Below are 489,409 nucleotides of genomic sequence, written 5' to 3'. Positions count from 1 at the left end.
CCTTTCTCAACAACCACCCAGCTCATGGCTTCCTGAGAAATGGACATATTCTCACCTGTCCTCCTTCCCCCCACACACCTGACCTCCTCTGCGTAGTGGAGCTCCTCTTGCTCAAGTGTTATCTCATGCATCAGCTCCTGCGAACTTTCCTGGCCCCTACACTTGTTTTATCCCCATGTCCTTGGTGCTCACACTCCATCCTGCCAGGGGGTCGAGTCCAGGCTTAGTGGCTTCTGATCTTATATAAGTTGGCGGGGTGGGGGGGGTGCCCTCTTTAAGAAAAATAATACAAAATTATGAATGCAGATTCAGGCATAAAGATCAGTATGCCTGGGTGGCGCAGCAGTTTAGCGCCTGCCTTTGGCCCAGGGCGTGATCCTGGAGACCCGGGATCGAATCCCACGTCGGGCTCCCAGTGAATGGAGCCTGCTTCTCTCTCTGCCTGTGTCTCTGCCTCTCTCTCTCTCTCTGTGACTATCATAAAAATTTAAAAAAAAAATAAAGATTTAAAAAAAAAAAGATCAGTATGTATTTAGAAGGGACACCCAAAAATAAGGAGTCTTAAAGCCCTAGAGATTAAGATTCACAGTGAATGTGAATGTCCCTCGGACCACATCCTCTGCAGCCTGCGGGGTAATGTGTAGGTCATCTGTCCCTTGTACCCTGTGAGCTCTCTGAGGGCCAGAGAATCTGCCTGGAGGGTCTCTGCATCTTCCCTGCCCAGCACATACCAGCAGTTCAATGGGTGTTTGTTGACTGACTGGTCAGGTTGAGGATGACTAAGGATGCCAGTCCTTTGAGTCAGATCCAAGTTCCGGCAACTATAGCCACTGAGCAGTTGAAGAACCTGCAGACAAGAAGTAAGGAACTTAACCCCCCCAGAAATGAAAAGACATCAGGCAAGCTGCCTGTGTGACATTGCCAGATGGGGTGTCTGGCCCCAAGGACACTGAATAAATATCCATTTCCTGTCTTTTCCTGTCCGTGGGCTCCATGTGCCTTCCCCTGGTTGCATATCCCCAAGGCTGGGACACAAGCCAGGGTGATGCCACTACCTGGGAGAGCACGCACCTGTTTAGCTTTGCCCTCTTATGTCGCAGAACCAAGATCAATGTTTTAGCTGATGTAGGTTCCCAGCACTCACGGGTTAGGATGATTTCATTGACTTTCTGACCCCCGTATTGGTCTGCAGGTGGGAAGGTACATCTCTAATGTGCCCCCTCACGCCTGAACTTGGCCCAGGGTCTGAAAGTAAGGACAGGAGAGTGCTGTTCCTGCCATTTAAGCCAATCAATGTGATCGTTTTACGGAAACCAATTTCCTTCCCTGTGAACCCAAGTCTATAATAAATAAATAATTCAGCTTCCCCGAGATATTTATATCATGGGCAGGTGGCACTTCTGCTCTCTGAGAAAAGCAGGTCGTCCAAGAATTGCCTGCTGTTAGGTAATGGTGCCCCCAGTACTAATCGCAGCAATTCTGTGTCCGCTGCCTTGGGTCATTTGTCTGGTGAGCACAGCAACCTTGAGACTTAAGTAGAGCATCTCCTTTTAAAGATGAAGAAACACAAGAAATAGGAGATAAGTTCACAGGGCAGGAAGGCTCTGGAGTCAACATTACCATCCAGAACAATGGCTCTTATGCAGGACAACAGTCTCTACAACCTCCTTCCAGATGAACCCTCCTGCTTATCTGCAGCACCCGGCATATGCTATAGGATGCATTGTGCTGGGGCAGGGGGCCGGCATCCCAACCCAGGCTCTGACCTCTCGGGCCAGGTCACAGCTTTGGGCCGAGTGAAGAGCTACAGATAGCATCCCTTTGTATCGCCTTGGAAATCTCTGGTTCTAAGATGACTGCTTGCTTTGGCATCCGCTAAACGTGGTTCAAGTGCCTGTTGCAATGACTCACTGCTTTATCCTTGAATGGATATTACCTGTTGAGGACGATGATGGTGGTTAAAATGAACATTTATCCGGTACAAGCTGCATTGCTGAGGGCTGCACTAACAGCCTTCCAGCATTTTAATTCTCAGGTCTTCAAGGTAGATTATTAATGTCCTCCTTTTTTCATTGAGACGGGCAAGTTGCGGGAAATAACTGGTTCTAGATCACACAGGTGATAAGTAACCAGCACAGCCAGGATTCAGGTTGGGGCCTTACCCAGGATGTGCCTTTAGCCACTCCGATGGCTCCAGTGGGAGAAGGGTCAGTGTTAGCTATCATGTGGCATAAGCTCCAGCCACACTGAGGACATCCCTTTATTTCTAAGCAAAGAGTCTGTAACTCTCCTCCCTCCATTTGCCCATACTGGCTCTTCCCTTTGCCTGGGCTGTTGCTCTGCTCTCCCTGCATTGTGGCGCTAACCCCCTCCTCCACCTTTAAGTCTTACATGTTAAATCTTACCTCCTTCTCATGCGGCTCTGCATAATCCCACTCCAGGGTGAAACCAGATGTTGCGGAACCTCGGCCACAAGGTGCAGCCATGCAGATGACTCTAGGGGTGATCGAGGGTACCAACTAGAATGAGACGGTGTCACGACAGCTCAGCTCCATTTCCTGTCCGCTCTGGGGTTTTCTGGATGTGGGATGAGGCATAACCATGATCCTCTAGAGCTTAAAGTCTAACCCGAGCACCAGAGTGGCTTTTCTCTGAGATATTGAGCCATCTTAGCTCAGTAGATAAACCAAGGCTCAAACGATTTAAAACTGGTCACCGCTGTGATTGGGGTTTGAGCTGCTGGGCTGTGTCCTCCTGCGCAAACCTAGAATTGTTTGACACACTAACAGGAACTCAGCAAATGTCATTGCCCACGTTTTCTCGGGGCCACAGGACTGAGGCTGAGCAGTGTCCTGTGATCTCCTCAAGGGCAGAGAAGCTGGCAAATGGAGAGCTCACCAGGGTGTGATTACAATGTAAAAGCCCTTTGTACTGGGCCACACTGGGTCTCCCAAGAACTAAATCAGAAAAGGAAAATCAGAAAACTAGCTTTTATGGCTTTAGCAATCGTGTTCTGGATTTACACCCCTGCATACAAAGTAGTCTCACGAGGGAATAATAGATTGTTTGCAGATGATCCGACACCATTTGGAAACAAATAGTGTTTCCAAAAAGCCTGTATTGGAGCCATCTGAGTATTACTCCCTCCCCTTTAATTCCCTTTGTTGTTAGTTATGGGAATGAGACTAGTGGGTAATGCCCTGAAACCTGACATTGATTCCCATAGGACCATTCCTCTTACTAGCCTCTTACTTCGGCCTCGAACCTTCCCCCTGAAGCTTTGCTTACAAATCCCTGGACATTTCCAAACCTACCTCTAGACTCCGGGTCCTCAGGGGAATTAAGGGAAAGCCACAAACTGATCTCCCTAAGACCACCTGTGATTCCTTGATGCTGTCTGGAGCACCAGGGCACCAGCTCCAGCTTCCTCCAGATTCTGCTTCCCAGCCAGTTCAGTGCAACAACCCTCTATCCTTTCTCCTCTTCGGTAGCACCAGCTGTTTATTATCAGGAGAAGTCAACCTGAAATTATGGGCAGAACCCACACATCCCCTTTCACCTCCATTCCTGGGAGAAAAAAAGGGAAGACTGGGGTTACATTTACAGTAATAAATCGTATTGCTCTACATCTGTCCCACTCTCCTGTCCCGATTATTACTGGGAAGCCCGGGGGGGCAAGAGCACTTATGAGCTCACCAATACGGGATTCCATGTTCCCTCTGGCCCCCACCATCCCAGCGCATCATGGACCATCTCTGTCCAGCTCTTGGCCACCAAGGCCGGTGCAGTACTCCTTTTGGGGCCCCTGGAGCACTGTCTCCATCATGCCATTGACCACCTGGGCTCACGGAGACCTGGGGACCCACAAAAGCTGCCCTCAGGTCCCTCCAGGCGGCTATGGTGGCGGCCACCACCCTTCATGCTCCCTGCATCGACCCCTGATGTCTCACAGTGAGGCCCACAGTGACTCTGCTGCAAAGAGCAACTGTTCTTGCTGTGCACTTGGGTCTTTCCCCAATCATGGCTCAAGCCTTGCTGACTGTTCCAGACGCTCACAGAGAGGTGTGAGAACAGCTCTCGGGTTTTTATTTGTAGCTTCTCCTTGGGAGAAGGACTCTTGGGAGCACCTGGAAGGTGAACTGCACCATATTCAAACCACTCCTGCCTCAGACCAGTGAGACAGTCATTGTTTTGGGGCAGAATTCGTGTGCTGGACCTCTGACCTTAGCACCAACTCCATCCTGGGGACATCTAATACCTCCTCAAGGGAATAGGTTCCGCCAGCCTCATGCCACTGGTCTTTCTCCTCTGCAAGTAAATTCAAGTAGAAAAAAAAAAAAAAAAGATTACTCTTCCATCAGGACCCTTGAAACCGAGGTATGATCAAAACACCTGCCTCCAACCCTGAGCTTACAATCACTCAACCCCCAAATACCCAGGAAGTTGGGAAACTGCATTGATTGGCTTCCACAAGACACACTGGGCAGATTCTTTCCACACGAGGGAGATTGCTCGGGCAGGAGAGGTCTGAGCTGCACCCTCACTCCCTACTTCAGACACACCACAGAATGGGTACGAATTCATGCCAAGGACAGCCTGCCCAGCCAGCAATGCTGTGTCACCTCTACTCATCTTCCAGGTGTGAGGTAAGCCAGGACATCTGTTTTCTCCTGTCTGGGGGGGGGCCTGCTTAGCAGTGGCTAGGGTGAGTAGAGCAAAAGCCAAGACAGTGCTGCAGTTGTGCAGGCCTTTGTGATCCCTGGATCCCTGTTATAGGCCTGAGTTGTCAAGGTGCTTAAGGAACCTCCATGATTTCTTCTCTGGGAACTTTACTTTTCTGAAAGACTATTTGAACCCTGGTCCCTTTGACAGCAACAGATACACACGGCTTTTGTGGATTCTGACACAGCAAACTTCCTTCTGGAAATCATTGCAGAAAGAGGACAAATGAGACCAAAAACAAATGCAAATGGTAGCAAAAAAAATTTTTTAAATATCAACCCCAACATTTTTTTCTTCCTGCCCCTCCCCCTTCTGCCTAACCACCCAGCTTCAGGTTTAGCTCAAGCTGGAAGTGCCTGCAGCCAAAAACATCAGTGCAGTGAAGTTGCACTTAGCCTCACCCATGGCTGCTCTCCCACCCGGAACAGTAATGACCTAACCAACGCTGAGTACCCTCACGACATATTCAATGTTCTGTTGGTGTTGCTGCATTTATAGGACAAATGAAGAGAATACAACCACGATGATGACAGTGAGCAATGACTACTACCTGACCAAGCACTGTTCTCAGCAGAGTCTGACTCAGTCTGGGCAGAGGGGGAGAGTGTGGTCAAGGACACAGAGCAAATGGCAGCAGGCTGGCAGATGCCCTGGGCTTTCGTACACCTCCTAACATGAGGCAGGCACTATGACAGACTCGCTGAGTTCCCTCCTTAATCCGCACGACCCTGCTGTGGGGATTATCATCCCTCATGTATGACCCAAGAACTGGGGCCTCCTCACTGACTTGGCAAGGTTCTCACAGTCACAAAGAAAAATATCCCTGAGGTTCTTCTAACCACGTCCTTAAATCACGTGTGCATTAGTCAAAACTCAATTGTGGGAGACAAACCCAGCTCAAACTAGCTTGGGGTTGAGAGGGGCAGGGAGGAACCCTTAGAGGATCTAACCAATTTCAGACATGGCTAGGTCCATGGACTAAAATAATGTCACATGGATTAACTCCCTCTCTCTCTCAACCTGTTTATCCCAGCAGCTTGCCACTGCTTCACCTTGCATGTGGGAATGCTATTCTCTTCTGCTGTAAAATCTGCCCCTTTATATCAGAAAGAGGACCACAAATGGGTCTAGCCAGGGTTATGCTTTATCTCATGATCCCAGGAGAAGAAAGAGATGTTCTTTTCCAGAATCCACAATTTCTCAGGGAAGACCATGGTGCTGTTCAGGTCATATCCTACTTACCCTTGAACCAAACCCCACAGTAGGGAAGTTGAGTCCCATGATGGACAGCCAACCAGGGCCACGTGGAGTGGGGAGTAGTGGCTCTTTGAAAGGAAGGTTGCTGGCCAAACAATGCAGGTATCCATCAGAAACAGGGTCCAAGAGAACTAGTCAGGACTTAATTTAGATGCAATCCCTTCAGAATGTGGGTCTACCAATTTTCATGGTGTTGGATTTCCTTTTGTTTTACACGCTCTCCATAATTTGTGATATATGTGCAGAAGTGGGATGTGGCGACAAACTTGGAAGCATCAATAACGTGTGTGTGTTTAAAAATTAATGTAAGTTAGCAGTTTTCTTTCTAGAACAAAAAGTTTGTGGTTAAAATAGAGTTGCTGGAATCTTTTAAAAACTGTTTTTAAGAGAAGGCAGCATCACCTTGCAGTGTTCTTGCCAAAAATGCTTAACCCAAATTTAATCATGAAAGAAAAAAGAATCAGACAAATGCAAAAAAAAAAAAAAATTGACTTGGACTCTTTAAAAAATGGTAATTTCATAAAAGATCCCCTCCCCGCCAAAGAGAAGGCTGAGCGGCCATGCCGGATCAGAGTAAGGAGACCCAAGAGTCATGACAACTAAATATAGCATGTGATCTTTGATTAGATCCTGGATTAAAAAAAAAAATTCTAAGTGGCATTACTGGGATGATTTAAGAAATTCAATACAAAGATCTATATATGTGATGATAATATTGTACAATGCCCCATTTTCTGAACGTGCCTGTTGTGTAGAAGAATGTCCTCATTCTTAGGAAACGATTTGCTAAAGTATTTAGTTGATGAAAAGTCAAGATGATGAAAGTCATTTTCACGTGGTTCGGGTTGGGGGCGGGGAGTACACGTAGATCTGGGGAGAGAGAATGAAACTGTGGCCAAATGCTAAGAATTAGTGAATCTAGGTGGAAGGTATATGGGTGTTCGTTACACACGACACTATCCTTCTAATTTTTCTCTAGGTTTCAAATTTTCCCAAGTACAATATTGATGGGAAGGGGGAAAATTAAGGTATAGTCTCGTAGTCATCTAAACTTCAACTCTCCTTCTCATAATACAGAATGAGAAGTAAAAAAAAAAAAAATTAGTCATGTAAATAAGGGGCTGTTATTGGCGGGTTAGTTAAATGGGCGAGTTTTTAAGAATTTAACAGAAAACAAATTTTCAAAAAAATAAAAGTTTATTAACAGAGATGCAGGATCTGTTCAGCTCGTTCCTCTGGGACTTGTGGGTGGCACACCTGGCAGTAGTCATCGCTCCAGCTTCAAGTAGGGTGGTGGTGCCCTGGGTCCTCTTGGGAATGATGCCAGGAAGCTTAGAGAGGGAGACTTGATTTCCTTGCCCCACACCAGGAGGTTGGCCAGGTGTATTCTGGGCATGAGGAGACCCACCCTTCCTTCTCCTACTTCCCAAGCAGAATTGCAGGTGGGGATAAAGGTGACCAGGGTCTAGTCTATGTAGGGAGCACTGGCATCCAGAGGCCTCCTCCTGGGACACAGAGTGGCAGGCTTGGGGGCTCTCTGTCCCTAACAGAATTCCTGGGTTCAGGAACCTGATGTCCATCAGGTCAATGAGGGAAGTATTTGGAAAAGTTGGATGCCATGATTAGGGGTTTTCATTCCAGAACAAACATTAGGTGGTTACAGTAGAGCTGCTGGAATCTTTTAAAAACTGTTTTCAAGGGAATTCAACAGAATGATGCAGTTCCAGGTGCCAATAATCATATTTTTCATGTCACCTATGCACACATGTGAGTTTAAATAGCAACCCATGCACATGCATACATATGAGTACACATGCACATTTTCTGAATGGAAAGTGAGGCATGTGTACGGGTTGCTATTGTCACATGTGGTAACATGTTTATGAACCAGATCCCTTACTCTTTCATCTTCTTTTTTTTAAATGTTGTTGGTACAAATAGTATATATGGTACAATGTATTGAATAGTCTATTTACTAATGATTTATATCTTGCCTGTTTTTTAGAAAATGATTTGATTGTGGTTCATGATGCCATATCCTCTATAAAGCAAGACAATGAAAAAAATTATAAGATTAAAAAAACATCAGAAGAAGAGATGAGCATGAGGTAAGTGAAACCATCACAAGTTTAGCAACAAAAGGAAACAAGATAGGCTATTGCTCTTGGATCCTCACCAGGGTGTAATCTGGCCTGAAGGACTCCCAAGGGAGCAGGATGAGTGGAAACAAAGAGTTGTTCAGTGGCAGCAGCTAGAGACATCAAAGCAAGAAGGGTGGCATCATGAGGACATGGGAGAGAGGCCCACACTCTACAAGCCACAAGAGCATTCTGATCAGGCCAACCATGCCTAGAGGCCCCAAACAGAAACCAAGGAGACAAAAAGAGCATCCCTGTGTAACAGCTGATGGCTGCAGCTGGAATTTCAGGAGTGGCCATGGGGTGAGAAGGAAAGCAGTATTTCGAGGACCCAGGGTGCAAAGGACATAAATATATCTCTTTGCCCCAAAAGAAACCTAGTTCATCTTTCATATGAGGGGCAGAGTCACATGGTGACTCTGGGTTTTGCAAATGACACAGAAACGTTCTTCTTATGAATGCTTCCCCTAGATTGCTCTGCAAAAGACAGAGCCCGGGCAGCCCCAGTGGCCTAGTGGCTTAGCGCCACCTTCAGTCCAGGGCCTGATCCTGGAGACCTGGATCGAGTCCCTCGTCGGGCTCCCTGCGTGGAGCCTGCTTCTCCCTTTGCCTGTGTCTGTGTCTCTGCCTCTCTCTCTCTCATGCATAAATAAATTTTAAAAATCTAAAAAAATAATAAAAAAAAACAGAGCCTGTGGATTAAAAAGGCAGGTTAAGAGCTAAATGTGATTTGTGAAATCAGTAGCATTTCTACATACCACTGAGAAGCTATTAGAAAATATAATGAGAAATAAATCCCAGTTGCAGTAGCCAAAAAAAAAAAAAAAAAAAGAAGAAGAAGAAGAAGATAAAATACTTGGGAGTAATTTTTATGGGAGTCTATTTTTATAGAGTATGCCCTCTATAAAGAAATTCCAAAATTTTACTGAGAGTTGAACTACTTGATTAATGGAAAGGTATAGCATATTGAAAAAGTAAACAGCATAAGAGGTCAATTCTTCACAAATTAATTTATAGATCAATGACAAAAATCCAACAGGTCTGTTTTTAGGGGCAGGGTGGGAAGGAAGACAAAAACATTTCCAAGTTCATGTGAAGCAGTAAACAAAGGTGAATATAAAATACAAAATAACTTCCAAAAAGTGGTAGTAATGTTAGTGGGGTAGACATGCAGTAGTGAAGAGTCCTACACAGTAGAAGATTCTAAAGCAGTATTTGAAAAAGTGTGGTGCTCTTTCAAGACCAGGCAGATGATTGGACTGGATAAACTTAAAGATGTAGATCCTATTATACCTAAGGATTAAATATGTGATTTTTCACAAAGGCATCACCAAATAATGCGGAAGAAAACAATAATTCAATTAGTGCAAGTTGCAATAGTTGGCTAGCAATTTGGCAGAAAAATTCTTATTTAGATCTTTATCTCATACATGCATCCTAATGAATTTCAAATGGATTCAGCCTTTACATATAAAACTCGGACAATTTTTTTAAAAGCAGAAGAAAATAAAGCCAATATTCATCAGACTTCTGGTGGGGGGTGGGGTGGGCAATCCAAACTTGGGAGCAATTGAAGGAATCACAAGAGTGCGGCATTCCAGTGCACATAAAATGTCTTCACATAAAAAATATGACCAAGCAAAAGATAATACAACTAGACAAACTACATATATGACAAGCACCAAGGCAGGGGTTAATATTTTTTACCTTTATATAATAAAGTTTAAGCAAAGTAGCAAGAAGAGCACTAAGATGGTTAAGGATAAAAACAAGCAGAGGACATCAGTAGGAGAAAGTCTGGGGTGCCTGGGTGGCCCGGTCAGTTAAGCATCTGACTCTTGATTTCAGCTCAAGTTATGATCTCAGGGTGGTGAGTACTCTCTCTTTCTCTCTCTCTCAAAATAAGTAAAATCTTAAAAAAAAAAAAAAAAAAAAGGAGAAATTGCTCCGCCTCATAAGACATGAGAATGAAAAGAACAACAAACTTTGTATTTTTCATCTATTAAATGAGTAAAACTTTAAGGGAAAAAAGATTACTACCCAGAGTTACGGAAGAGGATATTATTACCCCTCTAAGAGCATTAGAAACCAAGAAAACTGGTTTCGAAAACAGTTGGCGATATTCATCAAGAAGTATAAAAACATTTGTTTAATGTTGGCCAGTAATCCTAACAAAATTGGTTTTTTTTTGTTTTGGTTTTTTGTTGTTGTTGTTGTTGTTTTTAGATTAGTTGCACTAAAGAATTCCTAATTTGTTTGCAGCCACTGGTATATGCTTTAAAGTTGATGTGCAGGGGCAGCCTGGCTCAGTGGTTTTAGCGCCGCCTTCAGCCCAGGATGTGATCCTGGAGACCCTGGATCAAGTCCCACATCAGGCTCCTTGCTTGGAGCCTGCTTCTCCCTCTGCCTGTGTCTCTGCCTCTCTCTCTCTCATGAATAAGTAAATAAAATCTTAAAAAAAAAATAAAGTTGATGTGCAAACTTTTAGGGGGCTAGAAACAAATTCCTGCTGCCAGTACTTCTGTGGCCCACAGCGAGACATCTTTATTCTCCAGATGAGTACATTCTCAGAAGGACTGTAGGCCTGATGGCAAGTTAAAGTAAGAAGTAAACCTCAGGGTGGCTTAGAGTGCTTCCTCCTCTATAATGTGACCCATCTTTCACCTAGCAAATATTTATTGAGCACCAACTGTAGGCACACTGCTAGGAGGGCTACATAGATTAATATGACCCAGTTTGTGCCCCCCAGGAAGTGGAGAGCCTAGGAGAAGAACACAAAAGTCAGGTTTCGGAGCATTTGAGCAAAAATCCGAAGTAGAAAAGAAGAAATCCCTATTAGAAGTACCAAGTGTTTTTGTAACATCTCTTTTTGAAATATCTCCTGTGTAGGCTGATCACATAGTTTTCAAAGCAAATTTCTAGAATGATGTAGTGCCAGTCTCATATTATTTTGTTAATAAGTAAAAATGCAACAGAAACTCAGGAGAAATTCTTTGTAAATAAGCATCCTGAGGTGAATGTTCTTCTCAGAGGCTTCTCAGAGGTAGTGAGCCAAGGATGAGCCATGGGCCTAACACTCCTGACCCTTCCAGTCGAGAAGCAGGAGAGGCAGTAAGATCCAGAGACACACCAAGCTGCTCCTTCTGGGCTTCGCTTCACGGTGTCTACTCTGCCCCGAGTAGGAATGTGCTTGGTGCTCTAACATTTGAATCTACAAGAACCAGGTTCTACAAATACACATCCGAGGGTCTCACCAGCCCTGGTCCAAAGTACACACAGTCTTCTTTCTCTTGAAAACTCTTCTTCATTTCCAGTTGAGAGGTTTGCTAAACTCCTTTCCTCAGTAAGGAACCACATTCTGCCCTTACCTGTGTATTTGTGAACTTTTTTTTGACGTGTCAGGAGGTGTCTAGAATATAGTAAGCACTTAAAAAAAAAAAAAAAAGGTGGGTATGGTTAACCCGGGCAAGCTGCACTGAAGAAATGAAATTTAAGTTGATTTGTAAGTAAAAAAGGGTCATGGATAAGCCTGTCTTATTCAAATTGCTTTTTTCCCAAAAACCTAATGCTTCGCCTTAGTTTTCATTTCTGATGCTATTTCTTAGAACTACTGCATACTCGGTACATATTGATTTAATTTTTGCTCCGAGAGACTTAAGCAGTGAATAGAGGTTAATTTGTTATCTGGTCCATTGATTTTTGTCCTAAGAGAATGGGTTTCATTTTCAGCATTTCCATCTATTAATTGCTGCTGGTACCATCAGTGGATTCTCCGCAATGACTTCTGTTGACATCTCATGTATTTTCTGAGTCCCTCAATACTCCTGTGGTTATTGTAGTGCTTTGTCATGATGGTTTCATTCTTATTTCCAAACTCTCTAGAGTGTTGCAGATAGGTAGGGGGCTGCCAGTAAATAGTGACCTTATTCTATGACCAAGCTCTCAGCAAGTTGGGAAATAAAACAATGAGCAAAGATAAAAAACCAAAATATTGACATTCTTCATACTAGAAGCTCAATGGGAGGGTAACATTTATGGTATTCACGGAGAGGGCCCACAGCCTGGATTAGATGATTTCAAGCACTAAACTCCAGGCAGAAATGAACCAGGAAAAAACCTCCACCATCCCCATCACCCTGCCTACCCTGGAGCTCCTGCAATTGCCATGCAGAGAACTTTGCTCTGGAAGGCAGGCTCCCTCCCAAAAGGAATGAGGGGAGAATTCTTCCTAAATACTCCAATCAGCTATGTTGCTCCCCCCACCCCCCAGGGTGGGGTGGGAAAGGGAGAGAGGCCAGGTGTGAAATGACTGAGTGCCTTTCATGGGAAAGAAACATCAGGAGATGAGAAAAAAGAGGACCTCACTAAAAAAGGTATGTATTCAGAAGCAGTAACAGGAAATCAAAATATTTGGCATTGGACCTGATTTTGCCAGTTTTCCAGCTGTGGGGACTTGAGCAAATAGCATCTCCCTGAGCATGTTTTTTTCACCTGCAGGAAGAAGATAACACCTTCTCATCCTTCAAAGTTTTATGAGAGGACGTAGTCATGCAACATAAGAGACTCTTGGCACGAATGTATATCAGGCAGAGAAAAACTGACACCAATTCCTAACTGAAAATCACAGGCTTAAGAGTTTGAGCTCTTAGTGGATGGTCTTTCTCTCAACCTTCAGGCTTCACACAACTATGTATAGATTTGTTCCTTAAAATGATCCCCAGTTGCCTTCCCCTTCCTCCTGTGTGTTTCTCATTATAACTCTGAGGCCCCAAGAGATTCCCCAGGGACCTCCAGGGCATTTCTGCCTCAGGCCTGCCCCCATGTCACCCCCTTTCCTGGGTTAGCACTCAGCCTTCCCACAGCTGAGGGCAGGCAGAAGCTTTGCACTGCTTCCCTGATGAAGCAAATGACTAGCGCCTCGGAGGCCTGTTATACCTCATCCTTCACATGGGCCTGACTCCTTTTCATCATGGGCAGGACATCCCCGGCCAATCTGTTCCCCCCCAATGTCACAGGCTCCAGGAGTGGCAGCGCCAACTCTTCAGTTGCTGAACCAGGAAAATCTGGGCTTCATCGCTGGCTCCTCCAGCACCCTCCACTTCCCACATGAAAATAATCGTTACCACGCATGATGCTGTGGATTAGGTGCTCTTGTAGATGCTTTAAGTGCCACATCTCTTTCAATACTCAGTACAGTCCCATGAGATGGGCCCCGACTTTTCTCCTCATTTCCTAGGTGAGGCAGTGAAGGCCCAGGAGGTAAAACAACTTCTGCTAATCCCACGGCCAGTAAGTGGTCTTAAGGGCATTTGAACTTCCACCTTCTCTCAGTTGCCAGGTCCTGCATATGTGTTCTCCTGTTTTCCAAGATCTATTCCCATATCTTCCCTCCAACTATCTTTGTTAAATTGGAGTCTTTGTCATCTCTCCTCCAGATGGTTGCAGCTTGCAACTGAAAGGCCCTGCCATCTTTCGCTGGCCTCCACTCACCTCTTCAAATATATGTCCTCTGACTCTGCTCACCTTGCATCCTCCACTTGTCCCAAGTGTTTTCAGTTTCCAGAATGTAATTTGTCATTTCACGTTTGCACGGTTTGCCACTTTTTCCAATGTTTCTACTTGTAAACACCTGCTCAGTCTTCAAGACCCTGTTCATGTGTATTCTCTTCAAAGGCTTCCTGGCCTTTCGAAGCACAGTTGACCAGTCTCTTCTTTATGTTTTAGAAGCATTTGTGTATTTAAGTTTTTTTTTTACCTGTTTGTCTTCCCAAATCAACATGATTTCCATGATGACAGTGTCAGTTGATAATAGTAGTGATATGGGAAGCTCCAGTTTATTAGATGCCTACCATAAATGGAGCTATGTATCCAGAATGCCAAGGACAAGCAATCCTAATCTAGAATTCTATACCCAACTAAAACAACATGTAGCTTACTTGAATTTTATATCATGCGAAAGCATTCCTTATTCCCCAAAGTAATATAATAAAAATGTTTTAAAGAGAAAATGGAATAGGTTTTTTCAGGTGAAGACTAAACTGGTTTATTATCCAAAGATCTTCCCTGAAAAAACTACTAAAAAAAAAAAAAAAATCAAGAAAAGTCCTGAGTAATAAATCCACAAGTAAGGTGAGAAATGCAATTGTTGATTATAAAATAGAAATAGTTATTGGCAGCAAAAATAGAAGTAATAATTATTTTCTCTTATTTAGAGACAAGATGGAGCCTAACATTCTAGATAATAACATGAAAGATAATGATGGGAGGGAATTGGAGGGAAAACAAACATAGCTAATTCCTCGTTTTCTTTGAGAGTCATATTTTGCTCCTGTGTTCAAATATCTAATGTAACCATTAAAAGAATAGAACCAGAATGTTTGCAAACTGGTACAAAACAGAAGGGGGAAAATAGAAGAACAGGAAAGGAGAAAAAAGAAATAGAAGAGAAAGTATGAAAATAGAAACTCAGAGGAAAATAGCAGAGATAGTCCAAATACCTCAGCAATCCCAATAATGTAGACAGATGAAATTCACAGAATAAAGAAACTCCCAGATTGACTAGAACAAGCAAAACATGACACTTGCATGCGACACACCCAAGTGGAAGCCTTCCATTTCCCCCAAGCTGAGTGTGTATATGTGTATGTCTATGCTGTGTGTGTGTGTGTTGCGAAGGGAGGAGGGGATGATAATTCAGTCTGTAGGCTCCTTATAAAAGATTTTGGTGGCACTTGAAAGTATTGCAGGCCCCGAAACACAATTTTAACTTTTGCCTATTTTTTTTTTAACCAAGGTGTAATTCGGGTAATCACATTTTTAATTTCATTGACAGTTCATCTGAAAAGTGCACAATACTGAGTGTAAAGCACATCAGAATGAATTTTCAAAAAGGTGGTATCTGCGAGAACAATCAAGGGACACCCCCAAATATCAGCTGGTTTGCTCACTCTTGGAGAAATAGGTTGACGTCACCATGTTATTCTAAATACAGCCATTAAAAATTCCAAGGAGGAAGAATTTCACATATTACTGTTATTCAGTGGATAATTTTAGCTGGAAGATCATTCTTTCCCGGAGAGGGTCTAAATTGATTGTAACAAACGGTGCAATTATCACCCTTACAACTGACTGCTTTGTGGCAGATCTAAATTCTATTTTGCAAGTCTGCCAAAAACTCTCCTTTGCCTCCTAAGCTCAAAAGCCAGAAAGCAGCTGAAAGATGGTCACTGCTTTGTTCTTGAATGGAGCTAATTACAGAGATGCCTGCAGCAGGACAAGCGCTCTGCTGTCGGGATGTCAATAGGGACAATTAGAGCTCATTTCAGGCAAACATCACTTCTAAAAAAAGAAACAGAACTTCAGATTTTAATTACTCTCAAAGGAATTGTTACATTACACAGAACCTGGCCATTTCTTCCTCCCTCGCAATTTAGTTCAACTGTCATGACAATTCTCTGTCCTAAGAATGCTCTAATTTTAACATTCCTACAGATGGGTTGGGAAGAATGTGAAGTTTATTCCTCCCTTCTTTCCTCACTAGATTTATTTTAATCCTACATCACAGTCAGTTTTAAATAATTTGCATAGTATTGAAATATGTATTTTGTTCCTGCGCCTTCTTAGAATCATTTTTTTCCAATTTTTAAAATTCAACGAATCGACCATTTATTAAACCCTCTATATGTGTTCTAAGCATTGCGTTCAGTGCTTTGGAAACCTTCTCTGGCTTGATCCTCACATCTACCTTGCTAGTGTTATTCTAATTTTTTTTTTTTTTTTAGATTTTATTCATTTATTTGAGAGAGCGTGAGAAAGAGAGGAGGGGCAGAGGGAGAAGCAGACTCTGCTGAACAGAGAGCACGACGTGGGGCTTGATCCCAGGACCCCGGAATCACCACGTGAGCTGAAGGCAGACGCCTCACAGACTGAGCCCCCCAGATGCCCTGTATTTTCATTTTATAGTTGAGGAAACTAAGATGAACAAGTTCACACAGCTAAGTGGTTGCGCTGTGATTTAACTCTAGCTTCCAGGGCCCTTTCCTGGCAGTAGAATTGAAAGAGCAGTGTCTGTCCCCGGGAACGTGGCTAGAAGACCGGAGATAGCAGCAGGTAGATTGGGGACCACAGGAGGTACTTTGGCCATGTGTCCTTCTGCAGTAGGGGTGGGAGGAGGTATGGGGGCTGGGAAGAGGACTGTGCTGACAGGTGAGGCAGCCTGTGCTCTTGGCACTTTTTAGGTCACAGTGCCAGATGGAATGATGGATCTTTCCTCAACATTTGCGAAGCTCATAGAAGAGGACTGCTTTGAGATGGTCAGTCTCTTTCTCACTCACTTGCATCCTGTGTGCGTGAGACTGGTCTCAGCCCGACCACATTGCGTTAGCTCATGGATTTTCTTCTCTATTGAGTATTTATTATCCACGATTCATTATATATTGTTTTAGACTTTTATTTTTTTTTCCCCAGAGTGCTACAACTCTCCTCAGATGGCATCACCTGTCCTCCTTGAATGATTCACTTGGTGGGAACAACAAAACCATGTGCCAGAATGCTCTCTAACCCACAAAATCCCCCTATGGAAAGGAAATAAAATTCCAATTTGTGGAGGAGTAAAAAACACTGACTCAAAGTTTTGGAGCAAAGAAGCAACACGGCAAAAGATGTGTTCAGGGAAGCTAGGTCTGGTTGTCCCTACAACAACAGGATATGTTTTGTGTGAAAAGTCTGGAGCCTGGGGACTGAATCAGGCTGCTACAAAAAGCCAGAAACCTGGGAGCCTTCTAGACTCTCCACATGCCCCCGACTCCCACGCACACACACACATGCATCCAGGGAGTAGCCAGGGCTTTTTCAGTCCTGTCTCTTTAGCAGCTTCTGGAGTTGCCATGCTACTGGATTGTGTCCCTAAAAGGCAAATGCCATTATGTCACTGCTGGTTCCCATCCATCAATTGCCTCCAAACACCATACAATACAGTCCAAGCTCCAACACATGGTCCACAAGGTCCCACATGACCTAGCTTTGCACACCTGTTCCCATGCCCTCAGAGCTCTGCATTACAAACTCTGAATGGATGCTTCACGTTTCCATGACTCAGCATCCTGGCGCTCTTCCTACTCAAAACATGTTTCCCCAAATGTTTGGAAACTCTTGGTCTCCTTTCCAGTTCCAGCTACTGCATTAGCTTCTTAGAGGAGCCTTCCCTGGACACTCATTACCAACGAACACCTTCATCCACTCAACACATTGTGTTTGCAGTTATAGGTTTGTCTTCTCTGCTAAAGAGGGAACTTCTAGACAGCCCAAATCTGTGCCAAACCATGACACAAATTACTCCCATTAGACTCATGCTCCACGAGGAGCCCTCCCATATCTATTTTGTTCACATTATCCAAAGGCGAATACATATAGACAAGTAATCAGTCTTTGTTGAACTCATGGAGGATAGAAAGTAGTTATTAAACATTGAATGCATGAGTTGCAAGTGCTATGGGATGGAAATTGGACTAAATTTTCCAAATACCTAGGAAGTCATACTTTTTTATGTACTGCGTGTTGATTAAAAATTGTAAAGCTAGCCAACTGTAGAAAGTCAATTTGTACTGATAGGAGGTCTCCTTGGTGACATGCCTCGTGTCATATGGCTCACAATCAGGCATTTAGTTGGGACATGTCTGTTGCTGAAGATGGCAACAACAAACTTATTATTAAATAGCAAGTATCTTCAGGTTGCGATTAAAAATATGGAAGTGTCAATGGGGTTAATAACTAATTCAATCTCACCCCAAAAAAATGCACAATCTCCCTTTCCCCAAGAGACATTTTCCTTTATAGCCCACACTTTATAATCATTCATGGTCTGCCAATATCAGTTGAAAATAAATAAGCTCAAACTGTTTAACTTCAAAGAAAGCCAGAGCCATGACATTGAGACTTAAAACCACCCACGAGTTCAAAGTGGACAATCATTTTTATGCACTTTCTGGACACCACACATCTCTTTTCAGACCAAATGTCACTACAAGGTGTGCGATCCTGCAACTCCAGAAGGGAAATATTAGAACAGCCCACCCAACCAGTCGGGTGGCACCCTCTGAACCCCTAGCACAAGGGCCAGCTCAGCGCAGGTCCCCACGTGAATGAATGAGCACTAATTTCCATACTCTGATCATTACCAATGACGGCAACCAGGCAAAAATTAGGAAAAAAACAACTCTACTATACTCATCTGTATTCTCAAGGATTGTTTCCCTTGAACCTTGCTTTTGTTTGAAGAGTCCAAGCATTTCCTTCTTGTTTCTGACATTTTAATAGCTGCAAATAAATTACCTTAACTCTTTCTTTTCCTTCAGTAACTTCCCTTTTGCTTTCCAGACAAAGGCCAAATTCTTGAGGCAGGACTTAAGGCTTTATAGTGGGCATCCTATTCCCCACAGTTCCTCTGTATGCCCACCTTACACTATGGCGCTAGGGAACTCTCTGCTATTTCCATTCATGGTCTAGAATTTCTCACCCCAGTCTTCGCTCACACAGATGCTTCACCTGGAATGTCCCTTCAAGCTGCCCACAGCATAGGGTGGCAGGATTCAGAGCTTCATCTTTGGGCCAACACAGGCTCCACTGCTTACTGTTGCAGGACTTTGAGTGAGTTATTTGTGCTGGTAGTTTGCCTGTTTGCTCTCAGACACACCCCTTGCTCTTCCCCCGCTCCTCTCTGAGTCCTATTGGTTGACACTGGGGTCACCATAGGGAGGTCCCAGTGGGCCACCAGAGGACAGGAAGAGAAAGACCTGGAGTGTTTCTTCTCTCTAGCTGCCTTGGGTAGCATCTCTGGCAGGAGCTGCATCTCCTCCTTAGCTCCAGCTACCGCCAGACAGGTCTACTGTGATTTCAGCTTCCTGGGTGGAAAGAGAGGAAAGGAATCCCAAGGATCTCCCTCAATCCCTGCATTCAGCTACGCCTGAAACAATAGAATATAACCCTGGCAGTTCTCATTCATGTCAGCCAATATACTCTCTTTTAAAATGTAAGCCGTTTTGACTTGGGTTTTTTCACCAGAAGCAACAAAAGGTGTTTATTAGTTTAATCCCTCAAGTTGAGAATGACTTATCAAGTACATAAGAGAAAGACTATTCTTAAATCACTGTGATGCAGGGTAGAGAATACTACTTGGAGTAGGAAAAATGGGAGAGCTCAGAAGAGGGACAGTGATCCGTGGGTAGTAGAGCCAAGGCACCCAGGTTGAAACGGGAAGCCAGGGAGGGTTTTTGAACAGTGGCTTGCCATGATTTCAGCTACATTGTACAGGCAGATTCCTATGGGCACAGTGTGGGCCTGCAGAGCAACCGCGCTGCACAACTCCAGGGGCGTCATTCACCCAGAATGGCGGTGCTCCCTGGAGTTGTACCATGTGCAGCCTTGAACTATGGAGAGAAACTAAAAATATGGTCAAAGAGCTTCTTTCCTCCAGGACAGAGGTGCAAGGGACTTGGGTAGTATTATAAGGCAGGGGGTGGATTTAAGACACATTCTAAAATAATTTGAAAGTTTCAATGTGGAGGAAGGCAGAGGTGCCAACAGAAATAGGGAACTTGGGAAGAAGAGTAGACTCGGTGGAGATGGAAAGTTTCTTTTCAGACAAGAGATTTCAAGGCAGTCATGGGACGAGGCTGATGGCCTCTGACAATGCAACTGGGGTGCAGGGAAGTAGTGCTGAGAATAGGGATCTGGAAGTCATCCACATGGGGATGGTCCTGGAAAGCACAGTTTGGAAGGAATTGCCAAGAGAGAAAATATGTGTTAGAGTATCCAAGGAATGTTCCTTAGGGAGTAGCTCCATGGAAAGGGCAGAGGGGGAACATGGGTCAGAAAACTGGATGGACGAGTGAAGAACCAGAGAATCGTGAGAAAACTCAGAACCATGTCAGGGGGACCAAGGATGAGTTTCAGAAAGGAGGGACTGGCCATTCCCACACTCCCTTCTCCCTCCACAGTCATTGCTGAAGTGTTTGTCAAGGGGCACCCGGTGGCTCCGTCAGTTAAGCGTTCAACGCTTGATTTCAGCATAAGCCATGATCTCAAGGTTGTGAGATCAAGCCCATGTCAGGCTACTCACTGGGCTTGGAGCCTGCTTGAGATTTTTCTTCTCCCTCAGCGCCCCCTCTCCTTATCTTTCTCTCTCTCTCTAAAAAAAAAATAATAAAATAAAATGGAAAGTGTGTCAAAGATGAAGCTTCCATCAGCCTGGGTCCCTGAGCAACAGTGATGAGCAGAGCCCCAGATGACCTGGATGGACATCAAGCATGAGCGAGAAGTAACCTTATTGCTAAAAGCCAAGAATAGTGTTTTTTGTTTTGTTTTGTTTTTGTGTTTGTTTTTTTTTTTTTTTGTTTTTTTTTTTGCAGCAAAGCCCAGTCTGTCCTAACAAACACATGGTTGCCACTTGGGGATGAGGGAATGGGGGAGGAAAAGCATAATCAGGGGCCATAGCATGTTTGTAGGACTAGGGGGAAAACTGGTAAAAGAAATTGAAGATTCAAGAGAGGGTAGACTTGTTGGTCTTGGCCCTAGGGGAAGGTCAAGGGCTGTGCCATCCCTGTGCACACCAGCACACCACAGACTGGGCTTGCGGGGTACAGAGCCAACACATCAGGTCTTCCCAGGATGCCTATGGGTCTTGTGGAGCTATAGGCCAGCTGGGAAGATGCTGGCAAGGCCCATAAGGTTGTTCTGCAATTTACAGCAAGAGCAAGTTCCCTCTGTCATCTGCTGGGGCAAGGCACTGGGCTGTCCAACCACAGGAAGCGTCTCAGAGCTGTGCTCCCTGGGCATGACAGAGGTGGCTGGAGGAAGCCCAGCCTTCCCACATGTAGCTACTGCCTTGAGAACTCATCTCTGTTCTGGGGCATTCGTAAGACTGGGGTGGAGCTTAGTGGAGGCGGTAGTTAGAAACCAAACACAGGAAATATTTCATGGAGTAAGAGAAGCAGCCTTGGGTTAGAGATGCGTGTTTCTTGATTTTGAGTGAAGGCTTGCCCAGGAACAGCTTAGGTCCCTTTCTGCTTCTGATCCCTTGTCTAGGACTTGATTCTTACTACTCTATTTGCTGAGGAACAATCAATGGGAAAGGACCCTCGTTCTTGAGGCTCCGATACAAATACCAATATTCCATTTTCTTCTGTGGGCTCCTGGTCTGAAGCAACAGAGGAAGACAAGTGGTTCTCATCTAGGTGTTTTATCCCCTGGGTAAAATAAATCACAAGGAAAGAACTGAGTGGACTACAGTAAAATAATAAATAAAATTTTTTTTTAAATAACTTTTTTTTTTTTTTTTTAAAAGCCCATGGAACAAAGATTGTCATCCCCTGGAGAGCTGTGGCCAGGCTGGTCACTGCATCCCTAGCATATAGCTTAGTGTCTGACGCAGTGTAGGCGCTCAGAACAACTGTTTGCTAGATGAACAAATGAATGAATGAGTGTTGTACTGCACTGTGGTTGCATAGATTGCTTCAAACAATCACAGTTACAGGTAATACGAGGAATCTATGGCACTGGACCCAATGCATTTAGGACCCATCGAAGAAGCCATTGAACTGGGGGAATTCAGACCCGAGGGACAACTACCTCCAACATTTGACTCCACCGTGCTGCGCAGCGGGTGGCTTTACAGGCTCCACCAATGACCAACTCCCTGGCCTGAGTTTTCCCATCTATTGTGTGAGGACTGAAGTAGTCAGCAGCGGGACCCTTGTTAGTCTCTGTTACACTCTGAGGATTCTCTCACATCCCTGAAAATACGTATTTTTAAACAAAAACATGGATGGTAAAGCTGGGAAGTTTTTAACTTTTTGTGCTGTGAAACTGTAGCAATCTCTGTCATTAACGCAATGAAAGAAATCCATAACTTCAAGTCCCCTCCTCTCCTCTCCCAAAACGAGTAGGTCATGTCTGCAGACTTCTTCAAACTCGACCCTGACATTTTTTCTACTGGAATAAATCCTTTCACAGTAGGTAGGTCCACAACATTGAGTGAGAGGTGCCCTTCACACACACCAGTGCTTGTTTCCCTCAGGAAAAGGGTATTTCCTTCCCTACTTCCTTCTTCCACAAACATCTAGACATTAAGTACAGACACTAAAAGCAGGAGATGCAACTATGAACCGGTGAGAGCCAGAGTTCACATCCTGGGTTTGGCCAAGGACTCAGATACGTAGATGGGAGGGTGAGGTTTGGTGCAACATAATGACAGGAAAAATGTAATTTGGGAAGAGAGTACGCTGGAGGCATCCAACCCAGCTTGGAGGGTCTGGGGTTCTAAGTGAGAGATGCTTATGCTGTGACCTGAATGTTAACTGTGAGCCAGGTGAAGGAGTGGTGAGGGAAGGGTGGGGAGTCGAAAGAACGGCACCTCCCATCTCTGAAGACACCCAACTATGCTCCCTTCTTACCTTGTCCTCTGAGCCTCAATGACCTCAAAGGCTGTAATTTTCAGGAGGTTGACTTATTTTTGACCTTGGCAGAGACCTGGGACTCCATGGACTTCAAAACTGTCTTTGGTGATGGCTGAGGGAAATGGAAACTAAGGCCTGTTGCTGCTTCAAGGCCCTTGCCTTTGGAGGGTGTGTAGAAACAGGAACCCTGGTGCAGTCACTCTGGAAAATAATATGGGGGGGGGGGGTTCTTCAGAGAATTAGAACTAGAACTGCCCTGTGACCAGTAATCACACTACTGGGTACTTAACCCACGAATACAAAAACACTCATTCAAAGGGACACGTGCTCGCCTGTGTTTACTGCGGTATTATTCACAACAGCCAAATCACGGACGTAGCCCACGAATAAAGAAGATGTGATATATACACAATGGAATATCATTCAGCCATAGAAAAACGAAATATTGCCATTTGCAATGACATGGATGGATCTAGAGAGTATAATGCTGAGTGAAATAAGTCAGTCAGAGAAAGATAAATATCACATGATTTCACTCATATGTGGAATTTAAGAACAAACAAAGGGGAAAAAAAGAGACAGAACAAATATCAGACTCTTAACTATAGACAATGTATGGTTACCAGAGGGGAGGTGAGAGAGATAAGCGAAGGGGATTAAGGGCGCACTCACCTTGACAAGCATTGAGTAGTGCACAAAATTGTTGAATCACCATACTGTATACCTGAAGCGAATATAACCCTGTTAACTACATTGGAAATAAGATAAAATAAAATACTAAAAATAAAATAATAAAATAAAAATAAAAATAAAGGCACTTGCCTTCATTTTACCTCAGTGCTTGGGATTAAAATTTAAAATGTCACATTCCACCCCCCTCCAATAAACACCACAGGTTGGCCTGTTCTTCCACAGGTTTGGGTTCCAGAGCACGAAACACAGTGCAATGAACTACTAGAGAGATATACACGAACAACACTGTATCACTTTTGCAGGGCTGTGAGAGAGAGGTCAAATTATCATTTTGGAAGAAGCATATGAAACCTGCTCATTCAGAGAACAATTACTTATTTTCAAAAGTTTTTGTTTTTGCTTTTTGTTTTTTAATGGAGGTTCTAGGGCCATCTACAATGTAGTTTCTTTTACCAATATCTATTTCCAATGCACTGTCAGGAAATTGATGTTAATTGCTAACTTTAGTATTTTGTACTGGATTTAACTTACTTCTCTTTTATTCATTCATCCAGCAAACCTTTACAGAGCACCTCTACTTCATCACATTGTCCTACAGCCACTGCTCTGAACATATTTGAGAACTTTATAAATATTAAAGACATAAAAAATATACTAATCTCTAAATCTATCCAAGCTTAGAATACTTAAAATGGAGTAATCCAAAAACAGTGAAATCAAGATTTTTTCTAAGAAATAAAAATGCAGGATGTTATATTTCAGCGGGTTTTTAAAGAGCTGCCACCTAAGGCCTACTTTATCAAAGTAACATAAAGAACCAATCGAATCTGTGGAAAAGTATACATAGATAAAAATAAATCTGTCCTTTAAGTAAGGACAGTTAAGGTGCAGTTAATCGACTCTAGTAGTTTTATATTTACTGTCAGTTTTCTTAAGCCTTGGTTTCCTCATCTACAAAGAGGGGTCACTCATTTAAGAGGGTTCACTCATTTTTTAAAAGATTTTATTTATTTGACAGAGAGAGCCAGAGAGCACAAGTGGGGGGAACAGCAGACGAGAGGGAGAAGCAGACTCCTTGCTGAGCAGGGAGACTGACCCCAGGACCCTCAGATCATGACCCGAGCCAAAGGCAGATGCTTCACCAAGCCCCCCAGGCACCCCGGTTCACTCATTATTAACAAATATGTACTGAAGGCCTACTGTGTGCCAGGCACTAGTTTAGGCTTTGGAAGACAGTGGGAAACAAAACAGACACAACTCCTGTCTTCACAGTGTTAATATTCTCATGAAGATTGTTGGGAAGATTGGCTATTAATGTAATTAAGCATCCTGTAAGTTGCAAAGTGCTTTGTAAACCCAAGGCTCTTAAATGGGAGACTGCTTTCTTCGTTCTATCTCCACCACCTGGTAGGTTCTAATAAATGGTGATCTGAGTAGTCACAAAGGCATCAACACTACCCCTTGTGACCACAAGAGGTCCTCCACGGTCAACCCCAACACAGATCCATTCTATTTATTATATTCATTCACTCCAGTGTAATTTCCCAAAAGTAACTTAAGAAAAGTGGTTATCTTAAATAAAATGTGTTCTATGAAACCCTAAGGGACTATTCACAAGAGATTAATTATATTAACCAAGGTATCACATACCGTGCACCAAGAATTGTGCTATCCCTGGATGAATGCCAAAAATTAAGAAATACTATATAGTAATGCTTCATCACAGCAGCCTCACAAAACAAACCACTTTACCACCATACATACTTAAAGATAAATCAATGTCTGCATCATTTTTAATGACTACATGGTATTCTCTTTTATGGTTATACCAATATTAGTATGTGCTATAGTTAAACTTATTGCTCGCTAAATCTTTGTATTATTATTTCTTCAAGATCAAGTCTTGGGTTTTTCTACAAGAAAAACACTATCTATAGGAAAACAGCTTAAATTTAATAAAATGTGTCTATTTTCAGATTTACTGGCAATTTTTTTTGATGTTTTCCTAATATTCCCCCAAATTTCACCAACTCATGAATTTAAAATTTTACACACACATGTTCCCCACAAATAGTTAGGAAAACAAAATAAAAATTCTGCCTAAGTGGCATTTTTCTGTTTTCTTTTTTGAAACATCACAGGAAATACATATTGAACTGCTTTATAACTTTATAATTCTTTATAATTGCTCAGATTATGAATATACAAAAATGTGAGTATTTCAAGACTCTTCTCACTGTGTCTCAGTGTGAAATCAAAATAGAATTACAGGAACTAGAAATTCTTACTGTTGGGAGCCTCCCATGAACCCAAGACTGGTGTCATTTATAGAACTGTGCTTTATTCATTTTTTTTTTTTTTTTAAAGGTTTTACTTATCTGACACAGAGAGAGGCAGAGACACAGGCAGAGAGAGAAGCAGGCTCCACACTGAGCAGGGAGCCTGATGCAGGACTGGATCCTGGACCGTGTGCAGGTCATGACCTGAGCCAAAGGCAGACACTTAACTGACTGAGCCCCCAGGCACCCCAGAACTGTGCTTCAGTAACTGATAAATTATTTCTATTATCTCACCAATTCTTAAATATGGGTCTGACTGAGACAAACTTCTAGCAGCTACAACAACTTAGGAAACAAATATTGCTATTTAATGGCAGAGTCTTATAATCTCCTGGGAGCAGGAAAGGGAATTCCACAAAGATGAAAAGGGTAGTTTAACAATAAAATTAAAACTATTCTCAAATTATGAATGCTTTATATATGTAATTTCTCACACGAACCGAGGGATCAGAATGCATTCACAACACACACAAAAAAAGCACACTGAGAACTTGGTGCATATGTTTGTTTTAATACTTGAGAAAATATAAGCTAAAATCTGATACAAACACTGCAGCACAAGAAAAGAATACACACAGATTTGGATTCCAATGGAGTCAGTATGTGAACCTGGAAGCACAAATGTATCAAAACAACCTGTCATTGAAGACTTTTAAAGAAGTAATAGATTTTTAAATCAAGTGAAGGTTAATAGGTTACAGAAGGAACAGTAATTTTCTCTCAAAACATTTCCCTCATCCATTAAGAATTGTAATCTCTATGTGGAGAGGAAAGTTAGAGATAGGTATTTTGAAGACACAAGTCTTGAACACCTGCTGGAAGCCCAAACAATCTAAAAATAATCAGCATTTCATTTTCCTCCGAAGGTCAGTTTGGTTTACCAGTCATGGTCACAAATTACAGAAAGGAAAAATAAAAACTCATCCCCTTCTTTTTTGAAAATACATGTTATTTCTTCTGCTTTAGTCATTTAAGCTTCATATTCATTTTGTTAAATATAAAACATGAAAAATCTTTTAAACCTTGCACTCTAAGAAGAAATGGAAACTTCTCTCCAACATCAATGGTGTATTTTAAAAATTGTGAAAATGATTAGAAACACCAGCTCTTAAGAGCATTTCAAAATATATTTGAAGAAAGTGTCTTTGAAGCTGTTGTTTATTTTAAAAAATCTTTATCTTGGAAGGGTAAGCTACCCATAAGAAAAAATTCATTCAACATGAATATAATTCAAGGTAATTCCTTTCTGATGAAGAATAGGGCCATCTATAAATTAACTTCCAATTAAAAAAAAAAAACAAAAACAGAAACAAAAAACCAATGCTTGGAATTTGTGCCAGATGCCTGTGGGATACTTTTACTCATGATTACTCTCAACACAAAAGTTACTGTTTACACATTGTAAAATCTACTTCATTTCATAGATTGGAAATATGTTTTTTAAGTTCTAGAAATTACTGGTAACAGAAGCAGTGTTTGATCATTAGGAAGGAAGAAATTCCTTCTTGAAGGTCAGATTTGTCCTCTTTGAAAGATGCATTACATATTTCTGATCACTAAAAACGTAAAACTTAGAGCACTTCTTGAATGATTTCACTTTCCAAAGATGTAGGTTTTCTCTCAATGCCCAGAGCCGTAGAACTAAACCAAATAGTTGGTGACTGTCTCTTGTAAGAAAAGAATCTACTATTCCAAAAACTAGCCTGCATATATCTGATTTTAACTGTATTCCTCTGACAAAAGAGCATTTCATTTTATTCAAAGTTTTCTTGCTTTATAATCTATAGAATGTTAGTAGTCACCTTAAGATGCTTATCTTATAATTGCACATTTGTGTACACCATTATTTTTCTTTAGAAAATACATTTTAGTTCAAAATAGGGAAACACAAAGTTTAATATTGAATATAATAACCTGATAACTGATAATACTGTGAAGTTATTAAACACACCCCTAAGACTTCTGAAAGTACATTAATAATTTCTTAAATAGCCACAATCCCTTAAAAAAACAAATTATTTACAAATACCTTGGAGCAGAGGAGCCTATGCAGTCATTACATGATGTGGGTATGTTCCTTGGAGAACCTGCCTATGGAGCAGAAAACACTAGATATATACTGTCCACTTGCCTTTGAAAAACTGAAGGCAGCATGACTTTATTAAAGAAAATTAATGTGATTGGAAGGATCTAATTAAAACTGGCATTGTGCTATCTAAAGAAAAATAACAATCACATGATGGAATTTTTATATAGCACCGCCACAAGTCTTTAATAAGACCTTAATTTTAAGATTGTTAACACATAATTCTGATGCTAACACATTTTTTCAGTTAAAAATTCATATCTGCACTCATAGGAAAACAATATTAAAAATATTTGCAATATGTTAAAAGTTACTGGGTCAGTTTTCCCTTTCACATTGCACAGCATCCATCTAAAATATAAGATGTACATTCTTATATAGAGATATAATAATATATAAAAAGTCTCATTTTTTAACCAAATTTCAGTTTATATTTCAATATCTTGCACTTTTTTTTTACCAAAAATATTATAATTTTTTTTACCAAAAATATAACAAAATATTACCAATGTTAATATAAGCCAGTCGAAAATCAGTTCCCTCTGATTTGGAAAGTTTAAAAAATTTTAAGCAGCAGGATTCTATCCACCCTAGAGTAACATCGAGCTAATGAGCAGCAGCCACTGGTACTTAGTATTGTTCAATCAGAGGATCCTGATCCAAATATTAAATTAGGTGCCTTTTGTCAGATGAGTGCCAAACCGTTGCCATTTTACTAAAATGCAATAACCAATATTAAGAACACCACTGTTGCTATGAGCCGGTATGTAACCTCCATGTTTAATAAGTATTCAAAAATATAGCACCTGTAATCCTAAATCCAGTAGTGTTAGTGAAGTCTACACTTCCCTCACAGGGCAGCTGTTAACCAAGATGCTAGATATTGAGAATCATACAAATGTCTACTATTAATAAGAACCTCATGGCGATTTTACAACTGTCCACTGCAAAAGGGTAAGTCTGCTGAATTCAGGAACGTGCACTCCGATGTGCCCTGGACCCCCAACCCCAGCCCCAGCCCCATCCTCATCCGCAGCCCTGCCCCATCCCCATCCCTGCCCTAGCCCCATCTCCAGTCCCCAGTCCCCAGCCCCCCAGCTCCCCAGCTCCATCCCCAGCCCAGCCCCAGTCCCATCTCCATCCCTGGCCAGACCAGCCAGGCCCCATCCCCAGCTCCATCCCCAGCCCAGCCCCAGCCCCATCCCCAGTCCCACCACCATCCCGATCCCTGTCACAGCCAGCCAGCCAGCCCCAGTCCCATCCCCAGCTCCATCCCCAGTCCCACCCCCATCCCCATCCCTGTCACAGCCAGCCAGCCCCAGTCCCATCCCCAGCTCCATCCCCAGCCCAGCCCCAGTCCCAGCCCCAGTCCCAGCCCCAATCCCACCCCCATCCCCATCCCTGTCACAGCCAGCCAGCCCCAGTCCCATCCCCAGTCCCATCCCCAGCTCCATCCCCAGTCCAGCCCCAGTCCCATCCCCATTCCTGGCCAGGCCAGTCAGGCCCCATCCCCAGCTCCATCCCCAGCTCCAGCCCCATCCCCATCCCAGTCACAGCCAGCTGGGGCCCAGGCCCAGGCCCAGCCCCAGCCCCAATCCCCCTCTTACTGCCTTAAGTCTGAACGGATTTGGTCAAACACCAACAGGAGAAAGTTTTAGGATGTGAGCTACCATTCCACGCTCTTCCTCTCCTGGGTTCTTAAAATGACACACGCAGCATTTACTTTCTAGGCTTCTTGCTTCCAGTCATGACAAAATAATGGTCGTCGTCTTCCTTCTTTGCAGTAGGTTTCTTACCCGCGCTGGCGGCTTCCTTGCGGGGTGCGGGCGGTGCCCGGGTTGCCGCCGGGCCTCCTCCCCGTCCCGGAGGCCTTGGGGCAGGAGGCTGGCCCCCGGCCGCCCCCCGGGCCGCCCCCCGCGCCGCCCCCCGCGCCGTGGGGCTCTGGGCCGACGCCTGGGGAAGGCTCACGAGGGACAGCGGGGCGCGGCCGGGGGGCCGGGGCCGGCCGGGGCCTCTCTTCGGGGACGTGCTTTGGCCGGGAGGCTGTTTTTTGGCCCCTGGAACCACGGCCTTGCCCTCTGAGTCCTGCGCGGCTTTGGCGGCTGCGGCCGCGGCCGAGGGAGAGGGAGCGGCGCGGGCGGCTCCGGCGGGGGGCGGGCACCGCGGCCCTGGACGGGGCGCTGTGCTTTTGGGGCCGGATTTTGTCATTTTTGCAGGGGGGCGGAGAGCGGGGGAAGGCCTCGGCCTTAGGTGCGTATTTGCTCTCCGCGGCTCTGGACGCTCGCACGAGGCTGAGGGTGCAGCTGCCGGAGACTCGGGACCCACCCGGGCGCGGACCGCAGCGGGTTTCAAAGGCTTCGGTTCGGTTTTGCCCGCAGGCTGGCTGGGCAGCAGCGCCGAGGCCGGCGGGCGGGCGGGCCTCGGGGCGGGAAGGAGCCGGGCCTCGGGGGCGAAGGGGGGGGCCCCTCTTCTCAGTGGCCGAGGTTCAGGCGCCGAGCCCTCGGGGGCAGCGGCTGCAGAAGTGCTTGCACCCGCCGCACTGCCGGAAGGAGCCTGTGGTTTCTTCGCTGCGCCTTTCGAAGATTTGAGCTTAAGATGAGAAGAGCCCAGATCCCCTCCGTTCAGGGGAGCCGCGGGCAGCAACCCACCTGGCGGACGCACCTGCTTCTCTTTGCTCCTTGCAACACCAACTGGCGGGCCGGGCTTTGATTTTTGTTTCTGAAACATGCTGACTGCCGACAAAGGATTCATGTGAGGTGGCTGAGGTGTTCTGGCTGACGAATCGGGTACGCTTTCATTAGAAACTCCTTTTTGAAAGGCTAGGATTTTTTGTTCTAGTGTAGCAAACTGTAATATTCGACAGGGATCATATTTAAGCAAAAATCCTTGCAGAGTATCCCAGCCACCACCAACACGGACCATAACATGTTTTCCGTGGAGCATCTTTTCCCCCAAAAGAAAGTAGAAAAAAAAATTGTAAGGTTCACAATTGCAATTCATTGGCAGTCACAATTTGTGATGTCGATGATGATCTATGAAGTTCAGAGAATTTACCAGAAGCTTCACTATAAGTTGACAGTCTGTTTCTTATATTATTAAAATAATCAATTGAATTCATTGAATCATGCAACTAAATACAGGTCCTCTAATTTGTAAGGAAAATTTTTGCACATTAAGCCACATCCTAAAAATCCAAATTACAAATATACAAAACTGCAAGGGTTGTATTGTTCAATAAGGAGGGAGGAAAGACAGAGGGAAGAGGAGAAGGAAAATGAGGACTTACAGAAAATATGCCTCATAATAAACAAAAAACAATTAACGGAAGATAAAACAACTAAAACTTGCACTTTACAACTTAATAAATTACTTTCATATATACTTTAGCAGTTTACCCTTTCAAAAAACCTTGATATGATTTATGGTTTAGTTCTTCTCTGCAGACAAGAAAACTATGGCTCTGTGAGATGGAGGATATTTGTGTCAGATCATACAGCTTTGGCCTGGCCTGGAACAGACCCGGCCGCCCAACCCAAATGGTGCTTTTGTGCAGACAGGACGCATCCTGGGTCTGCCCACACAGTTTCAGCTAACCATTCGGTAGGCAAATCTGAACCATTGTATGAGATTGCCTTGCAAATTTTAACTCTGAATCCCATGCTCTGTGCACCATCCTTATATCAGACTGCCTTAAAAAAAGAGAAAGCTAATTAAAAAAACAAAGTGCTTGAAAGTGTTTCTATGTGAGTTGAGTGAAGTGTGGGGAGGTAATGATAATATATTAAATTAAAAAACACAGGATGGTGAAATTACACTTTTAAATATCTTTAGGTTATATTCCCAAATTGAGAACGAAAGGGCTCTTGTATCAGACGTGGACAGAATGCCGAACAGGTGAAACTTCAGTCTCTCCACCAATAAAGGGGACAGTCAATCAACTGCAGGTCGCAGATGGGACACAGGAAGGAAATGAATATGCACAACGGGATACTGGAATATTCACTGATGCTGTGTCAATGAAAAAAAGGTTTTATGCTTAAGACCCAATCTATATATTATTATAAACTGCAATGTTTCTACCTCCTTTTCTTATTACTGATATTTCATCTTATGCTTTCATTAGAAACTCCTTTTTGAAAGGCTTGTCCTTTTTGCAAGACAGTTGGACCATTTATTTCCATCACTTCTTGTGATGGAAAATTATGCCTTTTTAGAAACTTTGAAAAATGGAATAAATTACCTGAGGTATATAAAGATTTTCATTCCCCCACAATTATATTCAATGTCTGAATAGTCTTAGCTATCCTATCCCATAGTTAGTAGTCTATTGTGTTAAAGGTGTCTGCCCAAGCTCATTATCTACTCCTGAAAGCAAGTATTCCATATTTTTCCTGTGCAGTAAAATGCTTCCATTAATAACACTATTCCAATTTTTTAAAAATCAAAGGAGAAGCAAAAGGGAATTTGGTAAAACAAGAAATCCAATTTCAAAATAAGATCTGTATGTAAATAGGATGTAAATGATGGACTTACTCTTATAAAGAGTATTTTATCCCCAAGTCGGTACCGCCCTTCAGATAAGTACTCAATAGAGAATCGATGGGAACAGCTACAAGGAGGGTCTTCAGCAATATGTTTAACCTAAGATTAAAAGTAAACAAAATTTAGTGCTTGTGACAAAAAATATTTTATTTAATGTTAAAATGCAAGGTCATTTGATAGATGGGAAAATCAAACTCAAAGATAAAAATGTAAAGACACTTGGACCATTTATTTCCTTTACCTGTTGACAAATATTGAGATTAGGATTTTTTTTTTTTTTTTTAAGTAATCTCTACACCCAATATGGGGCTTGAACTCATGACACTAAGATCAAAAGTCACATGCTCCACGGACTGAGCCAGTCAGGCTCCTTGACAGATACTGAGATTAGACATGAACTAATCTGATGAAAGCTGCCAGTGACAAAGTCGGTTTTTTTTTTCCTTTTTAAAAGTAGGCTCCACATCCGACATAGGGCTCAAACTCAGGACCCTGAGATCAAGAGCCACATGCTCTACTGACTGAGCCAGCCGGGTGCCCCAGTGATGAAATCTTGAGATTCCCTCTCTCCTTCTCTGCCTGACCTCTCTCTCTCCTCCTTGTCTCTCTGCCTAAGTGCAATCAGATCCTAGCGTATTCACTGACTGCTGGAGGTCTGGAATGTGTACAACAGTGAAGTCGATTCACAACACACTCAGTAAGTCATAGGAAGCTCGTGAGTTCACTAGTCAGTCAGCTTGAATTGTTTTATGCCCTGGATTAAAATACCTGTGTCAAATCAAAGATAGGCCAGTTGGATAAAGCTTAAGTAGGAATCTCACTTGTCCCTTAACACGATGCTAAACTAACATTGGAGGGGAATGTCTAGATTGTTCCAAGATTACTGTTAAAATAAGCAGATGTGTATATATATCTATTCATCCAAGACTGGGTGAAATTCTAAAGAATTCGATTCAAGAGGCACTTTTCTAAAAGTGATCGCTTTTTTCAACAGTCTGCTAAGGAGATGAGAATCGGGGAGAAATCCCTACTTCTAACCCTCGAGGAGCTTAAGAGAATTTTTAAATGCAGTAAATATCTGAAAACTGGCGTGTAAAAAACAATTCAGGAATTCTGTATTTAAAACATGGAAATTATAATAAATTGATTTAAAAAATAAAAATATTTGATGAGAATCGGGGAGAAATCCCTACTTCTAACTCTCGAGGAGCTTAAGAGAATTTTTAAATGCAGTAAATATCTGAAAACTGGAGTGTAAAAAACAATTCAGGAATTCTGTATTTAAAACATGGAAATTATAATAAATTGATTTAAAAAATAAAAATATTTGTTGAGATTTGATTGAAAAAAAAGTTTGATATCAGTCACCATGCTAAATATTTTGTTTTCCTAAAATTAAATTTTTGAAAAAGCCAGGCCATGAATATCTTCTTCAATTATCTGTCACACAGAGTATACCTAAATAAACTCACTTCATTGAACTTAGCCATGACGTTCAACCAAAGTATCTTCAGATAGGCCCAATCTAGTTGACCACTAACAGAAATGTATGATCGTCTTCATTATCTACCCAAAATGAAGAGCCACAGATGGAGTCACAACGGTCTGATCACAAGGGTGCACAATTTATCTCCCTCATTCATTTAACAAAATAATACAATCATAAATAGACTGATTTTCATAAGCCATTGAATTAAGTTTAGCTCGTTCATAACCTGGTATTCATGCACACATATGGCACCTGCATAAAATGGCTAAAAATTAACTGTGAGTAAAGAATTTACAATTATTAGAACCAATTACACATTACCAGAGTAATCTGAAAGGAGGTATTTTTTTTAGTCACTACTTTCTTTTAAAGATTTTTTTTTTTTTCTTAAATTTATGATAGTCACACACAGAGAGAGAGGCAGAGACATAGGCAGAGGGAGAAGCAGGCTCCATGCACCGGGAGCCCGACGTGGGACTCGATCCCGGGTCTCCAGGATCGCGCCCTGGGCCAAAGGCAGGCACTAAACCGCTGCGCCACCCAGGGATCCCTCTTTTAAAGATTTTTAAAATTTACTTATGTATCTATCTAGTTATTTGACAGAGAGAGAGCGCATGCACAAGCAGGCAGAGCGGCAGGCAGAGCAAGAGGGAGGCGCAGACTCTCTGCTAAGCAGGGAGCCCGACACGGGGCTCAATCTCAGGACCCCAGGATCCTGACCTGAGCTGAAGGCAGACGCTTAACTGCCTGAGCCACTCAGGGGCCCCTCAGTCACTACTTTCAATCAATGGAAGTTTTGTAACATACAGAAGTACAGCTGAATACAACACTCTAAGTAGTGAATCAGTTGATAATTGTTCCTTACTCTAAACATGACCCCAAGATCTCTGTAGATCACATACGTGTAGCTGGACACTGAATGATTCATGTAGCACATATGTGTCTAAAGAAATGTGTTCCTTTTGAATGTTCATGAGAATGAAGACATGAAGTCACTTGTTTTCTTTGTTTAAAATATCCAGACACCACTTACATTCAGCAGTAAAAATTAGCATTGACCCACAATCTAAATAAAGGGGTAAGCCTAAAAGAAATAAAAGCTATGGATAAAAAGTATCCTCTTCTGGTTTTATTTACCACATACTTAACATTAAAATACTAAAGGAAATAGCTTAAAGAAATAAAAATCATCTAAAAAGGCATTCCCCTACAATCAATTATTTTCATTCTCCTTTTTCTTATAGCTCATCTATATACACATACTTTTAATAAAATATTTTTCTTGTTGCCATATAGTCTTCATAATGATCACATATAGTGATTATTCTGTTAAGATAATGGATCCTAATTCACCTAGACATGCTCTATTTGAGGGTATTTACATTGCTTCCAATTTTTCACCATTTATAATAGCCCAATAAATACTTTCATTCACTCTTTTTTATCCCCCTTCAATTATGATAAAAAATGAAAGAGGAACATTTTTGTGATTATTGATATCTATTTGTTAACCTGTTTTTCAAAAGGTTACAGCATTTTCCATCACAGACAGCAATCCCTAAGTACAGTTTTACCAGAATCTACCACCACCAGGTTTCATAATTTATTTATTTATTTTTTAAAGATTTTATTTATTTGTTCATGAGAGACACAGAGAAAGAGAGAGAGGAAGAGACACAGGAAGAGGGAGAAGCAGGCTCCACACAGGGAGCCCAACATGGGACTCGATCCTGGGTCTCCAGGATCAGGCCCCAGGCTGAAGGCTGCACCAAACCACTGAGCCACCTGGGCTGTCCAGGTTTCATAATTAAAAAAAATTTTTTACTAATGAGGAAAATTGTATTCTTAATTCCTTAGTTCTCAGCAAGTCTCAACAGTATGTTTTCCTCTTATGTGAATAACAAACCTTGCACGTTTACCTTCTGGAAATGCTTTTCTAACCAAACTGTGTATGATCTTTATATAACAGAGAAATTAATACAATGTATTTTCTATTCAATAAAAAATATTTTACCAATGTTTTCTTCTTAATTATCATTATTTTAAGTTACATGAGATTTAAAATTAAGTTTTATTTTAAATTTTTTCTTTTTCACTGTGTCACATACTGACACTGACAGTCATTATATAAATCAATAATATAATGTAGGTAAATATATTTTGGCCTGGTAAAGAATATTCAAGCTGACATTTTAATCTGTCTTGCAAGGATATCCAAATCTTTTACTATATAGACTTTTATTATGTTAAACAATCAAAGCAATACTTTCTAAATATTTAACAGTAATGACTTATTTCTTTTTTAATTATTTTTTAATTTTTTTTTTAAAGATTCATTTATTTATTCATGAGAGACACAGAGAGAGAGGCAGAGACATAGGCAGAGGGAGAAGCAGGCTCCTCGCAGGGAGCCTGATGCGGGACTTGATCCCAGATTTGTTATTTCTTTTTTTTTTTAAAGATTTTATTTATTTATTCATGAGAGACACATAGAGAAGCAGAGACACAGGCAGAGAGAGAAGCAGGCGCCCTGCAGGATCCCGATGCAGGACTCAATCTAAGACCCCAGGATCACAACCTGAGCCAAAGGCAGATGCTCAAACACTGAGCCACCCAAGTGCCCCTGACTTCTTGTTATTTCTTAAATAATTTTATACATTAAGCGCTTTCATAAAATACAACAGTCTGAAAAAAGACCATAATTGTAAGCAGCAGTGGAAGAAGAAAACATATACTACTTAGTTCACCTTCATCACTTATTGGATTGTAGTCACCACAGAAGACACAGCCTGAGCAACCACAACTCTACTAACCTCTACCTAATGATGAACAGGTAAAGTGAAAAGACTTTCCAGTTCAGACCCATCATCTAAAGTCTGCATTCCCGTCAGGGGAATATTCACAAAAAACCCCATCAATTTGCTCTTACAACTTTTCCTCCTGGTATATTCTCCAAGTGTCAGTGTACCATTTACTTAGAAACCTTGAAAACCACCCTAGGTTTTCTCCCTCCCTTTCAGAATCAGGATTCTTCAATTCTACCTCTGAAATATGTCCTATTTTTGTTCCTTTTGCTTCACCTTCACTACTGCCGCTTGAGTGCAGGTTCTCAGAATCTTACACCTGGATTATTACAATAAAACCAATATAACCTCTACATGACCATGAAAGTAATCCTTACAATTTGCAGATCAGATTATAACACTACCATGTTTTAAAAAAGAATCAATGAATTCTTATGGCCTACAGTACCCTTCATGATGGATTCCAGCCTGTTTGCCTCCCCACTCCCCAACTACATATCCATTTCTCATCATATACAAACAACAAATCATCTTTAATATATCGTGTCCTAAACTCACCAGGGAGTAGAAATTAGTATTGGTGTATGTTCTAAATAAGAAACACTTTCTTTTAAACATAACATCACCTGTGGCAAACAAAAGACTGACACATCCCAGTTGATAGAAAATAGAGCGATTACTTACGGCCTCATGTAACTCTTCATGTTGACAGCATGATTTCGGAATGCTGATGGAATCTTCAGGCCCAGAAGTATTAAGTAAGGTCTCTTCCAGTTCAATTTCTTTCTCAAGTTTTACTAATACTGGTGGCTCAACCCCATATCTGAAAACCAATCAGGAGATTTCATTATTCAAGAAAAGTATGACCCATTCACTCCCATGCATATCATGATAGGTTATATCTTATTTAAAAAGTGGAGTCTATATGACTCCCCTCTACCAATTGTTTCACTGGAACATCTGGAAATGCTTTTTAACGTCCCACAGCCTACCAAAAATTCAGGATATAATCTTCACATTATATCATATATTGCGATCATTAGAAGCTCCCAATATTCAACCAAGAATCCTGAAAGTAAGTCACCTTTAAAGTCAGCTTGAGAGTAAAGATGGGGCTGAGCCAGGTATGGGGGACGCTATGCCTCAACCTTCTTATCAAATCCTCTTTGGGTTCAGAAGATTTGCCTTGCTTTAAACTGCTAAGAGTTTTATATGCTCTTACCCTATTCTTAGTCTAAAAAATTTAACTAACCACTTTTTACAGTTTAATACTAAATGAAGGCAAGGTATATGGGTGAGCAGATGTTGACATGACACAGCTCACACAAACAGAACAAATTTAATAAAAAAAAAAACAAAAAGAAAGAAAAAATAGGAAATTAAGTTATTTTATTTCAACCAAGAATTATTTTATTTATAGAAAATAGTGTTCTATCTAAAACAAGGTAGCTTTTCACTGAGGAGGGCACTTGATGGGATGAGCACTGGATGTTATACTATATGTTGGCAAATTGAACTTCAATAAAAATATATATAAAATAAAATAAAATAAAATAAAATAAAGTAGCTTTTAAAAAATTAATGACAATGAAATTCTGACATAACATGGAATACACACCTCGACACAATTCGACCAATTTCAAGAAGACAAAGATACACCTGTCTTGGGTCTTTGTGTAAAACTGTGAAAAAATAAGATCACATATTTTAAAGAGCAAAATTAAATAGGGAAATATATTTCTGGCATGGAAGAAGTAAAAGGAAAGAATAATGAAGATGGTAGGTTTACTTGTTTGGAGACTTAGAAAAGACATTTTCTCTACATATTATCACCATCTATAAATTTTTAAAAAACTAGCTAGTAAGAGGATGAAAACTTACCATGTACCCTAATTTGTAGCATTTTAAGTCTAAAAAACTAAGGGCTTAGAAACATTAAATTATTCTATTTCAGACCTCTCAACAGGAGATATTGTTTGAAGAGATATATCACCTCAATTTTATTCTACACTATCTTTAGCTTAGGACTTTGTGTTAATGGCCTTCTCAAACTTTTCAAAAAGAGAAAAGGAGGGGCATTCTTAACACATTCTATGAGGTCAATATTACCCTGACACCAAAGCCAAACAAATATATCACAAATAAACTAAAGATTAATTAATATCCTTTATGAATATAGATGTAAAAATCTTCAATGTTATACTTGCAAACTGAATCCAACAGCAAGTGAGATTTATCCCAAGAATGCAAGGTTGGTTCAACATATTAAAATCAATCAAATAATATGCTAAATTAATAGAATAAAGGAAAAGAAACTTACAATTATCTTAGTAGATACAGAAAAAAGCATTTAACAAAATCAAATATCCTTTTCGTGTAAAAAAAAAAAGGAAGAATCAACAAACTAGGCATAGAAGGAAATTTATAAATCTGAAAATGGATATCTATGAAAAATCCATAGTTAACACCATTCTTAATGGTGAAAGGTTGAGAATCTTCTTCCTAAGACTAGGGAGAGGACAAGGATGTCCACCCTCACCTCTTCTATTCAAAACTGTACTGGAGGTTCTAGGCAGAGCATTTAGGCAAGAAAAACAAATAAAAGGTATCCAGATTGGAAAGGAGGAACAAAAACTATCTCCATTCAGATGACACTGTCCTTTCCATAAAAAACCCCTAAGGAATCGACAAAAAATATATGTATATATTAGAACAAACAAGCAGTTTCAGCAAAGTTGCAGGATATAAGATCAATATACAAAAATCATTTCACTTTACACACCAGCAATAAACAATCTGAAATGTAATTTAAAAAATAATTCAATTTACAATGCTTCAAGAAGAATAAAGTACTTAGGAATAAATTTAATCAAAGAATTTTATGACTTGTATCCTGAAAACTACAAAATATTGTTGAATGAAATTAAGGAAGAGACAGATAAGTGGAAAGACATCTTGTGTTTTCATTTCATTTATTGAGGCACCTGGGTGGCTCAGTAGTTGAGCATCTGCCTTGGGCTCAGGTGGTGATCCCGGGGTCCTGGGATTGAGTCCCACATTGGGCTCCCCACAGGGAGACTGCTTCTCCCTCTGCCTGTGTCTCTGCCCCTCTCTCTCTCTGTCTTTCATGAATAAATAAATAAATAATCTTTTTAAATAAACACATAAAATAAAAATTTCATTTATTTATTTACTTGAGAGAGAGAGAGAACACTTGCGCTCAAGCAGGGAGAAAAGCAGAGGGAGAGGGACAAGTGGACTCCACGCTGAGCTTGGAACACTGATGCAGGCTTGACCCCACAACCCCAAGATCATAACCCAAGCCAAAGTCAAGAGTTGGATGCTTAACTGAGCCATCCAGGTGCCCCAAAGTATAACTCAATTTTTAAAAATGCTATAAATACAACAAAATCTAATATGCTTAACATGGTTAATTTGGTAGGTTGTGTCCTGTATACTCTAGCACATTTGAAAATTGTTTAATTTTTTTAAAGGAACCCAAATGCTAATCTAAGGATTCAAACAAAGACCTTAAACGTGGAACCTACCATATAGTAGGTGTGAATCATTTACCTTTCTATTCCTTCCTTAGAGTTAAAAGCTCTAGGAAACTTCCACCCTAACAGAATAATGCTATGTGTGATGAACAGCATGTACACTGACTCTCCCAAAGGATTGATTTATGAATATCATCTATTATATATCCCAAGCACAAAGTATATACTCTTCTCTAAAGCAATAAAAAGGCCTATATTTGACTTTAAAATTCACACCAAAAGGAATCTGTCTTGTAATTTTTATTAAACCTATTTCTCTAAAACTAGCTTTTAAGCATACTTAGAGCATAGCATTTGTTTTTTTTAATTGCTTTGATTTCCTAGCAAAATGTAAAAATTTAGAGGCTTATCTCTGAAATCTTTAGAAAATTAAAACATTAGCTCATCGGTTCAATGCCTAGAAATCACGGTTATTGGCAGTGCTTTATCTAGATCTATACTGACCTTCAGGACAGTCAGAGATGCCTTCTACTGACAACGAGAAATATACAACAATTTTATATCCTTTCAGAAATAATAAACTGGAAACTAGGGAATTCAAAGCATTTCCTCTTTCCTTTGATCCCTACAACCTGTATATGCAATTAAGTCACTTCATTGTCAATAACAATCAACACACCTGGATTAAAGCAGAGTGCAAGATGGGGAATCAAACAGTAACCCATTACATTTTTTTTTTTATTGTATACGGGATAGGAATACCCGGAGGCATATCAAATGGGTAGCAGGGGAGCAGCGGCCTACCCTACGTGCAGGCAACAAGGGTGTGCACAGAGAATTTTATTTTATTTTGTTCTGTTTTTAGTTTATTTTCTCAGTTGATGTTAGATATGGAACTATGAACAGATGGTTACCTAATACCCTGAATCTCCACTTAAGGCAGCAAACTAGTTATTCCTTTTTTTTTTAATTCAGAGAATTTTAAAACAATAATAAAACCACCCCAAAATTCGTTTGTTTTTTATTATCATCTTGAACTAGCAATTCTAAACAATGTTAGTGATAAAATACTTCTCTGTAGCAGGGTACACTATGACCCCCATGATCTCTGCCCACTCCTGGTAGGCTAGTGCTCATATCAAAACATTGTTAAGTTCTGTGTGTGTATGTATATACATACATAAATGCTTTAAGGAAATATTTATACACACACATATATAGTAATTGAACACAGCTAGTTTCCACTTTAGTCACTGCACAGATGCTTCTATTGACTTAAAGTAAATAAGACAATATGTCAATAATTCTTCAGTAGAGCATGACTTTTTAAAATGAATTGTCAAAAACATGTATCCATTTAGATAATCAACTTGGCAGCTGCTGTGTACAAGGTAAATCTAAATCCATGAGCATACCTCATTTGACCTTCTGTTATTTCTAGAATTATCCAGTTAAAAAGAAATTACTAGTAATTTAGACTTTGGTAGAGTAATTCTTGATGAAAACATTAATTCGCAAAGCATTAGTCCAGAGCCTTTCCCTGGCCAACTCATTTAGGAATTAAACTGTTTCTAAGGCATTCCAAATATGTAAGACCTTTAACTGTAAATGAAAAGCTTAATATATATGGTTTAGAATCTGATTCTCCAATTGTTTTATATATAAAGTATCAATTTTTCTAGGAAAATGAGATACGGCATTTGAATCCTTATTTGGGGAAAAAAATTAGATGTGAGACATACAAAAATACCCTAACAAACATTAAACACAATGATGACAACTTACCTAAACCTTCAGATTCAAAGAGGTAAGTCTCATCAACCCCAATGTGCCTGCACCAGTGAAGGAAGTTCGCAGTATTGTCTCTAGCAAAGAATGAACCTGAAGCAGCATCTTTCTTACAGGGCACTTTTCTCATTGGAAAATTCTGGAAAAGATGAAAGGATAATTTTAAAAATGCCTATTGAAGATATTTTCATTAGATATCCTTTTTAATATTACTAAATAAATGTTTGGTGCCTTGAATGTAACTACAAACATACAACATTAAGAGGAAAAGATATCTTCAAAATTATTTTATTTACTTTAAGTATATTCCAAAAAATGATTCCTAGGAAATCAATCTAGTCAAAATCTAGTCAAGATCAAACATCTCTAACCTCTTTCTGCTTAAAATAACATGAGTCTTAAATAAAAAATGACAGTTTAATAATTCTAAAGCACACCTCTACATGTCTCTCTACACACAGTTCAATACAAACACAAAATTACTGCTACGCTAAAGGTTAATGGACACACTCATTTTTGTTCACTTTCTTATTTGTAGATTCATAAATGTGGTTCTGAGTTTCTTGAGGATACTGTCAAACAAGTAGTAGTCCATTCTTAATTCAAGTTCTTTGAAAACTGACAGTCTTTTTAGACAATCCTAATTTTTTATCTAGACCAAGAATAGTTAACCTGCTGAGGCAGAGAGGTTTTAGTTATATTTTAAATTTCTACTTGAAAAAGCAATTCATGCATAAGATTTTAAAAAATGCAATAGGCACAACAGGGTATACGTCTTTCTCCCTCCTCTATCACTCAGTTCCTCTCTCTTCCTAGAGATAACCGCTATTACCAGTTCATTATGTACCCTTCCTGTTGCTGTATTTTCCAGGATTAAAATAGCCTTGTGAGTTTTTCTAATTGTCAACCGAAATCTTCTCACTCACATGTTAGTAACCATTTCTACACACAAGGGCATCCACAGAACGCTGCACAAACACGCTAGCCCACAATCTGATCTATGTGTGTATGTGTCTTAACAGTCTATAGGTGTCTTTTGGGGTGAAAAAATAACAAATTAAAGCAGTCATTTCTAGTGAATGGATAATGCATTCCACTCAGTTTAGGTGCCATAATTAATTTTTAATGACTTGTTTATTGAGAAGCATTTAAATTGTTCTTAAATTTTCCTGCACAATGGTATTTGTGAAATTGTGGTTATCTTTTTAGAATAAATCCCTAGGAGAATTATGTTATGTATAGAAATATGTGCTTTACTTTCAATGTGATATGTATCACCCACTGTCTCCCAGAAAGATGATACCATTCCTATTTCTACCAACACTACATGAGTATCCAGGTGCCACGCTCACAGACCCCAAATCTCATCAGTGACCCATGTTTGATGTGAAGACAGGAAACTGCATCTACTTCAAATTATGACTTAAGGGTTAATAGAGGAAAATTGTCTAAAAAATTATTATTCATGCAATCAAATTATAGAATTTGCCACCAAGACAAAATACAGGGAATCTAAGGATGGTGATGATGATGGTAATAATAATAATAGCAGTAAAAATGATAACTATGTGCCAGGAACCATCACAAGCTCTTTTCTCATTTAACTTTCACAAGTGAGAGTATTATTCTCAAGAAGAGCTAACTACTTACTAGACATTTACTTACACCAGACACTAAGCTAAATACTATCTGTACATTTAATACTATCTGAAATTCATTTAATTTCACTAAATCCTCACAAATAAGTCTGGCAATGTAAATATTAATACTCCCATTCTGCAAGATTAGGTAAATTATCTAAGGTCTTATATACATAGTTGGATGGAAGTTTGCAACCTTTCAGATATGATAAGAAATGTATATTATTAACAAATTAACACGAACCAAGGTATAATATCACCTACTGTCAGGGCACCAGGTGGCTCAGTCAGTTAAGTGTCTGACTCTTGGTTTTGACCTGAAAAACTTTCATCAAGATCATGAAATCGAGCCCCATGTCAGGTTCCATGTTCAGTGTGGAGTCTCCTTCAGATTCTCTCTCCCTCTACCCCCTGCCCATTCTCTCTCAAATAAATAAATAAATAAATAAATAAATAAATAAATAAATAAATAAATAAAATCTTTAAAACCACTTACTGTCAAACATGTTCTTACCTCAAGTTCCTCAGAGTTGCATGCTTTCACCATGTTTTGAAGAACATCAATCAGTTGGCACAACAGCACTCCATTATCAAGTTCTTCCAATAATCTTTCCGCCTTAACCTCAGTACCTAAAAACATATTTCAAAGGTAAGATTCTACTAGAAATGGTAAATTCAAACAATATGGTTAAAATTTAATTAAACGTAATTCGATTATAGCTGAAACATGAGACAAATGTTAGATCAGACTCCAAGTATTCACTCCTGGAAGCAATAGTCTAAACAGATAATGCCAAATTAAGTGAAAGACAACTGAAACAAAAATATCTGTGATGTAGAAGAAAAAAATAAAATGATATTTTATCTCATTTCTTAAAAACCAGAGTGCTTTATATTTCACTATTAACTGTTCAGGTTACGTTTTGATTCACTGCATATTCCTACTGCCTGCACCAGAAAGATTCACCATAAGTAAGATGAACTTTGTTATGATCTTAAAATTAAAGATAACAGCATAACAAACACCTGGAGAATACCAACTTTTCACCTCCAAAATCCTTTCCTTAGAACCCTTAATAATTACATAATAAACTTCTAAAAAATTATCTAAATCATCAAACTGATATGAATTAGAGTGTGCAGTGTTTTTAACTATCTTGGGAAGACCATAGATGAAATTCTGTATTTGAAAGACAGTGTTTTTCTGGGGAGAAAGTTGAGAGCACTCCTAGTCTCTAACTGAGTAAAGAAATATCAAGCCAGGGATCCCTGGGTGGCGCAGCAGTTTGGCGCCTGCCTTTGGCCCAGGGCGCGATCCTGGACACCCGGGATCGAATCCCACATCGGGCTCCCGGTGCATGGAGCCTGCTTCTCCCTCTGCCTGTCTCTCTTTCTCTCCCTCTCTCTGTGACTATCATAAATAAATTAAAAAAAAATTAAAAAAAAAAAAGAAATATCAAGCCAGATATTCTCCAACCTGACAGTTCCTCCTGGGCTTCACATGCCTTTGTCCCTCAATGCCTCAGAAATAGCAATCATTTCCACTACAATATATATTTCACTCAGAATCTCATGCCTTATATGAGACTATGGGAGGCAGTGCATCAGTAATAGAGATCCCAAATCAGACCTATATACTTAAAAAAAAAGTTTTAACATTCACAATGAAAACGTTGATTATTCAAAGATTACCACTGACTTCTTGTGTTAAGCCTCAAACTTCCTTACTATCCAAGCCCTAAAGTTCGAGGTGAATTGGAGTATCTCCCCAACTAGAATGCAAGCTTGTGAGAACAAGGATATCAAATAATCAAATATTCCATTCACTGGAGTATCCTCAGCCTCTGGAACAATCACTCCTTGACAGAAAGTAAGATTCTCAATAAATATTTACTAAACAAAAAAATATACAGTTTTAAGTATCTTTCCAAGTCTTACCTAATAAACCGGATAGCCAGATTGACAGATCTTCTTGCATGGGCAACAGGGTGGCTTCATGCCTCACAGCTATCCACTCATCATACTGACAAACATCAGCCAAACCTGGCCCGTGTCTGGGGGTTAAAGGACTCCGTGGACTTAGAGGCAGGTCTTCTCCAAACCACACCTAGAGAAAACACCAAACGAATGGATGAGACCTTCTTAAAAGTTAGTATAACCTATACTTACATTTAAATGATGAATTATAGACAACATATAATATACACATGCATAAAACTATAGCAGGTTACAGAAAGTTTATAAAGTAGAAACAAACTATTAATCTAGATACTTGAGATATTTTCAGTATCCAAAACTGCGGTAAATACAAATGAATCCTTAATCAATGAATGGATTCTAAAAAAAAAAAAAAAAAAAAAAAAATGAATGGATTCTACTATGAAACCACAGGATAAAGGTCAACAAATAATATTTTTCCTTCACTTGCTAGCTAAGTTTAATAAGTTATGTGAACCACAGCTTCAGCCTCTCAGCTATAAAATGGGTCATTGTCACCTGCCTTATAAGATACATCTTTGTAGCATCTAGCATTGGGCCTAGTAACAATTGTTGTATAATAGATAAATAAATGAACAAATGCATAAGTGGGATTTTATAACTTTTGAACATAATAACCGTGTTCTCTTAAATTCTATTCTAAATAATTTGGTATGTCATTTGATTTTTGCATGGCCCACAATCTAAGAATGGTTTTTGCATTATAAAATGGTTGTCATCTAAATACCTAAATAATAGCATCAGTTTTGCGTACTGACCTGCAAAGCTAAATATTTACTACCTGGCAAATCTCTGGGTAAGAATAAAAATTGACAGAAACATACTATCAAACCAAAAATTTTGCAAAATTTTGAAATACAATTAGACATGCTTTAATATAAGGTTATTGAGAGAAAAGACTTTTCACATCTCAATTCAGGACACTTCCTGAATATTCAAGCCCAAGTGATCAGGGATTCTCACAGGAGACAAGCCTGAAATGGAGGTCAGAGCGTGAGTGAGATGAGAGAGTGTCCACACATGGTGATAGCCCTGTGTACCGTATTCACAGAGGGTATTCACAGAGGAAGATGGGGAAAGATCCCAGTGCTGGGCATCAGAGCCCAAGTCAGCTGAGAAAGCCATCAACTCAGGGAAGGTGTGGCAGCAACAATGGGAGACAGGTTGTATTTGCAGGGATTTATCAAAAGGGAGCCAGATTTCTCACTGCCAAAGAAGTGGAATAAGAGAAAACTAGAATGAATTCTAGAGTGACTTGAAATATCTTTTACCAGAAAGCAAGGAAGGGCTCAAAGAATGATAGGGACCAACCAAAAGGACAGAGAAGTAAGCATGAAGGGACTTCTACTGGCTAAATCAAGAGCAACTTGAGCATCAAACAATAATGTAAATGGATTATAACCCGTTGAATAGAAAACTATTAATGCATATAGACATAAATACATGAAGAAACTGGGATTTTGAGGAGAAATGAGATTTTTATGTAGTTTCAAAGTGCTTCCCCACAAAATACAAAGAGAAGAAAGAAAAACTTTACAGTAAAATAACCTGACAGACAGCAACTTAATGAGTGACAAAGGTAAACACCATCAATAATGAGACAAATCAAAATCACATTCCATCTGCAAGGATGCAGTGAGAAAACACAGTATCCCTCTGTGATATTCCTACCAAAGATGCATAACCTGAATCTAACCATGAGAACACACAGGTAAATCCAAACTGAGGGACATCCTACAAAATAATTAGTCTATACAATTCAAAAGTGTCAAGGTCACTAAAGAGAGCAAAGACACCATTCTAGACAGACTAAGGGACAGGACAACTAAATGCAGCATGTAATTCGGAACTGGACATTATGGAGCAATTGACGACACTTGAATGTGGTCTGAGTATTAGGTGGTAGTGCTGTAGCAATGTTAATATCCAGTTCCAATGATTTCATTGCAGTTGTGTAAGATGAAGTCCTTATTTGTGAGAAATACACACTAAAGTATTCAGAGGTAATGGGGCATTAGACTGGCAACTTACTCTCAAATGGTTCAGGAAACAAATATGTCTGTTCTTGTGATTACTTTAAAATACAGGATTTTTTTAAAAAGATTTTTTATTTATTTATGATAGAGAGAGAGAGATTGAGAGAGAGAGAGAGAGAGAGAGGCAAAGACACAGGCAGAGGGATAAGCAGGCTCCATGCCAGGAGCCCGACGTGGGACTCGATCCCGGGACTCCAGGATCATGCCCTGGGCCAAAGGCAGGGGCTAAACCGCTGAGCCACCCAGGGATTCCCTAAAATAAAGGATTTTTTTTAAAAAAAGAGATATGAGGATAGGTAATACCAAGTGAATCTAGTTCCTTCTTGATTTTAAATGTAGATCATTTTCCCTCTAAAATCTATTATACATACTGAGGTATACCGAAGGCAAGTCTTACAACACCAAATCAAAATCCATAATACCATTGTTAAATTAGGCAAACTCTGAAGAAAAAAAAAAAAAACGGAAGAAGGTGCTGCTTTCACGTTTTCTGATGAGAAACAAACACATTTTACAAATACCAAGGCAAAGAAAGAACACGAATACACCACAAGAGGCAAGAAGGAATAGTGAAACTCAATAAAAATATCCAAACTTGGGAAGCCTGGGTGGCTCAGCAGTTTTAGTTTCAGCAGTTTAGCGCCGCCTTCGGCCCAGAATGTGATCCTGGAGACCTGGGATCGAGTCCCATGTCGGGCTCACTGCATGGAACCTGCTTCTCCCTCTGCCTGTGTCTCTGCCTCTCTCTCTCTCTGTCTCTCATGAATAAATAAATAAAATCTTAAAAAAAAAAAAAAAGTCTCCAAAGTTTAGAAAACAACAACAACAACACATAACTTATTTGAGGGCCATTATTTCAGGAGCTAAGGGTAGAGACTGAGGAATGAACCCCTAAATATATAGAGATCTTAGAAAGTTTCAGGAAAAAGACAAGATATCTTTCTTATTTATTTCTCTGAGTTCTCTTAAAATTATTTCAAATGGACTAGAGCAAAAATTACTATCTAAATCTTCCTTTTTCCTAAGCATGTCTTATTTCTGTTTGTAATCCCATAACTCAGTATAATATTTATTTAGCACATGGTATTCAGTTAAATATTTGTTGAATAATTGAGGATGTTAGCAAATGACTCTTTGCACCATCAAAATCAAGATGCATCTTATGGGTGGAGTATTTTAGAGCCAATAGAATGTTATTTGTCTTTTAATCATTTGGTTGAACTGAAAAAAAAGGCAGACCAGTTGCAAATATTTGTCAAGGAAAGATGTACACTAGTTAGAAGGGTGGTTTTCAAAAAAAAAAAAAAAAGTGTGAAAATGGAGAAGCTAACATTAACAGGAGTCATTCTAATTTCTTGTCACATTAATTAAATGAATATTTGGGTTTTCCTACTCTTGCCAACAAAAGATTCTATAATAACCTGGGCTAGTCAATAGCATATTAATGTTGTTAGAAGTTAGATGTTAACAGCAAAAACTGCATGGATAAGGGTTGTTCTCAAACATGTGAAAGCTGTCATATGCAAAGATTCTTAATCCACAGGCAGTCTACAAATGAACCTGAGTACATACACAAACTTTACTTACATTTAGGCAAAATCTTATGCCTGTAGACAAACGGGCCTTTTTTCAGTTCATAGCTTATCAGATTCTCAAAGGAGACTATGTATGACCTAAAAGAGATCAGGAACTACTGTTCATCAATTTTTAGACTGTATGTTTATTTACTAATCAGAATGAATGACATAAAAAAAAGAAGGGCAAGGAAGATCTTAATGTATTAAATTAATAAGAAATCAACTGATAAGCTATCTACTGGATGTCTCCTCTCTATAAGGCATTCATGGTTAACTACATAACTGTCTAATATAATTAGCAGAGAAAGAGGTGAAAATCCTACAAAGTTTTCACACTCATCAAGGAGGGAAGCAAAAACGTCCATGACAGATGGTAAGAGGACTCTTGGAGAAGAATTAATAAAGATATATCTGTAGAATCTAGACCAGAGAAGGTTTCATGGAACTATAAAACAAAACCATGAAGAAAATCAGCAAGTTAAGAAAATATTAATAGCATTAGGGTAGAATGAGAAGAACATGGTCAATGTGGCAATTATCAAAAGCACCCTATGATGAACCAAGAAAATATAATTAACATGAAACTGATGACATTTCTGAGACTTAAATAAAAAGAGGACAAATAGAAATAATCTGATTTTAAAAAATGGTATAAAACACGGTTTTGAGTAACAAAGGAGTTTTGAGCATACTCAATGTGGATTTGAGAGGATCCAAAGAGCAAGAATTAGACCTTTAGGTCCCAAAAGGAAAAGAGTATAATAGAACTCTTTATTAATAGAGTAGAGGATATAGCTGCACAGCACACATAGGAGAGAGTATAAGCAGGATCATATTCAGAACTGTTGTTAACATTTGATAAATACATCATCTTTTGTCTTCAACCACTGTCATCTTGATAAGCCTTCTTTCAAGAAAAAGAAAGAACAGATGAATGAACGAGAGAGAAAGAGAGAGAGAGAGAGAGAGGAAGAAAGGGAAGGAGGGAGGGAGGGAGACTTTCATGACACCGGTATAATCTCCAGTTTTATATGTGGAAAATTTTGCTGTATCAATGATACAACCAAGCTTCTGAAGTGTCTACTACGTAACACACAATGTAGTAGGCACTTTGCTCATGTTCTCACATTGATCCCATTGATTTCCTCAACAAACACCCTGAAAAATAAATGCTATTATCCTCACCTTGGAGGTGCGGAAGCAGAGGTCAAATAAGTCACCAGAATTGGCAGAACCAGAACCACAAATGATTACTTTTAAAGTTCTCACTTTGCAAGGGAAATTTTATTATCTGCTGCTCACATCTTAATAAGTAGAATTTCAATCTGATTTTTATCTTTAAATTGAGATTCAAGCATATTCTATTTATACCAAAAGAAAACTTTCAAAAGAATATAAGAATGATACAGCAAATACCAACATTCAAGTGTAAGGTTATTCTGGTTTGTCTGATTATCTCCAGCTTGCCTCCTCTCACCAAAAAGCAAACAAACAAACGAACAAAAAAAAAAAAAAAAAAAAAACACTTGAAATTTTAAGTTTTAGTGCCTGGTTATTTATAGGCATGATAGGGCACAGGCACAATTATCTAAAATAAATAATTTATAATTGTTTTCATTGAAAGCTCTTTTAATTACAAATACATAGTAAATTGTAAGGAGAGAAAAACTACAAAAATGTTCCAATTCTCTTCCCAAGGGAGTATAAGAAAGATGGACTTAACCAATTCTAAGGAATTATTGACTCTTGCAAATAATGAGTAGAAATGAATGCTTAAAATTAAAATCTTTTCAAAAAAAATAAAAATAAAAAAATAAAATAAAATCTTTTCAGAACTAGAAAGTTAAAGTACAGTAATTCCTGTTATTAAAATTTGATGCTTAAAAGAACTAGTACAGTAAAAACGTTTTGGGATGATTTTAGTATTCTACTAATTATTGTAACTTTATATAATCTCATATAATTATTATCTCATAATTTTAAAAACATATTTTTCCAGGGAAAACACATACTTGAATTGCAGGTTGCATGGTCATCTGTATTGAAATGAAGTTCTTTTCTGAAAACAGAACAAAACATTAATATGCAAATAACAGTAGCTTTCCTACTCCCCCAGCCCCCAAATTACAAAGAATCTGCTTTAGTCTCCTATTTAACTGAAAACCTAAAACTTTTTCTTTTATTTGGAATAGCGTGACTGTGGGAGAGAATTCAACAATCACTCCTAGCTTCTCACTTATGAAAGTACTCGTATTAAAGAGGCAAACCTGAAATACACTTTATATGCACTTTCTGGCACTAATACCAAAGTAATTCGCGCAGCATCTGGCTAGAAAAATAAAACTGACAATGAAACTTCGCACATGAAGAAGTCTACCCAAATTTTCCCTGTAAACCTAACATGAACTTGTACAATGCAAACAGCAACAATACAATGGCTGATGCTGAAGTCAAGAACTCTCATCTGATTTTTTTAAAGAGATCGTGTAAACTCATCTGGACTTTGTAGAAATTAACAAGCTTAACCATCAGCTGCTTCTGCCAGACAGCAAGGTAATAAAGACTGGCATCAATTTTAACTGTTAAACAATACTCAATGCCTTTCTATAATAATTTTTCATAAGCTATTTTCTCCATAAGGTGCTAAAGAAAAGGAAAGAAAGAAGAAAGAAAGAAAGAAAGAAAGAAAGAAAGAAAGAAAGAAAGAAAGGAAGAAAAAGAAACAGCAAATTTAACTCCAAAATCTATAGGAAATCTACTTTGAAGTCTATACGGAAAAAAGTATGATTTTAATTAATTAGGTAAATACAATTATTTAATGTATTTTCAGAAGGGAAAAAAGGTGAAGAGCATAAAAACAGAATAACACAGACTATATAAAATTTAGGATTTTTGATTGCTTGTAGCAACATAATATACTAGTCTCTTTGTTATTATAAACCATAATTAAAACACTGTACGAAAAAAATTAAAATGCTATAAAGCTATAATGCTATCAATTTCCAAGGAAAAGTTACTTTCGCCTCTAAGTTATACCAAACATACCTCCTGCACAGTATCAATTACACATACCACTTTCCTTTCAGGAACATTTCTTCTAGTACCAAAGTTGAACTTGAGCTAAATCTAACTGAAAAGTCTGATGTTACATCACACTTTCTTTGGGGAAAGCAAAGGACAGCAGAATGTCCTTTTTGATGCCATTTTTCCTTCTCTCTACCATAGCAAAAGGCCAAAGTACAATTGAGCATTACTAATGAGCTTGTTATGCTTCCCACGAGCTAATTCAGTGGGGAGTACATTTTCCTTTAGCATAAATAATCCTTTGTCCTCAACAATGGTCCACAGTAAGATGCTTCCGAGACCATTTTTTAAAAATGCAGCAGAGAAGCTGCTCCCATTAAAATAAGGAGTCCCAAAAAATCAGATAAGAGCTTTAACAGTTGGAACTGTCAACCCAAAACAAAAGAGGGCCTAAATTATAAGGCGTGTGCAAATCAAGAACAGTGACATATTCACAAAGAAGCTAGCACAAGAATGTTTGGTAGTTGCACTTTTTATGGAAAATCCAACAAAATTAGTTTCATGAAAGAAATGAATTTGTGCGCAACCTTCAGTCGCTTGAACTTTAGCAGAAGAGTCTTTTTAGATACATATTTTTCAAAGCATTATTCTTGTGTAATGCAAAGAACTACTTTTAAGATGACAAAAATATAACTATCCGTATTGCCTTTAAAAAGAAACTCTTTGGGCAGCCTGGGTGGCTCAGCAGTTTAGCGCCACCTTCAGCCCAAGATGTGATCCTGGAGACCCAGGATCAAGTCCCACATCCGGCTCCCTGCATGGAGCCTGCTTCTCCCTCTGCCTGTGTCTCTGGTCTCTCTCTCTGGGTCTCTCATGAATAAATAAATAAATCTTAAAAAAAAAAAAAAAAAAGAGAAACTCTTTAATGAAATCTTACTCAGAGAAGCTATAATGTGTCTTCATGTATGAAAAACTATCATGTATGCAAATATATGCTTTTATTGGGAAACTTCTATAAACTGATGAGATTGTATCAGTGAATCATCAATGAATTAACAAGTACTCATCATGTCCCTGATCCTGAGAACCAGTTATTGATATTTTCTAGTTATTTACTATTCTCTTTCTAAACCATCTTTGTGTCCTCAGGCATTTAATCCCAAGAGTAGCATCTATTCTACAGTTACCCTGACCCTAGTCTGCATCACAACCACAATTCTTCCTTATATTTTTTTTCCTTTTGAAAAAAATTTTATTTAAATCCAAAAATTAACCTATAGTGTATTATTGGATTCAGAGGTAGAGGTCAGTAATTCGTCAGTCTTATATAACACCCAGTGCTCTTTACATCACGTACCCTCCTTAACATCCATCACCCAGTGATCCCACCCCCCACCAGCATCTTGATCAGCAAATTGTTGCCTTTATTTTGTTTTGCTTTTGTCTTTCTGTCTTTTGGGAGGAGCCTATTTCAACTCTTTGCCAACTCAAGGAAGTCTTTTCCCTTAGATTTGGGCAAAAAAAGAACTCTCAAGTGACCAAGTCCAAACTATACTGTAATCCTGCTGGGAATCATTCATGAGACCAGGAATTTAAACAGATCTTAAAGGAAGAGTACTGTACTTAACTTTTAAAATCTGGGGAGAACAGAAACACAGAAGGCACTCACTCACCCACCTGAAACCTGAACAGGATTTGGACCTGACCCACTCATCTTAGAAACAGGTTCAATTATGAGGTCCTCAAGATCATTTATGATGAGCCTCTTCATACTCATTTGATTTCAGATCATGATGGGGGAAAAAATGTCAACTAGTTGAACAGATCCTTTGTCCCACAGCTGTAGGCTTTGAAACTGAGTAATTCCTCACCCACATTATAAGATATGATGGGGAGCAAAAGGGGGCATAGTGCATTCTTGGTACAAATCAGGGAGGACACTTGGAAAAGAATGGCAAAGAAACAAGTTTTTTTTCAGAAAAATATTGACACTACCTGCTGCTGTATGACATACAGTACTCAAACACCAGATTATTGCCATTTTTAAATACATAGGCTTCAGGGATACAATAAATGTCAAAGTTGGGATAGTGGGATAATGTTTACTGCTGAGGAGGAAAAGGGAGATGAGACTGGGGAGGAATGCACAGAAGCCTTTTAACTGTGCTAGTAAGACTTTATGTCAAGATAAGTGGTAAAAATACAGGTATTATACTAGTCTGCATGCCTTTCTGGATGTCAAAACCATTTCATCATTTTTTAATGTTTCATTTAGAAAAACAACTGAAGAAGGTATCCTCTTTGATTTGTTGGGGGCGGGGGAGCACTTTCTTAGCTTCAAAATTTTGAGTTAAATATTTCCTAATTGCCTAATAGGGAAAATAGAAGTGCTATATAGCCATACCAAACATATTTCGGTTTTTTTCAATGTGTACTAAAATAACTCACCATAAAGGCACCTACTATGGTAGCAGAAAGTAGCAGACACATCTGGTTTGAATTCCAGGCCTAGCATATTAGCTATATGCGTACCTTGGGGTACTTAACTTTTCTCCTCTATAAAATGGGATACCATCAGCTCCTTCATATGGTTATTTTTTTTTAAGATTTTATTTATTTATTTACGAGAGAGGCAGAGACACAGGCAAAGGGAGAAGCAGGCTCCATGTAGGGAGCCCGACTCGGGACTCGATCCCGGGTCTCCAGGATCACATCCTGGGCTGAAGGTGGTGCTAAACCGCTGAGCCACCGTAGATGCCCACCTTCATATGGTTATTATAAAGATTAAAGGAGATGATACACATAAAGGACCTGACACATAACTACCACTTAACAAATGAGTTGGTATGATTAATACTATGATGATATAATTATAGTTCATTTAATCCAACTTACCAAATTTAAAAGAAAGAAGGTTGTAAACTGCCCAGAATTCAACATAATATGGAAAGCTTCTTTTGCTAACAGATAAATATAGTTATAACCAAAAGTAAAAGCTTTAAAACAGCCATGTCATAATTGGGAAGTTACTCAGATAAGAGTTTTGACTCTCAATTCTCTTTCCCAGAATAAAAGTTTTCAGGAACTTATCTAACATAGGCCCTTGGATCCACTCAACCTGTCTCCTTGTTGTCCTCCCTCAGTTTTGTTCATTTCTTTCTTTTTTTTTTTTTTTTTTTAGGAGATTTTACTCATTTATTCACAAGAGACACAGAGAGAGGTAGAGACTCAGGCCAAGGGAGATGCAGGCTCCCTGCGGGGAGCCCAATATGGGACTCGATCCCAGGACCCCGGGGTCATGACCTGAGCCCAAGGCAGACACCCCCCCAGGCACCCCAGTTTTGTTCACTTCTGTGGCTACATCACGGTTCCCACTGTGTGCTTCTCCATGTGGTATATGCTCATTCACTTACTCAACAAGCACTCACTCTCTCTCTTTCATGAACCAGCACCAAAGCCTCTCAGAGACACAGTGATGACTGTAACAGATGTGTGACCTGCCCATATGGAACCAAGTTGAGAAAACTTTAAAAAGCAACCACAAATGAATATGTGGTGTTAAATCATGGTAATTTTATTATTATCATAATAATAGGGAAGGAAAGAACAGGAAAGGAAACAGCAGGCGCCTACTTTAGACTTAGACTGAATGGTTAGAAATGGTTTCGCTGGAGGGAAAACATGAATTTTAAGAACAGAAGGCATCAGTCAAGAAACGAGAAGGAGAGTTCCAAGTGTAGAGAATCATTTCTGTGAAAACTCTGAGGAGAGAACATGGCACACCCCTAGAGGCTGCACGGACAACGGGCAGCCTCAGGGGGCTGCGAGGCCAGGCAGCAGCCCCATCACACAAGGCCTGCTGAGGAAATTTGACTTTATTCCAGTGATGGTGGGAAGCCATGGAAGAGCTCCAACCAAGGGAGAGCCAATCTAATTCATGATTCCAAAAGAGCTCCCTGGGGGGAGGGAGGAACAGGACAACGAAGGAAGGAGACACAGAAAGGACAGAAACAGTGAGGCCACACAGGAAATGGGTGCATACAGGAGAAGAGATGGAGACGAGGCTGGCAAAGGAAGACAGGAAACCTGAAGGATGGCAATGGTTTGGTGACCAACAATGGTGACTGAGCTAGAACACGGACAACGTCCTCCACTCAAGAGAAGTGAATGGGATTTATATCCAGGTCACTGAGAGCCATGTCCTGCTAACAAAGACGGAGGGCTGGGAGGGAGGGCTGAGGGGCACAATGACTTGGCAAGGGTGACTCCCCGGCTTCTGGCTGGAACAGCAGAGCAAACACATGGTGGGAGCAGTTATTGAGGTGAGGATGACGAGAGTCTAAACCAATAACGGCAGGGAACACGTACTGATAGGTCAAAAGTGCTCTGTTTGGGTCACGTTTAATTTGAGAAGCCTTTATAGATATCCAAGGGAAGTGTCTGTCTGGCAGCTGGAAATACTAATCTCGAGCTGAGAAGAAAGTTCAAGAGGACGTAGAAATTGTCAGCAAATACCTGGGAGGTAACACCACTGAGAAGAATGAGATCATCTTGAGAAAGAAATGGACAAAGCAGGGATAAAGGCCAAAGAATGAGTCCTGAGAAAATCCAACATTTTGACATGAGAGAAGGATTTAGCAAAGGAGATAGAGAAAGAATAGTTGAAAAGATTTTCCATCATCTCAACGAACCCAGGCTTATAATTTGTTTGGTTTACTTCCTTCCAGTAGCCCTTTCTGACTAGCTGGAATTACTTCTGATTTTATCTTTAGTTCTTGAATTCACATAGAATTTCCCCAATCACATGCTTTTACAGTGCTTCACACCATTTTGTGTTATTTCTGCACACTGCTTTGCCAATTTTAAGTTCCTGGACTGCCACTGGAAGCAGGACTGAAAGAAGTATTCAAGCCTAAAGTTTAGGAAACACTTTTGGTAGAATATCAGAATTTCTAGGGAAACTTGGGTTGTCCTCCTTCTCCACAACATTTCTGCTGTGGAACAAAATGTGACATAAACTTGGAAGCAGCTACATAGTAGACAAGCACCTACCGGGAGATCTTTTTTTTTTTTTTTTTTGTATTCTTTATTATTTTTATTATGTGACCCGAGTTGAGTTGATAAATGATTTTGCCTCTCACCCAGCATGTCCAACGTGGTATTTGTACAGTGGTTACTGGTCAAGGTACCAGCAGGTCAAGTGAGATGCCTGACAGATCAAAGGAATCACTAAGAAAAAAAAATGACTAAGAATGGTGTACAGGAGAGGGTCCAAGTAAAAAGGATGGAATAGCTGTGCCAAAGGGCATAGGTTCTGGAAACAATGTGCTACTTAGGAATTTATGTGCCTCAGTGCACAAGAACATTTTTATCACATCTTAAATAAACTCCATTTGTGGTAGAAAGAATAATAGTTCCCCAAAATGTTTACATCCTAATCCCCAGAACCTGTAAATATGCTACCTTTATGGGCAAAATGGGCACTGCAGATTGAGTAAATTAAAGACTCTGGGATGAAAGATGATCTTGCTAGGTGAAATGTGATCACAAGACTCTTTATATAAGAGGCAGGCAGATGCTAAAATCCTTGATGAACATAGACGTGAAAATCCTCAACAAAGTATTAGCAAACTGAATTCAACAATACATTAAAGGGATTGTATACCATGATCAAGTGGGATTTACTTCAGGAATGCAAGGATGGTTCAACACCTGCAAATCAATCAACATAACATACCACGTTAACAAAATAAAAATTATATGATCTTCTCTATATAGAAATAGCATTTAACAAAATTCAACATGAACTTATGAAAAAAATTCTCAACAGAGTAGGTATAGAGAAAACATAACATAATAAAGGCCATAACAAGCCCTTTGCTAACATGATATGGTCAAAAGCTAAATATCTTTCCTCAAAGATCAGTAACAACACACGGATGCCTACTCTCAGCACTTTTATGCAACATAGTATTTGGCAGCCATAGTCAAACCAATCAGAGAAGAAAAAGAAATGTATCCAAATTGCAAAGGAAGAAGTAAAACTGTCACTATTTGCTCATTACGTGATATTCTATACAAAACACCCTCAAGACCACCAAAAAACTCTAATAAATGAATTCAGTAAAGTTGCAAGATACAAAAATCAATACATAGAAATCTGTTATTTCTATACACAAATAACAAATTATCAGAAATAGAAATTAAGAAAATAATCCCATTTACAGTTGCAACAAAAAGAATAAAATATCTGGGAATAAACTTAACCAAGGAGGTAAAAGACCTGAAAGTTATAAGACACTGACAAAAGAAACTGAAGAAGACACAAATATATGAAAAGATATTCCATCTCTTAAACTGGAAAAATTAATATCATTAAAATGTCCATATTGTCCAAAGCAACCTACAGATTCAATGCAATCAGAGAACCCAGAAATAAGCCCACACATTTATGGCCACTTTATAACAAAGGAGCCTAAAATACATTATAGTGAATGGACAGTCTCTTCAATAAATGGTGTTGAGAAAACTGGACAACCACATGAAAAAAAAATGAAACTAGACCACTATCTTATTCCATACACAGAAATTAACTCAAAATGGATTAAAGACTTGAATTTGAATGTAAGACCTGAAATTATAAAACTCCTAGAAGAAAACATAGGTGGTAAGCTCCTTGACGTGAGTCTTGGAGATGATTTTTTTGATCTGACACCCAAGGCAAAGGCAAAAAAAAGCCAAAATAAATAAGTGGGACGACTACCTCAAACTAAAAAGCTGATACACAGCAAAGAAATTATCAACAAAATGAAAAGACAACCTACAGAATGGGAGAAAATATCTGCATGTCATATATCTGATAAGGAGATAATATTCAATTCAACTCAGTTGCAAAACAAACAATCTGATTAAAAAATGGGCAGAGGACCTGAATACACATTTGTCCAAAGAAGACCTACAGATGGCCAACAGACACGTGAAAAGATGCTCAACATCACTCATCATCAAGGACATGCAAATCAAAACCACAAGGAGATATCACCTTACACCTGTAAGAATGACTATTATCAAAAAGACAAGAAATAATGAGTGTTAGTGAGGATGTGGAGAAAAGGGAAACCTCATGCACTATTAGTGGGAATGTAAATTGGTGCAGCCACTGTGGGAAACAGTACGGAAGTTCCTCAAAAAATGAAAAAACTGATTCAAAAAGCTATATGGCCCCACAATGACTACAGCATTGTTTTCAACAGCCAAGATACAGAAACAACCTAAGTGTCCACTGATGGATGCATGGATAAAGAGCTGGTATATAAATACAAGAGAATATTACTCAGCCATAAAAAAAAAAAAAAAAGAATGAAATCTTGCCACTTGTGACAACATAGATGTACCTGAAGGGCACCATGCTAAGTGAAATAAGTCACATAAATAAAGACAAATACTGTATGATCTCACTTATCTGTGGAATCTAAACAAACCAAGATTCTTGATAAAGAGACAGATTGATGGTGTGGACCCCAGTGGCAGGGATTAGGGGGTAGGCAAAATGAGTGAAGGGGTTCAGGGGGTACAAACCTACAATTTATAAGTCATGGGGATGTAATGTAGAGCATGGAGACTATAGTTAATAACACTGGACTGCACATTTGAAAGCTGCTAATAGAGTAGATCTTAAAGGTCCTCATCATAAAATTAAAACTATGTATGGTGATGGGTGCTAGCTAGATTTATCATGATGATCATTTTACAATATATACAAATACCAATCGTGTCCTTTGTACATCTGAAACTAATATAATGCGATATGTCAATTGTATCTCAATAGAAATAAATACATTCTTTTTTTTTATTTTTTTTTATTTTTTTTATTTTTTTTATTCATAGAGACAGAGAGAGAGAGAGAGGCAGAGACACAGGCAGAGGGAGAAGCAGGCATCATACAGAGAGCCTGATGTGGAACTCGATCCAGGGTCTCCAGGATCATGCCCTGGGCTGCAGGCAGCGCTAAACCGCTGCACCACTGGGGCTGCCCTAAATACATTCTTTTAAAAAGAGGAATAAAGAAAAGTCAGAGAATGATATGAGAAGTAGAGAAAGAAACAGATTTGAGCTGCACCACTTCCGGCCTTGAAGAGAACATAGGTGCACTCTCAAGGCTAGAAAAGGGAAGGAAATGGATGTTCCTCTGGAGACTCCAGAAAGAAGGAAGCCCTGACAACGTCTTTTTTTTTTTTTTTTTTTTTTTTAAGCTCATTACAGATTTGTGACCTCCCAAACCATAAGATAATAAATTTGTGTTGTTTTCAACCACTAAGTTTGTGGTAATTTGCTCTAGCAGTAATAGGAAAGTAATATACATCTTAAGTGGAGAAAGGAGGCTGGACCCAGAGGGTCAAGACATTTGGCCCCAAGAAAGCAATATACATCCAGAACATGACTGGAAGATAGAGTGAGCCCAGCCAGCATGTTGAAACAATGAGAAAAACACACCAGATGTATACAGAGGCTGAAATATAAATAAAACCAACCAAACAAAAAAAACACATGCAAAATGTATAGGTAAAATCCATTGTGCTATATGTGTTCTCTATCATCATCACCACCACCACCACCACCACCATCACCAACACCAACACCACAACCAACATCACCAACACCACCACCATCATTACCACCACCACCACCATCACCATCATCATCACCACCACCACCACCACCACCACCAACACCAACACCACAACCAACATCACCAACACCACCACCATCATTACCACCACCACCAACATCACCATCATCATCACCACCACCACCACCACCACCATCACCACCACCATCATCATCATCAAAGGCCCTGCCCTGCCTTTGTATCACTGAGATCATTTATTCCTTTACTCACTCATTTAAATATTTACAAAGGCTTCCTGCATTTACTATTTCAGGGAGCAGCACCAACATTCACCAAGTTAAACAGGTCAGCCATGACTCCTCCCTCTCCCAGGCCTCCACTGTCTCAGTGGATCCCTCAGTCAAAACAATCAGTGATCATACCTTGTTGCTTCTGCCTCTAAACTTTTTCTTTGGCATCTAGGGCCACCCCTCTAGTTCACGCCACCATCACCCCTCTCTCTAGGTTTATTGAAACCGACCGATTCCACTCAGTCACCGTTTCTCCATTCCTGCAAGCTTCACCCTGCTCTTCACATACTGCAGCCAGACTGATTCATCACAAACCCTCATCTGAGGATGCCTTTCTACTCCCCTGCTTAAAATCCCTGATGACCCTCCAATGCCTACAGAATAAAGCCCTAACTCTTCAACAAAGCCAACAAAGAGTGATAGATCCCCTCCAGCCTCGTCTCTTGGCCCTCACACTCCAGCCATGTTAACTTCTTTTAGACCCTTTGAGTATGATCTCTCATCTCTGGGACTTTGTACCTGATAATCTATCTACATCATTTTCTCTTCCTTTCTTCCAGACTCAGTCCTATCTATCTTCGGATTTAATTCCTCTAAAAAATCTCCCAAACTCCCTCCCTAATTTAGGTTACACAGCAATACATGCTTTTATTTTACTCTATACTTTCTAAAATAAGAACCATATGGAGGTAACATTCTCCATTTCCTCTACTACTATGTAGAAATTACTGCTAAAATTAGTACCAGAATTACTCCTAAGCACAATAAATGTTGCATTTACCACTAAAGAGATTGAGAAACAATAATGAAGTAAATCTGCAGTATGCTCATTTAAGGAAAAAGCAGCTTCTAAAGCAGATAAAGACTTTTAAGAGAAAGAAATAAGATTCTTACAGCTTCATAAAAACATCACATGTTAGTTACAAAATTATAAAAATTATTTGTTAGGAGTCTTTGTTTTTCTATTTGAAATTTTCCTCTTGCAATGTTTCATAGACATTCAACTTGAATAACTTAACTTCATGTTGAATAGAACTATTCATATATCATAAATTTTTTAAAGAACTTAAAATCAATTTGCTTTTATACATGATAAGCTAAAAGACTATGGAGAACACACCCATACACAAACACTAATATACAGAAATGTGACAACATAAAGCGTCTATTAACAGGAAACTGCTCAAATAAGTTATCATACATTTATATAGTGGATTCATTCAGTCACTTGAAAAAAATAAGAGCTATATCTTGAAAAAAATAAGAGCTATATCTACTGATATGAAAAGATGTTATGTGACCAAAATCAATCTGCAGAACAGTACGTATAATTAATTACATTATTGGGATCACAATGTTTTCCAAACTGGAAGGATATTAAAAAAAAAAAAACTTCTAAACACAAGTTTTTCAACAGCCAATTTTATTTTTTAGAATCCAAAATAGTAATGTTATGTATCGAGAGAAATTAAAAGTCATTATGCTTAACACTATATAAAGGCAGCTCTTCAACCACAGTTAAGAGTAAACTGTTATAGAAGAGTTTATGTTGTGTTAAAAGTAGGCCGAAATCTCTATAAGTCAGCACTTCAGCAATACCTATCATGTGACTGATGGTCACAGTACTATAAATTCCTAAGATGGTTTCGACATCAAGGATGAAATTATCATTTAGTGCATACACTACATTTTATTACATTCTAGTTCTTTGGAAATTAGTAATTCATTGATAAAATAAGCAGCAACTTTCTGTTAAGACAACCTACTATGCAGCAACGTAGTAACTTAAGAAAACATTCTGTGTTTCTAGAAGGAGAAACACTAATGAAATGCAATTGCAAAGACTGCCTTATCTTGTAAGTAGGCCTTCTGAGGCATTTCTTTATGGCAGTTAAATTTCAATTAAAAATAGGGAAACTGGAAGTGAGATAAAGTCACTGACAGACTCAAGTTTCCTATTCTCTCAACTTCTATGTACGTCACAAGGTTCCTGAGGTATGAGGTGTACGAGATGTATCTGATATCAAAGTACACAAATCAAAGTACACAAAGCAATAGGTAATAAGAAGAGAGTAAAACACATACACACAGACATGTTACTGAAAGAAAACTATAACAATACATATTAGCCTTAATCCCTTACTTGCCTCATCAACAGTTGGCTTGAAAAAAATTACTAAAACAACTGAACTTTCTTAACTGCAAACTTGAGATTCACAGGTGACAGGTGAAAAAAAATAATAGAAGAATGTTGCATAGTGAAAACATAGTGAATACACCAAAGCTAAATGGGAAAATATAAATTAGGAAATATTACTTCTGAACTGGCCAATTCTCCAAACACCACTGAATCCACTTAGTTTTTTGTAATAGCACGTACTTTGGGACGCCTGGGTGGCTCAGTGGTTGAGCGTCTGCCTCTGGCTCAGAGTGTGATCCCAGAGTCCAGGGATCAAGTCCCACATCGGGCTCCCTGTGTCTGTGTCTTCTGCCTCTCTCTATGTGTCTCTCATGAATAAATAAATAAAATCTTTTCCAAAAAAATTAAATTAAAAAATAGCATGTGTGTTGCTGACAGTCTTCTCTTATCACACACTTTGATTTACCACCACAAATTATTTCTATTTTTTTAATTAATGAAATATTCAAAAATAAAACTATACCCATGGCAGAAATGAACCTGGGCCACACAAACAACTCTGTGCGAGATGTTATGTGACACCAGAAGTATAAACAAAGGATAGTCTGACACACAAACAAAGCGGGTTGGACTGAATTCCAGGTGGACTTAGGTTATTTGCTTTCTCTGAGCTTCAGTTTCCTCACCTGTAACAAGCAGTAAACACCAACTACATTACAGGATTACTAAAAGATTTCACAATAATATAAGTAAAGCACCTAAAACACATACTTGCACCGTCTAGGTAATAGTGTGTTTGATAAACAGCAACAGTGTTTAGTATGTGCCAGATACTGTTTTTAGTGCTTACAAGGTATTAAATTAATCAGTGAATGAGAACTCATCACTACTTCTGGTACTACCTTTACCTTCTGGGCCTCTCAGTCCTTTGGGTATAGCTTGAAACTTTTAATCAGAATTAAACAGCACCGAAATAATAACAGCTATGTGTCAGGCACTGTACTAAACTATTTATGTAGATTATTTCACTTAATCCTCACAACAATCCTCCCATCGATAAGGTAGGAACTATTATTAACCTTCTTTTACAGATTAGGAAATTTAGGATTAGAAGGATTAAATAACTTGCCTACGGTCACATTACGTGGTAAAGCCTGACTTCAGAGCCTGCATGCTTAGCAACTCTGCTATGCTAAAAAGAAATATTGCCTTTAATCCAATAATGTCAAAATAGACTATCCAGTGTCTGTTAATGAATTTTTGAAACAGATGAAATCAGACAACTTGTATCAGAATCCACGCTAGTAGATTCTCACCAGTTTCCACTTCTTCACTCGAATCCATCCCAGTCTGCTCCCAAAGGAAATCTGAGGTTGTGAGAATTCCAATCCTTAATTAAGTGCCAAGAAACATGGTCATATAGCAGGTCACCAACTGCTTATCTTCTGAGAAAGCAGTTATTAGCGCTCTTGGTACAAACGGAACAAAACACAAGGTGTGACTCGGCCTGGGCTTCACTTAAGGACGGAATCAGCAACTCAGCCACGCACAGCACAAAGCACTCTTAAATCCAGGAAACTCCATTTGAAAAGATTGGTTGGGAGGCAGGAGTGGCAGCGTGAGGGAGGACGCCTTCCGAAAGTTTCTCCAGGTTTCTGGGCGAACTACAAAGCCTTCCCTCTAGTTTACAGCTCAGCCCCCAGGGCAGCCCTCCAAACTAAGGGGTGCGGCCGGAGCGCAGAGCCCCGCCCCAGCCGGACCCGGAGGGGAAGGCGCTGTCAACCTCGCCAGAGGCACCCAGTCGGGGAGCGCCGCTCCCTCCGAGGTGAGTGACTTCACTAATCCTTACAGAGGGTGAGTCGAGAAGCCGAGCGGCCCTAACCGTGCCAGGCGCTGGGGGTGAGGGTGCCCCGGAGCCCTTCAACCAGCGTCAGGCTCCGCTCCCCCCGATTCTGAGGCAGAGCGGTTACGGCTCCAAGCCTGCTCCGGCCGACGCGGTCCGCACCTGCCCCCCGGCCCAGCACACCTGCAGCCGCAGCGCCGCACCGAGGCGGCGGGAGAGGGCGGGCGGACCATCACCCTGACAGCCCCGGGGGCCAATCCGGGGGCGCGGCTGCCGCCGCAGGCCAACCGCAGGGCGTCCCGGGGACCCCGCCGAGCCAGCGCCGGGGGTCCCTCGAGGCCGCAGACGAAGGCGCGGCAGCCCCAAGGCGGCGAGGAAAGGCTCGCGAGAGAAGAGAAGGCCAGCAGGGAAGGACTCACCCGCCCGGGCCCGGAATGGTCACTTCTCCCCGCGGGGCGACATCTCGGTTCCGGCCGCGAAGCCCGCCCGCCTCTGACCCGCCGCCGCCGCCGCCGCCGCCCGCCGCCTGGTTCGAAAGGACCAATGGGAAGGCGGGGGAGGGCGCGGCCGCAGGCTCCGCCCCGGGCGGGGGAGGGCGCGGCCGCAGGTCCCGCGTCTCCCTCCCCCCCCGCGCCCCGGGCCTCCGGGAGCGCCCGAGCCCCGCGCGCACCTCACTGGGCCGGGGGCGCCCGCCTGCCGCCGCCCGGAGTCTCTCACGTCGGGGGGCCAAGCCCCGTTCTCCACCTAAAGGCAAGGTAGCTCCTCGGTGTCACGGACCGAGGCCCCCCGGCTGGCCCCCCGGCGACCGCCACAGCCTGGACATTTGTCCCCGCAGACTCGCAGGGTGGAGGTCGAGGGTGTGGCCCTGAGTCTCACCCTGATGTGTTGGGAGCCCCCGCCACGCCCCGACCCGACCCCGAGCCCCGGAGATCTGGCTGTCGGGGGGCGCCCGGTTTCCGGAGACAAACGCACCCCACAGGAGTCCCTTCCCGAGGGAAGTCTCTTCCCGGAGTCGGTGTTGAAAGATGCGGAGGGCTGCAGCTGCCAGCCCCAGCTGTGGGCGGACACGGGGCGCTGGCGCGGATTTCAGGAAACACACAGAAACCAACCTCATCCTGATGAGGGAGACTTACTGGCCCAGACGGCCGAGATAAAGCAGAAACTGCACCTCCATGTAGAAGTGCATAGGTCCCTGATAACTGTAAGTGTAATGTGACTTGTAAAGGGGCGGGGGGGGGGGGGGTGTCAGTGGCCAAAAGCCTGAAGGCCCACCCAGATCCTTCCCCTTTTAGTTTGATTTTGTGAGATCACCTCACCTCTCTGGGCCTCAGTTTCTCATCTGTAAAATGGTCGACCTTCTGTTGACCTGGAATGATGTTCTCTCTCTAGTGTTTATTCCTTCCTTCGTTCATTAAAAACCCTGAGGGGGTCCTGCTGCTGCTCTGCGGTGGAAACGAAAATGAAGAAGATTCCACGAAAATGAAAAAGACGGTGCCTGCCTTCGAAGTGCTCAGCAGCCTGAAGGCTCAATGGAGGTCTGCAAAGGAAGGAACACCTGACAGCCTTGGAAGGTGATGGTCAGAGGTTTGAAAGGAGCCGAGAGTTTTGAAGGATAATTAGGAATCTGACAAGAGCACGGATAATTGGGAATAAGGAGTGCTTTCCAGGCAGAGAGAACACATAGTTCCAGAGATATGAGAGCACCTGAAATGTTCCTGGAATAATAGTTTTGAGAGACTAAAGATTGGAGATTGAGAGATAGATCAAGCTGGAAGAGTAGGCACCGATGAAAGATCTGGTAGATGCTGAAGAGTTTAGAATTTTTCTTGCAATCATTTGGGATTGGTTATAAAAAAAGGAGTGGTAGGATGGTGTGTTTTAGGGAAACATTTTTTTCAAGGATTTTTGAAGAATGGAATGAGACTGGTGACAATTCCAAAAACTAAATTCAACAATTACCTAAACTAATTCAAAAGAGGTGGAGAGAAAGAGGTCTCTGGAGATACCTAAGAAAGCTGACTTACCTGCATTTTGGTTTGGGGTGTGTTCAGTCTCAAGTGTGAGAGGAGCATGCAGGTAGGGGTGGGTGTTCAGAAGTGGTTTAATTGGTTGGGGCAGGAGACACAGATTTGAAAAGTTAATTCACAAACATCGTTGAGTGCTTGCTCTGCACCAGACTCTGCCCCAGCAGGAAGGGTCCTGTTCTCACAGAGCTTATACTCTGGGCTGGGCTGTAAGACGGTCAGCCAAAACTTGGCATGTCCTGGCAGTTGAACCTGACACCCTTTCATGGTTGCTCCTTCTTTTTTACTGAAGTTGCTCCCAGAACCCTTTGGTCCCGCCATCTGCCATAGATCAATTTTCACCGATTGTTCAAATAAATGTATGTTTTACAGTATTTCTGTTGAAAACTAAGGACAGTTTGTCATATTCCTTCATGTAGCCAAATTTCAAAGTGGAGTTGTAGCTTTCAATTGGATTTATTGAGTACCAATATCAGAACCTGTACACTTTTCTATAAAACTTTAAGAGTTGTTTGATGAGCCAATAGTTAACATTTTTTTCCTACATGCATACTACATGCATAAACATTTAAATTCCACTTATTAAAAATTGAAAGTATGCTATACTCCTATATGTACATGAGCGTCCTTTCTCTACCGCCCCATCCCACTTAATATTTCTAAACCATTTACTGAAACTTTGACATATTTTAGGGTATTTTATGCTTGCTTTCCTTTTATTCTCATTGTCTATGTGATTTGTCTTGGTAACTTATGTACCTTATAAAGATATGACAGGAGGAAAATTAATCTGCAATCAGAAAGTCTAAACAAATCTCCTCTCTTTAAGCCCATATCCCTGACTGGTTAGAGATATATGTTGGCGGAGAACTCCTACCTCAATTATTTGATTCTTGTTGCTTTTCCCTTCTGTATAGGAAGGAAGGAAGTACTCGTGTTGCTTTCTGAACCTCATTTCTACATCAGCTCTCAGTACCCCTCTCCTTCAGTGCACTCACCATCTTACCTATCTTGATTTTAACACTACAATTAGTAATTGAGGGTTCCACCTAATGAGGTGAAATCTACTTTCATGTGTAGATTTTCTAATTGGTGGTTAGGCTAATACCTATACTTTAGAGGTTCTTATTTTACTGGAAATTACCATGGTTGCAACATACAGAGCAAGACTTGCCCGTCATTTTCATCAGGTGACAAAGTCTAATAGATGTGACTTTGCCAGGATTGTGAAGGTGTGCCCCCACTTTAAGAAAATGCATGCTTGGAAATCTAAATTTTAAGTTATTACATTGGAATGATCATTGATCCGACTAATCAAATAGAAGAGCCTCTCAGAAACATATATGCCTTGGATGTTGAGATATGATTTGGCTTTTTCACAGCCCTGCAAAGAATTACTTAAAACTGCATTGCATTTTAAAGCAACTGCATTGCTTAAAACATACTGTAGTGACAAAAATAAACAAAAGTGGATTAAGGACTTAAATGTGAGACCTGAAACTATCAGAATTCTAGAAGAGAGCACAGGCAGTAGTTTTCCTTACATCAACCATACCAACATTTTTCTAGATATGTCTCCTGAGGGAGGGAAACAAAAGCAAAAATAAACTATTAGGACTACATCAAAATAAAAAGCTTCTTCAAAGGAAACAAAACTAAAAGGCAACATACAGAATGGGAGAAGATATTTGTAAATGACATGTCTGATAAAGGTTAGTATCCAAAATATATAAAGAACTTCTACAATGCAACACCAAAAAAATAAAGAATCTGATTAAAAATGGGCAGAAGACATGAATGGACATTTCTCCGAAGAAGTACAGGTGACCAACAGAAACATGATAAGATGCTCAGCATCACCAATCGTCAGAGAAATGCAAGACCACAAAGAGATATCACCACACACCTGTCAGAATAGCTTAAGTCAGGGCACCTGGGTGGTTCAGTTGGTTAAGCACTCTCAATTTCAATTCAGGTCATGATCTCTCTGCTGGGCATGGAGCCTGCTTAAGATTCCCTCTCCCTCTCCCTTTCCCTCAGTTCCTTCCTCTATAACCCAAGAAAGAAAGAGAAAGAAAGAAAGAAGAAAAGAAAGAAAGAAAGAAAGAAAGAAAGAAAGAAAGAAAGAAAGAAAGAAAGAAAGAAAGAAAGAAAGAAAGAAAGAGAAAGAGAGAAAGAAAGAGAGAGAAAGAGAGAGAGAAAGAGAGAGAGAGAGAAGAAAGAAAGAAAGAAAGAAAGAAAGAAAGAAAGAAAGAAAGAAAGAAAGAAAGAAAGAAAAGAGAGAGAGAGAGAGAAGGAAAAGAAAGAAGAAAAAAAGAAAGAAAGGCTAAAGTCAAGTAGTCAAATACAGAAAGAACCACAAGAGATTCAAGAAGCAACAAGTGTTGGCAAGGATGTGGAAAAAAGGAAGTCTCATGCACGGTTGGTGGGGATGCAAACTGGTGCAGCTACTGTGGAAAACAGTGTGGAGGTTCCTCAAAAAGTTAAAAATAGAACTACCACATGACCCAGTAATTCCACTGCTGGGTATTTACTCAAAGACTACAAAACCACTAACTTAAAAAGAAACATGCACCCCTAAGTCTATTACAGCATTATTTACAACAGCCAAGATACGGGAGCAGCCCAAGGGTCTATCAGCAGATACACACACACACATACATACATGTATAGTGGGATATTACTCAGGCATAAAGAAAGAATGAAATCTTGCCATTTTCAAGGATATGGATAGAGCTAGGGAGCATAATAATGCTAAGTGAAATAAGTCAGAGAAAAGACAAATACCCTATGATTTCACTCATTTGTGGAATTTAAGAAACAAAGAGAAAAAGAGACAAACCAAAAAAACTCTTTTAACTATAGACTCTTAACGATAGAGAACAAACTGACAGTCACCAGAGGGGAGAGAGTGTGGGATGGGTGACATAGGGGGTGGGGGTGAAGGGTACACTGTTCTTGGGGAGCACTGAGTAGTGTACAGAAGTGTTCAATCACCACATTGCACCCCTGAAACTCATATAACACCGTATGTTAAGTAATGCTGGATTAAAAAAAAACAAAAACATAGTTGTTAGAGGTTTTTTTGTTTGTTGGGTTTTGTTTTGTTTGCTTTTAATGCGTTTATTAGTTATTGTTCTGCATCATGTGGCTGCTGCTGCTGTTGCATTTAATGCTCTGACACTATTGAGTGTCAATCGATGAACACACCTTGTGTGAAGTACTGGGTAAAATTTGGGGGCAATAGAAGGTTTGATTTATTCCTAATTAACTATTCATTCAGGAGATAGCCTATTGAGAGCCTACTGCATTAAAAACAATACTAAGCTTAAAGAAATGTTACAGATTTACATGAACAAATATTTTGTGAAAGTAATTCAATGAGGTCAAATTTTATAACAACAGCTGTGATTAATGCTAAAATGTTATATCTATGTAGTGGATGGAATAGTGTTCCTTCCCCTATAAATCCCCCAAAATTCATGTCCATCTGGAATCTCAGAAGGTGACCTTATTTGGAAATAAGATCTTTACCAATTACCCGCTCCCCCCCTCAATTTTTATAATTTGCTAGTATGGTTTGCAGACCTAAAGAAAACAGTTTACTTACTGGTTTATTATAAAGTGTACAACTTGGTAAGTAATAGCCAAATGGAAGAGGCATAGGGTAAGGTATGGGAGTAGAGGAGAGGACCTGGAGCTTCTGTGCTCTCTCTAGTGTGTTCCATGCTCTTCACCTCAGTGTGTTCATGGACCCAGAAGTTCTCTAGATGCATCATTTAGGCATTTTTATGGAAAACCCATTACATAGGCATGACTGATTAAATCCGTGGCCATTGGTGATTGACCTCAACCTCTGGGATTGTCTCCCCATCGCGGAGTCTGGGAATAGGGCCAAAAGAGCCAGCTTTCTAATCACATGATTGGTTCTTCTAGCAATCATCACCCTTCCTAAAGCACCTAGAGCCCCTCCTTCCATCATCTTGTTAGCATAAACTCAGGTCTGGTTGAAAGCAGCTCGTTACAAATATAAGGTGCTCCTTTCACCCCATCAGGAAATTCCAAGGGTTTTAGAAAGCCCTGTGTCAGGAACTGGGAACAAAGGGCCTATATGTATTATTTTATCACAATTCATTTTCGTAAGCATTATTATTTGCCATTACAAAGTCTTACCTACATGAATGAATCCATACCTACGTGATTAACTCCTAGTTCAGTCTGTAGTGTGCCCCTTAATTCAGCTCATTCCCCATCACTTTCCCTACAAATGCCCTGTGATCTGGGAAACACCAAACCACATTCTGTTCCCCAAACCGAATCTCCTCCTTCAGGCATTCAGAAGCCGGCTTCCCTGTCTGATGTGTCCTTTCCTTACCACCTATCTCCCTTGAGGGGCCTGCAACTTCCCACTTTTCACCCATTAGCTAAATTCCTAGAGATCTTAGGCGCTGGTATCTACATTTCCAGATGGTGAAATGGAGGCTTGGGAAGGGTTTTGCCAAGGGTTGTCTCTCCCCAGATTACTTGTGCTTTTTAACACCTGCACCTCACCAGCCCCTGCTTGTGCTCCTGCCACCCTTGCATCCCGTTCCCTCTCACAGCCTCTATGGAGGTCCTGGCTATAGCCTTCCAAGCCCAGAGGAAATGCCACCTCCTCCTCCTCCAGGAGACTTGCCCAGTGAGCCCACAGAACTTGTCTCTGCACCTCTTTGCAAACCCCTCCAGGCCAGGACTGTGACCCTTGAGGGACCTTGTACTTAGTGGGGACTCAAGTCTTGTTGTTGTAGCAAGTAGAATCCAAGTAATGCTAGCCCCGCTTGTTCCCTTTCCCACCGTGTTTAGGACTTCAGGATGGTTCTAATATTTTTTTTTAATTTTTTTTGTTCTAATATTTTAATACAGAAAAACCTTTTGTGTGCTAAGCAAGCTCCATTTGTCTGACTTCAGCAGAAAGGGGTATATATAAGGCCATTGCTCATAGGAGGTGTTTTATGGTATTCACCCAAGGACGATGGGGAGAAGAATACAGCAGTGTGTAACAATGAATGAAGGAAATGAACTAATTCCTGGTTTGGGGGAAGTATACAACAGCTGTGCACCCAGCTGTAGAAGTGTTTTCCAAAAGCAAAACAAAACAAACCAAAAAAAAAAAAAAAAAACAGATTAATTATATGCACTGAAGCCAAAGTTAAATGCTTTTAAGAGACAAAAGGGAATATCCCATCACTGGAGTTATTTGCATTTGTAAACGCGGCTTCAAGACCCTAACTTTGGAAAGGGTTTGCTTGAGGGAATACTTTATTTGAGAATCATTAGCTTTTCTGAATGCTACTTCTTTGACTTCAAAGAAAATGAAATGATCTGAGGGCCATTACAAATAAATGAATATTCACCAGGGCTGCTTCTAGGATGAGAAAAAAAGAAATTTGTGTTGTGAGAGTTTATCTTTTTGTAAACTACCCATCACCACCACCACACACACACACACACACACACACACACACACACACACATGCCAAGCCCAACAGGATGTCATTCACCATTTAAAGAAATGAGTTTCTGTATTTTTCAGATTTTGTTCCAAGAGAAAAGCCTACTGCCATTATGTTCAGTTTATTGCCAAAATTGAACACAACTCTTTGATAAAATATACGTGATGATGTAAGATAAGAGCAAAATGAAGTTTTCCCTATCTCAACCGATGGAAGTGCAGAATGATCAATGGAGCGAGGCGAGCAGGACGGCCCGTTTGGACCAAAGAGTCCCTGAAGCCTTGTCAAATGCCATGCGGAGAAAGCAATGTTATCTAGCTCAGTATTTACAACTTTGGAAGTCGCATAATCACTGCATAAATATCCGCCAAAGTTCTTGCGTGAAACCAGGTACAAATGAAACAAAAAAAGTCATACATCAGACATATTGTGAGGAAAATGAAGCACTGGATGCTCTTGCCCTGCCAGACTCCTCACTGCACATCCCAGATTTCACAGAGAAGCGGGGTGAACTTGTGGTCATTCACTCTCCATGACATCAGCATCTCTGCATGGTGATGATTGAATGTCCGCAACTCAGTCAGGCGACCCAGGAGACAGGCAAAATGTTGAGGATTTTCAGGCTGATAAATCTTGCACAACTTTTGTAGCACATCGAGCAGGGGTTCCTGAAGCTTCTCTACCGCCTCCCTGTCCTTGATGTATTGTCTGTCTGTGTCGAGGATTAAAATAAAGTTCCATTTTAAAATTGAATTAAAATTAAATGGGTTAAAAAATGGGTTTTTGAGGAGCATCAATTTGTCATGATTATAGCAACAAGAACTTGCTTGCAATGCGACTTATAAGTGCGCGCTCTTAAATGTATATATTAAGTGTTTTAACGTGCTGAATTTTCACACACACACACACACACATATTTTCATGTAATCACAACTAGATCAAGATATAGAACATTTACTACTCCCCAAACTCTCCTTCCAGTCTGTGCCCCCAAAAGTGACCCATATGGTGGGTGTAGGCATCACTTCTAGTGGGTACATTCTAAGTAGCAGAACTGCCAGGCCACAGGGTAGGTATGTGTGGACTTTAGTATACAGAACCAAAAAGGTTTTCTTTAATTATTTGTTTTATGGTAAAACAAACAAAATGACCACTAGCTTCTGCCTCAATATTATGTGTAAGAATGGTTTAAAGCTAATGTTGAAATTATGCTTTACAAATCACGCACGTGGCATTACTCTCAGATAATTAAAATAATCCAAAAATACATGTGCAGAGATGTTCATTTTGACATTGTTTAAAACCACACACACACACACACACACACACACACACACACAAAATGGAAACATCCTATACGGCCAAAAACGGTAACCATCGTGTAAAGGATTGTACATCAACATGATGCATACCTGATTCTACAAACTTTCACTAATATAATCTCATTTTGAAAGAGAGAGCACATGGGCACAGCGAGCTCCATCTCACTACCCTGAGATTGTGGCCTGAGCCCGAATCAAGAGTCTGACGCTTAACCAAAGAGCCACCCAGGTGCCCCCATTACTGATATAATTTTTTAATGACATAGAAAAATAAACTAAAAAAAAAAAAGATAGTATGTTCCCTATTATGTTATAAAGTATGTGATTCCACTTAACTTCCTGTTCACATATCAATCCCTTAGAAAAGCCTTTTCTGTGGGCCTCTGGGTGGCTCAGTAGTTGAGCATCTGCCTTTGGCTCAGGGCATGATCCTGGGGTCCTGGGATCGAGTCCCACATCGGGCTTCCCACAGGGAGCCTGCTTCTCCCTCTGCCTTTGTCTCTGTCTCTCTGTGTTTCTCATGAATAAAAAAAGAAGATATATTTTTAAAAAGCCCTGCCCCCACTTTCTTTCCTTATATCCTCATCTTTATATATATTTTTTAGCATTACCACCTCCTGAAAAAGTATTTTTGCTTCCTCATTTATTGCCTTTCTCACCCCAGTGGAATGCAAGCCCCACGCAGCCATCTCCGGCCCATTTCTTTATTGCTGTCTCCCCCAACATCTGGAACCATGTTCAGTGCATAGTAGGTACTCAAAACGCAATTATTCAGTGCATGAGTGCGATGTTTAGGGAAAAGGGCTGAGAAGAACTGCATTGAAATTTTAACAATGATCTCCCAGGAGGGGTGGGATTATAGGGCCGTTTCCCAGTTTCTTTCTGCCTCTGTGTCGTTCAGATCTTCTCTAAGAAATGTTATTACTGTCATACTGGGGAGGAAGCAGAATAAACGAATGGCATAAAAATTAAAACACGGCAACGAAATTACCTGGAGAGAGGATGACGATTGCTGTAAGCAGAGCATACTCTTCTTGCGTCATTTTCAGTTCGGCAACACTTTTATAAAAACTAAACATGGGCGTTATGTACTCATCTGAGATACCTATGGGGAAGAGATGACAAATTGCAGAGGCATAAGACAATTTTCAGATGACGAAAGAGTGTAAAGCTACGAACACACTGTACATACACACACGGGTTAGGATTACACAAAATGAACAGGTAATTACTATATATCATGTGTCTAGTCAAAGGCAGGTCATATCAAAGAAGGTCAGTTAACAAAATCCTCAGAATATCACCTCCTTAGTGACTTGTGCATCCCTGATTTCAGCAGTGCCTTTGGTTGGGTCACTATGGCCTGATAATAAATGATACTGTTCTCAAATTGCCCCCCAAAAACCCTCTCAACTTCACCATTCTTTACATAGGGTTTGGTTAATCTTTTTAGTATAAATATCTATAATCAAGGTAGAGGTAGCATTTTAAACAACCAACCAAAAAGTTATTGATGTTAAGCGCAAAGGTATAAATGTCTCCACTTAATACATCAGCTAGGGTTCCTCTCACAGTTCTGCTGCCTACCAGGGCATTGGTACCTGGCCCTTCTCTTCAAAGTTGTTATGTCCAAAATCAAAAATAACCACGTACACAACTAAACTCCTCATCTTCTTCCAAATCCGTCCCTTTCTTGGTCTCCCCCTTCTCAGTGACTAATATCCTCACCCAGCTGCCCTGGCCTGACACCTGACACTCGGCCGTCTCTCTAACTCAGGCAGGTGCCAAGTCCTAGGACTTGACCTGCTGCCTTATTGGGTGCTCCCTCTCCTCTTCACAACACCTGGAATTGACTTAGTTTAAATCCTTATTTCTTTTCATCTGGATTCTGGCAACTGCCTGCCCGCCAATCCTTCTATCTTCAGTCCCAGAATCACAAAATTCAAATCACACCCTGTTTCCCCCAGTTCTTATAAACTTTCAAAAAGTCTCTGTTGCTTTTGTTATAAGTGTTCTCTTTTTACATGGGAAACTCCAGGCCCTGTCCCCTGCCGATCCCACCACCTGCTACTCACCTACATGGTAATAGTAGGATCCACGTGCTTTAAGCACTCATCGTGTATTAGGCACTATTTCCCAGCCATTATGCTAGAATTCCGAGCCTAATACCCCATAAGGTAGGTACTGAGAAGTCATATAATTTGCCCCAAGACACACAGTTGGTGAGAGATGGAGGCAGGATTCAAACCACAGCTAGCAGGCTCGAGAGTCCTGGCTCCCGGATGTCACTAGGCTGCACGACATTTCTATCACACAGCCTTGTCCAGCTACTGGGAGCTCCCTAAATAATCCACACTGCCCAATTTTTGTATTGTCTCTCCTTAGAACGTCCTCCGCCTCCTTGATCTAGCTTGTACCTCTTCATAATTGAAGATGCCTTTGTGTCACTTCCTCCATTCATTCAACAAGTATTAATTTTGTGCCTGTTCTGTGCATGGCTCCCATCCAGAAGAGCTTCGACTGGGGAATTACAGAGAAAAAAAGGAGAACGAGGAAGAGGAGAAAAAAACCATGGGAATTAAAAAAATAAAAAGAAAAAAAGAAAAAGACAATGATGTGACTTATGGATGAATTAAGATGAACATGAATTTCCCAGAATTGGTCCACAATATATAGACTGTTCTCTTCCGTTCCAAATCAGACCTAGAGCCAGACAGCTTTGGCCAAACCAAACTAGAATACAGTTGGATTCCGGACACTAAGGAGCACGATTATCATCTAATGTGCTTCACAGAATCAGAAAGTCTGAATCCTTAGATTTAGAATAGTCTAAAGAGCTTTCCCAAACCCTGGCCTTCCTCTCTTTAGTTTAAATATCACATTTTTCTTCCCCTTTGACTTTTGATTCTTCCATTGACCCCAGTGGGCTCTCTTCACAACGGCGTCTTTGTTAAGCAACTTGGATATTACGTCACATGGAAGATTCCAGCTTCCACAGATTGAACCGAATACCCATGACCAAACTAGATATGAATTTAAAATGCCGAAGGTTGAAGTATGTGGGCCTGGGAATACCAGTCCTGGTTTCCAGAAAACAGGGAGGTTAAGAGTTAGGGAGCCAGCTCTGAGTTTGAAACCTGACCTATGACTTGACGAACGTAAACTCCATGAACCGTGGTTTCTTCATCTGTGAAATGTGAATTATAGCAATGGCATCATATGATATCTGCGGAGTGCTTAGCATGATGCCATGATAGAGTTTGATAGCAAACTCTCAGTAAATGTTAGGACAAATACTATTATTGTTATTCAGGAAATTGGATCAATTTTAGTTCATGAGTTCATTTTTAACTCAGTTCATTTTAATTTTAGTTAGATTAAGGTCACTTACTTGCGTATTTACAAAGCTACATTTTTGTTTTGTTTTTACCCTCTGCACTTCCCCAGAGATGAATACAAATTGGTTGATCAGTGATTTGCTTCAGGATTTTTCTAGGTATTAAAGCTAAAACTAAGATCTATATTTTAGATATATATATTGAAATATTTTTCAATTTATTTTTTTATATATAAATTGAAATATTTTTCAATTTATTTTTTTTAAAGATTTTATTTATTTATTCATGAGAGCCACACAGAGAGAGAGAGAGAGAGAGAGAGAGAGAGAGAGAGAGGCAGAGACACAGACAGAGGAAGAAGCAGGCTCCATGGAGGGAGCCCGACGTGGGACTCAAGCCTGGGTCTCCAGGATCATGCCCTGGGGTGAAGGCAGCGCTAAACCACTGAGCCACCCGGGCTGCCCTCTTTTTTACTTTAAAAAAGAAAAATGGCATCCGTCATTTGTGGCTACCTGAAATAATAACTCACAACTACACTATTTTTTAAAATGGTAAACAAAGATTTGGTGATAATACTAAAAGTGGTTGATTTGAAAATATTTAATTTTTATAAATCATCTTTGACTACCTAATTTCCTATCTTGTCTTTCTAAATCCCCATTAACCTTCCAAAAATGTCACCTCTGTTAGCTAATTACAGGAAAAAAATGAGGTAAAGAAATTTGTTACAATTGTTCGTGTTGTACATGTTGTACAAGCTGACAGTGAATAAAGTGAAAATGTGGAAAATCATAGAATTTTAAGTCACAGACATTTTTCTAAAATTTGAATTTCCTTCCTTTTGCCTCCAGACTTCTCTGGGGTCAGCAGCCACCCCACCAGGGGCCCGGGGCCACGGGTTCAGCTGATTACCATGGGCTCTGTGGCAAACCAGCAGTTTGCAGGTGGCTGGGCCAAGGCACCAGAGGAGGCCGCTGCTCCTGTGTGGTGCCAGCATCTGTAAGTGGCTCAACGTGCGCATGGGGTTCGGCTTCCTGTCCATGACCACCCGCGAGGGGAACGTGCTTGACCCTCCCGGTGGATGTCTTTTTGCACCAGAGCAAGCTGCACATGGAGGGCTTCCGGAGGGTGAGGCGGTGTAGTTCACCTTCAGGAGTCTGCTGAAGGCTTAGAATCTATCTGGGTCACCGGGCCTGCTGCAGTATTTGTATTGGGAGTGAGAGGCAGTCCAAAGGGAGGAACATGCAGAAGCGCAGATCAAAGGGAGACAGGTGCTACTGTGGAGGTCTAGACCACCATCCAAGGAACGCAAGCTGCCACCCCAGCCCAAGAAAGGCCACTTGTGCCAGAGCTTCAGCCATATGGTGGCCTCGTGTCCACTGAAGGCCCAGCAGGCCCTCAGCTCGCGGGGAAAGCCAGCCTACTTTCAGAAGGAAGAAGAAGAAGGGATCCATAGCCCTGCCCTACTCCCAGAGGCCCAGAATTGAGCTACAGTGGGTGGGGGCAATTCCTTTGTGATCAGGAAGTTTGGGGGAGAGAGTGGAGAAAGTGGGGACAAGGTGGGTAGGGGGCAGCTGGCTCTGCCATGTATCTCAGGCCGGGGTCCCACAGCATCACCCCCACTTCCCTCTTGGCAGGGTAGAGGGGAAGGGGTGAGGCAAATGAACTACAACCATGCTCTATCCAAATGCCTGTGAGGGTCTGGAGAAAATCCCTCCCCATGTGCTTTACCTGAGTCTCCACCCTCAGATCTCCAGCTTTTGAAAGTGGCCTGGATAGGGAAGTTGTTCTCCTTTCAAAAAAGGACATGTAATAATAATTTTTCCCAAGCCAGAGTGTAGAGATAAAGCATAAGACCAGATTGATGGGCTCAACCCACAAACCACTATATTCTGTGGAGAGGGAATCTCTAAGGGGTAAGGCAGGGTTTTCCCACATCTTGTCTCATAATCCACTCTTGGGATAGGGTACTGAAGACTGTCCCAAGCAATGGGTTGTGACAGTAGCCACAGGGATTGTTGGGGGAATAGCGACAGACCTCCTGCTCCCAAGCTTAATCCCACCCCATCCTGGGCCGATAGGATTTTATTTGTTCCCTTAGACAACCGCACCTTGGGCCCCACTTTCTCCAGGATGCCAACTGTACTAGCTGTGTGCAAATGATGTATCTTGTGCATTTTAACTTTTTTCTTTCATAATATGAATATTCTGGTTTTTGTATTTTTGTGTATTTTAATCTTAAGGACCTCATTCCTACACTGTGTTCTCAGGTACATGAGCAATCTCAGGGATAAGTCAGCAGCAGCTCCAGGTCTCACAGCAGGAACACTTTTTTGTTTTATCACCAGGGAGAACAACTATCTGGAGTGCATAGCCTATTGAACTACCTCATTTTTGCCAATTAGAGCTGGCTTTTCTGCCATAGTGTTCTCTTGAAACCCCTACCTTCAGTGTTCCATAGGAGAAGAGGTTTTAACTCAGTTGCCCCATGACTTGATGTCCTTCTACTGGAAGATTGGAAATTGGTCTGAACAGGAAAAGCTGGTATAGGAAGTAACATTAGGAGAGGCCACACCAGCTGAAAGGTGTGGAGGGGAAGCCAGGATTAGTCGAGGGTTGTCTATACGTGTAATAAAGGATTCCTGTTCCAGACTTCTAATCTCAGGGCACTGGACTCATTTTACATACCAGATCCATCCTTTGCTGGATTGGGCTAGGCATACCATGCACAACAGGGTGTGCATGTGTGTGTGTGTGTGTGTGTGTGTGTGTGCATGTGCGCACATGTTTTAAAGATGAGTTGGTAAGGATAGGTTTAAGAATAATAACTCTAGGGCAGCCCCAGTGGCTCAGCAGTTTAGCGCTGCCTTCGGCCCAGGGTGGGATCCTGGAGACCCAGGATCGAGTCCCATGTCGGGCTCCCTGCATGGAGCCTGCTTCTCCTTCTGCCTGTGTCTCTGCTTCTCTCTCTCTGAGCCTCTCATGAATAAATAAATAAAATATTAAAAAAAAAGAATAGTAACTCTAGAACCCATCTTGAGCTGCCCAGAGATGGGGTGTATGAAGCAAAGGCTAACTTTCTTAACCTTTATAAATTCTGGGCTTTTCTTGTTGGCTTCCAGGGAGACCATAAGCCATGGCAGTGCCTAGAGCCAGTGTCTTGCCCTGCTGCAGTGGTGATTAGTGTCATGGTAGCTAAAGGATAAAAGAAGGTTTTATTTAATATGCTGTGAGATCACCACAAACCTACCTCACTGTGTTGAAATGGGGCAGATGCAATAGAACACATTGAGTGATATGCGTCTGATCCTGGGTTCTTGTCTCCCCTGCTTGCTGCCCCCTCTAGTGATTGTATTTGTCTGGGTTTTTTTTTTTTTTTAATTTATTTATGATAGTCACAGAGAGAGAGAGAGAGGCAGAGACACAGGCAGAGGGAGAAGCAGGCTCCATGCACCGGGAGCCCGATGTGGGATTCGATCCCGGGGCCTCCGGGATCGCGCCCTGGGCCAAAGGCAGGCGCGAAACCGCTGCGCCACCCAGGGATCCCTTGTCTGGGTTTTGTCGATCTTCATGAATAGCTGATTGGGTGGCCTGGTTTGTGTACATATAATGTGTTGGTCTTCTCCATGTTCTTCTGGGGTTTTATTGTTTACAAACTTCTTTTTATATTGAGAAAAATAGCCAAATCATCTTTGACAAAAGGTTCTGCACCAGGAAAAGACACTGGAACATAGCTTGGTGACCCCTCTTGAAGTGTGGCCGCCTTGGACTATCCTTTTGTGTTCCCTTCCCGTATTTCCTTTTTTGAGCCAGATCTTCTGTCCTAAAAACTTGACTCCTACTTTACCTCTCTCCCATCCCCCCTCCCAAGAAAAGGCCCCACACATACAAATTTCACATTCTGAAGAAGCAAAGAACACTTCCTCCCTTGTTCCCAATCTCCTGTGTCAAGACCATTCTTTGATGTGATTCATACTAATACACTTGTATTTGGATGGAACAAACCTATTTTAATCTCTCCAGTCTGAGGGAGAGGGAAGCAGAAGCAATGAGAGGGGACTTGAATGTAGAAAGTAGGGTCAGGAGACCAAGAAAGGAAGATGAATGTATATCCAAGTCACTAAGGAACTTTTATGCAGGTACAAGAAACTTCTGTCAACGTGGCCGCAAGATTGTTTAATAGGAGACGGATGAATGTTAACTCATATTTACTGCTAGAAACCAAAGCTTTGTGTGAAATCTTGAACTTATTGGGGTCGAGGTGGGTGGTAGGAAAGCTTTACCTCTATTCTTAACCTGATTCCTTCCCCTCATTTCTAAACTGCAAAAGACTGAGCCCTCTTGGGCTTTAGTGACTCCATCTCTGGGGAGTGTTTATTTGATGGTTGATGTTGCTGTGCTGGGTACTTCCTTTCTCACTTGCTATTGTCTTGTAACACACATGCTGACCCTTCTCCCTTCTCTCTTTACCTTGGAAAAATACAATGAATAAAAACTTATTGGTACTGAAAAAATTTTTTTGAATTTCCTACAGCATGGATCAAATATAAATCTGCTTTTATAATTGGAGTTAATAATGAGAATTAACCACAGAACGGTCAACAAAAGAGTGTCTTAAGTGTTTATGGACCAGCAACTTCTAACCTAAGAAATGTAACAATAATATCATTCCAAAGGGGCAATCTCTTCTTGTTTTCTTGCCTCCTCCTTTCTGGAGATTGCTGAGTTTCTTTTTCTTTTTTTCTCTTGTGCCCAATAGCTGACTTTTGGCCACACGGGGGGGCTATTTTCTAACTTAACAATAAAGACGACTGCGGCAAAGTTCTTTTTAAAAAGTATGTTTCTACTTCTCTGTTTTTCCTTTTTTAAAAAAAGAGGTATGTAATTGATACATTAATTGTTCAATAATCAGAAATATTCTTTGGGAGAAAAATTATTTGCTAGAATAAACTCTTATGCTATTTTAAGTTATTTTGAATGTAAATGTCACTTACTTCTAACGAACTTCCAAGTTTTTTGGGAACAAAAATAAAGCAGAGGGATGTGTGTGTGATACAAGAATACCTATTGTAAAAGACACAATTCCTGGAATTTTAAATACCTCTATATGATGTATTATAGTTGATGGGATCAAGAGAGGCCAAGAATCTTATTTAAAAATGATGCTTTCTGGGAATGCCTGGGTGGCTCAGAGGTTGACCGTCTGCCTTTGGCTCAGGGCATGATCCCGGAGTCCTGGGATCAAGTCCCACATTGGGATCCCTGCATAGAGACTGCTTCTCCCTCTGCCTATGTCTCTGCCTCTCTCTCTGTGTCTCTCATGAATAAATAAATAAAATCTTTTTAAAAAATAAAATTAAAATAAAAATGTTGCTTTTTGCTCAAAACCATGTAAATTTGACAACTTTCTAGAAATGACAGCACCCCATAGCATGGACGTTATGGTCTATGTCTCTGACATGGCCTACAGAGCAATGTTTGCCTTCTGCTTTCCTTTCTAACTGAGCTCCCTCCATGCCAGTAGTTTCTTTAGGAGCTAACAACAGCAACTCTTGGCTCCTGAAGCCGATTCGGATCACTGTCCACACCACTCATCTACCTTCTCCTACCCCCACCCCACCCCCACGGCCATGTACTATGGCAGAGGCAGACTGAAGCTCTAGCCCAGGACCCGGCCACTGTTGGCCTCATCTTCCTTGTCAGAGGTTGGGGTAGTCAGCAACAGTACAATTCTAGCCAATGAGATGAAGTGGAGTCTACTCCCGGAGCTCTCAAGAAAGAGGCCTATATTCACGAAGAGGTCATTGTGTTTCCTTATTAAGTTTCTTTTCCCCTTGGCCGTTTTTTGCTGCCTGGAAACGAGCTGGCCAGGAAGACAATCAGCCGGAGGGTAAAGCCAATACATCAAGGATAGTACAGCCCAAATTTGAAAAAGATTTGTCTTTCTGATAAAGCGTTGAGCTCCCTAATTAACCAGTTCCCCTGCCACCGTTCCTCTGGGTTCCTCATTTGAACTAATGTCCTTACTATTTTTAGGCCATGTTAAATCGGATTTTCTGTTATCATCAGCCAAGACTATCCTAACAGATAGTTCCTCTGACAAATAAGATACATTTTTAATGTCTTCATGCTTTTTTGCCTGAAATGTAAGGCAGGATTCCTGTGAGGCTGGGACACATCACTCATGTTTCAAGGTGGCATTCAAATTTTGCTTCCTCTGTAGAGCTTTCCCTGTCATAGTAAAGCAGAATCGAATCAGTTGCTTTCTTCTCCAGGTTCATTTCTATTGCATCCGTCACAATTCATAATCTCTCCTTCCCAATAGAGTGTGAAATGTCAGAAAAAATTCTATGAGAACAGGAACCAATGCTGTATTCCCAATGCCTGACACACTGCCTGACCACTCAGGGGTGCTCCATAGAGGTTTCTCATTCATCTCTGTATCCTCTGTAACTAGCATCCTGCCCATGGCATGGCAGAGATTCTCAAATGTCTGTTAAATTGGGCAACATTCAGTTTTGCTAGTTCCTTGCAGTGAAGGTGACATAGTTCTGAGACATGATGGGGCAAGGGATGCCATTAAGACCATGGAATCATTCCCATGGTGTTAAGAGATTGGACCCTACCTCTATTTCAACTGCTAAATTCTATCCAGCGAGGCATTTGTGCCATACATTGGGCCCTAATTAAAAAGTGGCCATCAAATTAACAATTCAAAAAGTAACTACTTTCAATATAAGATATTTAATTGGAAATTTTTAATAAATAACATGCTTCCCATTAGTCCTAGTGGCTAAAGGTTAGCTGCTAAATTAGATCTCTCTGGTGCTTAGGAGTTGCCAGGGTTTGGACCATCAAGTTCCAGATTCATCCCAACACAATTCACCAATTTTTGTATACCACATGTATGCCAGGCACTGTGATAACGTTGGGAATAACCTTCTAGCAGTAAACAGATTAATAGAAGCAGATACATAAATAAACACATAATGTCCAATACTGGACAAGTATAAAAGGCTTAGGGAATAGAGCTAAGAGCCAGTGAAAATGCTAACTCATATATTAATTTATTATTTTCTCTTATTTTTTTAAAAAAGGCTTTTTTTGTACACTTTGAACCCCAAATTTGTCCATGCCAAAATTACTACACAATCACTTTGAAAAACTAAATGAGGTTTAAGAACTCTAAATTTTGACATTTACTTTTCTTATAAATATTCTGGGTTTTTTCGTTCTTAACATTTCCAACCCTTTTTCCATGGTTAGTATCTTAACTGATAATCAGCCTCCATCAGCTTCTTTAGAAAAGTTAGTTCTTACAATTGTTTTCATTTGTTGCCAAAGCTAAACCAATGAAATCATGTGTATTCAAAGAGCAGAAAAACAGGCACAGTATCCTGCACAGAGCACACTTTACTATGTGACTATAAACTAGCCACAACTCCATCACGCTGATAAGGTTCACTCATTTCTCTGACACCTTCGCCCGGATTCCACTCACTTTACCATTTACTTAAAGCCAACTTCAAGTCCCTACCTGTTCCTTACACATTCTTTCTCAGCCAAAGGGCAGGAATCGTGTTTTGGTAGGTCTGCATTCCTATGAACCTATGGTAGAGCAAATATTAGACCTTGGGGAGTGACGGGTGCACTATACAGAAAGAGCACTATGCTTTGAGTTGGATCACCTGCTTTCATCTCCTGGCAATCTGCTGATTAGCAGTGTGACACTGGGCAGGCCAGTTAGCTTCTCTAAGCCTGTTTCTTCATCTATATAATAGGAGCCTAACACCCACCTTTAGGGACCACTGAGAATACGGACATGATGAGGTGTACAAAAGTAAACCATTGCAAAATCGCAAGACATATTGCCATCCTGAGAAAGACAAATGAGTTGAATATTTCATGTATGTCTGTTATGGGAATTAAAAAATGGCCAAAGAATACCATCAATTTCAGAGATACTTATATTTGAAGTTAATAGAACAAGTTGCACTGTTCTGTGAAAAGTTACTGCTCAGTTCCTTAATGTTAAAATGTAAACTCATTCAACGTTAGCAATGTCAGCCCTGTCATATTTTATCATATGATTATTCCTATTTTTAATGAATATTTCAGCTTTAAAACCTAGTTTGCATAATACTACTTTAGGAATAATGTAATTGAAGGACTAGAATCACATAGAAACAACCTGACTATGGGTTATGTCAGATATAAATGTTCTGAAGCCTCAATTAACATAAATAAACACTATAACCCTCATTAAGTAAATGTATCTCAGGAGATAGTACTTTTGTTTATGTAATTGGAATTTAATAATAGCAAACAAAAGAGTATGAATTTGAAGAACAAGCAAGGAAATTTCACATTATATTCTTTAAAGAGTTCTGCAGGCATAGGCGGGGCAACTGAGATGTTAACGTTTCTCTAGAATTAAATGTAAACTCGAAAGAAGAGTGTGTTATATTTGCATAAGAATAAAAAGTTATTCTGAAAGGTCATCTTGTGAGTTCAGGTTTTTATGTGGTGTGTGGCAGAGGCAATGGTCTGAAAATCCACTGGGAGAAACAAATTCATAAATATTAATAAATGGAAGAAGCATCATTATAGATAATAAAATACGAAGCAGCATGCGAGTTTGGATGGTTTTCATTGTCACAATATGTGGTTGATGTTTGGGTAAAGTAATCTATTTATGAACTAGAGGCATGCATATTTATTTGTACAGTTCACATTCTACAAAACTTCATCCTTGAACTTTTCTGAAACTTGAAAAATCACAAGTTCTGAAATCTGTTAATTAAGCAAGGTGGGGTTTTTTTTCTTTTTTATTGCCTATTTTTAATCTGTAAGACTCTCACCATTTCTCACCTAGTTAGGGCATTGATCTCTTTATAGAGACCTGCTTCCTGTCTCAATCCCTCAAAAACTTCCTTCATATTACTGCTTGAAAGATCTTTCTACAGTGCTGCTGTGGTCGTGTTACATCTGTTCAAAACATTATGAAGACACTTCATGATATAAGAATGACATTAAACTATTTTCGTGGTGTTCAATGTCCTTAAGAATCTAGCAGTTACCACATTTCACCTTCATAAATACTATTTTTCAGCAATATCAAAGTATTCGTGAGTCCTTATACATGGGTGCTTTTTCACACGTCCATATCTTTGCACTTGCAATTTCTATATTATAATTTAATGGCTATATCTCTTGGAATGCCTTTCTCAGACTTTTGTGGCTTGACAAGTTCTAAACTATTCTCCATGATTCACTTGTCAACTTTGTAAGTCTTTTTGACTCACCAAGGAGATTCAGGGAAGGCAAGTGCATCTTTCTGCCTCAATTTCATTTTGTATACACGTCCCTCGTGCAGTTACACTGCATATTGTTTTAGAATCCTTTGCTTATACATCTTCCCCATTAGTCTGTAGGCCCCCAGAGGACAAAGACTATATTTCTTCATGTCCATACCCTCAATAATTATACACAGTTAGGCACAAAGCACGTATTCAGTGTATATTTGTTGAATAGAAAGATCTCCTTATTTGTGCCCATTGATTAATAAACTCATTTCTTGGGATGCCTGGGTGGCTCAGTGGTTGAGCGACTGACTTCAGCTCAGGTGATGATCCCTGGGTCCCACTGGGAGCCTGCTTCTCCCTCTGCCTGTGTCTCTGCCTCTCTCTGTGTGTCTCTCATGATTAAATAAATAAAATGTAAAAAAGTATTACTCATTTCTCCCTTTTAGGCAATGGGCATAAATTTTCAGTTAAGCAAGATGATATTGGCTATACTACATTGTACCAAGAGGCAACACTACTGTATTACACACTTACAATTTTGCTAATAGGGTAGATCTCATGTTAATTAAGTGTTCTTATTACAATTTTTAAAAATTCAAGATATTCAAGTAGTTGCCCAAATGACTGGCTAAACCAGCAGTCAGAAAAATTGGTTAGTTAAGAGAAGACAAGCAGTGAGACTTATAGAACTGGAGGTACCTTAGAGGTTACCTGAGCCAACCCTTCTTCTCTCTTACCCCCAGCCTCCTGGATGGCTGGACAAACAGATTAAAACACACACACACACGCACACACACACGCGCATGCACACACACTGTATACATTCCAGCACATGTAAAATAAAATCTGCCCAGCACCAGAATCCCTATCTCTTTATAATATACTGTCTTTCAAAGGGTGAAATTCTCCAACAATATGTTTCTCAGATCCTTTCCCTTCTCTCCATTTCTTCTGGGAGCGCATTCTTGAAACCTCTTGCCTCTTAAGAGGTATTTCCCACCCTAACTATCCTAACATTGCATTACATTTGTTCTAGTCGCTTGTAAAGGATAATACTTTGGAAAGAAAGGATCTGGAGACATCATTTCTTCTCTCATTCGTCCCTCCCTTCCCAATCCATATATAAAGTATCTTGGGAAAATAAAGATTTGTAGAGCATGGTTGATGTTTTTCCTCCCCTGCTTAAAATTCTTCAATGTCTTCCTCTTTCTTAGAAAATAAAGAATAAAGCCTTTAGCCTAACATTCAAGACCCTCAGTTATTTGATTCTAACTCTTAAAAGTTTTCTATTTCCCTTTGATGTAACCCTTAATCCAACCAACTCAACTATTCATTCTTCTATGTGTATAACCTAAGCTTTCTTGCCTCAGTCCTTTGTTTCTGCTGGTCCTTCCCTCTTGAACCTCCACCCTGAATATCCACATGTAGTGTCATCAAGGCTTAGCTTGCCAGTGAAATCTTCCCAGAGCCCTACCAAGTAGAAGTCACTCCTATCTCATTCTCTTCTACATTTTATTATAACTCTCTATATATAGTTCATGTCTTCCTAATAGACTGTAAGCTGCCTAGGGGAAAGAAGATGCCTGGTTCCTTGCTTCACTGCCTCCACAGTACCTTGCCCTTAAATATATTTTAAGCTAATAAATCAATGGATATACAGGCATGATTCATCTTCTTAAAATGTGTATTCTTTAAATCTGCCAATGATGATAATTATGCTTTCAGTGTTGGAGAAGAAAACACAATGACTACAGGATGGCTGCTTTTACAATATAACTTCCAATTTTTCAATTATTTTTCTTATATCACAAATGCAGAACTGATTTTATAAGTACTTACACTTGTTCTAGTCACTCGTAAAAGGATAATACTTTGGAAAGAAAGGATCTTGAGACATCATTTCATCTCATTCATCCCTTCCTTCCCAATCCATATATAAAGTATCTCAGAAAAATTAAAACTTACCCTATTTTAAGACTCTTTTAAAATAAATTGCACAGAGTTCCTGGAAATTTATCCCAATGTCTCTTAGCTTTTTCTTTCTTTTTTTTTTTTTTCTTAGCCCTTTCTGTCACAGTATTCCTCCACAAGAAGTTCAACTCATACTATTATTTCATTTTGTCTCTTGAGAGGCAGTATAGCATAGTGGTTTAGACACAAGGCTCGAAATCAGGTTTTCTGTAAGTCTCTGGGAAAGTTATTAACCATTCTCTGTGTCAGTTTCCTTGTCTATTAAATTTGAACAATAATAGTACTTATTTCGTAGGACTTTGCAAGGATTTGATGAAATCCTATATGTAAAGTATTTAGAACAGTGTCTAAAACCTAGTAAGGGATGTATAAATATTGCTACTAATAATTCTTTTATTTTGCTTTGAATAGAGATGGATAATAGTTTGATCCATAGTCATTCATACATGAGGGTTTTGGAACAAATGAATCTTTCTTCTGGACTGATAATCCCAGCTCCTGTATGCTATGTTTTTTTACCAGACTAGTTTTCCAAACTTTTAAAAATTTACTCCTTTGGTCCTTAATATAGGGCAAAGAGTATTTTTAGTATTTTGCTAATACAACCCTCTGAAAGCACCACCTATTTAACACATATCTTTTTAGAGCCGTTCATCCATACTAGTCACAATGGGCATTTAACTTTGCATAGGATAGGCAAGAAGCCTGCCTTCATGGGATGTACAAATTCTAACTTGGAGTGGCAAACTCTTTATCACTAACCAAATCACTTACCACTCTTCCGAATTCTTTCTTCCAATAGGTCAGCATGTCCAGCTGGAAGTTTTTTATTGAAAATCTCAGCTGAACGGAGGAACATAGCTTCAACTGCAGACCCTTTCAGCAAAGCAATCTGATCTTCGTGGTCCAAAGTCTGAAATCCTGGATGAAGATGATAATCAAATCAATATCAAAAAATTGTGAATGCCATATAGCAATATTTCATCATCGCTATCATCCCCATTGATAAAGCATTTCCATAAAGTGATTTTATAATTGTTTTAAAATTGGGTAGTCAGGCTGGGTCATTATCTATTGTTCTCTCCCAAACAGAAGCTGACTTTTATTTTTAATGAGTAGGATTTGTCGAACAAGTTGGTTAAAAAAGAATGGCAGATCCACACCAAAAATACATATCATGGCAGAACAGGCTGATGCAGATGAAGCAACCCTCAGAAATTAGAAGAAATCAGATTCTCTTTGAGCCATTATATTAATCACATCTGATGTCACAGGGTCAACTCTATAGAATGGAAGCATCCACAAACAAGAATAAAAATCTTTACATGTATCCAGACATTACTTGGCTGACTCTTTAGTCAATTTGGAGAATGGGGGCATTTGAAAAAAAAAATCAAAGTCATGTTGAGATATCTGCTTTGAACTCATTGCTGTACCATGCAGGGTAGAAAATATCAGAGATATATGGGAACAAATTGATAACCTAAAGGAATATAACCCCATTTGGAAAATCTAAATTCTTTTCCCTGGCTTATAATCTTGTCCCAGAAGCCTCCCTGACATGATTGCTTCCTCCTCCTTCCCCTCACTCATTGTGCTCTAGCCACACTGACCTCTGGTGCTGCTGTGAACATATAGGCTTGCTTTGCTTCAGGGGTATACTCTTCCCCAGCTATCCCCATGTCTCATTCTCCCATTGTATGCAGGTCTCTGCTTCAAGATGACCTGACTAAAATAATACACCCCAGAACTCACTGGTTCCTACCTCCTTTATTTTTTATTCATACAATTTACCACTACCTGACATAATAAATTTATTTGCATATTTGTCAATTGTCTGCCACCTCTAATAGAGTACAAACTTCTTGAGGGCAGAGACTTTGCCATTTTGTTCACTTTTGTATCCCCAGTGCCTGGCACATAATTGATATCCAAGCATTAAGTGTTGAATAAATGGATAACTGAATACATGGGAAACAAACACAAGCTCCTACGCACATCTACACACACACACACACACACACACACACACAACACATGTAAGAATAAACTAATACCATCAGGGTCCAAATGGCTTAGAAAAGTATCAAGTAACAAGAGGAGTTTAGAGAAGAGAGTAATGCTGAGGATTAAGGATCATTCTTAGTGAATCTAAGAGCTCCTTTGAGGGCAGGAGCCATTCCTTGCAGAGTCTCCAGCACCCTGGACAGTGCCTCGCACTGCGTATGTTCCACCAACTGCAGAATGAAATGATTCATCTCTCACAAACACCTTTTCATTATTGATATTCCATCAATAATATCAATAATAAATTATTATTACTATTTATAATAATATTTCCATTATTATTTTTAAGATATTAATTTAACTATATTGTTACCATTATTAAAATTTATTTTTCATGAGTTTTGGATCTTTTCTTTCCTTCTGTATTTTACTTTTTTTCCCTTCTGCTTTCTTCATTTTTTAAAAATTTACTTATTTTTAAGTAATCTCTGCTCCTAATGTGGGGCTTGAACTCACAATGCCAAGGTTAAGAGTCACACGCCGTCTCAAGTGAGCTAGCCAGGTGCTTTTGCTTTACTCATTAAACATATATTAATTGTACTCTTTCCTCCCCTCAGGACCTAGTCTAAGCAACTGGGAATAAAGAGGTATGTTAGTTATTGCCATTGCCTTCAGACAAACTACCTTTTATAAATAAGATTTTTTTTCTTCAATTATTTTGTGGTTCAAGACCAGCAGATCATTTGAACTGAAAAACTCCCTTTTCACAAACAACCAAAAACATCATATTTCTCCCTTTCTTTATTCTTTCTCCCACACGTTTCACTCTTGTACAATCTTGTTTTTGATCAAGATTGCCTTAATTAGCATATAACAAATTAAGTCCTTTCATTGTTAATAAAGAAATGAGAGAATATTAATGTTAAAATGATAATGAGCACTTTCTCCTCACATTTTATGAGTTTTATGTAGGCTTATGTCTATCCATGACACTTTAATAAAATAATAGCATAATGCTGGCCAAAGAAGACAAATTAACCTAATTAAAATCTTACATCAGAAGTTACCTTCTATAATTTAGTATTACATTGTTGTACATGGTATGTATTATACTCTTCTAGATCATGGAATTCTATTGTACTAATATGTTTTTAAAACACTGAAACAACTTAAGTGTATTGGGTTTGATAGGATTGATAATATAGCTGGAAGAATTGGGAAGCTGGGAGATAAGAATCTTGAATTCCAGTTTCTATACTGGAACCATCCAAATGACTATAATAAGCGCCTCTCCCTCAATCCACAAATATAATTGTTCACGAAATCCTATCAGTTTGTGAATCTCTCTTCATTTTGTTTTCTCCTCAGTCTCCCAATAATGCTGTTGTTTTATTTCAAGCCTTCTGCCTTGACCTGCACAGTAGCATCCTAACTGATCCCTCCTCCTTGGTCCTTCCTCATTCAAATCCATCTTATAAAAACTAATCAAGTCATATCTGAATAACATAAATCCATCACTTCCCTGCCAAAACAAACAGCAACAACAAAGAACCACCAAAAACTCTCTACTGTACAGGGGATGGGGATTAAATTCTTTAGTTGGGCCCTTATCAGTCTGGTACCAACTACTTTATGTCTAATCAGGGAGCCCACCACATTTTGCTGCAGCCACATTGATTTTTTTCTCTCATCTCTAATAATCCTATTTTTGTTTACGCCTTACAGTTTACATTTTCACAAGCAGATATCTTGACTTGGAAGTTTCCTTCTCTTCCCTACCACCAGGAAAATTGCTTTATCTTTCAGACCCAATTCAAATATAATTTTCTTTGAAATCTTCCTGTCTTTCTCAGATACAATTAGCAACCACTTCTCTGTTCAAACAGCACTTTGTAATTTTTTTATTATAGTCTTTCTTTACTCACTCCCCTTGAAGGTAATAGCTAGGTACTTAGTATAAAATAAGTATCAAGTGTTTATTAAATGAATAAATTGATGAATGACAACTTTGCAAAGTCTCAATTTTTAGTCTATCACTTTAGAAGAATTTTTATAAATGATTTCAAATATCTGGCTTAAACATTTCATGTCTATATTAGTTAGACACATTAAATCAGATGTGAAATAATCTCTACAATAAACAGAATGGACTCTCTCAATGTCACAAGAATATTGCACAGTATAACAGAAAAGTATCTATATGTAAAAATACCTGGCAATGTTTTTGTGAATTCAACGAGAATCTGTACATGACTAGTCGCCATTTCAGTTAAAATGAGAAAATTTTCTTCTGCACTGAATTCTTCTTTTAACTAAATTTTAAGGATAAAAGCAAATGATTAATAAGTAGATAAAGGGATAAATCAACACAAAATCTTTAGACTAAAGAACCTAATGTGGAAAATAAAATTAAGATCACAGCTCATATTTTTCAGATCTTTGGACAGTTATTACCATCACCTAGATAGAGATGAGACTTCTTATTCTTTGTTTAATCCTTCTAAAAGTTTAAATGTATAACCTATATTCTCAGCTTTAATTATTTCAAAGTAACAAATTAATACATAAATTCTACCTCCAAAGTACCAAAAGCTCCAGAAAATATAACTTTAAACCCATGTATTTTCAGATATTTGTACATACAATTTTATTTGCTATTTCCTGAGGCATCCTCTGTTTGCTGTATGAATCCATAATATAATGCAGAAGATTCTGTTGATCTGGGGTGAGTTCAGTTTTCTCCTACACTGGCAAAAAAATAAAAAGTGTTAGGGAAGATGTTTTTGTTTTTTTTTTTTTAAATTTTTTTATTTATTTATGATAGTCACAGAGAGAGAGAGAGAGAGAGAGAGAGAGAGGCAGAGACACAGGCAGAGGGAGAAGCAGGCTCCATGCACCGGGAGCCTGACGTGGGATTCGATCCCGGGTCTCCAGGATCGTGCCCTGGGCCAAAGGCAGGCGCTAAACCACTGCGCCACCCAGGGATCCCAGGGAAGATGGTTTTAAGAAATTTTTTGCATATGTGCATTCATCTAGGGTAAACTAATCTCAGAAATTTTTGATAAAATCCCTAAGTATGGCAGGAACTCTGCACTCTGATATAATGTATACTGTAATTGCTTACTCAGAGTCCTTGGGCAAGCCATATTACACTTCACTAAATGTGTCCCCAGTTGTTCATTTTTATATCTGTAAAATAGGGATAACAAAATATCCATTTCATATATTTCTCAGGAATATATGATAGTTTGGATATGAAGCCTACCAAGCCCATTCACAGAGAAGTTCAGTGAAAGTTCAAGGTTAAATCACTAAGGAAAAGTTCATACACTTAAAGGCATTCATATAGAGCAGGAGTTGACCAACTATGGCCCATAAACCAAATCTACCTGGTTTTGTGACTCTATTGGAACACAAGCACACTCACTTGTTTATGTGTTATTTATGCTGCTTCTGCACTAAAATGGCAGAGTTGAGTAGTTGTCATAGAGACTTTGTGGCCAAAGCCTAAAATATCTCTTTACAGAAGAAAGTGTTTGCCTAGCCCCGCAGTAGAATCATCAATCTGGACAATTCAAACCCTGAACACTTTTTCCCTTACTAGCATCTGTTGAAGAGTGTGGATATTTGTGTCAACCCTTTGCTTCCTTATACCAAAGTGTTATTGATGAAGTACTATGGCAAGATAAGACTTTGATATGAAATTATTTTTTTCTGAAATGAATGCAAAATATTATACTTAGAAAACTAAATGTGGATGAAGTTTTCCTTGTTAGTAGTACAATAAATATTAAGAAGAGTGGGACTTAAACAATCATGGATTTTTGTTTTCTTAACTAATGGCAAATTAAAGTTCTTCCATATATCCTGTGGATTATCATAATGTGTCTAATCATCCAAATGCTGTTCTTCTATTATGTCTCAAGTTGTTCAAAGGATTTCTTGCATAATGTGTGAGCTCAATGGGAAAGACTTTTCTCTATTGTTCCACAGATATATAACCACCCAATTTTACCCATTGATAGGAACTAATCCACAAATCTCTACTGAGTCCACATCCTTTCAATTTTATGCTTCCTTTCTCAGTGACAGAGAAAAGAAAATGGTCATCAAAAATCCACTTGAAAAATCCATTTTCTACACTGAACCATGTCTACTGGCAACCTCTTGGTAGTAGGAGTGGAATGGAGCCAGGAAGACAGAGTATTCACTTTTTTACATTATTACATTGCTATTATTTGAATTTCTACACCAAAGCAGATATTACTTTCTTGATTAAAAAGAAGAAACCCACTTAATGCACAACTGAAATGAAATTCTGCTTAGAGCTGTGGCTCTAATGTTAAATAAAACCTCCCGGCCAGATCACTATATGCCTAGAAGCTCAGCTGCTGTGGGCTTTAGCAGACACCATCACATGTTATTACCCTGCATGACTTGGTTGTCGAGGTCACTTGTCGCAAATCCCGACCTTCGCTGTCTTCATTAATGGTCTGATCTGCATGCTGCTTCACGTTTTTTCTTAGTCGTTTAGATTTACACTGAATTTCAGTTAACAAGCCTGAAAAAATAAAACACAAAGATCTCACCACAGAGTCCTATTGGGCGTGTGGTCCTGAGGCAGCTGACGGACGTGTAGTCAGCTCACATCTATGCAATTTGGCACAAAGCTAATTCTAGCCCTTTTGAATTTTGAGACGTGGCCCTGAACCAGAAATGTATCCTTCTATGAATCTCAGTTTCTTCATTTATAAAACAGGAAAATATCTACCTCAAAGAGTTTCATGTAGATTAATTGGATTTTTTAAAAATATATTTTATGTAAAGAATTTGTAATACCAAAGCATTGTACAAATGTAAGGTATTCAGTCAATAAAAAAGTGAATGACACGCTCCCTATTCCTGGCCTAGGAGATCCTGAAAGTTTGTGTTTCACAATGTAACATTAATATTATTTCTCATCCATGTTTACATAACTGTATCATAAAAAGTGTATTCAATTTCACATTAAACATACATAAGTAAACACATGCTGAGCAAAAAGCCCGTCAACATCATTTAGGGAAAATTTTAAATCTCTTTAATTTTTAGACTATAAATTATTAGAGCATCATTAGAGATGAAAATCACTCAAAGGGACTTTGAAATTTCCTTTTGAATAATAATATAATAGCACCATTTAGTTTATACTTAAACAGAGCCATAAAAACCAATGCAGAACAATCTTCCATATTCCCATTTAATGTCCTTATTTTTCAATGCCAACGAAACTAAGTTTCAACAATGTCTTTGTCCAGGGAATTTATTTTGTGAGATCAGATGAAAGCTCTGCATCTGTTACTGGACAAGTTTGCATCAATAATAGTATAGACTCTTAGAGGCGGAATCATGAAAAATGTTCTCAGTACTTCTGTCGGAACAAGTTCATATTTAAGTGATGAGCAACATGAACCAAAGTATCAAAGCGTTTCCATTGCAGGATTGGATTCCAGCAATGGTCTCTACTGCAGTCTCTTGTTTCATATGCCAAGAGGCGATAGTGATCATCTACTATAAAACTTTCATCTACCCAGGACTGGATTATTTACACTGACCTTTTTTCCCCCTCCTGCACACATTATTTCTCTGGGTCCATCCCAGTCACCTGTACAGTTTGGGAACAATAGTCTTGGAGTCACCTTCCAAAGGCTTTTCTTCCATGTGACATTCCCTCCCTGAATGTTATCATCCCCTTGGTGACATTTGTTTGTCATTTGTGTTTTGAGGAGGAATAGGACATATCTCAAAATCTGAATGTAGAATTTGCAGAATGAAAAATTAGTATGTTATATACTAGCATGCATTCCAAATTGATGAAGATTATGGTTTTTCACAAAACCAGCAGTTAATAGTGTCTCTTTATCAGATCAAAGGGCCAAATTATATTAAAATTCACAGTAGTTAATTTCCTGTGTAAACCTATACAAATTGGTTCAACGCTGCACTAAGAGAAGAAGGACTTCTAATAAAATGACTTGGTTTAAAACTCTATTTAGACAATTCAGAGGCAGTTAGACCTTCTAAAACCTTCTTAATCTTTCCCACAACTGTGAATTATTATGCTAATTAAACAATAAGAAAGATATTAAATCAAAGTTGGAGAAAATTTTTAGGCTGTCGTCATTCAGCTTATTAAAACATGTTATTTTCACCGTAGATTAAAGCCGCTTCCCTCCACATGTGATTCCTTGCAACAATGAATAACATAAAGCTGCTTCGCTCAGGTGAATAAAATGCTCTTTAGCTGACACTTTGGACCATTTCGGTGGTTCACGACCCTTTTCAAGAACCTCGATGGCTTAGTAAATCCCTTCTTAATACGTGAAGTACCCTTCTAATCATACGAGTTACCTGCCGTCTGCCTCCTTAAGAGATTTTTAGTGGAATTTAATTGTTTGATGTGAATACCTGTATACATACATTCAGCCAACATTCCCATCTCTTTGCATTTTCTTAGGCGACACTCTTGGCACTTTCGCCGCATGTACATATCCATCACACAGTTGCCCCCGTTTTTACACTTGTACACAGCATTTTTGGTGATGCTTCTCCTGAAGAAACCTGTGGAAGAAACACAGAAAGGAGTAAAAGGGCTCCTAACAACTCCAAATCAGAAAAGCCCATTAGGATTAAGGATGCGGAAGCATCTTCTCAAGAACCCCTGGGAGAGACCCCAGGCATCCCTGAGTGTGCAGCTGACAAAGGTAATTTCGACCTCCCTGTGTCATCCAGAAGGCTGCAGTTTTGACTTTCTCTCTCAAAGATAAAGACATGTTTGAATTATAACCTCTCTTAGGATAAAATCTCACTTTGTTGGGGTTTTTTTGGGGGGGAGGAGGTCCTTTTTAAAGATTTATTTATCTCAAAGAGAGAAAAGGGAGAGGGGCAGAGGGAGAAGGAGAAAATCTCAAGCAGAGGCCCCGCTGAGCTCAGAGCCAGATGTGGGGCTCATGTCAGGTCACCAACTGAGCCAAAATCAAGGATCCGGCACTTAACAGACTGCACCACCCAGGCCCCCTGCAACTTGTGTTTTAAGAAAGGAGAGTTACTTTCCCTTGCTTTTCATTGGGAGAGGACTTCGTGCCGGTGAGCTCCAGGTACCAGTGGTACAAAAGCGAGTAAGGAGTGTCTGTCCTTCCAGAGTTCACAGCCTGGTTGAGGGCAAAGCCACGCAAACAACCAAACAAGTGAAATTAAATGTTCCTGGGCTGTGCCAGGTAGAGGAGGCAGGGAGAACGGTCAGCTCTGGGTGAAGAGATCAGACCTGGAAGTGTTGAGCTAAGCCTTGCAAAAGGAGTTGCCATTTACCGGGAAGACTGGGAGAGGTCACGCTGAAGGTTTCAATTCGGGACCAGCGGGACCAGCGGGGCCGGCCCAGCGTGCTAATACACCTGCCAACCTTGATTTATTTTTTTATTTTTTTTAAATATTTTTTTTAATTTTTATTTATTTATGATAGTCACAGAGAGAGAAAGAGAGGCAGAGACACAGGCAGAGAGAAGCAGCCTCCGTGCACTGGGAGCCCGACGTGGGAATCGATCCTGGGTCTCCAGGATCGCGCCCTAGGCCAAAGGCAGGCGCCAAACCGCTGCGCCACCCAGGGATCCCCCAACCTTGATTTAAAGGCAAACACCTCCCCTGAGAAGATGTGGCCACAACTGCAGCCTGCGACAGGTAAGCTGCAGCCAAGACGAAAACACAACTGCCTTCCTTTGTCTTTTCCTCCATTTGCCACTTCTGCTCTCTCTCCCCTACCTGGCTGTCATTTCTGACTTTTCCAGAGTCGAGGTGAGGAGATGACATGGGGAATAAGGACAGGGGTGTGGGAGGCAAGGAGAAGAAGCAACTGGGAAGTGCTGACTTGCCGATACTGTTAGAAGAGAGCTTGTTCCCAGCACATTTCTGAAATTGGCTCCTTCTCTCTTGAGTTAGTTTCCTTGGAGGATGCCCACCACTGGGGTATGTTCCTTTGCAATTCCTCCACGAGGGCAAATGCATCCCTATTCTAGCCCACAACTTGGACTCCTTTCTTCTGCATCTAGGAATTTGGCAATATGCCACCATCCTCCCTACTCTGTAGTCCTTCCACATGGCCTTCTTGTCAGGAGCTTAAGATAACCCCGTGCCAGCTTTCTCTGGTCTAGCAAATTGTGAGGAGCAGAAATCTCTCCCACTTACCCATAACACAGCCATCATACTTCTTGCCCTTTCAGCTTCTCAGGGGAAAGTCAGATGCCTGTGTCCCTCAGCTGTAGAGGATACATATCAATCTCCTCAAGTGATCCTGTTTTTTGTGGGTTTTTTTTTTAAAGATTTTATTTATTTATTTGCGAGAGGCAGAGATAGTGACAGAGAGCACAAGCAGGGAGGAGAGGAAGAAGCAGGCTCCCCACTGAGCAGGGAGCTGGATACAGGGCTCCATCCCAGGACCTGAGCTGAAGGGAGATGCTTAACTAACTGAGCCACCCAGGTGCCCTTCAAGTGATCCTGTTACAGACCCTTTCGTTCCACACAGAGCAGCAGGGCCTCCTTAGTGTATAGATTACACCTTGGCAATGGAGGGGACCTGTTTTCCTAATCCTCACAAAAGTACCATACCTTCAGTGGTGGCCCCCAGAGCAGATACCTGCATCTCACAACCCCAACCCCTGCAATGGAGATACAGGATTTATAGCACACTAGTCACATGCTCCAAAGTCTTTAAACACTACTCTAGAATGTCCAACTCCTGTCCACTTCATACCCTCAAAGTAGGTCAGGTTTTAACTATTTCTTAACTACCCACTGAAAGATGGGCTCACTTTGGATGTAGCAACTAGTGTCTTCATGAATGCTGAAATTGAGACTCTGAGAGTCTACTTTAACAGCCTATTGGAATAATAGTTAGTATTTATTAAGCACTCACTAGTTGTTGTTCTAACCACTTCACCTCCATTTAGTTATTTAACCTTCAAACAACTTTATCATGAAGATAATATCGTATGTCCCCATATTACAGACATGGAAGAGAGGCACAGAGAGATTAAGCATCTTGGCCATGATTATATGGTTCATAAGTAGATTAGTAGGATTCAAAACTAGGCAGTGATGTGACAAAGCCCACACTCCTAACCACAATACCATAATTACCTCCTTTGGGTCCTAAGAGGATAGAATACTAATATTAAGTACCTACCATTTTTGTTCTCTGACTTATGAGACACCCAGATAAACAAAACATTCCTTGTCCTCAGAGCTTCCAACTTAGAAGACAAAGAAGTAAATTTACAGCCCAATATACGGTAGAGTGATAGGATAGCCAATTAAGTAATAAATTATTGGAATGTAGATGAAAAAGTGATCATTTCAGGGTCACCCTATATGCTTGTGAATATTATGCCACATTTGGGGAGGTGATTCCATCACAGACATAGAGATTTGCACATTTGTTATGATAATTTTTCTAGCAGAAGGCAATAAAAATTGTTCCAGTAAAATAAGTATAACATGACAATGTCCTAATAGCTAGAAATTTAGAGTCTTGAGGAAAAGGCATTGTATGGCCTAGGAATGGCCCTGATTAATCTGAGTAGGGGAAATTGGAGAGGACATCATGAAGGAAGTAGAATTTGAGCTAGGCATTAGAGACTAAGTAGAGCTTTAAAACATGGACTGTGAGGGAGGAAAGATATTCTGGGAAATGAGAGAGTTATGCATATGCCAAGGAAGGGTGGATGATCTATTTTGGTGGGAGAGTAGCATATAGAGAGAATTAGGGGAAGGTGGGCAAGGTATGTAATGGGACAGAATATGATAAATGCCTTTCAACATGAGGCAAAAGCAGTTGAGTTTTTACCACTGTTGAGTGGTAAAAACTAGAAAGAGAGAAGCCCATTAGAAGGTTTTGGCAGAGAGGGTGTGACCTAAACTGCCTCTTGGGAAGAATCCTTGATGCAAAGTGAAAAATGTGGAACAGCGGAGAGGTGATTGGTGCCTGCACTGGATGATGAGAACAGGGAAGAGGAGACAGGGGACCTCAGGATTTGGTAACAAACTCAACATAAAACCAGAGGCTAAAGAAAAAGTTAGAGATAGCAAGGTTTAGAAAGTCATAGACTTGCCTGTGAATCTGTCAGCTGGTGTAACTTTCAGTAGGAAAGATCTTACCATTTTCCTAAATGTCAAATCCAACCACACAAAGTCTAAAAAAAGACTTTGTGCTTCAGATCAACATTGATACTGGGAGTGCAAATACCAAAGCATGCATTTTAAAAGAGTCCCTAGGCAAAAAAAGGAAGGCTGGAAGGAAGAATAACGAAGGAGAGAAGAAAGAAAAAAGGAAGGAAGGAGGGAGGGAGGGAGGGAAGAAGGAAGGAAGGAAGGGGAGGGACAGAGGGAGGGAGGAAGGAAATGTTTTTCCTCATTCCTTAGTCAACCTGAGTCAATCTTCCCATGAATATTCAGCCCCTCCCCCAGGAATGATTCCATTTAAAAACCATTGTAGTTACTGGTAGCTTACTAGTTCACAGAATTAAACCTCCTTATTCCAAGATGAATCAAAGAAACAGTACTAGGACAATTCTGCAGAGTTGGGTTGTTTTTTTTGTTTTTTTTTTTAACTCTGGTATTAACTGAGAAAGAAATCATTATCATCTCAATAGCTGAATTAATTACCTTTCACTCTGAGGTGGCAACACAATATTATCATTACATCACTTAAACCTGGGGACTTATACAGTACTTATACTGATGCAAATCCATCCATACACATACTTCTGCCTCTATCTTGTGCATATTCAACAATGCCCACAAACTCCATTTGGAAATGAAAGGGAAGGAAATTCACTGAGGAACAGAGACTCCCTGGTAATGAAAGGTAAGTAGACAGAGCTGGCATCGCCATCTGAAGAAGGTGTAGCACCAGGGGAACTCCTGCGGGGGAGGAGAATGTCTGTAGGAGAGTAGAATGGGTCCCTCAGGTGTACAGAATATTGCCTATTTCTCTGTTTCTCTGCTGGTTTATACAGACAAAACTCACATACATACCCTACTCCCAACTCATATAGACATATGTGTGTGTGCACACACATGCAGAGACGCAAGCACACATGCATGTGCACACATCAGACACCACTGGTGACCCATTACTTTAAAATCAATGAAATCTTGGTTGTTTAAAACTTTCAAGGTCTCAGGGTGCCTGGGTGGCTCCGTGGGTTAAGCGTCCAACTCCTGACTTCATTTCAGGTCATGATCTTAGGATCCTGAAATCAAGCCCTGTGTCTGGCTCTGTGCTCAGCAGGGAGTCTGCTTGAGATTCTCTCCCTCTCCTTCTGCCCCTCCACTACTTGCTTGCTCTTTCTCCCTAATCAATCTTTAAAAAAAACAAAACAAAACAAAAAAAAACTTTCAGGTTCTCCATACTTCTTAAACAGCAACAAATGCACAAAGCCATCTTTATATCCAATACAGACTAAATATAGCCTTTAGGTCCGTCTCAGCACATTGTCAAATAAAAAGGATTCAGCCACCCACTTGGGTAGAACATAACTTGTATCAGGCACTGTTCTAAACACTTTGCATATGGTGACTCATTTAATATTCATAACAATCCTATGAAGTTGATTCTGTTATTATATCCCTCTTACAGCTAAGGAGACAGGATACACAGAGAAGAAGCATTTTGCTCAAGGTCCTACAGATAATAAATAGTGGAGCTTGGATTTGAACCCCAACAGGCTCAGTTCCAAACTCGATGCTCTTGACCCGTACGTTAGGCTGTCCTTCTAGAAAGGAGCTTACATTGCTAAAAATGGTCTTTAGACATTAATCTTTTTAGAACTTGGTAATAGACTCCTGATCACCTAGCAGGAGCAGTGTCAGACTGTTATTTTCGAAAAAGCAAACCTCAATCCTCTGAGATAAAGTTGATGAAAATTATATTTTAAGTTTTTATTTTAATTGGAGTTAATATACAGGGTTATGTTAGTTTCAGGTATACAATACAATGATTCAACACTTCCATACAACACCCGGTGCTCACTGCATTAAGTGCCCTCCTTCATCACCATCACCTATCTCACCCATCTCCCCATCCACTTCTCCTCTGGTAACCATCAGTCTGTTTTCTATAATTATGAGTCTGTTTCTTGGTTTCTCTATCAATCTAGATATCTACCTATCTCTTTTCTCTTTGATCATTTATTTTGTTTCTTAAACCCCACATATGAGTGAAATCCTATGGTATTTGCTTTCTCTGACTTATTTCACTTAGCATTATACTCTCTAGCTCCATACATGTCATGCAAATGGTAAGATCTCATTCTTTTTATAGCTGAATATTCCACTGTATATGTACACCACATCTTCTTTTTCCAGTCATCTATCAGTGGACACTTGGGCTGCTTCCATACCTTCACTATTGTAAATAATGCCGCTGTACACATACGGGTGCATGTATCCCTTTGAATTAGTGTTTTTGTAGTCTTTGGGTAAATACCCTGTAGTGTGGTTACTGAATCATATAGTAGTTCTATTTTCAACTTTTTAAGGAAATTTCATGCTGTTTTCCTACCCTACTGCCCTACTTTGCATTCCCACCAATGGCTGTCCTACTTTGCATTCCCACCAATACTGCAAGAGGGTTCTGTTTTCTTCACATCTTCACCCACACCAGTTATTTCTTGTGATGAAAATTATGATTGACTATTTAGTACCTGCTAATAATTAATTTTGAGTTTTTCCTTTAATCTATTGGAAAGCCACAGATAGTCAAACAAATTTAACCTGACTTTTCCAACACTTGCTTTTACCAACTACAATCCCTATTGATTTTTTTCTTAAATACATTTTAAAAGGACTTACTTAAATAAAATAAAATAAAAATAAAAGGACTGACTTTGAATAATTTTAGGAAGCTGCCTAACATCCTTTTAAAAAGTAGACAAATCTACAAACAGTAGTCAAAGGGCTATACACTTTAAAGGCTATACCCTTAGTAGTCAAAGAGCTATACCCTTTCTAACTTTAGAAGTCAAACTTCTCTACCCCCTTCTGTCAAAAATACCACAAAATAAATGTTCATGGAAATTGCATAGTCTCTAGGAGTTAGAATACAACTCCCTCAGTGTAACAAAAATGTTGATGAATCTCTGAAAACCAGGACACAAAGTAAATTTATTAAAAAAAAAAAAAAAAAACTTGCCCAAGACAGTTGCAGAAGAATGCAGGATTAGGAGCAATGGAGGAAACTCCAAGTTCAGATACAAGATGCTGATGGCCTACAAACTCTCAGAGGGAGCATGGTGCTAAGCCAGGAGTTTGCAAACTACAGCATCCAGGACAAATTCCACCCCCTGCCTATTTCTGTATGACTTTTAGATTTTTAGTGAGTGAAAAAAAGTCAAAAAGAAAATTATTTTGTGGTATGTGAAAGTTGTACAGGACATTCAAATTTTAGCATCCATAAATAAAGTTTTACTAGAACATCGCCAAGTTCATTCACATGCATGCCTGCTTTCACACTACAGTGACAGTCAAATAGTTGTGACAGAGACCTTAATACCTACAAAGCCTAAAATATTAACTATCTTATCTGGCTCTTAACAAAAAGTTTGCCCTCCATCTAATCCATGGATTGCAGTAGTATTTGCATGCTATCTCTAGCAAGGAATATAAACCAGAGTGGGAGGTGGACCTCCAGGGAGAATGGGGAGTCCCCATGCCTGGAAGATAAAGACCCTAACATTCTATCCAACCACACATCTTGTCCTCCCTCCAGATTGCTAAAAGCAGGCTGTATAAACACAAACAGTAGCCTTACAGGGGCAAACAGGAAATCTCAGAGGCCATTAAATGAAACCACTCTCCTTTCTGAAGTCATATGAGAATTGCCTTTGTGGGAGTTTGCCTGGGAGGCAACTCAGTCTATTCCTACTTTCTCACCTTCACTTATTAATAGAAGGTACAGGGTCAAAGTATAAGGCATTGCAAGGTAAGCTCCCACAAAGGCAATTCTGAAATTATATATTTTAATCCTCATGTGTATCACAATTAGAAATGAAAATACTTAGATGCTTCATTATTTTTAAAAGTGATATGACTAGTGGTTGTCATTTCTATGTGTGAAAGGGGCTGACAACCCTACTTTCTTATTAAGAAGATAGTCTCTTTACACACAAATGAGTGTTGTTCAATAATTTAGAGTTGTGACTGCTTTTAGAAAGCATGTTGGTCAAAAAAAAAAAAAAGAAAGAAAGAAAGAAAGAAAGAAAGAAAGAAAGAAAGAAAGAAAGAAAGAAAGCAAGCAAGCATGTTGGTGGAGAACAAACACCAAGAAACCATTTCGTCAAACAACCAATGGTTTTGGATTCACCATCACCTAGATCGTGTTTGTTTTTCTCTTCATTCATGTGTTTTTTTTTTCCTAAATGCAAAACCAACTTTTAAAACATTCATTTTCCTTGCATATGCCTTTGGAAAGTGCTATCTTTGGAAAGTCATTGACAGCAGGTTACAAGGAAAGACAACACAGAGAAAAAGTATAGCTCAGGAATCCTGAGGATCTGACTACCAATTCTACTCCATTCTTTCACAGCTGTGAGACCTGGACAAGTTTCTGAGTGTTGGTATCTTTATTTCCAAAAATGAGATGACAATACCATCTCCTGGAGCCATTATAAGGATTAATGAAATAAACAGTCTACGGTGGGAACTGCCCAGCCCATAACACAGAGTCATGACCTTCCTCAAATGTTTGAGTCCATTAATTATTTTTTCAATAATTTCGGCAATGTTAATATGAAAGGATAATTTCTTGAGTAATTCATGCATGCTTTGTTCTTTCTCCTATTGTTTTTTGGTGTGTTTTTTTCCTTTTCTTCTTTTCTTCCCTCCTCCTCCCTTTTATTTGGGGGGGGGGTTCTTTCCCATCCCAAGAGGGTAGCCATTTTTCTATGTTCACTTGATAAAACAAAAGCTAAAGCTGTCCATCTCTAAGAAAAGATAAATCTTGCATAGAGCTTTTGTTTTCTACTGCTTATTGAAAGGGTTATACTGGATCATCTCAAATACAATGGAGGTGGGGGTCAATACTTTTAGATTGGGAAAATGAGGGGAGGGGTAATAATGCTCTGCGTGAGCTTGATTTTGCATGTCTTTTTTTTTTTTTTTTGTAATTTTTTTTTTATTGGAGTTCGATTTGCCAACATACAGCATATCGCCCAGGGCTCATCCCATCAAGTGCCCGCCTCAGTGCTCATCACCCAGTCCCTCCATTCCCCCTGCCCACCTCCCTTTCCACTACTCCTTGTTCATTTCCCAGAGTTAGGAGTCTCTCATGTTCTGTCTCCCTCTCTGATATTTCCCACTCATTTTCAGACTCCCAGATAGGCAAATTCCCAGGAGCTGGAGGCTTAAGCAAACTGGAGGGTTTTTTTCAGTCATTACTTTCATATTTACATATTGCTTATATATTTAGTTCAAATACCTTTTCTTGTTTAAATATAATTTTATGTCTTAGGTGTGTCTTGCATCATTGCTATATATTTATGTGAAATTTCAATTTTTATCCACTGGAAATCATCCTTTCATTACTTGATTTTTCTGTATGTTCTTTTTGATACTATTTCATTATTTTTACATTTTGTAATCTTTAACTTTTTTGTTTCACTGTTTTTTTCTTTTTGTCTATTTTAGCTCAGTTCTACAAACTTCCCCTGCTTTGCTTTACAATGGTGAGTAAGAGAGCTGGAATTTTGTCTGTTTTGTACACTGCTGCATCTCCCATGCTTAGAATAATGCCTGGCATATGGTTGGTACTTAATAATAGTTGCTGAATAAAGAACAGAATTAATGAATTCAAACTCTCAGGAGCTAGAAGCTTACTTAATTAGTTAATAGGAAGAGAGATAGTTTTGAAGACCGTGTATGATCAAAGTTTGGGAGGCTAGATGAGCAGAAGGGTAACAAAAATAAAATAATGAGAATTTACCAACAAAGCAGCAATTACTAATGATCACTGAGCATTTAAGTGTGCCAGGTATAGAACAGGACATTTCAAAAACAATCTCTCATTTTTTTCTTCACAATTCAATGATAATAGTAATAATAATGGACATTTATTGAGGGTTCACCATAGGCAAGGCATATGTTAATTGGTTTATACATATGATCTTGTTTAATTTTCCCACTGACCCCTAGGTACCTACTTCAAAGAGTGGTCCTGAAGATTAAACAAACTAATTCAGGTAAAACCCCAGATAAAGCTTGCACATAATAATTATTTGATATATCTTATCTCCCAGCTGCATCACCATTATCCTCATCTCAGCCTCAACCTTCTTCTCCTCATCTCCTCCTTCTCCTCATCTTTATTAATTATCCTCATTTATTAGGAGAAAAGTCTAAAGCCCAGACACACTGAGTTAACTAGGAACAGCTGGGAAGAAAATCAGCAGTGGGGGGAAGGGGATGTTGAAATCTGGGTTGTCTGCTGTCAGAATCTGATTCCTCCTGTGAATTTTATAACACTTATCACAAAAGGTGTCCAGGGGGCACCTGGGTGGCTCAGCAGTTGAGTGTCTGCCTTTGGCTCAGGTCATGATCCCCAGGTCCTGGGATCGAGTCCTGCACCAGGCTCTCTGCATGGAGCCTGCTTCTCCCTCTGCCTCTGTCTCTACCTCTCTCTCTGTGTATCTCTCATGAATAAATGGATAAAATCTTAAAAAAAAAAAAAACTACTTCCAATGCAGTGACATAGTTTAAGCCCTACCCCCTTGCATCCCACTCTAAAATAATTTGACCCACAGAGATCAGTAGGTTCATTATCAGATTTTATAAAATCAGACCTCAAAATCAAATCGGATTTCAGGAAGTTCATGTGTGAGTCAGGGCACCTACCTCAGCCCTGACCCATTGGAAACACTCCACATCTATTTTACACACCAGAACAGTTGCAATAACTATGGAGTCTTTTCTAGAATGTCAGGACTAAGAATATGTTCAAAAGGACAACAGGTCACCCATTTACTCACAAAACTTCTTTTACGAATTCTACCTTTCTCTAGCTGATAAGTGAAGACTCTCCCAGCCTAGAGATGGATGTGACTGACGTTGACCTATTTGGAAATGTAGCCGTTTGAAATTTCCAGTCAGATGCAGATCAGCTTTGTTCAGCTGACACTTCAAGTGTGAATCAAAATTCATCCAAACATTAGCAAAATTTCATAAGCCCTGCTGATCACGGGGGGGCGGGGAGAGGGGAGAAAGCTCTTGATTTAATCTAGTGCTGAGCAAACGGTGGGCATTGTCACTGTGCTATGCTTATGCTCTTACAATTATTACTTTTAAAAACGTATTGAAATTTCTCTCGTGGATGCCATAAATGTCGACAATAAAGCCTTCATTATTAAGGTTAAAATATTTCTAATAGAAACAGATATGAGACCAATGAAATCAGAATGTTTAACTATGGTCTTTGTTTTGTTTTTAAGCTTTTAAGCATTTTCTCAGGTGTGTGTAGGTGTATGTGTGTGTGTGTGTAAGCATCACAAGCATCACTGACAGATCTCCTGGGAAGCCAGAAGCAAGAGAGCTGCCAGGATCTTTACACATAATATTAAGTTAACTCTACAAAGACCTTGTGGAACAGATATTACCCTTTGTTTGCAGCTTGGAGGCTCAGAGAAGCAACATCTATAAGCTGAGGATTGGCTGGCTGGATGTCCATAGCTCCTGCTTCGATTCTAGTGTGCACTCTCTACCGTAAAGGCAGCAGAATTGAACACAATCTTTCTCAGACTCCCTTGCAACTAAGACTATGGAGATGATGTAAGCTATGTCGGACAGATGCCCTTGCAAGACTGTCGTCTCTGCTGGCAAGCAGGATTGTGGAATTGTGTGGGGGCAACATCTTGGCTTCCAGTTGCTAGCTTCGAGGGCGTTGAAAGGCAAAACATAGGGCATTTATCACGTATGTGTACAGATTTTCCCGGCAAGCCGTAGCTCTGGAAGAGGCAGCTTCCAGATGCCTAGATGGCAGCTATGGTGGTCTTTCTGGAGCCAACATTTCCGAGTTAGCTTCCCATTTCCCCATTTCCATGACCGTAGCAACTTCTCTGACAGGCCAGTTTCGCGGTGTGACACTGAGCATCCTCTCGGAGACCTGGCACAGAACCTGCTCCTCTGCCTTTCCAACTTCTCCCATATTAATTCCTACTGCTTGAAATTTTGGTTTCTGTTTTATTTCACTGAACTCTGACTGATATTATTAAGGACCATGCTTATTCAGCCAAGGCTTATGGTCTAGATTCAATGCATGCCTGTGAAACTCCCAAGTCCACACACTTCCTTTGATAGAAAGCTATGGAATAAGATTCATTTTGTATCTGGTGAGCACAGATACTGAAGGGGTGTGGAGTCGGGGACCAAGGTGGCCGAGCTGTTAGGCCTTCCTGGTGTGGGGTACTCTGGTCCTTTCCTTTGTACTGTACCCTGTGCTGTAACCTCCTCCCTAGTCACAAAGCCAGGATAGTATTCATCTGTTTCCTCAAAAGAATATATACAATGGACAAAGGAGCTTGTTATTGGCTTTTTGTCACCAAAGCCTAAGCCTCAAGATCTCAGAGACTAAATTTCCCCTGAGTTGGGAAAGGTAGGACAATAAAGAGGAAGTGAAGAGAGCCAAGACATGTGAAGTGCATGAGAAGGCCCTGAGCTCCGTCCCTCTCACCTTTGTGCCGGGACTGATCCTAGGATGTGTGTGTTGAAAGATGATAAAAAACCCCACGTCATTCGGGAATCCCAGAACAGAAAAATCCTTGTGCACCTTCCTGGAGACAGCCTGGAGAGGCACCTGGTGTTGCCCAGGCTCAGGGCAGCACAGGAGCAGGAGTGAGTAAAATAATCCCGAATTGAAGAAAAAATATGGTTTCCACTAGGGCTTGAAATTGAATTCAATCCAGTTATACAAAATGAGTTTACATTTCTGGTATCCATGCTGAGTGCTATAGTCTCTTACTACACAGTTTCCAGCTAGTTCTCACACTCACCCTCCAGTCATTGGACTAGAAAATCAGTCATCAAACTATAGCTATAGGCCTATGGGCCAAATTCAGCCTACTGCCTGGTTGGGGGTTTTTTGTTTTGTTTTTAAATTTCCTTGCCTATTTTTGTAGGTTAAATAAAACCACAGCTATGCCTCTTCTTCTTCTTCTTTTTTTTTTTTTTAAGGATTTTATTTATTTATTCATGAGAGACACAGAGAGAGAGGCAGAGACACAGGCAGAGGGAGAAGCAGGCTCCATGCAGGAAGCCCAACATGGGACTCAATCCCAGGTCTCCAGGATCAAGCCCTGGGCTGAAGGTGGTGCTAAACCGCTGAGCCACCCAGGCCGCCTGCCTCTTCTTTAGGTGGGTGTGTTTGCAGAGTTGAGTAATTGCAACAGAGACGACTATGGTGCAAAGCCTAAAATATTTACTCTCTTTTTACAGAAAAAACAAAAAAAACAAAAAACCAAAAAAACCAAAAAAAACAAAACACACACACACAGACACACACACACACACACACACACACACACACACACACAAAACATTGCCAACCCGATGTAGGACACAGGCCCTTCCTGACTCCATCTCATCTCTTCCCCACCCTCTGGTCCTTTTGCTCCCACCCTGGGGGCAAAGTCCCAAATCAGAATCAACCAAAGAGTTCTGCCTTTTTCTGCTCTTAAAAACTCTATCTTTATCCAGATCCAGCTTTTCCTTCCTAACCTGCCCCACCCCCCCAACCCACGTCCAAGGATGGGGTTGTCTCTTGACCACGTTTCTGGATCCTTGTGTCCTATGACCCTGTGCTTTCCTGGTACCCTCCCATCTCTGGCTTCCTTCTATATCCTTTAGGGGCTATTCTTCCCCTGCCTGCTGTTAAAGTCAGTGCTTTCTGGGGTTGTCCTCGGCACACTGGTTTCACCCCAGTCACCCTGGATGCCCCAGATTCTTCTCAGGAGGACCAGGTTTCACCAAGTATCCACCTATAAGGAGGTGAACTGGCCTACATTATGGACTTTAGGGGCTTATTCCTTGATCGAAACAATACAACACTTCGGCCGTTGATTTAGTCAATAGAATAGTAGTCTTGAGCAAATAGCTCCAAGAGTAGAATGATCACTCAGTAGGCAAGGATTAAAAGACATGGTAGCCTAGTGGTTGACACCAGACGCTCTAGAGTTAGATCCATAAGCTATAGATTCGAAGCTTCCCTGCTCTAATCCATGGAAGCCTTGAGTAAGTTTACCAACCACCTGTGCTACACTTTCTTCATCTATACAGTGGAAATGAAGTATTAGAACTAACAAGTTTACCATTTAGGTGTAATAAATACCTTGCATAATAAAGTCTTATTCTCCTTGATCTCAGTTTTAAAAGAGATGAGTTCAACAGTTTCTCTTTCTTTTAAAAAATAACAGGGTGCCTGGGTGCCTCATATGGTTGGGTACCCAATTCTTGATTTCAGCTCAGGTTGTGATCTCGGGGTGGGGGGATTGAGCCCCATGTCAGGCTCTGTGCTGGGCATGGCACTTACTTAGGTTCTTTCTCTCTCTCTCCCTCTCTCTCTGCCCTTCCGTTGAGCTCTCTCTCTCTCTCTCTCTCTCTCTCGAAAACAAAACCAAAAAACAACCCCCACCCCGCCACCACCACAATCCATATATTTCTTTTAACCATGTGTGGGGTTGTAAACAGGAAATAGTTCACTTATATTCATTTATGCATAAGCTAAATGCACTAAAAGACTTTTCCTGAAGATGTATAACAGCTCAGAGTGGAGGAAGAGAAAATGGGAAGTTACCTGGGAAAAGGGAAGAATCCAGTCTAAAGGATTTCAACAACCAATAGAGTAAAACCTCAAGGAGAAAATGACCAACTAGAGATGCTTACCTTTGCACCCCTCACAGGTCAGTGCATTATAATGGTATCCAGATGCTCTATCTCCACAAACAACACATAATTCATCTCCTTTTATTCTCCCTGCTGATGCACCCATTCGGGCCTTTTTTGTTACAGGGATCTCTGCTACCTCAATCTCTCCCTGGTAGACAGTCTCAGCTGGCATCCGCCTGAGTTCATATATCCCAGAAGAATACCACTCCTCAGGATGCTGGGGGTAGAAACCCAGGTTGGAATAATAGGATGATGACGAAATCTGTGGTTGAACTTGCGGAAATTGAACATTGTTGTATTGGGAGTATGGTTCCACATCTAGATTCTGTCCCCGAGGTCCTGCTGCTTGTTCTGTTAGGACACCTGAGCAAGAGTAACAAAATTAGAATTAATGTCTAAGACCAAAATTTAACTATATTAAAAAAAAACACTGTGAAAGGATTTAATGAATACAGATTCAGAAAACTATCTGCAACATAAAAGACAGATCAAAGACTCATTGTTAATAGGTAAAGAGCACTGGCAAACCAATAAGAAAAATTCAACAACCCCATGGAAAAAAGGATAAAGGATATGAATGGACAGTTTTTAGAAATACAAAGTGTTTTATAAATGTACAAAAACTGAATTTAAACTAATCAACAACATCAACAACTAAATTTAAAATTAAACTGCAATATAAAATATAACCATATTCATCCTCAAATGAGTAAAGATTAAAATTGCTTGATAAGTGTAGCCGGGGTGGCTCAGCGGTTTAGCACCTGCCTTCAGCCCAGGGCATGATCCTGGAAACCCAGGATTGAGTCTCACATCGGGCTCCCTGCATGGAGCCTGCTTCTCCCTCTGCCTGTGTCTCTGCCTCTCTCTCGTGTCTCTCATGAAGAAATGAATAAAATCTTTTTAAAAATAATAAAATAGTGATAATAATTATTATTCCTACTGCTATTATTACGAAATGAGTCTTTTATCTATAAAACCTATAGGTATTGGAAAACTATAAGGTTCTGAAAATGCTTCTATTTCCAAGAGACACAAACCATGGCTGTTTCAGAAATAGAAATATTTAAACCATGCAAAATACTAAAAAATTTAATAAACATAAATAAGATATAGGAGAGTACACAAATGTGTCTGATTCTTCAAGCACAGTCAGGCAACCCCAGACTGACATTCCAAGTCCACCTCTAATGAACAGTGGACTTCAGGCACATGACTGAAACTACTGATGAACCTGTTTTTCAAGGCAGCCAGCTTGGGATGAAAATATCTATAGTGAGGGATATGCTGAGGATTGAACGAGGTAATACAGATTCACAGTCCCTCATCTAAAACCCTTGGGGTCACATGTGCTTTGGGATTCAGAATTGTGTGTTTTAGGAGAGCATACAGTGCTGTTTCTCCCAGCATGGCCCAGGACAGAGCTCTGAATACAATGCAGCAGCCTTTCCCACGATGAGAGGTCCAGATATTCATACTAAGTGGAATAAATAAAGGTCATCAGTATCCTCAAATCCATTCAGGTCAGCTTTTGCCGCCAGAGAAATTTGTGTCAAACTTTGGATAAAACATTCAGGTTTTAGAGCTTTTGGAATTTAGAATTGTTAGTTAGGGACTGTGGATCTATGTATCTACACACACAGATACTACACGCATAGATACTACTACTCTTTGCAGTGCCCCAGACCTGGTGGTGGTTTGGGTTGGTATTATTGCTACTACTACTATCAGAAAAATCTCAGAGATGCCATCTTAGCACCAGGCACTTGACTAGTTTCAACTTTTTCACAAATTCCTATGAGATGGGTAACATGGTCATCCTCACTTACAAATGGGTAGCCTGAGGCACAGAGAATTTAGGCAACTTTCCTCTTACCTACCTAAATAGCTGAGATGTGACAGTCGGACATCAAAGCCACGTGCTGAACCACTCCTCTAGGACAATTTCAGATGTGTGATACCTTAAAGCATGATGATGAATGGTTTTCTCTTCCTCCCCCTGTACTTCCATGCCTCTGCTTGCAGGTAAGCCGCAACCAGGTGTACAAGACTCTCCGTGATCCTACCTTTTCTTTTCCGGCCATTTCTCATGTTTGACTTCTCTAAACCTTGAATGTGCATTGCTGCCTCCAGACATAGGACCTCCCTTCCCTGTCCCCAGCTGCTTCCTGAGCTAGAACCTTCTGCAGCACAGCCATTCATTCACAGAACTTCATCTCACTCTTCTCCACTTACCTATCTCCAAATATCCTTTTTGAGTATAGCTTCTCTTAGGAAGTTTTCCCTGACTTTAGGACTTTAGGTCCCTGGGCATCATGAATCTAGTTACATGGTACTTACCTACCCTGCCTGGGCTTCCCTTGTTCACCTGGAAAGAAAAGACATCATGCTGGGTGCTCTTATAGTTGTTCTTTGTATCTGAAATCTCCATAAGTATAAGACTAATTGTCTATGGGATGAGAATTCCAGGCTCTTCCACAAGGGTGAAGTGGAATATATGCCTATCAAAAGTTTGTTGAAAAGAATGCTTTCTGCCTTGATTCAGAAAAAGATTGTTGAACCACAAAGTATACACCATCTGGGCAAAAATTAACCTCCTATCTTTCATGCCTGACTTCTCCATATAAAACCAGTGTTGAGTCGGTATATCTGACAGACAAAAAGTTCTGCAACAGTCCTTTGTCTTATAAACACAAAATGGAAGAATATGAAAATATGATATTATTACAGCAAAAAGAAGAGATAAAACATAAGTAAAATCCTGATCTATTTCATAACCAAATATGACTAAAATTTGTGGAGTGAATAGGCTTGAAAAGAATGGAAAAGCATTAAAAACATTTGTTTTACTTACTCTTCTTGCTAGATTTTTAGCCTCCCTGTCAATGACCTGTTCCCACACCCAGCCCCAGAATCTCTCTGCCTACAGATCCAGCAAAGTGAAGCAACTTGCCTGAGGCCAAACAATTAATGACAGAATCTGGAGTTTTACAAAATCCAGGGAAATGTGTAATTTTTTTCTCCTCAAGTGACAATTCCAAGACCTCAAAGCATTGTTTCAATAAAACTAGACTTCCTGTTATCAATAAGACACAAGGCAGTCCCAACTGCAGTCAGATCATGGTCACAAGAGCGTGTCGGTCTTTGGAATTATTTCAATCAAAATGGAAAGCTTTCACAAAGACATTGATATTACGTGAAGACAATAAAACATGGTAAGAATATGAGAACAGCACATGTTATTAAATGATGCTTCTATCCTCAAAGCACATCTACCTCTAGTATTTCAGTGTCCCTGCCAAATCTCCACAGTATGGGGCAACTTATAATAATAATTTTTTAAAAACCCAGCATGGTCAACACCACCCAAAACAGAGGATCAGAACAACTTCCATCATGAACTGACTGTGAGACTTTGAACAACTGCCTAACATGTTTCTGTTTTAATTTCTTCTCTAAAAATGGGAACTATTAACAGCCCAGGCTTGCTACCTTCTAAGGTAGTTGTGAGTATAAAATAGTTGAGAAGTTCTCTCTTCTTGAGAAGTTGAATGCCATAATAAGGCATGTTTGTTTCTTAAAGAACCTCGCAAGATCCTGATTTTAATAGTTAACTGATAGTTAATGCGTAATTATTGAGACTTAGTCTGTTTTAATAACCTAAGTTACCTGATGCTTCTTTCATTTATGAATATATAGTGAACACTTGCTCTTTACCAGACACTGTGGTAGACTCTGAGGATTCGATAGTGAACAGGACAGATAGAATAGAGATACAAAAGGCCCCGGTCCTTATGCACATACACGCGTGCGTGTGTGTCCATGTGCGTGCTTGCGCCTGTAGAGATGTCAAGGGCTGGGACAAAAACAAGCAAACAAATAACAGAACCTTTTGATAGAGCATCAGATGTGGAAGGGGCGGAGGTAAGTCAACTTTATTTATTTTTTTATTTTTGGTAAGTCAACTTTAAAGTATGCTTTCTAAAAACGGTAAATTTGGGCACCTGGGTGGCTCAGTCGGTTAAGCATGTACCTATGGCTCAGATCATGATCCCAGGGTCCTGGAATCGAGCCCCACATGAGGGTCCCCATGCAGCAAGGAGTCTGCTTCTCCCTTTGCCTCTCCATGCATTCTCTCTCTTGCAAATAAATAAATAAAATCTTTCTAAAAAAATTAAAAGGTAAGTTTATTTCTACTTTAATACAATTTAAAGCCAATATATACATATATTGGCATATATATATATATATATATATATATATATATATATATATAAATTTCGATTTATCAGTGCTTTTCTGGAACCAGTCTATCAAGGATAAGGGAATTTAAATTCCCTTATTATAGGGAATGCTCCCTGAGAGTTTAGGAAGAGCTTTTTTTTTTTAAGATTTATTTATTTATTTTAGAGAGAGTGTGTGAGCATGTGTGAGTGGAGGAGGAGCACAGGAAGAGAGGGGGATGAGAGAGAGAGAGAGAGAGGGAGAGTCTCAAGCTGACTCCCAGCTGAGTGCAAAGCCCAACACAGGGCTCAGTCATATGGTCCTAATATCGTGACCTGAGCAGAAACCAAGAGTCGGACTTTTAACCAATGAGCCATCCAAGCACCCATTGGAAGAGCTTTTAAAAGGGAACACAGGGGATCCCTGGGTGGCTCAGCGGTTTTGCGCCTGCCTTTGGCCCAGGGCGCGATCCTGGAGTCCCGGGATCGAGTCCCGTGCCGGGCTCCGGCATGGAGCCTGCTTCTCCCTCTCCTCTGCCTGTGTCTCTGCCTCTCTCTCTCTCTGTGTCTATCATAAATAAATAAAAATAAAAAAATAAATTTAAAAAAAATAAAAGAGAACACATGAACGGACACCTGGGGAGTCTGAAACCTCCTGCAAAGGAAAGCAAAATGCTTCTCAGTGGAGAGTCTCTAGCATGCAATAGTTTCTGTAAAAGGGTGCCAGCTAAGGGAACTTCCCGAGGTGATGGAAATGTTCTATGTAGCCAATATGGTAGCCAAGAACCATGTAAGAACATCTGATATGTGGCTAGTGATCTTGAGAAACTGAGTCTTAAGTTTTATGCAATTTTAAATAATTAAAATTAAAAACTATGCAGCCACATGTGGCTAGTGACTACCATACTAGAGAGTACAGCTCCAAGGAGTCTGTGATCAGAATCCCTGTGTACCCAGATAGGAGAACCAGGTTCAGGTAGTAATGAAGGCACTTTCTCATGATCTCACAGTTTGTTTCCAATGAGCCTGGTAATGGTTCACATTATATCCAATTTTTTTTTAACCCCTGGCACAATGCTGACCATAGTAAATGTTTCATGAATGGAAAAACTGCCTTCTCTGCCTTCCTTTATTTCCCAATCCATGGTTACTTAACTAGTTGATATAGCTTCATTTATAAGCTACTTGCCATTCCTGGCCTTTGTGATGTTGGTGACTTTCTCTGGCTTGCCAGTGGATCACCTCCTTTGTGAGGCCTTGGTTAATCTCCCCAAGGATTAATCTTACCTACTCTCTGTCCACACTTCCGCTGTAGCACACTGAAGCATGTACAATCATTTGATTTGTTTACAGGCTTGCTTTCCACGCTAACCTTGAAGTAGTACAACTGGTTACAAGGACCCTACTGCATAGACAAATCTAGATTCAATTCCCCTGCAACTTGCTAGATGCACAAACTTGGCAAAGACATTAAGCTTCTCTTCCTTCCTCTATAATGTGGAATAATATAGTACCTGGGTGAGAGGTCATACTACAGATAAGCTAAGACAGAGAATGTAAACTGCATAGTGCTGAACCCACCATAAACATTCAATACAATTTCTTTAATACTGTTGTGGTTAGTCTGTGAACTTTTGGGGGAATATATTAGATTCTATCTCCCCCCCCCACTTTTTTTTCATTCTTGGCACTGTACACGAAGCCTGACACAGTGTGCTTAATAAATGTCTGTGAAATGCAAATAGTGGAAAAACTTGCTTCTCCCACCTTCCAACTAATTTCCTAAATACAGTGTTAGTCACTTTCAAACATTATATTTAAATAATAAAACAGTATGCTACTAAATCTATGACCAAAAATATGTTCAAGCTTTTTTGCAACGGGTTTGCCACCAGAACACAGGTGTCATGAAAACCACTGCTAAACCTAAACCAAAATGGGAAAGGAAAAGACTCACATCAACATCGTCGTCATTGTACACGTAGATTCGGGCAAGTCTACCACTACTGGCCATCTGATCTACAAACGTGGTGGGATCGACAAAAGAACTATTGAAAAATTTGAGAAGGAGGCTGCTGAGATGGGAAAAGGCTCCTTCAAGTATGCCTGGGTCTTGGATAAACTGAAAGCTGAATGTGAACGTGCTATCACCATTGATATCTCCCTGTGGAAATTCGAGACCAGCAAGTATTATGTGACCATCATTGATGCCCCAGGACACAGAGACTTTATCAAAAACATGATTACAGGCACATCTCAGGCTGACTGTGCTGTCCTGATTGTTGCTGCTGGTGTTGGTGAATTTGAAGCAGGTATCTCCAAGAATGGGCAGACCCGTGAGCATGCCCTTCTGGCTTACACACTGGGTGTAAAACAACTAATTGTTGGTGTTAACAAAATGGATTCCACTGAACCACCCTACAGCCAGAAGAGATACGAAGAAATCGTTAAGGAAGTCAGCACCTACATTAAGAAAATTGGCTACAACCCCGACACAGTAGCATTTGTGCCAATTTCTGGTTGGAATGGTGACAACATGCTGGAGCCAAGTGCTAACATGCCTTGGTTCAAGGGATGGAAAGTCACCCGTAAAGATGGGAATGCCAGAGGAACCACACTGCTTGAAGCCCTGGATTGCATTCTGCCACCAACTCGTCCAGCTGATAAGCCCTTGTGTCTGCCTCTCCAAGACGTCTACAAAATTGGTGGTATTGGTACTGTACCAGTGGGTCGAGTAGAGACTGGTGTTCTTAAGCCTGGCATGGTGGTCACCTTTGCTCCAGTCAATGTTACAACTGAAGTAAAGTCTGTTGAAATGCACCATGAAGCTTTGAGTGAGGCTCTTCCTGGGGACAATGTGAGCTTCAATGTCAAGAATGTATCTGTCAAAGATGTTCATCATGGCAACGTGGCTGGTGACAGAAAAAATGACCCACCAATGGAAGCAGCTGGCATCACAGCTCAGGTGATTATCCTGAACCATCCAGGCCAAATCAGTGCTGGATATGCACCTGTGCTGGATTGTCACACAGCTCACATTGCTTGCAAGTTTGCTGAGCTGAAGGAAAAGATAGATCGTCATTCTGGAAAGAAGCTGGAAGATGGTCCCAAGTTCTTGAAATCTGGGGATGCTGTCATTGTTGATATGGTTCCTGGCAAACCTATGTGTGTTGAGAGCTTCTCTGACTATCCTCCTCTGGGCCGTTTTGCTGTTCGTGACATGAGACAGACGGTTGCTGTGGGTGTCATCAAAGCAATGGACAAGAAGGCAGCTGGAGCTGGCAAAGTCACCAAGTCTGCCCAGAAAGCTCAGAAGGCTAAATGAATATTATCCCCAATACCTGCCACCCCAGTCTTAATCAGTGGTGGAAGAACGGTCTCAGAACTGTTTGTGTCAATTGGCCATTTAAGTTTAATAGTAAAAGACTGGTTAATGATAACAATGCATCATAAAACCTTCAGAAGGAAAGGAGAATGTTTTGTGGACCATTTGTTTTTGTTTGTTTGTGCGTGTGTGGCAGTTTTAAGTTATTAGTTTTTAAAATCAGTACTTTTGGGATCCCTGGGTGGCGCAGCGGTTTGGCGCCTGCCTTTGGCCCAGGGCGCGATCCTGGAGACCCAGGATCGAATCCCACATCGGGCTCCCGGTGCATGGAGCCTGCTTCTCCCTCTGCCTGTGTCTCTGCCTCTCTCTCTCTCTCTCTCTCTGTGACTATCATAAATAAATAAAAATTAAAAAAAATAATAATAAAATCAGTACTTTTTAATGGAAACAACTTGACCAAAAATCTGTCACAGAATTTTGAGACCCATTAAAACAAAAGTTTAATGAGAAAAAAAATATGTTCAATATTATAATTATTGTAAAAATGATTTGAGTTACCCTTTTGGCTGAAAATTTAAAAGGTAAGATTATCTTTTGAGAAAAATATTAAATATACAATATTACATTATATGGTCTTTGTTTTCATTATAATCTATGTTTTACTTCAGAAAGAAGAAATAGCCTGAGCCTAAAGCTGAACTTTTTACTCATCTGATTCCCCACAGATTTGGGAGAAATCTTCTATGACACTAGTTTGGTAAATCAGTGTTTCTCAATCTCGTTTTATTTTTTTCACCACAACACATAGCTTGATATATAGCTTATATCATGACCTCCATATACATTTAAACATCTGTAGAAGTAATTGAAACAGAATTTCCATGAAATAACACATATTCTTACTTCTTGAAGTGAACTCTGACATTTCTATTTACTCTACTCCTATTCTATTCTATTCTATTCTATTCTATTCTATTCTATTCTATTCTATTCTATTCTGTTTTTAAGGGTGATCATAAGCCACACATAGACTTTATGACCCACTAGGATCTGAGACATGCCATTTTTAAAACACTGCACTACATAATGTACTTCAAAGTGTTTTTTCAAGTGTCTACAGGCATCAATGTTAGAATTTCCTAGTGTTGAACTCAAAAAATCTTGCTAACCTTATATAATATTCAATGAAGAGTTTTAGGGAAAACATACTTAACATTTTATCTCAATGAGATCCTCACCTGTTCAAACTCTCAAAAATCACCCACCCCAACTTCTCACCCAGTCTTCTGATTCTGAGACATCTTTGACAGAGATCTGCTGCTAACATCTCGAACAAAAAGTCCCCCCACTCCCTCAACCCAGTTGCAAAAGTTCGGCCAAGAGCACCTGTGAACAGTGTCTTACCTTTAGCAGGCTTCATGCTCATCATTTCCATGACAAATTCTGATGTGTGCCTATGGCAAGGACAACTTTGATTTGGATTTTCTAACCCCTGAAACTGCATTACCATTCTTAGTTTATTCACAGCAACTGAAAATGAGACCAGGTAAGAAGCAACAGAGGCCAGAGGTTGTGTGGTTTACTGATTAACTTCATTACAGAGCAGAATATTTGTAAATGTTTATGAGAAAAGTCCTCCATGCCAAGTTGCCTAGTAAGCTGGAAACTAGTCTCTCAGCTAAACATTTTTGGGGAGCACTTTCCAGTTTTAGAATTTAACATGTAGAGTAGGCTTCTGTTCAGTGGCTCTAAAAGTGAATTTAGGGTCAAGTACCATGCTCTATGTCTTGACATTTGTTCCTATCAAAAGGCTACAGAATAATACAATTTTGTAATGGCAGAAAGCATTAAAGCCTAATGCTTAACAGCACAAGGCCAACTAATCTGGGTTTATTTCCACTGTTATTTAGTGGAATTGGGTCCACTCCTCCCCAAATTGGTATGTTGAAGTTCTAACCCCCAGATATCAGCATGTGACAGTATTTGAAGAGAGGGTTTTTATAGAGGAAATTAAGTTAAAATAAGGTCATGAGGATGGTCCCTCATCCCATAATACTGGTGTCCTTATACAAATGGAAAATGTAGACACTGAGATAGACGTACAGAGAAGACACTATGAAAAGACACAGGGAAGAGACAGTCATCCAGAAGCCAAGGAGAGGGCCAGGAATAGACCTTTCCCTCACAGTCCTCAGGAGGAATCAATCCTGCTAACAGGATTTGATTTTGGACTTCCTTGGTACTCACTAGCTCTACAGATTTGGACAAATGGACAAATTCCTGAACCATTTTCTGCCTCCATTACCTCATCTGTAAAATGGGGCTGATAACCATATAACCTCATAGAGTTAACTCATGAGCATTAAATGAGATAATTTGTATAAAATGCTTAGCACAGTGGGTGGCTACCCATCATAATTACACTGATGTTATGATTATTTGGCTTTTGACTCCAGTTGTAGGGTGACTTGCTTACTGAGTAGGAGTAATTTCTGCAGCAGAACCTGCTGACTATAGATAGCAAGCTTGTAACTGTTGGTTACTTTTTGGAAGATAAAACTTTAGAATAGGATCCAGCAGGCCCAGGGTTAAGCTCACACTTCATGCAACCAGACGCCCTGTATAACCTTAGGCCAGTCTCTCAGCTTCTGTGGGCCTCATTTGTCTACATCACAGATGGTAAAACATAGATAATAATTCCTGCCCTACTTCCTTCATAGACTTGTTGTGAAGATAAAAACACAATAAACATGAAAGCAGTTTGAAAGGCAAATGTATATAAGTGCAGTAATCATGGCCAAGACATTTCTACAGCCTTCACATATTTACAAAGTGGTTCCACATGCATGAAATCATTTGATCCTACTTGTATCCTCTGAGGAGGTATTATTTATGATGCCCTCTATCTTCTACCATATTTTATAGACTCTTACAAGGCAACTCAGTGACGCTAAGTGATTTGTCTAAAGCCATGGAGTTAGCAAGGGATTAAGTTAGGACTTTAACCCAGGTCTTCTGACTCAAACCCCGTGGTTGAAACATAAAGGCATACTTGCCCTCATTGCCAAGAAAAAGGAAAAGAGTGATAGTTCATGGTTATGTTTCCACTTGGATTGCCAAATCAAGATTTACCATTTGCAAAGCTGTTCTCAATCCTTAGTCTACTTCTGACCTCATTCTCTTCTCCTCACAGCCCAAGAGTTATCCTTGCCTGGATGGGAGAGCTACCCCTAGAGGATATACACCAGGATAAACTATCTCTGAATTTTCTGTTTTAAGAATTCTCAGGGCTTGGGTAGGGCTTTGCACTCAGCATAGAGTCTGCTTGAGATTCTCTTTCTCCCTCTCCTTCCACCCCTCCCCTCCCCCAAACTCTCACACATTCTCTCTCTAAAATAAATAAATAAATCTTTAAAAAAAATAATTCTCTACTGACTTTTTCAAGTCAAACAAATGGGCCTTTTGTCCTCAGAAACTGCTATACTAACAAGGAAATTAGTGTACAAGTGAGCTGATCCAGGAAACAATTGTTGCTGAGTGAAATTCACATAGGATGTTTTCATAAGACTGATTGGAATACTTTCATAAGACTGATCTGTTTCTCTCTCAGTGATGTCCAACTGCTTTGTGCTATTTTTTTTTTCTAAAACTACATTTTCTTTTGATAAGGCATGGATAGTTTGGAAAAGGCATGCAGTGAGATGAAGATTTGTAGAGAAGTAGCCAGTTGGTGGGCCATTCAGGGCCTCACAGGCTAAGAAACAGATCTCAAGGGCATTCAGAATAACCAAGCTGAGAAAGGGAAAATCAGGTTACAAATCTGTACATCTACAGAAATTTTAAAAATTGTGAGCATGGTAAAAGCTACTATTTCCTTTTTAAAAAGATTTATTTATCTATTTATTTGTGAAGGAGAGAGAAAACATGAGCAGGGGTAAGGGCAGAGGAAGAAGGAGACTCCCTGCTGAGCAGGGAGCTGGATACAGGGCTGGATCCCAGGACCCTGAGATCATGACCTGAGCTGAAGGGAGATGCTTAGACTGAGCCACTTAGGCACCCCAGAGTTACTATTTCTTGAGTGCTTTCTACATGTCAGATACTATGCTTCAGTACATTTTTTATTTTTTAGCAGACTTCCTACATTCAGGTCCATCTCTGTCATTTACTGGTATGTGGTCTTAGGCAAATTCCTTAACTTTATGCAAGTGACTTACTTTATTTAATCAAGTTCTCAGAAGAATACCTGGCACATCATAAGTGGTCTACAATTATTTGCCATTGATACTAATTATAACAACATAATCAAAAATAAAAACGTGGATTCCACAGCTATTGTTAGCAATGCTATCACACCAAGATGAGATAGAACATGTCTCATTCCTTAGGGCATCCAGACATTTATTTCCATACTGCTGGTTTTTGTTGCCTCCGTGAAGATTCCTTGCATTCAACAATGTTAAGATAAATAGAACTTCCTTCCCTTAGTGAGTAGAGTGGTATTTATCACTTTAGCAAATAGTGACACCACACTGCAAACTCCAGATTAATTACATGGTGTGAAACCAGGTTTACAGAACATTTTCCCACACAGCCCTTCAAATCTCCCAACAAGCCGTGATGTGTCATAATTACCCCTGTTCACAGGGGACAAAACTAAACTTCAGAATATCTCCATTGCCTCGAAGACTATTTTCTTTCAATTTCATTGCTTATTTCCATTCACATTCAGGGAACTTTTCCTAATATCACTAAGCTAGGACAACTAGGACTCATTGCACTGAAAACAATCGATATGGGAGCCTAAGATGGTACCTTCTCTTGCTCATTCTGTCCTGTTGTTAGAATACTTTCCTATTAGTCTGAAATTCTGTAATTTTTTTTTCAGTTCTTAAAGCACAATTTGCCAGAAGAATACATCAGTTATATTGAATCTCCTAACCCATTCATCATGCCAAACTGCGGGAAGCTGTGGACTTTGCCATTATTACCTTTTATTATACACTAATTGCATAAAGACCCTGCCTTCTTCACTCATAAGATTGAAGCCTTTCTCAATTCACTAAATTAATCTTTGACCACGTTTCCTGGCTTGCAGGATGTCCCAAAAGAAAAGAGACTTCTCTCTTTTGGGTCACTGCATCCCTCCATGCCAAGGCCTGCATGTGGATTGAGTTACCAATGAGCTGGATTCCCATCTGGATTTGTCAGGGACATTGTAGCAGCAGAATAAATTAAAGAACCTCACGAGGTCATTCCAGCCTCACCTCTACAATTCCTCCTGTCTGGGCTTCTCTCCTTCTTTTCTACAAGGACCAGCCTAGGAAAACAGAGCAAATCTGCACTATCCTCTGCCTCAAATTCTTAGCCTTCCCTTGAATATTTAAACTGATTTGGAGGAAAAAATCACTTTTAAACCGTATGGCAGACCCCTCTCTGGTAGCAGTGTCACATCCTTCAGGCCACCCCTCATTTCAGCCACAGACACAGCAAATAATCACACGTAAGCTCAGACTCGCCTTGTATTCAGTTTGTCAGTTCCAGAGCATGCCACACATCCTTTTGTTTTCTGCCCAACACCACAGGAGAGAGACCACATGGCCTGACTCCACCAGGAGTGATAAAAGCACAGTGCAGAAGTGCCAGGGAGCTCCAGAAGTTCTCCCTCAACCTGTTAGTGACTGCCCCAGTCCCTGGTCCCTCAGAAGACAATTCTCTGTGCTACTCCTGGGAGAGTCCAGTTCCCCTGTCCACAGCAGTGACCCTCATAACTTATCTTATGCTGGTTTTCCTCTTTCCCTCTCTCCTGACCCCGGTCTTTTGCTTCCATAACCCACAACCACCTCTCACATAAACTGTGTGCATACAAGTCCTTGCATCTGGCTCTTCTCCTTCAGGGTAACCATTTCTACATGTGGAGTTGCTTCCCTTTCACCTTAAGCAAAGCCTTCAGAGAGTGAGGGTCCATAACCATGTGTGGAAGATGCTGAAAGGTCATCACTGTCTCTGGTGCCCATTATTGAGTGCTCATCAGTATTTGCTGAATAATTGTCATACCACCTTCTCAATGTCCTAATGTAGGGATTTCATTATGGTCCATGCAGTTACCTGCAGGGTGGAGGACCATACCCAAAGCCACCTTGAAAGTCATACCATGTGCCAGATGAATACCAGTGAGTCCCAGTCACCACTTTCTGGCACAACTGTAGCAATTTGTGGGCCAAATGTTAAAACTAGAGAGTGGTTCTAGAATTCTTGGTCTAATAATCTTTTACTCATGCTGGTTAATGGGAATGCAAGGTCCAGAGCCAGTTCTCTAGACTCTTTCAACTGCCATAAATAAAAATGAAAAGACAAGGCCCTTCTGAGTCCATTCCAGACTTTGAGCTTTTTCATTTCCTATTCCCTCCACCTAGAATGTTCTCCTTGACTTCTTGCCTTTCAGTCTCAAGCCCAGTTGTCAAATCCTCAGCGGCCCTCCCTGACACACCAGTTAGAGCAGCCCCATCTTTCCAGTTACTATAACACCCTGTCTTATTGTTTCATAGCTCTTACCTCTACCTGATGTTTTTTTGTCTATTTATTTATTTGTTTTTTTGTGTGTGTGAGTCTATCCTCCACTAGGATCTTGCCTTTATTATTCTCTGCTTTATTTCAATGCCCAGTATATAGTTGGTACTCAATATTTGGGTCAAAGAAATGATTGCTATTCATAGGCTATACCGTAAACTTCACTTCCCTTTGTTGTAAGAACACGATAGCTGTTACTCATTATATGGACCACTGGAAAAGAATCCCACTCTCCAGCTAGTTGAGCCCATGGGTTAACACTTCTGAGTCTCTGGCACATCTCGAGATCAGGAGTGGTGAGTTTGGCATTGTGAGTTACTCATCCATTGGTCATAGTGTTTTCCTTGGTGCCCTGCATCCTAAGCTCAGGGTGAGAAGTCCAACGAATCCATCAGGGTCATCAGGACACAAATGAAGATGAGGAGGAGGAATAAGGAAATGAACATGTAAGCCTTCATCCACCCCTTTGGTGTACCTTTAGCTCAGGTTTGTTGAGTAGAGTGAGACCAAGGCCCCAGGAGGAAAGAGATGTGATAAAAATGCATAGAGCTGGCTCTAGAACTTAATGCAGAAAAGGAAAAAGTATCCCAATGCCCATGCCAGATATTAGTCTACCAGGAGAAAAGACTACATGAAGATTTGAGGACACTGCTCTAGCCAGGAATAACAGCTGTACTTGCAACTCATGCAGCTTATACTCTCAGAAATCTTAAGTGGCAGTGTTAGAAAACAAGATGGGAATGTGGTCTAGCAAAGGAGAGCTGAAGGAAGAGCAATACCAAAAGCATGAGTCACTGTGGCTTCCCTAAGCAATCACTCCCAGATGTTTCTAACTTGACAGCACTCCCACCACTCTTTCTCTACCTGCTCACATTTTTTTTTAACCTCATGGCTGGTGAGGTCAGCCTTCAAGCTAACATGCTTGCTTGCAATCATAAAATTACAATGAGATGAAAAAACAATCTTACATGGAATTTTCCCTGTAATTCCATGGAATTTTCCTTAGTCTGTGATAAGCACTTACAGTTCTAATTATCCTGTGAATTCTGATTAGTGGACAAAATTATGAAGATGTCTCTGCACTGAGTATCTTAAGGACTAATAGAAGGGTGGACCAGAAGCAAATGGTTAGGTAGCTGGACATGGAGGCAGGGCCTGTTGGCCTTGAATGCATGCATAGAATGAAAAAAAGCCAAATGGAAGAAATAAGATGCAGCAAGTATGTTTGAGAACTGGCATTTCATAAATAATTACTACTGCCTTTGGTAGCTCTGGGAGTTGCTGATAAATATCTCTTTTTTCCCCTAAACCTCTTTCTCCTTCTCTTTTATTATTTATTACTTGATTCTTATTTATCAAGTGCAATGGGTTAATAAAATATGGTCACTGCCCTTAAGTGCTCTTATACTGCACAGGGCAGGTAGATATGCAAATAGGTAATACAAATAATGACCTCTTTTTGGAAATAACCCACAAAACCATTACACACTAAGATGCTAATGACTAGTAGGTAATGGCATCAGCTATTAATTAATCTCTTTCAAAGGTGTCTATAACCAAATAAGGGATCACGTGCCTTCAAACATTGAATTCTGAGGAATTATAAATGCTTGCTTTGCATTTCACTATCATAGTCTACCACTGTCTAGGCATTAACGTAGAGTGGAAAACTGGGAGTATGCAAGCCTCCCAGAAGGGAATTATTTTTATGAGTGGCAGAAGGCTTCCCTGCCCCATCTCAAATACTGCTGCTGTTGAGTCTGTGCTGATGTTCCCAATTGAGACTCTTTATAATGAAAAGTATTTTCATAAATGTATAAAGTGAAGCAATATATCATTTTATGGTTTCATCTAGTTACAGATCTACTGAAAACAACTGAGAACAGTTTGTTCTCAATCCAATTTAAGTGACTAATCATGACACTGTGCTATATATCCCCCAGCATGAGATGAATAGTGGAAAGGAAACCATAATCTAAGTAACCTCAGCCTTTTATAGGTATAATATTAAACCATAAGAAGCATGATTTCATACTTTAGTACATGCTATAATAATATCAGAATTAGCCTGGAACAGGAATCCGTTTCTACTCCCAGGTCTGTTAATTATCTAGCCTCGTGGCCTTGGACAAGTCACAAAGCTCTCAGTCTTGCTGTCCTCATCTATAAAAAAGAAGACCATTAGGTTCAATAAATCCAAGGTCTGATCTACCTCTAACCCTGCATAGTAGCTAATGTTTATTGAGTACTTAGAAGGAACAAAAACATTTGCCAGGTTCTGTTGGATCCATCATCTAGGCCTTTTTTTCTCTCTTGTATTTCCAAGTTGCACTTTGTTTTTACTTATATTCAAATAAACTCAATGACTTACCAAATAAGTTGTCAGAAAGAGAAAATTCTTCGGTGACAGGTAAGTGGGAGTGTTCGATGAGATTCATTTTTGATCCCATCCAAATTGTCCTACTTGAGAATGCCCTTTCGCTATGGTAGTCTTCAAAAAAACTCTGAAAGACAAATAAGTAGTTTGAGGAAGGGCAGTGTAGTTAATTGGCAGTGTAGATAGTTCATTAAGAGAGGGAGGAAGGGAGTAGCATATACACAAAAAAGCAATTAGATCCCTTTGTAGACATTTTGCCATAGTCTTTCTGTACATATCTATTTTCAATATTTACCACTTTTACATCTCATTTGGTCTCACAAATGTCCAGGATATGTGCTTTCAAAAGAGATACTCTCTAATGTATCTGGAAAAATATCACATATTTTCATTTAAATTTTAGCACTTGAGAAATTTGGGAAAGATTTGATGACATTTTGGTTATGTCTTTTTGCTTTATAAGTAAAAAGAAAAATAGAAAGGCATTGATTAAAAAAGGGATAAATTGATGACTTATTATCTTAAACCTTACTCCAAAGTTGAGTAGGTATTTACAAAGACAAAAAGGCGGATTTAAGACCACTTCCTGCTGGAATCTTCTTGAGTAGGCACTATGTCAGCAAATTAAAAATTCAGAAGGTGTTATCTCAGGATCTTAATTTTTGGTCTTTAGAGAAAATTTCAGGGGCTTACATTTTCATTCGCAGGGTCTACCATGGTCTTATATTTATGTGGGCTAAAAAAAAGTTATGGTAAAAGAAAAATAATAGTAAATCTCACCAAAGTGTCCGAAGTTTCATCCTGAGGAAATGTCCAGAATGAATCCAAGAGCCCAAGAGAAGCAATATCCACTTTTGGCTATATCTTTAGGTCTTCTTTTCCTCCTTCCTTCCTTCCAAGATGTCTCCTACTTTCCTGAAGAAGTAATTTGAAAGGTCAAGTAATGAGAAGTTGTGCTATTAGAATCTCTTTTCCAAGGCTATTTTCCAAGGATGATATTCAAACCTTTTTTATCCTGTTTCTACCAAGAAATCATTTTGTTTACAAATAAATAATTATTTATATTTCCTATTTGGGAAGAGAATATAGGGTTTCTGTTGGACAAATATGTATTTCATTAGAATGTGCCTACTATATATGTCTTTATTTCTTTCTCTTTCACTCAGCAGAATGTGCCAGTTCAAGCAGAAGTGAGTTTCAGATATACTGGGCTGTTGGTAAGGTAGTCTACCAGACTATGCTGCTGCATTCATTCCTTTATTCATGCTTTCAAAAAACATTTATTAAGGACTTATTCTGCCCTAAGCTCTGGACTGGATCTTTGGAGATAAAACTGTAAAAGGAAAAAGAAGTGTCCATGATCTATGACATCCAGCCTAATGAAGAAGAGAGACATTAAAAAAATAATCACACATGTACACAAATGATTACAGATTATCATGAAAGCTGTTGATAGAGCCTAAGATCAGGATGCTTTAACAGAGAGGTTTGGGTGTGAAAAGGAGTCAAGATAGGGAAGTAGCTGATGAACAATGTAGTTTCAAGGGCAATTTTTAAAGATGGTCAAGACTAGGGTACATCAGATATGATGAGAAAATACCAGAAGGCTATTGAAGAGACAAAAAAGAGAGAGAACCTCTTGCTATAGGATACAAACCATGTCCACTGTAGGGTTGTAGACAAATCTGGGTCCATCTAGTGAACCAGTGGCATAGCCCTACCAGAATTCTCCAGGAAGCCAAGGGGCCTGTGGGAGAAAACCCATTCTAAAGTCAGACAGAGCCAAGAACCATGACCTTCCCCCTAAAGCAAACCTTAATCATTTGAGAAGTGTGTGATTCTTCTTGTAGCACAGTGTTCAACCAATCTATAGTAGATTCAAGAGGCCTTCTTGTCACCATAAGTTGAGAGGAGAGGCTATAAATAAAAAGGAAATCTAGAAGCATCAATGTATAAAGTAGAGGTAGACACTTCCAACAGACTTACTTCCAAAGAGTAGGAAAGAATACTCATTTCAGCTCCACCCTTGCTGTCACATTATCACAGTGAAACTTTGGCCCCAAAAGAACCATGGCCTTTCTGGGGCAATTTTGTAATAGTAGCAGCATGTTGGGTATCACCATAACCCATGGAGGAGCAGAGAAATTGTGCCCACTGGTCGGGTACAGCTCTACTCATGGACACAAAAAGTAAAAGAAGCAGCTAGAACAAACCTGATCATGAACAAACATGAGGAAAGACCCTAAGCCATTTCTGAAATACTTAGAGTTTGACAGAAAGCTAAAGATCCTGAGGAATAAACCAGTAAAAGCTGAGTTGTCACTGTTAATGAGACCTCATTCACACTCACAAGCTGGTTGCGGACTAGGGAAATCCAACTTTCAATATGTGTAAAAGAATTATAAAGGTATATATTCACTGTGTATATGTTAATATATCAATTAGTTATGTATTATGATTGTGTATACATGCCTGCATATTGTATGATAAATGGGTTGAAAAGCCTCCCCAAAATTCAGACAATTACTATTCGAGATAGAGTTCCTCTTCTGGAATGGAAAATTCCATAGTTTCCCATAATAATAATTTCCATAAATCCACAATGTACAAAGTCAAGAATTTTTCCTAATATTCAATCCGGATATGTATTCTGTAATATAAGACCCATTTTCTCTGGCCTTTAAAACAAACAAACAAAAAACAGGAGATTTCAGTTCTTTGGCTCTTCCTTTGGGTTTCCTTCTGTCTCACATCTGCCTTTTTAAATCTTTAGTTGTGTTCCTCAAGCTCCTTCATACTTCCACATCATATGATAGCTCTGTAATATTTTTCCATGCAAACTCATCTTCATTTTTAGATTCTCATATTTTCCTTTATATGTTTACATAAAGTGCCTGGCACATAATAAGCCCTCAAGAAATGTTGGCTCATGGGCACCTGGGTAGCTCAGTCAGTTGAGCACCTGCTTTGGGCTCAGGTCATGATCCCAGGATCCTGGGATCGAGCCCCACATCAGGCTCCCTGCTCAATGGGGAGCCTATTTCTTTCTCTACCTCCTGCTCATTCTCTCTCTCTCTCTCTCAAAAAAAATATTTTCTTAAAAAGGTGGACAAAAAAAGAAATGTTGGCTTAATTAAATGATCTGTATTCATTGTTTACCTGCTTCATTTTGCCCAATTCCCTGCCATTTGGCATGCTCTTCCTGGAGAAGTGGCACAAGACAAGGATATGATTCTCCTATTAGCACAAAGGACATAATTTATTGATCTCTCACCCAAATGAAAGCCCAATTCCTCAATTTCTGTAGCATTTGGGTCATTACTCCTTGCTAGAAGTCCACAATGTGGGTGCCCCTGATTAGCTAACAAGAAAGCCCTCCAGAATCCAAAAACAGTTGGCAGATCTATTCAAACTGGGTTTGATGGACTTGTGATTCCTGGGGAAGCTTAAAGAAAAGGAAACTCTTTAATTTCTGGAATGGTAATGGAAGCACATGGTGAGCACACCAAACACTACCCTGAAAAATAAGTCTTCCTTCCAGTTCTGTTTTCCATTTTCCTTCCCAAAATACAACTACGAGGGCCGATTCCTTGTGTATCTTTCCGATACTACAGCCACTCTTAGTACAAAGGGCCCTTGAACACTGTATGTGGCCTTGAACAGCTGGCTAGCCACCTGTTTTCATACAGCCTGCAAGCTAACAATGGTGTTACACTTCTGAAAGGTAGCAAAAAAATCAAAAGAAGGATATTTCATGACACATGAAAATTATATGAAATTCAAACGTGCTTGTCAAGTGTAACTGGCCCACAGCCACACCCATTTGTTTCCGGAATATCTATGGCTTTTCTCCTCCAACAATGGTAGAGTCGAGTAGTTGGTGCATACAATGTATGGCTCACAAAGCCAAAAACTTTTACTAGCTAGCCCTTTGCAGAAAGAGTTTGATAACCCCTGCCTTAAACAAATAACAGAAGAAGAACATTTTTTTAACTAGGTAATACTATAGGCAATCTATGCATATAGGTAATGATTGCCTTGGGCGTGTAAGCTCACTTACATCCACCTCATAGTAGGGTCTTTACTTCTCAGCAGCTCCTTACTGGGATTGGTGACTTTGACCTCACCTGGCTTGTCATTTAATGAGCACCTATCATGTCCTAAGTTTAACAAGTGTTTTCATATAGATTATTTCTTTAATTAGGGTTACTTCTACATCTTCCTCTCTCTAATATTCTTCACCCCCTTGTTGGAGGAAGAACTGCAATGGGAAGACTGACTCCCAAGAGATCCCACACCTTAGTTCTGAAGGCTTTTTTTCTCCCCTCACATCCTCCCTTCCTTAGAAGGAGTAGTTCTGAGGGTTGAGCATAAGCAATGGGTATTCTCTACACTGGTCACCTTTGAACTGCTTTGTTCATTTACTCCCTACAAAAAGTTTGAAAAACAATGTACTCCATCAACAGGTTTTTGGGTTTATATCTGTAGTTTTTCACTTTAAAAAGTCGCAAAAAACTACTTCTGACATATCATTAAAATTGACATCTTACATTGACGTTGTTACATTACTCTTAAATCTATTCAATCACTCAAATACCACAGCAATTTAATAGCCTCCCTCATCCTTCAAAGAAATACCAGAAAATGTTCTTCAACATCTAGAAAAAATTTTTATCATTCCCATTCCTCTGTGAGCTCACATTTCATTCCACTTCACCGCAGAATTTTATTCTAATGTAGCACATTTTATTACTTGAATGCCTATTATTGATCATCCTATCATACTTTTCTGCAATTAAAAACATGCACACAAATTTGGACTTAAAAAAATCTAGTGAGTTTAAGATTTTTAATGTTTCAATAAAAAATACGCTGGACTGAGTGTATTACTAATTATTATCAGTGTCCACTTCATCGAAACTGCACGTTGCCCCTTAGGCTTTCTCTGTGAATAGCATGGACCATTCTCCTCCACAAGCACACATAGAGAAATTGGTGCACAGTGATGAGAGAGCATGCACATGGGAAGGAAGTCACACACACACACACACACACACACACACACACACACACCCCAGGCACCAGCCACAGCCAGAGATGCCTGAGTACATTGGACTAGGGGAACACCTCTTAAGAAATACAGTTAAAACACTCTGTTTAAATACTGAACGTTGAAAAGCTGTAGACAGAGAACCCCAAAATTCTACAGAGTTAGTAATAAAAGCCCAGATAACAGAGAGCCATCATTTCTATTCAGATGAACTCACGCATGTGCCAATACATAAAGGATTAAGGTTAGAATCAGAGCAAAGAGAAAAAAAATATATGAATGTGCACACAGACGTCCCTGCCTTTCATTCCCTATTTTCCTGAAAACTTGTAAAAATTTAATTTTTAAGTTAATTTCAACTTATCAACATACAGTGTAACACCCAGTGCTCATCCCATCACGTGCCCTCCTCAGTGATGGTCCCCCAATCACCCCATCCCTCCACCTGCCTCCCCTCCTTCAACCCACAGTTTGTTTCCCAGAGTGAAGAGTCTCTCACGGTTTGTCTTCCTCTCTGATTTTTCTCCATTTAGTTTCCCTTCCTTCCCTTAAGGTTTTTTGCACTATTTCTTAAATCCACATATAAGTGAAACCATATAATTGTCTTTCCTCGATTGGCTTATTTCACTTTGTTAAAATTTAATTTTAAATGGAAGTAGCTTTAAAATTGCAGTAAATTCAGTCAATACAAAAAAGCATTACAGAATGCCAAGTTGCATCCTATATTTTTTTTTTAAGATTTTATTTATTTATTCATGAGAGACACAGAGAGAGAGGCAGAGGCACAGGCAGAGGGAGAAGCAGGCTCCATGCAGGGAGCCCAACGTGGGACTCGATCCCGGGACCCCAGGATCACACCCTGGGCCAAAGGCAGATGCTCAACCACTGAGCCACCCAGGTGTCCCTATAATTTTTTTCCAATTTACATTCCTACCAGCATTCAATAAGGGTGCCTTTCTCACCACACCTTCATTAGCATTACTTTCAACAATCTTCTCTAATTTGATAGGTGACAAATCCTATCTCACTGTATTAACTTGCATTTCTTTGATTACTAATAAAGTTTAACTGTTTTTACATCTTTATCATCCATATATGATAGTTTCTTTCCACTTTCTGTTTATGTCCTCTGCCACTTTTCTATGGAAGTGTTCATCTTTTTTATCGACTTAGCAGAGTTCGTTGCATATTGAATGTATTAGCATTCTGGAATATTTACTACAGACACTTTTAGTTGTCTTTTAATTATCTATACCTGAAAAAATATTCCATTTCTATAATTAAATACATTCAATTTTTAAAGCTTGTTTTCATTGTTTTTTTAATTTTAGTTTATGGCACAAGGTGAGTTTTCTTGGAATTGCTTTTTGCATACGTTTTTCCACTGATTTATGCTCCTTCTTTTATTGACACTGAATTTAGTTTCCCATTGATCATACAGCTCTAACTTATACTAGTATCATCCTTCCCTATTATTGTTCATTCTTTTTCAGTATTTCCTAAGATATTATCATCTCTTTATCTCTGTAATAAATCATCACATTTCATGTCACATTTTTTTAAGTTACTTTAGGAGTTTGAGATGGTACCAAGCCTATATATTTAGGTAGGAAGATTTATATGCTTATAACATGCCTTTCATGGGCGAGGTATGCCTCTATTCACTCTGATGTACTCTTAGAGCTCTCAGTTCTGTAGATTTTTTTTTTCCAAGTATGCCCCAACTTCCCACTGGATACTCTGTCATTTATCTTTTCCCTCGTGTGCTAATTAATGATTTCACTACATCTGTCATCTTCCCCACTATCGCACCAGATCATAAATTTGAAGAAGATAGCAATCATAATTATCTATGATGAAATATCATATATTTCTTTTGAATTCCCCTATCACACCCAGCAGTGCTACCCATATACAGAAACGACACCTGCAGCCTAGCAGAAATGTCATGGGGGATGGGATATGAGAAGGCTAGGATGGGGACCTGTGTTCACCTTTCATAGCTTCATGTATGATCTGGAACTATCACTTAACACTCTCCTCCCCACACTACACCCTGAGCTTCAGCCGAATGCTGGTTTAAAAGTCTAAGTAGTAGGGTTGCTGTAAAGATTAAAAGGTATAACTTTTCCTAAGTTTCTACACAACTGTATAGGTGACATGGACAAAAATGCTCACTGCATTGTTTCCAATAGCAAAAATCTGAAAACAGCATAAAAAACCCATCAACAAGACAATGACTATAATAAACAGTATATGAATAATGCTGTAAGTATATTCATAAGTGCCATGCAGCAATTAAAGTGAATGAACCAGGACTATATGCATTCATGGGAATAAAATTAAAAACGTCATATGGGGGCAGCCCCAGTGGCTCAGTGGTTTAGCGCCACCTACAGCCTAGGGCGTGATCCTGGAGCGCCGGGTCCCACGTCGGGCTCCCTGCATGGAGCCTGCTTCTCCCTCTGCCTGTGTCTCTGCCTCTCTCTCTCTGTTTCTCGGAATAAATAAATAAAATCTTTTTTAAAAATGTCATATTGGGCAAAAGAATCAGGTTATGGAAAAATATAGGCAGTTTGATAAAATGTATGTAAGTTTAAAGATACATGAACAATACAATGTATTACCATCAATGCTGGAATGAGGGGTCCCTAAACTGATTCATGAGCCAAATCCAGCCTCCCCAAGACCAAATTTGCCCTTTTGTTTACGTGGCTATGGCCATCTTCACACAACTATTGCAGAATTAAGTAGTTTTGACACAGTCCACATAGTCTCCAAAGCCTAAAATATTCACTATCTGGTCTTTATAGAAAGCACTCGCAATTCCTGCTCCAACCTATAGAGTCCTTGATGAAAGTGCTGAACCCACAGTCAGAAGAGCGCTGCAGGATGACTGGGTGGGTACACAGGGAATTTCCATAGTATCTGTCAAGCTTCCCTTATCAAGCTGGAGGTAAATACAAGGGGGGAGGGTGATGATATTACTCTTTTTTTTTTTTTTTTTGCAAATGGGAAATATTTCATAATGAAAAAGATCAAATGAAATTATATATGTAAAAATCTTCCTCATCTGTAAACTTATGCACGTTCATAGAGAATTCTATGTTTCTTACACATTCTTAAGGCTCTGAGGAGAAAGTATTCCTTTCTTTAAAAAAAAAAAAAAAAAGAATTTTATTTGAGAGAGAGAGACAGAGAGAGCACAAGCAGAGGGCAGAGCAAAGAGGGTGAGGGAGAAGTAAGATCCCCACGGAGCAAGGAGCCCGAGGCGGGGCTCCATCCCAGGATCCTGGGATTATGACCTGAGCTGAAGGCAGGCACTCAGGTGCCCCAAAAGTATTCCTTTCTATAAAATGTTTGGGAACTCTGTGGTCCCTGAGGCACTACTAGAAATGCTGAGTGCCATAATGAGATCTGTGTTCAAGAGTACTCTAGTGAGAAGGTGGGATAGGGAGGGTAGGCAGTGAAAGGAGGAAATTCATGGCTGAAGGGAGGTGATCAGGTGCTCAGCATGGCAGTGTCTGGAGAGATGGAAAAGAGGAGACTTGAATACAGCAGACATAAGGAAGGAGGAAGGAAAGAAAGAAGCGATGATTCAAAGTTTAAGACTTGCGTATTGGTAGAAGCAGGAACAAAATGTTTATTTTACTTTATGTTTATTTGTATAATGCTGTAAGCTAAGTCTTAACTTAAGGGCCCGGGAATAGTTTTAGAGATGGTACACACTGTTTGTTTTTAATGTGATAAGATGCATAGTGACTCGTAACTTAGACTTCCACTTTCTGGTTATCAATTTTTAACTTGTTTAGATACTATGTGTCACAGGAAGTTCATGGTATGTGGAGCTCCTCTGATGAGGCATAAACCATTTGCAAATAGAGACCTTGGAAAGACCCTGTTTCAATTAAATAGCTTTGACTCTAATTTAGAAGAATCTCAGTTCTCAGAAGATGAAGATAAAAACCAGTAACGTGCTGGTTCTCTACAAACTCTTCACACCCAAGGACACCATCCTTGGTAACATTTTTCTCAGATGAACCCAGTTGTTGAAGGCAAAGTTAAATGTGTGAATCATTCTTTTTTATGTAAATCATTCTTAAAGAGCAGGAGAAAAGTAGACTTCTTGTAGCTACCATTATTTCACGCCCAGGGGAAGCCCTGGATTCAGTCCAAAGTTCAGAAGAATGTTCTTAAGAGAAGAGAGAAAGGAGCTCTTAAAAAAAAAAAAAAAATTTATCTTTTCCAGGGATTTGGTCTTCCCAGAAGCACTCAAACTGAAGTCATTCTTTTCAGGGCAAAAATACAAATTTAAGGTAAACAGATTCTTCCCAAAGTCCAGAGGGATTTATAACACAATGTTTAGCCAGTACCAACCAGCAGTCACACAGTATGGTCATTGGAACTCATTACTCTGAGAGTGGTGCCTTATAGGAACCAGACAGTATTTATTACTATCACAGTAACTAGTACATATTCTGGGGGAGATGGAATAAAATAATATCTACCATTTTATGAGTACTTGCTATGTGGCAGCATCAGTGCTATGTTATTTCATTTAATCTATAATAAGCCAAGTAGGTATTAATATACACATTTTATAGATGAGAAAATTGAGGTTCAGCAAATGGTTCAAGGTCACACTGCTAGTGAGAAGCACAACTGGGATGTGAACCCACATCTAACTCCAAATTCATGCTCTCTCATGTAGCTCTCCTACCAAGACTGTCACTAACCACCTACCGATTGCTAGTGAGGGTGAATTGGCAGTTCTGCAAGGTCACTTCTGCCTAAGGCAGTCAATGTGTTCATTTGCACAAATTAACTAAGCCTGTACAAGGTTGCCCATTATTTTGTTTCTTCTTTTGTGTTTCTAAAGTCTTCATTTAAAAGCATATTACCTTCAGGTATCGTGAACCAAAAATACTTCAGTCAACCAGACCTCTGCTTACTGACCTATCATCTTTTTTCCCAAATAATTTGTTGGGGTACTGAAATGTTATGATTATTATTTATGTAAATTATTTGTTATTTGCAAAAGTAGGCACCACACATTCTTCCATTCTACATGCCCTTTTGCAATGTGAGCTTGCCACTACCCATCAATAGATAAAGTCTATATGGTCAGCAAGTGCTAAGAGTCTGGGCCTAGAATAAAATCTATTCTCCAGCCCTTGAACCTGAGCTGATGTGGTAATTTCTTTGACAAATAGAATGGTGGATGCAAGACATGTGAGTCGGGGCTTTAAGAGGCCTAGGAGCTTCTTCTCCTCATCGAGGAATGTTGTCTTAAGACTGACACACTGTGCAGATGCCCCCAGATACAAAACATCTTGACATCTTGTACAGAGAGAACACCCCAAATGTCCCAGCTGACAGCTACACCATGACTTCAGACATATTAGTAAGACAATCTTGGACCTTCCATTCTAGTTTATCTTCTATCTGAATAAGCCACATGAATGAGTCCATGCGCAACTAGCAAAGGAACTACTCAGCTGACTCATAGAAATATGAGAATTAATTATGAGTGATTATGAAATTAATTATGAGTAATCATTACTCCTTTAAGTCATTATGCTTTGGAGTAGTTGTTACAAAGAAAAAAATAACGGATACAGAAAGCAGTACCTGGAAGAGGGAGGATGTTAAAAAAAGGGGGGGGGAGCTAAAACATATGGCCTTGGTTTGGAGATTGGGAATTGGGCAGAGCCTGGAAGGGCACTAAGGAGACTACTCCAGAAATTGGAAGAACAGTGAAGAAATTACTATAGGAACCTGGAAAGGGGATGGGTTATATTTTGTAATCGTGAAACAATTGGCAACACTGTCACCTGTGGTAACTCAAAAGGTGGAAAGTTTCCTAGTGAACTTGCGGACCAATGATTAAGGAGATTTCCAAGTAGTATAATGAATGTGCCAGTTGGTGTATTTAGCTGCACATGATAAGATTCATAAAGAAAGAGATGAATTGAGGAAGGTGCTGTTCATTTTGCAAGCAGAATTTAAAGCAAATTACAAAAGGTTCAAGACATGCTAAGTCAAAACGTAAGGCTGTTTTGCATTTTTTGGTCTTTCCATTGGGCAGAAAATTCTCAAATAAGAAATGGCCCCAGGTATCACATCATGGGTATAAGATCCATTGCTAAGAGCTCAAAAAAACTTAAGGAAGTGTCTAATAGACATTCGCATCTGGGTTAAAGGACTTCTCAGATTGTCAGAGGCATTAGTTCATAGCATTATTCCATAGTAGTTTGATATGCTCAAAATAGAAAGGAGTCTGTCTCAAAAAATAATGGATATACATTTTCTGGCACAGAGTGAGTCCTAAAAAGGCTCATAATAAATCCATAAAGAGTCATGCAAATTGCTTTAATGAGACCAGTGCCATCTTGAACAAAAAACTGACTTGGCAATTTTTCCCATTATTCAGTGAAGTCTATTTCATCACCCCTTTAATGAGTTATTATTATTATGACCTGCTGTGACCAATAGAACTGCTCTACTTCTGAAGCTAAGCTTCAACAGACCTGTGGCTTCTGTCTTCACCATCTTGGAATGATGTCCTAAGACCATGATTCCATAAAGAGACCAAGAATGAAATACTCCAGGAGAGACTTAGCCATTCGAAGCATACCAATCAACAGCCAACATCAAGGACCTAGCCATGGGAATAAGATCTACTTGATCCTCCAGTTGAAATCAGTAGCATGATCGAGCCCAGGGAAAACCACCTGGCCAACCCATAGAATTATAAGAAATAATCATTATCTTTCTAAGCCACTAAATTTTAGGGTAGCTTGTTACATAGTATTAGATATTGATTATAATCCCCTAAATAAACAATATGGCATGTTGGCCATTGTCTTATTGGCATCTGAAGAAAGTGAGTATTTAAGTAATGTATTTACTCTTTACAAATGACATCTCAATGTCAGTTTCCAGTGTCAATGCAGAAGGAATTCATTTGCTCACTTATTTATTCAGTCAGTATACATTTATTGACTCTGTGTCAGGCACCAGACATATAAGGACCAAAAAAAAAAAAAAATCATGATCCTTCAAGAAGCTTAGTGGAAACATCAGGCAAGGAAAACCCAATTAAATAGTCTGGGGATTGTTATGACAAAGGTAAGCACAAGTCCCTTCAGGAGCACAAGTAAGGACATTCATTCATTCAACATTCATTAATTTCCCCACTAGGTATCAGGGTTTGATCTAGATTTTGGAAAGATAGATGAGACAGAAAAAAAAAATCACCTGTCTTCAGAGGCTTACATTCTAGCAGAAGAGATGGATAATTTGCAAATAAAAAGTGAGATTTCCACTGGTGTTAATAAGAAAATAAAGGGGATGAGGTATAGAGCGATGCCATCAGACACTATTTTGGATAGAATGAACCTGAAAGAGCTCCCTGAAGAGTGGACGTGTGAGCTGAGAAGTGGAGGATAAGAAGTAAGCCATGCAAGAGGGAAATAAGCCCAAAGGCAGAGTGGTCAGCAAGTGCTAAGAGCGTGGGCCTGGAATTCAGGAAGAACAGCAAAAGCCTGATGAGGCTGGAGACAGGTGAGCAAAGGGACAGTATAAGAGATGAAGTCTGAGAGAAGATAGCTTTCATTTGGCCTTGTTCACTATGGTAAGGAGTTTCAATTTTCTATCCTAAATAGGAATCATTGGTGGGCGTCAAGCATGTATGTGACTAGGAAATCTTCCTGAGGGTGGTGGGCTGCCTTTTGAATTTAATCATGAGCAGGCATTACATGAGGCAGGGCATACAGTGGAGATGACCTACTCAAGAAATAGCGTCCAGAAAATGAACTATTCCTTTGAGGGAAAAAAAATTAAAGATTTTTATCTTGTGTCATTCTTGAAATAATTCTCAGGTGGATCAAAGATTTTTAAAATCATAAAATTATTGGAAGAAAATATAAGAAAACACATTCATGACCTGTGTGAGTGAAAGGGTGAAGAATTTCTTAAACAAGAAATAAATGGAAAAAAATAAATTCGACTATATTAAAATCAAAAAGACAGATCAAGACACCATGAACAGCTAAATACATGAACAAACCAGGAGGAAATGTTTACAGCATAAGTAGTAGCCAAAAATCAGTACAAACAATATAAAAACAACTGCTATAAATAAAAACAGAAAAGATAAACAATCCATGAAAGAAACTAGCAAAGGATATAAAGAGGAAAATTCACTGAAAGGAAAATAAAAGTGGCCAATAAACTTTATAAAACGTCTGAAATTAATTAATAATCAGAAAAATACAAATTAATATAAGGAGATACCATTTCTACCTATCAAAAGTTTCTTGCAAGAAAAATAAATAAATAAATAAAATAAAATAAAAAGTTTCTTGCATGACAATGTGTATTCTCAGAGTCTGCTGGTGGTGTCATCGATTTTAGTCTTTCTGGCGGGCCCCCAAGCAGTGTATATTAAAATAAAATGCAATTCTGACTCTTAAATATCGTCCTTTGCACAGGCGCACAGGATGTTGACTGCAGCATTGATTGTATTCAGAGCAGAAAGTAAAATCTCCAAGTTTTATTAGGATTTTATCTCGAAAAATAACAATGATTCAAAACGATGTTATATTCACACATATCAAATGTAGACACTGGAACTCTGCTATAATGCTCAGACCTAAGCAAGAAAAAAGCTGCGTGACTTCCGCGCGGTATTTCCCTTCACCATCAAGTCGCGTTATGTCAGGAGCATTTTGACACAAACTTATAAAGGAAAAGGAGTACGAATAGCTGACAGTCCCTTGTCACCAAATGTGGAAGGGACGAGCTGAAAGAACAGAGTTGCCGGGGGAGGGCACAGGGGCCAGGGCAGGAGGGTGGGAGGGAGGGGAGCGAGGCGGTGGGCATGTCCGGCAAGGAGGACACCTGCGCCGCGGGGACCGGTCCCCCTGAAGGAAGAGGGGCTCCGAGGAGGGACACAAGGACACTGTTTCTGTTTCTCTTAGCCCTTCCTGTTACTAGGATGAAAGGGGAGAGGAGGCTCGCAGCCCAACCAAGGGGAACTTCTCCCATCGAAGAACCGTAACCTCGTGCCTTTGCCTTCCTGTGGCCACCCCACCACCCAAGGACCAGCCAGCCCTTTCTCGTGGGTCACACGGGGATGGGGACGCGGGTCCCCCCCACCTCCGCTTTCCCAGCCTGCAGCTCTGAGCCACAGCAGTGCCTAGTGGCTCTGGGACACCCCGACTGGGGGTTCACGGCCCGACCGGTACTCCCAGACCAATCTCGAGGCTGAAGCTGGCGTTGAGCGCCTCCTCTTGCCCCTGCTCATGGCAGGGCCCCTACAAAACACCCCACGGGGCTTTAGGACTCTTCGCACCTGCGCCCATCACCCCTGAAATCCGCCAGCTGCTTTGCGCAGCCTCCCGTCATCCAGGTCTCAGGTTTTGCCAGCTTCCCACAACGTGGGGGTGGCAAGGAGAGGGCCACAGGGTCACAAAGGCCTGCCTCGTGCTCAGGACCTGCTCCTTCCTAACTGCAACCCTGGATGGGCTCTGGGTCCCCTCAGAGGGCACGTGGGCTGGCTCAGCCAGTAGAACATGTGACTCTTGATCTCAGGGTGTGAGGCCTAACCCCACGCTGGGGGGATAGCGTGTTAGTCAAAAAAAAGTAAGAAAAAAAATGAGTTGTCTTCTTTGAGCCTGTTTGCTCACCTATCCAATGAATGTAAGAAAAAACTTCCAAGTAGGCTTATAGTGAGAAGGAAACAGGCGGTGGGGTGAAGCCAGCTCATCAGTGGGCGCTCTCAGGCAGCTAGCTCCTTCACACATCCACGGCTACGCAAACTTCCCTTCCTTTGCTTACAAACTCCCCGGGGCCTCCCAAGGGCTGGGTGGTTCTGTTAGAGCCTGGCCAGGTGGGGGAGGTATGGGAAGGCCAGGCCACAGTCCTCGCCCTCTCCAGCTGTGGGGAGAAACCAGAGGAGCCTGCAGGAAACCACAGCCTGAGAGAGGGTCCCAGGACAAGAGTGTGTCATCCCTGGCTGGTACCTATCAGCTCCCAGCAGGTTGCATCAGCCACATTGCAACACCCCGAGAAAAACAGAAAGGTCCACAGTGCAAATGGCACAGGTCCATAATTTGGAAGAGGGGGTGGCTCAAAGATGAAAGTGTCCAGTATTTCAGAAAATCACAGCTAGAAACCCAGTGATGGCTCATTATTTCAAAACGATTATTTCTCTGCATTTCTTGTCGATACTGCCGAGGTCCTTCAAACCCGGCCGTCTTTAAAACTCAGGTGAGGGCAGCCCCCATGACGCAGTGGTTTAGCACTGCCTGCAGCCCGGGGTGTGATCCTGGAGATCCAGGATCGAGTCCCACGTCAGGTTCCCTGCATGGAGCCTGCTTCTCCCTCTGCCTGTCTCTCTCTCTCTCTCTCTCTCTCTCTCTCTCTGTGTGTGTGTGTGTGTGTGTCTCAATAAAGAAATAAAATCTTTAAAAAAAAATTAAAATTAAAATTAAATCAATCAATCAATCAATCAATCAATCAATCAAACAAACTCAGGTGAGTTTCCCAGAGGAAGAATCCAAAGTGAGTCATGTGTATCACCTCCCCCTTCTGAGTAAAAACTCGGTTAAGAGAAAGGATTCAGGCTCCCCTTATAGTTAGTTGCCTAACTCCCTGCGGCGGTAAGCGGACAGGTGCCTTATCTGTAGATCTGGACCTTGGATAATTTTAATATCAAAGTTCTTCCTAACATTTTCTGTCTTTTAAAAATTTTTCTATCCAGTAGTAACATGATAAGTGGAAAGCATGTTTACAACCAAAATCAAAAGAGAAAGCTTTTCAGAGCCACTCTTCTCCTAGGAAAAACTTTTACTTCGGTTAAGCATGGCTTAAATGTCATCCTGTCCCCAGATCCCAAGTCATTTGACATTAGCAAGATTTCCAAAGTCACAGCAAGGTTTGACAAATCACCCAAATCGAGCACACTGTTCAGGTCAGATTGTCTATGGACTCACAACAGAGACATTCCTGAAATTCACCGTCTCCAGTAATTTTCCCGGATGACCACAATGTTTAAACGATAGTCCTAAATTGTTAATAAGGTAAGCAGCTGTTAGACCCCATGAACTCCTGCTTCCTCTTGTTTGTTTTTAGAGTTTCTATCTTTTTCTTCCCCTTCTTGTTTTCAGGACTTTACCTCAAACTCTACTGACTTAGAATTCATTCATCAACCAAACTTCTCAATGTGAAAGAGAAATCCTGAATGACAGCTTCCCCTCTGTCACCTTGAGACAGACACCTGGCCCCTGAGGAATGAGGTTACTTACTTGGGTTGTCTCAGGCTGGAGATGAACCTTCAAGGCCTGGGAGGATTCTGAGTCCAGGCCTCCTCTCCGAACCACAGCGATTTTGCTACTAGCGCTCAGATCCTGGGTTTGCATTGGGGTGAGTCCAGGAGACAGTGGGGTGAGCAGCAGGAGGAGGAAGAGGAGGGAGCTCTAGTAAAAGCTGTGGATGATCACAGGCAGCCTTCCAGCTCAGCAGCAACATCTCTTCTTTGGCTCTGTGCCTCATGAACACAGATTAGTCATTAACAATCCTTTCTCTGATAAATGATATAAACATAGAAAGGAAACTTGGGAGGGCCTCGAGATTCCCAGAACAAACTCCCAGAGCTCAGAGTAGGGAATGGGACCTGGCTGAGGGGCCCTGAGGCTCGCCTTGTAAAACACTTCTTCTCAGACTCCCCTGGAGGGTTCTGAGTCCCCAGGTTCCACAGGCATGGTCTGAACTGAACCATCCTCCCCCTCCCCACCCCCCAATTTCTTTTAATAGCTCTCCCACCTCCTGGGGGCTGAAGTTAGCAACTGAGCCTTCTTTTTTTTTTTTTTTTTTTTTTGCAACTGAGCCTTTTTGACCCTTTTCTCTCCTGGGCCTCCTAGAGCAAGTAATAACAGATCCATGTGGATTCTATCTTTGGAATTCCTCTTATTTCCAACCCACTCTGTTCCTTGGCTAATTTGGGCCTACCACAGCCTCCTTTCTGAAGAACAACATTGGCCTCATATTCCTTTTCTGTTTCTTTCTTTTTTTTCTCTTGTCTCTGTTTTCCAAGTGGCATAGCCACGTAAAGTGTAGGCCTTGGTCACATGCCTACTTGTTTGTCACAACCCTGGACAAGACACATAGCATCTCTGAGTCTTACTTTCCCCCTCTATGAGGTAGAGGTAGAGCTTCTCATGAGCTGTGGTGAGAATTACATGCATGGTTTGAAATGTGTGAAAAGTGCCTGACCTATAGCAAGCACCCCATAAATTTCATCCATTACTATTTCTCTGCTTTATCAATTGAATTAATATTGACTGGTCATCTGCATACTACATACCTAGTGAGCACCTTGCTGGATGCTCTCCTAATCAAAATCCCCTGAGGGGTTACCACTGTTGAAAGAAATACATTTAAAATGCTTTGGTCTGACATTTAGAAGTCCTCCCACCCTCTGACAATCTCACCCTAATCTATCTTTCTAGTATTTTCTTACCTCCTGTCTCTTCAGAGACTTTAACATCTTGCCCACCTTGGCCAAGCTGCCCTGGCTCTGTGCATTTGCACAAGTTCCTTCTTTTACCTAAAGCACCTTCCTTTCACATCCTCATGTCTGCCAGGCCATCTCAAGTGCTAAGTTCTCCCTGAAGCCAACCCCATTCCTCCTCTGCCCCTACTCTGCCCACCAACCCCCCCCCCATCCTTTATTCGTACTTCTCTCACTGTCCCTCAAATCCTCTGACCTTGTATATTATAGTGACCTACTTACCGCTTATACAAGAAAAAATTCTGGAAAGAAAGCATGGTGGCCAACCTGTCTTTGTATCCATCCCTGGTTTTAGCAGAGTGCCTCCCATGGAGAAAGTATTGCGTAACTCTTTGTTAGCTAAATCAATGAGTGAACTGAGAAAAAGACAACTTTCCAAAATAGCGTGAGCACACATGGGTTTGTGGGTGTTGCCCATATATAGGCACATACCCATGTTTCCCATTGTAAAGTTAGTGGAAGGTGTACATTCAAACCTCTCAGGAGTGCTATATTCTACTTCTCTAATTGACTAGCATCCATAGGTCCAACAGGCCTACGGGCTCCCAAATATGGAAGCATGACCCAGACACACCCCTCATCACAAGGAAGAGGGGGAACCCAGCCCCGTAAGTTCTCCCCTCCCACTTGAAGGGTCCATGATGACACTCACCTTGCTCTGCAGCTCTGAGCTGTCCAAAGGACTCCTGCATGACTCCTAGACCAGTTCTTCTTGGATGGTGAGAGCCTGTGTTGTGATTTCATTCTCCCCAGCAGCAGTGGAAGGTGAGGGTTGAGGACATAGACTCTGAAATCTCTTACTTGGGTTCAAATCTCAGCTCTGCCACAAATCAACTGGATGATGGTAGACCTCAGGGTTTAGCTTAACATCTCTATGTGTCCTCAGCTGTAAGATTGACATATAATGACTGCCTGTTCCACAGTGTTACGATGAAGATTAAATCAGTTAATATGTGCAAAGTGCTGGTCCAACTAGAGTAATATAGAGACACACTATGTCAGCATTAGCTACTACTGGTTTTCCCTGAGCACTTCACACTATCATATCTGGCCAACTAGACTGGATCTGAAGGATCTCGGGTAGGGGGAGTGAAAGGTATTGAGGAGGGTAAAGAAAAGGCAACAGCAAAGGCTCTGAGCCAGGAGGTAGCTTGGATAATCCTATGAAGTAAAGAGGGCCCATGTTTTTCAACTAAGAACCTGGAGGAGGTATGAAGAAATAAGGGTTGTGGGGGTATGTGCAGTGGTGTTCTGGGTAACATTTGACAACTGGCTTTCAGAGAGGGGTGTATACACACACGCATGCACACACGTGCACGGAAGCCCTCTCACATGTTTCAACTTTTTAGATCTTAGAGATATAGAACATTTTCACAAATAATAACAGAACACAAAGTTTTTGTGTGTTGTAAATTCCACGTAGCCAATTGACTTCCACTGGGCTTCGCCAAACTCTTATATTGAGCCGATTTCCAATTATGATTTGATCAATGGAACTGCATTCTGGCCCATGAATGCTTTTCCCAATGCATTTGTTGTCATGAAATCACATCCGTGATATACTACTGAGCCACTACCCTCACACAAATTATATTTATTAAATTGTACCCTCTTTCAGTCCCAACACGTATATTGGAAATTCATTCACTAATCAGTAACACAAGCGGCTTCTTTGCTGAATCGGTAGTTTTCAAACAGCGGAAAACATTTCTTCATTTGTGTGTGTGTGTGCTCCTCACAATGTAAGGCTACAAGCATGACACACTTTGAAGTTTAATCTTTCTGATTAACATTTTTCTCCACCTACACAAGAGACAGCAGACATTTCTTTAAAGGGCCAAAAAATAAATATTTTAGGTTTTGCAGCCACATCTGGTCTCTGTCATATCTTGCAGCCTTTTCATAATACAAAATTTCTTCTTAGTTTGCAGGCTGTACAAAGATATCCATGGGCCAAATTCTGTCTGCTAGCCCTGCCTTCCTTAGACAATTGACCAAGCAATAATTCAATCCTGATTTATAGTTTTGCCCATTTCTGTAGTGTAAATATTCTCATCATCATAGCAAACTATCAACAGGATGGTATCTAACATGAGATGGTGTACCATTCCTGAGTATTTCCACCTTACACATACAATAGATATAAATAACCAGAGGACTATAGATAATTGTAAAATATAGCAAAATAACTAGGATGTGATGAGTTTTGAGTATCTATTACATCTTTTTTTAATGTATTTAATTGGAAGTTTATATACTTTAATTTTTGATGTGGCTATGTTTAACAACCAGCTCAGAAATTCCTGAAAACTTCACAAATGGCTCTTGTGAGCCAGAACAAGCCAACTCAGCACCCTACTGAGGGCATGAGGGCCTCTTATATTTAGTCCTTATAAGTTAGAAGCTAGGAAGTATTATCTCCATTTTACAAATGAGGAAACCAAGATTTAGAGATCAGCAACTTGTCAAGAGCCATCAAGCAGGGCTTTAAACTCAGGTTTGTTTTCCCCAAAGCTAACATAGTTTCTCCTATATTTTATTCCACTATTAAGCCGGGAAACAGGAGGTCAAAATATTTATGAAACGCTTATCAATACTAGGATATTTTAATTAATTGTTGAATTAGGATAGAGATGAAGGAAGTTATGAACATATTGTTAGTGATCAACTCTGCTTTAGCATTAGATGTGTTGCATGAAAGTCACTCTGCCAAAAACAAAGATCTCTTTTCACAGAAATTGGTATTTTTTGGTTAATACTTTGGCTTCTTTATCTTCTCCAGGATTCCTCCTTTTTTTTTAATTGAAAATCCTCCCCTCAACCCTAATGAATGAGTTCATCATAGGTCAAAGACTAAATAAAAGATCCCAAAGCAAATGGGAAGCAGAATAGGTAAACCTTGAATGTTAGTATAGCAAAGATGTGACCTAACCTAAGAGCAGGAGGCGCGGGTGACCACCATGGTAAGAGAACAGAGACAGGACACTCAGCGTCGCAGGGCAGTGACTATGAGAACACTAAAATGCAGAGAGGGAGGGCAGGAAAGAAAGTATGGGTAGTTGAGTTGGCCTCTCCCCGTTGGCTCAGTCCTGGCTATGAGTGTGAATCTTGTTCCCAACACTGAATCAGTCTCATCAGAAGTTTGTCTGCAGTGGTCTTTATTCTACTGCCTTAAATAACTTATTTTCTCTGGTTAGGCACCACAACCCTGAAGAAGTTGTACTCTCAAAATCAGAGAAAATTTGTAAGACCTAGGACAGCATGGTAGGGTGAGTATTAGAGCCAGGGACCTGGGCTTGAGTCTTGACTCTGGTGTTATCTTATGACCTTGAGCAAGTCAATCTCTGGGTCTTAGTTCTTTCTCCCCAAACTAATAGGATAATGGAAAACAGTGCCCACCTTACAGGGTTATTGTGAAAATTAACATGAAATATCACACGAAAATGCATGGTGTAAAAAGAGCAAACAGAAGCACTGGCAGCCCCATAAGATGTGAGATCTCCTAGAAGCTAGAAATCATGAGATTCTGACCCATCTCTTTACAATCAACCTGAAAGTGACTCATTAAAGTCACGGGGCCTGCATTGCAGAGATATCTGTACCAGAGATGGTGAAGGACATAGCTGGACATTCATTTAAGCCTGGATAGCCAGTCTTAATGATCAGAACCTTTTAAAAATGAAATGTTCACAATATTACTCCGCCATCAGAAAGAATGAAATCTTGCCATTTATAATGATGTGGATGGAGTTAGAGGGTATTAAGCTATTAACTAAAAGAAGTCAATCAGAGAGAGATAAATGCCATATGATTTCACTCAAATGTGGAATTTAAGAAACAAAAGGGGGGCATTGGGAGGAGGGGCAGTGGCCAGGCCTGCAGGCCCCAGGCAGGCACCGACCCATTGCCGAGATGCCCAAGAGTGAAGTCAGCATCTCTGCTGAGGGGGCAGTGAAGGAGGAGCCCAATAGGAGGTCGGGGAGGTTGTCAGCCAAACCTGCTCCTGCAAAAGTGGATAGGAAGCCCAAAAAGGCAGCAGGAAGGGATAAATCTTTAGACAAAAAAAGTGCAAACAAAGGGGAAAACAAGTTGAAGTAGAACCAAGAAACAAAAGAAGACCTACCTGCAGAAAACGGAGAAACTAAAAATGAGGAGAATCCAGCCTCCTCCAAAGCAGGAGAGAGAGAAGCCAAGTCTGACTCATATCAGATACCATGTCCTGTCAGTGGTCCCTGTCTCCTTCCTGTACAATCCAGAGGAATATTGTCATCAACTATTTTGTAAAGGCAAGATTTTTTAGTAGCTGCAGAAACATTTTGAAGAAAGAGGGAATCCCACCTCAACCCATTTTTAAACTGTAAATGTTTTTTTTTTTTTTGCAGCAAAATCTTTTTTTTTTTTTTTTTTTTCAGCAAAATCATTTGCTGGTTGTTTTTTGGTACAAACCAGAAAATAGTAGGATACTGAGTGTGGGAGGCTCTGATTGTCTTGGGTATCAGTTCAACATTCTATAGATGGGGTAGTTTCCATATCCTATAATACCAAGCATACTAAATGGCAAGTTGGAGTCAGTCATGCATTTAATAGGTCTTGAACATTTTAAATTACTTCTATTCCCATGTTGTTTTTGGTACAATTGTTTCTTCAAGAAAACCACTCCTAGATCTTGGCTTTCCCCACCAGAATTCCCGTGTACTCTGTTACATCTTGGTCATGGTAGTCCAGTTTTCCTAGGAATGGTAATGTGCTGTGTAGGATTGGAAATTTGAGAATGTAGTGTATCATGGTATTAAATTGTGAATTAATGGGACTTAACCATGTAACAGCCTATCAACATTCAAAGATATTGATACTTGATATACTATTAAGGAAAATTGGCTTCCAAATTTTAAGCTGGAAGATCACTGGAATAACTTTTAGAAAAGGATCACAACCATGTGATTTTTTAGATTTTCGGTATGTACATTAAGAATTGTGTACAAATCGAAATGTCGGTACTGATTCTCAGGACAAACAATAAAAACTCAATTATGAAAAAAAATGAAACAAAACAGATGAATACAGAGGAAGGGATGGAAAATAAAATAAAGACAGAGGGGGGAAAAAGACAGAGGGTGGCAAACCATAAGAGACTCTTAACTCTAGGAAACAAACTGAGGGTTGCTGGAGGGGAAGTGGGAGGGGAGATGGGGTAACTGGGTGATGGGCATTAAGGAGGGCAAGTGATGTGATGAGCACTGGGTGTTATACGGACTGGTGAATTATGAAATTCTACCTCTGAAACTAATAATACACTATATATTAACTAAATTGAATTTAAATGAAAAGCTAAGAGAAAAAATATTGGTTCTTCAAATAAAAAAATATATGTATATTTACAACCTGTTTTAACATGTAACCCATGAGACAGGACATTACTATTTGCACTTAGGAAGCTAGTTTCTCCACTTATCCTAGATCAAATGTACTTCGCTTCCTGTATCTTCCCTGACCCTCCCTTTTTTTTTTGGAGGATTCCTTTATTATTGTTGCTTCTAATTCCTAAGTAGTAATGGTCAGTGTAGAAAAATAGAAAATACAGATAATCATAAATAAGGAAATAAAATGTACTCATATTCTTACCATAGAATATTAACACTGATATATTTTCTTAACTTTTAATACAAAGAGATATATCACATCTCTTTTCTTTAAAAAAAATGTCATGTAGAATATATTGTTCTGACTCTGCTTTCTTCTTTTACTATATCATAAAAATTTTAATAACACTAAATCTTTACAGTCATCACTAATGACTATATATGTCATTATATATATAACATAATTTAATAGCTATATAATATTCAGTTCATAGGTATAAAGCCCTCATTGATCAATGGCCCACTGCTGAAACTTTGACTTATTTCCAATTTTCCTCCACTGTAAATAATACTACAATGATCATTCTTTGTAGCTAAACCCTTGGCTACATCTAAGATTATTTCCTTGGCCTGTTTTTCTAGAGTGGAATTAATGGGTTGGGGCAACCATATTTTTAAGATTCTACAGTAAGGGACGCCGGGGTGGCTCAGAGGTTGAACATCTGCCTTCGGCCCAGGGTGTGATCCTGGAGTCCCCGGATCGAGTCCCACATCGGGCTCCCTGCATGGAGCCTGCTATTCTCTCTGCTTGTATATCTGCTTCTTTCTCTCTCTCTGTCTCTCATGAATAAATAAATAATTTTTTAAAAAAAGATTCTATAGTAAACTTAGCAAGCTGCTTTCAGACAGATGGGGCCATTTTATATTTTCCCAATAGGATCTAAATGTGTCTATTTCTTGCCCTCCACCAGCATGTGAGGGCCTTGCTGGTACTTTTCTTTTCCAGAGGAAATGTCCTATGAGATGCCTTCTGTTTTCAATTAGCCCTCCCAGTACAGAAGCAACATGGACATCCAAGCAGTGTCTTTGGAACCGCATGACATGACCCATTAGTGGTTCATAAAATCAAGTTAGTGGGTCATAAACAGCCTTTGTTTATTTTCAGTGTAATAGTGTATTTTTTAAAATAGCAGAGTGAACATTTCCATTGTAAGTAGAAAGATACATACCAATTAGTGGAGCTTTTGTTTTATTGACATACGTGTGTGTTGACGAGGCCTAGAGTTCAATATAACACAGTTGTAAGATCACAGCGGATATCTAACTGAGCAATGGTAAGATCTAGGCAAGATTGCTTAGCCAAAAGATCATAGAATCTGGGCTGCTGTGGCTTGGATTCAGGGCTTAATCTGGTGGGGAAGGAAGCCAGAGGAATAGAGAAAGGACGCACATCTTATTTATATTCCCTGGTAGGAAAATGCTTTTGATGGAAATGTGATGGAACTCTCAGTGGTATACAAAATTAGCTACTTAAAAATATATAACATAAGTCATGGTTTTATAGTAGGTTAAATTATAAATTTCAGGATGTGACAAGTAATCTGTACCTCTCTTCTCCACATATTTTCAGCACATTATGTCTACAGTTATAGATCTGCCTCTGCTTCTCCCTACCGGTATCTGGGGGCTACTCATCTATTTCTCTAAGCCCCAGTTTCACCACCTACAAAATGAGGATGTCCAACCACATGACAGCCAAGCCCCTTCTATATCTGTGGTCCCAGGGGTCCGTGCTGTGCTGATCCACTGCAGATTCTTATAGTCCATCAACAGGGCTGTTTGTGAGCATGCAACATTTGTGGTCACAAGGGGTCTCTCACTTAGAAGGCTCTATGTTTGGATGGATGCTCTATTGTTATGGTTTTGAAAATTCTTGGTAACTTTTTAAAAAAGGTCTCATATTTTCATTTCACAGAGCCCCACAAATTGTGTAGCCGGTTCAGTCTATTAACTTAATAACATAAAGTCTTCCTGATATGAACATGGCATTCTTTCCTCAGCACTGCTGAGAGCTGAAGCAGTGGCTCTCAACCTTGGTAAATAAAGGACAAGCTGCTTCGAGGGTTTATGACCTACACCATTTCAAAAGTCCACTGTGCAATAGGAACAACATATAAGAGAAGCTGTTTAGAACTTTTGTTATGCTCAAGGCTTGCATTCAATTGTTCCAGCCCCAGCTGGAGTGGATTGTCCAAACTGCATTCAACTCTTGTAAAAAAAAAAAAAAAAAAAAAAAAAAAAAGTCTTAAAATAGGATGACCCATTTAATGCCATGTGCTACTATACAGGTTAATTGGATGTGAAACATTCACAGCAGGTTCTCAATAAAAGATATAATAGAACGATGAGGGTCGGTGTTGGGCCTGAGTGTTACATTATGCCCAACCTGCATTTTAAATGCAAAGCTTGCTAAAAAGATTATTAATACATAGAACAAAGAACACATTTGGGACATGGCCCATTTTATATTTGAAAAGGCCCCCATCTGTTTGGGAAATTCAGCTGATAGCTTAATGGTAAGCTATCTGTCTTCAGTGGGGACAGGGCTACTTATCATCCAGAAGGCATATTTTCAGAGCTTTACGGTGGTGATGATACTGTCCTCTTGTGTTTCAGGGGCTGAATATAGGCCGTGACAATGGAGCAGAATCAAATATGATGAAAATCGTGATGCAGTATCCTTAGAAATGATTCTGAAAATTCTGAAACATGGGAGCCAACCAAGTACTTAAAACATCAGTCTTTATACCGTAGAACAATCACTTATTAAACATCTGCTACTCAAAGTCTTTCTTTACCCTTTGCAGAATTCCCTAATCAGCATGGTCCATATGAATGTTATCTCTTCTCCATACCCTCAAAGCACGCCGTGTTCACCCCTCTCAACATACTTTTTATTCATTATTGCAACTGTTTATTTCCTCATTTGTGCCCTTCACCAATTTGTAAGCTTCTTGAAGGCAAGTGCTGTAGTGATGTTTTTTTTAAATCTATCTCCAGTCCTAGCACAGCACCAAGTTAAAAAAATCTCTATAGTTAATTAAGTAAAAGAATTAATTACATGTGATGTATGAAGAGCTCCTGCAAATCAATAAGAAAATGATCAACACGAAAGAAAAAGGAGTAAAACCACATGCAAAGATAATATACAGGAAAAGATGTACATATGACCCCTGAACATATAAAAAGACACATAAACTCAATCATAATAGGAACCATAATAAAAGACAAAAAAAAAAAAAGGACCTATAAATGGCCAATAACACATAAAAAGACATCCACACTCAGTCATAATGAAAGAAATGCAAGCTACATTGGAACACCACTTTTCACCTATGATGGGCAGAGATACAAAGAAGTCTGCTAATATATTGTACCAGTGAGGATGAAGAAACAAGCACTTCCTGGGGCACCTGGGTGGCTCAGCGGTTGAGCGTCTGCCTTCAGTTCAGGTCATGATCCTGGAGTTTCGGGATGGAGTCCCACACTGGGCTCCCCACAGGGAGCCTGTACCCCTCTGCCTGTATGTCTCTCATGAATAAATAAATAAATAAATCTTAAAAAAAATAGAATGAATGACACAAGCACTTCCATATACTGCTGGTGGAGATGTAAATTGGTACAATGTCTAAGAGGACAGATTGCAAGTATGCATGACCCTTACCTAGTAATTCCATTTCCAGGAATCGATCCTAAAAGACACTTGCACGGGTGTGAAATGATCCTTGAACACAGAGTGAAATTCCAGTATGCTCCACATGCTCTGTAGTGATTGTGAAAATGCTGAAATGCTTCCTTATTTATTGGTAAACAATAAGGTGTACCGAGCCCACACAACACCCTGCTGCTGCTCTGTCATCCAGCCCATTCCCCCGAACCCCCAGACCTTGCGGCACCGGGGCACCTCAAGAGGTCACGCCTGGTACTACAGGGCCGCCAGGACGGCACCACGTGGAGGCCAGCCTCGTCCTCATCGATAGGTGCTCGTGCTGAAAGGGCTGTTAGGTATCTGGAGGTCACTTCCACGTTCAAGGCTGTGCACCGCGGCACCGAATCCAATGGCAAACCATGGGCCACAGAGCAATCAACAGCTAACAGTTATCGAGAGCTTACGACGTGCCACACGCATTCTGAGCACTTTACACCTGATTCTCATATTTAATCCTTGGCACAGCCCCAGGACGGAGATGCGATTGTGATTCCCCACTTCACAGACAGGAAAATTGAGGCACAAAGAGGTTAAATAAGTTACCCAACAGCATGTAGCTAATCAACGACGAGCTCAGCCTCTGTCGAGGGAGTCTGATGTCAAAGTCTGTGCTCGTAGAACAACATGTGCTTGGATGGAGACAGGTGACACTAATGAGGGTATATCCATGGACTGGAGCCCCAGGGGCCACCAAGAAGGGAAGCTCTTTACAAACTCAGAATGGAATAGCAACCGAGCTCAAGCACCCATTGAAAAAGGTGTGTAGTGGCTATCTAATCTGTGGACACACACACACACGCGTGTGCATATGTATTTATAGACATACACATGTGTGTTTGTGTACATATGCGTGTATGCGTATATGCACACACACTCATAAAATCACAAATTGGATATGCAGACTGTGTCTGGAATGATATATAAGAAACTGATAATGCTGGTTGCCTACTTCTGGGGGACAAGGTATTAGGAAAAAATGTCTTCGGTCTGTACCTTGTGCACCACTTGAATTACATATCATGTGCACCTATGTTCTGTCAAACTGCAAATTAGTGTTTTATTTTTTATTTTTTTTACATTTTTTAAAATTTAAATTCAATTTGCCCGTATGTACTATAACACCCAGTGCTCATCCCATCGAGTGCCCTCCTCAGTGCAAATTAGCGTTTTAAGTGCACGATGTCTACACACAGATCTTGAGGTGGGAAGTCAGAAGCGCCTCCTGAGAGAGAAGGTGTGTGGCTGGTCAGAGGTGGTGAGAGGCCGCCCTTGGGGTCCTCAGGCAGGAGAGAGCCCTTAAAGAAGGGAGAGGTTGTGAGGCTACCTGGAGGGCAGGGAGGGCACCCCAGGCTGAGGCAGAGGTAGGGAGACCATGATAAGGGTCAGCACGCCGTGAGGTCAAGGTCACCAGAGGTAGGCCCCAGTGACTGCGCATCCGTGGTGGGAAGCCCAGCTGTGGGTGTGGAGGCTGTGAGAGGGGCCCCCAGGGTTGCAGCCCAGTTAGGCCTCGTGGTGCCCACCCTAGGGGGTGTGGAGGAACATAAACTCGAAGCGCCCAGGCCTCACCCTGTCCACCCAGGACGGGAAGGAGTCCAGCTGCGCAGCCATTCTCCAAGGAGCAACCAAGAAACAAGGAGATAATTGAAGGCTTGGTGGGAGATAGGGCCGAGTGAAATGGTTCAAGGAGCTGATATTGTCAGTTCTGAAAGGAGACAATTACTGTCCCCTGCTTGATGGCACATTGTTGTCAGTAGGACGGTGACCAGCTGTTCTATGTCACCACACAGGAGATGAAGCTGGGGAGGGCTTCGAGCAAGCTCAACTCCACTCAGAGAAAGTCTTTCCGTCACAAGAAAATGAAGTTGTTCATTACTGAGGAAACAGACACTGAAGGAAGAATATGGTCTCACTACCCCCACCTCTGAGGTGGGCCTGATGGCGGAGGCACCAAGCTGCACTGCACGCAGTCATCTTTGTGGCCCCCGGGGTCTTCACCTCATCTGTGAGCCACAACGCCAACCTCATAAAGTTGTTATAATGGTTAAAAGAGAGCCTGTGGGGGCGCCTGGGGGGCTCAGAGGTTGAGCGTCTGCCTTTGGCTCAGGTTGTGATCCCAGGGTCTTGGGATGGAGTCCCACGTTGGGGTCCCTGCTCCATGGGGAGCCTGCCCCTCTCTGCCTCTCTCTCTCTATGTCTTTCATGAATAAATTTTTAAAATCTTTAAAGAGAGAGAGAGAGAGAGAGAGAGAGAGGCTTGTGTAAAGCATTTAAAACAGGGCTCACTATACAATAAATTCCAAAAAATAGCAGCTAGTGTCATTTAGGGTAAGTAGACGGGGCCTGCTAACAGTGGGGGTCTTCAGTGATTTCCATGGTTACTTGGGATGGTCAGTGGTGGTCTTTTTAATTCAAGCAAATATCCCAAGTGCTTCATCAATAGTTTTATGTCCACAGATTTATAAGGAAAGCCTACATTTTTCTGGAATACATAGGAGACCATTCATCTCATCTGCTCTAGTTGTAAGGAGTTCTGATATCAACGATGTTCCCAGAAGTCACATTTCTAACAACCGTACTCTCTGGGGGAGTATAGATGAGAGTTTTTCAAATATTTTGGATTGGGACCCACGATAATAAATACATTTCATACCACAATACAAATGTACACACATATTCACACATGTGTAACTGAAATAAGAGTTTGCAAAAAAAAAAAAAAAAAAAGCTTAGGCCTCTATGTGTCATCTGTTCTGATATTTTCTATTCCAATAATTTTTTATTCTAATTTTTAAAACATTGATCTTGACCCATTAGGGATTGATTTCAGGACCACCCATGGATTGTGACACATGGTTTAAAAAACTTGTGTCAAGTCTAAGAGCATTAGGCAGGTTCCTGAACTGCTCAGGAGTCTACTAGCACAACTGTAAAAAGGAGATTAAATTATCAAGTAACTAAGTAACACTGGGCCTAACATTTATTTAATATACCCTCCTCAATTAAATTTGATTAAATGGCCATTAAAATGCTGTCATGGGAGCACCTGGGTGGCTCAGTGGTTGAGCATCTGCCTTCAGCTCAGGTCGTGATCCTAGGGTCCAGGGATCGAGTCCCACATCGGGCTCCCCACAGGGAGCCTGCTTCTCCCTCTGCCTGTGTCTCTGCCTCTGTGTGTCTCTCATGAATAAATAAATAAACTCTTTTAAAAATGGAATGAAATGAAATGAAATGAAATGAAATGAAATGAAATGAAATGAAATGAAATGAAATGAAATGGCTGCCATGAATTAAAGCTCTGAATTAAAGCTGGGCGTAGGTCTTAGCACATTTTATTGGTAGATATCCTCCCCAGTCCAGGTGCTTGGTTTCACCCTCTGATAACAAATGTTCATCAACAAACCTGAAAAGAACATAAGAGCAAGGTAAGAGGTGGCCACAATGCAAGAAACTAATGTGTTCTCCAAAATGTGAAAGAATTGTGCTTAATAGTAAAGCCCAGATGAGAACGAGTTCAAGAGCTACAGAGAAGGGTAAGTTATGTCCTTTTCTTCCATTTAAAAGGTAGGGTGGAGCACAATATATTTTAGGAAAAAAAAACTGTTTCAAGTGGCAAAAATACAAAAAAAAATAAATATTTTGTTTCTTAAAGAACACATCTTGGGTGCTGAAAAAATTTAATGGAAAGAGCTCTTACTTCAACTAAGACAAATGAAACTAAATATCAGTATCATTTGAAATAAATTAGCAGAAAGAACAGATGGGCATTTCACCTGTAAACACAGCCCCCTTTAACCTGGTTATAATTCCTTGCCTTGATCTCAAGAGAACTAAATACACACAGTTCTCAAATTTTGCTCCTATCATGATTATAGCTTATCATGACCAATGAAGCAAGATATTAATGGGATAATCATTTGTGTGTTGTCATTCTGTTCTCCAGTGCTTCCAGAAAAGCCACCATTCTACTCAGGGAGACAGATCTCACACACTTCCTTCTCTTTGCCTACCCACTCCCAAGCCCCCACACATCCAACTGAGAAGAAAGCAGAAAACTCCTGAAAGCCCTCTTCAAAGAGATTTAAATGATGACGTGAGAGTAGAGAAGAAAGGGAAGTGCTTTGGGGGGCAAGATTAAGAATTGTAGAGACCCTGACTGAGAGGAATATGGTGCCAACATTACCATTCTCCAAACATAAATCAAAACAAAAACAATACTAACCTATAATATCTATAAAAAGAAATCCAGCTACATTTAGATTTCTTTTGATCAATAAAATGATGTTTTGTAATAATAACTATTTTAAAAGTTTCTGTGTGTGTGTGTGCCCAATCCCCTATGTTGTTGGTACCCTAATTGACTATTTATTCTTCCATTGGGTTTATCTAACCCTTAATGCTTGAAAGGAAAGATATTCCCAAGATTGGAAAGTAGAAGGTTAGTAAGAACCACCCCCCCCCCACTCTGCCTTGGCTAGTAGGGGGACTTCCAAGAGAATGGCTTCAATGGGTTTCTAGAAAGTTTGGGCTCTAGGCCCAGGGGTTCCAAGCCCTGCCGAAGACTGAGGCACCCTGAGTATGATGAGAAGCCAGAGAGCCGTAGCAAGGGCCCCTGCAAGCTGGGACAATGGCCAGCCCAGTGGTGAACCCTGTGGATGGTGTCCCATGATTGATGAAGTCTTACTATATGTAAGAGCTTGACACAACATTGGGGTAGCGTCCCAGTAATAACCACAATTGTATCTCCTTCCGGCTTGGCAGAACTAGGAAAATAGGGTTATTTTCATACACTTGAGTTTCTGGCCAGAAATTTGAACTTGCTCTCTCCTGGACCTGTCACCCTGGTGGTGCCTCTGCAGATATGGCTAAAATCTCCCTTCCTGGACAGTGGAGCCCATGGCCTGTGAGAACACTTCATCTAGCACATCAGGCAATTTTCTTCCCTGGTCTAACTCAGCCCATCAGACCTTACACCTTAGGTATCCGTGGTCGGGTTGGGGTCTTACAGGCAGGACTGGAGCAAGAGGCAAAAGATGCATTGAATACCATTACCCATCTCTGGTTTTTTTTTTTTTTTTTTAATTTATGATAGTCACACACACGCAGAGAGAGAGAGAGAGAGAGGCAGAGACACAGGCAGAGGGAGAAGCAGGCTCCATGCACCGGGAGCCCGATGTGGGATTCGATCCCAGGTCTCCAGGATCGCGCCCTGGGCCAAAGGCAGGCGTCAAACCACTGCGCCACCCAGGGATCCCTCTCTGGGTTTTTGTATTCCAGAAAAAAACCCATAATCCTACTACGATGATACATCATCATTCATTATATTGAGAGGATATAAGACAAGGTGACACTCTGGGGAGACACATCCCACTACAAAATGATGAACTGTTTCAGACAGCAGATGTTGTCACCCATCCCCCTCTTTCTAGTGTGTAGGGAGAGGAAGGGAGCGTACCCTTATCGGATTTCAGGATCAGATATCACCGATGTAGCCGAAAAGAGTGAACGCTTTGTCATTTTAACAAAGCCCATTTTCAAAGCGTTGTCCCTCTCTGCTACTGTACTTATCAAAGAGAATCAGATTATCATCAGAACAAGGCCCAGGATAATTTTATAAAGAAAAGTAGATCATTGCTCTTTGGAATTTAATTACTGGGTTTAATTTTGTAGATGCCACCTTCTTTCAGTTTTTTTCCTCTAAAACACATCCTTGGATTTTTCTTCTATCCTTTCTGATTTTATGAATCCCCATCTAAAAGTATTAAGTACTGGGTTTATTAACATTTTTTTCTTAATTGACTTTTAAAATCCAGTTCTAAGCCTCAGTCTCTATGAATCACTTTGGTAACATCTCCTCAGCGAAGATAATGGGTTAGTTTGTTAGGGTATTGCTCTCATAGCATAATATTAAACCATCTATCCACAAATATGGGCTTCCCTGGGCTTAATTGCTGAGTACACTATATTGAAAAAACAAGGCTACTCTCTATATGATAAAAATGAGCAAAATGTGTCTATAACAACCACATATGAAATCTAAAGTTATCATCAGAGCTGTAGTTCCTCTTCTCCCTCCTAAAATGTAAAAGGAAGTATGACAGGGTAGGTGATTACGAAGTCAATCAGCAGTAGTGGGAAAGAGAGCATAAGAATATCACTCAGGGGGATCCCTGGGTTGCTCAGTGGTTTGGCTCCGCCTTTGGCCCAGGGTGTGATCCAGGAGACCCAGGATCAAGTCCCACATCAGGCTCCCTGCATGGAGCCAAAAAAAAAAGAATATCACTCAGACCCATGAGGTCACAGGGAAGGCTCAGACCCTTCTTCCTCAGGCACAATGTGATGTCAGAAGGATGTTTTCCAAATCAGAATCCTTGATGCATGGTGTAATGAGGAGGAGTGTGGTCATGAGCACGAGTACTCCCCACTTCCCCCTAATTCGTTGGTTCATTGCTTCATTCATTCATTCAATACATATTTATCAAGCCTCTGCTCTGGGCCAGTCACTGGGCACACAATGCATAAGAATGATGCATTTCCTATCTTCATGAGGCATATTATCTAGTAAAATCCAAATTTACTTTATATAAACAAACAACATGGAAAAAAAGTACAAACATAAAAGCTAACTGAAACAAATTTAGACATTCATAGCTGCAAATAATTAAAAAAAAAACTAAATAATAATCATCATCCTTGTTATGCCATGACCTGATTTTCTGCAGATAATGACCCTAATACTAAAAAGACTTTCCAAGTACCTTCTTTACAGCTAAGGAAGCTAAAGTTGGGGCTTGCTTAAAGCCAACAGCTAGGAAGTCCAAGTGGTGGGGTTTGACCCCAGACCCGTCAGTTTTCAATACTCCACTCTTCCCCTGTACGGGTACATCTTCTCTGGGCAGAGGGCTTTTCCTCCAGGAGCCAGAATTGTATTAGAATAACAGAAAGAGACCTACCTAGACCCTATTAGCTTAGTGCATTAGTAGAAATGCTTCATAAGGATTTATCATCTCTTTAAAAAAAATTAAAAATAACTCTTATATAGAGATCACTTCTATTTCTTCTAAAATACTGTAGTTGAAAATATCATCATTCATATTTACCCCTGTTATTAAAGTCCACACAATCACTTATTTTGCCAAGTCTACAGACTTTCTTATGTTAGGTATATAATTCATCACACTTCTCTTTTTGTTCTAGCTTCTAGGAACTTCTAGGCTTAAAATCGCAAATCTTACTTTAATCCATTCATTTGCTCATTCAACAAACATTTATGGAAAATGGTTACTTATGAGTGTGATTATTTTATCCCTGCCTTAAAGGGCTTTGATTTCTTTTTTATCTTTATTGTAGTTGCTTTACTTTTATATGCTTATTACAATGTGTTTTATTACATGGATTTTTGGAGATAGGAGAGCATAAAATGTAAACAGCTAAAACAGTTTTACTGTAAAAATGATAGGATCCAGGATACACTGTAATAACAGGGCTTATAGTCTTATAAACTCTGGGTTAAAATCTTGATCCTACCTGACTTATGGCATGAACTAAGACAAATGACACATTCTGAGCCTCTGTTTCATAAAATGCGACCAAGAATTCCCATACAAGATGTTTACAAAGATTAAATAAGATAATATACATAAAGCAGCTGGCACTGCCTGGCACATCAGTATTTTATAGTCACTCCTTGGGAATAAAGCAGGTAAATAAATATGCAACAAACAATTCCACCTATAAATATCCAGTTTCTGAGGTGGGTGAGCTTGGTTTCCATGGAAAATAAATGGACATTTTTAAAACCTCAAAATTTAAATTAATTTTAAACTGCTTCCCTTTGGTCCTCTCCAAGATTCTCGGCAATGTTCCATCACCCCTGGTTGTTGAGCCCTCTTGTCTAATTATAAACTAAATTCTGGCTTGTTAGCAGAAAAGATTTTCTCAGGCTCTGTTCTATAAACAATGCCAGAGAAATTGCAGATGCTTTGAAAACTGGGAGGGCCCTCCCAGTCTGAACTTTTTTCATCTTAAAGACCCCACCAAAGACTCTAGCTTTACACATTGTATATTTTCTATCCACAAGCACAGCACCTGATGCTTTCCTCTTTGATGACATGAATCATGCTGTCTTACCGTGTATTTCCATGCCTGCCTCACCCATAGGAAACTTCTCAAAGGCTGGCCATATTTCTCATTCCTATTCATCTTACTTCCTAGCCTAGTGGCAGGCACATAGTAGGTGCTCAATAAATAGTTGCTGACTCAATGAATAAACTAACCAATTAATGAAAAGCTACATGAGGCCAAGGACCATATCTAATGCATTGTGTCATCTTCCCATAGTACCTATTATAGTGAATGAATGAATGACCATTTAGCTGAGTCCACTTGAGATACAAAGAACTTTTTCAATAATGATGATTCAAGTATGATCTTTTTTTAGCTTAAGCCACAAAATAATAACTTCTTAGAATCCCAGAGTGTCAATGTTTAGAGAACTTTTGAAACCATGATCAACACTCAAGTTTGGATGTCTTGGTGACTATTCTCATCAAAATTCTCAAACAAACCTTGTGAAGTTCTCACAGTGTTCTGGTGTGGAGCCTTGGTGTTGTACCATATCCCTTAGTGATAGGGGAAACGTAGACACAGAGGGGTGAGTGGCCTGCCCCTAAATCAGACTGAGTTTAGCAAGACCCACAGATAGGGCCTGACTTGTGTTCCTCCTAGAACACAGGTCCACTTCATGTCTAAAAGACGTGAAAGAGGCCTGCCAGTGGTTCACTCACCACCCAAGAGATTCTTGGAAAATAACTCTCCCAAAATCAGGCTCAAGGACACCAAGCCCATAGAAAGGTAGGGGGTGCTTCTAAGTACTTCCACTCAGGAACTGTTCACTTTCCCGTCATGTGCAATATCAACCTGCACATGACATGCATCCCCTTCCTGGATTCCCACTCACACCTAAAGCCCAACCTCGCAGAGCCTTTCTTTGGGTGGCAGGCCTGACAAAAGTCTGAGGAGCCTCAACTTCATTACCAAGTTACTTGGTACCCCTCCCCTTTCTCCTCTTCCCAATACCTCCACTGACCAACACAAAGAAATATCCAAGCTCCTTTCACTTCACCTGCTTCTCCTCGTCTTTGCCCTAATTCTTATATTTTCACACACAAACGGCTCAAGAAGACATTTCCCCCTAGACGGGGCACTTCCCTCCATAAGAAGAATCTGGGAATAGCTGTTAAAGAACGACTTCCCCCACGGGGAGCACAGTCGCTCAATTGTTTCCCCAATATCCAATCTCCTCTGACAAGCTTAAAATCAGAACTCCTGAATTTTAGTTGGGTACATGGACACCCAGAGCAAACTTTCCCAGTCTCCCTGGCTGCCAGGTATAGTCATGAGATGTGAGAGGAACTAACATGGGCAACTGAGCATGTGCCTCCTTACAAGGAGAGAGCATATCCTCCACGGCCTCTGTATCTGCTTCGACAGGATGAAACGTGAACATGGTGGTAACTGCTGGAGCACCCTCTCAGATCATGCAAGTAAATTGTGTGTTGAGGATGACAAAGCAACAGGATTGAAGGAGTTGGTGTCCTGCCACCACACAGCTTCTACTTCAGTCCTGAGCCACATACCCACAGACTATTACGGGAGGGACAAATGGACTCTTCCCTTGGTTAAGCTACTCTTATTTTGGTTCTTTGTGACAGCCATTAAAACTATATCCTGAAAAAAAGAAAAAAAAAACTATATCCTGCTTAACACACCTCTTTACACAGATATTGGCAAAAGTAAGCAGCATCAGTAAATACTGTGACAGGCATTCTAATCAGATTATCCATTAAAATAAGCCCTGCTCATTTCCTTTCTATCGCTTTTTTTGTTTTGTTTTCCTCGTTCATGTAGAATCATTCTGCCAACTTTTATCAAGTCAACAGATCTCTATTGTTTGGGGCTATAAATAAAAAGTTTAGCATTTTGTATGCAACAAGATTTTTTTTCAAACATTTCCAATTGACACGACCTGCTTCTGAATTCAGCTTTAGTTGACACTTAGATTAAATTTAAATATTTAAATTTCAGTAAACTGAAATTTTTATTTCCTTCAGGGTTTTTTCCTACGAATGTTTTGGTATGAAATTTTCCACTCTACAGAGAAACAAAATATCTTTTTAAGAACCTCGAGAAATTACTAATGAATCGTGTTCAAGAAATCTTTTAAGGTTTTGTCATACTTGCTTCACTTAAACTTTATGCATATTATTCTGAAGTTTGCTTTTTCATTCATGAAAAATGCACACTAGTTCATTCATTTTGATTCTTTTGTAATTATTCTGCAAGGTATCTGCCCTCCCATTGATGAATGGCAAGGTTGTTTTCAATTTTTCACTATTCCAATCAATGCTGAAATGAACATTCTCACATCTAACTCTGGGGCACAGGTTCAAGTGGTTTCTAGGGTATATCCCTGGAATTAAACTGGTAACACTGTAGTGTATGCACATTTTCAACTTTAACAGACTTTACTAAATTGCTCTCCAAACTCGCTCTACCAATAATCTCATTTCTCTATGTTTCACTACTATATCTTGTCAGCTTTCTTACTTTTTTGCCAAAATCATGGGATTAAAATGGTATCTCATTTTAATTTGCATTTCCTTGATTACTGGTTAGGTTTATTTGCCAACCAGTTTTCCTATTCTGGGACTTGCCTCTTTATATTCTTTGCCCATATTACTATTGGATTGTTTGGATTTTTCATTGATTTGTAGCTAAATCTTTACATTATTTGGAATCTTGAATTGTTCTAGTTATATGCATTACAAATATGTTCTCTTTCCCTATGGGCTTTTAACTCTGATACACAGAATTTGAACATTGTAATGTCAATTCTTTTTCTCTATAAATTGTACTTTTGTCCTGATTAAGAAATATCTTCCTACCTGAAAATATAAAAATATTCTTCAATATTTTATTCTAATAATTTTAAAGTTTTTCTTTTCAAATAGAGGTCTTTAATCTATGGAGAAGTAAATCAAAATTTAAACTTAAATTTTTTAAGTCTAAGAAAACCAAATAATAGCTTTTATGACAAATTGAAGGACTGGTGAAAGGAAGAAAAGGATTTGTGAAATAGTAATGACATCCAAAAGTATCCGGAAAAAAGATCAGAATAGCCAAAAGAACTCTGCCATATGTATTTTTTCTTTTAATGTCACTTTTAAAGTACTCTTCAGATTCTTTCACCCATTTTTCATACAACATATGATCCTCAGCAAATGCATTGAGCTAAGTCTATGCCCCACTCCGGATCTACTCATCCTCATGTACCCTACAGCCTTGGCCACTTGCCTTTCTTCCCAGGCTGGAGCAATCCCAGATATGGCTCACATCCCAGCTGCTGCCACCATCACCTCATATCCTAACATCTCCAATTTTCTCAGCCTCCCCAGGGATGAAGACTGGCTTGGCCACGGATTCCTCTCTGCACCAGCTGTGTGGGAACTGCAGCAGGTCCAGGGTGCAGCCCCAATCTGATTTTCCTAGCCATTGGTTGCCCAAAAGGGCAACATCAGGGAAGCAAGGAAAACTCAGTGTGCCCTTTGGGCAGGCTTTCCCCCAACGAAGCGATGATGGAAACAGGCTTGCAAATAAATGTCATGCCTTTATTTTTCTTCCACAGTGAACTGTTCTAAGAAGCAGTGAATAGTGAATCCATGTGGCCACTCAGGAGATGTCCCACATCAGCCAGCAATGTTTTCTAGAGAAGGTGTGCCTAAGCTTAGCAACTTACTGACTTGTCTTGCTTTCCTCCTTCTCTGCCTTTTCCCCCTCCCTCTTGCATTCTTAGGATTACATCCTTTTCTCCAATAAACACTGGCATGAAAGTTTTGCTTCACACTCTCTTTTCTAGGGATCCTACACTAAGAGAGCTTGCTTAAATTTTTCAAACATGTATTATCCAACAGCAACTAAAATTTACAATTTTTATCAGAACCAGTACACAGTTTTGAATTTGCATATATGACCCATTTCGAAGGCCAGAGACGTCTACTGGGAAACTTCTAGGAGGGATCTTTCTCTCTGATAAAACAGAGTGGCAGAAGAAGAAAATTCTCTTTTGCTTTCAAAACTCCCTTCCTTCTCACTCGGAATGTGTTACATGGGAACCTGAGGTTTGGAGCTGCAGCTGCCATCCTGAAATTCTGAGATGGCCTCGCAAATGGCAGAGCTGAGTGGTGGAAAGAGCCTTGGTACCTGATGACACCTCTGAGCCCCTGAACCAACCCGGGAACATACTATCTCCAGTCTTCCTGTTCTATGAGATAATACTTAAATATCATCATTGTTAAGCCATTATTGGGCATTCTGATATTTGCAGCCAACGTTTCCCTAAATAACACAGCTAATTATCTGCACCCCCGTAGTAATTGGAGCCATTGGAGCGGATATGAAACCAGTAGAGAAGGCCTTGGGTAGGATTCTGAAAAATGCCATTGTTAAAAGGACAGACAGGAGGGAAGGAATCTACCAAGGAGTGTTAGAAGGACTAGCTCAGTTCTTAACAATCTCAAATAACAAAGGTAACAGTACTTACACTCTAGCAGCACCACAAGTAAGAAATATAACTGGAAACTGTCGATTTAGCTCTTTAATTGCAAATCTGCTCAAATATTTGACCAAGATAAGGTGGAAAACAGGAACCACAGGTTTTTATCTAAATAAACATCATGGTTTTTTTTTAAAATTCTGTTAACTTTATTCTTTTTTTTCCACCCCATTATCCCAATCAAGAATTAGCATGGAGTCGTTCATTGGCAGATAAAGAGAACATCTTCAAATTCCTTGCTTAAGAGCTTCCTATGGGTTTGGCTCATGAAATTCATTTGGCCCTGGAGAAATCGCTTGTCAGCATGAAGCCAAGCTGATGAATAATTCTGACAACATCACACACCAAATTAGCAAACTGGCCAACTTCAGATTTCTCGACCAGCTACTATTTTTGCCAAGTTTTTAATTGTGAATGGACATGATAAGGTTATCCCTCTCCCTTCACTTAGAATAAATATTTGTACACTCACTGACATTACCCTCTCCATATAATGCATTTATTCTGTCATCGTGTTATTGGTGGCTTAAAGGGATAATATACTCTGCTAGACCATAGCATTTTTATGAAAGATGAGGTCAGGGAATACTTTGTGGGAGATAATAGTGCAATTTTAGAAATGTTGAAGGTAAACTAATTTAGCACTAGAAAGAAGAAAGGGCCTGGGAAAGGTTCTGGAGTCAAGAGCTGCTGTTGAATTTCGGCCCCGTCACTCAGAAACTGTGAGTAACTAAGCAAGTTGCTTAGACTCTCTGAATCTCAGTTTTTGCTCTGCCAGATAGAGATAATAATATCAACTCCCTAGGGTTGTTCTGAGGACTAAAGCACGTCTGGAAAGAGCTAGCACAGTGCCTGGCTTATAGTCCATTTTAATAACTAAAAAATCCTAAATCAAAACATATACAGCTGGTTTTTAATGTTGGAAAAGATTATTGAGGCTATTTTTTTCAAAGATTTTTAAAATTTATTTGGGGGAAAAAGAGCATGAGTGGGGGTGGGAGGGGCAGAAAGAGACACACAGACAGAGACAGAGACAGAAACAGAGAGAAGCAGACTCCCCGCTGAGCAGGGAGCCCTAGGCCAGGCTCAATCCCAGGACCCCAAGATCCTGACTTGAGCCTAAAGCAGAAGCTTAAGTGACTCAGCCGTCTAGGTGCCCCAGACGCTAATAATCTATTAAACATCATTGCAAAAACATTCCCCCAAGCAGCCTTCAATTTCTTAACTTTGTATATAGTGTTTTACTTTGGGCAAACAAAATCTCCATTTGTATGTCATCCTGTCTGTCCACTGTTTTCTCTTTATGGCCTCCGTGTTTATGTGTTGCTTAGGAAAGCCATTTTCATTTTTAAGACTTAAATATGTTGCCCTTTATTTTATCCTAATACTTTCTTAGTTACATAAATGCAATCATTTGAGTTTTTGTGTTAGATTAGGATCTAACTTTATATTTTTTCACCAAGTCAATATCCAGTATGCTCTTTTCTCTATTGAAATGACAACTTACCATAGACTAAAGTCTGTAAATGTATGCCTCCCTTTCTAAACTTTGCCTTCTGTTTCATTGATCAATTTATCTATTTCCGTATAAGTCCACATAAGCATTGTTTTCATTAATATTGCCGTATAGTATGGCTTAATATCTGGTAGGGCAAGATCCTTGTTATTCTTTTTTCTCAAAACATATTTTATTCTAGACCATTTTTTTTCAATCAGATGAACTTTGGAATCAGTTTATTAGTTTTCTTTCAAAAAAAAAATCCAGCTGTAAATATACTGAGATTGGATTGAATTGATATGTTTATGAAATTCAGTCTTCCCATCCAGATCTATTCAAAATGTCTTTTGTGTTCTTTAAAAGAGCTGTCTGAAAAAAAATAAATAAATAAGTAAATAAATAAATAAATAAATAAATAAATGAGCTGTCTGCACATTTCTTGTTAGGTTTATTCATATCTATATTGTATAGTTTTTGAGTTATAAGTACAATTCTTCTTAGGTTTTATGATGCCCATTTTACAGTTTTAGCACTAAGATGAGCAGGAATTTTATTTTATACTTTCTAATTGGTCCTCACTGGGATACATGGGAAAGCTATGGTCTCCAGCTTCTTGTGTGAACATGTGTGATCTTGAGTCTCCATATTAGTCTGATTAGTTTTTCCATTGGTTTCCTTGACTCTTTAAAAAAGAACACCAGATTTTTACAAGAAGTGACAATTTTATCTCTGCCAATCGAATATTTATACTTTATTCTTTTTCTCCTTATATTGTATATTTTCAGCCTTCCAAGACAATGTTGAATAGTAGCAGTGATAATGGGCTTCCCTGCCTTGTTTCTGACAGTAGCAGGAATTTTTCTGATTTTCCCCATTAGGTATAACGATTTTCTCCCAACCTAACTTTTGCCGAGCAATTTGATTAGGTACATGCACTGAGTTTCATCAAACACCTTTTCAGTACCTATCTACTTCCACCTGTTAGTAAATAGCTTCTCAAAGGTTGAAGCATCCTCGTATTCCTGGGATAAACCCTATTTTTTGTGGAATATTATTTTTTCTATGTGGCTGGATTTAATATGCTGATGGCTTATTTAAGAATTTTTTCATCCACTTATCAATGGGTGGGGGTAACTTTTCCTTTGTATGTATGTTCTCTGTGATATTTCTTGAGTTACTGTCTCCCAGGTCAAAGCCCACTCTGCACTTTGATTCATGATGCTAGAACTCTGCAAACCATGTTTCTGCTCTGCCAGCTGGCTTTTTATTAGGCTCTAACAAAGACTGCAAAGCTAGAAGAGGAAGAGGGGATTTACTCCTTCCTGACAGCTTGCTATGATCTTTCTGTTTGCTCCTTTTCCTGTGTGTAGTATCCCAGCAACGCTTCTTCATTCACCCAGGCAGCAGCAGGTCCTTCCATAGCAACAGCTGAATCTAGTTGGTGGGTTTTTTTCCCTGATACTTCCAGAACCAGCCTCAGCATGTTCCACATCCCCACTTCACCACATTCCAGACACTAGCACAAGGTGGGACAGCAGCCTCTCTTGAGAGATCTGAATTTCAGTTCATGGAGACATGGAGACCCTCCTCTAACCTATATAGTTGAATAAATTTAAGTTCTTCCCTTTATTTCTTCATGCCCTGGGGTGGAACCTGCTTTCTACAGTTGCTACAATGCTGATAACCTTAGAGTTCTCTTTCTATCATTTCAGTTACCTGGGTAATAATTTTACATCTAGTTATCAATTCTTTCCATTATTTTATCATTTTTCAACAACTGGCAAGTTTTCTCTCTCCTGACTGGACCTTCACTGGTCCACTAACCTGTCTGGCTTTGGTAAAAGGGTCTGATAGCCTCTTTGAATGATTCAGAAAGTTTTCCTTTATTCATCTGTTCCTTGAAGTTAATAAAACTCTCCTATAGATATCTCTAGGCCTGGTGCATTTTAAAAGGTATATATTGAAACTAATTTTTAATTTCTTTTGTAAATACAATTCTATTCCATTTTTCTATTTCTTCTTGAGTCAATTTTGATAATCTATATTTTCCAAGAAAAGCAACCATTTCTTTTCAAATTCGTTTCATTAAGCTGTTCACAGTATCCTCTTAAAATTCAGTTATCACTCCTATTATATTTTGTCTTGGTAGAGAAACTTAGATTCAAAATCAAGTCCTTTCAGGCCTTCAAAAATTTGGTATGTTGTCTTTTAGCATTCTGCCAATGAGAAGTCTGTTACTACTCAGCTATTCTCCCTTTTGCAGAGAAAGATTCCCTTCCTATTTTATTCTCTCTTCCCCTGTAAAATAATTTTTTCTTTTTTTTTTAGAGTGAAGAATTTTCATCAGATGGATTTTGTTTCCAAAATTTTTCTGCTTGTAATTCTCTGTAAGAATGCCTATTTCAATGTAACATGTCTATTCAGTTTTAGAATTTTTTTTTATTGTTTTGGTAATACTTGATTATCTCCTTTCTCCATCTGGTAACCTTATCAGATGAATGTTGGACCAGCTTCTACTCCTGCCCATGATAGGGTAACAGGGACCAAATTTATGCTTTTGCCTTAAACGACTAAAAAAGTGGACAAAATGTTGGAAATGATGGGTATTAGACATTAGATAATAGAATTTAGGACTATCATCCCTGAAAAAAGTGAAAGAAATGAGATGAGACTTAGGATTGGTTCAGCTTACTGTTGGGAAGCAGTTTCCAGGCCATAATGCAGGGAAAATGCTGCCAAAAGAAATCACTTGGCAATCTTGCTGAGTTGAACATACAGAAATCAGATTTTAGAGATTGCTCAGCTATCAGATGGATGAAAATTAAGAAGTATGACAAGACTGTGGGGAAACAGGCACAGACACCCTCATACATGCTGGTGGGAATATAAACTGGCAAAACTCTTCAGGAAGGAAATTTGACTATATATTGTAAAACTACATACACATTTACCTTTGGAACCAGCAATCTCACTTCTTGAAGATACATTTTCAATCATATACACACACACACACACATATATATGTTCATTGCATCATTGTTTACAATTGCAAATATACGGAATGACTTAAATATATAGGGGACTAGTTGGATAAACTATGATACAACCACACAACAGTATAATGCCACTATAAATAACAATGAGGAAGATTTCTATGAGCTGATCGAGAATAATCTCCAGGATATTGCCAAGGGGGGGGAAAAGGAAAATACAAAGATGTATAAAGTATGCTATCTTTCCCATAAGAAAGAAAAGTAGGGCAGCCCGGGTGGCTCAGCAGTTCAGCACCGCCTTCAGCCCAGGGTGCAATCCTAGAGACCCGGAATCGAGTCCCATGTTGGGCTCCCTGCATGGAGCCTGCTTCTCCCTCTGCCTGCATCTCTGCCTGCATCTCTGTCTCTCTCTCTCATAAATAAAAATATTTTTTAAAAAAGAAAAGTATATAAGAAAATACGTTTCTGCTCATCTGTACAAAAGAAATGCAAGAAGGACTAACTAGAAACAAATAATATTACTACCTTTGAAGAGAGGGTGATAATGATATGGAAAGAATGGGAGAAGGGGAATGGCTTGGTAGGGATGAGAAGGGTAATGACACTTCACTGAATATACCTTTTGGATAGCCTTGACTCTTAGAATCATGGTCGGATTTCATATGCCAAAAGAGAAATAATCAATTAATATGAACTAGGATGAGTGTGTGCAGAGAGGAGAGGACGGCAAGAGGAGGACCCAAAATTGGGATGTTCATGTGAACCTAACTGTTTTACATGTGAATAATACAGCCACACTTGCTGCACCTCTGCAAAGTCGTATCAGAGTCCAAACCATACAGCAAGGACCCACTATGCAAGCCTGAAACTGCCTCATAGCCAGAGACCTAACTTTGTTATTCTTTTCCATGCCTGCACATATGGAGTCCTCTGTTTTATTGGGTTTCAGTTATTTGTCATAGCGACAACCTTAGCATCTGAAGAAGCCATCGTTGTTTAAGAAAACATTTATTATTTTTAGATTCATCTCTTTTTTTTTTTTTTTTTTTTTTTTCAGAAATACCTGCTATTGAGATCTGGACCATGCCCTGCCAGATAGGTGGCTGAGAATGAAAGCCATTAATTGGCATGGGGTTGGTGGAAAAGGAAATTCTTCTTTTATAAAATAAAGGGCATGATGTTGGATGAAAAGATTTCATAATCATCACTTTCTTCATGACTTTAGAATGTTCTTCATGCTCATTAACAAAGATTAATTATAGTTAGCCTTTTTAGTTTAATCAAAACTGGAAGAGAAGTAGGCACAGATTTTAAAAGCCTGGTGAGATGCTGAGTGAGTGCTTAAATGACTCACTGTTGGGGACCTTATCATGATGCGTTAGGTATAATGCTGAGAAATAATAAATAATCCAGAAGTCTTTTTCTTGTCTTTAAAAATATTGAGCTGCTAATTTCACAATGATTTCTCATGAGGAAATCATCAGAGACACACTCAAAGATTGCAGTATTATTTTTCATAGGACAATAATGGAAGGTACCTAGATATCCAACAATAGAGAAATGGCTCAGGACATTATGTTACATTTATACTGTGGTATATTATATATATATTTAAAATGTTTTCCAAAAAATAAGAAAAATGAAGTGTTTTCCAAAACCATCTAATGACATGGGGAAATACAATATTATAAATAAAATAATGCTACAGGGAAGTTTGCCTGCATAATGCTACCTGCTGGCAGAAAAATGTTGGGTATCAACAGCTCAGAGGTATTTTCATTATGTTTTCTTTAAAAAGCAGGATAAATGTGTGTGTATATATATGTATATATGTATATATATGTATATATGTGTGTATATATATATACTGCTTTATATATTATGTTAGTATAAATATTACATACATACAGGAAAAAGCCTAGAACAATTAACAAGGAACAGGAAAAATGACTAGATGGGAACATCAAAATGTTAACAATGTTTATATTTAGGTAATAGAAACTTTGGGTAATGATTGTTTTCTTATTATATTTTAGATGTTTTCCAGGTATTCTGCATTAAACACGAGTTACTTTTGATAATTTTATTTTTCCAGTTGCTCAAGCCAAGAATCTTGGAGCTATCCCAACTTTTTTTCTCTAAGATCCCGACTCCACTTCATCAGCAAACCTGTCAACTCTACCTTCAAAAGAGCGGTAAATCTATTTGCTCACTTATTGCCTCCCTTTATGATGGTCCAAATCACAGTCATCTGGCACCTAGATTTCCGCCACAGCCTTCTTTCTGGTCTTTTGGTTTCCACACTTGCTGCTCCCTTCCACCTCCATGTCTAGAAAGACCAGAGGAGGGGTTTTGAGAGAAAATTATGGGGAGCAAAATGGGGCCCCATTTACAGAGCAACAGGCCAGAGTCGAAAGAGGAGCATTTGTAGTGGGGGAATTTTAGGAAAGCCTGATACATTTCAAGGAGTACTAGAGCCTGACATTCCATATTAAGTTATGCTCCTACTCTGTGCTTAAATTACACACCCTATCCCCCATTAGCCACTCAAAACACACAGTGAAAATCTCTTATCCGTAGTAACCTTGAGTTAGTGGTGGTTTGGGTTGCTTGTGATAAATCCATTCAGATCTAGCAGAGAGAAAGTAGGAGATAAGATGACAAATGAAGAGCAGGAAAGAAACCAGAGTAAGAAGTGACTGCCAGGAATCTTCAGAAAGCACTGAAGTAGGGCACTGAATGTCCCACGGTGCATGTGATGGAGGTTGGAGCTAATTTATTCCCACATGAAGAGAAAAGGGACCTCAAAAGTCTGGAGAATGTAGTGCACCTGGGAGGCTCAGTCAGTTAAGCGTCTGAGTTAGTTTTGGCTCAGGTCATGATCTCAGGGATGTGAGATCAAGCCTCAAGCTGGGCTCTGTGCTCAGTGCAGTCTGAGATTCTCTCTAAGACAAATAAATCTTAAAAAAAAAAAAAAAAAAGTCTGGAGAACTTAAGTATATGCACTCAGGCAATTATGTTACTTTAACATAGTATCAGTGGGGAAAAAAGGGGTTGCACAGATGTTATTTCCACATTGCTTCCTAATTGGCTTCACGTGAATATCTCACGAGCCTCATTCATCTTCATATGCCTGGCATCTACCACAGGGCCTGCCGCAAAACAGGTGTCAGAAAACAGTCATAAAATGAGTGGATTAGTGGATTAGGAAGGAAGAAGGAAGGGAGGGAAGAAGGGAAGATGAGAGGAAGGAGAGAAGATGATAGCAAGCAGGGGGAAGGAGGAAAAAAGAACAAGTGGATTTACAGATGTAAGAACAGCTAGTGCTTCTGGAGCATTTACAAAGCACTTCCATGTATTAACTCATTGGCTCAAGATTAGAATTCAACTCCTCCTGGCTTCATGTACTTTGTATATCTTCATTACCAGCTTCACCAATGATCAGATCATGGTACAGAGAACTCTCTAATGAGACTGATTTTAAAAAGTAGATGTCCTTAATTAAAGAGGCTGCTCATCAGAGCTGTTCTTATGTAAGTTGGCCAGGTGCTGTTGGCTTATGAAGATGCCTACAAGCACCAGAGGCTAGAAATGCTGAGGGGGTGTCCTCATTATTTCATTATATGAACAAGTAGAATTGACAGGCTAAGTCAAAGCAAAGTAATTAAGCTGTTATTTCAGGTCTCCCCCAAAGCTGCTGGCCTCGGCAGTTGTCTTTGTTCACTAACAACAAACCTAACGGAGATTTGTACATTTTTCCTAAGGGTCTTTTGAGTACATTCTCTCACGTTTAGTGGCTCAACAAGTATGTCTTGAGCACTTATTGTGCACTGGGCACCACCAAACACCATCACGGCTCCATGGAGTTCACTTCACCTCACAACCAAGATGGCAGGCCAGTAATCCCCACTTCACAGAAAAAGGAGTTGAGGCTCAGAGAGCTTAAGAGACTCTGATTATGTTAGAGATAATGGCACTAGGTCCTAAGTCTTGCTACTTGGAATTTAAAACATGCCAACTTATATAGAGAAATGAAGTAGTTTATAGTGGTTTGGTTTCCCCTCAGACTGTAGACTCTTTTGCCATGTGTCACATACAAGTGTGAAGGTTGAACCCTCCATTTCCTTGGAGCCATGTGGCTTAGAGGACTCAATGGGGAGACTCCCAGTGGGAAAACTGTAGGCACCCTTGATTCTGCTCTTTCTCTCTCAAATCCCTCAGCAAATCTTGCCCAGAACCCAGTCCCCTCCCTCTGTGTACATTGCTACCCTCTGACATAAGCCCTGAGGTGTCTACTGTCCTTCTTCCTCTTCATTCCCCTCCACAACAGCCAGAGGGATCCTTTCAACATATAAGTTGGATCTTGTCACTTCTCTGCCCAAAACCCTACAAAGACTCCCCCATTTCACGGAGAGTAAAAGCCAGCCAGCATCCTTACAGTAGCCAACAAGGCTCTGCACAACCTGGCCCCCATTTCACCTGAACTCATCTCCTTTGTTCTCCTCTTTGACTTTTGGTGTCTCATCACACGGACCTTCTCACTGTTTCTCAAACCCACAGGGCATGTGTCTGCCTCAGGGCCTTTGCATCAGCTCTTCTCTCTGCCTCAAAGTTTCCCCCCCAGATAATTGCCTCTTCGAGTCTTTGCTCAAGTATGATTTGTATGATCTTAGTGAAGGCCACCCTGAGTGCTGTATTTGAACCTGCCACACTCAGATATTCCAGTCCCCCTTACCGTGCTCTCTTTATTTTCCATGTCTCACTACCTTCCAAAAAATTATATAAACTGTTTCTATATGTGTTCATTGTCTTTCTCCTTCCACAAAGTCAGGAATATCTCTTCCTTTCATTTACTTGTGTATTCCCAGAACCTAGAACAAGGCCTGGCATATTATAGGCACCCAGCATGCATAATCATTATAATAATTATTATTATTACTATTATTTGTGAATGGCAAGGAGCAGGAGCTATAAGACCTTTAAAGAAAGAGATTTTCTCACTTGGAGACACTAGGCTTCAGAAAAGGAGATGAAAATTTTTCATAGTCAAAGATAATTAGATTTGGATCCTAGCTCTGCCATTTACTTGGGGCCTTTGGCCAGTTGCTCGGTGTCTATGAGTTTCAAGTCTCCTTGAATATAAAATGGGAAAACTAACACTTAGCTCACAAGGTTGCAGTACTGATTCAGTGATATGATACAGAGCAAGTGCCCGGTGGTACAACCTGAGCACAATCAATATTGACTCTCTCAAACTAGTACTCAATTAGCAGTTTTGTTTTACTTTGGCCAGATTCTTACTTAACACATGGCTCTGAACACATTTCTTCCCCTTTTAGAGCCTCAGTCCACAGAGCTATGTAATGAAAGAGTTCCTTGTGATGTACTCTCAGTAGGAGCCCATGACCAGGGCTTAGAGGGTTCCAAGGGGACTGGTGGGAACCTTGGGCCTCACAAGACATTGCTTCATCCTTTCCAGTGGGTTAGCTAATCTGCGTCTGTTCATTACCCAGCCCTTTAAAAGTCAACAGATAATAACAGGAGATAAATAAAACCTTTGTCACTTACTGCTGCCTCAGTTTTATGCAAGTGATGCAAAAGGAGTTGCAACAGGAACCTTTGAACAGGAGACCAGTCAAATGGCACATGCTGATAAACTTGTTTAGAATGCAGTTTTTTTCCCCACTCAATTTCTAAAATTAACCAACTTCAATCACCAAAACCCTCCTAAGACAGCTGTTTACGGTAGTCATTCCCAAACTTCTTACCACTAGACATCCCTTTTATTTTCCCCACAGCCTCCCTCACATAAGCCCAGGTCTCCAAAGTTCTTTCTACTAAATAAATTGATGTATCAAGTGATATTCCTGGATTCTACATTAGTTAAACTAATGAGTATAGTCAAAGACTTATGCTCATTGGGACTTCCAATCAAAGTAAGGGAGATAAACTTTCTTATTGCATGGTTATCCTTTGAGCCACAAACAGAGAATGTGATATTTTACACAGCCTGAGCAACCTAACTGCAAGTATAGTCATTCATTCAACATATATTTAATGAACATCTATTATCTGCCAGACACTATTCCAGGTGCTGCAATAAAGCAGTGAACAAAATGCACAAAAATTCCTATCCCCATGGAATTTACATTCTAATGAAGATAGACAATAAAGAAGAAAAACAAAATATATAGATAGCACAAGTTCAAAGGGAAACATAAAGCAGGAAGCAAAATTGGATGCTCAAAACATGGTAGGGGTGCAGGATTTTTCTTTTTAATGATGAGGTTAGAAAAGCTCTGACTGAGAAGGGCTGTAGGAGGTTACAGAGTGATCCCTTGAGACACAGTTAGGAGAATAGATCAAAAAAGCCTTGGAATTTGTGCTCAGAATCAGTGTTCACTATTAGTGAGATGGGAGCCATTGAGGGGTTTTGAGAAAAGCAAGGCCTTGATCTTCCATTTTAATGGCATCATTCTAATAGCTATATGAGACAATGGGATGTTTTCATAGTACCCTTGAAATATTAAAAAGGGCTCATGAGGAGCACTCGGCTGGTTCAGGCAGTTGAGCATGTGACTTGTGATTTCAGGGTTGTGAGTCCATGCTCCATGTTTGTAGTAGAGATTACTTAAAAATAAAATCTCTCAAAAAATTTTTTCTAAAATTGCTTTGTTAAAAAAATTAAAAGGGCTCATGGAAGTAGGAAAGGCTATCTCAAAAATGCAGAGCTTACGCATTATTAAGAATAGCCAAAAAGTGGAAACAACTCAAACGTCCATCGATTGATAAAGATCAACAAATGTGGTCTATCCATCATATAATGGAATATTATTCAGCCATAAAAAGGAATGAAGCACTAAAACATGCCACCACACAGATGAAACTTAAAAACATTATGCTCAATGAAAGTCCGGCACATAAAGCCATATATGATACATAAGGCCATGTGTATGAAGTGTTCATAACAGGCAAATCAGCAGAGATAAAAAGTAGATTAGTATTTGCCAAGAGATGGAGAAAGAAGGAATAAGGGGTACCTGCTTATGGGCATGGGGTTCTTTTTGGGTAACAAGAAATGTTCCAGATTAGATAATGATGCTGGTTGTATAATTTTGTGACTATACTAAAAGCTACTGATTTTTGCATTTTAAGAGAGTGAATCTTATGTTATGTAAATTAATCTCAATTTTTTAAAGAAAAGATTTTATCTCTCGGAAAGCAATGCCAAGAAAATTACTTCTTCTCTCTGCTCTCTGAGCAGTCACTCTTCTCACCTCGGGTAACACACAGCACTAAGCGAAGTCAATTCTGCGAAACTGGTCAATGCTCAGCAAGAATAACTTAATCCAAGACAGTAAAGATACCCTTCTCTTCTAGCTGTGATACTACTGATCTCTCATCATGGACTGTGACTTGCTTCTTTCTTCCAAGTGCCTCTCACATCTACCCTTGACTATATGTCCCCATTGCCATGACTCTTACCCCCTTCACAGGGATGAAGGCATTAGCCTGGCTGGTGTACTCACCTCTTTTCTCTTCCTATCTCTAATCTCCAATCTGTTCTAACAGAACAATCATAACATCCCACTTTTATCACTCCTGTGCCCCACTTAAGAGTCTAAAGTTGCTTACTCAAGGCATATCTCATGCCAGAGAATGTATTTCCTAAAGAAAACGAAAAAAATACATCATTTAACTATGATTCTTATATTGCTTATGCCTCAGAAATGGAGTTTGGATGCTAAAATGTTAAAAGATGTTTTGCTGCTTTACATGGAAAATGGAATATTGTATTTGAAATACTTCAAATCAGATCTAGCTTGGAAAATTCAGAAGAATGGTTGATGTATCAAATGCTTATTGAATCAAGTTTGCCAGCCTGGCATTATTCACACTGCAATATCCATTTCCTTTCTCCCTTGCTCCTCCTGTGTCTGCTCTAATACGGAGGACTTCTTCCTCCCCTGCTCCAAATCTTGCCTTCTTTTTAAGACCCAACCCTGGGGTCCTGCTCCTCTGTGAAGGCTAGGCCAGTGGTTCTTTACTTTGGCTGTTTTTTGGGATCTGCTGGCCTTACTAGTTACCTGGAGTGTAGTCTGGGCATTAATCCACACCCTCTGGATGGATTTCAAGTGTGGTCAGGGTTGAAAACCATTACACCAGGCATGTTTTTATCCTGGTACATGTAGGAATAAGAAAGACAGACAAAGCTTTAACTCCCATAGAACTCATACTGGAGGAGCAAAACAAGCATATTTTAAGTAAGGCAATTTCAAAGAGTCATTTTAAAAACAGACAGAAGTATACAGGTAATATAATTTTAAAAAGTAGCTACGAAAGTGGAAGGGGCAAATTTAGACAGAGTAACTTTAAATATATGAGAATTCTCACAAGTGAAGTCTAAAATAATCAGACTCACAGAAGCAAAGAGTAGGATGGTGGTTACTGGGGCTGGGGGTGAGGGCAGGGAACACTAGCAGGTGATGATCAAAGGGTACAAAGTTTTAGTTATGTAGCATGAATAAGTTCTGAAGATTACTATACAGCACAGTGCCTACAGCTAACATTACTATATTGTATACTTAAAATTTATGTTTTAAGTATGTCTTATGTTAAGTGTTCCATGCACTAATATTAATAATAATAACAATAAGGGGTGTGAGGAAATTTTTGGAGATGATGGACGTGTCTTTGCTCCTACCGAGGTGCTATTTTCACAGATGTATACCTATTCCCACATTAAATATATACAGCTTTTTACATACCTCAATAAAGCAGTTTTAAACAGAAAAAGATGATTTTCAGTGACATTTGACTGAGACCTGAATGATGAGAGGAGCCCAAATAGGATGAAGAAGAAATTCAGAAAAGAGAGAAGAACAAGGTAGGATGGTTTGAGTGACAGGAAAGAAGGCAATGAACAAAGGGAAGCATGGAAAAATATAAGATTGAAAAGGAAGGCAGAAGATGAAGAAACTTGTAGGTCATGGTAAAATTTTGGTTCTTATTTTAAATGTGATAAGCAGCTGTGGTAGATTATGTGCAAAGATTACCACTATAATTCTTGCATCCTATGTGGATGCTCCCTTGCAAAATGATTTTGAGACGCCTTTCATCAAGAGGTATAGTCCATTCTCCATCTCCTTGAACTGAGGGGGCTAGCCCTGGAACCAATGTGACAAAAGTGACATTGTGGGACATCCGAGACATGACCTCAAGCGGTGTTGCAGCTTCCATACTCTCCTCCTTAGAACACCACCCTGAGTCCACCATGTAAAGAAGTCCAGACCAGCCAGCTGGAAAATGAGAGGCCATGTGGAGGCGAACTAGGGCACCCACGGTAAACAGCTGGCACCAACTGCCACCGAGGCCCCCTAGACCATCCAAACAGCATCAGACACAAGAGGGCTGAAGCCACACGAGTGACCCCAGCAGAGACTAGAAGAGCCACATGCTTGAGCTCAACCCAAACTGCCGACCCACAGAACTGGGGCCATTACGTAGTTTTGTGTTTCAAAAACACTAAATAAAAATTTAGTGGTGATTTGTTCTGCAGTGATAGACAAGCACTAAAGAAATTTCTGGAGTTTTAAATAAGGAGTAAAATCAACTTTTTATGGTTTAAAAACCAATTTTATCCCAAGTATACTGATAAATCCATCCATAAAAACCAAGGTCTTTGGGGCCCCCGCATGGCTCAGTCAGTTAAGAGTCCCATTCTTTTATTTTGACTCAGGTCATGATCTTAGGAATGTGGGATGGAGCCCTGCATCAAGCCCTGCATGGGCTCTGTGCTCCGCATGAAGTCTGCTTAAGATTTTCTCCCTCTCCTTCTGCTCCTCCCCACCTCGCTCATACACATACACTCTTTTCTTCCTCTCTCTCTCTCTCTAAAAATAAATAAAAATAAAAACAAATTTAAAAAATAAACCATGCTCTTCAATCTTTCTTAAAAATAAAAAATATTATGGCCTTCAGTAGAGAGAGTGCAGCTTACAGGTTTAGGGACCGCAGCGGCCTTAAACCCTTCTCTTGAAAATAAAATCTTATCCTCAAGCATATTAATAAAACCATGTGAAACCACAAACAGTAGACAAAAAGGACCCAAAAGTCATTTGACTCTTTACCCTATTTCAGCTAAGAATAGTATGAGAAAAATCCTGATGCAGATCAGGATAGCATTTTAGACCAGAATTCATTATGAAATGTGTTTCTAAAGAAAATTAAAAACGAAGTATCTGTGAACCCTAAACTGGAGTTTTGATTCTATCCTATGCTGAAATAATCAAGGAAGCATTACATCATACTTAAAAATGTGAAAGATTAAAAGATGATCTTAAACATACAATCTTGGAAACAACTTTAAAACAATGAGCACTCTTAAAATACAAAAAGCTATTTTGTGGAAAAATTCTGTAATTAGTAAAAGCCAAGGTGCTTGCTCTTGCTGTGCATAATTATTTGATCTGCAGAGAAATGGGATTCACTTTTGTTATATAAATAGCATTATTTTGTAAATGGTTCTTTAAGTGATACTATTTAACCAAGCTTCGTGGCTATTTATTCACAGTACCTCATAGTATTTTCCATTAATTTCTCAAGGATGCCAACATTATCTTCCTGGGGTGTTCATCATTATGTTTGATCACATATTACGGTCAGGTGGTAGATGGCTTAAGAGAAAACTATGTAGAGTCCTTCAAAATGAGTTTCTCTATTTAATCCCGATGTCTTATAATCATAGCTTATATAGGAAGAGTGGGGAAGGAGGGGAGAGAGGGGCACCTGGGTGGCTCAGGGGTCTTCTGCCTTCCGCTCAGGTCATGACCCCAGGGTCTTGTGATTGAGTTCCACATGAGGCTCCCCGCAGGGAGCCTACTTCTCCCTCTGCCTGTGTCTCTGCCTCTCTCATGAATAAATAAATAAAATCTTTAAAAGGAAAGAAAGGATGGGAGAGAAATAAATTAGAGAAGTTCTCACCCACCTGACCACCCACCACCCCAAGCCACGCTCCTCCGGCTGAGTCCGAGACAGCAGAGAGAGGAGAAAGGGAGTGTAGAAACAAAGAAGGAAGGAAAGGGCATCCAAATGAAGGCAAGAACTAGGGAAAATATGATAGAGGGTAGACAAAGGAGGCTAGATGAGGAGAAAGAAGAAGAGACGAGGCCAGGCGGGTGAGCCGGAGCGTGAGGCTTCAGGAGCGGCCCGTGAGCTAGAGCCGCCGTGTGGGTGTGGGTGTGGGTGTGGCGGACTCCTGGGCGCCTGCAGCTCCGCACCTGCAGCTCCTCGTGCGCAAGCTGGCGAGCACGACGGTAGCTGGGAATGGCGGAGACCCTCCTTCTGGCCGAAGCGAACTTACCGTCTCCTTCCTATTTTATGGGGGTGTTCTGTGAAGTGGGGGGTCCCACCGCAAACTGGGAAGTCTCGAGGTCTCCCAGCAAGAGCCGCGGGGGCATCACCGGCTTCGCGGCCCAGCGGCGGCCTCGCCCTTCCCCCGTGGGGCTCGCCCTCCGCGGGGATGGCGGCGAGCAAGGGGCGCTCGCGGACGCACTGGGCCGCCCGCCCTCGTTTGCGGGTGGCTGAGGGCAGTGCCCTCCACCCTGGACGGGGACGTGCGAGGAAGGAAGTGGAGTCGCCTGGCAGCAGCCCTCAAGCCAGTCTGCAGATGTTCCCACGCAGGTGGCCGGAAGGGTTGGGGGGCTGACGGGGGTGACTCGGCCCGCTCCGGGCGCCGGCGGGCGGCGGTGCGCGCGCGGGACGGCGGTGAGGCCCGTGAGGCCCGTGAGGCCCGTGAGGCAGCTCCCAGGAGGCGCCGCGTGCGCACGCGGGCCGGGCCGCAGCCGGGCTGCTCGCGCACACACAGCGTCGGCCGGGAAACCTGAGACGCCGTCACAGGCCTGCCGCTCGGCGTGGGGCCCTTGCCCGACCCTAGGAAGTGAGACTTGCTCACCTTGGAAGAAAATCCCCCGCCTCCGCCCACCGTGCCCTGCTTGGCTGGGCCCCGCAGCGCTCGAACTCCGCGTGCCCCAACGCCTGGGGAACGCGGCCCGCCGCTTGGGAGGCACCCCACTCACCCATCCTGGGCTTGTCTTCCCTGGAATGCAGGATACTAAACTCATCACTATATAGTTTCAGGGGGTTTTTTTTTAATTTCTTTACTTTTTATTTAAATTCCATTTGCCAACATACAGTGTGACTGACACCCAGTGCTCATCCCCTCAGGTGCCCCCCTCAGTGCCCGTCACCCAGTCACCCCATCCCCCCGCCCACCTCCCCTTCCACAACCCTTTGTTTGTTTCCCAGAGTTAGGAGTCTCTCATGGTTTGTCTCCCTCTCTAATTTTTCCCACTCAGTTCCCCTGCTTGATTTATTTATTCATGAGAGACACAGAGAGGCAGAGACATAGGCAGAGGGAAAAGCAGGCCTCCTGCAGGGAGACCATAGTGGGACTGGATCCCAGGACACCCATGACCTGTGCCAAAGGCAGATGCTCAACCCCTGAGCCACCCAGGTGCCCCTGTTTTAGTTTTTTAAAAATTAAAAATAAAAGTGAATAAATAGTTTAGTTTGGTCATTTGATGGGAGAAACAAAAAGGGGAAGGGAGAGGAGGGGTGGAGAAGGGAAGGGAAGAGAGAGAGAAGAGAAAAACACTATTGCTCCCAATTATTCCTGTGTTTGAAGTACTTTCAGGTCTTTAGGTAGCAAGTCTCTTCCAATATACCTAGTAAAGAAATGCATTTCAAAGCCACCTTGAAATTGCTTTCCAAACAGCCACATGTTTGCATCCGTTCTGTTGCTGCCAATAAGCTTAACTCGTTGTATTGAGTGATAAATAGAAATAGAAAGTCAGGTTCATTTTCCCTTGAAAATATCTCTTACAGATGAAGTTGACAATTTGTAATCAAGAATTATTATTTAAAAAGTGAAAACTCAGAAATTGCATAAAACGTCTAACAACTGGTCTAGGCACATAAGATGAAATAATGCCAATCAACCATTTAAAAAAACTCATATTCTCATCTGCAAGGATGTGGAGCAGTGGAATTTATATTCATAATGATGGGAAAGTAAAATGAAACAGCCACTGTGGAAAAGTATTTAGCAGCTTCTTGCAAAGTTATACACCTGCCCTATGACCCAGCAGTCCCACTTCTGGAGAGATAAAAACATGTTCACAAAAAGACACAAATGTTTATAGCAGCTTTATTCACAGTACTCCCCTCCCCCCAAGATTGGAAACAATCCGAATGGCCATCACTAGGAGAATGGATCCATAAGTTTTGTTATATTCACACAAGATAATATTATACACCATTTTTTTTAAAACAGGAACTACTGATGAGCTTAGTAACATACTTCAATACTTAGGGAAAGAAGTAGGATTACTAGAGTTGATTCTTCAAGATTCCATTTATACAGAGCTCAAAAAACAGGCAAAATCAATTCACAATAATAGAAATCAGAACAGTGATTACCAGTAGGGGTGGTATGCAGGTGTGTGTATACGTAAGTAAAAATCTGTCGATGTGCAAATCTAAGATTTGTACATTTTACGCCATGTAAATTGTATCTCAGTGATTATTTTTTTATAATAAATTTATTTTTTATTGGTGTTCAATTTGCCAACATACAGAATAACACCCAGTGTTCATCCTGTCAAGTGCCCCCCTCAGTGCCCGTCACCCATTCACCCCCACCCCCCGCCCTCCTCCCCTTCCACCACCCCTAGTTTGTTTCCCAGAGTTAGGAGTCCCCATGTTCTGTCTCCCTTTCTGATATTTGCTACCCATTTCTTCTCCCTTCCCTTCTATTCCCTTTCACTATTACCTATATTCCCCAAGTGAATGAGAACCTATAATGCCTGTCCTTCTCCGATTGACTCATTTCATTCAGCATAATACCCTCCAGTTAGTGATTATTTTAAATCATATTTGCAAAGCATATTTAAAGACACAGGAATTTATTATGTAAGGTTAAGTCAAAGAGCAAGACATAAAGCTGCGTATTGCAATATCTCAAATTCTTCAAAAATACATATGTGGAGGGGAAAGACTGGAGACACACATGCTGGATGGCAAGAATAATTAAATCTGCTATAATATTAGGGTAATTTTTATTCCTTTCAATTAATTTTTCTAAATTTTGAATTTTTTTTCTTTAAGGAGCATGTGTTACATTTCTTAGGAGAAAAATAAACATTTTTTAAGTGCTCCGTAACTGCCCTCTCCTCCCTGTTTCCATTGCTACAGTCCTGGCTCTGCCCTCTTTCCTAAATTATTATAACAGACTCCTAACTGATGTCCCAGACTCAAGAGTTTATCTAGCCCAATCTGCTCCTCTGGATATTTCTTCCTTTTTAAAAAATAGAATTCTATTTTAGTAGATTTAGAACATTTTTTTCTTCCCTTTCAGATTAAGATTTATGCTCATCCCTGGGTAGACAATAAAAAGCCCACCCTTTATCAAACCCATCCATCCAGGACTTTGTCCTTACCACGACATCGAAACTGCTCTTGTCAAGGTCATGAACGGTTTTCCTGTCGCTAAATTCAATCATCCATTCTCAGTCCTCATCTTCCTGACCCTCACTTGACACCATAGATCGTGTCCTAACCTTACGTCCCCCTTTGAGCCATGCTTTCTTCCCTTGGCCACTAGGTTCCCCAGGCCACCCCTCAACTCCCCTCCATCCCCCACTTTCTCATGTCTTCTGCTGGTTCCTGTTCCTTTTCCTATGTTGGAGCATCCCCAGGGCTCAGTCATGTTCAAATCTTGATGATTTCACCTGGTGTCGTGGCTTTAACTACCACTGTGTGACATGCTGATGACTCACAAGGACACGGCTTCAGATCTGACCTATGCCCTGAATCCCAGGCTATTTCCACTGTCCACCTGATACTGCCACATAGATAGCAACAGGCGAGTGAAATTCCAAAATCAAACATGTCCAACTTCCTGATCCCTTCCTCACCAATCCTGATCCTCCCTAGTCTTCTGCCTCTCAGTAAACGTCCCATCTTCCTTCAAAATATGTCCAGAACTCCAAGGAACTGGGGTTCTTCGAATATGCCAAGGGTGTTCCCATACCAGGGCCTTTGTACTTGCTTTTTCCTAGTCCTCAAACTCTTTGCCCAAATAGGCATCTGCCTTACACACTCACTGCCTTCCTTTCTCTGCTCAAAGTTCACTTTCTCCCTGAACACTCAGTATAACACACCAACCCCCACACTCCCTATTCCCCTTACCCTGTTTTATGTTTGTTCTTAGCATTTATCACCCTCTGACACTCTAGGTACTGAATTTACTCATCTACCTGCTTATTTTTCGTGTCTGCTCCCCAGAGTGTAAGCTCCATAGGAACAGAGATTTGTTTTGTTAACTTCTCTTCTATCCCTAGTGCCTAGACCACTGTAGGTACTCAATAATTGAGGTGCTTATCATCAGTGCTAAATAATTACAGGATGAATGAATGAATGGTGGAATTTGTATTCCCACGCCAGGGCTTGGTGGGTGGCCTCCACAGGGAGTGATTGGGCCGCTGTTTTGATGGGGAAACAAATGCCCAAATGTCAACAGCTGTAAGCCTTTCTCTTCATGGGGTCCCACCCCCTCCCCTGGGATCCCACCAATCTCCTACCCAGGGATAGAAACCTGACCCCCAGTGTTTTGGAAGTCCAGCTCATGAAGGCAGCTGAAAGTTTTCAGCATTCAGTATGCCAGCTGGTAATTTCCCTGCGTTTGGAGGATCCCTGGGTGGCTCAGCGGTTTAGCACCTGCCTTTGGTCCAGAGAATGATCCTGGAGTCCCGGATCGAGTCTCAAGTCCTGCTCCCTGCATGGAGCCTACTTCTCCCTCTGCCTGGGTCTCTCTCTGTCTCTCATGGGTAAAATCTTTTTTAAAAAAATGAAAACATTTCTATTAAAAAAAATTCCCTGTGTTTGTTTAGTAAGGTTCATTCATCCATTCCATAAATATTAACCAAGTGACTATTAAAGCCAGGCACTGTTCTAGGTACTTCAGATATTTAGGGGACCACAAGAGACTAAAACCTCTACCGTTTGGAGCTGATGCTGAGCTATGACAGGTGTTCCTGAGTCCAGAGATTCCCTGTCCAGGAGATAAACCTGTTCCCCACTAGGTGTGGGAGGATGCAGTTTCTTGGTTGAGCTGGTCAGGGCCAGACTCCTGATGTGCACTTCCAACAGGGTTGAAAACCTGGCAACTTTCACTTTCCACCGATCCTTGTGTGTTCAGCTCCCCTCCTCTGACGTCACTGTCCCTCCTCCTTCTGTCCTCCTGAGGTACCTGGAGCTGGTGCCTTCAATTCATCAGCTTCCATGGGTGCCATAACTCAAAACAGCTTCTTCCTCCTTTCTTCACTCATTTCTGCTGAAGTCAGTAAAGACAGACATGACCCCATTCAACTTCCTAAATGCAATTTTCACCTCCTTCCTTTTGTGTTTCTGTTTCCATCCCTGGGGTACCTGGGAGAAATTCAGTCTTCTGGAACCTGCTCCCATCCCACTCCCCAAGATACATATGCCCAGTCAGCATGGGTTCAGCCTTTCCATGTTACTCTGTGTAGCCAGAGAAATAGGGGAAAGATAAGGGCCTCTGGTTCTTTTTTTTTTTTTTTTTTTTTTTTAAGATTTTATTTATTCATGAGAGAGAGAGAGGCAAAGACACAGGCAGAGGGAGAAGCAGGCTCCATGCGGGGAGCCCGACGTGGGACTCTATCCCAGGTCTCCAGGATCACACTGAAGGCAGTGCTAAACCGCTGAGCCACCCAGGCTGCCCAGGGCCTCTGGTTCTTAATCTCCCTTTAGTCTGGCAGTTGGTGAGAAGAGGAATCTCACCTGTTCATCTGCTGTTTCACCTATCCCTGTGGATGGGTCTAGACTAATCTACCAGGGCTCGTTCCATCAGCTGTCTCATGCCTCGCTGCAATAACTGGGACACTCTCCTGACTTTGAGAATCACCATTGTCTAGAATTACTACAGCCAGAAGCAGCAGGGGAGAACGGATTAAAAATTAAGAATTAAGATTATATATTATATATGGCCACTAGAGTCTTGCATTTAATTTCTGCTCAGAAACACCATTTATTTATTAATAAATGCTTCGGAATAAATAGTTGAACCTTCTTTATGGGGTCGCCATAAAAATGAAACAATCATGTATGGAAAGACCTTCTCATAAGGTCTGGGACATAGTAATACATGAAATCTTAAGAAAAGCTCAATTCTCCTGGTCCTTGAAAGAGGTTCATGTGGTTATTAACTCAAGTTTGAATCAGGCCAGAATCTATTCTACTCTAATGAATGGATATTTTTGTGGTCTCTCCTTGGAGGGGGCTCAAAGCTCCCTCCCAGACATAATTTGCTCCCTATAACCTAGTTCAGATCTTCCAGAATGCCACATTGCAGAGTCACATCACTTATGGCAACTTGGGGTTAGGGGACTCATTCAACATGCCACGTGAGAGTTCAAGAGACCCTGAATCTAGACTCTAGCCGAGTAGCAAATGTAATTAGTGTTCATTCTAGGGATCCATCCCCTTCATTCCTTGGGCACCTATGAAGTCAGGTTGGGATTATATGGCTAGTGTAGGTTGGTAGACTAGAAGCAGAAATGACAGCGTCATTTCCAAGTGAGGCAGTGAAAGGCCAGTGTGCCTCCTTCCCCTTTGCATGGTGACATCAGTGGTCATATGTTCTGAATAATGAACTACAAGATGGTGAGTAGAGAAAAAAAGAAATCCTAGATAACTGGGTGACATCTGAAACAAGCTTCCAGGCCACCTAACCAAACCCACACTTGATCAGTAACATAAGAGAAAGATCAACATTTGTTGTATTGAGCTACTGAGATTTGAGGTTTATTATCACATTATCTCTAGGGATATAAATCCGTTCACGGGAACTTGTGAAGATAAAATTAAAAGGGACTTCATTGTCCATTAATGGCAGGCTACATAATTCGGGTGAACCTTCACACTAGAAAAGCTGAACAACAATAAAAAAAATTTTTTTATGTCTACTCAACAGCATTGGAAGTGAAAAGTTACCTGGCTACCATCTGGCCATCTGGGTGAACATAAAAATCCAGAGACATGAGCCTGACATTTGAGGCTACTTTTCTCCTGGGAGCATTTGTTAATTATAACAAAGCAGTGTTTGATAGCTGAGCAGTTTGATGGCTGGGTGGAAAACAAAAGTTGGATGCTGGTAAAGCACAGTAGTGGGGGTTGGGACCCTGAAGTGCTGGACTCCAGGAATAAAGTTGAATTGAAAGCAAAACAGACTTCCTGGGCAGCCTGGGCGGCTCAGCAGTTTAGTGCTGCCTTCAGCCCAGGGCGTGATCCTGGAGACCCGGGATCGAGTCCCAAGTCAGGCTCCCTGCATGGAGCCTGCTTCTCTTCTGTGTCTCTGCCTCTCTCTCTCCTTCTCTCTCTCTCCGTCTCTCATGAATAAGTAAATAAATTCTAAAAAAAAAAAAAAAAAAAAAAAAAAAAGAGCCTTCCTGCTTCCTGTAGCCCAGCTTTGAGTCATCTGGGTGGCACGGAAGATCTCAGACTTTGCAACTGGAAAGTAGGCACTTGGAAAAAGCAAACAGAAACCCTTTCTGGAGAGAGAGAGAGAGCATTATTTTAAACCTAAAATCATTTCTACAATTTTTCTTTTTTTTAAGATTTATTTATTGATTAATTTATTTATTTTAGAGAGAGAGCATGAGCATGAGCAGGGGGAAGGGCAGAGGGAGAGGGAGAGAGAGAATCTCAACCAGACTCCCCCCTGAGTGCAGAGCCCACCAGGCAGAGGGAGACATCATGACCCTGAGATCATGACCTGAGCTGAAACCAAGAGTCAGCCCCCTAACCAACCGAGCCACCCAGATATCCCTCTACAAACAATTTTTCAAATACAATTTTGGATACAGAGAAAACCAAGTACAGACCGAGATATGATAATGTAAACAAGAATCAGCAAAACCCACAGAAAATAGAAACAGAATTACATGGTCTCCAGATATTGGCACTGATCGGATTCTGAAATAATTAGCTTACTGTGTTCCAGGAAATAAAATACAGGATTGAAGATTTCAGTAGGGAACTAAAACTATTTCTTACAAGAGATAGCAGAATTTTAAAAGAATCAATAAAAGTCCTCAAACTGAAAATACAATGACTGAAATTAACAACACAGTGGATGGATTCTCTTTTTTACCAGATTAGACCTTGCTGAAGAAAGAAATAAAGAACTTAAAAATAAATCAGAAGAAGAATTCCAGAATTGCAGAAAGAGGGAAAAGGCTGGAAAATATAAACACTGTAGAAGAGATATAGCAGAGACTGTTCCACACAGTGTCTGGCATCGATTTAAGTGGACTCTGAAATTGCACAAAAGTGGAGCAAAAGCAGTATCAGAAGAGATAACAGCTGAAATTTTTCCAAAACCAATGTAAGACATTGATCCACAGATCGAGAATAAAATTAAATAGATTTGGCAGGGAAGAGAGAAAGAAAGGATTACTTTTTTAAAAAGTCAAACACGACTCCGAGATTTCCCGCTCCAGCAGCAGAGCGCTGGGTTTAGCAGAGCTAAGAAACAGAGAAGGAAGAACAGGTGCATTGGAGGGCAGGAGGAGGCTGAAAAAGAAACAGTACATTCCAGTTTTTACCTGTTGAACTTAACATCCATGCAGGGATGACGAATGTGCCATGATTTCTGGCATAATTTTTTTTGGTCGTGTTTAGGAGTCTCCAACACTTACATTCTTTCAAAAGGTCCAGTCAGACATTTCTTATCTCAAGAATCCAACACTCTTAGGCCTTCCCTTCCCTTCTGCTGAATCTATGACTTACCTCCAAGGGTGGACCTACAAATGGAGATTTGCAGCAAAACATCCACAGACTTGAACATTCCATCTTGCCTGGTATTCAAATGTAATTATCTGTGCCATGCAACCTTTGCAAAACCCATCACAACAAAACATGTTTTCATTGTTAACACCATGATCCAGGGCTCTATTTTTTTTTCTTTCTTTAATATTAGAAAGACAAGTTACAGGCACCCTAAATGCTTTGATTTCTCAAAATGTGGGATTTCTACATAGGACATTGAGTTTAAATGGTGGAGTAAATACAACTTTGTATTGCAATCTACAATATTACCTTAAGGATTATCATGAGTTCTTTTAATAGTTACTTGACTTTATTAACAGAAGAAAAAATAAAACACTGGCTACCATAAATTTCTCTTTCTCTCTCTAATTTTTTTTTTTTTTTTTACTTAGAAAACAGCACGATTTTCACAATAAAGTCTATGGCTAATGGATGAAAAGTATATAGCTTGATTTCTTTTCAAATGAAAAGTTGAAAGGCTGCAAGATGATAATGATGATGATGGTTCATGTTTGTTGAGCACTTTCTACATGCCAGGAACTGTTCTATGGGAATACATACATTCACTCATTAAAGAGATTTAAAGATATATGATAAAAAATTATATACCAATGACATATAGAATATTATTTACTAGAGAGTCAGGCAATTCTTTCTTTCTTTCAGAATTGTTCTTTTTTTAAAAATACACTGCAACTCTGCTGGTACAATTAGGGACCAGACATGTATATGGGAGAACTTACAAAAAAAAAAAAAAAAACACTCTATGATAATAAGTTACAAGCAAATCTATAATTTTTCTTTGACATTATATTTTTCTTCTGAAAGTAGAAATAAAATTTTCAAAACCAATGAACAGGGAAATAACTTTATTTTCAAACAATCCTTTACATGCCAGCTTTAAATTTTGAAATACCATTAGATTTTAAAATATATCCAGAGAGTATCCATGGTATTGCCTTATATGACCAAAGATGAATTTTTCAACATTAGCTATGGGTCTAGTTGCCACAGGTGCTTTCATACATGCTTTCATTTCATTTCCCTGGATAATTACTATTGTGGTTTTTCCCCAGTAACATTCCAAATAAAGCCATTAGGAACACTTCAATCATAGTTGTGCATGGTTTGATCAAACTTCTAAATATCACCAGCAGAAATGGCTAAAGATATACATTTTTTAAACCAGAAGACTCTTCCAAGAGAATTTCACCTAATAAAACACATGAATCAACTTCTTAAATTACTAAATGTCCTAAAGATCTATAAGTAATCTGGGACATTATTTATTTAACTACATTCTTGATATCATGAAGGGTCAAAATTTAGTCAAGCCCTTGCTTTCTTCTCAGCCATTCTAGACATCAGATGCCTGAAAATTTATCTATCTTACTTACCTTTTTTCCTTTTTCTTTTCTTTCTCCTTTCTTGTTTTTTGTTTGTTTTGTTTTGTTTTGTTTTAACATTTTACATTTTAACCTCTCTCCAAACCCAGGATCTTTTAATCCAGCCCCTCGTAAAATGGCGATGCTTTCACATCAACCCAAATGTTTCCCATCCTCCATGCTTTCCAAAATAAGATATTATCCCCAAGACAACCCTCTCCAGTGTCAGTTTTCATTATTTAAAAAAAAAAAAAAAAAAAAAAAAGTCTTCTCTACATTGAGGTGGAAAGTTCTTCCCTGAAACTGCCACCTATTCTGTACCCCTCCAATCTCAGCCCTGGCCCTTGGGCAATTCAGTATCTTGTTGCTTTAGCTTCCTTAATTGTAAAATGACGACAAGAAACGTATGTCACAGTGGTGTGGAAATTAAGTAAGAACGCTTCTAAAGCACCTGGCACAATGCAGGGCCTCCCTGAGCAGTAGCCTTTCCTGGGAATAGGAAATGCTCTTCTGCATGGATGCCCTCAGAAATGTAGTGAGAGCTAATGTTTTCTCTGCTCCAGGCCAAATACGGACAGTTCCTTCAATTTTTCTTTGAACAGCATGGTATTATCTCCCTTATTCTTCTAGTCATTCTTTTCTGAATAAGTTCAATTCTTAAAGAATTCTTTGAGAAGAGTCAACTGCCAATCCAAAAAAATTATATATTTATCCCCATTTTTTCAACTGAGAGCAAGCTCTATGCCCGTTAAGTGTCATTGCAAGATAATATTTTTCCTTTCTTTCTCTGTTGCTGATTAGATCTCCTCTTCTCCCCCCTCCTACCTCCAGTGTTCACATATTTGACCCTCTGGCAAGCTGGGCTACAGGGAAGGCAATAGGTATGGATACTTTCTGGTTCTAAGGTAAGGAGAGATGAAAGTGCCCCTCAGACATTAGGCTGTGTCTGAAAAGCTTCCCTCTTCATTCTGGTGGGATGTCAGCTCTTCCTCATCGAGAGTCACTCCCCTCTGTCCTCTCCATTTCTTCTGGACTTCACAATTCTGGGTGGTGGCACCATAAGACATCTTCTTATTGGGGCTCGCAAAACTCTCGTGGTTGAGTTCTGTCTCCTCCGCTAATTCATCCTGGTCAATAATTCCACACTTCTCCTCAGAGAGATTCTCAGGGTCAGCCCACTCCTGTTTCTCCCCGGAAGCGAAGACTCCATAGAAGATCACACCACTGTAGTGCACCAGGGCGGCTATAAGGAACACATTCTGCCATTCCTCCCGGGTCTAAACAAGGAAATAGAGTACCAGCTAATGGGTTTTAACCAAAAATAGGGATTAACAGTTTGTTCTAGAGGCTTCCACTGGGACAAAATCTCCTGCCTACACCCAAAGGCAATGCTATACTTCTAGGGAAGGCATGTGTCAGAAGCATGCCCAGGAGCCAAGCAGAATTAGAGTGTTTAAAAAATAAAGTTAAAACTACAATGAATGTGCATTTTTTTAATTTAGAAAAATACTTTTTAAAATAAACAATATGTAAAAATATATGCAGCACCATTCACAGGTCTTTTAAATATACAAATGGGATTTCCGTTCATATGGTAGGTTACATTAAATTTGCTTTAGGAACCCACCATTTTAAATATCAGAGGTCTCCTTCTTGTTTACCATTGGATACATAACAATATTTCAACTGTGAAAATGCTCACTCTTGACTGTCAGTAGCTTATTTATAATCTAATTTTCTGTATAAAATACAGTAAATCAAAAAATGATGGAAATTTGGGTTTAAAGTTGGGTGAAATTAATATCTGAAATTTAGTGGTCATGTTACCCATACCATCATCTCATGAACAGAGAGGGAAAACCTGGATCCTCTGCCTATAAAATCCCCAAAACCCATCTTCCTTTTCTATTAAAAAAAAAGAAAAATTAACTTATATATTTGTTCCAAGAAGCTGGTAGAATTTCTGGAATCATATTAGTAATAGGCAATCCAACTAAGAAAAAATTGGGTAAAAACTCCATAGAATCAAAAAATTCTTATTTGTGGAAAGCAGCATCCTGAAATCTTTTTAGTGACAGAGACTAAGAAACCATGTGGCCTGTGGTTGAACTCCGGCTAGATCTGGGATCCTCCTCTACTACCCACCCTTGTCTAAATGCACAAGGCTCCATAATGACTGAGAGCCCTGCCTTTGTAAGTTCTCCAGTAAGGCCATTAATGTCTTGTTCATTTTCTTCACAATAAGGAAGTATAACAGTACTAATATCTCTAACTAGAACATGCTAAGTAATAGGTGGAAATGGGCTATAAAGTTTAATTACTTAGAATTATAAAACAATCTTGGGTAAATTATTTATCCTGAGTTGATCACAACAGTTTCTTCCTCGTGCCTCTAAACCGTCCCGATGATGTTCATTTCACCTCCTCCCCCATACACACTGCTTTTACTTCTCAGTTGAGGAAATGTGGAACCAAACATCAATCAGCCCTATTACTATCAATAAACAATAGTGAAAAGAAGAAGAAGAAGAAGAAAGAAGAAGAAAGAAGAAGAAGAAGAAGAAGAAGAAGAAGAAGAAGAAGAAGAAGAAGAAGAAGAAGAAGAAGAGAGAAAAAAGAAGTTCAAATGACTCAGCCAAAGTCAAGGACATACACATTTACAGGATTTATAGGCTGGGGCAGAGCCTTGAGCTCTCAAGTTTGCATAGTACTTCAGTCTCTGATACTGCAACCCATAGCCCCAAAGGAAACCATTACCTTGTGCTTCGTCATTGCACCAACAATAAGGGGACAGACCATTCCAGAAAGGGTTCCCACTCCATTTGAGATCCCCATGAGAATGCTGGCATAACGGGGAGCAATGTCCAGGTGGTTGACGTTAAAACCTACGGTGAAGCCAAAACCTCAAAATCAGAGTCCAGAACATTTTGGGCACTACACAGCTTTTCCCAACTCTCATCAATCTATTTGGTCTCCTCTACCGTATAACTAATGGGTACCTCTCCCAAGGTGGCTACGTTGAGAATCGTCAGGCTTTGTGCATAGCAGAAAAACGTGCTGTGATTGATCAGCAATGGCTCCCATGAACCCTCCATGGGGGATTTATGACACCTATGCTCCTAGGTAGAACTCCAAAATAACAGTGTTTTGGGCAATACTGAAAAAAAATTGACAGGATCACATTTACTCAGAGTAAACAACTGCACCGATTGTTTACAGTGCGATTAGAACCAAATCTGGCCTCATAATACTCTCCCCATCCCGGTCCTCAGCTCACTTCCAAAAGGCCACCAGAGGTAAGCTTATCTTGGTGGCCACATGGCCCAATGGGAAAGATACTTTTCTGATAACAAATATTTGCAAAAACATTGGCAGAACTCCCGTGACCTCCACAAGACTTCCACATCCATACTTGATTTGGAGTCTGTAAAGCTGGTCTTGGATCTCACTTCCAACACTTAAGTAATTTTTAGGCCTTTGTTCTCTCCTCTAACATGGGGGCAAGATGACTACTTAAGTCATAAACAGGGCAGCCCCGGTGGCACAGTGGTTTAGCGCCGCCTGCAGCCCGGGGTATGATGCTGGAGTCCCGGATCGAGTCCCACGACAGGCTTCCTGCATGGAGCCTGCTTCTCCCTCTGCCTGTGTCTCTGCCTCTCTCTCTCTCTCTCTCTCTCTTTCTGAATAAACAAATAAATAAATCTTTAAAAAAAAAGTCATAAAGTTGTGAGTCGAGCCTGGGGGAAGAGGGATGCCAACCAGTGCCACTACCACCACCAGGACACTGCCTGAGGCTGCCGCTGGCTCAGCGTCTCCCTCTCTGAGTATCTTCTCCAAAATGATAACTGTTTATCAAGAGAGAAAAATGAATGGAATGAAGGAAGAGCAGTGAAGGCAGGGGAAGGTGCTAGGTGCTAGGCTCTGAAGGAGGAGGCCACACGCACTGGGACCCAACTCTACTAGTGTTGCTCTTGCTGGGTGAACTTTCTAGAGTCAGATGGACTTGTCTCTGGCAGCTTGATTGAGATGCAAATGTGGACAAAGGATTGAAGTCTTCAGAACCTCTGCTTCTTCATCTACCAGCTGGCATAATCAGTCTTATAAAGTTGTTGTAAGAATTAAGTTAAATAATGGATGTTAAGTCCATGGTACACAGAGGTGAAAACCAATACGAATGGTCCTTATGGGTGGTTATCCATCGGTCTTGTTTACCACTATCTTCCCTGAATTGGCAAAGGGTCTGGTACATGGTACGCACTTGATAAATAATTGTTTAATTATGCATTCGAGCCATTGAAATTACAGCAGGGGATTGTAGGCTTTGTTTATTCATGTTTTTGTTTCCCTTAGCCTTGCTTTTTCATTCTCTATTCTGAGCAAAGAACCTGAAAATAGGATTTAAAAAAAAAAATTTTTTCCCCTAATCTGGCACATTGGTTGTTTTTCCCTAACTCTGATTCAGAGAGAATTTTGAGAAAACCTTTTCTATAATAAATGTACCTTCTCTTTCAGATCAAAGTGTCAGACAATCAGAATATAAAACAGCTGCAAGATTAATTAATCTTACTGTTGATTTGAAAGCGATAAACACTTTATTAGAAAAGAACCCAGAGATAAGAAGCAATTAATATGATTGTTGAGTATTATATTCTGATACAAAGCCTAGGCATCTGCGTTCAGCTAAAGATAATGTGAGAAAAGATTTAGATTTCTAGCTGTGCAATCCTGGTGTTTAGGAGAAAAAAATCTTTGAGAAACCAAGATACTGATAGTTTTTTGTTTTTGTTTTTGTTTTTTGTGGCGGATACAAAACAATCAAAAGCTCACAAGCTAGGAAAGTCTGTCTTCTCTCTACAGGACATTTCTCAGAGCAAGTGTCATCCATCCCTCTATCTTCCTAACCGACCTGTCTCAGCTCTCTTGTTAACAGTCATTTCCCAAATGATCCCAGTCTTCCCCGGCATGTCTATGGTGGCAGATAGCAGATCCTGAGGAATTATCACCCCCAAGTCTATTGTTCCTCCACAGTGCAACTACTGGTCAGGCAAAACTTTTTTCCAATCCTAGCCACTCAAGTTACATAAGCAAGTTGAGTCACCTCTCTGAGCCCTGGTGTCCTCACTGGTAAAATGGATATAGCAATATCCCTCTCATTGTGTTGTCAGGAGCATTAAACAAGATCATGTCAAAAAGTCGCCATCACTGAGGAAGTGCTTTAAAAAAAAAAAAAAAAGTAAATAAATAAATAAATAAAGGCAGGTGCTGTTTTTGGTATATTGCGTTTCTCTCCTGCCCGTGGCATAATTGGTAATCCAGGAACGACATGAACCTAAATATTTCATTATCTCTGGAGACAGGATATGAATCCCTTTTGCAGCACAGTGCTACGGGGGGAAGATGTTCCTCAACATCTGCTGGAAATCAGCTGAATTGCTTTAGAATTTTTGCTGCTCAGAGTGTAGACCCTGGTAGCAGCCACTGCAGCCGCGCTGGGGAGCTCATGAGAGATGCTGAATCTCAGGCCCCGCTTGGAACCTGCTGAATCAGAATCTGCATCTTGCAAGATTGCAGGGTGGTTTGTATGTGCGTCAAAGTTTGAGAAGCCCAAGGTGAAAGTGGGTAATAACTGAACAATCCAATTCACAAGAGTGAATACTTATTAGTCTGGTTGTGCTTCTCGCCCTGGGTAAAGGTTTTCAAATGCTTTATTTCTACTAGAATGTAAACTTTATGAGGACACCATCTGATTTTTTTTCCCCGCTGTAACATCCCTCCTAGTGCAAACAGCCCTGACTTATCCTAGGAAATGCACCCGGGTGCAGAACTACCTCCAGTTCCTGGAGATCTCCCAACAATCCCATGAGGAAACCAGGGCTTGGGATTTTCAATAACTTAGCATTTTTTTCGTTTATGCAGAGCAACGAGTAGAGAGAGGCCTCAAAATCAGGTTTATGCCCCTCCAAGCCCAAGTTCTTAGCTGCATGTTTCTTTTAAAACAGACTTTTCCCCCCTTAATTTCACTGTTGAGCAGCTCTATTTATTTCTAAAAGACCAAGGCTTTATTTTGGGGATGGTTTAAAAAACTATCAGAGGTTCCATATCTTTCTGCCCTGGGATATTCTTACCCTGATCTCTCAGGCAGCCTAGAATAGAAGAAAGAGCAGAGGTTTATAGTCAGCCAGACCTGCACTTTCTTCTCTAGAAAAGGAAAGCTGTGGCGAAGACAAAATCTAAAGAAGCTTTCCACTTAAAACAAAAAACTTTGAATTTTAGGACACTATGTCAAATGACTCTACCACCTGACTTTTGGGCTGATGTTAGCCATTCTCTAGTTCAAAGTGAGGACTGAAAATGTCACAAGAGCCTCTGTGAGGTAAGGTGACCTGGTCCAGAGGCATGAACATGCCCCTTCACCTGGGACACATGCTTATGCCTCTGCCTGTGGCTCAGGGGGGTATCTGCATTTTGTGTCTTTCTCCAAGCAGGGAAGTAGGGACAATCCCAGCTCGACTGGGCTCCCAGGCCTGGTCCTCAGCGATCTTAAAAAGTCAGCCCCACATTATGAAACCGTCTAGCCAGTAACCTGCTCCTTGTGAATGGTCTGGCTACTAAGGGAAAGTGAAACAATATTCCCTTCTCCTTCCTTCCTCCCAAGACTTGCTGAATCTGTAGAAAAAATGGAAAACCAAAGGACACATCACCTGAAATAGCAAAGCCGCTAAATCCTACAGCAAGCACCAGAAAGGAGATGGCCACCCCTTTGGTATGGGAAAAGCCAACCACCAGGAGTAAGGTTGCCTCCATGCCAAAACCTGCAAATGGAAACAGCAAGGGGGAAAAATGTTGTTTTCATGTCATTCGGCTCAGTTCATGAATTTATCAAATGAGAATCTTTTCATATTTCCACAGACCTAAGTTTCTAGTATATACCTGCTGGCACATTGCTCACAACATTACCAGGGGGGTTTCATGACCACATGACTATGCTAATACCAGCTAGGGGTTCCGTGAGCCTTCCAGTGTACAGGTGCACTCTGAATACTGAATGGCTCCAGCATGTTCCAAAGATGCCCCTGGGACAGGGAATCTTTATTATTAGTTGCTCCATGGGTAGTTGCCCCTGCTATTTCTAAACACTAAAACTCTCTCATGTACTGTCAAAGATCCCCCTTTGATTCTATAAGTTATGGCCTCTCACTGAAAAATAGAATGACAACACTCTAATATACGTTGCCAGGAATGACCAGAAAACTGCAGTGAATATCTGAAACAAAAAGCAGCACTTCACTTCTTTTAAAGCATAAGGCAAAAATCCCTCCCTTTCAGAAGTTTGCCAAGCTCTCGGGCCTCTTCATAAAACCATGAGATATTCGCACAGAAGTAGAGCAGGACAAAAGTACTTTCTGTTCCTTTCATTCCAAATAAGTGAATCTGGTACAATAAAAAAAGGGATGTGGAAATTATGAAGATGTTCCTTCTCACAAAACACACACACAGGCACACATACAGACACACACACACACAACTTCAGTCAAGAGCAGACACAAAGATGGTATAAGTGCCATTTCTAGGTATATGAAGTGCCCTGGGAGGTGGAAGGCAATGATGCCTTGTTCTGGAGACTGCTGATTCCAGACACCGCCCACCCGCCCTGTAGTTACCTCAAAGACCACATACTCACATCACACCTCTGTTCCCCTATGTTTTACTTCTAAACAAAGACCACCACCACCACCACATCACCCCCACCATGCTCTCTCTTCTTTAAATTAACCTACCCACCCATGTTTAGAACCTTGTGAATGGTCTGGCTACTGGAGGAAAGTGAAACTATATTCCCTTTTAGAGAATATTTATAGTCAGACTTTAGAGTCAGACAAGCCTGGGCTCAGATTCTATAACCAATCACTAAGTATGTGACCCTAGACATGTCGCTACACCCCTTCAATGCCTCATCCCCCAAAATGGGGCTAATACTGCAACCTTGTTGTACACTAGATTAAACAAAATTGGGAATATAAGGCATCAAATACAGTGCCTGTTACACAAGCACAGCTCAAAAGTCGACCAAAAGTAGGGCACCTGGCTGGTTCTTGATCTTAGGGTTGCAAGTTTGAGCCCCACATTGAGTATAGATTACTTTTTTTATAAAATCTTAAAAAAAAAAAAAAACCCGAAAGTCAAACGTACAAATCTCAGAATCATCTTGGCTACTTCTCACTCTTCCTCAGCTTTCCCACACAAATCTAGGGTATCAAATCTGACCTCTGCTTTCCCCTCTGCCACTGTCTTGTCCTGACCCCATTACCTCTCCCCTGAGCTACCTCAGTAGCTGCTTTAATGGTCTCCCCATCTCTTCCTCCTCTGACCCATTCTCCACATCACTCTCTTCCTAAACCACAAATCTAATCCCTTGACCCTTGGCTTAACTTTCGTCAAGGTTCCACATTATCAGTTTGGTGCAATCAGCCTTCCTCACTATTTCAGTCCAATCTGCAGTACCACCACCCCCAGGCCACATAAGGCCCTCTGTTGTTGTCCCATGGATCCCTGAGCCATTTCCCACTCACAACACGGTTCCACGCCCCTGACGTGTTTCACGGGCTCTTCCTTTGCCCAGGATGCTCTTCTCCAGCTACTTAGTTCTCTTTTTCTAAAGCAACCTTCCTATCCTTTAAAGTCCAGCTCAAATGCGGCCTCCTCTCAGAATCCCCCCCACCCCAGTCAACCCCCCTCCCCCACCAGCCGCCCTTGCTCCCTGCAGGGAGCCCATGCCTCTCCCCTCTCACTCATCTCACAGGACCTTTCAACACTGCTTCCTGAGTCTTAGTTTGTGTTTTGGTCCCCCTACAGGGTACCACGTTCAAGGCAGAGCCCAGCCAGTGTACAGCAGGCATTCAACAAATAATATTTGGTGAATTGATGCAAAGGAAAGGAAATAGGACGCAGAACCAAGACAATTAAGTTGAAACACAAGTGAAAACACTTTCTGTAGACCTTGGTACGTTGCTTACCTTCTGAGCTCATTTTCCCCCACACTGTCAAAGAAACAGGGCAAGCACCAGTAATTCTTTTAGATGGGCATCAAAGAGAATCAGATGATGGGGCCCTGGGGTGGCTCAGTGGCTAAGCTACCAGCTCCCAGTTTCAGTTCCGGTCACCGTCTCAGGTCATAAGATGAAGCCCGGCCTCAGGCTCCATGCTGGGCATGCAGCCTGCTTAACACTCTCTGTCCCTCTGCCCAGCCCCCACACTCCCTAAATGGATGGATGATAGATAGATAGATGATAGATAGATAGATAGATAGATAGATAGATAGATAGATAGATAATGGATAGATAGATAGATGATAGATAAAAAATAAGATCTTCTTTAAAAAATCTTTTAAAGAGAATCAGATGAAACAAAAACAGTAGTGCTTATCCACTGTGGGCTTTATACCACATCTACTCATTAATCAATTTTGTTTCGACGTTTTAAGTCATATATATAAGGAAAAATTGCTAGTGTTTTATATACGAACTGTATGTACTTAAGACTCAACCTGTCTTAAATATCAAGGCATCTGGCTGAAACCTCTTTTATCTTAACACTCTAGGCAAAAGTTGTACCAAAGAATTAAATCCTCCAAAGAATTAGAACAGAGACATTTTGTGAAGAATAAAACTTACAAATGATACACTGGTTCATCTGTAAGGGGTGGGGGGGATGATCTTTGCCAAATAGTAGATTTCCAAAGGGAGAAAAAAAAATTAAGAGCCTAAGTGGTTCTTATCAACAGCGAAAAATGCTACAGATAGGACTGTATGCTTTAGGAGCTTGAGAATAAAATGTGAACTTCAGAGGTGATCAAAAAATCTTGGACGTGAACCTCTTTGGAGCTGACAAGAGAAACAGAACTATGATTTAAAGGTCTGAGAAAAATGTTCGTCTCATATTAAAACAATCTAAAGTTCACACAGGCAACCAATTCAGCCAGACAAGACTTTTTTCTCCCAGTCTCACTTTACACATACTACAGAAGGAAGTACAAGGATTTGACATCTGGTTTTGAAGATCTTGGAGATGTGCCCTGATCGAGAATGAACTAGAACAGAGCTTCATGTCTTAGGTGATCTGTTTGCTTTAAACGATTCTAGCAGCAAACATCCCTATGGAAAGAAAAGGTGACAGACTCCAGAAAATGTGTTATCCTTCTCCGATAAGAAATGTCCTCTATATTTCTTCTCAGAGAACATGAGACCAACTAAATTCTCCAGAAGATCATGCAAGTGTTTGTTTTGTCCAAATCAATCTGGCTTACTCGGTGATGGCACAAAACTCTCTCTTCACATATTCATCTCTAGTCTAGCATCTTTGTATATAAGCAGAATAGAACAACCATTTTTTAAAACATACAATGTGGAACTCACTGGTCCTGCTATTTCAAAATATAAAATGACATGAAAAGACATGTGAAGAGGTTTGGATTGGTTTTTGTTGATGATGCTATTTTGTGTGTTTCTTTTTTAAAGATGAGGCAGATGCTAGGGAGATTCTGTGTTTGCATTCTAGTGTCTAGAACAAAAAAAAATTATTCTCAAAAGTTACTTCATTAGTACTTCAAAATCGTTGAGTATTCTCACCACCACCACCCGACACCAACACTATCGATTATGGAGGAATGATGGCTGAAGTGATCGGGGCAAAATTAAACAGAGCAAGATAGTCCTATAAAATAGATTCAGAGTCCTCAAGGCATGTGGCTGGAGATGCAGTTGTGCAAGTGGGGTTGAAATCCAGAATTTTCTTTCAACTTCGAGGTTAAGAGGTTGCATAATTTTGACCATGGGTACATTTGAATAGCATATAGTTATTGAATGCTTCCTTAGAAAACTTCTGTTTTGTCAGTGTCTTAAACACAGAAGAGGAAAAAGGCATTGACATATGTTGAGAACCTTCTATAGGTTGAACCCATGCTAGGTGTATTTGTACATCATCCCATTTAACATTCATAACCATCATTGGAAGTAAATACTATTATTCAGATTTTAAAGAAGAAAGTTAGGCTTGGAGAATTTAGAAATCCCTCCCACTCTCTCTACTTCCGTTGGTGCCACTTTAGTTCAACTCACCATATTCTCTTGACAGAATAAATGAAATAGCTTCCTAGCTGGTCTCCCTTCTTTCACTCTTATGTTCTATCTTCTACTCTTCAGATTTAAAAACACAAATCAAATCATGTCACTTTCTCTGCTTTAAACCCTCTATTTGCTTCCCTGGGCATTTCAAATAAAATCCAAGCTGTGTGCACATCTATGAAGCCTCCCAAGATCTGGCTCTAGTCCAGCATCCTGGTCCCATCTCCTGTCTCTCTCTACCTCACTCCTTTAGCTCCACCCATTCTGACTTTCCTTCCTTCCGGCCTAACATGCCACATTCATGCCTGCCTTGGGGCCATTGCTCATGCTACTCTCTCTGCCTAAAACACTTTCCTGCAAGAACTATAATAAAGCAGGAAGTGATGAGTTACCAACCAAGTATATGTACAGGAAGGAGCAGTCACTGGAGGTTGAGGTGGACTTCACAGGAGGGAAGATGAACCCATGTGGAAGGACATGTGGCGAGGACTAAGGTGAGAAGTGAAGGTGAGCTGAACTCACAGTAAAGATCAAGGGAGTGAGCAAAGTCAGAGATGGAAAGAAATACTCAGGGCCTGGTATGGAGGGGACTATTCAGCTGGGCCAGAATGTGATCATCGGAGGAGAGGAATTGGCTCCTGTATTAGTTTCTGATTGTTGCTGTAACAAATTTTCAAAAATTTAGTGGCTTAAAATAATACAGACTTAACGATCATACAGTGCTGGAGGTCAGAAGTCCAAAATGGATCCTAGAGAACTAAAATCAGGATGTTAGCAGAGCTGTGCTCCTTCTAGACACTCTAGGGAAACCCCATTCTTGCTTTTTCCAGCCTCTAGAGCCTGTCTACATTCCTGGCTTGTGGCTGTATTACACTGACGTTTGCCTCTATCATCCTAGCTCCTCTGACTGAGCTTCCTGCCTCCTCTTACAAGGAACCTCATGATTACACTGGATCCATCCAGATAATCCAAGATAATCTCCCCATCTCAAGATCCTTAATTTAATCACATCTGCAAAGTTCCTTTTGTCACGTAGGTAAACATAACCACAAATTCTGGGAATCAGAACCTGAACATTTGGTGGGGGCGGGGAGCATTATTCTGTCTACCTTGGCTGCCACAAATGCAGTGCCACAGAGCTTCACCTCTCCCCCACCAGGGAGCTTCACCCCTCACCCACCTCTCACCCACTGCCAATCTTCAGTCTCCTATAAAAAAAGTTCATGTTAATGGCATAGCCAACCATTTCTGCCTGGGGCCAGAAGTCAAACTGAGGGGAGATCCGATGCCCACAGACTATTCCCAAACTCCCTGGTCAGATTTTATACACAGAAAGCATCCAATAAATACTAGATTTAAAACACAAATACAAAAAGGGATAAGGAAAAAGTGGAAGATTTTTTAAAAGGTGAACAATCATAAACATTGCGGGGGTTCAGAATTACTTTTCCCTACCTCTTTTGGAAAATCACATGGCTTCTACTTTGTCTTTGCAAAATCAAAACATAAAGCAGGAACTCAGTGAAAGTAGAAAAGAGAATGAGGTGTGGTTGTGTGTGTGCCTACCCATACACCAGCATATGCTGAGAGGAAAGAAGACCATTCAGAGGAAATACCTTTCTTGGGTTTCTTACTGAAACCTGTATGTGTAGAAAGGGAAGGTGATAAGGGAAAATATCTACATAAGCAAAGGATTATGTGACTGGGAGAATGTATGGGAAGGATAAACAATAAACATATGTCACAGGAAATTGGCTTTGGCCTAGAGCAGATGAAAGAAGCATTTCTGGGAGATGTGTACAGATTTGCCAGCTAAGTTGTCCTATCACAGGCTGCACAAGTTTGGACTGAATGGCCAGTTGGCAGGGGTGTGATGGACACTCAAGTATCTGCCAGAGGATGGACTTTGAAAGAGAGAAAGAGAGAGAGAGAGAGAGAGAGAGAGAGAGAGAGCAAGCTGGGGAGGGACAGAGGATGAGGGAAAGGGAGAGAAGTAGACTGCCCACTGATCATGGAGCCAACACTGGGCTCAACCTCACAACCCTGAGATCATGACCTGAGCCAAAATGAAGAGTCGGACGCTCAACCAATTGAGGCACCCAGGTGCCCCAAGATCCTTGTAATGGTTCGGCATAACCTCCAAAACATGCTCTGCAACTCAGTTTCACCTCATTCTCTAAAGGCTGCCTAAGCCACCAATGAAATCCATAGTACCTCCACAGTTCATGATTTTTCTGACAGCCGTTGTGGTCAAAATATTTCTGCTTCTTAAATAATCAGCCAACTGTCCTCCAATAGGCACAATGATAGTCATAACCATGTGTGGGACTGCTGACAGGAGGCCCACCTGTAATGAATAAAGAACAATGAGCTATTTCTAGCTGCTTTGGAGAGATTCACTTCCCTAATTCCCTGCCCCCCCAACCAAGTTTAATTATCTAATTACCTGCCACCCAGATAGTCCTGAATTTTATAATAAACAACGAATGAGTGAATAATTTTAAGTACCAGATTGGTAGCTCCTTGAGGGTAGACCCAACTGGTATTCATCTGCCAATCTGCCATTCAACCCCAGCACCTGCCATAGCGTCTGGCACAGGATAGTCAAATACTGGGCACAGAGTGAGCCTTGACTGATGGCAAGCACTGTGACTTGCCTCTGCTAGCTCTCCACAGTCACTTCAGACAGTACCGGGAGCTATGCACACATCGACCTCTAGGGCCGCTGTTCTTTCCCTTGTAGAAAGGAGGTCATGTCTTTCATGATGATGGTTTATGCTTCACCAGCTACATCTTTCCTCCCTGAAATATTGGCAATGGCTGAGGATATTGAAAGAGGTTCTTTCTAAACCATACAAGGCAATGGTTTTTAATGCTCCAATTACCATTACAGAGAAATGGGTGGTCTGCAAAATGAGCTTTAAGGCCCTTACTGCTACTCACCGAGTAATTTATAGGGGGGAAAACCCCACAAAAACATCTTACCTGGAAATCTTTGTATCCGTACCTCATATGCAGTCGTTGAATTTAGCTTCAAAACCATTTTGAGCTCGGATAGAACATACATCTTTAAAAGCAGCTTAATACAGCCCTGATCCTTATGAAGAAGATATTAAATAGCTATGTATACTGTGCCTAGGATGTAAAACCTGTCTGACTTCTAGGGTATTTGATGTCACAGGAGCATTATGAATTTTGATCAGCAATTTAATTATTTTGTCACGCAAAGATTTTCTCAGTAGAAGCAAGAGATTTAAAGTTCAAGAATATTTGAAGCATCTCTGTGTTTACCTTACTTATTGCAAATCCAAAGACCTCTTCAAAATAAGCAGGCTGACTTATTAACAGCAAATAAAAAGTCCAGCTTCTGCAAAAATTTGCCACAATGATTGCATAAACCGGCAACGACGTGAAAAATCTTTTCCATGGTGTGTTAAATTTCTAGAGAGTAAAAATACCATGAGAAATTTAGTAACTATATTGACATGTAATTTTTCTTAAGAGGACAGTATAATCACTAAGAGAAAGAGATAAGTCTTGATCTTTCCATCTGTACTTACACTGAGGCTAATCACATTGGCTCCTTCTCCTATACTTGTCTCTATGTATGTCCTCTCCTCACTGGATATTGTTGGGTGAGCAGCTGGGCACTCATAGGCCTGCAATAGCCAGAACATGTACCAAATAATCCCAAAAATGCCTGCAGTACAAAACAAGAGGCTTACAGTTATGGTTTCCTTGTCTTGTCTATCTCTAAATATTCCAATTCTCAAAATATTCCCACATGGCACAATGTTCATTTAGGAGAAACTGTTTTGTTGCTTTGCCTGTTGTTGTTGTTAACTGGTATTTAAAGAAAGACAATATTGTTCTCACTAAGGAATTCTACTTTAATATAAGCATTAAAAGAATCCTAAGCAGACAAGTATTCCATTTATATGATACATTTGTTTTAATAACCTCTATTTTCATAGAGTAAATTCTTAGCCAACCCCATTATACAGTGAAATACCAACTCTATGAGTCATCCATGGGAACTCATTAAGTCAACTTACTCACCATAAATATAAAAGACAGAGGCCCATCCAATGTACTGTACCAACACCCCAGCCAGAGGCATGGCAATCACTGCCCCTGCATAGGAGCCTAGAACAAGAAAACATGGAGGAAACTGAACAACTGCCACACAGGCCCCTTCAACCTATCTAGAGTTCCTGTTGTGGAAATGAAGATGGATCAAACTGAGCAAGAGCCAGAATGCCTCCGTGCAGAGGGACACACTCCCAGTGTACCTTAAAATAGCACTTCCAGGAGAGAAAGGTCACTGAGTACCCTTTGATTTTATCCAGGTACCATGGAGGGATTGGGCAAAGATGACTCAGGCACAGCAATTTTGAATTACATGAAAGAATAGAAAAAACAGATCAGAAAAAAAATCTAACAGAGATTTGAAAAATTCAACCAGGTACAATACTATGGGCTGAAGATAGGAAGCAAAGGAGCCCATGGATCTGCCTTTCAGAGCTCACGGTTCAGAAGAATGATCAACTCAGTCTTTAAATGAGGGACTTCAAACTATTAAGAAATCATACTTTTTCGAGTCTTGGTTTCTTTTAAAAAATCAGGAAACAGTTCTATTCGAGGATGGCAGAATGAACAGCAAGGCTGCTCTCCATCTACCCCCGGAATGGGCCCATTTTGAAGTTTATTTCTTTGTAAACACCTAACCTTGTAAACACTTTACCTACAGGTGGATATTTATCTAGTCTAGACAAGATCACAAATGCTAGAGGCAGTGGCCTGGTCTCCACTGTCCCCTACAGCTCCATGATAATCTGCTATAGAAACACGAGTCCTAAAAACTTCCCATCAATATTCATTGGATCCCTCCCCAAAAAAAAATATTACCTGAAATTTGCTTTGGGCTGTGAATGAAAAAAAATCTTGCTCAGAAAAAGTGAGCAGCAGCAACAGGAAATTCTGTATCTCAAACCTCAGTGCTAAGGTAGACCATCAAGAAATGGGAGTAAGGGGATCTTCTAGAGAAAGAGATTAATCCTATCTTTCCAAGCTGGGCCTGACTGGCCAGGAAAGGCACAACCTGGGAATCCTAAATTTGAACATCATGACCCCTGAGGGAGTATCTCAGTCACTTAGAGTCATTATCCTCAGATAGAAGATGAGAATGAAATCTCTATCTCCCAGAGATATTTTTGAGAATCAAATAAACTTTGTCCACAAAGATGTTCTGTAAGCTGTAATTAGTTCCGCACAAACCCCAACTATCATGAGACTATAATGTACAGCATGACAATGCATTTTTTTTCAGCCTCAGACTTCCTCAAACCAGTAAGACAAGCATTCCAAGGCATTTTGTTTAGAAAGAGCTTCAGGCTTGACTCTGCTGTGGGTGGAGAGAAGGTGGTCTTCCCTGGGCCAAATTTCTAGGACGTGAGGGGTAGGAGAATGCCAGGGACAGGGAAGATCAGGGGATAAATCCACCACCTAGGATGCATTGGGGGCTTTCGGTGTGGCCACTACTGTGTTGAGGATTCTAGACCTATGATTTTATTTAACCCTTCTTTCAACTCCTTGGCATTGGTACCAATGTCACTTCCCTATCTATCACTTCCCTTTAAAAACAGTTGGTCTTGTTACTTTGAGTCATCTCCATTGTTGTATACTTTTAAGTCACTCTTGAATCCATTGAAATGCTTTATGGAGACCTTAGGTTTCTGGCACCTTGTCTATGATGTTTCTTTTGTAATTAGAATAACTAACAGCTTGGTCATCCTGCCTCAAGCTTTCACCACTAAATAAAGTCTATTGAACTGAAAAAAAAAAAAAAAAAAAAAAAAAAACAAGGCTGGGGGAGGGGAGGTAAGTTGCCAGAGGCCATACAGGTGTGAATGGCAGGAACCAGGTCTGTAGGAATCCAGAGCCTTTTTCCATAACTACTGCATAATGTGATCCTGCCTCCTCTACCCAAAAACGCCCCTTAATTCTTCATAGTAAGAAGAATTCTCTCATTGAGGAAATTTTATACTTGAAACTGAACTTCCCTGTCTAGTAGACAAACTCTTCATCCTCCTTCTAGACATGGCTGACTGTAATCTCCTGTCACACCCACAGCCCCTGAGCATACCTCAGTGGGGTGTGCCACCCACACGGCTCTAGGGGAGCTGATTGCACCTTGATCCCTCTGTAGGCAGACAGCAGAGGACAGAGGAGCCCTCCAGTGCTTGTTGAGTGGCATGAGGAAGGGGAGTAGCCATCAGGAGTAGGAGAGTCCCTAAATCTGTCCTTACTAGCTGGGAAAACTTACTGCACTAGATATTTCCTAACATTCCTGCCAACTCCACTACTTTTTTGGTAAGAACTGATTAACCCCAAATTTGGGTTTCCTTCTAATGACATTTTTCCTTGGCTGTTCTTTCAAACCAAGGCCACACCTTAGCTGGGAAGAGTAATAAAGCCCATGACTTTGATCAGGTAACTTTCCTTGAGAGTCAACCATTTCTTAAATCAGCCCTTTAAGGGTTATAAAGACACTAAGAATGGGGAGTGGCAGCTAGTCATTCCTGCTTTGCTGGCAAATCAAAATGAAAAGCCTTGTAAATAAGCCATCCAAAGAAAATAAGATCAAGGATCTGACAATCCACAAGGTCAGAATCTTATTTTCTTCTAGAGTTGGCTCAAAGTCAGTAGTCGAAGTGGAGATGATCTTGAACTACAAACAAGAGAACAGAAATGGTTTCTAAGGACAATAAAGGCTAAAGATGCAAAGATATCTCAGCTGTACACGCAGTTCCAAGCAAGGCATAAAATGGGCATATTGGTGAATACTTCACACCAAAGTCCCAGGGATTCTTTATGATAGAATAAAATAATAAATTAATAATAATATAGAATATTATTATATAATATTTATACATTATTCTAGGTATTTTATATTACTCTAGATATTATTCTAGATATTTTATATTATTCTATATTATTATAATAATATTATTTATTATTATTAAGGAGGTAAAAAGGAGAAATAAATTAAAATATTCACAAAAATTAAGAGGAAGCTTTATTTCTCCTTTTCACTAAGAAATACAGGTTGGGGGCAGCCCTGGTGGCGCAGTGGTTTAGCGCCTCCTGCAGCCTGGGGTGTGATCCTGGAGACCGGGGATCGAGTCCCACATCGGGCTCCCTGCATGGAGCCTGCTTCTCGCTCTGCCTGTGTCTCTACCTCTCTGCCTGCCTCTCTCTCTCTCTGCCTCTGAATAAAAAAAAAAAAAAAGAAGAAGAAATACAGGTTGGTGTTTCCTAGGAAAGGCACACTAGCTCGAAAAACCAGGCAGTGCTAAATTGTGATCCTAATTTTGCCCAGTCCCCGTTGTGACTTTCATGACTTAAAGCACTTTTGTCTGCCTGGCCCCTTCCTCCATTAAAAAAAAAAAAGGAAAATATATTTTACAATTGCGTTGATGGGGTCAGCCTGCACTGTCCTCGTTAAATTATTGATTGGCATCTAGGTAGACGCTTGGAACACTGATTATTCCAGAGATACAGAGAAGGCCACTTCCATGACTTAGAGTAAGACAACCTCAGCAAGGTGAAGGTGGGTCACCCAGGAATTAAAGTCACCTCACTACTTAAGGACCACTGACATACTTTCAGGTGAGGTGGATGGCTTCTTTTTCATCTGGACTATAATGGCAAAAATTAATTAACAGATCTGTCCTATAACATGTACATAGTATGTGTAGTGAGGAAAGTTCTGAATTAAGACTCAGGTGGTCTAGCTCCCATTTCATGCCCAATGTGACCTTGAACCCCATTTTCCATTCAATGAAATTAACTTTACACTTTAGTTTCAGTTTCTCTATCTGTAAAAACAAGAGCAAGATACTTGATGATTCTTTCCTTTCTGCTTTTGACTTCAACAAATACCATTTGTTGGCTCATTCAACAACCACTTCCTACCCCTTCTTTTCCACCTTTCTCTACTAATGGTGCTGGAAAAGCTTGCACTTGATTTCCTCACTGCCCCTGCAGTTGATGAAACATATGACACAATTAGGGCCAAGGAAATATGTGGAGGCCTGCTAAGGGGTTTTGGGAAAGCTTTTACTTTGCTGATGTTAGGAACAGATGTAGTTAGGACAACCATCCCCACTTCTTCCTGCCTTGAATGTGGACTTGATGCCTGGAGCTCTAACAGCCACCTTGTGAACCTGAGGAACAAGTATGAGAGTAAAAAGCTATCACTCCTAGGACAGTGGAGTAGAAAGTCATAACATGCTAGATCACAAGCAGTAAAACCAATACCAGCAGTCACTCACCTTTGGACTTCTGTTATGTGAACAAAAGAAATTCTACATAGTAGGGTCTTCACATGAAGCCAAAGCTTCCCTAAGTAAAACTTATGATTCTAATACACTTACCACAAAAAGAGGTTGTGGCCAGTCGGCTTCTCTCCAAAGGTGGTGCCCACTTACTCCACATCCCATGGCAGGCTGGGTAGGTCACACCCTGGTGAAACAGTTGAAAATAGACTTTTTGACTTGACTACAGTTTCTGTTGGTGTTTAAAATGTGGATCTTGCTTCTTTAAGAGAGGCTACAGTATAAAAACCCAATTCATAAATAGCTTGTGTCAGCTATTTTAACTCATGGCACAGATGCTGCAATTTCAATATCAGTTCAAACATAAGAATGGTGAGGAAAGGGCCTTTATAGTCCATATTATTATAGAATATTGGTGCAGAAAGGGATTTCTGCAATCAGCTGGTCCATCCCTCATTCCAAGATACAGAATCTGAGGCTAAGAGCCATTGAGTGAGTACATTCTACTCTTCATGGCTGTGCATATCATGTTCTTTCCACCCATCAGAATTTCCCAAAGTGTGGTATATGTCCCTCTAGTGGAACTAGAGTTGGATTTGAGTTGCTACAACAAAGTACTTTTTTTTTTTTATCAGAATTGGCGCAAATATACTCTAATAGGGTTTAGGAAAAAAGGTACCTGGCATGTGAAACCCATGATTTCAAAAATATTGTTGCTTACAATGAGGTTCTTTTTTGGTGTGTGGTTTTGTTTTTTGTTTTTGTTTTTTTTTAATGAATTGATCTAGGGAAACACTGTAGGCAAACAAAGCACAAATTGTACATGGATATGACAAAAGCAACGAAGGTTAGAGGTGAATGAGCTTGAGAAACATTGCTCTACATCAGGGCTTGGGAAACTATGGCCTGATTTAGCCCACCATCTGTTTTTGTACTGCTCTTGAGGAAGGACTGGTTTTTGCATTTTTTTTCCTAGATTCACATTTTTAAAATTTTTTATTGTTTTTTTTTAATTCCAGTGTAGTTAAAATACAGTGTTATAATAGTTTCAGGTGTATGACATTAGGGATTCAACAACTCTTTGAGTGAAATCTTTGTGTAATATTACACTCTAGGAATTTTACAAATTTATTAACAAATCCATTTAAATTGTTTTTGTGGAAAGGGCCCCTGCTACGTGAACTATAGGACTGGGGCTTCTGCTTCATTATTTATTAAATGACAAGAGTTGGGTTAGATTATCTCTGAGATCGCTGCTGGCTCATGTGAAATTCTACATTCTAGGAAATGACTCTTCATTGTGTATAAATTTGTAATCATCCAAGGCATTTTAATTAAAGTATACATGATTGTCATGAAAACTAGGAAGGGGAAATAGTGGGACAAGGAGGAAGATCAGAAAATTAAGTAACTCAGGTTTTCTTTAGAAGCTGAATCATCTAGAGGACCATACTGCAGGTAATGGCATCAAAAACCGTTAAAGAAGGAATCTCCTACCTCCACTAGACCTTGCAAAATTCTGACACACATGACACAGCCGTAGTGCACTCTAGCAGCAGAAGGAATGAACATGTTCAAGGTTGATGTTAAGAAGATGGCGGCTCCAAAGACCCTGAGGGACCAAAACACTGTGTGAGTTGGGCAAGCCTCCCTTTGTGGGTGGGCACTTCGGTTTAACATCGGAAATGAACCTCACGACCCATGGGATATCACCATGGAAACTAATAAACAGAGAAACAGATGTCATGTCAGGCTCTGGTGTGACCCCAGCTAAACTGTTGGGTAGCTTTAAGTCCTGAGCTCATCCCTAGACCCATTATGGACAGATTTTTGGCAGTACAGGAACATCCTCCCTGAATGAAGCCCCAAGGCTGGAGGTTGACCAAGGTGAGGTGAGCTTGCCGGAGATGCACCATTCTGCTTGGTTCTACCCAACTGACTCATTCTGACTCTTATGTTTGGATTATATCTCCTCCTTCATGACTCTGCTGCCATTTGACCAGAAGGCCATACTCTTTGAAAGAAGTCTGTGTCCTGGGACCAGCCAAGCACAGGGTATGTATCTGTCAGAACCCCCAGGTCCCTACCCAGTGCCACCTGTCTTCTCCTCTCTGCCCTGACCACCCATCCTGGGAAAAGAGGACAAGCAGTGTTTTCTTTCTTTCTCATACACTAATGATGCACCAGCCCTTTTAACATGTTGGGAAATATTATGTGTGATTTATTTTTATGGCAGAAATGTGGGCAGTAACCCTGGAGACCATATGAGCCAGTATTTTATCACTTTTTGAAAAGAATACAGTCAGTAAGTGACCATAAATGGAAGACACAAATTAGACAAGAACGTAAGTAAATAAAGTCAGGCTTGTGCATATTTACATCTGATGGTATGGACTTTCAAACTTTTTTTTTTTACCTTAACCCATAAAACAGCACATATTTTATATTGCAATGCAACATATAATCATACACACAAACGTAACCAAAACAAGTTTCAAAAACCAATACTTAAGTGTGCAATAAATTAAAATATGTTCTATCCGATTTTATTCTATTTGATTATCTCCTCTTCTATTTTTCTCTTTTTTTATACATTTTTTTACATTTTATACATTTTTATACATTTTATACATTTATTTTTCTCTTTTTTTTTATATGTATACGATGGAATATTACTCAGCCATTAGAAACGACAAATACCCACCATTTGCTTCAACGTTGATGGAACTGGAGGGTATTATGCTGAGTGAAGTAAGTCAATCGGAGAAGGACAAACATTTTATGGTCTCATTCATTTGGGGAATATAAAAAATAGTGAAAGGGAATAAAGGGGAAGGGAGAAAAAATGAGTGGGAAATATCAGAAAGGGAGACAGAACATGAAAGACTCCTAACTCTGGGAAAGAAACTGGGGGTGGTGGAAGGGGAGGTGGGTGGGGGGTGGGGGTGACTGGGTGATGGGCACTGAGGGGGGCACTTGATGGGATGAGCACTGGGTGTTATGCTATATGTTGGCAAATTGAACACAAATAAAAAATAAATTTATAAAAAAAAAAGAAAATGCTCATTGGTAAGTCACTACATTGATTTCATTACCATCTAATGAGTTGTGTTTTAGAATTTGAGAAATGCTGCTTTATAAGAAGGTACAGTTCATGAAACCCACACATACAATCACAGAGGACACACACTTGGAAGAAAACTAGAAGTATTTCATATACTCCTTTTCTGCTATATATACATCCTATGTATCCTCCAAGTGGCCATCTTCTTCTGTTTGAATACCTCTGTGATAGAGAACTCAACTGCTCTTTGGGATGGCTCATCCTGTGTTGGATACTTTTATTTATTTATTTATTTATTTATTTATTTATTTATTTATTTATTTGTTTGTTTATTTATTTATTTATTTTGTCTTGGATACTTTTAATTGCTCAAACACCTACTAAAGAATTTCAAGGGCATTAAAGACATCTTGCAAGCTAGAGGCAAGCCCCCAAAATCTGTGTGATACTGGACTATCTAAACATAGTACACGGATCGCAGAATGTCACTTATCAAAGGAAACTAACACAGTCTAAACCATGCTTTATTTCACAGATGAGGAAACAGACCCAGAGAAGGAAAAAAAGTGACTCAGTAGAGGTCACCTTGTGAGTTATTTAGGGTCCAGGAACTATTTCTTCTGACTCAGATTCAATTGCTCTTTTTACTACATAATCATGAATTGCAAGATAAATTAGACAAAGAAGTAAATAAAAAGAGACTTGTAAGAACAGAATCATATTAATATCTGTGAATCACACCTATTGGAATTGTTCCTGTCTCTCATTCTGCATCTCCAAATTGAGAGAGAACTATGCAGAATTTTTAAAAACACAAAATCATGTCATGATCTGCACCACATTCATGTGACATCAGTTTACCTTACCTGTTAGCGGCAAACTTATTTGAAATGAAACCACCTGGAATTTGTGTCACAATATAACCCCAGAAAAAAGATCCATGGATGAGGCCCACTGTCTCTGGATCCCAGTTAAACTGTGCTGTCTGAAATGAAAAATCAGATACAGTTGCGTTTGTAAGAAAACACTTGACCATCATTTTTCACTGATGATCCTACATAATAACCCCACAAGGGCCTTCTTTCCTTCCTTTATTCAACAAATATTTGTGGAGGGCTTCACAACAAACAACAAGCACAACAAACTCCCTCCTGCCATTGAGTTTGTCTTCTAGTGAAAGCAAAGAGAGACTGTGTACAAACTTAAATGCAAACACATATATATAATGGGACAACTCTTAAACTATTGAAAATGTGATTATCAGGACACCTGGGTGGCTCAGCTGTTGAGCATCGCCTTTGGCTCAGAGCGTGATCCCAGATCCTGGGATCGAGTCCCGTATCAGGCTCCCTGCAGGGATCCTGCTTCTCCCTCTACCTGTGTCTCTGCTTCTCTCTCTCTCTGTCTCTCGTGAATAAATAAATAAAATCTTTAAAAAGTAAAAAAGGGAAAAAGAAAATGTGATTCTCCAGGGCCAGACCCCCTTTCTTCATTTTCTTCCCAAATAAAGTCACTTTTTTCAGATTCATTGCAAATGTACCTCCTTCTGGGGAAGCTCCCCAGCTCCCTTTTGAAGTGGTCACTTTGTCCTCACTTGTCCCAGAGACCTCTGTCCTTACAGCCATGGCCTGTGCCCAGTGCTGTTCTCAAACTAGCCATTCACACATCGATTTCCCACACTAGGGCAAGCAACTCTAAGGTGCCGGCCACGTCCTTTTGACTTTATAGCTTTAGTACTTAAAATAAATTACTGGAACATAGAAGGTGCAAGGAAATATTTGCCAAATGAATGAATCCATGAATAGCTTTGTAAAGCATTGGGATGCCTGGCTGGCTCGGTCCCTAGACCATGCAACTAACTCTTGAGCTCAGGTTTAACAACTCAAGCCCCACGTTGGATTATAGAGATTAGTTAAAAATAAAATCTTTTTTTTAAAAAAAGGCAATGATATCAAAATGCAAGGTGTTCCAATTACGGAGGAGGGGTTCTTAGTTATCAAGATGGTATGCCTTGTAAACTGTTGTCGGTTTATTTTCCCATCACAAGTTGTTACATATTTATTTGCTCATTTATTCAACATTTACCGAGTGCCTCCTGCATGCCAGGTCAGGTGCCAGATGGTATAAATACTAATGCAAACAAGAACTGCCTCTGTGTTCTGGGCGATCACAGTCCCGTGTAACATTGACCTGTCCTGTTTGCCATATTTCCCATTTTACTAATTAGAAAATTGAAGTTTGAGAGTAAAAAAGAAGCTGGGGTGCCTGGCTGGCTCTGTTGGTAGAGCATGCAGCTCTTGATCTCAAGGGCATGAGTTCAAGCCCTATATTGCGTAGAGATTACTCAAAAAAAAGGGAGGGGGGTAAACTGAAGTTAATAGTCATTCATTCAAATCAGCTCACCAAATTTTTATTTTGTGCTACTATATGCCACACATTGTTCTAGGCCCCGAGGATGCAACCGTGAACAGGAGGACAACAGTATTTGCTGTCTTTGCGAAGATGCCAGTACAGACAGCAGATAGTAAACAAGTATAGACCCTGTTAGATGGTGACTGGGGACGAGGAGAAAAAACTAAAGCAGAGAAGGGGACTGGAAGTGCTGGATAAGAGGGAGGGAAGGCTTCATTGAGGAGGTGATTTTTGAGTCAAGCCCTAAAGGAAAGAAGGGAGCAAATCATGCTGTTGATCATCTGAGAGAACTTTCAAGGCAGAGAAATAGCAAGTGTAAAGCCCTGAAGTTGGAGGAACAGCAAGATGTAAGGAGAGCTGGGGGATAATAAGTGACATGAGAAAAGGAGTTAAAGTGGGAGCAGTCCAAATGATGACAGGCCCTTTAAGTCACCAAGAGGACCTTGGCTTTTCCTCAAAGAAAGATGGAAACCATTGGGAGCTTGGAGCAGAAGGGGGACATAATTTTTTGAGGCACTGTCCATATATTTCCTCTCTTAATTCTTAGAACACCCAGAGGTGATTATTGGCTCTTCTTCTTTAGAGGAGGAAATTGAGGCTTAGAGACATTAACTTACTCCCCCAAGGTCATACAACTAGTTACAAGGGGAGCCAGGATCAAGATCTCTTATCCACCTGACCCAAAAAACTACATTATTTGCTCTGCTTGTAGAGACCTGACTTTCTTACTAAGAAATAGAGACTAGACTTCTTTGTCTTGAGTCACAAAATGACCCAGGGAACCAAGGATCCACATCACCCAGAGGCTAATTACCAATCATGATGTCCCCTGTTCATACTTTTCCTTCTGAGGAGATGGTGCTTTCAGATAATCTCTGAAGGATAGGATACATGACTAAAAGCACTTGGGCCTGCCCAGAACTGACTTCCATCACCGCTGGAGCTCCATTAGAATCATAATGGCCCCAGGTTTGCGCCATTATGATAAGCTAACCACAGTGTCAGGTATTGTGTAAAGAATGGCCCCCAAAAGATTTACACGCAAAATCTCTGGAACCTAAGAATGCTACCCTCTTCGGGAAAAAGGCTTTGTTGATGTGATAGAAATCAAGGATCTTGAGATAAATTATCCGGGATTATCTAGTTGGGCTCTAAATCCAAAGACACATGTTCTTGCAAGAGAAAGGCAGAGAGAGGTTTGAGACAGAAGAGGAAGAGTGCAGGTGAAGACAGGGGTAGGGATGGGAGTGATGCTGCCACAAGCCAAGGAACACTGAGAGCCCCCAAAACTGGAAAAGGCAAGGGGGGGCAGTTCTTCTGCTGAGCCTGGAGAGCAAGTGTGGCCCTGCTGACACTCTTTCAGATTTCTGGTCTCCACATCTGAGACAGAATAGATTTCAGTTGTCTTAAGCCACCATGTTTGAGGTAATTTGTTAGAGCAGCTTTAGGAATCTAATATAAGTACTTACTAGTTAGCACCAAATTGTCTCCTGCAATATGCCGAGCAGGCCTTTTATTCCCAGTTTACAATAAGGACAATGAGGGTCCACAAAGAATTGCTAGAAATGTCTGTTCCTGCCTCCAGGCTCCCATCTCCTTCAGAAAGCATTCCCCACCCTCACCGCCCCCTGCCCCACCTCAGTGCCCCGGGTCTATCCCCTGCTGACTGGATGTCTGGCCAATCAGGCTCTGTCTCTATCTCTCTCCATCTCTCTCTCTCTCTGTCTTTCTCTGTCTCCATCTCTCTCTCCAATCCACACTCAGGAATTATATTTAGCACTGAAGACTTGAGCTGAAACCAATCCCTTTTTAGTCAGGGCCAAGTGAGGCAAGACACTCCAGCTTTGGAGGACAGTGGGAAGCCATGGAAAAGGAAAAGTCTCTCTCTCTGGAGAGACCTGGGACAGAAGAGCATACTCAGAGAGAAGCAGATGAGGGACCATGTGGAGCCGGGAGGCTGGACACTGTAGCTAAGGATTTTGTAGGTCCAGGAGGGCCAGCTCCCCTCTGCCCTTCCCGGCAGAGCCTCTATCTATGCCTTGGAAAGAACTAGGGGAGGACCCCTTTTCCGCCCCTCCTGGACAACAGCCAGGACCCCAGGACCCCTGGGCAGGGCATGGACTATACAAATATACACCTCAGACCTGCTTTTGGCCTTTCACTCTTATGAGCTCCCCTACAGCCCCACCAGAATTCCCTATTGAACTTGACCAGGTCTTGCTGCATTTCTCTTCCTTGCAACCAGCAATCCCTGACCAGGACATAACGGCAAGTTGGCTCAAGGTCCCAGAGCTAATAAGCAAAAGAAGTCAAGTTCGAGACAAGGTCTGGCCAATTCCAAAGCCCGTCCTCTTAACTCTGCAGGACTCGTGATTAATGGGAAGGGGTTTGGACTTCTCCTGAATGTTAAAGTTTCTTAAGTGTCTTAAACATCAGTCATTTATTGCTTGCCATGTGCCAGATGCTGTTCTAAGTGATCCACATGTTTTAAAATTCATAATTGTTACGCTAAATGTGGGTAGTCACACATCAGCTGAAACTACCCTGTTTAAGACCTAGAGACTCATACTGCTTCCTTTTCTCCCTCTTTTGAAAATGAGGGTTTAAAAACATCTCAGTGAAGGATATCTAGTTTTCTCTCCATAAAATGAAAAACCAAATAATCAGAAATATTAGTCATGCAGAGACTTTCTTAATATAATTAGTGAAATCTTTGTCATCAGCTTGAACACGCTCAGACGAAATGTGAGCTTTGTTCTGCTTGAGCAAGAGAGAAATGGCCTGCTACAAAGTGGAGTTGTCCTAGACCTTTGGAAATACTACCAAACTCCTATTTTTGGAGACCAGAAGGAATGATGTAAAGCGTATTTTAGATCCCAATCAGTGTCCCTAAGACTCCAGAGGGAAAACCATAGAAACCAAAGAACACAAACTAGCATTGTTCCTTAGGTTTTATCAGAATGTCTTTTCCATAGGCCTCAAAGCAGACTCTGTTGACCTAGGCCTGTCTTTCCAGGCAACAAACAAATGCAAACCAGCATTTCATTTTGATCTGGGCTTCAGCAGACGAGTTTTAATTAGCTGGCCTTGCTCACAAAGGGTTGGGAGAATGCATGTGATACCCATCTGAAAACTCGCTAATATACATCATTCTTTATTTAAAAAATGCATGGCTTGCCCCATCACACCTCTGCAGCCCTCCCTCCCCACCAAAAAATAAACAACTAGCGTATCCTTTTGGAACAAATTCAGCTGCAGCATCAAAAGGAGGCTACAAGACTCTCCATTGTGCTCTTTTCATCTGACAAAATCATCTCTTAGCTAAAAGGAAAAAAGGGAAAAAAAAAAAAAAAAGAAAAAAGCCTGCAAGGACAACTAAAGACTTCTTTTTAATGGATCAAAATCAGCTTTTCCCAAACCAGTGCTGGGAAGGAACTATTCCAGGTGATGCTGAGAGATGCGGCAGGACAGAAAGTGTTCCACAGTAAAGTCCAGGAAGCAAGGGGGACCATAGGCCCCTGCTGGAGACTCCCACAGGACCCAGCACAGTAGAAGCCCCCATCCAATACATCATCTTCATGGCACATCCTACACGACAGTCACTTGCCAAACACCAGTTTGAGAAACTCCAACCGAAGTGTTTCTCCACACAGGGACAGGGACCAGCGAATGATCAGATTGCCTCTCTGCAACCTGCATGTATCACCACATGAGTTCCATCGGCGTGTGTGTCCCGTACAACGAAATATGTGCCCACCCAGGCATCCACCAGGCATACATTTTTCATCTTTACCCCGTAGCCTCAATACTTTTCTAGGCCTACCACATAAGAAACAAGCCAAATGGTCTCTTTCCAGTGATTCATAAAAACAATGCTTTGAAGTCACATCAGTGTATGCTTGTTGACGACCACAGCATCCCTTGAACTAGTCCTCCTGCTTCCACTCACTTTCAATCCTAATCCACTGGGGGACTAAGTGGATTGGGCAGAGGTCATTCTGGAACAGTTTCCATCATATTGCTTCTCTGCCCAAAGCCCACCCATGACTCCCTACGTGGCTTCACCAGGCTTTACCTGGCCTAAAACTACCCTGGTGTCTCCCTCCCTTGATGCTCACTCATGCTCTACACTCTTAACCGGGGTTCTCAGCCTCGAGTCCAAGGATGGAATCCGCAGATCTGTGAACTTTGATGGGAAAAATCAGCATTTTTATTTTCACAACTGCTAGCTGAAATTTAGCATTTCCTGTGATCGTGACTGTAGGCAACAAATCACAGTAGTATGATCAGGACCTGTGACTCCCTCACTAGTGGAGATTATAAATATGTTCCTATGACAGTTGTCATCACTATCTTAAACTAAAGTTTATACATCAGACTTCAAAGTTACAGTAATTTTAGACTCATTGCTAGACTTTTGTCACCTGATGTGTTCACAAAGAAGCCCATATGTTTCTCTATCACTAATTTTATTTTTAAATACTTTGACATCTGTATTCTAATATAATTGGTTTCCTTTATAATTCCATGCATTTTACTTTAGGAACTTAAAATATTATTTTGACAAAGGGGTCGTAAGTCTACAGCAGGTTGCCAAAGGGGTCCAGGGCTCAGAAAAGATGAACTCCTATCTCAGTTCCTAAACACACCATTTTCTCTCTCTCCCTTTCTCTCTCTCTCTTTCCTTCTGTCTCGCTCTTTCTCCCTCTTCTCTCCTACAGTCTTTCACACATGATATTCCTTTTTCTTCAATACTCTTCTTCCCACTTCACCAAAACTTTCCTAGTCTGTCAATTCCTCATCTTTGAGAGCCAGCCATCACTTTACTTTCTCTAGGAATTCTTTCACGATAACAAAGTCTGGTCCAGCCACCCCCTATATGACCCCAAGCATTCTGAACACCTCCAACATAGCACCTACAATCATGGATTATGATTATTTACTTGAACATCTCTATGAGAACAAGGACCCAGCCTGTGCTGTTGATCCTTCTATTCCCTTCACCTTCCCTTCCCTTCTATTCACAGCACCTGGTACACGATAGCCATTCTCCATTTTTTGTCACATCAATGGAAGAGGTGCAGAGCTTTCTTTCCTATAACAAGGCATTTGTACAGCTATGGACAAAAGAGCTCCCACCAAACACTGACACTGACCTGAATTTCCGGTTTTCCATCAATATATACAGTGCTGTTGTTGACCATTTCCACGATGGCAACTCCAAGATTGCACCGAATCCCAAAGGAAATGCAGAATCCCAGCCCACTCATAATGGCAATGATGTAACGCTTGGGGATGCCACAGCAGTGGCAGTTGCAGAGTGGTGATCTCTGCCTGGAAGTCAGTACTGGCCTTCCTTCTTCATTCAGCTCAGTGCTATCTTCTTCCTCGTTGGTCCCATCGATTTTTCTAGAGTGGAAGAAAAATGGTCAAAGAAGAAAGGCCAGGATTCGAGAAAAAGGGGAGTATACTAGGCAAAAAGAAAAGATCTACCAAAGAAGAAAAAGGGAAACCCAAAGTAGGATGCAGCCTGCATTTTTAAAAGGTGTTATGGTCATTAAAGCAAATAATAATGGCTAAAATTACTGATATTCTGGATATTGGGTTGTACTTTTATAGGCATTAGGTCATTTAAAGCTCACAACTACTCCATGACATAGATGGTGCTATCTTGCCATTATATGGATCAGGGAACTAAGTCCATTGAGTGGGATGCAAGTCCAAGTCTTAGTCTGTATCCTAAACAATATGCTTTACTGAATTTCCTGCTGGAAGAGTATTGACAGACCATCCACAGTGCATGACCGAGCTAACAATTGCACTTGACCTTGATTTTAGTGTCACCCGAAGCTTGTTAAAAAGATATACAGTAGCAAATCAATCCATTTGTGGATTCTTTTCTTCCTCTTTATCTAAATCTTAATAAAAGGTAGAAGCAGGGGGGCACATTTTCCATCACAGTATATACCCAGGTGGTGGTATATCCTTTGTTTCCAGGTGGTTCTTCTAAGGAGGTGATCTGATCCTCTGGAATCTGTTAACCAGATGCCAGGATTTTTCATTGACTTCTATCCGTTCATATTATGGTGTGTCAATTACAATGAATTTGCCCTTTTCTTTAAAAAATAAAAAGGAGAAGCCCTTGGGTGGCTTAATGGTTGAGTGTCTGCTTTCAGCTCAGGTCATGATCCCAGGGTCCTGGGATCGAGTCCCATGTCGGGCTCCCCGCAGGGAGCCTGCTTCTCCCTCTGCCCATGTCTCTGACTCTCTCTGTGTTCTCTCATGAATAAATAAATAAAATATTTATAAATAAATAAATAAATAAATAAATAAATAAATAAATAAATAAATAAATAAGAATTGGGCAAACTGGACACTATGTCAATTAAAAAGCGAGGTATTTGCATCTTCTCACATATTGTAACCCTTTTGAGGATTTCCTATGGCCCAATTAAGGTCCAAGTTTTTGTAAAAATCAGGAAAGCTTGTAAGTTTTCATGAATATTGAATTCAGTAATAAATGGCTAATACAATAATTAAGAGAATAGATTGAAACACGAATAATCTGCCTATCAATCCATAGAGAATATGATTTTGATAGCTTCTTAAGACTCAAGCAAAATCAAGTTTAAAGTATGTGTATAGAGAAAAAAGTATACTAGATTCAATCCAGTCCATCAAATATTTATTGAGTGCACACTGTGTGTCAGACACTGTGCCAAGTGTTGGGGAGCAATAAAGAATGTGACATGTTCTCTGCCCTTCTGCAGCTCTTAGCTAGTGAGGACGAAAGACGAGGAGCCATGATTACTAGACGATGCAAATTTTGTTGAAATCAAAGCGGGGAGCAATGAGAAAACAAGGGAAGGAGCTTTCAATTTTAACTGAGCTCAGAGTGCTGGCTTAATACATGGACGAGCGCGCTGCAATAACCAGAAGAGAACTGCAACAACGTCTCAATGTACCCACCTACCTACCTGCATTTATGCTGATGCTCTCTAGGTTTTCTCTGGTAATCATCCAAGCTTCTACCCAAAGCCAACCTCTCACCCTGGGCACCAGATCTCACTTCCTCTCATCTACTCAAGGATATTGTTCCAGAAATTCCCACTCCCAGAACTCACCAATTATTTTCTCCCCTTTACTAGATCATCCCTACTGTCTACAAATATGTTTATTTCTCCCACATCAAAATATAAAATAAAAATACTTTCTCCTCCAGCTACCCCCATTCTCATCTTCTTTTTTTTTTTTTTTAGAAAAATCGGACATCACTATCTTCAATTCCCCACCTCCCATTGTCTCTTGTGCCCATTCCAACCGGGTATCCCCCAACCTCTCCACCAAAACTCCTCTTTTTAAGATCATCAATGCCTTCCTTTGGCTCAATGTCATCATAGGTCCTCATATAGTCAGCCTATCAGTAGACTTAATGCAACTGATCACTCTTTCTTCCTTTTTTTTTTTCTCCCTAGAAACTACACTAATGTGCTCATCCTCCTAATTCTCTGACCACTCCTTCTGTTTTGTCTCTTAAGCTTATTCTCTACTTCCTTGACCTGTAAACCTTATGATGCCCAAGACTCAGCTCACAGATCTCTTTTGTTTTCCATCTACACTCTGTAGGTGATCTTATCCCATCTGTAGGTTTTCAATACCATGCATATGCTGACAGATTCCGATTTTCATATATAGACTTATTTGACATCTCCTTGGACACATAATCAGCATATCAAACTTAACATTTTCAGACTAAGTTTCCCTAAAAAAAATTAATTCCTGAAATCTTTCCCATCCCAAGTAATAATAATTTTGTTCCTCTGGTTGCTCAGGCAAAAATCTTGAAGCCATCCTGGATGCTTCGTTTCTTCTCCACCCTAAACCCAAACCCTAGCTTCTAAGCCAGTGTGACTTAGTTTGAATTTTTACTCTTCCACTTACTTAGCTGTGTGACTTTGGCCTACTTAACCTCTATGGACTTCTGTTTCTTCATTTGTAACCTAGGAATTATAAAAATAGTTTCTTCTTTGTGAGGTTCTTCTTAGGATAATCTTAAGTGGATATTATATTTAGACCATTTAGAACAGAACTTAACACACATAAAAAAAATCAATATATATCAGCTACCTTTATTACATTAATACCCACCATCATTTAATGAGTCCATGCTGCTAGACTGAGCATTGATGCCATGTATTACCACTTATATTGAAGGCCAAGAATCATTTGAGTCACAGGACCATTTATAATGTGCAGCTCCAGTGGTCGCCATGAATTTTCTGGCATCAGAATATATATAATCTGTAGAGCATGGAAAATTGATGCTCTAATTTTGACATCCCATCACAACAGTACTAGTAGTACTGGCTAAAACATAATAAATTACAACTACACTAATAGTTGTATAAAGCCAATTCAGTTCTCTCTTACCATTTCATATAATGACCTCATTATGGTTAAAACAGCTCAGGAATATATCGGAAACCTAATATTTCCATTTGACACAAATATAACTATACTCCAGAAAGGAAGAGTGAATTGGCCAAGACCACACAGCCAGAAGAGGGTAAAGGCAAGGTTAGAAGGCTTTCTTTTGACTATCAGGTCTACTGGTTCCCTCTCAGGTGTGCTTCCTAGCTCACTGGGCTGTGTTTTGTCTCAGCGATCATCCTGTCACCTTGCCATCTGCCTTCTGTTATTTTTTGGCCCTTGACCCAGACACTGTGGACAACCCAGTAGAGGAAAGAATTTAAGAGAATGGACTCTGGAATGAGAGAGGCTGAGTGCTATCTCTCCCATGTGGAAGCTCCATGACTTTGGCCAAGCCACTTGACCTCTCTAAGCAGCAATATGCTAGTATTAGCTTGCCAGGGCTGCCATAACAAAATACCACACAGTGAGTGGCTCAAACAACATAACTTTACTTTTTCACAATTCTGGAGGCCAGAACTCCAAGATCAAGGTGTTGGCAGGATTGGTTCCTTCTGAGCCCTCTCTCCTTGGCCTATAGATGGCCGTCATCAAAACCATAATAGACTCTTAATCATAGCAAACAAACTGAGGGTCACTGGAGGGGAGGGCGGTGGAGGGATGGGGTAACTGGGTGATGGGCATTAAGGAGGGCATGTGATGGAATGAGCACTGGGTGTTACATAAGACTGATGAATCACTGACCTCTACCTCTGAAACCAATAATAATATACTATATGTTAATTAATTGAATTTAATTTTAAAATTTTGGGGGCAGCCCCGGTGGCACAGTGGTTTAGCGCCACCTGCCGCCCAGGGTGTGATCCTGGAGACCTGGGATGGAGTCCCACGTCCGGCTCCCTGCGTGGAGCCTGCTTCTCCCTCTGCCTGTGTCTCTGCCTCTCTCTCTGTGTTTCTCATGAATAGATTAATAAAATCTTTTTTTTTAATTTTTAAAGATGGCTGTCTTCACAACACCTTCCCTCAGCATATTTCTGTGTCCAAATTTCCTTCTTTTATAATAACACCTGTCATTTGGGTTAGCATCCACCTTAAAGACCACATTTTAACTTAATCGCCTCTTTTTTGTTGCTTATTTGATTAATTTTTATATTCTTTTATTTTTTGTTTAATCTCTGCATTCTTTTATTTTTTATTAACTTTTTAATTTTAATTCCAGTATAGTTAACATATGGTGTTATTATATTAGTTTCAGGTGTACCATATAGTGATTCAACAATTCTGTACATCACCCAGTGCCCATCGTGTTAACTGTACGCCTTAATCTCCATCATCTATTTCACGTACCTGCCTACCCTCTCTGGTAAACATCAGTTTGTTTTCTATAGTTGAGAGTCTCTCTGTTTTTCAATTACCTCCTTAAAGAACCTATCTCCAAATACAGTCATATTCTGAGGCACTGGTGGTTAGCATGTCAACATCTGAATTTGGGGCAACACAATTCAGTTATATAACAACCCCCATCTCTAAAATGGGCTGATTGGGCACCTGGGTGGCTCAGTTGGTTAAGCACCTGCCTTTGGCTCTGGTCATGATCCCGGGGTCCTGGTCCCATGTTGGGCTCCCTGCTCAGCGGTGAGTTTGGTTCTCCCTCGACTCCTCCCCTCATTCATACTCTCTCTCTCAATCTCTCCCTCAAATGAATAAATAAAATCATTTTGTAAAAAATTTTAAAATGGACCAATAATCATAGCTATCTCATAATGTTGTTTTAATGATTAAATGATATGACGCATGTAAATTATTTAGCACAGTGCTTGGTACCTAAAAGAGCTTTTTATTGCTAAATGGTAAATACTACTATTATTACTATTAATAGAATGGTTACAAGTCATAAACTCAGCATCTCTCTGTAATCATGCAGAAGTTTGGATGAAGAGTAATACAGACTAACGTTTTCAGGCACCAAGGAGCCTCGGAGAGCTTAATTAAAGTGGGCCTACAACAGTGTGCTCTGAATGCACCCCGCCTTGGGCCTGAAGACTGCCTTCCCTCAGGCTGCCCCCCACAAGCACTGAGCACAGCAGGGGTGGAAGGCAGGCCCTTTCCTGCAAGAGGCAACTGGCCTTGCAAAACCTCCCAGTACTGGGGTGCAGTCTGCGGCTTTTCCTCCCAAAACCTTCCTGCCCTTTCTCCTACACAGATAGCAGTGACGTCCAAACACTCTCCCCTCGGCTCGTTCCCTGTCTGCTCTCAATAAATCTCTTGGGCACGTGTTCCTGTCTTCTTAGAGGACCTGAACCAGCACAAGCACCTGTGTGCGCATGATGCTGTCAGAGACACCCTGTTTCCAGAGGAAGGGCACGACTGTATGGGAGGCAGAGAGAGAGATTAGTGGGATCTAGGGGAAGATAGGCCCCAAGGAAGGGGTGTGTGGGCTCCCCAGGTAGCAGGCCCTATAGCTATAGGACCTTGAACCACCCTCCCTCGAGCTGGAGATGGGATGTGGGGAGCGATGGAGAGGAGGGCTGGGCGCTCCGCCCCAGTTTCCCTTGCCTAAAGTGCTTGCAGAGTCAGCCTACTTCAAGCCACCAGACCCGCACAGACATGGATCCACCACCAGAGGGAGGGACCTCCTGAGGTGTTGCTGTGTCCCTCGCACACCCTGGTTATGGCAGGGGGGGACCCACATCAACTAAAAGCTCCTTTCAACCAGGCTGGGCCCTCAGGGACAGATTGGGTTTGTTTTGTTTTGTTTTGTTTTGTTTTGTTTTGTTTTTAAGACTTTATTTATTTGAGAGAGAGAATGAGAGAGCACAAGCAAGGAAAGTGGGAGAAGCAGGCTCCCCACTGAGCCGGGAGCTCCATGCGGCCTCGATCCCAGGATCCCTGGACCGTGACCTGAGCGGAAGGCAGACGCTCAACACCTGAGCCCCCCAGGCGCCCCCGATTTCTACCTCTTTTTTTTTTTTTTTTTTTTTTAAGCAGCATACTAGAGCAACATTTCTCGTGTAGCCCAGCTCAGAGAGGAAGGTTTTTCAACCACGTTGGGCGTGGACCTAAGAGGCCAGGCTCCACCAGGCTCGGGGAAGCCCGGCTTGAGGCCTCCGAGGCGCCGAGCGGCCCTCGCGGCGCCCCAGGTCCTCGCGCAGTGGCGGGTCCCAGAGCAGCCTCCCCACCAGGGAGGGGCGGTTCGCAGACGCCGGGTCGGGCGACAGCGTCCCTGGTGGCGCCTGAGGACCGGGCACCTTCCACGCCCTAGTCCTTGGCTTTCACCAGCGCGGTAGGTGTTGAGTGAATGCGGGCCCCTCCGAGAAGGTGCGCGTGGTGAGCGAGGGAGGCGGGAGAGTCTCGCCTCATCTTCAGCCTCGTCTTCAGCTCCGCGCGGCGGGGAGCGGGGGCGCGGCCGACCCCTACCGGCTGGAGGGGCCCTGCTGGAGCCGCTGGGCACGCCCCGCCGCGGGGCGCCCGCCAGGCACTGCCCGGAGCAAGTGTGTTTGCTTGTTCCTTTGTTTTTCTAAAGAGGGTTGGGGTCCTCTGGAGGAGAAGAAACTCTTTCTTAAGAAGTAGCGGCTGGGGATCCCTGGGTGGCGCAGCGGTTTGGCGCCTGCCTTTGGCCCAGGGCGCGATCCTGGAGACCCGGGATCGAGTCCCACATCGGGCTCCCGGTGCATGGAGCCTGCTTCTCCCTCTGCCTGTGTCTCTGCCTCTCTCTCTCTCTCTCTCTCTCTGTGACTATCATAAATAAATGAAAATTAAAAAAAAAAAAAGAAGAAAAAAAGAAGTAGCGGCTGCAACCGCTGGATCCCAGCGGGGTGCTGCTGTTTGCCTGCGGCCATCGGTAAGATCCGGGACCCCTCGTCCTTGCCCTTGCGGGGAAGCGACCTCGGCCACTTCTCCAAACCCGGGGAGCTGCCGTCTTGGGCTGCGGCCCTTCCACCCGGGGAAGTGCGAGGTGGGCGCCCGGCTGCGGAAGCTGCGGCTGGCCGTCAGCACCACTTGCAGCCCCGTGGGCCCAGGAACCAGGGCACGGTCCGTGTGGTTTTACCAGCGGCCGCAGGGCTTTTTCAAACCCACTCACCTGCTGCTTACGGTATTTATTACGGGTGACCTGTGTCCCTGCTGCCTCCACCCTCAATTCTCACGCTGAAGCCTCAAGCCCCAGGACCTCAGCGCGTGTTAGGACAAAGGCCCTTAAAGAGGCCACAGAGGGAGGTTAGAGGAGTGGGCCCTGATGCAGGAAGGCCAGTGTCCTTGTAAGAAGAAACCTGGACACACAGACATCAGGACGGCACGTCCGCAGACGGACACAGCGAGGAGGTGGCCAGCCTGCAAGCCACCGGGACAGGCCTTCAGGGCATGTCGGACTTGGAGTCTCCAGAACCGTGAGAAAATAAATGTCGGGATCCCTGGGTGGCGCAGCGGTTTGGCGCCTGCCTTTGGCCCAGGGCGCGATCCTGGAGACCCGGGATCGAATCCCACGTCGGGATCCCGGTGCATGGAGCCTGCTTCTCCCTCTGCCTGTGTCTCTGCCTCTCTCTCTCTCTCTCTCTCTCTCTCTCTCTCTCTCTCTCTGTGTGTGTGTGTGTGTGTGTGTGTGTGACTATCATAAAGAAAAAAAAAGAAAGAAAAGAAAAAAAGAAAAGAAATGTCTGCCAAGCGGCCCGGTCTCTGGCACCTGGTTATGGCTTCTGACTTCCCTTCCAGAAGAGTCACCTTTACTCCAGAATGGTTTTTACGCCATCATTGAGTGGCGTCTCTACAGGAAGAAGCAAGGGAACTGAAGGATACGGACCACCTTCCACACAGGTGCTGCGAGAGGCACATATTTACACACAGATAATCTCTCTTCACCCTCAGAACAGTCTTGAAAGGTAGGATTTACCCCTCTCTTCAGCTTGGGGGACTCAGTACATATCAACAATCTGCCCAAGAGCTACCTAGCTACAGCCCACATTTGATGTCGAGCCTGCTCCTGCCCGTGAGCCACAGGACCCAACCAGAAGGCACCTTCCAAATATCAGGTGCTCCACCTAGGCAGATATTTTCAAAGGTTCTGGAGAAGGAAAATTGAAGAAGGACTGAGGGAACAGATGTGCCCTAGAATCAGACAGTCCTGCATCAGATGCTCAGTCTGGCATTTATTAGCTGTGTAATGACGTAAAGTATATAAATAAGGCTCTTCACATCATTCCTAGCACTTGATAAATAATCAATTCATGGTAACTTTTAAAGAAGGGGGGTTACTTAAAATCTGACTCCTAGAGGGTTTGGGGATTTGAGATACAATCTCATCAGTGCAGCTCTCAAGACCTCAAATTCAAAAAGATCTCAATAAAACCTAACTCCTACCCTATCAAACCTGGGATACTATCTATATTTTTTTTTTGTAATTTTTAAAACCAGTATCTCCTCTTCCAGTAGGCTATATGATAAGTTCAAAGTCAGGAACCAAGTATCCCAGCACCTAGCACAGTCACACCGATTTTGAAGTGTTAACCTGTTTTTATTTTCCTCCTGGTGACTCTATCCTTTCCTGTCCCCTCATTCAAGCAGAGTCAATGCTTATCAGGGAATGATAAGGTGGACAATGAGAAAAAAATAAAAGAAAATAAAAATATTTGGTCTCTGTGACTTTTTTTATCCCAAAAACCTGAGCTACAGGTGACAAACTGACAGCTCAAAGGCCAGTCGGGCCCACAGACATGTCTTGTCTGTATGGTTTGGTGCACACGTGTGTGTGTGTGTGTGTGTGTGTGTGTGGTTTTTTAGAATTTGGATTGATTTCCAGAGTTTAAAAATCAGGAGAGTGCTTCCAAATAAAAATAAAAAGATATGTTCAGGTCCTAACCTCTGATAGCTGTAAATATGACTTGATTTAGAAATAGGGTCTCTGCATATGTCATTAAGACAAGGTCCTGCGGGATGAGGGTGGGTGTGTATCCAATGACCGGTGTTCCTGTAAAAAGAGGGGAATTTGAACACAGACACAGAAGCTCGGGAAGGAAAGCCGTGTGACAAGAGAGGCAAAGACTAGAGTGACCGTGCGGGTCTCCACGCCAAGGAGTGCCAAGGGTTACCAGCAGCCACCAGCGGCAAGCAAGAGGCCAAGATAAATCCTCCTTCAGAGCCTCACAGGGAGCATGGTCCCACCAACCCACTGATTTTGGACTTCTGGCCTCCAGAATGGTGAGAGAATAAAAAGACATCAGCCGTGCCATTTGTGGTACTTGGTTGACACCGAATTAGGAAAAAAATAATGCAAGGGGCACATGACACAGGGTTTAACATCCTGGCAAAGGCCAAAAAAAGCCTTTTAATGGGCTATTCATGTGGCCCTCAGAAGCTCAAAGTAGGGACGCCAAGAGGAGCCTGACAACCTCTCTTTTAAAAAAAAAAAATAATAATTGTGTACTGATTTCTAATCATTATTGCATTGTGGGCAGAGATTAGCCACTACGGTGTTTTAAAAAAAAAAAAAAATGACTCAAGTGTTTCTGGTGGGTGGGTAATTGAGCAGAGCCCATCACTGAAGGAGATCGGACTGTCCCTGACTTTTGCCTTTCACCTTGACCTTGAGGGACTTCCCGCTCTGAATAAGAAGCTAAAGGTGGGGACCTGGAGGAGTCAGGTCATGATTTAATCAGCATGTCCAATGTTGTTCCTCTTGCCTCTCATACTCATGTCAAGGGCAGGATAACCAAGGCTGTAAGAATATTCTTCTTTGGGTTCAGGGGCTCGCTTCCTCTCCCCGCCTTCACTGTCCAATAAACCTAAAGTAAAGGCCTATTTCATTGTTTTAGTAACTGTTATAACGGACCATTTGGATGAATTCCTGAGGATTAGGTTGGCTCTCTTCTACTCCTCTAGCTAAGATGTTGAGGTCCGTGATCTGGAATACAAAAATTCATGACACACTTTCAACATTAACCATTGAGAATCATTCAGTAAGTAGGTGTCCCTTTAACTTTTTCCATTTTTCAAGAAAGATGCCAGACCTGTTATGGCAGATCATAGGAAAAAAGGATCAATAGGCTCAAAGAAAGTAGACACGCTCTGTAGATTTACTAGATGGGGCGGATCACCCCATGGGCTAAGTGCACCCTCGGGCAGCCTGAGGGACCACAGGCCCTTCACAGGGCAGCAGGAGCAGGACAGCCTGTCCCCCCACAGGCCTCACACGGTGGCAGGAGCTGCCAGAGCCAGAGGGCGGACTGGGCGGCTGGGGAGGTGGTGGGCAGCACTTTAAGGTCAAGGACAAGGGCAAGCAGGTCACAGTGGCATTTGGAGAACCTGACTGAGAGGAGCTGCCAGACGTGAGGCTGAGCACCGAGCAGGGACAAGAGTGGGACACGCAGGGACCCCTTCAGGGTGTTCGTGGACACGCAGCACAGAGCCACCCCTCCGCAGCTGATGTATACAGCAGGCCCGGCTGGTGGATGGTGGTCACCCTCTGCTCTCCCCAGGCGGTTCCGGGGCACTGGCTGTGCAGGAACTGGGGGACAGACATAGAGGCGGTGCGGGGTGTTCCTCACCAAGCCTCTTACCCCCAGCCCCACGTCCAATGCCCGGCCCTATCCTCAAGGGGCCCACTCGGCTCTTGGGGGCAAATTGTGTATGTCACACTCCTTGCACCCAGAAAGGGTAGCATTTCATCCCACCTGGGGCTGCCTCACTGCCCCCTCCCTGTGTGAGTCAGCCTTGCCCCCCATGGCTCGCACTATCCCGATGAGCAACACCAAAGACCGAGACACTCAATTCATGGCAAAACAGGTACAGCAGGAGACACACAATGACAGAACCCATGGGTCCTGCCTTAGGCTGCCCCGTGGAGAAGCTGGTGGCCCGGGGGACCTAGGGGACTCCATGGTGGAGGGTCCACCTTCCACTCAGGGCATGACCCTGGAGTCCCGGGATCAAGTCCCACATCGAGCTCCCCACAGGGAGCCTGCTTCTCCCTCTGCATGTGTCTCTGATCCTCTCTCTGCATCTCTCATGAATAAATAAATAAAATCTTTTAAAATTTTTTTAAAAATTTAAAAATAAATAAAAATAAAATGGTAACTACAACAGTCCCCACCCCATAGGGCTTAATAGAATTAAGTGTGTTTGCGGTGCCTAGAACAGATAACGTGTGCCAGTGTGATTTGATGACCCTATGGTGTCGTGTAAGTTGAACAAACCTGCGTGCCAATTTCTAGATAGCAACTTCCTGATGTAATGCCTTCTGCATCAGATGTCCCATTAGTAGACTATCCATGAGAATAGTCTTGCTTCCTACACCTCTGAACTATTGCTGTACTTTTAGCCGATTAAATTGTTCAGCTGCTTTTTTTTTTTTTAATCAATGACCCTTCTCCAGGAATGATGCCTGACCGTCATCAGCCCCAAGCGCTAACTTCAGATGTTTCTTATGCACTTGTCACTCCCCCGACCACGAGGAGCCCTCAATACTTAAAAAGCACCCCAACAGAAGGGCCTGGGTGGCTCATTCCGTTAGGCATCCAGCTCCTGGTTTCCACTAAGGTCAGGATCTCAGGGTCATGAGACTGAGCCCCATGTTGGGTTCCACATGAAGCTGGGAGCCTGCTTGAGATTCTCTCTCTCACTCCTTTCCCTCCCCCTCTGCACCTCTCCCCCACCTCATACACACGCCAATGCTGTCTCTCAAATAAATAATTTTGTGACCAAAGCACCCCAAGAATTCCGTTTAGATGTTTTTGGTAAAAAAAAAAAAAATCAGCAAGGGGAGGGACTGTTCATTACAGACCTGGCCCTGAGTGAGGCACTTTATGTATAAAAATCTTACAGACAAGGTGAATACCAAGCATGCGGCAGACTTGGTCTCGCTAGAGGAGCCCTAATTCTGGAGCTCGGCTCGAAGACCCCCAGAGCTTAGGGTCAACTTGGATTGCTGGTTAACTATGCCTTTTTTTTTTTAAACCTTCCTCTGCCAATAATTTCCTTCTAGGATCACTGAAAGAAGGGGTTTGAGTTTGGCTTTGTTTTTTCCCAAGTCGTCTACCATTAAGACACATGCATTTAGTGTCTTCTGCATCTCAAGCTCTGTTAGCGATTTTTCTATTGTGTTGGGATTTACTTCCAAGGAAAGCATTCAGAATCTTAAACACATAGCTCAGTTTTGGGTTGAGGTCGTACAACTTGGAAATCACACATTTGGTCATATGTCAAAGCAAACCCATCTGGCAAACAAAAGATTATCTTTGAGTGGGTCATCTAATCACACATCACAAAACTGGCTCTTAGGATAAGTCTCTTACCAAAGACAGTGACTCCATTTCAAAAAAGCAAGTCCACCTAATGTCGGAAAGAAAATTTCTAAGTGCTTCCTTGTCAAATATGATATAAACTAAGGCACAGAGTTTGGTGATTATAAAGGTGATTATGGTCAACTATAGTCCAAAGTCATGGTTTTTGTTCTTGACTTTGTCAGAGTCCTTTGTCATCATATCTGAATATGCCAATCAGACCATCGTGGTGTCCTTTTTTGTTTTTAATCAAATGAACGCCACCACAGGAAGATGGACATTCCCCAGGGAGTGCGCAACACAAAACCCAAACATTCTTAAAAGAAAAGGTCATTATCATCATTTCCTATGTTTGGCTGGTTTGTCCTGCTGTCAACTAGGTTTTTATCCATACATGATAATTCAGTGTAGGTCTAATTGAAATCTTTGTGTTTTTAGCTTTTACATTAATGAAGGGCCGAACCCAGTTCTCTTACTATGAAAGCTCATCAAGAGTGATACAGTGGAAATTTGACCCCGAAAGGAGCCCCTATGTTGGAAAACCCCAAAGAATGGAATGAATCTCTGTGTGCCAAGAAGTAGTCCTCTGCAGGCTAAAGTTTTTTAATGTAAGGGATAACATATAAAAGTTCAAAGCCATTTTCATTCATCAGGATTAGTAATAGTCATTCAAATATATAAAAATATTACCAAGAGTATTTTTCACATTTATCTACATCAGAGGGTTTAAAGAAGTCATCTTACCTTGTACGTAAGGACTGCTTATTAATTCATCTCTAAAACCTAGAAAGGCTATGTCTATTTTAAAAAATCACAAATTAAAATGTCATAGCAATTCATTCATTTATGGCAAACCCTCCTTCCAATAATAATGTATTTTACTTTTAAAAAAGATTTATTTTTTGGTTTGGACAAAAACATTCACTTTAATGATAATACATAATATCTTCCCACTATAGCCATGTAAAGTTTTTTTTTTACCTAAATATAAATTTTTAAAGATACTTTCTTCAAACTATTGTGTAACTATTCTTTTCTTTCAAAACCACACAGTCAGCAACCACTGTATATAGTTTATAGAGCAAACCAAACACATATATCTAATTTTCACTTAGAGTGAAACATTAAGTATTATTTCAACTAAAAGCATAGCCATGTATCAGGGGTTCCTGATTTTGTCATTAGTACTGAATTAACAGGGACTATTTTCTTCCTCTGTCTTTTCTTATTCAAAGCCAAACACACAATATGCAGTATCACCATCTCCAGTAAGTACTAATACTGCTGTATAAGCACAGTGCCTGTCTTGCTATTTTCCTAATTCAACCCTATACTTTCGATGGATCTTTGTTCTTTCTTCCAGACACAGTGTATTGGAGCTGAAGGGGCTCCAGCAGCCGTGTAATCTGACCTACCCTCTCTTTTAGAAAAAAAAAAAATGTGGCTTTTAAAATATGAAACAAAGTCTTTCAAACATTGGTGATACGAAACTACTCAGAAATAAACCTTAAGTTTGCATTCAAACTTTACCTTTGTAAAATCCCCAAGGAATCTCCCACGGCGTTCTTCACTCCTTCCTTTCCAGGTTTCAGGATTTTTTCCTTGAAGGTATCAAATGCTTTAAAAGGCATTTTGAAAAGGTGAGAGGGCCCTCCAGGAGCTGGTCAAGTCTCAGAAACTGTCATCCTTTCTCATCTGCAGCCTGGGGACCGCTCTGCCTTCCTCCTCGATGAGCACCCCGAAGTCAGATCTCATGAAGGTAACTGCTTAAATCAGTGAGGAGCCCAGAGCCAGCCCAGATCTTCCTAGAGGAGCCGACCCACCCTCCTTTAAGCCACCGCCCCCCCTCCCCCGCCCCCCAGAGGCCAAGGAGCGCGCACTGGGAGTTCGCGCCGGGAGCCCGGGCTCCGCAGCAGCCTGTGGCTCCGGCGCCGCAGCCACGCTCAGGCTCGGCCGCCCGGCTCCCTGCCTGGGGCGCAGCTGGAGAGGCCGCGGTTCCAGCCCCGGGCGTCCTGAGCCCCGCAGCAGCCTCCGCGGCCTCTCCCCAGCCTCCCCTGCTGCCTCTGGCCGCACCCCCTCCCGCCTCCCTCGGCCCAGCCCCGCTCTCCCGGAGCGATCCTTTCCCAGGGGACGCTGTACAAACCACCTGGCACCTGCCCCTCGGCCCTGGGGCTTGGCCACTGGGGCTGCTAACGGGCTGTCCGCAGCAGACCCCCCGGGGCAGGGGGTGGGGGGGTGCGAGAAGCATTCTCCCCTCCAGGCTTCGCTGAGGTCTAGCCTTAGTGACAGGCTTCCGGACACACTCTGCCTCGTACGCCCTCAGGGGAGCCAGGAAACAGGTTTCTAACCGCCCACCAGTGTGCATGTGGGCCCTGGGGGAACACTAGCCCTCGGGGGAGGGGGGGCTGCCTGCCAGAGGCAAGGAAAGGAGGTGGGGCTCCTGAACAGCGCAGATGCCCAGGTGCCCTCGGGAGCACCCTCCCTGATGGTCTCTCCTGGACAGAGCAGGACTGATAAGGTGCCCTTGGGGACTAATGGTCCCCAAGCTCCAGAACAGGGAAAATGCACAGGAGCCCGCGGGAGCACTCTCACTGACGGTCCCCCAGCTCCTGAACACAGCAGATGCCCAGGTGCTCTCGGGAGCACCCTCACTGATGGCACCAGAGCTCCTGAACAGAGCAGATGCTCAGGGACCCTCGGGAGCACCCTCCCTGATGGCACCCCAGCTCCAGAACAGGGCAGATGCTCAGGAGCCCTTGAGAGCACCCCGACTGACGGTACCTGAGCGGCCCGAGGACCCGCTTGGATCTCTTCACTGGTCCTCATCGTCCTGAAGTAAAATCCAAGTTCTTCATTATTATCTCCTGGGGCTCGGAAGGCCCTCCGTGGAACCTGGCCATGTTTCTCATCACTCTGCTCCTTCCTCGAGCTCCATCGCACCTCTGGGATTTGCTCAGGTTTGTACCCTCTTGCTCGCTAACCCTCTACACCCTTCATCTCGAAAATATCAGGGGATTCCTAACCCCCCCCCCCCAGACATCCGTTCCTCTGCTGACCCTCCCAGACAGGGTGCTCCTCCTCCATGCCTCCGAATCACCTGCCCAGTGCCCCAGGAGGCCCCGGCACCCAGGGGCGACGATGCTGCAGGGAAGAAACAGCTTCTGTCCACAAGGCTCCAGCGCCCCAGCCTCGCAGGCTTCGCGGGCCTGATGAGTCCTGCGCTTTAGGCTCTCAGGTTCCCCCCCAAGTCTCATCCACAGGACTGATCACGGCCATCTGCCAGCTGCAGGCCTGTCCTCCAAGATTTGAACTAAATTATCCAAATCCGAACTGGATCCTCGGTAGAGTGAAGACCACCGCCGATAACAACTATTATCATGATCATAGCCGATATCCTATCGAGCTCCATGGCCCAAATTGAGCACACTTCGTGTATTACCACAATCTTCCCAACACTGCTTTGTGATTGGTGACTCATTGTTTTTTTCAATTTCACTAACAGGAAACTGAGGCAGAGATGTTGGACTTGCCAGGTGTCAGATCCAGACAGCCTCGCTCCGGGGGTTCTCACCTGCCTTTCTATCTCTCTCCTCTCCCTTTCTATCTCTATCCACCCCCTCTGCACTGCCTCCTCTGACTTTACTGAGGAATATTTTGTATATTCTAGAGGTCACCCTTCCAAGCAGACGTGATTTTTAGTAAATTTACCAAGTTGTGCAATAATGGCGGGTATTGTGTGCTGAAGCTAAATCACCAAGCAGATAGAACATAACATGTCTATCGCCCCCAAAACACCCTCTAGAGTCCGTGTTAATTCCCATCTCCCAATCCCACCCCTAGCCCCAGGGTACCATCAATCTTCTTTCCCTACATGTGGTTTTGTCTTCTCTGGACACTTCATATAAATGGGATCATTCAATATATGCTCTCCTGTGTCTGACTTCCTTCACTTAGTATAAAATTTTGAGGTTTGTTCACATCACAGCTCACATCAGTAGTTTGTTCCTTCTTTTTTTTCTTCTCTGTGGAATATTTCAATACATAGACTTACCACATGATGTCTATCCATTGACCCGTTGATGGACATTTAGGTTATTTCCGATCTCTAGTTATTATGCATAAAACGGTCAAGAATCTGCCCACGCCAAGTCTTTGCATGGATGTATCTCTTCATTTCCCTTGGGGAAACACCAGGAGTGAAATTGCTGGGTCATATTTTCAGTATATGTTTAACTTTTTAAGACACTGCAAAATTAAAGTGGCTGCGCGATTTTATATCCCCCCAGCAGTCCATATGAGGGCTCCCGTTTCCGCCCACCCTCCTCAATGTCTGCCAACTTTTTAGTATGAACATTCTAAGTAGGTTTTTAAATGGTGTCTCACGATCCCTGGGTGGCGCAGCGGTTTAGCGCCTGCCTTTGGCCCAGGGCGCGATCCTGGAGACCCGGGATCGAATCCCACGTCAGACTCCTGGTGCATGGAGCCTGCTTCTCCCTCTGCCTGTGTCTCTGCCTCTCTCTCTCTCTCTCTCTGTGTGACTATCATAAATAAAAAATAAAAAGAAAAAAAAAGAAGTGGTGTCTCATTGTGGTTTTAATTTGCATTTCCCTGATGACTAATGACACTGACCACCTTTTCATGTGCTTATTTAGCCATTTTTATCTCTTTTTTGGTGAAATTTCTATTCAGGTATTTTAAACATTTTTTTAAATGAGATTCTGGTCTTGTTATTGAAACGTACATGTTTTCAACCCTTTTCAGATGATGCGTTTTGCAAATATTTTCTCTTGGCCTGCCATTTGTCTTTTCATTTTCTTCATGCTATATTTTGAAGCCCAAAAATGTTTGATTTTGATCAAGTCCAATTTCAGTTTTTTCTTTTACACACTGTGCTTCTGTTCAAACTTCAAAATAATCTTTGGCTAATGTAAAGTCTTGAAGATTTTCTCTTTTTTTCCTCTACAGGTTTTATTGTTTCAGCTCTTCTATTTAAGTCCATGATAATTCTGAGTTCATATTTATATATGGAGTGAGGTACACATTGAAATTCATCATCATTTCCTGTGTGGATATCCAGTTGTCCCAGCACAGTTTGTTAGAAAGGCTATCCTGGATTAATTGCCTTGGCACCTTGTCATCAAAAAATCAGTTGAACATAAAGATTTATTTCTAGACTGCCAATTCTTTCTATTGATCTTCATGTCTATCCTTAGGCCAGGACACACTGTCCTAACTGTGGCTTAATGGTAAGTTTTGAAATTGGGAAATAAAATTCCTCCAATTTTATTTTATTTTTTTAAATTTGTGTTTTGGCTATTCTAAGTCTTTTATATTTCCATATAAATTCTAGGAGTGGCTTGTCGGTTTCTGCAAAAATTCCTGCCAGCCCTGTGTTCCTCAAAGGATAATTTTTGGCCACCCACCTTGCCACCCACAAACCCCCAAAGGCTAAGGATGCTCAGACCACAGGACATTATGCATCTCATCACTCCACCTGTTTCCCAAAAAGCCCACTTGTTCATCAAAAGCGAATCTAATCACCATAGGATAAGCACACTGTCTTGCTATAGAAAGCATCCCCTAGTAGAACTTTGGGCCCACTTCTCAGTCTCCAGATGTTGTTGGGTTGCTCACATCTTAGGGCACACAGTGGAGGTGCTTCCAGACAAAGACCACATGAACCTCTTTCTGAAGGATCACGGCTGGTGACAACACTAACCATTCCTGAAGAAGTGGCCTTCATATTGCTCACAAAACACACTTAAGTCTACAAAAGTCTCTTGGCGGTGATTGAGACGATTGATAATGGTAATAACTAACATTTGAGGAGTAGTTTCTGGGTGTCAGACTTTGAGCCCTCAACTAATGACTGTTTGAGGTAGGTATCATTATCATGCCCCCTACAGATGAGGAAAATGAGGCGCAGAGAGGTTAACTTGCTTAAGTGCACACAGCAAAGACACTGAACAGAGAGATGGGAGATGGACCCAGGCGGTCTGGCATCTGAGCCTGTCCTTTTAGCTCCCACACTAGGACTGTTGATACGAGACACAAGGAAACATAAAGCCAGACTTTTAAAGAATTGAGGCTCATTTTATGTATTGATCTGTTGTTTCTCTTGAAGGCCTATGAGGTGGCGGCCCTGTGGGGGCACAGCGAAAGGTTGAGATGTGCTATGGCTTTTGAAGAGACAAACCAACCAGAAGACGAGCCCGTGTATCGTAGTGAGTGCCCCGTATGGCGTTACGGGCAGGGTCACCTCCCTGGCTTGCTGACAGGGCGTGGGAGAGGCTTCCTAGGTGAGGGACACGGCAGTGCCACTTCTCAGGGGTGACACAGTGAGGTAAACAGGAGGGGAAAAATACGTGGGAACAGACTTACCAGGGAAAACACGCCACCTGAGGGAACCTGGGGTGGGCCCTGTGGTAGAACCAGGGCCGGAGTGGTGCTCTTGAGGTTTGCCCAATGAGCTGTTAAACATGGGGTCCCCATCTCCAGATGGCACAACATGGGGAGCGGAGGCCCCAAGGGCCAGGAAACTCTAGTTCCCACCTGCTTGGGGATGCACACACTGAAGGTTTGTTAGAACAGATTCCAGCCATCACCATGCATTAGATGACTTCCTAGCCTCCTGAACCAAAAAAGTCTCCTCCCTTGGAGAAAATATTAACTAAGACATCTTTAGAAACACTTGTCCCCGGGGGCACCGGGGGGGAGGGGGGTTGCTCAGTGGGTTAAGCGTCTGCCTTCGGCTCAGGTCATGATCCCGGGGTCCTGGGATCGGGTCCCTGCTCAGCAGAGAGCCTGCTTCTCCCTCTCCCCACTGCTGATGCTCTCTCTCATTCTTTTTCTCAAATAAATAAAATCTATTTAAAAAAAAAAAAAAAGAAGAAGAAGAAAAGAAAAAGAAAAAGAAAGAAAAGAAATCCTCATCCAGACCACGGCATCCTGCATTGTGGGGGAACATCATCGCTTGCACGGCGATGGGCCTCCGCGTGCACTGCAGGCCCCACGTCCGCGCCCACTGCCGGAGGCCCGGGGCGGGCTCCTGGACCGCGCCGAGGCCTCAGATGCCAGAGTCGCCCGGTAACTTTACGCTGGCGCCGGAAGACCGCGGGTTGGCTTGCGGGCCCGGTGCGGCCACGCTCCCCCGCCGACCGCAGGCCCGGGTACACCGACCGCAGGCCCGGGTACACCGCCCGGCGCAGGGCGACGGAGCGGAACGAGGCTTCACGGGGTGAGCTGGTCTCTGCTTGTAAGGGCGCCCAGCTCCTGTGTCTGGACCCAGTGGTCCTTCTACCCTCGGGTTTCGTGAAACACCCGCACCCCTATAAGCAAACTGACTTTCTGTAGCTAAAAACAGATTCTGCTCCTGGCTGATACAGCCTTTGACTCCTGCGAGGAGTTAAAACCCAAATCCTGTGCCTCCAGGACGGCCCGGCCCGCACCCTACCTGCAGGCCTGACCAGCCAGGGAAACGACAGGTAGGATGCTTGTCGCCAACAGTGAAAAGAGCAGAGCTCATGGGCTGGTTTTGAGCCAAGATATTCCAGCCTACGCTGGGGGGTTGAGAGGGACTAAGCAAACGAATCCCAAACACCCCAAAGATAATTATCCAAGAGCATAATCCCATCAAACCTGATCGAAGTGTTAGGTGGAGAATTTTACCCAGGCCTAGAGCTCATGACCAAATCACTCACCCTTTTGGATGAGAAACTTCATAAGGAAACAAAGGTAATGGAGAAAACCAATCATCCTGAGGCCCCTTCTCTCCTGAATTCTGTGCCAGCATTTCCAGCCAATTCCTTCCTCCACCCCAACTCTGCACAACTCCTACCTGTCTTCTAGCACATACGGAGACCTGCATAAAACTGTCCATTTTTTTTCTAGGACTTCTCTCAACCTTTTAAAATTTGAAATTCTGGGGCACCTGGGTGGCTCAGCAGTTGCGCATCTGCCTTCGGCCCAGGGCGTAATCCTGGAGTCCTGGGACGGAGTCCCACATCGGGTTCCCTGCATGGAGCCTGCTTCTCCCTGCCTGTGTCTCTGCCTCTTTCTCTGTGTCGCTCATGAATAAACAAGTAAAAATTTTAAAAATAAATAAAATAAAATTTGGAATTCTGTTGTTGATGACTATCATTAGTACTAATCATAATGTATATGAAATGATCTTTTTTCAATACGCAGCCATGTTTACCATTTATCTGTTTATTAACAGCCAAGGTTGGATGCATGCAAAGTAGTTTCCAGTATCTCGTCTGAGTCTCACAACCACCTTGTGGCACAAGGAGCAAAGAGCAAGACCCAACTTTGCCCAAGGTGACCTGACGGGTACAATGTGGAGGCCTGGGGGTGGATCCTTACACCCATTTCCTGAGTTTGTCACACCAAGGTCAGCAGGACACACTGAGATCCTATAATCCTACCACCGAGTGCTGGAGACTGCATTTAACAGGACTTAGGAAAGGTGTCCTCAAAATCTTTGTGCCTTTAAAGGCATCCCTGAGGGCCTCCTGGGGGGGCTCAGTGGGTTAGCATCTGCCTTGGGCCTGGGTCATGACCTGGGACCGAGCTGGGTCAGGCTCCCTGCTCAGCGGGTAGAGGGCTTCTTCCACTCTCCCTGCCCCTCTCCACCCCTGCTCATGTGCTCTCTCTCTCTCTCAAATAAAGAAAATCTTTAAAAATAAATAAATAGGGGAAAAAAACCATCACTGAGCATCGAACTATAGGAAAGCCTGTGCAGCTACTGTGGAAATTTGAGAAATAAATAAAACTGGGTGCTGGTTTTTAAAATTACACACCAAGCTGTTGGCTTTCATTGAAAAGTTCCACTGAACGCCTGGGTGGCTCAGTGGTTGAGCGTCTGCCTTCGGCTCAGGCATGATCCTGGAGTCCCGGGATCGAGTCCTTCATCGGGCTCCCTGCATGGAGCCTGCTTCTCCCTCTGCTTGTGTCTCTGCCTCTCTCTCTCTGTATCTCTCATGAATAAATAAATAAATAAAATCAGAAAGAAAGAAAGAAAGAAAGAAAGAAAGAAGAAAGAAAGAAAGAAAGAAAGAAAGAAAGAAAGAAAGAAAAAAAGAAAGAAAGAAAGAAAGAAAAGTTCCACTGAAAAGTAGGGCCAACGAGTAGTGTCAAGAGAAATCGACATAGAACACTGAAGTCCTATGTCCTAGGCCCTGGACCGAGGTCGCCACTACCCACCCTTCCAAGGTTAGCAGGAACCTTTCACCCATTTATACAGTAATCGCTTCCTCATATGTCTTTTCTGACGTATGAGTTGATATCAGTTTCCTGATACTGATGTATTCTCACCAAGTCAAAGGATAACGCACATACACAAAGTAGAACAACCAAAGAGATATTACCTCCATCTTACAAATAGGGAAACTGAGGCCGAAGCGCAAGAACTTGTCCGAAGTCATGGTTTGTGGTAGAGTCAGGATGTAAACCTTTCTGATTAGAAGTGTTCATTACACCGTGCTGCTGCTGAAGCATCAGGGCCATCAATAAAGCATTGTTCATTAGCCCTGTTCCATTTCAGCAGTGACTGGGCTACTAGAATTCAGTTAGCTTAGCTCTCCATTCCTGAATTTTAGGAATATAATTTTATGCCCATGTTATGTAAACTACATCTCCATAGACTTTGCAAGCATATAGAGACGCCCTGAAAACATATCAAATTCTATTTTTGGTTCACCATTGGAACTGCCTAAATATTAGGTTGTCATTAATTTTTCCCCCATGAAATGAAAATTTAAAAGAAAGTCAAATAATCAAAATACAGACAGGAGGATGTCCACACAGCATGGAATAATTTCTAAGTGTTTCACATTTTTCACAGAATTTGTCCAGGACATGAATCTCTATTTCTTCTATTTATGAAGCACTTTTAACTTCATTCTCAACTGCTTCTTCCAGCCTTAACTACCTAGAGGACCAAGCTGGCCGGACTACCCTGCTTCACTGCGGAAGCTGACCACATGGAGAAGACCAACCACTTCCTTTGAGGTACTAAGCAGAATTGTACTAGAAATGGTTCCCTTATGTATATTCATCTTGGAGAAGCCCATTCCCCACAGGCTCCCTGATCAGACACTTAATTATCAACTCTCAAGTCCGTTTCCTGGCTACCAAGACCAGAGAATGGACTTTTCTTTGACATTGTGCTATTGCTGGATACTCTTGAGCATATATTGGTTCAGACTCAGTCTGATGTCCCCATTTGTTAGTAACTGGGGCAGATACTGGTTCATTTTGTCCCTCAAAACACTCTCATTCTGCTTCACACACAATGAAGAGTGACTTGAAGAAAAGGTTCAGTATCTTAGGTTGTGCCCAAGGCCAAAATATCCTAGGAGATCTGATAAATTAGCCAATGCAGTTAAATCATAACAAGGCCACCTGAACCTGTGAGCAGAAAGCAAGATCAGAGAGGATATTTTGAAGAACCTTTCACCACCTTCATGTTCAAGTGCAGGTGGAACCCAGAGTATCCAGATAACTTCCACATATGGAGCAGCTAACAGGGTTCATATTTGGGGCATGAAGACTCAAGATGAAACAAATCTACACATTTTGGGCACGTGTTTCCTGTGAAGTCCGATCCTTCTCATAAATTCAATACCAGAAATCAGATATTCTTATCAATCTATCACAGCCTGCTGTTATTCAAAAAAACAAAAACAAAAACAAACCCGTACCTGCAATAGTGCGGCTGGAGTAGGCCATTAATTGGGGGACAGTGACACCTCCTGGTAGTTCATAGACTAAGTACATTTATGCTAGACATATTTTTCCCCCTGGAAGACAGCCACTATTTTTTTTTTTTTTTAATTTATGATAGTCACACACAGAGAGAGAGAGAGGCAGAGATACAGGCAGAGGGAGAAGCAGGCCCCATGCACCGGGAGCCCGACGTGGGATTCGATCCCGGGTCTCCAGGATCGTGCCCTGGGCCAAAGGCAGGCGCTAAACCGCTGCACCACCCAGGAATCCCGACAGCCACTATTCTTAAGAAATCGATTTACTCATCTATTTGGTATACCTGTATTGTATCCATCGTGAATTCTTAAATTTCTGAAATGAATGAAACGTTAAGTTAGCTAGAAATAACATCATCGCTCACTTGGGTGCTCCTTGCCTTTTCATCCCACGGAGGGTTTTCAGTGGCCAGTGTTAATTCTACGTTTCCTGGTGATCAAAGTCACTTAGCTAGACTTTTCTTAATTTAAGCACTTTCATATAATATTAAAATTAAAAAACAAAACAACTCTGTTCCCCTATCCCCCTCCACACTGTATACAGCCTAATCTGGGAAAATGCGACCCGTAAAAGTAATCATTTGATAGCATCAAAAACAATTTTAAAAAGGTACCATGGGGACGCCTGGGTGGCTCAATGGTTGAGTGTCTGCCTTCAGCTCAGGGAGTGATCCCAAGGTCCTGGGATCGAATCCCACATCGGGCTCCCTGCATGGAGCCCGCTTCTCCCTCTGCCTGTGTCTCTGCCCCTCTCTCTGTGTCTCTCATGAATAAATAAATAATCTTTAAAAAAGAAAAAAAAGGCACCATGCATGGCTGACCTCATGTCTCATCTCTAAGAAAGCCTTCCCATCTCCTCCTCTAGGCTGGGCTCGTCGATGTAGATCTGTCACATTATTGTCAAGTAACTGCGTACTCAGCCGCCTTTATAACTACAGTGCAAATTCCTTGAGGGCAAGGTCTGTATCTCATTACTTTGTCCCCAGAATCTCACTTTGCCAAACCTGTCGCCTATTTTTTGGCTTATTTTTTGAAGAATGTATTCAAACCATGCTCGGTGAGGTATCTGTTCTCTACTCAAACAAATTTTAGAGGCCTACATGCATCATAAGGAAGATGAGTATAGCTACTGAGCACCTACCATGTCCTCAAGCCTTGGCCAGGTATTTCTCACACTTTTATTTCATTTAATCCTAATAACCCTATAAACCATGATATTCATTTATGGCAGGGAAAACACACTGGGATCAGCTAGTGAAAGAGATGAGATTTAAATTCATTCATTCCATGTATTTCTTTATACACGTATTCCAAAATGAGAATTTCTAAGGAAATGACACAAACTGTAAAGAAAAAAAAAAGGAAATCAGAACAAAGGAGAAATAAGAATTTTTTAAAATCATATAGAGCCAGCAGGGAAGCACTGAAGGGTGCATCCTATTAACAGCCTATACACCAGCTATATGTGGACAGCAAGTGTGGCTAAACTTCCCAGCTGTGAACAGGTGGTTTGTTCCATTATTCACAGAGAGTAGCTTTTAAAGATAAGGGCAAACCTATTGCTTAGAAGCACATTTACTCCTGAACTGAAACGTGAAATTTCTCCTGCAGGTTCTCAAAGAAGCCCTTGCATGTAGGAGTGAGGCTGCGTCATCCCCGGCATGAATGTGTCACAATACCGTCCAGGTAAAGGGACTGGACATGTGGCCAAAGGTGCCTCAGACACATCTCCTTAATTTCTAGAGAAATGAACTGATTACTCCATGTTTGGCCTGTTCCATGCACATTTCTCAAAAATGAGATTTCGAACATTTGGGCAGTATAGTTAAGGGTCACTCTCTGGGGCACAGGGGTTGTTGCTGATTAAGGGCAGGTGCATATACATTCACGGGTGCTGGGCGAGAGACAACATCCCTTCTGGAAAGAGAGCAGGCTCATGAGGATGCCACTTCAGGGGGAGGCCTGTCCACCTCTTCATAAAAGTGATCTCAAGAGTCCCTACTGTTAGAGACAGGATTTTCTTACAAACAAGTTTGGGTCTGCTTCAACATATGGAATGTATAAATCACGCCACCTCCATAATCATGAGATGCTATCATTTTAGCTTGAACCTTTCGAAAACGCTTACCCCAAGCACCCCCAGCCATCCGTGGCTCCAAAGCCTGTGCGCCCGCTGCCCTCCGACGTTCAAACTGCAGACATTAACGCCTCCGTCTCGCTCACTCATTCGGTGGAGTCAAACGCCCACTCTCCCGGAGACCCCGCCGCCAACGGGGGAGCATACACCAGGAGAAGGGAAAAGGTAAGAGTGGAGCGGCCTCGCTGGGGTATGGGCCAAGCCATACCTACGGTGAGCTCACCTGAAAAGGCTTCGAGGGAGGAAGGTTCTTTTTTTTTTTTTTTTAATATATTTATTTATTTATTCATGATAGACACACAGAGAGAGAGAGAGAGAGAGAGCAGAGACACAGGCAGAGGGAGAAGCAGGCTCCATGCAGGGAGCCCGACGCGGGACTCGATTCCGGGACTCCAGGATCGCGCCCCGGGGCTTAAGGCGGCGCTAAACCGCTGAGCCACCCAGGGATCCCCCGGCAGGAAGGTTCTGATACAGGCGAGGGGGCTCTGATCAACGCCATCAATCGGCTCTGCCAGCAGCAGAATAGAGACCCTATGGCCCCATTTTTAAGTGGCTTAGTAACAACAGAGTCGTCAAATCATGAAGTCGTACACCTGCAACTAATGTGACATTGTGTCGACTTTAGAGTTCAATTAAAAAAAAAAAAGTTTAATAGTATTTTAAAATATTAAAATAAAATGGTGGAGACTCAGGAGTCTGTCCACTGAGGGTGATGTCTGGGGAGGACCCACACCGGGTATGTGATGAGAAATTTTACTAAAATCACTGTTACCTCGGAGAAGGTGGCTAATTCGGGGGATAACAGAGGACTCTAACCTTAAGAGTTCCGAGGTATCAGCTGCAGGGGGATAAAAGCAGCTACTACATTGAGGTTGAGAGAAAGTGTCAAGGATTAAGGGACTGAGGACTAAGAGAGGCTCCACCCAAGCGGAGGCGGCGGTTTCCACAGGAACTTCCTGGGGGGGGGGGGGGGTCCCGGGAGCGGGAGCAGCCCCCCGGAGGTGCAGCAAAGGGAGGAGGCTGGGATGGAGGTCGGGTGGGAGGCTGAGCGGGAGCCGGGACGGAGGTCGGGACGGAGGTCGGGACGGAGGCCGGGACGGAGGTCGGGACGGAGGTCGGGAGGGAGGCCGGGACGGAGGTCGGGAGGGAGGCCGGGATGGAGGTCGGGGGAGGGAGGCCGGGACGGAGGTCGGGACGGAGGTCGGGAGGGAGGCCGGGACGGAGGTCGGGAGGGAGGTCGGGACGGAGGTCGGGACGGAGGTCGGGAGGGAGGCCGGGACGGAGGTCGGGAGGGAGGCCGGGACGGAGGTCGGGAGGGAGGTCGGGACGGAGGTCGAGTGGGAGGCTGAGCGGGAGCCGGGACGGAGGTCGGGTGGGAAGCCAGGACAGAGGCCGGGTGGGAGGCCGGGATGGAGGTCGGGAGGGAGACCGGGAAGGAGGTCGGGAGGGAGGCCAGGACGGAGGCGGGGAGAGAGGCCGGGCCGGCAGGCAGGTGCAGAGGCGGCTCTCCCGCGGGCTGCTGAGCTCCCCAGGCCCAAGGCAGGCGGCGCACCTGCAGCCAGAACAGGCGTCCTCTCGCGGCTCCGGCCTCGCAGCGCCACTCAGGGCCCTGACGTCCCACCGCGCGGCCAGAGACGAGTTCAGAGGCCGGCGGCAGCCCCGAGGGCAGGGCAGAGCCCAAAGGGACGGATGTGGAGCTGGGCCACGTAGGTCACTGCCCCAGCTCGCCGTGCACGCCTGCCCCGGTGACCCTGCCGCTCCCGGCCACACGTGCCACTCAGTACCTGAGACGTGACGTGTGAAGTGTACACTGGAGCTCAAGGACTACGTGCAAACCGAAATGTTAAATATCTCATTAAATTTTATATATTTTATTTTAAATATTCTATTTATTTATTGACAGCTCACGCAAGCAGGGACGTGGCCGGGGGAGGGAGGGGGAAAGGCAGGCTCCCCGCCGAGCAGAGAGCCCTCGGTGGGCTCCATCCCGGGACCCCAGCACCATGACCTGAGCCCTCGGCGGGGCTCCATCCCGGACCCAGGATCATGACCTGAGCTGAAGGCAGACACTTACAGACTCAGCCCCCTGGGCACTCCCTGAATGTTGTGTCAGTTCTGGGTGACATACCTTGGCTCTATTCAGCTAAACAAAATGTCATCAAAATTAATTTCACCTATTTTTGCTTTTTAATGAGGCTACTAGAAAATTTTAAAATCACACACGTGGCTTGCACCCCAGATAAATCGTCTCTTGAGTGGCTAGAGAAACTTCACTGCTTTGGATAGAAAAGGTTTCTAATACCCAACAAGCTCCATTTCGGTGCAACAGTCTTTCCCACCGCACCCCTCCTCGGTAAGATGATGTACTTCAATTCTACTACATGCTTGGGCACTGCAAGCACCACTGAGCTGGCTCCCCCAGCCCTCCTCACCTACAATTCAGAGAAGCAGAGGCTGATTCTGACCATAAACATCTGCTTTGTCATTTCCCTATCCTTCTTCAATGCCAATTGTTTCCAACAGAAAGGTACTTGTGGTGTCAAGTGAGTACTGAACACATACTTGCTACATAAAATAGTCTCAACAGAAACAACTCCAGAAGAATTCCTACAGTGAAGGATATAAAGGATGCAAGGTGGTAGACAGTATCAGAATACAGATTAGAAAAAAACAAACAAAAAATATTACCTTCTATTCCTGGCTCTGACCTCCTTGGGTTAGGCTGTGTAAGTATCTGCTGTCCTTTATTTCTACATCTGCTTGGGAAAAGGGCTGAATCCTTCCAGTTTTATTTAAACTACATCATGAAATTCTTTTAGAGATTATAAAGGTTTTTTGGTTCTTTTAATGAGTGGGATACAATTTAAAAATCAGAATACATCACATGTATTAAAGACATTTTCTAAGACTTGTTTCAAGTATATATTTTATATACTGGTTTGCAGAGTAAGATATGTTTCTTACTAAGAGTGTCATGGTTACAGTTTGAAAGCCACCACAGATGATCTCTTAAAAACAATATAGCTCAATTTCTTAAAGATTCATTTTGCTCAAAAATTATTTCAAGACCAGTAAATCACAAAGCATAAAATCACAACTTAATATGGAGATTTTTATCAAAGCTAAAATTTATTTGGTGCATACTCTGTGCTTGCTAGCCGATATTTTCACATATACCTTTTCTTTGAATCTTGTAAAAGCAACCATGTGAGGTATTTTACACATTAAAAAAAAAAAAAAAACTACTTCCTCAACTTATTCAAGTGAAAAAGAATTATAAGCATTCCAAAACAAAAACAAAAACCAGCCAAGTACACAGTCTATTTCAATCTCCGTTTATACATCTTCTCCATATTCACACATTTTAGCATTAGGAGAATAAGGAACCAATTCAAATAAAGGAAATCTTTCTTGCAATTTTTGTCGACAGGTACTTTTTAACCCACCAACTTTCTACTCTAAGCACAAGGGATATGTATGTCATCAGTAGCTAAAATAATTTTAAAGTGATCTAGTATTTTGAAAATGCTGTTCACACAGAAATACAAGCCTAAAAATGGCACTATATTTCAGATGTAATTTCTCTCTTTCTTTGTTTTTTTAAAATAAGCTTTATGCCCAATGTGGGGCTCAAACTCACAACCCTGAGACCAAGAGTTGCATGCTCTACTGACTGAACCAGCCGGGTGCCTCTCAGATGGAATTTCTCAATAGGCAATGGTAACAGTTCAATTAATGGATAAAATGATTTAGATAAAACACCTTCAAGAAAACAGAAAAAGTGAAGGAAAAAATTTCTAAAAATGTAGCACCATTACCTCATGAATGAGCAAATTTCAAGGTGTAAAAATTACCTAAGACTTCTATATTTTTCCAAATAATCTATCTTTATATTTAGGAGTTCAAATCATATGTTGGTATATTCAGTTGTCCTTCTAATTAGGAGTTCAACACTGACATCAAGTTATTTTAACAAAAAAAGCAATTTCCTAATAAACAGTTACTAAATTGTTACTAAGAAATTCTTCAACTTACATTAAGCATTTATTCCATATGCAAACTTTCCCTAAGAGAAATATTGGTATCGTGTTACGAACAAGACAGGTAATCTGGTCAGGGTGTGGAACATATTTGACAAAAACATTTGATCTTCCTCGCTTGGATATACTTCTTCAACATTCCTATGAATCTTTTTCTCTAAAACCATATAACAACAAAGTACAGCTGATACAGAAACCAGATGTAAAGCTGACCTTTTATTCTTTAAAGTACCCCTTTACTGAATATTGCCAGCAATGCTATCATCAAATTACATTTTATAACCAAGTAATATATTTTCAATGTCTATATTTAGTGTGTGTGTACATATATATTCCAATGACACACTAAACTTCAATATGATTTATTTTAAATGATTGCTGGTTTCAGAGAATTAAAAACCACAAACTACGGTAGCAACTATAACGCATTATATAGTTCTCTGAAAGATCATTTTTAAGTTATCACATAAATGGTGGAATATAATTTAAACAAAATACAAATGACATTTACAGCATAAGGCTCTGTGGTTGAACAATCAGCACATCAAAGAAAAGTATCAGAGAAAGGCTTGAAAAAATAAAGCATGTTTCCTGTTGGAAGAATTTTGTCTTTTGTTCCTAAAAATGGCTACTTGTGGACATAAAAATGTTCAAACAAAAGGTTCCTAAAATTTCTAGAAAACAATTCAACTTTAGTTACAGTAATTGATGAGGTCAGACCTTATCACAGTAAGCTGAAAATTAATCTGTTGGTAGCGAGAAGATACAACTGCTCATTTTTAGAGAAGTAAAGTTTATTACATTTGAAACAATACAGCAGAAATCTCAAAAGTTTACTCATTAAATATAGTTTCTTACAAATATCCTTTTGAAAATGCAATTCATATATGCTGCAACCTCAGAAGTTTGAATTCAAAATGAAATATGAAGGCAAGAGTCCGGGAAATCACGTCAGAGGGCTTTGTCAAATGTCTGTACAAATCAGTACATACTCTTTCTGTGATACAGTAGGAAAGAAAGTGATTCTAAATATATCCAAGTAAATGCAGAAAAATACATTACTATTTGAGGCAGACCATGCTAAAATATAATTTACAATGATTAGTTTGCATTTAAGATGGCTAATAATGCCTTTAGTTTGAACCAATGAAATCAACATTAAGTAAAATTTTGTAATATTTGCTCAGTCTTTTGCACTGAACATTAGTTCATCAGAGAAGTAAATAAGATTGGAAAAAAGCAAGTGACCTGATATTTTTTATTAAGTTAATCATTATCTCACTGTCATACTAAATGCAAACAAATCAAGAGAGCATCAAGATTTTTCACACATTAAAATGAAGACAAATGACGTGTGAAGGCAGACTGCGTACCATGTAGTATTTAACATATGAAACTTACATTAACCATCAACTCAATTTTTTAAATAAACCAAAATGTACAAGCTAAAATAAACATTTGATTAAAAAATTCTGCTATTCAGGATACTCGGGTATCTTTTTCTCTTTGAGACTGGTAAGGGTTGGGTCTTTTAAAAACTTGAAGAAGAGGTGGTAAGAGGAAAAAAATCCTCAATGCTTTTAAAAACTCAACTGTTAGGAGTCCATACAACTACTATGCTGGCGTGGAAACAAGGTGTTCTCTGTCACAGAACCATTCGCTTCCCAATTGAAGTACTTCCTCCAAGCCAACTATATAAAGATGTAAATCAGTTCACTCATGATTAAAATTGAAGCAATTCTTCAAAAATAGAGCAAGACATCTCACCCAAAGAGATCTTTTAAATCATTGCTAGCTGAACTGCTGTTGGTCATAGTGGTTGGTGGCTGTGCAAAGTTCTGTGGGTTAAAGAAAGGATTAGCCTGTACACCAAAGGCAGACTGTCCTATCACATTCATCTGTGTTCCCATAACTGAACTGCCCATACCCGGAGACCCTTGTGGAGGTACAAACTGATTGAGCCACTGATTTGGTTTCTGTTGTGACAACTGGTTCATGCTAACTTTGGGTTTCTGAGGGCCAAAGAGATTATTAAGAGCAGACATATCTGTGGGTCTTTGTTGAGTCGGCTTTGCACCAGCAGGAGGAACACTCACAGCACTGAAGTTTGGCAAAGTGGAAGGTGCTCCCAGTGTCATCTTGGTCACCCCAGGTGTGCTTGGACTACTGAATAAGTTCTGGTTCGTATTAACTGGCATGTTGAATCCTGAGGTCTGAAAGCCCATGTTAGCATTTAGGCCGTTGGTCAAATTTCTCTTGGTATTATCAATTGGTGTAGAAAACATCATGCCAAGGCCCATGGAAGGAACGGAAGTGAACGTACTTGAAGCAGAAATTTTAGGGGTACTAACAGAAAGGCTGGTCAAAGATGACATGTTATCCATCAATGTGTCTGTCAAGTCCTTAGTCTGAAAAATATGAGGGAATTACTTTATCTCCAAGATCTCCAAATTAATTAAAATCAACAAATATTTCATAGATTGTATCATAAATGACAAGTTAAAATTAAACTCAACCGTCTATACCAAGTTAGCAAACTACAGCCTACAGGCCAAATCCAGCTGACCACATATTTTTATATGGTTTATTTACAGATGGACATTTAACTGAACATGTACATTGACCATGAAACCAAACTACAATCAATTTGATGACAGGGAACACCAAATTTGAATCCCAATTAAATAAATGCTAGCCTTCCCCACTGCTCTCCAAAATAGAACTGTGTTCTTCTCATTGGTAGATCTGTACTGCAAAAAGAATATTCTATTATTTTTGTATTCTGAATTGCATCACAATTTTGTGAAAATTTGTTTTCTCCACTCTTTTATAAGTACCTAAAAATATTTTTTTATTTTGCCTCTTGGCCCACAAAGACTTTTTTCAGAAGAATTTTAGTGATTAGGAGGTAACAAAAAATAATGTAAAGAAAGCTTTTAAGATAAAGTTATTTCTGTAGCCAGTAAGAGTGTAAACTCTCTACAAGCAGGAACCTTAAACACTGCCATAGCACCAGCACCTACAACAGTGTCTGGAACAAAATAGGAAGTAAGTACTGGTCAGGACATATAGGTAAGCATTCCTAAATTAAGTTATAGACCTGACTATAATTGAAAAGTCAAAAATTAAAAATTACTTTTTGCTCAAAAATATATAAATGTATAAACAAAATACTCCTGATCATTTCAAGGTGAACAGAGCTAATTAGTACTATGAAACCTAATATTTTTAAAGAAACCCTCCTATTCAAACAACTTTCTTTTTATTGGTAACAATCACTATCACAAAACATTCTACATTAGGCAGGCTACTGAGGAGTTGTTGGAAACTCTATTATGCCCATACTTCTTAGAAACTGCATTATCGAAATATTCTTTGAAATATACTTTTATAGAAACACTAGTAGGTAGAATACGTTAAATACTTACCTTCAGTATAGTATGCCTGAAATTATACAAAAGAAATGAATTCTGACCTGTCTGACTGGAGCAACAGGTGCGTGTACTTGGGGTTTCAGAGGCTGCTGGCTTTTCAACTTCTGTGCCTGCTCCTGTTCTTTTGCTAATTTTTGTTTTTCTTCAAGTGTAAGTGATGCCTCAAAACAAAATAAAACAAAATATCAACTGGCATCTTCATAATTCCATTTGTAAAATAAAAGATGTCTTTTTTTTGTAAAGTATGTCTTGGTATGTTTGGCAATACCAAGTAGCTTTAAACTACTCCTGTATTGGTGATTGTCACGGGTAAATTATATTTTGAATTATTATGAGATTTAACTTTAGGTAGAAAATCTCTGCTAAAATACTTCCAGGATAAAAACAGTTATTGTTTTAAAAACATTAATCAGATTGACCTTTTTCCAGACAAGGGGAATATGATTTGGTGATTTCATTTTATAGAATAGGGAAACTCTTATTCAACTCTAATCATCTACCTCATTCCAAAAATGTTTTAGGAATTCACCAAAAAACTAAGGAAAAGGTAAACAGCTTTTTTCACTGCTAATGTCTGCATCAAATTTGACATTTATCTTTTTGTTTTATCAACTGCTAAACTATAAGCTCACAGTATGTTCTCTTAAAATTCTGTAAACCCAACACCCAGTAGCTCCTTGCTTTGCACATACAGGTACTAGTATTTGTCAAATGAACAGAAGAAAAACTGCCCTGCCCTTGGCAGAAATTCAAACTGACATATTTATTTTACTGAATACTAACCAATATTTCAACTGGAAAGTATCATTTCATAATTTATCACTCAAAATCAAAAGCAGAGAAGAGAGACAGTGGAATTTATCAAGAGGTATGACTGGCAAAATGCAGAAGAAAGGACAAAGGAGGTAGGCAATCCAGAAATGCTACCATGTGGGAGACAGAGTAACAAAGGAAGTTAAAATTCCCAAGCCTGTTTATTCTCAATGTGAATCAGGTCATGTTCCCATGACAATTTTTAGACTTCATAAAGATTATTAAAGCATGTTTCTTGTTTAGATGCTAAACAGTATTTCTAAACAAAAATCTATAGTTTACAGGAAGCCCTATAATATAAATAAGTGCATTATAAGAACAAGTAAACAAACTTACTCTTTTATGCTTATTCTGTAACCCATCTTCCTTATTTTCTGATTCACCACCAGTCAGAAAGTCTGCTCCAATGTTGTTAAAGACTTTGTCGATATGCTGAAAAAGATAAATGTCAGCCACCTGAATGCCATCAAAAAATTGTGATTTTACTGCTTAAAGAGCAAAAGCCCCTCAAATGAAGCACACTGTCAAACTCCTTTTACAAAAATTAAAATGATCTAAATAAACTTCCCTTGTAGCAACTGCACTACGAGGTATTTATCCGAAGGATATAGAAATACTGATTTGGAGGGGCACATGCACCCCAATGTTTATAGCAGCACTATCAACAACAGCCAAGGTATGGAAAGAGCCCAAATGTCCATCAACTGATGAATGGATAAAGAAGAGGTGGCATATTTGTACAATGGGACATTGCTCAGCCATCATAAAAAAATGAAACCTTTCCATTTGGGATGATGTGGATGGAACTAGAGTGTTTTATGCTAAGTGAAATAAGTCAGAGAAAGACAAATATCATATGATTTCACACATATGTGGAATTTAAGAAACAAATGAACATGGGGGAAGGGAATAAAGATAAAAACAGAGAGGGAGACAAAGTACAAGAGATTCAAATATACAAAACAAACAGGGTTGCTGGAGGGGAGGGATGAGGGTTAAATGGGTGATGGGTTCTTGATGTAATGAGTGAGCACTGAGTGCTATACACAACTGATAAATCACTAAATTTTACTCCTGAAACCAATACTATGCTATATGTTAGTTAACTAACTTGAATTTAAATAAAATCTTGGAAGAAAATAAACAAACAAATGAATAAACTAAATATCTTACCTGAGACCCAACATTTGTAACCTTTGTCTCCTCAGAAGCATTCATTTGATTTCCTATATCCAAAGATCTGCAGGAGAGTTGAATTGCGACAATGCAATAAAAAGGAATGCTTATTTTTAAATATTCATATTAAAAATAGTTCATCTATATGGAGTTTATTAGAACCTAAACAAATTGGAATTTTAGTCTTTAAGGCCAGTCATAATCTTTTTTATTATTTACTACAATTAATGTCTGCTTGCCCAAAAGTAACACTGCATATACAAGCCTTTTTTTTTAATTCAGTATTTGAGATTTACCAGAGAATTTACTCAGTGTGTCATAAAACCAGACAAGCATGATTCTTATTGTCAGAGAGCTTAAAGGTCACTGAGAAAGAAGGTATGAGGAACTTGATGTGATTAAATTCAGAATCTGATTCACAATAAATGCTATAATCACTATGATGAGCCAGACCTATACCTTGAAAAATAGGTAAGATTTAGATAGGAAAAAGGGAAAAAAAGTTAATTTACACCTCTAGTATAAATAGTTGATATTAAAATTCTCTTGTATAAATTTTTAAAAATTATTTTTCAGGGTTAATAGCCAATCCATCAAATAACATAAATATATACATCACAGAATATGTAGAGCATACAAAGGGCTATTTCATGTCATTCTACACCTGGTATATTTACTTCCATAAACTTTCATCTTACACTTGGGGCAGAAGCTAAACAATTTCTATCTGGGAACCTTGCTCATAACTGATACCAATTTTACTGATTTTCTGAAGTCTTTTTCTTTCTTTTTTTAGAGAAGGGGAGAGATAGAGAGAGGAGGGGCAGAGGGAGAGGAAGAATCTTAAGCAGGCTCCACATCCAGCACAGCGCCCGATGGAAGGCTTGACCTCATGACCTTGAGATCATGGCCAGAGCCAAAATCAAGAGCAGAACACTTAACCGACTGAGCCACACAGGCGCCTCTGATGTTTCTTTTTACTGAGGTCTTTTGGCTCAGGATTTAACAGGCATCCTAAAATCATGTGTTTTTCTCTGGGAAACAAATATAGTGGATATTTTATCTTAATAAACTGGAGTTGAATAAAAACTCCAGTCATTTTCACCTTTCCCTTCCTCCTTTGAATACTAGTATTTTGCAAATAATTTAGAAAATCCTCCCTAAGGGCACTTGATGGGATGAGCACTGGGTGTTATACTATATGTTGGCAAATTGAATTTAAATTAAAAAAATAAATAAATGGGATGCCTGGGTGGCTCAGTGGTTGAGTGACTGCCTTTGGCTCAGGGTGTGGTCCCTGGGTCCCAGGATTGAGTCCCGCATCGGGCTCCCTGCATGGAGCCTGCTTCTCCCCCTACCTGTGTCTCTGCCTCTCTTTCTGTGTGTGTCTCACAAATAAATAAATAAAATATTTTTAAAAATTTTTAATAAATAAATAAATGAATGAATAAATGAAAAAGAAAATCCTCCCTAAAAAAAAAAGAAGTGGATGCTGTGGTATTAAATATGAAATGAACGCTCTATAAATGTTTCTGGAATCAGGGAGAAGAAAAAAGGAGAAATCAAAACACCAGGGTTTCACAGATTTGAAAAACGTGTAAGTGGTACTCTCAGTGATCACCCTGAGAAATGACATTAGATTGTCTACAACATTGTATTTTCACTCAGTTCAAGTTAACGTGCTGGAAATTTTTTAAATGTTTTACATGTGGTCAAATTGAAATCCATCCATTTTTTACTGTGCAGAACAAACTGATGGTTACGGGAGGGGCAGGTGAAAACAGGTCAAGGGGATTAATGATAAGCACTGAGTAATGATGTACAAAATTGTTGAATCACTGCACCTGAAACTAATATAACACTGTATGTTAACTATACTGAAATTAAAATAATAAACTTGGGGTGCCAGAGTGCCTCAGTCGGTTAAGCATCTGCCTTTGACTCAGGTCACCAGTCCATGGTCCTGGGATCAAGCTCTGCATCAGGCTCCTTGCTTAGCAGGGAGCCTGTTTCTCCCTTTTCCTCTACATGCTGCTCTCCCTGCTTATGCTCTCTCCCTGTCAAATAAATAAATAAAATCTTTAATAATAATAAACTTAATTTAAAAATAAACAGAAATCTATCAATTTTTCTAGTCCTTATTCCAGAAAATCAATCATGAGGTAACTTTAATCTCACTCCTGGGCCATGTACAATTCATATGCAACCTACTTACTTCTGCTGTTCTTGCATTATATGTAGTTGCTCCAGTTTAGTCTTATGTTCAGATTCCAATCTGTTAAGCATCTCTTTTATGACGGAAATGAAAGAATTGAACTATGCAATAAGAAATTGACATAGTTATAATATTTCAAATTAGCAGCAAATGCAATCTAATAAAATAATTCAATGAGTTAGTCATAATATTCTCTATTTTTACCAGAATAAGACCCACTCATAGAACTGATGTCACAAGAATAGTATATTTAAACTCAGCATATCATAGCAAGCTTTTATAGTATGTCTGTATGATGTTGATAAAGTTGGTGAGGATTTTCAGTTCCAGAAAATGTATCTCAATTAGTTTTATAGCCTGAATTATCTAACTATTATTCAGGGATCTTATAAATTTACCCCCAGTAATTACATATTGATTTTCCTCGAATAGTCCCAAACTGACCATCTGAAGTTCTGCATATCTGGAAACAACCGATTTAATAATGCTTTAAAAAATCAGTTTATTCAGATTATTATAAAAAATGTTTGGCTAAAATAAATCTGTTTTCTAAAAAGTTAATAGAAATATTAAATGTATGTAGTTTAACTTTCAAATAATTAAAGTTCTTAAAGTATATTTAACACTATGTCATAATGTAGTTTAAGCTCTGGTTAAATGATGTTTCTTAGAGTACCTGAGATCATCATGAACAATTTATTTGAACAACACCATATGTTGCAGGAAGAATCTAGAAACTGCTTTCTTTCCCTCCCAAATCTTTTTGTGCTTATACCACTCTTCAAAGTAGATTTATTAATATTTCTATTCCATAAATGAGGCAACTGGCTCAGGGAGAGAAAACAACTGAGTAAGAGATACTAAATAACATTTGGCAGGCTCAGAATTCATGTAAGCCTGTCTCTAGAGCTCGTTTCTATGGGACACTGCTCCTCACCGGGCTGAGTCATCTGTTCATCCTCTGTCTTACCATGAGAGTAACAAAAGGCATTATTTCCTGAGCAGTTTGTTGGACTCTATGATTAATCTTTTTAACTTTGTAATGAAGTATACTAACAGAAAAGTATACGCCTAAGCACACATATCAAAACATTCAAATGAATTTAACCAGTAGTCGGATGTAGAACAAAACACTGGCAGTACCCGATAAGTTTCCTTGTGCCCCTTTCTAGCTGCCTCCCATCCCTCTTATCCTGAGTAAACACTAGTCTGACTTCTGGTATGTAGCTTGGACTGTTTTTGTACTTAATATAAATGGAATCATCCGGTAGATCTTCTGTGTTTGGCTTCACTTACTCAACATTATGTCTGTGAGATTCATCTGTATCACTGCACACTGAACAGAAGAATTAGCATAGGAGGTCTGGACTGCTGTCTTTGAAAAGGCCGTCTCTTGCAAGGCTGGCCCTTGGCCAGTGTCCAGAAAGTCAGATTTTAGGAGGGTTCCCGCCATTAACTGATAATAGTGGCTCACTAAACTGTACAAAGACTTTTATGCAAAAAAAAAAGACTTTTATGCTAAACATGTGCTTTCCTTCTGGAAGTCTGGAATTTGAGTACATGACGGGCAGATGGAGCTACAACACTTCATATATACAGTCACTCATTACCAGGGAAGGTACATATACGGAGATGACTCCGGACACTGAATCTGGTTTCCTCCAGACTTTGCCCTATAAGCCTTCTCTTCTTGCTGATTTTGCTTTATATCCTTTTACTTTAAAAAATCATAGCCATGAATACAACTATATGCTGAGCCCATGACTACTTCTAATGAATCACTGCATCTGGAAGTGGTCTTTGGAACCCTCACCCAACACAAGATGTGGTATGATGTTTTGATTGCTACTAAGTATTCCCTGTTTTATAATCAAATACCAAAAAAAAATGTACTTTCTTAAATCAAGTTATCTTTTTTCACATAATAATATATTTAGATTATTTTAAATCAGAATTGACAGAAGAGGGCAGTCTTAAATTAGGAACTCTTTCCATCAACTGACTAAGAAAAGAGACCACATCCATGTTAACTATTATTAAATACCAGAAAATATGAATTAAAGTATTGCTGTTGATGAAAATAGGCCTCTAAAGAAAAAAATCAACCATACAGCTGAAGAAAACTAACACCACATTTCAAATGAAATTATATATCCTGAAATAAGCATTTGGGAATATTTTAAAACATCTTAAATCAGAAATATGAAAACTAAGAACAGAAATGACCAAAATTGGACTTAGACATATCATCATCCTATTTTCCCCCAATATTCACTGTTTCCTTTTTGGCCAATTATAACCTCGACCCTGCCACCCAAGGTATGAAGAAACTATCAAACCAAAAATTGACATTTAGGGACACAAAATTTCAGAGGCTTACCATACCACTTCAAATGAAATTTTGGATCTGATTAATTTTACAAATTTCTCTAACTCCAAAACTCCATTCACTCAGCACTCTCCACAAAAGCTTTCCTGCTTAACTCCCAGTGTTCTGCTTCCTTAATTGCTCTAACTCACTTTCAGTACTTAGTACCCAATCTTGCCTGCCTATCCATTCCTGACACTCCTTATTAAATTGTAACCAACCAATCCCAGTCTTTTTCCATTTTACTCCATTAAACAGCAGTTCTGCAGTGAACAAAATGACTTATCATTACTCTAACTCAAATTTTCTCTCAATTCAATAAATATTTTTGGTTTTAGCACTGCGCTAAGTGCTGGGGATATAATAAAGAATAAGATATAATAACCAGCCTTCTGGGAAAGGCAGACACATAAGTACATAGCTGTGATAACTATGCTGATAGAGGTACGCAAAGAGATAATCTTTGAACACATTACCTCTTTTTAAGACTTTATTTTATTTATTTATTTGAAAGAAAGATCGAAAGAGAGTGAAAGAGAGAGAGAGAGAGCACAAGTGGGGTGAGGGGCAGAGAGAAAAGCAGGCTCCCTGCTCAATGCAAGGCTCAATCCTGGGGACACCACAATCATGACCCGAGCTGAAGGGAAATGCTCAATGAACTGAGTCACCCAGGTGCCCCTACATTACCTTTTTGATCAAATGTTTACCACATCTAGAAATTTCAAATACCTAAACCAGTACACATGAAACCAGTAACATATAACACTGTATGTTAACTATACTAGAATACAAAAAAAAAAAAAAACACAAAAAGCAAATACCTAAATCAGACAGCAATTTAAAAGTCTACCTATTCTAGTCTTGATTTATCTCTCTCCCATTGCTCCCCTACTATATTACAGGTACCTCTCAGTTGAACTGGATTATTCATTTCCTGTGGCAGACAGACTCTACAATGGTTCTAAATTATCTCCTCATTCTGCTGCTAAGGCCTCTGTGTAATTCCCTAATCTTTGATTGGGCAAGACCTGTGACATGCTGGCAAGCAACAGAATCCAACAAAGGTAATGGGTGTCATTTCCTTGATTATCCTACAGGATGCTATATCCTCCATCTTTCTAGTCAACTCTCTCTCCCACTTTGATGAAACAAGGTGTCATGATGGAATGCCATGAAGCACAGAACTGACAGGGCATCCAGCTAACAGAGAGCTAGGAAATGAAGCCCTCATTTCAACAACCTAAAAGGAACTGAATCCTGCCAACAACCACGCAAGCAGCCTAGAAGGAAAGCCTTCTTTCCCCAGTTGAGCCTTCACATGAGACCCCAGCCTTTGACTGTAGCTTTGTGAAAAACCCTGAATAGAGAATCCATGCCCTGGCGTGGCTGATCCAGCCAATGAAACACAATGAAATAATAAAATTGTTTTAAACCATCTAGTTTATAGTGATTTGTTATGTAACAATAAATAACAGATACACATCCCAGCCACATTACATTAATTTTTTCCTTGTTCATGTTAACTTTCCAGCCCCAATTTGAAGTAGCCCAAAACCCTACGTATCTTTCAATGTTCTAGTCGTTTACTATCTCCCAATGAAGGCTTCATTAATCTATCCTTCCAATTCACATACTGCTTACTTTGAATCCACAAACTTTCTTTATTGAACTCTGTGGCATATTTTTCCTTGTTTTAGCAACATTTAAACATATTATATTTATATATTTAATGCCAAGAAAACAGTAAGCTGGATAAACTGAATAAAGCACAAAACTATTCCTACCTGATTGAGATTAAGATTATTTTCAATACTCAGGGGAATCAGATGAGGCAATACTTTTCCAGCCAACTGTTCTTTGGTGATTCCCAACTTCTTATGAGTAAAAGTACATTTGTAAATACCTGATAGAAAAGAATGAGACAAATTTTATAGTTCAATACCACATATTAATAGACATTAGGAAAATACTGTATCTACATGAAATCTCTTGATAATCAGTATAATTACAAACTTTTTCTTGCCAGTGCCTAGAATGAGAATGCTCTTACATATGGATCAGGATGATTTCAGCTTTATCACCAGTTTTGATTTAAACACCATGACATATTTATCATGAATTCTTTTGGCTTAAGAGCACATTTAATGTCAGCGTAACACCAAAAGCCTTAATGCAGCAGCAAGGTTACAGAATGACCCTCTATACTGAAAATATCTGAATATATATGTTCAGACTTCTCACTCAAACTTGAGACCTCTACTTCACAAGTGTGTGAGTGTAGGTCTTAAAGCTTCATTTGCTTAACTAATTGGACTTAACATATTTGAAACTTTAATAATTTAATTCACCTCCACCTGATCCTTCCCTATAGTAATTTACTCAAATTTCAAGACTCTGCTTATTACCCCTATTCCACAAAGCCTTCATTTGGTAAACTGAGCACATTTGTTTCTCATTTGGTGACTGTTGTGTTCTGTGTATAATCCATATCCTTAGAACATACCATATCCTGTCACTTTCCTGTTAATGTATACTTCATTTATATACTCAAAGAGTAACTTTATTGAACACCTACTAAATGCTCATTTACTAGGCACTTATTTGCTATGCTCATTACTTTTCCCTTCCCATTTCTCAGTGAATTCTCATAAGACTCCCATAATGATGCATTTTCATCTTCATTTGACAGATGAAGCAACTTTTCAAAGTCATTCTAGGAACGGACACAGCCAGGACTGGAGCTAGGGCTCTTTCTGCTATGCCAAACTCCTTCTCAAGAAGACTAATTTCTTTGAGCCTAAAAATTTCATACCATATCCCATGTCTACAGAGGTCCACAATAAATTATTTGCTGACCATTCCTACAAATATTTACTGAGGACTTTCTATAGGTATTATAGTAGGTGTTAAAAATACACAGCTGAGTAATTTGGTTTTTCTTCAAAATTAACAAACTTTAAATTTAGTAAAAAGTAAACTTGTTAATGTTTTATGATTCTACAATTATGTCTGTTTCCAGGAGTATAGCAGAACCTCAGCATTTCCAGACTAGACCATCAAAGCTTTAACTAATAAACAATTTTAGAGTTTCTTGACAAAGTAATTTGTAATTATGCTGATAGGATAGAAATGCTGTAAGGCTGATATGCTTTATCAGCACATCACTCAGTTGTGAAACATACTGGTTAAGATCTGAACATATACAAATTAAAAACCAGCTCTACCACTTATCAGTTGTGTTTTCTTGGATAACTAACTTAAACTCTGGGCCTCAATTTCCTTACTGTAAAGCAGAAATAATAGTACCTCTCTGACTGGAATTTGGAGGGGATAAAATGAGATAATGCAGAGAAAATAGTATAGTACTTTTTACAAAATGGGTACCAAATAACCAACAAGTATTACTATTAAGACTGGTATCAGCATTTCAAGCAGCTTAGTTTGCCTCTCTTATTTGGTATCATTTTACAGGGAAAACTACATGTGATCATGATTATTTGTGAAGCTAGGATTCCCAAATGTCTAATTCTTTTGTAAATGTCAAGGAAGGTTCTACAGTTTTTGCTAAAATTAACACAAAGAAGTTATATCACAGTATTTATCCCATCATTCTTCAATTACTAAATGCCATATACTTGAGAAAATGATACCAAAGGTTTTGTAATTTGGAAAATTCACTTGCATGACTATAAAACAAAAAAGTAGCATCAAATGACATTAAGTTTTCAGCTACCTAAAATTCCCATGAGGACTGCAGGTTCCTTGGATGGAATCTGTTGTAAGAAGGGCAGGATATCATCAAGTACAAACCACTTATCCAAGTATTCCAAAATCTTTCCTAAGCACACTAATGAATTTACACGAACCTATTAAAAGAGGTAAATTGCATTAGTCATTTAAAGTCTTTACAATCTAGAACAAAATGTTAAACTATAAATTTAATCTTCATATGTAAATATATATGTTAAAATTTCAATAAAAGTAGGTTTTAAAGCTTTCGTCCTTTATTAACATAAGAAATCCACATATTTATTAACTCCCCTGGACTTGTTTCAGAATTTATTATTGCTTTACCAGGACACTGGTACTAGTTAGCTAAGGGATGACTTCAATTTTGTATCCTTTTAAATGAAGTGATTAGGATTAGAGAAGCTTTACTATACATGTATTTACTAACAATATTTCTTTGGGGATATCTGAATTATTAAAAGGGCTACATTCTCCTACCAAGTGACCAATTTTACTAGGCTTCAAGTAGTTTATTTATAACTCAGATTTAATTCATTCTTAAATATTTCAACATGTGAAAACTATATTTTACCCTACATAAAGTTTTCTATTTCTAAGTATATCTTTAACACAGATACTTAAGAGCTCTTTTATCAAAATTCTATATATTCACTTGACAATTTTGATAAATACTTCACACCCTATTTTTTTAGCTTGAATATGTTAAGATAAAATACTTAGAGAAAAAAGACAAAGCAAAAAATACACCACACTGTTAAATATAAAAAACTGATGGTTGCCAAAGGTGGGTGGGGGACTGGAGGCTGGGTGAAATAAAGGGGATCAAGAGTATATTTATCGTGATGAGCACTGAGGAACGTTTAGAATTGTTCAATTATTGTATTATACATTTGAAACTAATCTAACACTGTACGTCAATTATATTTCAATTTTTTAAAACTAGTATCTTGAGTCAGGATCCTATCACTTAAATTTCAATTTCCAAAAACAAACAAACAAAAAAAACCCCACAAAACTAAGAAAAGCAGAAAATAATTTAGTTGGTTAAAAACAAAAGCATATCTACAAGAAAGATGGTAAAATTTTTTGAAAAAGTATAACTGTTTTCTGAAATTCAAACATAAGGGATATTACAAATTCAAAAAGATTTCTAATTAGAATTCTAATTAGAATTCTAACAAATTGATTTGTTCTTAGAATCAGTGTTATAAAAGGATTTGCTACATTCTTTATGTGTGTGTGTATGTGTGTCAAGTTAGACATACTAGTTTAATTTTTTATTTTTTTATTTTATTTATTTTTTTTTAATTTTTTTTTAATTTATTTATGATAGGCACACAGTGAGAGAGAGAGAGAGGCAGAGAGACATAGGCAGAGGGAGAAGCAGGCTCCATGCACCGGGAGCCCGACGTAGGATTTGTTTGTTTGTTTGGATTTTTTTTTAATTTTTATTTACTTATGATAGTCACAGAGAGAGAGAGAGACGGGCAGAGACACAGGCAGAGGGAGAAGCAGGCTCCATGCAGGGAGCCCGACGTGGGATTCGATCCTGGGTCTCAAGGATCGCGCCCTGGGCCAAAGGCAGGCGCCAAACCGCTGCGCCACCCAGGGATCCCAATTTTTTATTTTTAATATAAAATATTAGTCATGTAAATCATGAAGAAATAGAACTCTTGGAGCATTTTACCTACCTCTGTGTAGAATTTATTTTTCTTTTCTTTCAGGAAACAGTATTAAAATACAATTCTAACTTATAACGCATGTTTCACTAATTTCCCAGTTAGAAATTTTTAACCTTAGAGATCTATGTCTATGAATGCAATTCACAACTCACAGTTGTCCCTCTGAAAATAGGAGCACTATACATGATATAAAAAATGCAAACCCACTCCAGGGTTACTGCTCTAAATAAATACATTCAGTGTAACTCTTTGTAATCATGTCTTTAATGGCTCAGTTGGCATCTTAAAAAGACATCCCCAGGCATCAATTCAGATCAGTTAAGTATCAGTGCTTCCCACTCGTTCTGCATAAATACTTAGAACTGAAATAGAACATGTACTTTGACATAAGTATGCTAAAATAAATCTATGCCACCATAAAATACAGTACGACTTATGGGGTTTTTTTAAGATTTTATTTTTTTTTTATTTTATTTTATTTTTATTTTTATTTTTTTTGAAATGTTATTTATTTATTCATAGAGACAGAGAGAGAGAAGCAGAGACACAGGCAGAGGGAGAAGCAGGCTCCATGCAGGGAGCCCGATGCGGGACTTGATCCGGTGACCCCAGGATCACACCCTAGACTGCAGGTGGTGCTAAACCGCTGCGCCACCAGGGCTGCCCTATTTTTTATTTTATTTTAAGTCATCTCTATAACCAACATGGAGCTTGAACTTAAAACTTCAAAATCACGAGTCACATGCCCTACTGACCAAGTCAGCCAGGTGCCTACAGATTTTTTTTTTTTTTTTTTTTGCCTACAGATTTTTAAAGGGCATTTTGAAAATGAAATTTTAAGCTGTATTGTATTACCATCTATTTCAAAAATTCAATCATAAAATTTAGAAAATTTCAGGGAAGAGAACTGAATTTCAAATACTTTTAACTTTTATGAAGAAAAAGACTCAGAGGGCTAGAGTAACTTGCCCAATGCCACAGGTCAGTTAGTAGCAGAGTCAGAATAAGAACTCGGATTTCCTTTTGTTTTTTTTTTTAAGATTTTATTTATTTATTCATGATAGAGAGAGAGAGAGAGAGAGAGAGAGAGAGAGGCAGAGACACAAGCAGAGGGAGAAGTAGGCTCCATGTCGGAAGGCTGACATGAGACTAGATCCCGGGACTCCAGGATCATGCCCTCGGCCAAAGGCAGGCGCTGAACCACTGAGCCACCCAGGGATCCCCAAGAGCTCAGGTTTCTTGACTTCATTTCACACTTGTTCATTTTGGTAAACAATGTTATTTTTTCCTATTTTGGTGTTGTTTTCCATCTCAGAACCTTTATACAACCCCACCACCACCACCCTACCCAAAAAAGAAACCCATGAACTAAAATGGATTAGATCATTATAAGGTAAAATGCCATTTAAATTGCTTTTGTCTTAAAAATAAATAAATAAATAAATAAATAAATAAATAAATAAATAAATAAATAGCTTTTGTCTTAAGTTAAAGCTTAAGCCACAAATGCTTATATTTAAATTTTCATTGCACCTAAGATAGAAGAGATCTCTAAAGAACTGTATTTGCAAAATGCAAATTTAATAACATGACCATTATCAAACATCAATACAAAGAACTGATCAGATGAACAAAGGACATTTCTTCCTCTTTTCCAAAACTGCTATTTGAAGGGAATGTTCAATGTTACCTCTAATAAAGAATTATCTGTGGATAAATTCTTATGATCTACTGTCAGAGAAAAGGCTGGGAATATATATTCTTCCCAATATGAGATAATGAGAACTGTTACTTATTGTTATTTACTACTTCCCTGACTACCAACTATTAACTCTCAAAATTAAAAAAAAAAAAAAAACTCTCAAAATTCTATATTCAAAGGAGTCATCTGCCTTTGTTTTTTTTTTTTTTTTTTTTTATTTATGATAGTCACAGAGAGAGAGAGAGGCGCAGAGACACAGGCAGAGGGAGAAGCAGGCTCCATGCACCGGGAGCCCGATGTGGGATTCGATCCCGGGTCTCCAGGATCGCGCCCTGAGCCAAAGGCAGGCGCCAAACCGCTGCGCCACCCAGGGATCCCAAAGGAGTCATCTGCCTTTGACCTAGATTTTTGAGCACAAGTATTTCCCCCCACTTGTATGCTTATTAATGTATTGCTTTACTGTACCCTTATTTTTTCTAAAGTAGGCAAGTAAGGTGGTAGATAAAAAGTACAGAAATAGATGACTAAAAATAAAGACAATTTATAAAAAGAAGCTGTTCAAAAAGTTTTTAGGCTTATACACCAAGTTAAACTCTCATGATTATTTTAAAACTACCAACAAAATAAATTATGAATTAAAGCAGAAAAGTATTAAGAAAGAAAAATTACTCAAATTTTCTATTGGAGAACTCAAAGTTAAGGGATGGGAGGTCAGGGATGCAATATTGCAAAATTATGTATCAGGGAAAACTACAGTCACTGCTCACTTTTATAGTACTATATAAAGGTTATCTACAGCTAAGATGAAATATATATATATATACAAACTATAAAAGGGTTATTTAGCAATAAGAAAATAATTTAAAACAATAAGAAGTTAAAGAAAAGCAAAAATTAAAATGCAATTACTTACAGCAAGAGAAGACGTTTGTAGACATGCATTTTTAATTCTTGGAATCAAAGCATTTTTCATGGATGGGTAGTCTATAAGATTCGCAAAGGTTGGAATGATGTTTAAACAGAGTTCCTGTTAAGAAAATACACCAACTCAATCTTAAGGAAAGATTCTCTTCACCTTTTCTCTCACATATTAAAAAACATTTCGTATTTGCAAGGCTAATTTAATTTGTCACATAGTTTGAAATAAACTTTCATGTACATTATATCATTTACTCCTTTCAATAACTATTTGAAAGAACAGTTATCATTAGTTTTCAACTTTACATATGAGGAAACAGACGCAAAAGACCATCCTCAAAATCATGCAAGGTCATATAAGCTAGCATATGGTAACAACATTTCCTTGGTCGCGTTCCTAATTTCTTTCCCTGATAACACACCTCATCATTTATTATTTAAAAATGGGAACACCTAAGTTTTGCTATCTTTGAGGGACTAGCAAGTACACATGACGGACAATGAAGTACAATGTGACATAAAACTATTCCTCTTAAATAAGGGATTTCCTAGCTGTTAACATATATCCTTATGACAGAATATAATACAAACATTTTCTTTAATATATTTTAAAAGATAATTTAATTATACTGGGGGGAAATGCAATAAGATACTATTATATAACCCCGATTTTGAAAATGTGTATGTACCTGTGTCTGTCTATAGGCTTAGGGAGAAAGACTCAAGGATAGATCTGGAAATGTTAACTCTGGACATCTGGAAATGTTAACTCTGGATATCTCTGAGAGAGGATTTTTCTTTTCCTTTTTTTTAATTTTTTATTTATTTATTTATTTATTTATTTATTTATTTATTTATTTATTTATGATAGTCACACAGAGAGAGAGAGAGAGGCAGAGACACAGGCAGAGGGAGAAGCAGGCTCCATGCACCGGGAGCCCAACATGGGATTCGATCCTGGATCTCCAGGATCATGCCCTAGGCCAAAGGCAGGTGCTAAACCGCTGTACCACCCAGGGTTCCTGGATTTTGATTTTCTTTATATTTTTACATACTTCCAAATTCTGAAACTTAAGCAAGTATAAGTCACAGAAACAGGAAAAGGTTATTTACAACATTGTTAGCCAATGCTGGCCCTAATGTAAATGACTGTAACTGGGAACTCTGAATAAGAAGCTAAGAGGAAAAGAGGGGGGGCTAGAAGAAGGGGGACTAAATGTGGCATAAATATGTATCAGGGAAAGAGCTGGACAAACTTTGGTATGCTTAAAGACATTCATTTGTCGTTAGCAGAAAGAAATGAATTAACTACTAAGAATTTGTTATCAAAACAATGGCCACATATTTTATTTGCTTTATTCTCAGATTTCCAAGAGGCAGATATAAGAGTTATATATTTATATCCACTTAGAGCCACAATAAATAAGTGGGTGACATAACTTGAGGATAAGAAGTACAAGCTACAATCACACAGGACCATTTTCCACAGATGGGAGAGAATACGCAAGGATGAATAGTTCATGAGACACTGTGCCCTGTTACCAGAGGCTGTGTCTGTAGGGAAGGTCAGCCTTTAATTCAAGACAGTGGGCATGCATGTGCATTGTACTGTATAATCTAGCAGTAGGTTAAAAAGAGGCAAATCTTAAATTATGTCTAAATCATTTAGCTAAAGGACGGGAGGAAGAGCTCTTCCGAGGAAATACAATCAAGAACCTATGAAGGAGACTGAAAGAAATCAAACTCAAGGAAGTTATCTGCTCATTCTCAGTATTCTCTGTCTCGTAGTATATACTTTATAACTGATGGTGGAGAGAGGAGAATAAACACAGCTTCTGTCTTTAATTTTAAAGGTAAAAATGTTTTAAATTGGTTCACATATATTATTCCTGTTCATGCCTCTAAGCATCCTAACTTTGGTAAACCATCTCTACTTTCCCAAATACTTTTCTAAACTCTTTAGCCTCTTAAATATTTTTAATCAAATTTCACTTTATAAATATCACCCCAAAAATGAATTTCAGAAGTTACTTTCTAGTCTTCTACTTGCATGAAACTTGAAAAGATGTTTCTTACTCTTGCTCTAGGATTCTCCCAAAGCTTATTAGTCTTTTAACTTTATCAGACTCCACCGAGCAATGCTGATACTAATTAGCTGGATTGGTGACTGAAGACTTATATTGAATGATACAAGAAATGCTGGTTTGGAAAATTCAGCGAAGTTGCACAGGTTAATCTGGATTAAATATTAACTATTTTAATAAATACTTATTGGCCAATACTGATTGGCTAAATGAATCCCCTTAGGAAGAAAAATGGGCTTTCATGCCTTTTCTCTCTTTCTTAATTTCACTGACTATAATTTCACTGACTAATTTCTCTCTTTCTTAATTTCACTGACTATAATTTCACTGACTAATTTCACAGGTTGGTGACCAAGGCCTGTGGGGAAAGTTTTAGGAAGCAATAATTCACAACTCCTTTGGAAAGAGCTAAAATGTAGAAATAAGTACACCTTCCCTAATCCTCTCACGTCAAAAGCATAACCTTATACGGACAAAATTTAACATCAATTTCACAACTTTGAACAAAAGAACTTAGACAAAGACTGAAATGAGTCAAAAAGTGACCTTATACATGTGGTATTAGTTTCACTTCACTTATTCTTAAGTAATCTCTTCACCCAACATGGAGCTCAAACTCACAACTCTGTGATCAAGAATCACATGCTCTAATGATTGAGCTAGCTGGGTGCCCCTGATACTAGGTTCATATTAGTAAAAAAAAAAAAAAAAAAAGGCTTTGGTCAATAGCTTTTAAAAATTAAAATTCTGCTTTTCTTTACTAGGATTTCTATACTGGCAAAGAAACTTTAAATATAAAACCATTTATGCAGTGAGATGTTCTTAAAATAAGTACTTATCTTCCAAAGTAAAAAGAAAAATCAAAAAAATTAAACTTTAATAGTGATCCAAAATTATTTACCATATAGCCTTACAGAACCAAACTAACTTTTAAGCAAAGCCAAAGGACTAAAAGTTTTGGCAAAGTACACAACAGTTTAACATCACCTTTGTCACAAAGCATGACTACAAATGTACATTAGGAATAGTCACACTAAATTACTGTCTGGTTTTCTATCTACCTGCTACACAATTAACTTCAGTATAGAAGGAACACTTAGAAGACTGAGTTATCAAAGCATGAAAGAAAATTATAATTATGGGAGTACCTACTTAATGTTTTCATAAAAAAAGGCACATGTATCTTTGACATTTTCATTCCTATGTTAGTTAACCATTTAGGAAGAAGATACACTGATCCAAACTATAATAAATCAAATCTTCCAGAATACAACATTTTTGATAAATGAAAGTAATGAATAATTTTACCTCATTAATACAGGTATTTGTCAATTGATTCTTTAAATTAATTGGGAGCAGATACAGTAGTAGATACTAAGTATACTTTAGTTAACAGTAAACCATCCAATTCAATGGATTCATATATATCACTATTGAGTTTCATGTAAAGGATTTTACAAATCAAACCCAAGACATACTTCTTTCTTTTGCCTTAAAAATAAAAAATTTTTTAAAAATCAAAATCATTATTAAAGAAAAAAATCAAATATTATACCTGAATTTGAATGGAAGGAGCCTCTAGTGCTCTGTAAACCATTGGTAGGACACTGTTCTTAATCTCATCAGGAGGAGTTTTGGTTAGTAGCAAATCCATTTTTTGTAAGAAAATTAACAAAATCTGTGTAAAAAAGGGGAACAATGTATTAAAGTCTAGAATTTATAAGATTTCACATATGATAAAATTTAAAGTATTTTCAGAAGAGTTAGTTTTATATCTTGACACTCACCATGTTGCTAGCCTGAAGGCATGGAAGACAAAAACATACAAATCAAGTTTCTTACATATTCAGAAGCACAATATTTAACATCTGCTCTCAGTTTAAACATTTAAATGAAGACTAATTTCCTAACTCTCATGTATCTTCAGTAATACGTCACATACTCATAACTACCACTATCTGGAAATCTACTGAATTAAAAAAAAGAAAAAAAAGAAAGCCTGAGAACAACAAAGTCAGGTATCCCAAAGTAGTAAATTTACTTGGCTTCTAAGATTAAGAGCAGAAGAAAAGGTACAGAAATGAAAGGGACTGTCATGAAAAATTCTAGAAGGAAACAGTTTTTGTTCCAGATCACTTGTTTTCTCACCTAGCTGCCACTCATACCTATATTATAAGGAACAAACTGTCCCTTTTATTCATGCAGAATACTGAGTGAACATGTGGCTGCACGCACCACTTTCCTTCCTAATGTCCTGACAGGTTTGGGGAATTCTGCTTCAAAGCCTACAGTTCCCTCACTGCCCCTTCTTAGCCATAGGAACTCTTGCCTTACTAGCACAGACTTCCTTCTCTCCCCCTCCTTTCAAAGGAAGGGCCATAAAAAACTTGTCATAGAACCATTAAACCAAGTAGTTGATGGTTTACTAATAAGCTCCTGCCATGCAGTGGCAAAAACATGTAATAATATTTACTATATATCTAGAAATTTCATTTAATCTCAACAACACTTTTGCTTTAGAAATGAGCAAAGAGAGGCTTTAAGAGAGTAATGATTTGTCCAAGTCATACTTCTAGTAAGGATGAAGAAGACCAGATTCAAACACAGGTGTGTGACTCTACTGGTTGTAAATACAAGATTACCTTGAATCTGACAAATAAATATTACAGTAGAGTCTACATCAGAGACTAATTACATTTTCACTTACAGTACACACACATAATACACATATTACTTCCACGGTGCTGTAAGCATTTTCCTTCTTCTGGTGAAACTTACTTGTTACCAGTAAAATAAAGAGAAACAACTGGCATAATAAACTATCTACAAATTAAAGACCCTAAATAACAAAACAAAACAAAACAAAAAAGCAAATACTTAAAAGTGCAGCAGAAAAATAACATCTCTTTTCCCAAACCTATAACTTTTAATAAGGCCAATAAGAAGAGTATAACATCTCATTACAATTTATTTTCTGAGATGGTAAGTTATGGAGAGCTATAGACATTTACTTGTAAAGTTTAATTATAATTTTAACAATGGTTCACTTCAAACACACACAAAATTGCTTCTGACTAATGGAAAAGAAAGTCTCTTATACTTACCACATTTTTTAAGAAGTCGCATACCCATTCCTTCCGTTTTCAATGATAGTCATCATTGACTAATATCATTAAATAATAGGAAAGAGTACCTATACACATACCTGGATTGGCTCCTGCTGTTTAAAGACAGGACCAAGTTCAGGTAGAATTAATTTGACATACTCTTCTTTGGTGCATTCTTCGGCAATCAGTAGAACATTGGGCAAAACAAAAGGTACCATGTCAGGGTTTACAAATTCTGAAGTCAAACAAGGCAAAATTCTCTGCACAATGACACGCTGAAAGGCAAAAATGTTTTCATAAAACTAAATTTAACTTCAGGTCTTTAGTATTAATATTGAAGTTACAGTCTAAAATCTCTAATCCCTAAAAATAATATAATAATAATAATAATAATAATAATAAATAAAATAAAATCTCCAATCCCTTTGGGGAAGATAACCATATGATTTACGGTTGAAACTAGGACATTTTGGAAGTAAATTGGGGTGCTCCTGCTAACTATGTCAGGACAAAAGAAATAACTTGGGAATGTTACAGATAGAGGGAGACATATGGTCACCATTCCTTTAGGAAATCTTCCCTCATTAGTCTTTATTAACATGTTTTCTCCTCTTCATTACTCATGATTCATAACACACAACTTAAACACTGTTCTGTACTGTTAATTGTTTCACGCATGTTAAGTCCATCTAACAAATACTCTAGAGCTTTGAGAGTGAGAACAGTGTTTTAGGTTTCCTCTTTATTCTCCATAGCATCTAAATGAAGGGCTAGACAAACAGTGCATAATCAATGAGTATCTGACAGATCAAAGACTGGAAATATTTTTGTAGACAGGAATATCACCAGTATTCTGATCACTGATTTCTAATGCCTTCACCAACATTTTTTATATTATATTACACTCATGATTTAATAAACCTGAGAGGGCAGTTAAAGGAATTGGAGGGCAGCCCCAGTGGCGCAGTGGTTTAGTGCCGCCTACAGCCCAGGGTGTGATCCTGGAGACCCTGGATCGAGTCCCATGTCAGGCTCTTTGCATAGTGCCTGCTTCTCTCTCTGCCTGTGTCTCTGCCCCCGCCCCCCTGTGTGTCTCTATGAATAAATAAATAAAGTCTTTACAAAAATAAATCAATAAATAAATAAAAATAAAGGAATTGGAGAAGCTAGTATCAATACAGAAGTATCCCCTAAATTGCTGGTGAAGCAATAATCTCCACAATGACAGCTTATGGACTTCTCTCCTGATATTTAGTGTCCAAGTGCTACCTTTGCATAGGTAGTATTCTAATTCTTTTTATCTATGTGATTTTTTAAATTATTTTTGGACCCTGTCAAAAAGGTCCACTAAATTTTCAGCTTCAGTCTGTAGCCTTCTATAGTCATTAATGCACCTAAAGCAAAAGTTACATTTATTTCTTCTGCAAGAGTTATTATATAGTAAACATAATCTTGACTATAATTAAAAAAAAAAAGTTCAACAACAAACCTTGGGCATTTTTGGTAGAACTTTTGGGAGTCCTTTGAAAAACTGTGATTTCTGAAGATTATCTCTTTGGAATAAGGTATCAAAATACTGCAGCGTTACTGCACCAACATCATCGAAGAAAGGAATCTAAAAACAGGGAAATAAAATTATTTTGATAAATATTAAAGTACTTCTCATACCTGAAACTGCCATAATATAGTGAAAAAATATTCAGATACATTTAGCAAAATACTAATGACCATTTAATAATTCTTATTACAAAAATCAAAATAAGGAAGTAATAACCAAATTTATTTTCAAATTCAAACTTTCAAGTCAGTATCTATGAGCTGGCTAGGCAGTAACATTTTACCTAACTAGTAGATATTGAAAGATTAATTATCTTGAAAGCATAAAGAATACCATTTATCTATTAAAATCCACACTTACATGAGTAAATTAGAAGGCTATGCATTCATGTGTCCAGAATTTCTATACCTACATGACTATTAGACCTCTGATTATTTGAAATCTTAATTTTATATCAGAGCAATTACATACATAAACTAACTGTTTAAGATGAAAATAAGTTAAATATTTAACACATTCAAGGATACTCATGTTATTTGGGGACTCTACCTGACTAAATCTTGCTTTAGAAACCCTTAATCTACTTTTAACTCGTTGTCCCTCCACCTAAGGCAGAAATTCATGTGTACTCACCTTTGTCATTTGATCTGCATCTGGTCTTACAGTTGGAGTTACATTTAACAGCAGTTTTACATGCTCACGGACTTCCTCAGGTATATTTGAAAGTGAACTAGATCCTAAACGACTCAACTATTTAAAAGAGTGATAATATTAAATGTGAATATAAAATATTCAAAAAGATAATGCATTTATAGTCAATAGTCTATTTTAAAAAGTCTTTTTTGAAATTTACTCAAAAATATGTTAGAATGAACAAACCGCTAATTCAACTGTAGCAAGATAATTAAAATACTAACATTCAATACCTGAAATTGTTTCTATTACTGAAACAAAATGCCCAGCATTTTAGATCATAGTTCAGTATTCAATCTAGTAAATAAATGCCACAATTAAAGTTGTGATCACAAATTTCAGTCCTCATTATTTACAGAATTACTTTTGTTACGTTGATTTTATGCAAACTTAAAATATAAGATATCATCTCATTTTAGAGAATTTTCTGAACACTTTTTTAAAACTCAAAGAAACACTTAAACATTTTTAATGCAAGCAAATATTTACATATAAGGCAAATTACCTGATCCAACTGCCTACTAAAACTCTTGTAAATATCTTGCTTGTTAACTTCAAATATAGGTTTTCCTTTATTAAATACAGCATACATGACAGTTCCTAGTGAGTACATATCACTGGCTGTTTCACAGCTCACTGAAAGTATGTATTCAGGAGCCAAATATTCAGGATTTGGAAGACACAATGATGGTAAATTTGGGTCCCATTCTTTACAAGGAAACTTAGGCTACAAAAAGACAGAAAAGGGATTATATAGACTACATATCTCAAATTAAAACAAAAAACCACTATCAAACAAACAGTAGCAACCTAGTTTTAAATTTGTACTCAGTCATGCAAGTAAAAATATCACCACCAAAAAAAAAAAAAAAAAAAAAATCACCACCACCTTCAATCCTGAAATTCTCAAATTCTCAAATCTGGAAAGGACACTAAACAGACTGAGAGATATGAATAAGAACTCTTGCAACCTGGGTGCCTGGGTGGCTCAGTCCATTGAGCGTCCAGCTCTTGATTTTGGCTCAGGATTTCAGGGTTGTGAGATCGAGCCCCACAATGGACTCCATCCTGACCCCAGGGCCTGCTTGGGATTCTCTCTCCTTTTACCCCTGCCCCTCTGATTGCTCCCCCCGCCTCAAAATAAATAAATATTTAAAAAAAAAAGAACTCTTGTAACCATCAGATTATTGGGGGTCTCCTCCAGCAGACAAATTATCACTACAAGATGCAGTAAGAATATGAAAAGGTATAACCTATGTCCTACGATACACAGGCTTCAAGTTTTATGGACTCAGGTTATTATTTGGAACTTTATTCTTTCACTATCTAGCTGTGTGATTTAGTTAACAGGTTCAAAAGGTTGTTGTAAGATTAAATGAATGCATGGGAAGAAAATGGACCTACAGTGTCTGACCCACAGTACATACTCAACCAATACTAATTCTTTCTGCTTCCCTTAAAAGTGTTTACTTGCTAGAGATGCACAATGTTTGTTAGTGTATTTGACATCCTCAGGAAAAAAACCTACTTAACCTGATAGTTCTCAAATTTGTTTACTTCATGTGGAGGTTCCTCAAAGAGTTAAAAATAGATCTGCCCTACGACCCAGCAATTGCACTGCTGGGGATTTACCCCAAAGATACAGATGCAGTGAAAGACCAAGACACCTGCACCCTGATGTTTTTTTTTTTTTTTTAAATCTTTATTTATTTATGATAGTCACACAGAGAGAGAGAGAGGCAGAGACACAGGCAGAGGGAGAAGCAGGCTCCATGCACCGGGAGCCCGATGTGGGATTCGATCCCGGGTCTCCAGGATCGCGCCCTGGGCCAAAGGCAGGCGCCAAACCGCTGCGCCACCCAGGGATCCCCACCCTGATGTTTATAGCAGCAATGTCCACAATAGCCAAACTGTGGAAGGAGCCTCGGCGTCCATCGGAAGATGAATGGATAAAGAAGATGTGGTATATGTATACAATGGAATATTACTCAGCCATTAGAAATGACAAATACCCACTATTTGCTTCGAAGTGGATGGAACTGGAGGGTATTATGTTGAGTGAAATAAGTCGATCAGAGAAGGACAAACACTATATGGTTTCATTCATTTAGGGAATATAAAAAATAGTGAAAAGGAATAAAGGGGAAAGGAGAGAAAATGAGTGAAAATATCAGTGAGGGTGACGGATGACAAAACATGAGAGACACCTAATTCTGGGAAACGAACAAGGGGTAGTGGAAAGGGAGGTGGGAGGAGTGTTGGAGTGACTGGGTGATGGGCAATGAGGGGGGCACTTGTCGGGATGAGCACTGGGTGTTATGCTATATGTTGGCAAATTGAACTCCAATAAAAAAAATTTTTTAAGTTAAAAAAATTTTTTTTAATTTAAAAAAAATTTGTTTACCTCTAGCATCCTTTACTCAAGTAACACTACTGTGGAATTAATGAACTAAAGAATACTCTTAGGTAAGATGAACACTAGAAATTTTCTATAAAGCTATACATTTAAACCTACATTGTACCACATAGCCTGTTTCTACACATTTATCAGACATAAATTCTCTTTTTTTTTTTTAATTTTTTATTGGTGTTCAATTTACTAACATACAGAATAACCCCCAGTGCCCGTCACCCATTCACTCCCACCCCCCGCCCTCCTCCCCTTCTACCACCCCTAGTTCGTTTCCCAGAGTTAGCAGTCTTTACGTTCTGTCTCCCTTTCTGATATTTCCCACACATTTCTTCTCCCTTCCCTTATATTCCCTTTCACTATTATTTATATTCCCCAAATGAATGAGAACATATAATGTTTTAGACATAAATTCTCTAGTCCATTCTGGATGTATCATAAATTTCCACAGCTTGAACAAAATCAGAAGACTGGGGCACGTGGCTGGCTCAGTCAGTAGAGCATGCAATCCTGGATCTCAGGAATGGGAGAGTTCAAGCCCCACGTTGGCTGTAGAGATCACTCAAAATCTTTTTTAAAAAAAAATTAGAAAACCTTCATTACCTCTTGTTCAGAAGGATTGGTTGATGATACACAAAAATCAAAGCCCATTATTTTCCAGGCTCCACTTTTATTCAAAATTATATTTTCAGGTGTAATATTTCCATGGACCATTTTCACACTGCTATGCAAAAATGACAATCCTTCAGAAACCTGTAAATGGGGCAGGGTGGGGAGGAGAGATACTTTTACATTAAATAAAGACCCTCTCAATTACAATAATAAAATGTCTCTTAAAAATAGTAATTGCTGCTTCTCTCAATAAAAGATTTTTTTTATATGTCAGGGAACAATTTAATTTCATCATAAACGCAAAAGAGTAGATATTCTCAGTTGCCACAATGATCTAAGCATTAGTTGGAAGATCCCAGTTATAAAACCAGAGTACAACTCTTTATTAAAGTTCCTTTCTATATGAACATAAGTAAAATCAAAGATAATTTAAAATCACTTCTCAATACAAACTTACTCAGTTTCTGTATTTGAAATGTGAAGGAATCTTCAGTTCTCATTACAGATAGTAAATATCAAGGGACTCTTTGTCAATTTGATTCTAATTCTTGATACTTTTCTGTATTTATACTTCATATTGAAATTCAGTTTTTACGAATTGTGCTTAGTTTTCATGTTAATTGATGGTCACATATTCTCAAATTGGTTTAGTATTTGGCCTTTTTAATATTTGTACCTGAGACTACTATGGAATTTGTTAACCAAAAATGAAGGCTGGATTTCTGTTTCCAGGGGTAGATTTTGGCAAACTAACACTTCCCGACTTGCAGGACACCAGTCTCCCAGGTTTCCCCTCAACTCCACTGGTCACTGCTGGTTCCTCCTCAGTCCCCTAAACTCGTGGACTCTGTTTGGACATCTGAAGTGTTCATCTACTCTTTCTCAGTGTTCCCACAACATTCAATACCATCCAGATGTCGACTGTTCCTACATTATCTCCAGGCTGGGCCTCTATTCTCAAGTCCGGACTTGATTATCTGACTGCCTTCTTGACTTCTCTCCCCTTGAATGTTTTATAAGCATCTCATTTTTCAAAGAATCTAAAACTGAGCCTCCCCTTCAATTCAGTTCTCTCTTCCTGTTGTCTTTTCCCCACATCAGTCGTTGGTCACTGATTCACTTTTCCATTTTTCAAAAACCTCTGAGTTATCCTGCACTACTCTATTTTTCTTATATAACAAAGGCATCCGCAAATTCCAATACCTTCACCACACCACCAAAATATATTTAGAATTTGATCCACTTTCCCTACCCTCGACCATCACATCTCTGGCCTGTATTACTATAGTAGCCACCTACTTCACCTCTTTGTTCCTGCTCATACTCCTCAACATAATTTAATTCTCAATAAGCAGCTACCAGATCATGTCACCTTTCTGCTCAAAGCCTTTCAAAGGCCTTTCCTTTCTTTCAGAGTAAAATTCAAAGTATTTCTCTGGCTTTCAGGGCCTAAGAGGACTTAGCCACTCATTAACTCTCTGATTTTGTCTCCTACTACTAATCCTATTAACTACTCTCTACCACTCCAGGTATTTCACTATTCCTTGAACATGTCATACATGATTCTGTCTCAGGGAATTTGCACTTGCTCTTCCTTCCTGCCTAAATCATTCTTTCCCTAGGTATCTAGATGGCTCACTTCTTTGATTTTTTTCAGATCTTTACTCAAATGTCCCCTTTTCATTTATAAAGTTCCTGATTACTCCCATTCAAAAGTGCAACATTTTCCTCCCCCTCCAAACTATCCTCTCTTCTCCCTTCCCTTATTCTCTCCACATGCACTTATGATAATCTAATATACTGAATATTTATTTATTTTATTGTCTTTCTTCCCCCATGAGAACATAAGTTCTAAAAGGCAGGAATCTGTGTCCATTTTTTTCCCTGGTATACGTTTAGCACCCAGAACTGTGCTAGACATATAGCTATCCAATAAATATTTGCTTAATGAATGGATATGAGAAAGAATTCTCTAAAAAAAAAATAAATAAAACCTTACAATTTCAATACAAAGGTAAGTCAATAATAGTTGACTCAAATACTCAAAAAAGAGTATTATTTTAGAAAGTATCTGGATTCCTTTTCCCACTTCATTACTTACTAGTCTCGCAACTTTGAGCAAGTCACTAAACCTACGTAGGTCCCACTGGTAAATTACTTCAAATGATGGTATATTAACATCTCAATAAATGCAGGAAATCATATTAGATTCCACACCATTCCCAATTCCAATCCCCATAGTCAGTCAACAGGGCCTATTTTAACTCTGCATAATTTCACCCTATCCCTCTAGTACTTTATGTGATTTTTGAGCAAGACTTTTTAACTATCAACTATTTTTACATGCAGGCACTATGCTAAGTACTTATATAAATTTACATGTTTGATTCTGAAAATAACCCTACATAGTAGTATATCCCCTATGCCCAAGTTCCACTCTTCTAGAATGGCACTTCTAAAATGCCTATCAGACCAGATCATTTACACTGCTTAAAACCCTTTGGTTCAGGGCCTGATCCCCACAGGGAGCCTGCTTCTCCCTCTGCCAAGGTCTTTGCCTTTCTCTGTGTCTCTCAAGAATAAATAAAATCTTTAAAAAAGAAAAAAATCCTCTGGTATTCCCCATCACCAACAAGGTCTTTTTCTATCTTTTCAGTTTCATTTTTCACCACTCTCTAAGATGTAATGTGCTACAACTAACTGCCTGAATATTTATCCTCAGTAACTAGTATAATAACCAATTAGGACTTAATATCTCTCTAATGAATGTTCTCCAGTTCTAACACATTGGAACCCATGAAATTCATATAAGAATTGCATTTTTAAAACTGCTTATTTCCCCAAATATAATTTATAAAATACACAAAGTTTTCCAAGTCTAGAAAAGTCAAATGATTTTTGACAAAGGTACCATGGCCATTCAATGGGTAAAGGATGGAAGTTTCAACAAAGGCTACTGGGAAAATTTGATATCCATAGGCAAAACAATTAGGTTGGGCCCTTACCTTAAACCATATGTAAAAATCAACTTAAAGTAAATCAAAAGCCTAAACATAATACTAAAACCATAAAATTCTTAGGAGAAAACAGAGGAAAAGCTTCATGATACTGGATTTGGCAACCACTTATTCGATATGACATCAAATGCACAGGCAATGAAAGAAAAAATAAATTGGATATACCAAAATAAAAACTTTTATGCATCAAAGGACAAAATCAACAGAGTGAAAATGCAACCCAGAGAATGGTAGAAAATATTTGCCAATCGCATATCTGATTATATACTGAGGTTAATATCTGGAGTAAATAATAAATGCCTACAACTCAACAACAACAAATTAACCTGATTAAAAAACAGGCTAAGGACGTACATAGACACTTCCCCAAAGAAGATATCCAAATGGACAATAAGTTCATGAAAAGATGCTTAAATTCACTAACTCCTAAGAAAATGCAAATCAAAACCACAACGATCTACCATCTTGTTCCCATTAGGATGGCTACTATCAAAAACAACAAAGTAACACACGTCAATGCAGACATGGAGAAATTAGAACCCTGTGCTACCCTACTGATAGAAATATAAAATGGGATAGCCATGATGGGAAACAGTATGCTAGTTCCTCAAAAAATAAAAAATAAAATTACTATATGGTCCAGCAATTTCACTTCTGGGTCTATCCCCCCAAAAAAAGGAAAACAAGACCTTGAAGAGAAACTTCTACACCCACGTTCATAGTAGTACTACTCACAATAGCCAAGATTTGGAAGCAATCCAAGTGTCCATAGACAAATTAATAAACATAATGTGGTAAATACATACAATGCATTATTCAGTCTTAAAAAGGGAGGAAATTCTGACACATGCTACAACATAGATAAACCTCAAGAACATACTAAGTGGAATAAACCACAAAAGGAAAAGTAATAAAAAGTAATATATGATACTACTTATACGAGGCACCTAAAGTAAAGTAGTCAAATCATAGAGAATTAAAGTAAAATGGTTGCAGGGGCTGGGAAGTTGTGGGGATGAGTATTAAGAGTTATTGTTTAATAGATACGACTTCAGTTTTGCAAAGTGAAAGAGTTCTGGAAATGGATGGTGGTATGGTTGCACAACAATATAAATGCACTGAATGTCCCTGACCTATACACTTAAAAATGGTAAGATGGTCAATTTTATGTCATGTGTATTTTACTACAATTAAAAATATACATACTGTTGAGAATAAGATAAGCCAGACACTAGAAAATATTTGTAAATATTGAAAATATTTGTAATGTATCTGATAAAAGACTTGTGCCCATAATTTACAAAGAAATCTCAAAACACAGTAATAAAAAAACAACCCATTCAAAAATGGGCATTCATTCAAAAAAATGGGCAAAATAGCTGAATAGATATTTCAACAAAAAAATATTCAGATGGCAAAGAAGTGTATGAAAAGGTGTTCAACATCATTATTTCATCAGGGAAATGAAAATTAAAACTCCAACAAAATACCACTGTGTACCAATTAGAATAGCTAAAATTTAAAAAACCAATCATACCAACTTTTGGCAAAAAATGGGCAAAAGAGCTGAATGGATATTTCACCAAAAAAATATTCAAACAATGGTCAAAAGAGCTGAATAGATATTTCACCAAAAAAATATTCAGATGGCAAAGAAGTGTATGAAAAGATGTTCAACATCATTATTTCATCAGGGAAATGCAAATTAAAACTCCAACAAAATACCATTGTGTACCAATTAGGATAGCTAAAATTAAAAAGATTGATCATACCAACTTTTGGCAAACATATGGAAAAAATGGAACTCTCATACATTGCAACAGGAATGTAAAATGGTATTACCGCTTTAGAAGTCTGTAGTTTCCAAAGAACCAAAATACATGCATACCATTTGATCTAGACTTTCCACTCCAAGGTATTTAACCAAGAGAAATTAAAGCATATGCACATACAAAAACTTGTATATGAGTGTTCATGGCAGCTGCATTTGCAATAACCAAAAACTAGAAACACCCCAAATGAAATGATCATCAACAGATAATGGATAAACAAACTATGGTGTGTATATATTTATACACACACACACACACACACACACACACACACACACTGGGCTACTACTCAGCAATAAATAAGAAGTGCTGATACACATAATACAGATGAATCTCAAAGAATTAAGTGAAAGAAGCCAGACAGGAAAAAACAGTATATATTGTATGATTCTAGTTATAAAATTGTAGAAAATACAAACTGATTCATGGGAACAGAAAGCAGGTCAGTGGTTTCCTGGGACAAGAGATAGATAGTAAGAAGTAGGAGGGAGGGATTATAATGGGTAAGAAAACTCTTGGGCGTCATAAATATATGCATAATTCTGATTGTAGTGATGGTTTCACTAGTATATATATGTCAAATTTATAAAACAATATAGTATTTTGAATGTGTGAAGTTTATCATATGCCAATTAATATCAATAAAGCGGTTTTTAAAAAATAACAAATAAAATGATCTCTGTCCCCAAAGAACTAAGAATCTCCTGTATAAATATATGCTACAAAAAATATATATATATACACTACAGAGTGGAAGATATTTTGGTAGACAGGGAAAGAAAAATCAGAAAAAGTGAACATATAAGAAAAGTGTAACTATCTCGATACTGATTACATAATTTCCTTAAAGATTTAATTTTTATTTTTTAAGTATGTTAGTACTTCAACTTAATATTTTGTTTATGAAATTACAGTCTCAAAGTTTAGCACTCAAAAAAATCAAAAGGGAACCAACCCATCAACAAATGAGTCAGTAAGTGCTCTTCTACAAAGGTTACCAATGTTATGTTTATAAACCTAAAATATAATTTTTTAAAAGATTTTATTTATTTATTCATGATAGTCACACAGAGAGAGAAAGAGAGGCAGAGACATAGGCAGAGGGAGAAGCAGGCTCCATATAGGGAGCCTGACGTGGGATTCGATCCCGTGTCTCCAGGATCGCGCCCTGGGCCAAAGGCAGGCACTAAACCGCTGCACCACCCAGGGATCCCCTAAAATATAATTTAAACCTAACAATATACTGTAAAAAAAATGGCAGAATACAGAAATAATTTTTAAATTACTCAAAGGACCCAAAGGTTTACATAAAGCAGTTGATATTGCTAATAAGTTTTAAGTAGCCAAAAACAATTTTGAAGGATAAAACTCTTTTCACATGATGAATAAAATACATACCTGAAGCAAACCATATTTAGTTTCTACATCATAAAGGTTATACTCCTTAATGTCTGGAGATACAGGAGAAGGTAGATTTTCCCAATTACCTAAAACATTGGCTAAACTGGCAAAAACTGGTTCTGTACAAAACGCCAAGCAATCTCTGTTTTAAAAAAAGAAAAAGTTATTTACCATCATTTTTTTAAACATTATCAAAGTCAAATATACACAAAATATTAGTGGTCAACAAGAAGGTAGAAATCTAGATTTATTTTCAGCATATGCTGAAATGACCCCTCTGAGCAAGAAAATTCAGAAAGAGGCCCAGAGCACAGCTCCAGATCCCCTCTCACTACTTCAATCAGAGCAGCTTTGCGCCTTTTACCTACTTCATATATAACAAAATGGTGTCACAATGTTTAAAATTTTAAATTATTGCTTTTGATGTATAAGAATATTTAGAAATTTGGAAAATGTTAGAAATTAACATTCAACAGGCTTTATGGAGTAATCATAAAGAGCTCAGGCTTTGACAACAAATACCCAACTTCAAGTTTCAGCATCCCTATTCGGACTAGGTGACTTGGACACCTCAGCTTTGAGCCTCACTTTGTCCATTTGTAAAATGGTGATAACAAACCACCTTAGTGGACTACTGTGAAGATCAAAGGAGATAATGAATGTAAAGTACATAGCAGAGTGACTAGCATGTAAACTTAATAAATCTCTACCGCTATTATAATTACCAAGTGTTTGAGACTCAAGTCCTAACATTTTATGCCTTGGGCTTAGGCTCTGGCAATGAAGAACTATAAGGTAGTGCGGTAAAAAAGCTCAATCAAGCCTCTGCACGTGGACTGTGTTTAACAGCAAGCACACCTTTTGCAGTTTCATCTGCCCACTATACCTGTGTGACTTTTCTTGCACTTTGAACCCATTTTTCAAATGAAAGCATATGCAGAAGTTCATACATGGGAGATTAAGAGAGAGCTGCTTGGGGCTGAGGGAGAAAGCAACACCTGATCAGTCATCAACAAAGATGCTACCTTATTCTTTACTCTCTCACCAAGCTCATAAACACAGTGGATACCAGGCTTTCATTTGCTGGAGGAAAACCGATCAAATACTCTGAAGTCTTTTCTACGGTTTTCTAGAATTCCCAGAACTCATGTATTTGAGTGACTCTTATTTTTTTCCTCCATGTCTTGACCCCAACATCATCCTTGGCCACATCAACATCCATATGATTGTTCTTCCAGCTGGAAGCCCTCTAATCTTTCATGAATATTCACTCCCATCACCATTACAAACAGTCACATACCAAAAGGGCCATGTCCTCTTCTCAATAACTGCTTCCCCAACCACAGCTACTTACTAGCCATCATCTCCTACCCCTTTACTACCTCTACTAAATCAAGCCCACCAGCACCTTTATTCACCAAATTCAAAGTATTCAATACTGACCATATATATTTGATTACTTTCTTTCTCCGAACTATCACAATAAACTATCACCCAAATTACCCTTTACTCAGCAAACCCTTATTAACCTATAATAACCACCAGAAGTTTCTTTCACTCTCTTATATCATAAGCAGAAGGAAAAAATAGAAAGCTCAAGTCTTTTTAAATTCAGTGTAAAGTCACATAGTGTACTTTAATCTTGTTTTTTTTCAACATTCAAGAACATTCCTTTATAGCCCTCTTCTTGGTTCCTCATTCCATGTCCCCTTTAATGACTACTCATCTATTATCCACTTTTTACTTTAAAAAAGCATAAAATTCATCTAACATGAATGACTTAATTTCCCTAAACTTCACTTCAGTGTATTAGTGATTAAACTATCTTCCTAAAATTTCCTTTGAGTTCCTCCTGTCAGACTGTATTCATATAATGAAGTTCTCCCTGCTAGGCTCCTTGATATCTATTTTCTAGCTTCCAAACCACCATTCTACAACTGATGTATTTGAAGATCAATAAAAATCTCTGATTAGTCAAATGTAATGAAGTCTTTCTTCTCAGTCCTTATTTTCATTTACTCAGTGCCATGAGTGTTAGTGGGTCCTTTCTCCCCTCCCCTCCTTTAGCTTCCATAACATGCTGCCTGTTTTTCTCCTGCCATGTAACAATCATCATTCATCAGTCATTCCTTTTCCTGGCTCTTCTTTCCCCTCTTCATTCCAAGTTCTGTCTTCAGTACTCTACTCTTTTGACTCATGCTCTTGAAAAATTCTTTTTTTCATGGTTTTAATTACTACCTACCTCCATGTTACTCTCACTGTACATCACCCAACTCGGGGCTTTCACCTGGATGACTTTATTATAGAACATTTCTTTTGGATAATTCCAGTGTTATCTCTACATTATTAATTCATTAAAAACTGGAAGTCATGTTTTTCCTTCCCTAAAGTTGTCCTATTTCTATCAACTTTACAGCTTTACAACAATGAAAATGCCTTAAAGTAATCCTTGAATTGTCTTTTGTAATAATTGCCAACAAATCCCTAGTTCTATAATATTTAAATCACTATAAAAGAAGCTGCAGGGATAGCTTCTCCCCTCAAGTGATGTGTAATGATGAAATATAAAACACCTTGATACAAGTTAAAGTAATAAAGATGGGTAGGATTCTGATAGGTGAGATGGTAGATGCTGATAGAAAACACTCCAGAGAAAACGGTACAGTTCGGAAAGCTCAGGCCAAGTATAGCAAACAAAACTTACCCACTTCAGCATAAAGAGTTCACAATAGTGAATTTACATAAGAGCCAACAACTATACTCTTCTTTTGGGTTTGTTCATGAAAAAGAAGAGCAATAAAAATATTATCATCATAAGAGATATATGGGCATATTTCTGGGTAGGCACACCATGAAACAGTGGAAAAAAACAAACCAGGGGCTTAGGAATCAAGGTATCTATGTGGCTGAAGTAATGTCTCTGATTCTCAGTTCTTCCATATAATTGTGAGAACTGAATGAGTTAAATAGATGCAAAGCATTTAGCACAGTTTTTACGGTAAATACTAAGCTTTTTTCTTTTAAGTTGAAAGAAAGTATCTTGTGCTCTTGAGGGAGAGAGATAAGCAACAGTGGGTTCCTGAAGATTCCAAAGTAAGAACTATCCAGAAATTCAATACATAAAAAGATAAAAGCAAAAATGTCCTGGCCAAAGAGATATTAGAAGACTGGAACCCTGCCAGCTCTTTTCTTCTATCTGTCCTTTCTTCCCCTATCCTTTAAATTCTAGGGTCCATAAAACACAACTGGCAAACCATTTCATTAAAATCTTCTTAATTGAACTGAGGAATACAGTCTGCTAGGTAGGAAGAAAAAAGGAAGGAAATTAGGGATTATGTGTAATGTGGAAAAGTTTGTATAGCTAGGGTACCTAATGGACTATTAGAAGCACCACAGCTTGAGGATCCAGTTAAGATTACACAACATAAATTTCATATTCTTGTTATTTTCAGCAACAGCTCTTAAGCTCAGCCATGAGAAAAATAAATGGCAGAGTAAATGAGAGCTATGGACTGACATGCTGAGCATATCAGAAGGTTAAATATTTAGAAGAGTACCTGAAACACACATAAAAACAGCCTACAAATATGTAATCAATGCAAAGGCAAAATATTCTAGCAAATTAAAAGGAGAGCTACTTTCAGACAGAGGCTACATGCTATATTTCTTCTACATCCTCCACTTTGACTATTGTAGGGCTGAGCACAAAGTAAGCAAATACAGACTGATGGCAAATGTGAAGAAAGTTTTTACTATTTCAAAAAGAGGCAAATATACAGAATACGTAAATAAATTTTACAGAAATAAAAAATCCATAAGAACTCAACACTCAGTTTATAAGAATTTTTCACTGAGAGCATGCTCTCCAGACAGAATTTAAATATAAAATTATTAACTATTTGTTCAACAAGTCTTTTATAAAAAGCCTTTATAGAAATTTACCTGGATTCTTCTAAAGGATGCTGGACAGTAAGAAGTCGAGGGTGTCGTAGTCGAGTTAACTGTTGGACTCCTCGTTTTAGAGAATCGATGATTTGATCTTTCTCAAACTTCTGATATTTGTCAATCAGCTTTTTATCAAAGACAAAAACAGCTACTTCCTAATTAAAGAATTGCATATTTATTTTTAAGCAAGAACATACAAAAGTAATAAAACTTTTACTCAAGTGTCACAATGGTCTACAAATCAAAGTAACTAAAATCTAATATAGAAATTATAGCACTATTGTAACACTTTTCTGATATCAAAAAGCTGGGTTTCTTCATGATTAATAAATCTAAATACTTTTTAAAGTATGAGACCAAGCCCTTATCTAAGGAGAACACAGGAGAATCTCCATCTTTGAACTCTAATACACACAAAGTATATTGTGTTGTACTCTATGTAAGTAATCTCTTATTTAACCAGAATTCTCATACAAGTTAAAATGTTTAAAAATTCAAAATGCTATTCATAATGATAAACCTGGTTACTTATAACCCTACAAAATCTTGAATCGCTTTTTGAAAGAAAAGTTGTATATTTCAGGAGTGCGTGTTTATACAAAAACCCATTTTGTAAGCATCTTTTATATACAAATAGCCTATACTCACTCTCTCCTTCTACTCTATTCCTAATGTACTATGCACAGTAACTGGGAATGAATGTACCAGTACAGGAAGTTACTCTCTCCTTGCCTCTCTCCAAGAGCATTCATAGTATATTTATACTACTAAAAGCACATGTCCTTCTTAACTATCTTCATCCTTTCACTTCATCTGTTACCCAAGGAAAAATAGCTCCCATCCAGTAACCAATCTTAACAAATCAATCAAAAAATAGCTGTACTGATAGCTGATGTATTACCACACAGTGCAACACAGCAGTGATGCTAGATCTCCATCATAAATGGAAAGAAAGGGGATCCCTGGGTGGCTCGGTGGTTTAGCGCCTGCCTTTGGCCCAGGGCGCGATCCTGGAGTCCCAGGATCGATTCCCGCGTCGGGCTCCCAGCATGGAGCCTGCTTCTCCCTCCTCCTGTGTCTCTGCCTCTCTCTCTCTCTCTCTCTCTATCATAAATAAATAAATAAATCTTTAAAAAAATAAATAAAAAATAAATAAATGGAAAGAAAAATGATAAAGCTGGAAGCAAAATTAGGAAAGAATCAATGCTAACCTTCCAAAATACCTTGAAAAATTTTGAATGACTTTCAGAATTTCTATAAAAGTCTCTTTCAAAAGCCTCTAGTTAAACCTACTACTACTCAACCATCAATACCCAAGACAGTATCTTTCCATTTTATTTATTATTTCTGCTACATTAGGATTATGTTTTTTCACAAAGCAACCTCATTACCTAATAGAGATTCACTGCAGAATGTCAAGCCAATAAATATCTCAAATACAACTTGTTTTAAGTTGGAGGCTCCTTATATGTATATAAATAAGTTAAGGATTTTGGAGGATTAAGTCTCCAAAATAACAAAGGGACTATTTAGTAACTCAACTCGAAAATTTTATTTCCAAAGCATTTGTGTACTTTTAAGGAATTACTTAATTTCTCCAGCAATCCTACAAAACAAATTATTATCCTCATTTAAGAGATGAGGACACAGTGGAGAAGATAATGTATTATCTAAAATCTCACAACTGGTGAGATCAAGTTCAAATTCAGTCATTTTACATCTGAAGACCACATTCTTACCCAATATACCATTCTGTCTACAGAGAAATAATACAGGGACAATAAATACAGAGCAACCCCCTCCCTAAAATATATGTTTTCAGGAAAATAATCATTTGAGACATTTAAATAGCATTCATGGATAAATACATAATCTTAGCTCCTTTTTTTTTCATAATTTTAGCTCTTTTGATAATTCATGAGACACAGGTCTATCAGAGCTAAGTGTTATGTCATAGTAATTTGAACTAAAAACAAATGACCTAGAAGTTCAAGTTCCCATATGCACAATCTTATTTTAGTAAGTGTTCTGCTATAACACATTTTATAAATGCATCTAAATTAAATGTGTTTTTTTTTTAAAGATTTTATTTATTTATTCATGAGAGACACACACGGAGAGAGAAACAGAGACATAGGCAGAGGGAGAAGCAGGGAGCCCGATGTGGGACTCGATCCCCAGGACTCCAGCATTACGCCCTGAGCCGGAAGGCAGACACTTAACCGCTGAGCCACCCAGGCGTCCCAAATGTGTTTATTTTTTCAAGATGTTTTAAGACCTTAATATATATATATATATATATCGCATGAAATAGCCCTTAAGCTCTTGCAATTTCACCGCTTAAGGAAAAACATAGTTCATAAAGAAAAAACATAAAATTCTCTCTGAGATATTCATTTATTTAAAGTCACAAAAGATTTCTACATAGATCAGAATAGGTTATCAACTATCTTAAAAAGATTTTCTCTTTGTTCCAGCTTAATTAAAATTAACCAATTTCAACAAAGGTATGACTGACTAATGCCAAGGTATGACCGACCCCAGGACCCCCTAGACCTCACACAGACTTCTTAAAACTCTTAGCCTGCATTGCAAAACTTTTCTTCAGAACAGACTATCATCTAACTTTTCATTTGTTTTCCTTCTACAAATTCACTACCCACTCTGTTAACACACATCACTTGTGTAAAAGTCCTGTCACCTTATGCGTATTACAAGCTTCTTAAAAAAAGAAAGCACACCTCCCCTTCTTAAAAAAGAAGAAAGAAACTATGCCTTAAGTGTCTCTGTGTCCACTACAGGATCTACACCTAGAAGACACTCAGACGTTTACTGCCTAGTGGTGGTAAATAAAGACAAGTAGTTACTGGAAGCTTTCCATTATCATACTGAATTAAAACCTTTTTTGACTCCTTATTATGAAAATGTTCAAATATACAAAAAAGGTGAAGTACTGCAAATAGCCAAAATCTTCCACTTAAGAGTCAACTGTTAACTCTAATTAAATTTGGAATCTCCTTTTTATAAAAAAATTACTAAAACAAAATATAAGAATATTTGGCACTTTTTTTTATTCACTTCATAGCCTTTAAAACACATTGGCAAAAAAAGTTACTAAAAAATATTTTTTCTCAATAGCCTATCTTTAAATAAAAATGCTATAAAATATCTATTCTAAAAACTAATACTTGTCAAAATGAAGACTACTTTTTTTTGTAATATTTTATTTACTTTTTTGAGAGAGACAGCAAAAGAGAGCACAAGCAGGGTGGACACATATAGGGAGAAGGAGAAGCAGACTCCTCACTGAGCACGGAGGCTGAGCTGAAGGCAGACGCCTAACCAACTGAGCCACCACCCAGGCGTCCCTGGAGACTGCCTTTTGATACAAGTCTAATTTATAACTTTTTAAAGCTACTTTGCTTTCTACAACGTTGAACTCTTGCTGAAAACAGGGCAGTTTAAGTAATAAAATCTAAATTTAAAATAAATAAATAAATAAATAAATAAATAAATCCTAAATAAATATATGCCAATGTGTCTAGGATGCCCTAATAGTAATCATGACCTCCACTAACCTATCCCTCAAAGCCACGAGAGATGGTTTCTGAGCCATAGATACTTCCTGTGATCTCTATTTAAAGACCTTTCATGACTGGTCAGTGGTGACTGCCAACCATCATACTCCTCATTTTTCATGTGATTTACGGGCAAAGTTCCTTTCTTAAAGTAATAAAACAAAATCTAAATTTTCATTGAGATTAAGTTAAAAGAACTTGGTATTTGAGAAGACTAAGACTAAGACTAATTTTAAGATATATCTCTTAAAATTATTGAAGATAGTCGATGATCATTATTGACCTAACCAATTTGACTAACACATTCAGCTTTGCACAGTGATTTCTTTTTCATTTAAAACTTTTAATTTTATAATTATACTTTAATTTTTCATAATAATTTAATTATGCCTTTGCCTACATACTACCAGCAAGCTTCATCCACGAATACTGGCATCTGGACAACACAATGTAGATTTTGCAGTAAGGAAGGGAAAACGGGTCGGAACCAAGAAGGCTTCAAAACCCCCACAGTCCCCAACCCCGCGCGACTTCCCTGACTCTGGCCACCTCTCCGAGTCATGGAACCTCGCCCAGGAGCGCTCCCCATTAAAGCACTCTCCAACCTAAACAAACAAAAAAAAAAAAAAAAAAAAAAAAGGGAAGGGAAAACGTCCAAGATGACATCCAGTAGAATGGCTAAAATAATGATTACCAGCTAAATATTTATTATATAATTTTTAAAACCAATCTATCTTCATTATCCTCATAAGAATAGTCATTTAACTGGGGGTGTTTTAAGGCTAATGCAGTAGTCAGGCAAAAGAAACAGGCCAGCAAACATGACTTTTAAGACAAAATAAGACTAAACTTGCCTGTTTAAACAAAAAAGTCTATTCTAAAACTGGATTAAAAAATAATCATTAATATGGGACACTAACTAGAAGACCACAAATAAATGTTAAGTTAAATTCATTTTTTTATTTTTTATTTTTTATTTATGATAGTCACAGAGAGAGAGAGAGAGAGAGGCAGAGACACAGGCAGAGGGAGAAGCAGGCTCCATGCACCGGGAGCCCGACGTGGGATTCGATCCCGGATCTCCAGGATCGCGCCCTGGGCCAAAGGCAGGCGCCAAACCGCTGCGCCACCCAGGGATCCCAAGTTATTCATTTTGAAAAGTAGTTAGCTGGCAACAGAATCTTGTGTCAAGATAAACAGAAATACTTATATATAATAAATAAATGTTTAAGTAATAAATACACCCACACATACACTCTTTTTTAAAAACATCTTCCCCCCAAATAAATCCCTTAACTTGATATAGTAGAGTTGAAAGAAATTTCAAAATGTAGAATTATTCTACTCGAAACACAGTAAAAGGTATACACATGGGAAAGAAACTCTATTTATGTAGTGCTTTTATTACAAATTATTTAAACATATTAGCAGCCTTGGTAGTTACACCATTCTCATCAAACAGATATGGTGATGGTATTTCAATTTTTAAAGGACACACATATACAAAAGCAACCATTTCTCACTTATGACTGATACATATAGATAGATAGTTTGGCCAAAAATTTCCCTTTAAAAAAAAAAAAATTTCCCTTTAATGGTTTGTTTAAATAAAGTATAATTAAAAATTAGAAAGGGGGGCAGGGCAGCCCAGGTGGCTCAGCGGTTTAGTGCCGCCTTCAGCCCAGGGCGTGATCCTGGAGACCCGTGATCGAGTCCCATGTCGGGCTCCCTGCATGGAGTCTGCTTCTCCCTCTGCCTGTGTCTGTGCCTCTCTATCTCTGTATCTCTCATGAATAAATCAATAAGATCTTTAAAAAAAAATTAGAAAAGGTAATTAAATCCAATTAAGGGCACTTATCTCAGAAATCTCTCTAAAATAAATATTATTTACAATGGAAATAAGAATATGTTTGAAAAGAACACTTATGGTTAGGTACCATTTTAATCCTAAACATGCTACTCTGTAGAAAGACTAACTCAGTTATAAAGCTGTAACAGAAACATAACATTATAAATTCTATGCCCAGCAATTAATTACCTACCAGACAATATAAAAGTTTAGGAGGTAGAGGAGTAACGAATATTTCAATGAATTTTCAAAAATAAATAGACCCTGAGATCATGCCATCTGCAACAAGGATGGACCTAGAGGGTATTATGGCAAGTGAAGTAAGTCAGACAGAGAAAGACAAATACATATGATTTCACTTCTATGTGGAATCTAAAAAACAAAACAAATGAATAAACAAACAAAAAGCAGAAACAGACCCATAAATACGGAGAACAATCTGATGGTTGCCAAATGGAGGGATGGGCAAAATGGGTGAAAGGGAGTGGAGGTATGGTCCTCCAGGTACAGAATGAATAAATCACAGGGATAAAAGGTACAGCATAGGGAATATAGCCAATAGTATAACAGCACTGTGTGGTGACAAAAGGTTAACAACACTTGTGGTGAGCACGGCATAATGTATAGACTTGTCAAACCACTATATCGCACACCTGAAACTAATCTAACACTGTGTGTCAACTACACTGAAAAATAAAAAATAAGTATAAGACTCTGCTCAGAATGCCTAAAAAGACTAACTATAAAAAGGGTTGGCAGGAATGTGAAGAAACTAACTGCTGATGGAAGTATACATTGAAACAACTACTCTAGAAAGACTAGCACTGAACAAATACAAACACTATCACCTGGTAATTCCATGTCTAAATAATGTGTTATATGTCCCAATGGCATATACTAGAATGTTCATAACAATATCCTATATTTTAATAAAAAGAAAACCTGCTATGTTCAGCAACATACATGCATCCCATGAAAATACATTTAAGGAAAAGGAGCCAAACAGGAGTACACAGTATGATTCCACTTAAATAAAATTCAAAAGTAAACAAACATGCAACGCACACACACATACAACCCTAAAGTTCAAAAATAGGAAAAATTACTTAGAGTAATTTTTACTTAGAGTCAAAGGATCAGATAGCAGTGACCTCTGAAGAGAAGGTGTGGAGAGGTAATGACTATGAAAAGCCATGAATATTAGCAATGTTTCCTTGACCCAGATGTTGATCACAGGTGTGCTCACTGTAAACATTCATCAAGCTCTACACTGATAATTTGTGCACTACTCTGCAAAAGTTCTTAAAAGTGTGCTTATATTTTAAAAATATGCTAAATAGACACAATCTTTATTCCCTAAATGTCACCCTGAAGTGTCTTATGACGTCTCTGCTGAGATTCTAGAAAGAGTAATGGTTGGGAACCAAGAGCTGCTTCTAAATGAACACTCAAGAAGAAATCTAAATAAACATAAACCTAAATAGTAGCTTCAAATGCTAAGAGGCTATAATTAATGATCTATCCATTTCAACATGTTCACATGTGAAGTTTACCCAAATAATAACTTTTAAAAATCTTAAGTTTGTATACCTAACTGGCCTAAATACCTTATTTAACTGCAAAAAAACCAACTTTAAACTTAGGACTCTTAGGAATTCTCAATTGCACTTTCATAAATTACTTATCCGGAGATGTCTCTTCAAAGAATGTCTTTCAAAAACAGAAACAACAGAAATTGGGTTTTGGAAGCATAAAGCCAGGATAATAATAACACAGATGCCTAATGAGGTACAATGATGTTACCAGGCACAAAAGTAAATTTTTATTTGCCAAATCATCATGTACTACTGTACTACTATACTACTGTGAACTTGAAATAACCCTAGCAAAAAGTACACAGAAAGAATCTCCCAGCCTAAGTCCCTAACATGATGTTACCTCAAAGTCAAATTTAAGATCATATAATCTGCTATAAACACAAACACAATCAAGTACACTGTATGCTAGATCAAGGAAAGCTGAGAGGGTTAAGAAAAATACCCTCAGTCTCACAGTCTCAGTGTCTCTTTATGCATGGGGGGAGGCGGGGGTTAGGACCAAGAAGAATGTCTTTTTCCAATATTTTTCTCCCAGTTTCTCTAAGATCAGTGTTGTGGTACAGAACATTGGTGATGATCAAAAGTTCTTTACATGCAGGGTGCCTGGGTGGCTCAGTCAATTAAGCATCTGCCTTCAGCTCAAGTCATAATCTCTGGGTCCTGGGATGGAGAGCCATGTTGGGCTTCCTGCTCAGTGGGGTGCCTGCTTCTCCCTCTCCTCCTCACTTGTGCTCTTTCTCACTATCTCTGTCACTATATCTCTGTCTCTCTCTCTCTCAAATAAACAAATAAAATCTTAAAAAAAAATTTTTTTAAAGTTCTCTATGTGCATTGTCCAGTATGGTAATACACTAGCCACACATAGCTAAGGAGCCTTGAAAATGTTTCTAGTGCTCCTAAGGAACTAAATTTAATTTTTCCTAATTGAAATAGGTATATGTAGCCTGTGGTTACCATATTGGGTAGCACAGCTCTAGATTATCTATCTTCTATGATTCCCTTTTACTAAAAAATGAGATAACTGAAAATGAATTAAAACTACAATTAAGGGAGAAATTAAAATGAGGCTTCAATGCCAATGTAGTTAAAGACTTAGCTACTTCTTAAGGAATTAGCTAGTATAGTTCAAATAGAATACTCAGTTCAGATACCTTAGGTTTAAAAGAGGCAAAGAGAGAAGATTCAAAATTGTATCCACATAAAGCACAGATATATTTCAAAACTATCTTTTTCCACAAAGCAATAAATTTGGGGGGTAAAATAAAGCAGTTTCCTAAGAGAATCCAATTCTGGCAGTTAGCAGTTGAGAACTGATGTATTATTATGCAATATCCAATCAATTACCTATTATTTGTGCCTGGTTTTCATGTTCTATGAACTGCAACAGAAGTTTCAACGTTATCAGAGAATTTCTGTATATGGACTTCTAATATAAACACAAACACTGAGAACTCTTTTGGCTGAGCACACAGACACTATTATGTTCCACCATTAATAAATAATGCAAAATTTAGTACATTTGGTGTTCTTTCATTTTCCTCTGATATAATTGATTATAAAAGCTAGTATTAGAGGTTGGTCATTTACATAACTTCATGGACTCATTAATAGCTTTTGAAGCATTCAATACTCAAGAAACCACTTATTTTTTGGGCGCTTGGTGAATTGAGAGAGAAAACAATGTTCAAAAATGACAAATACACCAGCATTTAAAATATAGATCAGCCCTGGACTAAAGACTTCCAACCAAATGGCAATAAAAACAAGATTTACAGGTCAGGTACAAACCACATGCCAGCCTTGATAGGCTATCACAAGACCAAGATTCCTACTTCATAAAAGGATAACCAAAACTGATTCAGTCTTTAATATACTTGTTGTTTGGGAAAAAAGCCAGCTTTGGAAAAGTCACAAATAATGCATATACATCCACAACTGTATAACTGGGACAGAGTCACTGGAAAATTATGTGTAATTAATCCCAAACGTCTTATGACCTATATGTTTCATTTGTACAAAAGTAGTTTTGGAAACAGTGATTTTTCTTTTTAAAGAACGTTATTTCTACAGAGGTTTTAAACCTGGAGGTTTTCAATTCTTTAACAATTCCAACAGAAAACTGTTAGTAAAATATAACACTAACAATCCTCCACATTTCTAAGAACCATCTGTTGGTCTCTTAAGTCAAATTAAAAAAATAAAAATAAAAATATAACTCATTCAAATGACTACTAAAAGAACAGTTAGTTTTAAAATAACTTTCAAATAAATATATCATAAAACACATTACTAACTATTCCACAAACATACTACCTTCTGATTATAAAAAATATCGCGTTAAACACAAAAGAATGTTACAAAAGTCTGTAATAATAAACTAATAGCTAGCTTATTGACAAATTTGAAAAGGAACATGATTTTTATTCTAAAACAAACACTTCGCTAAAAAATCTAATATACTTCTTTGCTCAACAGATACATTAGATTTATTAAGCAAGCAAAATTAAAATAGAAGACGGGATGATATATTAAACAATGTATTTGTAACTAGATTAGGGCATGTTTTAAAGCATTTATTTTTGTATGACTTCACTGGATGGAAACGAGAAGTAAAGAACCCATTACTTTTGGCATTTCTTAACATAAAGATGCATATGCACATTATGGTACTTAGCATGTATGTTCTTGCCAAATGGACTCTGAATTAAAACTTACCTGTTTTGTCGATTTTTTTGTGCCATTGAAAATTTTCCAAGCTAGCCCATTGCCACCACTGGCAATATGTCGACCAACATCAAATTCTCTAGTGACAGGATTTCCCATTACAGCACTAGTGACATCAGCTGTTACTTTTGTAACGGTACTCTTTAACTTATTAAGCATGGACTCCATGGCTGCAATATTGAGTTATAGTTACCTAGAAACACAGGGGGACAGGGAAGCACTGATCATTTGTTTGTACTTGTTGAAGCACTTAACATTCATTATTTAGTCTGAAAAACTTAATATACCCCAAACAGTGAATGAAACAATTCTATAGAGACAAAAACTTCATGTTGATTTTGTATTCAAAGAACCCAATACACTTGAATGCAAATTTAAATCTAGGAACCAAATTGTTCCTTTCAACCTCAATTATTACAGACCAGGAAAAGACATATTCACACTTGACACGGACATGAATGTTGTGCAACTATGTAACATGGACCCTCAAGACTTTAAGTGGTGTACAGAGTCTAAATCTTTCCTCATGCTAAAAATAACATATAAAACCTAAAAGGGGACACCTGGGTGGCTCAGTTGGTTGAGCATCTGCCTTCAGCTCAGGTCATGGTCCAAGGTCCTAGGATCGAGGGCCACAGCAGGCTCCCTGCTCAGCAGGGAAGTCTGCTTCTCCCTCTCCCTCTCCCTCTGTGCATTCTCTCTCAAATAAATAAATAAATAAATAAATAAATAAATAAATAAAATCTTAAAAATAAATAGATAAATAAATAAATAAATAAATAAATAAATAAATAAAACCTAAAAGGAACTAATGCTATATTAAACAGTAAATTTGTATTTTATAAAAGTTTTATTCACTATTAAAAAAAAATTCCTGTTGCAGGCACCTGGTTGGTTTAGTCAGAAGAGCACGTGACTTGATCTTGTGGTCCTGAGTTCGAGCCCCACGATAGGCGCAGAGATTAACTTAAATAAATGAGTAAACTACTGTTGAACTATGAAATCACTTGAGAATACCTTCTAAAAAAATAAGCACTGGTGGCAAAAAGACAGTAAAACATGCAGAAGGAACAGGTAATTAAATATTTTTAAAATCTTACACATTTCTAGTCATGATGCAGAAACACTGAAGTTTATCCCCTCACCTTGAATAACTAGAAGCCAAACAGATATATGAAACAAATATTTTGAAACAGTGAATAGGTAGCACAGGCATATAATCTTAGTGAGAAAGTGAATTAACAAAGCAAACCCAAGGACTGCCCCAAGCTTTCTGCCTAGGGGCACACCGCAAACCAGAGTAGAGAGCAGAATTCCAAGCAGCAGTCTAGCTGAGTTAAAGAGTTGAGGAGACAAACTAGAATTCAAGAATGCAGGGGTAGCTGGGAGGTTTGGGATAGAATTTCAAAAAGGGGGAAAATCAGAGAAAGAAAAAGAGAGACAGAAAGAGAGAGACAGAGAGGGAGGGAAATATGCTGAAAAAGAGCTCCAGAAATTTGATGCTTTGTTTGGACACTAAGATGACCATACATGGTGTGACACTCAACCAGTTCAGTCAAGGACCAACCAGAGAGCTATAAACTGAACAGTTCAGGTTCACACCAAGCTATAAATCATTTAATTTCTCACCAGCTACACTGATCACTAAAGGCAGTCAACAGAAATCCCACAAGGACCATGCCATAGTAGTAGGATAAACTGTTCTTAGAGTAAAATGTACTCTAAAGCTGACCTAACAAACTAAAAGCAAGCCTCAAATGATCAAACTAATCATAAATTACTTAGCTGTCTACCAGAATGAAACCCAATATTCAGGAAAGAAAGACAAAAAAATTTCAGATATCTAATAATGTAACATCCACAATGTTCAGCATGCAGTCAATAATTAGTAGACATGCCATGAATGAATATGAAGATGTTCTCATAATCAAGACTGAAATCAATCAAAAAAGACTACAAATGATAGTTATAGACATTAAAGACATTAAACAGCTACTATTTGTCTAAGTATTTCAAAGAAAGCATGAACATAATGAGAGTAAATGGAATATTTTTTTAAACCCTAGTGAAGATTCTAGAGCTGAAAAACAAAATATCTCAAACAAAAAATTCAGAGGATATGATTAACAGATTAGTAGGAAAAAAATTAGTAAAACCATGGGATGCCTGGGTGGATCAGTTGGTTGAGCATCCAATTCAGCTCAGGTTTTGATCCCAGGTCATGAGTTCAAGGCCCATGTTGAGTTCCACACTGGACAAGGAGCCTACTGGGGGAAAAAAAAAAAAAAAAAAGTAGTAATACCTGAAGACAGAATAAAAGAATAGGGAAAAAAAAATGAGCAAAGTCTCAGTGACCTGTGGGACAATATCACAGTCTAACATATATAAATGAATCCCAAAAATGAGTGGGAAAAGGGAGAAATGATATTTGAAAAAATAATGGCCAAAATCTTTCTGAATTTCATGAAAACAATACAAAGTATCAAGAAATTCATTGAACCACATGCAGGATAAATACAAAGAAAACCATACTTAGACACATCCTATCAAGTAGCTGAAAGTCAGTAATTAAGAGAAAAATCTTAAAAACAGCCAGAGAAAATAAGAAAATTATATATAGAGGGAAAAAAAGATAAAAATTTTCCCCAGTTTTCTTCATCAGAAAATATACAAGTCAGGCAACTGAATGAAGGTCTCTAAAGTGCTAAAACAAAAACAAAACAAAAAACAAAATCTATCAACCTAGAATTCTATACACCATGGGAAAAACAACTTTCAAAAATAAATGTGAAATACTTTTTCAGGAAAACAAAATCTGAGAGAATTTGATGCCAACAGATATTCACTACAAGAGATATTAAAAGAAGTCCTTCAAACAGAAGGAAAAATATACCAGATGGAAATGTGAATCCATAAAAAGAATGAAGGATATACCAGAAATAAAAATTATGCAAGTATCTAAAAAAATTTCTCATATTTCTTAAAAAGATAACTGATCATTTAAAACAAAAATAACAAAAATATGCTGATAATATGAAAAAGTAGAAAATATGACAAACCAAGAACAGGACAAGGGAAATGGAAGTGTATTTTTGAAAGATTCTTATATGTTAGGCAGTATAATATCACTTGAAACTAGATTAGAGCAAATTAAAGACATATTATAGGGCAGCCCCAGTGGCACAGCAGTTTAGCGCTGCCTGCAGCCCAGGGTATGATCCTGGAGACCCGGGATCAAGTCCCACATCGGGCTCCCTGCATGGAGCCTGCTTCTCCCTCTGCCTGTGTCTCTGCCTCTGTGTGTGTGTGTGTGTGAGTCGCTCATGAATAGATAAATAAAATCTAAAAAAAAAAAAAAAAAAAAAAAGACATATTATAAATCCTAGATTAATTGGGTAAAATAAGAGATACAACTAAAAGGTCTATAGTGGAAATAAAATGGAATCCTAAAGTGAAATGAATACAAAAAGTAGGAAAAGAGGAAGAAAGGAACAAAGAACAATTGTGACAAGCAGAAAATAATAAGACAGATTTAAATCTAACCCTATAAATAATATTAAGTGTAAATGATTTAAAATTCCAATTAAAAGGCAGAGATTGTCAAACTAGATTAAAAAGCAAGACTCAATTATATGCCGCTTTCAAGAAACTCACTTTAAACACACTTTACAAAATGATTTAAAACTGAAAGAATGCGAGCCCCCAGGTGGCTCAGTGGTTGAGCGACTGCCTTTGGCTCAGGTCATGATCCTGGGATCCTGGGATCGAGTCCTGCATGGGGCTCCCTGCAGGAAGCCTGGTTCTCCCACTGCCTAGGTCTCTGCCTCTTTCTCTGTGTCTCTCATAAAATAAAACTGAAAGAATGTGAAACTATACCAAGCTAGAGTGGTCATATTAATAACAAACAGAATATGCAATATTTCATAACAAGGATGTCATTTCATCAAAGAAGACATAAAATCCTAAATGTGTACATACTGAATAAGAGCTTTAAAATAAATATAGCAAAAAAATGACTGAAAGAAACAGACAAATCCACAATTATAGTTGTAGACTTCAAGGATCTTCTCTCAGTAACAAATGGACGTAGACTGAGTAGACAAAAAATCAACAAAGAAGACTTGAATAACACTGTCAAACAACATGACTCAAAAAAACCCACTTGACAACAGCAGAATGCATTTTGTTTTCATGTGTACATGGAACACTCAGTAAGGGTGACTCTATTCTGAGCCAAATCTCAACATATTGAAAACTACTGAAATATAAAACATGTTATTTGGCCACAGTGAAATTAAACTAGAAATCAGTAATAGAGAAATATCTACAAAAAAACGCAAATATTTAGATATTAAATCCTTCTCAATAACCCAAGGGCTAAAATAAATACGTCACAGAAAATGTTTAAATACTTTGAGGTGAATAAAAATGAAAAATCTGTGGGATGTACGTAAAGTAGTAATTAGTGAAAAATGTACAGCTTTAAATATTTATATGAGGTGGGGGGAACTGCCAAAATCAATCAGTAGGCTCACCTTTCATCTCAGGAATCCAGAAAAAAAAAAAAGGAAAATTAAATGCAAAATAAGTAGAAAAAAGGAAATAAAAGAGTAAAAACCAATGAAATATACTGAATTCATTTATTTTTTTAAAGATTTTATTTATATATTCATGATAGAGAAAGAGGGAGAGTGAGAGAGAGAGAGAGGCAGAGACACAGGCATTGGGAGAAGCAGGCTCCATGCCAGGAGCCCGATGTGGGACTCAATTTCAGGACTCCAGGACCACGCCCTGGCCCAAAGGCAGGCACTAAACCGCTGAGCCACCCAGGGATCCCCCAAACATACGGAATTTAATGTAACACCCTATTTTAATAGAGAAATGAAAAAAGAAAAATCAATGAAGCCAAAAACTGTGCTTTCAAAAAGATAAGCCTCTAGTTACATTAAGAAAAAATTAAAAAGACACAAATGACCAATACTGGAAATAGAGGAAATCCTATGGATTTTAATCTTATTTAAATCCTATAGATTTTAAGCAATAAGGTATACTATAAATGATCTTATGCCAAGTTGTTAATTAAACAACTTGAATGAAATGGAAAAAAAATCCTTGAAAATCAAAACTACCAAAATTGACTCAAGAAGGAACAGAAAGTCAGAATAGTCCTATTATAAGAAATTCAATTCAAAACTACAAACTTTACCACAAAATAAACTCCAGGCTCAAATGGTTCACTGTTGAATTCTATCAAACATTTAAAGAATACATAATGACCAGGTCAGTACAAGCTCTTCCAGAACACAGAAGAGAATACTTTCTTTTTTTTTTTTTTAATTTTTTTTTTCATTTATTTATGATAGTCACACAGAGAGAGAGAGAGAGAGAGAGGCAGAGACATAGGCAGAGGGAGAAGCATGCACCGGGAGCCTGACGTGGGATTTGATCCCGGGTCTCCAGGATCGCGCCCTGGGCCAAAGGCAGGCGCTAAACCGCTGCGCCACCCAGGGATCCCCAGAAGAGAATACTTTCTATGTCATGTTATTTAGTCAGTATTGCCCTGACACCAACAACAAATGACAGAAGAGAAAAAACTACATCAACTCAATATCCCTCATCAACTTAACAAAATATTAGTACATCAAATCTAATAAATCCAACCCGATGACCAAGAAGGATTTATCTCAGGAATGCAAGGTTGATTTAACACGCAAAAACAAATTCATATAATTCATCACATTAACTGAATGATGGAGAAGGACATACAATAATCTCAGTAAAAGCAGAAAAAATTTTTGACAAAATTCAATATCCATTCACAATAAAATCTCTTGGGGATCCCTAGGTGGCTTGGCGGTTTAGCACCTGCCTTCGGCCTGGGCGTGATCCTGGAGTCCCAGGATCGAGTCCCACGTCGGGTTTGCCTGCTTCTCCCTCTGCCTGTGTCTCTGCCTCTCTGTCTCTCTCTCTGTGTCTCTCTCTGTGTCTCTCATGAATAAATAAGTATAATATTTAAAAATAATAATAATAAAAACTCTCAACAAAGAACAGAAAGAAATTTCCTCAGAGCACCTGGCTGGCTCACTCAAAAGAACATGTAACTGTTAATCTCGGGTTGTGAGTCCAAGCCCCACAATGGGCATGGAGCCTACTTTTTAAAAAAGGATAGATGGATGGATGAAAACAAGGAAGGAAGGAAGGAAGGAAGGAAGGAAGGAACGAACGAACGAACGAACGAACTTCCTCAACCTGATAAATAGAATCTCTGAATATCTACAACTAATATTACATTTAAAAATAGAAGATTGATCACTTTCTCCCTATGTTTGGGAACAAAGTAAAAACAACCACTTTTACCACTTTAATTCAATATTCTAATGGAGGTCCCTAGCCAAAGCAATTAGAACAAAATAAAATGTACACAGAAAGTCAGAAGCAATCTACAAAAAAGCTACTAGAACTAAATGAGTTTAGCATTAAAGAATATAAGAACAGAACATTTAAAAAAGGGGGGGGTCTATTTCAATATCCAAGAAACAAACACTGAAATTTTAAAAACACCATTTCAAGAACATGAAATACGTATTGGATAAATTTTACAAGATATATAAGATTTGGACAATGAAAATAACAAATAATTGCTACGAAAAACTGATGAAGACTTAAAAGGAAAGACTGCATCCACGAACTGGAAGACTCAATATTGCTAAGATACCAATTTCCCCACTGATCTATGGACTCCATGCAATCCAGTCAGGATCCCAGGGGCTTTTGTAGAAATTGACAAGACCCTAAAATATTGCTTTAAGAAGGGGTCCACAGGCTTCACTAGACTATCAAAGGGTCTATGGCACAAAACGAGGCCTAAAACTCTATCATTCTTCAAATCTTCCACTTCCATGTTTACTCCTTCCTAAAACTGATTTGTCTGACAAAGTCGGTGTCCTGTAAATCTTCCTTAACCAATTCTTTCCGCACAATTTTCTCCCACTTGCCCAAAGAATTTTTTGTAGCCATCACAATCTTATTACACAGCATTTGCCTGGATATAAAAAACTTTGAATACAGCAAATAAAATTCAAGAATGCATTAATACTGAAAGTCTCTTAAGAATAAAGCAAAAAGGAATTTGGGAAAAACTACTCAAAGAGGCTGTGCTTTATTTCTTCTAGGGCAGATATTAACAGCAAGCCCCCATGCCTTATCTATCACAGAATTACAATTAAGAAATAAGATGGAATGACATAGGGATGTATAAGAACAAGTTTATTCCAATTAATAAGCAAAAATTCTAAGGTTTTGATAAAAGTAAAACATAATCACAATACGCAACAATTTAGAAATTAGGTCCTTTGTAAATATCAAAACTCTTGATGAAAAATTTCAGATACTAGCGACTTAAAGACATGCAAAAAAGTACTTTTTCTTTTTTTCCAAATTATTTGGAAAACACACAAGCAAAAATATTTGGAAGGCCCCTGGACTAAGGTAGCACTAGTTCATATCCAGTTTTTTCTGTTAAATTATATTTATGCAAATATGACCTACCTTCTTCTATGAAAGACTTGAACTGTCTAGAAACAGAAATAGAGATCCTCTTTCCCTTTTTAATTTAATGCTGCATTTCTGTGAGCAGTTAGAAAATGTTGCTATTGGCATTATGAAAATATTTATTGCTATGCCAAGTTGTTCTCTATGAACATCTGCTGCTGATTTTGATGGGGGAGGTAAAGGGACATAAAAACCCTCTTTAAAACCTGCATACCCATTCCTCTAACTCACCATGCACTAGTTATACATTGGGAATACAGATGTAAATGGAAACATTTCTGCTCTTTGGGGACTTAGTCTGTAGCCAGCATACTCAGACCTGCAAAGATTTACAGCAATAAACAGAGAGGTGCCTACCACAAGTACAGTAAAGGAGGAAGATCATGATGTGATTTGAGAACTACAAAGAGCTCAGTATGAAAACAAAGGATATTTTCGGAGGTAATATTCAATTCTGAGAAGCTCATTCGTCATCCAAACAGAGCCAACGATAGTGTACACATGGTAGGAGTAGACGTGGAAATTCACCTGATAAATTATTTAATATTTATTGAGTACCCACTGTGTCCCTGATACTACATAAGAAACTGGGAGAAAGAAGGAAAAATAAGCCATGAAAGATCTTATCATCAAAGGGGCAAGAGACAGAGACATAAACGAACTATAGCATTAGCCCACAGTGATAAAATCTACAGTAATACTAAGTCTTACAGGAGCCAAAAAACAAAAACAAAACAAAAAATTGTAAGAGAGAGAAGGTTTTCCCAAAACGGTAATGCTAGAGATGTCTCTAAAGGTGAATAGAAATGAACTAGACAGAGAACGGGAGAACAAAGTAAAAACAAAGCAGTTCAGATAAAGGCTGGAGGAAACGGAAATACGGCAAAAGAAACAAAAGCCAGATCACCAAGAGCAATGAGTAGTAAGCAATAAGCCACAGAAGGGTTTCAGGAATGAGTAAGATCAACCACTCTAATCAAGTAGAGAGTGGGAATAGGGAACATGGCAAGACTAAAGAGAACATCAACACGTAGTTCAGGGATGATATATATGCATAATTTAGAATGTATATAAAGCAAGAAGACAAAGGAAAAGATACTTGGAAATAGAGACAGGGAAGATAGGGAAGAGATGGTGGGAAGAAGGGGGTTTCAAAGGTGTTCCATGGATATTTATTTTATAATTACATATTAAACTTTGCTACACACTTTTATGTACTATATATCAAATTTTGAACATATTTTAACAGAGGGAGAGGTTGCTGAAGTAAGGTAATAAATAGTAAGGAAGGGAAGAAAAGAAAAAGTTAGAAACAAGTACAAGTTAGAACTAAGAGAAGTTAGTGACCAATTAGATAAAGAAAAGGGACAAAACTGGGAATCCCAATCAGGTCTCCCATTTCAGAGTCTAGACAGAGGGCGAAGCCATTTACCCAGGCAGGATTTAAAGGGGATAACTCTTGGTTTTGTGGGAGGAAGAATTCAATTTTGGACACACTGAAGTTGAGTTGCCTGAATGACACTCACATATAGATATATCTAGTAGGTTTTTAGATACACAGGCCAAAAACTTAGGGAAAAAAGCCTTGATCAAAGACAAAACTTTGATTACCATGAGCTTATAAGCAGTACAGCAGTTAAGGCTATAACCTTGAAAAAGGTTAGACAAGAATATCATGAAAGTAACAGAAGGCTGAAGACAGATGAACTGAAAGAACTTCTAAAAGAAGACCTGAATTTAAATGAGATTTTGAATTATTAGCAACATCCCTTTAACATATAAGAAACTTAGAGTCCAAATATCTTTTCTTAAAATAGTAGCTCTTCAAATTTTCACTTGATTGCTGGATAAAGAAAAAAGCCCATCTTTTCCAGACACAAAGTTATAAAACAACAGGAATGTCCATGGTAATAAGCCATTTCCCACTGTATACCACTTAGCAGAATTTACCTGAAATTCATTCATCTTTCCCTCTAAATCTCAGTCAAAACAAGATTTGGGACAACTTAATTATGATTCCAAGACTATAACTCTCTAACATCTGGCTCAGCCATAACTTGGCTTTTGGTAGAACCAGAAGGTAAATCTGATGCAATACAAAATTGTACACATACTTGCCAGAAGGTGGGCTGTTACAGCACCTGATGGCAGGTAGCTGAAAGGAACTGGCAATTCTTTCAGCCTGCCTACGCATAAACTCTAGAGATAGCAGGAATATAGTAGGTAAAATTAGATTTATGCAAAAAAAAAAAAAAAGTTCCTGCATTTTCAAGTAACACAACTGCAAATCCCTTACTTCCCCAAGAATGAAATATTAAAAAGTAGAACTAGCCTGTATTATGTACTTATGTGTTATGGAAATTCTGTAATGCAAATAAAAAAGTTATTATGATTACATCTGATAATGAAATTACGTTCAGTGCTTGTTAGTCTCACGGCACCTAGCAGAAACTAGTCTTTCAATAAGCACAAAACAATACACACTGACCACTAATGAACAATGCAAATAAATACCAATCAACTCAAAATAGTTTTACTCCTTGAAGAGGCACAAGTGTCTGAGACTTCTTTCTATGTAAATGCCTGAAAATAAAAGAATATCACTTATATACAGTGATTTATATAGTTAAATATTCATAAAATGAGATTTTGTGATTCATATAAAAATTACATTAACATGACACAAATACTTTTGGGGAAAGTGATTCATGAGATTTGGGAAAAATGTCATACCTTACATTCCCACACGCAATACTTATCTGTTTACATCTAAAGAGGACTCTGAGATACATTCTTGAATTACATTTTTTTTTCTTATGAGAGCACTCAGAGACTACTATAAGCTTTAAAAAGATACAGTTTAAAAAAAAAAAAACGTTAGCAGTATCCTTTGGCATTTCCATCATGTTTAATCTTATTCAAAAAACAAAGATTACACCAGCCAAAGACAATCATTCTCTTTACAACTACATAAAGTATCTAATAATTATCAATTGAGCTAGAACAAATTACTTACAGGAGACAAACCTGATTTAAGAAAAACATAAAATATTAACATGCCTTAGGAATGAACAGAGATGCACAGTCTGTTCAACAAATTTTTGGTTATCTACTATGTGTAAAGCACCACACTAGGTGCAGGAGAAACAAGAAGTAAATATTCCATCACTTTACAAACTTAAGAACACTGTACCAAAGACTTAAAAGGCAACATGAGAAATTATAAGGCAACATATGCTTAAATATCAAATTAGTAATCTGAACCATAAGATCTGAGGAGAGATCACATCCAACTCTTTTGAAGGCACTTCAAGCCCATGTACTTAGTGTAGTTTTTACTACAGGAACACAATCAGATTCTTAAAATTACCATGATTTCAAAAAACTAGCAGCACTGGGGTGGCAAGCATCTCACTACTCAGCCCGTTAAGCTGGAGAAGGGGGAAAAGGAAAAACTGGGTAGGAAATTAAACTGACAACTAAGTTCACTTTCTCAGGTCTATAGTTCTTCCTTGCTTTAAGAACATACAAAATCTGAAATACAGTGAAGTAAAACGTGTAAAAACTGTAACTCATAAAGCAGTGAAATGTTGTCTAAGGCAATGGTTTTCAAACACTGATGAACATCTAAATACATCTAATAATAACATCCAAATGACTGGCTAACTTGCTAATCACACAGATGCCTATCTACTATCTCAGACCTTTGGAATCAGAATCAGGGCATTTGTATTTTGAGCAGCTCCCCAGGTGTTCTGATGCAATGTGAGAATTAAATGTTATAGGAGGAAGTACACAATCCTCAGTGGCAAGGAAACCCGGGTTCAAATGCCTGTTCTAATACTTATTAGCACTGGGACCACCAACTACTCCCTAATACTATTTCTAATCCATAAAAAGGGGGACCTGCCACCCATATAGATCAAGTGGTTGTTCAGAGGACACAGGGGCCTGGGTGGCTCAGGTTGAGTGTCTGCCTTCGGCTCAGGTCATGATCCTGGGGTCCTGGGATTGAGTCCCGCATGGGGCTCCCTGCATGGAGCCTGCTTCTCGCTCTGCCTGGGTCTCTGCCTCTCTCTCTGTCTCTCTCATGAATAAATAAATAAAATCTTAAAAAAAAAAAAAAAAAGATGACAACACATAAAATGCTTACTACCTAGCAGATTAAGCACTGAATGAATTCACTCAACATTTATTAAGCACTTACACAGCATATGAGAAATATCTCATTAATTTATTATGAATTAATAAATACAGCAACTCTGCAATGGTGTCATGTGAACATATAATTATGGGACTCTATCCTAACCAGCAAAGTCTTCCCTGAACTGAGCTGAACAGGCAGTAACAGGAAAAGAAGTGTATTTCCAGGCAGAGAAAGTATCATAACTAAAAGCCATGTACTTGAAGCAGAACAGAAAGAACTGACTCGAGGAGAGAAGAATGCCAGAAAGCACTGTGGAGAAGACGTTGAAAAGGCAACCAGGGACCAAAACAGACTGTTCCGGATGCTAATTTCTCTTAAAAACAATGAAAGCCACTGAAGGGCTTTACACATGAAGATAATGTGATTAGATCTGCATTTTGAAAAAGTCACTCAACCTCGTGTGGAAAACTACAGATCTGACCACAGTAAATGCAAGTAGGCCATATCTAGGAAGCTCGTTTTCATCAAAGGAGAGATGATGATGGCTGGAACTACAGTACTAGTACTGAAGATGAAGAGTGGACATGTTCAAGAGGCCCAATTAATAGGACTTCTAGAAAGACTACTATGAGTCATGAGAGACAGGAAGATATCACACTTCTACTCCTAGAGAAAGGGATGATGACGCTCGACTCTTCAGCTAAACACAGCAAGAGAACCTATTTTTCTTGGGGGGTAAATAATGAATTTGAAACGTAGGTAGGGTAGTTATTCACAATTATTGGTTTGATTTGTTCAGAAGTATTCTGTTGTATAGAAGTACAATGTGTCTGTTTTTATTGGCTGCTTATTGATCTTAAAGAGAAAAGAATAGGTTTTGGCATGTGGGTAAAGTGGATCTGAACAGAAGGAAGGTCCTTACCTTCCACTAGGTTCCTTTCCTTTAACACAATCCTCCAAAAGCATCTTTTTATGACTAATGTAATATTGTCTCGAGAATTCTATTTATACACTCGCCTGATAAACCATTTTAAGCTTTTAAATTAACGTTTATTTTAAAGAATAAGACAGGAGGCCAGACAAAAAAATCCTGCAAAGTCTATAAGGAAGCTTCAAGTATCTGACTTTCAAGCCACTACCTGAACATGATCAGTTTTAAAGTAACAGGCAGGTTTGGGGCATTTTCATTAAATTATGTTAATTTTCCAAAATGGAGCGGGGTGCAAACGCTACTTGGAAAACTTATTATTCATAGAATCCAGTATGTAAGAAAATATATAAAAAAATTAAAAAATAATCATACAAATAATGCCTGAATTTCATCTGCAAAAAACTAGTTTGCACTTACAATTTTAAGGCAGTCCTGACATGGCACTTTTAAGTTGCCCGAGTCCAGTCTCATGAAGATTGTTATAGGCGTTGGCCTGACAGTATTGGTCTCCGTAATGAGTGATCGGAGGTATGTATTCAGTGGGATCCCAAGAAGTTTTTTCAAGCTTGATCCGTCTAAACCTTCCTCCAACCTTTCTCTCCCGCTTAGGAAAACAAGAGTGCAGGAGCCACCGCGGGGGGTGTCAGTCTTCACAACACACCTGCCCCACCCACCGCACACAATAAGCTTCCGTTCCAGAACTACAGCTACCGTCGGAAAGGACGCGGGCGGCGGGGCGCTGTTGGGAACCCAGGTCATCAGGTGCAGACCACCGGACTGACCCGGGCGGAGGCGGCTCCAATTTCCCAAAAGGGAACCGAGATGTCCACCGCGGAAACCCGAGCTCCAGGGCCCGAGAAAGGGGCTCTCCCTCCCGCAGACGACTCCGGCCCTGGTCCCCCGTCGCCTCGAGGCCTCTTCGGGGGACTCGGGCCTCTCGGATCCGCTCCCCGGAGCTCGCCACTCCCCCAGCCCCGGCTTCGCGCGGGCGCCCACCGTCCCGGCCGGCAGCCGGCAGGGCTGTCACCAGGCAACAGTCACCAGCTCCAAGAGCCTCGGGAGGCCTACCCCGGGGTGCGGGTCCTTCCCCATTCCCTCCTCGCGGGCCTCAGGAGCCCAACACGAGGGGCGGCAGGTGGAGGAGATCGCCCGGTGCCCGCGGGCGGTCACTCACCTCTTCCCCTCTTTCCCGGGAGGGGCGGCGCTGGAGCTCGCTTCCCCCGCCCCCCCAAACGCTTCCTGGCTGCTCCTGCTCAGCCTTAGCGCCCGGCCGCCGCCGTCGCCGCCCCTCACTCCATAGCCTCCTCCGCCCGCGCGGCCTCAGAGGCTGGAGCCGGAGGAGGGAAGGGGGAGGGGAGGGGAGGGACTGGGGAGGAAGAGTACGGGAGGGGGAAGAAGACCGAGAGACCGGCCAGTCGGACCATGACGTCACTTCCGGCGGTCTCGGAAGGGGCGGGGCCGGGAATGCAGGCCCCGCCCCGGCCCGGCGCTCGGGGGCGGTGTTACGAGCCAGGGGCGGAGCCTGAGGCGCAGCGCTGGCGACCGTGCTTCCGACGCCGCGGCCGGGCGGCTGGGCGGCTGGGGCAGCCGGAGGGAGCTTCCCGATCCGGGACCGGGCGGACGGGCCTTCGTGAGCCCTGACGGTGCCTTCTGCAGGGGCAGGAGGACCGAGAGCCCTATACATCCTAACCAAATGCGTCCTGAAGAAGCGGGTGGCTCGGACTTGGCTCCCGAGGGCCGCTCCTCCCCGGCGCACCTGCTCTGTCTGGTCCTGGATGACGAACCGCTGCTCCGCTTCTCCGGAGCTGCTCTCCCTGCGGTTCCGGGAAAGCCGTGCCTCCCAAACCTCAGTACGCACACGGATCATCTGAGGACTTTGTCCAGATGCAGTTGGGAGTAGGGTCTGACTCTGCATTTCTCCTTAGTTCCCAGAGGACGCCCATGCTGCTGCTGCCGCGCAGAAGGCTACACTTAGAACAACAGAGAGCTAAAGTAGGAGGCGGCAAGCACGAGAAGTATTTCCTTAACCTAGCCTGCCTGTTTAAGGAAGGTTACGGGGGCCGATGGCCTTACCTTGTCAGCACCAATCCCAGGCTCCTCGCCTTTCCACCCCACTGCAGCCTGCCCTCGGCCGACTCGCCCATCACTCCCTCGCCGCCTCCTCGGATTCCTCCCCGTCCACGTCCCACTGCCTGCCCCACACTCCGCACGATCCACAGGATCTCGGCCTAATAGATGGGGCTTCTATTACTGTCGCTTTGTCCTAAACATCAGGCTATAATGTAGAATTGGACATCCTGTTTCCAGTCAAGGGAGGAAAGAGCTTAAATTCTAGGATTCTAACAACACAACCCCGAGAAACCAGTCTAGATGTTTCAGCTTAGTACCTTGTCATTCTAAAAAGTGTTTAATTAAAAATTCACCGGGATACGGAAGATTGAGGAGTGACTGCTGAAGTATGGGTTTTGATCGTAGTGGCGGTTGCACAACTTTGTAAATACACTTTAAAAACCCGTTGAATTGTACATTTTAAATAATTAAAAAATAAAGATAAATTTTTTTAAAAAGGTGAATTTGTGGTATGTGAATTATATCTCAATTAACAATTTTAAAAAGAAAATTTTTACTATCTCCAACTAATTGAAAAATATTTTATTTATTCAGGAGAGATACAGAGAGAGACGCAGAGACATAGGCAGAGGGAGAAGCAGGCTCCCCAGGGAGCCAGGGATCACGACCTGAGCCAAAGGCAGAGGCTTAACCCAATGAGCCACATAGGCACCCTGTATAAATGTTTATTATTAGAAAGTTCACAAATATGTAGAATAAACAGTGAACACAAGGTTAATTGTTTGAAGGTGACCCTTCTAGACCTTTCTTTCTATTTATTTACATATATATGTTTGTAATTCAGGAATTCATTTTTATATAACTAAGATGATAGTATACACATGTCTACTTGTCTTTCATTTTTGTTTTGTTTTACATACTTTTTTTTTTTTTTTTTTTTTTTTTTTTTTTTTTGCTTAAATACAGATTTATTGCAAACCAACACTGGACAGGGGACTTGTTTTACATACTTAATGAAATCCTCCAGTGCTATATATCTCACTCTTCCAAATTCCCTACTGTTCAATATTCCACAGTAAGTCTATGACATAATTTACTTAAATGTTCCCCCAGATGATCAACATTTTTATTGTTTTCAGGTTCTCATTATTCCTCACAAATTTTTTCTTACAGAATAACTGGTAGATAAATTGATTAGTTTTATTCAGCTCCTTGCCCTAGATCTCTTTCATGAAAAGCTTGCCATTGCCCAAAAAAAGGCAAAAAGAAAAAAGAGAAAGCAAAGAGCCTCTTGAAGCTGTGGCTCTAATACTCAAGACTCCAATGTGTGTGTGTGCATTCCTTTTAAATATCCCCTAAAATAATAATATTCAAGATTAAGTGTCACTAGTAGTTAATCATGCAACACTAAGGGTATATAATTCACACAATAACATTTCATATCAGTAAAGCAAGTTCCTGGGTTTACTCTTTTTATCAGCAAACAGTGCAATCTTAGTAAATAAGTTATAGCTTACCTAAGATGAGAGGAGGAAAAACTGGAGACACTGGCTGCAAAGATGCCATATAAAAGCATAAGGTTGTCAAAACCGGGAAACTTACATGTTTTTGTGTCATCTAAATTTGTAAAAAACATTTAATTTTTTTTTCTTTTCAGGATGCTCTGGTCCTTTTCAATCTACTCAGCTATAGGATGGTATTATTCACTCTCTTCAGACTCAAGTGGAAATTAAAAGGAAGCATAATTTATAAACATACAAAGACTGTTTTACTGGTTCTAATGCCATTGATGTAGTATTAAGTCATCTAATGCAAAATAAGTGCCTAAGAAGTAATGACACCTCTCAACGGAGTTTGTCTTTGTCAAGTTCTAATGAATCACAAAGTATTTTTCAATCACAAAGCTATTGAAAAATTAAAAGGGGGATCCCTGGGTGGCGCAGCGGTTTGGCGCCTGCCTTTGGCCCAGGGCGCGATCCTGGAGACCCAGGATCGAATCCCACGTCAGGCTCCCGGTGCATGGAGCCTGCTTCTCCCTCTGCCTGTGTCTCTGCCTCTCTCTCTCTCTCTCTGTGACTATCATAAATAAATAAAATTTAAAAAAAAAAATTAAAAGGAATTAGAATTTGAAGATTCAAACAGTAGTCTCTACAGGTTCCTAAGCCATAAATTATCTTATCTTTTTTATTTTTATTTTTCAGAAGAAGTAAAGGAATCTGGGAATGGGTTACCTGATGAAATATAAGCAAAGGAATCTTTAAGGTTAGTGTTAGCCAAGATACTGTAATACATTGTGTTTAGGCTCTTATGGAACAGTCTTCATTGAGCAAAACTTAAATGTTATGTTTTTTGTTTTATTCGGAAGCCAATAAAAGAAAAGCCATGGGGAAATTAATCCATGTCTGCATTTGCTCTAAAACTGCTCTGGAAGACATTACCACATAAATTTTTTTAAGAATTTATACCAGGAAAACTTCTATCTTCTTTGATCATATGCTTTATAATTTTGAAAAATGACTTAGCCAAAGTAAAAAGATCCAAGGTTATCAGAAAACTCACAGTAAAAATTTTCTATCACATCATAGTAATCATAATAACTTTGGAATTAACATATATTCTTTCTCTTTTATTTATAATCCTAATTTGTCCTCTTTTGGTGATGCTCTATTATCTAATAAACTTATTACTCATGTATTTTACTGTAACCTCCCTGAAGTCCTTTGTGGAAATAGGAAATGTCTAAATAAGTTTTAATAGGTTAAAATGTATATTTGAAATTTTGATCCCACATATAATACAAAAGTTCACATATTATTTCCTAACAGACTAGGAGATGAAATTATTTCAAATCCTCCAGCACAAGGGATTGGTGAGGAAAGATTAGAGGAACTTATTCATACAATGAGTAGGAATGTGGCTTTACCTCCAAATATCCATGTTCTCTCACTTTCAAAAGAAGGTTATTTCAGTTGTCGTTATTCTTTCAGAACTTTGTAAGGAAGAACTGATTTTTTAAGTTACTTAATTTTTTTTAGAACAGTTTTAGGTTCACAAAAAAATTCAGCAGAAAGTAGAATCCACATGTATCCCCTGCACCCATTACATATCAACATCCTGTACCAAGGTGATATATTTGTTACACTCTGTGAACCTACTCTGGTTCATCATTATCACTCAAACCACATAGTTTACATTAGTGTTTACTCTTTGTGTTGTTATATTATATGGGTTTTGAGAAATGTATAATGACATGCATCCACCATTATAGAATCATACAGAATAGTTTCACTGCCTGAACATCTCTATACTTCACCTCTTCATCTTTCCCATCCTCCTAACTGCTGGTAACCACTGATCTCTTGACTATCTCCAAGAATTGACTTTTCAAATATGATTAAAGTAGTGGTTAGTGTATTGATTCTCTATTCCTCTATTAGAGCTTCCTTCTACGTAGTGATTACATCAGACAAGTGAGGCAGCATAAATCCAATAATATTTATTTTTTACAATGACCATGATCAGGTTCTATCATCCATACTACCAGAAAAAAAAAAAAGACATGTTAGCTCATTACCAGTCCTTACCATCTATAATCCAAGATCATCTTCTGCAAGGGTATCCTTTTTCCATTGTGTAGGCCCTTCCCAAACATCTCCCTAACTTTCACATTTCAGGACAAACTAAGCAACCTGTTGTTCTACTCCTCTTACTTCATCTACTTGCAGTTTTCTCCTTATGATGCTGCTGAAGGTAGAAAGAAAAGCCTCATACCCAGGCAGTTAGGAGGGATGCATACATAACTCATTAGTGGTTATATCTTTTGCTGCATTTGCTTAAACCATTAAAGAAGCAAGACAGGAATGATTTCCATCTTGGAGGAGCAAAAAAATAACAATAATCAGGAGAAGTGTGATAAAAGAAAGATAAAGTGCCCAAAGTAGAGCAATAATAAGAGAAGAGGGCCTAGAAGAGAACCCTGAGGAAGACTACTGGATGGGCAGAAGATGAGGAACCAAGTGGAAGTGATTCTTATCCACTACGAATAAAAAAAAAAAGCAAATTGGGGATCCCTGGGTGGCTCAGCAGTTTAGTGCTGCCTTTGGCCCAGGGCGTGATCCTGGAGACCCGGGTTGAGTCCCACATCGGGCTCCCTGCATGGGACCTGCTTCTTCCTCTGCCTGTGTCTCTGCCTCTGTGTGTGTGTGTGTGTGTGTGTGTGTGTGTGTCATGAATAAATAAATAAATAAAATCTTTAAAAGAAATTGTCCCATCACTTCCCCTTGGGGATATAGTATATCTCTAGAAATTCCTAACATAAAGACGAGTGTAATTTATCAGTAAATACACTAATAAAAATAGTTTCCAGTTATTGGGCCTTTCCCTGTACTACACAATTTGTTATGCATTTTGTATGTATTATTTATAACCTAACAATAGGCCTGAGTAAGGGATAAAACTCCCATGTAATGGTTGGGGAAACTGAGACTCTGAAGGATAAATGAATCCCTAAGACACAGTATAGGAAGAAAGCTGGCATTCTGATGTATTTTTAAAAATATTATTATTGAATGTGATACATTCAAATGGTCCTACAGGTTTTATTAAAAACTCGGAGTTCCCTACCCTGCTACTCTCACTCAGTTCCCCATCCTGAGAGACAACCATTTATAACTTGTATCTCCTATTTCTAAACAGCATGGTTATAATAATGCCGTTTCATGATCTTTCAGTTTTGTGTACATCTATTAATTTGCTTTTTGTAAAGATTTTATTTATTTTAGAGAGAGAGCATGAGTGGTGGGAGGGGCAGATGGAAAGCGAGAGAATCTCAAGCAGACTTTTAGCATTGAGTGATGAGCCCACTCAGTCCCAGGACCCTGAGATGGTGACCCCAAGCCAAAACCAAGAGTCAGATGCTCAACTGACTGAGTCACCTAGGCCCACCCCGCCCAAAACACTTTAAATAGTACATGTTTTTATATACTATTTTATGTGTGACATATTTAATAAAAAAATGTTGGATGAAATTAGGAGGAATATGGGTAGATTTAAATCTATACCATTTAGCCTGAAATTCTAAACATTAAGTCACAAAACAAACTATTAAGTTTTGTAAAAAGAAAAAAGAGAGTTTTTATGTTAAAACAAGAATCAGCCAGGTCTGGAAACCACTGCTTTAGTTTAGACTGATTATTTTAATCTTTTTTTTTTAAATTTTTATTTATTTATGATAGTCACAGAGGGAGAAAGAGAGAGAGGCAGAGACATAGGCAGAGGGAGAAGCAGGCTCCATGCACCGGAAGCCCGATGTGGGATTCGATCCCAGGTCTCCAGGATCGCGCCCTGGGCCAAAGGCAGGCGCCAAACCGCTGCGCCACCCAGGGATCCCCTAGACTGATTATTTTATAGATAAGGAAACAGAGAAATTAGATAAGTTGCCAAGTTTCCACACTTAACTAATGGCATCAAGATTTGGACTTAGATTTCCATACTTTTATCAGTGCTTTATCATTCTTATTGCAGCAAAGTGTTGCTAACTTATAAAATGAGAATGAGTGAAACGTATTTGGTATGTTTGCCCTTTAGCACAACTGAATGTGTCAGCCTTCGGAATAGAGAAACACAAACATTATTTTAGTTCTTTCTCATAAAAGCATAGTTTTCAGAGGAGTTTTTAATAAGTTACTAATAAGAAATCTCTTCATCTTCAAAAGCCTCTTAAATCTAGTAGTTTGGGGAGAAGGGGTTGTTCTTTGTTTTTGTTTGTAAAAAAAGGTTTGCAAAAGAGAACTAATGTTAAAATTGACTGATTGTTCTTGAATTTAACGCAAAAAAAAAAAAAAGATTTACTTGCTTGGAAGTTAAATTTTCAAACCAAAACTTTTTGAAGAAAGTGCATTTGGCAAAACATGGCTGGTTAAAGGTCCGGGTTGACTCAGTTGGTGAAGCATATGACTCTTTTTTTTCTTTTATGTTTCAAATTTTTGTTTAAATTCTAGTTAATTGACATATAGTATAATATTAGTTTCAGAGAAGAATTTAGTGTTCCAACACTTACATATAACACCCAGTGCTCATCACAAGTGCCCTCCCTCCTTAATGCCCATAACCCATTTAGCCTATCCCCCTCCACCTCCCCTCCAGTAACTTAGTTTGTTCTCTATAGTTTAGAGTCTCCCTTACGGTTTACCTCTCTCTCTTTTTTTTTCCTTTCCCCTATATTCATCTGTTTTGTTCCCTAAATTGCGCATGAGTGAAATCATAAGATATTTGTCTTTCTGTGACTCATTTCACTTAGCATAATATTCTCTCTATCCATCCACGTTGTTGCAAATGGCAAGATTTCATTCTCTTTTTTTTTCTTGCAAGATTTCATTCTTTTGAATGGCTAATTATTCCACTGCATGTGTGTATCACATCTTCTTTATCCATTCATCAGTCAGTGGATATTTGGTCTCTTTCCATAATTTAGCTATTGTTGATAAAAGCATGTGACTCTTGGGGCATCTAGGTGGCTCAGTCATTTAAGTGTCTGCCTTTAGCTCAGGTCATGATCCCCAGACACCCTGGTCAAGAGGGAGTCTACTTCTCCCTCTCTCTGTGATTCCCCTCCTCCCGCCCCAACCTCCTGCTGTCACTCATGCTCTCTCTCTCTCTCTCAAATGAATAAATTAAAATCTTAATAAGGAAAGAAGAAAGAAAGAAAGAAAGAAAGAAAGAAAGAAAGAAAGAAAGAAAGAAAGAAAGAAAGAAAGAAAGAGAGAAATCATGTGACTCTTGATCTCTGGTTGTGAGTTCAAGCCCCATGAGTGTACAGCTTACTTTAAAAAAAAGCTGGTTAAAGGTATGCAATTGGAAACACACCTATATAAATGTCAGTCAAGAAATAGAAATATTAGTTCCCCTATTTATGAGAAAAGCCATTTCTTAATTTTCCAATAACTACAAGAACTACTTCACTTGAATTGAGAACTCTGCCAACAGTGGTAAAACAGTGTGATCGCTGCAGGATTCACTGCAAATTTGCATCTGTTTGGCAAGAAGCATTAAGATGAACCACCTTTGCTGACATTTGTTTGGTTTTTACAGTTATTTGATTTTTTTACTAATAATATTATGACTAATGTTGCAAGAACATATGTGTATCGTTTTAGAAATGTTAGGGTACAGAATCAACCTCTCCCGCACCTGTGTAGGGTAGGTCTCTCAACTGCCTATATCAGCTAGGGCAACTCCACCGTTAATAGGTTTCACTTGACTTCCAGAATATGTTTGGACAAAGGTTTCCTCAGTCAAAACAAAATTTGCATCCTAATGAACACACTGTATTCTTCCTACTATAACATTTGTACACTTCATTAAATTGCCTGTTTACTTGTCTTTATTCCCACTAGAGTGTGAGGTACTTAGGGACAGTCCTTTTCTCATCCACCATTGCATCCACATTGAATAACACAGCGCCTCGCTGTGGGTAGGGTGTATAAACGTTTCATGGATGAATGGCGCAAGTACAGTCTCCTCATTGAATAAATATCTTCTTTTTATATATATATCCTATGCATATATACCTGGTGCACATGTGTGTGTGTGTGCATAAGCTATCCTAAACACTGGACAAATTGTACATTCATCAGATGCAGATGCTCTCCCCCTTGCATCCTCATCACTCAGCACAATGGTCACTTGAATATGAACTGCTCAATAAAGATGACCGTGGTGATGGTATGTGTTGCCACGATATCCTTTTTTGAGTTTGTGGGGCCTGAGTGGCTCAGTCAGTTAAGCGGCCGACTCTTGATTTTGGCTCAGAGCATGACATGAAGCCCTAAGTTGGGCTCTGTGCTCAGCAGAGAATCTACTTGTCTTTCTCCCTCTCTCTCTCTCTGCTCCTCCTCCTCCCCCCCTGCTCGTCCTCCCCCCTAAATCTTTAAAAAATATATCCTTCTTGAGTTTTATTTCTATGCACAGAATGAGCTATTTTGTTTATCATCTCTGCATTGGGCTGCTGCATTCTCAGCACGCACATTTCTCTGCTCCATCTCTTTGAGATCCTTGCTTACATATCATCTTCCCAATGTTAGTTCCCACACGTATTTTTTAAAATTGCAATACTACCCCATCTTGCCCTGCTTCTCTTCTTTTCTCTCCATAGAACTTACCACTAACCAACACACGACATATTTCGCTTTTTGTTTGTCTATTTATTGCCTCCCTCCCCTCCACCCTCGAATATAAGCTCCATTAGGGCAAGGATTTTTGCCTGTTTGGGGTATCATTATATTCCTGGCATGTAGATCAGTGTCTAGCACAAAAAAAAAAAGTCTCAATAAACATTTGTTGAATAAATTAACATCCTGCCTTGATGCTCCTGCAGAATACTCTTTTTTTCCAGTTTTGGACTTACTTATAATATATCTATTTGTCCTTCTCAGTGACTTCATAAAACTTGCCTTTGCACATTTCATATGTGGCTATCCCAGTCTCTCTTATTTAGAGTTTGGCTTCTGAAGGTCCATTAGTCTTTATGTATCTTTTTCTAACACCTATTCAGTACCAGGCCAAAAGGTTAGTACTAACAAACATGGCCTGATTGATTAGGGGCCATGTATAATCTCAAATCTTTACTAAAAGGTTGTTAATTTGATTTTTTTTTTTTTTTTTTTTTTTTTTTGGCCATTAACTCAAAGGTAGCAAACTAAGAAGTTTTTGGGAGCCAGAGAGATCAGAGAGCCAGGGAGTACTTAAATATCAGACATGTAAAAATATATATATACCATTGTTTTGCTTGAAATGTATAGCCCTCACAGGCTATTTTTCCTTTTCCCATTTATCATAGACATATAAATATGTACAGGGAAATTGATTTTTACTATAGAAAACCAGGACAGTATCATGAAAATGGTAACTGAGTCCCTACCACGCTGGGATACAATGGAGTGGTTGGGTTTGTGGTGAACTGGAAACAACATGCCAATCCAAAAGGGGTAACCACTAACTCGTATCAACTCTCTGTGCTCAAGTATTTGAATTCAAGCCCGGTGTTTTATGGGATCTTATGAATTTTTTTATAGGGAAGCTTGAAACCCAGAATTTTACATGAAAGCTGCCATTTCTATACAAGTTAATTTTATTCAAAATACTTTACAACCAAACAATCCATAGTTATGGTCCAAATTTAATACATAGGTTACCAGTTTGATAGCTCTGCGAAAGATTTACTATAGCTACTACTTTTATAATTTTGATTTAAAGGAAAAACAAAATGTTAATTATGATCTCATAATTAGGATAATGAAAAATTTCATGAACTCTAAAGAGGAATGACCAGAAACTCAAGTTAAGATTAACCTAATACTATATTTTAATTTAAAAATAAGAAACAACAGTTATCTCTGCCTTTTTGAGTAAAATTATAATTAGTAATCTCATATTCTCTCAGATGTGTACAATAATTCATAAGCTTGACTAGTAGTTTTTTTAAATTTGGAATTAACCTATTGTTGCCTTTAAAAGCTAGATCAGGGCAGCCCAGGTGGCTCAGCGGTTTAGCGCCGCCTTCAGCCCAGGGTGTGATGCTGGAGTCCTGCCATCGAGTCCCACATCAGGCTACCTGCATGGAGCCTGCTTCTCCCTCTGCCTCTGCCTCTCTCTTTCTCTCTCTCTCTGTGTCTCTCATGAATAAATAAATAAAATGTTAAAAAAAATGAAAAATAAATAAAAGCTAGATCAGGGGCATCTGGGTGGCTCAGTCAGTTAAGCAGCCAACTCTTGATCTTAGGGTTGTGAGTTCAAGCCCCATGCTGGGCTCCATGCTGGGCATGCAGCCTACTTAAAAAATGAATAAACAAACCAACCAATAAAAGCTAAATCATATCATTTTATAATCAACCTTAGCAGAAAATAAAATCAATGTGGCTTGTGACTTTGATGTCTATTTAAAGGTTAATTTTGGAAAGAAAAATTGTAATTCAGTAAATTTAAATGATCTTAACATTAAATTCATTTATTATATACATATTAAGGTAACTTTTATTTTTTTCATTTAGATATGAAAGAATTTTATAATATTGGTTGGCTGTGTGGATGTTATTTATCAACCTGATGGTTACTTACTTCTGTTTTAAGCTGTTTGGAAACCACAGATATTGCTATGTATTTTTCAACTGACTCACCTTCCATTCTTGGAAAATATTTTGGAGGCTTCAATTAAAATACAAATTCTTCAGTTAAGTAAGGAGGAAGATCTTATTCTCTCAAACACTTCTCTAGACAGAGAGGTTGTTCTAAGCTTATGTCTACCTGAGTAAATGATCATTTTTATTTTAAATAATTTATAGCTAAAAAATCCTTTCACATATTTTGTCCCTGGCGTGTTAAGTTCTAAGAACACAACCATACATATACGCTAACAACATCTCTGTTTTATAAATTAATCATTGTGAATTCTTATTTGATCTAACATAGAAAATCACCGGTTATGACCTATGAGATCGTTGGAAATCAGAGTGGTTTCATTCATATGAATTCAGTAATGATTTGTCAATCATCCATTCCTTGTGCCAACCCTGAGTGTTTTCCAAGGTTCTATCATTGTTTTATGACCCTAAGATAACAAAACCAACACAATTTCTACCAGTTTGTTTATCTCTGCCCTGCAAGAATCTATCACCTGTAGGGGAGATATTCATAGAACAAAACATCACAGTCCAATGAGATAAGCCCTATCACAAAACCAGACTCATTTGTGGAGATGCTCAGGAAACCATATAACCTGAATGAGTCTCCCTCCTCTTTCCCTCCTAACTCCAAAGTACCCATCACTCTTGCATAAACCAGCTCTCAATAACTATAAGTATAAAACCTTGGGTCCTGTTAGGATTCCAGCAGGGAGATCCTGATATCTGATGCTTTCTCCCACATCAGCCAAATAAGAAAAGAACATTAGACTCTAACGCTGAGAACCAGAAAGCTTCAGATCCTGGGAGGTGTTAGGTGATCAGGGACCTGTGGACCCACTTAGTCAACTGTGGTCCTATTTGCACATGGTAGGTTTCTTTAATTCACAGTGAGCCAAGAAAGACCCAAACAAATGGCTGAGTGTTCCTCGGCCCTTGAGACAGGGAGAGCAAAGGGATACCATCAGAGAAACAGGGTTTCCTTAGACACCACTGCAGGAAACAGCAGCCAGGTGGCCTTATATCGTTTGGCATTTCCAGTTGAAAAGTAATTCAACTGGCATTAATCTTTTCATCTGCAACATGAGAATCTAGAAGATAATTCGTCACATATGTTATGGTGGAATAAAAATGCATCTTGATTGGGCAAATATTTAGTATCTTTTTTTCAAATAATAACAGAACACCACTCTGGAAAACTGTGTGGAGGTTCCTCAGAGTTAAAAATAGGGCAGCCCCACTGGCGCAGTGGTTTGGCGCCGCCTGCAGCCCGGGGTGTGATCCTGGTGACCCTGGATCGAGTCCCACATCAAGTCCCACATCGGGCTCCCTGCGTGGAGCCTGCTTCTCTCTTTGCCTGTCTGTCTGTCTGTCTGTCTCTGTATGTGTGTGTGTGTGTGTCTCTATGAATAAACAATAAAGAGACCTGGAGGGACCTGGAGGGTATTGTGCTGAATGAAATAAGTCCATCGGAAAAGGACAAACATTATATGATCTCATTCATTTGGGGAATATAAAAATTAGTGAAAAGGAATAAAGGGAAAGGAGAGAAAATGAGTGAAAATATCAGTGAGGGTGACAAAACATGAGAGACTCCTAACCCTGGGAAACGAACAAGGGGTAGTGGAAAGGGAGGTGGGAGGGGGATTGGGGTGACTGGGTGATGGGCACTGAGGGGGGCACTTGGAGGGATGAGCACTGGGTATTATGCTATATGTTGGCAAATTGAACTCCAATAAAAAAAAGTTTTTTTAAGTTAAAAAAAAAATAATCGAAGTGGGAAAAGCAAGGGAATCCCTCATGGAAACACCAAGTGCAGATGAACTCCTCTGAACAAAACCTAGGAAAACTAGAAATAATGAAAAGGTGACCAAAAAATATTTTAATTCCTTGAAAACAAATGTATGTGGTGGTATTTGGTGAAGAAAAAAGCTATTCTCTCTAATTTACTCTCATAATCATCCAGCAAAATTTATTAAAATTCTTCTCCTCAAAATTAGTCTCTTTAGATCTGATTAAATGTAAGCTAGACTTTATTAGATGTTATCAAACAGTGTTTAGGTAGTTTAGTGGAAATGTTAACTATTGATTTGTTTTTTTTGTTTTGTTTTGTTTTTGTTTTGTTTTGTTTTGGTTTTTTGTTTGTTTGTTTGTTTGTTTGTTTTTACCTCTGGGGTTGACAATCAGCTTATTAATGCAACAATTAAATGTTTGGATATTTCCCTGACCAGTTATAGCCACAGCTAATCAGCAGTTAGTGCAAAACAGCAAAAGATAAGATTGAGAATACAGAAGAAGATGCTCTTTGATGTCATAGTAAAATACTATAACCAAGAGAGAGATCGTCTATTAACTGATGAGGATTCTGATATTTAGTCAGGAATTACAGAACTTTTAGGTAAAAAATTTTTTTTAACTTTAGTTTTTTTGTATAATAAAATATTTTTAAAGCTTTATTTATTTTAGATATGGGGGGTCGGGGGAGGAGCAGAGGGAGAAGGACAAACAAACTGTGCTGAGCACAGAGCCAGTGGCAGGGCTCAGTCTCATGACCCTGAGATCATGACCTAAGCTGAAACCAACAGTTGGACACTTAAGTGGCACAGTCACCCAGATGCCCCTAAAATATTTTTTCCCCTAAAATATTTTTAAAGAGACAGATTTCATGGGGCATACCTGGCAGGCTCAGTCAGTGAAGCATGTGACTCTTGATCTCATGGTCATGAGTTCAAGCCCCACACTGAGCATAGAGCTTACTTAAAAATAAATAAATAAATAAATAGCAGAACATTCAATGAACTGAGTATTATATTTTAATATTTTTCTTCAATGATGCCTAAGTACTTCATGAACTCTTTTTTCACTTCACTAATGTTACCTGCCACATGAATTGTACTATCAACTGTATCAACTGAAGTACAGGACATCGGATCTAAGGTAATTATATCACAGAGGCACTGTAAGAACTTTTTTTTTTTAAGATTTTTTTATTTTTTATTTATTCATGAGAGACACAGAGCTAGAGAGAGAGAGGCAGAGACACAGGCAGAGGGAGAAGCAGGCCCCATGCAGGGAGCCAGATGTGGGACTCGATCCTGGGTCTCCAGGATCACACCCCGGGCTGCAGGCGGCACTAAACCGCTGCGCCACCGGGGCTGCCCAGAACATATTTTAATAATAGTACAGGATTAGAGAGAGCTAAGGCATCCGGAAATATTCATTTCTGATGTATTAATTTGGTGATTTTTCACCAAAATAAAAATCGAGTGACATAGTATCATGTCACTTTTTTTTAGCTATATAGGCAGCCATATAACTTCATGTTAAAAACAAAATACTATTTGATAATGCTGGATGGAATTATGCAGGTGTTTGGCATGTAGAATTATAAAGCTGTACTCATTTATTTATTTGGGGGTGGGTGGGAGGGAGGGACAGAGAGCGTGGGCTGGTGTGATGGCAGGGGGAGGGGCAGAAGGGCAGAGAGAGGAAGAGGGAAAGAATGCCCAGCAGACTTCTCCCCTAGCTCCAGCCAGGCAGCAGACTCGACGATCCCATGATCCATGAGATCATGACCTGAGCCAAAACCAAGAGTTGGTCCCTCAACTGAATGAGCCATCCAGGTGCTCCTGGCCTGTAGAATTATAAGGATAATTTCCTGTGTGTTTGAAATATTTTAATGCAAAAAATGAAATAAAAACTTTTAACGAAAAATTTTTTTTATTTTTTATTTTTTTAACGAAAATTTTTAATGAAATAAAAACTTCTTAGTGTAAAAAAGAATCCACAAACCAAATACAGCCTCATAGCTTTATAACCAACTACCGAGTATGACAACCTCTATTTTTTTGTAACCCGTGTTATAGAAAATGAATAAAGAACAGAAGCCCTTGAAGCAACCTAACTGTATCTAAGACTGTTACTGCACACATTACAGAGGCATTATGAGGGCTACTTGCTTTCATGACTATTATATGGAAACCTAACACCCACAAGTCTCAAAAACTGGTGGGAAAAAAATGCAGTAGCGGGTTTATAATTTTCTGGTCTTTAAAAAAAAATCATTCAAGCTGAGATTAATCTTTTGGTTTATTTTTATTTTTTAAAAAAGATTTATTTATTTATTCATGAGAGACACAGAGAGAGAGTGGCAGAGACATAGGCAGAGGGAGAAGCAGGCTCCCCATAGGGAGCCTGATGCAGGACTGGATCCCAGGATCCTGGGATCATGACCTGGGCCAAAGACAGATGCTCAGCCACTGAGCCACCCAGGCGTCCCAATCTTTCTGTTTACAGTGTCATCACAAAATAGTGGTCCTGAAAACGCCTGTCAAAGTAGTTTTGCGAACAAGATCATTATTAGAAATCTGGGCAGAACAAGCAGTCCAGTTTCTACTGGAGCAACCCGCGGAGCTCCTCGAGGTGGCTCTGGCACCTGGCCCAGCACATCTCTGACGAAGCTACTTGTGTCCAGCACAAAAGTCAAACCATTCCCATCCTAAATAATTTCCTGAGTACCCGTGACAGGGGAAATTTGAAAGAATTCTGCTTCCCCACACCCACTAAAAAGAAGGAGGCCGACTCACAACAATGCTGATACCTGCACTGATTGATTCATCTCTTCAACCGGTTTCTGGTGATGCCTGTGCCCGGGGCTGCTGCTCGGGGTGACAACAGCTCAGCAGACACACTGTGTGGCAAGCCCTGGAGGTGCTTCTATCCAAGCAAGGGACAAGAGGTGATAAAAAAAAAAAAAAAAAAAAAAAAAACCAACAAATCAAGTCATGTAGTTTGATAGAAAGGAATACTTGCAATAAAAAAAGAAGAGGAAAAGAAAAAAAGAGATGGCTGAGGGGCCTCAGGGTGCTAGGGCGAGGGTGAGAGGGAACTTAGGTGTCAGGGTGGCCAAGGTGGGCCTCCTGCCTGAGAAAAGAAGAATAGAGCAAAGACTGGAAGGGTGGGGAGAGAATCGGCCAAATGGCTGTGAGGGCAGGATAGTGTCTTGGGCAGAGAGGATGGATGTGGTGCAGAGGGCCTAGGGGTCATGCACCCTTGGGTGCTAAGGACTTCAGAAGTGGGGAGTAGAGGGGAGAGCAGTAGGGGCTGAAGCTGCAGCACAGACATTCTTTCTGTTCGAATACAATGGGGAATCTTTGGAGGGTTTGAGCAGAACCGTAGATTGGCTTGACCCCGGCTTTTATATGGAGAATGGGCCATCAGGGGTGAGGGTAGAGAAGCAGGGGTACCTTTTCTGAGGCTGTTTTCATCATGTGGGCAAGAGATGTGGGGACTGGATGTGGAGGAGTAGCAATCATCAGGAAGACATGGTGCAGATTCTCCATGGATCTTGAAATATCTTAGAACAAGTTGGTCTTTTGATCTCACTCCGTATTTTAGCTCCACACAGTGGTACTTCTGGTGAGGTTATTTCTCTACGGCCTCTACCAAGAAGTGTTCCCTCTTCAATTTTTTTCTTTTGCTTCATCTAAGAAAATTCTGGTGTCACAAGAAACATATTGGCTCAAATTCTGTAGCAGTTCTGTGAACCTAAACTGAGGCTTCTTTTCCATTATTTCAGAGAAAAAGATGTATTGAGTCCATTGAGTGGAAACAGTCCTCCATTGACGCATTTTGTTGTTTTCTCTAAGTGCCATTCCCAATGCACAACCCTAAGATCAAGAGTTGCAGGGTCCACTGATGGCATCAGCTGGGTGCTCCCCATCCCAATGATGAATGTTGAATGAAATATATTCTAAAAGCTCATCCATAAGTCCGTTGTTATTCTGCACTTAGTTTTTCATCAAAATCATCATCATCATCATCATCATCATCATCATCATCATCACTGGAGGTTAGCCCCAACCTATGTAAACCTTTAATTCTACAGGCACTAAACCAGTATTCGTGGGTCTGATTCTTGGGTGCAGTAGCCCCCAGATCCCAACTAGGGATCTAGACTGACCATGTCCTCGGCCCCCTGCCTCCTTACCACCTAACCTCTCCACATCCTCCTTTCCCACCCCTCCTCCTCCTCTGGGTACATGAATTATCTTTCCTACCTGTGGCAGAGAAATCAGAAGTTGTTTTTCTTTTTTCTTTTTCTTTTCTTTTCTTTCTTTTTTTTTTTTTTTTTTGACCTCCCTGTCAAGTGGAACTAGCAGAGAAACTCACTGGGTCAGATTTTGTTGACAGGTCATAGAAGAGGTAGACACCAGAGAAGGTGGGGGTGGGACTCAGGGTGCAGGGCAGTGGGGGGGGGGACAGGCTCCTGGAGATGAGGGATGGGGTATTCCAGAGTGGCTGACATGGGGCACTGATGAGAGGGACTCTCCAAGGTGCTCAGCATTCCCCCAGTGCAGGGCTTCCTGATGCTGCTGATTGTCTGGAGCATTTTTCTCCCAAGACTGCTTATGCCCTCACAGCTGCTGAGGCCCCTGCTTGAAATATCACCCCCTCAGACATTCAGAGGCCTTGTGGGAGACAGCTACCCATCTCCTTTCTAACCTCTGACCCTGCTTTCTGCTTTCCTAACAGCACTTAACCCTGCCTGAAATCCTATTTCATATTTGCTGATTTTTTTTTTTTTTTTTGTCTTTCTCTCCCAAGAGAATGTAAGTCTCTCCCATGAGTTCAGAAACTTTTTTTTTTTTTTCCAACGTCAGGAACTCGGTCTCTTTATTTATCACCTAGGATGGGGCCTGGGACATAGTAGGTCCTCACAAAGTTCTCAGAGAACGACAGAATGAGTCCACGGGGGCAACTCTGTGGCTGGAAATTGGCAGGACATTGAAGCTGATGGAAAGGAAGTCCAGTATCTAAGAGAGAAGAGCTCAGCATCCATGTGCCTAGGGAGTGCTCTGTGTAAAGGGAGTAGCCACTGGATTATCTACCCTACACACAACAGTGATTTGCGATGATTTTCATGTGACCCAAACTTTTTTTAAATCTTTTTTTTTTTTAAGATTTTATTTATTTATTCATAGAGACAGAGACAGAGGAGAGAGAGAGAGAGAGAGAGAGAGAGAGAGAAGCAGGCTCCATGCAGAGAGCCTGACGCGGGACTCGATCCAGGGCCTCCAGGATCACGCCCTGTGCTGCAGGCGGCGCTAAACCGCTGCGCCACGGGCGCTGCCCCCCAAACTTTTTTTTAAAAAAAGAATACAGTTTTACTGTAGTTTAAAGCTCCCATTTGTACGCAGACCATGTAATCACAAGGTAAGCTTATGTAGACCACTGTTATTATGGAAGCATAAATAATTTTCAATATTATAGGAGAGCATTATCCTAAGGCTTGGTTGACCTAGTTGCAGTTAAAGCACATATGTGCAAGCAGAAAATAGAATTTGAAGAATTCCAAAAAAAGTTTCACGTACTCCTACCCTTTATAATTCAGAGGCCTTCTGCTACCCATCCCCTCTCCTCATCTGCAATCCTCTTCCCTTACTCATTGGTCAGAAATATTGAGAGGTTTTTGTTTTTTTATGTTGCATCCTGGCTGGAAAAAAAATTCATATTGAATATTTGAACACACCAGGTTTTATGTAGATTCTGGTTACTTTATTGGATCTGGTTGTAAGAAACTCAAGAACCTTCTACATGGGGAAGATCCAGCTGTCCTATCAGGTATGGATTCAGATTTGTTCCTTCTTTATCATTAAGTGACTATTAGAGCCCAGTAAGTTGGAGAGGACCCAAGGGTGAGAATGTGAATAAATATATAATATTATAAAAGGCAGTTACATGAAGGTTATTTCTTTGAACTGCAGAGTTCTTTCTGAAAGTCTGATGACCTTTCATCTAAAAAGGTGACAATTTTCTCTCAGTGCTGCTCCCAAGTCTCCCCTCCCCTCCTGCCTGTTACCCACCTGCTGCGTCCTTGCTCCTGTGCTCTTTCTGGTCGCTTTATCTGATTCCCTCAGGTTCTTTCTCTCCCGTGTCCTTCTCCCTCCCCACCCTTCCCTTCTCTTCTGTAGGAAATAACCTAGTTTTATAGAGGAGGAGCCTGATCTTCCCGGGGGAGCAAATTCCACGATTTGTTTCACTCAATGTCTTGCGGCAATTGATCTGATTCCTTGATTTTCTTTAAACTAGCAAATATTTTCAATATGAATTTCCCAAGAATAGCATAATAGACCTAACTGTAGGTGCGGGGGCCAGATCGCCCAGGCAAGTCACTTAATCTCCTTGTGCTTCAGCTTTTCCTCATTGACAAGATGGGAATAATAATGCCATCTACCCTACTGGGTAATAATGATTACATATTTAATATTTATACTTAATACTAATATTATAAATTCAAAATGTTACAAGTATTTAAATATTATTTTTTAAGATTCTATTTATTTATTCACAAGAGACACAGAGAGGCAGAGGGAGAAGGAGGCTGCCTGCGGGGAGCCCGATGTGGGACTTGATCCGGGGACCTGAAGGCAGAGGCTCAACCACTGAGCCCCCCAGGTGCCCCCCTCCCTCTCTGTTTTTGAGTTGCTTAGTTCACTTTGTGGCTTCATTTTCTCAATGCCATAGGTTGTGGATTCAATCCCTGTTGAAAATTATGCTCTAATACACTCTTTTGTGGTCTTAACTTGTGCCTTGATCTGAGAAGCATGTGTCATAAGTACTTGAAAAAATATATTTATAACTATGGTCCTGTTTTATCTTTTTGTCCAAAGACTGTTAGGACAGTTTCTTGAATTTGAATGCTTAGAGTCAAAGTTCTCAACTAAGAGTCTGCGAAAAGATTTCAGAGGGCTGAAATACAGTGTACTTTCTGAAGTTATGTTCAGTTGTTTGTTTATATGTGCTTGTGGTATTTTTCTATGAAGTCGTCCACAGATGGAACTGGAGGATATTATGCTGAGTGAAATAAGTCAATCAAACATTATATGGTCTCATTCACTTGGGGAATATAAAAAAGTGAAAGGGAATAAAGGGGAAAGGAGAGAAAATGAGTGGGAAATATCAGAGAGGGAGACAAAACATGAGAGACACCTAACTCTGGGAAACAAACAAGGGGTAGTGGAAAGGGAGGTGGGCGGGGGGTTGGGGTGATTGGGTGATGGGCACTGAGGGGGGCACTTGATGGGATGAGCACTGGGTGTTATGCTATATGTTGGCAAATCGAACTCCAATAAAAAAATAATTTAAAAAATCATCCACAGCATCTCCAGTTTTTCAAAGGGTATTACGAGCTAAGTACATTAAGAACCACCAGATTAGGGCACCTGGGAGGCCCAGTGGTTGAGTGTCTGCCTTCAGCTCAGGTCATGATCCCAGGGTCTGTGGAATCAAGTCCCGCATCGGGCTGCCCACAGGGAGCCTGCTTCTCCCTCTGCCTCTCCCCCTTGTGCTCTGTCCCTCTCTCTCTCAAATAAACAAATAAAATCTTAAAAAAAAAAAAAAAAAAGAACTACCAAATTAGAGAATCAACACTATTGATTCTGTCAGAGAATATACTAAAGACCTTTATTGAGGTATATTTATATATTTTCCACATTTTACTTTTACTTTGTGGATGAACCACTATTCTTAATGTCCAGATATTATGTTAAGATAAGGGTATTAGCTGAATGAATTCCGAGTTCCTGCCCATCTAAAACAACAAAACAAAACAAAACCCACAGTAAAATAATCTTATGACCCTAGAAGATGTAACCACCCTAATCTGTGTATGGTTCTTTTGAGTTGAGGAGGAAATTAATATAAACTCCAGGAGGAGACCGGAAAGGGTGGTTCTAGAGAGATGAGGAAAACCCTGGAAACATACCGCCAAATGCTCCTGATTGGAGGGGGTGCAGGGGGAAGGGGTCCCCTTATTAGGAAGGTCCCCACTTCAATGTTGTCTGTGAGTCAGGCGTGGGGATTGTCACCTGCACTGGGAAACGCTGGCACTTTGAGAAAAGCATTAGGATGTTCCCACGTCCTTGAACGTGCCGCTCAGATTATATACAATCTCAAGGAATCATCTTCCCTCTGAGCTGGTTTTGTTCAGTTTTTAATTTCTGGAATAAAAATAGACATGCCTAGATATGTGGTTCTAAGACTGGGCCAGAAATGGCCAAGAGGCAAAGGCCAGCATGCAGTGCAGCAGTGACGCCATTACATGGGCCTGGTGTCAGGGTTCTTGATTTACTCCTTGACCTATTTGAGTTCAGAGGGGAAAAGGCTAGCCAGCGAGCACCCTACATTGGATGCAACCCAATTCAGAATCCGTAGAATTACTAGGAGTTGTTCAGCAACACTTGATCTATTTTACTGCCATAGAAAGTGAATGAAAACGTGTCATAACGCCCCTTGGTGAAGCTTACCCTGATAATATAAATATACGTAGACGCTGCTACTCAATTACACTTGTTTACAAAGAAAACCTTGACTTCTACTGAATGGTTTTTGGCCGTTCTGAGGTATGAATTCCTACCCCAGCAGTTCCCTCCACTGGAGACAGCTCCTCAGGTCAGTCACCCTGCTTACGACTTCTCCAGGGTATTGGCCTTCAACTGTGGGTTAAACCTTTTCATTTTTGAGGGAGGCTTATAAACAAAGTTTTGTTTTTCCCCTGTATAAAAAAAGGGCCGGCTCCAATGATAAGAAAGATTACATCCTGTTAGAACATTCAATGAATTTCTGTGAGAATTGACAGCCCGATTCATCAGTGCTTAAGCTTCTGCTTCAACTCCTTATGCACATTCTCAGGTACTATCCAGGTAAATTAAAGTTTTGTTTTGTTTTTCTGAGGTGCCCAGGTGGCTCCGTCGGCCAAGCACCCACCAGGCTCTCGGTTTCGGCTCTTGGCACAATCTCAGGTGGTGACATGGAGCCCCACGCTGGGACGTGTGCCGCTGAGTGTAGATCCTACTTGGGATTCTCTTACTCTCCCTCTGCCCCTTCCCCTTCTCTCTCTCTCAGAGAGGAAAAAAAAAGAGAGAAAAAAAGATCTTTTAACTCAAATGCTGAGAGAAAACTTTTCTCCTTTCACAATGTATATACATGGAGAATGTTCAAAACTGAAAGGCATTCTTGAGACTTTTCTCCCTGGCCGTCTTTCTGCCCTGTACCCAACGAGTGGACTTGGAGGTGTTTTTAGTAAGCAGTGAGGATATTCGCATTTTATGCGAAAGCTCATCTAAAGGCCTCTACTGGGAAGGCTAGGCTTGGTAGTGTCAGGTGGACAACAGAGCCTACGCTGGCAATGCGGGCTAGCTTCTTTCCTAGTCATCCCAGTGCTTGCTCAATTCTATTACATTCTGGGACACTTCCCTCAGCTTCTAGTCTTCAGTAGTGTCCATTCTGCTATCCAACCCATCAATTAAGCATAAATAATTCTATTTTTAATTTCTAGGATCTGTTTGGTTTGAGAGAGAAAGCGTGCACACAAGCAGGGAGAAGGGAGGAATAGAGGGATAGGACCTATTTTGCTATGGTAACCTGTTGTGATAGATGCAATTCCCTCATTAGTCTTTTGAGAATATTATAAAGTTTATTTTATTCCCTTAGGGGTTTGTTCTTGTTGGATTCATGTACCTCTTGTGGTGTTTTAAGTATCCCTCAAATGTTTAATGTTTTGTTTTGTTTTTTTTCTTTTACAAATTCCCGTTTACCTGTTGATGAATTGAAGTTCTAATTATGGTGCCTTTCCCTGGCAGGAGGAAAGCTATGCTAAGTGCCCTACGGTCCTGCCCTGTCAGAATTTTTTCTAATGAGGTCTGAGCTCTTACCTTTAGCCTGAGATCAGTGCCACAATCGGCTGTTCCCTTCAAGATTTTTTTTTCTCTATGCCTTTAGTGGATGTAAATCTATTTTAGATGGTTAGGGAACCCTTACACTTCAACTCTTTCTGCTGAGCCTCAATTTCAAGAAAGTGAGTAGGGTTTGGCTGTTTCTAATTCATTTAATGGCTCCTCCGTGATTTCCTATTCTCTGTATTTGTCCTAAGATTAAAATATCCCTGGAATTGTTATGTCTTTGGTAGTTTTCTCCTGCCTTGACCTGGAACACAGGTTTTCTTGTTCTTGATTCTCTTACAATCTAATCTCACTTATTTTTCATCTTTGAGAAATTCCTCTTGTTCACCGATAGCACCCTTTGTGTTTCCAAGTCACTTAAGGTTTTACTCTATCAAAATAGTGTGAACTATTTCATGCACGCAGTATAGATTCTACTACAATGAACACCCCTGTGCCCACCATCCAGCTTGAGAAATAATATACCACCACAATATAGTACTTAAGCGTTCCCTGTGTATTCATCCCTGATCTCATTTACTTTCCTCCCTTCTCCACTGGAAATATTTAAAGGGATTTGGGACATGAAGTAGGTGAACGTGATCGGTTTGCTATGCCAAGCCAAACACCACTGAATTAAAAATTTCAAAACCAAGACAGAAGAGTGTTTGAGAGGACTGTTCTATCATAATTACTCATTGGTGTAAATCCTAATACTTTATTGTCTTAAGGGGTATACAATGCATGGACAACACTGGAACATGTTATTTCGATGCATGCAATTTGCAATAAAAAAAAAAAGATGAACTCTAATGTGCCTAAGTTCTCATTCCACGTTTAGTGGATTTTAAGACTGTTGGTCCAGTTTTGGGTTTTGGTTTTTGTTTTTCCTTTCAGATTATACAAAACTTTGTCCTGCTGATAAATTTCATTTTGCTTAGGATAGCCCAAATGAGTTTCTGCTGTTTGCAAGCAAAGAAGCCTACCTGCTCCATTCATGTCATTGCCAGCTATTTCCTTAAACTGGAGGGTGTTTTTGCACCCCTATATAAAAGTTTTGGTTTTTTTTTTAAGATTTATTTATTCATGAGAGACACAGACTGAGAGAGAGAGAGGCAAAGACATAGGCAGAGGGGGAAGGAGAAGCAGGATCCTCACAGGGAGCCCAATGTGGGACTCCATCCCGGATTCTGGGATCATGACCTGAGCCGAAGGCAGGTGCCCAACCACTGAGCCACCCAGGCATCCCCTTATGTAAGAGTTTTTAAAACCAAACTAACATTTGTTCCAAGAGTTTTTGACCAACCCTGAGTTAACTTCAAATTTCTTTTCATCCTAAAAAATGGTGTATTTTTGCAAAGGAAATAATCTATTTCTGCCAACACAGTACTAATCAAAAAGCACTTTAATAAACTGGCTTTAGTTTCCACTCTTTCCAACTTATTCTAAATAAAAAATAAATGTTAAACACAAATAAGATTAGTCTTCCCAACTTTAGTATGTACAAATAAAAATCACAATTTTTAGACGAAATACTTAGTTCTAAAAGAGAAACTGTATCAGCCAGAAAACACTTTTAGCCAATCCTTTGTACTCATCGTAACAAAAAAAGCACTCCAAGGAAAACTGACCAGCGAGACAGTTACATTTGTACTTTCAGATATAAAGAATTAAATTTAAAATGCATTCACTCTTTCATCTTCTAATGAAAGATAACCTATTCTCAGAAACAGTGTGAGCACTGTTATGGTAGTCTAACTCCTACATGAAAATATGAGCTGAGAAACAGTTTACTGGAATAACATAGCTAAGAAACCTTTGAAAATTAGCTGAGGATCAAAGTATTTTCTATAAGTTCAAGATCTTATCTTAGGATGAAAGGTAATACAGGTTCTTAATCTACTTTAAAAAGAACATTGAAATTAAACCTTTCAATCACAAACAGTCAAAACTTTTAATTCAGAATGTTTCTTAAATATCAAATTTCTCTTCACAGACGCTATGTCCATTTTCTTCGTAATCTTCTCTTGTTACTACCATATCTTCAAAATCGTCATTCTCTGATATCAATTTTCCACCTTCCCAGGCATAAGTAATAGGGCTGAAAATAAAGTTAAAATAAGTGAACCCAGATGACGGCACAGAACTGAAATGCCAGAAAACATTCATTAGTAGCTAAAACATAGCAATCTCTACCCAACTTAATTTAACAGAGAATCACTTGTGAAAATAAGCAATAAAAAAAAAAAAAAAAAGAGCAATAAGCTTCATAGGAATAAGGTAAACTAAGAAAGAAAAGAACCTCAGCCACCAGTTTAACTAAGCGTTCTTTGTTTCCCTATGCCCTGAATTTACAGACCCTCCACTTCTAATAATAAACAAGAATACAAAAGCTCAAAAATGCATAAAATGAAAAATACTGTCATAACAGGATATAAATTCTGTATGTGGCAAAGATAGGTCATCTATTTTGCAGAGCAACCCATGAAGTAACTATTCTCTCATTTTACAGATTTGGAAAATGAGGTTCAGAGAGGTTAAGTGTGGGACTAGGATTTAACCCCAAACTATTTTTAGTCTGTGCTTTAGCTGCCACACTGCTATCTCTAATAAATGAAACGTTTACATGGTAGGACACAGTAAGTAAAATTTTGGCACACATAAAAAACATTTAGTTTGGTTTTATCTTCAACCAAGATTATACTTTATGACTCAATTCTATTTCTACTGTTCCTCTCTCCCAAATCAGTTTAAAATCTGAAAAATGATGAAAAGTTAATGTTTTTCTTATTATATTCATTGTATTTCCTAACCTTTAAACATATATTTATTTACATATCTATATAACATATATACATATATAAAACAGATGTATAATAAAGATTTGCTGAATAAAAGAATAAAAACTATTTCTGATGATCTCCTGCCCTGTAATGTATACATGATTTGCATTTAAAATGAAGGAGGGATGCCTCAGCAGTTGAGCGTCTGCCTTCAGTTCAGGGGGTGATCCTGGGGTCCTGGGATCAAGTCCTGCATTAGGCTCCCTGCATGGAGCCTACTTCTTCCAAAGCCTGTGTCTCTGCCTCTCTCTCTCATGAATAAATAAAATCTTTAAAAAAATAAAAAATAAATAAAATGCAGGAGGGCGCCTGGGTGGCTCAGTTGGTTAAGCATCTGCCTTTCGCTCAGGTTATGATCTAAGGGTCTTGGGACTAGTTCTGCATCAAGTCCCTGCTCAGCAGGCAGCCTGCTTCTCCCTCTCCTTGTGCTCTTGCTATCTCTGTTTCTTTCTTGAATAAATAAATAAAATCTTTAAAAATAAAATAAAATGAAAAATAAAAAACATGTAGGGGAAACAAAGCAAAAAAAAAAAAAAAAATGTGTGGGATGGGATGCCTGGGTGGCTCAGTGATTGAGCATATGCCTTCGGCTCAGGGCATGATCCCAGAGTCCCGGGATCAAGTCCTGTATCAGGCTCCTTGAATGGAGCCTGCTTCTCCCTCTGCCTGTGTCTCTGCCTCTATTTCTCTCTGTCTCTCTCATGAATAAATAAATAAAACCTTAAAAAAAAATGTGTGGGGGATAAAGAAACATGGTGGAAAAAATAAAAATAAAATAAACACATAGGATAAAAATCCAGTATGCTTCGGGCAGCCCCAGTGGCGCAGCGGTTTAGCGCTGCCTGCAGCCCAGGGTGTGCTCCTGGAGACCCAGGATCGAGTCCCACATCGGGCTTCCTGCATGGAGCCTGCTTCTCCCTATGCCTGTGTCTCTGCCTCTCTCTTCGCTCTCTCTGAATGAATAAGTGGATAAATCTTTAAAAAAAAAAAATCCAGTATGCTTCATATTCTATGAAGTACATAAACATTAATACTGATAAAAATCATTCCAATGCCCAACAATTGTTTATTCTTTAATCTGATACCTATAAATTAAGTGAGCAGCAGACGAGGGACTTCTATTTACTGCTATTGATTTAGAAAAATTCTACTTTACCTTTAAAAGGAAACTCTAAAAACTAAGAGTCAGGTATATGGGGGGGCACCTGGGTGGCTTAATTGGTTAGGTGTCCAACTCTTGATTTGGACTCAGGTCATGTTCTCAGGGTTGTGGGATTGAGCTCCGTGTTGGGCTCAGTGCTGGGTATGGAGCCTGCTTAAGATCCTCTCTCTCCTTCTCCCTTTGCCCCCTCCCCAATGCATACGCGTGCGCGCGCTCTCTCTCTCTCTCATTCTCTCTCAAAAAAAGCCAGATATAGGGGGTCTTATTTACAACTCTGCCACCTGAGACTGGGACAGCGGCAAGGGGGTGCTATTTAAACATATATTTGAAAAAATAAAAATAAATAAAAATAAACATATATTTGGTAAGAGACATGTATTTGCTCCTGACTGCACATGAAGAGAACTAGGTTTTAGCCTGGTCACTTCTACTAACTTACTGTAAGGCCTGTGCCAAGTTATGAACCCTTGTTTTTTTATTTACAAAGTTAAAATGCTGAACAGGATGTGGCCTTGCTACTCTTCTTCCCCAGGAACTACACTCATCATCTCAGCATCAAGCTGTCATAGCCCACTGAAATGTCAGGCTTATCATTTTAATTATTGAGAAAGGGAAAATGAGGATTCCAAAGGTGAAATAAACCTGCCAGAACCAGGCTTTAAACTCAAGTCTACCTACTGACAGTTGTTTTTTTTTTTTTTTTCCTGACCGTTTTATCTACAAAATGACTTCCATGTTTTATTTCTAAAAGTAAGCCAACACTTACTTTTCAGGCAGCACAACTGAAACATCGTAATCTGTTGGAGTGAGACATCGAACTTCTGAGTAAACCCTGTCTCTAAATCCCGGGAAAAGGGAATTTCCTCCTGTCAAAACAATGTTCTTAAAAAAATGCGGCTGCATTTCTTTAAGAGGAAAAAAAGAAGAAAAGGCATCAGAAAACCTGTTTACTTATCTTTCCAGAAAGACAGAGATGAGGGCTTAGACAAGGGCAATCAGTTATAGTTATTGGTTGGGAAAACATGTTAATTGTTTAATAACCATAAAAATTATTTATAATTTGTAAGATTCTATAATGAAGTTAAGTTTACACAAATTGGCCTACTAAACAGTGAAACATGACCTCATAGATCTTTAAAAGAAAGGCTAAGGTGAAGAGGAAGGTGAACTGCAGACTACTTACATATACATGTAAGCTAATATGTAAATGAATAACTTTCTAGCAGCAGATGTTTGATAATTATGCTCGCTTTTTCCTAAAATGGAGGAGGTATTTCTGTAGGCTGAGATTGTGAACTAAGGTAAGGCTAAAAATGAAGGCCTTTAAGGCATTTTAACGTGGAAGCCCAAACCTCCATGTTGTCTCACTTCGACAGATATATTCATTGTGCAACATTTACATTTGATAGTGAAAAATACTCATTATCCATAAGCATAAAGGATCTTATATTCTACACTTACGGTTACATGATGGGTGCCATATGGTTAGTTGGTATTAAAAGCCATGGGGAAATCTATGAGGAATTAATACATAATGGCCACCCCACATAATGCTTCCTTTCACAAAACAGGCACAAAGTTCCCTTACTTTGACACTGAGTCTCATGATATTAAAGCAGTGTAGTTTAAAATGCTGTAGAACACTACCTGCAACTTTCTATAAAGTGAAATTAATGAGACATTAATACAAAAATAGTTGTGAAATAACTACATTATGTGATTTTCTCTTCTTTCTCTCTTTTTTTTTAAAGGGAGGAAAGGACATTGCAAGTGGTGGTAGATTTTCTCCAATGCCTAGACTGTTCCTTATGAAGTAGGAAGACACTTTCAAGATATAAAAGTACTCTCTAACACTCTAGAAAATTACTTAGGTGAGGGATCCCTGGGTGGCGCAGCGGTTTGGCGCCTGCCTTTGGCCCAGGGCGCGATCCTGGAGACCCAGGATCGAATCCCACGTCAGGCTCCCGGTGCATGGAGCCTGCTTCTCCCTCTGCCTATGTCTCTGCCTCTCTCTCTCTCTCTGTCTCTGTATGACTATCATAAATAAAATAAAATAAAAAAAAAATAAAAATAGAAAATTACTTAGGTGAATCCTGTTTCAGGAGAACACACACATCACTAAGAAGCACCATACTTCAGCCTTATTTACATCCTGTATATTAGTCCAAATAAAACTGAGAGGATAAACCAGTCCCATCAATAGCTACAAACCATCACTTTGTTAAATTATAAATTTCTATTTGGTGGAAATTTGAGTTAAAACCTTTCTAAAACAGATACAGCAATCTAATAGTCATGAAGAGATTAATTTCCTCAAGTTTAAATAGACTATAATAACTTTCCTATATCAAATTTCTAATCTAGGACCAATAAAGAATTATTCAAGTGCACTATGAGATCTGGAAATCTCTGCAAATAAAACAGGCTTGCCACTTGCCCGAAATTACTTAGAAAACTCAGATGATTTCTCTATAGTTTATAGAGCTTATGATGTTTTTAGAAATATTATTACCATGCAATACTTTATTCATGTACCTTCAGGTAAGTTCTGAATTGAATAAACAATAGCTTCTGGAATACCCATTTCTTGAATGCCTATATCAGAAGGATTAAAGAGTATTTCTGGAACAGCAAATCTCTCATTAGCCAGACGAAGAATTTGTTCTCCAGATTTATATTTTCCACTTAACACCATCTCTTCCCTTGGCTTAAAAAAAAAAAAAAAAAAAGGTTAAAAAGTTTAAGCTACATTATCTAGTTCATACGAATAACATTTAGCAATATGTTATTATTAATATATTAACCATATTCTTGGGAGTTTCATTCAGGATTTTCAAAAGTTAGAAAGATGTGGCCTTTTCTGTTGCCTAAACCATACGAATAAATAATTGCTCACTCTAATGCAGCTGTTCCCAAAAAGATGATCTGGCCTTATTCCACACATTTTTAAAGAGAGAGGAGAATAGATGAGAGGAAACTTCTTAACCTGCCTATAATAACAGACTGATTTCAGTTCCTAGGGAACAAAAAAACATACTCTAAAAAACATTTAGTATGTCTTAATGCTACCATCACTACTACTTACTTTCACTCTCCTATGTATGCATGCATATGTGTGTTTATTTTTAAGTAAGCTCTATGCCCAACACGAGGCTTGAGCTCACGACCCCAGGATCAAAAGTTGCACGCTATGGACTGAGTCAACCAAATGTCCTATTTTCTTATTCTAGATGTTTACTGGACCCTGTGGCTATATTCTATCAGGACTTCCCCTTTCTCTTGTACAAAAAAACCTAAATATTTAAATTCATTTATTCAATCTTCAAAAATCTATTTTGAAATCCATGGACTTTATCAATGAAATTTTGTTACTTATTTTCTGCTGAGCTGTATCCCTGAAGGGGCCAGAAAAAAAATCTACAATATTCTACATCATTAAAATAATCACCCTTTCAATTTTACTAAGAACCATCAGTTCTTCCAGATTTGGTTATAAACATTCATTTCCATTTATATATGCAATTTTTCTCCTGAGACAAGGTATTACCCAATCTTTTATATAAGTATAAAATACTTAAAATATATGAAAATATTAATTACAAAAGAATAATATGTTTAAAGAATATTATACATCCCTTAATATAGTCAGTCATCTATTCTCTGTTCAGATTTCTGCTTCCTCAAAGAGGCTTTTTCTGACTTCAAATAAAAGTTCCCTCCATAGGGCAGCCACGGTGGCTCAGCAGTTTAGCGCTGCCTTCAGCCCAGGGTGTGATCCTGGAGACCTGGGATCGAGTCCCACATCAGGCTCCCTGTGTGGAGCCTGCTTCTCCCTCTGCCTATATCTCTGCCTCTCTCTCTCTCTCTGTATCTAATAAATAAATAAACTCTTAAAAAAAAAAAGTTCCCTCCATTATTCTCCACTATTGCTCTATATTATCCTTCATAGTCTATATTGTTCACCATCACATGTCCACTACCTAGCACATAATGAGTATTCAATAAATTCCTAAATAATAGCATCCTAGTTAACAATGTGCCATTTATTGTATTAGGCATTTTATATACATTATCCTTCTGAACTCTCACATAACCCTGTAAGGTAGGCATATTTTCCTCTTATGATGTAATCGGGTTTGGCAAGATTACATGACTTGCTCAAGATCATTCATCTAATAACCAAAAGGACTTCTAATATATATTTCTTCCACTACATTGCCTCTCTTAACCTGGATATAATTCTGAATTCTATCATTTGGAATTTGGGAATTCCAAGTTTGAAACATTACTCTTAAATAAGAACACTCAAAAATTATATAATTTTCGGGATCCCTGGGTGGCGCAGCGGTTTAGCACATGCCTTTGGCCCAGGGCGCGATCCTGGAGACCCGGGATCGAATCCTGCGTCGGACTCCCGGTGCATGGAGCCTGTTTCTCCCTCTGCCTGTGTCTCTGCCTGCCTCTCTCTCTCTCTCTCTCTGTGACTATCATAAATAAATTTTTTTAAAAAATAAAAAAGTTATATAATTTTCAAAAAAAATTATATAATTTTCATTATACTTTAGGAAGAACAAGGAAAACTCTAATCACTTTTCAACCAATAAACTTCTGTTAAAGTAGCAAAAAGTATTATCCTCAAGTATTCTTCCTTCTTAGGCAGTAAGGAAAATATTTTCTATAAATTTATAAATTCACTTAAAAGTGATATTAGCTTGAGTTTAAAGGCTATAACTCATTTTGTCAACACTCTAAGTTGAAACAGATGCAGACTTTGGAGAAATTCAGTTGACAAAACATAAGATTATGTAGTCCTTTCCCCAGATTTTATAGAAGAGAATCAAGTGACTGTCCCAGAATCAAATATCTAAACTAGGGGAAAGAGCCAGAACTAGGTATCCTTGTTGGATGTTGGCTCTAAAGCCATTATTCATCAATATGCAATGTGGAACTACAAGTAGTTTCTGTTTTAAGAGTACAACTCCAAAAAGATTTTTTTAGACATAGACAAAAGAAGGAATATATAAGGTCTATTGGGAGTTGCTACTTTAGTCAACGTGGGGTAGGCCATGATTACTATACAGCCTCATAAATTTTGTTCTATTACTGTAAATGAAATACTCAGTTTATATTTTACAATGGCCCTGCAGAAACTGTTAATGTCATTAATTATGAGCCAGATTTTCTCAATTTAAGTCCAATCAAGTACACTACACTTTAGTATGCATTTCCTTTCCAATAAGAGATAATACTGGAATTCGTATCAGTTGTAATCGGTAACAATATTATAGGCTTATTATTGTTATTGTTACTATCATAAGTACTAGAAAATGAAGGTTGTATCTTTTCACAATTATTTAAAAATATTCTTGAATAAACTATCAAAGTTCAAGTTTTAACAATATCCTAAGTATAAGGGTTCTCAAATAATTATAATTTTTTTCATTTTATGTAGTTATTGTTTTTCTAATTTCATAAACATATATCAGCTTTCATCAAAGTTGTTGTATATCAGGCAACAATGAAGTTAATCAAGTACTAATTCAAAACAACATATTTTAGGATAAATTCTAACATATACTAAATGAAATTGTTTCTAAATCTTAAAATTATTAAAATATACACAATTTTTTTGTTTGTTTTTTTGGTCTTTTTTTTTTTCAATATACACATGATTTAACATGTACAGGTAGCCCCTTGAACATGGGTTTGAACTACATGGGTCCACTTATATGCAGATTTTCTTTACAACACAGTACTGTAGATATATTTTTTCTTATGACTTTTTTAAAAAAAGATTTTATTTATTTATTTGAGAAAAAGAGAGCAAGAGCAAGGAGGAAGGGTGGAAGGAGAGGGACAAACAGACTCCATGGGACTTAATCCCAGGACCTGGGATCACGACCTGAGCTGAAGGCAGATGCTAACTGACTGAGCCACCCAGGCACTCTCTTATGACTTTCTAAACAACATTTTTTCCCTAGCTTACTTTTTTATACTAATATATATAGTATATAATGCATGTAACATACAAAATATGTGTTAATAAACTTTCTGTTATTAGTAAAGCTTCCAGTCATCAGTAGGCTAGTAGTAGTTAAGTTTTTTGTGGGGATGGGGGTGTTAAGCTATATGCAGATTTTCAATTGCATGGGGCAGGGGGACGCTGGTTGGTACCCCTAACCCCTACATTGTTCAAGGATTAACTATACTTATCAATGATAAATCTTAACATTAATCGACAAAGTAAAGATTAAACTATTATTTTTAAAATAAAAACTCAAAGTAACATTCCATCATCTGGCAAAAGTCCAGGCCAACTGACTATCCAGTCTACCGATAACAAAGAGTCTACACTAAGTTAATGAAGCTTAACCTATAACCAGATACTGAGCTCAAAGCCAAAGGCCAATAAAAGAGCTATGTGGCTTCTGCCTTTTTTCTCCAAAGATATGAGTAAAACAAAGCTCACTTGGAGGAATGATCACTTCTCTACTGGCTCACTATGTAAGGTGAAGGGACATGAACTGAGAACATAGATACCGATTAATTTTCAAGTGCCCTGGGTGATACCAATGATCGTTCAGGTTTAGAGAAATTGGGAATTACTGAGACTTTACTCAGGGCCCATCCCTGTGAAATACGTATTACTTTACCACCATTAACTCTACAAAATGCTATCAATTATCCATAAGGTGTTTTATATAACTGGAGTGTTTTAATGAGCAACAATATATGAAGATGGTATTATCTATGTATTTGCAGTTTTCACTGTCCTGTAAAGAAAAAAATGTACTTTCGATATCCTAAGGAGGACTTGGGCTTTCAGTTTATTACAGGCAACCTGATCTCTTCATCTGTCCCAACTCCCACTTTTCAAAGTCAGCCTAGGTCCTCCCACAAGTACCTGTCTCTAAGAATATCACAAAGTGATTTCAATTTTACAAGGCCTCCTTAGAATTCTGATTTGTATTTTTACCTCAACAGTATGTTCAAAAATTTTTTAAATTTCAGGCATATAAAGAAATATAATTGGTGCCTGGGTGGCTCAGTTGGTTAAGCGTCTGCCTTTGGTTCAGGTCATGATCCCAGGATCCAGGATCAGCAAGTTCTGCTTCTCCCTCTCCCTTTGCCTGCCACTCCCCCTGCTTGTGCGCGCTCTCTCTCTCTCTCTCTGTCAAATAATTAAATAAAATCTTTTAAAAAATTATAAAAGTACAAAACCCAAGTATCTATCAACTTGTTTGATACAACTTATAAATTTAACAACTCCCCTTTTTAATTTGGTGTTATCACTCACATAGTTTCATCCTTTTACTTCTTGCTTACGTATTTCTAAGTAACATAAGTTATTCCACACATCCTGAAACTGTACAGATCTTACTAAATCTTCCTTAAAGACATCATAATGTTGGGATGCCTGTGGGGCTCAGCAGTTGAGCATCTGGCTTCAGCTCAGCACGTGATCCGGTCCCGGCATCGAGTCCCACATTGGGCTCCCCATGAGAAGCCTGCTTCTCCCTTTGTCTGTTATCTCTGTCTCTCTCTCTGTGTCTTTCATGAATAAATAAATATTTTTTAAAAAGACATCATAATGTCTTAGATGTTTTAGCCAAACATGTTTCTGAGATGTAACCATTATTCTGTGAAAGCTCTATTTCACTTTCACAATTGCTTCTTTTATAATATAATATATATCAAAATTTATTTATTTTCCTCCATTAGTAGATATTTGGGGACTTCTCAATTTTTCACTTTTTATACTGCAATGAATGATATCATTAACATTTCCTTATGGAAACATGCTTACATTTCTGACCAAAGATTTTTAATTTCCCAATAATCCTCCATTAAGCCAGCTAAAAGGGCAAACTTCACATTTACTCAAACAGAATTAAGTTTATCTGAGCTGATCAAAAATAAAAGGAGAAATTATTTTGACATCTAAGATAAACTGCTTCTCAATACTTTGAAAGTGTGCTGGATTTTACCCTTTTCAACTACATCTGATCATATCAGACCAAACAAGTAAAATTCAGCCATGTCAGCTCTGTTGTTAATTTTCACAACTGGCAAATAACCAACTTCCAACTGGATTTAAACTAATTCCTTAGAAAATAGAAAAGGGGTTAACTGGAATATAAATAATGATACTATCTAACACCAGATTTTTCCCATGTTCTATCACAGCTGATGCTTATTTCTCTAAATAACTTTAATAAGATATTTATTAATCATTTATACACTTGTGTCAGAGAAAAGGCCAGCAGAAGGCTATCAACTCTGTAAGACTCTACCAAACCCAGCTAGATGTTTTTCAAATCTGACTGAGATGATCTCTTCAAGCAATGCCATTGAGGATTCTTTACATTACCTTACAAAAGCCCTTTTTAATTGTACTGAAGTCAGGCAAAACATAGTCTATCATTACAGTATTTTCTTCCCCTTTCAACCTGGAAAACAAAATAGAGACTTGTGAGATAATTAACTATGCATAACATCACCCACCAATCAACTTTCTAATTCTTAGATTATGGTTATACATACTTTGCAATATCCATATCTCTATAAAAATCCTGAGACACATAGCATACATCTTCTTTCACTTGATTAATTACATGTGTTTCATCCATAACATGAAGCTGCCTAAACAGAAATAAATACTGTAAAATTTGAAATCGAAAAACGTTAAGTATAATTTACAACTGTTTAAAATATTTTTTCTGGAATTAAATCTTTGGCTAATTTTTTTAAATATTAAATTTTTGAATGTGTAAAATATTTTCAACTTCATAGAATAATCACACTTCCATTTTATTTAATCTCCACATTATCTCTCTGAGGTCAACTATTAGTCCAGCTTGCAGAAAGAAACTGAAAACGAAGGCTTTAAGTTAGGTAATGTTATCCAGTTAGCAACTTCCCTCCAATCATTCTGAATAGAATCTTGCTAAAATGACTTAACTCTGCACTTTCTTTTCTAATTATTATTATTATTATTTTTAAAGATTTTGTTTATTTACTCATAAGAGACACAGAGAGAGAGAGAAGCAGAGACGGAGACAGAGGGAGAAGCAGGCTCCATGCAGTGAGCCTGACGGGGGACTCGATCCCAGGACTCCAGGACCATGCCCTGGGCCGAAGGCAGGTGCTAAACCGCTGAGCCACCCAGGGATCTCCCTCTTTTCTAATTATAGTAGTGAGTCAGCACACAGTACCTGGTACCACGGTAGATGCTTAATAAATATTTGATGAGTGAACCTAAGAAACACAGGCTTAATGAAGAAAACAAAGATACTTTAAGAAACAAAACTGAATGGGCAGCCCCGGTGGCTCAGCGGTTTGGCGCCGCCTTCAGCCCAGGGTGTGATCCTGGAGACCCAGGATCTAGTCCCACATCAGGGTCTCTGCAGGGGACCTGCTTCTCCCTCTGCCTGGGTCTCTGCGCCTCTCTCTCTGTCTCTCATGAATAAATAAATAAAACCTTAAAAAAAAAAAAAAAGAAAAGAAACAAAACTGAAGAAAACACAAACAAATGGAAAGATATTCCATGCTCATGGCTTAGAACAATTCGTGTTATTAAAATGTCCAAAGCAATCTACAGATTCAGTGTAATCCCTATCAAAATACCAACAATATTTTTCAGAGAACTGGGTCAAATAATCCTAAAATTAATACGGAATAACAAAAGACTCTGAATAGCCAAAGCAATCTTGAAAAAGAACAAAGTTGGAGGTATCATAATCCCAGATTTCAAGATAGACTATAAAGCTATAGTCATCAAAACAGTATGGTACTGGCAGAAAAACAGACACATAGCTCCATGAAATAGCATAGAACCCAGAAATGAACCCATGCTTCTATGGTCAATTAATCTACGGCAATGGAGGCAAGAATATATATAATAGGGAAAAGATACCTCTTCAATAAATGGTGCTAGGAAAATTGGTCAGATACATGCCAAACAGTGAAACTAAACCACTTTATTACACCACACAAACAAAATAAACTCAAAATGGATTAAAGACCTAGATGTGAGACCTGAAATCATAAAACTCCTTACAAAAAACATAGGCAGTTTTGGACACTGGCTTTAGCAACACTTTTCTACATATGTCTCTTCACGCAAAGGAATGAAAGTGAAAATAAACTACTGGGAGCACACCAAAATAAAAGTCTTTCACACAGTGAAGGAAACAATTAACAAAATGAAAAGAATGAGAGAAGATATTTACAAAGGATTTATCTGATAAGGGGTTAATATCCAAAATACATAAAGACATTTTACAACCCAACACCAAAAAACCCCCAAATAATCTGATTAAAATAAGCAGAGGACCTGAATAGAAATTTTACCAAAGACAACATACAGATGGCCAGCTCAACATCACTATCATCGGGGAAACGCAAATCAAAACAAGGAGATATCACCTCACATCTATCAGAATGGCTAGTATCAAAAAGAGAAGAAATAACAATGTTGGCAATAATGTATAAAAAGAAAAACTCACACAAACTGGTGTATAATCACTGTGGAAAACAATATGGAGATTCCTCCAAAAAATTAAAAATAGAAATACCATACAATCCAGTAATTCCACTACTAGGTATTTACCCCCAAAAAACCAAAAACATATAAAAAATATATTCACTGTTGTTTATTATAACATATTTATAATGCAAAAATATGGGAGCAACTCAAGTGTCCAATGATAGGTAAATGAATAAAGAAAACATAGTATGTACAGGTACACACACACACACCAACACACACACACAAACACAATGGAATATTAAGCAGCCTAAAAAAGAAATGAGATCTTGCCATTTGTGACAACATGGATGAACCTAGAAGGTTTTATGCAAAATGCAGTAAGTCAGAGAAAGACAAACACGATAAGGATTTCACTTATATATGGAATCTAAACAACAAAACAGAGCAAAAACAGACCCATATGTATAGAGAACTGGCAGTTGCTAGAGGAGAGAGGGTAGGGAGATGAGCAAAACAGGTGAAGGGGAGTGGAAGGTATAGTCCTCCAGTTATGGAATTAGTAAGTCCCAGGGATGAAAGGTACAGCATAAGGAATATAGTCAAGGTACTATAATAGCATTGTGTGGTGACAGAGAGTAGCTATGTTTATAATATGTACAGCATAAAGTATAGAGTTGTCAAATTACTGTATTGTACACCTAAAACTAATGTAACATTGTGTGTCAACTATACTTCAATAAAAAACATACAAGAAAAGGATAAACAAAAATGTGAAGTTATTTCCTTTGAATATTTATCTTTACCCATATATACTACATATACTTTTTGTTTTAGACTAAATGTTATCTCACATTTGCATATGCTATCATTCTTCAAAAATATGGTTATTTACTGCCCCATAATATTTATTAGAGGAATCTAATCTATTAAAATATATTTATTAATGTTCCTGGTGTTGGAAATTTATATCAAGGGGAAAGATACTTGTGTGTTTGTGATTATGGATTTGTTGCTTTTTGGGTTTTTTTAGGTAGGCTCTATGCCCCAAATGAGGCTTGAACTCATGAGAGCCTGAGACCAAGAGTCACATGCTCTACCAACTGAGCGAGCCAGGTGCCCCAGAGACTTTGGCTGAATCACATTTCAGTAACCAAGTTATTTTACCTCTTTGGGACTCAATCTCTTCAACTCTAAAAGGGTTATAATAATCAGATCACCGACTTAATACATCTGTAAGAAGTAAATGATTCTAATTATACATGTAAAGTGTTTAGCATAGCCCTTATAAGTAAAAAACATTATTGCTTCTTTTTGCTTTTTGTTATCTCCATATACACCATATTTTACCTTCTTTAAGATTTACTATTGCACCAAAGAAAAGAGGATAATTAAACTATGACAATTCTAAGGTACCAACAATTGGAAGATCCATTCCAACTAGAGATGTGAGAAAAGTATAACTCAAAATCAATGCAATATAGGTACTTTTATCTGTATCTTGGATTATCTCATTATTTATTCATACTCTAGGACACAGAACTTGAAATACTTCTACTACCTTGGTGTATTGCCAAACTGTTTACCAGAAAAGTTATTTCAAGGTATGCTCTGATCAGCAGCCAGCATCACAACCTGCAATCTTTTTTTTTTTTGCAATATCATCTTTTGAAAAAAAATTCTATTAATTTGGATCATAAAAATCATGGTATTTTAATTTGTGTTTTTCTAATAGCAGTGTCATGATAGAGAAATTCTTTGGATTTTATTTATTTATTCATGAGAGACAGAGAGAGAGGCAGAGACACAGACAGAGGGGGAAGCAGGCTCCATGCAGAGAGCCCGACATGGGACTCGATCCCTGGTCTCCAGGATCACGCCCTGGGCTGAAAGGGCACTAAACTGCCGAGCCACTCAGGCTGCCCTATAGAGGAATTCTTATTTGTTAACTCAATATATCCCAACCTCCTAAATAAATGCTCAATAAATATTTTAACTGAATTTGTAATAATTACTACAGATGTTTAACATTTTTCTATGTCTGAGAATTATCCATTTGTATCCTTTGACTATATGTAACCCTAATAATTATCTATCTGTATCACTGACCATTTGTTTTCTGAGAATCGTCTAGTAACCCGTTATTTTATACCAAGGTAGTGCTTTTCTTAACTGAGAAGAGCCCTTAATATATTAAAGATAACAACTCAGTGTCATATCTGCTTCAAATTGATTTCTCAGGTTTACACTGACATTAGTTTTGTTTACAAATGCTTGAAATCAGTGGTTTTCCAGACCAGAAGAGGACAAAGAGGGATTGGAGTGCTGGTAATATAGTCTGCCTGAACTGTGTTCTGGTTACTTGGGTATATTCAGTTTTTAAAATTCACTGAATTGTACATTCAAGTTTTATAAACTTCTATATGTATGTTTTACCTCAATAAAAATTTTGTTTTATTAACAAAGTTGTATGTGGGGGGGACCTGGGTTTTGGTTAACATCCTCATCTGTCTCAACTATCTCTGCCTTTCAAATGTGGTCTTTCCAATCTGATGGGGATAGGGGGACTAAATATCCAAACTTTTTGAAACTGAGCCCAATTCTGTCTGGTTCTACAATGAGTAACATTCACATAATCATAATACTGTATATGCTACTCATGAGCCTTTCGCTTTAGAATTGATGTATAAACAACAAGGCAAGAAGACTTCACTTTAGTAAAAAGTCATATATAAATGTTATCTCAATAATTAAGAAGAAATCACACAGCATTATGTTTAATGAAAAAAGTCACTGTTCAAAGGTTATATACTATAGGATTCTGTTTCTTGAAATAACAACTATAGAAATGGTAAACAAATTAGAGATTGCCAGGAGAGAAGGACATGGTGAGAAAGCAAATGTAAAGGAGTAGCACAAAGGAGTTCCTTTAGAGTGATGGAATAGTTCTACAGCTTGATTTCAGTGGTGCTTAGATAAATCTATATATGGGATAAAATCGCATAGATGTACACACGAATGCATGTAAAAAATGGTGAAAATTGAAAATAATATTGTACTAGTGTCAATTTTATCATGTTGATATTGTATTAGTTAATTGAGATGTTACTAAGGTTACACAGGGCTCTCCACACTATTCTACAACTTCCTCAGTCTGTGATTATCGTAAAATAAAAAGTCTTTTACAAATGTGCTAGAGCTGGGTAGGATGGATAGGGGAGTAGGTCTCTTTTGAGGGTAACAAAAATGTTCTAAAAATGTTCTAATACACTAAAATCCACTGAAAATGTACACTTTAAATGGATGAATTTTCTGGTATGTATTAGATCTCAATAAAGCTGTTTAAAAAAATAATGGTACACCTGACAGAAGAAAGAAGGAAAACATGGGAGGAAAGGCAGAAGGAAATGCAGATTCACTTATTTTCTCATCTGATATAGAGGGGAGCTAAGAGATACTGACGGTGTCATACTAGCCAAAGTTAATGTAGTGAGAAATTGAGATTTAACAATTCTACTTACAAAACAAAAAAAAATCACACTTAAGTTTTTAAACAAAATAAAATTTAAAATAATAGCATAAATTAAATTTATAAATAAACATAGGAAAGCAAGAAGAGTTGGGATGTGGCAAAGTACGCTAATTCCTCATCTTTTTTTTTTTTTTTTTTTTTTTTAATAATTTATTTATGATAGTCACACAGAGAGAGAGAGAGAGAGGCAGAGACACAGGCAGAGGGAGAAGCAGGCTCCATGCACCGGGAGCCCGACGTGGGATTCGATCCCGGGTCTCCAGGATCGCGCCCTGGGCCAAAGGCAGGCGCTAAACCGCTGCGCCACCCAGGGATCCCTAATTCCTCATCTTTTAATGATGGATAGTCAACTAATATTGGTTAATCCACAAACAAAAATAACAATACATTATTAAGAGTCATAGAGACTAAAACTATAAACGATAAATACAGTTTAAAGACCATACTTTGTGTGAAATGGAATTGACATGAGAGAAAGAAAGAGGGCATAGAGATTTATTTTCCTTTGAAAACCCTATTTCCTTAAATGCATTTTTAATTTGTTTTATAATGTATAACATTTATAAACTGCTATAACTTCTAGAATTTTAAGATACTAAACATACTTAACTCCCTAGAATTTGGAAATATCCAAATTTTGGTGGACACTAGCATTTTATATGCTAGAAAGCTTTTGGGTTTGTGTGTGTGTGTGTGTGTGTGTGTGTGTAAGCTCTATACCAATGGTGCAGCTTGGACTCATGACCCAGAAATCAAGAGTTGCATGCTGGACAGACTGAGCCAGCCAGGTGCCCCACTAGAAAGCCTTTCAATTTGAACATCATCTGTATTTATATATGTGATATAGTTTTTAAAAGCAGTGATATAGAATTGTCACCTCAAGTTACAACTAAATGGTCAGAGTAGTTTTAAATGACTTTAAAAAGTTCATCACCAGCAGCCAACCCTCCCAAAGAATTAAAGCTAAATATTACCTGTAAGATATGATCTCCTTTAGATGATTGGTTAGGAGTTTTCCTCCTACATTTATCCTACAAAGGGAGAATTCAAATTTGGTTCAGTTTATCGCACCTTTCATTTGGTTTTAACCTAAGAAAAACACGAAAATTGAATACAACTCACCGAATAATTGCTTCTTTTTTCTTTTTACTTCTACAATAGGGAACTATATGTGTAAAGGAATATCCACTATCTACAATGATACAGCACAACTCGGAAGGATTATCTCGAAAATACCTATGCGCACTGAGAGCACCAGCTATTCAGAAAAAGATAAAGAAAACTGGATTATATAAAGTGTACTTAATTTAAAGTAACTTAAAGAAAGGTAACAAATTAAGGCAAACACAAAGACAAAAACTTTCCTTTATTTCTATATGTCAATTAAAAATAATATGCATAACTATCACAAGCTCTCTGCATTTAAACTAAAACATCACATTTTGTGGTAAACATGACTTAAAATTTTTGTGATCAATTTTTAAAAGTAAATATTCTTAATTATTTTAACATCATAACTTATTTTAACAGTTGATAATTTTACTGAGCATTTATTACATGCTGAGCACAATTCTAAAAACTCCATGAGTATTTGTGTTTTAATCTTCACAACAGTTCCATTTTATGGATGAAGAAATTGAAGCACAGAGAAGTTAAATAATATACTCAATGTCATACAACTAGAAAGTAACAGTCAAGATTCAAACCACCTAGAGTGATTCTAGAGCAAGGTTTCTCAACCTCAGAACTACTGACATTTTGAGCCAGATAATTTCTTGTTGCTGGAGGCTGTCCTATTCATTTTAAGATGTTTAGCAGCATCTGTGTCCTCACAGTCGTGACAACCAAAAATGTCTCCCAACGTTGCCAAATATCCCAAGGAGCAAAATCACCCTGAAGAACACTGTTCTAGAGATTGTGCTCTTAACCATTATAGTATAGTATCACTCATACAGACTTAAATTCTGCAAGCTAAATATTTGAGTACTTTCATTGTACAATCATGTAATGTAATTCTAGCCTTTCATAAACTAGTAAGCATATAAATATCTAAATGATATATCTAAATATCTAGATAATATTTTCAGATTGGTTTTCCACATATTGGCAGGCTGAGTTATTAACATTTCAATCAATAATAATGATAGTGAACACATCAGTGGCAGAAAAGGTAACCTCCTTAGAAACAATCTTTCAGAACTTAAAAATATGTGGCTAGTGGAGCACCTGGCTGGTACAGTCGTTACAGCATGTAACTCTTGATCTCAGGGTTGTGAGTCTGAACCTCAGAGTTTACTTTAAAAAACAAACAAACAAAAAACTAGTATGTGGCTAGTAACTTCATTATGGAGAAAATACCAAACTAGTAAAAAGATGAAGTGAGAAAAGTCTGATTAGATAATCTCTAAGAGTATACCTAATTTTTAAATTCCATGTTTTATTTCCTTCAAATCTAAAAAAATGTCACCCAATATTCTTGGATTTTAAGTGTTTCTCTTTACCCTATTCATGTCTGTATTCCCATTACTTAATTGCAATCAAAACTTTAACTCACCATTTACTCTTAAGACTGCTTGGAACTGATATTCTTCAAAGAGGATTTCATTCATTGATTCTTGAATTGAAGTGAAATTAAAGTATGGTTCTGTGATAATAATATTGGTATCTAAAAAATCAACCTATGAGAGAAAAAAATTCCACAAGTTTTATAACTTTGTAGTCATAAACACTTGTTTTACATATATAAACAAAAATATTATTCCTCACAATAATCCTAGAAGTCTTATTACTAACCCTATTTAATTGGCCAACTGAGGTACAGAAAAGTTGAATACATTACCAAGGTTCATGTAACTAGTTAGGGACATAGCTAGGATTTGAATCCCGGAAGACTGATTACAGGATCCAGGCACTTTATTATTCAATTTTAACTCTCTTAATGGTAGCATTAATAAAATGATACTATCAAATTGTTTGAAGATCAGCGTGCAAAAGTAATGAAAAATACAACTACAAGCATTAGAGATGTTTTGTTTTCCAAGTCAAATGGCCAGAAGCTTTAGCATAGTGTTTACATAATTCTCTCCTACACCCTTAAGAAGCATTAAAAACTGAAAATTCACTCGCTATACCTAAAGGTACATTACATACATTAAAAGCGCAAAATTCTCACATAATATTCACAATTTAGGTATGTGGACAAAAATATTTTACTGTGAAAACAAATAGGAGATGGTGAATTGATCTAATAATAGCAGACATGTGAATAATCTTGAGTTCCATACAGACTCTCTTAACCTCAAATTCACTTCAAAATGAAAATTCTATTCATATGCAATTACTTAATTTTAAATATTTAAATATATTTAAAATATTTTTTTTTTTTTTAATTTTTTTAATGTATTTATGATAGTCACAGAGAGAGAGAGAGAGAGAGAGAGGCAGAGACACAGGCAGAGGGAGAAGCAGGCTCCATGCACCGGGAGCCCGACGTGGGATTCCATCCTGGGTCTCCAGGATCGCGCCCTGGGCCAAAGGCAGGCGCCAAACCACTGAGCCACCCAGGGATCCCTAAAATATTTATAATATTTTTAAATATTATACTTCTTCAAAACTAAGAACAGTATATTAGTGACTTAAATATAACTTTTGAAACATATTCTAAAGTTAAAGCTAGATACCTCAATTACCTTCAACCCCAATCCCAGAATTACTCTCTGGAATCTGTCCTTGGCCTTTCCTCTTTACTGATACCACCTTATCTCTCACCTCAAATAATGCCACTGCCTTCTCAATGCCCTTTCTGCCTCCATTCTCTTCTCATTCTGCTCGGTCTTCTGTGCCGCTAGCATAATCATCAGCAAGTATTTTTCTAAATCAGAAATCTGATCACCCTCTGTAAATGTATTCCTCACCACACAAGTCCGTCCTTCTATGACTTGACACTGCCTAGGAGGAAATAGTGCCCATACATTTGCAATTTCATCCCCCCTTCAACCCATCTTACAGCGTGTGCTGGTAAATGGTCAACAACCAGATCTCCAGGGGGAGAAAAAGCCCTGATTTGTAGGGTTTACCATGGTCTGTGTTATAGATACTGTCACCATGGTTGATTTCCAGCTATCCTGAAGTCACCAAACCCTGAACACAGAGCTGGGAAGAAATGCATGTAATTGGTTCTCATGACCCTGTAGGAGCCAACTTTCAGCACAAGACTATTCAGTAAAAATTCTGAGTCTAGGGGATCCCTGGATGGCTCAGTGGTTTAGCGCCGGCCTTTGGCCCAGGGCGTGATCCTGGAGTCCCAGGATCGAGTCCCACATCAGGCTCCCTGTGTGGAGCCTGCTTCTCCCTCTGCCTGTGTCTCTGTCCCTCCACCCCCGTGTCTCTCATGAATAAATGGGTAAAATCTTTAAAAAAATAATAATAATAAGTCTATTCACTTCACACCATGCTCTCCCCCCTACCAGATTTTAGCTCAAATAATCATAAGTATATAAGTATTACTTTTCATAAACATATATATTTTGGCAGTGTATATAATTTTAAAAGCTAAAAATGAGTGATAGTACATAGTAACCATGTGGAACAGATTTATTTAAGTCATATTAAGGTGTAAACTAGCTTTATATCCTATCCTGTTGGTTCTTGCATTAACGTGAGTTAATAATTCTTTGGTGCTGTAATTTTTCATTGAATAAAGCATGGAAATAGAAATTTGAATACATACTCCAATTTGTTACCTGATACATTTCTTTTCCAAAAAGGTAATCCCAAACTTGTCTTTGAACATCCCAATTCACCAAGTAGCCCTAAAAAAATTCTTGTATAAATTACCACAAATATTTGAATAATTTTTAAAAATCACATTAATATACTCTAAATGACTAATTGCTCTTTATGGTTACCTTCACTACTCAAACACTGTTTAAGGAGACGCCACTCTATACTTACACTTTTTTAACATGTTCATCTCATTTAGCTTTAAATATAAACAAGTAAAATTCAGTACCACAATCAGTATCCTATAGCATCCTGCTATAGGGTCTGGTCTGGGATTGAACCCCAGACAGTAACTAAGTCATGGTCATTTATTGCTAACAAGACAATTTAATTTCAATTTTTGGTTTTAATAAGATCTTATTAAAATTTAAATAGCTTTTCTAAAAACATTCCCATACATAAAAAATCTTAATTATACATTTAAAAATTGTGTTTACATTTAGGACTATGTTGTTAGAAATGACATATAATTGAATTACCTTCTGAAAAGGAAGGATGTAAAAGAGTCCAGAAGGGTCCTTTATTTCATCTATCTGGTTAGCAGTAAAAGTTTTAAGTCGTGCTGTTTTTGACCTGAACTGACAGTTAGGAATTACCCTGTAAACAAAGAAATAATATAATTATTTCCTAACTACTCACTTAGAAAGTATAATTACTTAACCACCTCCCTCCATGACAAAAAAAATATTCACAACCAGTGTTTTTCATTTTATCTTCAAATAATTAAAAAAAACACATTTTTTAAAAAGTTCTAATACATATGAGATCCTACACTGGACCCTTCATCTTTCTCAAGTAATCCTTAAAAAATCCTTCCAGGTGGGTATGGATCCTGCCACCACCAGATGACAGTCAGGGCTCAGGTAAAGTTCTGGTCCTTTTGGCTTTAATGTGGGAATCTTAATACCACTCGGGCAAAAGATTTACAGTTTCAAAATTCTTGCCATTAAAATTAGATCTCTAAGAAGCCAAAGATTTTCAATTAGCAGGATGCTATAGGATACAGAAGGAGAAAGTGGTTCTTAATATGGTTGCCGCCCACCACAGGCTTACAATCTGGTTAGGAAGACAAACTGAAGTCATCATCAACCATACACACATGTACACATGTATGTGTGTGCAGGAGTGGGAGAAGGGGAGGGGAGAGAGAGAGGAGGAGCGAGGGAAAGGATATTGGGACAATACTGCAAACATGTTTTGTATCTGCTTATTTCATTTATACTATGTTGTCATTTTCTCTACATGTTTAAATATGCTTTGAGGACATGATTTTTTTTTTCTTTAAAGATTAATTTTAGAGAGAGAAAGCAAGAGAGTGAGAGAGTGCAAGAGCTGGGGATTAGGGTGCAGGGAGAGAGAGAATTTCAGGCCAACTCCCAGCTGAGGGCAGAGCCCAAGGGGTGATTCAATTCCATTCCCTAAGATCACCATCTGAGCCAAAGTCAAGAGTCTGATACGCAATGCACTGAGCCATCCAGGCGATTGGAGGACGGGATTTTTAAAAACCGCACTACAGTCAATCTTATGGTTGTACTGTAATATTAGTCTATTTTCTATTCTTGATTATTCAGCTTGCTTTCTTTTCCTTTTTTCCCACCATACACAATGTCTGTAACATAGAGCATCCTGTATTTATTCTTATCAAACCCTTCATACTTATTCCTTAGGAAACTGATAACAGAACTACTGTGGCCAAAGGATAAAAACAGTGATACACATTGCCAAAAAACATTTTCCGGAAGACTAAGAATTTACGTTTCTATAAGCGTTCTCTTTAAAAAAGAAAAAAAAGAAAAGGAGAAAGAGAGGGCAGAGAATCCTCTGTAAACATTTTAGAAGTAAAGCATCTTTTCTTCTCTCTATATACGTATATATTTGACGAATGCCATTGTAGTGATTCCGTCAAATCAAGTCTATCAACCAGGTCGGCCAAGGCACACCAAGGGGCTTAGGCACGAAGCCTTCAACGTCTCCAACCAGTAGGTCGTTTTTAAGCGCTTCTGGGGTCACAGGACCCACTGAGGATCTGGTGAAAGCCGCGGCAGTGCCCTCAAGAATGTGCATATGCACACACATGTCCGCGCTTCCTGCGGTTCCTGAACTTCGGGGACGCACCGCTTCGTCGAGCACCGCTTCTCAAAGAAGCCTAGTTTCCTCAACGATTTCCTGTACCAAAGGAAACGCACGTCCCACTTCCGGGGCCGCGTGGCCTACGTGACCGCCACAACTGCAGTGGAAAGCATCCCAGCCTCCCGGCTCCAGTCGGAGCATCCCTACGGCGCGGGTGAGGGCCACGGAGGGCCACCTGCAGTTTACTGCGCTCCCGACCGGAAGCCGAGTCTGTGAAGCCACCAGACGTCGGGCTCGTGCTGAGGAGCGAGAGAACACTTACGACACGTTTTCATGGCTGTAACCGATTTTGGCATTGTAGGCTCCGTTATCCAGCACCAAAGTCGTCATTTTACCGCGAACCCACCGGCCGTCGCTCCGTCCTCCCGTCACTTCGGCTCCCTGGGCTTCCGGGACTCTAGGGTTGGCGGGGCGGGGCGGAAGGGCGCTTCCGGTCTTCCTTAGCAACGGAGGACGCCGGAAACCAGAGACGCCCTGCAGGCCTCGCTGCGGGCGTAGGGCTGTGCAGCGCTTACCTCGACGCCCCGCCGGTTCCATCCCCCGGGAACGTGCAACCGGCTTGCGGCTTTTGCGCCCACCGTATTACGTTTTTGCCCTCCGCTTCGCACACTGACTCGCCCCGCCAATTCTCTGTTGACTTCCGTGGTGCACCTTCAGCTTTGTGCCCGCGTGTGTTCCAGTAGCATTGTTCAGTGACGTTTCCTAAGGGATGAAATGCAAAATCATACAGTGTGGAATGGGGTATGAAGTCTCTTCAGCCTCATTCCCCGCCACTGCCCATTCCATTGTAGCCTAGGCCCGACCACCTTTAAATTATAGACATGCTGTTTGATCAACTGCCTCTCTTTTCTACGCATTCATACTCTTCCTCCACCTACTTGTTCATAACACTGCGCTGTCGCTCTTACTAAAAGGTTTCTTGACACCGCACGTTACCCTGTTCTCACTCTTGAAATCAGGTGCTCCTGTGTGCTCTTGTAATACCCTCGGCTAACTCCAATACATAATAAGGGATAAGAATGAATTTTGTATTAGAATCCAGACTCCACAAAATGGCTGTGTAACCTTGGGCGATGAAGATGATGATGGGTAAAGATTTAGAAAGTGCTTAATACCTGTGAGTAAACTTTCAACGATATATAGATATAGATATATAGATATATATAAATATATAGATATATACACATATATATCACACACACATATATATATACACATACACTAACTTAATCTTTAAATTTCTGAACTATTATTAAAATCAAAGAGATAGTGATTTATAGTCTCTGCATTTAAACTCTTGGACCAAAATCTTGGCTCTTACTAGATGCTGTGGACAGGCTAGTTCATCTCTCTATGCCTTAGTTTTCTCATTTGTAGAATACAGTAATATTAATAACACTCCCTTGCAGAATTGTTTTATGAAGAGTAAATGACACAAGTACCTGGTAGAGGTAATCATCATCATCATTGTCATCTTTTCATCATATACTCATTCTCATTTATTTTTTTAAAGATTTTTACCTTTAAGTAATCTTTACACTCAACCTGAGGCTGGAACTCACAACTCCAAGATCAACAGTTGCATGTTCCACCAACCAAGCCAGCCAGGTGCCCCCATATAATTAATCTCTTAACTTGTATAGATGGCAAACTCCTTGAAGTCAGACCACTCTATTCTACTGGTCTAGATCTTTGTATCGAAAAATCATTGAATGTCCAAAGTTAATTATGTGCAATTTTAGTCATTCTGTTTTCTCTAATTTATCACTAAACTGATAAGATCTCTTACTACAAACATGTAAAGAATGTTTTCTAAAACTTACAGCATAGGGACATCTGGGTGGCTCAGCAGTTGAGCATCTCCCTTGGCTCAGGGCATGATCCCAGAGTCCTGGGATTAAGTCCCACTCCAGGCTCCCCTGAATAGAGCCTGCTTCTCCCTCTGCCTGTGTCTCTGCCTCTCTCATGAATAAATAAATAAAATATTTTTTTAAAAAACTTACGGCATAGAGCTGACATCATTTCTAGTCATCTTTCATCTCTTAAAATATGATTTTTCCTTCTGATTATCAGCCTTTTCTTATTTAAGCTTCTCTTTTTGCTTTCCTCAACATTTACATCCTCCTTGATTAAGATCATTTTTGTTCTTGGTTTCAGCTGTCATTAAATAATGATAAAGCTAAAAGCAGAATTTCCACCCCCCAACTATAGTCTGAATGTTTCTACCCAAGTATATCCTAGGATAACTTTAATGGATAGCAACAAATCTAAAACTGAATTTTATCTCCAAAAAGGTTTGTTCCACCTAATTACTTATCTATATTAATAGTATGTCCCAAGATCCACATGGTGCATCAAGCTAGATACCTCAATTACCTTCAACCCCAATCCCAGAATTACTCTCTGGAATCTGTCCTTGGCCTTTCCTCTTTACTGATACCACCTTATCTCTCACCTCAAATAATGCCACTGCCTTCTCAATGCCCTTTCTGCCTCCATTCTCTTCTCATTCTGCTCGGTCTTCTGTGCCACTAGCATAATCATCAGCAAGTATTTTTCTAAATCAGAAATCTGATCACCCTCTGTAAATGTATTCCTCACCACACAAGTCCTTCCTTCTATGACTTGACACTGCCTAGGAAGAAATAGTGCCCATACATTTGCAATTTCATCCCCCCTTCAACCCATCTTACAGCGTGTGCTGGTAAATGGTCAACAACCAGATCTCCAGGGGGAAAAAAAGCCCTGATCTGTAGGGTTTACCATGGTCTGTGTTATAGATACTGTCACCATGGTTGATTTCCAGCTATCCTGAAGTCACCAAACCCTGAACACAGAGCTGGGAAGAAATGCATGTAATTGGTTCTCATGACCCTGTAGGAGCCCACTTTCAGCACAAGACTGTTCAGTAAAAATTCTGAGTCTAGTCACTTCATACCATGCTCTCTCCCCTACCAGATTTTAGCTCAAGTAATCTCAAGCATATATTACTTTTGTTAAAATACAATTCAACTGAGTAAATTTAATTGGCTTTACTGAAAGATTCATGAACCAGGCAGTATCCAATCTAGCCAACTAAGGGGAATTCTAAGTAGAGAAATTGTACAAAAATGGAAGTAGGTGGAGGCCACTGCAGAGCTTGAACTCAAGACTCTGTGATCAAGATCTGAGCTGGGATCATATCAGACACTTAACCAACAGAGCCACCCAGGTGCCTCCTAAAATGACCTTTCTTATGTGAAGGAAGTGGTGTCTTTTTCCAGGGACCCTTGACTCCTGCTTATATAATTTTAAAAGAATTAAAAATATGACTCTGCTACAAGTATATAATAAACATGTGCAACAGTTTTAAGTCCTATTAATGAGTGAACTAGCTCTAACTCCTATTTTATTGGCTTTTACATTAATATGAGTTGATAAATCTTTGGTGCATATCCATTATACATCTGTATGACAGTCATGTTTTTTAACTTTTAAAAATTATCCTTTGATAATTAAAAAGCAATTAAGAAAAATGTAAAGGGGTGTTGGGTGGCTCAGTTAAACATCTGACTTGGGCCCAGGTCATGATCTCGGGATCCTGAGATTGAGCCCCATGTTGAGCTCCCTGCTCAGTGGAGGAATTTGCTGGTCCCTCTGCCTTTGCCCTGCATGTTTTCTCTCTCAAATAAACAAATAACATCTTAAAAAAAAAAGATGTGAATTTATTTAAACCACTGAATTTATAGTGTTATTTTTTTAAAGATTTTATTTATTTATTCATGTGAGACACACAGAGAGAGAAGCAGAGACACAGGCAGAGGGAGAAGCAGGCTCCATGCAGGGAGCCTGACATGGGATTCCATCAGAACCCCAGGATCACGCCCTGAGCCGAAGGTGGCGCTAAACCGCCGAGCCACCCAGGGGTCCCTTATAGTGGTTTTGACATATGTTCCCTCAATCCAGGGACAGAAAAATTGCAAATGTATTTCTCAATAAAAAGATATTGGTACAAATCAGTAAAAACTCATTAAAAAACACAGGCTTAAGGCAGAGTCAGTTGCCCACAGCAAACCAAGACCTAAGTACAGCTTCAACCTCTTTAGGTGTGGAATTTTAAGCCAATTAGCCTGGAATTTTCTGGTCTGCATCAATTAGGTAATCTGTCACATGGTCCCTCCTCATCCCAACGTCCCTCCCAAAGGAAAATAAGGTAATCCACCTAATAGGGCTCTTGGCCTTTCCCCCTAAATGAAGGTGACCTTGCCTGAAACAGTCTTTTGTCTTTCTTTCTTTTCTTGCAATAACGTCCTGTAAATTCCTTCTTTTTATTTACTTATTTATTTATTTATTTATTTACGATAGACACAGAGAGAGAGAGAGAGAGAGGCAGATACACAGGCAGAGGGAGAAGCAGGCTCCATGCTGGGAGCCCGATGTGGGACTCGATCCGAATCTCCAGGATCGCGCCCTGGGCCAAAGGCAGGCGCCAAACCGCTGAGCCACCCAGGGATCCCCTGTAAATTCCTTCCTATAAATACTTTCCATTTTGTACAATTCCTTCCTTGGGAGTTCCCTCTACTTGCTATGTGGGATGATCCCAATTAATGAATTGCTTAATAAAGACAAATTCTCGATTTGCTTAGTTGAATTTTTTTAAACTATACTACAACTATAGTTATTAAGCTGTGAGATTCTTTAATACTTACAACTTGGAAAAGGAATCTGTGTTTTGTTCTAGCCACGACATTAGGCCACTTGCCATTTATAAGCCATGAGCTTTGACACTTCCACCTGCCTGGAACATACTCTTCCTGCTAGTGAATTAATTCCATCATATTGTGTCTGGCACTCTTTCAAGTAGTCTAGTACTTACTTAACCTTCATTAGCTTGGTTAATCCTCACAACAACCATCATGGAGCCTGAGAGGTTCCATACTGTTCCTACGATTCCATTGTTAAAAAATCTGCAGAGCTACGTTTTACATCCAAATCTTGAATTTCAAGGTCAATGCATTAAGCTAATTCAGTCTCATCTTTGAAATAACATCTCTACTGTAAATCTGCCTTTGACCTAAGGTAGAACAAATCACTCCTTCTTCGTGGGCTCATAACACTTTGCATCTGTTTTCAATAATGCTAATTTAATAGCATTTATTAAAGAGTTTGCTTAGTACTGAGCACTTTGTTGAAAACTTTATATGCATAATCTCATTTAGATCTCATAAATTCTGAGTTAGAAACTTAATATTATCTTGCATAGATGAGGAATTTGAGGCTGACACATTAAATCACTTGCCCAAGTTTACATAGTGACACAAAGGCCCAGGTAGCATTGGACCTTGAGGTAAGTAGAAGGACTTACCTCAAGGTCTTGAGAGTCTATTTACCTACCTAGTCTGTTAACTCTTTGATGACAGAACAGATTTGTTTGTTTTTGGCTAGGCAACCCCAGAATAAGGCCTAGCTCGCATTGCATGAGGAATGGTGAGGAGTCAAGCATTATCTCCTTTCCTTTCTTCAAAAAGGGCAGCTTGTTGGACTATGTGTGAACTACCTTCTCTCCCCCACCCTTAACCAGATCCTTCCTGATCCATCCCTCAGAGGTAGTGTTAATACCTTTCCTCCTTGAGACATCGCTGGGTGGTTATTTTGACTCTGAAAATGTTGCATTGGGGCTGGGTGAGGTGGAGAGCTGTAATAGTTCTATTTCAATCATTTCCTTCCTTTTCATTGAAATTTTCATGTGAAATTTTGCATTCTTATTTCCGTAGCCACAACCTAGCGAGACGGTTATAGAATACACGATTAACGTATTTTGTCTCTGATTAAGGTTAAAAGTAAGGAAATTATTTTCTTCAGGTTAACACAGCTAGAACCACAGAGCCAGGACTTGAATTTCTGACTTCTAATTCCCAGGTCCTAGACTCTTAAGACACGTTGTCAACTTTTACTTCCCTCAGGATTGGAATCACCAGAGGAAACATTAAATTACAGCATGGGCGTGTGTGTGTGTGTGTGTGTGTGTGTGTGTGTGTGTGGGGGGAGGGGGGGAGGAGCAGTATATCTTAGCAAAGAAGAAACTGAGGCAAGCGTATGAAGAAAGCGGAGTACAGCAGGTAGAGAGCAAAGCGAGCAGGGTAGTTTGTGGAGCAAATTGTGAAAAATGAAAACAACAAGTAGGATGTGGAAGGAGCACTCCGTAATGGAGGCAGGAACCAGGCCAGAGCAGAGACGGAGCATGTGAAGCCCAGGAAGGTTCTGGCATCCGGAGCGGCGCGGCAGCAAAGGACACTCGTGCAGCGCGGGGCGGGGCGGTCAGCGCGGGGCGCGTTGGGGGGCGCGCAGGGCTCCGCCGCCCCGCCCGCGCCCCCGCCCGCGCTCCCCGCGTGCATCCCCCCCGCGCCCCCCCCGCGCGGCCCGCCCCGCGGCTCCCCCCGCCCGCAGTCTGCGTCGCCCCGCCCCCCGCGCGTCCCCGCGTGCACGCCTCCCCCGCGTCGCCCCGCCCCGCGCCCCGTCCGCGCCGCCCCGCCCTCCCCCAGGTCTCTTAGGTGATGCTGCAGCCAAGATGGCGCCGGCGGCGGCCACGGAGGCCTGAGAGCGATGCTCCGGGTCCTCGGCGGCAGCGGCGGCGGCGGCGGCTGTGGCCTCGGCCGGGGCCTTCGGTCTCTCCCGGGCGTGAGCACTCACGCGACCCTTCGCCGGGCTAGTCCGGACCACGAAGAGAGGAGGCAGTGAGAAACGCGGAGGGAGCGCGCCGCCTCCTGGCCCGGCACCATGGCCGGGCTCATCAAGAAACAGATCCTGAAGCACCTCTCCAGGTCAGCTAGAGCCTCGGGCGTGGGGGGCCAGTCCGCCTCCGCCCTCGCCGGCCCGGGAGGCTGCGTGCAGCTCGGGGACCGCGGGGCCCGGCAGTCGTGCGGGAGGCGCCGCCTGAGCGTCCAGGTCCTGGCGGGGCAGGGGTCGCGGCCCCGATGTTCCGTGGCCGGCGGCGCCCGGCGCTGACCTCCGGAGTCGGCCCCCTGCACCGGCCGTGCCCCGCCGGCTCCGAGCGGCGTGGAGGGCGGCGGGGCAGGCAGCCTGCTGACCTGGCTCCGGGGACCCCGCCGGGCGCTGCTGCGCGGAGGCGGGGATGCTGTGTGCGGCCGGGTGACCCCGAGCTCCGTGCTCGCCTCCACTCGGAGCACGGCGTTTCGGTTCACCGAGGGCGCCTGGAGCAGTGCGGACCTTGGGGGCTGAGGCTTGTCTCCTCCGTGAAATGTTAACCTTGTGGTTTCCCGAATTCACCCCCGCCTCGCCGCTCCCGCTCCGGTGCATTGGAGTGTGTGCCTGTTTGCACAGTTAGGGTTTGTGTTCGCCAAATAGACTTCCCAGCTTTGGCAAAGTTCTTTCTGGGGTCGTTTTAGTTCGACATCATTTTGGCAAAACAGTTTTTTTTTTTTCTTTTTAGAATATGAGATCCATAAATTCAGGTAGTCAGCATCTGTGGTGATAAACAATACTTGTCATTCTTTCCGTTTCATAACGCGGTTTTAGTCAGAAACATGACTCAGTAAAGCTGGCACTTTGTTACTTCTGACTTCTCCATATTTGTCTCCGGGCGCAGGCTGAATGTGGGATCTTGTTTCCAAATGGTTAACAGAATTCAAAGCGTTTGGTTATGACCCTTTTTTGCTCTGTTATTTGTAAGTTAATGATACTAGGATAAAACTTGGGTATACAGGTATGTTCACACGGTGAAGACGGTTGATTGTCCAGATCACTGCATACCACAGGTTGCAGGTTGGGCAACAAAATCAGTATTTCTGTGAATCAGCAAATATGTTATCTAAACTTAAAGCATTGAGTAAGATATAACCTCTATTTTAACAAGTAGCAAATTATAGCAGCACTTATGAATATGCATTTCTTAATATTATCGCTAATTGAAATGTTTTAATAACTTGTACCTACGGTCCAATACTGAATTATTTTATTTTGGAAAAAGGTTTTATCTTTTTAATTATTATTTAGGTAATACCTGACTTAATCAGATGTCCTCTAGCCTTTGTCATACTCCATTCCCCAAGAAAATTCAGACTTCCAGAAAATGATTTGAGCGTTTATCTTCCAAGGATGATGGCACATGGCTAGTTCCATTCCAGACGCTTGGGAGAAAAGTTAATTCAGAGTGTCTTACGTTGTTAGTTTAATTCTCTTGTGGAACTTCAATTGAGAAAGACTCTTGAAGATTAATAGCAAAGGTGGCGGCTTACTTCACAAAAGAGACCACAACTACATATTCAGAATTGAGTCCTTGGGGTACTATTTGATCTGTGTGATTTTTAATAGCTTTGTGGTAAATGGTAATAAGGATTGTTTTTCAGAGATGAGGATTTTTGTTTTTGCATCTTTGGCCATTTGTATGCCTCTCCTTCCTTCCTCCCTTCTTTCGACTTAGAGTTGACACACAATGTGAACATTAGCTTCAGGTGTACAACACAATAATGTGACAACTCTATGGGTTATGCTGTGCTCTCCACCAAGTGTAGCTATCACCTGTCACCACACAATGTTATTATAGTACCACTGACTGAATTCCCTGTGCTGTACCTTTCATCCTTGTGACTTGCCCATGATCAGAGCCCTTTACTCTGCCAACCATGAGTTTGTTCTTTGTATTTATGGATTTCTGCTCTTTTGTTTTTCTTTCTTTAGATTCCACATGTAATTGAAGTCATATGTATTTGTTTTTCTGTGTGTGATTCATTTCACTTAGCATAAAACCCCCTAGGTCTATCCATGTTGTTGAAAATGGCAAGACCTCATTCTTTTTTATGGCTGAGTACAGATGTGTTTTTGAAACATGAGTTTTTAGTTATTTCATATTTCAAAACTTAACTTGGGTGACTAAAGAGTATCAAATTCATATTCTTGGCTAGGATGTTGATGTGTGTTGTAATAAATTATAGTTATTCAGGTAGAGGTGAATTTTTGAAATTACCTGGGTCAAGCTTAATTTTACAGATTATCCAGTAATAAAGATGTCTCTATTAAAGTAATTATCTTTAATTATGACAATGTAAATGTTTAACAGGAAATACTTAGAACACATTACCTTCCAATAATAAACGTTTCTTACAGCCAGCGGATGCCATTACTGACCCTTCAAAGGAGGCCCTACCTGACCAACCTTTTCATCCTTCTCTGTCTGTATAGATGCTCGTTCTTTGTCTTCTTCACTTGAAAGTAAACTGCATGATGGCAGGAATTTTGTTTTAATCTAGCAGAATGTAGGCACTCAGCAACTTTTTTTTTTTTTTGGTAATGAATGGTGGCACCAAAGCATTGACTTGCCCTTGTATTTTCATAACTGATTAAGACTATATGCCACCAGTGTTATCATAGATATTGGGTATGGTCAGTTTCCCTGTGTTTTTTTTTTAAGACTTATTTATTTATTTATTCATGATAGAGAGAGAGAGGCAGAGACACAGGCAAAGGGAGAAGCAGGCTCCATGCCGGAAGCCCAATGCGGGACTCGATCCAGGGTCTCCAGGATCACGCTCTGGGCCAAAGGCAGACGCCAAACCGCTGAGCCACCCAGGGATCCCAATCCCTGTGGTTTTTAAGAAGGTAATTGAATTACTGAATAAATGAGCCTTTGTTGTCCTGGAAAGGAAGGACCGGAAAATTGACTCTATATATGGGACCTTCCAGTAAGAAGGAGACTGTAAAGGAAAACAGGAGAAAGAAAATGCTTATTCTGAGCCTTGAGATTGAAGTATGGTGAAATTGTAACATTAAAACCAGTGTTCCTGAGATACAGGGGCTTGAGAAACTGGTATATTGGAAAATTATAAAAGAGAAATTCTTAAGAGATTCTTAAGAGATTAATAAATGCTTTAAGTAAATGCTGAACTATTTGAGAAGTATAAATCTGTATAGTAGTTCCCTGCCCAGTTGTTGTTTAGTTTGTATCCTAAGCATCTGTTGCATCCTTAATAAAAAATAGTTTGTGGGACACCTGGGTGGCTCAGTGGTCTGCCTTCGGCTCAGGGCGTGATCCTGGAGTTGCAGGATCAAGTCCCACATCGGGCTTCCTACATAGAGCCTGCTTCTCCCTCTGCCTGTGTCTCTGCCTCTCTCTGTCTCTCATGAATAAATCAATAAAATCTTAAAAAAAAAAAGTTTAAAAAAATAGTTTGTGTACTTGGAACTGATCTGAAACTGAACAGGGAAGGAGAGAGAGAGAGAGAGAGAGAGAGAGAGAGAGCGCGTGCGAGCTGGAGCTTGCCCACGTGCCTCCTGGGATTGGGCAAGGGGGCAGGGCAAGAGGGTGAGGGAGTGTGTGTGGTGGGGGTGGGGATTGGAGTAGTTATATTTTAAGAGAAGTGAAACAGGAAAGTCCTTGAAGAGAAATTACTGTGAACCAGCAGAGTATGTTTTGGAGTCTTCTCCAAGAGAGTATTTTTCACAAAAGAATGAAGAGTTCTAAGGAAAAGTTAGAACAAATGTAAAAAAGGAAATAACGAGAGCTACCTTTCAAGGCCTCCTGTTACTGTGGCATTTGTATTTGTGTGTTCAAACAGGAGAAGAGGAGGAAAATAGAAGCTAGAAGATGAAGTGTATTAACACTAGGACCTGAAAAGGAGTAAGAGAGATTCAGATACAAATGTTCCCTCTTCCCTTCCTCCCATGCTTTGGCTCATACACACTAAGCTGGACACAAGGTTTATGGGAAGTGGGAGTTGGCAGGACAACCATTCATAAAGTCTTATACAACCATGGAGTCTTTGTATAGTTTAAAATTGTGGTTTTCAATCAGGTGATTTTGCCCCTTAGGGGTTACATGTTACATTTGGGATGTACTTTAGGATGTTATATTTGGTAACATCTGGATACATTTCTGATGGTCACAACTTGTGGGGTGGGATGGAGGCCAGGAATGCTGCTAAACATGCTGCAGTACACAGCATAGTCTCCCACAACAAATAATTATTTGACCCAAATGTCAGTAGTTTTGAGATTGAGAAACTTGTTTGAAGTATACAAGCATTTCAAATGTTTGAACTAGGGTACTGGTGCTACTTCAGGTTATTTTGTTTTTGCAAACAACAAAAACCTCAGTTTAACTTAAGTAATAAGGGAATTGTAACAGAAAGCTGTTGGGATAGGTCCCAAAGTCTGGGGAGAGGCAGGACCTAACCAGCTCCTAAAATTTCATTGGACAAGTTAATTCTCTGTTGTGAAGACCTGCTCTGTGTTTGAAGGTCTTTAGCAGCATCTCTGGTCTCTACCCACTAGATGCCAGTAGCACTCCAGGCATTGTTAATATCCCCTGGGAGTAAAATCTCTTGATTGATAACTACTGCTTCTACCTCTCACAACTCCCTGTTTTTGGTTTTTCTGTCAAGTTTTAGATTCCTGGGAGAGAGAACCTGTTTGGCCCAGTTCTACTTACCAACATATATCAGTTAACAATGGCAAAAGGGTCATAAAGCAAAGATATGGTCAGAGGGAAACTACCTTGAGTGTGGCTTGCTGTTCCATTTGGTGTCTTTAATAGGCCCTGAACTAAAAATTAGATGTCAGAAGGCCTCATTTGCTGTATTAAAGATATTGTATTTCATCCCGGGAGGTGACTGCTGATAAAGAATTCCAGACAGAAGAGGAGCAGGATCATTAAAGATGTTTGGTTATCAGTTTGGTTTTTGGACTCCAGAGTTCAGGAGCAGTTGACTGTCATGGAAATATAGAGTCTACAGAGGGTCTCTGATTAACTTGAAAAGTAATGGATTAGAAGGACATCAGTATCCCAACGGAATTTATGGTCGGGTGAGGGGACCATTCTTGGAAAGGGACTAATAATCTAGGTAGGAGAAACTGCTTGATAGTCTCAACAAGATATGTTCCCTAAATTAAGGGGAAGGAGTAAATAGAAAGGGTGTTTTGAGAAGATTGTTGAATATTTGGAATATTTGTTAGGGAGATTAGGAATGGTTGAACACTTGCCGGGTCTTGTGAGTGAATGGCAAAGTGATAGAGAGTTTACGATGCCTCACGGTGTATTCATGGATAGCTTATGCTGTGAAAGAAAGAGAAGAGGGAAACAGCAGCTGATAGTCTGGAAAGAACCATCAAAGAATTGGAAATTTTATCTGAATGGGAGAGCAGTTGAGAAAAACAAATGAGAGAACTGGAAGGATTGGAGGTTTTGTTTGAAAGTGTTATATTAAAGTTTAAAATGTCAGAGGAGGATTAGGCCTAATTTAGGGTAAGGTATCCATTAAGGCCGTAGAACTGAATCGCTGAAGAGAAGTTAGGGTGCATATAAGCTTCTGGAGTGGAATGAGGAGTGAAGGAAGTAGAGGGAGATGAGATCACAGAGAAAACCAGGCCACCTTGTGGGGCCTTATAATGACTAGGTCTATATATCATTCCTGAATTAAATATTCTTAAAAGGAAACACAACATTATTTCAACCGTCAAATTATTTTTTCAAATGATAATTTTATATAATTATGATAGGCTAATTACATTTCTACTTTTATGGTAAAGCTGAATAATTTTTTTTAAAGATTTTATTTATTTATTCATGAGAGATACAGAGAGAGAGGCAGAGACACAGGCAGAGGGAGAAGCAGGCTCTCTGCGGGAAGACTGTGGGACTCAATCCCAGGACCCTGGGATCACACCCTGAGCCAAAGGCAGATGGTCAACCACTGAGCCACCCAGGTGCCCCAAAGCTCAAGAATTTTTAGAGTTGATGTTTATCAGGTTCTTGAACACTGGGCATTAGAGATACAAAGATGGGTAAGACATGGTCTCGGCTCTTGGGAAACCTCAATGATTCCTACTGTGGCATAGGAAGCATGAGTAGGATTACTAAACGTTACCTGTTCCTAGAGCTATACTACCACATGAAATTTGTGAGATTTGGCTTACTTGGATTCGGCAATTGGAAAAAATTTGAGTTAATTATTACCCTTTGGGAATAGAAATAGGGATGCCTGGGTGGCTCAGCAGTTGAGCATCTACCTTAGGGTCAGGATGTGATCCCAGTCCGGCATCGGGCTCCCTGCATGGAGCCAGCTTCTCCCTCTGCCTGTGTCTCTACTTCTCTCTGTGTGTTTCTTGTGAATAAATAAATAAAATCTTTATTAAAAAAAAGAAATATAAATAAATTTACTTTTATAAGTCTATGAATTTTTTAAAGTAATTTTTAGTTAGATTGACAGTATTTTAAAAATAATCTCCAGTACTGTTGACTTTAACACTAGATATATGACAGTTGTTTATTTAACAAATATTTACTGAGTGCTACTTTGTACTGGCTCTAGTCCTTTGTGTTGTGGCATGAATCTCTGCCCTTAATGGAATTTACATTTTTAATCAGAGGAGGCTGATAGTAAAAAAAAAGTGAAGAACATTATATCAGTTTGCGGTAAGTGCTATTAAAAATAGAACACAGGGAAAGGAGATAGGAAGTGCAGGGAAGTAAGGAAGGAGTTTGCTCTCTTAAATCTGGTGATCAGGAAGGTCTAATTGAGAAGGTGATATTTGAGAAGAGAGAGGAAAGAGGTAGTGGACGCAAATGCAGAGATTAAGAAGTGAAATCTTGCTTGCCATTTTTGAAATATAATAAGGCCACCAACATGAGTGAAGTGAGGAGTGAAGTTAAGTAGAGGAAGATGCATCAAAGAGAAAACGGGGCTAGAACTGGTTGGACCTTGTAATGACTTTGTCTTTTATCCTGAGTGAGATCAGAAGCCACAGCAAGGCTTTGAACCAAGGATTACTCTGCAGCCATATGGGAAGTAAATAATAGGAGGACAAGGGCAGAAACAGGAGCCTAATAAAAGTGCTAATTATCCAAGTGAGAAAGGTATCGGCTTGGGTGTAGGTTGATGTGGTGGACTTGTTGAAATATAGTCGGGTTCTAAATGTATTTCGAGAGTAGAACCGCAGGATTCTGACGGGTAAGATGCGGATTGAAAGAGAAAGAACAGGGATCCCTGGGTGGCGCAGCGGTTTGGCGCCTGCCTTTGGCCCAGGGCGTGATCCTGGAGACCCAGGATCAAATCCCACGTCAGGCTCCCGGTGCATGGAGCCTGCTTCTCTCTCTGCCTGTGTCTCTGCCTCTCTCTCTCTCTCTATCATAAATAAATTTAAAAAAAAAAAAAAAAAAAGAGAAAGAACAGTCATGACATAAGCAAATGAGGAGATGGAGTTGCTGTTAAGTAGAAGACTGCAGGAGGGGCGGGCTTTAGGTAGAGAGATACGGAGTTTGGTTTTGGGTGTATTAATTTGGATGCCTGCTAGATACCTGAATGGAGAGGCCTTTTACTAGTGAACTAATTTACGCATTTTAGTCTGCTGTTCCGTCAAATGGAGTGTAGGCAAAACGACCTCCAAAGGCCTAAGGGACCTTAAGACTGAAGAAAAACACCAAGTTCAGCTTGGTGAGAAATGGTTTATTAAGGAGGTTTATGAACAGAAGCAGGTCCTGAGTGGCTGCAAAGCAGGCAGACCTCTACAACCCCACCTCCTGTGAAACCTGCTCTTGTAGCTCTAGAGGCTGGAGAGTATGTGCGAGGAGACCACCAGGGAGGAGAATGTTTGCAAATAGGTATGTGTCGTAGTTGAATCTCCAGAGCAGATCCAAAGTGTTAACACCCCAAGGGTGTACCTACAGGTGCTGTTAAACAAAAGGGAAGAATGGGAATGGGGGCTGAATTCAAGAAGCCTTAGGTCACAAAGCAGCCTTCGTGGTGGTAGTCTGGTTCACAGGTCTGGCAGCGACAGCATCGAGTGTTTCAGGTATATTGGTTTATGAAGTACATGATTACAGCGAAGTGAATTGTAAGATGAATTTTAAGGGGTGGACTTTATAGTATATTTTGCTAATAAGTATACTATGTAGAGGTAACATATGTAAATGTGCCCATTTCTTTCACACTAATTTCCAATTAAAACCAGATATTGAGGGATCCCTGGGTGGCGCAGCGGTTTGGCGCCTGCCTTTGGCCCAGGGCGCGATCCTGGAGACCCAGGATCGAATCCCACATCAGGCTCCCGGTGCATGGAGCCTGCTTCTCCCTCTGCCTGTGTCTCTGCCTATCTCTCTCTCTCTGTGACTATCATAAAAAAAAAAAAAAAAAAAAAAAAAAAAACAGATATTGATTCTTCAGAAGTTAGTTTCAGGGGATTAATTTGTAAACTTTAGTTGAAAAGGGTGTTGGATGCTTTGTCCATTGGATGGGTGTTGTAATATTACCATTCTAGAATCAGAAAAGATTTGTCCTGGTCTCTGAAAAGGAAATTATTAAAACGTTAAGATTTGTAACTTGCCCAAATTTTGACAGGTAGTGTTGGGTGGTGAAGTCATTGATCCAGTACTCTTAATATGATTATTCTATGCTGTCTGCTCAGGCCATTGTTCCTACCTAACAGTTTGCTTTTCTTTTACTCAATTTTCAGTATTTATCATTAAATTTCAGTCTCACACTCTTTTTTGGTATTTCACCATCCTATTGCAGTATCCCTTAGGAGATTCTTTTATTATTTGAAAATCCTTTGACTCTGTAGTTCTTTGAAGCTTGGGAAACATAGTCTTTTGACTTAGCAGTTCTGTGAAGTTGGGAAAGCACAGTTTCTCCATTTCTTAATAGTTGCATAATTTTTTTTGCAATATTACACTTTGCCTTAATAATGCAGTTTCCAATCTAAACATTCCTTAGTAATTCGATCTCTTATCAGTTGTATATGTTCTATGTTCTGCATATTATATTGTATATACTAGATTGAATAATTTAATATTCCTGTTAAATATTGGTATTTAGTTGATATTAGTGACTAGAGCTCAGAAAGTAAGTTTGAAAATAAGTTACAGGTGTAACTTTACGACTATTTCAATGAGTGAAATAGGAGCAGTTATTATATCAAGACCAAGTTATTAAAACAAAATTAAGAGCTGCAGCATATATCATTCAGGTTAATAGTTACTGTTAATTTTTTCAGACATTAGATTTACTGTTAATCTGTCTGATAATTAGTTGACTTATTTTGAGACTTCTCCCAGCCAAAATGAATGTTATATATAAATTTTGAATCTTTAGTCTCTTCTTTAAGACTTATTTTTAGCTATATGGTATGTACTTTTTTCTACCCAAAAATACCATTAAGAGAGAGCTCTCTGGCTTCTTTTTGCCACTACTAGCATAGCATCAAGTGTTGCTTTCCTTTCCTGTTTTCTATTTGTAAACCTTTTGTTTGTAATTTTATTGATAGGAATTAATATTTAGAGATAAATTTAGAAATACGAGAAAATTCAGTCATTTTAAAACTTGGTCATACTGTATTGTTAGATACTAAATTCAGTTCCTATTCCAAAGTTTTCTTCTGCTGTGATGGAACTTTATATATAAACGAACTATACTATAAAAAGGGGCATCATAAAATGTAAGATTTATATTATCTTTAAGGAGTATTAAAAGTATGATTATTCCCATTGATAAATCATTCATTTATTCTTTCTACCAATACTTAAAAGAAGATCTATAAGATATGTAAGTGAAGTTAAGAACTAGAAATGGCTTCTGAAAACAGTATGGTGGATAAGTAAATAGATACCAGGATAAAATAGAAGTCTTGAGAGATAGGCACAGAGTTCTATATTCAACTTTAATGGAAGTAGGGACATTGAGACAGAGGTGGTCTAAGTCCAGAGAAACTTGTAAAGAAATAATGAATTAAAAGCACAAACAACAGTGTTGGGATATCAAATGGATAGTTATTAAATCTGTTTGCTTGGACAGTGGCATGCATACCAAGGGAATATTTTTAAAGCAATTATTTAGAGAAGTTAGGGATATATTTTTTTTAATTATTAAAAAAAAGTTTCTTAAAAAAAAAAAGTTTCTATGTTTACCTGAAAAAGAGTACATGCCTGTGCACCTGTGAGGATGAGGCGGGGAGGGGGTGGTGGCAGAGGAAGAGAAAGAATCCTCAAGCAGATTCCTTTGCTGCTGACCCAGGAGCCCAAGGTGGGGCTCCATTTCAGCACCCCGAGATCATGACCTGAGCTACCCAGGTGCCCCATAAAGATACTTTAGATCCTAGAGACTTGGCTGCAGTTTTTTTCCACTGTTTTCCAATACTGCACTTTTTCTCCTTTTTGTTTTTCACCCATCTTCTGTTGTCTTACTACTGTAGCCAGATTGTCTACATTCCTTCCTGCCAGGTCATCCTCTTGGGCTTCATTTTACTTGTACATCTTTCATAGCCAGCTTTAACCAGGTAGGCTAGTCTCATTGGTCTTCATTTTTTTATTCCTTTAGCTCTTAAAATATATTTTTATTACAACAGAAGTTTCATATTTTTAATTCTGTGGATTGTCCTCTTTTTTTTTTTTTAAATAGGCTCCATGCCTAACTTAGGACTTAAACTCATGAGTACCATCCTCCACTGAGCCAGCCAAGTGCCCCTAGATTGTCATCTCTGTAAGGGCAGGATCATCGTGACAGACTGAGTTCTGAAGGCAGTAATTGTGTGTATCTTGTTCACTGTTGCACCTTTAGCATCTGCCACAGTACTGTTATACATAGTTGTTTAGAAACATTTTCAACTGACTAGAGAATAGATTTATACTACTTTGGCCTTCATAAAATACATAGGATATAAATTGGTTACTCTGAATACATTTTTGGCAGATGATTTATATCCAAAAAATTTAGATTAAAAACTTGGATTAATACTGTAGTTCTCTGATTTGCTTTTGAGTATCTATAGATATAATTTATTGCTGGATCTCTCTTTGGTTTGTGGGTTACTTGTCATAGCTAACTGTACTTTTTAGAATTCTCCGTAAAATGAATCTAAGATTACAGTTTTATTTTTTAATTTTTAAATTTTTTTTATTTATGATAGTCACAACAGAGAGAGAGAGGCAGAGACATAGGCAGAGGGAGAAGCAGGCTCCATCCACCGGGAGCCCGATGTGGGATTCGATCCCGGGTCTCCAGGATCGCGCCCTGGGCCAAAGGCAGGCGCCAAACCGCTGCGCCACCCAGGGATCCCTAAGATTACAGTTTTAAATGGACTTTTGGTAGTTACATTAATTTGATAATTTGTATTTGTAAATCACTTGTCTTTTAGAGTGCTTGTCCTATTTGGTTTGATTTAATGTTGAATTATGCAGTTTGGTCTTCATGTAAGTCTTGTACAACAGAGCTAGCTATCTCATTTTTAATATTTTTAATATAGACATTTAAAAAATATTAATTTATTAGATAAGTAGTAATACCAGTGGTAGAGAGAATGAAGGAATTCATAAATGGTTCATTTATCTTAGAATTTAAGCAGTGTTTGCCTTAGTTATTCCAGTGTGAAATGCGACTGTATTTTTTTTTTAAGTGCATCACGGCTAAATATTTTTATCATATCATTCCTTTCCTCTTCCTTCCCTTAAACTTGCTCCCTCCTATGTCCCCTGTGTACCCATTCCCTGCAGCGATCCCTGCTGGCTGTGGTGGAGATTGGTGTGCTGTGAATTTCATAATCAAGGAGTCTAAGAAACCTTGGCACCTGACTACTACTTGCTTTCACCAGGAATAGGGACCTTTTGTCTGAATTTCCTGCCCTCAGGTAATACTTCTATTCCCCATCGTTCTGACTTTTCTTTCTTTTTTATAAATGCAAGCACTTATTATACCCCACATAAAGATACTTTGAGAACATTTTCTAATTCTTACTGCATTAGTCAGATACGATTTTCTTTTTCTCCTTCTTTGCCACCCCCCCCCCTTTTTTTTTACCGTACCTATAGGTTCATGCAGTTCCTCTCTTAAGGTGACTTTTCTAATATATAAGGTTTGCCAGGCAACTTAAAGTTATAACCAACTCTTTCTATTGTTAAAAGAGAGTTTTATAACTTACAGTCAGTCAGCTATTTGGAAATAGTAATTAGCATTTGATCTACTCTTTAATGGGGACGATATCTTAGTCTAATGTAATTAATGAGGTATGAAGGCTCTTTTGATAAAGAGAATGTTTTCATCACTTCTCTTATTAAAGGACTTAGGAGTTTATTTTGTATACTTAATGTTAATTACAATCTTTATCAAAGAGATTGAAGTAATTTATGAACAGCAGTGAAAACAGTATTCATTCTTGAGGAATGTAAAGGCTTGCCACCTCATTTATTACTTTCCCTTTCCCCTACCCCTTTTAAAAATTCATTATCAGGGAAAGTAATTATGTTATAAAACCAGATTCATGGAAATAGTGCTAATTTTGTTAAAGTTGGATTTAATGAAAAACCTAGAAATGTATCCTTGAATACTTCTAACGCTTGGGAAATTTATCTGCATAAATACCTTGAACCTGTTCTAAAAGTGTAGTAAGAAACTGGTAATTAAAAGATTAACCATGACTGGGGCACCTGGCTAGCTTAGTTGGTGGAACATGTGACTCTTGATCTTGGGGTTGGGAGTGCAAGCCTCACAGTAGGTGTAAAGATCACTTAAAAATAAAAGAACATCCTAAAAAACAATGATAACCATGAGCAGAATTGTGCAACTTATTACATAGGAGTAACGTGACACTTGATAAACTTACTGGCCATGTGTTAGATATGATATATATCAATTAAATATTATTTTCCATATTCTTATCTGCCTTGATTCTATACTGTCATTTGGGTATATGGATCTAAACAAAAATTGCCAAGAGAAAAGATGCCAGGCTTTAACCTTAGGTAGACCATTAGGGAAGCCTTGGGTAGACCATTAAGGAAGGTAGATCATCAAGGATTATCTCTAGGATATTGATAGTTAAGGATGTTGTTTGTAAAGGCATTCAAAGATGGTTCTGATTTTGCATATACCTCTAGTAAGTCGTCTGAGACCTTTTGCTCCTGAAGTAGAGTCATAGCTGTAATCATTTGCTTTTTTTAGATTACACTTTCTCAACATATCTTTTTTTGGCCTGGTTTGTGCTTAGCTTATTGAAGATGAGCTGTTACAATTTTATTCTTAGTTTAAACCACAGCTATCCATTTGTTTATTCAAGTCTTCTGCCAAACTTAATTCTTTTTTCCCTTTATCTTCTCATTTTTATCAATTATGATGCCTTTTTATTTAAATAACTTAATTTTTTCTTCCTTTTCCTGAACCTAGTACGCAGCAGACTTCTTGGCACAAAGTAGACATCAACAAGACTTGAATATCTCTGTTGTCATGACCCAGATTTAACTCATCATTTCTTGTGTTACTCTTGCAAATAAGTGTTTTCATTTCCTTCTGGTCTCATACTTTTTTATTTTATTCTTGGCACTGAGTAGAGAGATCTGTTCAAAATGCTAATCTTAACCATTTAATTTCTTGGTAAAAATCTTTTTTTTTAATTGAAGTATAATTGACACATAGTATCCCATTAATTCCAGGTGTACATCATAGTGATTTTTTTTTTAAAGATTGAGAGTGAGATAGAGTGAGAGAGCGAGAAAGCAAGAACATGTGCAGGGGGAGGGTTAGAAAGAGAGGGAGAAGCAGACTCCCTTGCTGAACAGGGATTTGGTTAGGGCTCAATCCCAGAACCCTGGGGTCATGACTTGAGCCAAAGGCAGATGGTTAACCGATGAAACTACTCAGGCACCCTACTTTTTTTAATAATGTTCTTTTGATAATAGCCAATCTGACTGGGGTGAGGTGTTATCTCTATGTGCTTTTTTTTTTTTTTTAAAGATTTTATTTGTTTATTTGAGTAGAGAGAGCAAGTGAGAGAGAGGGAGGGAGAGAGCGAGCGAGAGAGCATATGAGTGAGTGTGCACTAGCATGATCAATGGGGAGGGGCAAAAGGAGAGGAAGAAGCAGTCTCTCCACGGAGCAGGGAGCCCAATGCTGGACTCAATCCCAGGACCCTGATCATGACCTGAGCCTGAAAACAGATGCTTAACAGACTGAGCCACCCAGGTGCCCCCTCATTGTGCTTTTGATTTGCATTTCTCTGATGATAGTGATGTTGAGCATCTTTTCATATGTCTACTGGCCATCTGTATGTCTTCCTTGGGGAAATGTTTATTTGGATCCTCTCATTTTTAAGTAGGATTTTTTTTAATACATTAAGTTGTATAAGTTCATCATATATTTTGGATATTTACCTCTTATAAGATGTATGATTTGTAAATATCTTCTTTCAATCAGTTAGGTTGCTTTTTCATTTTGTTGATGGTTTCTTTTGTAGAAAAGCTTGTAGTTTGATGTAATGCCATTTATTTATTTTAGCTTTTTGTTACCCTTGCCTGAGAAGACTGGTAAAAAAAAAAACACACACACACACACGCACACACACGGCTAAGACCAATGTCAAGAGCTTATTATTATTTTTTTTTTGAGTTTCATGGTTTCTGACTTCACATTCAAGTCCTTAATTCATTTTGAGTTTTTTTTTTTATTTGGTATAAGATAGTGATTCATTTTTTACATGTGGCTGTTTAGTTTTCCTACCACCATTTATTGAAGAGACTTTTTTTCCCCATTGTATATTCTTGCCTTGTTACATATATTAATTGAACGTATATGTGTGGGTTTATTTATGGGCTCTTTATATTCTATATATATATATATATATATACATTTTTTTTTTAAAGATTTTATTTATTTATGATAGACATAGAGAGGCAGGCTCCATGCCGGGAGCCCAGCGTGGGACTCGATCTCGATCCTGGGTCTCCAGAATCATGCCCTGGGCCAAAGGCAGACGCTAAACTGCTGAGCCACCCAGGGATCCCCTCTATTGATATATTTGACTTAAGTTTTTATGCCAATACCATACTGTTTTGATTACTAACAGCTTTGTAGGATTTGAAATTAGGAAGCATGATAACTTCCAGCTTTGTTTTTTCTCTAGATTGCTTTTGCTTTTCAGGGTCTTTTCATGGATCCATGCAAGTTTTGGGATTCTTTGTTTTAGTTTTGTGAAACATGCCATTGGTGTTTTGAAGAGGATTGCATTGAATCTGTAGATTGTTTTGGGTAGTATATAGTTAATATTTTAACAGTATTCTTTCATTCCATGAGCACAGAGTATCTTTCCATTTATTTGTGCTGTCTTCAGTTTCTTTCATCAGTGTCTTACAGAGTATATGGGTCTTTCACTCCCTGGTCAAATTTATTCCTAGATATTTTATTCTTTTTGATGCAGTTGTAAGTGGAATTATTTTCTTAATTTCTTTCTGGTAACTTATTATTAGTTATTCCTATTTCTGTAAACTTTGTATCCTGCAACTTTACTGAATTTGTTAGTTCTTACTAGTAGTTTTTTGGTGGAGTCTTAGAGTTTTCTATATGTTATATCTGCAAATTGACAATTTTATTTCTTCCTTTCCAATTTGGATTCCTTTTATTTCTTCTTGCCTAACTGCTCTGGCTAGGACTTCTAATACTATGTTGAATTAAAATGGTGAGGGTGAGCATCCTTGTCTTGCTGCTGATCTTAGAGGAAAATCCTTCGGCTTTTCACTGTTGAGTATGATGTTAGCTGTGAATTTGTTGTAGGGCCTTTATTATGTTGAGGGGTACATTTCTTCAATACCCACTTAGTTCAGAATTTTTACCGTAAATAGATGCTGAATTTGTCAAATGCTTTTTCTGCATCTATTGAGATGACCATATGATTTTTATCCTTTGTTTTGTTAATGTGGTGTATCATGTAAAGATTGGTAAAAAGGGGCAGCCCCGGTGGTCCAGCGGTTTGGCGCTGCCTTCAGCCCAGGGCATGATCCTGGAGACCCGGGATCGAGTCCCACATTGGGCTCTCTGCACGGAGCCTGCTTTTCCCTCTGCCTGTGTCTCTGCCTCTCTCTCTGTCTGTCATGAATAAATAAATAAAATCTTAAAAAAATTTTGGTAAAAAGTTCTTAATGGCTCATGACAAGCTTTTTTAAAAAAAATAGATTTTTTTAACAGTACAATTTTTGGGGGGCACCTGAGTGGCTCAATGGTTGAGCGTCTGACTTTGGCTCAGGTTGTGATCCCTGGGTCCTGGGATCGAACCTGCATCAGGCTCCCCTTAGGGAGCCTGCTTCTCCCTCTGCCTATGTCTCTGCTTCTTTGTATCTCTCATGAATAAATAAATAAAATCTTAAAAAAAAAATGACTTTTTGTACCAAGAAATACTAAAATAGAACTTAATTGCATAAGATAAGGTAAAAGTAGGGCTCTTTGTTAATGGAACAAAGACCAGGCTATGCTCATAAATTATCTTTTAGTAGTTTAGTTGAATCAGTAATTAGGGAGATCAGTTATTAGATCTTTTCCCTTTTTATTTCTTTGCCCGGCTATGTTGAATCATGAGTAATCTTCTTAGAAGCACTGTGGGAACAATCCTTATGTGTAGGATGCAGGAGTCCTTCATGATCTGGTTTCAGACCATCTTTCAAAGGCATACCATTTCTTTACAAACTACCCCATGCCATATGCTTCATCTGCGACTCCTGTATGTGATCCTGTAGTCTTGAACATGCTGTTGCTGTGCCTAAAATGCGCTCCTCTCTCCTATTCACTGAGCAGAAACTTAATCTTGAAAAATAGCTCGTTTGGCCTCCGTGAAGCTTTCCCAAAAGAGTATTTTTAAAAATTATCACTACTTCTCCTGTACCTCTGTCTTATCCTGTTTTTATTTTTACTGCAGTATTTGTCCCATAGTGCTTGGCACATAGTGAAACTATAATGTACTGTCACGATTTCTGTGCTTGTCTCTGATAATAAACTGTGAGCTGTTTGAAAGCAGTAATTATGTCTTACTTTGTCTAAGTTACCCGAGAGCCTAATCATTGCTCAGTTTTTGCCATAAAGGATGCCTGCACATGTATTTGTGTCAGATCTTCCAGTGTTTTAACAAAATTAGGAAATCCAGAGTTTTTTTTCTATTCCCAATTTCATTTATTTTTTTTACAAGTTCAATATTTTTAATTTAAACTCAATTAATTAACATATAGTATATTATTAGCTTCAAAGGTAGAGGTCAGTGATTCATCAGTTGCGTATAACACCCAGGGCTCGTTACATCATGTGCCCTCCTTCATGCCCATCACCCAGTTATCCCATCCCCCCACTCCCCTCCAGTGGCCCTCAGTTTGGTTCCAATGATTTACAGTCTCTTATGGTTTGTCTTCCTCTCTGATTTTGTCTTATTTATTTTCCTTCCCTTCCCCTATGATTCTGTTTTGTTTCTTAAATTCCATTTATGAGTGAGATCATACGATAATTTACTTTCTCTGATTGACTTCTTTCACTTACCGACTTCACCATATCCATGTTGTTGCAAATGGCAGGATGTCTTATACTACATCCTCTTCATTTATCTGTTGATGGACATTTGAACTCCTTCCATAATTTGGCTACTGTGAACAGTGCTGCTGTAAACAGGGGGTTCAGGTGTCCTTTTGGATCACTACATTTGTATATTTGGGGTAAATCCCTAGTAGTGCAACTGCTGGGTCATAGGGTAGCTCTATTTTCTATTTTATGAGGAACCTTCAAACTGTTTTCCAGAGTGGTTCCACTAGCTTGCATTTCGCCAACAGTGTTAAGAGTGTTCCCCTTTATCTGCATCCTCGCCAACAGGTCATTTGCTGACTTGTCAATTTTAGCCATTCTGACTGGTGTGAGGTAGTATCTCGTTGTGGTTTTGTATTTCTCTGATGCCAAGTGATGTTCATGTCTTCTGCCCGTTTCTTAATTGATTATTTATTCTTTGGGTGTTGAGTTTGAGAAGTTCTTTTTTTTTTTTTTTTTAAGATTTTATTTATTTATTCATGAGAGACACAGAGAGAGAGACACAGGCAGAGGGAGAGGCAGGCTCCCTGCAGGGAGCCCGATGGGGACTTAATCCTAGGACTCCAGGATCACACCCTGAGCCAAAGGCAGATGTTGAACCTCTGAGCCACCCAGGTGTCCCTGAGAAGTTCTTTATAGATGTTGGATACTAGCCCTTTATCTGATAAGACATTTTCAAATATCTTCTCCCATTCTGTAGGTGGTTTTTGGTTTTCTTGACTCTTTGCCGTACAAAAGCTTTTTATCTCGATGAAGTCCCAGTAGTTCATTCTTGCCTTTGTTTCTCTTGCCTTTGGAGACGTGTGTAATAGGAAGTTTGCCCCAGCAAAGGTCATAGAGGTTGCTGCCTGTGTTCTCCTCTGGATTTTGGTGGATTCCTGTCTCACTTTTAGGTCTTTTATCCATTTGAGTCTATTTTTGTGTATGGTATGAGGAAGTGGTCCAGTGTCATTCTCCTGCATGTGGCTGTCCTGTTTTCCCAACACAATTGTTGAAGAGACTGTCTTTTTTCCATTGGATAGTCTTTCCTGCTTTGTTGAGATTAGTTGACCATAGAGTTGAGGGTCCACTTCTGGGTTCTCTGTTCTGTTCCATTGATCTATGTGTCTGATTTTGTGCCAGTACCTTACTGTCTTGATGATTACAGCTTTGTAAGAGAGCTTGAATCCAGAGTTGTGATGCCACCAGCTTTGGTTTTCTTTGTTTTATTTTATTTTATTTTTAAAAAGATTTTATTGATTTGCTCATGAGAGACAGAGAGAGAGAGAGAGACAGAGACATAGGAGGAGGGAGAAGCAGGCTCCCTCCAGGGAGCCTGATATGGGACTCAATCCCGGATCCCGGGATCATGCCCTGAGCCGAAGGCAGATGCTCAACCACCCAGGCATCCCTGTTTTTTTTGTTTTGTTTTTTTCCTTTCATCCCTGGTTTTCTTTTTCAACATTCCTTTGGGTATTTGGGGTCTTTTCTGGTTCTATACAAATTTTAGTATTATTTGTTCCAGCTCTGTGAAAAAAGTTGATGGTATTTTGATAGGGATTGTATGGAATATGTAGATTACTCTAGGTAGCATAGACATTTTAACAAGATTTGTTTTTCTAATCCATGAGTATGGAATGTTTTTCCCTTTCTTTGTGTCTGCCTCAATTTCTTTTGTGGGGATTCTGTAGTTTTCAGAGTACAGATCCTTTGCCTTTCTGGTTAGGTTTATTCGTAGGTATCTTACGGTTTTTGGTGCAATTGTAGATGGGATCGACTCCTTAATTTCCCTTTCTTCTGTCTCATTGTTAGTGTATAGAAATGCAGTTGATTTCTGTGCATTGATTTTATATCCTTCCATGTTGCTGAATTCCTGTATGAGTCTGGCAATTTTAGGCTGGAGTCTTTTGGATCTTCCGTATAAAATATGTCATCTTTGAAGAGTGAGAGTTTGACTTCTTTGCCAGTTTGAATGCCTTTTCTTTTTGTTGTCTGATTGCTGAGGCTAGGACTTCTAGTTCTGTATTGAACATTAGCGGTGAGAGTGGACATCTCTGTCGTGTTCCTGATCTTAGGGGACAGGCTTTCAGTTTTTCCCCCATTGAGGATGATGATATTTGCTGTGTGCTTTTCATATATGGCTTTTATAATACTGAGGTATGTTCCCTCTATTCCTACATTGTGAAGAGTTTTAGTCAAGAAAGAATGCTGTACTTCATCAAATGCCTTTTCTGCATTTATTGAGAGGATCATATGGTTCTTGTCCTTTCTTTTATTAATGTAATATATCACATTGATTTATATGCAGAGGTTGAACCTCCCTTGCAGCCCAGAATGAGTCCTACTTGGTCAGGAAACTGGTCAGTCCTACTTGGTGAATAAGGAAACTGAGATTTTAATACAAGGTCTACCTTGTTAGCCACTCATTCAGATTTTTAAAAACTGTTCAGACAGACAAAATGTGTTTGTGGATAAAACATAGCTTACAGGCTGCCCATTTATAACCTCTTCCATTCTTTAAAAGTTTTCAATTCTTTAAATGTGAAAAACTGGCTAGACAAGATTGGGTGGTTTCCTTTACATATATATAATAAAAGTAACCAAGCCAAACAAACTCTGTAAATTGAGAATACTAAAAAAAATTATTAAGAGTATAACTTGATTCTTCTTCCATTAACACCATAGTTTTCCTTAAAGAAAATAACATTTATGTCTTAAATATTTAATAAGCCTGAAATGGACATTGAAAGCTCCTTGAAGGTAAAAATTGCCATATACTCCTATAATGCCTAGGAAATGTTCATTAAATATTGTTGAGTTGAAAATCAATCAGTATGACAATGAAATGGTAATTGATCTTGAAATACATTTTAAGTTTAAATTGTACAAATTTGATTGTAGGCTGGATTCTGTCTTGATAAGACCTTAGCGGTCGACTTAAACCCTTTTGGGCTTTACGTTTTATACAATAAAATGAAGGCTTTGGATTAGAAGAATATTCCAGGTGCTAAAATTCTAAAATTATTTGATATTTTTTGATAGTATGAAGGCTGCTTATGGATCTACCTGGCTTTTTTATTTTTATTTATTTCTTAAAGATTTTATTTATTTATTCATGAGAGACAGAGAGGCAGAGGGAGAAGCAGGCTCCCCACAGGGAGCCTGATGCAAGACTTGATCCCAGGACCCCGGTATCATGCCCTAAGCCAAAGGCAGATGCTCAACCACTGAGCTACCCAGGTGTCCCTATTTATTTTAATTTTTAAAAAGATTTTATTTATTTATTTGAGAGAGAGAGTATGATTGGGGGAAGGGGTAGAAGGAGAAGAAGGAGCTGACTCCTCACTGACCAGGGAGCCCAAGGTGGGGCTTGATCCCAGGACCCCGGGATCATGACCTGAGCCAATGGCAGACACTTAACTGACTGAGCCACCCAGATGCACCTATTTATTTATTTATTTTAAGATTTATTTATTTACTTTTCGAAAGAGAACAAGTGGGAGAGGCAAAGGGAGAGGGAGGGAGAATCCCAAGCAGACAACATGCTGAGTGTGGAGCCCTATGTGTAGCTTGATCCCAGAACCCTGAGATCATGACCTGAGCCAAAACCACAAGTCAGATGCCTAACCGACTGAGCCACCCAAGCACCCCTATCTTTTTCTCATTGATTTGCTTTTTGAAAATCCCCTTACTATAAATTCAGTTCATTTTCAGGGCTCTGTTTTGTCCCATTGTTCATGGGTCTGTCATTATGCCCATCTCAAACCATCTTGAATACTAAAGTGGTTTTTTGTTTGTTTGTTTTTTATATATAAGCTCTATGCCCAATGTGGGGCTTGAACTCATGACCCCAAGATCAAGTTTCTTGCTCTACCTACTGAGCCAGCCATGTGCCCCACTGTAGCTTTTTAAGAAGTCTTGAAATTGGTAGTATAAGGCCTCCAAGTATCTTCATCTTTTTCAAAGTTAGTTTGATATTCTATATCTTGTATATTTATATAAGTTTCTGAATCAACCTGTTGTTTCTACCAAAAAGCTTGCTTGGTATTTGCTTGGGACCTATAAATCTTTTTGAAGAGAACTGACATCTTAAAATATTGAGTCTTCTGATCTATGTATGTGTTTTTTTATTTATGTCTTTTAAATTTTCATCAACATTTAATAATTTTCAGTATATAGGGCTTATATACCTTTTGTCAGATTTATCCCTAAAAATTTCATACTTGCCATGCTAGTGTAAATGGTGCTTCCAAATTGTCAGTTCCTATTGTTGCTAGGATATGGAAACAATTGATATTTTTATTCCAGTAACTTTTTAAAATGAAATTTGCACACAACAAAATGAATAAACCTTCCTATGCAACTCAAATGAGTTTTTAAAAGAATATATTTATTTTGAAGTACTTTATTTATTTTTAAAGATTTTATTTATTTATTCATGAGAGACAGACAGACAGAGAGAGAGAGAGAGGCAGAGACAGGCAGAGGGAGAAGCAGGCTCCATGCAGGGAGGGACTCGATCCCGGGTCTCCAGGATCACTCCCTGGGCTGAAGTCAGAGCTAAACCACTGAGCCACCCGGGCTGCCCTACTTTGAGATTATAGAAAAGCAATAAGTATAGTACAAAGAGTGTTCATATACCTCATATCCCAACTCCCCTGTTTGTGTGCGTGTGTGTGTGATTTTCTTAATTGTAGATATTTTGATTTTGGTAGAGGGATTACCATGTAATGCAATAAAATCTGCCTTTTTATTTCTATGCTCAAAGTCTCCTTAAAAATATTTTTCTGTGGAAAAAGATGATAGGCTCTGGATTTCATGTTTGCATGTACTCTCCAAAAATTAATGCCAGATTGACAGGTTTGTAAAAATTTACTCTAGGTAGCAGTTTCAAGACAGCCATGTATCCCCCTGAACAATGCTCTCTGGTAAGTTACTAATAACAAAAATCTGCAAATAAGAAATTCTGAAAAATTTTATGAATCAAGAAATAATATTGCCTGAGAGACCTGAACCAAAGATTTTTATTAGGCTTCTCATAGTCTTAATAAGAATTTACTCCTGTGTTATGCTTTTGGATATGTGCTCTCAAAACAGTTTTCATGAATCATTAAAGCTTTTCATTTACTCCTTTGAAATAAAGTATGCATGACAGATTTTCTGTGGTTGAGAAAAATAGATTTTAAAAATTAGCTATTTATGGATTATTTTTTAAAAATGAAAAGGACAAGAGTTCATCCATTTTACTATTAATATGTTTCAGAGCATATGTCACAATCAGAAACCAATATTTATAAATTAACTATTGCCTATACTTTATTTGAATTTCCTTAGTTTTTTATCTAATGTCCTTTTCAGATCCAGGATCTCATTGTGATTATCACATAGTCATCATTTTGTTTTAGACTCCTCCTGACTGTGACAGTTTCTCAGACTTCTTTTTGATGTTCTTGAGAGTTTTCAGTAGTATTGGTTATTTTGTTCAGTGTCTCAGTCAGTGTGTAATGTTTTTCTAATGATTAGAATGATTCATGGGTTTTTGACAAGAAGGCCACAGAGGTATAGAATGCCATTTTTATTATGTCATATCAAAGCTATATACTATCAACATGTCTTATTGTTGATGTTGGCCTTTGTTTAAGCTATTCTTTTGACCACTTTCATGCTATATACTTTGGAAAGAAAAGCAGCCAAACACAAAAGGAATGAGGGATTGTGTTTCACTTCCCTGAGGTTTGAATAGAGAAAACATAAGTTATTTGGAAATTTTCTGTATGGGAGATTTCTCTCTTCTCCAATTATTTATTCAATCATGTATTTATATCTATGCAGACTCATGTATATTTATTTTGTATTTTGAGTTATAATCTAATAATTTATTTTGTTGCCCAAATTGTTCCAGCTTTAGCCATTGGGAGTGCTTTCATTTGGTTCCTGTGTCCCTTCAATTGATCTTATTTTTTGTATTATTCCTATATCCTATAACCTTGCTAAACTCATATATTAGTTCTGGTAAGTTTTTAAAAGGCTTCTGTATGGTTTTCTATACAGATGATCATGTAGTCTAGGAAAAAAGGCAGTTTTACTTCTTTTCTAAACAGAATGTCTTATTTTTTTCTTACCTTGTTGTGTTGGCTAAAACCTCCAATACAATGCTGAATAGAAGTAGTAAGAACAAATATCCTTACTAAGAGACAAATGACAAATGAGACAAAGAGACAAATGTCTCTGTCTTAGGGACAAACAATGTTTGTTAAACCAATCTTCATACTTGGTCACAGTGTACTTCTTAAATATTTTTTGTTAAACTGTGAGTTACAGCTTACCTTGTGAAATCTGTGGATAGGTTGTAATTGTATTTTATTTTGTCTTTTAATGATTTATTTGAGAGAGAGAGTGTGTGTGCACATGTGCACATGTTGAAGGGTGGGCGGTGAGAGGGGAAGGACAGAGGGAAAGAGAGCCTGATGTAGGCCTCAGTTTCACAACCCTGAGATCATGGCCTGAGCCAAAATCAAGAGTTGGCTGCTCAACTGACTGAGCCACCCAGACTCCCTGTGGTCACTATTTTAAAAGAACGAAATAGAAAATATCAGACTATATTAAACTATTGTTCTGTGAAATTTTCATCTTGTGTTTGTGTGTCTGTATGTAACAGACTGTAACATAAAGTGTATTTCTTGACCTAGCTCATATCAACATTTAAAAAAATAACTAGTTCACTTTTTGACCCTGAAGATAATATAATAGGTAGTGCAAGAAAGCAAGTAGCCCAAAGAGGAGAGTGCCAGATTCAGAGATACACCCGGGGTGAAAAAATGGGGTTAGACAATGGAGAAAATGAGGAAATATGTGTTTCTTTAGAAAAGCCTAATCTGTAGGGGTGCCTGGTTGGCTCAGTGGTTGAGCGTCTGCCTTGGGCTCAGGTCGTGATCTGGGGTCCTAGGATTGAGTCCCGCATCAGATACCCCACAGGAGCCTGCTTCTCCCTCTGCCTATGTCTGCCTCTCTTTCTGTGTCTCTTATTAATTAATAAATAAAATCTTTAAAAAAAGCGCCCCATCTTTTTTTTAGTTTTTGTTTTTTTCCCACTAAGATTTATTTATTTATTTATTTGACAGAGAGAACAAGTGGGAGGGGCAGAGGGAGAGAGAATCTGAAACAGACTCCATGCTGAGTGTAGAGCCTGATAGGGGGCTTAGTCCCAGACCCCGAGATCATGACCTGAGCTGAAATCAAGAGTCAGATGCTTAGCCAACTGAGCCACCTAGGTGCCCCGTTTCTTAGTTCTGAGTGGAGTGATCTTTATGTCAACATGATGAAACTGATGAACAATGAAAGGATGTAATTAGTTGCAGATTAATAACTTAATGTTCCTAGCCAAAGGATTTGGTAGTCTTTCAGATTTGGGGAATTCTCTCCAGAAACTTCCTTTCTTATATGACAGCCTCAGGAAGAAAAATCTACGTTTAACTGGGGTTCCTGAGGGCACCGAAAGGAACAGAGGTCCAGAATATGTATTTGAACAAATCATAGCTGAAAACTTTCCTAATCTGGGAAGGGAAACAGGCATTCAGATCCAGGAAATAGAGAGATCCCCCCCTAAAATCAATAAAAACCACTCAACACCTTGACATTTAATAGTGAAGCTTGCAAATTCCAAAGATAAAGAGAAGATCCTTAAAGCAGCAAGAGACAAGAAATCTCTAACTTTTATGGGAAGGAGTATTAGGGTAACAGCAGACCTCTCCACAGAGACCCGGCAGGCCAGAAAGGGCTGGCAGGATATATTCAGGGTCCTAAATGAGAAGAACATGCAGCCAAGAATACTTTATCCAGCAAGGCTCTCATTCAGAATAGAAGGAGAGATAAAGAGCTTCCAAGACAGGCAGAAACTGAAAGAATATGTGACCACCAAACCAGTTCTCCAAGAAATATTAAGGGGGACTCTGTAGAAGAAGGAGGAAGTCCAATGGAACAATCCACAAAAACAGGGACTGAATAGGTATTGTGATGACATTAAATTCATATCTTTCAATAGTAACTCTGAACATGAATGGGCTTAATGACCCCATCAAAAGGCGCAGGGTTTCAGACTGGATAAAAAAGCAAGACCCATCTATTTGCTGTCTACAAGAGACTCATTTTAGACAGAAGGACACCTACAGCCTGAAAATAAAAGGTTGGAGAACCATGTACCATTCAAATGGTCCTCAAAAGAAAGCAGGGGTAACCATCCTTATATCGGATAAGCTAAAGTTTATCCCGAAGACTGTAGTGAGAGATGAAGAGGGACACTATCTCATACTTAAAGGATCTATCCAACAAGAGGACTTAACAGTCATCAATATATATGCCCCGAATGTGGGAGCTGCCAAATATATCAATTAATAACCAAAGTTAAGACATACTTAGATAATAATACACTTGGTGACTTCAATGTAGCACTTTCTACAATCAATAGGTCTTCTAAGCACAACATTTCCAGAGAAACAAGAGCTTTAAATGATACACTGAACCAGATGGATTTCACAGATATTTACAGAACTTTACATCCAAAGGCAACTGAATACACATTCTTCTCAAGTGCACATGGAACTTTCTCCAGAATAGACCACATACTGGGTCACAAATCAGGTCTTAACTGATACCAAAAAATTGGGATTGTCCCCTGCATATTTTCAGACCATAATGCTTTGAAATTAGAACTAAATCACAAGAAGAAGTTTGGAAGGATTTCAAACACGTGGAGGTTAAGGACCATCCTACTAAAAGATGAAAGGGTCAACCAGGAAATTGAGAAGAATTAAAAAGATTCATGGAAACTAATGAAAATGAAGATACAACCATTCAAAATCTTTGGGATACAGCAAAAGCAGTCCTGAGGGGGAAATACATCGCAATACAAGCATCCATCCCAAAACTGGAAAGAACTCAAATACAAAAGCTAACCCTGCACCTAAAGGAGCTGGAGAAAAACAGCAAATAGATCTTATATGACTTTAATATGTGGTCTCAGGGGGGCAGCCTGGGTGGCTCAGCGGTTTAGCGCCACCTTCAGCCCAGGGCGTGATCCTGGAGTCCTGGGATCAAATCCCACATAGGGTTCCCTGCATGGAGCCTTCTTCTCCCTCTGCCTGCCTCTGCCTCTCTCTCTCTCTCTGTGTTTTTCATGAATAAATAAATAAAATCTTTAAAAAAAAAATGTGGTCTTAGGGTACTTTGTTCTCTTCTAGAAATACTGTTTTGAATAAAATCAAGCTAAAGCTATTAAATTTGCTTAAAGATAATTGGTTCGTGTAATATCTCTTCATGTACAGGGAGATTTAATCCTACGGATTAAATACGAGCTAGTGATTTCAATTAGCATTTCATAGTTTTTTTTTTAATTTTTATTTATTTATGATAGTCAGAGAGAGAGAGAGGCAGAGACATAGGCAGAGGGAGAAGCAGGTTCCATGCACCGGGAGCCTGATGTGGGATTCGATCCCGGGTCTCCAGGATCGCGCCCTGGGCCAAAGGCAGGCGCCAAACCGCTGCGCCACCCAGGGATCCCAGCATTTCATAGTTTTGAATTGGGCCCAATTTAGGAGCATGGAACAATGATGGAAGAAGAATCTTTATGGTATCTTTAAGTTCTAAACTATTGGATTTGTGTTACTCTGACAGTCATATTTTTTATTTGTCATCTCTGTACTCAAATAGTGTTCTAGTTTCAAATTTCTGAAGGAAAGAATCTGATTCAATAGCCTAGATGCCTTTTCAGTTTCTAGATCAATTCAGCTCTACCCTAGGAAGTAGGTCTTAGGTGTGTACCTTTCTCCTTTGTGTGAGAGGATGGAATCAGTGATAGCTGGGCAGCCACCCTGAGAGGGGTTTGTTATTAATAAACAAATTAATTATATTAAATTGTTTAGTATTAATAAACAATTAATAAACAAGTTATTAATAAACAAGTTAGTTAAATTAAGTAATAACAGAATTGAAAATCAAATTATTGACAGATCTTATTTTCTGAATGCTTAAAATTAATCCTTTTTCTTTAAGTCAGTGGTTCTCATTAGCCTTTTTTGTTTCTAAAAGCCCCATTTGAAAATATGATAAAATATCTTGGACTCCTTTAAGTCCATCCAGCAACGTCAGATTATAAGTGCGTACTTTAAGTTTCATAATCAGCTTAACATACATTGTTAAATTCCCTGTAAAATCTAGTTGTTCAGGCTGTAGCATGAAATAGCACAGAATAGAAATGATTATTTCTAGTTACAACTGTTATTTGAGAAAATAATTGTCAAGTAGCAGAGCGAATTATTACGTTTAGAAGAATGGTAGGCACTGACATGAATCTTAAATAACATATATAGTAACAGGAACCATAAACAATTTTAGGACAAGGTGAAAACTCAATAAATGAGTATTTATTTACTCATGAGGTTAGAGAAGAATGTCACAGGGTTTTAGCATTTGAATGCAAAGAGGTAAGCACCTAGATTGGGATTGGGGAAGGGTTTATAAACTGTTAAGATTCTTTTGAATTCTAAGATTTTATGGTTCTACCCCCAAATAGTTGTATTTAACGTAGAGATGGTGCATTTCAGAAATGTTTCAGGTTGCTTTAGCAAAGAAACCAACTGTATTTTCTTTTGTTTTTATGATGTAGCTATAGAATGGATCTAATGAAAGTTGAAGTAGATTATGACTAAAATTTATAGCAGCATCAGATATAAAATTTACACTTTCTGATTTATGATCTTCATACTTAGTGTTTTATCAAGTCTCCCAATTTTGGGGGAGGAATTTTCACTACTCATTATATTAAGTCTCTATGTTCATGTTCTGATTTAACCTGTGTCTTTGTATTAATAATAATGAACACTGAATTTTCCAATGTATTAGGGACAGTTCTAGCATTTTATTTATTCTAACCAGTTAACCCTCAAAAAAACCCCATGAAAGTAGATATTATTTTGTTATCTCCATTTCACAGATAAGGAAACTGAAAGTGAAGCATATAGAGGTTTATAGAGGTTGAATAGTAAGTGGCATTTTTATTCTTGCTGAGCTAGAATTCTTAATTTATGGCCTGTTTCCTTAAGCAAATTATAAATCTTCGATTTGGGGCTTACCTTTTTTGTTTTGTCATGAGTGTCTACTTAGCACTGTGCCTTGTTTGTAAGTTAGACTCTAATAGTTATGTATTGATTATAAAATGCATAATCTGTGTCAAACACATTCTTTCCATTTGCCAGGAAATTTTATTCCTCTAGTTAGCTATATTTGTTGTTATTGAAAAAACTAGTAAATGTATTTTCATGTGTAATGTGTAATTAAAGAAGATTTTGGATAAAATGGAAGTCTGTTTTCATATTTTAAGTATGTTTTCAAATTGTTACATTGTTAAAATTTTATCATTTTCAGTGATGCTTTCAATTACATCAACCAATAAAATATATACATTCACTTTAAAATTTATTCAATAAGATACTAATGTTAGAGTGAAGGATACATGTTTGTTTTAAAATAAACCTCTTTGCCTGCCATAGTGTATGTAGTAATGAAACCGTGTGTTTCTAAATTTTGAAAATAAAAAATACTGGGAAGAGTTGTGCCCTTTTTACTATATCATGTGACTTTCTTCTGTGCTGTTGTGACTTTGATATGTTCAGGTCAATGAACTTTCTCCTGTATCTTCATTTTGAGTCTTTATTAACAGCAACTTTGGTTTTATATGTAGGCTATGTTTCATTTCTCCCTTTATCTCCCCTCCCTTTATCTTCAGTAAATAAATAATTATCCAGAGTTTAATTCATTGACTTAAATTTCTGCCCTATTTTTAAAAGTTTGGTTTTAAAAGATTTATATAACTCTTTAGAGCTTGAAGGGTTCTTTAGTGGATTGGAAGTGGTATTATTTCAGATAACAATTCTCTTTAGGATCAGGTCCTTCTCAGTTATAATATTCAGCAGCATAATATAATTATCTGAGGATTTCAGATGGCAGTTTAGTTCAAAGAGCTGTAGCAACACTTGGAAAAAGTACAGGTAAAAAAAGTACCTCTTCCAAGCCTTAATGCTATTTTGTGAGCTTCCCTCCCTTTGTTTGCCTAGTATACAGTTAATGAAAGTCTGCTTATCTTTTATTATTAAATTATGACGAATTGGCTGAAAATCATTCTCCAGTTTCTGTTTTTGGAAGAAACATAATTAATAATTGACTGGGACATGTTTGTGCAAAACTAGAGTATATGTAAATTAAAGTCTAACATATGAATAATGGAAGATAAATAATTTGATATTACTTACCTGATGTAGGGACTAGCTTTTTAATGAATGTAAGTTACCAATATATCTTCTGATTTCTATTTAAAATAGTTTACTAGATGAGCAGTATTCATATGTTTTCCAGATTAGCTCCATTACTTGACCATTTTAAAGTCCTATTTGGATAAGCATGAGCTTTTTAAAAATTTTTTTCCAGATTTTTATTTATTCATGAGAGACACACAGAGGCAGAGGGAGAAGTAGGCTCCCTGCAGGGAGCCCAATGTGGGACTTGATCTCTGGAATCGGCCTCACGCCCTGACCCAAAGGCAGACACTCAACCGCTGAGCCACCGGCTGTCCCAAGCATGAACTTTTGATATTCCTTCAGTTAAAACTGTAATCAGTATCCATAATTTAATCTAAATTGAAAGAGGGGAGGAAGAAGAGAATTCTTATTTGGATATGTTTTGTACCAGATGTTTCAGATATTACCTTTAATCCTCACTAAAATCGTTTGAGGTTGGTATTGTTTTCCCCCTTTTACAGATGAGCAAACTGAGGCACAGAGGAACCACAGTAAGTGGTTAAACAAGAATTAAGATTTCCCTGACTTTAAGGCCCATGCTCTTTGCAGATGTTGTGTCCCTTTTGTAAAATGAACTAAATTGAAGGTAGAATCTTTTGTTAATGACAGGTATTTTATTTATTTATTTATTTATTTATTTATTTATTTTATTTATTTTATTTATTTATATAAAAAGATTTTATTTACTTATTAGCTTGAGGAAGAGAGAGCAAGAGAGAGAATGCAAGTGGGGAAGAGGGAGAAGCAGGCTCCCCGCTGAGCGGGGAACCCAAGTTTAGGCTCCATCCCAGGACTTTGGGATCATGGCCTGAGCCAAAGGCAGATGCTTAACTGAGCCACGCAGGCGCCCCAGTGACATGTATCTTAGTCTTTCCGTCTTTTACTTTTACTCTTGCTACACCTGTCTTTTTGGGTTTCTGATGAACTTTTGTCTCTATAAAAGTGATATATGTTCTTTATTAGGACATTTAACCGTAAGGGAAAGTATAAAGAAGAAGAAATCTAGAATCTTACCAACCATGTGTACTTTTGATATTTGACATTTTACAACATTTTTTTACATAATTGAAATCACAGTAATGTAATTTTAAACCTTGAATTTTCACCATAATATAAGCATTTTCTTATTATTTCTCTTTGGACATTTAAGTGCTCTCACTTTTTCCCCTCTGTAAATATCATTGAGATAAACATCCTTTTTTTTTTTTTTTTTTTTTTTTGAGATAAACATTCTTGTATATACCTAGGCAAGTTGTTGCTTGGTTTCTTCACTAACCCCCTCCTACATGCACACCCACACCCACACACCCCTTCTTGCCCAACACTAAGGATAGGTATAGTAAGATGTTGGTTACTCAGATTAGTCTCTGTCCATCTGTCCCTGTCCTTTCTCTCTTCTTATCTTCCCCTTAAGTATGCTTATAGTATTTTTGAGTATAATTAGGTTCATTTGTTTCAATTTGCTTTCATTTTTAGGTGCTTCCCCTCTTACACTTTCTCATTTTATTTTTTACACACATAGAGTATTAACAGGCTTTCCAACATCAGAACTATTCAGGGCCAACCCCTCTTCACCCATATTGCATTTGCCATCTTCTAATCACGGATTTTGCTCTAGCAGTTGTCTGTCCTTACTGTACCATCAGTAGTTTTTTTTCTGTATCATTGTCACTAGCATACCAGCTTGTTTTCTCTTACCTTAATAAAGAAAACAAAACCTGAAAGCAACCTAGTTTTTCTCCTGCCTTACTGGTTCTTCTTTTTTAATCTCCTTTATTGGTTTCTTTCACAGTTCTTAGCCCCTTAGGGGCCTCTAACCGCAGTCCTTGAGCCATCTGATTTTTTGTCTCCATCTTGCAACTGCAAATACCATCTATAACATTGGTGATTACCAAATTTGTATCCACACCCACCGAATGAGATTTGAATATCTACCTAATTGGCATGTCTTGAATATCTAATGGGCATCACTTAATTAAACTATTCAAAGTCTAAATTCTAGTCCTGAATCCCAAACTTATTTCTCCCTCTGTTTCTTTAACCTGAATAATGGTAACTCTGTCCTTCCATTTACCCAGACTAAAAACCTTGAAGTCATCCTTAACTTCATTCTGTATAATCAAATCCTGTTGGCTTTACCTTCAGAATATATCTAGACTATTCCCTTTCTACCATAACACTTTTTACTCTTCTATCTTGATCCAGGGCAATGTCTTCTCTCACTTGGATTGTCGCAGTAACTTCCTACTGGGCCGCCTGCTTCTTTCCACATCCTCCCTTTCATATATTCTCAATAGAGTAAAACTTGGAAAATTAAAGTTTCCAGGGGTGCCTGGGTGGCTCAGTCTGTTGAGCGTCTGACTCTTTTGAGGTTTTGGGATCGAGCCCTGCATTGGGCTCTATATTCAGCATAGAGTTTGCTTGAGATTCTCTCTCCTTCATCTGCCCCTTCTTGCTGTGTTGGTACAGGCAGGCACTCATGCTCTCTGTCTTTCAAATAAAAAATGAATAAATCTTTAAAAAAAAAAAGTTTCCTATTCTAGTCAAAACTATCTCCAATTAGTCTCATTTTTACTAAGAGTAAAAGCCAGAGTCTTTAGAGTGGCTTTAAAGGTCTCACATGATCTGGCCCCTGTTACTTCTCTAACTTATCTCCTTTCCTCCTACTCTTGCATTTCTTTGCAACTTCCTCCAGTCAGATTGACTGTGATGTTTCTCAGATATGCCAAGCATGTTCCCACCTCAGATTTTTACCCTTGCTTTTCCCCTTGGCCTAGAACATTCTTCCTCTAGATATTTGTATAGCTACTTTACTTGCTTCAGATCTTTGCCCAAATGTTATCTTTTCACTGAAGGTTTGTTTTTCTGTCCATCCTTTTAAAAATTAAAAGGTCCTCTGCTTGCACCTGCTATCTTACTATTTTGATTTTTCCCCTCCATAGTCAGAATCTGACATAATATATCTGGCTTATTTTTTCATTCTCTGCAGAACCGTGTCCCCTTAGGCCCCATGAAGGCAGAGGTTTTTATGTTTTCTTTATTGTCATATTCCCATTGTCTGTTAATTTATAGGTATCATTTAAGATTTAATGAATGAATGATTTAATGAAATGATCAAGGCCTTGTAGAGTCAGTCCCTTCTTTGTCCTTTCTGATTTATCTTCTACTCTCATGGCCCTCTTGTATTTTATGCCATGCTCTGTCCAGCCTGAAAACATTTGTGTTTTATTCCTACTACTTGGAATACTTTCTTCCTGTCTCCCTTCTTTTCCTTGCCTAGTTAACTTCTACCACTCATTCTCAGATATAATCTCAAAAGTCCCTGTTTTCAGAGAAGCTCTAGATTAAAACCCTGTACTGTATTCTCTCTTAGTCATGCTTTTTGGTGTTCGGTCTACCACCCGAACTAGAACTGCATAAAGGCGGGGACTCCTTGAGTGTACTGCTTGAGTGTATACTCCTTGAGTGTACATATGTCCAAATAGTGAATTCTCAGTAAGTACTTAGTGAGTGCTCCCTTCCAGCTGTGATGGTCTGCCTCGAGGTACTGGCAGGCCATTCCTATGTGATTAGGAGTGAGAGCCTATCAGGAAATGTCATAGTACTAAACCAAATATGATTGATGGGTAAGTGTAACACGACCTAGCATCACTGGTCAAATATGGGTTACATGTGAATTCTGTATTTCTCAGTTCACATTCTGTGAGATGATATGAATCCCAATAAAATGTGCCTCATGAAATTCTGGTGTAGAGTTAATGGGAAGCATGAAATGAAGCACGTGTATATTGGTGATACTCTCGTTGATGTGTAGAGCGTGTAAATCAGCATATTTTGTTACTTTATTTTTTTATTTTTATTTTTTTTATTTTGTTACTTTAATATTTAGTTTCAAAAAAGGTAAAAGACTGGCTGATAAATCTTGTTAGCTGGTAGTTAATCTTGTCAGTAGTTTCATTTTTGAAAAAAAAAAATACCTCCTGGGCAAAGTTAGTGGATTTTCACTTTTTTAGGGTTTTTCTTTAAAGACAAATGAAATATTTGTTCCTGCATCTTCTCAGTTGTTTCTTCCTTATATATTTGCCCTTTCCTTTCCTACTTGGTGACATTTGGCTTTATGTTCAAGGATCTTTTTACAGTCTTTGCCCATTTTTGGTCTAGTCATAACCACCTTGCTAAAGTAAATGGCCGCATGGACACTTGTGCCATTTGCCTTCTTTTGCTGTACTTGTTCAGTGGAGATGACGTATTTCTTCCTGTAAACCTGGACTGCTTTGCCAATCTGCTGACCTTTGTAGTGTTCTCGTACACCCTGAACTTCATCCTTTTGGATGGGCATGGATCGAACATTGTACTTCTGTCTCAGCTCTTTGGAAAGAGAAGATATAATCTTCCTGTGAATGTAGTAAGGTGCATTTAAATATCTTTTACGATTCTTGCTCCAATCAGAAGTCACAAAAGGATTGAACTTCATTTGGCTGCTGGTGCTTATCTAAACAGTGAGAATAAAAGTAGTATTGACCCTAATGTTTTATCAAAGGAATTAGATGAAGTAGTAATGTTTGCATGCAAAGAACCTCGTACGCAATAAACCCTTGGAAAATGTCCAGTATTGTTTTAACTATTATTGTCATTTCCATTCTTTTTTCTTAAGTTTAAGAATTTTCATTTTTAATTCATCACAGAGAATCTGTATTCTTAATTAAATAGCTTTTAGGGTCCAGTCTCCTATATGACTTTTGGCACTTTCACTAAGCACTTTATACTTTATTTATTTTAACTCCTACAGAAAGGATAAATGGTATTTGTACAGCCAATCTGGATTGTAAATAATTGGTATTTTTAAGTCTCATGTTAGAAAACACCAAAATTGACTGCCAAGTAGAGTTGCATAATCTGCTTCCTCAGAGACCTTTTAGAAAAAGATTTGTGTACTCTAATTTATTCCTGAATAATGTGGGTCAATTTTTGAAGCTAGGAATCTCTGGATGATTCTAAAAGGAGTATTAATATCCTTTGATATTGTTCTTGAGATAATGAATGGGTAGTACTTGCTATTGCTACTTCTAGAGGATCCCCTTATTCCCTTAACCTTCCTGTTAAGGTTGGTTAGTAAAATAGAAATATTCTTATGGTCTGTAGCAAAGTAAACGAAATGTGATTACGGAATGGTTTTGAGTTAGTTCCACTGCCTTGCATAGTACCTGGAAAAAGTGGATGCTACTTATTATTCATAAATTTGAAAGGCAGTAAGAACTAGAGTTTGATGTATATGGAAATATGATATTCACACGTATGCTAAAAGCACTGTAGGCTTTGTATAAGAGAGCAATGAAATAAGAGAGTTCAAAGTGATAACAAAAGCTTATTGAAAAACTTAAAGTAGAGACTGTCAACTGAGATTTTCTGTTTCTTTGTGCTGCTGTTACATTTTTAACGCTCTGTACATTTGCAAGAATGGGGTACAGAAACTGACGCTAAAATGAATGTCAATATATATTCTCTTTCAGATTTACTAAAAATTTATCTCCTGACAAGATAAATCTAAGTACTCTCAAAGGAGAAGGTGAACTGAAGAATTTGGAGTTGGATGAAGAGGTGCTCCAGAATATGTTGGATTTGCCAACATGGCTTGCTATCAACAAAGTTTTTTGTAATAAAGCATCTATTAGGGTGAGACTTTGATATCTGTGGAAAGCATTTCTGTTCTCTCTTTTTTTAAAGATTATATTTATTTATGAGAGACACAGGCAGAAGGAGAAGCAGTCTCCATGAGGGGAGCCTGATGTGGGACTCGATCCCTGACCAGGGATCATGCCCTGAGCCGAAAGCAGACTCAACCACTGAGCCACCCAGCCTCCCTCTGTTCTCATTTTTAAATTTAATTCCTATCTCTTTAATATTTTGTTTATATCTGTAAAAAAACATTTTCATTAATATAATTTAAAAAGACAAATACCTATGTCTAAATAATTGCATGAATGTGTGCCAGATGAATTTAATTGAAGTCATATATTAAGATTAATTTGTAGTTTAAGTTTTATTTAAAATTTAATCTTAACATTTAAATAAAATTATTGGTAGTTATTAATAAAATAATTGGCTAAATTTGGCACATATTCAAATATTTTTATAGGATTTATTGTTAATAGGGGCAATTTAAATTTGTACTAAGTAAACATTATTTCAAATAAAGACATGAAGCCATAAATCCTTAATTTTATTCTGTACATTCTACTTTTACTTGAAATTTTATTTCTTTTATTCATTTGTTTCTTCTTGAAGATTTTAAAATTTTCTTTTATTATTATTTCTCCTTATTAAAATTTATTCCTGCTTACCTTTGACGCTAATCATATATCATATCACTTCTTACTCTTAAAGACCAGTTTTTAAAAGGAAGTACTTAGAATAGAAATACCACATGAAGGACACCTGGGTGGCTCAGTGGTTGAGCATCTGTCTGCCTTTGGCTCAGGGCTGGATCCCAGAGTCCTGGGATCGAGTCCCACATCGGGCTCCCCTTGGAGATCCCGCTTTTCCCTCTGCCTATGTCTCTGCCTTTCTTTCTATGTCTCTCATAAAGTCTTAAAAAAAAAAATACCACATGAGTAATGTTTCATAAAATTAAAATTAAAATTAAAATTAAAATTGGACTGCAAAGAAATGATTTTGGAAAGGTTCCTGTATCATTTGATGGTCACTTTTATCTTCCATAAACTCAAATACCTATTAAAATGTGACTTTTTAGTGTATGTTTGAACGTTATTTGAAATTGCCTACATTTTACATGCGTGGCCTCACCTTTGTATGTTTCTTGAATATCTACAAAAAGATTGGTCAAAATTTTATTTTTAAACTTTTTAAAAGATTTTAAGTAATCTCCACATCCAACATGGGGCTTTAACACATGACCTCAAGGTCACCAAGAGTCACACATTCTTCCAGCTAAGCCAGCCAGGTGCTCCACGGTCAGAATTTTAGAATTAAAAAAACTGTTCAATGAATGAAAGACTGATTATACTCTGCTGGGAAATCTTAGTTTAAATTACAAAATTAAGAGGCACCCGGCTGGCTTAGTCAGAAGAGCACGCGACTCTAATCTCAGGGTTGTGACTTCAAGCCCCATGTTGGGCATGGAGCCTACTTAAAATTAAATTAATCACGAAGTTAAAATGTTTTTTAAGGTCTGGGGGAAAGCTTATGAGGACCTAAAATTCTTATTTTAAAAGATGACAGAAATTTTGATTAATCTTATACAAAATAGGTACATCCAATTTTAAGAGTCTGCATGAGTTGCTCAGTTTATTACTTTGCAATTTGAGAAAAAGTCATCTGATAAAATTTGGTATGTCTGTCACTATATTTAGAGAGCATCTATATTGATTGCTAGTTTTACATTATTTTTTGATGATTGATTTTAAAGAAAAAAATTTTGTTTGTCTTTTTTTGGTAGATTCCATGGACAAAATTGAAAACACATCCCATCTGTTTGGTGAGTTCTGACTTGCTTCAGAAATAAACATTTATGTATGCATTTGATCTAACTACTCTGCTAATGTTAATCTTTTGTTTCATAGAAACACAGTCTTCTGGCTTTTCTACAAATTGACTTTCATTTTATTTGGATGGTACTTAGTTTTTCAGCCCTTAAATGAGAAGTGTGACCTTTAAAATGGGAAGGTCTTTATAATTTTTCAGATGTATTATAAGTTGGTATATTTTTATTCTGTCATTTAGCTCTTCATTGACGTATTATGACAGTCTTAGTAACATTTAATTCAAACTTGCTGTGTTTCTGATTTTATTGATCTACTAAATTAAATAATATACACCTGAATATACTTTCTTTTTTTCTTTAAGATTTTATTATTTATTTAAGAGAGAGAGCACAGCACGTACCCAAGTTGGGAGAGGCAGAAGGAGAGGGATAAGTAGGCTCATTGCTGAGCAGGGAGCCCTACACGGGGCTTGATCCCAGGACTCTGGGATCATGACCTGAGCTGAAGGCACATGCATAACTAACTGAGCCATTTAGACACCACAATATACTTTCCTTTTTTTAAGGAAAATTGAACAAAGATTGGTCATTTGGTCATTTATTGATTCATTCATTCCACAGATATTGAGCACCTTCCCTGTGCCCTAAGGGAACTTAATATTCTTATTGAGAAGACCAACAAGAAACAAATAAATAAGACAATTTCAGATAGTAAATGCTATATTAAAATAGAGAATGAAGAATGAGTGAGTTACACTAGTGATGACTACTAAGGATATTTGATCTTTAAGCAAACTGTTACCTTGAAAGAAATTTTTTATTATGATAATGTTTATTTTCACATTTCTTGCATATTTCATATTTTTCATTGTTAAATGTCTTAAATCTCAAGTCTTAGACTGGGATAAGCTTTTAGCTCCTTAAATACCATTTATTAATACATAATCTCATTTAGCAATTAATAATGTCATACATTCTTGGATTAGAGATTGCACTTCTATAAAATCTGATGATTTCAGCAGCATTTGGCAACTTGTAGTTTGTCTTATACTCCTATATGCCCACAGCTTTCTTATCAGATAATAAGTGCCTTGAGAAAGGACTGAGTATGTTGTTTTCTCTTTTGGTATTTGTCTTTCTAGACTTTTATAGAGACATTTTAAAAGTGACTCTGCTCACTTATTGATTACTTTGTTCCTAAAGAAATGAAAGAGAAAATAGTGTTACATAATATTTTTATAATATACATAAAATATCTAATTTTTTACATTTTTAATGTATTTTTATTAGTCCCTGGATAAAGTAATAATGGAAATGAGTACATGTGAAGAACCACGAAGTCCTAATGGCCCATCACCAATTGCAACTGCTTCGGGACAAAGGTAAGTTATTTTCATTAATTTACATGACTCATAGTGAAGAGAGTTCTTTTCTGTAGTCAGTCAGCTCTGTTATCTGTAGTAATGGAACATAAAATTTCCTAACCTCAGGCAGCCTCTATTTGAGTCACCTTTTCCCATCAGACATTTTCCAGTTGTGGTATTATGTTGCCAAAGTAGCAGAATTGGTTTTTATCCTTTTTTATTCATTTTGCTTTCCTTGATGTTAAATAGTAATGATCAACCAAAAGCATTCTATAAATCAGATAATCTCTTAGTCTGAATAGTTTCTTTGCCTTTCATTTATTCTGTGCATCAGTGGAACTTTTATGACTCTTAAGAGTTAAGTTGATGCCTTTAAAAATATAGGCCTTTTGGCCCAGAAGGCCTATATTATATTAAATATAGAATGCTCACATTTTGTACAAATTGAATTTTGATAGATAAAAATCAGTAGAAGCATGGAGGCCATTTCACAAAGCCTTTTTGCAAAGATCTTAAAAAAAATAGGTTTGTTTTTTTTTTTAAAGATTTTATTTATTTATTTGAGAGCACATACATGTGAGTGTCACACAAGCAGTCAGTGGGGCAGAGGGACAAGCAGACTCCCTGCTCTGTCCCAGGACTCTGAGATCATGACCTGAGCCAAAGTCAGACACTTAACCAACTGAGCCACCCAAGTGCCTCTTAAAAAATAGATCTTTAAAAAAATTGCCTGTTTATTTTTGCATTTTTGAATTCTATACATCATTTCCTAAAGGCAGGATTTCTGCACTACTTTGCACCTATTCATGTAGAATACTCACATAGATTTTAATGTGATTAGTGCCTCTTCATCATTTTATAGTATTCTGGGTGTTGTGTCAAACCAATGATGAGTTTTCTTTGGAATGAATGTACATGGGGTGCCTGGCTGGCTTAGTTGGTAGAGCATGTGACTGTTGATCTCAGGGTTGTAAATTTGAGCCCCATGCAGAGATTGCAGAGATTACTTAAAAATAAAATCTTTAAAAAATAAATAGAACGTACACATCAGATACACAGACATACACATGTACTCATTTCCAGATTGCTCTTTCACCACGGTTGAACTACCTTTACATTAGTGCTTTCTGGGGTAATACCTACAGCCTGATCAATGGCTTTCCATGTAGAAATGGTGATCCATCAATTCACAGCTAGAGTTGACTGAAGGCCAGATTTATCAGATGTACCTGTTTGGCCTACAGGTAATAGTGACTGGGAAAAGAGCTTTCACATTAATTTCTTTGTAGTTTATACATCATCGAGCAATTTGAGATTTTAAAGCTTAACTTATGATTTCATGTGTGATACAGTCGATTGGAGCAATTGGTCAAGTTGACTAGAGTCAAAAAAATGGAAGAAAAAGTAGAGGTGTTTTTAAGATTATTGAAGGTGGAAAAAAGATCAGGAAAATTGCTGTTCTTGATAATGTTCTTTATGACTCATGATTTTCTAGTATCAATAAGCTTTATAAGTTTGGCTTTGTAATCATGATGATAATCCTTATATTTTGATGTTGGCAGTATGGTTAATCTATTTCCACATTTTTCCAGAGTTGCCTGATTATAGCAATCACTTAGGATGCTTATTAAATCTGTATTCTTTTAGGCTCCCTTTTTTTGAAATTATGAGTCTTGAGATCTAGAATGGTTATCAAGAATGTGATTATTTTTAACAATTCTTTATATTTCTGCAACTTGGAGAAACACTGATCTATTTGATTTTTGTCTTTATAAGATTAAAACATAAGGAAATTAATATTTAACAGATTGGCTTTACCTTCTGTGCAGGACTTATGAATTAATAATATTCCATAGAATGATGATCTAGTAAATTTGTAAGTTCAGAAAGTTTATTTTATCATTTCATATAGAGGAGGTCTCCATCTATGTGAAGATTATTAATCAAACTTAGAATAGACTTGTTTGAAAACTGGAATTTCACCTTTTTAATTTATGATGAATGATATAACCAGAAACTTAATAGACTTTAGTCATTGATTCAGGCTTCACCCTCTAGTGGTAAATCCTCCAATAGTAACACTTTTTTAATGCATAGATTAGAACAGGTGGGGTTGGATATTCCAAAGGGCATTCCCAAATAATGATTATAGATACATTCTTTCCAACTCCAGGAATTTCTAGCCAAATGACCAGTATTTGTGTTGGGATTAAAACAACTTTTCCCTAGGATGTTGATGAGTTCTTTCTCTTTAGTTCTTAATCTTTTGAAAATACTTCTTATTTTCATTTTACAAATGAAGAAATTGAGGCTTGGATTTCCATAGTATTTTTCTCAGACTTTTCATAGTATTAATAAGAATATAATACTATTAATAATACTATAAATAATAGTTATATTTCATAAAGTATCATGAATCAAGATATAGGCTGTTTAGTTCATAGGTATTATTTTGCGCAACCCACATGTAACCTACAAAGTATTACCTGATTTAAAGGATAGGTCATCTGAGGATTAGGAAGTTTTAGGTAATTTACTCCAGTAAGATAGTAAATTAAGAAACTTAGCAGCAGGTAGAGGAGAGGGATGTGCATGATCAATGAAAATGATGGGTTCATTTTTATACATGTTATCTTTGAAATGTATGAGAGGCAGCCGAGTGGAAATATCTGATGGACATTTGAATTTTAACATTCTGAAGTTTTAGCAAGAGATTTGGATAGAGAGATTTAGGAATAATGGTCAAAGTGATAATAATTGAAGTAATGTATCATTTGGACAAATTTTTACCACTCTTCCTGCCGAAATATATTGATAGTCTGTAGTCCAGTCATATTGTACTACTCATTATTCTCAAAGTACCTCTACTTTCCTGCTTTTCTGTGCTTTTGCTTGTTTTCCTAATAAAAGATTTCCCTTCTTCCCATTGCTTCCTGTGGGAAATATATTTTTCTTTCCTAGATAAATTTCTCTAGTTATGAACAGTTTCTTCCTCTACCAAGTGTAGTAATGATGATTCCCCCCCCCCCCTTTTTTTTTTAATTTTATTTATTTATTCGAGAAACAGAGAGAGAAGCAGGCTCCATGCCGGAAGCCCGACATGGGACTCGATCCTGGGTCTCCAGGATCACGTCCCTGGGCTGAAGGCAGCACTAAAATGCTGAGCCACCTGGGCTGCCCATGTTGATTCCTTTTTTAAAGCACTCAATTACACAATGCCTAATGATTCAGTTTCTAGGGCACATGTGTTTTTCTTCTCTAAGTAAGTTGTGAGCCCTTAGAATACCACAACTGAGTTTTGGTTTTTCTTATGTCCCAGCATTGTGCACATGGTAGATGTTCAGTAAACATTTGCTGATTGGATTAGAGAATGTGAACTTTTCTGACTTTATTCCTAAATTTGAGCTTATTTTGTAGTTATAGTTTGTAGCCTTCTTTGTGTCAGGAATTTAGCTCTCTTATTTTTACTTTATAGATTCTAGTTGTTTGAACATCTGACAACTTGAAGAGTAGGCAGTTTTGGATAGTGATTATAATAACCTAATTTAAAGAGTAACGTTTCAGGGGGCCTGGGCCTCTCAGTTGGTTAAGTGTCCGACTCTTTATTTCTGTTCAGGTCATGATCTCAAGGTCATGAGATCAAGCCCGCATTAGGCTCCGTTGGATGTGGAGCCTGCTTCAGTTTCTCTCTCCTTCTCTCCTTCTGCCCCTCTCCTGCTCACACAGGCATTCTCTGTCTTTATCTCTCTCTCTCTCTAAAAGAAAAAAAAAAAAAAAGCCTATCAAAATGGTTACAATCAAAACCACAAGGAACAAATATTAGCAAGGATGTAGGGAAAAAGGAACACTCGTATATCATTGGTGGGAATGCACACTGGTGCAGCCACTGTGGAAAACATTATGAAGATTCCTCAAAAATTTAGAAATAGAAGTACCCCCACAATCCAGTAATTGCACTACTGGGTATTTACTCAAAGAATACACCAACACTAGTTAGAAAGGATACATGCACCCGTATGCTTATTGCAGCATTATTTATAATAGCCAAGATATGGGAGCAGCCCAAGTGTCCATTGATTGATGAATGCATAAAGAAAAAGTGGTGTATATCTACAATACAATATTATTCAACCGTAAAAAACAATGAAATCATGGCATTTGCAACAACATGGATCTAGAGCATATAATGCTAAGCAAGTGAAGTTGACCAGAGAAAGACAAATACCATATGATTTTGGAATTTAAGAAACAAACAAGCAAGCAAAGGGAAAAAAAGAGAAATGAAGAAACAGATTTCTAAGTATAGAGAACAAATTAATAGTTCTCAAAGGGGAGAGGTGGGCCAAATAGATGATGGAGATTAAAGAGTATACTTATGATGAGAACTGAGTAGTTTATAGAATTATGAGATCACTATTGTACACCTGAAATTCATGTATTTCTGTATATTAACTATTCTGGAAATAAAATTAAAAACTTATCAAATAAAAAGTAGCCTTAAATTTTAGAAATCTTTTATCATTTTGAGAACATTTTTATAATTTACATATAATCAGACTATTGTTATAACCAAAATTTTTTTACATAAAAATGAATAATGGAAAAAAAAATGAATAATGGTCAGTTTGTGTACTTGTTTTTGAGAATATTAACAAATAACCTTTTTAATAATTTATTTTGGCTCTAGTGCATTATGTTTTGTTTTGATTTATTTTTCCAGTGAATATGGCTTTGCTGAAAAAGTAGTTGAGGGAATTACTGTTTCTGTAAATTCCATTGTTATCCGCATTGGAGCAAAAGCTTTCAATGCATCCTTTGAACTTTCCCAGCTAAGGATCTATAGTGTAAATGCAAACTGGGAACATGGAGATTTAAGATTTACTCGTATTCAGGATCCACAGAGAGGAGAGGTAAACGTTTCTTTTCATTCTTTGTTTAAAAAATGTTTTAGTCACTAAATATAAGAGGACATTTTAAAATAATTACTTCTTATAGTTACATATATTCACATACCACATTTACTCTTGTGTTTTAACTATACTTTTCTCTCTATTTCTCTTATTTAGTTAAAAATGTGCATATTTTGGTGTTTTTACTGTAATAAACCTTTTAATTTATAGAGTTAATGAACCCCATTTTAAATTCTTGGCTACTCAGAATTGAATTTTAAATATACAAAAAAAATGTTATTTAAGTTTTTCTTGCTCATATGATTCAAATGTTATTTGTACTTTATATCAAAATTAAAATAAAGTACTAACAACTTTACAAATAGTGAATGTAATTATGAGGAAATGTTACTGAATTTTTTGTAACTATACAGTTTTAAAAAATAAAATCATAGTGAATATATCTAGAGTGTCATAAGAAAATTGTAAAGACGATGCCTGGGTGGCTTGTGGTTGAGCATCTACCTTCAGCTCAGGGTATAATCCCGGGGTCCTAGGATCGAGTTCCATGTTGGGCTCCCCACAGGGAGCCTGCTTCTCCCTCTGCCTATGTCTCTGCCTCTCTCTCTGTGTCTCTCGTGAATAAATAAATAAAATCTTTAAAAAATATTAGTAAAAAGATAAAATTTTATTTAGCTTTTTTGTTGTTTTTATGAATCTACATATTTCTTACTCTATTTTGACTGAGTAACTGAAGCTAATACCTGTTCTCCTTAGGTTTTGACATTTAAAGAAATAAATTGGCAGATGATTCGAATAGAGGCCGATGCTACTCAAAGTTCACATCTTGAAATTATGTGTGCTCCTGTTCGATTAATAACCAACCAATCAAAGATCAGAGTCACACTTAAAAGAAGAGTAAGTCAACAGGGTTACCTTTTTGGTTCATGTGATAGATAACTAGTGGAATTGAGAGGAAATTTTAAATAATTTTCCAGATGAAACACTGAAATATTAAAATGAAGCAAAATAAAAGGAAATATAGTGCCTCAAGCAGTATTTGAAGAAATCTAGTGTTATGATAACATTTTTCAGTTTTCTAGGTTTAATAGATTTTTACTTTTGATAAATTTAATGGATTCTCCATTGTCAAATATTTTTGAATATTTCCTGTCTTATAAATTTCATTTCTTCTATTGAATCTTACTTAAGAATGAGTAAACAGCAAAGCCTCTGTTATTAGTAGACTGAACTACTACCTTTAGAGGGTTATTAAGGTATGAATGCTGATTTAAATAAATAGGGAATACAGTTACTTGAGGATATCAAATTCAGAGTTCACTATAGACTGTAATGAAGTTTAATGAAAGAATAATGGGTTTTTAAAACATGGTGCACTTAAAGTCTCATCATTATGTTTTATATCACTAGACACAAATAAATATACTAAATTAAATTGAAAAAAATTTTTTCAGAGTATAATGCTTAGTGTTGTGAAATGTGGTTAAAATAACACTTCAGTTTTTAATCTTAATACTTCTTTCTGTACTAGAATTAGCACAATTAATATGGGTAATTTTATGATTTATTAGCTATAAATGCAAAATTAAATTATATAAGTACTTGTTTCTGTATAACATGCATCTTTTAAAGTACAGGAATTTGTCAGTCTGTTTTACCACCATATCTTCAATACAAAGACATACTCATTCTATAGTATAGGAACACAGTAAATACTTGGTGAATGAAGGAAGGATATATATTTAATATCATTCAAACATTTTAAATATTTTTAAAACAGTGCATTGTAAGTTTTATGTCTTGGCTTAATTTTATGAATCCTTTTTTCTGACAGTTAAAGGACTGCAATGTTATTGCAACAAAATTAATTCTAATATTGGATGACTTACTGTGGGTTTTAACGGATTCCCAATTGAAGGCTATGGTACAATATGCAAAGTCTCTTAGTGAAGCGATAGAAAAATCAACAGAACAAAGGAAAAGTATGGCTCCTGAACCTACACAGGTATGTTCTTAAGAGGAAAAACACAGAATATGTAAATGGTCTAAAAGTCAGAATGGTTAGTGGTTTCTTTGTGTGAATTAGATCATAAGACTGAGTCCAAGAATCTTTTATGTAGATATCTCACTGGATAATTTTCTACACATAGTATCTATATGAAAATATATATTAAATGTGTTTCTGTCATATGATGTCTATTTTGTTTGAAGTTCTGTACTAGGCACTAGAGTTAATGATGACATAAAAGTATTTGATATTATAAATATCTTTTTTCAAGAAGTAAAATACAACTTAAACTTACTAAAGTAAGGGCAAAAGGAAAGAACCTGGGTATAGTCAAGGGAGAAGTGTGAAAATTAATATTGCAGAAAATGTAAAACCCTGGGGAACTGCTAAAGTTCAACACGAAACTGTTAGCATTGTATTTGTTCTTAATAAAAACAAGGGGTATTGTGAAATCATTGTTGGGCTCCATATGGGACCTGGAGCCTACTTAAAAAAAAGTAAAAAATAAAGTAAGTAAAAATAAAAATAAGTGATTTGTCTTACGGAAATTAATTTTACAATTAGTAAAAAAAAAAAAAATTATCTCGAGCCCCTAGAATTTAAGGCTTCACAGTTGTATTTCATCTTTCCTTTTCTTTAATTACTGTGGGTCTTGATCATTTTCTTTGAGAAATTCTCCTTTATTGAGTATACTTTAAAATTTGTTTACAGATAGTTCTTTTTTTTATAGATAGTTCTTAATAGATGATATGTAAATATGTATTTATACAAAATGTATACATTTTAATTTTCCATATATCACTAACTGTTCTTTTATTATTGGGTTGTTCTTAATTAGAAACTTTTAAATATTTTTTAGTGAAAAATTTTGTCTTAATTTTGTTAATTATTACTAAAGTTTCATGTACAGTTCTGTAGTTTACATAACGTGACCTTATAGTATGCTTACACATATAGTATGCTTACACATATAGTATGCTTACACATTTTAGGTTATTAGATTCATATAGGTCTTTACACTTCATCAGTATTTCATGCTTCTTCCTTCGGGGGAAAAATTTGAATTCAATGTCTATTATAAATCTCTTCTGCTTTCTGGCTTCTTCAGATATCCACGTTCAGAGGACATGCCAGATCCCTTAGGAGAGGCACCAGATCACTTACTAAACAGTATCACAAGCAATGTAGAAAGAAATGATTTATATTTTACATGGGCATATAATAGTGTATACAGCTCATATATACAGGGCTCACATTTATTTCTCTTTTTTTGGAAAAAGATTATTTATTTGGGGGGGGGGGTGCTTGTTTGGGGTGGGGAAGGGGTAGAGTAAGAGAATCTTCAAATGGACTGCCCTCTGAGTCTGCACCTGATGCAGGGCTCCTATTTCACCGCCTGAGCTGGAACCAAGAAATGGAAATGTTAAAACAAACTGAAATAACAAAATGAGGAGTCAAGGTTAAACAGTAAGCAAAAGAATAGAGAAAAGTGTTTTCTAAGCTTTTTTACATTTCTCACTCTTTATATTCCCTCATAGAATAAGCTAAATTATGTTATTTAAGGGGAAAACTCCTCCACTGACTGAGCCACCCAGGCCACCTCTTTCTCTTCTAATATGTAGAAGTAATACTATTTGAATAAGCTGCCTTTAATAACTATATTTTATTTATTTATGTTATATATTTATAAATTAATAAATATATTTCCCCAAAAAAGACTACAAATATAACTATTCAAATATTTATTAAAATACATTGGTTTCATTTTCAAATTGTGTATAGCCTCCAGTTTTTAGATTTAACTTTATTCTCATATAATTCAGAAAATATTTTAGAAGAATCAAGTTATTGATAGAAAATATATTAGCTTATTTTTCATGACTTCATTACTAAAGATATTTAAGTTTTCTCATTTGTGGAATTTCAAATATTTAACTTGAAGTGATAAGGCAGTTTTGAATCTTTTAGAGCTCTACAGTAGCCCCATCTACCCAACAAGTGAAGACACCACAGACCTCAAATGCTCCTGATCTAAATGATGCAATTGTGAAACTATTCAATGACTTTGATGTTAAAGAAACCTCTCATCACTTAGTGATTTCTCATCTAGATCTACACATATGTGATGATATTCATGCTAGAGAAAAAGGTAATAAGAGCTGCTTATTTCACACTATATTTTGGTTTTTCTAGGATTTCCTACAAAACTAGATTATTTATCATATGTAAGATATAGTATGTCTGCTATAACTGGCCATAATTTTATCATTCATATGAAGTACATAGATGAAAATTGTAATTTTAAGCAATATATGTTGATATGAAATTTTATTTTGCTTTAATACTTAGAATTTCAGCACAATTAATTGGTAGCTATTGATACTACCAATAAAATTAGGTTTAAAAAAAAATCAAGGACTAAATAGATGACATCCTTGGAGGATGATGAAATATTAGACTTGCCTTTGAATTAGCCTTTTTATCATTTTGAAATTGTCTGTAAATTAAATTTTAGTACATACTCAATTCATAATTATTTGCACACATGTCCCATGGTCGTCTGTCTGCATATTTCTGACCCCATGTGCATGTAAACACAGATGTATGGCTATTTAACCATTTCTTGTGGCTCTTTACCAGTAATCCTCCCAAAATTTGGTTAGGAAGCTAAATTCCAGGTAGTAAGGTTTTTTTCTTTACTTTTAGCTTCTCTTACTTTTCCTTATATAGTAGATACAGGTAATGAAGTAAATGGGAAGCTCTTGGTCACATTGAAAATCTGTGGTTCCATAATGTAGGTACTGGGCATTTCTGTTTCTCCACTGGAGAGTGTTCCTGGCCTGTGAGTGTTGGGAGGGTTGGTCTAGTGGTACTTCTAGGACGGTAAGTAGTTCTCTGACTTTGCTGAGCTTGAGGATCTCTCTCTCTCTCTCTCTCTCTCTTTTTAAGATTTATTTATTTATTCATGAGAGACACAGAAAGAGAGAGAGGCAGAGACATAGGCAGAGGAAGAAGCAGGCTCCTCACAGAGACCCTAATGTGGGACTCGATCCCAGATCCCAGCATCAGGACCTGAGCCGAAGGCAGGCACCCAACCGCTGAGCCACCCAGGTGTCCCTGAGGATCTCTTTAAAACAGGAATATCTGTATTGGACTGATCTACTTCAGACCTGATTCAGAGTCTGAATCTGTGAAAATTGTTGCATTGTATTTTTAAAGCTGAAAGAGAAAATAGTGAAACCTACCTGGATATTTAGCAGAAGTTACCCTGCCTTCATCAGATAAAGCAGCCAGATATCAGTGACTAGATAAAAGGGTGGAATGGAAAGGTAAGGAAGATTTGGAGTTTTGAGAAGGATTTGTTGTCTTCTTTTGTCCACCTTTGTGCTTTCTGGTTTAAAGTTAGGATCTTCTGCTTTAGTTACTTGAAAGGAAAAATGGAAAAGTTAAAATAATCAAAAATTTAAAAATGAGGGGTCAAAGTTAAGTAATAAGCAAAAGAATAGAGAAAAGTGTCTTCTAAGCTTTTTTATATTTCTCACTCTTCATATTCCCTCATAGAATAATCTGAATTATGTTATTTAAGGGGAAAACTCCTCCACCAAAATTTTTCCCTCATCCTACAGATCTGTTCTAAAATCCAGAAAGGTCTGAAATGAATTATATTCATTTGTATCTAGTTGTATCTTAATTTGTATTTTCCTTACTTATAGTTGATTTATCCATGCTGCTTTAAAATTTGATTTTTATGTTGGAGTCACACAGAGTTGTGATCTGCTTCTAATCTTAATATAGCTGTGTGACTTCAGACAACTTACCTAACCCAATAGGCTAAAATTCCTCTTTAATAAGAGACAGGATGATATAGTATAGTGGTTAATATTTCTTGGGTTCAGAACAGCTCTGTATTTCTTAGCTGGTATGACCTTGGTCTATTTAATTAACTTCTTTGTGTCTCAGTTTACTGCAGGTATGATAAATGAAGTATTTCTGATACTTCCTTAATGTTTCTTTCTCTCAATTCTATTTTTTTCTTTTTCTAGAGTCGAATAGACGTATTACTGGAGGGGCTATGCAACTGTCTTTTACACAGCTAACTATAGATTATTATCCTTATCACAAAGCAGGTATGTATACCAGTTTCTTTAATAGATGTAAATCTTGCTTTAAAGTTATATAGAAAAAAAATTAAAAAATGAAGTTATATAGACAGTTTATCGCATTTCCTTTTGTATTTATTTTGTTTTAATTCATTTCTTTTTAAATTTATTTTATCATTCTGTTTTAATTTAATGTATGTTTATTTTTATCTTTTATTTTTTTTTAATTTTTATTTATTTATGATAGTCACAGAGAGAGAGAGAGAGAGAGAGAGGCAGAGACACAGGCAGAGGGAGAAGCAGGCTCCATGCACTGGGAGCCCGACGTGGGATTCGATCCCGGGTCTCCAGGATCGTGGCCTGGGCCAAAGGCAGGCGCTAAACCGCTGCGCCACCCAGGGATCCCGATCTTTTATTATTTTAATTCCAGTTAGGTAACATACAGTGTTACATTAGTTTCAGGTGTACAGTATACTGATTGAACAATTCCATACATCACTCGGTACTTATCACAAGAACTACATTCCTCAATTCCCATCACCTGTTTCACCCAACCACCATCCACCCCCCTCCTATCAGTTTGTTCTCTATAATTAAAGAATGTATTTCGCAATTTGTCTCTCCTTCCCCCTTTTTGCTCGTTTGTTTCTTGAATACCACATGAGTAAAGTCATATGGTATTTGTCTTTCTCTGATTGACTTATTTTGCTTAGCATTATGCTCCCTACTCCATTCATAATCCTTGCAAATGGCAAGATTTCATTCGTCTTTATGGCTGATAATATTTCATTGTAGATATATATACCATATCTTTATCCATGGACACTTTGGCTGCTCCCATATCTTGGCTGTTGTAAATAATGCTGTAATAAACTTAGGGGTGCATATATCCTTTTGAATTAGTGTTTTTGTATTTCTTTGGCTAAATACCCAGTAGTGGAATTAGTGGATCATATAGTAATTCTAGTTTTAATTTTTTGAGGCTCCTCCATACTGTTTTTCACAGTGGCTGCACTAGTTTGCATTCCCATCAACAGCGTACAAGTGTTTTTTTTTTCTTCACATCCCACCACCACCTATTTTTTCTTGTGTTGTTGATTTTAACCATTCTGACAGGTATGTGATGCTATCTCATTGTAGTTTTGATTTACATTTCCCAGATGAGGAGTGAAGTTCAGCATCTTTTCATGTGTCTGTTGGCTATCTGGCTATCTTTAGAGAAATGTCTGCTCATGTCTCCTGCCCATTTTTAATTGGATTATTTGGTTTTGGGGTGTTGAGTTGAATCGGTTCTTTGTATATTTTGGATACTAACCCTTTATTGGATATGCCATTTTCAAATATCTTCTCTTATTATATAGGTTGCCTTTTAGTTTTGTTGATTGTTTTCTTTGCTGTACAAAATTTTTTATTCTGATGTAGTTCCAGTAGTTTATTTTTGCCTTTGTTTCCTTGCCTCAGGAGACATATCTAGAAAAAAGTAGCTGTGGCTGGTGTCAAAGAGGTTACTGCCTATTCTCTTCTAGAATTTTTATGGTCTTACATTTAGGACATTAATCCATTTTGAATTATTTTTGTGTTTGGTGTAAGAAAGCGGTCCAGTTTATTTTCTTGGATGTTTCTGTCCCAGTTTTCCCAGCACCATTTGTTTGAAGGGACTGTCCTTTTCCCATTGGATATTCATTCCTCCTTTTTTTTTTTTGAGATTTAATGTATTTATTTATGAGAGACACAGAGAAGCAGAGACATAGGCAGAGGGAGAAGCAGGCTTAATGCAGGGAGCCCGATGTGGGACTTGATCCTAGGACTCCAGGATCATGCCCTGAGCTGAAGGCAGACACTCAACCGCTGAGCCACCCAGGTGTCATTCCTCCTTTTTCAAAGATTCATTGACCATATAGTTGTGGGTTTATTTCTGGGGGTTCTCTATTCTGTTCTATTGATCTGTATATCTGTTTTTGTGCCAGTACCATACTGTTTTGATCACTACAGCTTTGTAATAGGACTTGAGATCCAGAGTTGTGATGACTCCAGCTTTGCTTTGCTTTTTCAAAATTGCTTTGGCTATTTGAGGTCTTTTGTGGTTCTAAACAGATTTTAGGGTTGTTTCTTCTAGTTCTGGAAAAAAAAATACTGTTGGTATTTTGATAGGGATTGCATGAAATGTGTAGATTGCTTTGGGTGGTATGGACATTTTAACCGTATTCTCCCAGTCTATGAGCATGAAATGTCTTTCCATTTCTTTATGTCTTCTTCAGTTTCTTTCATCAATTAGTTTTCAGAGTACAGATCCTTTGTCTCTTTGGTTTAGGTTTATTCCTAAGTATCTCTTGGTTTTTGGTGCAGTTGTAAATGGGATTGATTCTTTGATCTCTCTTTCTGCTGCTTCATTATTGGTGTATAGAAATGCAGCAGATTTCTATACATTTATTTTTTTATCATGTGACTTTACTGAATTAGTTTATAAGTTGTAGCAGGTTTTTTGCTGGAGTCTTTCAGGTTTTCTACATGTAGTATCATGTCATCTGCAGATACTGGAAATTTCACATCTTCCTTGCTGATTTGGATGCTCTGTATTTCTTTTTGTTATCTGCTTGCTGTGCCTAGGACTTCCAGTACTATGTTGAATAAAAGTGATGAGAGTGAACATCCTTGTTTTTTGTTCCTGACCTTAGGGGAAAAGTTCTCAGTTTTTCCTCATTAAAGAAGATGTTCACTGAGAGGTTTTCATATATGGCTTTTATTATGTTGAGGTATGTTCCCTCCATACACACTGTGATGAGAGCTTTTATAATGAATGGATGTTGTACTTTGTCAGATGCTTTTTTTTGCATCTATTGAAATGATCGTATAGTTCTTACCCTTTCTCTTATTGATGTGATGTATCACATTGATTTGCAAATATTGAACCACCCTTGCAACACAGGAATGAATCCCCCACTTGTTTGGGTGAATGATTTTTCTAATGTGTTGTGGAATTCAGTTTGCTAATATTTTGTTGAGGATTTTTTTTTTAAGACTTTTTTTTAATAAGTCTTTTTTATTTTATTTTATTTATTTATGATAGTCACACAGAGAGAAAGAGAGAGAGGCAGAGACACAAGCAGAGGGAGAAGCAGGCTCCATGCAGGGAGCCCGACGTGGGATTCGATCCTGGGTCTCCAGGATCGCGCCCTGGGCCAAAGGCAGGCACTAAACCGCTGCGCCACTCAGGGATCCCTTTGTTGAGGATTTTTGCATCTATGTTCATCAGGGATATTCTGTGGTGCTTGTTTTCAGTGGTATCTTTATCTGGTTTTTGTATGAAAATACTGCTGGTCTCAGTGAATTTGGAAGTTTTCTTTCCTTTTCTGTTTTTTGGAATAGTTTGGAGACCAGTACATACTAACTCTTCTTAAAATGTTTGGTAGAATTTGCCTGTGAAACCATCTGGTCCTGGGCTTTTGTTTGTTGGGAGTTGATTACTGGTTCAATTTCTTTGCTGCTTATTGGTCTGTTCAAATTTTCCATTCCTGTTTTAGTTTTTGTGGCTTAAATGTTTCTAGGAATTCATCCATTTTTTCTAGGTTGTCTAATTTGTTGGCATATAGTGTTTCATGATATTCTCTTATAATTGTATTTCTGTGGTCTTGATTATTATTTCTTCTCTCTCATTTGCAATTTTGAGTACTGTTTCATTTTTTCTTGAGGAGTCTGGCTAGAGGTTTATCAATGTTATTGAATTTTTTTTTTTTTTCAGAGAGCCAGGTCCTTGTTTTATTGCTCTGTTCCATTGTTTTTTAGTTTCTATATCATTTAATTCTGCTCTAGTCTTTATTATGTCCTTCCAGTGGTTTTGTTTTTCTTAAAACTTAAAATCAGAATATGGAAGATATATTTTGTACTATTTTATTTGGTTAATGTGACAAAAGCAAGTTTTTAATATGTTTTAAATTTTAAAAATTAGTATATTATTAGTATATTAAAAAAATCAAGAAAGTATAAAATAAAAGGATGACAGTGATTTAGCTACATTGTAGGATTCCTGGAACTTTTTTTTTTTAACTTTTCTATATTTTTAGGTTGCATTAATAGATTTTTTACATTTGATTGTAGCCAAAAGCCTGAGAAGTGATACATTAATATGCTTTTAAATAGTTGAATATGGACATCTGGGTGGCTTAGCAGTTTGGCACCTGCCTTCGGCCCAGGACATGATCCTGGAGTCCTGAGATCGAGTCCCACATCGGGCTCCCTGCATGGAGCCTGCTTCTCTCTCTCTGTATCTCTCATTAATAAATTTAAAAAAATAAAATCTTTAAAAAAATAGTTGAATATTGATAGGCTTTTTCTCCCAAATAATAAAAACAAAAAGTATATATGTTTATGGCCAAATTAAGTTATTTGACCTTATGCCAGTCTCTGCATTTTGATGATGTGTGGCTTTTTTTTTTTTAATTCACAAAGATAAGAAAAAACAGATATAATGAATTTTTAAAGACTTTAAGAAAGTGATAAAATTTTTCTGTTCACAACTTTCCATCTCCTACTCTTTTAATTCTGTATCTGTACTTGACAGAATGTAAAGGTTATGCTATTTGATTTTTGTTGAAAGGCTTTGTTGTATATTCTATTCTCCTAATTTGGCAGTTACTTACATATACATAAAATATTTTTAACTACAGAAATATTTCATATTTTGGGAGGTAAAACTTTTAGTCATAAAGATTTTATTTTCTTAACTCTTACACGTTCATATTACTTTTCTCAGGTTTTGCTACAGAGAAACCTAATAATCTTGATTTTTAATTTTTCCTCTAAAAAATCTATAGAGGTATAGATAATATCTATATTTTTATGACTGATGACTATCTTGAGAAATTTTAATGGTTTCCTTAGTGTTTTAATAACCTTAATCTTATTTTATTACTTTATAACAAATCTTTGATGAAAGGACTTTCACCTGTTGTAGTATTTTGTGGGGTTCTTTGTAATGGAGGTATACAGGTAGTTGAGCAGTCAGTGAAGGTTGACCAGCAGTACTATTTGTAATTGAAACATTGAGTGATGTTGTACCAGTGGTGGGTCTTGAATGAAACCTCTTAAATAATTTTCCTTTGACACTCTCTTCTTGTATTCTAAATGTTTTGCTAATATTTTCTAGGACGATTAAAATCTCTTGTAAGTGAAGTCTGCTTTCTTGAGAAAGATTCCCTTGGAAAACGGATAAATCTCGTCAGAAGAGGTGCTATAATAAAATAAATGAAAATTGTACATTTTTCAGTGAAATACCTATCACTTATTTTACAGGAGATAGTTGTAATCATTGGATGTATTTTAGTGATGCAACCAAAACAAAAAATGGATGGGCCAATGAATTGTTACATGAATTTGAGTGCAACGTTGAAATGCTTAAGCAGGCTGTAAAGGATCATAATGTAGGTTCACCTCCTAAATCCCCAACACATGCCTCTCCCCAGCACACACAAACAGGTATTTTACCTATAAAAACATTATGGCATTCCCCTGGTATTAATTGTGTGTGTGTGTATTTGTGTGTGCGTGTGTGTATGTGATCATAATATATTTTCTGTGGATAAGTATTATGTTTAATAATGTGTAAAAGTTCTGCATCTTATTCAGAACATAGACTTTTGGACCTAAGCACTTCTTAATATGACCAATGAGAATTATACCCAGGTAGAATATTTGAGACTGTTAAATGGCTTTTTTAAACAAGACTTTCAGGTAGAAGTTATTGTACAAGAATATCTTAAATGTGATGTAAGTATGACTCATGTTTAAGAAATAATCACACAAAAAAGAGGAATCGTTGCAATAACTTATATTCCTACATCAGTTTATACATAAAGTTTCTTCACATATATTATCTTATTTGATAAACTAGAGTTCATATATATTTCTAGAAAGTGACTGTTACAAAAATAATTTTGCAATAAGTTGAAAGTTTTTTTTTTATTTCCCACAGAGAAAGACTCAGCTCTGAAAGGGACTTCCAGAACACCTTCAGTATTATCTCAGCAATCCAAAGCTAAGTTAATGTCTAGTTCTGTTGTGGTTAGACTTGCAGATTTCAATATATATCAGGTATGCTTTATTTTTTAATTATATCTTCTGATAAACATCTTCTACAAGCATCTCTTATGAACTAATATCATCATTTTATTTAAAAACATCTTGACCAGGGGCACTAGGGTGGCTTAGTTGGTTAAGCATCTGACTCTTGATCTCAAACTCTGGTCGTAATCTCAGGGTTATGAGTTCAAGCCTTGCATTGGGTTCCATGCTGGATATGGAACCTACTTAATAAAAACAAACAACCCCACAACATTTTGACCAGTTTTGTGAAATGGCTAAATTAGACAGCAGAGAAAATGTCAGTTGATTAATTTTTGTTTATATGGTTATGCAGAATTAACCAAACTGTTAATTTAGCATACTTTAGCTAAAGAGCACATCTTCCAGACTGCCAAATCTGTACAAGACTTCTGACAGCAACTGCAAGTTCAGGAGTCTCCCCTAAACTCTCTGTGGATTCAAGAATTCATTAGAATAACTCATAGAACTCATAAAATAAATTATACTAAGAAACACATTTATTTTTTTATTATTTTTTTTATTTTCTTAATGGTTTTATTTATTTATTTATGAGAGACACAGAGAGAGAGAGCCATAGGTGGAGGAAGAAGCAGGCTCCCCAGGGGGAGCTTGATGCCTGAGTTAATCCCAGGACCCTGGGATCACAACCTGAGCCAAAGGCAGACACTCAACCACTGAGCTACCCAGGTGCCCTTCGAAATGGATTTGTACTAAGAATTACATTTATTACAGGGAAAGGATACAAACTAGATTCGGCCATAGAAAGAGAACCAATTTGAATTGGGATGGGAGGGTTCTTTTTTTTTTTTTTTTTTTTAATTTTTATTTATTTATGATAGTCACAGAGAGAGAAAGAGAGAGAGGCAGAGACATAGGCAGAGGGAGAAGCAGGCTCCATGCACCGGGAGCCCGATGTGGGATTCGATCCCGGGTCTCCAGGATCACGCCCTGGGCCAAAGGCAGGCGCCAAACCGCTGCGCCACCCAGGGATCCCGGGATGGGAGGGTTCTAAATGTTCTCAGGACACATTAGCTTCCTGGAAGGGATGTGTAATAATACACATGAAGTAGTACCTTCATAGATGAACTCCGTTTCTACATAGATTGATACCAGGTGACCCGAAGCCTCTACCCTCTAAAGACTACTAAGACTGTCAAGTCTGGCCAGCTCCACTCTTAGTCATCATCATAAGCATAAACTATCAGTTGAATTTAGAATTACCTCTAGGTAATTCTAGCAGGGACAAAGGCCAGACTTCTCTTAGAAGGCCAAATTCCTTATTATACAATGCTTAGTGGAAGAAACTAAAATACTTTTTGTCTTATTGAACTACCAAATATTGGCTATTTTGTGAACTGAACTTCATGGCTAAGATCTCTGTCCCATTTATATTGTGCAGGCTGTAATCATACAATCTAGTGTAATATTGCAATCCTTGAGACCAAGACAATAGAATGAATATGTAATATTCTTAAAAAATAAACAGTTTTAGTTATGTGTTCTCATTTATGAATTATTGTGGTTTATTTTGATACATAAATTTATTTTTATTTTCCTCAGTGGTTTTTATCTGGGCCTGATTTACCACCTGGAAACATTTGACATTGTCTGAAAATAGTTTTGGTTGTCACACCTGGAGGGGATTACTACTGGCAAATAGTGGGTTGACACCAGTGAAGCTGCTAAACATTAACAATGTACTGGACATCTTTATCAGTGCCCACAACAAAAAATTATCTGGTCCAAAATCTCAACTGTGCCAGTTTTGAGAAAACTCTATTATATGTTTTTTTTTCTTATTATACAGTTGGTTCTTGTTTTACATTCCATATATACTACATCTTATTTTAAGCTAACTTTAAATTATAAAATGTAAATAAATACATATGGAAATAGGGGAGGGGAATCACCCTAATTCAAAGTAATAGAGGATAAAATACTGTTAAGACATCCCACATGCACAAATACACCAAAATAGAACAAATAAAAATAACTGGAAGAAAATAGAATGTTTATCTCAATTTGAATAACTTTTTGCCTGTTGAAGGAAACAGGAAGTAAGCTATGGTCTATTAATATAAGTTGATACTTTGAGTTCCAAAGGATTTGTTTCCATATATACAGAGAAGAGCTTCTTAATCTGATAATAATGCTAGAGAATGACTTAAATTTATAGAGACTGTGCAAGTATTCCATAGGTTTACTAGCAGTTTAACCAAGGTGAAACATAAACTATTGAAAAACTGTTCTACTTCACATAAGAAATATATATGTTTGTTGAATAAATATAATGAATAAAAAATTAATTAACCTTGAGATACATCCCTGGGTATATACTAAACAAGCACAAATAAATGAAATTCATAAAACTAATGAACTTTGGGGAAATTACTATATACATTTTTGAAGTAAATTTGTTGTTTGGGGGGGGGTAAAAAAAATGTAATAACCTTCAAACACATAGTCCTTTTAGAAAAAAATAAGAGGGGCAGTCCGGGTGGCTCAGCAGTTTAGCGCTGCCTTCAGTCCAGGGTGTAGTCCTGGAGACCCAGGATCAGTCCCATGTCAGGCTCCCTGCATGGAGCCTGCTTCTCCCTCTGCCTGTGTCTCTGCCGCTTTCTCTCTCTCTCTCATAAATAAATAAATAAATAAATCTTTAAAAAAAAAAGAAAAAAGAGATTACACTATTTGACAGAAGTATTTGTAGTTGTATTACTTATAAGTAATTTTTTATTGCAGCAAAATATGTATGACATAAAATTTACCATTTTAAGCATTTTTTAAATTGAAGTATAATTGACATATAACATATTAGTTTCAAGTGTACAACATAATGTTTTGATAGCATCTTAACTATTTTTAAGTGTTACATTCATTGGCATTCATTATTCATATCGTTGTACAGTCATCACCACATCACCATTATCCATTTCTGTAATTTATTATCCCAGATTGAAACTTTGTATATAGCTATATTATTTTTCATAATAATAAATTAAGATAAAGAATTACTATAAAGTACACACCAGAGAAGCAGTCTGTTCTTAAGGACCTGGATGTGTGTTCTGACTCTGCTCTTTACACTTCTGTTACAGAAATATTCTGATATTTGAAGGCTCAAAGTAATAAGTTTTCAAGGACTATTGTAAGGATTTTGTAACTGATAAGACTTTAAAGAGGTTATCGTTTTCTGAATAGTTGATTAGTATTATTAAAAATAATTGAATGTGACGTTAAATATATAATAAAGTTTTCATCAGAAATTACTAATTATTTGAAGTAGTTTTAGGAGTTTAAAGTGATGTTCATGTGGCGTTAAATTGTTTGGAAAGGGCTTTATTCAGTGTTACTTCAATGTGCTTAATTATATTTTCAGGTCTCTACAGCAGAACAATGTCGTTCTTCCCCCAAGAGTATGATTTCTTGCAATAAAAAATCCCTGTATCTTCCACAAGAAATGTCAGCTGTCTATATAGAATTCACAGAATATTACTATCCTGATGGAAAGGATTTTCCAAGTAAGAGAGTTTCCTGTTTTGTTATTACTTGTCCATTACTTTGAAAGTTGTTTTTTTATTCCTAAGTTTTTGAGTTTTATAAACATGAAAAAAGAAACAAAAATCCATTGTTCTTTACGTACTGTCATTGTACTTGGTATATAACTATAGTATAGCATTTTTTAACATATTCTGTTTATTCATATTTTTTTCTCTCAGTAGCTTGTAGCATCCTTTAAAAATTTTTTTTGTTTTTTTAATTTTTTTACTCATGAAAGACTCAGAGAGAGGCAGAGACACAGGTAGAGGGAGAAGCAGGTTCCATGGAGGGAGCCCAATGTGGGACTCGATCCCAGGACCCTGGGATCACGCCCTGAGCCAAAGGCAGATGCTCGACTGCTAAGCCACCCAGGTGTCCCTTAAAATTCTTTTTAAAGATTTTATTAACTTATTAGAGAGAAAACATGACCAGTGGGGAGGGGCAGAGGGGGACGGAGAAGAGACTCCCTCTTGAGCAGGGAGCCCCACATGGGGCTTGAACCCAGGACCCAGAGATCATGACCTGAGCCAAAGGCAGATGCTTAACCTACTCAGCTACCCAGACAGCCCAGCTTATAGCATCCTTAATGTGGTAGGCATGCTTCATATTATCCCTGAGAGTTGACTCATTTCTTAGTAGCTGTTTGTTAAATGAAAGAATTTATGGAAGTTAGGTTATTTGTAGAATAAGGTCGTTTCTTTTTCCTTTAGTAAAAACCAATTTCATTTCAGTTATATAGAACTCTATATATTTCCTTGAAAAATTAATAATGGAGTTATTCTTTTGCTGTAGAGACATTTTTGGCTGTTTTTTTTTTTTTTTAGACACAGATGTATACTTTGGACAGCCTTTGTCTTTTGTGTTTATTTAGAAACATTGAATTACATAAATTTTTATTTGTATGCTATTTTGGGGTCCTAAAAAGTTAAAATAATTATACATTTGTGTTCTTTGTTAAATTTCTATGTTATTGCCTCAGTTCATCCAGGAGTTCTTCAAACTAAAATTTGCCTTTATTTATGTGGTACCTTTTTCTTTAGCTGTTTAACCATTTAATTGTTGTGCCAAAATTTTGGGACTGAATTCTCACTGCCTTCATGCTTGTCAGCAGTTTTTTGGTTATTTCTCATTTGTTTCTCTTTTCTACCTTCCTGACTAAAACAGTGAGGAAGTTAAGACATTTGCTCAGCACCTTAGTAAGATGGCACAGCTGAAACTCAAGCATGGGTCATCTAAATCAAAATTCATTGTGTCTTCCCCTCAGTCCCCAACTATGTTATTACACTGCCTTCCTAGGGCATTCGCAACCATTTGTTATAATTGGAGAATCCCATTGTTTCTAGCCCTCCTTTCCCCTCACAAATAATTGTTTTCCTTCAGTAATACATCAATGAACTAGTAATTCTTCTTCAGAGTTAAGACTAGTTTACAGGATTTCTGACTTCTAATCTAGGTTTATATATATATTTCAATCAGTTTGGTTACTATGTGCCAAAGGAATCTCATTCTATATAGTACATATTTTTTTTTCTAATAAAACTATAAAATTCTTTATCAGCAATTTAAACCCTAACCTTCTAGATACTTAGGAGTGGAATTACAAGGTTATGTTTAACTGTGTAATTTAACTGTTCATTATCAAAAATTTCAAATATACACAGAAATAAAAGAGGAGAATACATTGAATCCCCACACACAAAGATCTATGTTTAGTCCTTATATTTCATCTCTTTGTTAAGCAATCCAACTTTAAAAATATATCACTTTTTAAATAATTGTAAATGGGGATCCCTGGGTGGCTCGGCGGTTTTGCGCCTGCCTTCGGCCCAGGGCATGATCCTGGAGTCCTGGGATTGAATCCATGTCAGGCTCCCTGCATGGAGCCTATTTCTCCCTCTGCCTGTGTCTTTACCTGTGTCTCTGCCTCTCTCTCTGTGTCTCTTATGAATAAATAAATAAAATTTTTTAAAAAATAAATAATTGTAAGTAATATATCTTATGATTTTTAAAAAAAGAAAATGCCAAAAATAAAAAATTGCCCACAGCCTACAATTTAGAGATGACTTCTGCTGAACATAAATGTATGAATTTGCTAGGACTGCCATAACAAAGTACCACAGGCTGGGTGATTTAAAAAAAGAAATTTATTTCCTTCTAATTCTAGAGACTCTAGATCAAGTGTCAGCAGGGTCGTTTCTTCGGAGAGCTCTTCTTTGCTTGTAGATGGCTATTTTTCACGTGTGTTTCCTAGCGATGCCAATCATATTGGACTGCGGCACACCCATATGAACTCATTTTTACCGATTGCCTTTCTAAAAGCTCTGTCTCTAAATACAGTTAGATTCTGAGGTGTACCCTGAGTTACAACTTTAGCATATCAATTTTGAGGAGACACAGTTTAGACCATAACCATAAATATGTTGCTAGTCTTGTTTTTAATATATGTGTTTCTATTACATATTTTATTTACATCTTAGACTTTCCCTTTGATATGAGCATACTCCAGGTTTCTACAGGTTTCTTTTATTTATTTATTTTTTAAAAGATTTTACTTATTTGAGAGAGAGAGAGAGAGAGAGTGAATGAGCACGAGTGGGGGAGAGGCAGACGAAGCAGGCTCTCTGAGCCCACTGAGCAGGGAGCCAGTGGGGGGCTCCACCCCGGACACTGGGATTATGACCTGAGCTAAAGGCAGATGCTTAACCAACTGAGCCACCCAGGCGCCCCGCTACAGGTTTATTTTAAATAAATATCTTTAATAACTATATAATAATCTATTTCATGAGTGTCCTCTGTTAGAAACTGTGTAGATTTTTCTACTTAGTGCACCAGGTTTCTTTGTCTGTCCCAGATTGCAGAGCTGAGTTTTTCTTTCCTTCTTTACTGTAGCTCTCTAGTCCTCTCTCTAGCTTTCATCATCACTCAGTCTGTAGTCTATATGAGAGGCATCCCCCTTCCTTCCCTCTAGAGTGTGATGTGATCTTCTCAGTATCCCGCTGCCTTTCTATTTTCAAATACAAGCACCTCCACATCCTAATTAGATGTCTCTATTGGACTTGAATTACAATTTTTCTACCTTTGTTTCTGTCTTGATAAAAACTTACAGACTTTTTATTACTTTGTGCTTAATACCATACACAAAACGTAGTTGGCATTCAGTGAGTCTTCGCTGAAAGAAAATGAATGAATGAACAAAAAAAAGAAAGGAAGGAAGGAAGGAAGGAAGGAAGGAAGGAAGGAAGGAAGGAAGGAAGAAAAGAAAGAAAAGAAAGGAAAGAAAAGTCCTGTTCAGGACATTGTAATAACGCTGTCTCTTTCCTGATATCCTGTACTTTGGGTTTATTTTCCTAAATTATTATTCTCAAAAAGTTCTAGATGTGCATGCTATTTGTTATACTAGAAGTAAATAGGTCTGAATGTTTAGGAATAAAAAAGATTTTTAAGATGGTCCGAAAAAAATGGCTTTTATAGTAGAAGCAAAAGGGTTTCAGGAAGTGATATACTGTAAATATGAATATATGAATATTAGTTTAATATAAATTAGCAATAAACTATTACCTAACCTCTGAGCATTCTAATATTTGAAGGGAGCTATGAAAAAGAGTATATTCCTTTTATTATTTACTAGATACTTGATATTTTACTTTGCACCAAGCACTATTCTAGGATTTGGTTTAAGTGGAAAATAAAAGTACCTGGCCCCTTCCTCTCAAAGAGATCTGCCTTGTTTACTACTTGGTTCTCTTGTTTTAGAGGATTTGGATTAACATATACATAGTAAAAGTCCTTATGAAATACTGATTAAGGACCACACCTTGATGTAATACATCATCAAGAAGGTAAGGTTTTTGAAGTTTGTTTCTTGGTGACTATACCATTAGGAAAAGAGATCTAAATAGTACTTTCTGCTTACACAGATAGTTTTAGATTAATATATTTTCAGTTAGTGAAGCATAGAAAAATCTTGTTTTGTCTATTTAAATGTGTTTGTTATCATCCACATGTGTCACTTTAATTTTATATTTTCAAAACCTTATCTTAATTTAAAAAGAATAAAAACTGTTAAAAATGTTTTCTCTCATGGAAGATTTAGACTATCTGTTCATTAAATATTAAAAAAAATTTTTTCTCCACAGTTCCATCTGCCAACCTTTATAGCCAACTGAATGCACTACAGTTTACTGTGGATGAAAGAAGTATTCTATGGTTAAATCAATTTCTGTTGGATTTAAAACAGAGTCTTAATCAATTTATGGCTGTATACAAGTTGAATGACAATTCAAAATCTGATGAGCATGTTGATATTCGAGTTGATGGCTTAATGCTAAAGGTACCATGTAAACAAGTGACTGCAATAACAAAACCATCTTTCTTTCTTCCTTTCCTTTCCTTTCCTTTCCTTTCCTTTCCTTTCCTTTCCTTTCCTTTCCTTTCCTTTCCTTTCCTTTCCTTTCCTTTCCTTTCCTTTCCTTTCCTTTCCTTTCCTTTCCTTTTCTTTCTTAAGATTTATTTACTTACTTTAGAGAGAGAAGTGAGGGGAGGGGCAGAGCAAGAGACAGAGAGTCTCAAGCTGACTCTGCACTGGATGCGGTGCCCAAATGGGAGTTAATCTCATGACCCTGAGGTCACAACCTGAGCTGAAACTGAGTTGGGTGTTTAACTGACTGTGCTACCCAGACACCCCACAAAACCATTTTTAGAGAAGTTAGCAGCAATAGCAATAGAATTTCCAGGATTTAAGATGGAGGCTCATATATAAATCAGCTTAATTGTATCTTAATTTTGATTTTAAAATTTCAGTTTTAATTTTGGTTTTCTTTTTTTTTTTTTTTGGTTTTCATTTCAGAAAGTTTTAAGAGACTACTATCTTCCCCTTCTTTCTTTACTTTCTTTTTATTTTATTTTATGTTGTCACTGCTCATCCGTTTGGAGGTAAGCAGAAATAAAATTTAAATCAGTCATTTTTTTCCCCTACTTTTTACCAGACTGGATAAAATTTTTCTTTCAAAAGTAGTAATTAATATAATGAAACTAGTAAATTAGATTTGGATTTTATTTGTTCACAGTTATTCTATTATTGATATCCAAAGATAATAGAAAGTTGCTTTGTATTACAGCCAAGTAGAGGATCATCTGAATTCCATGAATATTTAAACTTTAAAGGAGGGAAATTATTTATTTATTTATTTGTTTGTTTATTTATTTATTTATTTTAATTTTTATTTATTTATGATAGTCACAGAGAGAGAGAGGCAGAGACATAGGCAGAGGGAGAAACAGGCTCCATGCACCAGGAGCCCGACGTGGGTTTCGATCCCGGGTCTCAAGGATCGCACCCTGGGCCAAAGGCAGGTGCTAAACCACTGAGCCACCCAGGGATCCCAGGAGGGAAATTTTTTAAAAAACAGATACTATAATGTAGTTAATAGAATAAGACTTGGACATGGATGAAAAGTTTCAGTTTCTAGGTGTGTTGCTGGTACTCTAAATTTCTGTAATTTTTTCTCTGTAAAATGAGGTTATGAATAAACATACATTGCAGAAATGTAAAGATCTTCTCAAAGATCTTATATTCAACATAAAAACACATTTTATAACATTTACAATTTACTTTAAGACAATCATATAATGATCTTTACACTATCAATATGCACAGTTTTAAAACCAGTCCCTTGGAACTCTTTGATGTGAATATTTTGAGGACTGAGGTTAGTAATTTCTGAAAAATTATTTTAGGAAGTAGTTTGACCTGTACTCTTATTTTCTTAATAATTTTATCCCTGAAAAGTCATTGTAATGACATGTATCCAGTCATTCCATTTATCCAGCCAGTCATCTTCCAAATCTCTTGGGTTTAAAATATCCTAACAAAAAGTTCTTTTTTCCAAACTGAGCATTTGTATACTTAGGGCATAGTAAGCTTTTCGTAATACTGATTTCATTTAGTTTCCTTTTCTGTTGTTGTTTGTTTTGTTTTGTGATATTTTGTATGCAAATTTACATATTATGTTCACTATTCATTATTTATGGATTTTTTTTAAGTTGTGTTTTTCTTAGTGGTTAATCAGTTAAGTCCCTTTTACTTGGTTTAATGAAAGTACTTGTGGGGAGAGAGTATTTTTTGTCTGGATAGGATAGGAAAGTAGTGTTTTGGGGGGAAGCACCAAAAAGAATTCCTGAGCTAAATTATGTTCGTGATTATTTTAAGATGTATGGATTTATAAGTTAATGTTTTTTCTCTTGTAGTTTGTTATTCCTTCAGAAATGAAATCTGAATGTCATCAAGATCAACCACATGCAGTTTCTGTTCAGAGTTCTGAAATGATTGCCACAAATACAAGGCATTGTCCAAACTGTCGACATTCTGATCTAGAAGCTTTGTTTCAAGACTTTAAAGATTGTGATTTTTTCAGTAAAGCATATACCAGCTTTCCCAAATCTGGTGACAATTTTAATCTTTTGCATCCAATCTTCCAGAGACATGCTCATGAACAAGATACCAAAATGCATGAAGTTTATAAAGGAAATATTACTCCCAAGTTGAATAAACACACTCTTAAAACTTCTGCTGCCACAGATGTCTGGGCTGTGTACTTTTCTCAATTTTGGGTAGATTACGAAGGGACAAAGAGTGGAAAAGGGCGTCCCATAAATTTTGTAGACTCTTTCCCTCTTTCCATCTGGATTTGCCAACCCATAAGATACGCATTGTCACAAAAAGAGCTGCAGTCTTATAATCAAGGATCTCTAAATACATCACAAAGCGAATCTAGTGATCTGACAGGCCGACTGAAGCGGAAGAAGCTCTTGAAAGAGTATTATAGTACAGAATCTGAGCCCTTGACAAATGGTAGTCAGAAGCCTTCAGATACATTTCTAAGATTTTCCTCCTCATCAGCAGATGCAGATGTTCATGTCCTGGTTCACATTCATAAACATGTCAGTATGCAGATCAATCACTACCAGTATCTGCTCTTGCTTTTCCTCCATGAGTCACTTATTCTGCTTTTGGAGAATTTAAGGAAAGATGTAGAAGCTGTGACTGGCACTCCTGCTAGTCAGACCTCAATTTGCATTGGAATTTTACTTAAAAGTGCAGAAGTGGCTCTTTTGCTACATCCAGTGGATCAAGGAAATACTTTTAAGTCTCCTGTTGCTGAAAGTGTGAGCCCAACAGTTCCTGATTATTTGCCTACAGAAAATGGAGAAATTTTGTCTTCAAAAAGGAAACAAGTTAGTAGTGGCATAAATCAAATTAGAAGTGTAACTATTAACCACATGTCAGACAACAGATCTATGAGTGTTGACCTTAGCCATGTGCCTTCAAAGGATCCTTTGCTTTTTAAATCAGCTAGTGATACCAATCTGCAAAAAGGTATTTCTCTTCCAGATTGTTTATCAGATAAAAATTTAGGGAAAATAAGTGAAGATGAAAGTAGTGGAATTGTCTGCAAAAGTATATCGGGAGAAATTGGATCAGAAACAAGTGACAAAAAGGATTCATCTTATACAGATTCAGATAGTGTCTTAAACCACAGAGAAGATTCACATTTGCTGTCCTTTGATAATGATGTTAATCAAAACATACTTTCAAATACTTTAAGTAGTAGAGGACATGAAACCATAGAGTCAGTCTTTAAAGGTGAAGATTTGCTTCCAGAGACAGCTTCACTCTCTGAGAACCTAGAAATCAATCAAGAAGAAGCACCCACAGTTAGAACACTTACATCGCAGTCATCTTTAAGGTAACAGCATACTATTGGAATTTGGAGGGGTTTTGGTTTTCTGTGCATATGTGTGTGATGGGGGCGTGTTTTATTTTTGGACAGAAAACCTCATACAAAATAAGGAGGCATTGTTAGAGTTAACGCATAGAAAATTAGATTTTAAAATGTGATGTTTTTCTAATAATTTTGTTAACAGTGGAAAGCCTAAGGAACGCATCCCACCCAACCTGGCTCCACTCTGTGTTTCTTATAAAAACATGAAGAGAAGCTCCTCACAAACCTCATTGGATACCATTTCACTTGACAGTATGATATTGGAAGAACAGTTGTTAGAAAGTGATGGAAGTGATACTCATATATTTTTGGAAAAAGGTAAAGCAATAGAAGTTTAAGAATTCATATTAAATATATAAATCTTAGAAGTGATGTTTAAGTATTGTTAGTTCTACCCAGTAATAAGGTATAGCCCAGAAAAAACTTATTTTATTTACATACATACATATATAATAATACAAAGAGCATCATACCTAACTTTCTAATGGTTGTTCTATTGCTTCTTTTCACCAGATGTTTCTTCTTTACGGCCACATCCAGCAATTACTTGTATATAGTCATTTAGGGCATAAAGCAAACCACATGGATGCTATTAGCTTCTTGTTATAGAGACTCCTTTATGTAAAATTTTGGTTAGATGGGCTTAATTTGCATGATGGATTCTCATTTATGGTGGTCTATGACTGGAATTTTTCCAGACTGAATCTGCTAATCTCTGTAACCAGGATTCTGGTACAGAGTTAGGAATGATGGACCTACATAATACCTGCATTTATTCAGAGGCAACTAATGCCCTAGTAAGACCACTAGGAATGACTGAGAGTATTAAATGCATCCCAATCACTAAGACATCAGGGACTTTGTAAACAGGAATGAAGCATGGGCCATAGCTAGAGATTAGTTGCCAGACACTGAAGTAGAAGAGACCAGAAGTGAATACAAATTACTTTGTGAATGAAGGGTAATAGGCCTATTATTGATGATGTTGAAAACAGCTTAGAGTAAGGAAATGCTTGTAGCTTCAGAAACTGAGGCTTAGAGAAATTAATGTACAGTTAGGAACTCAGCTAGATGGACCCAAGAGTCTAAGCGTTTACCCAATCAGTATGTTATACTAGATTCTCAGACTTGGGAAGCAATTACCACATGTATGAGAGAGGGACTGATAATGGGTCCTAGAACTCTGTTCTAGAGAGTTAGGCACAGAGAACTGCTAGGCACTCTGTTGCCTAGTTCCGCAGCTCCCCATACGGCTTATGATCCTGCCTTAACAGATTTCTGCTTTATGATCAAAACATACTTCATAAACAGTGTTCCTATAGAAAATATGCTTAATTGTTCTTTTTATTTATTTATTTTTATTTGTAATAGTCACAGAGAGAGAGAGAGAGAGAGAGAGGCAGAGACATAGGCAGAGGGAGAAGCAGGCTCCATGCACTGGGAGCCCGATGTGGGATTTGATCCCGGGTCTCCAGGATCGCGCCCTGGGCCAAAGGCAAGCACCGAACCGCTGCGCCACCCAGGGATCCCCTTAATTGTTCTTAAAAAGCATTAGTGATTTCCTTATTATTATTTCTAAAAATTAAATAATGAAAATGACTACCATTCAATATAGAAAACTTGGAGAATATATACCAACAACTACAATTTGGAAAATAAAATAACCCAAAGTCCCATAATTAGTGATACCATCATTTATTCTATGACTTTGTATATACATTTGTGTATATATATATATATATATATATTTGGTATCATACTATATATATGATTAACCTGCTTTTTATCACTTTTAATCATTTTCTAATACTTAAACTCCTTTGAAAATATTTTTAAAGTCTATATTAAATTGTCATGAAAACGTACCATGACTTTTCTTTTTAAAAGATCTGATTGATTGATTGATTGATTGATTGAGAGAGCATGTGCATGAGTGAGGGGAGGGGCAAAGGGAAAGGGAGAAAGAGAATCCCACGCAGGCTCCACACCTGGCATGGAGCCCAGGATGAGACTCCAGGTATGCTTGATTCCACAGCCGTGAGATCATGACCCCAACTAAAATCAAGAGTTGGGTGTCTAACCACCTGAGCCACCCAGGTGCCCCTGTACCATGACCTTTTAATCATTTTCCTGATATTGGATGTTTAGATTGTTTATCATTTTCCATGGTTATAAAAATGCTATAATTAATATCATTGTTCATAAATTTGTCTGCATTTCTAATTACTGCCTTTGAATAGATTCTAGTAGTAGACTGTTTTTTGCATCTTGAAAATATAAGAGGACTGATTCTGTGTGTAGCTTTATTTATTTATTTAAAGTTATTTATTTATTTATTTATTTATTTATTTATTTATTTATTTATTTATGGAGGGCAGGGGGAGAGAATCCTGAGCAGACTCTGCACTGAGTGCAGAGCCAGACACAGGGTTTGATTCCACCACCCTGACTGAGATCACAGCCTGAGCTGAAACTAAGAGTCCAGTGCTGAACCGACTGAGCCACCCAGGCACCCCTGTGTAACAGTTAAACGACATGACTATAAATTCCTAGTTCTCCTGAACCATAATATCCGAGGAATTGATTTACATTAGGAAAAGACTCTTGTTTTTTGTGTTTAAAGTATTGGTCTATGATGGACACAGAATTTTTTTAAGATTGTCTTTGACCACAGAGTTTGAGAAATAATGAAACACACCATACTGATAAATTATGACAGGTAGGTAAGAACGGAAGATGATCACACTGATAATAGTGGCATTAACCTCATGTAGATGATAATTAGACATTACTATAAAATAATTGAAAGGGGAAATGCAGTGGTTAAACTGGGACTATTCCGGATCCCTGGGTGGCGCAGCGGTTTGGCGCCTGCCTTTGGCCCAGGGCGTGATCCTGGAGACCTGGGATCGAATCCCACGTCGGGCTCCTGGTGCATGGAGCCTGCTTCTCCCTCTGCCTATGTCTCTGCCTCTCTCTCTCTCTCTCTCTCTCTGTGACTATCATAAATAAATTAAAACCTTTAAAAAAAAATAAATAAATAAACTGGGACTATTCCAAGTGAGGTAGCATAGCAGGAGGTGAAAGCTGGCTAACTAGAAACCTGTTACTCCAGCACTGCACCAGCAATGGGCCTGTGGTCAGTGTTTCACATTTCTTTTCAACCTAAGTTTAGCACTTTCATATCTCCATGATTGTAGAGATTGATTGTGGATATTATTTCCTATTATTTGCTAGCTAATAACAATTTAATTTGTCAAAAAAAATTTAATTTGTCTTTGCCTATTGTCTTTTAAACAAGCCTTTGCTTGAGAAAGAGTTGAGGGATATCCCATATTGGTTAGATAAATGTAATATTGTTGGATCATGTCTAAAACTGATTTTAATTTGTTAGTTTATTTCTTTATTACTTCAGGTATTAAAAAGAATGTGACTACAAATTACCAGAGCCTTGGAGAGAGTGCAAATGCCAGTGCAAATCTACCAAATTTTGGTGAAACCTCCCCAGATGCCATCAGTACAAATTCAGAGGGTGCTCAAGAAAATCAAGACTTGGTAATCATTTCAGAGATGTTCTGTGAAGAGAAATGCTACCACTTTTATTTCATATTTAATACATGCACGTTTTATGACAATATATAAAGTGAATTGCCATAGTCATAAGTGACTCACTTTACTCTTTCTATTCTTGAAACTTCTTCCTTTCCTCTTGGTGAATTGTTTTTCTCTGAATTTCACTTCTTTACATCTGTTTTTCTCACACTGAGGAAGGGAGGTTCTGTCTTTTCCATCTTTTATTTTTGGCCTTTATTGTAGTGACATTTAAATACATTTTGAAAATGAGTTTGATGGGCAATAGTAATCAGTTCTTATGAGGAACTTCCTACAAAAGAAGTATGTTGCTGGTTAAAGCCCTTTCCACCCAGTGAAGTATTCCTACAGATGACTTAGAAAATGTGTTCAGCCTTCAGTGAAAATAATTTCACACAGAAATGTCATATAATCTTTGTGACCTAAAAAAATTCTCTCTTGACTGAATAGAAAGAAAGCTAAAGAAAAGCTAAAGTTTGTCACTATAATGTATAACCATGTTGCATTGGTCAGAGTATATTTTTGGTTATATTAGGTCACATTTGTGTTTTTAGAAGTTATAATAGTTTCCTGTTGTCATTTCTTAAATTGTGTTTTGAATTACTTGGTGTGCTAATATTTATTATGCAATCATTATTAGATGTCAGTTGTGGTGTTTAAAATTACTGGTGTTAATGGGGAAATTGACATCCGAGGGGAAGATATGGAAATCTGTCTTCAAGTGGACCAAGTGACACCAGATCAATTAGGCAATATCAGTCTTCGGCATTACCTTTGTAATCGTCCAATAGGTAAGACTTAAATATGATTTAACCTTGTTTTGTTTTTATACATATGATTCCTTAGCAGTTCTATCTTTGGTATAATGGATTCAAGGACAAATCATATTTGTTTATAATAATGTAAGAGATTTCTTTTAGATTACCTTATTTTCATAAAGTATTTTGATTGTTAGAAATATAACATGTTTCTAATTTCCTTTTGTTTTCTTTATTAAGGGCCATTTTTTTTAGTCTTCTTGTTCTTTGATGTAATAGGTTTAAGAAAACTGAGCTCTTTTCTATATGAAAAGAATAACAAAGTAATCCTAGAATGTCAAACTTAGTTCTATGCTGGAATTAATGTCAATTTTTGTATCATTATCTTGCTTAAAACCAAACATTTCCTGAGTCCGGCATGGTACTTGGTATTTGGAAAAATCATGTATCATGTTCTTATGGTCCTTCATTCTGAGATCAACACATTCACTTGGACGTAGAGGGATATAAACAACAAAACATGCAGTGTATGAAGAGGAAACCATATGAAACCATCTCTTTTTCAAAGTTTATATGAAGTTATCACTCATGGTTTTCATTCATTTGAAGAAATTAATTTATTAGAATAGTTCTAAGCTTTTAAAATGACAGTGTTCATTTTTAAAGTCTTTAAAAAGTCACTGAGCTGTAATATTTTTCTTTGCTATATATATAGAATGCTAAATCTGATACATAACATGTTGAAATACATAGTCCTGCATGATATCAAATAAATATGCTATCACCTCAATCCTGGGAGTTGCAGGTAAATGCCATTTGTTTTTAAACCAACATTGTAGAAAAAATTGTCTCCTGGCTTTTTTTTGTTGTTGTTGTTAGAGATTTTATTTATTTATTCATGAGAGACAGAGAGAGAGAGAGAGAAAGAGGCAGAGACACAGGCAGAGGGAGAAGTAGGCTCCATGCAGGGAGCCCGATGCAGGACTCGATCCCAGGTCTCCAGGATCATACACACACTGGGCCGAAGGCAGCACTAAACCGCTGAGCCACCCGGGCAACCCTCCTGGCTTTTTTCTATGTATAGACTTTGCAGTTTACAATGTATCTGTTAAAAAATCTGTTAAAAAATTTCAGGAATTTTCTGTTAGAAGTATAAATCCCAATAGCATGCAAAATAGAGGAAGCTAAAGGTTTCATAGTGAACAAAAGAAATTTCAAAACCTAGACCCTGTTCTATTCCCAATCCAAACACTTTTCAAATTGTACACTCTCAAGATTACTTCCAGTTGCTCAGTTGTTTTTACTTATTTTTATAGGTCACTTAGTACCATGTCCTATTACTTTGTTTCATGTTGCTCTTAACTAAAGAAATCATTTTGAAATGTCTAGTATGTGTATGGGTTGTATAGTCAGTACTAATGCCTTCTTTTTCTTAACTGTCTCTATTGGTTGTCTAAAAATAAACAAAAATCAAGAAGGAAGAAAGCAAAAGGAAAAGAAAGGAGCAAGGGGAAATGGGATAAAAGGAAAGGGAGAAAAAATAGTTTAGCTTGAACATCTCAAACAATAAGCCATATGAACAGAGGTTGATCTGTGGTTTGTAACTGCTGTCACTTTGACATGACCAATCAAAATTGCAAAGTTGTTTTTGCTTTTGTTTGTTTTTGTTTTTCTACAATGTGTGGATTTGGATTCCTTTAATAGGAAGACTTTTATGTAATATTTTCATAGCATGAAAGGTAGAAGACAGGAATTAGTTTTGACTAATGAAGATTTTCTTTGGTCTCCGTTCCAAATACTCTTTGTTTGAAGTTATTTCTGGCTCTCAGCTCCTTAGAGTGAGTAGGTATCTCTCTCTCTCTCTCTCTCTCTCTGTATAGATATGTAGATAAATAGATAAAAGACCAAACAAAATCACATTTATCAAGTTGTTTCTAATTACTTTTATTATTAGACTAATTGTTGTTTGTCTTGATATAGAAAAGAGCACTAACCATCATCAATTTGTGGTTATTTTATCTTTTATTTAAAAAAAAAGTCTGAGTTCTTAATTGTTCAAAGAATTCTTTAGAATTTTATGTGGACTCTTCTTATATCTATATTATTTATTTATGTTGAATGTTAATCTATAGTACTAACATCGTACCTGAAATAAAGTTGTAAAAACAACTCTTCATTTTGAGTTGTGTATGGAGATCTATCCTTGGTGCATAAATATAAGTATGTTTTATTTCTTACATCCCCTTCCCTTCACAAATATTTATACGTTTGACATTTTGAAGACTAAAGTATTCACGTCCATGCTGAGGAAAAACAAACATCTCTCCATCACGAATTTAATTAGTAGGGTCTTCTTATGAAGACCAAGACTAATAAATTCAAGACTTCAGTAAAGTTTCACTTTTCCAGAAAATTCAGTTTCTTTCTTAACTCATTGGGTTCTGTGAATTGTGAAACTGATCATATTTATTTCTTTGCTGCTACGAAGTTCATTTTTGTTGACCTGTGATACAGAAAAGTAAATAATGTGTTTAGAGTTATTAATCTTACTACCCATCCTTACCTTTTCTATCCTTTTCTGTCTTGTGTATTTACTTTTCTAATTATTTAAGGACCCAGTATTAATGAGGAAAATGCAAAACTTAAGGTTTTTGTTACTTCCTGAGAAATAGCTTAAGAAGCATTTTAAATTCTATGATTTTTTTCAAGTTTGGGTTGTGTATGGTATATTGTATATGTGTAAGTGTGATTTAAATGAAAGGTAAATATTAAAACTTTAAGACATTATTGCTTTAACATTGTACTAAGTGACAATAATGTCTTAATGACAAATAGTTGGGAGTGACACTTCTGAGTAGTGCTACAAGTTCTAATTTTTATGTGTTCTTTTTCCATAGGTTCAGATCATAAATCTATAATTCATTCCAAATCCTCTCCTGAGATTACCCTGAGATTCGAGAGTGGGCCTGGTGCTGTAATACACTCTTTGCTTGCAGAAAAGAATGGATTTCTGCAATGCCATATAGAAAACTTTAGCACTGAGTTTTTTACATCTACTCTTACTAATATTCAGCATTTTTTGGAAGATGAAACGGTTGCAACAGTGATGCCAATGAAGATACAAGTTTCTAACACAAAAATCAATTTAAAAGTATGTTAATAAGTATTTTTATATTTTCATGTTATAAATGTTCACTTTGCCTACCTAGACTTTGATTCATGTCTAAGAATGTGTCTCCTCTATGATATATACTCATTTAGCAGTTATTGAAATGAATCTGTGTTCTTTGTGGGGGAATGATGAAGAGATCCTTAGAAATTAGAAAATATAAAAGTAGAATGGGCAGTTTTTTCACCATATCATCTGAAGCTTCTGAAGATAAGTTTCCAACTCACTAAAATTATCCACTGAAGTAATGTTGTTAAGAAAATGATTAACTTTATCATTTACTTTAATAACAATATTCTGATGCCATTTCTCTTTTCTGTAGGATGACAGTCCTCGTAGCAGTACAATATCCCTGGAACCAGCTCCTATAACTGTTCATATTGACCATCTTGTGGTGGAGAGAAATGATGATGGCTCTTTTCATATCAGAGGTATATATCAAAAGCATTTAATTGAATACCTGCTGAAATTTAAAATTAAATTCTTTATATGATGATTGCTTACTCATACTTACTGTTTATAGATATATACATGTGTTAGTAGATGATTGAGGGACACTTTTAGTACCTTGGAATAAAATATTATCTATGATCCTTTTACTTCAGAAATAACTTATCCACAGTTCATTTAATACCTGTTGTACAAATGTGTTTTGAATGAAAGTGACAGAGGCTTTTATGGTCTTACATGGCTCTTGAGCTTACTTGGGTCTCTACTTGATCTCTTTCTTTTTTTTTTTTTTTTTAAAGATTTTTTTAAAACTTATTTATTCATGAGAGACACAGAAAGAGGCAAGACACAGGAGAAGGAGAAGCAGGCTCCCTGTGGTGAGCCCGCTATGGGACTCGATCCCAGGACCCCAGGATCACGACCTGAGCCTAAGGAAGACGCTCAACTGATGAGCCACCCAGGGATCCCTCTACTTGATCTCTTTCTTAATTTTGTCTCCCAGTGTTCTTTTATATATAGTCAACCAACTTCAGTATACTCCCTGTAGTGGAATTTTTCGTGCAGTTTTCCCTCTCCATATTTTTACTTGCCTTGTTATTTCTCTTTAGAATTGTATGTTTCCTTTCTAGGTTATCTCAAGCTTCTCCTTTTCAGTCATCTGTTCTTAATACCTGATGTGACTTCTTACAATTCTTCGGTAGTTATTCTCCATGCATTAGTTACTTATAGTATATTGCTATATATTTAGTTCTGCTTTAATACCTTGATTTAAGAATTAGTATCTCCAGTCTAACAAGATTTTTAAGGTCTCTAGTATCAGGACTATATCTTACAAAGTGGTATGGAATAGAGGAAAGAGCTTGGTAGACTTAAGTATTCTAGTCTCACTCCAGTCTAGCTACTGGAGAGTGAAATATGAGGGACTTATCTATGCATCTATTTCATCTATTTCATGAAATGACATGTATTAAAAGAATAAAATCATAACAGTACTACAAAAGAAAAAGAAGTACCATCAGTGGGGTCAGAAATCTGTAAAAGAGCACAGAGAGCAAACCAGAAAAGGCAAAACCTGAAAAATCTGGAGCCCTAAACCCATTTCAGAGAACTATTGCTAAGGTAGGAGCAGTTCATGGGGATCTCCTAATCAACAAGTCTACCCTTCTAGAGTTTGGGATCAACTAGAGCAAACAAAGAAACTGGCCTAACAAAGATAAAAATGTCAGCTTCCTTTCTGATGTAAGTTCACATGGGGCACATAGCTTAGGCGTAAGAAGATAGGTTTGCTGTATGTCTCTTTCCCCCAAACATATTAGGTCCCAAAACTGCAGGTCTGTCTTATAAAGAAAGCAGAATACAATGCATCTTTTTTGTAGACAATGCTCATACCAAAGTGAGGAAAGACTGAATCACACATTTTTTCTGAGCTCGTCAGTCAGGTAGATGATACACTGTGAATAAGTGAGAAGGCCAAGAAAGTACAGGAGAATATTCTCTTCAAAAACAAGAGAAATCTTCCCAACAGAATGTTGAAATTAGAATAGATCCCTGAAGCAATAGGGTGAACAATCTAGGCACTTCTTTTTGAGACCCTTTCTGTGCTTCTACCAAATAGCAAACTTCAGTTAGGTTTGCATATAACTAGAATCCATGGAGGGTAGCTTCTACAGCTGCCAGGTCCTAGGAAGTGAATGATTGTGTTATATCCAGTTGATACACTTTTGGTAACTCTCACCTCAGCAGCACTACCTCTCCCTTCCCCCACTCCATCACTGGATGTCACACATCGAAACAATATCCATAATCTTAAAGAAAATGGGTTAAGCATACATCCAAGAATTCTCAAACATTTGATTGTAAACAGGCAGTAGTCATAATTGTAAATGAGAGATATCCTCTAGCTAATTGAGTAGAAAAGGAGTTTTATAAAGGTTACTGGAATAGAATAAAGAGACAAGAAATAAACTCTTACATTTATGATTAACTGATTTTTGACAATGGTGCCAAGACAATTCAATGTGGGAAAGAATAGCCTATTCCACAAATGGTGCTGAAACTACATGATATCCACATGAATGAAGCTAGACCTCTTCCTTACATTATCCACAAAAATGTATTCTTTGTAGATCAGAGATCTTAAAGTAAGAGGTATAGCTATATAAAACTCTTAAAAGAAAACATAGAAATAAATCTTAATGACCCTGGGTTAGGAAGCCTTCTCAGATACCACACCAAAAGCATATAGGACAAAAGAAAAATGTAGATGAATTGGACTTCATCAGAATTTAAAACTTTTATGCCTCAAATGATACTGTCAGGAAAATGAAAGGACAGCCCACAGGATGGAAGAACATTTAAAAGTTATATATCTGATAAGGGATTGGTATCCACACTATATAAAGAACTCAAAAACTGAAAAAGATAAGGAGCCGGCCTTGGGCAATGCCATGCCGGGTCTCCTCCTCCTTTCGTACTGATTAGCTGTGGCGCCATGAAGACCCAGAACCCCATGGCTGAGGTGGCCTAAGCCCATGTGGCCCTGGCAGTCAACATCAGCATGGCCCAGGGGCTGCAGGACATGCTGCAGACCAACTTGGGGCCTAAGGGTACCATGAAGATGCTTGTTTCTGGTGCTGGAGACATTAAGCTTACTAAAGATGCCAGTGTACTGCTTCATGAAATGCAAATTCAACACCCAGCAGCCTCCTCAGTAGCCAAAGTATGACATGGTGACATCAACTGGTGATGATACCAGTTCCAATGTTCTAATCATTGGAGAGCTACTAAAACAGGCGAATCTCTACATTTCTGAAAATCTTCATCCCAGAATAATAACAGAAGGATATGAAGCTACAAAGGAAAAGGCACTTCAGGTTTTGGAAAAGTCAGAGTAAGCAAAGAAATGGGTAGGGAAACACTTAGAGATCTGGCCAGGACATCTTCACATACTAAAGTGCATGCTGAATGTGCTGCTGTCTTAACAGAGGCTGTAGTGGACTCCATTTTGGCCTTTAAAAAAACAAGATGAACCTACTGACCTCTTCATGTTTGAGATCATGGAGGTGAAACATAAATCTGAAACTAATACACTTAGAGGTCTTGTTTTGGACCATGGAGCATGGTGTCTTGATATGAAAAAAAAAAAAAAAGAATCGAAAATGCATACATGCTCAAATGCAGTGTGTCATTATAATATGAAAAACAAAACATGAATTCTGGCTTTTTTTTTTATAAGCATGCAGAAGAGAGAAGCATGAAAGATGAAAGAAAATTCATTGAAGATAGAGTTAAAAATAATAGAAGTAAAAAAGGACATCTGTGATTCAGATAAAGAATTCATTGTAAAAAAAAAAAGGAATTCATTGTTATTAATCAAAAGGGAATTGAATTTTTTTCTTTGGAAGCATTTGCAAAAAAAGAAGGCATAGTAGCTCTGTGTAGAGCTAAAAGAAATATGGAAAAGCTGAGTCTTGCTTCTGGAGGGGTAGCTTTCAATTCTTTTGTAGATCTTGTCTATGAGTACACATTGGGAGAAGAGAACTGTAACAATCCTCACTTCGTCACACTGTTGGTTAAAGGATCAGATAAGCACACACTCACTCAAATCAAAGATACAATAAGGGATCCCTGGGTGGCGCAGTGGTTTGGCGCCTGCCTTTGGCCCAGGGCGCGATCCTGGAGACCCAGGATCGAATCCCACTTCGGGCTCCCGGTGCATGGAGCCTGCTTCTCCCTCTGCCTATGTCTCTGCCTCTCTCTCTCTCTCTCTGTGACTATCATAAATAAATAAAAATAAAAAAAAAAATCTTTAAAAAAAAAAAGATACACTAAGAGATGGCTTGACGGCTTTAAAAATGCTGGTGATGAGGGCTGTGTAGTTCCAGGTGCTGGAGAGGTGGCAGTGGCAGTGGCAGAAGCCTCGATTAAATAGTAGCCCAGGATAAAGGGCAAGGCCCATCTTGGGAGTTCAAGCATTTGCTGATGCATTGCTCAGCCCAAGGCTCTTGCTCAGAATTCTGGTTTTGACCTTCAGGAAACACTAAAGTTCAAGCAGAACATTCAGAATCAGGTCAACCCGTAGGTGTGGACTTGAACACAGGTGAGCCAATGGTAGCAACCACAGTAAGCACATGGGATAACTACAGTACAAAGAGACAGCTTCTTCACTCCCGCACTGTGATTGCCACCAATGTTCTCCTGGTTGGTGAGATTACGCAAACTGGAATGTCTTTTCTAAAAGGTTGAATTGAGGCTTCCCTTGTTGTCATCTGAATCATGAAGGCCCTACATAGTGATCCTAAGAATATAGCTGTGGAATTTTTGTCCACACTTCAAGTGATTTTAAAAAGCATTTTCTTTTCCCATATGAAAGAAAGAGAACACGGACACTTAAATTCTGAAGTTCTGAAATTATAATTAATCAGTATTTTTTATATTGCACTGCAGTGTACACACATTAAGCAGGCCTTTTTACCCAATAAACAGAATGTTTGCTTTAGCTTCAGTGATAAAAAAAAAAAGGTACCATGTTAGATAAGTATATGTTATCTCATTGTTATAAAATGTTCCTTGAAAACAAACAAAAACTGAAAAAGATAACCCAATTTTAAAATAGGCAAAGATGAACAGATATTTCTCTGATGAAGATATAAAAATGGCTGGCCAATAAGCACATGAAAAGATGCTTGACATCATTAGTCATTATAAAAATGTAAATCAAAGCCACAATGAGATAACACCTTCAAACCCACTAAGATGACTAATCAAAAAGACAGATGATAACGAGTAGTGGGAGGATGTGCAGAAAGTGGAACCCTCCTACGTTGCTGGGCTTGTAAAATGATGTGGGTGCTAGGGAAATAATTTGGCAGTAACTCAGAAAGTTAAACCCTTACTTATGACCCAGCAATTCCACTCAAGAGAAGTAAAAACAGAGGTCCACTCAAAAACTTGCACATGAATGTTGATGTTCACAAGAACAGTATTCATAATTGCTCAGAAGTGGAAACAACCCAAATATCATGCTATGAATGGACAAGGAAAATGTGATATATGCATGCAATTATTATTCAGCAATAAAGAAAATGAGGCACTAATACATGTTACAACATGGAAGCTTTGAAAACCTTTTTGCTAAATGAAAGAAGCCGATCATGAAAGACCACATACTGTATGATTCCATTTACCTGAAATGCCCAGAAGAGGCGAATCTGTAAAGACATGAAGTAAATTAGTGGCTGGTGGGTGGGATTGGAAAGCATTGGGGACAGACCGCTAATAGGTACAGTGGATTTTAAAGGTGATGAAAATATTCTAAAAGTGATCGTGGTGACAGTGGTACCATTGGTAAGCATACTAAAAACCTATGGATCACACATTCTAAATGGATAAATGGGACACATGAATTATTTTTTTAACAAAGCTCTTAAATATATTTTAGAATCATGAGAGACCTGGGGAACCAGGCCCAAGGTTTACCTCCATGCCCCCAAACCACAGCACAGTGTAATCTGGTGTGGTAGGAAACACTGCTGCCTGACACTGGACACTTGATTTTACATTTTGCATTACTGTTACTATTGTTGCATGAATTCAGCTTTATTGCAGCTGCTGCAGTCAGCAGAATTTGAGCTTTTATACTCAGGAACTTGACCTTGCTTTTGCTGTCATTGCTGCCCCCTAAAGAGAAAGTTCTCTTCCTTTCCTTCTTTAGTATCTCAAGGAAATCTAGGGTGAGTACAGTTTTAATGGTAATATCTGGGTCACATGCATGGTAAGGAATCTGGAAATTTCAGTAGTATTTTCTAACATTTATTGAAGGAAACAAATTTTACTCCCAAAAAGCTCATAAAATATGAAATTCTTCAAATACAGAAAAAGATTTTGATGTTGCTTGAATAGGTGGAATACATGACAAAATGACTACTTCAAAAATCAGTAAAAGACAAAAATAAATGAACAATACAGTTGATGCTAAAGAAAAGTGGAGACTTTTACAGATACATGATAGGATTTTGAATTCATAAATTTAAGAACAAGCTCTTATGGGAAATCTTTGAGACTTAAATCTTGTCTTTGAAATAAAAAATAATAGTAAGTTGTGTGTCTTCTGCCTTTGTTTCCCTACACTATTGTAAACCCAGCAACCAGAGTGCCATTTTCAAAATATAATTTATATCAGATAACTTCTCAGCTAAAGACTCTCCACTGGCTTCCTTTCTCAAACCAATTAAAATTACCAAGTTCCCTCTAGTGGCTGACAAAGTCCCATATGATCGTGTTCTTTGCTTTTTTCTGTCCTTACCTCTTGCTGTTCTCCCTCTTTGCACCATTTATTCCTGTCACCCTGGCCTCCTGTCTGAGACATGCTCCTGCCTTGGTATTTTTACTTGCTGCTACTTTTGCCTGGAATTCTCTTCCCTCAGATATCTTTATGCCTCACTTAATTACTTTTTTTTTTTTAAGATTTTCTTTATTTGACAGCGTAAGCAGGGGAAACAGGCAGAGGGAGAGAGAAGCAGGCTTCCCACTTAGCAAGGAGCCCGACATGGGGCTAGATCCCAGGATCTGAGTTGAAGGCAGATACTTAACTGTCTGAGCCATCCAGGCGCCCGTTCTTCATTACTTTTTGCGAGTCTCTGGTCCAGTCTTCCCTTAGAGATTTTCGTCCACCCATCCTTCTATCCTCAACAGCTCCTTTCCCCGCCCTAACCCTGGTTGATTGTTCTCAGTAAATGCTTAGAATCTTTTTATATACTATATTCTCTATTTGTTAGGTAGAATATGTTACATGAGAGCAAGAATTCATTTGGTACATAGCTATCCCTAACTCCTAAAATACTTACTGTCTTACCTAGTAGATCTTCAAAAAACATACTTGTTTAATGACTGGGTGGATAAAGACAGCTTCAAAACAATGGACACAGCTAAAGATTGAATAGGCTGTCTAGAACAACAATGTCCAGTATAATTTCATGCTCATGGAAATGTTCTGTAATCTATAATGAGTTGGCTATTGAGCACTTGAAATGTGGCCAGTGGAACCAGGGAACTGGATTTGAATTTTACTTAGTATTTAATCAGTTTAAATTTTAATGACCACATGTTGCTAAATGACTGCTATTTGGATAGCACTGATATAGAAGACTGAACAAAGTGTATTCTAATAGAGGGGAGAGAGTAAAAACAAGTTTTAAAAGTACGGTAAAAACATTAAGATAACCATTAAGAAAGACAATAGGGAAAGAATGAAAGGAAAATAGAGTGGCAAAGTGTAGGTCTAGCAAAACACAGTTCAATGTGCAGGGGATATCTTGGCCCATGGGAACAGGGAAAGAAGTCTAGGGGAAAGGAATTAAAGATTCTGAGGGGGGATCCCTGGATGGCGCAGTGGTTTGGTGCCTGCCTTTGGCCCAGGGCGCGATCCTGGAGACCCGGGATCGAGTCCCACATCGGGCTCCCGGTGCATGGAGCCTGCTTCTCCCTCTGCCTGTGTTTCTGCCTCTCTTTCTCTCTCTCTGTGACTATCAAAATAAATAAATAAATTAGTTTAAAAAAAATTTTATTTAAAAAACTTAAAAAAAAAAAAGATTCTGAGGTGTACTGATAGAATAAGAGGGCATCTAGTAGGAGTAACATATCTTTTTTTGACCCATGGTATTCAGGAGGGCACATACATAGACACACAAGAAGGACAGAGCCAGAAATTCTAGCATGTGTCTAAAGAGTTCTAGAAAGAGAACAAGATAAAAAGAAATAGAAAACATAAAGAAGTAATGAAATGTCTCAAATTTGAAGGAAGAAACAAGCCTTCAGATTGGTAAAGCCAACTTAAATGCAGAGCGAAGTGAGTGAAAACTCTTACCTGGACGTATTGGTGACATTTCATAATACTTATGAATATTAGGATAAAGAGAAAATACTTATGAATATTAGGATAAAGAGAAAAGTCTTAAAATTTTTTTAAGTTTTTGTCCTTTTGATGGAGGAAATTACACTAGATTTTGATAGAACAATGTGTGTTTAAATAATGTATGCTAATACTGTATATATAACCTTCGATGACCAAAGATAATGAATAATCTTTAAACCATTAGGACTGGGGAGAAACCTTGATGAAAATATCCAACCAATTGAACAAAAGCCACAGGGCACCTGGGTGGGTCAGTCAGTTGAGTGTCTGCCTTTGGTTCAGGTCATGATCCCACACTCCTGGGATTAAGTTCTCACGTCGGGCTCCCTTGTTCAGTGGGAAGTCTGCTTCTCCCTCTGCCCCTTCCCCTGCTTATGTTCTCTCTCATTTGCTCTGTCTCTCAAATAAATAAATAAATAAAATCTTAAAAAATAATCTAATAAAAGGTAGAAAATTAAAAATGGAATAAAAAGGAAGCATCATAAATAGAAAACATTAGAATACAGCACTGAAGCCATTATAGTAAATATGAATGATTTAAATTCACTTGTTAAAATAAAAAATTTTTTTTAAAAAATTCATTTGTTAAAAGACAGAGGTACTAAGATAGTGTTGGGGGAAAAATATCCAAGCATGTGTGGCAAGAAGATAGTCCTTCAAAATAAAATGACAAACACTGAAAATAGGTGATGGAAAAAGATATATACCAGACAAAGGTTAAGAAAAAGTAAATGAATATTAGCTAACATTAAATTTAAAACTAAAAGTAGAGAATGGGACAGAGAGGTGTTTTTTAGAGTTTGTTTTTTAGAGCATTTTTAGGTTTGTAGCAAAACTGAGGCAGAAGGTACAGAGATTTCCCATATACCTGCTGCCCCCACAGGTACATAGCCTCTCTCATTATAAACACCTTCTACCTGAGTGATACTTTTGTTAGAATTGATGAATTTACACTGACACATCATTATCACTCAAAGTCCATGTTAGAGTTATTCTTGGTGTTATACATTCTGTAACTTTAGACAAACATATAATCACATATATCCATCATTATGGTAACATACGGAGTAGTTTCACTGCCCCTACATTTCTTAATCTATATCTTAAAGTTAGGTACATATTTTACCAATTGTGAACTGTATTTTAATACAGCAGCTAAAGGCAAAAGCAAATCACTGATCAGGCAAAGGTATGCATTTGCATGAAGATCATTTCAGTATGGAAATTCTGTTTGCATTTGTCTTTAAAGTTGTGTGAACTTCAAAAAAAATCACATCTAAATGAGTCCACTCTAATAAAGGCAAGATAATATCTTTTTATTATTTCATATGTCATCTCTCCCATTTGAAAACTAGAAGCCAATCTTTATTAGATGTATTACATTTTAAGAATATTTTTTGCTTACATCTTTAAAATGACACTTATTTGGTCTTTTCAGCAAAGCAGTTTAGGTAGTGATGACATGTTAGAAGAAAAGGCATATTCTAGATTTTTAAAAATATCTAAACTCAAAGTATTAGAACTCAGGCATCAAAATATCAAAACTCAGTATTATTTGAATTTAAACAACAGCTCTCATACATGTAAATTGTAGATAGACTTTTCAGAAACTTACTGGGATGATGGAAAAGTAGGTTGTGTTATTTAGGATATTAACACTGTACAAAATCCAAGATAATTTATTTTAACATTGTTTTCCACTGGCACTGGAAAGAGCATATTTTAAGCCAAAATAGGTATGCTTTGTTTTATATACTGTCTCATATTTTATTTTAATGTGTTTCCCAAAAGCAGTGTCATGAAGCAGATTGTTAATGTTTGATGATTGATGTTATTTTTCTTGTGATGTGGAAATTAATTGCTTTAGTGTATGAAGTATGTAATGTAACATATAGCCTAGTATACCACTCATATAGCTGGTAGGATAATGTATTATAAATATAAGTCAAACTAATACATCAGACATGATAAACCACTATTAACAATTTTATGTGCTGCTTAGAATTTACAAGGTTTTGGGGGATGATTTGAATGGCCTTTCTCAAACAGCCGTTTAAGAAATGGCAAGATATATTGTTTTTTTTTCCCTCCTTGAAGCAGATTTATTTAACAAGAAAAAGCATTGAACATAATCTTATTGGTAGCTATTTCAAAATTAGTTGTAGGTATTTGTTGCTGTGATAATGTAATGGCAGCTTACCTAGCATATTTCTTCATTTCTTCCTGCTCTTTTATTCTTCCTGCTCGTTTATTCTGAGTTATATTTGCAGTTGCTCTGGATGTGATTAAATAAAGTCCATCATAAAGGAATAAGTAATTTCATACCTTTTTTGCTGCTTATCGTACTTTTTTGGGACATTCTTATCATACACTTTTTTGGGACATTCTTAAATGGCAATTACCAGTTTTTAAATAATCACTTTAAACTAGAGAAACTTCAAATCATTTTTCAGAAAATTACAATAATTAACTACGGTTTATTTCTTGCTCCAGTGAAATATGGCTGATTAGGTAAATATTAATAAGACTACTAAGGGCAGCCTGGATGGCTCAGCAGTTTAGTGCCGCCTTCAGCCCAGGGCCTGATCCTAGAGACCCGGGATAGAGTCCCATGTCAGGCTCCCTGCATGGAGCCTGCTTCTCCCTCTGCCTGTGTCTCTGCCTCTCTCTCTCTCTCTCTGTGTGCCTCTCATGAATAAATAAATAAAATCTAAAAAAAAAAAAAAAAAAGACTACTAATAAGAGAAAAAGGAAATGTTTGTTGGAGAGTATATATATGTGTGTGTATGGTGTATGTATATATACCATGCCATGCATTGTTATTTACTTTAAATAGTACTGTTCTGGCTCACATTTTTCCAGCCCAATACAGGTGGGCCTGGCATACTCCCATCTGGAGCAATAGCTATTATGGCAAAGGTTCTCAACCAAAAGGATTGTGGGGAGGGCCTACCTCTGAGTAGATTGTATCCGAATGATATGGGAAAGGGGCACTGTTTGAAGTCTGGGATAAGCAACTCTGTCATTCACACTCCTAGAATCGTTGCTGTAATGGTTCCTAAATGGTAATGTGGGAAGATTTTTTGATTATGAAACCTAGTGAATGGCGTAAAACCCAAGTACTGAAGAGTCTGTATCACCAAAGAAAAATGAATAGAAATCTTTTATTGGAGTAAACAATAGAGTCCATATTTAAAGTCAAATATTTACCAATACCTACTGTGGAACTATTAATGGTGAATATCTGAGTAATGCTTGCCAATGTATAAAGTTCTTTTACATTAAATATTAACTAATTTAATTCTTGCCAGACCCTTTGAGATAATTAAGGCAAGTATTCTTATCACCTCCATTTTGCAAATGAAGAAATTTAAGTTTAGACATGTCAAGTGACTTCTTCAAGTTGAAAGAGCCTGTGCTAGGGAAAAAAAATGTTACTGTACAATGCTCAGATGCACATTTCATCTGAGTCGCATGGATTTGTTCATCAAAATTTGTCCTAAAAACGTGAAAAAAAAAGTTCTTTTAAAGCAAAAGGAAATACGCCTTTCTATTGTAATAGACTCCAGTCACCCCCATCATTTACAGATTCTCTCTTCCCATCTCTTTCCATCCCTCTCATCTTTACTTTCTTCCTCCTGCCCCTTCCCATTTCCTTCTTTTTCATCTCTTCCTTTTCTTTTCCTCCTTGTCCTCCCTACTTTTCCATCCTCTCTTTATCTCCCCTTATTCCATACATGCTTCTTTCTCTCTTCCCATCCTTCCTCCTCTCTCCATCTCTCTTCCCCCTCCTCCTCCACCTCATTCCTTCTTTCCCTCTCCTTGTATGTCTTCCTCTTCCCTTCTCTCCCTCTCCTTCCCATTTCTCTCCTCATTCCATCTCCCCATCATTGAAATAAATGAGTTTCAGAATTATGTAGTCAGTGAGTATCCCGTGAATAGGGGGATGTATGCTATTAAATGGAATTAAATCCTGGGTCCTCTATTATCCTAACTACAGTCAATGTAACTTCAGCTCTTATTTTTAGTTTATATTAGCATTCTGCATCAAATTTCATTTTTATTTATTTATAAAGATTTTATTTATTCATGAGAGACACACAGAGAGAGAGGCAGAGACACAGGTGAAGGAGAAGCAGGCTCCATGCAGGGAGCCTGACGTGGGACTCGATCCCCGGTCTCCAGGATCACACCCTGGTCTGAAGGCAGCGCTAAACCGCTGAGCCAGCCACACTGCCCTCAAATTTCATTTAAAAGAAGTTTTATTCCTTTACAGTTTGAGAATGAAAGTATGTTATAAATTACTAATAATGTAGTATACTAGAGGTGTTACTAGTTTTTTGTGGTTTAAAGAGTGGAGAACTCAGCTTTCCCATGGTTTCTACTGTTTTAGGTTTCTCATACAGTCAGTACCAGGCTGAATGCTATGCTAGTCTGAACCGGTACAACAGGTTTCATAGTTTCAGTTTTTTGCTAGTATACTACTAAAAACACAATCGATACAAGACAATATTGTAAAAAAGTAGTTTCTGATTTGAGACCACTGTAAAATGAAGCCAAGAACACACCAAAACTCAACTTGATGACGCTTAACCATGTAGATAGAACTATCCCATTTTTATATATACAGAATAGGGATAAAATTGATAGAATCATCATGGAGGGTAATTTGGCAGCATGAATAAAAGCTTTAAAAAGTTTCTCTTCTTTGACTTTAGCTATCCCCTTCTTGGAATCTTTTTAAGGGGAAAAATTACGTTGAACAGATACTGTTCTTTAGTCCACTCAGTATTTGATTTGGCAAACTGCCGTTCTCCCATTTCATGTTATTTGGTGGACCTGACAATCCTGTGACCCTATCACAAAAGTGGGAATACGACACAGCTTGACCAATCAAAGTACTTCAGCCTTTGGGACATGATGAGTGTATTGATGAGTGTACATGTATTGACTGTGACGTAAGTGTTGAGTCTTTTTCATGATTTGATAAGGACACTGAGAGAGAAAGGGCCACAAACTGTAAAACTTATTTTGGGGGCGTTACCAGTAGCCACCTTTGCCATGATATAACTGGTCCAACACAAAGGAAAAGTAAAGTGGACTTGAGAAATAGAGAGTCAGATTCCCAAAATGACAGTTCTGAGGACAGCTTATGAATCCCAGTATCCAGCCATGATTGAAGCACCATCACTCAGCTCCCTGTTAGAGTCAAATATACTTCTTTTTATTAAAAAATTTATTATTATTATTATTATTGAAGTATAGTTGACACACAATGTTACATTATTTTTAGGTACATTTTCTTTTTTAAAAGCAAATTTAGAGTTGGACTTCTGTTCTCTTGCAACTTAAAGCGTTTTTATATATATATATATATATATAAATAAATCATATATATGTCATATATATATAAATAAATCATATATATCATATATATATATATGATCCAAAAAGTAAGAAAATACATTGATGGGTAAAGATATTCCCTGCCTTGTTTTTATAGTTGTTTTTTAATAAAAGCATTTTTGAGATATAATTCACATACTGTACCATTCACCCAATTAAAGTATATTTTCTTCAGTGACCCTTGGGGTGTCTCAGTTAGTTAAGTGTCTGCCTTTGGCTCGAGTCATGATCCTCAGGGTCCCCGGATCCAGCCCTACGGGCTCCCTGCTCAGTGGGAAGTCTACTTCTCCCTCTCCTTTCCCCTGCTTATGCTGTCTCTCTCTCTCTCTCTCTCATTCTCTTTCTCAAATAAATAAAATATTTTTTTAAAAGTGAACATTTTCTTTACCCTAAAGAACCCCCATTCTTTCTCTAGCCCTAGGCAACCACTAATTTACTTTTTGTCTCTGTAGATCTGCCTATCCTCGACATTTCAATAAGGGAAATCATGCAGATTATGGTTTTTTGTGACTAATTTCTTTCACTTGATATTTTCAAAGTTTATTAGTGTTGCATATATTAGTATTCCATACAAATACGGCCAAATAATATTTATTATATGAGACATACTACATTTTGTTTATCCGTCCATTGCTTGATGGACATTTGTATTGTTTCTACTTTTTGGCTGTTACAAATTATACTGCTGTAAACATGTGTATAAGTTTTTGTTTCTCTTGGGTACTATCTTAAGAATAGAATTATTGGGACATATGGTAACTATTTTTAATCATTTGAGAAACTGCCAGACTGGTTTCCAAAATGGCTACACCATTTTACATATTTACCACTAGCAGTGTTTGAGAGCTCCAACTTGTTTATCAATGCTCATTAATATATGATTTTCAATTATAGGCATCTTGTGGGTATCAAGTGGTTTATCATTATAGTTTTGGGTTTTTACTTATTTATTTCATCATGAGAAGTGTATTCTTTAAACCCCATCACCTATCTCACCCATCTCCCCACCCACCTCACCTCTGGTAACCATCTGTTTGTTCTCTATAGTTAAGAGTCTGTGTCTTGGCTTGTCTTTCTCTTTTTTTCTTTGCTTATTTGTTTTGTATCTTAAATTCCACGGTAGTGTGAAATCATATGGTATTTTGTCTTTCTCTGACTGACATTCTGCTTAGCATTAAATCATCTAGCTCTATCCATGTTGTTGCAAATGGCAAGATTTCATTCTTCTTTATGGGCTGATAATCCATTCTGCATATAGACCATATCTTCTTTATCCATTTATCTGTCGGTGAATACTCAGGCTGCTTCCATAGTTTGGCTCTCGTAAATAATGCTTCAAGAAACATTGAGTTACTGTTTTTGTATTTTGGGAGGGCGGGGTAAATACCTAGTGGTGTGATTACAGGGTCATAGGATAGTTCTATTTTTAACTTTTTGAGGCACTTCATAGTGTTTTCCACAGTGGCTGCACCAGTTTGCATTCCCACCAACAGTGTACAAGTGTTTCTTTTTCTACACTTCCTTGTCAACACTTAGTGTTTCTTGTAGGTTACATTTTACCCATTCTGACAGGTATAAGGTGATATCAGGGAAACTGATGAAAACTACAATGAGATAATGATGAGTGATGTTGAATATCTTTTCATATGTTGTTGGCCATCTGGATGTCTTCTTTGGAGAAATGTCTGTTAATGTCTTCTGTCCAGTTTTTAATTGGATTATTTAGGTTTTGGGTGTTGAGTTATATCAGTTCTTTATATATTTTGGGTACTAACCCTTTATCGAATGTGTCATTTTCAAATATCTTCTCCTGGAGTGCCTCGGTGGTGCAATCACCTAAGTGTCCAACTCTTGGTTTCAGCTCAGGTCATGATCTCAGTGTTATGAGATCAGCCCTATGTCTGGCTCCAAGCTTAGTGCAGAGTCTGTTTGAGACTCTTCTCCCCCTCCTCCCCTCGTTCCTCCCACTCATGTTCTCTCTCAAATCAATCTTCTCCCATTCCATAGGTTGCCTTTTCGTTTTCTTGATTGTGTCCTGTACTGCGCAGAAACTTATTTTGATGTAGTCCCAATAGTTTATTTTTTGCTTTTGTCTAGAAAAACATTGCTATGGGTGATGTCAAGGAGACTACTGAAAAGGTGTAGTTTTCTGAGCATAAGCTTTATGGGGTTTTTTTTGCTAAACTTATTTCTAAGAAATTTTTGATGACATTTTAAATAGAGTTGTTTTCTTAATTTCAATTTTGATTGTTTATTACAAGTGCTTAGAATAACAGTTGATTTTTGCATATTGACCTTGTATCCTGTAACCTTGCTAAAATCATTTGTTAGTTCTAAGAATTTTTAGTGGATTCTTTAGTTTTTTTTTTTTTTATACAAGATCATGTCATCTGTGAATAGAGATAGTTTTATTTCATCCTTTCTAATCTAGATTCCTTTTACTTTGACTAATTGCATTGGCTAGAGAACCTCTAGGACAATGTTGAGTAAAAATGGTGAGAACAAATATCTTTGTCTTATTCCTGATCTTAGTGGGAAAACATTCAGTTTCTTACCGTTAAGTATGGCATGAACTATGTTTTTTTTTGTAGATGCCCTTTATCAAATTGAGGAAGTTTCCTTCTATTCCTAGTCAGCAGAGTGTTTTTATCATGGGAAAGGGTTGGTTTTGTCAAATGTTTTTTTCTGCATCTGTTGAGATAATCACATGGCTTTTATTTTACTGTATTGATGTGACATATTACTTTAACTGAGTTTTGAATATTAAATCAATCTTGCATTCTAGGATAAATCACACTTGGCCATGGTACATAATTATTTATATATATTGCTGGGTTCAGTTTGCTAATAATTTATTGAGGATTTTTATGTTCATATTTATAAGCACATTGATTTTAGTTTTCTTATGGTTTCTCTGTCTGACTTCATAAAAGGAATTGAGAAATGCTCCTCCTCAATTTTTAGAAAAGTGTGTAAAGATTTGTAATTAATTATTATTTAAATATTTGATGTAATTCACCATTGTAGCCATCGGGGCCTGGACTTTTCTTTGTGGTTAGTTTTTTTTTGATTCTTGATTCAACCTCTTTACCTACTATATGTGTATTTGCATTGTGCATTTCTTCTTGAGTCCATTTTGGTAGTTTGTGTTTTGGAGAATTACTCTATTTCATTTTAAGTTATCTAATTTGTTGGCATACAATTGTTCATACTATCCCTTTTAATCATTTTTATTTCTGTAAGATTGATAGTAATGTCACCTTTTTAATTTCTGATTCTAGTAATTTCATTTTTTTGTCAGTTTAACTAAACTTTTGTTGATTTTGTTAATCATTTTAGTGAACAAGCTTTTGGTTTTATAGATTTTATTATTTTTCTATTTAATAATACTGTCTACATACTAATAGAGATATTTTTTAAGATTAGTTTTTCACAATAGAACTTAATATTTATCATGTACTTTACAATACTATCTGAGCATTTTATTTGTTTGATTAGATTCTCAGATGCTTAACACTGGAAATGATTTGAAAAAAAAAGTCACAAGTGATTCAATGCTGCTTACCAGTGAAAAGTATGATATGAAGAAACAACACAGTGTTACTCAAGCCACGCAGACGAGTCCAGAGGTTCCTTGGCCTTCTCATTCAGTTAACTTCCCTGAGTGCTCCTTTGATTTTACTAGAGAACAGGTAATGGGAAAACTAATTTGTTCGCATTCAGTTTTGGCAATTAAAAAATATATATATTAGATATTAAAAAGTTAAAACATTTATTTACTTATTTAAATAATGTTTATTGAGTGCTTGTTAACACCCAGGGACTGTGTTAGATGCTATGGAAGTACTGTTGAGCAAGATTGGAACATTCACAGTCTTCACAGAGGTTGTAGTCTAGTGGGAAGGTAGAGGAGTAAATGTGGGAGAGTACTAGTTCTTGGAATCTGAAAAAGATTCCTGGAGGATATATTCATTTTGTGGTCTTATTTTTAATTTTGCATAAGGATTATATTTCAGAACATTGGAAAAACATTTTTTTTTTTTTTTTTTTTTTTTTTTTTTTTTCTTTTTTTATTAATTTATGATAGTCAGAGAGAGAGAGCGAGAGAGAGAGAGGCAGAGAGAGAAGCAGGCTCCATGCACCGGGAGCCCGACGTGGGATTCGATCCCGGGTCTCCAGGATCGCGCCCTGGGCCAAAGGCAGGCGCCAAACCGCTGCGCCACCCAGGGATCCCTGGAAAAACATTTTTAAACAATTTTAATGCATTCTAACTTTCTGCAGCGCTATCAATATATTTAAAAAAATTTTTCTTCTCAGGTTCTTTTCCAAAATTTTTCAAAAACAATTATTTTAGTTTATATACCTTTTTTTTTTACTTAACATGGTTCAACAAATATTTTTCCATATTACTACATATGCTTCATATTTATTGTTAATGGCAGAGTAACATGGATGTGAATGTACTGTCATTTCTAATCCTCCTTAATATTTGCTAACACTTGAGTTGCTTCCTCAGTAACAATATTATATATTATATTCTTATAACATCCAGCAGAATTTTAATTCTCTATGATAGAACCAAAGAGTGAGTGAGTTCATTTGTTCACCAGAATATTTTGGATGTCAACCTTGAGCTAAGAATATAAAATTTAACAGTATATTACCCTTATTAAGAAATTCAAAGTCTAGTGGGAAGGTTGGGGGTGTATAACTGATGGTTGTAATGTAACTGTGTCAGGTACTGTGCTGGAGATTGGAGAAATGCAGGCAAATACCCAACCTGGCCCATAAAGCAGGAATTCTTAAGCTGGGACTAAAAGAAATCTGAGAACTCTTTGAAATTAAATGTATATATGTTAATATATCTATATAAATGTATTTTAGTGGGGGAAAAGTTCTTAGTTTTATCATTAAATCTTCATAGTTAGAGGTTAGGGAATAGTTCCAAGAGGATAATGTACTTGAGCTGAGTCTTAATGTGGGGAGGGAGACCTATTGGCCATCTAGATGAAAATGTTTAAGGACATATTCAGAATATAGATCCGTAGCTCAAGACAGAGGTATGTGCTGGATCAAGTTATGTGATAGAGCTGTAGGAGTAGATGTATGACTCAAGTGATAAGATGACCAATTATGGAATCTAACAGTGTGGTAAAATTTAAGGGTTTGTTTTAAACAGCAGAAGGAAAGAAGAAAAGTCTGTGGGTGGAAAGAGATCAACATGAAAGAGCGGAGGCATAAAAGGCAAAGAGAGAAGCTTAGGAAGGAGGAGCAAGGTCAGCAATGTGTAAAACCACAGAGAGGTCCAGAGAAACTGGAATTAAGCAAAATCACTATTAGATTTGGAAATTAGGAGTGAATTCGTGTTTTAAATTGCTGGATTGTATACATTTTAAAGTGCTTCTCAAAGCAATTTCAGCTGAAGTGCACTCTCACCAGCTTTGGGTGGTTTTATTATCCCAAAAGTGTTACACCTTTAAATGGTATATGGATAATCTGTATTTTCTGAAAATGACTAAAGTCTCTTATTTTCCATATTTATCATTTCAGCTCATGGAAGAAAATGAATCTCTTAAACAGGAATTGGCCAAAGCTAAAATGGCTCTTGCAGAGGCTCATTTGGAAAAAGATGCTCTTCTTCATCATATAAAGAAGATGACAGTTGAATAGCAGGAGTGGCAGTCAGATTCAAATTACAGCTCTGGAGTAGGGAGGTTATATTTGTAATGTTATGTTACTAGTTAGTGGAAGACTTTTCTTTTCACAAAAAGATAATAAAATAAAATAGAATGTGATGAAGTGGTGACTGTTCCAAAACCAGTTTAGAAAGTATTAGGTACGGCATTACAATCTTTTGGTTGTTTTGTGTTTGGGGTTTAACCCTCTTTAAACTTTAAACTGGTATAATAGAGGGAAGTCAACACATACTGTAAAATAATTACATGCCTAATGGAAAAAAGATGTCATTTTCCTAATTTTGATATCACATTATAGGCACCTTTTAAAAAGAAAAATGGAAATCTGTTGTGTTCCCACAGATTGCTGATTTTATTTACCACTATTTGTTAATAATTTACTATTATTTATGAAGATTCAAATGCTTTTAGGGCTATTGTAATTTCAAAGGATGCTTACATTTTAAATGTTATTAGAATTATGTACTTAAATCTATAATTATTTAATTACTGTGGAAAAGTCCAATCAAGTTATTAAAGTCCAATCAACCCACTAAATATAGTGAGCACGTTCAAAAGTTCAAAAATCATCACCCTATTGAACTTCTAAAACTTGAAAATGTAAAAAAGAAATCATTTAAAATGATGAATAAACTGTATAAGTTAAAGGTATAATTTTCAACTGAAAGGATCATACAAATGTAAAAATAAAAAGCACAAACTGTAAAAAAAGCAAAACATTACAGTATATGGCCAGCTGATTTAAAAAGCATTACTTGTACATTCCTTTAAACAGTTACTGTTAGAAGTAAAGAGTAATTTAACTATCCTAAATTTGGCAGCATTTGTAACTATAAGAATTTTCATTGATACTATTTATATTATTTCTTTACCTTTATCTTTTCTCTGTTTAAGGAGGGGAATGTTTTCAGAGAATTTTCTTTTCATATATGTAAAATACTTTCATACCATTCTTGTAGTATCATTAGGTAGACGTTTGCACATATTGTATTTATAAAGCTAGTTTTGATTAAAGGTGTATGTGACATAAATACTATCTTCTATAATAAGAATAATTGGTAAATTTTGATTCTATTTTCTAGGGATCGTTAAGGTTGAAACCATCACGAGGGAGAAAATCATGTGTTATGAAATAAGTTTATGGGTGTGTAAGAAACAGACATTTTTAAAGATTTAAAATATATTTCTGATAGAATTAAACTAAGTGGGGTCTATTTTAAAATTAACATTCTTAAACATAAATATATCTAAGCTATAACATGAAACAGCTCAGACTACTCTTTCTTTAAGATACTTGAAGATTTTAAACAACCTTATGACACTTTATGGTGCTTTGCTTGTTTGGCATGACTTATATAGCCATCCTGTATCTGAATACTTGGATGAAAATACATGTTTCATTTATATTAAGTGTTGGAGTGATTTAGATTTCACTGAAAACAATACTGGCCTTCCTCCTCCTCCACCTCCTCCTCCTCCTCCTGTTTCTTCTTCTTCTTCTGTAATATCCATTTTTATTCACATTATTTTAAAAATACAAACTCTGTTTTGGGAGCTGAGGATACAGCAAAGAACAAATTAAATCGTTAATTTTTTACCTCAGAGTATTTTAAAAATCACGTTAAACAATGTTAATCTAAAACTATATCATAGTCTTAGATTAAAAGGAAAGGTCTAGTTAAACACTTAAAACATATAGCTTATATCCGTAGCGTAGAGTACTTTTGATTTGTAGGAATGTATTCAACAAAGCAGTCTCATAGTAAAGCAAGATTGACGGGACATTAATGTCTTCAGAGCTGGCAGTTTCTCAGGATTGACCGATTTGCTCCATAGAATTTTTAATTTATGGTGTAATCGTTTAGTGTTACAGAAGCTGAATGTTTTCCTTACTCCTTTTCAGTTTACTTGGCCTTCTCAAAAAAAGTATATAAACAGTAGAAATGATGATTAACATGAGTCTGAGCATTCTTGTATGGTTTGTTGGATTTTTAAAAATTTATACTGAGTACTATTTTTATAGAGATTTAAAATTCATAAAGCACTTTGAAAAACATCTCTTGTAAGTTCTCACAACAAATCTGGGAGGTAGGTATTATTCTCATTTTAGAAGTTAAAAAAAAAACATAAGGCTTAAAAAGAACAAACGATTTGAAATCACAATTAATGACCTGACCTTTTGATTAAGATCCCAGTTACGTTTTTGTTTGTTTTTTACCTATGTCATTAATTTACAGGTTTTGCCAGAGGTGGGGAGAGGAATCTCTTATTTTATCTGTTTTTCTTTTAAAGATAAATATATTTTTAATTGGGGGGATATGTGTATATTTTTCAAACTACTTAAAAGATAGTAGAGGGATTATGGTTTATGTTAACCCCAACCTTTTTCACAGTGTGAAAAATACAGGAATAAACCTATGATAAACTTAGAGTTATTTAATGACCATAAATTAGGAAAAAAAGTTGCCATATTTTTATTTATTTCTTTTGTAAATCTTTAGCAGAGGTGTTAGGGATCAGGGAAGGAAAATCATTTCCTTAAGATAAAACATATCATGTTTTGCCTTTTAATTTTATGTATGTCAGAAACATTTTCTTGGTATCTTGTATTTTTTTTCCTTTTCTCATTTTGTCCTGGAATTTCAAAAGACCACCATGTGCCATTAGTTGTGATGAAGTGTTGTTTTTATTTAAGCCCTGTAAGAATGGCTGTGTGCAATTGCATGAAATATATGTGGAAAATTTAACCAGAAACTCCTTTCTGGATTTTTATTGTAGTTCTTGGCTTTGTCATCATAGGAATTCCACTTCAACAAGTTTGTATTAACCTGCACTCTAATCAAGGCATTTCCTATTTCAATGCATGGCACCATCACCATCCTGGCTTCCAAACTGGTAGCCTAGAACCACTCTTAGACATTTTACATTCCCTGACTTACCCCCACCCTCTACCCCTGCCGCTCACCCTGTCAGTTCTTCACCAGATTCTATCACTGCTCAAGTGTGTGTGTCTCTGCTTCTCACCGCTTCTCACCACCTCCCTGGCTACAATCAGCACCTTTTGCCTGCTTCATTGCAGTTGCCTCCTGACCACTCTTCCTGCAGCTACTCTGGCCCTCCTCCAGTCCACTCCACTGCAGGCAGGATTCTCTTTTGAAGTGCAGTTGTAATTGAGGCAGTCCCCCACCCGTTCTCAACCCTCGCATGAAATACTTGGATGACTTTTTCTTGCTCTTTAAGATGAAAACAAAAATATTTATGTGACCTCTATATTAGAGCCGCTATTTACTTTTTAGTATAGTTCTGAGCATTGAAAGAATTAACATCTCAAAACATTAGAACAGTGGCTGGCACGTAATTTGAAAAACTCATGGTAGCGGTTAGTTGTTACCTATAGCTGCTTAGCCTCATCGTTTCAGTTCCTGGTACCTCATTGGTCTTGAAGTATATGGAGTGAGACTTAAAGTGCTGCTTCTACCAGAGGAACCTTTGTTCCTGTTCCTTTGGCTTGAAATACCTTCCCCCTGTTCGTTGCCGAGTGGAATTATTTGTCTTTCAGATCTCAGTTTATTCATCACTTCCTCAGGGAAGCGTTCCTTAATTTGGGTCATGCAGTAAGACCCACTGTTGTATATTATCACATGAATGCATACCTCTACTTAGCATTGAACATCTTTGTAATTTTACATCTTTGTAATTTGATCAATATTCACTTGATCAATGTAGACACTCCAGACTGTAAACTTCATGGGGACCAGGAACTATGTTTTTGTTGTCAGTGTTCAACTTTGTATTCCTTATGCCTCATACAGTGGTTGGTATGTAGCAGGTGTTCAATAAACCCATTGAAAGAATAAAATGAGTGCTCAGATGAGGTATTGAGGATGATTTTTAGGTATTACATTTTCCCCCTCAGTTGGATTGAGAGGAGATGGAACATAGGCAGAAAATAGGTGGTGGTAGTTATTTAAAGGGCCTCACTTGGGATGCCTGGTTGGCCCAGTGGTTTAGTCCCTTCGGCTAAGGGCGTGACCTGGAGTCCTGGATCGAGTCCCAGTGTTGGACTCCCTGCATGGAGCCTGCTTCTCCCTCTGCCTGTGTCTCTGCCTCTCTTTCTGTGTGTTTCTTACGAACAAATAAATAAAATCTTAAAAAAAACAACAACAAACCACTCTGGAAGTCCATAGGAAAAGATAAAGCTGGGGAATGGAGAAATTTGCCATGCTGTTTTCTTCAGAATTTTTTAATATCTGGACTTGTCATTGATTTATCTCAAACCATCAAAAAACAGAAAAATAGCACATCATTTCATAAAACTGCTGCCGTGCCAAAATGTCATCTGGCTTTGATTGTAGCGTATGGTGTTGTGGCTGTCAAGATCTGACAGGCCCATCGGCTAAACAAAATGGAAAGAAGAAGGTCAGAGTAGTGGCTGAAATGGTTTTCGGTTTTGACAAATTGACTAATACCCAGGATCATTTGTGCCTAATTCCTTAATGTACAAACAGTTTCGTTTCAGCTTGTGCCTAGAGATGCTAAGGAAAGTAAATTTTGAGCTACACTACAGTTTACTTTTAGAAAATACAAAATATTAAAAGCTGGAATTACACAGCTTTTACACAGATACAGAAATACTAAAGTAATAATGTTTTTAAAACACTCATTTCTTCATTAAATTGTAATGATAATTTTTTTAACTTTTTGCTGCCTTTTTTGAGAAGCACAAAAATTAAGGTAACAGGAAGCAAATATGTAAGCATAGTTTTATCAATCATTAGATATCATCTAAGGAATTGTAGTATAGTGGAGGGAAATTCATGTTACTGTTACAGTATTGAAATTTAGCATATGTGTTGCTAACACTATTGTATAGTTGTATCAGGTTTGAGAATTTGAAACAGAACTTTTAAGAAATATGAAATCAACTTAGTGTCTTTTTTTCTATTTGTATAATAAAACGTGATAGTTTTTTTGATCTTAGAAGCCAATGTATCACTAAATCACCAAGAAGAGTAAACTGGATTTTAAAAGATTCTGAAACCATTTAAACAAAAAGGCAGTACCATGTAACTTATTAGATTTTATTTATAATTTGCTTGTGTCATCAATCAAAAGTTAATTCATTCTTTATAAGTTATACTAAACTGAATGGTAAGTAAAATTTCTCATTCTTAATTCTTTACTATTGATGTGAAAAAATATTTGCTCATTTATTGAAGAAATATTGAGCATTATGGAGATTAGGAGAGTACAGTGAGGTGATTTAGTCTATCTTGCAGCCATTTAGCAGAATGGTTTTGGCTGATAAGACAAAAAACTCAAATACTAAATCAAGTGTCATAAGAATAAATGAGAATGAAAAAAAAGAGAATGAAAAATAGATACGTGAAAGCTTAAATAAGTAGAGACCGGAAGTATCTCTAAAGGATATGAGTGAAATAAGCTTATAGGGGTAGGATCAAAACCCATCCTTAAATATTTAATCAATATTTAAAATCACTCCAATTAGATATACTGTATAATCAGAGCAGGAACTTTTGAAAGTAATCATAGTAAACAAATACATGTAAGGAAATATGTTGGACAGTATTCCAATAATAAAGGACTTGAGGGATCCCTGGGTGGCTCAGCGGTTTAGCGCCTGCCTTTGGCCCAGGGCGTGATCCTGGAGTCCTGGGATCAAGTCCCGCATCAGGTTCCCTGCATGGAGCCTGCTTCTCCCTCTGCCTGTGTCTCTGCCTCTCTCTCTCTCTCTCTCTCTCTGTCTCTCATGAATAAATAAATAAAATCTTTTAAAAAAAAATAAAAAATAAAGGACTTGAAAGGGGCAGCCTGGATGGTTCAGCAATTTAGCACCGCCTTCAGCCCAGGGCCTGATCCTGGAGACCTGGGATTGAGTCCCACGTCGGGCTCCCTGCATGGAGCCTGCTTCTCCCTCTGCCTGTGTTGTGTCTCTGCCTCTCTCCTTCTGTGTCTCTCATGAATAAATAAATAAAATCTTTAAAGATTTAAATAAAAATGAAAAAATATTTTATAAAATATTTTATAAAAAAATAAAAAATTTTTAAAAAATAATAAAGGACTTGAAAAAGACATGGTAAAGAATTCACTTGAATTAAAATCCAAGGAAAAAATTGATACAGAAATTCTTAAATTTAATGAGTAAAAATTGGCACATGCTGAAATTCAATTCTTCAGTAAACGATATGCCCATAATGGATAAGATTCTAATTTCTACATGCAAAGTGAGGACATTCACTGCTATTGGAGCCGTTTTATCGGTATAGCAATAATTCAGCATCATAGCATCCTATCCAAATTTAATATATCTGCTTCATAATACTTACTAGCAACATTAGCACAGGTATGAAACCGTTTGCTGGTTTCTTCACTGTGGTAATTGTTACTTTCTTCACCCCTTGCTGTTGAAGAAGAGATTTTCTTCAACTAAAACAGAATTATGGAGGTAAAAGAGTCTGAAGAGGGATATGGGATAAGCAACTTTTTTATTTCTATATAAATTTCCAGAATTTAAGGGATTCCCATATTATAGTATCAATATAAAATCATGCCAAGGCCAAGTATATATTTTTTAAAAGTGGTAGGTTTTTCTGCATAGTACAGATACTTGAGAATTACTGTAAGCACGTATATAAGGTTTTTCTATAATTTTAGTGGAGCACAGGTAAAACTTTGCAATTTGTACATGTATTTTTAATAAACCCCCTCTGCCTCTTTTGGCCTTCAGAATCCAATTTCTTGTAAAATTATATTTTGCTGAGTAAGCTTTAGCTTTGATTTTGTTTTGATCCACTTTTTACAGAGCTTCATTAATATGCCCAGACACTATTTCAGTATGACCAATTTTGGAAATTGAAGCACAAATAATATAAAAATATATGCTGGTGATTTTACATTCATTTTTCCTTCCCACTTGCACAATCAGTATTGCAATATTAAGTCAAAGAGTAAAATTATGGAAGAGTCAGAAGGAAACTTTGGAGTCCTCTAGTTCACCCTCCCACCCAAAATCACCAGTTTCCAACAGAGTGGGGAAGCATCACCACATTACAGCTGAAATTCCTAGTAAGACATTGACCCCATAAACCTTTGTGTTTTAAGTAGTTCTAATTGGCCTTTTTTTTTTTCCTATTCATGAATTAGAATATCTCCCTCTTACTACACGTTGGTCCTACATATTTCACTCACGTTACAAAAGCTATTATATCTCCTGCCAAGTCTCCTTTCTAGGCTTAGCATCCCTAATCCCTTATACTTCAAAAGACATTTCCCAAAGACTTCACCATTGTCATTTGGCTGTACCCCGATTTGTCAAAATCCCTCAAAATTGTCATTTAAATAAGTTTGGATGCTTATGTCTACGACTTAAAGCCCAGCTAAAAGTAGTGATACCCTTAAGGTTTTAAATAGAAATAGTTCATTGTGTCCTAATACAAAACAATACATCTGGAGACAGGGTGGCTCTGGATGCTCATCGATGCTCTCGAGGATCAAAGCATATTTTCTAGTTTCTGTCGTCTGGAGTGCAGGGCCTTGTAGCCTTGTGTTTGCTTCTCATGGTTGCAAGGTGCCGCAGCCAGCTCCCAGCACACCTCTACACAGCCACATCCACAGTCAGGTGGGAAAGGTACTTTTCCTTTTAAATAAAACTCCCCAGAAATTCCTCAGCAGATTCACCTTTTTATCTTATATCAAAATACATCGTGTTCCTGGCTGAAACAGCAGTGGTTACACTTCGTCACTCCCAGGGCTTGTGTGCAGATGCTTCCCCGGGTACGTGGCCACATGGAGGTGAAAGCCTGGTTGGAAGGAGCAGTGCCCAGGAGACAGGCGGTGAACTGGGGGGATTTGTGCTAGTTGGTAGTTGGTAGACAGTGCTAGTTGGTAGAGGCAAGGTACTCAACCCCGTGATGTCTGACTGATGACTGCGATGGGATTCACCAGCCAGAATGCTGAAAAACAAGTACGTGACAGCAGGACACCAGCTGCCTCTCTGCCCACAAGGACTCAGGGAGGTGGGCTGGTAGGTGTGATCAGTACGATATGTTGAGTGCCTTCCGTGCGTGTAACCCAGCCTTGGGGAGTCAGAAAGCTTCCCAGAGGAGGTGTCCTCTCAGCCAAAGCCTGAAAGCAGAATCCATCGACTTGGAGGAGTTTTTAGCAGAGAACAGGTTGGAGAGAATTATGTATGCTGGGGCTTGGTTGCTTTCAGGAGGCCCACACATCTAGTCCAGATGTTTGTTTTTAGGGGAGTCCAAGGGCAAGTATCCAAGTATCATGTCATCTTCGAAGAGTGAGGGTTTGACTTCTTTGCCAACTTGAATGCCTTTTATTTCTTTTTGTTGTCTGATTGCTGAGGCTAGGACTTCTAGTACTGTGTTGAACTCTCAGTGGTGAGATCAACACGACATCTCTGTTGTGTTCCTGATCTTAGGGGAAAGGCTCATCCTATTGAGGATGATATTTGCTGTGTGCTTTTCATATATGGCTTTTATAATACTGAGATATGTTTCCTCTATCCTTACATTGTGAAGAGTTTTTTTTTTTTTAAGATTTTATTTATTTATGATAGTCACAGAGAGAGAGAGAGAGAGAGAGAGGCAGAGACACAGGCAGAGGGAGAAGCAGGCTCCAGGCACTGGGAGCCCGACGTGGGATTCGATCCAGGGTCTCCAGGATCGCGCCCTGGGCCAAAGGCAGGCGCCAAACCGCTGCGCCACCCAGGGATCCCAGATTGTGAAGAGTTTTAATCAAGAAAGATGCTGTACTTTCTGTCTCTCTCTCTTTTTTTGTTTAACGATTATTTATCTATTCATGAGAGACAGAGGCAGAGACAGAGGTGGAGGGAGAAGCAGGCTCCCTGCAGGGAGCCCAATGCAGGACTCAATCCCAGGACCCCGGGATCATGCCCTGAGCCAAAGGCAGATAGATGCTCAACCTCTGAACCACCCAGGAGTCCCTCCTCATATTCTTTTTATTCTCAATTCCACTTCAACTTGAAGTTCCAGTCCCGCCACCAACACTCACCTGAAACTGCTTTTGTTACTATCAACCTCTACATTGCCATATCGAATGAAAATGTGCATATTCCCACCTTATTAGACTTTCTGAGTTTTTGACACAATTGGATACTCCCTTCTTGCTTTTGGCTTCCATGATGGCAACACTCTCTTGGTTTTCCTCTTAATTCATTGCCTCTTCCTTTTCCGTCTCCTTCATTTTATTCTTCTCAACCCAACCACTATATTATTGCTCTCCTTTCTTTTCCTTTTCTTTCCTCAGGTTCTCATTCATTTCTTTTAGTTTTAAGTATCTTCTATATATGCCAAGACTTTCAAAACTATATCTCCAGCTCAGACCACCATTCTGAACTTTACCTACTTAATGTCTTCACTTGGATGTTTCACAGGCATCTCACACTTAAAATGTTCAAAATAGAGCTTCTGGCTCCCCTCTCCCCTTTTTTTCCCATGTCGACATGTGCTTCTCAATGTAGTAAATGGCACTACCACCCACACAGCCAAAAGTCTGAATTATTGTTTCTATGATTTCCCTCTACCTATCTTCATAGGCATGCACTCTATCAGCTTGTCCTACTGAGTCTTTCTACACATAACACCAATTTATCAATTGGTCACCATTTCCAAATTCCTTCCCAAGCCAAGCAACATATTTATCTTAATAGCCTCCCACTTCCTTTCTTGCCCCACTCTCTCATCAATCTTTTTATTAGAGCAACCAAGGGGCTCCTGGGTGGCTTGGTCTGTTGAAGTGTCCAACTCTTGATTTCAGCCCGGATCTTGATCTAAAGGCTGGGAACCAAGCTCCACATTGGGCTCCTTTAAAAAAAAAAAAAATGAAGAGCAACTGGAATGATCTTAAAATGATGCAGATATGTGACTTCTCTACTTAAAGTACATCATTGATTTTCAATATACTTAAACTACAAATCCTTAATCTGGCTCCAAGGCTTAGCACGATTTGACTCCTGCCTAACCTATCTTAGGCTTCTCTGCACTCTAGCCTTGGGAAACGCTCACATATCGTTCCTTCTGTCGACAGTGTGCTTTTCCCAATTCTTCACTTGTCTAAACACTGCCATTTTTCAAGTCGTAGCATCAATATAATTTAGCTGTTTGGTTTTCAATATAATTACAGAGATATTTATTAAGGACAAAGAATTAGAATTAAACTTTGTTCTGCTGGATTAATTAATTACCATAAGCTCTTTCATAACATGATTTCCCTTTCTGAGTTGTTTCTATCCTTAGTCATCTGTAATATTTAAAAAAATTTTTTTCAGCAAGGGCATGTGGGTGGTATATTTTTTCTAAGTATTTTTACGTCTAAGAGTGTGCTTTCATAAAAAAATGATGAGTGAGTTTTTAATTTCAAATTACAATATTTTTTTTTCATCTCATGAAGGAGGTACTATTGGTTATTTCCCCTTTTTCTTTACTGAGAGAACTCTGGTTTTGTTTGATAATCCACCCTTCTCCACCCAGCCATGCACTTCACTAAAGACAATTGCATTCCCTTTAAAAAATGATTGGTTTAGGAATGGGCATGTGACACAACTGTAGCTAGTGAGATCTTTCTTCTTCTGCTTGATATTGTCATGTCTACTCATAACACCTGGTACTGGGACCATCGTATGACCACAATGATGAGCAATTCAGGACAAGACTGAGCCCCTGAGCTTGGCAAAGGAGAATGATGGAAGGAACCTAGGACTTCGAGTCACTAAGTTAACCATCTCAGAGCCAACCTAGCAATTCTTATGTGAAATAATAAATCTGCGTTATCATTTATACTGATCATGCTGGGTTTTCTATTTCTCCTGGTACACAACTTTTAACTTTCTGTGTTGTTTCATTGCCCCTTCAGGGAAAAATGAGGTCAGCATGATACTTGTTTCTTTATGTATAATTTGTTTTTCTTGATAGTTAGAATTTATTCTTAAAAAATATATTTAAAATAAAGAAAAGCCTCTATAGCACATATCATCATTAGCTTCTATTTTTCTAGGCACTTAGCTTTATAATGACACATTCAAATCTAATATTAAAAGTTTTCTTCAATTATTTAAACAATTACTTCTTTTCCTGATCTTTCTACTGATCTTGTTTTAAACTTGTAACCACCAAACAGCACTAGATCGGGGCTGCCTAGTAATTTCTCCATATTCACAGTTCTGCTCTTCAACTATTTCATGCTGCTTCTCTTTCCACAAGAACTCAAAACTACTTCTCTCTCCCCTCTGAAGCCTATGTCTTTGTTTATTATTTCGCTGTGAAGGTCAAAGTAATCAGTATTTCTGCATCTTCCTATTTTGTGTCATCTACTCACTGAGATCCCTCTTCAAGAAAGGACATGTTACCCAGTTGCTAGGTATGTGCTTGGCTGATAGCTTCCAGCTTTTAATGACTTCAGTGTCCACTTTAGCTTTCAACCCGAGGCTATGGGCTTTTTGAGTGGCCCACGGCCAGTGACAGAACAAGACATTATGCAAGGATCTATCCATTTCCATCTAAGGTGGGACTCCTCTAATGAGCGATTTTAACTCCAGAGCTGGGCTGGCAGAGATTGTTAGGACAGCATCACAGAAGTCTACACCATATCTGATGGCTCTCCCAACCCAATAACCACTTTAGGCTCCTCATTCTGTCTCAGTGTCTCCTTCTTGGAAAACCTAAACCCCCTCTGAACCTGAAAGCCCCCTAAATCTCTCAACCTGACGATGTCTGTGCCTATATGCACTACCTTGCGTGAGTGAATCATGGAGCTGCAGCTGCCAACTTTAGTGAAATTTTCAATTTACACACTGAATGCTATTGTTTCTAAACCATTTACACATTTTTCTTCTGAAATGTTTTCCTTTTTCTCCTACACCATCAATTTTTCTTTCTATATTATTATCAATATATAAACACATAAATTTCTCAACCTAAAAAAAGACTTCCCTTGGCCATACATTCCTTTTGCTCCTGGTAATTTTTTCTGCTCCTCTCTATAAAGACTTTTCAATGTATTGTCTGTCTCTTTTTCATCCTTTCCCATTTTGTCTTGAACAAACTCCAATTAGGTTTTGTCCTCCTTCCCCTGAAACTGTTCCTGTCCTATTTCTACTTTGCTTCAGCTGTCAGTCCTTGTCTGGTCTCTCAGAGGCATTGACACAGTCCATTTTTTCTTCCTTTATTATTATTATTTTTTTTTTTTTAGAGAAGAGAGGAGAGAAAGGATTCCAAGCAGGATCCACACCCAGTGAAGAGCTCTATTCACAAACCTGAGATCATGATCTGGACTGAAACCAAGAGTCAGATTCTTGACCAACTGAGCCCCCCAGGCGCCCCTCTTCTTTTGAAACACTTGCTTTATTTAGCTTCAGGACACACCCTTCTACATCTTCACCTTCGCCTCACTGGTTGTTGGATCTCAATCTTATTCAATGAATCTTCCTTACATGTCTAAGTGTCCCAAGCCTCAGTCCTGAGTTTTTCTTGCCCATATTTACTTCCTAGGTGATCTCTTCCAGTCTCATGGGTGCAAATACCACAAACGTATTGGCTGTTCCAGCCCTGTCTTTGCCCTGGACTCCAAACTCACATACTCAACTTCTACAGGACTATGTTTCAGTTTATACTTAGTGTCCCTGGGTCTGCCATGCACACAGCAGGGAGTATGAATTCCAATAATTTGAGATGAGTCCATGTCACACAGCTTTTCTGCTTTTGTTTTTTTTTAAGATTAATTTTATTTATTTATGTATTTAATTTATTTATTTTAAGAGAGAGAGCTTGGGAGTGGGGTGCGGGGAGGAGCAGAGAGAGAGGGAGAAGCTGAGCACAGAGCCGGTCCTGGAGCTCGATCTCATGACCCTGAGACCACAACCCCAGCTGAAACCAAGAGTCAGATACCCAACCAACTCAGACACCCAGGCACCCCAAGATTTTTTGTCGTTTAGGTATAGAATATTACATATTTTTAAAAGAATTCTTTTTGGTTCCAGTTTTTTTTTTTTTTTACTTCATTTCTTTGCTTTATTTCCAATTTCCATTACGTGATTTACCAGAGAAAGCTTTAGCGTTGCTTTATTTTTAAAAAAAATACTTACTATTCATTTACAATAATTCAAGATCTGTGTTAGCCATTTTCAGGTGTGCAATTTAAATAATTTAGTTGCTGTAAAATCCATATTATTTTCTAGTGATCAGTTGAAAAGATGTGGATAAATTATATGCTTCATCTGTTCTATAATTTTTCCAGTTTTCAATATCATGCTTATTATCAGCATTTAGTTTCTGGAATCTATTTTTTTTATGTTTTGAAAATGGAAACATCTGTTCATATTCAGTCTTCTGGCAACTCTTGTGTTCTCCATTTCTCAAAATTACTGACAATGATTCTATCATTACATTACCTAGTATTGTTTTATACCAATAGATATAATTCATTGGTGGTTAAAGACTTGAACCAGTTTAAACAAACAATGTATATTCTTACTATGCTTCAATTGTCTCATAGTCATGTTTGTTTTAACCCTTTTTAATTTGAAAATTTGATAATTCTAATTCTCCTCCTCCTCCTTCAAGAAGGCTCTATGTCCAGTATGGAGTCCAATGCAGGACTTGACCTCACAACCATAAGATTGAGAACTGAGTCGAGATCAAGAGTCAGAGGCTTATCCAATTGAGCTACCGAAGCACCCCTGAAAATTATCATTCTTAATGAATATAATAAGCAACACAGCAGTTAATAATAGTTTACTACCTCGAACAATAGCTTTTTCCTTCAGATATTTTCTAGACCCAGTTAAAAAAAATCTAAAATGATCTAATTATTACTTTTGTTTTAAACTGTGTAGTAAAGAACACTTTTTAAAAAGGGATTTTACTTCTTTATTTCAGATAGAGAGAGGGAGAGAGCACACGAATGGGGGAAGGGGCAGAAAAAGAGGGAGAGGGAGAAGCAGACTCCCCGCTGAGCAGGGAGCCCAACTCGAGGCTCAATCCCATCCTGAGATCATGACCTGAGCTGGAGGCAGACATTTAAACAACTAAGCCACCCAGGCACCCCATGAACACAGTTTTTAGAAAGATTAATCATACTTGTTTGGCTATTATGGTATTTAAATTTTGGTAAGTTGTCTGCTTCAGTGGAAGGTATTAAGCAAAATTATTTTCTTTAAATATTATCTTGTTCTGCAGGACTAAAAATGAAAGGATTCACAAAGATAGACATATAGGTCAATGGAACAGAGCTGAGAATCCATAAATGGACCTACACTTATGTGGGCAATTGATTTTCAGTAAAGGTGTCAAATTCAACAAGAATAGTTTTTTTTTTTTTTTTCAAGAAAAGTTTATGGAATGACTGAATATCCATATGGAAAAGAAATAAACTTTGATCTACTTTTATTTATTTATTTATTTTTTGATTTTTTTTTTGATCTACTTTTATACCAGACATCTAAATTAATTCAAAATGGATCATAGACCTAAATGGAAGGAAAAAAACACATATACATCCTACAGAACAAAGCATAGGAGAAAAGCCTTTGTGACCTTGGGATAAGACACAGAAAACATGAACCATAAATGGAAAAACTGATACAGACTTCAAAAAAAATAAAAATATTTTGCTTGTCTACAGATATGATTAAGAACTTTTACAATTCAATAATAAGATAACTCAATTTTAAGGAATAGGAAAAATATCTGTACAAGCATGTGACAAAAAGCTGCTCAATTTCATTGGTAATTAGGGAAATGCAAATCAAAACCACAATGAGCTACTACTACACACACATTAGAATATCTTAAATTGAAAAGACTGAAGGGTGCCTGAGTGGCTCAGTCAGTTTTGTCCAACTCTTGATATTGGCTCAGGTCTTGATCTCACAGGGACGAGTTTGGCTCCATGTTGGGCTGCATGCTAGATGTGGAACCTACTTTAAAAAAACAAAACAAACAAATCCTGAAATGCCAAGGCACCAAGCTGGCTCAGTCAGTGGAACGTGTGACTCTTGATCTTAGGATTGTGAGTTTGAGCCCTATGTTAGGTGTAGAGATTAGTTAAAAATAAAATCTTTTTTTTTTTTTTAGTATTATTTATTTATTTATTTATTTATTTTTACTTATTTATGACAGTCACAGAGAGAGAGAGAGAGAGAGAGAGAGAGAGAGAGAGAGGCGCAGAGACACAGGCAGAGGGAGAAGCAGGCTCCATGCACCGGGAGCCCGACGTGGGACTCGATCCCGGGTCTCCAGGATCGCGCCCTGGGCCAAAGGCAGGCGCTAAACCCCTGCACCACCCAGGGATCCCCAAAATAAAATCTTAAAAAAAAAAAAAAGGACTGAAATGCCAAGTGTTGGTAAAGATGTATACAACTAGAACTCTTGTACATTGCTGGTGGAAATGCAAAATGGTGCAGCCACTGGAAAAAGTTTGTCAGTATCTTAAAAATTGAAATATGCACCTATTACACGACCCAGCAATTCCATTCTTAGGTTTTTGCCTAAGAGAACTGAGATTTCTCAAAGATTCGTACACAAATGTTCATAGCAGCATTATTCATAATAGCCAAACGATAGAAACAACTCGACTATCCATCAAGTGTTTAATGCATAAAAAAAATAAGGCATGTGTTTGATAGAATACAACTTAGCTAATAAAAGAGAATGACTATGGCATGTAGAACAATGTGGAAGAATCTCAAAACCATAAAAGTGAGTAAAAGAAACCACACACAAAAAACATATGAAATATGAATACAAAATTATGGAAAATGCAGAAATACAAGAGCAGAAAGCAGGTTAGTGTTTGCCTTGTGGCTGGGGATGAGGGACAGTTCGATTGCAGAGGGACACAGGAGAATTTTGAGGATGAGTAAAGTTCTAAGACTTTGACTCCAGTGGTGGCGGCACATCATGATATATTTACAAAAACTCATACAACTTTACACTTATAATGGGTGAGTTTTATATTCTATAAATATGCTTCAATGATGATTTGAAGGGTGTATACATTAAATCTCAAGGTGTGTGTTGTTGGTTTTTTTTTTTTTTTAAGATTTTATCTATTCATGAGAGACACAGAGAGAGAGAGAGAGAGACACACAGGCCGAGGGAGAAGCAGGTTCCATGCAGGGAGCCCAATGTGGGACTCGATCCCAGGTCTCCAGGATCAGGCCCTGGACCGAAGGCAGGCGCTAAACCGCAGAACCACCCGGGCCGCCCAAGCCTCTAACTCTTGATCTCAGCTCAGGTCTTGATATCAGGGTCATGGGTCTGAGCCCTACTTAAAAAAATGCCTAACATTTCATTTTCTACAAAACAAATTTTGTCTTTGTTCAATACAGTTATGACATTTAAAAATCTAGAATCATATTGTAAATTTAATAGCTATCATGATTTGAGTAATAGACTAGAATTGTAGGATTATTAATTTAAAGTAACAGTAAATTTTCCAGTAAAACTCTACTTATTTGAAGTTTAATTGTGTCTTAATCTCATACATCTGTAACAGATTCAGGAAGGTATAAGTAAACAAAAATATGTTTGTACAGTTAATTTTGAGATCGCAATGTCTATACATTAAAATCATAGACATATTTTTGAGGTAAGTGTTGGTAAAGTCACTGTGAAAAACAGTACGTTATTTGCCAAAATGTATAGGATATGCAGGGAATAAAAATGTGTAAATGAATAAATCTGTATTTAGCTCTTTATTTTCCATCAAATTTGCCACCACTGCCATCATCTATCACTAGAAGAATAATGCATTTTTTATCTACTTCTGATTCTGAGCCAAAACTTCTAATCACAAGACTTTAGGAGCAGTCCAAAAGGATGACATTTCTGTTAACAAAGAAATGAACACATTGCCAACCATCAATGATGCATTTCACAAATGGTTTTCTGGAAAAATAGTTTATCATAATAACAGTCATTTAAGAAGAAATGTAACAATCTTTAAAATTTAAAAATAACAATATCCAAGGCCATATATTAAAATTTTTTTTCTTTTTAGCTAAATACAACAGAGATTAGTTTGAAGTTTTAAATGTTATCTTCAAAATGCCATCTATCTATGAGTATTGTCTTGAAAGAAGTCATTCGCCTCTTAGATCAAAATATAACAACTCAGGGGAGATGAACCACATCTCTATAGTCCTATGCACTGGCACCTCTGCTCGACTTTATCCATACAGTGATACCTCTGCTGGGAGTTTGTGGGACAATTTATTTACAGGTATACAGACAAGAATTATTTTGCATTGCTGTCTGTTATCTGCAGTTTATAGAGCTGTGAAATGACTCAAGCAACGAAAGACACAGAACTTCCCTATCATCAGAATCATGTACCTTGAAGGGTGTGCTCTAAATGCTGGAAACTTCTCCAGGAAAGCATGTTCCTTCCCCCTACAGTTTTAGGAAGGGGTTATTTCCTCAGAAGAACAAACTATTTGTTCAGCTAAATGTATGGTAATGGAGTCGCTGAGGGAAACACTGGCGTTATTTATTGGCTTATGGAACCATCTTCCTGGGAAAGAATTTCCTGGAATAAAAATTTAAAAGTCAGGTTGACACAGATGACCTCAGTTCTCAGTACTACTAGTTAAGCTATATGGGGGCAGGTGTTCTCAATCTTCTTATATTTGCCTTTGTATCTACTTAAGCCAGGAATATTTTTCTATACCAAGGAGAAGTTGAGGTGAGGAAAGCGGACATCCTCTGTTTCCCACCTCTCTGTATTTGAGATGCCTCATCCATCTCCTCAGGGTCTAGTATATTGAAAGGCAAAAACTAGAAACAAACTTCTATTTACCACGTACCTCCCCTGAATGATGGGATACATGATTTATTTTTATTTTTAAATTGTTTTGGTGGGGAATGAGGTTACTGACGGTGAGGACAAAAGGGAAAGAAATGGGAGAGGAGAATTTTTTTTTTAAAGTTTTATCTGGCTACATTCTTACAAATGTTAGTGATGTATGTTTAGAGAAGAAAGTTATCTGATAGAATGAGGTTTAAATGTTTTACGTGAAGATGTTTTTAGTATGCTAGCCTACTCTATAATGGTAAGAAAAATAGTTCAGCAAGTCCCTACCTGCGCAGCAATTTAAATGTCTCAGTATTTTCTTTCCTCATTCCCAAGACTCATTGGAATTTTCTTTCTGCTGACTCCATAATTATGGATACTAGAAAATAATCCCAACCACCCCCACCTTTTTTCTAATCTCTAGATGTTTACGATGTCTTTCTTAACTTACTGGGCTGTAAGGATCTACTCTGAATGTAGGTTCCTGCACCTAAAACCACACATTCCAAACAGGAAACAAATGAAATGCTTGTCTCAGGTTGCAGTTTCTGTGAATGACTTAACTCTTTATCCTCTTTCTTTAAAAAATCTTACATCAAATTTATTTGAATCAGGTGATATCTGTATTTTTCTATCAGTAAATGTGATGCTACATAGCTACTGAGAATCATCAAGAAGCAGAGCTGATGGTTTTTAAGAAAAGTAACCTAATGACTGGGGTATTGAGGAGGTCTTTATCTTTTCTCTTTACTGACTACATTAGCTCCCTGCAAAAGTACTAAAAGGTTCACTTATTTTATGTATTAATTACATGAATAATATATTAATGTATTATTTATTGATGTACTAATGCATTTATTAATACTACCAGAGTATTTTTCTGATTCTAAACTTTTACCATATGTATGCACGCATCATACACAGTTATACCCATTTTGGATTTCTGAGTCAAGCAAACTTAAAAGTTTGACTCTCATTTGGAAATAAAACCTTGAATAAATTTAATTCCAACTATTGAATGTTTAAAATACTCAGAATTCTCAAAAAAATTTTTATTGATCACACGGATATTGAAGTGAAGTGACTTCCTCATCACTGCTGAATCTCAAAGGCAGCAAAGGCATTAACTCAAGCATTTGAATTACTCTGTTACAAGACTGTAGTTGTGTATCCCTATAGAATCCAGGTTTCTTACTCTATGTTCACCTTTCACACCAAATGTTTCTGCATACCATTACATTAGAAATAATGAGTACTTCAAAGATTACTTGTTTAGGTTTAACTAGCACTTATTGAACATCTACTAAGAAATAGATGCCTTCAATTCTTTGGTCTCATTTAATCTGACCCTCAAAACATCAATCAACCCTGTTATGAACTTAATTTCGTCCTCCCCAAATTCGTATAATGAAGTCCTAACCACTAGATACCTGAAAATGTGAATGCATTTGGAGAGAAGGTCCTCAAAGAAGTAGTCTAGTTAAAATGAAGATATTAGAATGGGCTCTAAGCCCACGTGACTGGTGTCTTTGGAAGAAGGGGAAATTAGGATGCCTGTACATGTACATAGAGGGAAGACTATGTGAAAACATAGTGAGAAGATGGCCATCCATAAGCAAAGAAAGAGGCCTCAAAAGAAACTAACTCTGCTGACACTTTGATCTCAGACTTCCAGCTCCAGAACTGTGAGGAAATAAATTTCTGTTGTTTAAAATGCCCAGTCTGTAGTACTTTGTCATGGGAGCCCTAGCAAATTAATGGACCTGTACAGTTATGGACACTGCTCTGTAGACACTGATGGCTCTAGAAGTGTGCAAGCTAGGAAGAGGTTACACCAGGATCAAAACCCAGGTCTCCTAATCCCAATTCTAGTGCTTTCTCTAATACAAAAACATAATTTGTGGCATAATGGGAAGAGTGCTTTGGAAAGCATTTAGGTACCAATATAGAAGAAGATACATACATTACTCAGATCATATTAGCTACTGAGTCCAGGAAGACCTCATAATTACTCCCTTTCTGTTCTTGGCTGCGAATCTAGCTCAGCTTGATCCCACAGTTGGCAGGTGTGGACCTCAGCTGGGTAACAAGAAGAAGCTGGCCCATGAATATGGAAGGTGGGAGGGCTGTGGATTGTGGAAAATGAATAGGGAATTTGTCGCACGTTTCTTTGTTAGTATAAGAATTAAAAACCATATGCATGTGGGACAATTATAGTTAGAATTAATGATTCATTTTTTCATATTCAGTTTAGCCTTTTCAATTCATTTCATGCGACTAATACCCATTCCTATTCATTGATCCATAAAGTACACATAGACATTGAAAAAAGTACCAGCCATGGTTTTCTCATTTTGGTTGTCTTCATGTGAAGAAAGAGGAAAGCTTCTTTGAAGTGGGCATATATCAATTTAAAAAGGAGTGAAAGGGGCACCAGGTTGGCTCAGTCAGTAGAGCATGTGACCCTTGATTTCAGGGTTGAGAGTTTGAGCCCCATGTTGGGTGTGGAGCCTACTTAGAATAAACAAACAAGAAAAACCATTGAGAAAAGAAATTTGAGACCATATACGAGGGAAAAAGTAACCTTATTTCATTTTTAGAGAAAATATTTGAATAATATTTTATATAATCTTGAAATTAAGAACCTTCAATAACAATAACAAGCTTTAATTTCAGAAACAGTGAAAACATGATTGGGCGATGTGAGTGGAGGAGGAGGAGATGTAAAGATGTAAAGAAGGAGATGGTAGGAGGCAACATGGAGCTTTAGTTCTGAAAATTTAAAGGGCAAAGTGTAGTGATTCTCAAACAGCCCTCCGCATGGAACATTCTTTATCCACCTGCTATTTCCTTTTGTCATTTCTCTCCCAGGTCCTTTGGAGACAAGTCTTTGCTCACCTCCCAGACTTAATCGGGTGTCCCTGTTATTCACAATCATAGCCTTTATGGTATCTCGTTTATAACAGTAGTCATATTTGTCAGTGCGTGTTCCATGTCTCTTTTCTTAGAACGTAAGCTCCACTGTGGCAGTGACCACACCTGCCTTGTTCACCGTTGAATCACCAGCATCTAGCAAACTTCCTGGCACACAGAAGGCACTCAGTAGGGTGTCGAGTGAATGAAAAGACAAGAAATTCATACTCTCTTTGTATCCTCAAGGCCACAGTAAGTTTACTTCTCAAAGTTCTTTTTGAGGGCAAAACTAAGTTCCTAGATATTCCCTATGCCTGCTTTCATGTGATAGTAAATGAAACAATGACAAAAAGAAATAGAGAATGGCACACCTTTCCTTAATTTCTGGCATTACCACTTACTTTTTTTCTTTAAGATTTATTTATTTACTTGAAAGAGAGAGAATGTGAGAGAGTGTGTGCATGTGAGCTGGAGGAGGGGCAGAAGAAAGGGAGAAAGAGAATCTCAAGTGCTCTCCCCACTGGGCAGGGAGCCCAATTCAGGGCTCCATCTCAAGACCCTGATATCATGACCTGAGCTGAAACCAAGATTCAGACACTTAACTGACTGAACCATCCAAGAGCCCTGGCATTATCACTTTCAACTGAGGTTCCATGAAGGCAGGGAGTATGTTTTTATTTATTACACTATTACCTAGAACAGTACCTGGCATATAGCAAGTTCGATAACACACCTGCACATATCTTTTATAAACAAAAACATATTGAAGAAAATACTGCTAAATATCAATATAAATCAATGCAGAAATATTAAAGAGTCATGGCTGGGGTGCAAAAAATCACAAGTATGTCAAACTTTAAATGGACTTAGATTTCTAAGAGCTAAAGTGGAAAAGTGAAACAGTCAATTTCTTAGTTACCATTACCAGGAAAAAAAAAAAAGAATTCTTTAGAGGTAGCACAATTTCCCTAGTACAGTTTGATTTGTCAATGTGGGGCTCAATATAAGGATTCACAATTTCCAGGAACATTCCTACATCCTGTATGCTAGCCAGATGTCATATGGCTGCTGATAAAAGCCAAGGACATGGCATTACAATGCGATTCAGGGAAGGTTCTTCTTTGGGTCAAGGGACAGGACTGGTCAAACATGCAGCCCACTGGTTGCTCAAGGTCAAAATACCTAATGCGTTGTTCCTAAAGTCCATCCAGGCAGATGCTATGTGAGGGGGAAAAGCCTGCATTTTTGGATGCCATTTTAGATGCATACACCTCAAGCACTTATAAGGAGTAAATGAGAAAACGCACCTGGCACATATAAAACTTTCAAGAAGTTTTAACCATTATTTCCCATAGAATGATCACCTGAAGGGGGTTTCTCTTAACCCAAACCCTCAATATCATTGTACCTTTAGTGGACTACCAGTGTCTGCATTACCACTGGCAGCAGGCTCATCAATGCCTTCATCCCTAATCAGATCAGCTCAATCAACTGAATAAACCAAGGCAGGGGGATCCCTGGGTGGCTCAGCGGTTTAGCGCCTGCCTTTGGGGCAGGGCGCAGTCCTGGAGTCCCGTGTCCGGCTCTTGGCATGGAGCCTGCTTCTCCCTCTGCCTGTGTCTCTGCCTCTATCTCTCTCTCTCTATGTCTACCATAAATAAGTAAATAAATCTTTAAAAAAAAATAAACATAAAAAAAAAAAATAAACCAAGGCAGGGAGTCCACCCTTCATAAAGCTCCTGAACATGTCTGATACTAATTTCTGTATCAATTAGGGTTTCATCAGAGAAGGAGAACTATTATTAGTGATATGGAATAAGAGGATTTTTACTTTTTTAAGATTTTATTTGTTTGAGAGAGAGCGAGAGAATGAGAGAGAAAAAGAGCACAGAGGAAGAAGGAAATGCAGACTCCCCACTGAGCAGGGAGCCTGACCTGGGGCTAGATTCCAGGACCCCAAGATTTTGACCTGAGCCAAAGGCAGCCGCTTAACCGACTGAGCCCCCCACCCCCACCCCACCTGGCGCCCTGGAATAACAGGATTCTTAAAATAGAAATTTACCCTATATGATTTGGGATCTGCTAAATAGGTTTAGGACAGGCTGTGGCCCAAAGTTACTGTGAGTAGGGCCAGCAGTTGGGAAGAAGTGTGAGTGGGTCGTGACAGAGCCAGGGCACCCTGAGGCCCACGGGGACAAGAGGAACCGGCGTCTGTCGCTCGCCCTAAGCGAGGGACGCGGGCGCCTGCGGAGGGGGGCACCCGGCCCAGCACCCCGGGGGATTCCAAGTAAGAGAGGGTGCGGCCACTCCTAGGACCGCCCCGCGCAGGGGCCCCGAGGACACTCAGCCCCCTCGGCCGCGCCGGCACGAGGCTGCCACCCCGTAACCCAAGGTGCCCAGAGGACCGTGGCTGGCGCTCTGGCCGCGGTGCCACCTGCCTGGAGCCCTCTGCGCCACGACAGCCACTGGGGGGACAGCAAGCGCCCCGCCTGGAGCCTGCAGCCTGGAGCAGAAAGAGGGGGCGGAGGGCGCCGAGGCCAGGAAGACCTCGCAGGGGGCCCAGGGCCCCGGCAGGGAGCGGGGGTGACGCCGGGGTGACCGGGGGAGCGCTGCGGCCCCCCCCCCCCACCGCCCCTCGACCCGGACATCCCTTTGGTCTCCTGCGCTGCAGCTGAGACTCCGCTGTGTAACGTGCATCATACATCACCTCTTCTCCCGTCTTAGCTGAAGAAAAAGAATACTCCGGATATAAGAATTCATTTTCTAATACTTAGATCCCTGTGATCAACTCTTTTGGAATTATTTCCATGAATATTGTGTCCTAGACAGTTTAAGATGATTTTATGAAGCTCTTGGTTTCAGAATGAATTGGGGTTTTCTCCTACAAAAAGTAATATGAGACTTGTCTGCGTTGAAACACACTTGCCATATACTGGCCCATTCACCCAAATGAGCCAATTCCTTTGAATATTTTTGCAGTGTTTCTCAGTTATTTGTTCCACAACCAACTTCACTCCTGACTAAATGGAAGGCATTATTTTCTGTATAAGGTTTATAAAGGAATGGAAAGATCTGAGGTGATGATAGAAATATCAACTCAACTGTGTTACACACAGTGTTCTTTTTATTTAAAATAATCCCAGAACAAAGTTTCCTCCCTTGCTGTTGGAATAACTTATTCAGAATTAACTGGCAAAAAATTTCATGTTTGATTTTTATTTATTTAAAGAGTTTATTTATTTATTCATGAAAGACACAGAGAGGGGCAGAGACACATGCAGAGGGAGAAGCAGGCTCCGTGCAGGCATGAATCACCCCCTGGGCTGAAGGCGGCGCTAAACCACTGAGCCACCCAGGCTGCCCTCATGTTTGATTTTTGAATCCAATCAATTATCAATACTATTTCTCAATGAGAATCAATATATTATTTTCTTAACACAATTCCATGACATTATTTGATTTCTTAATTCCCTGACTGACTGTATTTCCATCATTTTCTATGCCTCTGATTCTCTTTAGAGTAAGCAGCAGAGACAACTCCAGTGCCCATGATCTGATGTTTTCAACAAGATGTCCCTTGGTAAAACCAGATCATACGTCTCCCAACCACTGTGGGTTTTCTTCCCCCCCACCCCCCAACACCTCCCACGCAGCTGCGTAAGTGATGAGTAGCACAGGGTGGTAAACATTTAGTTACAAACTATTAGCAACCAGTGAATATTAAGTCTACTGCGTCGATCCTGCCCTTTTGCCATTTTTCTTCTGGTTTTAATTATAAGGTAGACTGTCCTTAAGAAGCAAACTTTGGAGGAGGAGGAAAAACATTGTACTTTGACTTAAAAAAAAATCAGATGAAATCAGGACTCATTTTATTATGCAGAGGAATGTAAAATGCATACAAGTAACATGTTATTGAATGTGAACACTCCATCCTAACCATATAACCTCCATGTGTTTCACTCTCCCCGCAGCTGATGACTAATAGAAATGAGATTCTGAAATAGTTTTTCACTTGCATCAATTGGAGAAAAAAAAATGTCTATAAGGGCTGATTTTTTTTTAATAAACGCATCACTGATTACACATAATTGATGCGTATCTAGTGTAATGGTTGGCAATCCCTGACGAGCTAATTTCCTAACAGAATGCTTATATAGAGACTGTAGTAATTTCCACGGACTGTCCATTCCATATTCACATTTCAATAAATCCTCTAAAGTTTCAACGAAGTGCCTGTAAATTCCATGAAATAATGGAAATATTATTCACCAAAATTAAGAGGGGATGTTTCCCCTTGGCGAAGAGCTGGAATGTATTGGGCTCTGGCTGGACTGTAATTATTGGGGTGCTGCGCTGGGGGGGTCACCATCTGGGTCTGGGAGCTGCGAAGCTGTGAGCAGTAGCAGAGGGAAACCAAGACCACTCGGAGCCACTAGACCAATGAACGATGTAGCAGGTGGCCGGTTACACCCTGTGGGCAACAACGTATCGTTCTTCAAAATTTCCAAAGAAAATAATTGGGAGTTCCACGGAACCTAGTAATGGGTAAGTTCTCCACCAGAGGGGAGCCTGAAGTCGAATCTAAAGGGCCCGTAAGCTGTAGGGGTAGATGGACGACCAGGAGGCCAGGGAATGAGGCGGGCAATCCGGGCTTCTGTGACCTTGCGGCCAAGACGCTGCATGTGAAAGTAGTGGCGACGGAGGAAGAGGTGGAACCAGTGCGACCTAATTTTCAAGGGGCGGGTAAGCAGTTGTTCTACGACAGCCCTTTGGCTTTAGACCCCTCTCATGTACCCTTGTGCTGTTTCACAGACCGCATTACTGCCTGCGCCCGGGGCTCCGGCGGGGTGTCCCCTCAGAGGCCACCAGAGCCAGAGCCCCCTCCTTCCCACCAGGCCGCGCCACCTGCTCTGGCGGCTTGTTGCAGGAGCAGCAGTTTCCCTGACGTGCAGGACTTACTGTTTTCCTTCGACGTCAGCACCGCCGGGCTGAGGAGGAGGAGGTCTGGGCCTGGTCTGCGGCCACGGGACAGCAGCAGCTCGGCTCACGGGCTGTGCTCCAGCTCAGGGCAGCCGCCCTCCTGTCAAAGCTACTGGCTGATCATGGCACGTGAGGACACGTCCATGGGATAC

At 38.9% G+C, this 489,409-nt stretch overlaps 7 protein-coding genes, 5 long non-coding RNA genes and 4 pseudogenes across 33 annotated transcripts in view; 9 read left to right on the top strand and 7 right to left on the bottom strand.

Annotated features, from left to right (window-relative positions):
- Positions 1-3,712, bottom strand: part of LOC144282416 (uncharacterized) — an 18,945-nt gene extending 15,233 nt beyond the window's left edge. Inside the window, exons 1-2 of the long non-coding RNA XR_013350857.1 lie at positions 2,406-3,712; positions 732-847 (exon numbers count right to left, since the gene is read on the bottom strand). This is a non-coding gene — a long non-coding RNA (uncharacterized LOC144282416). The remainder of the gene's footprint in view (positions 1-731; positions 848-2,405) is intronic.
- Positions 3,713-26,090: 22,378 nt separating this feature from the next.
- On the bottom strand, positions 26,091-66,004 carry GAS2L3 (growth arrest specific 2 like 3). Of its 7 annotated transcripts, XR_013350854.1 has the most exons (11): positions 64,456-65,161; positions 51,069-51,115; positions 45,384-45,552; positions 43,960-44,075; positions 41,803-41,944; positions 38,139-38,202; positions 37,205-37,343; positions 32,219-32,326; positions 29,293-30,628; positions 27,629-27,690; positions 26,091-26,208 (listed from the first exon to the last, which is right to left on the bottom strand). XR_013350854.1 is itself a non-coding variant. In XM_077846022.1 (10 exons), the coding sequence occupies exons 4-10, from the start codon at positions 45,421-45,423 to the stop codon at positions 29,405-29,407; spliced, it is 1,833 nt and encodes a 610-aa protein (XP_077702148.1). In that variant the 5' UTR covers positions 45,424-45,552; positions 49,067-49,152; positions 51,069-51,115; positions 65,402-65,492; the 3' UTR covers positions 29,185-29,404. The 7 variants fall into 7 exon arrangements, 6 of the variants coding, with proteins under 6 accessions (XP_077702148.1, XP_077702149.1, XP_077702147.1 ...); XM_077846022.1 differs by lacking the exons at positions 26,091-26,208; positions 27,629-27,690; positions 64,456-65,161 and adding exons at positions 49,067-49,152; positions 65,402-65,492 and having other exon boundaries at positions 29,185-30,628; XM_077846021.1 differs by lacking the exons at positions 26,091-26,208; positions 27,629-27,690; positions 64,456-65,161 and adding an exon at positions 65,955-66,004 and having other exon boundaries at positions 29,189-30,628.
- A 189-nt stretch (positions 66,005-66,193) lies between these two features.
- Positions 66,194-89,775, top strand: LOC144282417 (uncharacterized). Its single transcript, XR_013350858.1, has 2 exons — positions 66,194-66,553; positions 89,237-89,775. It is a non-coding gene; the product is annotated as an uncharacterized LOC144282417 (long non-coding RNA).
- Positions 72,604-183,497, bottom strand: NR1H4 (nuclear receptor subfamily 1 group H member 4). Of its 7 annotated transcripts, XM_077846027.1 has the most exons (15): positions 183,111-183,497; positions 173,962-174,077; positions 149,642-149,757; positions 146,171-146,404; positions 144,254-144,489; positions 128,672-128,806; positions 127,886-128,018; positions 111,397-111,762; positions 96,889-97,041; positions 94,869-95,002; positions 93,085-93,183; positions 92,654-92,753; positions 89,209-89,355; positions 74,812-74,925; positions 72,604-73,210 (listed from the first exon to the last, which is right to left on the bottom strand). In XM_077846027.1, the coding sequence occupies exons 7-15, from the start codon at positions 127,962-127,964 to the stop codon at positions 72,972-72,974; spliced, it is 1,431 nt and encodes a 476-aa protein (XP_077702153.1). In that variant the 5' UTR covers positions 127,965-128,018; positions 128,672-128,806; positions 144,254-144,489; positions 146,171-146,404; positions 149,642-149,757; positions 173,962-174,077; positions 183,111-183,497; the 3' UTR covers positions 72,604-72,971. The 7 variants fall into 7 exon arrangements, with proteins under 7 accessions (XP_077702153.1, XP_077702154.1, XP_077702155.1 ...); XM_077846028.1 differs by lacking the exon at positions 149,642-149,757 and having other exon boundaries at positions 174,007-174,077; XM_077846029.1 differs by lacking the exons at positions 149,642-149,757; positions 173,962-174,077 and having other exon boundaries at positions 144,254-144,495.
- LOC144282415 (protein lin-28 homolog A pseudogene) lies at positions 78,014-79,987 on the top strand (annotated as a pseudogene).
- LOC144281720 (non-histone chromosomal protein HMG-14 pseudogene) lies at positions 149,431-154,931 on the top strand (annotated as a pseudogene).
- On the top strand, positions 163,251-172,939 carry LOC144281652 (uncharacterized). The gene is made up of 4 exons (XR_013350078.1): positions 163,251-163,497; positions 167,443-167,979; positions 171,084-171,142; positions 172,806-172,939. It is a non-coding gene; the product is annotated as an uncharacterized LOC144281652 (long non-coding RNA).
- Positions 183,498-191,780: 8,283 nt separating the features above from the next.
- SLC17A8 (solute carrier family 17 member 8) lies at positions 191,781-248,725 on the bottom strand. Of its 3 annotated transcripts, none has more exons than XM_077846017.1 (12): positions 248,567-248,725; positions 223,133-223,385; positions 216,431-216,549; positions 213,998-214,112; positions 212,600-212,687; positions 208,221-208,307; positions 207,722-207,861; positions 207,453-207,602; positions 206,376-206,508; positions 199,743-199,853; positions 195,799-195,926; positions 191,781-194,318 (listed from the first exon to the last, which is right to left on the bottom strand). In XM_077846017.1, exons 2-12 carry the CDS (start codon positions 223,244-223,246, stop codon positions 193,977-193,979), a joined length of 1,527 nt encoding a protein of 508 aa, XP_077702143.1. In that variant the 5' UTR covers positions 223,247-223,385; positions 248,567-248,725; the 3' UTR covers positions 191,781-193,976. The 3 variants fall into 3 exon arrangements, with proteins under 3 accessions (XP_077702143.1, XP_077702141.1, XP_077702142.1); XM_077846015.1 differs by lacking the exon at positions 248,567-248,725 and adding an exon at positions 237,206-237,483; XM_077846016.1 differs by lacking the exons at positions 208,221-208,307; positions 248,567-248,725 and adding an exon at positions 237,206-237,483.
- Positions 248,342-264,056, top strand: LOC144282409 (uncharacterized). The gene is made up of 3 exons (XR_013350852.1): positions 248,342-248,740; positions 263,524-263,685; positions 263,775-264,056. It is a non-coding gene; the product is annotated as an uncharacterized LOC144282409 (long non-coding RNA).
- Positions 251,678-315,097, bottom strand: SCYL2 (SCY1 like pseudokinase 2). Of its 3 annotated transcripts, none has more exons than XM_077846012.1 (18): positions 314,885-315,097; positions 301,073-301,274; positions 291,330-291,487; positions 287,385-287,529; positions 281,129-281,278; positions 278,621-278,842; positions 278,056-278,172; positions 277,354-277,479; positions 275,963-276,139; positions 274,313-274,435; positions 270,669-270,782; positions 266,355-266,487; positions 264,406-264,524; positions 260,254-260,354; positions 258,036-258,102; positions 257,199-257,294; positions 256,091-256,210; positions 251,678-255,023 (listed from the first exon to the last, which is right to left on the bottom strand). In XM_077846012.1, the coding sequence occupies exons 2-18, from the start codon at positions 301,247-301,249 to the stop codon at positions 254,379-254,381; spliced, it is 2,790 nt and encodes a 929-aa protein (XP_077702138.1). In that variant the 5' UTR covers positions 301,250-301,274; positions 314,885-315,097; the 3' UTR covers positions 251,678-254,378. The 3 variants fall into 3 exon arrangements, with proteins under 3 accessions (XP_077702138.1, XP_077702139.1, XP_077702140.1); XM_077846013.1 differs by lacking the exon at positions 314,885-315,097 and adding an exon at positions 314,128-314,371; XM_077846014.1 differs by lacking the exon at positions 301,073-301,274 and having other exon boundaries at positions 314,885-315,095.
- On the top strand, positions 315,083-316,283 carry LOC144282410 (uncharacterized). The gene is made up of 2 exons (XR_013350853.1): positions 315,083-315,560; positions 315,636-316,283. It is a non-coding gene; the product is annotated as an uncharacterized LOC144282410 (long non-coding RNA).
- A 1,056-nt stretch (positions 316,284-317,339) lies between these two features.
- DEPDC4 (DEP domain containing 4) lies at positions 317,340-326,087 on the top strand. The gene is given in 6 exon segments (XM_077844425.1): positions 317,340-317,352; positions 317,438-317,621; positions 317,623-317,697; positions 317,875-318,042; positions 318,606-318,739; positions 325,906-326,087. Coding segments are annotated over 6 exon segments (756 nt in total).
- A 12,975-nt stretch (positions 326,088-339,062) lies between these two features.
- On the bottom strand, positions 339,063-368,392 carry ACTR6 (actin related protein 6). Of its 4 annotated transcripts, XM_077846006.1 has the most exons (12): positions 368,212-368,364; positions 362,876-363,315; positions 360,963-361,080; positions 360,444-360,512; positions 358,256-358,379; positions 356,824-356,959; positions 356,676-356,732; positions 350,225-350,323; positions 350,052-350,130; positions 344,216-344,387; positions 342,447-342,585; positions 339,063-339,776 (listed from the first exon to the last, which is right to left on the bottom strand). In XM_077846006.1, exons 2-12 carry the CDS (start codon positions 363,148-363,150, stop codon positions 339,647-339,649), a joined length of 1,398 nt encoding a protein of 465 aa, XP_077702132.1. In that variant the 5' UTR covers positions 363,151-363,315; positions 368,212-368,364; the 3' UTR covers positions 339,063-339,646. The 4 variants fall into 4 exon arrangements, with proteins under 4 accessions (XP_077702132.1, XP_077702135.1, XP_077702134.1 ...); XM_077846009.1 differs by lacking the exon at positions 342,447-342,585 and having other exon boundaries at positions 368,212-368,392; XM_077846008.1 differs by lacking the exon at positions 350,225-350,323 and having other exon boundaries at positions 368,212-368,370.
- A 732-nt stretch (positions 368,393-369,124) lies between these two features.
- BLTP3B (bridge-like lipid transfer protein family member 3B) lies at positions 369,125-465,170 on the top strand. Of its 3 annotated transcripts, XM_077845956.1 has the most exons (22): positions 369,129-369,413; positions 381,086-381,219; positions 404,749-404,911; positions 406,695-406,733; positions 408,030-408,121; positions 412,824-413,013; positions 413,770-413,910; positions 414,848-415,018; positions 416,990-417,170; positions 419,065-419,148; positions 424,411-424,593; positions 425,090-425,208; positions 428,597-428,738; positions 432,894-433,087; positions 435,004-436,502; positions 436,681-436,856; positions 439,954-440,093; positions 440,770-440,920; positions 443,785-444,038; positions 444,379-444,487; positions 461,323-461,516; positions 463,375-465,170. In XM_077845956.1, exons 3-22 carry the CDS (start codon positions 404,849-404,851, stop codon positions 463,492-463,494), a joined length of 4,242 nt encoding a protein of 1,413 aa, XP_077702082.1. In that variant the 5' UTR covers positions 369,129-369,413; positions 381,086-381,219; positions 404,749-404,848; the 3' UTR covers positions 463,495-465,170. The 3 variants fall into 3 exon arrangements, with proteins under 3 accessions (XP_077702083.1, XP_077702082.1, XP_077702081.1); XM_077845955.1 differs by lacking the exon at positions 381,086-381,219; XM_077845957.1 differs by lacking the exons at positions 381,086-381,219; positions 436,681-436,856; positions 439,954-440,093; ... (3 more) ...; positions 461,323-461,516; positions 463,375-465,170 and adding an exon at positions 433,604-433,689 and having other exon boundaries at positions 369,125-369,413; positions 435,004-435,167.
- On the bottom strand, positions 403,311-403,712 carry LOC144281651 (large ribosomal subunit protein uL24 pseudogene; annotated as a pseudogene).
- LOC144282403 (T-complex protein 1 subunit zeta pseudogene) lies at positions 446,998-452,039 on the top strand (annotated as a pseudogene).
- Positions 465,171-489,409: the final 24,239 nt, after the last annotated feature.

The sequence above is a fragment of the Canis aureus genome, chromosome 13 (assembly GCF_053574225.1).
Source record: "Canis aureus isolate CA01 chromosome 13, VMU_Caureus_v.1.0, whole genome shotgun sequence".
Lineage (NCBI taxonomy): Eukaryota > Metazoa > Chordata > Mammalia > Carnivora > Canidae > Canis > Canis aureus.
The sequence above is the reverse complement of the archived record's forward strand: the minus strand, read 5'-3'. Positions and strand labels throughout refer to the sequence as shown.

What these genes read in the sequence shown, in the direction of transcription:
- BLTP3B (XM_077845955.1), top strand. Translation starts at nt 369,370, where the DNA reads ATGGCCGGGCTCATCAAGAAACAGATCCTGAAGCACCTCTCCAG. An exon ending in GCAACTGCTTCGGGACAAAG is followed by an intron (nt 408,122 to 412,823) that starts GTAAGTTATTTT and finishes TTATTTTTCCAG; the next exon opens with TGAATATGGCTTTGCTGAAA. An exon ending in TATTCATGCTAGAGAAAAAG is followed by an intron (nt 417,171 to 419,064) that starts GTAATAAGAGCT and finishes TTCTTTTTCTAG; the next exon opens with AGTCGAATAGACGTATTACT.
- SLC17A8 (XM_077846015.1), bottom strand. Translation starts at nt 237,306, where the DNA reads ATGCCTTTTAAAGCATTTGATACCTTCAAGGAAAAAATCCTGAAACCT. An exon ending in AATAAGTTTGCCGCTAACAG is followed by an intron (nt 214,113 to 216,430) that starts GTAAGGTAAACT and finishes TTGGTCCCTCAG; the next exon opens with GGTCTTTGGAGCCGCCATCT. An exon ending in TTTTGCAAGGTCTAGTGGAG is followed by an intron (nt 212,688 to 213,997) that starts GTAGGAGATTCC and finishes CTGTTTCACCAG; the next exon opens with GGTGTGACCTACCCAGCCTG.
- SCYL2 (XM_077846012.1), bottom strand. Translation starts at nt 301,249, where the DNA reads ATGGAGTCCATGCTTAATAAGTTAAAGAGTACCGTTACAAAAGTAACA. An exon ending in AGTCCTCATGGGAATTTTAG is followed by an intron (nt 264,525 to 266,354) that starts GTAGCTGAAAAC and finishes CTTTTCTATCAG; the next exon opens with GTATTTACAAATGTACTTTT. An exon ending in ATAATGCAAGAACAGCAGAA is followed by an intron (nt 258,103 to 260,253) that starts GTAAGTAGGTTG and finishes ACTCTCCTGCAG; the next exon opens with ATCTTTGGATATAGGAAATC.
- GAS2L3 (XM_077846018.1), bottom strand. Translation starts at nt 64,483, where the DNA reads ATGGATTCGAGTGAAGAAGTGGAAACTG. An exon ending in GCAACTCTGAGGAACTTGAG is followed by an intron (nt 41,945 to 43,959) that starts GTAAGAACATGT and finishes CATCTTTTCCAG; the next exon opens with AATTTTCCAATGAGAAAAGT. An exon ending in ATTGGTCGAATTGTGTCGAG is followed by an intron (nt 37,344 to 38,138) that starts GTGTGTATTCCA and finishes ATTGGTTTTCAG; the next exon opens with ATATGGGGTTGAGCCACCAG.
- ACTR6 (XM_077846006.1), bottom strand. Translation starts at nt 363,150, where the DNA reads ATGGAACCGGCGGGGCGTCGAGGTAAGCGCTGCACAGCCCTACGCCCG. An exon ending in ACATCCTTCCTTTTCAGAAG is followed by an intron (nt 360,513 to 360,962) that starts GTAATTCAATTA and finishes GAATTTTTTTAG; the next exon opens with GGCTACTTGGTGAATTGGGA. An exon ending in AAAAAAGAAGCAATTATTCG is followed by an intron (nt 356,733 to 356,823) that starts GTGAGTTGTATT and finishes CTCCCTTTGTAG; the next exon opens with GATAAATGTAGGAGGAAAAC.
- NR1H4 (XM_077846024.1), bottom strand. Translation starts at nt 120,457, where the DNA reads ATGGTAATGCAGTTTCAGGGGTTAGAAAATCCAAATCAAAGTTGTCCT. An exon ending in GAGCATGAAGCCTGCTAAAG is followed by an intron (nt 111,763 to 120,351) that starts GTAAGACACTGT and finishes ACTCTTGCTCAG; the next exon opens with GTGTCCTAACAGAACAAGCA. An exon ending in GACCTGTGAGGGGTGCAAAG is followed by an intron (nt 97,042 to 111,396) that starts GTAAGCATCTCT and finishes TTTCTTCCACAG; the next exon opens with GTTTCTTCAGGAGAAGCATC.